The sequence below is a fragment of the Heterocephalus glaber genome, unplaced genomic scaffold (genome assembly GCF_053883595.1).
Source record: "Heterocephalus glaber isolate CG9 unplaced genomic scaffold, H.glaber_assembly_v1.0 deba00001762, whole genome shotgun sequence".
Taxonomy (NCBI): domain Eukaryota; kingdom Metazoa; phylum Chordata; class Mammalia; order Rodentia; family Bathyergidae; genus Heterocephalus; species Heterocephalus glaber.
In genome coordinates this window covers 1479090-2055805 of record NW_028258459.1, presented here as the reverse complement: position 1 = coordinate 2055805, position 576716 = coordinate 1479090, and the positions used below count along the sequence as shown (strand labels likewise).

Below are 576716 nucleotides of genomic sequence, written 5' to 3'. Positions count from 1 at the left end.
TTATAGATTTTTTCATAGGATTATTCAAGATAATAATTCCAAGGATTTATGAAAGGTTACCCTTTGCATTTTTATCCTTTCTGTGGCTAATGTGATACTTTTCTCTCCCATCATATGATCTAAATGGTTATTATTTGTATATGGAAAACCTATTGATTTGAGTACATTAATTTTGTGGTTATTCATTTCACTGAAATCCAAATATCTCTGGAATGGTTTTCTTTTATCCTTTCTCACCTGTATGAGTACATTCTTTTCTCTCTGGCTTGCTTGCCTCCTGGCTTGTCCCCCTAAAATCTGTCAGGGCAGCTTACTGCCACAGTGAGCTTTCAAAGTAAAAAATCTCATGCTTGCTTTTTTGTAAATTCTTAAGTAGGTTAATCACTTCCTTCAGAAGACATTTATGCCCCTCCTGGGTCCTGAGTCTCATGGAACACGCCAAATCAGCCCGCTGCTGACAGGCAGGTCTGTGCACGCCCTACCAAGGTCCTGAGTCACATGGAAGAAGACACCGAATCACCCCGCTGCAGACAGGAAGCCACCTGGTTCCACACCACAAAGACGCAGAGGACACCAGACCACCAGATCAAGGTACTGAGTCCCGCTATTCCTGGCCCAGAGGTAGGGGCTTCTGAGCCGCCGACCCACTGCTCCTGGTCCAGAGGAAGGGGCTTCCTGGCCACCATCCCTCCCGCTGCTCCCAGCCCACAGGAAAGGGCTTTTGGGTCACTATCCCTACCGCTGGTCCCGGCCCCTTGTCCCACCTCTCCCAGCTCAGAGGAGGTAATCCGTGCAGGTGACAACAGCCCCCCACCCCAGTCGAAATGAGAAAACACGTAAATAAGTCTCAAAACCAGACTTCCAGGTCACCTACAGCAACCCCAAAGGGAAATGAGATGGAACACTCTGATACGCAACCACCTGGACCCACTGAACTGGCAACAAAAGGGGATCTGGAAAAAACGAAATCAGAAATAATTTCTCAGATAACAGGAGAAATTGTGCCCCTAGTGCAAGACATGATTAATAAATCTAGAGAGGAGCTGAGGAACATGATGGAATTCCAACACAGGAAACAAATGGAAACCATAAAACGGATGCAAATAGATTTCCAGGACATGAAAAACTGCACTGAAAGTCTACACAGCAGAATGAGCCAATGTGAGGACAGAATTTCAGATATAGAAGATAAGATTGCAATTAGTGACCAGGAAAAGAAAAATTGCTTCAAAATTATAAGGGAACATGAGAAATCAATCCAGCAGCTGCTAGAAGATGCAAAGCAGAATAACATAAGACTGATTGGGCTCAATGAAGAAACAGGAGAGAGTGCAGATGACAGAAAAAATCTCTTCACAGAAATAATGGCAGAAAACTTCCCAAGCAGGGGAAAAGAGCTTGACATACAGATAAGTGAGACATATAGGACTCCAAATAGCCTTGATCAAAAAAAATCTACACATAGGCATATAATTGTTGAGATTCCAGAAACACAACAGAAGAACAAAGTTCTACAAGCAGTCCGAGAAAAGAAACAAATCACATCCAAAGGAAAGCCCATCAGAATCACAGCAGACTTCTCAACACAAACCATCAAGGCAAGAAGAGCTTGGAGTGACATATTCCAAGCCCTAAAAGAGAACAGCCTCCAACCCAGATTGATGTACCCTGCAAAACTATCTTTCAAAATGGATGGAGAAATAAGATACTTTCATGACAAAGAGCACCTTAGGAACTTTGTGAATACCAAACCAGCACTCCAAAGAATTTTACACAATATCCTAGGAACAGACATTGAGGATCATAACCCTAGGAAGTAAAGCAGAATGAATCCATCTGGCATAACAAGAAATTAAATGTAAAGGAGGAGAGCCCAACAAAAAGAAAAAGTCACGGCAATGACAAGTCAATATGTTTCAGGTATAACCATCAATGTTAATGGTCTCAATTCACCAATCAAAAGAAATAGACTGGCAGAATGGGTCAAGAAGCAAAATCCAACCATATGCTGCATACAAGAAACACACTTAATTCAAAAGGAAACTCACAGACTGAAAGTTAAAGAGTGGAAAACACTACTGCATGTGACGGGAACCCGAAAAAAAGCAGGAGTACCTATCCTCTTTGCAGATCAAGTAGATTTCAAACCAACACCGATTAAGAGAGATGAAGAAGGACACTACATCCTTGTAAAGGGAAGACTCCAAGAGGAGGAGATGACAATCATAAATATCTATGCACCAAACACTAGTGCACCCAACTATATAAAACAAATACTAATGGACATGAAAAGTCACATATGCACTAATACAATTGTAGGGGGGGACCTCAACACCCCACTGTCACAAATAGATAGATCAACTAGACTAAAAATAAGTAATGAAATACTAGAACTCAATCGAACTCTTGAACAAATGAACTTAACAGATGTTTACAGAGTCTTCCACCCCACAAAATCAGAATACACATTCTTCTCAGTTGAACATGGGTCATTCTCCAAAACAGACCACATACTCACACATAGAACATGTTTAAGTAAGTGCAAAGGAAGTGAAGTTATCCCCTGTATATTATCAGACCATGGTGTGATGAAATTGGAGATCCATAGCAAAAGAAACTCAAAAAATTGCATAAACACGTGGAAATTGAACAACACACTTCTGAATAACCAAGGGGCCACAGAGGAAATTCAAGAAGAAATCAGACAGTTCCTTCAATTAAATGACAATGACAATACAACATATCGGAATCTATAGGATGCAATGAAAGCAGTCTTACGAGGGAAATTCATAGCAGCGAATACGCATATTAGGAAAACAGAACGAGCCCAATTAAACAACCTGATGCTGAACCTCAAGCTTCTAGAAAAAGAAGAGCAGGACAACCCCAAAGCTTATACAAGGGAGGAAATTATAAAGATCAGAGGAGAAATCAATGCAATGGAGACTATGAGAATGATACAAAAAATCAATGAAGCCAAGAGTTGGTTCTTCAAAAGAATCAACAAACTTGACAAACCTTTAGCCAACCTTGTGAGAAAAAGGAAAGAAAAGGCCCAAATCCATGCAATTAAGAAGGAAAAGGGTGAAATTACAACAGACCCAGCAGAAATCCAGAGGATCATCAATACCTACTTCCAGAACCTATACGCCCATAAGATGGACAACACAGAAGAAATGGACAGATTTCTAGATACATATGAATTACCAAAGTTGAACGAAGAAGACCTAAAAATTCTGAACAACCCAATATCAACCAATGAAGTTGAAAATGTAATTAAAAACTTATCAACTAAGAAAAGCCCGGGCCCTGATGGCTTCACTGCTGAATTCTACAAGACATTTAGAGAGGGACTACTGCCACTACTGTTTAAACTCTGAAATGAAATTGAAAGGGAAGCAGTACTCCCAAATTCATTCCTGGAAGCAAGCATCACCTTGATCCCCAAAGCAGAGAAAGACCCAACTGAAGAAGAGAACTATAGGCCAATCTCACTAATGAACACAGATGCAAAAATCCTTAATAAGATACTGGCAAACAGAATGCAGAAGATCATCAAGAAGATCATACACCCTGATCAAGTGGGATTCATCCCAGCGATGCAGGGATGGTTCAATGTATGCAAATCAATCAATACACTGTATCAATAGAGCCAAGGACAAAAACCATATGATTATCTCCATAGATGCAAAAAAAGCATTTAACAAAATCCAACATACATTTATGATAAAAACCCTACAAAAAATTGGAATAGATGGTCTCCACCTCAAACTGATAGAAGCCATCTATGAAAAACCAACAGCCAATATCATACTAAATGGTCAAAAACTGAAACCCTTCACACTGAAATCAGGAATGAGACAAGAATCTCCACTATCACCACTCTTGTTCAATATAGTTCTGGAAACATTAGCCATGGCAATTAGATAAGAGAAAGAAATAAAAGGAATAAAGATAGGTAACGAAGAAGTCAAATTGTCATTATTTGCAGATGACATGATACTCTATATAGAAGACCCCAAGAACTCCACCAAAAGTCTTCTAGACTTAATAACCAAATTCAGTCAAGTAGCTGGTTACAAGGTCAACACACAAAAATCAATAGCTTTCCTCTACACCAATGACAGACTCACTGAGAGAGAAATAGGGCAAATAATTGCTTTCACAATAGTATCCAAAAAACTGAAATACCTAGGAATCATCCTAACGAAAGAAATCAAAGACCTCTTCTCTGAAAACTATGGCACTCTGAAAAGAGAGATTGAAGATGACATCAGAAAATGGACAGACATCCCCTGCTCCTGGGTAGGAAGGATTAATATAGTGAAAATGGCCATACTTCCAAAACTGCTATATAGATTTAATGCAATTCCAATTGAGATCCCAGCTGCATACTTCATAGACCTTGAGGAAACTATCCGAAAATTCATTTGGAACAAGAAGAGACCCAGAATAGCAAAAGCAATTCTAGGTAACAGAGACATGGCAGGGGGTATCACAATGCCCAACCTGCAACTCTACTACAAAGCTACTGTGATAAAAACAGCATGGTACTGGCAAAGAAACAGACCTGAGGACCAGTGGAACAGATTAGAAGATGCAGAAACAGCACCAGACACACTCAGCCATCTCATCTTTGATAAAGGAGCCAAACACCCTCACTGGAGGAAAGATAGCCTCTTTAATAAATGGTGCTGGAAAAATTGGGCTTCAACTTGCCAAAGATTAAAACTAGAACTATATTTCTCACCATGCACTAAACTAAAATCAAAATGGATTCAAGATCTAAATATTAAAATAGAAACTCTGAACCAGTTGGAACAGAGGTTAGGTAGAACCCTTGAAGACATTGGTGTAGGAAAAGATTTTATGAAGAAAACCTCAATTTCCCGTGAACTAGCACAAACAATCAACAAGTGGGATCTCTTCCTATTAAAAGGCTTCTGCACAGCAAGAGAAACCACCAGCAGTGTGAAGAGACAACCCACAATGTGGGAAAACATCTTCACCTGGTCTTCCTCAGACAAAGGTCTACTCTCTCGAATCTATAAAGAACTTAAAAAGATCAGACCTCCCAAATTTAAAGACCCAATCCAAAAATGGGCATCTGAAATGAACAGACATTTCTCAGACAAAGAAGTCGAAATAGCAAATAAATACATGAAAAAATGTTCAACATCACTGGTCATTTGAGAGATGCAAATGAAAACAATGCTGAGATTCCACTTCACTCCAGAAAGAATGGCTGCTATCATGAAATCAACCAATAACAAGTGCTGGCGGGGCTGTGGGGAAAGAGGAACCCTGCTGCACTGCTGGTGGGAGTGTAGACTGGTGCATCCACTGTGGAAATCAGTATGGAGATTCCTCAAAGAACTAGGACTGGAAGTTCCATTTGACCCAGCTATTCCCCTGATGGGGATCTTCCCCAGAGAATTAAAAGAATCATACCACAGTGATATATGTGCACCCATGTTCATAGCAGCCCAGTTTTTAATAGCTAAAACTTGGAAATAGCCCAAATGCCCATCAACTGGAGACTGGATAAAGAAAATGTGGTTTTTTAATAAAATGGAGTACTACTCAGCCATGAAAAATGAGAAATTAGAGACATTTATAGCTAAGTGGATGCACATTGAGGCAATACTCTTTAGTGAAATAAATAGGACACACATGTATAAAAACCGAATAGTTTCTCTGGTGTGAGAAACTGAAAGTATAAGTAAGGACTGAAATGTATAATAGGTCATGTGAAAGAGGAAGAAAAGGGGCAAAGGGGAAGGAAGTGGGAGGGCTAGGGGAAAGGATAGAAGGGAATGGGATTAATATGAGAGAATGGAAAAATAGGAACAAAATCTTTATGCCCCTCCCAAAGGGTCCAAGTCTCCTTGTGGCCTGACCCGGGCCCACATATCTTTCAAAGACTATCTTTAGCTACTAACCACACAGTTCCACGTTCGTTTTTCCCGTGATGCAGTGGGAACTCATATGCCTCAGCACGTATCACACCCTTTGAATACAGTGGTTTTCCTCCATACTCCACTTCCACCTGGTGAGCCGCCCTTTAGGTTTTGCTTCTCAGCTTTTCTCTGAAACCTTCTTTGAGTGTACCAATTAGATTCTCTATGCCATTCACTGTGTTTCTGCACTGTGCCATTTACATAGCCCTGTTGTTGTACTTACCGTGTAGAACTGGCATTGTTTTTCCTCCATGGACTTGTGATGAAAATGAACTTCAGAACTAGATCAGCCCAGATTCCCGGCCCATACAGCCACTTACTCTCTGTGATACCTGAGGGAGTGTGCACAAGCCCTTGTGGGGAGTAATGATCAGCTCCCATGGCAGTTGTGAGGGTTACTTAGGGCAATGGGGCAAAGCATGTGGCCCAGAGTTGATGTCCAATATTTTTAAATTAACAATGCAGTAGATGAGAAGAAGACAGACTAACGAGATGATGTGGGTTTTAGCAATGGGGAAGGTGGCTGAGGAAAATTTAGGAAAGTTATGCCGGGGAGCAAGAAAGAGGTATCTTGTGCACATATCTTGATACGAGAAGGCTGTGGGAAAGTGAGAAGCCTCCACTGAAGAATATAGATATATATTTAGTTTAGGGCAATAGCAGCTCCACGGGGAATACATAAAGTTTCTGCTGTGAGTTACAGGTGATATTGCACATGAGAACCCTCAACTTTCCTATCCCAAGAAAACAGTTGGCCTAACAGACTAGGAAAAATGGAGTTGATGTTGGTGAGTGGTGAGAGGGAGGCCAGGTGTGGAGCCATCACCAGTGTTAGGCACTTTTGGGAAAAGAGTCTTGTTTCACTAGCTGTGCAGGGTTATTTGATAATATAAAGGCCTCAAACTTCCCAAGGACTCCTTCTGAAGCATGTATCAAAACTGAATTCCAAATATTGCCTCACAGTATGATTTCCCCTAGACCCTTCTTCTGATAACCTTGTTTCCAACTCCAGTAAATGATGTTCCTCTAATTCCTTGGGACCACTTTTTCTTGGAAGAATCTCTATGGCTTTGGTCTCTCAGTAGCTGCTCTGCAATAAGGATGGGCAAAGAGCTCCATTGTCTTCTGTTACGATCTCCAGCCATCATTGCTGGCCCCTTTGCTTCCATGTGTCTTCCTGGGAAGACCTTTCTGAAGGTCTGGCTGGTATCACAATTCTGGTAGAATACATGTCCTAGTGCTCTTGTGCTGTGATGTCTGGATACCTTGGTATATTGACTGTTTCCTTTTTTTTCTGTTCAAATCTCTGCTCTGCTAAAGAAAGAGATGAGAGAGAGGGTGGGTGAAAGGGAGGGGTGGAAAAAGGAGAGTAGAGGGGAGGAGAGGATAAAGAATTTACTGTATCTTTTAAAAGAGAGATCAGCCAATAAAAATATAGATGTTGGGTCATATGTACCCATTCTCCATGATGAATGTATGCATTATGTATTGCAAACATATACTAATGAGAAAATAAAAATATAGATGTTGGAAATAGATCTAGGTATAATCTAAGCTTCACCACATTTTAGGGCATTTAAACTTTCTTAGCTTTAGTTCCTTCATCTGTAACATGAACATGATACCATTTCATGTGGATGACCAAGAAACTATATATATATATATATATATGGTATTCTCCCTGTCTTGTTATAAAGAAAAATTTTAAAAGCAAAACCTGGCCATAAATTGTCTGGTTAGAAGTACAGAAGGTTCAGAATTGACTCTGACCAGAGCTGGAGTCCTGGTTTATGTAACACTGAGAAAGTCACATTGAATATCTGAGCCTTAGTGATGTACTGAGTGTTAAACTTCTTAAATTAATTTGAGTGAATGTAAAGTACATATGAAGTGCCTAGTGTAGTTTCTGAAACATAATAGACTGTATTAGTCAGGGTTCTCCAGAGAAATCCAACCAATTATATAAAAGGCGATTTATTGTGAGGAATTGGCTCACATGGTTGTGGCAGCTCAGAAGAACCACAGTGTGCTGTCAGCAAGCTGGAGACCTGGTAAAGCCCATGACATCACTCCAGCCTAGGTCCTCAGGCCTCAGAACCAGAAAGGCCGATGGTGTGAATCCTGCACCAGAAGCAGGAGAAGATGAGATGCTTCAGCTCAAGTGGTGAGGCATAAAAAAAGGAGCAAAATTTTCCTTCTGCTGTGTTTGGTTCCACTCATACTCCCAATGCATTGGATGATGCCTACCCAGACTGGGGGGGGGGTCATTTGCTTTACTGAGCCCCCTGTTCAAATGCTAATCTCCTTCAGCAACACTCTGGCAAACACACTCAGAAATATGTTTAATATAAGCACTTCACAGCCTGGGAAATTGTCACATAAACTTATCATCATATAGGCCCTTAAATGTAATTATTATTACCACCATCTTCTTCACCCTGGCCATTGTCATCATCATTGATGACGCATGCGGGAGATTGTGATTTGGGGACCATACAGTGGACACATTTCTTTTTCTAGTTTTGGTGTTGAAAACAGCAACATCTATTTGATGCTTACTCTATTCAGGCATCGATCTTCTGTTTGTTATCCCAGTTCTTGCTTAAATGTTGAATAGACTTGAGTAGTGAGAAATTATGCAGTGGTGCTGGTTGGTATATATAGTCATCACATGTTAGGATACACAGCATATGATATTAGCAAGTCCCTAGAAGTTCGTTGTCTTCCAACATAGGAACACCCCCAGAATCACTAGGAAATGTAGAAGACTTATAGTTCCTAAAGCAGGTGCTATGTATTTTCCATTCCTATGTTAAGGCGTCTTCCCTTATGTTTTATCAGCAGATGTGTGAAGTAGGTTGTTGAAAGAAGAGAGCTTGTGGAGCTCAGTCTCCTCTCTCTTTGTCATTCAAAAAATGATTCAACTTTCCATTTTGAGAATATCTGAGGGCCATTTTTAGAAATTATGACTCATTTTTCTGTTTTTGTGTTAATTCTTAGAGTTAAAATCTCACACAAATGGGATTTTTTATATATGTTTTCTTAATAGTAAAACTGACTGAAACTCTGAAAAATCAAAGACCTTTGTGAAGGTATCACCTAAAAATGGGGAAAAAAAGAAACCTTTTATAGAAAAAGAAATTCTTTTATAGTTAATAGCAATCTACTGTCACCTGAGAATGCCAATGGGGTTAAAGTATTATCTCAGGTATTTAAAAAATAAATAGGCTTTAATTTTTTACATCCTGGGCTGTTAACAAAAGAACAATGGCAAGGCATATTTCAGTAGGCAGACATGCACATTCACCTGGGACCAATTAAATATTTTTGCCTTCATCTTAATCTGAACAGTGGGACTCTTCTCTTTATAGTAGACCTACATTTTCCTGTTTTGAAGGGTTTTTCCTTAAATGTTATTTCTAAATAGCCCAATTCACTGGTATTTTTGGAGATTTAAATAAAAAAGGACTGGTTTTAATGGTAGTTATAAAATATCACACTGGATCGATTTTATAGATTACAAATGGCATTCATACATTATACTATTTGATCCTCACAATAGATAGTCTTGCAAGCTATGGTGTCCAGGCTACATTCCCATTTTAAAGGTGAGAATACTGAGTCTTATAACAGTTTAGGATCACATATTGGCAGTGAAGACAAACTTGAACCCAGATATCTGACTGTCTAATCCCAAGCTCTTCCAAATATACTGCTCTGCTTGTTGGATATTTTCTGCTTCCTTTTCGTTCCTTTCAAATTGCATGATTAACTTGATTAGTTTCTAGTGCCTGATGTAACAGATGACCACAAACTTGCTGGCTTCAAATGGCAGGAATTTATTCTCTCACAGTTCTGGAAACCAGAGGTCCAGAATCAAGGTGTGAGCAGGTCCTTGTTTCCTTCTTAGGATGCCAGGGAAGAACAGTTCTTTGGCTCTTCCTAGATTCTGGTCATTCCCGGCAACCTTTGGTGTCCTTTGGCTTCCAGTTGCATCACTCCAATCTTTGTCTCCACTGTCCCATGCTATCCTCCCCATGTGTCTCTGTGTCTATGTCCACATTTTCCCTTTTCTCATAAAAACAATAGTTAGATTAGACCAGTGCCCATTCTACTCCAGTAGGACCTTACCTTTACTAATTATATCCACAATGACCTTACTTCCAAATAAGGTGGGATTCTTAGCTACTGGAGGCTACCATTCCAACATACCTTTTTAGGAGATACAGTTCAACCCCTAACAGTAATGGATCACGGTTTTCTTTTTTTCTACAGCAAAATTTGATAAACTGCACTAAAAAGCACGACATGTTGTCTTACTAAGAATAGATAGACAGATAGATAGATAGATAGATAGATAGATAGATAGATAGATGATAGATAGAGATACTGGCAAAGGCATCTAAGATAGTGGCATGCTGTATGGTGACTTGAATCTATATCACAAGTGACTGATGTATTGGTACTTTCAGTGCACTTTTAAGGTATTTTCTTGTGTGTCCTATTTTGCCCATAACTAATCTTATCTTTGATACCAAAATCTCTTACTTCTCAAGAAAAAGGAAAATGTTCGGAAACCGTCTTCAGGAATATGCTTGAATCTTTCATAACATGAACCTGGATACCGTGAGCCCTGGAATTCGATCCATGTTTGAACTGCAGTTCTGAGGATCAGTTGCTTTTGGATTAGAGGAGTCATCAGGAGGTATTACTTTCCAATGTGGACAAGAATATAAGGGGAGTTACGGTGGATGGCTTCAGTCAGCGCATGCACTGTCATACAAATACCCACATTCATGACAATGGTTCTTGCAGAAGCCTTCAAAATAGGCAGTGGGGCTCATTGCAACGAACATTTATTGAGTAGTTACCTTGCCCTAGTCCTTTGTTTTGGTGGACACAGAGAGGAATGAATCAAGGTCCTCACCCTCTAGAGAATGTAGTCTAGTTGTTCAATTAAAAATCGCTGGAAATCTACTTTGTACCAAGTATTGTAAAGATCCTGGTGATGTATGGTGATGTGAAAGGGATCAAGAAGAGAAACAGATTGAGGGAAGAAAACCTCACATGAATGTGGCTCAGTTTCTAGCCGTCGAGGTAGGCAAGTAGGAAGCCTTATATAATTAAGGAGGATCGGGCCTGTGGGAAGACAGGAGAGGTGCACCTACAATAACCTGGGACTTCAGGCAGGGCCACTCCACTGCACAGTTCTACGGGACATCAGTTGCATAACCTGTAATATGAAGCTCTTGTTTCTGGGGGAAATCCTGACTTAGTTGATCAAATGAAAAGTGAGTCAGCCAATAAAAATTGGAGAAGAACAGATCCACCACCGGTCCGTACCCTTCTGTAAATTAGGCAGTGTACCCTTCCCTAGGTGTGTGCAGCCTTGCAAATGGAATAGAAGTGTGGACCTCATTCTGCCAGTGGTTGGGGGAGGATTGCACTGATGATACTGCACAGAGTAGTAACATTAGAAAGGTTGCCTTGGCAGCAATACAAAGAGGAATGGAAGGGGGAGAGTGTGGAGGCAGTGAAGCCGATAGAAACTAATTACCAAGGTATGGGAGAGGGGGATACCATCATTTCCAACCAGGCTGGTAGCTTGATCTTCCCACTTATGATCTGGACCTGCTACGACCTATTTTCCACCCCACTGATAAAATCAGTGTTTTAAAGCATAAGACAAATCATTTCACTCTCCTGTTTCTCACCTGTCAGTGGCTTCTTTGTGTCTCCTCACGTGGCTGACCTTGGTGTCCAAGGCTTGGAGATGGTCCAGCATCCCTCTTTAAGTTCATCTCATCCCAGTCTTCTCTTTTGCTTTCTGCTCTCCAGAAAAACTGCCTTCATTTTGGAATCTGAAACACAAAAAGCTCTTATTTGCTTTAAGACCTTTTCACTGCCTGTTCCTTCTGCTTGGGAAACCTTTTCCCCAGATTGTGCAATTGTTCTAATCTTATAGATCTCAAATAAAATATAATTTATGTAGAGAGATATTTACCACTGTATCTAAATCATCCTCCCTATTGCCCTATGTCCTCATCTTATATGATGGATGTTGCTGATTGTTTATAAGACATAAATCCTTCCTTCCTTCCCCCTTTCAACCCTTTGTCTTAAAAGAAGTTAATGTTGCCACTGTTCCAGGAATGGTCATGCTTGGTCTATTTCGCATGGGAATGGTTGGGGGATAGGCATGGAACCCAACTCTAGAGAATTCATTCCTTCACTCAACAGATATTTTCTGCCAACTTTTTGTCTTAGCCTGCACTACTTTAACAAGACACCAAAAACAATAAAAAGTTTTTTTCTCGTGGTTTTGGTGGCTGGAAGTCCAAAATCAAGGCCCAAGTCAGGGCCCAGTCTCTGCTTCCAGGATGGCGCCTTGAATGCTGCATCTTGCAGTGGAAATGCAATGCAGTGTCCTTATGTGGCAAGAGATCGAAGGGCAAAAGCGGCAAACTCCCTGCATTAAGCCCTTTTATAAGGCCACATAATCCCATTCACAAGGAAAGAATCCTCTTGATCTAATCACCTCTTAAAGGTTCCACCTCTTAATACTATTACATTGTCAATGCTTGAATTTTAGAGGGCACATATTCAAATCACATCACTTTCTACACACCAGCCATTGTTCTATGTCCTGTTGATATAGCAATGAATAAAACAAATAAAAATATTTTCCCTCATGAAGTTTACATTCTAGTAGGGAAAACAGTGTAGAAGCTAGCATAAAAATGGGGAGGGTAGCTAGATTGTTGCAATAATCTAGGCAAGAGATGATGACTACAATGACAAAGAAGTTATAAATTGTAAGATTCTGCACATAATTTGAAGGCATAGTTGATAAAATACCCTGGTGAATTACATATGAATTATAAGCAAAAGAAAGATAAAGCATGGACAATATGAAAACTATTTGTAGTGAAAAACCGAAAGAATGGTGTTGTTGTTAACTAGATAGATGGCTGGATTAACTGGAATTTCAGAGAGGGTGAAGCAGGACGCTTAGGTATTTGATTTGGGCCATTTTAGTTTGATATGCTTAATAGACATAGATAGAGAGACATCAAATAGGCAGCTAGTTATAGAGGTTCCAGGGAGAGGTCTATATTAGAGGTATAAATTTGAGATCCATAAGTTTATAGATGATGATTTAAGTATTGAGATTGGAAGATATGACCATTAGACTATCTGTAGAGGGAGAGAAGAAGGAGAAGGAAACGGAGAAGTAGAAGAAGAAGAGGAGGAGCAGGAAAAGGAGGAGGAGGAAGAGGAAGAGGAGCAGGAGGAGGAGGAGAGGGGGAGGGGGAGGAAAGAGAAGAAGAAATAAGAATTTAAGCTCAGATATTGAAGAAATGAGAAGCAGCAAAGGAATCAGCAGGAGTGGTCACAAAGGTGGAAAGAAATCTCTGAAAATATGGTTTCATGCAATTCAAATGGAGAATGTGTTTTCAGGAGAGTAGAGTATTAACAGGCCAAGCAAAGTGAGTACTAGATTTAGTCACATGGAGACTATGAGGTATTTAGGTCCTAGGCAGTGTGAGTCTGCTTGGAATGGATGGAAAAGAGAACTAGAGAGAAGAAATTGAAGACCATGAACACTGGCTTCTCTTTCAGGAGTTTTGCTATAAATGGAAGGATAGAAATTGGATAGTAACTGGAGGAGGCAATAAGAGTGCAAAGATTTATTTCACTTAATCTTTTCATGATGAGAGAAATGGTAGCATATTTATGTGGTCATGAGGATGATCCATGACAGAAGGAAAACTTAATGCAAGAGAGAGAGAGACAGACAGACACACACACACACACACACACACACACACACACACACACACAGAGAGAGAGAGAGAGACAGAGAGAGACAGAGAGAGAGAGAGACAGAGAGGTTGGTTGTTGGTTCATGAAATATCATGATCTGCTATCTAATCTGGAGACCCTGGAAAGCCAATAGTGTAAACAATCTTGGTGCAAAGGCCTTAGCACCCAGGTTCTGCTGGTGCAAGTTCTATAGTCTGAAGGGCCAAGAACCAGGATATTCTTCACTAAGTCCACTGATTAAAATGCTAAGCTCTTCCAGAAATGTCTTCACAGAAGTATCCAGAAATAATGTTGAATCTTCTAGCTGGATCTCCCTTAGCCCAGTCAGGTTAACACATAATATTGGCCATCATAGAAGGTATAAAGAAATGTTGCAGGAGAGTGAAAGAGAGATTGGACAAATGAAACAAGATTGAAAGGCAGCTTAATAGTTCACCTGAGGCAATTGCCCTTGATTTCAGTGAGACCAGTCCTTATGGGTGTCAGATTTCACCAGGCACATTTAGCTACAAGAGAGACCTGAGCAGGAGAAGGATGTAATAAGACATGAAGTGAAGCCTGCTGTGGAATTGCTGGGAAACTTTCCAATGGTTTGACTTGGAGTGGATACAGATCACGCGGGAATGGAAGCTTTTATGATTTGAGGGGAATACTCCCTGAGAAAAGCAACTCAAATTAGCAAATGTAAAGTTCTGTATTCAACTTTATATTTAAAATGAGACATGAAATCACAAGTGATGACTTTTAAAAATCTGCTCTCACAAGTCCAGCAACACAGCACATTGTTTTTATTAACTGCCTGGTGGATTTTTATGTGTTCTTTGTTTTTTCACCTAGACTTTTTGACTGATGTTCTTTGATCACCTTTTTTAATAACAATGCTTTTGTAATATTTTCTACAGAATGATAAATTAGTCTTCCCACTAAGATATTTGATTAAAATTTGGGAAACATTACTCTCAGTATCTCAACTTGATATAAGTAATATCAGATTTTTAGGATTGTTGTCAAATTTGGGAAAAACCTTTACCAAATTTGTTTCACATATGATTTTTAAAAAGGCTTTTTCAGTTTTCTTATGTAGAGACCACTCTTTGAATTGATAGCACCCATAAACTACTTTGAGGAATGACCTCCGAGTAGCGGCAAATTCAGTTTTATATCAGCTTTATCAATGTCATCAGATCTGACAAATTATATTTATGTGATTCACTCCTCTTCATTGAGTAGAATATCAAATAATCTAAGGCCTTCCATTGGATGTTTATAATTACTATGCTGATAGGAGAGAACTTCCCTTTTGATAAGTGTGAATGGAAACCTAAATTTCTTCTTTGGATTTGACATGTTTGATGGTTGGAGGAATTGTCTGCAGACTAGCTTCTGGGTCTGAATATTTTCAAACTTTGTTTCTTGCTGGGCATGGTAGCACACACTTGTAATCCTAGGAGGCAAAGACAAGAGGATTGCACGTTCAAGGCCAGCCTGGGCAACCTAGCAAGACTGTCTCAAAATGGAAAACAAAAGGGGCCTAGTATGTGTGAGGCCCTGGGTTCAATTCCCAATGCCACAGAAAAGGAAAAGCCTTGTTTCTTCTTCAATATCGCATATTTCTGTTATCTGTTTCTAGGCATGTTAGGATGTACAACACTGTGAAACAATCTTTGTCCGGAAGCTTCATTTCCCTCAAATTCCCAATGCCACATGACATGAAGGGAAGTGTGATCGAAAAGATTTCAGAGATATAGTGATATTAACTAAAAGTAGTTAAAAGTATCTTTCTTATATTTTCAAATTTTACAAAAACCTATGAGCATGTGAACACACTGTAAGAAAACTGTGTAAGAGATGAACCCTAGTGCTTAAGTAGGCTTCATTCGCCTTGCCATGAACCTCCTCTGTTTTTATGAGAGGCCGAGAGAAGAATCTCTCGTGCCTCTGGACTTTGTTGTGGCTTCGGGTGATACCTGGGGAAGTGTCTCCCTCCCAGTCCCAGGAGAAGGGCAACCCTAAAGAAAGCGGAGATGTGGAGACTTACTTAGATCCTTGGTAGTACTGTGATATCATTGATGAGCTAACCCTGGAGCCTGTCTTACTTCTAGACTTCCTGGTACATGAGGTAAAAAATTAACCTATTCTTGGAGCCTTTTAGATGAGGGCTTCCACTACGTATAGCTGAAAGCATCCTAATTTCTTTTGTTTATTCTCCTCTCCTCTAAGTATTTGTTGTTCTCTAAAATAATCTTTTAAGCATTCTTGTTCATTTTTTTGGGGGGGGGTGTCAAAATGTAAGTTCTGAAAGAATTTATCTTCTTTGATATAGTAGTTATAATACCAAAACAGTGCCCAGCTCATAATAGATGCTCAGTAAATACTCGTTGAATGAAATGTATGAGTAAAGTGTGGTATTGATGGTGGGTGAGGGTGACAAGGCGTCATCCCTCTCACTATGCTGTACACTTCCAGCTACCCACCCTCAGAGAAAGGAGCACATTTTAGTGAAAATATTATTCTTATATTTTGTGACTGCTATTGCAGACACATTTCTGGTCCACTTAGGCAAATGATCCCTTGATCCCATCCTGCTAATACAGGCGAGGGTGTTCTGGGGCTCGCTGTGCAAGGCCAAAGGCTGCCATGACCTATCTCCATATGGAGTGCAAAGATATAGGCAATCTAATGGTTAAAGGAGCTAGAGCTACTGGTGGGGAAAAGAAATGAAGTATTTTCTTTGGAGAGTAACTTTTGGCTCCTCAGTATGCTTTGTTCCTCACATCCCATCTGTTAATATGTTCTGACATTTCCCTGAACAGAACATCACGTGTGTTTGCCCTCCTTGCTTTATTCCATGAGTAAGCTCCTTCCTGGAGTTCTCCAGTGTCCTCAGCACTTTTAGAAATGTTTTCTATCTCGGGTCAGATTTACCCTTTGTTTCCTGTGTACCAGTAGACGTTTGGTGACTCTTTGTGATCCTGAAGTTTAAAGCCACATTGTTGTTCTCTAAGGTTTAAGAAAATTATATTAGATCCCTTGAGAACAATGAATGAAGCTACAGTCTTTGTGCTGGTGACAATTGCTAATTTCTATTTGAGACAAAGGACCATTCTATAAATGGGAGAAAACTACTCAAGTATGAGTCCATCCATCTGTCTGTTATTCCTTCCTTTTCCTTTTCTTTCTTTCTTTCTTTCTTTCTTTCTTTCTTTCTTTCTTTCTTTCTTTCTTTCTTTCTTTCTTTCTTTCTTTCTTTTTCTTTTCTTTTCTTTCCCATCATGTGTCAGATATGTTTAAAGCTAGGGATACAGAATAAGACACAGTGCTTGCCTTCAAGATGCTCTCTGCTTCAAGGCGGACAGGGACAAATAAACTGATATTTATAATGCAGCATAATGAGGGTATATATTTTGGTCCTGAGAAACTTTAGAAGTTACTTATTAATTTGTGGTGACTCGACGGACATACACAGAGATGATTCCTATGGTATACTATCAAGGGTGACTACAGATTAGCCTAGTTTTGACAGAATATTGATGGAAGTTATTCCAGGAAAAACAAAAGAACATCATGCATAAAAACCTGAAAGCAAGTATGTACATAGCACATTCAAGGAACTAAGAGAACTAGTGGGGCTGATTAAAGAGCTGGGAGGGTGGAGGTGGTGAATAGATGAAGCAAGAGATATAAGAAAAAACCAGAACATGAAAGACTTTTAAGATCTCATGGGTATGATCAAGAATTAGACTTTACCTGAAGAGAAATATATAAGCATTCGTATTGGTTGGGGTTCTCTAGCGAAATAAAATTGTATGTGTAATGCTGTGTGTGTGTGTGTGTGTGTGTGTGTGATTATGCATAAGGATTACTTAGATTGGCATGCAGGATCAGAGGTGAGATAGTCTACAGCGACCATCTGTGGGATCAAAAGTTGGAGACTTCATAATGGCTGCCTATGGGATCTGAAGTGGGAGAGTCCATAATAGTTGCCTGTGTGCTGGAGAAGCAGATGATCTAGTGAGTGCTCAGTTCAAGAAGCTGAAAGTCTCAGAACTGGATAGACTAAAAAAACAGTTATAGTCTGAGGTTGAAGGCCTAAAACTTCCCTGGTGAGTCACTGGTGTGAATCTACATTAAAAGGTTCAAGAAGCTGAAGTGTGAAGTACAGGCAATGGCAGCAGGACGAGACACAGCTACATAAGTAGAACTGAGTTGCATCTGCATGCCAACTTACTCTTTCTTCCCCTGTTTGCTTACATCTGGCTTGCAAGCTTACTGGATGTAATTTGCTATTTTTTCTGTTATTTTTTTCATTAATTTTATTGGTACTTTTTAGGTATACAATATGATGACATTCGTCATTGGGAATCAGTAACTTTACATAATCTCTCTTGGTTCTTATTTTTTCCCATTCCCCTGTCCTCCCTTCACCCCTTCCACCCCTCCCTATTTACAAAGACTTTGTTTCCATTTTTTCCTTTTCTCATATTTATTCCTTTCCCTTCTTTCCTTTCCCCTACCCCTCCCACTTCCCCTTCCCCTTTGGACTTTTTCTTCCTATTTCATATATCTATTATACACTTGAATCCTTATTTACACTTTCAGTTTCTCACTCCAGAGAAATGATTCCATATTTACACATGTGTGTGCTCTTTATTTCACTTAAGAGTATGGCCTCAATGTGGATCCATTTAGCTATAAATGTGTTTAGTTTCTCATTCTTTATGGCTGAGTAGTACTCCATTTTATTTAAAAAAACCACACACACATTTTCTTTATCCAGTCTCCAGTTGATGGGCAATGGGGTTGTTTCCAAGTTTTAGCTATTACAAACTGTGCCACTATAAACATGGGTGCACATATATCTCTGTGGTATGATTCCTTTAATTCGTTTGGGAAGATAACCAGCAGAAGAATAGCTGGGTCAAATGGGACCTCTAGTCCTAGTTCTTTGAGGTATCTCCATACTGATTTCCACAGTGGTTGCACCAGTCTACACTCTCATCAACAGCGGGGAAGGGTTCCTTTTTCCCCACAGCCTTGCCAGCGTTTGTTATTGGTTGATTTCTTAATAGAAGCCATTCTTTCTGAAGTGGAATCTCAGCCTTGTTTTCATTTGCATCTCTCAAATGACCAGTGATGTTGAACCTTTTTTCATATGTTTGTTATTTCTACTCTTTGTCTGAGAAATGTCTGTTCATTTCAGATGCCCATTTTTGGATTGGGTCTTTAAATTTGGGAGGTTTGATTTTTTAAAGTTCTTTATATATTCTAGATAGTAGACCTTTTTAAAAAATTCTTTTATTGCTACATTTTAGGTATACAATACGTTTACATTTATCATTGGGTGCTTGTACCTGTACATGATGTATCTTAGTTCTTATTTTTCCCCATTACCTGTGTGTCCTTCACCCCCTCCACCCTTCCATAAAGGAAAAATTATGAGAAAATTTAAAAAACTGGAAATGATAGTAGACCTTTGTCTGAGAAACAGCTGGTAAAATTATTTCCCACATTGTGGGTTGTCTCTTCACACTGTTTGTGGTTTCTCTTGCTATCCAGAAGCTTTTTAATGAGATGAGATCCCAGTTGTTGATTCTTTGTGCTAGTTCCCATGCTACTGAGGTTTTGTTCATAAAGGCTTTTCCTATGCCAATGTCTTTAAGAGTTCTACCTAACTTATCTTCCAACAAGTTTAGTGTTTCTGTTTTAATATTTAAATCTTTGATCCATGTTGACTTTAGTTTAATGCATGGTGAGAAATATAGACCTAGTTTTAATCTTTGGCAAGTTGAAACCCAATTTTTCCAGCACCATTTATGAAAGAGGCTATCTTTCAACCAGTGAGTGAGTTTGGGTCCTTTGTCAAAGATGAGGTGGCTAAGTGTGTCTGGAGTTGTTTCTGTATCTTCTAATTGGTTCCTCTCATCCTCAGGTCTGTTTCTTTGCCAGTACCATGCTGTTTTTAATCACAATAGCTTTGTAGTATAATTTTGAGTTGTGTATTGTGATACCCCTCACCTTGTCTTTGTTTCCTAGAAATGCTTTTGCTATTCTAGGTCTCTTCTGGTTCCAAATTAATTTTTGGATTGTTTTCTCAAGATCTGTGAAGTATGCTATTGGAGTTACAATTGGCATTGCAAAGAATCTATATAGCAGTTTTGGAAGTATGGCCATTTTCACTATATTGGTTTTTCCTACCCAGGAGCAAGGGATGTCTTTCCATTTTCTGGTATCCTCTTCGATCTCTTTTTTCAGAGTGCTATAGTTTTCAGAGTAGAGGTCTTTGATTTCTTTCATTAGATTGATTCTGAGGTATTTCATTTTTTGAATGCTATTGTGAAAGGAGTTTTTTTCTCCAGTTCCTCTCTCAGTGAGTCTGTTGTTTGTGTACAGGAAGGCTATTGATTTTTGTGTGTTTAACTTGTATCCAGCCACTGTACTGAATTTGGTTATTAAGCCTAGAAGAATTTTGGTGGAGTTCTTGGGGTCTTCTATATAAAGTATCATGTCCTCTGCAAATAAGTACAATTTAACTTCTTAGTTTCTTATCTTTATTACTTTTATTTCTTTCTCTTGTTTAATAGCTGTGGCTAATGTTTCCAAAACTATATTGAACAGGAGTGGTGATAATGGTCATCCTTGTCTTGTTCCTCGTTTTAGCATGAAGGATTTCTGGTTTTGACCATTTAGTATGATATTGGCTATTGGTTTTTCATAGATGATTTTTATCAATTTGAGATAGAGACCATCTATTCCAATTTTCTGTAGGGTTTTATCATGTGTGTTGGATTTTGTCGAATGTTTTTTCTGCATCTATTGAGGTGATCATATGGTTTTTGTCCTTGGCTTTATTAATATAGTGTATTACATTTATTGATTTGCATATGTTGAACCACCCCTGGATCCCTGGGATGAATCCCACTGGTTAGGGTGTAAGATCTTCTTGATGATCTTCTGCATTCTGTTTACCAGTATCTTATTGAGGATTTTTGCATCTACGTTCATTAGTGAGATTGGCCTATAGTTCTCTTTTTCGGTTGGGTCTTTCTCTGCTTTTGGGATCAAGGTGATGCTTGCTTCCAGGAATGAATTTTGGAGTATCACCTCCCTTTCAATTTCATTGAAGAGTTTAAAGAGTAGTGGTAGTAGCTCTTCCCTAAAAATCTTGTAGAATTCAGCAGTGAAGACATCTGGGCCCAGGCTTTTTTTAGTTGGTAGGATTTTAACTATGTTTTCAATTTTGTTAATTGATATTGGGTTGTTTAGAATTTTTAGGTCTTCTTGGTTCAACTTTGGTAATTCATATATATTTAGAAATCTGTCCGTTTCTTCTGTGTTTTCCATCTTATTGGTGTATACGTTCTAGAAGTAGGTATTGATGATCCTCTGGATTTCTGCTGGGTCAGTTGTAATTTCACTCTTTTCATTCCTAATTGCATGGATTTGGGCCTTTCCTTTCCTTTTTTTGATAAGGTTGGCTAAGGGTTTTTCAATTTTGTTGATTCTTTCGAAGAACCAACTCTTTGCTTTAATTTTTTGAATCATTCTCTTGGTCTCCATTGCACTGATCTCTCCTCTTATCTTTATAATTTCCTTCCTTGTATGAGCTTTGGGTTTGTCCTTCTCTTCTTTTTCTAGAAGCTTGAGGTTCAGCATCAGGTTGCTTATTTCAACTCACTCTGTTTTCCTAATATGCGTATTCACTGCTATGAATTTCCCTTGTAAAACTGCTTTCACTGTGTCCCATAGATTCTCATACATTGTATTGTAGTCATCATTTAATTGTAAAAACTGTTTGATTTCTTTAATTTCCTCTGTGACCCATTGGTTATTCAGAAATGTTTTGTTGAATTTCCATGTGTTTATGAAAGTCTTGTGGTTTCTTTTGTTATGGAACTCCAATTTCATCACACTATGATCTGATAATATACAGGGGATAATTTCAATTCTTTGGCATTTTCTTAAACATGTTGTATGAGCAAGTATGTGGCCTATTTTGTGGAATGACCTGTGTGCAGTTATAAACGAATGTGTCCTCTGATTTTACAGGGTGGAACACTCTGTAAACATCTATTAAGTCCACTAGTTCAAGAATTTGGTTGAGGGCTGGGGATTTAGTTCAGCGGTTCCGCGCTGCCTGCCTCGCAAGCTCAAGGTCCCGAGTTCAATCTCTGGCACCAAAAAACCCCCAAACAAACAAACAAAAAAACAAAACAAAAACAAAGAACAACAATTTGGTTGAGTTCTAATATTTCTTCATTTATTTTTTGTCTAGTTGATCTATCTATTTGTCACAGTGAGGTATTGATGTCCCCCACTACTATTGTATAAGTGCAGATTTGATTTTTCACGTCTGTTAGTACTTGTTTTATATAGTTGGGTGCACTAGTATTTGATGAATATATATTTATGATTATCATCTCTTCCTCTTGGATTGTTCCCTTTACAAGGATGTAGTAGCCTTCTTTGTCTCTCTTAATTAGCATTGGTTTGAAATCCATTTGACCTGCAAATAGGATAGTTACTCCTGATTTTTTCGGGTTCCTGTAGTGTGGGGTACTGTCTTCCACCCTTTAGCTTTCAGTCTATGAGTTTCTTTTTGAATTAAGTGTGTTTCTTGTCTGCAGCATATTGTTTGATGTTGCTTCTTGACTCATTCTTCCAGTCTATTTCTTTTGATTGGTGAGTTGAGACCATTAACATTGATGGTTATAATTGATATGTATTGACTTATCCTTGTCATGACCTTTTCCTATTGTTGAATTCTCTGCCTTTGCATTTAATTTCTTGTCTTGCCTGATGGATTCATTTTGTTGGGCTTCATGGGATTGTGATCCTCATTGTCTTTTCCTAGGATATTGTTTAAAATTTTTTGGAGAGCTGGTTTGGTATTCATGAAGTTCCTCAGGTGTTTTTTTTTTTTTTCATGAAATTATCTTATTTCTCCAACTATTTTGAAAGACAGTTTTGCCAGTACATCATTCTGGATTGTAGGTTGATTTCTTTTAGGCCTTGAAATACTTCACTCCAGGCTCTTCTTGCCTTGCAGGTTTGTGTTGAGAACTATGCTGTGATTCTGATGGACTTTCCTTTGTATGTGATTAGTTTCTTTTCTCTAACTGCTCGTAATATTTTGTTCTGCTGTTGGGTTTCTGGAATCTTAACTATTATATGCCTATGTGTAGATTTTTTTTATCAAGGCTACTTGGAGTCCTATATGCCTTACTTACTGTATGTCAAGTTCTTTTCCCCTGCTTCAGAAGTTTTCTGCCATTACTTCTGTGAACAGCTTTTTTAATGTCATTTGCACTCTTGTTCTTCATTGACTCTGATCAGTCTTATGTTATTCTTCTTTGCATCATCTAGAAGCTGCTGGATTGAGTTCTAGTGGTCTTTTATTATTTTAAAAAAGAAATTTTTCTTTTCCTGGTAACTAATTGCAATCCTGTCTTCTTCTTCTTCTTTTTTTTTCTTAAACTCTTTTATTGGTATATTTTAGGTATACAATACATTTACATTTATCTTTGGGTGCTTATACCTGTACATGATGTATCTTGGTTCTTATTTTTCCCCATTACCTGTGCATCCTTTACCCCTAAACCCTTCCCTATTTACATACTTCATTTCCATTTTTTTTCCTCATAATTTTTCCATTCCATTCTTTCCTTTCCCCTTCCCTTCCCACCACCCCTACCCCTTTGGACATTTTCCAATTTCAAAGTATCATTTATTAGTTATTAATCCTTTTAATCCTTATTTACATTCTCAGTTTCTCACACTAGAGAAACTATTCGGTATTTACACATGTGTGTCTTATTTCTTTCACTAAAGAGTATGGCCTCAATATGCATTCATTTAGATATAAATGACTCTAGCTTCTCATTCTTTATGGCTGAGTAGTACTCCATTTTATAAAAAAAACACATCTTCTTTATCCAGTTTCCAGTTGATGGGCACTTGGGCTGTTTCCAAGCTTTAGCTATTATAAACTGTGCTGCAATGAACATGGGTACACATATAACTCTGTGGTATGATTCTTTTAATTCTTTTGGGAAAATACCCAGCAGGGAAATAGCTGGGTCAAATGGGACATCAAGCCCTAGTTCTTTGAGGTATCTCCACACTGATTTCCATAGTGGTTGCACCAGTCTGCACTCCCACCATCAGTGGAGAAGGGTTCCTTTCTCTCCACACCCCCATTAGCATTTGTTATTTGTTGATTTCTTGATAGCAGCCATTCTTTCTGGGGTGAGGTGGAATCTCAGTTTTGTTTTCATCTGCATCTCTCAAATGACGAGTGATGCTGAACATTTTTTCATATGTTTATTTGTTGCTTTTACTTCTTTGTCTGAGAAACGTCTGTTCATTACAGATGCCCATTTTTGAGTTGGGTCTTTGAATTTGGGGGGTCTGATTTTTCTCAGTTCTTTATATATTCTAGATAGTAGACCTTTGTTTGAGGAACAGCTGCTAAAAATTTTCTCCCACATTGTAGGTTGTCTGTTAGCTCTTTTGGTAGTTTCTCTTGTAGTGCAGAAGCTTTTTACTAAGATGAGATCTCAGTTGTTGATTCTTGGTGCTAGTTCCCATGCTACTGAGGTTTTGTTCATAAAGTCTTTTCCTATGCCAATGTCTTCAAGAGTTCTGCCTAACTTATCTTCCAGCAAGTTTAGTGTTTCTGTCTTAATATTTAGATCTTTAATCCACTTCAATCTTAGTTTAGTGCATGGTGATAGATATGGGTCTAGTTTTAATCTTTGACAGGTTGAAATCCAGTTTTTCCAACACCATTTATTAAATAGGCTATCTTTCCTCCAATAAGGGTGATTGGATCCTTTGTCAAAGATGAGGTGGCTGAGTATGTCTGGAGTTGTTTTTGCATCTTCTAATCTATTCCACTGATCCTTGGGTCCTTTGCCAGTACCATGCTGTTTTTATCACAGTAGCTTTGTAGTATAGCTTCAAGTTGGGTATTGTGATACCCCTAGCCATGTCTCTGTTTCCCAGAATTGCTTTTGCTATTCCAGGTCTCTCCTGGTTCCAAATCAATTTTTGGATTGTTTTCTCTATCTATGAAGTATATTGTTGCAATTTCAATCGGCATTGCATTAAATCTATATAGCAGTTTTCGGAGTATGGCCATTTTCACTAAATTGGTTCTTCCTACTCAGGAACAAGGGATGTCTTTCAATTTTCTTATATCCTCCTCGATCTCCTGTTTCAGGGTGCTGTAGTTTTCAGCATAGAAGTCTTTTGCTTCCTTTGTTAGATTGATTCCTAGATATTTCATTTTTTTGGATGCTATTGTAAAAGGAATTGTTTCCCTAATTTCTTTCTCAATGAGTCTGCTATTTGTGTATAAGAAGGCTATTGTATTTTTAGTGTTGACCTTTCATCCAGCTACTCTTCTGAATCTGTCAATTAAGTCCAGAAGTCTTTTGGCAGAGTTTTTGGGGTCTTCTATGTAAAGTATCATATCATCAGCAAATAATGACGGTTTAACTTCTTCCTTTCCTATCTTTATTCCTTTTATTTCTTTCTCTTTTCTAATTGCTGTGGCTAATGTTTCCAGAACTATATTGAACAGGAGTGGCGATAGTGGGCATCCTTGTCTTGTTCCTGATTTTAGCATGAAAGTTTTCAGTTTTTGACCATTTAGTATGATGTTGGCTGTTGGTTTTCATAGATAGCCTTAATCAGGTTGAGATAAAGACCTTCTATTCCAATTTTCTGTAGGGTTTTTATCATGAATGGGTGTTGTGTTGGATTTTGTCGAATGCCTTTTCTGCATCTATTGAGATGATCATATGGTTTTTGTCCTTGACTCTGTTAATATAGTGTATTACATTTATTGATTTATGGATGTTGAATCATCCTTGCATCCCTGGGATAAATCCAATTTAGTCAGGGTGTATGATCTTCTTGATGACTCTCTGTATTCTGTTTACTAGTATCTTGTTGAGGATTTTTGAATCTATGTTCATTAGGGAGATTGGCCTGTAGTACTCTTCTTGGGTTGGGTCTTTCCCTGGTTTTGGAATCAAAGTCACACTTGCTTCCAGGAATGAATTTGGAAGCCTTGCTTCCCTTTCAATTTCCTTGATGAGTTTAAAGAGTAATGGCATTAGTTCTTCTTTAAATATCTTGTAGAATTCAGCAGTGAAGCCAGCAGGACCTGGGCTTTTCTTTGTTGGCAAATTGTTTATTACATTTTCAATTTCACTCATTGTAATTGGGGTATTTAGAATTTCTATATCTTCTTCATTTAACTTTGGCAATTCATATGTATCTAGGAATCTGTCCATTTCTTCTGTGTTTTCCATTTTATTAGAATACAGGTTCTCGAGGTAGGTATTGATGATCCTCTGGATTTCTGCTGGTTCTGTTGTGACTTCCCCTTTTTCATTCTTAATTGCATGGATTTGAGTCTTTTCTTTCCTTTTTTTGATAAGGTTGGCAAAAGGTTTATCGATTTTATTTATAATTTCAAAAAACCAACTCTTTGATTCATTAATTTTTTGTATCATTCCCTTAGTCTCCATTGCATTGATTTCTGCTCTGATCTTTATAATTTCCTCTCTTGTGCGGGCTTTGGGTTTGTTATGCTCTTCTTTGTGTAGGAGTTTGAGATTCTGCATTAGATTATTTATCTGAGTTCTCTCTGTTTTCCTAATATGGGCATTCACTGCTATGAATTTCCCATGTAGAACTGCTTTCATTGTGTCCCATAGATTCCTAAATGTTGTACTGGCATATCATTTACTTGTAGAAACTGTCTAATTTCTTCTTTAATTTCCTCTGTGACCCATTAGTTGTTCAGGAGGGTGTTATTCAATTTCCAGGTGTCTGTGGGAGTTTTCCAGTTTCTCATGTTATTGATCTCCAATTTTATTGCACTGTGGTCTGAGAATATACAGGGGATAATTTTAATTCTTTTACATTGATTTAGACATGTCCTGTGAGCTAGCATGTGGTCTATTTTGGAGAATGACCCGTGTGCAGCCGAAAAGAATGTGTATTCTGATTTTGTGGGGCAGAACACTCTGTAAATATCTATTAAGTCCATTTGTTCAATAGCTTGGTTCTGTTCTAGAATTTCATTGTTAATTTTTTGTCTAGATGATCTGTCTATTTGTGATAATAGGGTATTGAGGTCCACCACTACAACTGCATTAGTGCTTATTTAGTTTTGCATGTCCATTAATATTTGTTTTATATAGTTGGGGGCATTCGTATTTGAGGCATATATATCTAGGATTGTCATCTCTTCCTCTTGGATTGTTCCCTTCACAAGGATGTAATGACCATCTTTGTCTCTCTTAATTAGTTTTGGTTTGAAATCTACTTTGTCTGCAAAAAGATTGCTACCCATGCTTTTTTCTGGGTTCCTGTCACATGGAGATCCGTTTTCCATCCTTTTACTTTCAGTCTATGAATTTCTTTTTGAGTTAGGTGTGTTTCTTGCATACAGCATATTGCTGGATTTTGCTTCTTAATCCATTCTGTCAGTCTACTTCTTTTGATTGGTGAATTGAGGCCATTAACATTGATAGTTATAATTGAGAGATATTGACTCATCCTTGTCATGATGTTTTACTGTTGTTGGCTCTTATTTCTTTTTCCCCCTTTCCCTTTAGTTTCTTACCTTGTCTGGTGGCTTCCCTCTGTTGAGCCTCATGGAGTTGTGACCTTCGTTGCCTTTTTCTAGGATATTGCTTAGAATTGTTTGGAGTGCTGGTTTGGTGTTCATGAAATTTCTCAGGTGTTCTTTGTCATGGAAGTATCTAATTTCCCCATCCATTTTGAAAGATAATTTTGCAGGATACAACAGTCTTGGTTGGAAGTTATTTTCTTTTAGGGCTTGAAATACTTTACTCCAGGCTTTCCTTGATTTGAGGGTTTGTGTTGAGAAGTCTGCTGTGATTCTGATGGGCTTTCTTTATAGGTGATTTGTTTCTTTTCTCTAACTGCCTGTAGGATTTTGTTCTTCTGTTGGGTTTCTGGGATCTTGACTATTATATGTCTAGGTGTAGGTTTTTTTTGATCATGGCTGGGTGGAGTTCTATATGTCTTGCTTATCTGTATGTCCAATTCTCCTCCTCTGTCTGGGAAGTTTTCTACTATTACTTCTGTGAACAGTTTTTTTATGTCAATTGTACTTTCTCCTGTTTTTTCATGGACTCCTATCAGTCTTATGTTATTCTTCTTTGCATCATCTAGCAGCTGTTGAATTGATTTCTCATGGTCCCTTACTATTTTTAAGAAATCTCTGTTTTCATGGTCCTTCACCGCAATCCTGTCTTCTATATCTGATATTCTATCTTCAGATTCTCTTAATCCGCTCTGCATGCTTTCAATGGAGTTTTTAATCTCCTGAATATCTGTTTGAATCTGTTTCATGGATTCCATTTCTTTCTTATGTTGGGTAATCATGGTTTCCATTTCTTTCTTATGCTGGGCATTCATGGCTTCCAGCATGTTTCTGAGCTCATGTATTTTTTTTTTTGTCAGTTTCTGTTCTAGAGCCTCTAATCATGTCTTTCACTCTGTTCACCATCTCTGTAGTTATCTGGGAGATTATTTCTGCTTTCAATTTTTCTAGAGCCTCATTCATCTGTTTTATTACTTCCTGTGCTATCAGTTCAGGGTGTACAGGTGGTTGATTATCAGACTTTTGCACCTCATTTCCCCCAGAAATTGCCTTTTGTGGGGTGCAAGTCTGGGTGTGTGACTTGCTTAAATGCCTTCTCATTTCTGTTTTTGGTACTGCCCCTGGTTTAGTTCCTGGGTTGATATTATGAAATTGTTTATTGTAAGTATCTTTGTTGATCTATTTAAAACCCTTATGGAATGATTGCTTCTCAGAGGCGTCTACCAGACATAGCTGGTCTTTAGGTTTTGAGTCTCTAATGACTCTGAGGCTATCTCCTTTTCATTATACCAGGAAGGAAAGCTTTTTAGATCAATCACGACACCTTAGCCCAAGTCATACAATCAGCAAAACCATAGCATCAAATACCTCTTAAAGAATGACAATTTGTGGTAGTTATTAATCTATCACCTTTAAAAAATAAAGGGTCTCCTTCAAGGTGTGTCCCTGCTGTCACAATAGACAACGTGGGCAGCAGTGTGCAGTTATTAGTCAATGAGTCTCAGTAAGCTATCCCAGACCCGTGAGATTCAGGCAGATTTCTGGATGCAAGTCCCAAGTTGAGCTCCCTGTCCTCCTGCAGGGTTGCACTCTGCAAGTTTCTACTGCATATTTCAGCTATTTTTCCCCTGAAGAAAGTCCAGTTTCCGATGGGAGCTGATAATCCCTCCAATTTACCAATCATGGTGGTCAGGTGTGCCTTTATTGTAGAGATTCCCTTCACTTTTCCAGTGGGCTTGTTTTCATCAGGGAGCCTGAGAGAGACATTCTCTCTGTTGTTCACTTCTGGAGCTCAGGACAATGGCTTTTGTCCCCCTGTGCCTCTGCAGTGTGTAACCAAGTAGCTACACAGCCAAAAGGCCAGAGGCCAGGGGAGGGGGTGTTGTTGGAGGCGCCCACTTGGGCAAGCAGTCAGCTGGTGGGCCTGCCCTGGGGGGGGGGTCCTCTTCAGCCTGTCCTGGTGGTTGGTGGAAAGCTGGTGGAGCAAGCTGGAGCAAGCAGGTCCCAGTCAGCCTGTAACTGCTCAGCCCCACTCGGCCCCGCCGGCTCCATTTGGCCCAGCCATCAGCTCGCAATCCTGTCTTCTATGTCTGAAATTTTGTCCTCACATTGGCTCATTCTGCTGCATAAATTTTCAGTGGATATTTTTGATCTCCTGGATATCTGTTTGCATCTGTTTTATGGAATCCATTTGTTTCCTATGCTGAGATTCCAATATGTTCCTCAGCTTCTCCATTTTTAAACTGCCTGCTCTAGAGTTATTAATCATGTCTTTCACTATGGACACCATCTCTGTTATTATCTGAGAAATTATTTCTGATTTTATTTTTTCCAGATGCTCTTTTGTTGTCCGATCAGGGAGTTGAAGTGGTTAAGTATCAGATTGTTCCATCTCATTGACCCTTGGGGTTGCCTTAGGTGATCTGGAGGTCTGGTTTTTTTTGTGGTTGTTTGTTTGCTTGTTTGTTTTTTGCTTTCAACTGTTGATAATGTTTATTTCTTTTTTTTTCATTAAGTTTATTGGTACATTTTAGGTATGCAGTACAGTTACATTCATCATTGGGACCTTGTACCTTTACATAATGCATCTTGGTTCTTATTTTTTCCCCATTCCTAGCCCTCCCTTCACCCCCTCCTCCCTTCCCCATTTACAAAGACTTTGTTTCCATTTTTTTCCTTTTCTCATATTTTTTCCCTTCTTTTCTTTCCTCGACCCCTCCCAATTCCCATACTCCCTTAGAACTTTTCTTCCTATTTCACAATATCAGTTATACATTTTGATCCTTATTTACACTTTCCGTTTTTTATACCAGAGAAACTATTCAGTATTTACACGTGTGTGTTCTATTTATTTCATTTAAGAGTATGGGCTTGATGTACATCCACCTAGCTATAAATGTCTCTAGTTTCCTATTCTTTTTGTTTTTTGGTACCGGGAATTGAACTTGGGTCCTTGCACTTGCGAAGCAGGCGGTGAAACCACTGAGCTAAATCCCCGGCCCTAGTTTCCCATTCTTTATGGCTGAGTAGTACTCCATTTTATAGAAAAACCACATCTTCATTCTCCAATCATCAGTTGATGGGCACTTGGGCAGTTTCCAAGTTTTAGCTATTACAAACTGTGCTGCTATAAACATGGGTGAGCATAAATCACTGTGGTATGATTCTTTTCATTCTTTTGGGACAATACCCAGCAGAAGAATAGCTGGGTCAAATGCGACCTCTAATCCTAGTTGATTGAGATATCTCCATACTGATTTCCACAGGGATTGTACCACTTTGCACTCCCACCAAAAATAAAGAAGGGTTCCTTTCTCCCCACAACCTCGACAGCATTTGTTATTGGTTGATTTCATGATAGCAGCCAATCTTTCTGGGCTGAGGTGGAATCTCAGCATTGTTTTCATCTGCATCTCTCGAATGACCAGTGATGTTGAACATTTTTTCATGTTTATTTGCTGCTTTTACTTCTTTGTCTGAGAAATGTCTGTTTATTTCAGATGCCCATTTTTAAATTGTGTTTTTATATTTGGGAGGTCTGAATTTTTGAATTCTTTATATATTCTAGGTAGTAGACCTTTGTCTGAGAAGCAGCTGGTAAAAATTATTTCCCAGATGGTAGGTTGTCTCTTAGCTCTGTTGGTATTTTCTCTTGCAATGCAGAAGCTTTTTAATAAGATGACATGCCAATTGTTGATTCTTTGTGCTAGTTCCCATGCTACTGAGGATTTGTTCATAAAGTTTTTTCCTATGTCAATCTCTTCAAGAATTCTACCTAACCTCTCTTCCAGCACATTTGGTGTTTCTGTTTTAAGATTTAGATGTTAATCCACTTCGAGTATAGTTTTGTGCATGATGAAATATAGGGGTCTAGTTTTAATCTTTGGCAAGTTGAAATCCAGTTCTTCCAAGACCATTTACTAAAAAGGCTATCTTTCCTCCAGTGAGGATGGTTGGCTCCTTTGTCAAAGATGAGGTAGTTGAGTATGTCTGGAGTTGTTTCTGTATCTTCTAGTCTATTCCACTGATCCTCAAGTCTGTTTCTTTGCCAGTACCATGCTGTTCTTTTCACAGTGGCTTTGTAGTATAATTTCTAGTTGGGGATTGTGGTACCCCCTGGCATGTCTCTGTTGTCTAGAATTGCTTATGTTATTCCAGGTCTTTTCTGGTTCCAAATGAATTTTTGGATTGTTTTCTAGAGATCTGTGAAATATACTGTTGAGATTTAAATCAGGATTGCATTGAATGTGTAGCTTTGGAAGCAGCTTTGGAAGAATGGCTATTTTCACTATATTGGTTCTTCCTACCCAGGAACAAGGGATGTCTTTCCATTTTCTTATATCCTCTTTGATCTCTCTTTTCAGAGTGCTGTAATTCTCAATGTAGCGGTCTTTTGCTTCCTTTGTTAGATTGATTCATAGATATTTCATTTTTTGGATGCTATTGTGAAAGGGATTGTTTCCCTAATTTCTCTCTCAGTGAGACTGTTCTTTGTGTACAAGAAGGCTATTGTAATTTCACCCATTTCATTCCTAATTGCATGGATTTGGGCCTTTTCTTTCCTTTTTCTGACAAGGTTGGCTAAGGGCTTGTCAATTTTGTTTATTGTTTCAAAGAACCAACTCTTGGCTTCATTAATTGTGTTTATCATTTTCTTAGTCTCCATTGAATTGATTTCTGCTCTGATCTTTATAATTTCCTCCCTTGTATGAGCTTTGGGTTTGTCCTGCTCTTCTTTTTCTAGAAGCTTGAGGTTCAGCATCAGGTTGTTTAATTGGGGTCGCTCTGTTTTCCTAATATGTGTATTCACTGCGATAAATTTCCCTCATAAGCCTGCTTTCATTGTTTCCATCCTGCTCCACTGCTGGCAGGAGTGTATACTGGTACAACCACTATGGAAATCAGTATGCAGATACCTGAAAGAACTAGGAATGAAAGTCCCATTTGAACCAGCTATTCCCCTGCTGGGTATCTTCCCTAAAGAATTAAAAGAATCATACCACAGTGATATATGTGTACCCATGTTCATAGCAGCACAGTTTATAATAGCTAAAACTTGGAAGCAGAACAAATGCCCATCAACTGGAGACTCAATAAAGAAAATGTGTTTTTTTAATAAAATGGAGTACTACTCAGCCATAAAAAATGAGAAATTAGAGACATTTATAGCTAAATGGATGCACATTGAGGCCATACTCTTAAGTGAAATAAATAGGACACACATGTGTAAATACCATATCTTTCTCTAGTGTCAGAAACTGAAAGTGTAAATAAGCACTAAAAGGTATAATAGATAATGTAAAATAGGAAGAAAAGGAGCAAAGGGGAAGAAGAAGTGGGAGGGATAGGGGAAATTAAAGAAGGGAATGGAATTAATATGTTAAAATGAAAAAATGGAAGCAAAGTCTTTGTAAATAGGGAGGGATGGAGGGATTGAAGGGAGGGCAGGGGAAGGGGGAAAAATAAGAACCAAGAGAGATTATGTAAAGGTGCAAATTTCCAATGATGAATGTCATTATATTGAATACCTAAAATGTACCAATAAGATAAAATAAATTAAAAATAAATAAATAAATATACCAGGAATGGCATCCATATATATATAAAAAAGAAGGCTATTGACTTTTGAGTGTTTACCTTGTATCCAGCTACTCTACTGTATCTGTCAACTAAGTGTAGAAGTCTTTTGGTGGAGTTTTTTTGGGTCTTCAATGCTGAGTATTATATCATCAGCAAATAATGATAGTTTAACTGCTTCCTTTCCTATCTTTATTCATTTTATTTCTTTCTCTTGTCTAATTGCTGTGGCTAATGTTTCCAAAACAATATTGAGCAGGAGTGGTGATAGTGGACATCCTTGTCTTGTTCCTCATTTTAACATGAAGGATTTCTGGTTTTGACCATTTAGTATGATGTTGACTCTTGGTTGTTCATAAATAGCCTTTATCAAGTTGATATAAAGACCCTCTAATCCAATTTTCTGCAGGGTTTTTATCTTGAATGGGTGTTCAATTTTACTGAATGCTCTTTCTGTGACTGTTGAGATGATCATATGGTTTTTGTCCTTGACTCTGTTAATATAGTGTATTACATTTATTGATTTATGGATGTTGAACCATCCTTGCATCCCTGGGATAAATCTGACTCGGTCAGGGTGTATGATCTTCTTGATGGTCCACTGTATTCTGTTTGACAGTATGTTATTGAGAATTTTTGCATCTATGTTTATTAGGAATATTGGACTGTGGTTCTCTTTTTTGGCTGGGTCTTTCCCTGGTATTGGAATCAAAGTAACACTTGCTTTCAGGAATTAATTTGGAAGTATCGCTTCCCTTTCAATTTCGTTGAAAAGTTTAAAGTGTAGTGGCAATAGTTCTTTTCTAAATGTCTTATAGAATTCAGCAGTGAAGCCATCAGGACATGGGCTTTTCTTTGTTGGTAAATTTTTAATTATGTTTTCAATTTCACTGATTGTAATTGGAGTGTTTAGAATATTTTTATCTTCTTTGATCAAATTTGGTAGTTCATATGTATCTAGGAATCTGTCCATTTCTTCTGTTTTCCATTTTATTACAGTCCAGGTTCTCAAAATAGGTATTGATGATGCAATGGATTTCTGCTGGATCTGTTGTTACTTCAACATTTTCATTCCTAATTGCATGGATTTGAGCCTTTTCTTTCCTTTCTTTGATAAGGTTGGCTAAGGGTTTATCGATTTTATTTATTCTTTTGAAAAACCAACTCTTCAATTCGTTGGTTTTTCATATCGTTATCTTAGTCTCCATTGCATTGATTTCTGCTCTGATCTTTATAATTTTCTCCATTGGACGAGCTTTGGGTTTGTCTTGCTCTTCTTTTTCTAGGAGCTTAAGATTCAGCATTAGGTTGTTTATTTGAGCTCTCTCTGTTTTCCTAGTGTGGGCATTTTCTGCTATGAATTTCCCTTGTTGAACAGCTTTCATTGTGTCCCATAGATTCTTGTATGTTGTACTGGCATTATCATTTAATTGCAAAAAGTGTCTAATTTCTTCTTGAATTTCCTGTGACCCATTGGTTGTTTAGGAGGGTGTTATTCAATTTTCATGTGTTTGTGAAGGTCTTGCAGTTTCTTATCCTATTGATCTCCAGTTTAATTGCACTATGGTTTGATAATATACATGGGATAACTTCAATGCCTTTGCATTTGCTTAAACATGTTCAATGAAATAGTATGTGGTCTATTTTGGAGAACGAACCATGTGCAGCTGAAAAGAATGTGTATTCTGATTTTGTGGGGTGGAACACTCTGTAAACATCTATTTAGTCCGTTTGTTCAAAAGTTTGGTTCAGTTCTAGTATTTCATTGTTGATATTTTTGTTTGTTTGTTCCGGGGATCGAACTCAGGTTCCTGCACTTGCAAGGCAGGCAGCAGAACCACTGAGCTAAATCCCTGGCCCTCATTGTTGATTTTTTGTTTAGATGATCTGTCTGTTTGTGACAATGGGGTATTGAGGTCCCCCACGACAATTGTATTAGTGCTTATTTGGTTTTTCATGTCCCTTAATATTTGTTTTGTATAGTTGGGGGCATTAGTATTTAGTGCATATAAATTTACCATTGTCATCTCTTCCTCTTGGATTGTTCCCTTTACAAGGATGTAGTCACCTTCTTTGTTTCTCTTAATTAGTTTTGGTTTGAAATTTACTTTGTCTGTAAATAAAATAGCTACCCCTGCTTTTTTCTGAGTTCCAGTCACATGGAAAAATGTTTTCCATCCGTTTACTTTCAGTCTGAATTTCTTTTTGAAATATGTGCCTTTCTTGTATACAGCATATTTTAGGATTTTCTTCTTAATCCATTCTACCAGTCTGTTTCTTTTGATTGGTGAGTTGAGGCCATTAACATTGATGGTTATAACTGATATGTATTGACTTATCATTGTCATGTTATTTTCCTGTTGCTGGATCTTTTTAATTTTTTCTCCCTCTCCTCTTAATTTCTTGCCTTGTCTGATGGATTTGCTCTGTTGGGCCTCATGAAGTTGTGACCTTCATTGTCTTTTTCTAGGATATTTTTTAGAATTGTTTGGAGTGCTGGTTTGGTATTCATGAAGTTTCTCAGGTGTTCTTTGTCATGGAAGTCTCTTATTTCCCCATCAATTTTGAAACATAGTTTTTCAGGATACATCAGTCTAGGTTGGAGGTTGTTTTCTTTTAGGGCTTGAAATACCTCACCCCAGGCTCTCCTTGATTTGACGGTTGTGTTGAGAAGTCTGCTGTGATTCTGATAGGCTTTCCTTTGCATGTGATTTGTTTCTTTTCTCTAACTGCTTGTAAGATTTTGTTCTTCTGTTGGGTTTCTGGGATCTTGATTATTATATGTCTAGGTGTAGATTTCTTTTTATCATGGCTAGCTGTATTCCTATATGCCTCACTTATCTATATGACAGATTCTTTCACTGTGTTTGGGAAGTTTTTTGCCATTGCTTCTGTGACCAGATTTTTTTATGTCATTTGTACTTTCTCCTGCTTTTTCGTGGACTTCTAACAGTCTTATATTATTCTTCTTCGCATCATCTAGGAGCTGTTGGATTGATTTCTCGTGGTCCCTTACTAGTTTTAAGAGATCTCTCTTTTCGTGGTCACTGACCGCCATCCTGTCTTCTAAATTTCATATTCTGTCTTCAGATTGGCTCAGTCTGCTGTGTATACTTTCCATAGAGTTTATAATCCCCTGGATATCTGTTTGAATCTGTTTCACGAATTCCATTTCTTTCTTATGTTGGGTGTTCATGATTTCCATTTCTTTCCTATGCTGGGCATTCATGGTTTCCATCAAGGTCCTGAAGTCATCTATTTTTTTTAACCTGTTTCTGTTCTAGAGTCTCCAATCATGTCTTTCATTCTGCTCACCATCTCTGTGGTTATTTGGGAAATTATTTCTGTTTTGAATTTTTCTAGAGCTGCATTCATCTGTTTTGTTACTTCCTGTGCTATCAGTTCAGGCTGTCCAGGTGGTTGATTATCAGATTTTTCCACATCGTTTCCCCCAGAATTTGCCTTTGGTGGGGTGGAAGTATGTGATTGTACCTTTCTTAAATGTCTTCTCATTTCTATTTTTGTTGTTGTTACTGTCTGTGGTTTAGTTCCTGGGTTGATATTTCAACATTGCTTATTGTAAGTATCTTTGTTGCTTATATTTAGAACCCTTATGGAATGATTGCTTCTGAGAGGTATCTTCTAGATATAGCTGGTCTTAAGGTTTTCAGTCTCTAATGACTCTGGGGCAATCTCATTTTCATTATACCAGAAGGGTAACTGATTAGATCAATCACAACACCTTAGCCCAAGTGAAACAGTCAGCAATAACAGTAGTATAAAGTACATCTTGGAAAATGACAATTTGTGGTATTTATTAATCTATCACCTTTAATCATGTGAATTAAATCAAAATTGAGGACCAGCCCAAAATATCTTTATAGTGAATAAACTCTTCAATATAGCAACTTTACCCTTTGGGATGGGGACTTAGAAGAAGTTGGGGAGGGAGGGATAGATAGGTAGAAGGATAGAGAAAGGTTAGAAGTGACATCAGAGGACACAGGAAGATCACACAAACTCTAGGAAACTGTTGAAGACAAGAGGAAATGTCAGAATGAAAGAATAAAGACAAGAACAGAACAACCTATCAGCAATAGGGAAGCTAGAAACTGTATTCCCTTTCCTTTGAAACTAATGACAATCGGGAGAAGGAAAAAGAGAAGAAAAGAAAGAGAAAAAAGAAATCTGAATTAGGGCAGGATGGGAACAAAAATGGAGATGAAGAATCATGTGGGAGAGCGAGAAAGTGACAGAAAGAAAAGAAAAAAAAGAAAAAGAAGAAAGAAAAAAATTTTGAAGAGAAAAAAAAATAATTAAAAATTAAAAATAAGAGAAAAAAATAATTTTGAAAATAAAAATGAAGGGCATCCTTCAGGGTATGTCTCTGCTGCCACAATAGAAAATGTGGGTATCAGTGTGCAGATCTAAGTCCATTAGTCTCAGCAAGCCAGCAGCAGACCCCTGAGATTCAGGCTGATTTCTGGCTGCAAGGCCCAAGTTGAGCTCCCTGGCCTCCTGCAGGGTTGAACTCTGCAAGGTTCTACTGCAGGTTCCAGCTGCCCTTCCCCTGAAGATAGTCCAGGTTCTGATGGGAGGTGATGATCCTTCCAACTTACCAAGCACAGTGGTCTGGTGTGCCTTTATTGCAGAGATTCTGTTCACTTTTCCTCTGAGCTTCAGTTTTCATTGAGGAGCCTGAGAGAGGCCCTCTTTCTATTGCTCACTTCTGCAGCTCAGGACAATGGCCTTTATGACCCCCTGTGCCTCTGGGGTGTGGATCCAGGTATAGGCACAACCAGGTGACCCGAGGCTGGGGTTGTGGTGCGCTGGGGTGGTGCTGCAGGTGCCCATGCAGCTCTGCCCCTTACTGGTGCACCCCTGGCTGGGAGGTCTGACAGGGGGTGGTGCAGCTGGATGGCTCCAAGGACCTCCACTCCTCACAAGTGTGCCCCTGGCTGGGAGGCCAGCAAGGGGGTGCCACTGCTGGAGGGCTCCGGGCAGCTTCACTCCTCACCAGTCTGGAGGTCTGCTTCTGAGCCTCTTTTACATGTCTTGTCATTTCAACAGATGCAGTCTGCTGTGCCTTTGTTGAGATGACTCATTGTTCTCCCAGTGGGCTTCCATTCTCAGCCAGCCTCAGAGAAGCCTTCTCTCTGCTGCTCACCACTGGGCCAATTCCTGGGTCCAGAATGCTGGCCTACTGAATCCCTATGCTGCACTGCTGCCTGGGTGGGTTTCTAGCTGGGATCTGTGGCAACTTACCAATGGTCTCTGGGTGGGTGTCTGGCTGGGGCTGGTGCACCTGCCCAGCTGTTTTCCAGATAGGCCTTTGGCTGGGGCCTGTGTGGATGTGCATCTGTTGGCAGGCAGGGTTCTGGCTGGGCTATTGGATGTAATTTGCTGACCTGCATGCCAGTCACCTCTGGAAACACCCTCCCAGACACACTCATAAATGTGCTTTACTAAACGCCTAGGCATCTCTCAATCCAGTTAAGGTGACAATCAAGATTAACCATCACAGCATTGCTGGATTTTCAGCAGGAAAGTGACATGATCAAATTTGCATTTCGGAAATACCACTAGGGCTTCAGTGTCAAAAATTAATTGGAGAGGATTCTTATGGTAGGGAAGCCAGTTAGGAGCTTGGTTTAGTAGCTAAGCAAGAGATAATGGTGGCTTGACCTGGTGTTAAAGGTGGACATGGAAAGTATGAATATATGAAGTATATTTTTAGGTATAGTTTACATGAATTGCTTACTAATTGTGAGAGAATTGAAGTCAAAAGAGAGAAGGAAGTGGGCCAGAATTTCTTAAATGTGCCAAAAAAAACCAAAAAAGGAAAACAAAAACACTGCAAAATGAAAGATTGATACACTTACTTCACTAAAATTAAGAACTTGTATTCATCCAAAGATACAATTCAGACAGTGAAAAGCCTAGCCAAGCACTAGGATTATATATTAACTTACATATATTTGACAGAAACTTCATGTCTAGAATATATTTCAGAATTCTACATATTAAAAAGAAAAGGCCAACTGCTGTGGTGTGAATGTAACTTTTCATACCACAATTCATGTTGAGGCTTAATTCCCTAGTTTCTCAGTGTTGAGAGGTGATGAAGCTTTTAAGAGATATTTGAAGTTATAAGGGGTCATTCCCATAAATGGATTCATATTTTTATCAAGAGACTGGGTTAATTCTCTGGAGATTGGATTAAGCCTTGGAGGACTGCTTTAGTTCCCTTGAGAGTAGGTTGCCATAAAGTGAATTTGGCTTTCTTCCTCTGTCTCTTGCTTGCCTTCTTGCCATGTTCTTGCTTGTACTCCCACCATGTGGTGCCAGCTGCCATGTTAGGACACAGCCAGAAGGCCTTCACCAGAAGGCAAACAGAAGTGTCCACCTGATCTTGCACTTTCAGCCTCAAAAACTGTGAACTAAATAAACCTCTCCAAATTACCATGTATTTTGTTATAACAACACAGATTAAGACATCAACACAATTTTAAAACTGTGTTAAACACTTGAATAGCCACTTTATAGGAGGAATTCTAAATGGACGATAAGTGTAGGAAAAAGTGCTAAACATTGTCAGTCATTAAGGAAATGAACATTAAAACCAAAATGAGATATCACTACACCTCCCCCCAAAATGGTTAAACTGAAGAAGGCTGACAATATCGACACTGGCAAGGATGTGAGGTAATTCAACCCTTTGTACACGGCTGGTAGGAGTATAAATTGGCACAAGTTGGAAAAACTCAATGAAAACATTTGTAAACTTAAAAGGGTACACATCCTGTGAATCACAAGCTGCACTTCTGGGACAATTGAATGGCTAAGCCTACAAACAACCATGTACAAATTGTCAAGATCATTGCTTAGGAAGCCCCTGATGGAAAAACCTAACATCTTCATCAACAGTAGAAAGGATAAATGAATTGTGGTGTATCACACAATGGAATTGGAGACATTTTAAAAAATATACTATTGATAGGTATAATGATATAGCTGAGTCTCAGACATATAACCTTGTGAAAGACAAAAGAGTATGTACAATATGATGCCATTTATGTGGTCAGGTAAAACTAATCCTAAGTGATAGAAGTCAGATGTATGTTAGTTACTGTCTGGAAAGTGGTAGTGGGCAGTAAAAACAAACTACCTCAATATGGGCAGTGGGTAATGGGTGTATTCTTATGTAAATGTTTATTGAACTTCACAATTAAATATTTTTGCGCGTTGTTTGAACATAATTATAATGGGGTTATAGGGAAAAGATGAGGGCAGATTGGATGTTTTGAGTTGTAAATGGCTGAACACACTGAGATATATCAGACTAAATTTGGCAGATCTATGTAGACTGTATTTTTCAACTACTGGCTATATTCCACATGCAAGTGTATATTGAAGCTATAAAATGAAAGTATTGAGTACATAAGATTTGGAATCATGAATCATCTTTACTTTTAGAAACCCTTATGCAAACAATAATGTGGAGGCTTAAATATTGCATAACCTCTCTTATATGAGAAACTCAAAATATAAACAATTTCAGAAAACAAAATAAAAGATAGACAATAGGAAACAGGGAGCTGGATCATATCCAAATGGGAAGGGGATCTAGAGATGGAGGGGGAGGGGAAGAGAAGGGCAATAGAAAGAATTAAGATATGTTAAGTACATGTACGTAGTCTCTAAGATGAATGTAAATATTATGTACTGAAAACATGGACTAATAAAAAATTTACAAACAATAGTGTGGAGTAATGAGTAATATTGGTGAAAAATAATGACGTCAGTTGATGAGGGGTTTAAATCTTAATCTGAAGACTTAGGAATTGATTTGAGATGTAGGGGGAAGTTTTTATGGTTTTTTGAGTCTGGGAGGACCAAAATCAAAATGCTGCTTGAAGCATATTATTCTTAGAGCTGTGTGAAGTAGGTACAGGAAATGGCCAGGACTGCAGAGGAAAAGGGCAATGAAGAGGCCGGATGTTGTGATTCAGGCTTGAGATCAGAAAAGCCTGGCCAGAGGCATATCACTAGGAATGAGGAAAAGAAGATGCAAGACCAAGAACGTGTAAGGAAAGAATCAATAGGACTCACTGGTTGATGATGCAGGGGTATAAGGAAGGAAGGAAAAGACAAGCCCAGCTCCAGTTAAAATAATATGAGTTCACAGGCTTTTTTAAACCAGCGCTTGAATCTATTTCATAGTTATTGAGCACATTTAATGAGGTAATACATGTAAAGTGGTTAATACAATGCTTCACACATGCTAAGTATTCAATTAAGTTAGCTGCTATTATTCTAGCCGCAGCTGTTCACTGCTGGAGAAATGCATGCAATCAGGTAGGTTGGTTCCACTTTAAATTCATGGTTAGCAACCTCATTGTGGGTCCTTAATGCAGTTTACTCTTTCACTCTACCCTCTGTTTCAAGTCCTCCAGGGCCTTGCCCCACTTCACCCTTTTGCTCTCAGCATATGACCGAGCTTCTTGCATGCAAGAGAAAATAGATTCCATCGGAAAATAGTCCCCCTCAACAGTTCACCATCCAGTCCACATGGCTAGGAACCTCTGCCCCAACATCTCCACCTGACCTGCTGTTACCATGCAGAGGTGCAATGTCAAAGACCAGTATCCAGGAGGGCACGCAGCCTCCTCTGGGCCTTTCGAAAACTTGGGGTCAACCCAAGTTTCTTTAACCTCTTCACCTCTAGAGTACAGAATATGAGTGCAGAGGCTCTTGCTGTCCAGGTTGATGCACTGTCTTTGTCACTTAGCATCTATGAGACCCTGGGCAAGCCTCTTAAGCTCTCTGCACCCAGTGCCCTCCACTGTGAAATAGGGACAATAAAAGCACCATCTTATAGGACTGCCGTGAGCCTTCAATGAGGTTATGCATGAAAAGTACTTAGCCAGAGCCCTGCATGTGGTAGCTAATGATATTTTCTATTAGCATTTATATATTTTCATGTGTCTTCCGTCCCTCAGAAAAGCTCTTGTGGATCCCCCATGCTCCTCCAACTATTACCTCTTTTATTTACCATAACATAAAGAACAGTCTATACACATTATACTCAGTTTCTCCTCTCTCTATTCATTCATCAAATCCTTCTGGTCTTGTCATGATCACCAGTGGCTGGAATGTTGCATGTTCCAACGGATCCTCTTCCATGCTCATATTATCTGATCTGTCAGCAGAATTTCCATGGCATCTCTGCATACTCTCATTAATCAACTATTCACTACCATTAATTCCAGATTCCTTCATAATCTTGGTTTTTCGCTACTATAGAAGATCTCACATAATCTCTGTTGCTAATCACCTATCTGAACTTTGTCGCTGTTCACAAGTCTCTGTCCTAGATCTTTCCTGCCTTTAATTATTATCCGTGTTAGTCGAGGTCAGTTGCTTTGCTAGGGTTACAGGTGAAAATCTGCAGACCAGTGTTGCTTTCCCTACTTCATACCGAAACACCCAGCCTATCATCAAGTTATTGTTTATCTCAAAGCCAAAATGCTCTTTGAATCCCAGCACTTTTCACAGAAATGATCATGTGTTTTCTCCAGCTCAAAGCTACTCAAGGGCTCCTCATTGCTGGAAGGCAAACCCAAACCCATTCACACAACTCACAAGGCTCCAAGGGTCTGGACATCGTGGTCTTCCTAGACATGGCTGCATAGCTTATACACTTCTTTGTCTGTGTGCTCCACTCCCGTCACACTGACCTTTAGTTCTTTGAATGCTCCATAAGCTCCCTCCTCTGGATCTTGGTTGTTGTTCCTGAAATACTCTTTCTCCATCTCTGTGGCAATCAATTTCTATAGTCATTGCAGCATAGCAATGACAAGGCAGGCTCAACAGGTGCCTTGGAGAACCGCTTACACATGCTGTGTACCTCAGTTTCTCCATTTGTGCAGTACTATCTATATATAGCTTTTGTGAAGAATAAAGGGATTTATTGTGTAAAACCTTTCACATAATAACTGGTACAGAGCAAGTGCCCAGGAAACAGATCGTCCTCTTATTCCTTCTTCCAGATCCAATTTCAATGTCTTGTCCTCAGGGAGGTCCTCTCTTGAGACAGGCTTCCCTAGACCTGGTTAGGTCTCCCTGGTAGATGTGTTTTTGTTCACTGTCCATGTTCTCACCTCCCCGATGACAGTTGTAATTTTATATAAGCGTGAAGTTAGAGCTCGCCCATCCCCGGGGCGTCTTTTGCTCATAGTTAAAAACAACATTGCAACATACCTAATTAAACAAAGCTGTTGGTGTGCTGCACAGTGTTATAAACATCATACAAAGAAACACACATACACATGCATGGGCACACACACTTATCTACTTCTGTTAACAGTTTCAACATTCATCACTTAAAACGTAGTACATGTAAAAAAAAAAAACCTTAACACCTAGTTTAACACAGTGCGTCACACAGATATTACTATAGTGAGTCATCTAAATACCGACTCTGTTAAAAAGAGCTTCAACGTTCCTTCCATGAAGAAGTGCACAGGTAGCATGTGTTACTAAATAACACTTCACCCAGTCGTTACAGCAGCCAGGTCAGCCAGTTATGCATGCACCTAGCTGTGTGAGCCAGTTTCATCTTACGCCATTAAGAAAGTAGTACCTGCACCACATACCAGTAAACACAGTATTTTGCATGCACCAAGCTCATAAATGGAGTATCTTTGGGGAACATTCTGGGAAGGAGAGGCAGAGTTTGTTCCTGAGGCTACTGCTAGTCTGGCTTTCTTGCATCTTCTCTTGGCTCCCATGCTCACCTCGTTTCACAGCTTGCAATTCCTATGGGGCTGTTTTTCATAATCCAAGGGACACTCACACACACACTCACACACTTATGGCTTCATTCCAGTACTTGATAATGTGGCATTGTCCTAAGGCTGGAGTCCTGTCCAGCCTCCATCTTCACAGAGAGCACCGATACCCTTCATGCCTCCTCTGTGTACATCCCTATCCTGTTTTAGGGAAAGCTCATCCCTTCCCAAAAGAGGCTGGGAAGACTTTCAGAAGAATCCACTCCTTCCTCATGGGACATGGGCTGGGGACTTTCCCAGGACCCCCAGCTATGCTTTGGCACTGAAATTCGGGTTCCTTCCCTATCTCCCTAGTGGAATGAAGGGCTCACTTACATGTCTCCTTCAAGGTGATCTGATGGGTAATGATAGGAAAGTGAAACAACCCTCCATATAGACATATTCACAGCTCCAAATACAAATACAAATTTCTGAACAGGGTTGTCTCATGAGAGTTAAAACATTTCTTGACTCCACACTCATCTGCCCAGGACCAACACTTTGGAGATAAATTTCACTCTAATATCCAGAGTTGTGTCAATTCCTCTTTCTTTCATTTCAGAGCTTTCAGGACCTTGCTTGGGGGGCCTGTAGGTGCTCACACAAAGGGAGCCATGACTAGGCTGCTTGCCTCTGTTCTTATTGGTACATGTTTGCCATGCATAATGATCACATTCATATCTGTACCTGTATATAATATATCTTAATTCCTCTTTTTTCTCCCTCCCTCCCCTCCCTTTGATCCTAATAAAGTGGAAACTTCCTCAGAGATTGTGCTTGGGGGAAAGGTGAGGTCCAGAGGCCGAGGTAAGCAAGCACCAAGGTGCAGAAGTAGTCCCAGGGAGTGGAGAGGCTGAACACTGACCATTGGAACCTCCTCAGATAAGGGAAGCTGAGCAGAAAGAACCCATCAACAGAAGTCCCCAACCCGGAATATGGGTCTTAAGCATGAAAGAGTGAGGTTTGTGCAGAAGCCCGGGAGCAAGCATTGTAATTCGGGTCAGATATGTTTTAAAATGCGGACTGTGCATCCGGTCTAGGAGCAGAAGTAAGCTCCAAGTGTTACCAGGATGGGACCCTCAAGTGGGCCTAGGAAACACACCTGATTGTGGGAAAGTTTACAAACAAGGGCTGGGAAGAAGGCTGTTCCAGACAGCAGGGGAAGATGGAAATAAAATGGGTGTCTGCATTATGCAAACCTCCTGGACTCAATCAATTAATTTCTATTCATGTTCCATTGATTTTCTTCTGTTTCCCCTCTTCTTTATGTCTTTCTTGTCCTATTCTTTTTCCTCCCCTTCTTCTCTTGCTCCTCCTCCACCTCCTCCTCCTCCTCCTTCCTATTCTTATTAAACAACTGTGCCAATTCATTTTAATTGTTGACTTGGCTGCCTTGCGACTTCTGGAGAAGTGATTGGGTTATGAAGGCACTAAACTCATCAACTAGATCATAGCTGAATATTAGTAGTAGGGCCTAGTTGGAGCACCATGAAGGCATGACTTTGGGGACTGTATCTGGTCCCTGGCCCTTTTCCCTCTAGCTCTTACCCTGTGCTCTACTTCCCAAAATGCCGGAAGTTGAGCAGCTTTCCTGTTTCATGGCTTTCTGCCATGAAGTTCCTGCCTTGGAGCTAACCAACCACGGATTGAAACCACTGAAACCATGAGCCAAAATAAACTTTTCTGCCTCTAAGTTGCAGGTTTCAGCTACAACAGAAAAAGCTAATGTCTGAGAACCTTCTCATTGCATAAGATTGTGACCATTATATTACTTCTTTGAAGCCCAACTCAAAGACCAGTATGTTTCAAGACGTCTGTATGTCCTGACTACATTCTCAGGATTGAATGTCTCTTTGAAACTTCTAATTCCTTTTTTTTCTTGGTTTGGTCCCATTACCACTCCTTAAACAACTTTCACTTTATAAATGTGCTAAAATTTAATTTATGCTCATTTCTGGCTTACAAGGAGAGTTTCTATTTTCTTTTAAAACCCTATCATCAATTCATGCATTTAAAGCACCTCCTGAGAACCTAGTCTGTACTAGGTGCTTGTTTAATCTATAAATTAAATTGCTTTCAGAAGCAGAAGCTACTAACCAGTGTAGAATACATATTTATTTTTAGTGTTTTAGACTGTTTAGATAATTATAAAATACCATGAACAAACCAGCTTACAATAACGGAAATGGATTTCTTACTATTCTAGAGCTGGAAAGTTGTGGTTTAGGTCTAGATGTCCCCTGAGAGCCTCGAGTGCTGGTAGGTGGAGCTTTTGGACGGTTTGGACTATGGGGGCTCTTAACCGACTTCTTGTTAGGAGGTGGGGTCTGGTGGGAAGAGGCGGGCCACTGGGGGCGTGGCCTGGAAGATCTATCTCCCTCCCCAGCTTCTCCCTTCACTCTCTTTGCTTGCTGGATGTCATGACATCAGCAGCTTCCCTCCACTCAGGCCCATCCACCATGCTGCCGACCATACAAAGACAGAAACTTCTAAAACGTGAGCCAAAATCAACCTCTCGTCCTTTAAATCACAGGTGTCAGGTACTGCGTCCCAGTGACAAGGAAAGTGACTAAGACAGAATTTTAAGATCAAGGTGCCAGCAGCTTCCGTCTGATGGAGGCTTGCTTCCTGGTTCTTGGGTGTCATCTTTTAGCTGTGTCCTCTCAAGGGGATAGACGGCTTGCTCCCGGGGGCCTCCTTTGTAAGGGCATTAACTCCGTTCATGAAGGCTCCACTCTTAGGGCCTAATCACCTCCTCAAAGTCTCTACCTTGTAATAACAAACATCACCTTGAGGATCAGGATGGCAACATATGACTTTGGGGGTAGCACAAATATTCAGGTCATAGCAGTCAGGTTTTTTTGTTTTTTTTTAAAGAATGTAAGAGGAAAATGGTAACAATGTGAATGCTGATTAAGCAACCAAACTCATTTAAATTTTATTTTAGAACTAATAGTTGGTCTAACTTAACTGGATTGGCCTTTTGCCAGATCTTTTTACACAGCCCAAATTTAGCCCTCTGACACCCTTTCCACGAACAGGGAAGTTAGCTGTTCTTGCTAAAGGTCATCATCTTTGCAGACTGCTATAGTTTATTGCTCCTAACCTGCGAGAATTCCCTTTAACGGGTTCAATTTTCATAAAGTCTTTTCTGTTCTTTGGAGCAGCCATAATTTAGTGCCCCCAATTAATTGAGGGAGCTAAAATTTCATACATAGTTAACTATGCCTTCAATCAGTATTTCGTGCCTAGAAAATTAAGTCCTCAGTGGACATTTGCCCCTGCAAGTCATGCTGCACCAAAAAATTGGTGCCTGATTGCAGACTGTTTCTTCTTCAGATGGTCAAGTTCAGCAATGATAGCAGCAAGCTGAATGGAGAGTGTTTCCAAGAAAAAGAGTGTCGAATGCTACTTTGGGGTATCCAACAGAAATGGAAGTGACTTTAACTTCCTCCAGGTAGAAGAGTCAATGGTTATTTTATCTACTCTTCAACCCATGCTAAATGAGTGAGAATCCCCAAGAAGCTATACATTCTCTTCTAATGTGTTGTTACGGTTAGGTAGAAGCACTTACTCAACCAGTTACTGACAGGACCTCACTAAGTATGGGTTGTTCAGATGTGGCAGCTCACTCTGTACATTCCTCCAGAGCCCTGGGAAGAGATATTTTAAAAGATTCACACAGATTTCTTGCTATGATGGCCATGGTTGGAAGCACAGAGTCCCATCTGGGAAATCAGGTCTGGGCTCTGTGGCCAGCTCTGCCATCTGTGTGAGCTTGAACAAGTCCTTTCTCCAAATCCTGCCTCTCTCTTTTCCCTACTCCAGGACTTTGATTATTGCCTGTTATCACCACACACTGCACACTGCAAAGAGAATTAAAAACAGGTGTATGTCCCTACAACAAATGTCCAAATCAGCCTCATCTATAATAGTTCCAAAAGAGAAACTAGCTATGTCCCCATCAACTGGTGAATGAATAAACAAACTTTTGTATGCCCACATAATATAATATTATTCAGTCAAAAGATGAATGAAATACTGATACATGCTACAACATAAATGAACCTTGAATACATCATGCTAAGTGAAAGAAGCCAGTTACAAAAGGCCAAATATTGTATGACTCCTGTTATGGCTTGTGTTTAGCTGTTCCCCTGAAGCCTCATGTGGTCATAGATGGGGCTTTTTCAAAGGGGCTGGATCTAGCCCCTTTTCTGGGATTGATTCATGGTGCAATGCTAGGATCAAGAGCGCTAGGATTAAGGACAGGTACCCCAGATAAGATATAAGAGACAGAAAGAAGCTTGTTGTGGACTTGCTTTTGCTGCCTTCTGCCTGCCATGGACTGTTTCTCCCCTGCGATGCCCCTCTACCATCCACCCTGCCTTGGAGGCAGCCGAATGTGGACTGAAACCTCTACAAATTGTGAGCTAAATAACCTTTCCTCCTATAACTTTGATGTCGAGTATTTTGTTTCTGGAATGAGAAAAAATAACTAAGACAACTCCACTTATATTAAATGTCTTGAAGAGGCAAATTCATAGACTATGTTTAGAAGGCAGAAAATAGAGAATATTTCTTTATCTGGATAGGGTTTCCTTTTAGGAATGATGAAAATGTTATTGAATTGACTGATAGTGAGGAATATACTAAAAACCATTAAATCATATGCTTTGAAAAGGATAACCATAGTAGTTAATTAAATTATGAATTACAGCCTTCTCCCTTACAGATCTAACACTCAGAAAATCCAGAGAAGGGATGGATCATCTACATTTTTAACAAATAGCCAGATTACTTTAATAGACAAATTTATAAAATACCAGTACAGTGACTTTTGCCTAAGGGCTTTTTGAGATATCTACTACTTTACTACTTTACTTTCAAATTGTGCACTTCTTTATCCTTGTGCTGCATCCTATACTCTGGAATAAATGCACCAGGCATTTGCAAGCCCAGGTAAAGATGGAGGGTGTGTAGGGAGTCCTTGCCCTTGTGGGACTTACATCTAGTGCTCTGGATACGAGAAATGCTTTAAAATGCCTTTTAAATTTTAATTCACGTTCTATTAAACAACCAAACAAACTACTACAGAAAGAGTGCAGCATATCTACTTAATAAAATCATTTTTAGGTGGAAAAAGAGAATCAGGATATCAAAGTATGGCTTCCAACCAAATTACTCTCCTTAGATCTAGTCCTGTAGGGTCCGTGACTGGCTTCTGCAATCCCTTTGCTTAAATTAATAACCAAGAGATTTGATGGTCTTTCAGAGTGCAGTAATATGGGAAGGCTCCATGCTGAGACATCATTTCTGAGGCAGCTCTAGTCCACAGCGACGCAGAAGCCTGAATACATTTGGGCTTTGGGGGAAAGCCTTCCTAACTCACTACTGGGAGGGGGCCTCAGAGCAGATGCCTCTCTTGGCACTTGGAAAGAGCTGCTTCACACACTATCACTTGCTGTCACAAAGCCTTGCAAATTCTGAGGTTGGCTTTGAGAAACAAAATGAAACCACTAAACAATGATGTGATTCCAGTTGCAGAAAGGGTGCTGCGCAAATGAATGCTTAAGTTTTGTGGACAAATTGCCTGAAATGATGCTGATGCTTTTGAATGCAATAGAAAATATATATATTCTCAAGGAGGCTTTTGAAAAGATTTGGGGGGGGGGATTTAATTGGAGAAAAGGGGGCACAAAAAGAGGCAACCGAGGGAGTATTCTTCCAGCCAGGCCTTTAGAAGTCCGGTGGATTCTTCTACTGCTCACCGTCATTTGCACTGGGGGACCCCGAGGAGGCTTCTCTTCATACCAAGAGGAGCAAGGTTCCGGGCCAGGAAAAGAATGGTGTCACTAAACCATTCACTCTCCTGCCAAAAATAGTTCCTCTTTCGATAGACGACTGTTCATTTTTGAAGCTACAATGCTGGAGTAGAAAGCTCCACGTAGAGACTTCTGTCCACCTGTCTGGCTGTAGCAGAGCCTCCCACAGATTGTTCCTCTCCCTTCATCCTCCTCCCTTCATCTCTTGCTCTTCCATTTTCTTCAGCCACCCCTGTCTACCCTGCCTCAGACCCTGCTTTTGGTTCTAAGGAGATAGAAATCAGCTTGTCCCTATCCCTCGGGAATGCAGAGCCTTTGAGGACAGTGATGATTATTAGCCCCCCTCCCAAAAAGTGCTGTGAACAGAGGTGTGGACAGAGGGGAGCGAATACTGGTCACCGGGTGTGGTCAGGGCCTGGCAGAGAGGACTAGGGGGGCCGGTGAAGCCTCCTTCCCAGGGAAAGGTGTGCTGAAGAGGCTGACACTGCAGTTCCAAGCAGGAGAGCGGGCACATTCTCACTGCAGAGTCCTTCCATTGGCCCACACACTGCTGGGGAGGTGGGAAGGACTCTTGCGGAGCCCACACCTTTCTGTATTTGTGTGCGCCTTTCTAGGAACAGGAACGTGGGCTAGAAAGGCAACTGACATGGTGGTCGCCACTGCTGATTCCCGGTCATCTTTTTCACTTCTAATCCTGCACTTTTGTCTAGGAAAAATTATTTGTGAGGGATTTATTAAATATTTCAAACTGACTTTAATTTTTGGAGGATTATTATGAAATGTTTGCTTTGGTTAGGAATGTTTGCTTTGGTTGTTCTTGTTGTTATTTTAAAGGAAAGACACATTGATTTTCAGAACCCCATGACATAAGAGTACCTATACCTTCCTTGAATGAGGCTCTTCTTGAAGGAAATGCTTTTAAAACCAAGACACTTTCCAGATTCCTAAGGCTCCCAGATTCCCATATGGTTGTGAAATAAATGTCATTTTCAGGGTAGAACATACATTGTAAAAATAACAGAATAAGAAGCCATCCCTTTGACTACTAAATGCATACTTGAGTAGTGGGCTCTTAGATGGGAGAGGCTAGGATTTAAACTGTCCCCTGCACTTCGATAAAACAGTACTGGGGAGGCACTAACGCATCACTGTTGCATTGCACTTACAAACACCAAGACACACATGCATGGTCACAGCCAACATTTAAGTGTTTACCTCAAGGTGACTTACATTGATTGATATTTGTTCACATTTTATCAGATGAAATCCTTGATTTCCTATAACTGGGAAAATCAGAAATGGTTGGAGGGAGCAGGGAAGGATAGGAGGGAAAGGGGACAAAAAAGAATTGAGATATGTTATGCACATGTACACACCCACCTACAATAAATATGATCATCATATACTGCAAACGTGCACTACTAAAAAAATAAAATGAAATTAGAAACAGACAAGCCTTGTAATATCTTCTTTGTGGAGTCGAAGCTATTAGATAGGTTCTATGTGTCTTAAGTTGATCATGCAGTGCTTGAATATACCTCGTTATTTTTCTCTTTACAATGTAAAATCTGAAAAAATGGTAATTCCACCAAGAGCTATTGTAAGTAATCTGGTGATGAGAAAAACAGAGCCATATTGCTGATTTCTCACTTTGTTTTTCTCATGTTACTGAATGCCCTTTACTCATCTATTTGTTTCCTTGTGATTTTGTGCCACAGTTTACCACTGCACATGTCCTCATTCTGTAATACAGTGTGCTGAGTATCTCCAGGCATAGAAAATAGTTCTGAAATACAATGTATTTTTAGTCCCTGATTAACTCCTGCTTGCCCCTGCACAGAGATGTGGTGCTGCTGAAGAACTGGGCTTTGGAGGGAGGAGGAACTGCATGGGATCCCAGTCCTGCCTCCAGGTTCAAATACTCGCTGAGAGGCTGCCGTGCTTCACATATTCAATGAGTGAACTTGAGCAACATACTTAACCTTTCAGAGTCACGGCTTCCTTATCTGTGAAACAGAGTAACTGTTCCCACTTACTATGCACTGAAGATTGTTCTGAATCTTTTATATTAGGAATCCCCTTCATTGTAAAAACCACCCTATACCACTGATGCTACTATTGTTTTGTTTTGTTTTTCTATTTTACAGAGGAAGAAACACAAGCCCAAAAAACTTAAGCAACTTGTCCAAGTTCATAAATTATTTAATCTCCCTGGGCCTCAGTTTCCTCATCTGTCAAATATGGTAATGATACTACCAAATGAATATGATTATCGTAAAGTTTATATACACTAAAAAGACACATAGAACAATGCTCAGCACAGAATATGCCCTCAAGACTTCTGTTTTATTACTGTTAAGCTGCTTATCATTTTTCAAATCATCACATCTGTGTGTTTATGTATTTATTTTCACCATCATTAGACTGTGAATCTCATAGCATAAGGGTTTTTTCTTGCTTTATTCTAAATCCCTATAGCAGTGGCTACACATAGAAAGTAGTTCATAATTATTTTATAAATGAATGAATGAGCAAATTAATGACTTCTACAATTATCTGCCAAGGAAAATGAAAATTTTCACATTCTATTCATTTCTTTCACAACCACTAGTTCCTACGGAGCAGTGAGCTGGTTTCCTACAACTTTATTATCCCTTTATTCTACAGGGAAAACGTCCTTCACCTTTTAACAAACCCAAAGTTACATGATCTACATTTCTGATTATGCCTGATCTAGGGCATTTCCTACTCTAACAAATCCATAGGCCAGCAAAAAGGTAAATTTACATTGCAGCAAGTCTTCCCCAGATTGAAACCATGCTTGGTCAGGAGAGGACAGAGAATACTTGGAAGCATACTTAGAGACTGGGTTTATATCAGAGCCTCCATCACACTGAGATAGGAAACCGATAGGATGAGCAAAATCCGATTGACTCATGACAATACATGTTAAGGAGCTGGGTCTGGAGGCCAAGACTTGGGAATGTATCCAAGGAGGATTCAAACAGCTGATTGGCGAGGGCCCAGGCAGCATTACACAAACCATCCAGAAGAGCAAAACCACCCAGAGCTTTTGTTAGAATGTTTTACTTTCACGCTAGAAGACAGTATCTCCCTTATGCCACACTGTTGTCCCCTTCTACCAGTCCTTAGGTCACTTCCTCTGATGTCTTATTTTAGTACTGGGGATCGAACCCACTAAGCTATAGCCCCGGCCCTTTTTTCATTTTTTATTTTGGCATGAGATCTCACAAAATTTCTAAGTCACCCAGGCTGACCTTAAATTCTCAGTATTCATGCCTCAACCTCCCAGAGTGTGCTGGAATTACAGGCTTGTGTAACCACCGCTAGCTGCTTCTTCTCCTTCTCCTTCTTCCTTCTTTCCTTTCTTCCTTCCTTCCTTTCTTTCTTTTCTAATTATTTTAGTTCCTCGCTCAGTACCGGTCTTTCTACTACTCCTCTCATATTAATTAATCATTGGCGATTGTGATACTGATATACATGATCCTTCCAACTCTCTAGTCTCTTCTTCCATCCTTTGACTTCCTTTTCCTGCAGTGATCTGGCTAGTCACTCACATGTGTGGCAGCTCTTGTCATTACCACTACCTGCAACTGTGACAAGCTCTCCTGTGTGTCTGCTTTGCTCTCCCCATTGCTTCCTATCTTTCCTCTCACTCTAATGCCTAATCTCCAACCATTCCTTCAGCTTGAGCAGCCCCTACCATCCATTGATTCTGTAAACTGTCACTGTCTCTTGTCCACCTGGTCTTCCCTTTTCCCTCTTTAATTCCATAGGTAAGCATGAAATTGTTGCCTTATATGCTCTCAACTCCCTTTCACCCTTCTCACTTTGCTTAGCAAAACGACAACTTCAGTGAAATCCATCTCTCTGCCTGCATTGCATTGTCCATGACTGGGGAAAATCCCACAAGAATGCTTGCTGGGCTCACTTTAAACTCATGGCCATGAAGCTCAAGTGGGTCCTTAATGCTGATCCAGGGTGTCTGTTTCATACGACTTCCTGCTGCCCTCCTTTGGTGATCTCATCTGGGCTCATCACGTGAAATACCATCTAAGTGGTAGATGATGACTCCCAATTTCTACCTCCAACCCAGACTCGATCAAGCTGTATGAAAAAATGCAACCTGCCTGCATTCCCGGCACTGATGACTCCACTTATGAGGTTTTTTGTTTGTTCTTTATCATGTAGCAGTTAATCTACTATATTATTTTTAAAGATGTTCATTTTCTCTCTTCCCCTATTTGAATATAAGCCCCTTAGGGATATAATTTTTATCTTTCTTTTTCAAATTGATGTACACCTAGTGCCTAAAATGAGGCCTTCCACGTAGTAGGAGTTAGAATATTAAGTCAGAATTTCTAGAGGAAAAGCCCTGGCAATTAGTATATCTAATACAGACCGAAGGTGGTCGTCTTCTATTAGGGAAGTTGGAGGTAACTCCAACCTAAACAGACCCTTTATTACTTGGCCTCTTCTTTTCTGCCTGACTCAATTTTATCCACTCTGTAGTGTTCATCACACTGATCTTTACCACACTGATCTTGTAAGAGTCCTATCATGTGCCAAACATCTCCCAATCCCGGGGCCTTTGCACATGTGATTCTCCCTGCCTAGAATATTCTTTGCACGACTTGCTCCTTGTCTAGTCTATTCAGGACAATAGTATCATTTGTTAAGTTTAATTCAGGTTCCTCAGGACTAATAAATATTTAGGACTATGCTTGACAGACCTTTAAGAGATCTTTCCTGCCCTGTTCTTTTCAACCCTCTACCTCCTTCACTGTTGTCTGGAGCACTCATCAGTACTTTAGGCGACACATTTCTGTTTGTCTAGACTAAAATGCAAAAATAATAACAGCTGAGATTTGCTAACTGCCAGATACTACTGTAAGTATTTTCATGTAATCTTCACAACTTCACGATTGTATTCTTGCCATCCCCATTTTATAGGCACAGAAAAGTGAAATGGTCAGCCAGCCTATGGCCACACCACTGATCAGTAGCAGAGACTGGACAATCTGAATGTCAAGCCTGCTTCTTTTTAGCTCACCTGAGGATGAAGACTTTTGTCTGTTTTTTTTAGTACTGTAACTCTGGAGCTTTGACCAGTGCTGGGCATGTAGCAGTTTCTCATTGATCATCTTCACTTAGCTTCCCTCCACACATGTGTGTATCTCAATCTCTTGTAAGGGCACCAGTCATATTAAACTGGGGCCCTACTTCCAACTTTATTTGACCCTAATTATCTATTTTAAGTCCTGCTTTCCTAATGTAGTTACACTGGGGAGTCGGGCTTCAACATAAATATGGGTACATGATGCAGTTCAATCCACAGCAAGGCTGAATCCTACTTCCTAGGGAATTAGGATATTGAGATTAGGGTTGTTACCAAAGACAGGATGTGCTGAGATAGAAATTCATAATGCCCCATATAGGCTACTGGTTTTCAAACTCTGATTTTTTGGTGGTTGAATACCTTTCTCAAAATGAATTTGCTGTAGAAGCCTACGATGGCAAACATGTCAACAGGGCTACACAGTGGGGAGCTGAGGTGCAAAGCAAAGGGGACCCCAGACACTCATTGAGTGTGGAAGTTTCTTCAACAAATCCCAGCAAATTGGTTTACAGAAGACCTGCTAGTGTACCCAATAGTTCCAACTCTCTCAACATCTCCTATACCTAGCAAAAAGCTTGACCTCTACCCAGAGAGGAAGTCTGAATGCTGAGGGCCAGCAGCATGCTAGATGGAGGTCTAGGGCCTTGGCAGCAGGAACCAGGATGAGCCTTGAACCTAGAAACTTAGAAAGGTGGCCATCCCAACCGCACTGGTACAGTCCGACTTCACCCCAATCAGAATAATGACCAGGCTGCCAATGCTGCCTTTACATTATTAACAACTCATCATTTTAATGAAAGGCTTAGATTGAGTTTGGGCGAAACAAAACCCTGCAGTTAAAGTTCTCTGATTGCATAGATCTATATTGCCTTCATTCTAAAGCACAGGAACTGTTGAAAACATGATAAATCACTCCCAAGTGCTTCCGTTCAAATATTATTTCAGTATGCAAATTACAGTCATAAAGCATAATGAAGCACATTTGAATATCAAGTACAAAAGTCACCATGTAAATATAAAATAGGAGTGAATGAATTGTGGTCAACATTTTACTTTATAAAAGCAATTTGCCTCCTGAAGACTTTAAAGAGTTCTGGCCAATATTTGGAGGGCCTAAGCTGAATTCCATGGTCAGGAATTTCATTGTTCAAATTATGAAAGAGGCAAGAATATCAATGTGTGTGTGCCTCTGTGTGAGAGAGAAAGAGAAAGAAGAGAGGAAGAGGACAAGAGGAGAGGAGACCAGAGGGAAGAAGAGGGAAGAGGAGGAGGGGAGAAGAGAGGAGAGAAGAGGAGAGATTTTGTATTGTTCTCCGCATGTCCTGATTCTACCTCAATTTTAGGTAGCTTGTCTGGGTTGGCCATCTCTTACCTTGGGGTTTTACAAGTTGAAAGTCAAATGTGTGCCCCAGAGTGCCTCGCTGGAAGGACTGGGAAGCTGGGATTACTCAGAGGAAGTGGCTGCAAGGAGCATGTTGGAGAGCTGCCTTGCCGAAGAGGCATGCCCCTAGTAATAAAGACATAGCTCTGAAGTGTCTTGGGTCCTGGGACATTTGATCCAGGAAGAGCCAGCATCATGACCTGGAGTCTCTCAATGTTTTGGTATTTTGAGATCGCTGGGCTTCTTTATAATCCCAGGTGCAGAGTCCCTCTGAGTTTCAATAGCCTATCATTCTAATAATATGGGACCTCCAAAGTGGAATTCAGATGGTTTAAAGAGAATGTAAAACAGAAAAGGTAAAGGAATTCTTGCTTATATTTTAACCCAAACCCGTGTCCACTGAGAATATAAGTAGAATGAAAGTTTTATCCTTGGAAAATGTTTTACTTTTGCTTCTCTTTCCTCTCCTGAAAATTATATCCTATTCTTTTTTAATATTCTGGTTTCCATTGCTTTTGTTGAGACCTAGCCCATGATTCATATTTTCTAAGAAAACAATCTTTGTATTTTCTAAGAAGTCTTCCCATCCTGATTATTGTCTAAATGGCTTAATCTTCGCCTCCTTGGAACTTCAGATGTCATTTGGCTCTCATTACCAGGAATCATTATCTATCATTTTGAAAATATTCTGAAGTTTCATTACTGCACATTGTATCTGAGTAGAATACCATTTCTCAAGGGGAATGGTTAAAATATAAAGGCCTTTGGTTTGTTTGATGAAACTCCTTGCTCAGTTCAATCATTCAGAGGATTCTTTAAGGTGCCTAATATATGTAAAAGAATGTATCGCGTGCTTTTAAAATTAATAAACAAAGCTGAGCGTGGTGGCACACACCTGTAATCCCAGCACTCAGGAGGCCGAGGCAGGAAGATCTCGAGTTTGAGGCCAGCCTGGACTACATAGTGAATTTAAGGGCATCCTGAACTACATAGTGAGACCTTGTCTTAACCCCCCCCCCAAAATAATATAAAATAAGATAAATGAATTCATTGCTTTTGGAAGGAGGAAGCTTCCGGACAGATTTAGAAAAGGAGAACTTTAAAAAGATGAGCACCCAAGTTGCATGACCTTCAACTGCAAGGTGGATCATTAGTCTTTGTTTTAGACCAGTGATGGCAAACCTATGGGACACGTGCCACAGCGGACTGTTTGTATCATTGAAAGCTCTGAAAGGTTCGCCATCACTGTTCTAGATCATTGTTTGAGTCAATCTCTCTACTGTGGATTTCCTCAAAATATAGCCTTATTGCCTAGTGTGCTCAATACACTGCAGATTCCTGGGCCCAATCTTTGACCTTCTGAATATTATCTGTGGTGGGCCCTGGGAGGCTGATTCATATAGCTCCCCTAACTGATTCTGTGGCCTACAAGCATTTGAGAGCTGAATCTGCTGTCTGTAGCCACTGTGTCTAATTCCATCTTGACTCTCAGTTTCCTCTACTTCACTTCGTGTTCTTTCACTCACACAGAAAAAGAGGAGTTCCGTGTATGTACAAAGCCATATACCCACACAAGAGCCATATTGTTCATAGTCGGTATTTTATACATATCAATTCCAGTGCTACTTAGTGTACACCTTTTATGTGCTAGATACTATGCTATACTAGGCATCATGGGGGTAAAATAAATATTAAGCAAAAATTTCCATGTCTATAGAGTTTAATAATGACATAAGTATTAAGGCTTTTAATTGAGCAATTTCTTACTTGTGGTCTATATCTTCACCTTGTATAGTAAGTAGTTAAGATATAACTGGTTATTGCTATTGGCCTATTCATCTTCCCAGAAAGCTAAGTCAAACTGAAAGGAATCATTTATTAAACACCAGACACTGTGTTTGGTCTGGGTACACAATAGTAATCGAGGCAGACATATTTGTTGCCCTCTTGGAGCTGACAGTCTAAGGCGACAGATCAATAAGCACATGAAGCTACCATAGGTTCACAAATCAATGCAGTGCAAGCAATGGCATGGTATATCCTAGGCATGGTGTTTGGGGTACAGCAGAGATGAAGACAAATGGAAAGATGGAAGACTTAGTTTAGAAATAGAGCTATCCAGACTTGGGTTGGATGTAGATAGATGAAAGACCAAAAGTAATCAAAGATAATTCCTAGATTTCTAACTTGGGTGACTGAACGGATGATGGTGCCATTTACTGGTATTAAAAAGGCAAGTCACATAACATTAGGGAGATAGATGTACTGGGATGCTAAAAGCTCTAAAGCTCTAAATTAGATATAATTGGCATGTTCTATGAGAAAAGCAAGTGTAGATTTTTATATATGAGCACAGAATTTAGAGAAGGGCTAGGGCTGGAAATAGAACATTGGTAGTCATCAGCTAATTTTCCAGGGTAGAGAATGTGGCCAGAGAAGAGAAGAGAAAGGCACCAAAAAGTGAGAACATGGGCCGGGGATTTAGCTCAGTGGTTCTGCTGCCTGCCTCGCAAGCACAAAGGACCCGAGTTCGATCTCCAGTACAAAAAAAAAAAAAAGTGAGAACACATCTGAAGATATGCTCAAACTCGCTAGCTATTTTAAATATATAAAGCCAAACAAGAATGAGATCACCTAATGGGTAGGCAGGCTCAGAAGAGTGGAAAATGACAAATGTTGAGGGGATGTACGGTCAAGAATCTGTCACGTGCTGTAGTTGGGAGTGGAAACTGGAGCAGCTCTTCTGGAGGGTAATCTGGTAGCACTTGGACAAATCAAACACATACTTCATGGTCTAGTAATTCAGATTCTGGACTTCTAGCTTAAAGCAACACTCATATGGGTTAACAGGGGACTGGACCAAGGATGTTCATGGCAGTGTTGACAATCACAGGGTGGTGGTGAGTTGGAGATGATCTGTATGTCACCACTGGGGGCACAGATGGGCATGATGTGGTATGGAACACCACAGGATACTATGCAATGGTGAGTAATGAGCCAGATGGATCTAACTAGTCCTCGATAAAAAATTACAAAATAGTATGCCACACAGAATACAATTATCTACATCAGTTAACATATGTGCAAAAAGGTAAATATGTGAAGTGATGGATATGTTAATCAGCTTGATTATGTAATAATTTTACAATGTATGCATATATCAACCATCACGTATACTATGATTTTATACAATTTTTATTGTCTATTATACTTCAATAAAGCTAGAAAAATATGCACGAAAAGTGACTACATCTTATCAGAACACATACAAATAAGATCATACACACTGAATGTGTTACTGTGATTATGAGGCCAAAGGGAAATGAGATTGGGAGATGAAGCAAGTGAGGAGCCTTGTGAAGGGCAATAATAAGGAGCCATGATCTGTCAACTAATAAAACTCTATATCCAGAGGTCCAAATTAGGAGAGAGATGATAAGAAAAGCAGGCTCCAGACTGAAGAACGCTAGCATTCAGGGTTAGTCAAGGTGATTGCCTGACTCTTCCCATTGGCCATGCCTTAAGACTAGATGCAAGGTGCATTCACTTATTTGTTCTCTCTTGAGATCAGGGGTGTTTTCCCTTTCTAATGTGGGAAACTCCAATCCATGTCTACATCACCAAAGTTTTTATAAGATTTAATGTTAGATATTTATAGAGATTTATAAGATTTGATACTAGAGATATATGAGAATTGGACATTTTAAGACACACCTTCCTTCAATGATTTAAGAGCAAGAGGGGCAACAAAAATATGTTTTGCCTCAATTTTTTTCAGATATGAAGTGGTGATCATTTGGCTCTCAAACTTTTCCTGCCCACGCTAACAGAGCCCTGACATATTTCCTTGCCTGAGAATTCTCCTCCAATCACGCCTTGTTTGGCAAAAATGATATTTATAAAAATACAGATAGGATCAGATTATTCCCCTCATTAAAAGTGCTGTATAACTTACCAATGTCTTCAAAAAATATCTCCATCCAGGTGCAAGGTAGCATGGAGCCAGAAGGTCAGGGGCTTCATGGCAGACAGTCTATTTTGACAATTAACTAGCTATCTATCTACCATTAACCAAGTTGCTACAGCTCTTTGAGTTTAGTTTCTATGCCTGTAAAATATGGATGTAATTTTTAACCTGCAAGGCAGTGATTCTCATGCGTCACTGTGCACCTAAATCTGGCTTAACTCTGCTAAAACAGAATGCCAGGGTCCACCTGCAGAGCTGCTGATTCTGTAGGGCTGTGGTGGATTAAGGGTCTACATTTCTCACTCCCAGGTGATGCTGATGCTGATGCTACTGGGTTCTAGGGCCACACAGTGCAGAAGCACTGTGACAGGGTGTGGTGAGGTCAAATTGGATGCACGCCGAGAACCCCACCTACTATGTCACTCAGACATTGAGGCCACCGCTGTTGCTTTCACATCTCCAACATATGGTCTCCACTTCTCCAGTTTCATTGCCACCACCAGCTGCACACATCCTGCATGCCAACTACAGCAAACCATCCACTGCTCCCTGAGCCTATGATGCAGATTTGGCCCTTGAACTCCTTTGTATTTACCTTCCTTTAAGAAGCTCCCTCCCCTTTCCCCCACTCCACCACCATCCTTGAACAGTCTCCTCTTCAAGGCTCAGCTCGAATGCCCAGGAAGTTCTTGTGAATCTACTCTAGTTTAGATTCATTGATTCTTTCCGTGACATTTCATCCATCTGTTAATTTATTTACTCATTTACTAAATATTTACTATCTGCCATGTGCCAGCTTCCATGTTAGCTGCTGGGAGTACAATGTTGAGCAAAACTCAGGATTGCCCCTGCTTTCAAGGAGCTTAAAATCTTTGGGGAATAGAAGATTGCAACAGTGACAAAAATGAGCAAGAGGGGATTGTGCTACTTCGAATACTTAAGGGAAAGATTTATAGAGGCTTAAAATGGCTGTTTTTCTATGTGAATTGTTGAACTCTGTAAAGTTGGACTAGGAAAACAATCCAAAAGTGACTTGAGTTTGCATAGCTCCTTTTTATAACAAACTAATTTTTTGGCCTGTTATGTATGGGGTTGATTTCATTAATTCTTAAGATAGCCTGACAAGCAATATTGTAGCTTGTGCTTACTGAGCACATATTATGTTCCTATAAGTAATGTAGCTAGTACCAGGGACTGTCACAATAAATAAGACATGGCTTCTACTCTCAAAGTGGTTATTCTCCAGTGGGACAGGTTGAGTTGTACACAAAACTCAAACCCAGGGCATGGTATGTGAAAGGCATAATCACCTGCTTCTCTCCTCCACCAGAATGGACATAGTGACATTTTTCTCTCTTGCACACCAGCATTACCAGGGCTGAAGACTGGTGTCTGGTGTACAATGGAAAGCAATCATATTTATGGATGAATGGATGTATTCTCACGCTCACCACCCTGGCTCAGGCTTCCACTCGATTGTCACCTACACTATCACAACCTGGCCTTTGCATCTGCAGCCAGGCCACTTTCAAGCCATCCTCATGCTTTAGCAAAATACTACCCGAAACATAACCATGCAACTCTTGAGGCTATTTGCAACCTGTTATCTCTTCCCACTGTGCTCTTGGGAAAACCTTAACACTTTTTTTTTTTTTTTTTTTTAGTAACAGGGATTGAACCCAGGGAGCACTGAGCTACATCCCCAGTCCTTTTTAATTTTATTTTGAGACAAAGCTTTGTCAAGTTGCTCAGGCCGGGCTTGAACTTGCAATCTTCCTGGCTCGACCTCAAAGTGCTAGGGTTACAGGTGTGCACCACCGTGCCTGGCTAAGCTTAGGCTTCTTATATGTGATACAAGGTGTTCATTTTTGGTCTTCCTTAGTGTCCAGCACCAGCATTCCCATGTGGTCCAGCCAGGCTGTCATCCTCGTGGCTTCTTGAGTGTGTCAATTCTTCACCAGAACTTCTAGCCCTGACTCCTATTCCCATTGGCCACTACGGTTGAATGTTAGCTAAAAGATAAGTTTCTCTATTCTGGGATAAACCCGCCAATGACTTCCTTATATCCATTCTTATAGTCTCAGTTTCCAATTTAGAAGTGAGAAGATGGGTATAAATATTAATGATGATATCATTAACAATTATAAATGATTTTATACAGTCCCAGACACATGGAACTCCTGAGTTGATAACCCTAGTCTCAATTTCAGGCAAATATATAATAGTTTGGTTAGTGAACACATCAGTTTCCACAGAAGGTCAGGCAAATAATAATGACCAGCCCTTAAAGAAATGCTCCTCTATTTTATGAATCAATGAGGGACTAAGAGTGCAGTCTCTTGCAGCTCTGCCAGGGACAGAACATATCTCCACACTTTGGTTTTCTTAATATACTAATTGAAAATCAACGTGTCATTACCAATCCCTAATGAGCCTGCCCCATGAAGTCAAAGCATAGTGATGTGAAAGTTAGGCTGAAGGCCACAGGCTGATCATGTGGCTGCTCCTCTCGGGAAGGCCATTTTCCTAGGAATCTCTGCACCCTCTTCCTGCCCTGTGGTTGACTGTTAACACTTGGCTTCTTGGTGCCAGAAGAAGAAACTGCATTAAAATATTTTGGCACTTCTGCTTTTAGTACAGCTAGGAAGCTGTGAAGCATGCAAATAGAGCATGAAAATGAAGCCTACTCTGAGGATAGTTATAAAACATTTTCAGACCCCAGAAAAGTTTCATTTCAGTCTGCAGTTTGGTTTTGTTGGGAGTCTGCAGGATCGCCCCTGCCGGAGACACTAGGTCCAGTCCTCCTGTCTGACTTTCCTCTTCTTGGCAGCTGCAGCTTACTGGGCTCTTTACAGCTGAACTGGGCAATTCTGACAGCCAGGCAGTAGAAGCGTCCAGGGATAGATAGATAAACTTCTGTTGCCCATGGCCCCTGTTCTAAACTGTCAAAATGCGAAGAGTGACTCCTAGACTTGGGAGCAAATGTTCAGTCAGCTGAATGACCTGGGGGAAGACCATGGCTGTGACCTCTAAGGAACTTCAGGCACTAGTCAGTTTAGCGTGTAATATGATGGTATACCCATTCTCCCCACTCTGCAATGGGGGCTGTTATCCACCTTTTGCTCTCTTCCCATCTCCATTTGTCTTCTTCTCCCATGGCCTGCTCTTCAACACGTACAGTTTTTGGTACAGTGCCTTCCTGGGGCTTCAGGATATGTGTTGAGTCAAGAAGTATCTTATATGCATGTTCACAAGACTGAGCTCTCTGGCATCTCACCCCATGCTAACCCACATTTGCTGCAGAGTAGAAAGCAAGGCACCGAGGAGGCTGTGGGATGGAACCTCAGCCTTCTACTAAGTCAGCACTTAATTTCCAGGCAGACATCTTGAGGCACAGGCCCTGAATTCAGTTCAGAAGGGGGATTTCCAACTAGCAAAAGTAGACTTTTTCTACTTTCTGCTATACTTGAATCTTATATATGAAGTCAATTTGTTTAAAAAAAAAGAAATCACCCCTATCATTCTTCTGATTCTGGTTGTCTGGCAAGTAGCACATGAGTTTCTGGAGCCATGCAAGCAAGACCTGGAAGCAGAAAGTATTCCAGGGTTGTCAGTGGCGCTGGGAACCCATTCTGCCATAGCCAATATGGAGAAGCGATTCTAGTCAGCCATTCTAGTAAGCTACCATCGGCTGGAGTGCACACAGCATTCTGTTGTTCTCTCTGTTTCTAAGAAAGGAGTTATAATTATGAAAGGGAAAACCACAACACTCGGACACTTAGATAACTGTACGTTTAGTGAGAACCCATGCTGCCTGAGAGTGGGCTGGGAGCCTGGACAGAGGCACAGGTCCTAGAGATGCCTATTCAAGAAGCATTTTTGGAAGTACGCATGGGACATATCCCTGAAGGAGAGGGCTTGAGTAATTTTAGTCTTAACCATTTACTTTGCATGGGATACCTAAAACTTTTGGTAAATATAAACATGGCATCAGATTTCTAAATAAGAAAATTGTGAAATTGATAGATCGGGTCTGAGCTGATGACACCTACTCTTGGCATGTCCCTTTCAAATGAAAGTCATTTACCACATTTCCTGTGGCCACAATCCTTGGAGTAATCCTTTAGTCTTTTCACACCCCAAACCCAAGTGATAAGGAAATCCTACAGGTTTTACCCCAAAAGCATATATAAAACATGACTGATTCTAAATATCTTCACTGCCATTACTTCAATGTAAACCACCATCAGTATTTACCTGGATTATTAAACAGTTTCTTTCTTGGATCTGCACATCTATGCTTTTCATCAAAACTGTAAATTGTTCTACTACTCATTCATCAAATATTTTTTCTGCCCTTTCTTCCTTCTCCTTTGGAACTCCAACTACACACACAGTAAGGCACTTGAAGCTATCTCACAGCTCACTGAGGCTCTGTTTATTTTATTTTTGATTCTATCTTCTCTCTTTTATTTTGGGTAGTTCCTTTTTCTATATCTAACAATTTTGTTCATCTTTTCTCATGCAATGTCTAAGCTGCTGTTAATCCCAATCGAACGCATTTCATTTTAGACCTTGTCACTTTTATCTCCAGAAAGTCAATTTGGATCTTTCGTTTTGTGTCTTCTGTTTAACATGTTCAATTTTTAGCTTCTTGTACATTTGGAAGACAATCTTAATGTCCTTATATACTAAGTCTGTTATCTGTGTTAACTCTAGGTTAGTTTCAATTGATTGACTTTTCTCCTCATTGCAGGGAGTATTTTTCTCCTTCTTTGCATGTCTAATAATTTTTGTTGGTATACCAGACTTTCTGGTTATTTTTTTTCTTTGTATAGAGCTGTATTTATTTGTATGGAGCTTTGTACTGTAACATATCTCATTTCACCTATTTCAGGGACTAAATATGTGGTCTTTAACCATGGTATTCTTAAGCTTTCCACTAGACAACTTATGTTATTATGAGGTTTGGTACTTTGATAGGCACAACTCCATAAGCACTTTGCTATAAACTCTTCTTTGAGCTAAGATTTTCATTTGTAGTTCTTCTTTGTCACTTGACAAATTTGAGTTGGGGAAGATACTACTTTAGTCATCTTTTTTCCACCTTAGCTTTTCCCACATGTAGTTTTCCCCTCCCAGTGTTCTTGAAATTATATGTGACCCTGGCCTATGATTATCAATGAACGTGGGTAAGGACCCGTCTAGATTCAAGCTCCATGATGCTGTACATGTAGAAATTTGGTAGCCTCTTAATGACCCAAGAACATCAGAACTATCCTTTTAATTAGAACACCGGAGGCATCATTAAACAAAAATATAGATGCATGCATGCTAATAAAATGAACATGATTATAAACAGGCTTTTTCAAATTTGTAAAGAAAAACCCATTCTGTTTCTTTCTGATGCTTCCATAATATAGTATAATCAGTATTTTTAGTAAAAACTGCAACTTAAATACATGTCATTTTCAAGTAGATTCAGATCATATTTGTTAAGCAATGAATGAATAATGACAAATGGAATTGGATCATAGCATTTTCTGAATCCAGGCTATTGAAATCTGTTCTAAAGTGTAAAGAATTAGGTAGCACAAATGCATTCCATCTTGAAAGGCTTTTGTTGTATAATTTCTATGTGGGGGAAAAAAGGAAGGATAGATGACAGCTAATATTTTTTTGTAAATGGAAACAGCATCTAGAGTCCGCCTGAGGAGAAACTATGAAGATCATATTTCTGAACAAAAACAGGACTTCCTTGGTGATTTAATCCAATGAGCAATTATGGCAAGACATTATTAACTCAGATACACTCATTCCCAATATGCAAGCACTTGGACACAGCAGAAGAAAGCTTACCTATGTCTGGCAAATTTCATTTGCGTGATTCTTTCAGGTAATTTTTGTCACTGCCATTTGTTGGGCCATTATCCATAGCTTTGAATCATTAGGGCCCCATTCTTCTTAATTCGGGTCTGCTTGTCATCTTCTGGCTACCCATGCTTCCACGAAGCTAATTTGTGCCCCATGTTCTGGCCCTGATCACACCAAAGAGAAAGAAGCCCTGTGAGCTGCCTTGGTAATGACCCTTCGCAGGTGTAAAAGTTTTTTCACTTTCCAAAGACTTTTATGTAATCTTTTCAAGAGATCATTTCCCTCCCCATTTTATGGATGTAAATATTAAGGCTCAGTGGATAGCCACAAACAGTATTCATCGAATGTTTCTACTTACCTCCCACTCCTGTGTAGATACCACAGTGACACTTCCTGGCTTCTTTATGATTGTATGGAGTCAGATGACTGGTACTCATCAGAGAGTGATTAGTACAAGCGCCATGCATCACTTCTGGGCTGAGCACTTAATTATCAATGTCACACCTTCCAGAGGTTATTTTCCCTTCACTACAGTGTCTGGCACTGTTCTTGGTTTTAACTGCTAAGTGGCTGCAATGGCTATGAGGATGAACTACGCTGTACTGGCATTTCCCAAAATGTCAAGTTTTCTGTCTCACTGCAATTTATTTGGCCCAAGACTCTAAATACTCATCAGGCAAATAATAAGTACAATTTTCTAAAATTGTTTGACCAGAAAAAACTGCTTTTATGCATACAAACGTGTGGGGTTAGCATTCTACAGGACACTCCTCTGAGAGCCTTGCACGAAACCCTCTAGCTTCTTCTCATGCATCTTACTTCATCTTCCTGGGATCATGGGCTTTGGTTAGAGGGGTAGGAAGAGAAGTATGGTCAAGGTCTAACAGGAGATTAGAGTTAGACTGAAGATCACTTACCAGTAAGATGAGCCCAAGCTGAAGGGGGCATGGCCAGGAAGAGCCCCTAAAGGAACTCGACAATCCAGTGGAAGGTTCAAGCACAATGTGAGTAATAAGGGAAAGAAATGTAGTCATCTAGAGAAAGTGGCAGATGAGGAACAGTCAAATAAGCCTCTGAAAGAGATAAATGGTAGAAGAATCTAGAGATGAGGCAGACTGCTGCCCAGGCAGTGAGCATGGGAAAGGTACAGCCTTCCTTCCAAACAGCTACTGTCATATTTACCAAAGTTTATGCCTAGAGAACTCACAAAATGCTAGATACTTTGATTAAAGCTTCAGGTATTTTATTCCTTAATCCTACAGACATCGTTAGTATCCCTGCAGCAAGGCAAGAAACTTGCCTGGTGTTACACAGATATTAAGAAATCAAATTAGAATTTACATCCATATCAGGTTAGTTTCATATCCCATGTTTATAGCTATACAATACCTTACTGCTCCCTGTAGCTCATGAAGCCTAGCTCTTACATAGCATACTTCCTGCAATATTGGATTTTCTGTTTTATTTATTAATCTAATTAATGAGATTTGAGTCTATTAGCAATGAAGACTGGAGAGCACTAGCCCTGTAAAATATAATATAAGAGACTTTCATGTTGTAGTTTTGGGTAAGAAGGCATTCTTGTTCTTTCCTTCAAAGTCAATCTTCTAGGTAAATTATCTCCTAAAATGATGAGAGTCGGTAAACATACTTTCAAGCATCATAGTGAATAGAATCACTTTCTATTACAAGACAACATCATTTTTATCTCAAGAAGAAATGGCCCTGTGATTGGTGACACAAGTAGAAGTTGATTACGAACTGATCTCTCTTGGGCTGGGGATTTATCTCAGTGGTTTCGTGGCCTGCTGCGCAAGCGCAAGGACCAGAGTTCAATCCCAGGTACTAAAAAACAAAACAAAACAAAACAAAAAACTGATCTCTCTTATACAGATGGTTTTGGTCATTTGTAACTAGAGAACTCAGTTTGAAATTGTTAAGTCTCTAAAAGAAGGTGAGTTCTAATTTAGAAAATTTCTCTCTTTTTTTTTTCTTTTCACTGCTAAAAGATTGGATTTGGATCATTTAGTTTTCCCCCAATGTTTAGTCTCTGTGATTAGGTCCACAGAGATCAAGAGACATGAGTCATAAACTTTCTAACTGAAATACCTATGATTCATCTAGAATGTGTTGAGTGGATAAGTCAGTATATTGATTAACTTGAGAGGCTACTGACACTTTTCCCTTTCATGATTAGCCGTACAGACTCAGAGTAAGTTTTTATCCTCACACTTTGTTTGCTGTGGTTTGGTTAGCCGTTTTGTGTTCTTAGGCCTTCGACAAGCCCTAAATTTAAGCTATAAACAAAGGCATTGATTGACTCAGTGTGTTGGTATTTAATTATGAACTACTTGGAGATTGTTAAAAATTCATGCAGTCTTACATTTGTAATGGTACAGGTTTAAAAGTCATTAAGAAATAGCATGACTAGCTTAGATAATTAATATTTGGCATGAAAAAGGAAAACATTGCAATTATGAACAGCATGACCTTTGCTCAATTATCTATCACATGTTTTTCAAGTGAACTCCATGATCTAATTGGATTTATTGTGAAATTTGCCATTCATTCATTCCTTCATTCATTCATCCAGCATTTATTATTGTTAACTACTGGATATCAGGAGCTCTACTAGAAAATGTTAAGATATAGAAATAAACAAATATCAACACAGTCCTCAAACAGCTTATAATCTAGTAGAAGGACTTATATCTCTGCACACAACATGTCTTTTAATTAAAGATATATGTACAAAACAAGTAATAGAAGTAACAATAATTCAAAGGAGAGAAATTTTGATTTCAGCTGGGGGATATAGGTTAAGCTTCATAGAATATGTAGAATTCTGAAAGGCAGTGATGAACGGAGAAGGCATGGTCTGAAAATAAAAAGTCATGAAAGATTAAGGTACAACCAGGAACTGAAACTAAGATATTTTAACAGCTACAAATGCATAGCAAAAGGCAGTCCTTCCCAACCTCTATCATCTGTAAGAGTTGCTTGAGGATCTTGTTAAAATGAAGGCTTTTTTTTAGTAGGTCTAGGTTGCATTGTGAGATTCTGCATTTCTATCCAGCTCCCAAGTGATTGCCCATGTGGTTGGCCCATGGATTACATTTTGGGTAGTAAGGTCATAGGACATAGTTCTAAAAGTCAAAGATGGAGGTGTGCTCAGAGTCAGTAGTGTGATTCAGATCACAAGGCTGACATGGTTTTACAAGAAGATGAGGTCAGTGAACACTGGAGTGGTTAGAGAATGTTTCTTAGAGGAAGTAGAGTTAAAGTCACAAAGTGAAAGAGTGGAGGACTCAGTTAAACATACTGGAGGAGGCAGAGATCCTGGATAGGTAAAATATGGTGAAGAAATGTGCAGAGAAAGGAATGCATATGATCTACCAGGCAACAACAAGCAGACTGGACTGGCTGTGATGGAGGCTAGTGGAGGGGATTAGTGGTTTGTAATGCTAAAAACATAAAATTAAAATGATGTCTTGGAGACGTTTGATGGCCAGACTAAGACGCTTCAAGATTTGCTTGCGTGAAGGCTTGGTATGATAAGGATACACACTGGAAAGTCAAAACCCACCACCACAACAAATAACCCACAAAAGTATCATCCTGTTACTAAGCCATGACCCACAGCACTGGCCCTTCCTTATGGGGATGTTTTCACAATTTTGTGCAGAGCTGCCATATGGGCACCTGGCAAGGAAGGCTGCTAAAGTGTCTGCTTGGTTTTGGCTTCCATAGAGGCTACATTTACTAATGTTCGGTGCTACAGAATACCAGCAGGAAACATGAACTATTAGTTAGATTTAAAGGACTAAACATTAGGAGGAAGGTTGGGTGGACGATTGACATTTGTAGACAGTAATTTCACCCCTGGAGGATGGCAAAATTTCCAAAGGAAGGAGTCTGGAGCAGGGGTTCTTAACATTTCCTGCAGAGTCAAGGACCCTTCAAAATTCAATGAAATTATGAGTCCTTTTCACCCAAATGAATACACAAATGTGTATAAGAACACAAATAAACATTCCATAAACTTACAGTGGTTTTCTGGGAGCCTCTGAAACTTGTCTACTTCTCCCTAAAATTAAAAATCAGCTTCTAAAAGGGGAAAAATGATGGTACTATAACGCTTTGGAAGAGGAAGCAGTAAAACAAAACAAAACAAAAATACAATGAGGCCAGACATGGTGGCACACACCTGGAATCCCAGCATTCTGGATTACAAGTTTGAGTCTAGCCTGGGCAACTTAAAGAGACTTTGTCTCAAAATAAAAAAATCAAAAGACGGAGGATGTAGATCAGAGCAAAGGCCCTGGGTTCAGTCCCTAGTACTGCAAAACAGAACAACAAAACTCTTACCTCTATGACTTCATTATAGGATTGTCTAAGACATGAGAAAAGAAATGTTCCAGAAGGACACGTCAACATTAGCATATACACATAGGTCAATAAGGAAGATCATATTGGGTCAGGCAAATACAAGGCTGACGTGAAAGCGAGGAGATGGAATAGCTTGTTGAGAACTTAAACTGCTAAGAGCATTAAGGAGTAAGTAAACAATGAGAAACTAGAGTTGGGGGAAAGAACGATTATAAAAAGAGAGATGTGGAAAGGATGGATAAGAGAGAAGAATTCTAGGACCAGTCAGAAGAAACTTGAGGAAGCTCATATCACAAATTCGTGTGAGTTTGTCAACTGAGGAGGGTACATCGAGTTGGCAGCTTGAGAAAGGGGTAGAACTGGCTGTTATGAACATAGACAGTCCATAAGACATGAAATCAAGCTTTGCAATCAATTCTTGATATATTACTGAGTAGGAAATGTGCTGTGCTTTTGAACTTGCAGTGCTTTTCCACACCAGTTCTTTGGAGCACATTTGCTCCAACCTCTATTGTTCTCATGTTACTCTAAGCCTGTTTCCTCTAAACAGCTTTACAAGAATGATTCCTTTGCCCATCACACCAAATCTTCCTGTGGAAAGGCAGTATTATCGATATACCCGATCCATTGGAGGAGCAGCCATTGATAAAGAAATAAATTAAACACTGAACCTATCATAACAAATACACTTAACTGAAATTACTGTACACACATGCATATGGGGTACAATTTTATATTACAATGTAAATGTAAATTAAGAGTGTCAGATAGCCAACCAGCAAGAATTAGAAATGCATAATGGTTTTTGGCCCAACACCCAATGTAGTGCTAACATTCCAATTTGGGGCAGCTGAATCTAAGCAGTTTTGGTTTTCTTTCATTCCTGGAGAAGGGTTTCATGGCTCTAGAGGGAAAATTATGTGGCTCAGAAAAGATAGAGACTGATCGAGGCTAACATGGTGAGACACAACTGTTTTACAGACAAAATACAAATTTTTTGTGCCTGCCAAAATTGTAAATCATTTTGTTATATGGATTGAAATGTTACAACTACCTTCAGCATAGGCAGTTCCCAAGTTATTCCACCAGCATTTATCAGCTCTGATATATGGCATTCACCAAGATTATAGGCATAAAGCAGCTAGCACAAGGCTTGGGATGTGCCCAGATTTCTCCTTTTTCCTCTTTAATTGGTGATATCAGGAAGCTTGTGATGCAGGGAATCCAGTCTTAGCAATTAAGGCTTCTATCTATAGTACAACTTAAATTTCATTTTAATTCATAAATAGTTCAGTTTTTGAACCTCCACGTGAGTTTTGTCGCCACTTGTCCACATTACAAAAATGCAACACCAGATGACACATTTTTGGCACTGCATTTAATCTCCCTTTGAGAGACAGAGAATTGTGATGAGAGTTGGCAAAGGTGTGTGTCTGCATTTCTAGCTGGTTGTAGCATTTTGCTCCTCTTTGAAGCTCTAAAAGTCAACGCTTCTCCTAAGTGGTGAGAAAATGGCCAGAATCTCCAAGATGCCAAGATTTTAATGTCAGCGATTCCTTCAGGACCTGAGAGCACACTGAGCAGTAATTTATGGCATCTTAACAAAATTACCAACCTAGAGAGCTTTAAAATATGAGGCCGCAGCCTATTAGCTCCTCAGATGTCCTGTGTAACATGTGCACAGCACTGTCTAAATCAAAAAACATTTGCTGCAAACGTAATTGCCCTTCTGGGGTTATTTTAAGAAGAGAAAGGCATTGAACCTAAGCCTTCAAAGAGGAAGACATGGACTCTGAGCCATCAGAGGTCACAAATGCCATACAGAGTCAGCAGAACATACCTACAGAGAGCAAAGGAGACATGCCCAGTCATGTGTGACTGTCCAGTCAAGCATATGGCAGTGACAATTTCCTCATTTGACAACATCCTTCCTTTTGAGCATCTCAAAATCAATCAACCACTATTTTAGAGGGTCTACTATGTGTGAGGCCTCATGCGTGTATCCATGGTGATTACCCAACCTGTTGGACTCTGAAGCCTTTGCTATAATTTGTTCACCATTTTCTAATATTTCCTAGATTTCTGATGAAATGCTAAGGAATGGTGCAGGCATAAGCTCAATGCTTTCTTTAATTGAAAGAGAAACATAAAGAAAGCAGAATCTTGTCAGAAAGAATCAAATGTTAATGTTCAAACATTCTCCGTAGAATTGAATTGGTTTTGTGTGGAGCTACTTTCTGTTCTGAGGGTAAACTCCTGACAGAACATTTGAAAAAAGGGATGGGAACTAACAGTTAATGATCCTCTACTCTGGATCTATGCTTGAAAAGTGTGGCAGAATGCTTATTGTGAAGTATTATCTATTGTCTTCCACCCCGAGTACACATATTATACTGCACTCCCGTCCTACCCTCTTCAATGTCATAGGCAAAGGATGCCATCACAGAAGTGAAAAGGAAATGAGAGCCAAAGTCATGGCTTCTTAACTCCAAATGCTGAGGTCTAGGAGATCTAGACATGGGATTAGCTCAAATCAGTCCCCTCACCCACCCCCTCAGTAAAGGCTTTCTGAGGGGCAGTGTAGCATCCTCAACAAAGTATGACCATCACACAGGCCATGCAAATGCAAATCTCAACTCCACAACACCCTAGATGTGTGACCTTGGACTTGGACAAGGCCTTTGACCTCTTGATGCCTCAGTTTCTCCATCTTTAAAATACTCTCAACTGTAGTTCTGACCTCACTGGGTTATTTGAGGATTAAGTTTGTCAAGTGTTCAGAACAGTACCTGACATGTAATAATAGTGACCCTTCTACAAATGTTAGTTATTGTTGATGTTGTTAGGTAGAGGAGAAAGAGCATGAGTGAAAGCTAGAGGATATGGCCTCAAGAATCAGATTACTGTAAGCTTGAGGCTGGGGACAGAGGGATGGTGTAGGATTATGGGAATTGTAGGCTGGTTTGGTGGTTCAGAGAGATCTTCCTCCAAGCTCAGCATGGCTCAGGAGAAATAGATCAGAAATGGATGGAGTGCCTCCAGGATGAAGATACTGAGGCAGCTCCTGAGCAAGAAGAAAGAGTAGCTGGATAGTTTTCCAATGCACCATAGGTGAGCCTTGGAGCAAGAATGAACTGGTATGAGGACAGGGTCCACTAGGAAAAGTGAGGGACAAAACAGTGGCAACAAGTGTGGATGTGCCATGATTTGAATCTTTGTCCCTTCTAAAATTCATGTGGAAATTGAATTTCCACAGCAACATTACTAAGGGAGGGGGATCTTTGAGAGGTGATTCAGACATGAGCGCTCTGCCCTCAAATTAATGCCACTATCCAAGGGTGGGTTGTAGGCTGGTGATGTAGCTCAGTGGTAGAGCATGTGCTTAGCATAGACAAGGCCCTGAGTTCAATCTCAGTAACACACAGAGACACACACAAAGACACAGACACACACACACACACGCGCGCGCGCACACACACTAATACACACTCTGTGAGTTTGGTACTCTTTTTCCCCTTATTCTCCTACCTTCTTTCATGTAAGGACTCTGCAAGAAGGCTGCCACTAGTCCAAAGGCTAGTGCCTTTTTTTTGAAACTCCCAGCCTGTAGAACTATGAGAAAATAAATCTCAGTTCTTTGTGTATTGCTCAATCTTAAGTGTTCTGTCCTAGCAGGAAAAAACCCCAGAAAACCAGGCCATGACAATGAGCCAGCATGGGAGGAAGATGCTTGTTAATGATCAGGTACCCTTGACCCTAGGACGCCAGTGGTAAGTAAAGCGAGAGCCCCAGGTGACCTGACTGAGATCGTGTGTCTGCCACCTAGCAAAATGGGAAGGAGAGAAAAGGAGGTAAGTTGATATATAGAAAGAGAAGTCATACATTTTGCATACCTGTGACTAAGGCCTGAGATTCACACCTGAGACACAGGTTGGGTTCTTGCAATAGTCACAGCCATACTTGCAGTATTTCACCATATATTCACTTTAGAGATGGGGAATGTGAAGCTGAGGAAGGTCAAGTAACTCTCAAGGTCACAAGGCTAGCGAGCAACAGAGCTAGAATTCCAACCAGGTCTCTGGGTCCAAATCTTTCCACAAAGGCACTCTGCTACCCGAGAGCTCAGAGGAAGTGTGCATGTCTGGATCTCAATAAAGCAGGACCACATTGCAGACCTTGAGCAGGTCTCTTCCATATGACAGAACAAACTTCCTGGCCAGGATGATCACCTCAGCCCTGCTAGCCTTTCAACACTCACCTGGCAGGGTTCCCAGAAAAAACAAGGCGGTCATTTCATTGCCAAGAAAGGAGTTAGATAACACTCATTTGAGCTCCTTTCACATGGTGTTATTTCTTACTGTATGAAATAAATATGTCAGGCATCAGACCCTTAGTGACAAGAAATCTCCAAGAACATCTTGGATACTGTTTTTGAAAGAAGGCTTAATCCAAAGATTGGTGTGTCATTGGAACAAAGATACTTTAAACCTTTAAGCTTGGAATTGTTTTGGCAGCTAAGCCCTGCACTGCCTCCTGACTGAGACAGACAGTTCCTCTAATTGATTTATCCCTTCATAGGCTATTTTACAATGCCATTGTCTCCCCTATAATGTTGTGCTTTTAGAATCTATCTCCCACTGATTATTTTCCATACTAACGCATATACAAATGATAGATGAAAAATTAATTAAAAGAGATCCAGGATCTGACAGAAGGAATCTCAAGCTAATGCACTGATCTGGAAACAAAGGAAATCCCAGTTCCAACATCCACCCTGCTAATTAGAGGCTATGCTAAAATGAACCCTCAGAGGTGCAGTGCAAGCACTGGAGGGCATGACTGCACTGAGCTTTGCTTGTTTGGTATTGAAAAAGCCCTGGTAGAGAGCCTTTATTGGAGTTGCATTTACCTTATTCTCAACAAGATTTATACAGCTAGCTGAGCCACAAAATGTAAGCACTTTGTAGATTCACACATAGTACATGATGTGCTTTTATTTATAAGAATCTCCCTTATGTATGCAAAGAATATTGGATCTTACTGCCTTTCTATGTTTGGAAATCTGGCTGAGCTTATTTAAATCTGCACTGACTTACCTATAAGCAGCATCTCATTTGAATGCTTTCATTGCTTAATGCTAATATTACAGTTTTCTTGATTCATTTGGTTTCACTTTGCTTCTTAGTAGGGTATATCAATTTTAGGAATAGATGATCACAGGCAAAATAATATAATGAGAGGTTGGTATCCACAGAGAAATGGTATTTGATGCTTGTAGATGAGAAGACTCTCCTCATAGGTGTGGAGGCACAAGACAGAACAGCCATAATTGTCACCTTCAGAATAGAGAAGAATAGAGTCAACTCCTGATTATCCACATTTATTATATTCTCTTTGTGAATTGTTTGCATTAATTTTAGTGCCTTTATCAGCTTCCTACAACTCCATTTGACCTTCTCCCAGTCCAACTTCCATCTATGACCGGAAAAATAAAAATTATTTACATTCTCATTTGCTGGGAATGCTGACCTATGCTAAACCCAAAACAATTTGAAAAGCAGGTTAAATGAAAAGATAAAATATTCTAATTAATCTAAGGCAGAGGACACTTAAAAGTCAAATAGAAATGGATTTGAGTTTTTTGGATTTCTTGGGTTAGCTGTACTGTAGTGCTCCTCCCCTTTACAGGTTATCGAGAGTTGTCTGTAATTTCCACTTGGTGTTGAATCATGCACTATGAGCAGACATAAGCTAAGCAACATGTACATCTTCCATATGGAACTGTTACACAAATTACCCAGCTGATGTTGAAACAGTGAAAATAAGAGGCCAATCTTGCTGGAACGCTAGAAATTACATGAAGAATGTAGAATTAAAAAATTGACTTCCAACTTTTAATTTTGCCTATGCTACTCATTGTTCTGACTATTTTTCAAATAAAAGTGGCTGTTGAATATAGACATTTGGGGTAAAATTCATGAAATTTGCATTTTGGAGGGCATAACAAGTGAGTTTCTCAGCACAGATGCACATATGAACCAAGCAAACTGTTTGTACCATGGCAAACCTAGCAAACCACTCTTCAGATATCTGTGAAAACTATAAATGCTTTTTCTCAGACTCTTTTTTAAATAGGAAAGTGAATCTGTGTATTTGAGAAAAATACTGATAAGAAAGTGCCATGTATTGTCCAAGGAACTCATTAAGTCTTAAAAAAACTTTTCTTGGAGACTAAGCATCGTGTTTTGTAAAATTATACAGGCTTTAAAAACTAAGGCCATGTTCATCCTGGGGAAATCTGGAGGCTGATGTTGGTTGTGAATTTTTGTTAAATTCTTTCTTGTTGTCTCAGTCTTTCTAGTAATTCATTTAAAGAAATATTTTCAAATAAAATACAATAGCCTTTATATTATTAATGAGGGTAAAGAAGGAAGTTGAACAGTAGAGAGTTTTTCTACATTGGTTTCATACAAATTTTTTGTGCCTATATGATTGAAATACCAAGGTTATTTTTTCAGGATCTGTTGATCTTTTTATAATTAATAATATTATATTTATGCTGTTGGTAAATCATTTTCTTATTTTTGATTATAATACCTGTGTCTAGTTTATATCCTACTGGAAAAGAAAGAGAGCCTGCACAAGACTGACAAAATGTCTTCTTTGTTGACAAGAACAGTGGGTCAAGACATTCAATGTTGGGCTAATCTCTTTGACATAGTGGTCCCGGGTGGATCACAGATTTGAGGCTTCAAGTTGATTTAGGACGACAGGAGTGTAAACTAGTTAGAAACCTGGGCTCCAAGGTAGTCCACGAAACAGCCTGAAAAGATGGAGAGAACAAAGGATGAGGACTGTAAACCTGAGGTCAAACCCTGCTGCTTTCAGTAAGAAGCCAGGAGACTTGGTACAAGTCACTTCCCCTCTCTATGCCCATGATTTTCATCTTCAAAGTAAGAACAATAGCATACCTCCTGTTTCCTAATGTGGATCAAATGAAAGGATTTCACAAACTATAAATGCCAGAGAATTGTTCCGGATTCTTATTGAGAAAGGGTATTGCCATTCTCCTAAGAGAATGAAGGAGCCATTGGTTGTTTATCTTTATGTCATGAGTAATATATGATTTGTTGTTGTTTAATAACTATAGAATGTTTATATTCCACTAGGATGCCAGCTGGCGTCGTTTACACTGAAGTCAAAACAGATAAATAAGGAGATAGCTCATATTAGAACAAATAGTGGGAGTGTTAGTAAGTGTTATATGTTAATGGTTATGCCTAAATCAGTTTCCATACCCAATTATTCAGTTGGGATTTTATGAAAAGTGGTTTGTTTTTTCTTTGAATTCTATTTGGATGTACTGTTTCTCAATCCAAATTTCCTTGTTTTGAAAAACCCACAAGCCATAAACAGCCTTTACAATTCAGTTCCTAGAATATGCAGTGTGTTCTGGGTATTATCAATTGGTGACACCCAAGAGGGAACCAAGTCATTTTCTGCACTCATTTTTTTTTCAGTGTCACAATGTCAAAGTGATATTCTCAGTCTCTTAATCACTCAGGTCGGACAGTGTCACTGTCTCTAACCACTGAGAAAACAGCAGAGGACTCCAGTTTTGCAGGATGTGCCTTGTGTACAAACTCCCAACACTTGTGATAAACACCCTATGCCACCTTTGCAAACACCCGCGCATGTGGGTGCAGCTTTGTGTCCTTTCCATATGCAACAAGAAGCACAACAGAATGGTGAAAATGATCAAACCTTATAAACTCTATATCTCAGTTACAGTATGTAGTCTTAACGTGTCAGTGACAACTGCTGTTATTTTGGAAGCACTTGTACTTGAGGTATCCTCAGATATCTACTAGAACTGTTAGTGGTAACTATTTTGGAACCATTGGCAGACACTGATGGGAGGCAAATTTAACAACCATTTTTAATTCCCTTCTCCACTTCTGCCTGTAGATACTGAAAAGCTAGGTACTTGTAGCTAGATTTAGTCAAAACATGTCGAGGGCTTGGGGAAATGCTTGTGGTTTCCTGATAGCGGGGCACATGGCTTCTCTTTTTCATTCTTCCTACTAAAATACAAGTATAATGTCTAAAGCTACAGCAGCATTCTTGTGACTGTGAAGTGATAAGACCTGTCCATCAACACTGAAAACAAAAGCAAAAGCAAAATAAACAAAAGGCAAACAGACAAACAAACAAGCAAACAAAAACCCCAGTGAGTGCAGCAAAGGAGGGAGGTGGAAAGAGTCTAAATTCTTGAATACATAATAATACTATCTGCCCAACTATGGGGTGGCTTATTGATACTTATTTTAAGTTAACAGTCAATATACTGTAGTTTCAAACAGCATTTGTCAAGCTATTAGTTACTTCCAGTCAAAAACATTCCTGATAAATATAAAACACAATATTGCATGACAATTTTAGATGGATGGAGAACACTTTTCCTTATAAATATCCATGACTTCTATTCCTTGGATTGCCAAGGCAAAACCATACTAAAGTAAAATGGAAGGAGGAGTCTGACAGAATTTTTCATATTTAAAGTTTGAATTGTTCAATGCTAAAGGTCAGTCATCCCACCCAAATTTAAATCCTTATATTTTATTCTCTATTGAATTATAGAAATATTTTGCTGTTTAATACCTTCCACACAAGGGAATAAACTTAGAATCCTGTAAGCTGGAAGAGAAAGCATCCTTAAATCTGACAGCAATAGCTATAGTGTAACTACCTGCCTCCTAATACAGCCTCTAAAAAGAAAAAAGAAAACAGAAGCAAAAAGGGAATCTACATGAAAATAATGCCATTACCATAGTTTGAAGACATAGAATAACCAAACTTTAAAGTAATTCTAAGAGAAAAGTCAGTTCCCAGAGTGGGATTGCTCATGGCCCTGATCCATGTATGCCTCACTGTAAGGCAGAAGAAGAAACACTTCAAAGAAGACAAAACAGCAAAACTATCAAGTTCATTTAAAATATACTGCCCAAAAGACTAAGTTCACTCTGAATGTGAAAGTACAAAAACAGTTTCTAAGAAAATGAGAACATGAACCGCAAGGAAAGGACTTACAGATTAAGCATGATTTAAAGGAGCACTTAGTTTAAGGTGGTCAAGTACCATTTAAAGAGAAAGGCATGACATGAAAGAACAGGTATGATATAAACACATTGTCTTCAAAACATTGCTTGTTGTGGGGTGGGGGAGGAAGACAAATGGTAAAATAACCTTTGGCAATTGTGTAATATGGACAAATATAAAGGAAAGAGGGACATTTTAAAGCCATGTAAGGCAGCAGAGAATCACAAAATCTAAGTACTCTAACTACTACCATCATCATCAAAGCACGTAGAACTTGCATACTGACACAAGAAAGTGGTGTTAGATTAGATTGCCCAATATCATAAAAATGAATAGGAGAAGAGTAAAGAGAGCTATGTCAGAAAGTTAAGCAACAAAATATACATAGGAATTGAAGATCCCTCCTCTAAAGAATTACAAAGCATTGAACAAAAGTAAAAAAATCAAACACAATTAAATGCATTCAATCAAACTTTTAAGGTTATAACATCCTGAGTCAGAAATTCAAAAACTAAAAGAAGAAATTAACCAAAAATAGAGAAAGATAAAAAGAAAGCTAAGTGAACTCTACAAATAAATGGGGAAAAAGGACACCATTATTTCATAAAAGTGTAAACTACAAAGGACCAAAGAGAGAGGGAAAAGGTTAAAATGAAAATTTATAGTGGACATTGAAAAAGTGAAAAGCAAAAAAAAAAAAACAAGTGAAAACCTCAAAGCAAAAGGGCTATAAAGAAATAAGTAGATAGGGTCAAAGAAAAGGTAGTGTCAATAGAAAAGAGGCAAAGAAGGAATAATATTTGTATTACTGGAGATCCTAGAGGAAAACAAAATAAGACACTAAAAGAGTTAACATAACTATCAAAAGACCTGAACTGACCCATGGGTGTCTAGGGAAATTAACAGAGAGTGATCAACCTCTGGTAAAATTATTTGATTTTAAAAATAAAAATAAAATCTTCAAGGCCTCCAGGCAAAAAGATCAATTAACTTACAAAACAATTAGACTTGCATAGAGTTTTAATAATCAACATACAAAGCAGTACATTTTTTAAAAATGCTCAATGAAAAAAGGTAAGCATGAATCAAGAATTATGTATCTAACTAGACTGCCTTTCAAGTTTCATGACTATAGAAAATCAGTTTTCAACATTTTAGAACTTAAGGAATTCTGTATTCATCAGTTTGTTTTGAAGAATGCACTAGGGCTTCGTCCAATCAGGTATTGGGAGACTTCTGCAAAGGAACTGGTGATGAGCATATTAAATATATATAAATGCACAGCTAAAGTAAAAAAGGAATGAGGTGGCAGAGTAATACACAAAAATGATATATTGTGACAAAGAAACAATGCACAATAATTGGTAGGAGGAAGGCAAGTGAAAAAAATAGAGAAAAGTCACTGCTATGTAGATAATAGATGTGCATTAAAGGGTATGGGGGGGCAAGTAGACCAAATACTAAGACTAAAACCAAGTACCAAATGCAAAAATACAAACCTTTCTAAATAACAAAACAAAACTATAACTAAAAAAGAAAAGAATTTATATCTTGTAGAGAAAGAAACAGAAAACACAGCAAAATACCCATAATGATTTGACATTATAGAAGATTTGCGAGAAAATGTACCGGTCATATCAACAATGTGAATAAACTTCTTCATTAATTAATCCTTAACTCTTAAATTCAGTCACAACACGAATCTTGACTATACGCTATATACAAACATGACCTAAAATGACCTAATTTGGAAAGGTTGAAAATGAAGCGATGGATAAAAGACTGGTGGGAAAATATACAACCAAAGACGTAGTGATGCTGATACCAAAGTAGAACTGAAGGCACAAAGCACAAAGTAAGAGTAGAAAACTTCTTTTTTATTGCTAATTTTTTTCTTGGTGAGAGATTGATCAGTTTTATTAATCTTAACAAAGGACCATCTTTGGGTTTCACTGATATTTTTCAACTGTGCTTGTGTTTTTAATTTAAGGGCTATGTCTTATCTGTATCATTTATTTTCTTCTCCTCCTTTTTGGTCTCATTTGCTCTTTTTTGTCTAGTTATTTAAGGTGGTATCCTAGGTTACTGACTTTAGATCTTCTTTTATAATTTATGCCTTTAATGTTATAAACTTCCTTCTGGTCCCTGTATTAACTGCATCCCATTGGGTTTGACATGCTGTGTTCTTATTTTTATTCAGTTAAAATAATTTTTATTTCTTCTGATACTTATCTTTTTGATTTATGAGTTATTTTAAATATATTGTCTGTTTTCACAACTATTTGGGTTTTTCTATTTTCCATCTTTTTGTTCCTTAATTTCTATATTAATACCATTATAGTGAAATATATTTGTATTATTTCTATTATTTTAAATTTGTTACATTTTTATTTTATGGCTCAGAATGTGTTCTATGATGGAAAATAGTCCATGTGGATTTGAAAGAATGTATATTCTGTGGTTGGGTAGAATATTCTAATAATATCTAAGAAATAAAGTTGATCAGTAGCATTGTTCAGGCTATCTGTACACTTTCTGATTTTCTGTCTACTTGTTTTATCAATTCCTGAAATAGGACTATTTAAGACTTGAACTGTAGCACAGATATATCTATTTTTCTTTTCAAATGGCTCAGTATTTTTGCCTCATGTATTTTGAAAATTTGTTAAATGCATATGTCTTCTTAAAGAATGAGTTTTACAATTATTGCTATATCCCTTTCTGTCTAATGATATTCTGAAGTCTACTTAGTCTGAAATTAAGTTTCTTTTTTGCATTTGTATAGTATATCTTTCATTATATTTTAGTTTTAATCCATCCATTTGTTTGCTTTTAAACAGGGTTTCTTGTAGACATAAGGATGCATATTAATTTTAAAAGTTGAATATCTATCACTTATGGATATTTAGACACCAAATAAGACAGTGACTACTTTTATGAAGCAAAAACTACAGGAAACCATATTACAAAACATATTATGTGGACAAAACATCAACCAGGGAGAGAGATCTAAGCCACATAATCAGTAAAATGTATTTTATGGATCTATTTTGAATTTTATCATAGTAGCATATAATCAATGATAGCATGGACATAATATTGATTAACATTTGAATCTAAAGAAAATAATGATAATTTTCATAAAGTAAAAGAGTTGCAAGTAATACTCTAATCAAAATGTAATAAAAGTTGATATTATTAACAAAACAAAAAAATGGAAAATGTTCTTCGATCCAAAATGAAGAAAACTTTCTGCTAAATAACTCTAGGATGTAAGACAAAATATAAATTGGCATTACAGAACTAAAAGATAAAATAATGACACTGAAAACTCTACTTATCAAAATCCAGGTTATAAAGGTTACAGTTATACAGAATAACTCACTGTATAATCTACTTTAGTATTAAAAGTGAAAAACTGGAAATAAATAAAATCCTCAGTTAAGAAACTAGGAGAAAAAAATCTAAAATAAACCAAAAATGAACGTGAAGCAAATAAATTTAAAAAAATTTTAAAGCAAAGAATAGAAAAATAGACCTAATTAATAAATCAAAGTCAGTGCAGATTTTTTTTTTTTGCAAATTACCAAACCAGTGAAATCAGTAACTTACTAAATAAAGACAAATAGGGAGAAAGTAAAATTTATACAAAACAAGAAGTGACAAGAGAAAAAAATTTAAATAAAAAACTTAAGATACTTCTTTTCATGCCTTTACTTACGTATTCGTATACATTTGAAAACCTACATGAAACAAATGGCTTGTTTTTAAAATCCAGACAACTAGAAACAAGCCCATTTGATTTACAAAATGTAAGCAGACCAATTTCCGTGAAAGGAACAAAGATAGTTTTAAGAACTTACACCATATAAAAAATATGTCAGGCCCAGATATTTTTCCAGGGAAACCCTATAAACCTTCAAATAACACATTGTCTTAATGTACTATAAATTATTCCTGGGCAGTGGAAAGAAAGGAAAATTCCCCACCTTCCTTGAGAAGCAAGTAAAACATAGATACCTAAATCAGATAATGACAATATTAAGAAATTCAACTACAGAATAGTATCACCTGTGAGTTTAAAACAAAAATACTGAAGAAAATGTTAGTAAGCAAGCCAAGAGCAAGGGTGCACACTTGTAAACCTAACTCTCTGGGTGGCTGAAGCACGAGGGTCTCAAGTTCAAGCTCAGCCTGAGTAACTTAGCAACTTAATGAGACTCTGCCTCAAATTGACAAAATGAAAGGCTGGGGATGTAGCTCAGTGTAAAGGCCTTGGATTTAATTCCCAGTACTACAAATAAAATAAAATAAAATAAAATATTAGTAAACCGTTTCCAATACCATCTTATGACAATAATACACTCTGACTGTGGGATTTATTCTAGGCATGTAAAGTTCTTTCAGTTTTAATAATAGAATAGCAATTAAAACACTGTATTAATACCAAGAATGTCACGCAAGCAGTGCAGTAGCTTTCTCAGCTCATCATATCAGGGGGTTCGTGATACTAATGTCTTGTCACTAGTGTATCTTAACTGTGACCTACCAGATGAATTGTCTGCAACTTTCTGCACTTTAAAGTAATGATTTTTCCTGCTGTAATTCATAAATACCTTGGAGAAGATACCTTGATTAATTTTGCTATGAAAGTAAAAGTGCTCTTAATAAACTCTCTTTAAAAATAAATAAATGAATACATGTCTTAGACATTTTTCTGCTTCTAAATGAAAGCTGTAACATCAGCTTTGCTTTGGTCTCAAACCTACCAGGTTTCTTGCTGGAACTGCACCATTAGTTCTCTTGGATGCCCGGCTTGCAAGGTTGCATAATGATGTGAGCCAATTCCTTGTAACAAACCTCTTTATCTATCCTGTCTGTCTGTCTGTCTGTCTATCTATTCTTGCCAAAAAGGCAAAATCTTGATGTGATCATGATACGATATCAGCATACCCAAACTGAAAACCATTCTAAAGACAACTGGTCATCATCAGGAAAGTCAAGGAACCATGAAAGCCTGTGGGTGAGTAAGGTGATAGGGCATGAAATGCACTGTGGAACCCTCCATGGGATGCACAAACAAACAAAAATAAATGACATAAAGCGGGGAAATGGCACCTTTTGGATAACTTCTGCAGTTTAGTTACTAGTATTGTATCAGGTTTAGTTTTCTGGTTTTGATAATTTCATATGATTGTGTGACATGTGACATCAAAGGAAGGTGGCTGAAGGCTATATGGTAACTTTTGGTACTATTATTACAATGGTTCTGCACGTCTAAAATTACTTCTAAACAAAACCTAAAAAATAAAAAGGCTGACAAAATATCTGCCCTTTGGAAGCTGTCATTCTGATAAGAAAAACAGAAAATAGAGAATAAATCTAACAATATACATTTTCTAAAGGGGAAGCTGGGCTCCCAGGAAATACAGTGCAAGCACGGGGCAGGGCACACCCGTTAGCCTTCTCTGGGAGAAGCCACCAGCTTCACTTTCTGCTCTATGCTAGCTTGCTTTCCCACTAGACCTGTTGCTACGGCTCTTTTATGGATGCCTGCTGACATGTCCATGTTGGTATGAATATACGGAGCCCTTCTCTGTTTGAATCAGGGGACAAAGACATTGTCCCTGACCCCTACCCCCACCCCTAGTCCTTTCAGTGTCCTTTGATGGAGCCGCCTCTGAAACACTTGCTACCTCTTCCAGGGAGTGTATCTCACAGAAAAGATTTCTTTCAATTCCCATCTCTTAGAAGACAGAGTCCTGAGACCTGGGGGGAGGGGGTGTTTGCTTAAGGAGCCCAATCTGAGTGCAGAATTTACCTTTTTAAAAAATAATGAACATTATTTAATTTTTATTTGAAAGGTTGTACTGGAACATCATCAAACTTTTTGGATAATATCAGCAACTCAGGAGACTGAGGCAGGAAGTTTACAGGTTTAAGCCCAGCCTGGGCAACTTAGTGACAGTGAAATCCTGTCTCAAAATTTAAAAAAGCGGGGTGGGTGCGGGTGCTAGGGATGTAGCTCAATGCAAAGGCCCTAGGCTTAATCCCCAGTACTACACAAAACACACGTGCACACTCACACACAAGAAAGGACAGAACAATAGAAAGAAAAAGAAATCCCCCTCATTGCCTCCCTTATCTCCATTGGAGACTATATTTACTTCTGGTACATTTTCTTCCTTCTAGTCTTCTTTCTATGGATCTGTTTGGTGCAATTTGGGCTCCTACTCTTTATTTAATTGGATACTATATATTTCCCCTTCATAGTAAAACAGTTTTTCAAGGTATTACAAACCTTTCGTGAATGTAACTATAATGACCAAATAAGACATCGCCATGTGGCACCTAATGACTGACCCCACCTCCATTTTTAGATCTTTCATTTAGATCCTGTCTTGTTAGTCTCTCTGGGCTTTAGGAGTTGTGTCACTTTTCTGTAAGACACCAATGTCTGGGGTATTTTTCAGAGAAGCAGTGGCACGGAGAGGAATGAGCCCTAGACTAGTAGCAGGAGACATGGGTTAGAATTTTGATTCTGTTCCTTATAAAGCTTTTAAATTTTATTCTGATCATTTGTTCCTTTCTGAACTTTTTCCTCAGCTACAAAGTGGCCTAAACAATCCTTAATCTTTAAGGTTCTATGGACCACCAACTTTCTATGATAATAATATGTTTTCTACTTAAAATTCTTGTCAAAGTGTCTAACAATTTCTAAATCTTTGTGTTAATATTAATATTTACATGTCAATGTTTATATAGGATGTGTTTATATAGTTCAAAATACCAGGAAATGCTACCTGTATTTTTGCCAGTAGGCATACTCTTTGGCACCCAAGAACTCTGAATGTCTACTTTTAAAACTTTATGTATTATCCCCATTTGTATAGAAAGGCCCTGTTTATACCTTACGATAACATATGTACTCCTAATAATGATGGTTTGCTGACTGAAATTCTGCTGATGGTCCAAGAAGACAAGGCCTATGAAGTTTGTTCCTTATTTTCTGGCCTTCTCACAAATCTCACAGAGATCATGAACTTCTTCTTCCTACAGATTACCCTGATTTTGTATTAAGTATAAACACATTTCTTGCAGAAGGTTGGTGTTATCTTTTCATCCGTGAATTTATGTACACTTTGGTGAGTGCTCTGCAGAACTTCTAACTGGCTACTTGGAGCTCTATTCATAGAAGTTACTGAATTGAAACAACTGCTCATTGAAAAGTGCTTTGCGTGAAAAGCAAACACTCTAAGCCAAAGTGGGGCTTGTGAAAATGGAAGGAAAATACCAGGTAACATTTCCATTTGTCAATACCTCTCAAATATGCGATCAATTATATATACCAATTCGCCACAATGAATGGATTTATTATGTAGCAGAAATATGTACTGGCATTTTAAAAATAAAAATAAAAGTAGAACCCACAATAAAACAAGTATGAGATCACAAATTTTCTTCACATGCATGCATTTGCCTCTGATGGATTTGAGGTGGATGAGTGGAGTGAGCTGAGTTTTGGCTACTTCAGAGTTAGAGTAAGGTTGCCATTTTGCCTAGGTGAAATATTTACCTGAATGCAGTCCACTACATCAGCACAGGTAGGGGCTGATTCTTTCCCAATAGAAATTGAAGGAAGGACTTCATGTTAGTAGCACAAGTGATTCCATGTTGAAGAAACATGCATCATTAATGAGGTTAATGGAAAATGAAAAGTATGGACAGAACATTCCCCTCTACAGAGACTGCGGCTTTGATTTTGATTTTATCCCTTAATTGAGAACAACTTTGGTGCTTTACACTAAATATAAACAGCATAGTTCATTCCAAGAATGCTTGCTTTAAATAAGGTGAGCTGCATATGTTTCCTAAGTAGAGTTTACCATTTTCTCTTTTCTAGCAGTGATTTGGGGCAACGCATTTACTTAACCTGGAGCCTTTCAGAGCTTAATGAATACTTGTTGATGATTGTTAAAAACAAAGTCAACATTACTCTCACAGACTCTTGGATGGGAATTTGCATTCTATTCCAAAGGATAAGACTTTCCTTAATTAAGACATCAAATAACAAGTAATTTATGACATAAAATGATACATGATGCTGCGGTTTAAGATTTGAGGGCTGCTTGATGTAGCTATTACAAGGAGACTATGAAGACCTGGTTATGGACCTGAATCTGATGTGACTCACTGTGTGGTCTTAGTGAGGAATCAGGGCCTCTATGGGGCCATAATCCATAAACTTCCTGGCGGCGCTGATATTCTATGATATATGAAATTGGATACTGGGAAGAGAAAAAGGCTGTCTTGGAGACATCATTCAGCTGATAGATTAAATTGAGAGAATTAAGTGTCACAACCTGATACATAGTCACAAAGGATGGCCAGGAAGCACAGTGAAGTGCTGCTGAGCAAGGGCTAGGTGTGAGGATTGAAGTGCAGCTCGGTGATGGCTATGGCCCTTTTCTAGGCTGTGGTCTTAGATGTCTATGAATAAACTGGATGGGAGCACACCTTGATATTGGATTGCTCCTAACACGCTGTGCCGCTTGGGGTGTGGTGTCCACTCATTTGGCTTTGGGGTCCACCAGGTGATTGATGGAGCACACTTTTGGGTCTGAGAGGGTCTGGGTAGGGCATGGAGGCAAGAGCTTGCGGGCTAAGTCTGGACCTTGCTCCTTCCTCTGCCACTGTTCCCCTGCTCTGCTTCCCAGCTGCCGTAGACTAAGCAGCTTTACTCCACCCTACCCTTCCACCATGATGTTCCTACCTTGCAGTCGGCTGACCCTGGACTGAAAACCTCTGAAACCATGAGCCAAATTAAACCTCTCCTCCTTTAAGTCTTAGCTGTTGGGTATTGTGTCCCAGCAAAGAAAAGCTGACTACTACACACTCAAAGCAGATCATCAGGTGGCACTGTCCTGTTCATCACAGGCCCTGTTACCACCGGCAGTGGATCCAGCAGCATTGGATTCATTGAGATAGTTGCAGGTTTAGAGAAGAAAGCACCTACATGGGGCTGCCAGGGAAGTGGTGGAAAATCTCCTCAGCCGTGTGACCTGTGGAATCCAAAGTGACTCTGGGCCATCCTAATCATCTTGATCTGTTCCAATTGCTATAAAAGGAGGAAGGATCAACCATGAGTTGCAGGGCAGCAGGTTCCTCCTAGCACCCATGCCCAGGGGCTCTGGGGATTAAGCAAACCTCCCTGAGGCGGAGGCCTCCCCTCCTTTTGCTCAGGAAGCAACATGGACTCATAGTACTCATTCTACTTGAGGCCTAAGAATCAGAGCTTGCAAGAATAATTTAGAGCTTGACTGGTTTAATGCATTCTGCTTCCTGAAACTAAAAAGACAGAAGCAGCTAAAAGTTTACTTTAGGCAGTCATTTCATTTATATTAAGAACACTGCCAACAATTTGATTGTTAACAGCTTATTAGACAGACGAAGGCTTCTGTGATCCTAAGGACCAAGATGCTTTAAACAAAGATGCTAATCTAAAATCCTTTTGATGTTTCAATAGAAAAATCAATGATCTGAACCCTCTCCAAAAATGATTACCAAGTAAAAAGAAGTTTGCATTTCTTGATAGATATTACTTTAGAGACATCCAAACTTTTGACTTACTACCTAGACACTGGGAACCATGCTCCATATGCCCTTTTGCAAAGGAACAAATATTCCTTGGAAAAGCCTAAGAACACAGCTTGTACGCTGAGTACTGTTTATCCTACCTGATGGAGAAGCCTCTGAGATATCAGCTCTGGTCACAATGATCTGGGCTTTTTGCTATTTAGAAAACATTTTCATATACACTCAGTTTCCTCTGTGGCTTGGGGGGAAAATGCTTGACTCCTCTCTGGAATCCTGTCCTTCAACCTTGGAGAGCAGTCGCAGGCAAGAGACTCCTGGTGGCTACCTTGCTGAATTAATTGACAATAGCAGCCCAGGTTGGCACTTGGAGCTCCAGGAAGATTTCTCACTCACCAGATCAGTAATGGAAGTGACTGGGGTGTGAAATCCAGGTGACTCTTCACATTACATGCCACATTATTATAAATTAATCATCTGCATTTGGCCATGGACTAGAGATTGATTAAAGGGACTTCACATCAAGGAGCCATAAAGGAGTGTCAGACCTGGAGTATTTTAATCCCCTTAACTTACAGATCCCCAAAGAATTAGGAAAGAGAGAGCCATGGATTTACAGTGGTACAGTATCATAGTCTTATGCAGGGTATAATTCCCTATGGATGTCTTGCAGCCTACCAGTGATTTCTTCCCAACAGTCCACCAAAAAGGTTTCTTAGCTCAAGATTTGCAATCTCCAGGGAAAAGACCTGACCGAGTCTCCTTAAATGATGAAGTAAGAAATTGCTCCATTCTATTCTTGCTTCCTGTTGCCTATCAGACTGACTTTCTTTAACATAAGGCCATGGCTCAGCCAACTGCTTCCCCCAATTCAGCCACAGTTGACATCAGGGAAATTGCACCATGAGAATTTTTTTTTAATCCAACAGTTAACTGATGCTACTGCAATCCCCAACTCCCAGGGTATTGTAGTTCACCATGATGCCTAGGGACTATAAATAATAATGTGATAAAATAAGCACTGAACTTGGAACCTAGACGGTCACATCCCAGCCTGAACTGCAGCTATGCTACCATGTGACCTTCATGAAGGCATTTAACCTCAGTTTCTTTTGCTGTCAGATGGAGATGATGACCCATTCGTTGCTTACCTTCCAAGGCTACAGTGAGAGAAGTATTTCATTAATGCAGAATAGAGGTGGTGTGGCAGCACGGATTAGTACATGGGCTTTGGCAGCCAAAATACTTGGCTACAAATGTGGCTATGGCACTAGTGAGCTCTGTGACTTTAGGTATTCTGCCTTGGTAAACTTTGAAAAATAGGTATAATATTAGTGCCTATATCAAAGACTCATGGTGAGGAGCAAATGAAATAATATATGTACGATGCTTAGCATGAAATAGACTCAATTTTAGTGTCATGCTAAATGTAAGGAATAACAGGAACCTGCCATATAAAATCAGCAAAGCATCGCCTTTTAAGCACTGTAAACCCTAATCAAGCAGATGATTGGCTTACATTTATATTAGTATTTGATGTCTAAGATGCAGTAGAAATCGAGAGGCAGAGGCTTTGGAAAGGCTCTGAAAGAGGATCATTTTCTGTGATAAACAGAAAATCCAACCCCGAGACTTTCAACTACAGAACATGCTTGAGATCCAAAGTACAAAGCGGTAGAACCAGGAGTGCTGAAAAAGTACACATGTATATGCACAAGGAGCACCCTCAGGTCAGAGCGTTGTCCTATGCCCATTTGAAATCAGCTCCTGTGACGACCACTTCCACAGAGACTGGTGGGACAGTCCCCGCTACGCATTTGTCCAGTTTCACAGACTCACAAAGTACACACATCTTGAGGTTAGAAAAGATACAACTGCTCGTTTGGCAAGGATCTTTGCAGATACTCTGTCCCACAGAAAGTCAGCCTGACTACCTGCCAGGTCAGAAACTAATGCTAAATATTTAGGTGGAAATTTGAAGTACAACGGGATGACACATGTATCACGTGCTGTCACTTCATTCATTTCCTGGAACTGACATGCGTGGGGAAAATTTCTTTGATTTAATTTTAATTTTTAGACACTACCAGAACCTGTGTGACAGTGTCTTTAGTAAGACTGCATGAATGGAGGATTTCAAGTTCTTTGAAACGAAGATTAATACCTGGAGACTACAAATTAAACTCGTTTAAAGGCAATTCAGGTAAAAAAAAAAATCTCACTTCAGGAAATCTCAGAATCAGCATTTCTATACAACCAAGCCTCTTAAAAAAATGATTTCTGGTTTCACCTGAACGGATTGGGTCATGGAGTCTCAATTTTGATCTTGCTCTATCTGAAAAGATGCCCAGTCGCCCTTTCAGCAGGCTCCCGTGGGTGGGAGTTTTGTGAATGGGGGAGACTCCTAAGGGCCAGGGCTGGAGGCAGTCAGAACAGACAAAGGCAACAGAAAGAGGAGGGTGACTTTTCAAATTATTGTATTGCACTGAGAGTTATGAGACCGGGACTCGAGGAAGGCCCTTCTAGGTCAGAAGCGGGTATTCCAGCCAAAGCCTGGACAACAGCAGGTCCAAAATGTGTTCTCTCTCAGTGAGGACTGCTGGGAGATGCAATGGGGGACAAGCAGTCCGACCCCCACAGACTCGATGGCCCAGTTGCCAGCAGGACAGCAGGAGCAGGCCCCGACTCTGCTTGGTACTGCCTCCTCTGCAGCCTGGGCTCCCTGCCTGCCTGCCTGCCAGCATCTGGGGGAAGGGGCATGGCACGGACGCTGCATGCTTGCCCACATGTCTGACATCCAGGTTCGAAGCTCCTGCTGCCATCAGAGCCAGGCGTGGGCAGGAGGCGGAGGGAGATAGCTTGCTTTGGATCAGAGCAGACAAAGCATCTCCCCTGCCCTACAGCTGACGCTGACAGGGAGCGTGTGTGGGACTAGGGGGTTGGCATCAGGGGCAGCCCTCTGCAACGTCTTCCCCGTCAGAGGAGGGGGGCTGGGGGGGGCTCCTTCCACCCAGCCCAGCCTTCCCGCTTGGTTTTGATGGCAGGAAGGGAATGGCCCTGCCCCTCTTTGAAGCAGCAGCCGGCACCTCTTGTCTCTTCTCCCCTTCCCGCGGGCACTTCTGTTCGGAGTGCTGCCTCTTGCTGGCTCCTTCTGCTTCTGCTAGGTCCTCCTGCTGATTGGGAAGAAAGTGCACCAGGGGGGTGATGGGGGTCTGCAACTCTTAAAGGAGAAGCTGTGTTTCTGTCAGAAACGTGTTCACCTAGAGTATTACTTTTATGTCTTTCCCCAATCAATACAACCTCGTGAGAAAAGAGGAACTAGATACAGAGAGACCATAATCACCACTTCAACGTGAGTGGGAGATGTTCTGCTTTTCCTTAAGGATTTTTAAGCAGATCGGGTACTAACTGTGGTGACAATCATTATTAGCTATCAAATCCAATTCAAGGATCATTTCCTGAAGGCATAAAGGTGGGGGCCCATGGATCTGAGTGAGGCATTCCTGTCACCTGAAGGTCTCACAGTCTAGGGCAGAGAATAAACAAGGCACAGAGAATTCACAAACCTGGGGTATCCTTTTTGCCAATAACTCTTGCAGCAGAGTCTTTGACCAGAGGAGTTTTGAGTAGCCAGACTGACAAGCCAATTTGAGATGTAGTCTCTCCATGGCTGCCCATTGGTGGGTTTTCTGTCAATCAACTAGGGTTTGCATGGTACTTGGCTCCATGCAAAATAGATACCCTGGCAAACCCCCACTGGATGCTGGTTTGCAGAGCCGTGTTTCTGCATGTGAAATATTCCTGACTCACTACGAATGTGAAGGAGCCTGAACTCAGTGCTCCTTCTGGCCCAGATCCTCAAGGCATTCAAGGCTGGAGCCGGATACTTTCTACTGGGTCCAGTCCTGGATGGCTTCCCATGTTCTAGGTTCCATTGTGAGCTCCCTTTCTAGGGAAAATGTCAGATCTTGAGCAAAATACCAAGTAGAGCCCTCAGTTTATTCTGGGAAGAATAAGCAATTTGGATGATTTTGAGACTATGAGATAATTTCAGAGAAGCTTACTCAAACAGAAAGGAGAACATTAGAACAGTATGAGCCAGATGGCTGCTGGGTCATGTCTGTAGTTTTATGGAAGGGGAAACTAAGACTAGAGAAGGGACTTGCTGGAGTCACACAGAGCTGCTGGCACTCAGTTGTGTCCCTAGTTCTAGTCCCAGGATTTCAGCAATGTGCCGATACTACTCCCTCTCTCTAAAGAGAGGAAGAAGGCAAAGGAGATGGATGGGACTTCCGCATGCTTAAGCCTCTGAAACGCCAGAAAAGGTCCCTGCCCTTTGTCCACCCTTTCTCCCAAGAAGGCTAGGCGACTTTTCCTTTGAAGAAACCGGCTAATATGGATCATCCTTCCCGGTCTAGAAGGCGGGCCGAAGGGAGGCAAGGCTGCATTAAGCCCCTCCACATGCAGAGACAGCTTCTTGGGCCAGAAGGGAGGCAGGCAGCCGGTGCTTGGGATCCTGGGCTCTCAACCAGCGGTTTGCCCATTTCCCAGAGCGGCAAAGTGCACAAGGCTTTACCTAGGGCACCTGGTGGCGGCTGGAGGAAGGTTGCTGTGGAAGCCAGTTTATCCTGGCCTAACGCCAAACCCGGAGGCCCTCATTCGTGCCTACCCTCGCAACTCGCTGACTGTGGTGCGCAGAGCTTGCTCACCTACTAAGTGCACGCCGGTCTCCGCGGCCAGCACAGTGCTGCTGCGGCACGCCGGCGGGCTGGGATGAGCGGCCCCACTGGAGCGGTGAAGGTGACCGCCTTCTCCTTTGGGGACACGCGTGCTCTGCGCTACGCACCCCACCCGAGAGACGCTCGGGGCGCAAAAGTTTGCGCGGGTGCTGGGGTGCGAGGAGAGCCTGTGGCAGGGGCTGCACGCTCGCAGATGGGGTCCCCCGTCCCCGCGGGGCAGGCTGTGCCCTCTTTCCTCCTGGCGAACACTACCGGCCAGTGGTGGGGGCTCGCAGAGAGGGGCTGTTCCCTGAGCCGCGGCCCAGGACGGCCAAGCCCCCCTCGCACATCCCGACCGCCGCTTCGGGGTCCCGGGCCGGGCCGGGGTCCCAACCTCTGCAGCCGCTGCCAGCGGCCGATTGGGAGAGGGTGGGGGGTCCCGGGCAGCACGGGCAGGAGGGGCGAGCCCCTGCCAGATCCGGGGATGATAACGGGCCTGCTCCATGTCGCGGCTTCGAGCTGCCCAGGCTCCGCCCCCTGTGAGTGTGTAAGTGTGTGATGCTGCCGCCTCTGCCGCCGCCGCCACCGCCGCCGCCTGTGCAGCCGCCGCCGCCGCCGCCGCCGCCGCCGCCGCCGCCGCCGCCGCTGCCGCTGCCCCGGCTGCCGCGCCGCTGCCGCTTCCTCGGCCGCCCCTGCCGCCGCTGTCGCCGCCCGCCCGCAGCCTGCCAGGCGGGCGGCACCGCCGGACGCAGCCCGCAGCCCCGGGGCGCTGGGCGCTGGGCAGACTCGTCCGCCCCGAGCCGCCGCCGCGCCGGAGGGCAGGACCAGGCACCTCCAGCGCCCGCCGCCGCCGCCAATGCGGCCCGGGCACTTTTAGCCGCGCAGGAGGGCCGGGGAGCCGGGCTGCCCGGGGCAGAGAGCCAGCCGCGCCAGCCGGAGCCGCGCCGACCCGCAGCGAGCCCGGACGCACGCCCGCCGCCGCCGGCCGCTATGGATCTATTCGACTTTTTCAGGGACTGGGACTTGGAGCAGCAGTGGTAGGTGTTCCTTTTTGCCTTCTCCTTGGACGAGTGGGTCCCCAGTGGGGTCTGGGCTTTCGCCTTTGTTAAGAGGAGCCGGAGCTGTCGTGGGGGGCGCCCCGGGCGCCCTCGCACCTCCTCTTGGCCACCTCTGGCCCCTGCCGCGGGGACTCCAGGTCCGGTGCCCTGGGGGGAGGGGGGCGGGAGGCGGCGGGATGCGGCCAGAAGCGTCGCTCCGCGCCCCAACTCTGCAGAGCAGAGTTGCCTTGGCCCGCACCCGGTTCGCTGCCACCCACCTGGGGGCTCAGCTGCACGCCCTCTGCCCCGCTTTTCTCGCCAGCGGCTCCCGGGCACGGGCACGGCCTCTCTGCGCCCTGGATGCCGAGCTCCTGAAACGGCCCAACTTTCCAGGTGCCCGGCACCCGCGGCCTGCGGAGGAGGAAAGGCAGGCGGCAGCGAGGTGCCACAGGCCACCCTCCGCTTCCTGGGCCACCGCCGCTCCCGCTGCCACCTCCATCCCCGCGGGCGAAGCGCGGGGCGGCGCGCACAGCACACACCTTCCCCGAGGAGGCCGGCTCTGCCCAAGTTCCCCGCACGCCAGCGCGGAGCAGCGTCTTCGGGGGCCACCGCGCCATGGACCCCGGCTTGGGGTCCGCTTCTGCGCGCGCTTTTCCTGACTGCAGGGCTTTGAAGTGGGCCCCCAAATTCGGTTGCTCCGACGTCAGTGCACGCTTAATTACCAGCCGGAGCCCCGTCGGCCTCCCACTGGGAAGCAGCACTAGACTTGCGTAATGGACACACAACAAGGATTCCAAGGTTTAATCTGCTCTTCACAAAATATCCTCAACTTGACGCCCACAGATTTTGAAAGATGATGCAGAGGTGACTGGGAGACAGAAAGTTGTTAACTCCTTGTGTGATCCGATGCGCATGCATAAATGCCGATGCACGTATTTATTAACTTTTTCAAACTTCACCTTCTACCATAAACGCTATTGCTTTTTATTTATCAAACATTTTAACGTATCAGTTTTCTCTGCAGCCCAAAGATTTAGATGGGAAGGGAGGACGCGGTGGCAGCGATTTAAAATTGCACTCTTGGCTACAGCCCTTTTGAATGTAGTTAGAAGAATCTATAGTACCCACCAACAGTGGGAAATCTTTTGCAATGTTCAACTACTAGCGGCGGCCGTTGGCTATGAATGCTGTGTATTTTTACAAGGATTTCCCTTGCTGATGTGATATTTTAGGCAATTTCCTTCTTGAAAAAAGGGTCATAAGCTTGGCCAATAGCTTCATTATGCCAATCATGATGCCTTTAATTGCAAAGCCAAGATAATCTGAACTTAAATGCGTTTTATTTCACAGCAATTCCAGGTAAATCTTTGAAGCACAAATTACGGTACAGTTTCGTCAGTTCTGCAGAAAGACTTTATGTTACATTTTAAAAATCATTATGCTGTTGCCATTTAAAAGTAAATATGGCAATGAGATCGCGGCTCAGTTAAATATTATGCTCCTGCACACAACCTTTACTCTGCCTCACTAATTTATTTTGCAGATAGCTGATAACCACAGCCTTATTATTTGCATAGAATTCGCCTAATATGTAGCAAGGATAAAATTGTTAATTTAACAGACATTGTTATAATTGATTTCACGGATGTAGTCCAAATGTTAACCACATACACTGTATTAGGTTTTGAAAATTTTTATTAATTCCAGTTTAATCTTACTCACATACAGCTGAATATTTTAAGGAGATGAGCTCTTTTATGCTTGATGTCTGGTTTTCAGGAAGACATGACCCCCTTCTTCCTTTTGGGAGGCTGTCTATTCTTAGAACACAAAACCCTTTCTCCTCTAGATCCTTAACTGTGCCATATCAGTTAAGGAACAGGCAGACTTGGACACTCAGTGGGTGTAATGTGAAATACTGATGAATTAGTGTAGCAGGTATGCATACATGAGCCTGCATCTTCCCTCTGTGCACATGACCCAAGACACTCTGTCCTTCTTACTGTTCAGTAGTGAGGGGCTGGCTTTCTCATGCAGCTATGTTTATGAACATTTGTAATGCGGTCCTGCCTCCATGTCTTGTACACGCACATAGAGAAAGGAACAAATGTGACAATGGAGGATGAGCTGAAAAGCTTGACATTGTCTCTATTGGAAATCTGGACATTTGAAACTCTCTTTGGACATCCCAAGTATGCTGGTTACATGTTTATTGGATGTTTACTGCCCTTCTCTGAGAGTAAGTAGCTGCTTAAAATGATGATGTCCACTCCCCCTGAAACCCCCTGGTGGACCAAAGAGGGAAAAGACCCCCCACAAAGTTAAGGAGCTCCTTTGTGTTTACATTGAACCTATTCCTAATAGTCACTTGTAGAACAACAAGCCTGGAGCTTGCTCTAAGCCTAAGTGTTTAACAATAAGTGGATCAGGACAGCTTCAAAACAAACTCATTTTCCTAGACATAATGAACAAAGGCTGTACATACACTGCATGTGCGTTATTTGCAAACACTGACTCTAGTAAAGGGAAAGTGCCTGCCCATTTACAAACACACACATTTGTCAGGGCAAAGGCAGATGAAAGGATGGGTGATGCATGACGCTGTGGTGTACAGGTAGGTGCAGTTTCTGGGAGTGCTCACACGCCTAATGGAACATCTTGCTGGATTCACCAACTGCAAGAATATCTTAATGGGTCATGCTCTGGACTCGATTAAAGGGCCAGAGCTCAAGTTCTTTAAGATTCCTGGATGAATGAGCAATGTTCACCTGAGTTTGTATTTAATAGGAACCATTCTGTGAAGGGAAAGGAAGGCACAGATGTCTGTGTGCACCAGGGACATGATTTGCTCTTTAAAAAAACAAGAAAGAAAAAAAAGGGAAAGAAAAAAAAATGAATTTCATCATGTTAATCACTCAGTAGACTTGCCTTTGGTCATCAAGTAAATGAATTCTGAGGCGTCTGGAGATCACGCGGCTAGATTTTGGCCTTGTTTACCAGCAATGGCAAAGTCATTAATCCCTATTTAAGAGGGACAAAAAAGAAATTCAGAGAACCTACAAACTGCACAGGCTTCCAGTCTTGTAAGCATTTACCCTCCAATATTGATTAAGTATTGCTTTGTAACATGCCAGGATTCTTTATGAGATGCTTATCTTTTTTTTTAATTAGGAAAGAGGGAAGGAAGGAAGGAAATATAAAAAGGGATAAATTCTTAAAAATAAAAAAAGATGAAAAGAAAACCACCATGACAGTAAAACCAAAATGCGAATCATCATAGGGAAAACGGTAGTTAAGTGATTGTGACAGTGGCTGGCTTCTCACTGCAAAGGACAGCATCAATTGTATGTCGTTTTTATGTGATGTCTCACAAGTAGCCTAATTAGAGGGGACCTTGCAAACAGGCAGTTATACAGGAAGAGACTTAAACTCACAGAACTGTTATATAAATAGAAAGTTCAAAGGTCTGTGTGGGGCTGTCAAGGCTGAGAAGGGGCAATGTGCTGGCCAGGCTTCTCATCCTTGGGGCGAGGCCACACTGTTCCCAGCTTTCTTGGACTTTGTTGGGGGCCAGAAAGGGAGGCTCTACTTTCCAGACAAAAGTGAGCTGTTGTAGCTCCATCTGGGCATGGCCCTGAGCTCCAGCAGCCCTGCTGCCTCCTGCCTGCTCCTGCATAGGTCTTCCAAGCCTCCTGAGCTGCATTCTGGTCATGGAGGGGAGGGTGCGGGAAATAGAGGGAGCACAGTCTTGGCCAGCTTGGGCGGTTAGGACTGCAGTGTGGGGGGTTGGGGGTGGGATGGAGTCCTGTTTTCAAGGAGGCTCAGTCCCAGGATTTTCCCTTCCCTACCTCCATTCATTCTTTCCTTCTGTGGCCCACTAAAAGGCAGAAGGTCTATGGTCTGCTTCCCCCCTGCACCAGGACGATATGCATTCTTCAGTGTTTGACTATTCATCAGCAAACCATTTTGAGTTGAGCTTCTTAAGGGGACTGCAGATATTGAAGATGGTGAAATTGGCTGGTGGTAAGGTCTCTATAATTCTTGAAAGCCCACCCTGCAAAGAATAGTAAGGAATAAAAGCCGTCTCAGTAAATCTTAAAAGGCACATCTATTGGGCAAGGAAGAAAATTATCTCATGTTAAAAATCAGTTTAATGATACATGAATTGTTTTGCTAATGATTCAGTCAAGCATTTAACAACTTTAAAATATACAAATCAAGATCAAAAATGACTGCCTCAAAAATGAATCTGTCATTATAGACATAAATGAGATTCCAAACATTTAAGCATTTTGTAGATGGATAAAAATTATATTATATGTAAACATGCTAATTATTGTTGAATAGAAACGGCTTTAATGTGCTGAACCTTTATCGCATGCCCATTATTCTTAGCTAAGATTATTTCTTGCATGCAGAATTTGCACATATTTAACATAATATCAAAATTCTGAAACATCCAATAAAATGACGCTTTCTAGAACGACCTAGAGGACCATCTAACTGCAGGTCAGACCTCAAAGAGGGCAACCGCCATGCACTTGATTAGCCTGTCAAGTAGACAAAACAATTGGTATAGTGATACATTTCACTTTTAATTTTGTCTTTCTTTTTGTGATCACTATGGAATAAAGGAAGAGAGATTTTAAAAACTTGTTTACTGATAAATGGAATAAAGTATGTTGCTGAGTAAAGAGCCCAAGACCACAACTTAGAGGAACCATTTTGAGGGGCGTGTGTGTATTTCATCTGTGGTAGAACTCATTAACATCATCACCACTACTACAATTTGAGTATTTACTCTCTACAGCAAGCTCTGAACTAAATGCTCTAAATACTCAACCTCACTGCCAACAACTTTTTGAGATAGATCCTGTCATGATCTCTGTTTTCAGAGATCACTGATACTTGGCAATGCAATCCACATTTCAGCCTAGTTGGAGCTGCCCCAAAGCCTGCTTGCCAACCAAGGACATTCTGATTGTGAGCCTCTGCAACACATGGGATGATTTCCATATTCGACCTCATTTCATCTTCATGGGTTAAATTTTTCAGCTGATGTTCCCATTTTACAGATGAGCAAACTCAACCTTAGAGAGGTTGTGTGACTCACTAAATACACAGTCTTTGAGTGGTAGAGCTTGGTCAGAAATCCACATACAGTATCCCCATTTCCACATCAAGTACCTTTCTACAAAATCTCACTGATTATTCTGTATTGCTTATTCTTTATTGTTTATTGATTATTCTTTATTGTTTGGGTATTTTGTCCTCAATAAAACAAATGGATTAGATCATATATATCATATTGGTGAAAAAAAGTCTGTGGCCTTACCATGTAATTGGCCAACCATGGAGTGCTTCTCTTTTAAGAGAATAATTTATGAACTGATATACTCTTTTAATGTTTGCTTTTATGAAAGGCCCTTTAATTAATTAATATACCTGAATGGATGAATGGATGGATATATATATATATATATATATATATATATACACACACATATATATGAATGGATGGATATATATATATATATATATATATATATCTGAATGGAGAGTATAAGTTTGTATACTCAAATTTTTAAGACTTGATATTTTCTTCACACAAAGAGAACCATGGTACATTTTTTTCTGGTTGATTTGAAGCCTCAAATCTGGTGGTAAGACATTGGTAACAAATCTTGCCACAGCTTTGTAATTTACCACATTATTTGATTCAGTCCTTGCAATAGCCCTGAGGTTTTGTCAGGATTGGTGTTATTAGTTGCACTTTGTAGATGAGCAAACTGAGATTTAGAGAGGTTAAATGATTTGCCTGAGTTTGACACAGTAAGTGGATAGTCTTAGAATATTCTCTCTTCAGAGCACCATCACTGCTACGTTGAGTCATCTATGGAGAAATATCTACCTTGGTTCCCAGTGAATCATCTACAGAAAACGGTCCCTTCAGAGCTACCAATAAGCATCTGTTGATTGATCCTAGAATCAGACTTGGCTCAAAGACTGTTCCATGCAAATGCACATATCTTTCAAAGACAGCACCATAGTAAATCCTGGTGATCATACTGGCCCTCTGCCTGTGTGATAATGTTTTACTCGTTTGCAATTACTTTCAGGTCTCTTACCAGTCTGATCTCTTTCTGCAGAAAATAATAAGGAAAATGATGGCTGCAGAAAAATCTTAATAGGAAAAGACAGAAACAGAACTCATATTCTGGATGTGATTAACAAAATAGAATTTCTGTGCACTCTAAGATATGTTTAGCACTGAGAAAAACAATAGGAAGGATTAACTTTTAAGGCATGGGGTTACAGGAGTTAATAGACTGGCATTGTGTCTCAATCTGTAAGGAGAATGTTAAAGAAGAATGTGTGACAAAAATCTGAAGAAGAAATGAGTGATTGGAAGGTTGGGATTCCTCCAGCCTTCCTTGAGTTTCAGGCTTTATGACTTGTATTTCATCATGAGAAGCAGATCCACACCATAAATTATCATGACTGTTAAACAAAGGTCCAGCACTGGGTTCCTCTAATGTTAAAGTTTTATGTTGCACTTTAATGAAATTTTATATGCATTTTCAAAGCAAGGCACACTACACCATGGAGAGAGTGATGCTCTGAATTGTTGAATTTATTTTCAAGTAAATCTTTTGGATGACCTTAGCTGCTAACATCTACCTACTTACTGAGCTGAGAAAAATTATCTGAGAGCTTAAACATAAAATGGCATGATTTAAGCAGAGCTGACAATAGCACTACAGCTAGAATCTGATTTTGATTATGGATTGCTTAGTTTATGGAATGCTATTTTTTAATCATACCTGTGCATTTTGCTTCATTTGAAAAAGAAAATCAGCTTGTGATTTAAGGTAATCTTTGATTTGGTTCTTTGGTAGACATATTCTGGTATAAGAAGGTATAAAAGCCACACACTGGGGAATAAGCAAAGGAAACAGGCTTTGTTTTCATTACAAACTCAAAATCACTCATCTGTTTATTTCCTCAATGTTCCTTTTACTGGAAAAAAAGAAAAAAACCCCACATTACTTCTATTCAATGAAAAATGGCTTGTTTTGTTAGATTTCCAAATAATAATTCTTTGCATCGTCTGTACTCCTCAGTGAAAACCAGATCTCAGGAGCAGACACTGTTTCTCTTGGTGAGCTTTATTAAACCGAATTCCTTCAGTCGGAATTTTGTGTTTTGCAGACAACATCTCTTGGAAATAGTATTGAAATGACTTTCTGTATAAATAAAAAATAAAACACTAACAGTCTTATAGTGGCACTGAAATTGGAATCTAGACTTTAACAATCTTCAGGAAGAGACATTTTCTAGGAGTCTGAAGTGTTTTTAGTCTTTGGGCTCCTAGAAGGTTTGATTCAACTAAGCAGGCAGAAGGAGAGTGTTAGAAGGTCAGTTTAACCTTTAGACTGTAGCAGCGTGTGACGCTGACCTAACTATCTGTTGAACAATATGAAATGTAATCACACAGGCTTTATTTCCCCTCCAGGATGTCAGTCAACTAATTTTTTTAACAAATTAATTTTCCAAAGGGACTGATTGCTTTCATGCCAGGTCGGCACAGCCACAGTGACTAAATTAGATTTGGCATGATGGATGCTTCTGATGAAGTGCCATGGAGAGGTCTCATCAATTAGCTATTATTTATTTGCTGGCAGAATGCTTGGCTCTGGTCGGGGGACATTAATCAATTCCTAGAACCTACCGATTCAGGGCTGGGGGGGGTGCTTTAGGATGATCTGGCACAGTGTCCTCATTTTACAGATGAGGAGACTGAGGCCCAGCATGGGAACATGGATTGCTCTAGGACAGTGATGGCGAACCTTTTAGAATTTTCAGTGACACAAACAGCCTGCCGAGCGCAGCCCTGATCTAGCATCCAGTTGCTCTTCCAGTAGGTCACCTTTAGGGGGAGATAAAGGGAATGTAAAGGATGCCTTCCGGCCCCCTCAGACTTGACACTGGAATACAGAATTCTGTTTGGGGAAATAATGTGACACAGACTATAAGGTGAAATAGGAACCCAGAGGGAGAGAGAGAGAGGAAGTGATGTAGCATAGGCAAAGCAATCCTTCTCAAGGCCCGTGACACTGTTTCAGTACTGTGAGTACAGTCCAGAAAAAAAATGGAAAAGCAGAAATTTCCAACAACTCCTTCAACTGTCTGAGCTATGGAAGCATTTGAGCAAACATTATCCAAAGAAATACCAAATGAAAATGAAATGAAATGAAATGTGTTTTCCCAAAACAACTGAAACAAATATTTGTAAATTGGCACAATTACTGGCAAAATAGCTATTTTCAAAGGAAATGTGTATTGTGCTTCTTGAGATACACACAATACGTTGTTTCTTTTACTCTTTCTCCTCTTCTAAAAGGTAAGCAGCTCTTTTATTTGTTCGGTGTGCACCGATATTTTACTGTATGCATTTCTTTTTCCTGAAAAGGAAGTTGCTCCTTTGGTACTATCTGATTGGTACTGACATCTGTGTTTATGGTTAGTTATTTAGCCACCAAATAATTCTTTGTTGGCTATTCCATCCTTCACATCTATTTCTGTCTCTGGAAAGGTGCTAGCTAGTAGCATCCTTCATCCTCCTCTGCCCCTCACAGGCACATACTCCTGCCCGGTGTGGTCAGATGTCTCTCCTGTGTGCTTCCATACCATCCTGAGAAGGCTTCTACTTGGGCTGGAACATGCTTTCTCACTTCCATGAACCCTTCATGCACCTGTGTTGTTGAGAAGGTTGTGAGTGTCTTTTACTTCTGTCTGCCTAGTGCCTGGCCCATAGAAATCACCTAATGGCATGAATTCAGAGTAATATCGTTCATTTATTCAATTCGTTCAGTCACTGTGCTAGGTCTTGAAAATATAAGTCCAGGAGGTGAGAAGACATGATAATGATGATAAAACAAAAAATAATGATTTTTCTATGTGACAGGTTCTGGTTTTTGTTATCTGATTTCACTATTTTGAAGAGCAGGGAATTGGGACAAAGCTGTACAGCCACTTGAACAAGGTCACAAGGATTGGATGTGGCACAGCTGGAATTAATGCACAGGCCGTGAGAGTCCTTAGCTACTCCTCTAACCCACAGTGATACCTTGGAATAGATGCTGTCATAGGACAAGCCCTGCTTGCTGTGGGGCTCTGCAGTGGACGGGCCTGATGAGTAGGCGTAAGTGACAAGGTATCTGCTCCAATAAGAGACATATAATTCCACTCTTCTTTGGCGCAGGGAGCAGATGCAGCTCCTGGGAGGAATGTACATTGGTCTGTAAACTTTTTTTGGGGGGGTACCAGGAATCGAACTCAGGACCTTGTGCTTGTGAGGCAGGCATGGCACCACTGAGCTAAATCCCAGGCCCCTGGCCTATAACCTTGAACTTAATTCAAACTTGATGAGAACTCAGCTCAGTGAAGGTAGACATTTTAGTTGGTTTTATCCACTTTTGCCTCTCCAGTGCTAAGAAGAGTGTCTGGTAGAAGTAGATTTTTAGTTACTATTTGTTCGATAAATAAAAGGATTTTCTTATAGTGCTCTGCTTCATACTTTGTGTGATGAAATTTGTGGAGGGCTAGCTCAGAGGTGTGAGAGTGAGATCTAAGAGAAATGCTGAAATTCTGCTGATTAGACTGGTAGGCACAGGTACTTGTCTTGCTTTGAGTTCAATAGGTATTTCCCAGTGGGGTTATTAAAACTGTATAAATTAAATGTTCTTTATGCACACCTTACTTTCCAGGAATCCTGATGAGAATTTATTATTCATGAGCAAACTCTCACTCAAACAGCCCTAAATTTATCATATTTGCGATTATATGGATAAAGATATCTCTTTCTTGTCACAAGGTACATACATTTGGCATTTACCACAATATTTTAAGGGTAATTGTTCAGGATTTTTAAAAAGTCATCTTAACTTGTTACCAACATTGAATTGAGGCTTTCATCTAGTACAAAGTTGGGGGGAAGAACATATCTTCAACTTTTGCTCAATACTTTTCTCCATCTCTCTCTCCCTCTCTCTCTCTCTCTCTCTCTCTCTCTCTCTCTCTCTCTCTCTCTCTCTCTCTCTCTCTCTCTCTCTTCCCCTGAATCTCTCTCTTTTTTTCACTGTTCCTGCTTTGGAGGCTAACCTAGGATTTGGGTTTTCCTAACACATTTTTAGACCAAACACATTGTCTATTTATGCCTCTGGAGGTTTCAGATTATAATTTCATCCCAAGGATGATGTGCAGAAAATTTCCCACATGTGTTGATTTTCGAAAACTTCGTCAAATGTTTCAATAGTCTAGGTAAAAGAACTAATATATACACAGCGTTGTGTCATTTACTTTATAGAAAAGACCTCATTGATCAAGCACCCTAAAAGGGAGATGTTTTCGCCCCTCTTTACAGACAAGAAAGCTGGGCATCAGAGAGGCGTACTCTTAACTTTCCCAAAGTCACGCAATTAGCAGCTACAGAGCCTTGATTCAAAGTTAGGTTTCCTGAGACCAAAGCCTGCATTCTTTCTGCCACAACCTGCCTTCATAGAAAATTCGATGAGAACACAGTTTGACGGGGAACTTCGAAGTAATAAAAGTAATCTTAGAAAAAATATCCCTAAATATTATTTCATTCTTTTCACAGTGCAAAATGAAGGTCCAGAAGACAGAAAGAAAAACAATGATGAAAACATCTTGGAAATTCTAGTGGATGTAAAACACCCAGTTAGCCAAATTAATTAGACATTAAGGTTATATACTAGGAGATTAGGCAGTATGTACATGTATGAGTTTTTGATAAATTGTGTCTCAACCAGAAGCCCAACATACCTAAGTATTAGTTAAAGATACAGGAAAAACACAAGAGCCATGATAGATCTTTTTAGAAATTAATGGTTAAATGTTAACTATACCCTCTTTTGCTACAGTTAGGTTTTTTGACCATTTAGTTTTGAAGTTCTGTAACAGTTTAAACTTCAACAGTGGAAATATATTCAGGCTGCAAGTGATGAAACTCCACATCAAAATGATGAAGACCATTTTTGTTGGGCTATGATTAGCATCTTACCCAGAAATTACAATGAAATGCCGCTGCACACTCTAATGCCATTGAAAAATGATACCCATGACACATTTCTACCATACAGGCTTTAGTAAACAATTGCAGTAGCTCATATATCTTGAACAAAAAATGGAGATTTGATAAACTTATTTCAAAAGGCTTGAAAAGTTAAAGTGAATTCTAAATGTAGATTAGTAGCAAATGATGACAGCCAAGCCAGCATTACCTCAGTTGATTAATTTATAAGGATATTGGTCAATGATTTTAACCAACAGCTATGCACAGTAGAATCCTAATGGGATCTGTCTATTAAAATTACATAAAGTAGGGTATTTGATTTATTTCAGAGTTTCTCAAAGCACAATTTTAACTTCATACAAATAATGCATTAGTCACCCAGGATAAATGACACATTGAATAAAGTTGTGATTTTGTCTGCTCTCATAATCTGATTTAGGAAAGGATTACACCTGTCTTCATAGTTTATTCCTATCCCAAGCAGTTGTAAGCAGAAGGGGAAATTTAAACCTCCTGTTTTATATCTCATTGGATGACACCAGACCACTTAGCCTTTTGTGCCTCTGGGATTCTTGGTGATTAAGAAAGACTCTTGTTTGGGTGTACCGTTAAGGACTGCCACATCTCCAGTGAGGTAGATGGAAGGTTTAAAGCCATTTTGAGATGTGGTTAAACAGAGTGTATATACTGTTGTAAAACAAAATTACTAAATTAACATAAAAATCACTCAACTTCACTAAAACAAGGTAAAATGCAGGAGACCACCAAACTTTGTGTAGGCCTCAGTGGAGTCCACCATGCCCTCACCCTTGACCCTGGGGTATGAGGGAGACTTCTTCTTGTACTGTGAACGCAACACCGGCTGCTCTAGGGCTGTACATCTAGCTCAACCTTACAAATTGAGATGCAAATACAATCACAGTGCAAAGACTTCACAGAATTCTCCTCTCTGATCACCATTATTTCTCTTTCACCAGGAAGTTCATTGCCTTAATGAAAGATGGAAAGGTGAGTTGTTCCAAAGACTTTGTAACTTGCCTGGCCTGCACTTGCTTAGCAAAATTAGAAGAAAGGGGAGGTCTTAAATTCATGGCTGGCTGAAAGTATGTGGGTTTATATTTTTAAGATGCACACACACACACACACACACACACACACCCAACCATAAGAAAGTTCATAGAACTTCCTAGACATCACATAACTCTTAAAACCTAAGGTAAATGATGAAGTATGGAGTAAGTTTCCTTAAATTGAACATAATCATAAAAACTCAAGGAAAAGCAATATATTCTGCAAAATTTATGAGAGTGTTGCGGGGGGGGGGGGTTTGCAAAGCTTGACAACCCCGATGCATCTGGCCTGGCACATTTCTGTCTGTAATGAGAACCTTATGGGGTGCTGGGCCTTGGTTTGCTTAGGCAGAGCCTGCTCCCCAAAGGTGTCATAAATGATACACAAGTCAGAAACTTCATGACTCATGGCATTTCTTGGAGATATTTTAGTTAAGCTGCCACACCCAGCTACAGTGGCTGAAGATGGGAAGAGGTCCGAGTCATAAATCTCCACTGAACTTTAATTAGCCTTCTTATTCTCATTATTTTACTGCTGCTTATAGGATTAGAAAGGGGAAGACATACCTGTGCTAAGTGACTGTGCCTGCACTTCCTGGAACTAGTTCAGATGCTTGGAGTCATTGTGATTTTTATTTGATAGACACATATTCATTTAACAGTGGGAACAACCAGGAAATCACAAAGGTGTGAATACCAGTAATGGAAAGTTGAAAACACAGAGACAAGAATGGAAGAAAAAATATAATGCCAAAGTTAAGACTACTTTTCCAGATGTCTTCTTATGTCTTCTCTTTCCTTTTCTTTCTTTTCTGTCCTGCATGCTGGGAATGTGTGGAATTGACCACAGTCTCACTAGCGAATTTGGGCCTTCCTTTCGTAGAATTAGCAGAGTGGGAATGGGGGGTAGATTATGAAATGGACATTTGTAAATCTGTGTTTGCTCAAACACTTTGTAGAACCCGGATTTTTTGGACATAGCTTAGATGTGGCTTTATGTTCAAAAGAAAGATTTCCAGCAATGATGTGGCATTTTGGTGGTGGGGGTGGGATTTCCAAGTTGAATTGGACTGCATAAAGTAGAGCCTTTAACGTGTTGCTACCACCTCCCTATGAATGCAGCCCAGTGACTCAGCAGCCTTTGGGCACAAGCCTGGCTGTTACTTCTAAGGATTCAACCTTCCCTTCTCTGTCATCTACCCTCCTCTTTCACTACCTTGTAAATTCCTATCATTTATTCTAGAAAATAGCTTAGTACTTACTGTTTTACTCTTTCCTTGGATAAATTTAACAACATTTGGGAAAAGACAGCCCAGAACATGGGCATAATTGTCCTTTTTCAGTGTCTTAATCATATGTGCTACATCTGATAAAATTTCAGATATTTTAGCCCCCTTTATTAGTGATGTAGAGTAATTACGGCAGTGTGTTAAAAGGGAAAAAAATAACACTCCATTCTTTGGAGCCATTTAACTAATTTTTCCTAAAATAATTTAAGAGGAAAATGTTTAAAAGGTGGTAGTGAATTAGGCAGCCTATTCTGAATTACTGAGGAGATTGGACAAAATGAAACATTAATTTAGAGAAAAAATAAGCATTTTTTACCTTTCACAAGTTTATTTTGAAAGGATAATAAACAAATTGCTCTGTTTCCTTGCTGGGAGAAAAGGGGAAATAACATATTCAGGAGATAGAAGCCTTTAATATCTTGCAAGCTATTTCAATGTATTCCAAATTTCTGGCCCAAAACGGTTGAGACTCATGTTGATTTATGATTCTTCAATTTTAAAAATCCAAGGAGGCATCTTAAATTCAAATTGTTAAATTATTAGACCTCAATTTTTGACTAAACGGAAAGGCACTGGAAATTTTAGCTGTTTAGCTTTGGAAAATTAAGCCACATGTGTTTATATTTTCAGGGTTTAACGGTAAGACTGAATTTTTATAAATAGACAAAGGATGACCAGACCTTCTTAGCTTCAGTACTGACTCTGTGAATTCTTCTATTGTGCATTAACAGGAGAATCAAGGCTCTCAATGAGCCACAATTTTGTTTTTACAATGACAATCTCCTTAAAAATCGAAGTATAAAACTCATAAAAGCTATAAAAATATGAAAAGAAATACGATCAATTTTCATGATTCAGTGTGAATTAGTTTTCATGGTGTGCAGGCACAATGATAAGTGTAGCCATGGTTCCATGCTCACGAAATGGGTGGTGGGAAAGAGGAGACGCTCTTGTTGGTTCTCGGCAACAGTGGCTCAGCAGCCAATGGCGGCAGCCATGGAAGTTCTGAAGGAGGCCCAGGACTAGGCCAAGCCCTTGCTCAGTGTCCCCACCAGTGGTCAGTCACTCAGCTTCTGCCAGTCCCCAAACAGGAAGGGAATGAAACTTGCCTCTCAAGGCAGCTGCTTTCTTTCCATTTGGACCATTCTGAAGTGAATTCCACTGTTCTGGAACTAGAATTCAAATCACTGAGTTGTTAGACCTTAATTTTCAACTAAATGGAAAGACACTGGAAATTTTAGCTGTTTTGTTTTGGTAAGTTAAGCCATGCGTGTTATATTTCCAGTGTTTAACATTAAGACTGAATTTTTATAAATAGACAAAGGATGACCAAACCTTCTTACCTTCAGGATGGGCATTAACAGGAGAATTAGGGCTCAGGATGAGCCACGTTTTTTCATAATGATGATGCACCTTGACACCACACTGTTAAGTGAAATAAATCAGACACATGAACTTAAGTATCACATGGTTTCTTTTGCATGTGAAACCCCAAGTGTAAATAAACTAAAGAGCAAAATAAAAGACTGATAATAGGAAACAGGGAGATAACTCTTGCAAAAAGGAAAGAGGGAGAGAGGGAGGGGAAGAAGATGAAAAAAGAATGAAGCTGTGTTATGTACATGTATGTGCTCCCCACGAGGAATGTAATCATTATGTACTGCAAATACGTACTAACAAAAATAAAAATTAAAAAACAGAAACAAAACTGAGCTTGCAGCTCCAGGCTGCAGTGCTTCCCTGGCAGCTGCACAGAGCTGTGTGAGTGAGCCCTTCATTTCGCATCTTCTTCCAGACCTGAAGGCAGACCTCCTGAGTTTACTATATTCTCATTCTCAGGGCACAGTGCCCCACTCCTGTAGACTTGGGGGACCCTGTGTAGAAATGCAGGTGGGAGGTGGCAGGGCCATGAAGGCTCTAGCTCTATTTTCCGGTTAGGTGGAGCAGGGAGAAGCCTCTCTACCTCCTACATATAAAGTGGCTCAGGAGAACAGGGGCTGAGAAACACACCTTCAGTGGCCTTCCCCCAGGGACACCTCCTTCTGGATATCCTCTCCTGTAATTGCCACAGTATGAGAGCCCCAAAGGATAGAAAGCCTAACAGGAACTTTTCCAGAAGGAATGAAGTAAGGAATATTGAACCCTGGTGCCTCCTGGGAAATGGTACACATCTCTCAGGGCTGCCATATTAGCATACACTTGGTGCATGCCGATGGCCCCCAGGGTTGAGCAATTGCAACACACTAGTTACTCATTTAGCGCTTTCCATGCACAGACTGTTTAATCTTCCAGTAAGACTGTGAGGCAGTAGACCAGCTCATTATTGCCATTTTCTACAGTGCAGAAAATGAGGTCTAGAGAGGCTGTCATTTGCTCAAGATCACTTAGGTAGACAGTAGCCAAGCTGGGCTTTGAACCCCAGCTCTATAACACTGCACTGTAATATGGCTTCCCAGAGACAAGTCTTGAGATATTACCCACATTGACCGCCTCTGAGTGTGCTACTGCTTGGATGCTCTAAATAGCTATGCTTCCTCTGGCTGTGACTGTTGCACCATCTTGGAAGGTGGGGATTGGGTCTGAGTACCATGGCATTCTGACACTTTGACCTTTAGTAGTCAAAGTCTCCTTGAAGTCTATGTGGCAGCTGAACCTCCAGTTTTGGGATGAATGAAATCTTAAGTGTATCTCCTGAAGAGGGGGATGGCTATTCCTTCTTTCTTTTTTAATTCATCAACTATATTTTGGACACCTACCATGGGCAGACACTGGGGACATCTTGGTGATCTTTATTTTAAATGGCTTCTACAGTCAGATCATAAAATATTATAAAGTGGCAGGAGAGTCGAGTAAGTGTCCAGTTGTTTTCTAAGGTGCCCAAGGTGATCTCTGAATATTCTCCTGGTTACAGGAGTATGGCACTTTAAGATGACCAAAAAAAAATTTCCTGCCCAGTCTATCCAGGTTGCCCTTCAGCACCACTACCTTGGTTGATTCACACTGGAGATTTATGTGAATGAAATCAGCATGAGAAAGAGAATTGGTCAGAGCCACAGCAAACCATTTCCAAAGATGCTATTCTGAAAGGCCTGGAGTCATCAATCATATGTTGAAACGCATGGCACAGGGCATCTGGCTTTCTTTTGTGGCTGCCAGGAGACAAGGCTGATCCGATGCTGTCTTGCATGATTTTTTCAGTGTCTAGTACTCATTTTTTTCGGTCATTGCATAAGGAGGATCTTAATCTAGCCCCTATGACATTAAACCACGTTGCTGATTACTGCAATCTTTTGGTCATTACTCAACAAGTCTTTTCCTGGACTGAACTACTGAAGAGTTATTATAAACCCCTGACTTCAACTGTATAATATGGGTTCTTGCCAAAGGGACTGTTCTCTTCCCGAGATCCACCTTGCCTATGAGTGTAGGTGACAGGTGAGAGCTTTTGTATTGAGCAGTTTGTCGTATTTAATTGGACAGTTTACTGCTGCATTTGCAGGGCTTCGTTGGTATAGTATCCCTCTTCTTTAGGAGTGTGCATGACTATGTGTCACTTTGTGACTGACAGGTAAGGCCTTTATAAGCCCCTGGCAATGTCTCTACTGGTAACTGAGCTAGGGGGAGAAAAGGAAAGGGGCCTCCAGATGTTTGGTCACTCTCCACCTGACCTGGAGCTTGCCTGGTAGAGGAGTACGGATGTCTTTTGTTTAAGCAAAGACTGCTTGACCCTGTCAGGAATGTTGTAGAGAGGATTCCAGCATTAGATAAAGGTTTAACTAGATGACTTTTGATGTCATCTTAGCTGCCAAGTTTTTATGATGTTTTAAAAGTCCTTTCGGAGAAAAACTGCAGTATGGGCCATTCATTGGCTGTGAATCTCAAGCTTGAAAACAACACTCAATATATAATCACAAGCAGAAAATAATACTCCAATGAAGTCATATTAAATTTACTTTAAATTTTATAAATGAATGGCTTACACTAAGTTGCTTGTTGGGGGAGCAGCTTAAGGCGGAGCCTAAGAGGAGGATTTTCGCAACATAAGATGCAACAAGCAACAAAAAGAGCATACCAATTCCAAAATTTAACTTTTTTTTCAATACTTAAAAAGATTGCCATTGAGCGACCTATGTCTAGCCCTCTTTAACTTTTTGGCTCATTTGTGAGTTCAGCAAATGGAACCTATTAATTACTGCTGCCTCCTATTGGCATTTTAATGGCACCTTATATAAATATAGGCAGTGAAGCCAGTCACAGCTCTCCCGAGAGTCCCCATTCTTGTGTTCCTGACTCAACGCAGGGACCTCCCCCCATTTGGTTATTGGCCTTCCTGTTACAGAAGCCTGTAAATGGTTCTCCAGGTCAGGAGGGAGATGACAGCATTTGCACACTGGAGAGTGAATGTTTATCTCCCTCTTATCTACTTGCTTTTTGTGTTTTCTAAAATCAAACCTAAGCATCTTATTCTTTGTTCATAACATCTTGAAATAAATATTACACTCCTTAAAAACATTCTTAGTGAAATCACTGGCAGCAATTTCTGGTTCAGTTTGGTTGGTAGTAAATGTCTCCCACTCATGTAGACAGGAGAATAATACAAATCCGAGGAAAAGACAAATGAAAACAAAACAAAACAGAACAAAACGAGAGCTTTAATTTCAAAGAAGAATTTAAAGTGTTCCTCATGCCTATGCATTAGGGCACATACTTTGCATGTGACATCAGTTAATGACATTAGACGTGGCCACATAATATATGTATATATGTAAATATGTCTTTATATGCACATGTACACATATATGTATACACACACATATATAAAACACATACACATAAGTTAGTTTTAGGTTCTAAGCTTTTGTGAAACTTAAACTCTTAAGATAGATTGTCCTGGTACCTCGTCCTGTCTCCCCTCTACCCCATACATACAAATAACCTTTCTTACTGTTAGCCTTTATATCTAGTTACGGTCTGTTTTGTCTAAACAAATTATGCCATTATTTTATCTTAAACATTCCTTTTTTTTCTAGAACAAAATAATCAATGCCAGCTGCCCTGAACACTTGAGCATTTAAAGGGAAAAATCATATAAAAGCAGCTTACATCTGAGTTGCTTCAAAGAGGGGACTTTAACTGTCTAACATTTTTAAAAACCTATAAAATGCCCCAAACGGACACACCCAGCTGTGTTCTGGGCTGGCCGCTCCTCTAGATCTCTTTGCAAATGCTTTTGGATTCACCAAAACCCCAAATGCACATTGCCCCAAGCCCTTTTTCCTTCTTTAATTTTGAGATCCCTGTGTACTTGGAGGGAAATGTAATCCATATGTTTCTGATTCATTTACACGTAACTCATCAAAATGTTGTTTTTAAAAAGTCATTTGATGTTCTAGAAGCTTTTGTTCAGTTTTAAAAATAAGCTTTTAAGGACCTGCCTCATCTCCCTCACTCCTGCTTCCTATCAGAAAGAACCCTGGTTCTGCTGCGGGTAAACAGTGAAATGGCCACCAGGGCCCAGGTGGAGTGTGCCAGGGGGCCCCGGGGTGGAGGGATAGGCACCTGGTCCCCACGATTCCGTGCCTGCCTAAGCGCTTCCAGGTCAGGCTTTCCTGGTCTGCTGAGCACGGGCCCAGCTTTCTGTGTTTTGGATGCAATCGAAAGGATTTCCAAAGAAATTTAAACTAAAGAAAGAATTGACTCCTGTTAACCAGAACTTTCATTGAATTCTTCATAGAGGAAAGATGTTTGTCCTAATTTGTTATATGAATGAACACATCTGAAAGTGAGAGTAACAGCAAGACTTCCTCATATCTTTTAGTTTAGACATTAAAGCTACATTCAAAATGTTAATCACGTCACCTACAGTTACTTCTTTTTCCCTATTTGATAAGGGATCTGATATACAGCAATCAGTAGCAGTTTTGACTAATCTCTTTCATTGTGGCTGGTGGCTCTGGCCTCTTTCCGAAAGTAATTTGTTTATGGTTACAATTACAAAGCCCTCTGACAACCCCATTCTATAATGACCCAAACAGTGACCCTGAGAAGGAGTCTTTGTGTGGAAGTCAAACAGTTTAGTGGAGCATAAAGGCAGCAGCCAGTGCTAAGGCCAGGATGGCCATTTATCAGTGCTCGGCCTAGTCTCCTCTGCAAATGAACTGGGAATAGAAGCGCCCCTCAGCCTGCCTTCTCCTCCCAGGGGTTTGGCTTGAGAAAGGCAAGTCTTCAGAGGAGCAAGCAGATGAATATGTCAGTGCTCACTAGGTTCCATCCAAGGGGAGCCGCAGGTGGGTCACTGGCACAGTGGAAAGGAAGGGCCAATTACAATTTCAGAGCAGCCTCTAGGGATTATTTGCATTAAGCATTCAGGTTTAAATCACAATAGTTCTAGCACCTGACCTGAAAAGAAACACAAAACACTGTGGCCTTGCTCTTGCCAAGACATTTTCTTCTTCTTTTTTTTTTCCTTAATTTTTTTTATTGGTACATTTTAGGCATACAATATGTTTACATTTATCGTTGGGTGCTTGTACCTGTACATAATGTATCTTGGTTCTTATTTTTTCCCCATTACCTGTGCTCCCTTCAGCCCCTCCACCCTTCCCTATTTATGTAGACTTTTTTTCCATTTTTTTTCTTTCTCATAATTTTTCATTTCCCTTCTTTACTTTCCCCTTCCCCTCCCACCACCCCTACCCCTTTGGACCTTTTCTTCCTATTTCAAATTATCAATTATTCATTTTAATCATTTTAACCCTTATTTACACTTTCAGTTTTTCACACTAGAGAAACTATTCGGTATTTACACGTGTGTCCTATTTATTTCACTTAAGAGTATCGCCTCAGTATGCATCCATTTAGCTATAAATATCTCTAGTTTCTCTTACTTTATGGCTAAGTAGTACTCCATTTTATAAAAAAACCCACATCTTTATCCACTTTCCAGTTGATGGGCACTTGGGCTGTTTCCAAGCTTTAGCTATGACAAACTGTGCAGCTATAAACATGGGTGCACATACATCGCTGTGGTATGATACTTTTAATTTTGGGGGGAAGATCCCCAGCAGGGTGATAGCTATGTCAAATGGGAGCTCTAGCCCTAGTTCTTTGAGGTATTGCCATACTGATTTCCACACTGGTTGCACCAGTCTGCACTCCCACCAGCAAGGGAGAAGGGTTCCTTTCTCTCCACACCCCCGCCAGCATTTGTTAGTGGTTGATTTCTTGATAGCAGCCATTCTTTGTGGGGTGAGGTGGAATCTCAGTGTTGTTTTCATCTGCATCTCTCAAATGACCAGTAATGTTGAACATTTTTTCATATATTTATTTGCTGCTTTTACTTCTTTGTCTGAGAAATGTCTGTTCATTTCAGATGCCCATTTTTGAACTGGGTTTTTGAATTTGGAGGGTCTGATTTTTCTCAGTTCTTTTTATATTCTAGATAGTAGACCTTTGTCTGAGGAACAGCTGGTAAAATTTTTTTCCCACATTGTAGGTTGTCCCTTAGCTCTGTTGGTGGTTTCTCTTGCAAGGCAGAAGCTTTTTAATAAGATGAGATCCCAGTTGTTGATCCTTTGTGCTAGTTCCCATGCTACTGAGGTTTTGTTCATAAAGTCTTTTCCTATGCCAATGCCAAGAAAACTTAAAAAATAATATGTATACCTTTTGTAATTAATAGTGGAGCCAATTTTATATCAGATTGTTTTGCTTATCAAGATATAGTTCTTATGGGCTGGAGGTGTGGTTCAGTGGTTGAGAGCTTACCTAGCATGCAAAATCCTCTGGGTTCGATTCCCAGCACTGCCTAGCTCCCCACCAATAAAGGATGTACAATGGACCCTCAAGTTAAGACCAGCCTGACATATGAACAACTTGGGTTAATTAGGTTAATGGTAGATTCATCTGCCTCTTGTTATCTATAGCGTTTACCCAGATAAATATCCAGATCTCAATGGTATTGACTTATAAGCAACTTGAGTTACAACCAGCCCTCGGGAACTGATCGAGTTTGTAAGTCAAAGGTCCACTGTAGTTAGTTCCCCTCCATCTCATAAACCTTAAGAAGATATTAGAGCTAAATTATATTACATAGTTGACATAGCTGTATCTCCAAGTGTTTCCATACGCCAGGCATCGGACTTCTCCTGATTAGAAAGCCAGGGCCTCAGTGACCGCCCAGCTTCTCTGTTTGGATCACATGGAATTGCATGTGACTATTTCAGATCAGTTCGTGGCTTCAGTGTGAAAGAGAGAAGAAGAATTCAAGTGCGTGGAATCTGGGACTGAGTCTGCTCCTATGAACAGGCTTGTGCCCTCCATGCACGCAGTTACTCTCTCCCGTCGCATCAGTGTGCTGTGGCGGTCATGCCATTGTCGAGTCACGGCAACAAATGAGGGCAGAGAACTTCAAATGAAACTCCTGCCAGAGTGCAAGCATTTGCCACGTATTGCTAGCAGGCCAAAGCCTTTCCCCTCAGTGCTGACGGCTGCACAAGATTGGGCAGCTGGCTGCACAGGCCCCGGTGTGTTTCAGATTGCCTTTGGGCTCTGAAACAAGTTTCCCCCGTTGTTCCTTTACTGAGCACACTTCGAAAAAGTCCTGATGCAAACTAGTCAAGCCATGGTTGTTATTTGCCTACCACCTGTCCCGATGACAAGAGGAAACATGGGTTGCCTGTACTGGACCTAAAGTCTTCACTTCTCCAAGGATCGCAGGTGCACGGCCCGCTATATTTAACTCCCCAGGCTGTTGGTGAGGTGGTTGAGAGGGGTTCGGCGTGCATTTGTTTAGGGCAGAATGAGCAGCTCTCCTCTCCCGTCCATCTGGCGATAGGGACAGTTTCATGCTACCTGTATTTTCTTGAGCACTTTGTATTTAGTGGTGAGAGTGGGCGTTCTGGGCATGCACTTTCTTGTTTCCAGAAACAGGCATATATCATGTGTACAAAGTAACAGGGGAAAAGGGCTTTGAGGGGAAACCTCAGTTCTGTTAGGCCCGGAGAATATGCTGCAGGGATCTTTTCAATTTTGTATTCACTCTTTTACTATTTATTCTAATACTGCACCAAATGAATTTGTATTTGAAATACACATCAGGTATTTTCAAGGACTTTGACTGTACAATTGCTAGTGCAGTTGCTTATACAAGTGTACAGTTGCACAATGATTATTTATAATCTGTTACTGATGCATGTTTAGACTGACTCTTGGCGGAAATGGCATCACAAAACTGTTCCAGTTTTATAAACCCCACAAAGAAACTCTATTTTGTTAATATATTCCTGCCTTGATATTACCAGATTTATATTTTCACTTACTGCAATTTAGGCATCTGGCACATGTTTGTTTAGAAACCACTCCAGTACTTTAGCATAAAAGATTGATCTATATGGTTATGCACACAGTAGGGCACACACACTAATAAAAGGAGAAACCAAGGTACAGAAATCATATAACCTTCCTGAAGTCTTTGAGATTCAGCTTCAGTGATTGCAACACTTGCTCCCTGTAGCGTTTTTGTGGAATGCAGGGGTGATGTATATGCATCAAAATCTTCACCAAGATTAAAGTGAATCATTATGGTGACTGTCAATATTAATTTCTGTTTTCAATATTAACCAAATGAGCAAAACGTCCATAGGTCCAGGTTGGGTGTATGACTAGACTTAACTAATTTTCATTTTTAAGTGAAAATGTTAAGTCAATTGAATAGTTTTCCTTGGATTTGTTATAGTGAGATTATAAAACACACATCCACCCATATCCCATTCATGTAATTAAACTGATCCATCAAACATATTGTTGAAGAATCTTGGAAATGTGTAGTACAGAGCATTAATTAACTCAGAAGATGTAAACTCTAAAAAGTTTCTTGGTCTATTTTCATTATACATATGCTCTTCCATGTATGATTTGTGACAGCTTAAGGACAGATGGCCGAGTCATTTACAACTCTGACTTCAATCATATACCATGCAGTTCAAGTGAAAATAGCTCTCTTGTAGCACAGATAGAGATGTTAACAACCTTTTATAAGAAGTGTTTGGAAATTGGGATCAAACATGCAGCCTGCTTTGTTTGATTTCATGCAAAAAAAATTTTGGAATGCCCGTTCATGAAATAATTTCAAAATATTAATCTTTCTTCCTCTGCAGTTTTAAAATTGTGCAAGTTAGATGTGAGTTATGACTGCTCTTGTCTCTTTCGTGTAGTTCAGAGCAGCATTTGAGCTCTGTTACCACTCCAGAAAATCTTCGGATTTAGTTCCTCCAGATTAAGAAAGTAATGACATACTCTGTAGGCTAATCGTTTAGGTAGAGATGAGGAGGATAATCAAGGACAGGATTCTCTACAAGTTTGGACTTGTACAGGCTCCCAACTCACTCTTGAAAAATACACTATGGGTCTCATTCAAAGCCTGGGACACCATAGAAGAAACTCTGCTTCTTGCTATGGGAATTTGCCCTGAGCCCTTGATGTACAATTTCTCTGGAAGAATGTGCAAGTGTGCCTGGATGTGCATATGGTGATGGTGATGTTGGTTTGAGAATCATCTGTATCCCCACTCCCCCTGCAGACTGTAGGCTAAAAATGGAGAAGAGGAGGTGATGTATTTTTGCCTTTCCATTTTTAATTTGCCCATTCTAAATACTGTTCCAGAAGGATTTGTATGATATTATACTTTCCAGAAAATATTCTATTTTTGTAGGCTAATGGTTCAGTCTACTTCTCATGTCTTCATTGCCTTTCAGATAAGCACTTCCCCAGGAACCCAGTATTAAAATGTGCCTTTCCAAATGTGCCATATGGAATTCCCAAAGGAAATTATTTTTAAAGTGCCAGTCTCACTTGTTAATTTGGCAGTGGAGTTGGGTTTTTCTCATAGCATCACCCCCTCCTCAGTTTAAAACATTATTTTAAAGAAAGATGCAGAGGGGCTAAAAATGGATCTCTAAACACTTGATTTCCATTAGCATTTAGTCAGGTAAGCTTTTCCAGAAGGTTCCTATCTCTGAAGGGAATGTAATGACAGTCTAAATGATAAGCTTAGAAGCCAGGTATAAAGAGCCCTTTCCCAGTATCAGTGATTTTTTTCTTACATAGCCTTAGAGACATTTTCTATCTGGGCCGCACACATGCAGCTTTTCCAAGAGCAAGCAGCAGGCAGCTCGTGCATCCTGGGAAACTGGGCTTGCCTTGTCTTCCGCCTTTCAGGGAGTTGTGACCACCACATCTCCATTGGAAGTCACCATTTATGAAGTGCTCGGTCTACTTCAGTGGCAACTGTTGTCACTCCCTCTCAGGGTTGACTAAAGGAACAAGTTTTGAAAAAATGAGGTCAGTTAGATTTTCTAGTAATTTTGGAATGTAAATTAACCAAACAAAAAAGCTTCAACTCGAGTTGTAATTGTAGCTTATTAAAAATGAAAAACAGAGATGTCGGAATTCTATTAGGAAAAAAATACATCTGCTAGTATTTTCTTTCTGTATTGACTTTGCTATCCAAATAAAAGCAAGTAAGTATAAATGTTCATTTGTGTGTGTGCACGTGTGTGTGTGTGTGTGTGTGAGAGAGACAGAGATCTTAGAGCTACTGTTTTGTTGAATGTTTGATAACTTTCCTTTTCCTCCTTTCTATTACCAAGCATAAGACATTAAAAGAGCTTTGACATAACATTTAAAGTCTAAACTCCAGCCAGTGTCAATATTATATAGCTAATATTGACTTTAATCAAAAAGCTCTGGCTGATGTTAAAGCTTATAAGAACAAACAAATTTGTAACACTTATCACTAAATTACCACTCTACAAGTATGAGCATGATAATCTCAGCCTAGTGAGTGAACTGACTCTCAACAGATAATGGTATTGTTAGTCAGCTTTTGGCATTTAGCGTACCTATATTATTCATAAGTAGTTTATACTTCAATAATCAGAATAGAAGACATAAGTATACAATAGGCTTTTGGCTACAGATTTGGTCACTATTTACTTTTAGATAAAGCTATAAAGAGATATTAAATGTGGTAAGTTAACATAAATAATTTTATAGCATCATTAAAAGAGACACTTGAGCCATAATTGTAAAGATGTGAAACAGTAGAAAAACGATTGATGAAATCCACAGAAAGACAGGGGGAACATTCTGAATTGCTCATTTGTCTTAGACATGAATTAAGGAAGGATCAACACATTATTTCAGAATAATGTGTATGTATAAAATGTGCTCTATGATGGGGACCTAGTGTTAGTGGGCTAATGGGACATCCAAATGATCTGTAAGTCCTGAGAGGTCTGCGTGTTCATATCCCCCCAGGGCACCAGACCTAGATGGTAGAGTTGCAGTCTTCCACTGCCCAGTCACATCTCATAGCAACGCATCCTTGCATCCAGTGGAAATTCCACCTATTCCAGACAGCAATCATAGGAAGATTTTTGACTCAGTAAAATGATCTCTAGTAAGCAACAAGATGTTGACAGAAATGGGACAGGAAACACGAATATAAAAGTTGTCATTCCACCATCAGAAAGGGCTTACCCTTTTTAACCTACCTAACCAGTGCTTTCTTATTTCATTTCACGAGGCATAATGCAATGCTATCATTATTCATTTTTAAATTTGGGGGTCATTGTACTTTTTACACCGTTGCAAGAAAGACTAGGTATAGATGTTGTGTACCCTTATCTAGCCTTCCACAATGGTAATATATTACAGAATTACAGTACAATATTACAGCCATGTTATTGTTTTGATACATAAATTGTACTAGACTTGATCAGTGGAAACTTTTTCAAGCTGCCCCCTGCTTCCTTTTGATCTTTGTGTGCATTACTAATTTGTGGCATAAGACACTCCTAGTTCATCTTGTACTCTCTGCGCTTTACATTACTCTGAGATGCACTGATGATTTGTATTGAGAAATGGTACTTAGAGAACAAGATGTGAGGCCTAGGGGCACTTTTTAAATGTTAGAGGTTCATTATGTCTAGGCCATATCAGCAGATAAAGCTAAGAAATAGCGCACGCACACCCTGTGTGTGTGTCTATTTCTGTATCTGTTCATCTGTGTGTACACTAAAATACTATGAGGTTACAGTTATACCACCAGTTCCACTCAAATTCCAGTCTTTTCCCTTCCCTTACTGGCAAATTCCCTTTGCTCGGAAGTTGGGAAACCTAGCTCTTGTTATTTCCAGTATATGTACTTCCTTTTTTGCCCAATCCGAATATGCTAGGCCTTACTAGTGTGTGATATTGTTTCAGGAAGCTTCCCCTGGATTCTAACAGTAGATGGTAAAAGTTTGAGGGGTACTGAGATGTGATTTCTAAGGCTCTCCCTGCAAAATACTAGTTGCAAGGGGAAGAAACAGTGTCTCAACAGTGGAGACACCTGGCAGGCACCACCAAGTGATCAAAGTGACCACCCCAGAGATGAGACGCAGTGGCTGCATGTGCCTCCCGATGCAGGGCACTGAAGGGACTGATGACACTCCTGTGGTGTCCCTGCCCGAAGTACAGAATCTGAGTCTAACCACGAGGAAACATCTACCAACACACCCAAATTGCGGGCCATTCTCCAAACTAAGTTTTCTATCTTCTTCAGAAAAGCCGAGGTCAGCGGGACATGGTGTGCACACCTGTAATCCCAGTATTCAGGAGGAACCCAAGTTGTAGCCCATCTTGGGCAACTTAGGGTCTAGCAAGAACCTTTCTCAAAATAAAAACCTTGAAAAATGATCAGCTGGAGATGTAGCTTAGTGTGAAGACCCTGGATTCAATCCCTGGTACTTAAAAAACTAAAAAGAAAAGGAAAAGTGTGACAGAGAAGCATTAAAGCAAACTGCCAGGCATAAATCTAGATGATGTAGATTGGATCCTAGAACTTGCTTTTCTTTTCTCTTTCCTTTCCTTTTCGCTTTCTTTTTTCTTACTATAAAGAATATTTTTGAGCCAATTGGTAACATTTAAAGTTGGTAGATTAGATAGCAGTAGAATACCAAGGATTCTTTGAGTATGATACATCTAGTGATTTTGTAGGAGAATGGTCTCTTTTTTTCAGGCATTAGAAGCAGAGGGCAATCACATCTATAACATGACACTGGTTGAAGGATACATGTGCCCGTTTGTAACACTTTTGTAACTTTCCTACAAGTCTGATTTTTTATTTTTATTTTATTTTTGTGGCACTGGGGATTGAATCCAGGGCCTACACATTGAGCCCTAGCCTTTTTAAATTTTTTGATACAGGGTCTTACTAAGTCACTAAGTTGCCCAGGTCAGATTGAGTCCTGCCTCAGCCTCCCACAGTGGTGGGGTTACAGACATGCGTCAATGCACCCAACTTGAACTTTTTTCAAAACAAAAATGTTTTTTTAAAAAGAGAAGGGTGTTATTTCCTCCCACACCACCCTCATTCTATTCATTTACCTCTAATGTTCTGGAACAGTAATCGGGTCCCTTCCAAGCCACCCAAGGCCATCTTGTTTGCTTGCCCTACTTCTGAGCATGGCCTGCATGAGCTTCCCTCTAGATCCCATCTCTCTTGTGGACTTCAGTCTTCTGACTGCAGAAAGGCACTTGAGGGACAGTGCAGACTTTGGCCTTTCTCCTCCCTCTCTTCACCAGCTCTTCAGTGTCCCTTTGCCTCTAGCTGGCTGGGGAAAGTGACTCTGCTGCTAACCATAGGTGGTGTCCATAATTGCAGATTTCAACTTCCTTGATATGCCCAAAGTAGCCTAAGGCAAGTGACAATTTGTGCTGGGGAGAAGGGCAAAAAGTATTCTAATTCACTCTGCTTCTGAAATTTATCTCTGGAAGAGAAAGAACAAGAGGGCAGATAAAATCTTGAAGGATTTGTTAATTTGATGATTTCTTTTCGGGGGCGCTCGCAGGTGCCCCTCATTTTATTTTATCTACTTTGGGAAAACTTTACCACATCAGCAAACTATATGCTATCTTTACTCACCATGGTGGACACGTCATTAAAGAGAAAGTGTAATCAATTCTTTTGTAAAATAATTCCTTCCTTCTTCTAATGTATGAAATGTTTTCTTGAGACGATGCACAGATCTGTTGGAGAAATGCTCGTGGTGTTTTGGTGTCACATGAATTCTTGGTCACTTGCATTTGACACAGTGGTAACTGGTGCTGGGTGCAATATTATGGGCATCATCTGGACCAGGGGAGCTTTGCAACTAGGGAGGCCAGTGCCTTCCGAATCACATTTTGCATTCATTTCAGTTGATTGATTTTTTCTAAGCACAAAAATAATGTAAAATAATAAATACCTCTAAAAGAAACCATCTGTCTTCAACTCACTTAAGTCAGTGTATTAAAATGCCATATGAGTATTATTTTCATTCAGAAAATTACAGGGCTGACTGTGGACTTTGCTTCAGTTTCATGTTGAATACAAGTGGCCTCTGTATTTTAGAGGTTGCTTTTGTAGTTATCTGAGCACAGCCGCTCAAATACCTTTCAAATGATTAAAGTAAAAATCATAATTGAATGCTGGTACATTCTTTTAATGACTTCCCTTTAGGCTCTTCTTCAGTTTTCCTTTATTGCTCATAAGGTTGCTAATTATAACTTAAAATTACATTGATACAAATTTTGTCCTGGATACTATATCTGGACTCTTACGACTCATCAAGATTTACATACAAACCACCTGCAAGTTCACCTGTTGTATGCATCAAAGGCACCAAGAGGAGTACAGGACAGTGTGGTGCCAGAGATATTTTGCTTGTTTCCTCTCAGGCTGGTTTTGGTAGATTAGATGAATGGGCTCCCATGAGTGCCCTGTGAGCCTCCCTGAAAGGGTCACCAGCAATGTGCTGCCATTGAGGGGCATGAGAGGCTCTAGCTGGCAGCTTCTCTGTGCCTACGAAATGCGGCTTTTATACACAAACACAAAGTACACATAAACACAGCCCAGCAACTGACTAATCAGTAAATGAGTAGATTGTGCCTGTGTTGACATTTCTGTTCTCAACCTAATCATTTGTTTGTTTAACTGATGGCTGTTAACTTATCAAAACTAAGCTTGAAAAAGTGAAAAATTGGGTGCATGTTTATTCTCTTGTCTCTGATGCAAAATGATTTTTTAACAACAACCTTTTGATGTTCACAGATCCCCCAATATGATCCCCCATAAATAAATTATGCTGAGGGTAGCAGTGCTTCCACCACCAGGTGGCAACTGCTTTGAAGCTTCCCGCCCCTTCACGTCCAGGTTTCCAGAGCAAAGCATGAGGTGTCTTGAAAACTGACCCAGATTTTACTAGGAATTTCCAAGTAAAAGATTATTGAAATAAAATTGGAGCATTTGTCTTTACCTGAGTTGTTGGGCATGAAATGACATAGTGGCTCTCTTGGAACTGCTGGAAGGATGAGGAAGTAGAATGTGGGCGGCCAACCACCTACAGAGCCACACTGTCACTGGAGTTTGAATGCCAGCTTTACCATGTAGCTATGTGATTTTTGAGCAAGTCACTCCCATCTTTCCCTCCTGGTTTCCACATCTGTTAGAAAAGGTGGCTGTGTTTTACTGCACAGGTTAGCATGTCAGGGGCAGAGAGGAGTGCCTGTCACATGGTACTAGCTATACCTACTTCACAGGACAGTCAGCAGCACTGGATGAGTTCATGCATGTAAAGTACTAGGATAGCATCTGACTCATACCAAGCATACAGGAAATGTCAGGTACTGTTATAACTATTGTCATTCTTGGGTCATCTAGGGGAGGTTTGCTGCTGTTTTCATTTGAAGAGAAGATGCTTAATGCTTGGGAACTGTTACTGCCATAGTATACTATTATTCTTGAAAGATACTAAGTACTCAGTAAAATTTAGTGTCATTAAGTATAAAATTATTATTACGGTATGAGAGTGCCCAGGAATCTTCCCTTCGGTTGAGCTTTAAACATTTTCCAAGTTAAATGACTTGCAAGTGTTGCTTTGGGATGATTTTCAAATTGTTCATAACTGCAGTATATCCACTCCCCTCCCACACCCTCCTCTCCTCACGTGAGTTTATTCTGTGCATTGAGATCTCCCTAGTTTGAAGGCAATTGCGGCAATGTCATATACAGTTAAGCTGCAATTCCTCATGTCACCAGCAGGTGCTGACGACCAGCAAATGATCTGTTTCAGCCTCAAAATGTGTAAAAGATTGGAAGCTTGGAATTCAGGGGGGAAATCAGTGCCATACATAAGTGGGTGTATTGGAAATTGTGTAAGATAAATGAGCTTGCAATAAGAAACTCCTGTAGATACGGCACTCAGACTATTTTTGTGAGAGAGTTTAAGGCTTAAAGCTTCCTGTTCCTGCCCACTCAATCATTTATATTTAGCAAAGGTCTAAGTGCCACTGCCAGTTGCTCAGCTGAGTGCTGTGGCAACTAACGATAAGGAAATATGGAGAACAGATATAACTTTACCTTGCCCTTTTCTTTTTCTGAAGGCATGCACACACACACACACACACACACACACACACACAGATGAGGAGTGGTCAAGGAATTGTTCAGTGATAGTTCATTCTGAAAAATAGAGCTTCTGTCTATTAAAAGGGACTTTATTTCTTTATTAAAGGCATATCATAAAACTGAACTTCAAAAATACAGTAAAAGTCTCCACTGATTATTCAAATGGATTTTGGGATGGTGAGACAGCAGCAAACTCAAATGCCACAATTCCTTCTCCCACCCACAGCTGAAATAGTCTTCACAAAGCACTGGATTTGCTGGGAGGACTGAATATTTGACTTCACAAAAGAAGGCAGTCCAGTTTAGTACAGAGCCAAAGAAATGAAATCTCTTGTTCCAGAACTCCGAGTACTTACTAAGGTACAAAAAGTGTGTGGTTTGTTTATCATTGCCACATGGACAGCTCAGTGGGCAAAGACTCAGAGTTCTAGAACAGGAGAATTCATTTCAGGGAAGTTACCTTGCGTTCTACAAGGGCAAGAACAGCATGAATATGTATTCATTTGTGCATGACTGTTTCCTTCAGATAACATGTGGCATAAAGGGTGGAACGTGGACTTGGCTCAGCCCCAGTCTCTTCAGGGAGGGTGTGTGTGGAAGCAGTTGGAGACTATTAAGAGATACCCAGATGTGGGTGGGTTGTGAAGGGATTTGTCAAATATTTGTCTTACATCTAAAAATGTTACAGCTATACAGCATCAGTCTCTCTATAAGGTAAGTTGGAAGTATTTGTAGTTTTATTACCTGACATCAGGTATTTGGCTGCTTTAACAGCTATACAACTCAGCTGGATTTCCTTAAATTTTTCTTACCTATTTATTTTATAGTGGTTTTATACATGCGTGGGAAGTATACATGTTTTCAGGAGATCGTGATTGTCCTTTTAAGTGACAGAAAATATTGGACAAATGTCTGCTCATATTGTTCATGTAAGTGTTATACCCTTTAATGGTGGCTTTCGATCAGCTCATCATCATTATCAAAAAATACATCATTGAAATCTAGATTTAATGAGACAGCAAAGGCAGAATATACAAATTGACATTTGGATATTTTCCTGATTTCCATTTCGCGCAAAGCTAACTTAGGATGCCTGTGACTTAACAAAACATATTGTTCAAACATGTTCAGATTGCTAGCAGACCATACTGTTATGCCTTTTAGATTCCAATAAACCATACGAAAATGCTAATTATTGACTCTACATTAATTTGTATAAATTATGCAAATTGAGTAACAATTAAGCACTACTGTGGTTGAGGTGGATTCCATGCCATTTTTTAACTTAATGTTGGACTGACACAGACTACGTTCAGTAAAATAAATATTTTTATTGTTGAGTGTTTACAAAGCAATTGGTGATGGTATTTGAATGTAGATGACACTATTGTGCATTTCAGTAAGATTTATTTAACCATATGCACCACAACCAAAGCACACACACATGCACACACACACACACACAGACACACACATACATGAAGATCAGTGAAGGGATGGCTTTATGGTAATTCATTCAGAAAAAGTGTAGTGCTTCTGTCCATGAAAATAGACATTCTTTGTGAAAACTATTCTAGAAAAATGAAAACGAACAAGAAGTGAGTCGAAATCATTTGAGAGAAATTAGCCAGAGGTCAATGGATCTCATTCATTCTTTACAGCAGAATCCTGGGATGTAGTTGTAATTTGAGATGCCTTCTGAGTATATGGATGAGAAAGATAGCCCTCCTTTCTTTGGTCACACCAGTTTCACGTATGTTTGCCTTAGCACATAATGGTTTTACTCAAATTATTTAGACAGATACGAATATTCTAACCAGAGAGCATGCCCGTGTGTGTGTGTATATGTGTGTGTGTGTGTGTGTGTGTGGTGTGTGTTTGTGTGTGTGTGTGTTCAACAGTGGGTGGACCAGTCTATCAAACCTTAGCTAAATTATGAAGTGCTGGTATCTGGGGAACCCCCAGGCTGCTTTCCAGTGGTATTTCACAGAAGGCTAACTCTGGAAGAGCTCATCTCAAGCCATTCCTCTGGCAAGCAGGAATCTGCAGTCCTGTTTCCTCCTCCACTGAACCATCTCTCTGGGATGCACACTGGGTTTTGCAAATGCAAAGGTTAAACACAGTGGCACGATAATTATGAAAAGAAGATAAATGTTTCCTCTCACCGAAATTATCCTGTGAAAGAGTGTGTAAATTATGATTCGAAAGTGCATTAATGGCTTTAATGTTGAAATGTACCGTCCAGGTGATGAGCGCATTGTATCAGCCTTTGGTGATTTACTTCATTTTAGATTCTCTAATCAGCAATGAATTTGGGGAATCTAGATTCGTAGCAGGTGATCTTCCTAAAAGTTTCACCAAAATAAAGAGAACAGGTTATGGGATTTTGTGAGTGTCATATTTATGCTGTCATTCTAATAAGAACCTTAGCACGACAAATCTAGAAGTTCATTCGTTTTTACTGGATTCATAAATGTGTTTCCCATTCTCTCACTATATATCAGCATTCTGAAAAATGTGAAGCACAAATCATTAACTTCAGTATTTCTTATTTAATATCTTAATATTTAAATCTTATGGCTTAAAATACAGCTCCTGAATTACTTTGTTTCACTTTTATACTTAATTGTAATCCCTACTATTACTTGCGCCACATCTTCTATTTCTGTGACAATCCCATGGAGGAAAAATGAGGTTTTAAGCAGGGCCTGTCCTTTGAAAATTTAATTCACACTAACTCACTAGGTCATTTAACACTACAGGATTCAAATAGAATTCTACCTCCATCAAAAGTGGTGAGGCTGAGTCAGGGCACTTCCCAACCTTATTCTTTCTCCGATGGACCAGCACTGGGCCAAGAAGATCTCTGCCCAGGACCAGCTACATGGCTTTAGGCAAGTTGTTCAAATTCTGTGCCTGGATGTCCTCACCTGCAGCTGCTGTGAAGGTCACATGATGCACGTATGTTAAAGCTTTTTGGAAACTGCAAAGGATGCATAAATGGCAAGAATCATGGCTTTGCTAATAGGACAAGATAGCTAAAGGCTGCTATCACACGTTGATTTCAGCACTCCTCGCTGCCTTTGCTGAGCTGCGCAACCAGGGACATATTTCCTTCTTCAGGCCTTCGTATCCACATCTGTGCACTGGTGAAAATAACAGTGTCCACCTTGTAAAGTTATTGTAAAGATGAAACAAATTAATGTTGAGCATATAAAAGGTACTTAATTAAGTTTATCTGTTACTATTGGGGCACATTGCAGTAACGATGACACAATAAGACTGTTCTCATATTTCAAGTATAGAAGGTGTCTCATAAAGTTTGATTTGTTTTGTAGATCTTACATACCTACCAGATGATTAGGTCTTCAAATCTATCCTAGGCTCCTCAGTGTAGTTTTCTCTAAATTTCTGTGTCCAGTCTTGTCAACCTGCTTGCTCAATAGCAGCAGCCACAAATCCCACACTGAGCTGTTGAGCAGGGCAATGACAGCTCAACAGTCATTTATGACTTTGTGGTCAGAGAGACATGTATTCAGATGCTAACTCTTCCCCTTACTTTCCATGTGACCTTGGGCAGTTACTTAAATTTCCCATGCCTCAATTTCCTCATTTGTCAAGTGGGGTTGTAAAACATAAGAAATAGGGTACTTGATTGTGAGGTGACCTACTAAAGGACTAGACCCATAATACTCATTAGTATTGTGATACTTGCTCCTATCATCACTGCTGTTATCATGATGACAATATTATTATGATTACTAAGAATCAACTGCAAACTCTCAAGGCTTGCATTTAAAAGCCCTCCATCGTGTGGTCTACTTCAATTTGCAATAACTGTATTAGTACAGACGTGGCCTAAATATTGCAGGAAACCTAGGTATACTAACTAATCATTCCTACAGTCTCTGAAATTCAAATTTAACTGGGCATCCTATATTTTCTTGGTTAAATCTGGTGGCCCTACACACATGCTTATCCCCCTACCTTCACCCTTCACCTTCCTTCAGGTGGTAGGAAGACCTCCAGGAAGGAAGAGCCTCCCACAGGTACCCACCTCTGGGGTCTCTACTCTTCTTGCTAATTGAATGTATGGTGGACAAAAGATCTGAGGTCAAACTTCGTTTCCCCAGGGCTGTGGCCCCAACTGCTGACCTGATTCACTCACTGCACCGCCTCCAGTTTCACAGCTTTCTCTGGGCTTCTCCACCAAGCCTCACCACAGCCAATGGGATCAGATTCTCTGTGGCGTGAACAGGCACTGGCATGTTCCAAATGCTCCCCTAGGTGACGGGGCTGTGCAGCCTGGTCGGTGCATAATTGCTTAGCTCCTCTTGCAAGCTGTTCCTTCCACTCAGAGTTGTCTCCCCCCAAATTCCCACTTCCCCACTTTTTCTTTTAAGCATTCTACAACCCACTAATACCCCTCCATAGGCTCAATACTCGCTGCTTTTCATCACCAGGGAGTTTTCTTCTGCCTGGCAAAAACCCCGACACACACCCTTGTTGGGAAGTCAGGGATGGAGAGGCAGATTCCTGTCCCCTGCTCTGGTCCCAGCACAGTGCTGTCCACATTGCTGATGAGCCGTCAATGGATGCCCAATGGAATGAACTATCTGTAGAGTCCCCAGCCACAGAAATATGACCACACTCAGTATTTTAATTTTTGTGAAGAAAGTAATGCAGACATTTATTGATCATTTTATCCGTCAATAAAAGAACCTGTATTGAAGTTTTGTAAAGTGAGTAATAAATATTTTTATAGAAAACATTAACTAATATCAAGCTTTGGTTTTTAATTTACATTGCTAACCCAAGTCCTTTGCACTTATTTCAAAACCAAAAGAGGCATGTTGAAGAGGCCTAATTGTTTACTTAGCAGCTCTGACCTTTGGGAATTGTAGTCTGTTTATGTGAATTCTAGATATTCATTGTGATATCTGTACTTTTGTTTAAAAGAATTAAGCCAATAGACTAAAAAAAATGAAAAGATCTTTACCTATCTCAGTGAGCAGTGAAATCTGAATCTATAGCTTGTAATTGAAACTATTTTTCCCCCAAAGCCTTTGAGAGCTGTTACTCAGTCTGGTGTAAACAATTTATTGTTAAGTCCTAGAATATTTGCATTTTAATTAAAGAAAATTTTAATTAAATTCGAAACTTTGCTCTGCAAAAGCATGTTTGGACAGCTAGTACACTTGCATGCTAAGGCGCCTATGTGGAGACAGCTTATACTTTGGGAATTCTGTGTTTAGTGTCATTTAAATAGGAAAATTGTATATTTGTCTTTCTTGCTAGATTATTTAAAAACATCTACCAGCTGCTTCTTGGGACCCTCCTCAGAGGTACCAGGGGGAAGCTAGGCTCTGGAAGGGCTGCAGACTGGCTGGATACCAACAGATTTCAGACAAAGAGACATGGAAACCAAGTAGATTTTCTTGGGGAAAAATGAGGAAGGAAGTTGGGGAGACCGAAGGGAAACTCCCTTAATGGAAATATTTTAATACATGTATGTACATTTGACCATGAGAAACTAATTTGACACCTCTGACTTGAACTGTTTTTGTACTAAATAGCATGTTAGTATGGCACTATCAGTATTTGCTCAGTGTGGCCTAAAGGCATGGTCAGAGCATACAGGAGAAGGCTGCATTCAGGCCTGCCTCTCAACACCTCCAAGGTGTGCGAATTTGAGCAGACCTTAGAATAAAGACTGTAGAGCTAGTGTCTTTCTGGACCCCAGTTTCCCTAAATGCCAAATCCAAATGATAGCTTCTGTCTTTTCAAATCCATAGAGCTTTTGAACCCATTTTCCAACTTTAAAATGGATCATAATAATACATCAATTTCACCTTAATCCAAGAATGTTATGAAAGATGGTGTCTGAGTTTTTCTGAAGACAGTCGTGAAATTGAAAAGGCTTCTCAAGATCCTGAAAGTAAGTACAATATAAAGTGGAACAGATGCCAAAGATGAGGCTTGGCAAAGACATTTGTCAGGCCAGAGGTATGTATCAGTAGTTACAGGTGCTTATGGGGCTCTTTCTATTGCTAGGCACTAGGTTTCATTGAGGTCAGGATAACATTTGCCAAGATGATTTGCATGGCCCAGGTCTACGCTGCTGAGCGAGCCTGCTTCATGATGGTAGCTAGCTGCAGGAATGGAAAATAAAGGAAGGAAAACTTATTTTTAAATTTTGATTTCTTTTTTTTTCCCTAAGGTGTTCTTCCTTTCTACCTGATGCTTCTATAATGGGAGCACCCTTGAACCTGCCATTACATTGTAAGCCCTAGAGTCTGGGGAAAAAAACATGCAGCATAGGTTCTTATTTATTTCCAGGGCTTTTTCTGAGATCCACTCACTGCCTGATGCATGCGTTCTTTTTCCTCCCTGCTGCTTAGCTCACAGCATAAGAGACAGCTGGGCTTCATCTGGGGAGGTCAAGAAAATGAAGGTGCTCTTTGTTCTGTCCTTCTGAAATGCTGCACTGAAAGTGGAGGGCAAAAAGGCAGTGGCTTACGGACAATCAGAAATGGCCCCATCAGTGGCATCAAGATTAAACAATTCTAATAAACTCACTGAGGAAGAAATGGGGGAATCAACACCTTTTACGGTAGCATCAAGAAAAATGAAATACTTAGGAATCAATTTAATGAAGCAAATGAAAGACCTTTACATTAAAATTACAATTACTCTGAAAAAGGAGATCAGAAAATGGAAAGATACCACCTTTTCTTGGATAGGTTTGAAGCAATATGGTGAAAATGGCCATACTTCCAAAACTGTTATACAGTTTTAATGCAATCTCAATCAAAATACCACAAGCATTCCTCACAAAACCAGGGAAAACAATCCTAAAATTCATAGAGAACCAGAAGAGACCTAGAATAGCAAAAATAATTCTGGATGACAAAGGTAAGACAGGCGGCATCACAATCCCTGATTTGAAGTTATACTACAAAGCTACCATGATAAAAACAGCATGGTTCTGGCAAAAACAAAACAAAACAAAACATAACAAAAAAAACCAGACCTGAGGATCAATGGAACAGATTAGAAGATGCAGAAACAACTCCAGACACACTCAGCCACCTCATCTTCGACAAAGGTGCCAAACACCCTCACTGGAGGAAAGATAGCCTCTTTAATAAATGGTGCTGGGAAAACTGGGTTTCAACTTGCAAAAGATTAAAACTAGACCTATATCTCTCACCATGCACTAAACTAAAATCTAAATGGATCAAATATTAAATATTTAATTAAATATTATTATTTAAATATCTGAATATTAAAACAGAAACACTTAATCTGCTGGAACATAGAATAGGTAAAACTCTTGAAGACAGAGGTGTAGGCAAAGACATTATGAACAAAACCCCAATCCCACAGGAAATATCACAAAGAGTCAACAACTGAGATCACATCAAATTAAAAAGCTTTTGCACAGCAAATAGGCAATGGAGCAAATAGGCAACCCACAGAATGGGAAAATACATTTTACCAGTTACTCCTCAGACAAGGAACTAATGTTTAGAATATATAAAGAACTCAAAAAAAATCAGACCCCTAAATTTAAAGACCCAATCCAAAAATGGGCATCTGGAATGAATAGATACTTCTCAGTTGAAGAAGTTACAAATAGCAAATAAATACGTGAAAAAAATGTTCAACTACTGGTCATTGGAAAATGAAAATTAAAAAAAACACTGAGATTCCATCTCACTCTTGAAAGAATGGCCATCATCAAGAAATCAACCAATAACATGTGCTGACAAGGCCATGGGGAAAAAGAAATTCTTCTCTATTGTTGCTGGGAATATAAATTGGTACAACCCATATGGAAATTAGCATGGAGATTCCTCAAAAAACTAAAACTGGAGGTCCCATTTGACCCAGATATTCCCCTTCCAGGTATCTTCCAAAAGAGTTAAAAACATCATACCACAGTGAAATATGCGTACCCATGCTTATAGTGGCATAATTTTTAGTAGCCAAATCTTGGAAACAGCTCATCAACAGATGAATGGATAAAGAAAATGTGGTATTTATATACAATGGAGTACCACTCTGCCATGAAGAAGGATAAATGTGAGTCATTCTTAGGTAAATGGATGCACCTTGAGACCATAATTTTAAGTGAAATAAATCAGACATGCAAGCTTAAATATTGCATTGATTCTCTTGTATGAGAATCCCAAAGGGTAAATAAGGAGCAAAATGGAGGCTAGATATTGGGAAGTGGGAAGAGTATGTTCATAAGGGAAGGAGAACAGAGGAGGGAGAAAAGGAAAGGGAAAGAAGGGAAGGGGATTTAAAACAGAGAGACAACGGAAGGAAAAATGGGGAGGGGAAGAAGGGTTAAAGGGAGGGGAATGGGAAAAAAAAAAAGAAGGATTGCTATATGTTACGTACAGGTACCAATTCCCCATGATGAATGTGATCATTGTGTGTGGCAAACATGTACTGATAAAAAAGACTCAACAATCCTCTCATCTAACCTAGGAAAAGAGGTCTGTTAGGCACCACACAGGGTATGCTGGGATGTGGGTGGCTTGTCATGAAGCAAGTTAAGAATAGACCCTGATGAGGGCCACCCTTTCTTGCCCACAGTGGTGGCCTCCAGTGTCATCATACCCATCTCAGTCCTAGGATCAAAATCTCCAGTATAGAAACACCTATGGTTATTTGACTAAATCCAAGAAAATCCACCTTTTCTAAAGAAGCAACTATTTGAGGGAATTAAATCAATCCAGTGCCGAACATGTATCGTATGCAAGGTGTCATGTTCCATACAGTTGTTCCAAGCTAGAGGTGAACATCAGGGTCAGCGGGCTATTGGAAACATGCAGATGGCCGGAACTTAGCCCAGAGGCATGGGGGAGGCGCTGAGAAGCCCTCTTTCCAAGAAGCTTCTAGGTGAAGCCCATTCTGCTGGTGTCCAGATCACACTTGCAGGAGTGAACTCAGAGGTTGCCTTATGAGATCTGTGCTTCTCACATTCTAATGTGCACAGAAATTGTCTGGCAATCTTGTGGAAATGCACATTGTGGCTCTCAAGAACTGGCAAAGCACTGGCTGAACTACCGGGCAGCCTGAGCAAAGCTTGTGGATTTACTGGCCTGACAACTTCTTATTCTCAAAAGTGGTATTTCATAAGAACATAAACCTTTGATCTCAAATAGCTACCATTCCTTGAATTCGTAGTACAATATGTGCAAGATTTTGTGCTAAGTGCTTTGCACACCTTCCCTCATTTAGTCCCTGGAAGATCCTTGCATGAAGATAGTGCTCATTTGACAGATGAGAAAACTGAGGCTCAGGAGATGACTGAACTCAGCTCTGGGCAACTTGGAGGCCCTGTGATTTCTCTCTCATAGTCTACTGCTCCCTTTAATAACTACTCAGAGACTCGACTCTGAAGACATTAATTTGATATTTAAATTGCCTGTCTTCTGTCAATCATGTTCCTTGCTTTGACTTGTCCTCTGCTAGCACAATGCTTATGGCCAGACATGGGCTAACACATAGGCCCTACTAACTGGCTTGTTTTTAGTCTTCCTTTAAGCATGAGATGAACTATCCAGTTGTAATGTTGTCTTGGCCTTTGGATAACCTTTGAAGTTAGTATGTCCTATGGTAGTTACAGAAAGACAAAAATAATATAATTTTTTCAGCACTTACTAGGTACCTGGTGCTTTCATGCATGTTTACTTTTTAAAATCTCCATACTATCCTGCTGGTAGGAATTCTTCTGCCCATTTCACAGGTGATAAAACAGAGTTGGATGGTGTGCTCTGCATCACACAGTTCCAGAAACATTTGAGTTGTGAAGGATTTCAAAAGCCATGCTCTTTCTTGGAAGCCACACTGGCTCTCAGTTTTCTTGTCTGTAAATTGAGGGGAGGAAGACCTATCCACAGGGAAATCATTACGCCTGGTGTGGGTTAGGCGTTCAAAACATGGAGACTATTTATTATCTGCATTATTTTGACAAGAATCAACAAGAACTGAAAGCAATATGGAGCCACAACAATTTTATCTCCAATCCAGGTGTGGTAGCACACCCCTGTAATTCCGGAACTTACGTAGGTTGAGGGAGGAGGATCACAAGTTTGAGCCTAGTCTGGGCGACTTAGACTTAGAGAGACCCTGTCTCAAAATTTAAAAAGTAAAAACGGGCTGGGGATGTATCTCAGCCCAGTGTGAAGGCCTGGGTTCAATCCCAGTCTCACACACACACACACACACACACACACACCCACTCACACACACACACACACACCTGTCTCCCATCCTTTTTTCTCTCTTCTCTCCCCTTCTCCTCCATCCCCTCTCTTCTCACTCCTGTACCTCTCCCCCAGGTTCTCTGAGATAGAAATATTTACCCTATCTATCTAGGATACAGTTTGAACACAGCTATCTTCAGGTTACTAGCTTTCACCCTTGTCCTCATGACATTTCAAAGAGACATGTCATTCAGTTTGCATTAACTAAGGGCAAATGCCAAATATCACTTTGAAAGTTTGGGTGTTGGGTTCACCTGTACCCGTTTTAGAAGGATATGATCTATGTTGCTTACCGTAAGCTGTCCTTCCTTTTCTGCTAGCCCTAAATATCAGCTTGTTTTAATTAGAAATAACTGTAAGGCATCTGCGGAAAACATGAGCAAAGGGTTTCTATATTACATTTGCTAATAAAGAGAAATGTTAAATATAAACAGTATTTCACAATGAGGACCAAAATGAAATACCCGAGCCTTTCCCAGGTCCAGCTGGTTCATATTTACATTGCCAGAAGGAGGGATTAAGGAAGCACTGCAAACGCGCAACACCTTCTACATTCTTAAAATTAAAGGGACAAATCGTTATCTGAAATGAGCTGCGTGCCAGAGGGGGAAAAGATAACAATATCAGCAGGGACAAAGACCAGTTAAAGACTGACCTTTTTATTTTTTCATTTTCTCTGAATCTAAAAATAGAATCCCATTAAATGGCATTATAAAATGGGACCAAAATATAACAAAGAAATGCAAGGCAGGCGCGGATGCTGTTTACACACCCCACAAACGGAGATTTGTCTTTAATATCATTCACATCAACCAAGCCTCCCCCAGAGCAGACACCGCTTCCTGGGAGTAAATGAAGCATTTTTGGTGTTGCTCTCCCAGTTGGCCTAGGGCCACGAGGGTCCTATTCACTTAGTTATTGCATCAGGACACTTTCTGGTTTCCTAGTAGAATCCAAATGAATGAATGCAGCTCCTGAAAACACCCTAACATCGAGGGGTAGCTTGTGCAGGAGAAGACTGCAAAAAGCACTCAATGAGAGGCTCCTGCAACTTCCAGAATCCTGCTACATCCAGTGTCAAGCAGGAAGCAGCCATAGTTGGCCCCTTTGCTTAGTAAAAAGTCATTGGCATCCTTGACAAAAGCAAAACCACCCGCTCACAGCTCGTTTTTCTCTCCATAGCCAAGATGATGGGAAAAAACCTAAATGTCTCAAAATTTAAGATCTTTCAGTGACACCAGATGCTTTTGAAAAGGAACAGCTCAGTCATTTAAACAGCCTGATTTTATGAAGTGACATTTTAGATTATGATATGACATTGCAGATTTGACATGATTGTGCTAATTGTGAGAAAATATGCTACTTTGATCAAACTAAAATGAAGGAAATGAAAAGACATTGTGGTTCAACTTGTAATAAAGAGCAGCTCATCCTTGCAGCTTTTTGGTTGTTGCTATAGTTATCTATTCAATGGGAGTTGTACAATACGGTTAACATTTCATTACCAGTAGCCTGTTGAGTGCTTATTGTTAAAAGGAATTTAACATACAAGCTTTCAAATGGTCTGTTCTCCTAATTCTGATTCCTCATGCTGACTGGCATGAGACAGGGAGCTAGATTGTATTTAACTGGTTTTATTGTGACGTGACTATGATGGATGTGACAAGAGCCTCTATTATTCACTGGGGAGTGTGGCCGTTAATGAAGCCATTAGCTGAGCTAAGGCAAGTGAAGAAAATAGGGAAATTACCATTATTCTGAAGCCATTAAGTTGTAATCCACCACTTTCTCTCCTTACTCAAAAAGGCATCTTCTTTTTAAGGCCTCCCTGACTGTCCTTTAAAATTCATTAATTCACTAACTTTCCAAGGAGATGAAGGTGGACGGCACCGCTGAAATTTTAATCAGTTCAGCATATCATATTGTTAACATTACGGCAGCATCTGTGTTCATTGGTGGACCATGTAAGGTTCATTTTGAACAAACCACGTTAGAATGCATATTCTATTCTACGCATAACAGAAAGAACTAACATTCACAGAGTGGTTTAGAGTTCACCAAGCTCCTTCATGTTCAGTAGATACACAGGGGAGGCACTAGGTGCGCCTAGTTTACAGAGGAACAAGGTGAGGCTTGCTGAAGCTGAATAACCTGAGAAGTGAAGAGCAGCCAGGCATAGATGGACAGAAAGGGGTTTCCACTTGGATTTGCATTGAACCTTTGTTTTACCAGTTGTGCTTTTGCCATGTGTGCTCTTTGCTAGGAAATTGAAGCTAACCTCTGCTGGCACAGATCTTTGGAAAATTAGTGAGTTGTGTTATATTCTTTGCTAAACACATGCCAAGGATTTTAAGTATCCGTTTAGTCCTAGATAAGCAGGGCTTTGCCTGTCTTGTTAAACTATGGCAGTGTGCTCTGTCGGGCATAGCACGCTACGTCTGCAATGATGTTGAGGTATAACAAGCTCTCAGTGCAAATCACGCATGTCACATGCAACAACGAGCAGTGTGCTTCATGGGTGGCTTCAGTTGACTCAAAAAGTGTTCAGTGCCATCAAATTGAGTGAAGTCTACTTCTTGGCGAAGCACAGTGTTCTTAGGGACACAGGCCCTGATCTTACAGTGCATAGAAAATGATTATAGCCACAGTAGCAGTTAAGGCAGTTTCTCCTTTGGAGGGATGATGAGGCCAATTCCGTGTCCATCCTTGATGTACTAAGGCACAGAGCCTGTGCCTCAGTCCACGCATCAGAGCATAGCTCCAAATGGATGCATCCCCAAAACCCTGAATGTAGCTTCATTATACATGCAAGCATTACCATTTAGTGGTCCAAATGGGGAAAAATAGAAACTTTGATCTACACTAGGGTGTTGTTTTTGGATCCCTGGAAAGGGAGCAAGCAGCTGTATAATGCCCTGCTGTGGCTGGCTGGCTGCTGGGCACCACTTGCTCAGCATCCACCCGGGCGTACATGTGCCCACAGGCTGAAGGCCATTAAGAAAAGGCGGTCATGGGACCAAAGGAAGGGGTGGGAAGTGAAACAAAGACTATTTCCCACTGTATTTTTATGAGAATCTCTAGGTGTGCTAAAGCCTAGAGTAGAGGAGAAACTCGCTAGGTATTTGTTCAAAGGATGGGGAAAGGGGAAGGGATGGTGGCTAAGAGTTCCTTCAGCAGCCTGTGATCTCCTAGGCCATTTCTGCTTCTTCACCAGTGAGTCTGCACGTGGAAGTGGAGCTTGGTCCTCGAAACCACAAGGTGGAGCGCCAAGGAGAATGAAGTCTGATTCTGAGACCAGGTGGCCCTGGTGCTTCTGTGTGAGCTAGCTGATGGTTTTGTGAAGCCTTCCTGTAGACTTTACCTATTCTGGAAGGCACAGCCGGGTCTGGAATCTGGGCTGCCTAAATGTAGACCCTGATGTTCAACATGGAAACCATAGGCCAGCAGCGTTGGTCTCCTTTGATGTAGCTTGCTAGAAATAGCCAATCTCAGGCCCCAGCCCAGCTGTCCAGAATCTGAGCCTGCATTTTCACAGGGTTCCAAGGGGCTGCACATGCACAGTGAGGACTGACAAGCCCTGCACGCTGCCAACTAGGCTTGACAGTCATTGCGACGTGAATCTTAAGTCGAACAGCAACGATTATATCCTTCTGTTTCATTTTTATGAGAAGGAGGAAGGCAACTGACCTTGGCTGAGCCCCTGCTCTGTGGCAGTAACTGACTATGATCACTGTGCCCGGCATCCGTGTGCTCGCCCTTCACAGCTGCTCTGTGAGGTGAGCATTGTCCTCCTCATCCTCCAGACAAGAAATGTGAGGCTGAAAGGCACAGACTGACTTGCACAAGACCCCAGAGCAATCGTCAGATCTGAAGTCCAACTCCTGCTTGGTCTGATTTCAAAGCCTTTCCATGAGAGTGTGCTGTAGGAAGGAACAGAGAGGGGAGGTCTGGAAGAGGCAGAGACCTCCTCTTCTTCAGGGGACGACCATGTAGGGATGATTTCATGATAACCCTAATTATCACAGTGAGATCTTTTGATAGTGGGCTTAACTATCTCTGGATAAACTTGTGAGCATTGATATTTTGTGGTATCGTGAAAAACAACACCGGACTGTAAAGGTGTTTTAAGTTGAGATACTTTCAGCAAATACTCAATTATCTGTATGTCTTACTTTTGTTAACAGGGTTAAGGTAGATGAATGAGTCCTTTGCTGCTACTCTTCATATGACTTATTTAGTTTTGTCCCTCAATATTCTGTGAAAACAAGTCTTTTAAGCCACAATAGCTAATTACCTCTCCTGGGAGGGAGGTGGAAAGCCAAAAAACATTGGAAAGGTCAACTTGGTTTAAGCTGGTGATTTGCCACAGTGTGCACTGAGGTGGTCACTTTTGAACTCTGAGTAAATGGTCACTAAGTGAGGAACTGAGCCAGGGAGCAAGATAGGGAATCTCTCAGGGCCACCCATTTGCGTCAAGCACTGTGCTTTATCTCATGGCCTGTCCAAATTCATTATGAGAATGCATTTTCTCAAAATGAAGTACGTACCAGGGTTAACTATAAACAGCCTTTCCAAGTTCAAATAATTTTGGAATTCAGCATTTGAATTACCTAAAGCTTTTCCTATATACTTATGACTGTTTCTTCAATGTGTCTCATTTGGCAAATGGTTCACCGCCCTAAGAAAGCAAGAAACCTAGCGGTTCTAGATCTCCCCCTCTTCTCTTTGTTTGTCCAATTGGACCATCTAAGCGCTTTCTTGGTTGAGGGATGCGCACATATGTGAATGTGTGCATCTGTGTCATGGTTTGTCTCTGTTTGTTTTTTTTGTGTGTGTGCCAGGGATCGAACTCGGGTCCTTGCGCTTGCGCAGCAGGCGGCGAAACCACTGAGCTAAATCTCCAGCCCAGGTTTGTCTCTGTTTTTAAGAGAGAGGTTGCTAAAGAGCAGGATCGTAATGGGCCAGTTTTCTTTTAGGTTTAGTGTTAATGAGCGTACTATTTTCTCCCTGGTTGTGTAGGGCAATTCTGTATTAATACGCTGTCATCCCTTTCTTTCTGATTTTGGGGCTTCATCGGCTGCCATGCTATTAGGCTTATGAATTAAGAAGGCATCTCAAAAAGCCTTTGGTAAGGAAAATGTGAGGCTCACGGAGTCCCCCAAGAACAGCCCTCATGAATGGCCAGTTGAGCCACTGGCTGAATTTGTGCTCCTATGCTGTAATCATCAAAGTCACGGGTAAATTTGGGAGGAGATACTGTGGGCTCTGCAAATATCCCATAGTTTCCTAAAATCTCACCTACTAATCTTAGCATCCATTGATGTTGCCTGCAGAAATTTGTACTGTGTTGTTCCAATGACGATTTTCTATTTCCTTCCTTCCATCTGTCTTTATTACTTGGAATTCTTCTATAAAGAATTTCTTCTATAAAGAATTTCCCCTTTATTTATTAATTCAACGATGTGTTTACCTCATTAGGAACTCATAGATATTTATATTCTTCCATGGGTTATAATACTGTTTTTAAATTTTACTGGTTAAACTGTGCCAGATTTACCCAGAATATCTTGATTGGAACACAGATCACTTTTTTAGTTTTTGCCTTTAATTGACACAAAATGATTGCATATATTTATTGGGTATATTGTGATATTTCCATACATGTCTATGATGTGTAATAATGAAATTGGAGTTCAGATGATCAAATCAAATGTTTATCAACTCTTCGTGATAAGAACATCAAAACCCTCTTTTCTAGCTATTTAGAAACACGCGATACATTATTGTTAACTGTAGTCACATTACTGTGCTATAGAACACTGGTGCTCATTCTTCACATCTAATTTTCTGTCTGTGAGGCAACCTCTCCTCTATCCCCATTCTCCTCTCCTTATTAGTTTCTGCTAACCACTCTTCTGTTCTCTCCTTCTATGAGATTAACTTTTTAGTTTCCACATATGAGGAAGAACATATACAGTAATTTTTGACTATTCACAGTAGCCAAGATAAAGCAGTCAAGCGAAGCATCCACCAATGAGTGAATGGATGAAGAAAATGTGGTATATATCCATGATGGAACACTATTCAACCATAAAAAAGAATAAAATCCAGTTATTTGCAGCAGCACGGATAAACCTGGAGGATGCTACATTGAGTGAGATAAGCCAGGCACAGGGCAATTTCTTTTTGAACTCACAATTGAAACCTGTCTCCAAAACATTGTGTAACTGTGGAGTGCTGTGAGGGATGTCGGGGTACACTCGCTTACTCCAGTGTGCCTTTTGTTTATCTTTGGACTCATACTATTCTCACTGCATTTCAGAGTTGCCGAATTGAGGAACTTTTGGGTGTCAGCCCACTATGTTTAAAAGGCTTTGTGTCAAATCCACAGGGAGTACCTAATATGTTCCACCATAGAATGACGCTTAAAATAAGAAGGGTATCAGCATGGCTAGGGGCACAACAAAGGAATCCCTGTACAGACTGGCCATGCATCCTGATTTGTCTGTGACTGGTCCCAGTTTGCACCTGTTTTCCAGATGTAACAGTCAGAAGGGTCCCCCTTTCCCCTCAGAAATGTGCAGATTTAGATGGTCAATGACATGTTTGCCCTAAGCCTCTGATTTTCAGACTGTTGCTTTTCATCAGAATCATCTGGAAAGCCTATGAAACCACTGACTTCTGGGCTCTACTCTTAGAATTTCTCATTCTTTTCATCTGGGGTGGGGCCTCAGAATGAATATTTCGAGCAAACTCTAAGGCGCTGCCAGTGCTGCCTTATGGGGACCCTACTTTGAGAACTGCTGCACTAAGCATTGGACTGGTGTGTCAATGAATGAATGACTGAGTGAATAAGCGGGTGAAGGGATGGATGAATGTACCAGGACCCCACTCTGTGAGGTCATGTGCTGGTCCTTGGGGATAAGATTCACTGTAGCGGGAGGAGACAGACAGCAGTTACCAGTGACAAGGAAATTAGAACGTGCTCTGGGGGCAAAAGCACATGACATAGATTCGGGGCCTTTCTGCCTGGCCTCTGAGGACAAGGTTATATTGAGGTTCCAGTAACTTATTAAATCATTTTTTTTTTGGTACTGGGGATTGAACTTGGGTCCTTGCACTTGCAAGGCAGGCAGCAGAACCACTGAGCTAAATCCCCGGACCATAAATCATTTTCTTCATAATCAATTCTACAAGTGTGATCATCATGCAAATAATTGGACACCAACTACCTGAGAGTCTAAATCAGTTTTTTTCTACTCTTGTTTTTTAATTTAAATTACAGAGGTAAGGCAAAAAAAATGCAATTAATTTCTCCCTACTTCCAGCATGAAGCTTTCAGTTCAAAGCACAATAAATAAATAAATACTCTTTAGATGGAATTGAATTAAATTTCTCAGATATAAGGACAGATGCATTCGATTCTGCTACCTGTCTGCTTTTGCAGGACTGGATCATGGTCAAAAATGACCCAACCCCCTCAGGACCCGAATGATAAGAACCTTAATACTGTACTTATTAAAGCAGGAAAGTTGAAGGGGTATAATATTTCCAAGGTATGAGATAAAATACATGATTTCCCATGAGCTTTTCATTTAACCAGAAAGTATTCTTTATGACAACAACCCATCCCTCAAATAGGTCAATAAGATTAGATTTTCTCAATGTTCCCTTCTGGTATATAATTCGAGAGTACTTTTTATTTGCTTGTCCTATCATATAAGTATGTTGGCCAGTAAAAGCTAACCTTCAAACTCGACTGTTTCTTAACTGGGTTTAAAATTGTGTTGGAATCTGCCATTGAACATGGTTTACTCTCATTCACTGGTTTGTGAATACGGTGACAGGAGTTCATGGTGATGTCATAGCTGTTAGGTGTTTGGGCTCTTGGTATTACCCTGCTTTCTGAGGGCTAAGTATTTGGCATGGCCTCCATCCACATCATGCTGAGCCATGATTGCCAACAGATTCACTGGATACTGCGCCCTATTTTTATGCCAGGACACTTTTCCTACAGAGCCAGGGGCATACTGTACCATTAGTATGTTGAGTAACATCCAGAAATTTTTACCTTGTGGATATTATTAATGTTTATGAATAGAATGTAATATTTAAAACTTGGCATGATGCCACAGGGTAGATGTATTTGAAACAAATCTTCACCTTTCCCGTCTAGTAAATTATGTTTATAGAAATGGAGTTAGTGACACAAAGTTAAGATAGTGGTGATAGCACTGCTGATTATATTGCTGTACATAAGAAGTGACATCAATATTATCAAGTACCATTATCAATCCTAAGTGGAGTCAGGTGCAGCCACCTTTGATTACAACCTGTAAATCTTGCTAAAATTGTTCAATCCTAAAATTTTTCAATTTTGGATTGGCTTTGAAGTTTTTATTTAAAAGAAACAGAAGTGCTAGAGGAGCCAGCTCTCCCCAGCTTTTATACCAGTGGTTTGGGGGCAGATTGATATCTGCCCTCCTGAAAAGCCCAGGCAAATGGAAGGTCCATTTTATCTATTACCCTAAAACCATAAACTGGCCTCATGACATGTTCTTTCCCATAAAGGAGATGCAAAACGTGGATGTTTGTAGGCGTGCTCGTTACCAACTGGCAACAGTGGAAATCTTTCTTTTCTGATAAAAATCAACACTCACCGACAGCATTCCCAGCTTGCAAGTGACTGCTGTATACTTTCTGCATAACTCCAAGTTATCAGAGGAATATACATAAAGGACATACAAGACCCAGTTTGTATCATTGGATTTTGCTGTGTTTCCATGTTCTTACTGTTTCCCTAACATTTCACTAATATTTACTGCTTCCCTAATATTTTAAACATGAGTCATCTTTGTCTCTCAGGGAGACAGTCCTTTGGCTGGGTACATCAGCATAGTTCTAATCATATCACATAATCAATAATAAACCAAGACTTGAGAATTTATGCTTCCATTGTTTCTTATTGATAGGCCAGGTACTTTGTATTTAACATTTGGATGGGAAGTGAGTTTTAGGTGTAGAAATCTAGTTTGTGTTTGCTGTGGTGATGTGCAAAAAGATATCATCACTTTAGGACTGATTGTGTCTCAGGTGTATATTTCTGGGCATGTATTTATTGAGCACCTAAGTGCAAGAGGCAAGGAGCTATAGACACATGACCACAACACTGACCTTGCTCTCTAGGAATTTACAATCCTGTCAGAGAGATAATAGGTGCTAACACACACACACACACACACACACAAACACAACATACAAAGTAGACTGAATTAAAAGTTATGAGAGCTGCAGGGACATAATGGGAATTCAGGAAGGACTGCTCCCTTCCTGAAGTGCAGGGCCAAGCGTGGCTTAGAAATGGATTTAGTGCATGAAGGGAGGAGAAGGGACAGTCTAAGTGAGAGATATGGGCAGGAAAAAGCAAAACAAAAGAATGTCTGAGGAGCTATTTGCAGAGAGCTGTAGACCAGCTGAAAGTGAGAAAGCGTGTTTGCCCACAAATGACCTGCCGTCTAGAGGCTGGAGAAATCTAAAATGTGAAAGTGCTCAGAGCTCCTACTGTGGGCTGATTATTACCCTGGGCATCCTGTGTACTTTACCTCATTTCATCTTCAAAACCACTCCAAGGAAGGGAATGCTTTGATTCTCACCTTATGGTTGGTCGTGCCTATTACTATTTTGCAAAGCAGAGCTTCCAATAAGTATGTAAGAGAATTAAGCACTGTCAGGACTAGTTTCTATGCTCTCTTTCTGTTCTCAGTTTCCTCTACAATTCAGAAGCTCTCAAAGTGTAGATTTCCTATGGCCAGGTTTAATCAAATTTGAACAAGGACAATGGCCTTCCTTGGAGGCCTTCATTTCAGCTGGAGTTGTTCCCTTCCACTTTGTCCTATCTGCCTATGTGTGTACTGAGGAAAGGGTTGCATCTCCTCTTGCACCACTGCTGAGCTTTTTCATTCCAGGACATTTACACTGGATTCAGCAGAGGCCCTGTGCTAAGCAAGATATTGCAGTATTGCATGGCCAGTTTGAGTCAGTCTTCCCTGATTGCAAGGCAGTTGTAGTTTCCCAAAATACTTGCAGCAAGCTATGGGCTGCATTTGTGTCACACTTTTGGCCGGGCTATAAGTAGGAAGGAGATCAACTCCTGTCACTACCCCAGCCATTGAGCAGCACCCATAGCCAACTGCATTCACCAGGAATAATATACACTAGCTAGATATGTCTTTCACCATTTTTATAGATTTGAAATATGATGTTTCATGCAGATAACTCTGCATTTGTATAAACATTTTGCTTTTCATGATTTTTTTGCTTTAACTAACATATAAGGATCATACAGCTAAGACGGACTTTGGGAAACCACCTGATTTATTCTCGTGGTGTAGCAATTAACCATTCTAGGAAAATAGGAGTCTAGTTTGCTTCCAATGGTGTCCTGAGAAAGAATTTTCACAACCTTGAGGATGGTGTTCTGTCAGTTACTTCTGTATCTTCCTCCTTACCAGGAAGTAGCATAGGCTCAACAAATACTGAATAAGTGCGAGAGCCTTTATTGGAAGTACATTCAGTTGGCCAGCAAGTAAATGCTGAACACACAATTATGGAGTGTATGTATGGATGAAGGAATGGGCAGACCATGGAACACTTTCTGATGTAACTAAGCTGATTTTCTCATGTTGTAGATGAAATTAGTTTCTTCTTTCTTAGATTGCAAAGTGTGAGTTCCCTCTCTATTTAAAGGGAGTGATTAATTCTTCACCCAGTGCATGCTTCTTCCAGCTGAACAGCCACAGCCTGGTTTACCTTTCCCCATACATTCATCTCTCCATGCCTGTAAGAGTCTCTATGGCTCTGTGATCCCCGAGTGCATCATAATCCTCTCTCTATTGTAGAGCCCAGGCCTAGATATGCCAAAATGAGATTTACAGAGGGATTAGTGAGCATTTAGTATCTAAAACTAGATGATGACAATCATAGACTTCATTAGTGGATAAAGAAAATGGTAAGACAATAGGGGTTTTGTTGGATTTGTGGTGAGATTTTTTTCAAGATCTTGTTTGACCCCTCTTTGCTCTTCCTTCTCCTAGCTGTTTTTTCTACAACTCACGGTTGTAATTCAACAGCATCAGAAAATGAGGCTGCTGCCTTTCACTCATGGTTACTGAAAACAATACACCTAATAGTTTATTATGAGTTTTCCAACAGCTTCCTCCAAGAACTGGAGAAATATTTCACCCTCTGTACATTTCTGTGGCTCAAAGATTGTCCTTGAGCTAGAAAATATTGATTTGCTATTGTTTTGCCCCTAACGGCGTGCTTCTTATCTCTAAGACTGGATTTTTGTTAAAATGAAAGTTGACAGAATTCAGATTTAGTTAATCGAGGTATGTCAGGGTTACTAAAATGCTGAAGATTGAGAACAAATGGGATATTAACCCAAGAAATTTTGTGGGAAGAAGTTATTTCGGGAATCAAGACCCTTGTGAGGTACAGTGGCAGGAGATAATTGTTTAAAAGCCCAAGTTTCCTTGTGGGGGAGGGGAATTCATTTCCATATTTTATACAGATCAATTCATAAAGCAAGACTGAAATAGAAAACAGTCCAAATGCTCAACATTAAGCAAAAAAAAAAAAATACATCAAGTCTGGTATATTCACATGTAGGGTGATAATTAATTTTTCTTCTTTGTACATTTTTGAGGTTACTAATTTTTTCTTATAATGACCCTATGTTACTTTTATTTTTTACCTGTTAATATGGTAATATAAAAGGGCACAAAAACATAACCAGTAAGACCTCCATTTTGTCAAGTAAAAAACTCATGCCTATGGGTGGAAAAAAACCTAGAAGGAAGTACACCAAAATGAATTGTGTTAATGGTTATTATCAAAACATAGTGAGATTGTCGACTGTTTGAATTCATTCTTTATGTTTTCCTAATTTTTCTACAAAGAAGATACCACTCTGAACGAGTGTTTCTCAGCGTTGGCACCACAGACATTTGGAGCGGAGACACTCTGCTGGGAGGAGTGATCCTGTGCCTACTAGACACCTGTAACACCTCTTCCCCCAGTGCTGAGACGACCAAAAAGGCATTTAGACATTATTGGATGTCCCCTGGGAGGCACAATCAGCCTCCATTGAAAACCACAGATGAACACTAAACCAGTATTTCTTTAAAAGGAAATCTTCAAGCCATATACAAGTAAAACCAGGGCTTAAATCACTCAAACATAAGGCAAGCAACAAGACGACTTCCCCTGGCCACTCTGTTCTCTCCCATTCTCAGTAGAAGGCAAGCTGATGGAGGTGTCTGGAGTCGTCATGTCATGAATGGTTCATAAAACACTACCTCCCTATTTGCAAAATTGAAGACATAAGCAATATGGGCGTGTAGATTTCTTCTCTGTTCAGGTACACAATCAGTACTTAATGGATGCTTAATAATAAGCAATGAACCTGTTACAGAATTAGGAATAGACTCATAGTCCTCCTCTGTTCCACACTCTTGGTGTTCAGAGGAGCAAAGGGAAAAAGGGGTTGGCAAAGCTGAAGTGCTGTCTGAGTCCCTCTGTGTTGAAAAGGTCCCATTCAAGTAGAAGGACTCATCTCTTCAGTACAGCCCCGGGGCAGTAAAAGGCTAACCTACAAGGCATGGGATCTTTAAGCCCTGCAGCTTCTAAAGAAAGTTCTGTTTCTCACACTAGAGAAACTATTCGGTATTTGCATATGTCTGTCCTATTTATTTCACTTAAAAGTATGGCCTCAATATGCATCTATTTAGCTATAATAAGGATTAAAATGATTAAAATGAATAATTGATAATTTGAAATAGGAAAAGGTCCAAAGGTGTAGGCGTGGTAGGAGGGGAAGGGGAAAGGGAAAGGGAAGAAGGGAAAGGAAAAATTATGAGAAAAGAGAAAAAATGGAAACAAAGTCTATGTAAATAGGGAAGGGTGGAGGGGGTGAAGGGCACGCAGGTAATGGGGGAAAAATAAGAACTAAGATACATCATGTACAGGTACAAGCACCCAATGATAAATATAAACGCATTGTATACCTAAAATGTACCAATAAAATAATATTTTTAAAAACGTAAGTTCTGGCCCTTGACTAGATCCTGCAAGGTACCCTTTAGGCCCTTGGAATATTCAGTCTGATAAGAGCACTTTGTATATCTGAGGCCTTAGGCCATGCCAGATGGTTTCTGCCAGCAGTGTGGGTCAGGGTAGAGGACTTGAGCCACTCTGTATCACTCTGACCACTGGAAAGGTTGGAAACTGAATAACTCAGTTCAGTCATGTGGCTGCCCCATGCCTACTGATTGACTCTAGATAAGATCCTGTGCACTAAGACTCAGGAAAGCTTTCCCATTTGACCTCTTAGGTAGGCAATGTCTTCTCAAGCCAAATGCAGCCCAAGGACTGATTGGGAGCAGCCACAGTGCAGACCTGGGGCTCTGTCTACCTCCGGAGACTATCGGCCAGTATCTCCTTCTCTCGTACTCCCACCTGTGTGTGGATATGCTAAGATTTCCTTTACCAGGTAAGCAGAACAGAGGTGTGGCCTCCAATAGCTTTGAATTCTCAGTGTGTTCTGAGCAGTGATCTGAGCCACCCACTGTGTTTATTGGTCTGTTCACTTTGGTGTTTTGTTTTCTGAGTACATGGACTGAGTTTGATATTGCAAAGCAAGTGTTATCTTCACAGTGCAGATGGCTTTGCATGAATGAAAAAGTGAAATCTTGGAAAAAATGGAAGACTTTGTTGTTTTTTATTTTTCTCTAGCACGTTTCATGCAAAGATATTTTTCCTCTAGGTATGGAGATTGGGGATGTCCTTTCCTTATTGCCTCTGTAATGACAGCTGCTTCTAAATCAGCCCGTGTCCAGCTCCATTCTGATCATTTGTTGCTGTGTGGAGGAAAAGCAAAACAATAGGAAACTAGGTGTTAGACCCCTAATAGTTTTATCCTAGTGGAGATGGGGAATTGCATCAGAAAACAACAAAAATCATAAGGCCAATTCTTGTTAGTGGGGACTTAACAAATGTTCAATGTGGTTCTTCCCTCTGTGTTGGAACACATTCTTTGAGGACGAATAAAGAAGAGTCTCTTCTTTTGCCTCTCTGGGGAGCTGGAATGCTTATGCACATGTTTTAAAATTAATCTATAACTGACACAGAATAAAATACACAGAACTTAGGTGTTCAGTTCCATGAGTTTTGATAATTGCATCCATCCAGGTAATTATCCTCCAAAACAAGATATGGACCAAGTTTGTCCAATAGTATTATATTGCAAACCACATCTGAAATTTTAAAGTTTCTAATGGTCACATTAGAAAAAGCAAAAAGGAGCAGGTGAAATTAATTTTAATATTAGTAACAGTGTATTTAAGCCACTATTATTTTAATATGTAATTAACAGAGAAATATAATAAGAATTCTTACATGTTCTTTGTGACAAGTCTTTAAAGTTCAGTGTGTGTTTTATACTTCTAACACATGTGACTGTGGATGCTAGTTTTTAAAAAGCTAGTAAGATGTACATGACATAAAATGTTCTGCAGCTTTGTCTAAAAGGAGTATGAAAAATGCTTGGGTGGAAAACAGGATGCTGTCTTGGGTTTCTTCTCGGTAGCAGCACCAAGTTCTCAATCACTCCACGGAAGGCAGTCTCCTCCTGGGACTTGGTTTGAAACACGAACTGTACCTGAGCCTCAGCTGCCTCCATCCCATTCTTATTCCTTCATTTCCTCCCCGCCCCTACAACCACTTTCTCCCACTGATATCACAGGATGTTTGCAAAGAATAGGACCTTCTACAGACTGCTCCCAAGAGAAAGGCTATGCTATTGTCCTAGCTCTGGAGCAGCTTACAACCCATGGAAGATGGCACTTACCCCACTTGAGAGGACTATAGCATAGCTTTCAGATTCCGGGACGCTTGTAGAAGATGAGGCCTGACCTTGAAGTTTGACTAAAAGTTGGTGAGGCAGAAAAGGGACCAGAAGAATATCAGAGACTGAGAATGAATAGAGCATAGATTAACGTCGGATGGCAAGCTTCACCATTTATAGGCTATGTCACCTTGAGCCATTTGCTTCGATTCTCTGGGCCTCTTCTCTATCAAACATAAAACAGGAATAATGATAGTTTTTACCAGAGCTGTCAAAAAATTCAAACAAGAAAGAGCATTAAGCATTTGTTGCAATGACTGGCTCGTTTGTTCATTCAACAGGTATTTTATTTTAATTTTATATAACTTTCTTAAAGTTTTACCATCCTTTCAAATTTATTTTAAAACAGCAACCATTATAATAGATTCCAATAGAAAGAACATAAAGCCTAAATGTATAGATGCCCAAATTTTTGTTTTCTGCAGGAAAAGAAAATGAGCTTAAAATTAAAGGCTTCACTGATTAAACAGAAAGTGTAAGGATGCTAGTAGTGGGATCAAAAGAGTGTTAGGATTTTCTTTCATAGAGATTAAATTGGTAAGAACTACAAAGTTTCTCTGTATTGTTATCTTTCAGTGCTAAGAACTAAAATAACTTTTGTCACTACTGCTGACTTACAATAACAGGGAGGCAAAGATAAAACAAATATAGTCCAATGAATCATTGCTTTGATGACAAAGCAAATAGTAAGTAATTGCATAACAGAAACACATCATTCCTAGCCGCTCAGCACTTGGTGTGTGTTAGTTACTTTGCTCTCGTTGCTGAGACAAAATATCCAACACCCAAAGTTAAAGGGGGAAAAGTTTATTTAGCCCACAGTTTGCAGAGGTTTTAGTCCATAATCAGCTGGCTCCCAGGCAGGGTGGCACATGGCAGAGGGGTGTCACAGAGGAGAAGCAGGTCACCGTGCCCACACAATAGCAAAAGGAACAAGGAACCCAAACAGCATCTTTCTGTCCCTTTCGTCCTATCCAGACTGCCGGGACTAGGGCCGTGTCAAACCAATCAATGGACTGGTTTAGTGATCACACGCCCTTAATCCCAGCGTCACACACTCTAGATTCAGTCACCTCTGAAAAAGCCCAATGACCACATGAGGCTTTGAGGGGACGTCTAGACTGTGTGTTGACTTACAGACACCTCTTCACAATGTCATGCGCATTACCCCCAAAATTACACTGGACCTTGCATGGAGACCAGCTCCTTCGGACGAGCCTTCAGACCATCCCTTTCTTCAAGAGAGTTCATATTCCTTAACAGTACACTGGGATATCAATTAAACTCCAGCATACCTGGTTTCTCTGCAGAGTCTTTTTCTGGATAAAAAGGCTTATTTTCAAACATCTATCATGTGCCAGGTGATGGGCTAGTTGCTGGGGACATAGCAACAATTGAGGTAGACATGGTCTGTTTCCTTCCAAAGCTTGATGTCTATCTGAGGGGTCTAATTAATAGCAGCTGTTGTTATCATGAGGAGAGGGAGACACAAAGAAGGCCATGGTACCTTTGGGGAAGAGTAAGAGGCGAGAGGTTTAAATCACTTTACTCAGTGGCTGGGGTGGACTGGGGAGTGGGTTAGAGGTGAGTGGAGAGAGATAAAACTGGAGGATAGGGTGAGGCCAGCCTCACAATCTCATTCTGGTGAAAAACAGTGAACATCTTCCATATGTGTTCCTAATACTTGGGATTATTTGAGTCCTTTGGTGCAATCAGAAAAGGCTATTCTGTTCTGCCAATAATGGGAGACACTTTGGTTTACTTTGCATTTGCCACATATTACCACGCAGATTTTAGACTTCTTATGGTTAGAGAGCAGGCCATATCTGAATCTTCCACCCCACACCTATTGTGTGCATCTGCAGTATTGGTTAGGCTTAGGTTCTTCTGGACCCACTGTATGCATAGCACCAGGCCTGGAACAGAATGAATGTCCAATAGACGTGTGTTGACCGGCTGGACAAGTCTGTAAGCATCTGCAAAATCATCCTGGCTCATCCATGGTTCTCCCATAAATAAATCCTTCCAGAAGAGAGGTGTCTTTCTGCTGGAGGGAAGGAGCCCAGCCTAGAAGTTAGGATATCTCGGTTCCAGCCCTATCTCTGCCATTCATTTGCCTTGTGATCTTGGACAAGTCACTTAATGCCATTAAGTCTTTTGCCCAACCTCCAAAATAGTGAGTTTTGACTCCATGACCTCTGGAATCTCTTCACATTTCATACTCCGTAATTTTCTGGCTCCCAGTGTTCACTTTCTTCTCTCTCCTGGCCCCTGACGCCCACACTTTGTATGGGCTGCTCACTGGCCTGCAGTTTGGGGAACTGAACTCAAACTAATTAAAAACAGAGCCCCTGGACAAGAGTTTCAGTGGAGATGTCTGATCCCACTGTTGCTACAAAGGGTAGTGAAGGTGCAGGCGAAAGGGTCATGATCTCTGCTGGAAGCCGTGCCTAACTCTTTGTTCCTCTTTCTGTCTTTTCATCATCTACTCACTGAGTATTTGATCATTGCTGTGTGTGACGAAGAGGAAGAATTCACCCTCATCTGACCTGTGTTTAAAAGATATGCCTCAGTAATGACCTACAGTGATTTTAAGTTGTGCCCTAATAAGGCGGTTTCTCCCACCTTTTTTTTGTTCTTTCTCTATTGCACTCCACCTCCTGATTTGAGCACCAGACTTGGGTTTCTCAAGACATGGTCCTCGGCAATACTGTCATCTCTTTTTGTGGAAAGTCCCTAAGCCGGCAGCCCTGGGGAGAAAGAACACAGCAGCAGAAAGGGCAAAAGCCAATGACTGTAGGCTTCTCCGGCCCATTTTAGTCATCCCATACAAAACCCAGATCACCACCAGAAATCTTTCTGCATATGTAAGAGCCTGCACTTTCAGCCCTGGAATATTCATTCAGTTTTCATGCATCAGATTATGCACATACCAATAACCCTCTAATTTATGGATGCTTGCTATTAGGTTTTGTTTAAATGAGCTCCTTCCAAAAGGAAGCAGCTTTCCCTTCTGAAGAAATGAATAAACCACTTGAGGTGAATTTTCCTACATCAGATTTCGAATGTGGAGTTTTAGGGTGCAATTCAGATGAAACTATGGTGGTTTGTGGCCACAAAATGTGTAGGGGGGTGAGGGGCTGCATGGATGTACACTCGTGAATGACTGGGAGCCGGAGAGCAGAGGGAAAGAACTAGTTAGGGATTTCAGCACAGTTTCATATCTCCACCCTAAGGCATTAGATGCTGCTAATTCTTCAAAGGCTGAAGATTTGTTTTACAGAAGAAATTCTGATTTGATTAAGATATTGCTTCCAGACCTAATGTTCCTTTAGCAAATCATGCCTACATCCATGATTGGAAATAAACTGTATGTTATCTAAGCATAAAAAAGCCGCATGATTTGAAACTATTCTACAGAAGTAACATTTAGTGTAATTACAGTACATTTAGATTAATTATAGCCCTGGTTCCGGGCGCCACCATACTTAAGGTCGTATCAGCATTTTTATTATTAACCCTGTGTGGAGCAAGTTTATCCTCTGGTGGCATATTTTTTCCTCCAGAAAATGTTTGAGTTCCACCATAGGGTTAGATCAAATTTTAATGGCCTTTGCACTTTCAGAGTAACCTGGAAAAGGTGATTTTAGAGGGAATACTGTCTTTAAGATTGCTGTTTAGGCAGAGATTAGTTTTGAAAAAATGGCAATGTTTAGTTAGGAAATTGACTTGCTGTAAATGGCTTGTGAAAGCCTTTATAACATTAACTATAAAGTAAAAAATGGCTGACATTTAACTGCCACATCCAGAATTTACCACCCAACCTGCATTTGGCTCCATTCAAAGTGGGTCCCTGGCGAGCCTGGGCCTTGCTCCAAGTGGGCTAATGGACCTGTTTGGGAGCAGTTGACAATTTCATCTTTCTGAGTGAACCTTGGAGTCTGTGGCTCGTTCCTTTTGAATATCAGTCATTACAGGCCTCCAATTTTCATCTCTCGATAGCAGCAGTGATTTTTGTTTGAAACAGCCAAAAGTAATTTGGAGGCAGATTTGGTGAGTAAGGAGGCTGATAAGATTGAATTCACATTTTGGTTCTAAAATAATGAGCCTCGTTTTCATGCATGGTTCATAACTGTAGCTGAAGGTAATTCCCTCAGAGCCGTTCCAAACTCCATTGAGCAATGCCAGCCTCCCTGAAAATAGTGTGTAGTTTCCTTCTGATGCTGCTTTGAAGGCACTGGCATTCACTTGAATGTCAAATGTCTGGTAGTTTGTTACGTGAAGTCTCATCATTTTGTAATTCTATTCCATATAAATAAAAACAGATTTCTTCCAAATTATAAGTAATGGACTTTAATGACAATAAAAATTGCTGTACATGTTAAAGACATTTCTGAAAAGATACCATCTTTATACAAATGAATGTAAACATTCTCAAAACTTATTCCTTCATGCTAGCCAAAGGCTAGCATTTGACTGAGCACCTACCATGAGCCAGTGTGATTTCTGTTCCTTATTTCATTTAACCATGATTTTTTCTTTTCATGGTAAATCTTTAAATTTATTTATTTTTATTTTTATCAGTACCATTTGCAATACATAATGACACAGTCATTTTTTTTTTCAAATGGTGGCAGTTATGTTCACAGAGAGGTTAAATGACTTGCCCAAGGCACACGCCTTGTTACAGGCTGAGCAGGGATTAGAACTCAAGTTAATATGATGCGAGGCCTGCACATTTCCCCAGGGCTTCACTCCATTCGTTAAACACAGACCTAGTGGACAGAGCCAAAGCTTGCTGTGGCCCAACATCCTAGCTGTTCTCTTGGTGGATGGAAGTGAAAATAGAGTCTGCTCAGCCATTTTCTTACAGAGCAAGTTCTATTAAATGAACAGAAGAATCAGGGCAAAGGCAATGAATTTTTCAAGCCCTCACTTAGTTTTATTTTCCTTTTCCCTGTCTATTTTGCCCCGTGAGCTTATATTTTACCTTTTCCTGGTAGAGTCATGCAGGCGAGTGGCTCTTATCGGGAATAAATGATGCCATAAATCCAGACTAAAATCAATGGGGTTCTGAGCTCCAAGGGTGAGATGCAGTTTGGGGGGCCTAAGTGTTTCCCCTGCTTAACACACCCCGCACCTTTGAAGTCAGAAGCCAGAAGCTTGGGTGTTGTTGCACACAGAGTGAGTTCTCTCATCTCTCATGTCTCATTTACAGACCGATATATAGCTGCTCTGTTAGCAAGCTGGGCTCCCAGTACCCGTCTTCTCCTTTTCAACAAGAGGAATATTGAGAAGAAATAATAGAGAGCACATATGCTCTCATGTCTGTCTCCAAACATATCAGAAAAGAAACGGAAAAGGATGTGCCAAACCAAACCACCTCGTGGTAATAACACTGTAATGTAAAAATTATAGCCTGGAATTCTTGCAAATGGCTTAACCCCCACCCCCACCCCCACCCCCCGAGAGAGACTGGCACCAACTCTTCAGCGCTACTCAGATAAAGGGAACTGATTCACCAGTGCTAAATGCATTCATTTAGTCAAATGGGGGAAATAGCAGTGGGCGCTATTCAGATTCCTGATGACTGATGTCACGAGAAGAAACCCACTGACCAACAGCAGACCTCCTGGGCAGTGGCTGTGAGCAGGATGCTGTGACTTCCTCTCTTGGCACTGGGTGCCTGAGGTCTGAGGAGTAGTTGAAGGGAAAAGGGAATGACCACTGAGGTCCCACTCTGGGCAAACACGTTCACCCCCATAGGAAAAGCTCGTTTGACAGTCAGAGTTGCTCTCTTCTAGTCGACTGGGTGGGAAGATGGAATTGTTTCCTGCTCCCTCATCACACCAATTGCATGGCTTCAGGAAGGGACGCCGCTAGGGCCACAGTGTTTTCAAACCCCCAAACCCAGTAACTGAGATGACTAATATTTTAATGTGGCATTTGACAAACTCAGAATCAATGCAAAATTCCACAATGAAGTAAAGATCGAATTTTAAACGCAGGATCTGTAACGGTGCCATTCTGAGCCATATTGGAGCCAGAGGCAAAAGGAAAAGAGAATGCGTTCATTTTGATTTTTTGAAATATTGCATTAAAATTGTATTTACCATGATGACTGGGTTTTTGTGGCACCTCCCACTCACCCTCAAACCCCGCTCTGATGCCATCTTTGCCATGTTTCCCTGATTTCTCCCTGCACCGCACTCTTCACTTTAGTCAGAATGGATTTCACCTCTGGGCTTCTGCAATGCTTTCTGCAGATCTCTTTACAGCGTCTGCCAGGAGAGACTGTAATTATTTGTTCAGAAGACCACTGTTTCCTGAGGACAAAGACAGTGTCTTTCGCTCTCTCTATCCATAATGCCAGGCAGACATTCTGCAGGTAGACAAAACGTTATTTGTTGTTGTTAAAGACAACAAATAAGTGAATGAATGAGCTTAATGAGTAAATAAAAATAAGTTTTGAATGTCTTAGTGCTTTATTGGTCGATGTTGCAATGATCGCTGCTAGACAGAACCTTGGGTCGGGCGGTCTGGGAAATGGAAGTCAGGCGGAGAGAGCCACGGTGGAGCATTTTCCATCCTAAGCGCCAAGCAGGGAGCTCGTTTGCCCAGCGGGTGATGGGAAAGTCTACTCCGTGAACCGTCCAAGCGCTGATTTCATTCCTGGGCCTACAGAAGGCTCACGAACGATTCAGCCCCAGCGTAGCAGAGTCTTAGGGCAGGGATGGTGTTCTGTGGGGCGTTAGCTGCAGGCGGACGGTGGGGAGCCCTTGGCCACTTCCTGCTGGGGCGCTGTGCTAGGGCTCTGCTGAGTTCGGTGGGCTGGGGCGCCATCGAAAGATGCCCTTGGATGACTGTGTCCCCTCACGCCTCTCGAGCCAGAATCTCCAGGGTGACAGCCCTACTGGCCTGGTCCTAGAAGGGCCACTGAGGACCCCACCAGAACCCTTGGGAACCTGGCCTGAGAGTTCGGTTTGGTCAAGCTCTATATTTTGGTGAGGAGTAGGGCGGTTTACTTTGTTTTTGAGAGTGACAGTATCTTTCCAATTTTTATGACCATGACTCAATGTGAATTTTCCTCAAGTAAAGTGGTTCAACCTAGGGAAAATCATTTCTTTATTCATGCAAAAAGAGCAGGACATATTATTCAATATTTATGATCACTTTAAATCATAAAAGCAAAAGTCACTATTGAAGTGGCCTCTTGCATATGCATGCAGGACTGACGATTAGGATTCAGGATATCTCCGTTTTAAATTTAGCTGTAGGACAGTGGAAATTATTGAACTTATGGGAAAATGTTAATGAAAGCGATGAGTTGCCCACCCCTCATCACTGGTACTTGTTTTAGCAATTTAAGACAAATAGCAATGCCAGTAAATGACAGCTAGGTGGGGGGGGTCTACCTGATGTCAGGTAACTGGTCTGACTGATTTCTGTTTTAACCACATTTAATCAATTGTCAGGTTGCTTTGGCACCTTGTAGATATAGCCTCAGCTGTCCTGGGAGCTGTGTATTGATTTAGTGTTAAAAGGCCATGACTGACTGGTGAGACAAAGTTGTGCAACTCCAAAAAACAAAGGCCCAGAAAGAGTGGAGATGCACAAAACATGCTGCTGCTGCACATCTTGCCAAGTTCCTCAGGAATGCAGCACCTCTGATGTCTCCCTCAGTTCCTTGGCTTCTACAGGCAGCTCTCAAAAGGCTCCAAAGCTCACTCACCCACAGGCAACAAGCCACCAACCAGTCTCAGTCTTCTCTTGCTTAAGGAGCCAAGACAACAATCTGCCTAGCCATGCTTCCTGCGTGACCGACCCCAAACCCTTGATAGTCAGGTTCCATGATGTGGGTCTGCTCTGCCATTAAAAATTAGACCAACCTGGAGACACTTGGGTTCAGGTTGAAAGTGGCTTCACCCTTCTTCCCAAGAAGAATAGATATCACCCTTCTTCCTGTTTCCTCTTTTGCTTCCTTCTATTCTTTCTCCTGCTCTCCCTGCCTTCCCTACCGCGAGCAAGGAGCATGCCGAAGACTGAGCTTTCCTCCAGATGCTGAGCCCTGGGTGGGGAACTTGTTGCGGGTTTTCATGGGGATTCCATTCTGATGGGCGAGGGCAGACATGAAAAAGCAACGAGACACATTCCCGCTTCAGACTGTAGTGAGAACTTTGAAGACAAAAAAACAAGATGCTGAATTGTGGCTATGGAAGCGGAAGTGGAAGGGGCTGACTGACTGTAGCTTGGGTGGTCTAAGGCCCTGTTTGCAGTGAGACCTGAATGATGAGAAGAAGCTGGTCAAGTGAGGAACTGTGGGAAGCACTTCAAGGAGACAGTGGTGCAATTACAACAGGCCCTGAGGCAGGAACAAAAGGAGCCTTGTGAAGGCGGGCAATGCTTTGGAAGATGAGGTCAGGGAGATAGGCAAGGACCAGATCTGTGGGTACTGCAAAGGCTCAGACACACTATTAGAATTTTATTCTACCTGCAATGGGGAGCCTTTGGAGGAGTTTGGGGGCCGTGATCTGATAGATATTTTCACAAGGCACATTGCTAATGTGCAGAGAGCAAACTGCAGGGAGGCAGCAGAGGCCAGCTGTGAGGCTGCTACTACAGTGGTGCCTGCCAGGGTGGTGGCCAGGGAGGAAGGAAGGGAGTGGATGCTGTGAACAGGTTGGCGGTGACTCCACCGGCATTGAGGATGCATCCTGTGTGTGCGCCGGTAGTGGGGCTGAGTGAAAAGTAGGCATGAAGCACGCCGCCTCACCTTTCGCTGCCATTTATTATGCCTTATTATTATGCCACTAGAATCTGTTATGATGGTTTTTCCAAAACAAAGGACTAGTCCTTGTCAAAGAAGTTTTATCCTGGGTGAACCAACAATAAAATAAAATGCAGCTTTGCAGCACTCACATGGTAGCTTCTCACTAGCCATCCCACACACTCATCTAACAACATCTTGGGGATCGTTTTCCGACTGGGTTGGCTCCCAGGGAGCTACTTGAAGGTAGACAGAGCACGGTATCTTATTCCTCCTGGCACTTTGGGCGTCTGTGTCAGCAGCTGGCACATGGGAGGTATTTTGTATATGCTTGTTGAAAAGAAAGAAAGAAAGAAAGCCAACTGCCTCGCTCTAGAACTTGCTTACCTTTCATTTCCATTGCTTGTGTGTGACAATGGAGGGACATGCAAAGGGAAATAAAATAAGGGCCTCTCTGTAGATTGAGAACAAAACCTTGATATCCACAGAAGGGAAATATATAAGAAAACAAAACAACAAACAGGCTGTAAATCATTTTTCCCTCACTGTGGAAAAATTCAATAAATCTATAGTGGCACTTACCAGTCTGGTGATATCATAGTGTTTAGGGTGAAATTTCAACTCTAGTTGATCAATTGAATTCAATCTCAGATACTCTTTAAGTATATATTTTGTTGGTGTCTAGGATACTTAGGATGATAGATATGCTATCATTAGACAATATTTAGTAACTAACAAAGAAATTGAGAAAGCAAAGCCCAAAATGCCTATGTAGTTACAGAGGAGCTGCCTCTTTCATTTGATGCAATCGAGGCAGTGAATTGCTGGAAAGCAAAGCTGTTTTCCTCTAAAGTGTGTGTAGTTACTTCTTGATGAGAAAATAATGCACCAGTGTTGCTCAGAATGCTAGTTTGGAGGAATTTTGGCACGACTTTACCTACGCTTTTCACCCTACCTTCTCCTCTGTCGTGTTACACAATTTCCATCCTTAAATATTTGTTGTGGCTCCCTCTTCTGTCCTTACCAGTAGGCAGGAAGACATCTCCATCACCTCTATTTCCAGTTACACAGAGCCCACCTCCTTGAGCATTCAGAGGCCATCTCCTCTAATCAGTCTTCCTGGACTTTGTGAGGCTGAATTTATACCTTGCTTCATGTTTCCTCTGCTTTGCATTATGTTCACTTTTTATGACTGCCTCCCGTATCTCTGCTATACCACAGTCTATAGATAGTGCATTCCACATAGTAGTGCTCACTGGAGATTTAGGGAATGCTGAAATGGAATTGCAATAATGCCAGGATGGTCCCTCTTCTTAGCCTCTTCCCCTGTACCAGAGGAGGGTACGTAAAGCATCTGCTGCTCACAGCTCTACAGTTTACTTCGGGTCAAAACAAGTACAATCTCTGATACAGCCCATGGAATTGAAATGGAAAAGAAAGAGCATGACATTTACTGTCAATGGTAACATGGGCACGATGAGGGCAAGATAGGCTAACGACAGGGCTGTCGGTCTCCAACCAGGAACCTGGCAGCCTAAGGTCACGCAGAAGTAGATAGTGGAATAGCTGACTATATCTCAGAGCTTCGAGGAGTACTGTGTAATTCATCTCTAGGTTTTTAATATGCTTACAATACAAAATTTCTGCCTTCCCTTGTTTTATTTCCCTAGGTTGTGAAAACTGACTTTCAAGGGGTGGGAATTTAGCTCAGTGGTTCCTCCGCCTGCCTCCCAAGCGGAAAGTCCGAAGTTTGATCCCTGATACCAAAACAAAAAACAAAAACAAAAACTAACTTTCAAGTGCTTTACTCAATATTTCCCTAAAGGCATCAGCAGCAAAAATTTATGAATGTTTTTATTGGCAATGATTTGACTTTTATTCTGAGGAAACAGAACTAGAAAAATTTTAAGGTCATTAGCCATAATAATTTTAAGTACATAGGCAACTTAATATATTAGTTTTAGCTTCTGCTATCTTTAGCTTTTCCCATTTTAAGTTCATAATGATAAAAATAAATCTCACATTTATTAGCTTTTTTCATTATAAGGTGTTTAGCAAACTTTAGGGGTGTGAATATAGCCCACTAAATCACAAGCATACTAATAAGTTTATGGCAGTAAGAACAACATTTGATTACAGTTATTTTTATGTCCTTGAAATTGCTCATAGTCAGCAGAAGAATTGGGTCCAAATCCACTAGAAAAGTACAATTAGAAAGTCTTGTCAACCCAGTTAACATGTCTTAAATAAAGCATATAACATAGAACTTTCATATTTTTAAACTCTTAAATATATCTTTGTAGATATACTTCATGAATTTAAATATCTTATGCAACCATTTGTTGCACAACAGCTATGTGTTTGGTTCAGAGGTCAATGCCAGAGATAAAAAGATAAACAGATAAACAACACTGGTAGAAATATATATATATATATATATATATATATATATATATATGAATGTATCAGTAAGGCAAACTAAAAACATGTGCATTTAAATATGTAATACATATGTAAAATGTATGCATATATGTAGGTAAATATGCATGTGTACCATTAGTGTATATAAATGAGAGGAAAGTTGTCAGATGTTTATGCAGATTCTTAGCAGTGTTCATTTTCTGTAATGTTTACTGTCTACCAAGCACTGTGCCAAATAGTTTGCATGCATTATTTCACTTGATATTTGCAACAAGTCTGAGTTGCCATCATCTTAATATCACAGACCAGAAAACCAAGGCTTAGATGTATGAACCATTTTGTTCAAGTTTACCAGCTAATAGGCGGAACAGTCAGGGCTCAAACCCAGGTGTGCCTGACTTCTAAGCTCTTTCTTTTTATCATTATATGTTTGTAAGTCTTTGCTTTAACCGCATGTTGATTTCTTCCAGAAGTTTAGGTGTACAATAAAATATTTTAAAGAATGAAAGTATGAACATGGTTGCTTGAATATCAAAACTCAGTGGTAAGGAATACCTAGGATCGATCAATCTGTCTATCGATTTATCTATCCATCCATCTATCCAGATAGGGATAGGGATAGAATCTCCAGATAGGGAAAGATAGCCTCTTTAACAAATGGTGCTGGGAATATTACTGTTCACGTGCAGGGGAATAGAAACAATCTGCTGGGAAGTAAAATTGGCAAAACTCTTTAAGACATTGACATAGGTGAGGACTTTCTAAACAGAATCCCTATTGTATAAGAGATAACACCAAGACTCAACAAGCGGGACCATATCAAATTAAAATCTTCTGCATAGCAAAGGAAACAGCCAACAGAGTGAAGAGACAACTTAGAGAGTGTGAAAAAAATTTGCCACCTATTCATCACCAGAATACTCATATTTAGAATATATAAGAACTCCCAAAAAGTAGACCCCCAAATGAAAGAGCCAATCAAAAAATGGGCAACTGAAATGAATAGATACTTCTCATAAGATGTAAAGTGGCCAAAAAATACACGATAAAATGTCTCTTATCATTAGTGAAATTCCAATTAAAACAACACTGAGAGTTCATCTTACTCCAGAAGAATGGCTATCATTAAGAAATCAAAGAATAACAAATGCTGGAGAGGCTGTGGCATTGAAGGAACCCTTCTACATTGTTTGTATGGATGTAAACTAGTGACAATACTGTGGAAATCATCATGGAGATTCCTCAAGAAACTAAAAATAGAAATTCCATTCCACCCAGCTATTAGCCTTCTCGGTATCTCCCAAAAGAGATAATATTTCAATAACACGTGCATACCCTTTTATAGCAGCCCAGCTCATAACAGCTAAATCTTGGAAATGGCCTCTATGTTCCTCAACAGCAGAATGGATAAAAAATGTTGAATTTACAGTGGAGTACTACTCTGCCATAAAGAAGAATAAACTTGAGTCATTTATAGGAAAATGGATACACCTTGAGGCCATAATTTTAAGTGAAATAAATTAGACCCACAAGGTTAAATATTCCATAGTTTCTTTTATATGAGAAACCCAAAACATAAATAAAGAAGAAAAGAGATAACAGGAAATAGGGAGATAGGCCTTTTGCAAAAAGAAGGGGACAAAGAGACAGAGGGAAGAGAGAGGAGGAAAAGGGGATAAAAAAGAATTACCATGTGTTATGTATATGTACCAACTCTCCACAGGGGATGTAATCATTGTGTGCTGCAAACATGTACCAATAAAAATAAAAATGAAAAAAGAAGTTCCAGGTACAGAAAATATTTATCTTGGAGAACGGAGTCACTCACCTCCCAAGATCTCTGAGAAGTACATCATTTTCAGAAGACATGCCCAAATTCTACCTTTAGCCATACTCTACTCTGTAGTTTCTTATAAGCAAAGTACCAGGAATTCACCAGCCTCTGATGCCTGCTGGACTATTAAGTGCTACTATGTGCTTTTTTAAGCAGTCGTGGTGCTTCTGGCTTCATAACATTCCTCATTCTTTGCAGTTCATTATTACTTATGGAACGCCCACATGCCACACTGGACTCTAAACTCTGGGTAGACAGGGCCTATGTCTGTAGTGCTCGGTACCCCACCTTACCTATAGTGCCTCAGCTGGTGGCTAGCAAATAGTAGGTGGGCAATAATACATTGACGAGTGAATGGAGTCTGATAGAAGACTAGACACATGCAAACACATAGTGGATTTGGCTTTGATTTATGCTACATGGGTTCCCATTCTTATTTTTCAAGCACAGACTAAGCTGAGTACCTCTTTCACCACCTAAGAGCTCTGGGGGGTTAATGAGGTGGAGGGCCAGTGTGCGTGCTGCGTGGTCGCAAGAGGACAGGTACCGTAAATACTCATCTTAACCACGCCCGAGCAACTGAGACCCCCTGGAGGACAGCGGAAATAAAGCAGGGATACCCAGCTGTGACCTGGGGTGTGACTCGTATTCCTCTGCTCAGGAGCTCTGGAGTTTTCAAGGCTAATTTATGGTGACACTGATGAGACAGAGATCATTTAAATACTGTAACTGCTGAACTATTCTGAAGTGAAAGAATCAGCTCATGGTTGAGTAAATACCTTGTTGACCCCTTTTAGCTGTCAGGTGCACCATTGTTCCAGAGATTTACACTAAACGCTGGAGTCTTGAATCCCAAAGTGGCCCAGGAGAGATGGATTGACTACACAGGACTTGGTTTCTTCAAACGAAGCTCATGCTCATCTTTACTCAGTCCATTGTTCTTTGATCGGTTAAATGACGCTATAAATGGAGGACTGAGATAGCAAAAAAAATAAATGTTTTATACAGTGCTAGAAAAAGCTTTAAGGGAAAATTTTAGCAAAAGAACAGATTCTTTCTTGTTTCTATAGAAACCAGTAACGATCTGGAGGAGTGAAGTGCACGCGTTAGGAAGGCCAGCTTGGCAGGCCTCAGCATATGAGAGAACTGGTGTGAAAGGCCCCTCTCAGGGCAGCCCCTCTGTCTGTGGCCCTGATTGCTCATGGGTGAGGGAGGGCTTCAGCCACAGCCGCTCAGCATTGCAGAGCCCTGGGCAGAAACCGCCTGCCCAAAGGGGAGGAAAATGACAAACACAAGGAAAGCTCAATATCAGGCGTCTGTGAGCCCTTAAATGTGCTCCGAGCCATTGAGTAAGGGATGGCTTTCTGGTCGTGTCTTGACCAGAGTGGTGATAAGATGATTGCTGATTTTGTGGCTCTTCCAATCTGTCTACTTCCATAAAATCTTTTTTTAAATGAAATTGGAATCAAATGTCTCCATTCAGTTTTATTTCTAGACCTGTTATGTTCTTGGCAAGCGAGTGTTGGGCAAGACTTATAATCAAATTCCAAGGCAAATACTTTTCTAAAGCTTAATCAATACTACAGCTTTAAAATGATATCTCCAATCTTTTAAATGAAGTTTAGGTCAAATGTAATGACAGGATGAAGCAAACATGCTTTGCTTTAATGTGACTTGTCCCAGAAGGTAAAAGGAATTTCTAGCAACTGACAAAAGAGTTTTCCCTTTGCTTGACGTTTACTTTGTATGTAAACACACCCGTATATTGGCATGTCGATGTATTAGTGATGGTGGTCCAAAACATGACTCGAATTTAGATAGTATTTCTTTCTGCTCACAAATACGCACCCTTGATCAACAAGAGAACATTTATTTCAGTCTTGCCTTACACTTGGCAGAGCAGAATAAATCATTTTGAAATACAAACTTCCTCAGACCTAAAATATATCACAGGAAAACACAACACACGAGGAGGAGTAGATCGTGAAATAAAAGAAACATTTTATACTCTATAAGGTTATAAGCATTATAGAGTCCTTAATAAGCTGCTGGGACAAAGGCATAAAACTACATGGTGAGCAGGTGTTAAAAGCTGAGTGGTTTTCTGGGAGCTCTCTGTCTTTGGGAGGCAGCATCATGAAATATGGTAGGGCCTGCAGTGGCCTGTTACTGGCTATATGAGCTTGGATAACTCACGTACCTTCTCTGGCTTCAGTTTCCTTATCTGTCATAAAAATAATGAAGATGTTGATAATGAGAAGGAGGAAGAGGAAAATGGTAATAGGAGAGCGATGATGACAAAGAAGAGTATATGTCTCTCATAGGGCTGCTATAACATTTAGATAAGAAAATGCTAGAAAATTCCACATGGAGAAATTATACAATATGAGTCACACTCCTTTCCCCTTTCCCCGAGAAGATACTACATTACTAATTAATGTCCCTTTTTTTACGAAGCATTCAGCTGTTGTCTCTCTACTATTAATTGAGAATTCAAGTTCTGCTAAGATGTACTTTGGCAGAAGAGCAAACATGCTTCCCTAAATGAGGGACATACATGGAATGAGTAATATCCCACATTTTCTTGACATATTTAATTTCAGAATTTTCCCCCCCTGGGAACAAAGAGTGGACATTTTATCAAGACCTTCTAATAATTTATGACTAAGAAACATGAAGATTGTGTGTGACTGACCCAAAGCTGTCCTGGATCTCTGAGAAGTGTGAGTGTTTGGCCCTTGGATGAAGTCATGGGTCAGCCTCATCTGATACTAAATTCTCGGAGCTCCTTCTACTCATGGATGAATCTTGGCTCCCTAGATCAGGGCCTTACGTATAAACGATGCTCAATAAATATTTGTTGCTTGAACTAGAGAAAATATTATGACACAAAATTTAAAAATTAAATGCTTTTAAACATGACTCAATACAGTTTTTGACAATTTTCTTCTCTCACACCTTCATGTGCCATATTAGACCACATGTGAGGTATGAAAAAGGGTTGTCATCCATGAAAGGGAAAGAATACTGGCTTAATCGATAAGTATTCAATTCCAGTATTTCCTAAAGACAGGCTACCCCAGTTGGTTTGGTTAATATTTGATTTAATTTTGGATTGAGATGCAGAGTACTTACAATTTCCACCAATTCACAGGCCCCAGCTCACGTTTATGCATCATCCTCAAGCCTACTTTGATCCCCACTAGCTACAAAGCATCACAATGTCTGCAGTTATACATCCTCAATATGCTTATGAGGAAATTTCGTATCATTGAATAATATGTCATCATTTATGAAGATAGAGTCAGGAGTGAGGAGGTAGTTATGACTGTTTTCATGGCATCAGTAGTTCACAACCATATCAGTTTGGCCCAATAACCATAACTCTTCCTTTACTCCACACTTTAGCACAGGCTTGAAGTTTCTTTACATTGAATAAATTCTCTTTACATTTACTCAAGTTAAAATGTCCACCTTCCAAGAAGAAATGTGGAATGCATATTTTGTATTGATCCTTTTCATTTCCAAGATGGTGCCATGGATAAGCCCGATGATTTGGAAAAGTCAGTGTAGGATGCGACAGTGCTATTCCCTGAGCCATAGGAAGTTCTCTCTTTGCATAGGGCCTGGAGTTGTGTACAGTGATGCCTTGGTTCATTAACTTGGTTCTTTCCAAGATTCTGGTTGCAAACCAAGTTGGATGAGAACCAAATTAAATTCAATGGTTAGGTTCCATGTTGACCTTATGGGAAAATTTGATTAGGTTCTCATCCGGTTCGATTTGCAACCAGAGAGAATTGAGCTCGTGAAGCAAGGTACTAGTGTATTAGTTTTCCAGGGCTGTCAATAGAAAACATCATAAACTTGTGTGGCTCAAAACAACAAATTTATTGTCTCCCAATTTTGGAAGCTACAAGTTGAAAATCCAAATGTGATCAGGGTCATGTTTCCTTGAAGGTGCCAGGAAAGATATTATGTTCCATGTGTCTCTCCTAGCTTCTGGTAACCTCAGGTGTCCCCTGTTGTCATATGGCTGTTTTCTTCCCATGTCTTCACATCATCTTCCCTTTGTCTGTGCCCGCCTTTAGGTCCAGATGTTCCCTTTTTATAAAGACCCATCCTAATGACCTCATGTTAAATTGATCATACTGTGAAATCCTGTTTCCAAATAAGGTAACATCCTGTGGAACTAAGGATTAGAACATAAACATATCTGAAGGTTTATCTCAGCAAAAACCCTATTCTTTGGAGCTGCTTGAGTGGCTACTTTACTGTCACCCAGACCTCAGTGCTATACCAATTGACGTGAATTCATGCTTCTGCGGATCTTTGTTAATCAAATCATCTGCCCTCTGCCTGTTAGTTACCTTTGCTTTCATGACAGCCCCCTCCTGCAGTGCAGGAAGTCTAGAATGGTACCTTTAAGTGGATCTCAGAGATACGAAGAAATCCTAAACTTTGGGGTAATTTGTAAGTGGGAAACTGGATGGCATATAAAGTAAAAGATAGTATTGATTAAAGAGAGGAATTCTAAAGACCTTACAGCCAAACTGTACTCCTATGGGAAAAACTACCAAAATACTCCTAGCCAAATATTACCATTAAAAGTACTGAATTCACTGACTCACAATACACTGTTAGCCACTAAAAGCTACTAAAAGCTTTCTGATGAGTTTGAGGAGGTTCATTGTCCTAAGGACAGGATACTTGATGAAGTACAGTCCAATCTACGGATCAGCACAGGATCAGAGGGCTAAGTGTGGTAGGAACACCTTCTCCAGATCTATTTACATGTATGAATCACTTTTTAGAATTATGAAAAAATATTCAGCCTGAGGCATTAACAATTATTTTAATTTAATATGGATTGGGAGCTTTAAGGAACATCATCAAGAAATAAAATCATTCTACTGAATGGAAGAAAAATATTTACAAATCATATACCTGATAAGGTACTAGTGTCTGGAGTAAAGAACTATTATAAATCACTAGTCAGAAAAAACAATTTAACATGAGCAAAACATCTCTTCTTCAAAGAGCAGTTGCAAATGCCAACAAATCCACGAAAAGATGCTTGGCATCTTACTCATCGGAGAATGTAAATCAGAACCATAATGGCATACCACTTCACACTTACTAGGATGACTGTCCTCGCTAAGAAACAAAATATGAATGTTGGTGAGGATGTAGAAAAACTACGTGGAAATGTAGAGTGCCACATCTGCTATGGAATACAATTTGGTGGTCCTTCAAAAATTTAAACAGAGTTATCATGTGACACAGCAATTCCACTCCTAAGCATATATCTGAGAGTAGTAAAGATATAAATTCAGATAAAAACTTGCCCTGGGTGTTCATAGCAACATTGTTTATAATAGCCTAAAAAGTGGGACCAACTCTATTGACTGATGAATGCATAAATAAATATACAATGGAATATTAAATAGTCACAGAAGGAACATATTACTGATACATGTTACAAGTTGGATAAACCTTGAAAAGATTATATTCAGTGAATAAAAAGCCCACTGAATCCTACATAACATAGTCTGATCCTATTTATATATGATGTCTAGAATTGGTAAATCCAGACAGTGGTTGTCAGAGTCTGAGGCACCACAAGAATGGAGAGTAACTGCTAATAGATACAGGGTTTCTTTTTGGAGGTAATGATGTTCTGGAATTAAATAATGGTGTCCATTGCACCTCTCTGAATATACAAGGACAACTGAATTATACACTTTGAAATGGTGAGCTGTATTATCTATGTTTTACATCTCAGTGAAGCTGTTATATAAAAAATGTTTCAATCTCTAGCTTTAACATTCACAGATGATTCATTGAAACATTAACTAGATCCATTGTTTACAACCAGGAACACCAATTTTTTTTTTTTTTTCAGGAGGTGGATATTTTATCACCGGCATTTAGAATTGCTGCTGCATGGTGATAATGAATAGCAGACAGACTTAAAAATTGCTAAGGAAATTATGTTGGAACACATTAATCACTCCACTTTTGTAAGAATCACCCAGCTTCTTGAAAAAGATACAGGAAAGTTTCAGTATTGGGCCAGCCAGTGGGCACAGTCAGTACCCAGTGGTTTGCTGGTGTTCAGACTGGAACTTGTCCTCCCTGATCCCCAGCACCTCCACTAGAGGGGAGTAAGGGAGATACAGGAGATGTGCAGTGAGCGCAGGAGCATCTGGCTAGCAGCCTAGAGGAATTGCTGGTTGGAATGAAGAGAGACTTGAAATTCTAGGCAGGTATGTAGCTTCTTGTTATTGTGTGTGTCTAAGAAAAATGATACCTGATATTAACCTTGTGCTTTTTAAAATAGTGATACAGACAACATTTTTTTTAATCTTCAAGAATTGCATGGAAAAGACGTGAAAATTGAAGCCTGTTTGCATTCAACATCAGGGGTATTTTGAATTATAACTGAAAAAAAGCACTGGACAAAAGTAAACTTTAATGTGAACAACCGTTAAAACTAATAGCAGACATTTAAGGTTAGCATCTCTTTTCCTTCCACAATGTGGGGAACTTTACTGGATTTTACAGTCTTAGAAACAAATTTGGCTTAAGTAATACAGGAATTTGAAATTTGATCCTCTGGAAAGTAAAGCTAAAAGATGGAACAAAAAGAATATTTTGTGTATTGGGAGAGAAATAATGATTCTAATTTAACAGTAAAATTAATATTAGCTCTCATGTTCTGATCTGAGAGCAGAAACTACAAGCATGTGCCAAAATTTTATTTCTGAGATTCCCAGTTGTAAAGCTTAGAGCTGGAATTTTTCATCCTTAGCATTGGGTATTCTGCCTTGCTAAGTAGACAAAAGATAAGTCAAAAATCTTTTAAGAGGGTAAATATAGAAGTTATATCAGAGGGATAGTAGAGATTTGGCCTGATTTATATTTCCCACAGCAGTATCAGGGTTTATGATGGCCTGAATCATCGCAAAAATGAATACAATGTATTCAGCTAAGATTCAGTAACAATAGACTTCCAGTATTGTCTGAGTCCCAAAAATTGGTAGCTCTTCTCTATACTGAAGGTTTAGGAAAATAGTTCAGTTATCTGCCAAACTTCATTCATTCCCTACATTATGTAGTTGATTCTCACCAATCTAGGAACAAGGATCTGATATGTAAATTACTTCCGGCCCTTTTGCCCTGATGACAAAGGGGAGGGCTGCGACTTTGTGAATGGAGCTGCATGAATAGCCCTGGAAGTGTTGGTTTTGACAAAGCCAAAGTTAGTGGATTCTTCATTATGATTCATGGCCTCTTGTAGGCAGCAGGACAACAAACTGAGCCATAACCACAGCTCTAGGTCTGGTTGCTTTGATCCTCCCTTGCCAGTGACCTGGAAATCCCTCTTAATAATAGGACCCCACGGATTGATTCTGTCACAGTGACTTGTTTATTCTTGTTTGGGTCAAATTGTTTAGGGAAGAGGGTGTAACTCAAGATGCTGTATCTTGGGGCTGGGGATGGTGGGCTGAATTTGAGATGTTTTGCCCCTGCCCTTGTGTTTGAGGAAGAAGACTGAATAATTTGGTACTAGGCAGCCTCGCCCTTAGTGTTTCCCCATCTGCTAATGTCTAATGATAGTGACTACCATTCACCAGTTACTGGAACCTGCCTTTAGGTAGCTTGCTATTTAATTCTCAGGAAAAAACCCCTAAGAAGTACATGTTATTATTTGCATTTTAAGGGTGATGAAACAAAGTCTGAGAACTCTGTAAAAACAATACCATTATTTTCCTCTTCGGGGATATTGTGCAGTACTGATGGAGAATGTGGGGCGTGTGTGTGTGTGTGTGTGTGTGTGTGTGTGTGTGTGTGTACATCACTGGTGATTGGACACCATCCCTGGGACATGCGAGTCCTCAGTAAAGGAAAGTCACACTTCTTTTGTCCCACATAGCACTGACTATTTTGCCATTGCCTATCCGGTTCAATAAATAGTGGCTGAATTGAATTAAAATCTCACTAAATAGATTTTGCAAGTTCGCTTTCCTTCTGTAATTAGCTTTCTGACAATTTGAGGGGTAATTGGTTGATGGAAAAAATAATTGATAATAAAGGTTATTTATTTTTGAGGTGAGCGTGTATCACTGTTTTCACTCTTTTCCATCAGTATTTGATTTACAAAAAGGCTCATAAGTTAACTATACAGGAATTATATTACTAAATATTGAATAGTAATTATAATATGTGATGTTTTTCTTTTAATTAGCAAATTAAAAAATTTGCATTAGCAAATAGTGTTCATTATGTTTTAGATAATTGTTACATATCATTTGATTTTATTTCTTTATCATTTGTGGCAGGTGATTACATTTCCACAGGGTATAATTTTTATTACATTATTTTGAAATTTGATTGCAAGATTATGCAGTATACAATTCAGTGTATTCAAATAGCCCTGAACTCTGTCATGTCTTTTTCTCTTTCTGTGGGTGTGATAAATAAAGATTCAAAATTAGTGAAATCCAACAATGTTGTGAGTTTTTCTAAATGCCCCAAATGGAGGGACGTCAGAACTTAAATTTGGGAACTTAAAGATGTATCCCATTGCAGTAGCTGTCTCTTTGAAAAATCTGTCTCCTCTACTAATAAATACACATGCATATAAGTGTAAACAATAAATTATAGAAGCAAATACAGTACTAAAACAAACAGCTCAATATATAATTACTCTCTAATATTGTGATTTTATATACAGTAAATGCAGTTGCTCTAAGCAACTCTGACCTGTGAAGGGGCTCAATGGCAGATAGCACGCAGCATCTAGCTTTCCTCTGCCCTGTCATTGAGTAATTGGGCTGATAACGTCCCTCATTTCTCTGCTACAGGATTGACACTACGAGTTTAGCTATGACAGGATATCAGTAGCTGTGTGCATGTTCCTTGAGCTCAGACAGACCTCCCTGCTTCTGCTTTGATAATATTATTTATGATGAAGGAGAGATTATAGGCTGTACACATTATGGTTTTTGTTGTATTCAGGCATTAGAAGATATGGCACCCAGATGCCTAGTTGCAATTTGTCTTAATAACTTGATTATCTGATTTACTACAAGTTCTGCAATGTTTAAATGGCAGCCTGTGGGGCAAAAGTTTCATGGAATAAACACTGTTATATTCAAGGCAGCCAACTTGGTTTTCAATAAGATCCTATCAGAAGAATGAGCAGAGGCTACAATTATGCGGTCTTTCAGAGATTGTGAAGATATTAAATGTGAAGTGAAACTCTTGCATTCCCTTATTTCATTTTGTTCTGAGGATTTTAAATAATATAGATTAATGCTATCAGTATGTTGTCAGGGAATAACTTTGCTGTTTAGATTTGGTCATGCAGTCTGTTTGACATGGCATGTTGCCTTTCCCAGCATCCCTTAGGGCATCCAGGGAGAAAGGCATGGACCTTTTGAATAATTAATATGGTTTTCAGAGCAGTAGTCATGGAAACCCAAGCAGTGCCACATATTTGGACTATAAGAATTAGGCACATTTTGAATATTACATTTAACCAGAAGGAGGTGGCTATCCCCAAAGACAAAAGCTTTTTACCCTTTTTCCCTAGTTTAGTGAAATGAATATGAGTTCACGTGTGTGTGTGAGAAACTAAATCCATGCTTTATGATACAATTTTTTTATATATTGGTATTTGAACTGCTTGATTGGTTCTTTTTGTTCTATATTGGAGTTCTTTGTTTAATTGAGATGTTTTCACAAAATCTTCTGTTTGCATACTTCATCTGTTGCCATTCAGTCACAGGTTATTACTTTTTTATTAAAGAGAAAATGTAGAATTTAATTCACAATAAAATAGCACAGACTACTCACTGTCTTGAGTATCTCTAAGGCATCACGTCCTTTCCAATACTGCCTCAAACCTCTGATGATATTAGGATATAGAATTTTTTAGCGCATTTAGACAGCTGTTCAGAAAAATGACTAAAATGTTGTCACAAAGTTTGTAGACCTGTTCCGTTAGACCAGTTGTATGGCTCTTTTGTCTTGAAAAAATATCTCTTCAGAGTCAATATTGTCATTACCTTGGAGGTGCGTGTGTGTGTGTGTGTGTGTGTGTGTGTGTGTGTGTGTGGAAGAAGTCAACCAGGCAATAGTGAAAAGCTATCATCCAGTCTTCAGTAATAGTGTACGTGTAAAGAATGAGAATAACTGGAAGTTATTTATAGAATATGAACCTTCTGGTTTCATAAACTATATTATGTTGTTATTTGATCAGGTTTATTTCACAAACATCTCCAGTGTCTAAGACCTTTGCCTTCCTAGACTGATGGAGAAAGTGATTAGTAATATCATTAACAAATGGTGGGAGAGGAAAAATGACCAAGGAAAACAGAGACCTGGTTTTCTTTCTATTTCTGCCTATTTGTGACTTGCTCACAACAATTTCTCAGCTCAGGGGAGCCCGCACGGGTCGGGCTGTTTCATAGTAGTGCAGCTCTCCCTAGCTGAGTGCCCTTGCAAACTGTGGGGTCTCCTTGGAGCCTTGAGTCTCCTCTAGTGTTTTGTGGATCCTTTCTGGCTCATGCACACACCCAGAGGTGTCATCTTGTCTTCCTCAAAATGCCCACATTTACAGTCAGGCCACTGTGTGGCACTGGCTTCAGTCCCACCTACTCCGAGCCCGTGCGGGTACTTTCATTAGGATTCCGACTGTGTCGTCGGCCCCGCTTCCCTCCATCTGTTGATAAGCTGCAGCTCTTATGCGATTCTTTTTGGAATTACCAGGCAAACGCTGGACTGATGCTTCAGCAAAAGCCCCAAATTACTTCTCCAGTTCCACAGTGGATGCATTCTTTTGCTGTCGTTAGTTGCTCAGGTGTCTCACTTACTTTAGCTCTGGGTCTTTAATTTTTCTGTAAACTGATTCAGTTAAGAAATTCCAGATACTGCTAATTGGAAGAGCTCCTCATCATTCTTTTATCATCCTGCAGATGCTTCTAGCCTTTGGCATTCTGCAGCCCCATGCTTCTGCAGTTTGCCCCAGTGCATGGGCTTATTGACCTATTCCCATTTGCCTCTGCTTTGTCCCTGCAGCAGTCCCTTTGACATTCCCCTTGGTTGTTTCTTGAGGTCCAAGCTGTCACTTTTGATAGCTTCCCAGCATTATCTTCTCCCCTCATCTTTTTTTTTCTTTTTTTGCTTATTCCTTTGAGGAGTGCACTTAAGGGCCATCTCGGACCCTATCCCAATACCCACTCATCCCAGCTGAGCTGAATGCCCACTTGTTGTCCATGTCATAGTACGAACAAGTGTGTTCTAAGCGATCTGCTTTCATGTTTGTCCCTGCTGCCCTGAAGCTTCGAGGTTCCTGAGGACAAGGGCCCTCTGGTATTTATTTTTCTAGCATGAGCCCTTTAAGCAGTGTCCAGCTCATAGTAAGTGTCCAACAAATGTTCTTGGAAACGTTGGTTCCATGTTGAGCTCATTTTGAGGCTTGTTAAACTGCCTTGATTTTTTACCTTAGATTATTTTTTCTATCTAGAGATGTTCTGTTTAGGGAGCAAATACATGGAGGGACACTCTGAGACACCATAATTGTCACCTACCTAGCACTGTGCAGGACAAAGATATTTGAATACAGACATGAAACATTGATTTAACAAGCTAGGTGGTTTTCAATTCTCTCATTTTAGGATACATAACCAATACAGAAACCAAATAAGAAAAAAATGTGTGCAAGTCATCCAGGGACAAAAATGTTCCAATTTGGCCTTTCAGGCAAATGTTTATCAAGGCTACCCCCCCAACCACGACAAACTTTCCTAGTCGCCTTCATTAACTGCGGACAAAACAATCTCCCCTGGAAAGAGGTCGGAGGATTCCTCTAGCCTATGCATTCTTCTAGTTGCAGATTTTTGTTTCGAGGCCTGAGTCAGCTATACTTCAGCCATGCCTGTTAGCATGGCAGCTAAGCTATTTGGAAGCCTCAGGCAGCAGGGCTCTTACAAACTCACAGAAAATGTGTCTGAGATCTGGAATTTGAGCACCCTTACAGTGATCCAGCCACAGACGAAATCAAACAGTAATTTGAAATAAAAGTGTTTCTGTAGTGTCAATTAAGCAGCATTGTTAGAGCCCGAGTATGCCTGTAATTAATGGCTGAAATGGTTGAATGTAGCCTCTGTATCAGTTACCAGATTGCCTCCACTATAGCTTGTCTGTAAATAACATTGGAGTGTACACGCATCTATTCACAACTAAATTCTACCTGAGATGCACATGCACAATTTTCTCTGAGTTCAATGCAAGGCTAAACACAATTTAGTTCAGTGAATAACATGCTTTTATCAGCAGCATGTATATCACCGCTACACATGTTTTGAAAAATAAAGTGATTGTTGTCATTTGCTATACTAAAAAGAGAGTTGTCTGGAATAATATATTTAAATGATGCTATTAGTCATTTATGCCCCCCATATAAATGCTGTTTTGTGTTTGTCTTATTAAATATAATAGTATTGGAAGAATCTTCTGCTGCTCCAATACCTACATGAAAACTGAACTAAATGAAATTAAAGAGCAATCACTGCTTGCAGTGTATGGAAACCAAGTTAAACTAGTTTGATGTTTCTCAGACTGTGCCTGCAAAGCTTGTCACGACACTACCAGCTGGGGTTTGCTGCTTTCAGTCTGGGAGGTGGCCTCAGAGATGGGAAAAAAAATCGAAGATTTCTTCATTGTGAGGTGCTATGAATAACACAGAGGAGGAGCAGAATTCAGCCTGAACTTCTTGGGTGTGCTGGGAGTGAAAAGAGAAAGCAGGGCAGCATCTTTTTGGCACTCTCATTAAACTTATTTCCTTTGGATGCGGCAGAGAGCATGTGGCTCTCAAAACGGCCCAGGACAAGGCTAGTTTGCTACAACCTTCCCTACTGCAAACTGAGCCCAACACACTGTGCTGCCGATTACCAAGGTGCCGCTATGGAAGCGGTGCATGAATTGCTTCTCCAAGAAGTGCTAGATTTGCCTGCATACGCCGGCCCATTCATATCCTGGGGCTTTGGGCCTGGGGCTTCTTATTTGCCAGATGGCTGCTACTGGTTAGGAGCCAGTGAAGCCTGAGGCTGCCAAATTGAACTCCACTTCTAGGCTGCTCCTAAGGGGCTTATCCTTGGGAGCAGCCATCCACCTTTTGTAAAAGGATCCCAAGTTAAAAAGGTGAAACGGGGAAAAGAATATGAAAGGTATTAACTTCCTCTTACTTAAATAATGGTTTATTTCAAATGGAATTGTAGAAAAGGCCAAAACTATCTTTAAAAAAAATACTTGAAATTAGTCACTTCGTTGAAGAAGTGAGCTCCTAAGACACAAACACACAACTACACACACCCCCCCTTCAGATGAGATAGTTAAACTTAAATTTTCCTTCTTAATGCAATATAACATGAAAGCTGAACTTCATAGTACCATTAGAGCTTCAGTTTTTAATTTTAATTTTGACCTACAAAGAGTTGTATGAATCATGTATCTGTCTCCCTGATGCTCCCAATATCAACATTTTACTACATTATTTTCCCCTTTTCCCTCATAAATACATACAGATATGTATATGAACACACACACACATTTTATTCCTGAATTATTTGAAAGTAAGTTGCAGCATGATCCTTCTTTACCATTAAATAGTTTACTGTAGGTTTCTCATTTAAGAAAACATCTTCTTATATAAACACAATAGGTTGACTCAAATCAAGAAGCTAACATTACTACTAATCTGATTATTTTGATCTAAAGGCTTTTTCATATTTTAGTAATTGTCCCAGTAATGTCCTTTGTAGCAAGAGAAAATCTGGGATCACACAGTATATCTGTTTATTATATCTCTCTCTAGTGTCCTTTAATCTGAACCAGTTCCTCTGTCCATCTTTGTTATTTCATGACTGGTATTTTTTAATAGTACAGTTCAGTTATTTGGGAAAATGTCCTTCATTTTGGGCTTGTCTTAGGTTTCCTCGCTATTGGATTCAGATTAGGCACTGTTGACAGGAGGACCACAGAAGCAACGTATCGTGTAGGGAGTTAGTGTTCTGTATTCCATGGATTTAAATAAATTTATAATGACATGTATCCAGCATTATAATGTCATGCAGAGTTGTTTCAGTATTCCTAAAATATTCTCTGTAATGATTTTCCTTCTTTTTCTCTTTCTCTGTCCTTCTTCCCTCCCTCCCTTTCTCCTTTCTTTGTTCTCACTGTAGCTCACTATTTCTTAGCCAGTGAAGTATAATATTTTACTGTCATTCTCTATTTTGATGCTCAATTTGTTCAGAATTTGACCAGCAAGAGCCCCACAAAGGTGTTCTTGTGCTCTTTTGACATGCCCTGGCCTTCTTTAAAGTCTTTCCCTACTTCGAGTACAAAAAATACTCCAGGATCATCTTGCATTTTTCCTGTGCCAGCACTGTGATCAGCTATTTTCCAAGGAAATTTTTCAGTGGAGAGCGGTATTTTAAAAGCAAAATCTGGGCAATAAATGTATTTATTGCTTTGCCATTGATTCTAAGTCCTTTCAGCAAATAGACCCAGAAAACACATGTGTATATATACTTGCATACATATGAATATATGATTTCCATAATTTTCTTTCATAAGTAGATATAGGCACACATTAAAACCATATGTTTGAACCCTTATCCTTAATTCCCAGTCAATATTGCAGAGTTCATTCTACCTTTATCCCTTTCCATATTTACAACTTCATTTTCTGACATTGAGAAAACTGGATCCCATTACTCTCCACATATTTGCTAAATTCTAGGAGTCACAGAAAGTAGTTTCTAAAGTGCTAACCCAATACACTATGGAAAGAAGCGTACTAACCAGGGTATCATATTTAAGTAGAGGGTTGGTGTGTGTGTCTTTACTGACCCCTTTATACACATCCTCCAGTGTGGTTATGTTATTAATTCGAAATCTAGGTTAGTTTATCTTTTTCTGTTTGAATTCCCTTAAGAGTTTTGTTTCCTCACCTCTCTTTATTTTTTTTCTTTAAAAAATTATTGTGAAACATTAACATGCTTTCAAATGTCAGATCTTTTTCATTTAAAATATATCCTGGATTTTCCTCTACATTAATTCATACATATTCAAGCTCATTTTAATCAAACAAATCTCTAGTAAAGAAATCTTAAATAACATATTGTTTTTACAGGAAAATTTAGAATTTATTTCCAAATACTGGCAGCTAGGAAACATTTTGAAAATGGTGGCAGAGGATTTGAAGGAAATATTAGCATCCAAAAAAGAAAATAAAATAGGAAAATGGCTTATGGAATAACTGAATAATTAAAGAAGAGATTGAAAAACTAAATTTTATTATGTCTGCTTATGAGCAGTGAGGAGCCAAGGTCAGCTTGACCTGATTATTCGTCCAAGGGGTTAAGTCAAATAATCACTTATTTTTCTTTTTACTGAATACCTGTTTTGTGCCAAATGCTATTTAGGACGTAAAAGAAACCTGAGATTCAACCCTTGACCTTAAAGAACATCAGATCAAATTGGAGAAATAAATCAAACATGCACAAAAAAGAAAATCAAATCTTTCAGAGTTGAAAAACTAGAGGCAGTCTTCCAAGGGATTAGATAATTACTTGACTAATGGTTTGTCCCAGCTTCCAAGAAGGTCAGAACTGCTCCGAGAGTTCTGAAGTGAAGGGCTCTGAGATCTGAACCAATCAGGGCTTGCCTGAGGATGTGTTGAGATTGAGGGGGCATTGGGGGCCACGGGGGTCGCAGCAGCTGCTGCAGCAGCTGGAAGGACCGGTGGGATCAGTCCTAGGGAGGACTTCCCAGTGGGCTTGCACAGCGGCCAGAGCCACACTGTCTGAATTTCACTACTGGCTCTGCATTCATTAGCCCTGCAGTTGCGGCCAAGTGACTTATGCCTGGACCCGTCCGTTCCATCATCTATAAAATGCAGGGATAATGGTTCCTGCCACACTGAGACTATGCCGCTAAAGCGATGCAATGTTTAGCACGGTCCTTGGCAGAAAATGTGCTCTCAGTTTATTGTGCAAAAGCACAAAGGCAAGAAGGTATGAGACACCATTTCAGAAGGCAGAATCTTAGAACACATGTTGAGACTGCAGTAAAGAGGAAGCAGTAGAGTAATATTTATCCGAGACTAACTGTATGCGGGGCACAGTTCTATGTGGTTTACCTATATCAATCCATGCACTCTTCTTGCCAATCCCAGGATGTAGCTATTAGCATTCTCACTTAAGGATGAGGGTAAATGGAGGCACAGAGCTATCAAGTAATGTGTCCATAGTCACACAGCTTAGGTAACTTGCTTCCAGTCACACACAAGTCAGGGTTTCATATTAAGGAGTTTGAAGTTTGCTCGGCGGAGAACGGGGCGGTATTGATGTTTTTCAATTGTATGTGTCGATGTGAGGCAAGTTATTTATACACACTTGCTTCAGGTAAGCAGTCTCTCATGAACCCTCTGCTATTAAATGCAGAGAAGAGAGTGAGAGAGACGAAGCTCGAACAGGTCTCTCATCCCGGTCACTCCCTCTAGCATGTATAACAGTGTTTAATGGGGGTCGTGCCTCATCGGAATAAAGTTAAGACTGTGCACATAGCAAGAATTTAATTTTGGCAGCTGCACACTTAGATGAAGCGTATGAGCAGAGAATATTTCTCATACTTAAGAGAATATGATTTTCTTTTAAAAGTTTTCTAAACATGCTTGTTTCACTGAGTGTGAAGTTGCATAAATATTCCTGCGGGTTGTAAGTACTAGCTCAGCGAATACACAACATTAAGTAGCCTTGAATTATAGGGTTTTATGGATATTTAGAAAGACTTCATTACCTCACTTCCAGGAGACATTAATGGTGTGGAAGTGGGGGAATTAGTGGAATTAGCAGTGTTTAAATTAGCAGAAGATAATCTGAGCCACACCGTGATAGCAATACTTCTTAGGCTTTTAGAGCTTGAGGAGATTAATATTCCACATGTGTTCCCGGTAGGTGACATTGCCTTTCTTTCTTCTCATGAGTATACATTATTACAAGAGGATACTATTCAAATTGTTGAACTAGAGTGGTGACTAGTAGTTTAGTAAACCTGTGGAAATAGTCCCGAATCTGAGCACTGTCAGCCTTCAAATTAAGCAAATATATGCCTAGTTCATCTTTCCAGTGCAGTTTAAATATTTGAAACAAAGAATTCTTATTGTCTATATGATCGCTGGTATTAATGGACAATTTAATTACTGAATTACTGACTCATACAGAACAGGCAGGGATTTTCCTCTGGTCCACTCTCTTCTTTGAACCAGCCATTGGGTCAAGTGACTGGGAGAGGGTCAATTACTGTATTTTTCCAAGGTCATATCCCTAACATAGCCTTTCTTCCCTCCTCACCCCTTCTCTCCCCCGTTCTCTGCTTCTTTATTTTTCTTCCACCAAACACTTACCTACTGCCCACCTTCTAAGTACACAGACTCATCCTTGGCATTGAAGACCCAGCAGTGTATATGAGATCAGAGTTTTCCTTGCCCCAGAAGCATAGCGGGGTGCTCGTAATGCTTGTCTCTAGACTAAATCGTATACACTACACCATTACTCTGCTAGGGATTCACTGGCTGGGACCAACCACAAGGCAAGATGGTTTCTGCATTAAACAAATGTGCTCACAACATTATACAGCCAGCATTTTGCGTATTTCAGGGGTTATGTTCAGAAAGGGTTATTAGTTGTACCTTGATACTAACGGTGTTTCCAAACCCAGAAAGGACAGGCCGGTCCAAAACTGAATAAGCGATGGGAATTTACTTTTAAATATATATATATATTTTTTGTGGTACCGGAGATTGAACTCGGGTCCTTGTGCTTGCACAGCAGGTGGCAAAACCACTGACCTAAATCCCTGGCCCACTTTTAAATATATTACTCCTGATGAAAAAGCATGCATTTTAGTGTATGAATATTTTATTAAGCAAAATGTCTGTGACTAGCTTTAGGATTTTGTAATATCCAGAATGAAATATATAATAAATTTCATAATTGGACAAAGAAAAGTGATTACAAAAACATGGTTGTAAGGAGCTAATAACTCCTAGAAAGAGCACACCAATGCATAACCACTTGAGCAGTAGAGTACTGTATCTTGAAAAAGGCTGGTTGTGAACATTGGAGTTGAGCCTCCTTTATCTCTTTGCCAAGGGAAAAAGGTCATATGTTGAAAAGTGGATGAACTGGACTCTGCATATTTGCCTCGCCCTAAATACCTTTGCAAATGGGACCCATAGAACCCAGCATTCTGTGCATTTCCATCAACAAAGCAGGTTTATCACCTTAGAAACTTTTTTGTTTTTCATGCCTGCTTAGACAGCTACTCCCTGTTTTCCTAGATGTTAGGCCCTTTCCTGTGTGTGCACATCTCATAATTCCCTGGACCCCCTGTGTACACTGTTTGCATAGCAGGTGTCCCATGCAGGCCTGTTGATTGTATTGACCTTGTAGGAGTCTCTGGTTTCCCCAAAAGGCAGGCCTCTCAGGTCCTTTCCAGGGAGCAGCAGTGTGATTTTTAGCCTTCATTTTTAGGCTTCATTCATCCTAAGAATGGCCCTTTTGATGCTGTTGGTGGATTTTTACCAGAAAGAGAATCCCCTGCTTTATTCTTTTCTCCAACATGGGTCCACAGGCACCTCATATATTCTCACTGCAAACACAGACCAAAACCTCTCAGGGGAAGGAAATGTCACTGTGCAATCTTAAGCAGCGATATTTTTTCCTAGGTGTAAAATGTAGACATTTCACAGTTGTCACCTCAGCAGGTCTTCACTTTCTTGTCCCTTCTGACGAATCAGAAGGAAGCTATTTATGGTAGCAAGAGAAGGGTGTGGCCTATGAATCCTGAATTCATAAAGATCATATTGAGCTGGGAGAACTCTTTTGTGATTCAACTTGCAGAAATACTTATATAAAATGTTTTATCTAAGCCAATCATTCGGCGTTCACATTTTTAAAAAAATCAAAATCTGGGTGTCAACTCCTAAGTGTGCTTTCCTCCCCCTGTGAAAAATTGTGCTTTCAGTAAAGGCTGATGTCACAAAACATTATATAATTCTCATCTACACTCACTTGCCCTCATTGTTGGAGAGAGTTTGTGTGAGGCTAGGTTAGAGTCACAGGAGCCCCAGGTCTGTCCATCCAGGGTGAATCAGCCTTAGAACGAGCAGATTTCTGTTCTTCCTGCTAACTGTGAATGTCCAATGAGTTGCTAGATGTCCCTGAGTCAAAGAAACTGAAACTGTGCCATGGATCCACATGTACATGGCCAGTTCCAAGCCCAAGTAGGCTGGCATTCACAGCAGGTGAGTTGGAACAGTGTCCCAGCCACACCTCACCTGGCAGGTCTCTCAGTACAGTGACAAGACGATCAACATGACAGACTGAGAACTTTCCTCTTTCAACACGGGGATGGGGGGTGCATGGAGGTTGTGAGAAGCATTTCATGGTGTTGATATGATTTTAAAATTTGCTGTCACTGATGCCATAGACCTTAATTCTGGCAGGGTTAATTATGAGAAATTAAAAAGCTGCTCTGAACAGACTGTACCCTTCACACTCTGATAGAGTAGGCTCTGGCATGAGAACATCTCTTCATTAATATCCATCCCCAAGGGCTACTGCACACAGTGTTCACAATATGAATCCTGAGCTTCCATGGGCGATGCAGGAAGCCAGGGGCTCGAGGTTCAGAGGACTGGAAGTGTGCTGCTTTCCCGTGTCGAGGAAGCACTGCAGTGCCTGCCTCAGAATCACCTGGCGGGGCTCCGAGGTGGAAAGGAAATTGATTTCTTTGCATGCTGCTGTGTTAGGAGATATGGGACGTGGTTTTAACCTCATTCCATGTAGTCCCTGCCACATCAGGGCTTCCCATGTCCCTGTGTGATCCATGCAGCTGCTCACAGGTAGGCCTGCAGAAAGCCTGTAAGTGTTTCCCATTTAGTATGTGAGCCAGACGGTTCTAGGCTACATGTTTCTTTCTTAGGAAAATTTCACCAGCTCCTTACAAACTAGGCACGCTTCTAGCAGCCTAATGTATTAGACTAAATAGCAATCTTGTTATCCCAAATAAATTGCAGGAGAGTAAACTGTGAAAAAATACCAGTATAAATAGTGCAGCTGTAAGGCACATACTGGGAGAAAAATAAGTCTTCCCATTAATTAGCGCTCAATTTATGTTAGCATAAACTGGAAAGGCCACATTATGGAGGAAACACATCTAGAAATGGAAGTAGGTGAATCAGTACAATGCTGCAGTCGTATTACTACCTTTCTCCAAAACCAAAGCCCTATTGTTCAGTGGATTAGGCATGGAGGTCATCGCTTACCAATTCTCTGTGTTAAGACCCTGTTCCAGAACATAAGGGTAGTTCCCACTTAACATGGGAATCTGCTAATCATTACCACCAAACCTGTAGTTGGAAAGACATTAAAATCTACTACCTTCCACAGAGAGCAGAGCTGGCGCTGTGATCACAGAGCTACTCTTGGGTTTTCTGGCTGCCTAAAGAGCAAAGATAGCCACTGGCTATTAGGAGAAAAAAAGCCAAAGAAGAAAAATCCATCAATATGCAATTAGTCTTTCTCTTTTGTCTAAAGATCATATTGATCAAAGGGACCTACCAAGGCACACCACCTCTGCTTTCTGTACAACACCGTGCCCTCACTAGTGGGGCAACACCTACCAGGCCTTGCTTCTGGCGGTCCACTAAGAGCTCTTTGGTATGTGTGGTCTCTGCATGCTGTTAGAGCTCTGTCTGTCTCTGTATCCCTCTGTCTGTCTGTCTGTCCCCTCCCCGTCGGTGCTTCTCCAAGAGATGCATACCATGCTCTAGGTGATTTCAAAGCCAGACTAGGGTTGCAAACTTATGTGGTTTTTGTTTGTTTGTTTGTTTTTACCAAACTTCATCTTTAGCTCCCAGTTTCAGTCTTCAATCATGTGTTTTCTTTCTTCCCCATGTTCTAGATTCTTTGTCAGTAACAAGCAATAAATTTGTGATACGCTAGCTCTAAGAAGTGTTGAACAGACATAAAAACTGCCCCTCCCTACATCTTTGACCACCAGATAAACTTGCTGGTTTCAAAAATTAATAGCTTATCAGAAATGAGCATGTTAGGTTCCAACTGGGGTCTTGCCATCAATACGATCATTAATATGATCCATCTGGGCTCCCCTGCAGGATCGTCAGAGTGATCTATTTCAAACTCTGGAGGGTGACCTGAGGTGCTGACCTAAATAATTTTTTTTCCAAGCCCCCCCAAAAGAAAATGACACAAAGGATGGCTGAGCAGGAGTGATGGTAGGAAGTCACATGGCTCCTTATGGGTGAATGAAAAGTCTAGGAGAGGAAAAGGCTGCTTCAATGTCAGAGCTTTCAGGGACAGGTCATCCTGTCCAAACTCAGTTGAGAGCACATGGAGTGGATGAGACTGAGGTTAAGCTCTGACTCTCCACGGGGCACACTGTGGGAGCTCTGTTCAGAGACCGAACACTGCAGTACCTCTTCCCAGCCAGCCAGCTCAGAAACAAGCCAGTGGTCCAAGGAAGCCCAGACCTCGTCACTTACAGCCCCGCCCAACAGGTCAGCAGCAGCCTCAGAGCCAGACAAACTCAATGATCACTTTTGTCTTTGGCAGTGTGTGAATGCTGCCATTGCATACGCAGCCAAATTTTGTGAAGGTACAGCTGAAATTTTATGTGCTCCATAAATAAATACTCGTCTTCATTTTTTAAAAAAGGGCATTTAGGAATAGTATATTGGGAAGCCTTGACTTCACGAAGGCATCTTCCTATGGTCCTGAGAAAATTAAACTCATTTAAGACATGAAAACAAAAATGAAAAGGACAAAAGATTCTTCAAGAGGGTGAATGGGAAAGGCTTTAAATGGTCAAAGCCTATTCTTCTAGAAAGTTCTTCCATAATAATCCAGAGTTAATTTTGCATGACCCATACCTAGCTCCTATGGACTCAGCTTGTGCTATTCTTGCCTGTCAGTCCTAGAACAATATCTGTTTGCAGAAACATAAGCTATCACCAGTGCCTATTGGCCTCTTCAGATAAAAGACAATTGGCATGGGCAGGCTCCTGAGCACATTTTCATAATCAGCCTGATCGTGGGTGCATGGCAGCTACCTGACTGACGGTGTTAGACAGGGAATAAAGAGAGATGCCAGGAGTGCCCTCAGATCTGACTAACGAGGCAAACATCAGTCATTTGGCTAAAAAGCTCATAAAGGCTCCATCAACTATGACACAGGAGTCTGTCTTAGGTGAAGCTAATGAGAAAATGTGGCAATGTGAGCATTTTCCTTCGACAGGAACAAGAAGTAAGTGAGCTGCATTTTCAATGAAAACACAAAGAAGTCCAGTTGAAAACAGTACATATTCTTGCTCTGATGAGAAATGATATATTCATGTTTTGAAACAATCTTCTGAGAGGAAAGATGCCTTTAAAAAGTGTTCCACTTCATTTGCCAAATGCTCAAGAGCATGCAAAATTAGTACTTGAAAGTGGTCACTTCTACGGGAGGCAACATTTCACAAAATGTAATGTTGGCCTTCTTTGAAAAGGAAATTTCTTTACTAATGATGCAATAAAGCCAGGCCATGCCTTGAAAGAGCCGATCATGGCTGGGAACTATTAAATAAGGCGTTTCAATAATAATACACAATCCACAAGAATAACCAGCCAGTGCATAGTACTTTTTGGTATTTAAAGCACCGATATAGTATTTTGTCTGATCATTAGTGACAAGAGCAGGGAAGAAATGCTTATTAGTTCCAGTAGAGAGAGAGAGAGAGAGAGAGAGAGACAGAGACAGAGACAGAGACTGAGACTGAGGCTTTTGTAGGCTAATTAAATTCAAGCCCCAGAACTAATCAGTAGTAGGCTAGGCCTAGAACCCAGGTTTCTTGCTTCGAGAGCTCTAGAACTCTTGGCCCTGGACTGGAGCCAGGGAATTGATTGATAGACAAGCTTCCATATATAGTCAAATATTCTTCTCATTCAAACACTTTCCAAGAAACCCAACATAAGGTAATTATGATGACCAAGAGCAATAAGCTCAAGAGGAAGGAAAGTCATACCAAACACTTTTGGATGAAGACTATAAATATGTCAAGGAGTTCCCTTATACTGATAATCCCCATAATACCTGGGTAGTATCGAGAGTAATTTGAACAGAAACAAAAGCAAACATGTCATGCTTCCAAGAAAAATTGGAGACACTAGTTATGCAAAAAACTGCACTCCCACCCTCACCCCCATCAAGTTGCTATATGCAAGTATTTCTGAATGGAAAAAATCCACAGGAGTGGACACATGGTGTCTGGGCTTACACTCCGGGTATTTTGTACACATGACCCCTTCGCCTGTCTATGTTTAACCCTCTATGAAGCCGTAATGAAAAGCACCCATTTTACTGGGTCTTGGAAGTAGGAAACATTTCCCAACGAAAATAAATAAATGTGGAAAGTTGTCATTTTGGAAATTAACAACCCCTGAGCTCCTTTCTTCTTTGCTCTCATGGTTCCTTTTTTTTTTTTGGTACCGGAGATTGAACTCGGGTCCTTGCACTTGCGCAGCAGGCGGTGAAACCACTGAGCCAAATCCCCGGCCCTCTCATGGTTCTTCTAGAAGGGTGTATGGGTATTTTCGGGGCCACTAGGGTGCCACCAAGCTCACTCTCCCACACTGTTATACCCTGAGGTCTTAAATAAGGCAACATTGGAATTTACTCCCATTTTCTAACAAAGACTCTGAAGCGCTTTGAAAAAAACCTCCGTGTCCAGAATCTACACTCAATCATTTAAGTCAGGATAGCTTGGGGGGACTTAGGCAGAAGTCTGCTTTCAAAGCTACCCACATTCCAGCATGTCTTCGGCCACGGATCAGAACCGCTGATATGGCCAAGCAGAATATGGTTGTGTGTCAAAGATGGGAGTGTGAGCCATTTCTTGTCTCCATGCATCATTGGCACCTTGAACTTTGATAAGCCATTTAACATCTCTGAACTTAACAATCCTCATCTGGTAAATGGAAATTGGAGTAATGGCTAGTAGTTATCGAGTGCCTCCTCTATACCTGCTGTTGTGCATTACACATACTTATTTATTAGTCTTCACAAATCTTGAGTACTGTAGTTATCTCCATTTTACAGATGTGGAAACTGAGGCTCAGAGTTGGAATAATTTATCCAGGTTCTACAAATAATGTGGAACCAGGACTCTTACCCAGGTGATGATAACTCCTGAGCCCAAGCTCTTCACCATGATTCTAGAAGATAAGGATGATCACCACAAGAAGAATTTTTTCACAGAAATAGGAATTAAATGAGTTAACATGTGTTGAAATGCTGTGTGAACTATACATGGATATGCATATGGAAGCTTTGTTTATTAGTCTCGGTAGTGTTAAGAAGAAGCCGGGCATTTCAGCTTAAGAAACATCAACTTCTGCTGAGGGAGTGCAGACATGCAAGCAAAAGTGAGCAGGGCATTGCTGAATGTTCCTGGGGTGTTGTGGCTAGGTTAGAATTACAATACAGCACTTAAAACTGCTTAGCCCAAGTCATTCTGAATTACTCTGGTCTGGGATCAATTCAGAAATACTTTTGGGTGCCCTCCTCAGGACCTCTTTACCTTCTGTTTATGTCTGCTAAATTTCAGGTTCTTTCTCAGTTTACAGAGCTGTGCAACATAATTGATGTGTGTGTGTGTGTGTGTGTGTGTTTCGAGAGAGACATAATTGTCATATTTGAATTAGTTGCTTTGAATTTTTTCAATGGTGTATTTATCACATGTATCTAATTTTACTTTCCCCTTTAACCCATACCAAAACTGCAATAAATAGATTTTTTAAAGGAGTAAGCCCAAAAGGACTGGGAATATGGGAAAGGTTATAAAGTTTTAAAGCTGGAAAACATTTGGACAAATGGAAACTGATTTAGCAGATTTGGAAGCCCAGATCTTAAGCCAGCAATGGAAGAAGCTTGAATCGATCCAAATCACATCGCAGAACCTTCAGAAGGCCCATGAATGCGTGGTACCAGACAACCCTTGAAGTGAGAGTGAAGAGGATCTAAAATACAGAGGACTGGTAGAAAGCTGAGTAAGGCGAAGCTAGGTCCCCAATTCCCCTCCCTCCCTTGTACAATCTTGTTTCCCCACTCGTGTAGAAAATGGGAGCTTCATTCACTGGAGAGGGTGAAACAGAAGTTTACTGTCTCGGAGTACTTTCCTGGAAACAAGGGACAGTAACCCAACAGATGCAGATGCCACCAGCTACAATACTGGCAGTGAGGACTCATGATGACATTCCTGGAAAGAGGAGTAAAGAGATTATACAAGTCCCCAGGAAGCGTCCAGGGAAAGAGGAAGAGAGGAGAGAGGGACAGAGGGAGAGAGAGAGAATAGGAGTCATGCAGAAGAACATAATGACTTTGGACTTTACATCCACACAGAAGCCAGAAGACAATTCTAAACGAAAAGAACTTCCCCCCTAAGTTTTCTACCTAACTAAATTATCAATTGAGTAGGAGGATAGAATGAAGACATTTTCAAACACTCATGATCTCAAAAGAATTTAACTCCAATCAGTTCCTTTTAAGTAAGCTATAGGAGGATGTATTAGTTTGCCAAATGAAGGAATAAAATCAAGGAACAGGATTGTGTGTATGTGGGATCTAGGTACTCCAATATAGGAGAGAGGCAAAAGAAGTCCATAGGATGATGGCAAAGGTGGTCTACGTTTTAGAGGGCAACCTGTCAAGATTAGAACATGTCAGAAAGCTCCCAAGCAAATTTTGGAAAAAAATGGAACTGATAGCTGATGTGATGGAATGTATTGGAGTATTCATGCAACTGATAGAGAGTTTGAGGTTGCATTAGTGGTAAGTGCATAGAAAATAAACCAAACAATAATAAAAGCCAATTCTAGTGATCAACTTCAGAAAGTGGTTGGGGAAAGGGAAATTATAGCTTAGTTATTGGCTTAGATCTGAATACCATACATATTGAAAATGATGTGAAAATACAGATTGATCTAGCTAAATTTTTGACATCCTATATTGGGAAGACAGGGATAGGAAGTATTTCGATATGTAGTAGAGAAAGGGTAAGCGAGGAGGGTCAAGTAACTCAACAGATCATACCTAAAACTAAAAAATCAAGAAATAGAAATTCAGTTGTGTTATTCAGAGAAATAGGCCTGCAATCCTAAAGACTTAAAACTACTGAAAAATGTCAAGCAGACAGGAGTTGTGGGTGCAGCACAGGGTGGTAGCCTGCTATTTGTCTTAAGGCCACTTTTAAAGCTAGTTGACTCTTGGAATCATTGCATGTGGACATCAATTGGAGAAAACCCCAAGTATCTACATATCCCTTTTGCAAGTACAACAATGAAACCTCCCCTGAGATGGAAAATGAACAAAGTAGTGATAGAAACTCCTACTAAGCAGCTGACAGTTATAGAATAAAGAAGCTTACCAGTAGAGAGTCAAAGCCTTCATCAAAATTTAATTCTGAAGGAAAAACAATCTAACATCAAAGAAATGGGCTACAGTGCATCTCCAGGAAAGAGAATCCTACCCCCCCCCCACACCGCCTCCTAGCCACTTGTGCATTAGGAGCCAATGAGCCTGCAAAGTTGCACAAAGCCTCCTTCGTCTAGCTAGGACTCTCCTCTCAATTGCTTGCAAATCCAGTGGAGCTGACCCAAGCACAATGGGCACTTGAGATGCAGCCCGAAACGAGCATAAAATGTGACTACCGTGTTCCCATCTCCTCTGTCTATAGGAATCAGGACTTCTGTGAATTTTGCATGACCCTCACACCTCAGTACTTTAGCTCTCTCAATCAGGCCAAGTAGTGATGTGCTGTACACTGGTGCAGATCCTAAACACCAGTTAGCAGGGCATATTGAAATCCAAGCATTCGGCACACAGGAAAATCATATTAACAGATATTTGTAGCCATTTACTTAACTGATGTGACTAAATGGTTTAACCAGGAGAATACTGGCAATGGTTGTTACTGTTTTCATTTCCTTTTGTATTGCTATATGATAAAATCTGTGGAGATGACTGCGTGTATTGACTGACTCCTCAGGGAATGTGATACATCCTGCAATAATAAAAACTCCCTGATAAACTCTCAACACTGGTAATGAATGACTCAGGGCTCCACGTTGACTGTCTGTCACCAGCAGCCACTCAGGAGCTACTGAAGCTGGACTGTACAGCAAGGGATACAGCGTCAAATGTGGCAGGTGAGGGTGACCAAATCACCCTGTTTTCTGTGGTGAGGCTACACTTCATTAATTAGAAGCAGCCAGTGCCTCAGTTGGACTTACCAGGAACCTGTTCACAGGGCGTTAACAAAGAGGAGAGCTTTGTTTAAACTTAAGTTTATTTATTGGTACATCTTAGGTATACAATACAGTTACATTCATCATTAGGATCTTGTAGCTTTACATGATGTATCTTGGTTCTTTTTTTTTCCCCCATTCCCCAGCCCTCCCTTCACCACCTCCACCCAGCATTTAAAATGCCAAGCCAGGGTTGTTTTTGTAAGGGGTGGGAAAGCAGAGGTGGACAAAGAAGGGAGTGAGGTTGTGGCAGAGAGCAAGGTGAGCTGGACTGGTATTTCCTTCTTGGCACCAGGTAAAATCAGCACAGGAACCCTTAATCGCATGCTGTTCTGTGGCATTATTAAGCGAATACATTTTTCATGGCCCACCTGCTAGTGTAACTAATTAACAGCCATTCTCATTAATTACATTGATCAGGATCATAAAATAATTTCAAATTGCTGAACATGATCAGCAGGAGTAAAATGGTTTCACTTTAATCCCTTAATGATTTTTTCATGATTAATCAAACAAAATATATGTAGTTATTGGATCCACGTTTTTCATCTTGGAACTGCAACTCATGGCAATTATAGTAGATATAAAGTTGATGCAAACAGAACTACATTTCATGCAGTAGCTAATTAAGCAATGAGGCACAATAGGGCGGGGGACATGATTATCACAAGATCATCACCCCCCTGAGGAGTCACAAAGCAAAAGGTACAGTTGAGTACCTCTGTTCCCATGGGGCTGTGATTACCTTCAAATAACCACGCATCCTGCTGGTGCCTTATTGCTAATCGGAAACTCTTTTCAGTTTACATAGAAATAAATTGAGGAAAAATGACTTTGATCATAGGAAATGGCTCACTACAGTATAAAGATTTCATCTATTAATAGTGACAACATTAATGCATGCTTTAGAAGGTTAAATAATCAATCATGCTGTTCTCACATTATCTGTGGGTGTTGGGGGGATTTGAAATTGATTGTTTACACTTTGAGGAGTGCATACACCTCACAGTTTGGGTGTGTGAAGTGTCTTCAAACACTCAGGCTTCTAATAATAAAGTTTTGATCTAATTGGGACTTTCTTTTAAGATAGTAGACATTTCTGGAATGCAATCATAAAAGAATAGCAGGGTAACTAATTTTCTTTTTATTTCTCTGTGCATGTTTGCGATACACGATGAGTACTTTCACTGTGACTATTTGGCATATATACATGACACATCTGAATTCTTTTTTAGGACCCCTTCCCCTCCTCCCTCTCCTCTGCCTCCATCTATTGGCTCCCTTCTCATTTGCAGAAGATATATCTCCCCATTTCCTGCAAAATCTAACAAAGACAAAAAAAATACATATCTGCTAGGTTTCAGATTTTTGCCACCTCTGAAACTCTCCCTGGCTCCTCCAGCCAGCTACAGAAATGACAGCAGGGATACTCGGGCATTTAAATGGAGATGGTTCTGGAGCGATTCCTCCCCCTTTCTTCCAAAGGAAAAAGGGATGAACAAAATCAAAGCTGCACAAACCAAAACAAAGTAAAATAAGCCTTGGTGTGCCCAGGCCATTTGGAAGGGTGAGAAGGCCCTACTCTGAGGTGCTGCTGTTCCACAGTGTGTGAATTCTCTTACGGTCACCAGGGTACTGCATGCGGGGGGAATCCGGCCTTCATGCTAAACACCTGATCAAGCTATCTCCTTCTTTAGGAACTGTGACAGGGTCAGGGCAGGGTAAAACATGCAAAACAGCAAAATAAACAAAAAGCCCACCACTCCTACTGGCAACTTTTAAACAATAAAGATTGTAGATAAAACTTAATGATTGGCAAACTTACCGTCTGGCATAGAGTTTGTATTTAATGTCCAGAGTGATTTCTTTCTCGTCACCTCTATATAAAGAGACACTTTGTAAACTAATGGTTTTGATCAAGTAAACTTCCTTTTGTATTAGTATCACTGTCTTTATCTGAGCTATGCCTAAAATGATCAGGTTTATTTCATTTTCTATTTCTTTCCTTTTGGCTAAGGTAACTACAGCTTTCTCAACAATGTTTAGATGTCAAGATGTTTCCATATTTTAACTCTAGAATAGTAACATGGTAGTTAAATCGTTGTTGATTCTTGAAAATGTTCGTCCAAATTTTCCCAGGTTGTTTCAAAACGAGGATGTTTAGCATCTGTGGATTTCCTGAAGGAAATGTAGTCGTGTACTTTTTGTGACCCTGTGAAATAAAGATAAATTGTGTCCTGTGCAGGATACATTACTGATTTTATGACATGCATAAATTGACAATTGAGCGCCTCTTTTCCATAAAAGCATCCTTCGATTTTTCATATTGTGTTTTGAATGTAACTTTGTTAACAGTGTGATGTACTGAAATACGTGAATAGGGAAAGCAATGGGACACCAGACCCAGGATTTTCCCTTCATGCACTGGTAAGTGCTGGTCGTGTGAAGAAGAATCTCACTTTAACCCTGCTAAATATTCAGGTCAAGCCAGGGAGCTTGATCCAGTCAAACCATTTGGCTTGATTTGGCTCTGCTTGACACAGGGTTCTCTACCGTGCAGAAATACTTTTTGTTCAGTTAATAATGAACAAGACTTAATTGAGAAACAAAATTGGCCCAAGACACTGGCGATCAGTGGGATCTTGAAACATTGGCTTCATACTGAGTCTGCTGGTCTCCCTGGCTTATCTCGGGTTCACAGCAGCACTCAAGCTTACATTATGGATCACCGAGAGGAAATGTCGGGTATTAACATAAGTAGCATAGGTGTGAATTGTAAAAGGGCTTTTAATGTGCCAAAAGCTGAAAAAGGAAATTAAATGTGGTTATTTATGATGGAGCTTTAGAAATACTTAGATTTGTTCTTAGGACACCTGGCGTTTAGGTTTTAAATCATGTTCAGTCTTCAGACTTGCAAAATTTATGTAAAAAAATAATAAAGACATTTTCCCTTGTAAACATCTAAGTACACATGGGAGTTTGGCTGTGACCCCTCCCCCAAAACAATCAATCATTTGCTGAAATGTCATTGTATCTGCTGAACTGAAATGATAATAGTGAGACTTAATTGACAAATGAAGGGCATTTGAAAAGTTCTATCAGTTAGGATGAGTTAATTTTGGGTTTTAATTCCTGTGACTTACCAACTTTGGTGGAGACTATCAAGAGCAGTGATGGCAAACCTTTTCGACTTTTCAGTGATACAAACAGCCCACTGCAGCACACATGCCATAGGTTGGCCATCACTGGTCTAGAGGAACTTTTGTACCTGTAAACATTACAGGTGAGGCTAAGCAGACTTAAAAGTCGTGTATGGAATTGAGCAGCACAGTAAGTCTTTAGATAGACAGCCCGCGTGGTATCAATGAAGTACCATTTAGTAATTGCTCATTGGCCCAAACAAGCGGAGGGACAGCTTGGCTAGACAGATGGAAAGAGCTGCTTTAAGAAGGGATCAGATAAAGCATTGCTCCTCTGCCGGCCTAAATCCGCTAATCTGATGTTATTATTAGCGATAAGGAGTAGTGGCCAGAAGAAAATCTCATTCTCTGTAAATGTCATTTAAATAGGACTCTGATATTTTCTGGTCAAGTCGACAGGCTTTAGTCAAATAGTGAGCACTTCATTTGTAAATGCAAGAGGGAAAGAAAAGCTTCAGTTCAGCAGTTCTTAGGATGTCAGCTTACCAGTATTGATTAATCGTTCAGTAGCAGCAGCTGCTTCTTTATTAAATGTGCAGCTCGCCATACAAAAGATATCAGGTGTAGGAAGTGTTTGTTGACAATTCACCTTTTCCCACAATGCGGAGCTGACGCTTCCATGTTCTTCCAATATTGGTCCTGCGAATTTACCTCTTTCCCTATCCTGATGTCTGCGATCCTCGAACTTTCTGCCAACCCCTCAAGGGTCAGTTACCAAGGTGTGCCTTCACCAGGTACATGGTAACTGCACAATAATATTTTAATCTGTTTCTTTTTTTTGGTCATTGTTTTGTTATGTGGGAAGATCTTGCTACTTAAGTACTAGCTGTAATTATAGATGCAGCACTTGTATTGCTAATGAATCATATTCTCAGAATTAGGAAGCTACTTCTGGCCTCAGGAATGAGGCATCTTAAGAAGCTGAAAGGACTCTTTGAGACCACTAGGGGTACTATTTGGCAAGTTATCTGCTCTGCATTTTGAGATTGCACTACATTAAGGGTCCAAGACTTTCTGACGTTTCTGCACCATCAGAAGTGAACTTGCACTGTAGGAGAGTATGGCATATATGTAAATCTTCAATGGGCTTACCAACCCGTATACCTTTAAGAAACAAAAATCCAATAAGAAAAAAGCTTTCTCACTATTGCCCATGCTTCAAGATCAATTTTGGGTTCATCTTTCCTTAGTATTCCCCTGTTTGTTAAATTCCCTTGGCATGTAACTTCCGTGACACTCCCTTGGCTTTCAGCATATATATGTGCGGGTATGATAGACACCTCCTATCCCCCCTTACTTCAGAGAGTGAGAAGTTCTTTAGGCAATGACATTGGCTTTTGCAATCCATATATTTTGAATTTTTAAGAATAGTTTGCTTCCTAAGGCTTTATCTAAATCTCACAAGCCATCAAAATGCATCATAGATTTAAATATTTCAGTATACCAGTGACAAACTCTAGATGCCTCTTTCTGAAAGCTGCATAAAATGTTTTTTGTTGGACCCTATGTCTCCATTATTGGGACAGAAAATATGGCCACTAAAGAAACTATGCATTCCTTATTCAACAAATTTTTGTCTAGTAGCTACTATGTGCTACGTGTTCCAGGTCCTTGAACATACTGCAAATAGCAAGGTAACTCGAGGAAGTGTGACTGCCCTGAATTAAATAGTGTGGGATGCTGTCATGGGGTGCATTGATGACGTGGAGGCCTCACCACTGACAGGGAAAAGCCTTTTAGAGGAGAGGATGCTTAAATAGAGACCTGTAGGAAGAACCTGAAGGAAAGCATTCCATACTAGGTGTGCAGCAAATGCCAAGGGTCTGAGGTGTGAATGAGCTTGGCAAATCTCAGGAAGAGAAAGGAGGCCCAGTACTGGCAAAAAGAGAGTAATTAAGTTGGAGAGTGGCATGAGATGAAAGGAAAGAAGGTAGAGACAGGTATTATAGGACCTCACAGACCATGGTAAGAGTTCGATTTCACTCTGAGTGCAGTGGGAAGCCACTGGAGAATCTAAGTTAGGCAGTGACAAGATTTAATTTATGTTTTATTAATAAAAATTTGCTCCAGCTCCCATGTGGAGAAATAATTGGAGGGGGGATAGTGGAAGCAGGGAGCCAGTTAAGAGATTGTTATGGCAGTTGTCCAGGTGGGAGTTGATCCTGGCTTGAACCAGAGATAGAAATATAGATGGAGAGAAGGGACTGCATTTTGGAGGTAAACAGATGAAACTTCATGAACCAGGAACCAAGAATGACTCAAGAGTGACTGTTATATAAAGAGAAGGGGATGAAGAAAAGGAATAGGCAACAGAGAGTAACAGATGAGCGCTCCAACTCGAGAACGGAGCAGCTTAGGTTTTGATGTTTGAGTAAGTTACTTCATTTCTCTAAGCCTTACTTTCTTCATCTGTAAAAAGTGAGTAATATGATTTTCTTTAAAAAAAAGGAAATATGGATGAACAAATGCAGGTGCAGTGCTTAACACAGTGATGTGATCCAGTACATTAAAAAGTCAAGAATTCCAGTTAAGCAGGGTCAGTGTTAGCAACACAGCTGTCTACCTTGAAAAGATTTTCCTCCCTAAGCCATAAGAAATAAGAATATAGGAAAATTAAATTCGACACAAAATCAAATGCTCTCAGCATAATTTGAAGATGAAGAATGCCAAATGTGGGTAAAAAGTGAAAAATCACCAAATCCTGGAGAGAGTTCATGTATCTGCCCAGCCTCTTCTCTGATACAGAAAGAGCGGATGAGTACAGAATTCACTGAGTTGCTGTATGTTGAAAACTTTATTTCCTATAGTGCTCTGATATTTAGTAACAGATGAGCTAGATGAAACTCCAGCACTAAAGTTTTTTTTTAAAAAATAATTTGCCATTGTTGTCTCTTGCCTTTTAAAGTTATTTAATTGTTTTTCTCTGCAGACCTTGATAGTTTCATCGTTATCTTTCAAATTTAGTAGTTTTGCTACCATTTGTCTGTGAGCTGATCATTCCGAATATTTTTTTCAGAAATGCAGAAAGCCATTTCCATTGGTTGATTGAGGTTTTGGTAGGTTAGGACTGTTTTCTTATATTGTAATTTTAAGTAATAGGTCTGTCCTAGAGTTCTGTTTACCTTTTCAGAGGATAGTAGTAATATGAATATTATTTCATCTTTGCTTTCCTCCTATTTCCATTACTTTCTCTCTGACTCTATTTGCTTTATATTTATGTCATTCTCTTGATTGTTTACCTATGTTTCTTCCACGTATCTTATTAAATTTTTATTTGAATCTATTTAGTCTTGTGCACCTTGTAATTTATTCTTTATCTTTTAGATAATTTTACTCTTTCCATTTCTTTCTTGAATTGTATCAACTTGCTTTTCAATCTTACTGGGCTCTTTTGAATATTTCTACTGTTAGCTTTCACATTTCTGATTCAATGTATTTTTATGGGAATGTTATTTTTATTTAATTCTTTTTATGGAATTGGATTACAGTTGTCTTGTACGTTGTAGTTGTTCTTTAGATCAGGAGTCTTCTTAGTTGATAATGTTTAAAAATTCGCTTCCTATTCAGTGGTACATTCAATAAAATTGGTCATAGGTTAAGGCACAAAGAAAACATGAATGGTTTCATGTGAAAATAGTACAAATAACACTATCCAATTACAATGCAATAGAATTGGAATAAATGAAACAAATACTATCAAAAGGACACAAGCGCCCACCAACATGAAAGAGCACCCAGTGGTTTAAATTGGACAATGCAAACAAGGTACATAATGAGAGTTATGAGTTATAATCCATAAAATAAAATAGATATCCAGGAGTTCATTCTGTGATGAATTAATGAATGAAGGAAAGATGTTAGCAATATCTCCCCTAGATTTAGATTAATTATAAAGGGAATGGGTAAATTTGACAAGCTAGCAGACACCTCCTTAACTAAGATGAAGGTTCCTATCACCAGTGATAAGGTATATTGACATCATGAGCCCTCTGACATAGTATGCTAAGGAAAGGACGGTAAACTCCATTTTCACTTCTGTGGTATGTTGCCCCAATGCATAATCTCTATATAATCACTCCGAACTTCTGACCAAGTGAAACTGAGGCACCTTTTACAAAATAATTGACTAGGGTTCATCAGAAAGTGTCAAGGTGAAGAAGTGAAATTACTACTGATGGGAGGAAACCAAGAAGACACAACTAAATGTAATGCAAAAATCTTAACTAGGATTGTGTGACAGTAAGAAGGACATTAATGGAAAATCTGGAGAAATTTGAGTAAACATTGCAGTTTAGTTAAGTGTGTTTTAATAATGTTGATTTGCTGCATTTTTAGGTAATTGTGTTGAAGTTATGTGTGTTGCTAATAATAAGGATGAGTGGGCAGTCTGCTTTTTAATAGATTGTATATTTTCCATTGTGTTCCCAAGCCTCAAAGAATTCATAGCTTGTGATGGCTCCATGCCAGATTTTTCAGTTTGTACAGCATACAGGGATTACCAGTTTTCAAACAGTTGCTTAATACTAAAACGCTATTGGATGTAAGTGGATCTTTAATGATTAAGAAGGCAGTTCAGGATTTTGCAGTACCCCTGGATCAGACTTACAGACAACAAATTATCATCATACAGCATAGAAGACGCACACAGATGTGGCAATTAATAGAGATGTTTGTTTGGAACAGGATCATGTAAATGAGGTTTTTTTTTCTCTCCATTTGAGCCTGAGTTAGTGAGAGTGAAATAAATAACATGTTCTTCCTTTTAAAAACATTAACTCTGAGCTCACTTGACCTTGTTTATGGGCATTGCACAGTTCTCTTGCCCTAAGGCAATTATAAGAAATTGGCTTTGTGTGCCAATCTCTATGTTTAGGATCATGGACATCAAGACGTAAAGCAAAAACATTAAGATCCTGCTATGGCCTGAGTACTTCAAGAAAAGGAAATAGAAACCCATAGACAGGAATTAATTGGTCCCCATGGTCACCTAGCTAGTAAACAACCAGCAAATGGACATTTCATCCAAATCTTCCAGATTCCAAATCTTAGGTCCTTTAATTATTGCCAGGCACCTGCAGAATGGAAGTACACCATCATTTGATATCTTGGCCTGTGGAGACTAGAAGGCAGTATGGAGGCAGCACACAGCCTTTCCATACAAATGCTGCAAGAATTCCCTGCATAGCATGGGTACGGGACCTACTGAAAACGCTTTCATCATTTGAAGAATTCTATCAATCAGTTGATGACATAGAAATCTGATTTGCTAGCTCATCATGCCTAGCAAAGGGTCTAGGCTCCTAATATTTCCTCTTTGCTGCATGGAGTTTATAAGAGGTTGATGATGCCTTGCTGTAGTCCCAACTCTAGGTAAAAGAAAAATATTTAATATACCTTGGAAGGATGCAATCAAATAATGGACTCTAGAAGTCAAATACAGGTATACCTTGTCTTGGTTCCTTTCCTGAGGTCCAGGATAGACTATGATCCCTGCGAACAGGGGGCTCTGTCAGCAACCCTGACATCTCTGTCTTTCCGATATTTGATTCAGAAAGGTAATCGCCAAGCCATGGCCTGTTATTGGGTGATAGACTGGTAAAACTTATTCCAGGAATTCACAGACCTAGTTTTGAATTGCCCCAGTGTCAGTGAATGTCAATGAATTTTTCCAGATGGTGTTATCAAAAGGTCCCCAAAGTGAAATGAACACACATACACACACAGACACTCACACACACACACACGAACTATGTAGTGGCTCTGTAAAGAAATCGGAAGGATGTCATAAAATCCATGGGCAATTCTGGCCACCTGGTGACTTTTGTGTAGTTGCCTGGCTATGGTGGAGGCAAAGGCTTCATTTATTTTTTCTTGTAGAAGATTTGATGGAATATTCCAAACTATTCTGTAAAACATCTCTGAAGTCAGCATTTTGCTTTCTTATGTGAAGTCCAATGCTAGTTTGTAATGTGTCAAAGTGCTTTTAACAACAGGTGTGTTGAGTGCAGTGTTAAGTCTTGGAGCCAAAGCCTGCCTTCAGTGAGTGCTGAAGTTTCCATTAAAGGAGAGTGGCAAAGGGATTGCGGTGCGGAGGGTCACATTTGGATTCTGCTGTAGGAAATCAGGGTATTAGGAGCTGAGATATTGAATTTCACTTTTCCCCATGCTGACAGTGACTTTCCCCTGCAGCATCACCAACGCGTGAGAGCTAGTTCCGCTTTATTTATTTTTTCAAAATTTTTCTTCACTAACCAAAATCCAGAGATACAAATCCAGGGCTTAGGGGCTTCTCATATAGATTTGCCATATTCCTAAGGGCCTGTGGAAGCTTAATCACTTTCATATTTTATTTATAAAGCAAATGTTCCATGACATTGAAACATTAAATGGATTATATTCAGCCATGTGCAATGTATAATTTTCTAAAATCTCTGATTAATTTAATATGGGTGATTTTCATTCTTTGATATGTGGCCTTGGTGTAATTTATAACAAGATATAAATATTTGAAATGCCGTGGAAATGTGGTTTGGGGGATAGCATTAACACCTGCCTTCTGTGCTAGTTGGGTTATATTAAGCTTTGAATGTACATGGCTGTGTCTCTGGGATATTACTTGATTGGTGTTCTGTCAGAATCTGCGTATGTAGTGGCTGGCTGGATTATAAGGGGTTCTCACTATTTTCTTAGCTTTTGATCTGAAATCAAGTCTAATTCAGGGAGTTTTATGGCAGCATTCGCTTTTTTTTCTGAGCCATTTAATTCCTTGTAGAAGCAGAACTGCCAGACTCCTTCACTTGCTCTCTCCCCTTTTTGCCCTGAATATCTTCCTAAATCAGTGTGCACATTGTAACCAGGGAAGGAAGAACATGTTCCCTGTCAAAGCCTGTACTCTGAGACACAGGCATCAATGGTGGCCCTGGCGACATTTGTCCTGCTATGCTAAGGCTCAGCAGACCCACCCTGGGAACTGCAAGGAAGCACTGTCACTGAATGTGACCCTTCCCTGCTTCTGTGGAAAGGCAGGTGGAAAAGGCAGCCTCTAGCCCTACCCCCAGGGATGAGAGTTTTCTCTCAGCTCAATGACCTGCCTTTTGCCCCACCTACAGCTAGCTTGTCCTTTGGAGGGAGATGGAGGGGCTGTAAGAAGAACTTCTGAAAGCTTTTGGCTTTTCCCTAAGGCCTTCCCAGGCTTTGCTATTGAGTAATCTGAAGCCACAGAGCTTCATTTCCCTTATCTGTAAACAACAGATGATAATAGCACCTAGCCCTTCAGATTATTTTAAGAGGTAGAGATTACACATGGCAGCGCTAGAGTGCGCATGTGCACTGGTACATAGTATGGGTGCCTTAATACTATCATCACCTTTGTCCTTTCCCCTGCTGTTAATAATCCTCATTGTAAATGAGTTGGTATTTGACAGGTGGTGAAACTGCCTATCTGTCTATCATTTCACAACTTAAGTTAATGGCTAATCCTCTAGCAGAATCTGGAGTTTCTAACTCTTACTTCATATCATGATGCTCTCTAACCTCTCAGTATTAAATAATATCTGTTTTTATGTATTTCTTTTCAAAACAAATAGACTAGAAAACAAAAGCTATGGCAAATAATTAACACTGAAGGCTGAGGAACTTGTTTCTCCTCTCTCTGTTTTTCCCCTTTCATATGGGGGGAGCCAAAGTGGGATGTGTAAAAGTTGTTTGGGTGCTGCTTCTTCAGTCTACAAAAGGAGCGGTTTAGGGAGTTAACGGAGGATCTTTTCATGCCCATGAACCTGGGCAATTCCAGCAGTGGGAAATATGCCTGAAGAGGTGTGTGGCTTGATGGCCAGGCTGCTGCTATAATGTGGTATTTGGGAAACAGCATGAGGTCATCCCCACACAATGACACTGGGCTCAACTGGTCCAATCAGCCTTTCCAGAGCCCAGGGTGTATTAGGGAAGAGCTACAATAAAATACATTTTTCATGTATTTTACTTCTCCTTAGGAGCAACAAATTTCCCTTAAATTGTAATTCTAAGAGCTTTTTATAAAAAAGCTAAGGAAGAAATAACACTTTGAATTATATTAGCAAAAACTGAAAGCAGGAAACATTGTTAAGATAATGTTTTGTAATTCTTGGTACTCAGTCTCATGTTTTTCAAATGTTATTCGTCTCGGTGTTCCAGCGGTAATATGGGAAACAGACCCAGTTATGCACTATATACTGTGACTTTGCTTGGACAGAATGCTGGGCTAGATTTTTACTTGTGTAAATATACCATGAATACCAGATATACCAACAATTATGCCATGGAGCATGGACATTCATGGTCAAATGTTCTGACTGGTAGGAGAAGTCTCGGGAGAGGAACTATGGTGTTAGGCAGTGTGATATTTTCCATAGTGAATTCTTGTGGTGTGACTTTCTAATTTATTAAAATTGACAGCTCCAAGAGTGTTGTGATTTTGGAAGGTGACACTTCCCAGAAGGCATTTGAATTTGGAAGGTACTGTCTTGGGAGAAGCTGGCTTGTTGCATGCTACTTCCAGTTGGCTCTCAATGCCTTGCTATATCATCTGCAGTTTGTCAAAATTGAATATGGAATTCAGGCAGTACAGTCTAGTGGTTAGAGCGGTATGTCTGTAAAGATGAAAACTGCATTTGTGTAGATCTGTGATGTATTTATTTCCTGGGGGTGCTGCAACAAATCGTCAAACACTTAGTGGCTTAACACAACCCAAACTTTTCTCTTATATTTCTGGAAGGCAGAAGTCCAAAATGGGTTGGCAAGGTTACCTTCCTTCTGGAGGCTGCAGGAGAAAAATCTCTTTCTTTATGACCCCAGCTTCTACAGGCTACTTTCATTTCTGGGCTGTTGGTACCTCCTCACTCTGACCTCTACTTCCCTCATCTCCTCTCTATCTCTTTCTCCGCTGTGACCCCTGCCTCCCTCTAATAAGGACCCGGTGATCACACTGGGCCCATGTGAGATAATCCTGAATTATCTCTCCATATTGTGATCCAATACTTAATCACATCTGCAAAGTCTGTTTTGTCTTGTTTTACCTATATTCATATGTCTAGGGGATTGAGATGTGACTATCTTGTGGGGAGCATTATCCAGCCTACTGTACATGTGACTAACCTCCTTGTGACGCACTTTCTTCATATGCAAAACGCAGGCAAAAATGCTCCTCTATCTTCCCATTGATATTTCCACTCCTTGGGGTTTAGTAAAACATTTTCTCCCAAGAAACTTTTAATACCTTGGGACATGGTTTCTATGTGATGAGAAGTGATTAACAGAATATGAAATGTAGCAGTCAGGAATTTCTTATTCCACCTTATTTTATTAAATGGTCTTTCCTTCATTTAACACTGTACCTCCCACCACTGTCTTTCATTGACCAAAAAGCAAGTGTAGCCTCTTCCTGTTGGTAGTCTGGTCCCCTTTAATCCACTTGACATCCTGTTCCCCATTGAGATTACAGCACTCTCTAGCCCAAATCACATCTGCCATAAGCCACTTGGTAAAGTCTGAACTCTCCAGCCTGCATCCTAGTAACTTCCATAATGTGATAGGATTGCATCTTCCTTTGCTTTCCTATGTCTACTCTTTCTTCAGTCCTATTTTCAACTCCTCTGTGAAGCCTCCTTGGCTCGCTCCAGCCTGCAAGGATTTTTCCCATCTCTGAGCCCTCTAGCAGTTAGAATTTATACCACCCATTTGGCAGTTGTTATGGGATGTCTAATTTGGTTAATTATCTTTACATGACAGTAGGTCTTGTTTCTCCAGATAATTATAATCTTGAAATCAGGGGCCATACCTTTCACATTGGTGTGCTCGCCATTCAGTGTTCAGCACCTGGGAAGTCTTAAATACATATTTCTTGATAACAGTGTGTGTGAATAGGATTAGTTTTGCAGGCCTTTTGTTCTGGGATTTATTCTCCTGCACTATTAATCAGGCACGTTATGCCATTTAAATATATTGACATTTAATTTCTTAGCTTGCCCATGGAAGTCCCCTCCGTCTGCCATAGAAAATGATGTACTGACTCCTTTTTATGACTGTGGAACCACATGAAAGTTCATGTAAGTCCTGTGGTAAGCTAAGCACCATTTATAGTTCTGACAAGAAGGACTTTTCCTAAGCTTCAGTCCAGTATGGTGACCAGGCCTCTGCAAGAAATGTTTTTGTTTGTGGAGACGCCCTCCTTCCCTGCTTAATATCACTGAACATGCATGAACAAAGCTCTGTCTCCTCTGTACTGTGTTTGTAACAGTTTTCGTAATTTCTTCCTAGAATCCCCTCAATATGAAAGAGTATTCTACCAAAGCCATTGAAAATACACTGCTTTCCCAACAGGATGTTTTCTCCCTGATACTACTACTGCTGTTGCCTGATGGAAAAGTATATGCAACCATCTTACCAAATGAAGATGCTTCTAAAGACAGATGCTGCATGTGCATCTGGGAAATATTTTTAGAGGCTTTTAAGGTGAAATGAAGACGTGGTCACCAGACCAAGCCTGAGTTTGTGGCTTGTTTAAGACCTAGATGTGTGAATTAGTTATTGTCCTGTGGCCACCCAGAAACTAGAAGAAACACACTGCCCTAGCTGTGGCAGGACATTTTGCCCACGGGAATTTTCTGGTTGGTAAGAGAAGATAACCAATGTGCAAATATTTATGAACTGATTGGTGAAAATTCCCAAGTTGTTTTGAGACTCTAGAAAATGTGACCTTCATGAAATCATTCTTTGATTCTTTTCTTCTTTGTAAATTGGTTCTTGAGAGGGAGGAGAAGGGAAAGGGAGGTGGTCAGTCTTTCAGAGAAGTTACAAAATAACCACTGTATCTGCGTCAAAGCCACCTTTTGAGACTATAATAATGATCACAGCTCAGATTTTAAGATGCTCTTTCAGTCTGATTTCTAAATGGGAGAGGCTATTTCCAGGAGACTCGCTGGTGACCATAAGGATCATTTTTATGTTTCATTGTGGCCCCTCCATTTTACATCCCCTAATATATTAGCCCATAGAAATCACAAACGTGAATTCAGCATTTCCTCTATCATTGCAGTTCCCCACTTATCATTAAATCCTTCATTTTGAAGGCTCAAGTGTTCTATTGTGCTGGCAATTAGCCAATTGCAGGTGCAAAATCTTGTAGGCATCCCTAGGGAGGCTTTGGTGGGAAACCTTCTAAGTAATGGATCCCTCATTATGCACTGAGATGCAGAGTTTTCGAGGGGATTGGTGTAAAGAATATTAAATGGGTACAGATGCCATTCCAGGAAAGAGTTGCTGAAGTGAGTGAAAATTGCTTGCCTGTGGGCTCACATCTTTTTTGACGAGGCAAAAGAGACCCTTCAGCCCAAGCTCTTCTCAGTAGACTCCCCAAGGTTTGGTGCATGGAGGTGTTTCACGGTGTGCTCCATCTGTGTCATCTGCCCCCAGGCTCTCAGTGCTTGTGCAGTCTTCTTCTGTCAGGCCACCCCCTCCCATTCCAATTCAAGTCCACACATCTGGGCTAGGAATGGAAGCCCCCAGCACAATTTGGCCCTTAGTTTTGTCTGCACCACACACCCCTTTTGAGCCCTGTGTTCTAGTCTCCTGTTGTGCCCCTCTGGAATGACTTCCCATCCTCTGTGTACTTTAATCGAACAAGATCCACCTCAAATATTTGTCTCTTCCAAGACACTTTGCCAGTTCCTTTAAACCCAAAGTGAAATCTTTGTCCGCTGTATTCCTTCAGCATTTTATATCTCCCTTTTTGCATTTAGCCTTGGATTAAAGTGCTTTATGCTTCAGTCATTTGTGTATTCTTATTAAACTTAGTTTGATGCTTTGACACCAGTTCATTAAATTAACACCTATGTATCCAGCTTAGGAGAACCTTGGTATAAGAAAATCTAATAGTGTTCCTTTAAATAAGATGTGTAAAAGTTTGGCAGATCATTGACTACATGGAGAGGCTAGGGGCTTTCTAGGACACAGAGCTGAATTGGTAGTATAAATTATCAATTGATGACCAATTGGAAATGAAGACAAAACCCTGTACTCTGTGAGAAAGTGAGAATTGACTAATGCTAGTTCAATTCACACACAACTCTGTGAGAACACATTGTTACACACAGTGGAACATACCTACAAATCTGTTTTTGGCTTATCGTGCCCCTCTGAAATTCCTCATATGATTGGAGAGAGAGATGGCAAGGGGAACGGGCCTTTGGAGCGAGAGCAGTGCCTTTAATGCCATCTGTGAATCTAATGCTAGAGGCCACGGTAAGGCAATGACACAGTATTCCATCTTGCAGCCACCTGGAGGAGTGATAGCTGCTGGTAATGTGAACATAAAGGAGTTGCCCTTTTGCCTCCTCCATGACAGCAGGACTAGGAAGACCAAGCACCAGAGTCAGCACAGTCAGACCTACTGTAGCAGGCTACTTCTTGCACATTTCTTTTCTCTTCATTCTTCTTTTTTCTTTTTTGGTAAATCACAATTCACCCATACCATTCTTTCCAGGCAAAGATAAAGGACTAATCAGTTTTCTGGGATGATTGATCCTATGTGAGAGAAAGGGGAAATGATCCTTTAATTCTTCTACGTCATTTTCCCACACCACCTTCTTTCTTTATTCCCAAAATGAAAATCTATTTCTGTCAGCTAGTGTCATTTTTTGCTCAGCTCCAAAATTTTTGTCATCAATTCTGGAACGTCTGCAAAAAGCTCGTATGTCCTTTGTCACCCAGCACAATCCATGCCTACGCCTTCCTCCGTCCTTTACATTCTCAGAGAATTCAAGCCCACTTTAAATTAAGCAGAGCAATGTTAAGACAGTAAAAATGCAGCACACAGAATCAGGAAATGCAACAGTGCACAAGGAGTCAAGGGCCAACTCTTTTTAGCTAATGAGCCATTCGGAGTCTCTCTTGCTCCTGGCTCCCTTGCATGTAGGAGGTGTTTCCAAAGTTGGAACAAGATATAATGGCATTTTTTATTGACAGTGTCATATTGGGTGCTTTAAAGTTTAGACAGACTTGTCAAACCATTATAGTGGCTCTGCATCATAATCCCTGCAAGAAAATTAGTATGTGAAATTAAAATGAATCATTTCCGATTTTTCTCATTTCTTTTCTGTTTGTGCCTTTAGGGGGCCTTTAAGGACTAGAAGGCAGAATATAATGAAAGGAGATATATTTATTCTACTCATGAGAGGGTCCAATGCTCTTGGCTTCCCTGCCTGTGAATCATCCTGTCTTTCCTCCCTTGAAGGATAAATATGGCATTCATTCCAACCCATTTAGCCCATTATTCTTTTGTATATAAAATAGGCCCAATTAAGACATTCTTGTGTTAATTTCTGCATTCTATGTATGGCTAAAAAGAGTTTAAAAATATCCATCACAGCAAATGTCTCAAAATGCTTCATGCATACTGAACATACCACCCTTGTTCCCTCCTGAACTCTAAGGCCATAATTCACCAAATTGTGGAGATTTGTGATGTTACATTTTCCACTTACCTACATTAAGTCTCTGTCTATGCACAATCCAATATTTAGATGCAAACATATATTTGTCAATATCTGGGTCTCTTACTAAAAGTTTTCATTTGCATCCAGATGTCTGACATTGCAGAGAACCAGTCTAGGAGTCTATTCTCTGTATGTGTGAACTCATTGATGGTGACCCAAGTGTACACACAGAAAAAGACATGCTTAGCTTGTTCTTCTCTCCCTCAGCTGCTTCTGCCTCCTCTGCCCCTCTCCCACCAACATGGGCAGGATGGTCACATGTTGAAGTGTCTACTAGAAATTCCATTATGTCTACTCCACCAGTCAGTGCAACTCTTTAGACAAATGACTTTGGGTCACATCAGAAGATTTGGGCTGCAATCCTTTTCCTCCTTTTACTAGCTGCGTGATGTTGGGAAACTCACTTACCTTCTCTTGAGATGTGTTTTTTTTTAACTCTGAAAAACGAAACTAGGGTTGATTTGCAACCTTTTAGTATACGAGACTTCATTGCAACTCAAAGTTTTGTGAATTCCTTTAGCTCTGCACTGTATGAAAATAAATTTGTAATGAACATTACACTGCCAGTGTGCCTTCCTATGATTTATCATACTTTGAAGTGGTTCGGCATCTAGCGTGCCAGTTGGTAGAATATATAATAAACAAACTTATGGTTTTCAAAATTATGAACAAAGAAAACATTTTCCTTTTTTTTGGTACCAGGGATCGAACTTGGGTCCTTGCCCTTGTGCAGCAGGCGGCTAAACCACTGAGCTAAATCCCCAGCCCCATAAAGAAAACATTTTCAAAGGTCTTTCTATTTTAAGTGTTGGTGTGATTTAAAGTTTTCTTTCATTTGCTCTTGTAAAATTTTTCTTGTGAGTACTTCTTCAATAAAATTAGGATATAAGGACCTTATAGGAAAAATATATATCCGTATCAAATGTAGTGGTGCACACTTGTAATTCCAGAACTTTGGGAAGACGAGGCAGGAGAATCCCAATTTCAAGCCCAGTTTGGGTAACTTAGTGACTTAGTGACACCCTGTCTCAGAATAAAAAAGAAAAATCATTTTAAAAGGCTGGGGATGTAACTCCAATTCTGTACAAAAAAAAAAACTGTCCTCAAGATGCCATAATATCTGGCCACTAAAAATATTAGCTGGTAGAGGAAATATAACAAACAAAATTCCCCTGAATTATAATGAAAAGTTTTGGATTTCAAAATGTTGCTTACAAAAGGGAAGAACATGGTTAGTCTTTACGTAAAAGTGACGTCTTGTGACCTTTCCCCCTCTGTATGTATTTGTATGTTTATATGTGTACACATTTACATTCATGCCTGTTTACTGAGAATGTATTTATCTTAGTGTCTTTTATGCTGCTATACTAAAACACTAGAGTCTAGATAATTTGTAAGGAGCAGAGCAGAGATTTATTACTTGCAGTTTGGGAAGCTAGGACAGCCAGGGTTGAGGAGCCAGCATCAGGTGAAGGCCTTTCTGCTACCTCATCTCATGGCAGAATGAGGAAGTGAAAGACAGAGTGCATGAGAGAGCAAAAGAACAAGAGGGGACTGAACTATTATTGAACCAAAGTCTTGTAACAACTAAATCCCATGATAATGACATCCTTTCGGAGATATCAGCACTGTTGCATTGGGTATTATGTTTCCAACACATGAACTTTGGAGGACACATTTATACCACAACAGTTCATGTAAACACTCACACACAGGCACACACACTTTAGAAGAGGCTGAAAGTTATTTATAACCTGAGTTCTCTTCTTCCTATGACTTACTCATATAGAAATTGTACATATCTGTTTGGGTCATTAAACAAAACTCATTTTGTTTCCAGGAGACAATTGAAGCATGTTGCCCTTGAGACTGAATTAATCTAATTTTTTAAAAAATACACTAGTTCATTGCTTTCCAAGTCTTTCCCTATATGATGACATTAGCAGAAATTAGTTCAAGGTGGAGTTTTACAAGAAAGCCCCATTTTCAGTGGGAGAGTTTGTTTAGGCATGGTTACAGTTTTCTTACGATGAAAACAAATTCGCCGACCATGTGGGCCATGTTAGTTGAAGAAGTGGGAAAGTCTTACACAGGGAAAAATGTCCGGCCAAATTGGATGTCTACTGAGCAAGGCTTTTGCACTTGGTGTCTTGTTTCCTGTATCCATTGGCCGGGGACCATCAGGCCAGAAGAACTGTCCATGCCACCCCATTGGATGAGAGCATGGTTCCACTTGTGTAGAGGCCAAAAATGCAAACTGAGAATACCCAAGGATTCCCAGGCAATTGACATGAACATACTTTTCTTCTTTAGATTCTTATATTCTATTTTTCTTCACTGTGGCCTGTTTTCCCTCATCAAAATCCCTCATGCTGGGAGTTTTGGAGGATTCCACAAATAGCCCTGCATACAATCCCTCGTGGCTTTCATAAAGACCCTGGAATATGTCCTACATGAGTCTCTCCTGACCTCTCTTATCCTGGGGTTACAGACTTTATAACAAATGGCTCAGCTGTTTATGTCAGCAAAGTAGAGCTGATAATGGTGGGTGCTGTGTGTGTGTGTGTGCACGCGTGTGTGTGTGTGCGCAGTCTTATTGTTGAAGCAGGTCTCAAACCAGAACTTTTAAGCAAATATATAGCTCATGCTTGGAGTTGCATTATAAAATGAAATTCTCAACTTCCTTCACCCCTTATTCACTTCACTTTATTTTCCTGGACACCCTTAGTGTCTTTGGTGAGTGTTCCCTTCAACAGAGATGAGCAAGTAGATAGAGAAACAAGTGAGGTTCACCTTTTATTGCTGTTGCTAATCTTCTACAGGGTGGTAGGATATCCAGAAGATGAGAGATCAGTGGGAGAGGGAGTACTGCATTAATCTAAGACATCTCTACGTTGCTATAACAGCGTATTTACTTATACCTTCCATTAACAACTGTGTGGGGAAGATTTATGATATTCTGCATATCTGAGCTGCCAGTTTTGTAAGTTAGATAGAGATGCCAAAGGGAAGATAAACTGTTATATATATATCCCATCCGTGCTTCTCCATCTTGCTTACAGGGACTATACAGAGGTCAGTCTTGGTGATCACATTTTCACACTTTAGCTATGTGATTTTCTGAGTTCTAGATGATATACTAGTACATTTTGGTTTAATCTAGCAATTTTCTTGAAAAATTCATAATTGGGATTATTGTCTTGGCAAAACATTTACCTCAGTGTGATTAGACATGTATCATTTTGGAATGTGACAGAAATTACCACCCTTACCACCCACTGTAGGCATTTTGTGTTTAGTTTAGACCGAATCCTTGGAATGCAGTTAACATGAGATGTAGTCAGCTTTGTCACATCCTGGACTTAGGTCTTGGTTCAGCTGTCACCAAGAGTGAAGTCAAAAGTGTCAGATTTTGGTGCCTTGGCCATTGGTTGTGTATAGTGAGTCTTTCATTCCTACTCAGTATTACAGTAAGTGCTTTTTTACATTACATTAAGTATGTGCTTTTTTAAGAAGCACATACTTCATGGTTTGTGGCTAGCAGATGTGAAGGGAATGAGTTAGGTGGCAGGAGAGCTTGGTTTGTAATAAAAATTGTTCTCATTTTTCCAGGAACTCTTCTTCATACCATTTTTCTTTATACTGTATACCTTACAGCTCCCTCAGAATATAAGGTCAGGATCCTTGAAAATGTACATTAACTCATTCATTTAGGAGAAACTGAAATTACAAATTACTATGTGTTGTCTCTACTGGTTAATTTCTCAGTCATGCATCATGCTTGAAGTTCAATAAAAATATAACCATATCCTCTTTTCATAGTGATGTTTGGATTGTAACATAGGCTGACCTTATTCTGGAAAAGGTACCTGGATTGGAGGAACTAGTTTCTAATTTCTACAAGATTTCAAGCATGCTTCATGATTTTGAGCAAGTAAGTTTACGAATCTCTACCTTTGGTACTCTTTCTCTACTAGGGTTTTTTGTGCATGTCTAGGTTTCAGGCCTCGTTCCTGCCAAGAAAAAAAATTGCAGTACCTTTTTAGCTCCTAAGTTTTAGCCCACTGTAGAAATCACCTGTGGTATGGAAATCATTTGTCAGAGTTGTCAACTCATACCATATAGGGTGGATTGGCATTTTTGGACACATTTCCTTCCTGGTTTGCTCTTTTTTGTTGGTGATAGCAGTGAATATTGAAATAAAGTTCTCACATGGGGAACAGCAAGTTCAGAGAGTAAAATAATAGTAGAAAGCACTCTTATGGGGGACCTAACCAAGGCAATAAAGCCTTATGAACCAAAGACACACAGGAGTTCAGAAGAGGCCATCACAGGGGGCTGTTCTGATCTGGCTGCTACAGCTAAGGTGATGATGGCAGGAGCTAAGGGAGAATTCCTATGCTTTTCTGAGTCATAGAAGCTGTGATTAGAGCTTTGTTTTTTCAGTACTGGGGATTGAGCCCAGGACCTCCACACTCAGTTGTATTCCGAGCCCCTTTTTTTTTTTTAAATTTAGACAGGGTTTTACTAAGTTGCCCAGGCTACACTTGAACTTGTGACTCTCCTGCCTCAGCCTCCCAGAGGGCTGAGATGATAGATATTTGCCACTGCACCTTGCTAACTATGCTTTTTAATCCAGTTTCTCCAAACACTTAGCTTAGTTTTTATACAAACTTTTTTTCATTCATATTTAATCGGTCTAATATTTTCAAAAATTATGTAGTCATAATAATAATTACAGCTTGCGTAACATTGGAGGGAGCAACAGAACTTCCTTGAGTTAAGAATCCAGTTCAACTTCCATAAACAGAAGCACTCAGGGCCTCTGTTTGTGAAAACCTGCAACTTACCACCCCAAGCACTCACTTCCTCTTTCTTGAGCACTGGGCCTTTTGTTGTGGTGGAAAGTCCATTGCAACACCTCCTAGTGATCTAATCCCAGGTGGGCCTGAACCAGATTCGCAGAAGAGACTGCGCTTGCTTTCCTGTCACTCTGCTGCACCCCATGTCTGATTCTCAATCACTTGTTCCTTGAACTCAGCACTCAGTGTGGCAGCCATGCCCACACAGTGGTTTATGCTCAGTTGGCACCAGCCTTTCACTCCAGTTAAGCAGTAAGTTCTTTAGGGACATAATGAGTTGGCATCCTGGCAAGGAAGCTGATGAAGTAGGGGCTTGGTGGAAAGAGTTCAACTGCGGTACAAAACCGTTGATTCCAGTAGGAATTGCCCTGAGAGTACAAAAATGCTCTCCAATTAGCCCTTAATGCCTTAAAGATAGTATCAGATAATATAAACAGCAGTAAGTCCCGGGAAACTCACACTCTAGATCTTTCTATTTTTCGACCCTTCATTTTCACTCTTAAGTAGTTGCAGAGCACATACTCCCCAGTAGGTAGGGTCTACAGCCCCTTCCAGCCTGAAGGAGCTATGGAAGACAGAGGCCTCCACTCCCTCAGGACCCCATAAAGAATTATGGAGACATGTATCTCTCAGGGGGAAATGAGACAAGGGATTAGAGCATGGCAAAGCTGGCTGGGAAAGTAGGCGTGACCTGTTAATTACACAGTCCCTGGATGTGTGTGCAGAACAGTTCCCAAAGCCCTGCACATGGACTTCTCAGGAAAGCTTGAACAGGTTTTCAATAGGGTGGCCAGGACCTGAAGTCAGCCTGAGGAGTAGGTGATACAAATAGAGGTGGTTTTCAATAAGAGCTTGCTATAGTGCCAACCCATGATAGCACACCCCACACCACTGTAGGGTGTATTTTTTATTTTTATTTTTCCTCTCTGTATACTTGGCCCAAACTTGCTTTGCAGAGCCCATTTCCCCCTACCCTTCTTTATTTTTCCTACCTCTAATGATGTGGAGCTTTGCCACCATTAAAAACAAAAAATGAAGAGGCCCAATAAAGCACATTCCCTGAGCTTGCGTCCATTAATTCCCATGTGTCGACTTCATTGGATTAAGACTTGCCAGCCGATTAGTAGGGTATGTTCCTGGGTGAATCTGGGAGGGTCACGGGTTATATCAGTGCCTTCACCTATTCTCTGGCACTGTTCCCCTGCTCTGCCTTCTACCCACCATGAACCAAGCATCTTTGCTCCACCACACCCTTCCACCATGATGTTCCTGCCTTAGAGCCAGCTGACCATAGAATGATTCTCCCCAAACCATGAGCTAAATTAAGCTGCTTTTCCTTTAAATTGTAGATTTCAGGTATTATACACAGCAATAGTAAAGCTAATACAGAGCTCTAACTGCCAAGGATTTTAATTGAACTCTCTACAGAAGACCACGAATAGCTTTAATATTGAAAGAGCGGAAAATACTTGGCTTTCTAAATATTTGAGAGGCTTAGAGCTTGAAAAAAAATGTTTTCCTTCAGATCTGGGTCAATCAGTGTGCCTTGATCAAGTGAAATGATATCTATGCATACCCATTCCATTGTGCCTGGCTTAGAGACATGCATATTCATGTCTGCAGAAACTAACTGAAGAAAAAATATAGATACAGCATGGCTTATTTCACTTCTAACATTTAATGTGAGTATATTACCTCATCTGTTATATAGTTCATATTTACATCCTGCTCAAACATTGAATAATGACAGTATTTTTTGCTCAGTCTAGAATAATCAGATGTTTTAAACTGCCTCAAATAATTGAGGACCAAGGAGAGTTATAAATACATAGCTAAGTGAAATAATAAACAGAAAACTTGTTTGTACAGGGATGTTGTGAGTTGGCATCCTAGTAAGGAGGCTGATGAAGTAGGAGCTTGGTGGAATATAAATGAAGCTGCAAGTTTTCAAACTCCATCAAGCAAGAAGAGCAACTCTGAATCCAGGCCCCAAATGTAAGCATCTTCTGTCCGAGCTCCCTTGGAAACAAACCCCTGCCTCTTTTAGCAGGAGGTTGCATAATTTGGCCAACATGTGTGTCATTAAAGCCGGCAGGGTCGGTGGAAGGTCTGTGATAAGCTGGCAGTTTTATATTCAGATAGTGATTTTGCAAGTGCAATTTGACAAATGCCACACATTTAATTTAATTCTTAAGATGTTTCTAAGCCAATAGCTCTAAACATTGCAAGCTAATGATAAATAACAGAGCAGAGGCTTTTTTAAAGGGCCAAGTCTTTAGACTTTGTGATTTAGTGGGCAATTTTGAAGTGTTGAGAAATGCCTCTTCCCACAGTTAAGCTTTGTGAATCAGCAGAGGCTTTGCAGTATGCCTCCCCTCCCCCATCTCTAAACTTGTCACCACTCTATGTTGAACTTCTTCACGACCATTTTCATCTTTTGTACGCATAAAACTGTAATGCTCTGGGTACAAATGTGTTTCCAACGTGACTTTTCATTTATTTAATTATTTCAAAAACATAAACAATGGATTAACTTGATGGTACATATTTAACGGCGTTGAGGGTGATATTGCAACACAGGCATACAGCATGCACTAATCAAATTAGCATAACCAGCACTTCCTCCTTTTCATAGTTTTTATATGTTGAGGCTTGGTTACACCAGCATTGGAGTTCCTCCCTACTTTTTAAATAATGTAGCCCTACTATTAGCATTGTATCCATTTCATATGGCCTGTGCACATTATATTTAATATGCTGATCACAAAAAAATCAGTTCCAACTGATTTTTATATTTTCCCCTTTATAGGTATTTTTAAGATAGTACAATGATGACCAGAAGCACATAAGAGATGTAATAATTATTCAGACATTGGAAAGGGATGTAATTATTGTTCATTTGCCTTTACATTTCTTTCTCTTTATACATCAGTAATATCTATGGTACCAAAGGAATGTTCATAGCTACTTTCAGTATAAGAAAATGACTACTACCCTAAGACAGATTATAGGACACCCCAAATCCAGCAGGGAGCTAAAACTTTTGTCACATACCCAATTTCCCCCCATACAGTGACAATCCTTTTTTATATTTGCAAATTATCTGCTTCTTAAATTTGCATTCAGAAACACTGGTGTGCCTAAGAATGGAGTTACAACTGCCTGAAGATGTGGGAAATTTCCTTCCTACTCAGCCCCTAACAAAGTACAAGTGAATGTAAGAAAATCGCTCTGAGCACTTTGAATCTCTGAAGATGAGCTCCATTTTCTCCATTGTTCTTGCCCTTTGCATGCTAATCACATGAAGTATCTTGTGGTGTATCCATCTCTGCAGGTTTCTGTGCCATTTCCTCAAGTTTAGGAAGGACCTGTCCCTATTCACAAACTTTGTCCTAATAATTTCCTTTCCCTGAATGCTTTGCTTGTCCACAGGGATGAGCTACTCCAAAGAAGGCAGACTTACTTTACTTGAAGCTGTAAGCCCAACAGCCAGGTCCTGTCATTAGCGTGAATCCTGACTGTTAGGCACTGGGCTGCATGATCTACCAGAGGGACAAGATTGATGTGTCCATTGCTGGCTTAGCAGGCTGGCTTGTGCTGAGACTAATGTGACTGTTGGATTTGTTATCTTGCCACTGACAGATACACTTAGTGTGCTGACTTTTGACCCCTCTTTCCCTGAAAAAGGTCAGTGGAGCAAAAGAAACTTCAAAGGACAGGAGAGCAGTTCCTCTCTCCCTTGGAAAGAGTACGTACCTCAGCCTCATTATCAGGCACATCTGGCATCCCACCAACTGGAAGACACTTCATTTAGTGATCCAGTGCTGCTTGTCCCTTCCTCTGGACTGGATGGATATCCAGGCTTTGGATTCCAGTTACTTTTCTTTTATTTCTCTAGTGTTTTCAGTGTATTGAAGGAAAAAAAAACACACTTTCTTCCCTCCATCAGAAAAATGTCTTTGTTCCTAAAGGTAGAAGATCCTTCAGTCATGCTGACTTACTTAGAAGGAAAAAAGTAAAATGCATTAGTTCAATCTAAGCAACAAAGACTGTTATCACCGATGACCTGGTTAAGCGGGGCATATCATGGGGATTAATGACAGACTCAAGGGAACTGATGACCCACAGCAAAACCAAAGGGCCATTAATCCCCATCAGTCATTTAATTCCTAGAGAAAACCCATTTGGAGGTAATTGTTGCTGTTATAACTTGAAAAAAAAAAGAGGTGCCTGAGTTATATTAACGAGCTCTGATCATTTTATTTTATAATATTAGTGCAAGGAAAAAGTAACTGTATTTTAGAATGTGAGTCACCTTTGTTGATGTCTAAGGAAACATACTTGTGGAAAACTGGTGGTGCTGAAAAGGACCCACTGGTTTGGCAGACTGTCTTCCATAGTGTCCATTCAGCCCCTGATTCTAGATGTGTCAAACCCAAGAGACATTGTTGTCAGATTGGGTTCTCTTAGAGCTTTATCTCTGCGCCATTCACTTTTTTCAGGTTATGCTCAGAGTAGGAATGAGGGCTATGAAGCCAGACAGGCCTTCTGCTTTCTAGCCTGCATCCAGGTCACTTCAACCTGCTGGTGCAGGCTCAAGTCACTTCTCTTCTCTCCTCCCACCTCTGTTCACCAATATTATCTGAGTATTCACTATGTGCCACGTTCTGTGTTCTACTAAAGGTAGGTGGCATGGATATGTAACTCACATAAGGGAAAAGGAGGAAGATGCAGGTTTTCTGAGCTGGAGGGGGATGTGTTAGGCTCCTAGGGCTTCCTTAACCGATTGCCACAGACTTGGTGTCGTAAATAACAGATATTTTTCCCCCTCTCAATTCTGGAGGCCAGAAGTCCAAAATCAAGATGTTCACGGCTAGGCTTCCCTGAAAGCTCTAAGGGAGAATTGTTTCTTCCTTTTTCCAACTTCTAATGGCCTCAGGAATTTCTTAGCCTGTGGCTGTGTCAGTTCAAACTCTGTCTCCATAGTCACATGAGCTTCCATGTCTCCAAACTGTCTCTGCTTTTGTCTTATAAAGATACTAGTCATTGGATTTAGAGTCAACCCTAGATCCAGAATGATTTTATCTCCAGATTCTGAACTGATTATATCTGCATTGCAAAAAACTTATTTCCAAATAAGGTCACATTCACATGTTCTGGACATAGCTTTTGGAGATCACTATTCTTCATGCTGTAGGGTGCAAATTCTAGGCAGAACTGCCAGAGATGACTTCATGGACAGGCTAGTCTTCATATTCATACATGTAGGGAAAAGTCTTTCCAGATGGAGAGAATATCATAAGGGCAGAGACAGGCCAGTGGGTGGATTGGGACCGGTATGGAGTTACAGAAGAATTGAATGGGGATAAGCTTGCCTGGACACAGGATGCAGAGAACAGAGGAGTGAGAGACCAGTTTAGGAAGATGAACAGGCGCTGTGTTGAAGCTACTGGCCTGGGGAAAACTCAGCTCCGTAAAATCAGAGAGGAGGCTGTGGATGTGCTCAAGAGAGAAAGGTAATAGAAACTCGAGTTAATACAGCAGCAATAGGACTGGTGGGAAGTACTTGATTTTGAAGGTAAGAGGGCCTGGAAAGTTGGATATATCCTTGATGGGGGGAAACAGGAAGAGATGGGGCCCCAGTGTCAAAGCTGAATAAATGGGAGTTTGATAAAATCAATTAAAGAAATGTGCTCTGTAGCCAGAGAAATACGTGAGAGAAAATTACACGATATGGACTTGGAAACACTGGAAAGCCACAGGGAAATACCTTTCCATCAGGTGAGATTCCAGGGCTTGAGTTGTGGGAAGCATCACAGACTAGAGATTTGGGGCTTTCTTGTGTAGAGTGCTCTTCGAAGCTCTGAGGTTGGCTGAGGTGGCCAAGAGACAGTTCATGGTGCCAGAAGGAGCAAGCACAAAGACAGCTTTACGGACTTCCTTAGTTGGAAGGTGGGAGGAGCAGAAAGCCACATGAGAAAAGACAGTGAAGGAGAGAGAGGTCAGAAGAGCAGAATTGAGACCTGGTGAGCTCCATTGTCCTCAAGCCGGAGAGGAAGGTGTCAGGAAAATGGGACTGAATTGGGGTAATGAAGAAGTTTTGGAAATTGTGATGATATGCACGACATTTTTAATGCACGTAATGTGGTGAAATGGTACACTTAAAAACGGATGGATCTTGATACCATAATGCTAAGGGAAAGAAGTCAGACACAGAGGATAAATATCATGTGTTTTTTCTTATACGAGAATTCTACAATATAAATAATGTGAAAAGCGAAATAAAATATTGATGGTAGGAAATAGGGAGGTAGACTGTAGAGATGGGAAGGGAATCTGGAGATGGGGAAGACGGGGTGTGGGTGTAGAGACCAGGAAAGTAAAAAATGAACAACATTTGATACAAATATGTACCAATTCCTCCAGATGAATGTAATTATTCTGCATCACGTATATGCCAACAATAAAGAATTTAATCACAAAATGGTTGTGATTACAAATTTTATATTATGTATATTTTACCACAATTTGAAATAATTAGTAATGTACTATATATTGAAATGGAATTGATCAAAAATGTCAAATCCTGTGGATGAGTTCTTGGGGATAACTGGAAAGAGGAAGCAACCAACTTTGAAAACATTTGCCTCTGGGAACCATGGGCAGACATTCAGTCACCCCCAATCTGCCCGCTCTTTTTGGTCTTTTGGAAAACATACCAGCCTACTGGATTAGTTCCTGTGATGCATGTCTTGGCTTGGCATCATAAAAGGCTTCATGGGCAGTGACTGCATAGCCTCTGTAAAGCCACAGTGCTCACACACATTGGAACAGGCAAAGGTAGCTAGAAGCTGTGTCGTTAGGGGTAGAGTCGCCACACTGGTAGATAATGACATGCTAATTGCTGTAAAGATACAGTGGCAATTTCGTCAAGATTTGGACATGCTCTCCAGATTGATATCACAGCTGCACTGTATTGGAAAGCTGTATTCTGCCTTGGCAAATGAACCATGGTGGTCTCTAGCAGGCACCTCATGATATGGTAAGACACCATGTTGACTCTCACTTTGCTCTGAAGTTTTAGTTGGCATTGCCCATAGGAGTGAGCATGTGTACCATATGTAAATGTAATTCTGATGACTATCATAGTCGTTTTACATGTGTTTTAAAAAATATGCTTTTCCCAAATTATATTCTTTTTTAAAATAAGTGCCCAAGGGTATTAGAAGCTGCATTAAGACTATTGATTGGCTTCAAGTGAATTATAAGTATATGACAAGAGTGCTCTCTCTCTCTCTCTCTGTCTGTCTCTCTTTCTCTGTGTGAGTGTGTTCGTGGAGATTGGAGGAATAGGGGAAAGAAGGTGATATCTCAGTTTTCCTTTCTGTTAACCTCTGAGAGTATTGTGTGCTTATAATATTGCAAACAGGACAGCAAGTGGCATCACTGAAAGTTTGAAATAAAGCTTTGTATGCTTTCGAGTGGCAAATTGTTAGTTTACTTTAATGAATTAAAACTTTAAAAAGTCAAATATTTGATTAATTGCATCATTAATCTGTTCCTATTAGCTGATTGAAACAAATTGTTTATTAATTTGGAGTTGGTAATTTGTAATTTAATTAAAATCCCATTATGTATTCTTTAAGACAAAAGGCACATTGATACAGGGTTTGATGAGAACAGTTTAGACAATGCTCTAGAATCGGCTCAGCTGCAAGAATGATGATCCCTTACCAGGCTCTTCGCAGAGGGAGAGCTGGGCCTGGGGCCAAACTACCAGACCCTCCTAGAATTGTGGGGAAGCTTTTGATGGAATATGAATACCCTTGCTAGTGAGTATGGCTCATACAATGCTTGCAGAACCTGACCATCAGAGTTTTAGATGTGAGAAGCCTTCTCAAGATTATCTGCCACTGGTATTTGAACCAACAAACACTACTCTATCTTCCTCTAGGCTACCCTTCAGAAATCGGAAGACAGAGCCCGTTATGTGTAGTGAATTGTCATTTTTAAGGGTAAGCAACTCTAGCTCTTTCAACAGGTGTGAACGTAACAGCACTGTGACTCACTGCTTTCCTTCAGGCTGACTCACTCATGTTGCCTGGGCTCCCCACAGAGCTCTGGCCAGCACAGAAATGCCCCTGTGAGGAGTAGGACCATTGCTGCCCTGGTCAGATTAGCTATTTGATTTGCTTTTCTTAGGGACTTTGGAGGAGGTTTCCCACAAAAGGCTCAGTAGGTAGCCATTTCCCAGGAGGAATTAAAGTCCCTCACTGGGCTTTCAAATGCACAGGGACCCACTCTAGGGTGGTTTGGTGTTGATTTTCTGGGTAAATAAGGGGAGCTGGGATTGGGAAAATACAACAAATAGCATCTGCCTTTGCCTTTGTTATGTAATTACAGAGCATTTGGGGAAATATTCCTCTTCTTGGTTCTCTTCAAAGACTTACCTCATTCTTGTAGGCAGGCAACACCTGATGGTCGCCTGAACGCAGGCTCCAGTGATGTTTCCACGGTATGAGACATGGTTAGAACATTTCTGCTGGGCACTTCCTTCCAGTGGAGGAACGGATCTTACAGATACATGGCCTCTCCCGCCCCTCCTAGAACCATTGCTTTCGCCAGCCAGCCTGCCCTCCAGCTTGCTCTTTTCACTCAAGTTTGAGTGCAGAAAGGCAAGAAAAGCTGCGGGTGGAGTCCACAACAGTCAGCCTTGGCAATCACATTCCCTTTCTTCTCGCTGTTCAAAAGCTCTATGTTCAGTCTGATCTCTTCTCCACAGCTGCCAGGGGAGAACTTTCTTCTCTCAGTGAACCGAGGTCCTCCGCACTTGTGAGTGATGGATTGAGATGAATTCACCTTCTGTTTCTCTGAGGAGATCGAGACCAGTTGGCCATTTGGCATGAGCTTCCTAATCTGCCTTCCTCTCCATCTGTCACAGTGCTCCTTACTACCTCCAAGTGTATGGCAATCTTCAGCTCTCATCTCATTTTCCACTCAGAGGAAGAAGTGTTCTGCAACCTTCTCAAGTTATCCCATCAATGTCTGCTAAGAGCACTGGGAAATTTTCTCCTTCTTATGTTAGGATTCACGGTTCCAGGGGACTTTGTTTGGCAAAGGATCCACCACCAGAGAAGCTATATTTCTGATGAAATAAATTCCTTCTCAGGCAAAGAACGTGGAAAAAGAATATTGTTAAATGATCTCTGATTAAATCTATGAAAGAAAGAGGAAATTCTCATTTTCCATAACAGTGCTTTCAGAAACTTTTCAGAGAGAGAAAAAAGATACATATGCTTGTCAAGCATGCACACAGAAGACAAGGTGTTATGGTTTAGATCTAAATATCTTCCAAAATTCTCATGTGATTGGAGGTGCTTGACGGAAGTTGATTGGATCATGGGGGTGTCATGCACATCAGTACATTCGTCCATGGATTAGCTCAATACATGCATGTGCTTTTAAAATATGGGGCCTGGTTGGGGGTGGATCGCTGGAGATGTGATTTAGAAAGGTGTCCTCTTGCTCCAGGCTCCTGCTTTCTCCCGCGCTATTTCCTGGGTGCCATGACATGAGCAGCTTTTTGTTCGCCATGCCCCTCCACTATTCTGTTTCTGCTTTGGAGCTGGTCAACCATGGACTGAAACCATGAGCCAAAATAAACCTCTCTTGCTTGAAGTTGTGGGCTCTGGATATTGTGTCCCAGTGATGGAAAAGTGACTAAGACACAAGGGCAAGACTGAAACCTAACTGATGTGACTGAAAAAGAACACTCTCAGATTTAGACAATTTGTTACTTATACAGACCACACACACAAAAAAGGAGCCAAAGTTTCTTTCTAGTTTAAGACAAGGGTCAGGGAAACAAAAGAGGCCAGATGACTAGATCAAGTTATGGGATATCCCATTGTTTACTTCATTCATTCTGGACTTTAGCTAAATAACTTATTTACTCAGAGCCCCATTATAAGGGAAGGTTGTGAGAAGAGAGGGAAAGGTGGAGGGACATGAACCAGAACTCAGAAACTGGAGAGAAACTGTTTCATCACAGTCTTCTGAAGATGACAGAGAGGTAAATGGGAGATAGCCTGTTACGGCTTGTTATCTAGATGTCCCCTGAAAGCTTCATTTGGTCATAGTTGGTAAGTTCCAAAGGTGGCTGGATTAAGGTGCATGAATGTGGATGAAGGATGTGTGTAATGGAAGCCCCACCCTATGTGTGAGTGGCACCAATCAATAGTCTTACAGCCTGGATGGAATGTAAAGGGAGAAAGGGAAGGCAGGCTTACTGCTGCTGCATCATGTACTGTTTCTCCTCTGGGATGCCTCTCTAACATGCCACCCTGTCTTGGAGCCAACCAACTTTGGACTGAAACCTCTACAAACTGTGATCTGAAACAAACCTTTAACTTGTGGGTGTCAGGTATTGTATCTCACCAACAAGAAAATAACTAAGACATAGCCTCTACCAGGTCCTCAGAGTCTTGGCATCCTCCTGTGTTCTGGGAAATCACTACCAAGGATTAAATCAGTTATGGTTCAAGTTTCTGTCTGTGTATGCACCTACAAAGTCACCAGAGTGACATGTCAGAGTCATGTTACAAAAATAGTAAGAGAACTGGTAAGGCATAGATCAATAATGCTGTGTCTTACTGTCTACCTATCTCTGTGAAAAGAGGGATTCCATTGAAATGCAGCTGCCATTTTGGCTTTACTGGTCTGTGAACCCAGTAGTAAGAGACTCAAAATGAATTTCTGTTTAACTCAAATGCTAACTTAATAATCAAATAAATACCATCATGTTTAATGCTTAAACAGAATTTCATTAAATTTTTTTGACATTAAGCCAAATTTTGAAGTGAATTGGAACTGGCTTGCATTTCTTAAATTGGTCTTTCTTTGGAAATAATGAAAAAGTGTTAGAGTCTTGGCAGAAGTCCAGTGACTGTGCCTCAACTTGTTAAAGTTAAATTTTAATATTTATACATTATATAGTATAATATTTATACTAGGCAACAGATTGAGAGTGTAGAACTCAAAATAGAATACACTTTGATTTGGAACTACAGTATGGTAGTCATTACACCCAAAGAATTGGGGGTTATCTAATACTAATTCTAGGGCAGCCCAAGCAAAGGATTTTGAAATATAAACACTGCTAAGCTTGCAGCTCTAGCTTGTACTTGTATGTTGGATTTCATGACAGCCTGTGCTTTGTATACTGGCTGATGGTTGATTTCACTGTCATTGCAATACTTAATGGAAAGCTGGCTTGTACATGACACCATCTACAAGCTTGGATGATAATAAATTCAGTGATACTGTTAGTGGCCTGCCTTGAGCATGCCAGGGGCCAGGTTAGCTCAGGGGTGGAATGTAGGGTAAGTTAAGAAAAATGAATGCAAATTGTACAATCTCAGCATGTAAGGATTGCTTAGGACCTTGGCAACTATCTCTACCTGAAAGTCCATGTCTTACTTGTGAGAAAACTGAAGCCCCAAATAGTTAAATGACTTGCTCGAGGTCACTAAGCTGGTTAGTGTTAGGTCTGAGATAGAAACTGTCAATCTAAAATAAATTATAACAGAGATATACTCCAAAGAATAGTGATACTTATCACTCATCAGAAAGAGGATTTCATGTGCTAAATGGAAGAATTGAGGCTAACATTATAGAGGGAAGTACCAGACATTGCAGTGGAAATACACGCACCCTAGAAAGCTATGGACATAATCAAAATGGTTGAGACAAGGGGAACTTTATAAAGGCAGAAATGAGGAAGATATCATTAGACATTCTGAAATAGTAATTCTTGACCACAATAATTAATGACAACTGCGCTGCCAATCTGAGTTGCTGGGTAGATGTCCTTGTAGAAGTACTTTTTGTTTAAGGTTACAGTGGCCTCTATACAAACTTGTGGTTCTGGCAGCATCTTTTGTGATAGCGCTATCAGGCATTCCTGCGTAAGAACCGCTCCTTTCCAGCTTTGTTTATTTACTTGCGTTAATGTTGACACAAGTGACTCCATCTTAATTCTGACAGCTTTTTCATCCCTTTCACAAAACCCACATTTTCTACTCTTAACCAGAGAGTTTCACTACCCCTGGATAGAAACTCATATTCAACTCAAAGTTGATTTATTCACAGATACATACGTAATGGAGAAACTCCTGATCTAACACCCTGGATCTGTCATTCTTTGGCAGTGATATTGTAAAGGGCATTTAAGAGCCAGTTGGAGAAAGAATGCAACTGGATGCTATTTCAGTTCCTTTCAAACTTCTCAAAATCAGGGATGGAGTGCTGTCAAAAATATAGTAGCAAATGCAAGTCTACGTACTGTCGAGCTTCAGGTCTAGGGATCAGAAGGAAAGGAGCTCAATATAATGCTTCTGTCACCCAGTCATTGTTGTGTACGAAAGGATCAGTGGATCGGCTTGTTAGGGAGTGAACACCCTGAAACTGATCTTACCACTCATTAGAAAAGAACTTTACATACTGAGCAGAGGACTGGGTGATGATTTAAGTACATGACTTCTGTGGCCTCTTCTACTGTGTGATACTCTAATGAAAATCTGCTCATCCTTGAGTATGGATGCACATTTGCATGCATGCATACACATGCCCCATTGGCATTCTCCACACCCTAATATTCAGCCATATCATGGTTTTATAGAATCAGGTTGTGCCTATAAGATAACATAGGAACAACCAGTTACAAAGAAAGCATTCTGTCAATCACGTGGCCATTTAGTTTCCACATCCTTTATTTAATAACTCTCTGCCTTGTGCCAAACCATGGGCTTTCCTTGGAGGACTTCCAAGTTATTTCTTCCCTAAACCAATTCCACGCAGTCTGGGATATGACAGCCTTTTTGCATAGAGTGGATTGCTTGCAGACTCTAAGTCCTGTTTAGTTTTTAGTGATTCATGAGCACTTTACAAGAAACACCTCAAACTCATTTTATCTGTTTAACCTCCCGTTTAAAAGCCACAGGAGTAGAAGACTGCTCTTTTACTTCCTCCTGTACCTTCTCTTTCTCTCATGAAGTGGTGAACTGAAAGCACTGGATAGGAGTTAGGAAATCCAAAGAGAAAAGACCACTGAATTAAGAATCAGGAGACCTGGGCTCTGGTCCAAGTCATGCCACAAACCAGGTGAATGACTTTGGACAGCCCACTTCCCTTCTTTGTATTTGATTTTCCCCATCATGGAAAATGATAGCTTTGATCTTGATACCTTCCACAGATCCTTTGATTGAAGGTTATGTTCCTACTCAATTTTCTCCTGTTTCCACACTCCTAGTTTGAAATACAAGAACGTGTTTTGCAAATGTTTGGTGCCTTTCTGGATAATTTTGCTTATGTTATGAGATATATTGTCATCTTTATTGTTGTAGTGTCACTGAACCATCTAATTAATCAATAAAATGGATGGGTTGATGTGCAGCATTTTATAAATGAGTAACCACAGATCTCATACTACTGTAATATGGAAACATGATACATCCATCTCTGATTGTTGTGCGCAACTAAAATGTAAGAGGGCAAGTGTGACCCCACTTATCTTGAGCAATTGAGCATCTAGTTATCTGAAGTAATTTAAATGTCTTATGTCATTCTCTTAAGCTACTCACATATGAATACAAATCATATTTCCAAGGTCACACTTCAATGGTTGTTTTTATTTGGATTTACTGAGTAATCATAAAATAATCTCTGCCATCTCTGTATAGTGGGACCTTTTCCCACTTCTCTCCTTCTTTCAAAGATCTAGTGTCTCTTCTGTCAGTAATAACAAGGATAAAGATGAATAGCATGTATAAGGCAATTCACCTTCCACAGACATTTTCACATTCACTATCTTATTTGAGGGTCATGGCGATCCCTGGATATACTGTTGACCACAGTCAGCCTTGGAGAGCTGAGGCGGCCCAGGCCAGCTCACATCACCAGCAGAGGGGGTGTGGATGGATGACACAGGTCCTGGCGATAAGCCCTGCCTCCCTTTCGCACTTGGCACTCTTAATGTGCCAGGTGCTTCTTGGAAGACATATTGGAAAACTTCAGTTGATCATTCTTGTGCGTTCATTCACCTCAGTAAGAATTTTGAAGCCCTACATTTGTCCTTTCATGCTTTTAGGCAATAGGAGGACAAAAGTGAATAAACTGTTGTACTTGTACTGGGGAAAATAATGCCCCCTCCAAAAATGTCTATGCCTCATCTCCCAAACTTGCGGCTACATTACCTTACAAGCCAAAAAGGACTTTGCACATGTGGCTCAGTTAAGTATCTTGAGCTGAAGTGATTGTCCTGTATTATTATCTGGATGGCCTGGTGCAGTGGCAGGGGTTCTAATAAAGGGGATGCAAAGCATCAGTCAGAGAAGGGGACGACACAATTAGAGGACAGAGGGGGGGCTGGGGTGGGGGTGGACTTGAAGATCCTGTGCTGCTGGCCTTGAGGGTGGAGGAAGGACTACAATCCAAAAAGCGCAGGCTCCTAGAAGCCAAAAAAGACAAGGAAGCTGACCCTCCCCCAGAGCTTCCAGAAGGAACACCTGTGGACACCTTAATTTTAACTCAGTGTGACCCTTTTCAAACTTCAACTGCTAGGACTGCAATTGAGTGAGTTTTTGTCCTTAGAAGCCAGAACAGTCAGAGTAATTTGTTATATCATTCCCAGGAAACTGATAAAAGAAGTCATTGTGCCTTTGGTAGAAGAGCAAGTGTTATGGCTTGTGTCTAAAATGTTCCCCTAAAGCCTCATGCAGTCATAGGTGGGACTTTTCAGAGGTGGCTGTATCTAGAGTGTGTGATGCTGGGATCAAGCGTGTGTGATTGCTAAATTGGTCCACTGATTGGTTTGGCATAATTCTGGGCCTGAAATAATGAAAAGGCCCACCCTGCCTGTGCGTGCTACCTTCCCAAAAGGTGTGTAGCCTGGATAGAACATAAGGGACAAAAAGAGGGTCATCACTTGTCTTGTCGCTTGCTGCTTTTGCTGCCTTCTGCCTTCTGCCTTCCACACCGTGAACTGTTTTATCTACTCTGTAATGCCCTTCTACCATGTCACCTTTCCTTCGAGCCAGCTAATTATGGACAGAAACTTCTGCAAACTGTGAACTAAATAAAATTTTCCTCCTTTAACTTTAGGTATTGGGTATTTTGCCTCAACAATGAGAAAAGTAACTAAGACAGCAGGTATACAGTTCCATCAGAGTGGAATAAGTGAGGGGAGAAGGAGCTGCAGAGTGCTGAGGAGTGGAGATGAGAGAGGCTTCCGGAAACAGCCTCATTGGAAGGTGCAGGGTCAGATAAGGCTGCTTCCAGGAGGAATCAAAGAAGATGAGTCATAGATGTTTGAACATTACAGGAACTAGCAAATTGGGAACCATTTTTCTATGTGGAACTGTGGTCAGGGTAGGCCTGTGCCAGAGGCAAATAAATAAGACAGCCTCAGGATTCCATCTGCATTGAGGAGGGAGCAGAGCAGTGGAGGTCTCAATGTTCTTAAAGATTGTACATCATGGCCCAGGGTTTGCAAAGTCTTTCCATCTGCTTCCAAGGAAGCAAGCAAGCCCGCTATAAGCAGGCAAGCCCGCTATAATCTATCGATTATAGATCTGCATGAAATCTACATACAGGCAATATATATGAGTGCACATATATATATAACTCTCTTAAGATCCATCTAGTGCAACACAGCATATACATCAGCATAATATTCACCATCCATTAACTTAGGGACACACTGTGGAATTTGAAACAGCTGAAGCTTGAAGTAGATCATCTTTCTTTCCAGTCTGCACTGGATCGCACAGTACGATGAATGGAAGCAATTATCAGGGGATTCAATGACAGCACCATTGTTTATTGGAGTATAATCCCTCTAGCCAATCAGTGGTCTAAGTCACAATAAATTATTTTAGACTTCCAGTTTTACTTGAACATGTAGAGGGCTATGGATCAATGGGTATCTGATACTCAGAAAGCTTCAGCATTCAGTTCTTGTTGAATCTGTAATTAACAAATGAAACTAAACTAATCATAGTAAATTGTTCCTTTGACTACATCTTTGTTGTTGAGCACATTGTGCAGAGCAAAAGAGTGTGAAGTGCTGCAGAGTGTGGGCCTGGGCTCTCGTATGTGGAGGTGCCCATCAGCAAATGAATACATCTATTAGAGCATGTGAATGGTGTGTTACTTCATAAAATGGTTCATCCTTGCAGACTGCTTATTCACCTGGCCTGAGCAGTATGTTAATCAATGATTGTTTTGTATTAAAAGGCACAGTTTCATTTTGCCACAGGTTGGCTGGCAGTTTTCCAGGAAAATATCAGTAAACTGAGGCGTTCTAAAAATAATGTGTGAAATGTATGTGAAACAGGTAGAAAAATGCTGCCACTGGCTTATGTGAGTTAAAATTATTCACATCTACTACAAGCACCTTGCGGAAAAAAAACAGGTATAAATGGCTTCATAACTGCATGAATTTTCCACTCAAAGACAGTTTCCACAGATTGTCCCATTCAATTTTTTTTATTCTCTTCAGGTTCTGTGCCTGAAAAATGCCTTCATCTGGTAAGAGGAAATTTGCATTAAGTCTAGAAGAGCGCTTAGACTTCGGATATTTCAGAGAAGGGCATGGGCCAGCTCCCACACACTGCAGCACACTGTTTGTGACCACGATGTATCTGACCGTGATGTTCAGGAACCACTTAGCATAATCTAGTCTTACTAGTTTACTATGTTCCAATGATACTCAGTTGAGTCTTAGTATTAATATGCTCAGAATATACCGTGCAGTGGCTCCATATGGTGCATGGAGTAGAAGCAGATTACTCATATTACACAAACAGAGCTCAACACCTCCCGTATTATTGATCAACAATGCACCAATTAGACAATGCTGCAGTCATGAAAATAAACACTGGCATGTGTGTCCAAAGTCTATGGCAGTGATGGCGAACCTTTTAGAGCTTTCAGTGATACCAACAGTAAGCCTGCTGCAGCATGCACCTGTAGGTTCGCTACTACTGGTCTATAGGATTAAAGAGACAAGTGAGAAGAGAGAATGCGAGATAGTGAAACAGGACAACATAGGTTAGGCTGTTACAATAAAGCCAAAGGGACAATATTTTATTGTCCAGAAGCTGAGTACTGAAACCAATATTGTTTAAGCTTTAAGTGGCTTATTACAAAGACCTAGCAAGTCTGTTTCCAGGCCAGCTCTGCTGAATACAAGTGCAGTGTGAGCCACAAACACCGGATACTTATCTTCTACTAGCCACATTTTAAAAAGTGGAAAGAATAGGTGATATTTGTATCTTTTGTTTGTTTGGTCGGTTTTTTTTTTTGGTACCAGGGATCGAACTCGGGTCCTTGAGCTTGCAAGGCAAGCGATGGAACCACTGAGCTAAATCCCCGGCCCTGTATCTTTTAACTTAACATCTGCAAAATCACATTTTTAACATGCATTCTGAGAAAAAGTATTGATGCCTAATAGTTTTACATACTAAGCTTTTGGAAATCCAAAATAGTATAATTTACACTTGTACAACACCTCAGTTCAGACTAGCCACAGGCACTGAGTGCTCAGATCAGCCATGGCAAATTTGCTAGGCAGTGCTGGTTTAGATTATTTCCTCATGATTTACGTTCTCTTCCTCCTTTCTTTGGATGAGAGGTGAGGGTAGGGTTGAAAGTATACACTGCAGGAGGCTGGGCCTCACAGTAGTTACGGACTTCACCAAGGTCACAGGAACTGTAAGCGGCAGCATTGCCCTCTGCGATCTTTCCACCATGCAGCATCCTCCTTCCAAAGCCCATCCTGTGTGTGTGCTCCCATTTAATTGTTCTTCATAAAGACACAGATATGAACTATTCGGTAGCAATTTAATAATGATGCCCCATAAAACGCCATTCTCCAAAAAACCTTAGAACAAAGGGCCTTTGCTCTGTGGGTTCCACACACCTGGCTTTCGTGGGCCACATATGAAATATGTGGTATGGTTAATGGGTATCAGTAACAAAACTTCCTTTTAAAATATTTTATTATAGCACCTAGGGGCTCTCTCCGTGTTCTGGATGAATCGAATGAGAAAACACTTTGCAGGTAAAACAGAGGGTGGTATTGTAGACAAGAAAACTGCACCTGGACTCGGACAGCTCCCCCACTTGCATATTCTGATTTTGTCCCTCATCACCTGAGTGCCTGTGAGCGTGCAGCAGCTAGTCTTTTGGGGCCTCAGTGTCTTTTTCTGGGCAATGAGAGATCAGAGTGCCCATCTGGCCTGCTTTTCAGGATTGTCGAAAGTCTTATATAAACTCATATTTGTGTGAATAAGAGTGTAGTGAAGTGAAAAATACCATACAAATGTTAAGAGTCTATTGCTTTTCAAAAAAGAAGCAGAATTTCAAAGTCCTGGTATGTCCCAGACTCATTCATTTATTTATGTTGTAACGACACTGATAATATGTGATCTACTCGCCTCCCAAAAACTAAACCATCATAGAGAAGGCAAAGCATCCCCAGCAATCCCTAGCCCTCCGCGTCCTCACTCTGCTTAACTACCTGTTTCCACTGGTTGGCTTGGTCTAGGCATTTGTCAAGGTGAGAAATTTGGATCATTGGCTAGCTAGATAAGAGCTCGGTGATCAGCACGAACATGCTCTTGAATGAAAGTCTGAGCTGGTGGCCTCAGGCAAGCAGAGGCCTCTCACCTCGCCTGCAGAGCACATTCGAGTCAACACCATTGCTCTTGCACTGTCACATACAACATGCTTATCGCGTGTGTGAGGATGGGGGTATGTGCAATGCCAAGACTCAAGAACGGATTATGTACCGCTGGGTCAATCCATTAGATCCGTGCCAGATGCAGAGGATAAGCCTGGCTGTCATGTTGCATCAGAACAAAGGGAAAACGAGCGAGCACTTTCTCTTTCATATTAACTGGCAGGAATGTGGGCTAGTAAAAGTACTGTGGCAGTATTTGATGGAGAATTTTCCCTTGATTCAATGAGGACAGTAGAGACGAGGAAAAAATCTGCCACCAAACACTATTATGACACCTAACGTAACATTAAAGAGAATGATTATAATGTTGATAGAAATAGGAGCTGCTTTTTGAGCAGTGATAATAAGTTATTTTGGTTTAAAATATGAAATGTTAAATATTATATTGTAAGGCATTGCCTTTTTTTATTCAGTGCTCATCAGGGAACAAATGCAAAGTGACAGAATGATTTTAATAAAAATAACAAGCACACCTACAATAAACATTCTTAAACAAATCATTATTACTGATAATGCTTCTATGTATCATGTTTCAAAAAAAAATGAATGTTTTGTTTTAATTTGATTTTTGAACACCACAACAGGGTCTCCAAGCATTTAAATAAAACAGAAACAGTTCATTAGAACCCAAGGAAACTATTGGAATCTATTGGTTACAACTTGCTAGCAAGCATTTCTGACAGCGGCCCTCTGGTGAAGAGAAAATTGCACAAATTGCCAGTTATTATCATTTTTAATAAATAAGCCTTCTATCTTCTCCCTCCTTCCGTCCCTCTCTCTGGCTTCTATGTGACTGTGTTCAACAAGCATATTTTCAGTGGGACCATTTCTATTACAGAGTGATTGAGCTCTGATTTACACATCAATTACACACCTTCATGGACATTTTCATGCTCCCCTAGCTGACATCAATGAAGCATAACTGTGTAAACGCTTTATTTCATACCAGTTTTGGATAACTGAGACTGATAACTAATCATATTGAGAGACAATGCGCTGTAATACAGGAAACAATAAATGCTTCCCTTTCAAAAGCTCATCTATTCTTTATGAGCTCAAGATTCACATGCTTATCTCAGTTATCCATTTCCTTCCTCAAGGCTCTTCCTCTCACTTGGTATCTCAAATAAAATTAGAGTTTTGCCCTTGGACATAGGCATTTGCAAAGACAAAATTCTTATTTTCCAGCTTCTCCAATGAGCAGAGACTCTGTAATACTACCAGGACTATAGACCAATTTCGCCAAACATTCCTTGGACAATCTGTGAGACTCAGCTTGGTGGCATCTGTAATCCCTTGTTCATTCCCCATGTTTGTCCCACGAGCTCCGCTTTAGTGCCATGTTGTTTGAACTAACCCATGTGAAGAACATGACCTCTTCCATTGGTCAAGTTCGAGCTGAAACACAGCTGCCTTGTTCTGTTTCCCACCTAAAGTCACTGTTCCCTTGTTGGCATGAGGGTGTTCTGTGGCACTCAATTAATGAATCACCCTACACTATAATGATTTGGGGATAGATTTGCCTTCCCTTCTGGACTATAAACTCTATAAATGCTCATACTATGTCTTTTGGTTTTCTGAGCACCAAACATGATGCCTGGCATGACATAGGCACCCAGTAAATGTTTGTTGATTAAGTAGAAAAAGTAATTAATATATTTATGAACATCTATGTTAACATTTGTCCCTGAACTTGGGCAGAAAAAGTATGTCTGCCTGTCATTTGTTCATTCATTCAGTCAAAAAGTATTTATTGAGAGCTGAACACTGAGCTTGGCATGTTTCCAGATAAATGGGAAGCAGAAATGCATTGTTCCTCTCCAGCGACAGTTTCATTTAACACCCACAAGTTCTCTCAGATGGGGCAGGAGAGGGGCTAGGAGAATGAGTTGGAAAGCCAAAGGACACTTGGGCTAGGGTAGCAGGGAGAAGGATGGAGAGTGTAGAGCGTGGAGTAAAACACCTGTCTCAAGGTATAGATTATCTACACTCATCCTGATGAGGCCCCAAGTTTTCATTGTGAACTGGCTCAGAAAAGTAGTAGGGGAATGAGTTCACCTTCAGGGTAGCTCTAACAAAGTGACACAAGTTGGGAGGCTTCCAACAGCAGACATTTGTGGCCTCACAGTTCTGGAGCTTAGAAAGCTGAAGTCAAGGTGTCAGTTGGTTGGCTCCCCTTGGTGGCTATTCTGCTCTGGCGTGCTGGCAGTCTTCAGCATTTCTTGGCTTGTAGAAGCAACATCCTGATAGAAGTCTGCCTTTACCTTCACACGTGTCTCTGTTTTCCCATGTCCCATTTTGGAGGGACACTTGTCATATTGGATTCAGGGTCCATCTACTTCAGTAGGACATTCTCTTAACATTCATATTGGCAGCCACCCTGCTTCCAAATAAGGTCACCTCCTGAGGTACTGGATGGGTAGGATTTTGACGTGTGAATGTTGAGGTGACACAACTCATCTCAGCTTAACCCAGGAGAGGGTTACACCCAAGTATCCACTGACAAAAGAAGTTTGGAGTCATGGCAAATTGTAAAGCGCAGGACAAGCAGGGTGTGCGTGGGCTTCTATGACCAAAGCTCTGTGGGGTGCATCAGGGAAAGAGGCAGGGGCCAAAAGGTTAAGCCTGTGGGGGGTGGAATTTGCTTGGGTAAAATTAGTGAGTGCACAAGGATCAAAGGGTTGGGTTCGAGATGAAAACAGTCAGCTTAAAATTGTTGATTATAAACTGCTCCTTAAAGGCATCAATTTCCTTAGTTTAAAAGTAATTAAGAGTACTATTTCTGAGAAAATATTGTTTTAAATTAAGTAGTTATTGAAATTGCCTTGCTTATAGCTAACTGAAAATAAAACACCTTTTAAAAGTGTCATTTATGAGAAGCCAGGAGGTTATATTAAGACTTTGACTTGGAAAAGAATCCCTGATATTTAATGAGCATAGAAAGGAAATGCTTCAGGTAGCTTTTCCCTACTTTGAAAGACAAGAGTTGTTCTGTGTAGGTTGGCAGCAGAAGCAACTGCTATGGAGCTCGGTACGTGGCACCCAAGGGCCCAGGGCCAAGGCAAGCCTGGGGCTACCGAGCAGGGCACTATGCCTGCCTCTGCCTGCTGCAGAAAGGCAGGCTGAAGTCTATGGAAGGGGCAGGTGGAGGAGAATGGCAAGGACAATTAACAAGGATGTTATTGACTCCTGAGGTCTGCCATAGATTCTGCAAACTGAATCTTGCTTCAAGCTGGAGTTCAAACCAACCACAGAGTATTCAGAGCCATCACGAATATGCAAAGCCTGCCATTGTCTCCCTTACCCCTCTTCTCCCAGGAATCCATGCAACCATTTCTGATTATGGAAAACATCCTCACATTTCCTTGAAGTAAATCAAGATTTAAATCTAGTAGCTCTTTAAAGCTTAGCATTACTGTCATGTCTGATGAATTTAGAGAGAGAAATATAAATGAGATAAGTTCAAGTTGACACTAAAGAGTGCATATGGAGAAATACTAGGAGAAGCATGAACAAACAACAAATACTAAATCTAATAAATCATTCCCTTTGGTTGGCAATGAGAAACAGAGTGAATGGTGACAGGAGTGGAAATGAGAATGTTTTACATCATTTTAATTTTTATATGGTTTAAAATTTTAAATCCAAAAATCATAAATATGAGAATGAATACTTGTCCTTTGTTCTCTGTCTCATTATGTATTTTCTTGGTTTGTGGTATCCATTCAAGGCTCTTACTGATGTCGAGAAGGATTTTGAAAACTTCTGAATCATGAGATTGTTTGCAGCTCTCTGGACTTGGGCATGCTGAGTGTGAGGTGCTTGTGAGGCATCAGTTTCTATTACCCATAGGTCGGTGAGCCATTAGGAGTGATAGTGAAGTCTTATTTTAAAGAGTGGTAAGAACCAAAGAGGTTTTTTCAATGATGCTCTATAAAAATGGAAATCAGGCAGGTAACCTAAGAAAATGTTACAAGAGCAGGGACGAATCTCAGGGATCCTTAGCTATCCATTGTGCTCTGGAGCCTCCTTGTAGTGGAGTGTGTGCATGTGAGAGATGAGGGCAGTGCTTGACCTGTGGCTGAAGGAGATGCAGGTGGAGTTGTAAAGGAATGCCTTCCATGTTCTGAGTTGCCTAGGAGAGGCGAGAAAGAACACTTGTTGGGGAGGCAGACACTCTTATCAAGCAGTGAGAGGTATTAGACCATATCTCTTAGCCAACTGGTATAATGTGTGAGGATAAAAGAATTTAATTTCACTGGAGTGGCTTCTTTCAGAGTATATTTTAACAGGTTTCTAGAGAAAGTTGTTCATGTGCTGAGTACCACTGCAGGCAGATGGGAAATTTGAGGTTGCTAGAGTCATGGTCATTCTATATAAAAGTGGCATTCCCATTAAGATAGAATGCTCTAAGAAACAGCTTTACTGTACTCCTACAATATTGTTGGTGAACAGTATCCATTTGAGTGTCTACTTGTGCTTGCTTTTCAGAGGAGAATCTACGCCATACTCCAGGGCCCCTTTATAAGGCAAGATATTTTGCAAGGCATTCCGATTTGAGATATACTCCTTGAATCAACTGTACATTGTAGATTCTAATCCGAATGGCTTAACATGTGGGGATTTATAAAATATTCCTTGGGTTATTTCCATGGGTAGCCAATGGAGAAGCAGGTTATAGAAGATATATTTTAATTGAAAATTTATTATGTTAAAACTCAGGTCAATATTGGTTTGTGAATGAAGTTCATTCATCAGTTTGGTACCTCCGTCTCAAAGAAAGTGAATGTAAATGTGTACTGCAAACATGTACTAATAAAAAAAATAAATAAATTCATTGAAAAGATCATATGAGAGTTTAAGAGAAAAATTTTCAAATATATCTAATGAAAATTCAGACATAGAGGGTTAAATACCACACAGTTTCTCATATATGAGAAAGCCCAAAATACAAATAATTGAAAGAGAAAAATAAAAGATACATGATAGAAAATAGAGAGGTAGACATTGATGGAAAGTGGTTCTGGAGATTGGAGGAGAGGAGAGGGCCAGGGGTGGAAAGGGAAATAAAAATGATTAAGATGCCATATATATGCATAACAATTTCCCAAGATAAATATAAGTATTATGTATCACAAACATGTATCAGTAATAATAATGATGATAGGAGCAATAATATGCCTTACCTTTACCCTTTACTAGAGAGAATTTGGACCTCAGCAAACCTAACATTTTGCTATCGGGGGAGGGGTATAGCTCAGTGTAGAGCACTTGCTTGGCAGGCATGAGGCCTGGGTTCCATTCCAGCACTTAAAACAAATTAAAATAAAGAAGGGAAATGAAAATAAATTAAATGTTGCTATAATTTCACAGGGTAAAAAACTTACGAAAGGTATATGGAAATATCTTTGGACTATGGAGATTGGGTGATAACTTGGACTTTTTAAAGAGCACTGGATTAAAAATCCAAGGAGTGCTGTACTAGATGCAGCTGTCATAGACTGCGTGAGCAGGAACAATGTCCTGACCCTCAGTTTCCTGTCTTTAAAAGGAAATAATAATATCTGTGTTGCCAATTTGCCAGGTTTTGCTAAGGATCAAATGAGTGAATGCGCTGTTAAACTTTGCGTGGTTGAAGTAAAGCAGGATTGCCTGCCAGAGATCTGATCCATTAACTGTGAGTGGCTATTAGTAGTTTACAGAAACCTTTCTCATTCACCACCATACTTAACCTTTATACCAACTGCATGAAGAGAGAACATAAAGATTATTCCTACTTTATGCATAAGGCAACCGGAGCTTATGAGTATAAAATGATTTATTAATGACCGAGCAATTTATAAGTGAAAGAGGTAGTGCCTGTCCCATAGTTTCTGAGTCTAGAAGCCATCCTTTCAGACACAGTGTGAGACTCTTTAAAGCTTTCCTCCCAGGAACCACAGAGCTGGTCTGTTTGGTTGGTGCCAGGTTAGTTTTTTACTAGGTAGGTTAAACCATCTTTAGAGTTGAGTATCTGGTACTGTATTTGTTAGAGAGATTATGACATCACTTTGGGAGTCTGGTAGCCCAGGCCAAACAATTTTATCCAAAACTTAAACCACACACCAGTTTTCTAAAGAAGAACTTGCATATTCTTCACAATGTGTGCACTTGACATTGCCTATTTAGGTACAGAAAGGTTTTTGTGTTTGCTTGTAGGATGTGGTAAATGACTTAAATGCCTCTGAACTTAAGGAGTGAAAAGTCTAATGGGAGACATAGAAGAGGCCATTTAAATCATTAAAAATGCAGAAGACTGAGCCTCCTTAATGAACATGGAGTGACAGGCCCAGGAATGCCCATACAGTGGAATGTTATTCAACTCTCAGAAGAAATGAGGTAGCGACTTGTGCAATATCATGGATTTGCCTTGCAAATATTACACTCAGTGAGAGAAGCCAGGGACAGAAGACTGTGTAACTCCATGTACCCAGAGTGTCTTAGTTACTTTTCTCGTTTCTGAGACAAAATACCCGACACCCAAATTTAAAGGAGGAAAGGTTTATTTAGCTCAAGTTTCATAAAGGTTTCAGTCCAAAATCTGCAGGCTCCAAGGCAGGGTGTCACATGGCAGAGAAGAACAGTTCATGGTAGCTAGAAGGTAGCAAAAGTAACAAGAGACCTTAACAGAGTCTTTCTGCCCTTTTCATCTTATCCAGACTACTTAGGGTGGGTAGCAGTCACCCTTAATCCTAGTGCCCTTGAGCCTAGCATCACACCATGAATCAATTCCAGAATCAGACATTTTAGATCCAGCCACCTCTGAAAGAGCCCCACCTAAGATCCCATGAGGCTTTGGGGGGGACACCTAAAAACAAGCCATAACATCCCCCTCCAGCTCCCCAAAGACTCATGCGCATCCCTTTATGCAAAAGGCATTCAGTCCGTTTCTAAGAGTTGCCAAAGTCCTAACAGTTTCAGCATTGCTGAAAAGTCCAAATCCCAAGTCTCCTCTGAGATTTAAGGCAAACTCTTAGCTGCAAGCCCCTGAACAAATGAAAAGAAAGTTAAACAAACACTTCCAACATTCAATGGTACAAGATAGACATTTCCCTTTCAAAAGTTACAAATAGGGGAATGCAAAGGAATGGGACAAAAGCATGTCCAAAATCCAGCAGCACAAACATTAATTCCTGAAGTTCCATGTGCAGCACTCAAGGCAATCTGTGGCAAGATGTGAACTCCAAAGGGCTTGGGTGGCTCCGCCCCTACGGCATTGTTAGTGGCATTGCAGTGGTTCCGATGGCTTCTTTCTTTGGCTGGCTTTGCTCACCCCTTGCAGCTTTCCTTGGATGATCCACAATCCTGGCTTTTCCAAAATTCCGGGGTCTCCACTACATCTTTGGCTTCACACTCACAGCTTCCCACACTGCCCTCTCAGGGACACACTGCCTGGCCTCCTAGGCCTTCTTCTGAAATCTGGGTTGAAGCCTCCCTGACCCCACAACTCTTGCATTAAGCATGTCCTTAAAACCAGAACCTCATGGATGCTGCCAAGGTCTGCTGCCAGCTGGAGCAGTAGCCAGGCTTCCTTCTCTCTTGCCTGTAGGGGTCAAGTGCTTATGAACCAAATCCTGATGAACATCTTCCCTAGGCTGCAGCCATTCTGGAACATGGTGCTCTGGAGAACTCTTCTCAAAGCAAAGTCTCACTTTTGCAATTTTGAGGCTGCAAAGGGTGGAGTCCCGGTGCTTCTTGTGAGGCCCTCAGGCCATCTTTTCTATTCTCCTGTTCCTTCTCAGCAATCAGGATCACCTCTGCTCTATCTGTGCAGTCCACAGCTTTACTGGAGCTTCGTTTCTGGCCAAACTCAAAATGTTTTAAATCATTCTGCTAAGCTCTTTGCTCTTGATTCTCAACATAAATCTGGCTGAAAGCTCTCAACAGTAGCCATGCGACGGCCTCAATATTAGACTGCCTTGAAATTTCTTCTGCCAGATTAATTAGTTCTCTGCCCTTAATCTCAGTCTCAGGCAAAGTCTGTGGTCTCAAGCAAAATACAGACAAAGTTTCTGCCAAGACACAACACACATCGTCTAGAGCCTAGCAGCCAATGCAGTCTTTCTTCCCAGCAGAAACCTCCTGAGCCTGGTCTTTACTGGCTTTCTGGTCTTCTGATCTCTGACTAGAATCTCTCATACAGTACAGCCTAAGGGGTTCCAGCTCTACTTTTTCGGTCAGCATCTCTGAACCTTTCCAAAGCCTTCCCACAAGCCATTCCCAAAAGCTGCTGAACCACAAGGTCAGATATAGTCACAGCAACAACTCCACTTCTCTGGTACCAAATTCTGTCTCAGTTACTTTACTCTTCTTGCTGAGACAAAATACCTGACACCTAAAGTTAAAGGGGAAAAATTTTATTTAGCTTACACTTTCTAGAGGTTTCAATCCATAATCAGCTGGCTCCAAGGCAGAGTGGCAGGCAGAGGACAACAGTTCATGGCAGCTAGAAGGTAGCAAAAACAACAAGAGACCTTAACATCATCTTTCTGCCCCTTTTATTTTATCCAGACTACTTAGGGAAGATAGCCCTCACATCCTTAATCTTAAGTCCCCTAGACACAATTCCAGTGTCACACACTGTAGATCCAGCCATCCCTGAAAGTGCCCCACCCATGACCACATGAGGCTTTGGGGGGACACCTAGACACAAACTATAACACAGAGCATCCAGAATAAGCAAAAGTAGATTGGTAACTGCTTAGGGCTTGTCTGTGTGCGAGCAGGGCAAGGTGATGTCTAAACTACGGAGGACTTCTTTTTGGGTTGGTGAAAATCTTATACAATTATGTTCCCATGATGGTTGCAAAACTGCGAATACGCCAAACACAGCTGAACTGTACACTCTAAATGAGTGAAATTGTGTGGTATGTGGATGATATCTCAGGATTGCCAGTATAATAATAACAAAGTAGGATCAGAAGAGAAGGGAAGTAGGTGAGACAGAAACAAGGCAGCAAAGGTGGCATCAGAGAGTCTGTCTGACCTCACCGAAGGATGACTAGACAGGCTTTTTGGATGAGCTGAATCTTTGGTATCATTTTCAGAAGTGGAGGAAGGTTCCCCTACACTGGAATATTAAGCTTGTTTACATCAGGACTTCTGCAGCGATTGGCATCAACATCATTTTAAAAGTACAGATTTAAGGGAACCTTGTGAATTAGCCTGGCCCATTTCTCTAAGACCTAAAGAACTTGGAAGCGACAGATGAATAGCTGTCATATTCCTTGAGTAAATATCCCATGTATTTTCTTTCCTTTTCATTCCCATCTTGATTATTTATCATGAGCGCCAGTGTTTATGGGGAGACAGTATACTTGCCAAAAGAGAGAGGTAATAACAGAGCTCTTCATGAGTCCTGCTATCTAAATATGACTTAAGAGGTTACACTGATTTTGAAAATTCCTGTCCCTTTCCGAGGCCTGATTACCTTTTCTTTCATGTTTCACACTTCTAGATCCAAGTTTCTCTCTCGTGTTTGTTCACTATATGTGTGAAATAATTATGGCCCCCTTTAGCATTTTAATCATTTTAAATTTAGCCCTTCACATTTAGGTATTTCTGGACATTAGCAGAAAAAATAAGTGCAGAATTTGGGGTTGATTTTGTAGGTACTGGATAGGAAAGATTTACTTTTTTGACAAAGAGAAGCTATGTAAACATTAGATCAGTGTCAAATTAAAGCTAGGACTTGATATTGAAGAAATACCACTTGGAACCCTGAAATATGGATTAAGAATATGCTACAAATTTTACAGAAGACAGTAATTCATTCAGGAGAACCACAAAATGTGAGTTATAGCTTATGTTTGTCCCTTGGGTGAATCAAATGTGTATTTTTATGATTTTACAAAGATGTTAGCCAAAATAGAAGTGTATAGTGCAGTTGAACTAGAACACAGTAAATCCTGTGTTAGCATTATTTTTAAACAAATGTCATTTTTAAAAAATCGCTATTTTTAAAAAGGTTACCCCGAGTAACTTTGTAAAATAACCAAATTAAGTCAACAATGATTATTAAGCTTCATAAACTATTCAAACCAAATGGACACAGATTGGTTTTCACTTTCCCTACCCTAGCCTCTTCCCTACAGATGCACTTAATTTTTATAATCCCTTTAGGATCTGTAGGTTCCTTTTGATATAAGGAAACTAAATGTTTCTTTGTACATTCGAATCCAAATTAAATTCCTAAGTTTTTCCCTACTGGCGATTTCTAATAAAATGCAATCCTGAGGAAACTTGACTAACAGAGTGCAAATGAGACTCACATTTATTCTGGAGTGTGATGGAAAGCCTGGAGGCAGAAGGGACAAGCCTTGATACTGGGAATGGGAAAACCTGGGTTCCAGCCTCCGGTTCTGCCACAGTCCTACTGTGAAGGCCATTACCTTTTGCAGTTGAATTTCCTCATCTGTAAAATGAGGGCACCACAACTAGATGATTGCTAAAGTCTCTTCCTGCTGTAAAGGTCTCTGTTCTGAAAGACAGGTCCGCATGGTGGGCCAAGTGAGCTGCCACTGTGAGCTAATGAAGATAGCATAATTGAACTTTCTAGATCTCAGAGAATCTACATGTACCCTGTGTTTTATTAGCACATGAATGTACCTGGGGCTTCTAATGTGTACAGTGATGGTTACCAACATATAAGGCCAGGTGTAAGGGCGAGGAAAGGAGAGTTTCTAAGAGAAGGGACAAACAAGCAGAAGAAATTACTTGAACCTGAAGACGGACCAGAAGCAGGTTCAAATCTTCCATTGTCACTCACTTGATGAGGGCTTGAAACAGCTCCCCTCATTTTAGGAGGCCTCTTCTAGTGAAACTGAGGGCAGTTTCCCTGTTACAGGGGGCCAGGGAAGCACACAGGTGGGTTGGAAACACAACTAACATAAAAGCCCCAAGATAGAGAGGAGCTCCTCATAGAGACTTGGATGGGAGCAATGAACCAAATCATTAAGTGGAGCTCCCCGTCCATTTCTTCTTCTCTACTGAAGATTGAACCCAGGGCTTTCACACTGAGATACATCCCTACCCCTTTAAAACATGGTTTATAGACAGGGTCTCACTACATCACTAAATTGCTCAAGCAGGGCTCAAACTTACCATCATTCTGCTTTAGCCTCCCAGAGTGCGGGTATTTCAGGCTGAGTTTGTTCTTTCTGTCCTTTCCCCATCAGCTAGTATGCATGTCAATGAAAGAGGGGCTGCAAAAGATAGGCTGTAGAGAGAAACCAAAGGCCTTTGGTTAATTGATCAAAGAATAAATTTGGTTTTGAGTGGTCAGTAGTTTTTATATCCTTCAGATGTGACAAATCTCATTACATCCCCAAGGAACAAGCTGGAAAATCATCCTAACTTGTTAAGAGTGGTGAGTCCTTGACTTGATCATTTTAGTTCAATTTCTCAAAAGGAAGATGGGTTTTCACGTTGATTGGACCAATTCATCCTGTCCTCATCACTGAGAATAAACTCAGATTGTTCAGAAAAATAATATGATGATTAATTTGGGTTTCTGGCTCATGCATTTCTTTGTGGGCTCTGCAGCCCTTTTTTCCTTTGCAAAACAAGTCTGGAAGTGTAAAAATACATCAAATCATCAGGGGACAGACATATGCATTCCTGCAGCCTCTGCAGGGCTCACAGGTTCAAACACAACCTGCCTGAATCATAAGAACCTTAATTGAGTAGATAAAGAGGTCCTCATAATTATAAACTGCAGTAGGTATAACAAGAGGCTAAATACATAGCTGCGGTTTTAATTAGCTGGTGCTTCAAATTAGTAATGTTGGTTTCAGTGAGAAATCAGTGACGTTACATGCAGAAAGCCTCATCACCATGTAGTTCGTTCCTCATTAGGCCTCGCCGTGTGAAGCTTGCAATACAACGCCATGCTGAGTGAGAAAGGGAAAAGTTGGAGCTATTTGGTTGCCTTCCAAGAGCAGTGGAACTCTATCAAAAGTAAATTCATTCTTGCCAGAGATATGAGAATGAACTGTTCTTTGTTCAATGTGTTAAAAAATGCAGCAGGCAGTTTTGCTTGCAACAGATAACACCCCGTGCACACTCAATCTGCTATTCAAATTTGCATCTGGAATTTGGTAGCTCAGGAACTGATCCAAAATGCAGCTGAGAGCCTTGGAACAAATCAAAGCTGTGTCTAAAGCCCCGGAAGTGCCCTTACTGTTGGCTGCTTGCACGCTTGTCATGCAAGTTGAAGCGTGTTTCCTTTTCTTCTTCTTTTTTTCCTTCAGGGTTTTAATTATATCTTTCCCTTCGAGGAGAGGGAAGGTAGTTTGCAAAGCCAAGAGACCAAAGCACTTCAGTTCTCTTCACGGGAGAATTATATGTGATCTATGGGCCTGTCATTTGGAGCTGTCAGGTGCATGAAATGAACAGATAGCTAGGAAACTGACATCTTGCTCACATTCCTGGGAAGCAAAAGACTTTGGTTCTTGTTTGTGTGTGGAGAATCATCTGCCCTGGAAGGCAAAGGCATTAAGTATCCTTCTCCTCCTTGCCCCTCCCCTGCTGAGTACTGCTGTAACTTGTTACTCCATCCTCACCTCTGATACTCTATCTTTCCTACATTTGGACAAATTGAGGGCTTGGACTACCCTTGGCTGATATGTGGTGTTTAGGTGCAATCTCGTGTTCCACGCTTAATTGACTGAAGATGTGACTATGCCTGCTTCATTCCACATCAGCCTCTAACACAAAGACGCTGGGCACACAGCTACAGTTTAGGGCTTTGATCTCAGCTCATGACTGAAGTGAAACATGATACTAGAAAATGTAACCCCTTTGGAGGGCCTCTGAGACTACAAATGACAAGGTCACCTTCCAGGGCCTGCACTTGGCATCTTTCTGATTGGGTAAGGCCCAGATGTCAGGTTGGAGGTTTGGGGAGGTGTCTGGAGCTTTCCTTTGCTTTCCCCATAGAGTGCTAATACTTATAGAACATATTCACGAGTGGTCTATAAGGGCTTGTGCGTCTAGCATCATTTGTACTGTGAAAGTGGCTTGTATTTAAATGCCCTAAAGTGTGACCATTATTTTAAAATGGACAAATGGAAGCTGTTTATCCAACAAATATGGCTGCCACTGATGCTTTGAATTTGACAATTCAAGGATTCCTGTGAAAGAAGTGGATGATTTAATACAGTAGCATCCTATAATCTATGGATATCAACATCTAGTTAAGCTGCATAGATAGTTCATACTGTAGACTCTTATTTTGTAACTTAAAGTTCTGATACTCATAAGTGAACTAGCCTACCAATGATAGGCATTAAGGTTTGAAATGTATTCAAAATCTGTTGACTGTTCTTTTATATCAGTATATCTCTTATAATTCCTTTAGCTATTATGTTCATTTATGTGGCAATTATCTAATTAAGTCTTATGGTAATATTAACGTGAAGTAGGAAACCAGCATTTATCCAGCACCCGCTAAGCGTTTTACATACATTGATTTCGGTTTGCTCAGCATATATGTAGTCCCTTTGGATAAAGTTTACATCAAAAGCAGGAAAAAAAACCAGTGAACAAAACAAAATATTACTACATGTTAAATATTCCTTATGTAAAATGCTTGGGACTAAGTGTTTGAGATTTCAGATGTTTTTGTTTTCGAACTTTGGAATATTTGTATGTACATAATGTAAGGTCAGACCAAGGCACGACTGAGACCACCGAGGCAGGCAGAGTCTAAGCAACATGCGATGAGTTTATTGGCATCTGGGTGCAGATGGGCCAAGGGTGAGAAGGCCATTGGCACTGAGAGGAAGGTGCTCATGGTCATATGGAGCATTTTAGGTGTGGGGGAGGATTGGTCAAGAGGGTGGAAAATTTTGGAGCCCCATGGGTGATGGGCCTGGGCCTGGCTGATAAACGGGGTGGTGGTGAGAGCAGCAGGGAGGCTGCTGGGTTGTTGTTATCTCTGTTCTCCTGTGGATGCGGGTATTGGGCCTGCTTGGGCGGGGTCCAACTTGGGGGACCCGTCACATAATGAGATAATTTAGGCATGGGACTCAAATCTAAACACGAAATTTATTTATGTTGCATATTAACCATATGCACATAGCCTGAGGGTAATATTTTTAGTGTACCTGTAATTTGACTGTGACCTTTCACATGAGGTTAATTTTCTGCTTGTAGCATGTCAGCACTTAAAATGCTTTGAATTTGGGAGCATTTTGAATTTCAGATATTTTCAAATTATCGTTTAATTTGAAGTCTTGTGTGATGAAGACAATAGTTTTCTTTATACGAAAACGTTCCCTTCTGTCATTCCTGTGGTCACAGAATTTATCTAAAATGTTATCTAGAACCTTCTGATACTTCCATGGGAAAGCTTGAATGTGATGAGTCACAGAGTTAGTTTTCCTGAAACAATTGTGCACTAAGGTCATTGAAGGGTTTTGACACAGGCTTTCTTCCATTGCTGGTTAATACTTTATTGTTTAAGGAGGACCCCTTTCTTTAGAATAAAACTCTCTAACAGGCTTCCAGTCACTTGTGAAATAAACCATAGAATGGCAAACAAAAGCAACTAGACACAAAGGAATGTGGGTATTTAGGGCGGTTTCTTTTTGTATGTACATCCACAAAAGAGAGTTTAACATTTTTAAACCCCTCTGTGATTTCACTAAAACAGGCAAAGTGTACCTATGAGTTTGTGACAGTATTCCAGTTTATCTGGAGCTCCATACCTCGATAATGCCTTTCCCTTGGGCCTTCCTGACATCTGTGGATTCTGAGCCTTAGGTAGTTGGCAACACAATGTGATTTAATTCAGTACTTTTCCACGTAGTGGAATGACTTTGAGGGTGTGTGCAATTGCTTCTGGTAATCAAATAAGGATAAAGGAAGAGAATTCTTCCATTCCTGTGTGGTCATGTGTACAATTTCCAATAAGCAAATTTCTGATATTTTCTTTATCTTCAAGAACCTTTCAGGATCTTAAAAAAAAGATTCTCTCATCTGTGTGCAGTATCAAGTTGAGTAGTGTTGACTTAAATTTTTCTTTTCTTATTGATGACAAGATAGAACTGAATAATTCACGTGACTAATGAATTGTTTTCTCTTTTTGTCTTTTCCTTTTCATGGCAGTCACTATGAACCAGACCGTAGCACACTTAAAAAAAGGGAATGGGAGCGGAGGAATCAAGAAGTTCAGCAAGAAGATGACCTCTTTTCTTCAGGCTTTGATCTTTTTGGGGAGCCCTACAAGGTAGCTGAATATGTATGTAATTTATCTTTCTGGAAACTTATTGCTTGTTTTGTTTTGGAACTCACCTATCACCATTTAACTTATTTTGAAAGCATGCAAATCAATTCCAGGAGAATTTATTTTACGAGGGAAATCTGTGCATATGCTGTATTTGGGACAATTTCAGGTTTCTGAGGAAGTCTTCAAGGACAAAGCCCATCTTCTTTGGGAAGCATAGTAAGATTGGAAAGAGAATTGTGGGACTTCTTATTTCTAAGGAGCCCCTTACTGCCCCAAATTTGTTCCAGCAAGGAAAGCCCCTGCCCCCCGCTGTGCCTTCCAGGGCTTCTGTGATGAGCCGGGGAAGCCCTGCATACTCTAGCAGAATGTCAAAGGATATATACCTATTTCTCTTCCCAATCATGCCACCCATTGCAAGGCCATCGCTTTTTTTTTTTCCATTTGGGGTTGTTCACAGCTGTTAAGTGGTTTGAGTGCCCTTTGAAAATCACAGTCATAAGATAAAGGAAAAAGCCAATCAGTTTTCCTGGTAGTAATAATCATGGGTTAAAAGATTGCCTCAACCAGAGGGGATAGTGTAGTTAGGCTGATTTTCTAGTGGTATTCTAGCTAGTGTGTAGCTCCAATAAGAATCAAATTACTATATCTACAAGTGTTGATTTTACAATGAATGTCTCTGAACTTTCTATATGAGGTGGGGTTAGGGGTGACTTGGAAGAGCTTATGATAGAAGAATCATTGAATTCCTGGCAGCTGGTTGGTTTTCTTTTAATTTATTAGGAATATAATTTTTTGTAATAAAACCAAAAGGATGTAAGAAATAAAACAATAATGAAATTTTTCAATAGTTGTGATTTTAAAACATTGTTTAAAGGGCAATGACTTCTAGAAAAGGAACATTCTTAATAAAGACAGAGTAGGTCCAGATACTGTACTACTTCAGGGTAAAGAGTATGCTGTTTGTCTTGGTGGGTAGTGACATCAGTCTTGTTGTCTTGTTCAAAACAAGTAAAGAGTTCTTGATTGACACATCTGTGTACTTTTCATGTTTGCTAATCCTAAGAAACAGACTCAAGTCACCTAAGCTACTGATTTCCCATCTGTCACTAATAGTATAATTCTTTAAGAAAGCCTTTTTCCTATCTTAATTGATTGAATTAATATACCGCCTTTGAATGTGTGCATTTAGATGTATGATTAATTTAACCAACATTTTTGAAGGCCTACTATGTGCTGGTCACTCTCTTAGATAAGTGTGCATGGGGGGGGCGGTAAAACATAGTCCCTGCCTTCAAGGAAGTGTTAGTCCAATGGCAGAAATCATCATGAACAAATGATGACATGACTGCATGGTGACTGTGAAAGAGATAGGCAGGAGAAAGACCAATGAATACTGTGTACCTCAATCTAAAGACTTTGAACATGATTCTCGGCATAGAGAAAAGTCATTACAAGTTTTTCAGTTAGGGCATAACCCTAACAGGGCAGATAGACAATTTAGAAAGATGGTGTTGGGCAGTGTGGAGAGTAAGTAGAATAAGTTAGAATACCGAGTATTAAGAAGGACTGAGAATTCTGGGGAGCGGCAGAATTTAGAGTGTAAAAGTGCTGGTGAGAGCAGAGATGAGGAAGGTAAATTGAAAAGGAATCATCAAATAGGTAGGAAAGGGAGTCAGAAAGAAATATTTAATAAAAACTAAGGGAACAGATGATTTTATGGAGAAATGATTTGCTAGTCACATCCTTTAGCAATGTCGGGAAACAAAAGACTGGGACCTTGTTCCACTCAGTTTTCCCTTTCTCCCCAATATCTTCCAATATTTTCCCAGAGGAAATTTTTAAAAATACAAGATGGAGAGCAGGTAACAAATCATGAGCTAGGGGGAGTAAGATGGGCACAGAACACTGGAATGAGAAGAAAGCAAGAGAATGATGGTAGAACAGGAAGCCTACTATCAGCTGTAGCTCTACTATCTTCAACGTTTGCTTTATTCTCCATTCATAACTTTTAATCTCTCAATTAATGGTCTTGTACCTTTAAGATAATTACCATCTCTTAACAAGGACTATTTTATGGATGCATATTTATTTTTAGATGTTAGCAGTGTATTTTTAAGAAAGCAGCTGAAAAAGAAAGTATTCTCTGAATTGTCAGACGTTTTTAAAAGCCATCTATCTTGACACCACAAGGGTACATCAGGTACAGACACAGATGTAAACATTTAGTCTTGTGCAGGGCCAGCCTGATATGTGATTAGTAGTTTATTGCCTTTGTGCCCCTTTATGGGAAAAGGCCTTTGTTCTTGAGTCAGAACTATGAAGGAAAGGGATCATGCTAACAGTTGGTAAACTAGTAGTTTTTTTTCTTTCACCCTTGCTTTGATGATAAGTTGGCATCTTGTGTTGTGTCTGTGTTCAAGTTTCCCTGGAAGATCACTGAGGAATATTCCTCTTTTTTCCATCATTTTATGATCCTAGAATTGATGTGGACCTCCAAAGACTCCACAGCCTAAAACTGAGCTGGACGATCTTGGGATGTGTGGCTGTCAGTGGCAATGGGAGTTCTAGGGCTGGCTGACAACCCATTTGTAGATATGAGAACATAACACAACTATTCTTTAGGATTACAGTGGGAATCCTTATGAAATAGAAGATCAAACTTCTTGGTGGTGGATCAGGACTTTCAGGAAGTTTCTTGCTACCCTAGAGCTAAAACATTGTCTGATCACTTATCCAGTAGCATCGGTGCTTCCTAACCAGCCAGCATGAACTCCAGTTCTAAAACCAATGACCCTTCCTTGGCTGGAAGAAGAAATGATGATCTCTCGTATTCCTTCCTGTTTGCTTCCTGTTCTTTGCTTCACCTCTACTACACTCGGAATGAAAACAATGTTGACCTCTCCCAGATTTAGTTGTTGGTGGGAAGCATCTTTCTCTGGGGCTGCTTTCCTAGCTTATAACTTTCACACTGGAGTTTGTGCTGTCCTGTTGAGAAAGATGTCTTCAAAAGTGACTAAGCGAGATGAAGTCATTTGATCTGTGTAGGTGAGAGTGGGAGGACTAGAGAGGCTCTGGCCTGTACCCACTGTGCAAGGCACTGTGCTAGGGCTTTGTGACTGTGCTTGTTTGGCTCTTATAACAAGTGAAATCCATGTTTTCCACAGACTTCTCCTGAGGAATTCTAACTCAGAGAAGTAAGGTGGTGTTTCTGCACCTTTAGATCCTTGTACACTGTGTATTCAGATTTTGCACCCCATTCTTTGTGGTTCTGTCTGTGTAACAGGAAGATGTTTATGCTCTGACAGGAAGTAACAAACTTGCTAAGCTTATCTGCTCGTTGTTTCTCTGGCCCATAGTTTCCTCCTTTCTGAGATGAATCATCGTAGTAACACTACTTAACAATCCACAGCTTGTTACAGCTCCATGAGAATGAGGAAATTGATGAGAAGAGAGGTGTCAGTGGCTTCTCCCATGTCATTTGTGCCAGGACAGGCAAAGTCCAGATGGAAGCAGAGCTACTCTGTTGACTCACATGGTTGTTGTAAGGATCCAGTGAAACAACCTGGAAAATCTTGCTCTGAACCCTCTAAAGTGCTGTACAAATTCAAGGCATTGTCACTTGTATAATTAGCATAAAGAAAAAAATAACAGTGTACAGCTTAGTTTATCTATGAAGATAGTAGGATTAGAATAAAAGAATTACTAATACTTTAGCAGCAATAAAAACGAACCTTAAAACTTCAATTATTTTGTTTCTTTTATTAAAAAGAAATACTATGGTACAATAACCTCCTAGCACATTAGTCTGGCAATGAAATTATACTACTTATTTGTAGACAGCATTAGAAGCAAACTGAGGGAAGTTTGCATTTCCTAAAGTAATGAGAGGCAAAGAGCTTAAATGAAGGACTGCTGTTAGTCATGAGCCACAAACCAGACATGTAATTTATGCCTGAAAAAAGTTGGAAAATACATTTCCTTGATGATGGAGAAATCGTGATTACTTACAAAATAATGGCTACAGAGGTTACCTTTAAGGAATCAACCAATTATCTAGAATGGGAAGTAAAGAACTGGCCAAACTGAGAGAAGCCAATAATTGATTGAAGTGGCTAAATTTCATCTTTGCCATGTTTATAATGTTTGATCGAAACTGCCAAGAACACCCGGCTCCTTAATAGGATTACTAAGACTCTGGAGGGTAAAAAAGAACATTTAGTGTGAATCAGAAGTTGCTATGGTACATAATGAGAGCACATCGTGTAGGTGTATATCAATGTATCTCAGGCCCATTGGGTTTTCTATCCAGTGGATCTCATATCTACATCTTCAGAAATTTAAAAGCTGGTTGACAATTTCCCATCTCCAGTCATGGAGAGACAGAGAGTTTACTCTGGCAGCCTGTACTGGACATTATTTGGTGATCATTGACCACTGGACTTGAAGCTCCGGGTCTGTATGTCCTCTGTGCCCGACTTTTCTTCTTGCATGTTCTGAGTTTACCAATATGTCACAAGAATGACCATAGCAATTCGGACCTGTAGCCACAGCACATCTGTTATGCAAAGCCTTTGGATCTTTCTTCAGTTGGCAAATCACAGTGGCACCAGTGAACGCGACTTTGAATTGTTTGTTGTGTCTAAGGGAGATGCCAGGCCTCCATCCCTACAGGCTACCCCAGCTCCACCCCTATGTCATAGTGCTGGAGGAAGCCACACACCTGGAATGTATTGGCCCAGATACTTTGCCTCCACATGCAGCTCTGCCTTGGCCGAGTTAGACTTCAGTGTGATGCTCTTGGTTTTCAGACATTATGAGAAAAAGCTACACACGGAGCATCTTTGCATCTTCAAAATTGGTGCTGAAAAATGATGTGTTTTATTGTTCAGAGGTTCTTGTAAATGAACCAGTGGAGAAATTCTTTTTCACATTTGAATATCAACTAGGCACTGGTCTTATTTAATGAATGGAGACCTTGCTTTTTTCATCAGCCAAAGATAAGTCTTTGGCCCAGGAACTTTTCCTTTTGGCTTTAGCTACCAGGGAGCTCAAATGTCAATGTGTTGGTCAGCCAACCAAATCAGCCTGATTTTTGCCTTTCTATGTACATTTTTCTCTAGGCCTTTGCAGATTATTTATTCTGACACAGGCAGGATATGAACTTTAGTTTGTTTCTGTAATTTTAAGCAACACTTTATTGGATACTTTATATGCATTAGGCATGGCGCTAAGTTTTGGGTAAACATGAATAAGAGTGATCTCTGATCTTTAACAGTTATAGTTTTATTCTGTGAAAGAAATTTTAGCATATATATGTGTATAAATATATACATGTTTATATTTCATTAATAATAATTGTTAATGTATAGATAGATAAGAGGAGATTGATTTTCTAGACATATTCAAACTTTTATTTTCTGCCTTAATTTTATTTATTTAGACACAGTTTTAGATATTGACCAATTCAGAAGTTCTGCTAATTTCAAGCATATTTTAAAACCTACATGTGAAAAGAATGTGTAAGCATGCCTCAGAAACCCAGATCATTATAAGCATAAACACAAGTTAAGAGACATAAAAACTAGACACACGTTTTCCCACTGAGGACAAGATGAACATCTCTTCTATTTACTCCTGAAACAAGAGTAGGTATGTGGCCACCATACCTCGTAAGTGTAGTGAGGTTATTAGATCCTGATTGATGTTGGCCCAGAGAATCGGGATGACTTCTCTAGGCCATGCAGTTTTTGCTGGTCTCTGTAATGCCTAGGGACAAGGTTGTGATTCTGTAGTGTTGTTTTCCCTGGTAGTGTCAGATCCTTGAATATAGCCAGGTATCAGTATCAGTTAGCCGTACAGTTATCTGGCCCAAGAGGCAATCTGTTTGAGAGGCCAGAAAACCCCTGAAGATGTTTAAAGCTTGCATCGAGTACTTTCTGGGCCCTCAGCATGATGACATTTCTTTGTTTTATATTTGGGGATTGATTAGAGAGAGAACTGGCTTTGGCTGCTGCCCAAATAGTTCATTGTGCAACTCAGGTTAAGGAGACTGCTATATGCAAAGAATTTATTCTTGCCTTTGCTAAGAAGTAATGTCTACCATTAAAAATGACAATCCTAGGGAATTTTAGGGGATAAAAGTGATTTTTACCCATCTCTGTCTTTTAAATATGTCTTTCAAATGTACTTTTGAAAATGGAGATATTATTCAGCAGAGGATTATACAGAATGTTAATTGTTTAATATCTACTTCAGCACCAAGGTTGCATATGATGGAATACAAGCTGTTCTTAAGGATAAGCAAACTAAGATCAACATGTATTTATTGGATTTCTAAAGATCCCTACCCCCTGCAGAACTCCCTTAGCATGTATTCAGCATACTTTTCCTTAATCTTTGAAATTCATATTTCTCTAACTGCCTTCATTTCTTTGGAAGTGTCTTATATGATTTAACATGTGATGTGAGTGAAATACTTCCTATGGTACATGTAGATGGTGCTAATGATGAGGCCAAGGTTGCTAGCTTGCTCCTTTCTGTGATTGTTCCTTCTTGGTATCCTTTGTTGGTCCTCTTCTTCCTCCAGTCTCTTCAAGGTTGATGTTTTCCAGGGTTGGCGCCTGAGCCCGATTGATCTTCTCATTCTACATTTCCTTTTCCTGGGTGATTTCATCCATTTCTAGCACTTCACTCTCCATCCATCTGCATATTCTTTCATCTTCACATACAGAGAACAACACACAGGCATACAGTGTAGGGTTAGACTGAGATCCCAGACTTGGGTAGGTGTACTCCCTGAGTACAACTGGAAACTGGGCACTTTTGAGGGCATATGACATACTTTAGATGTTAAACATCTATCTTTAGTGGAAAGTCTACCAACGGGGAGGTGGTCGCCCTCTTCTGTGCGTGGGGAGTATGCCCAAGGCTTCTGGGATCTGAAGGACACCCACAGCAATGCCTTCCCTATCTAATGGCCCGATTGCTAGATGGCTCCATGAACAATGGTAGCCTTCTTTGATTGCAACATGTTGGGCCAGATTAGTGCAGCCTAGGCCCAAAGAAGTCCTTTGCCCTTCTGAATTCAATAGCTTGCTTTGAAAACCTCTTTGTCATGTAAAGAAAATAACAAAAAGTGATTTTCAAGGATGAACAACTTGAGTTTTCCTCAAAGTCATTTCCAAGTATATAGTTACCCACTATTTTTTAGTCATGAAAGCTTTGCTTTCTTTATTGCAAAAACCTATTTAGGAGCTTAATTACTTTAAAAACAATCACAGCCATTTTATGTGATTAGTATATCCTACAGGAGATGGTGAGCTGGTCTTTTGATTGTCCATACATTGATTTGATTGCCTCTGTAGTTCCTACACATTAGGCTAACATTACTTTGAAAACATTACTTTGTTTTGATTGACTTAAACAACTTTAAATTTTGGAATAAATTTTTCTAAATCACTGAAAAGACACAGGAGAGCTTGAGTCACTGTGGATCAACAACTGCATCGTTTCAAAGTAAATGACAGTGAATCATCAACATGTAAACACAGTTGCCGCCATATTGTAGGCACACACCAGTAACCTATACAGCTCTTTGATTAAAAGCATTTAAGTCATAAGTTAGCTCAATTAGATGTCTTGTTTAACACCATACCTTTGCTAAATTTCACATAGTCAGGATAGCACAGTATAACTGAGTTTCTTACCCAATGGCCTAAGCCCTTTTCATGGTATAATGCAATACAAAGGCTGATATGTCAGAAATATATGTCAGTGGAACATTCCATTATAGTTCCAGTGATCAGTAAATGGAAGTTGTTAATCATAATGTAAATTTACATAATGTATAATGTAAAAATTCAGCTCATATGACCTAAAATAAGTATTTTTCTGATAAAATTAATAAATTATGTAATTTCAAGACTTTCTCCCACTGAACATGTTTAAGAGCAGGCTGGGAAGCACACCAACTGTTAATCATACACACTCATTCCAGGAGGCTCTTTCAGTAGCATTATTGATATTTCTCTTACATAGCACATGAAAAGTATAAAATTATATGGCAGCATGACAATTTTAAAGAACCCTATCTGCTAGTCTACTTAAGGCATCTGTTTGAAACATTAACATTAGGAAACACAAACCTATTCATTCTCTCTCCTCCCACCCCCATCTTTTTGTTATTTTAGACAAACAAAGGTGATGCCCTTGCCAACCGAGTCCAGAACACGCTTGGAAACTATGATGAAATGAAGGATTTGCTAACTAACCATTCTAATCAGAATCATCTAGTGGGAATCCCAAAGAATTCTGTGCCCCAGACTCCCATCAACAAAAATGAACCAAGCTTTTTTCCAGAACAAAAGAACCGGATGATCCAATCTCACCAGGATAATACTCACCCCTCGGCCCCAATGCCTCCACCGTCTGTCGTGATACTGAATTCCACTCTCATACACAGCAACAGAAAATCAAAACCTGAGTGGTCACGAGATAGTCATAACTCTAGCCCTGTACTGGCAAGCCAGGCCAGTAGTCAGCCAAACAAGATGCAGACTTTCACCCAGGACCAGCCTCAAGCCAAACTGGAAGACTTCTTTGTCTACCCAGCCGAACAGCCTCAAATTGGCACAGCTGAAGAGTCCAACCCATCTTTAAAGGAAGACAGTAATCCCAAGGCTGGCGGAGAAGATGTTTTCAAAGAAATCTTTCAGTCCAGCTTGTCAGGAGAATCTGAATTTACAGTGCAAGCACCCGGGTCTCCCCTGGTTGCTTCCTCTTTGTTAGCTCCTAGCAGTGGCCTTGTGGTTCAGAACTTCCCTCCAGGGCTTTACTGCAAAACAAATATGGGGCAGCAAAAGCCAACGGCATATGTCAGACCCATGGATGGCCAGGACCAGGTACCAGACATCTCTCCAACACTGAAACCTTCCATTGAATTCGAGAACAGCTTCGGGAATCTGTCATTTGGATCACTTTTGGATGGAAAGCCCAGTGCAGCCAGTTCAAAGACTAAACTGCCAAAGTTCACGATCCTCCAAACAAGTGAAGTAAGTAATATTTAAAGTTTTGTTTCATTGTTTAGTTCGCTTTTCTAACCTCTATTACAGAGTATTCAGACAGCTCTTCTTTACTTTATTGGGCTGAATGTGAGACTCTTCAAGGTCAGAGTCTGATTCTTGATCTTCTGTCACTTGTGACATGACTGATTAACACTCTCCAAACACAGTTCCCTCTCCGAGATTCGGAATGACAAAAGACATGTTGGGCTGAGTGAATGAAACCTTGAAGTTATAAAAGAGTTTCAGAAAATATATTTGAACTAGTATTGCATACAAATTAATAACATTGGAGATTTTAATTGGTCCTAAGCAGTATAAGGTTCACGAAGCATTGGTGAATTACTCAGTGTAGGTCTTCACTAGCCAATACCATGTTATAAACATAAAACCCAGAAGTCCCTTAAGGTGCAAGAATGTCCAAGTGTGATTTTTCTGGAACCTGAATTTTAGTTTCCTGAGTGCTTACAGGGCTATTTCGAGGCACGATCTTAATGTCACCTTGCGTATCCTTCAGTTCTTCCCCTGCATCACCTTCTTCCACAGGTGCCTTCATACACAGGTGCCACTTATCCACTCTACCTCCATCCCTTCTGTCAAAGCAGAAGGCATTGTGAGCAACAGAACTCCAATGAGCTTAGAATGACTAAATATTCTACCTATGTCAGGAGCTATTGCCTTGTAAAAGAGAAGTCCAGAGGGACAAAAGCCTCTCTCAAAGGAGCGAATCGCTAATGATTGGATTCCAGGCCCTGTGGCCCCTGGGTGGGGGACATACACGGGGCTGCCCCTGAGACACCACCATGTAAGCGGCTGCCTACTGCGCCTCAAGCACTTGATTGGAAGAAGCCACTGCCTTTAGATTGGATTCTTCTTACTGGTGACTAAAGGCTTGAAAAGACACAGAGGAAGAAAGTAGGTTAAAATTCTTACTCCATAGGAGTGATGGGCAGCCTGTCTGAATTGTTGCAGACTCCAAGGTAGTGGTGTGTGAAGTAGAGGAGTCTGCTCCATGAGCCCTCTGGCTCATCTTCCCCTCTTCCTCCTCAGCAGACGCGGTGCTGTCAGTGGACATTGCCAATGCAAAGGACGGGAGGCGTGGGGCTGTTGGTTGGACTCTTGGGACATATGTTTTTAATATTGTTTCATTTCTGAGGCCATTTTGCTTTTTGTGTCATCATCCATCAATTCTTGTCAAGCTTCCTCCTAAGTATCCCTCCAGCCTGTCACCTCTTCTCCACCCTCCCTGCCTTCAGACCCTCTGACAGCCCCTCCTAAGTGGTCGCCCTCCCTCTAGTCTCACCTCTCTTCCCACCATCCTCCATAAGGGCTGATCTCATAGGTGGATCTGACCATGGCACTTCTCACCTTCAGTTCTTCATCCACCTTTCTGCCTCCCATATACGCTCTTCTCTGTGGTTCCATCCTCCCTTTCTGGCCTCTCATTTCACCACTTTTCCATCCGCTGATGCAACACCAGCCATGTAGAACCACCCATGGTTCCCTGTCATGTCATGCTCTGTCATGCTTCCTTGCTCTTCTGCCTGCTGTCCCCTCAGCTGAGAATCTATCCCCACCCTCCTCTGTCTTCCCAGTAGACTCCTGTTTCTCCTTCAGGTCTGCTCAGTGGTCATCTTCTCTGCGAAAGTCTCCCTGAACCTCCTAGCTTAATGACAGAGTGCTTTCTCTGGGCTCCTCTGGCACCTTGTTACACATGCCCTGCCTGACGCTTACCTCTCTGTATTGTAGATACTCCTTTGTGTGTCTGTCTCCTCTACTAGACTGTGAGCTCCTTGAGGGCAAGGACTATCTCATCCTCTCTGTATTCTAAGCACCTAGCAAATGCCTGGCACATAATAGATATTCAATAAATGAATGAATGGATTTCAAGAATGGTTACTTGATTACATTTTCCAAGCCATAATGTTAACCAAATGACATAAACAAAGATAGAAATTGATATGGAATTCAACCTCAGCTATATTTCTTTAATTGTAAGTCTATCTGCTTGTGCGCTCTACTGTATAGTTATTGAGAAATCCTAGTCTAATTTCTACTGGATGATGTAATACTGTTTTATTGGTTTTAAAAACCAACGATCTCCTTTGAAAGAGGACTGTAGTGGGAGATTGGGATGTCATGCTTATCACTTTCTTTCTCCTGGCATCTGCTTTTCCCTCCTTACATAGTATTGCCGTCATTCAGGACTGCAGGAAATAGTAGTGCTCCATACAGCAGTCTGCTAGCCCATTTTCATATCATAGTGGAGTGACAGGTCACAGATCCAGTGAGATCCGTTCCATTGTAATCCTCTCTCCTGTACATTCACAAACGGGCTGACCCAGATTCAGAACCGAGTTCATTCTTTCACTTGGTGCTCTGGCACACCAAGGAAAGGTGCACTTTCAAAAAGAATCTGAGCTGTCATCAACTCTGGAGATGATTATCCCAGGAGCAGCCTTTAGTGATGGTGCAAATCGACTTTGATAGAGCTTTGTATGAAAAATGGGTCAGGTGCAAGAAAGTCATGATAGGTGATCGATCAGTGGAGAGAGTATTTATTTTAAAATGCATGTCTCAGGAAGGATTTTAAAGAGGAGCAGAGAGAAGCTTAGGGTACTAAACCCAGAAAAATATACAGAATTCAGGGGCCATGTGAAAACCAAAAATAGGAGGAAAGAAAATGAGAGGTTAGAGGGCCCCACAGAGGGCTGAGAAGAATGTAGATTCAAATATGGAAATAAATATTAACAGGGTAGAGAATTATAGAGCTTTGAACCTAATGGAAATTATGTGGCTAAAACTCTGACCAAGTCTGAAAATTCACCCTATTAAATCTTGATGCACTTTTCAAAAGCACTTAGCATTAGAATCCAGCCCCAGTTCCTGGCGCCAAGAGTTCCAGGGACTAGGTTCTGCATCCCTAGTCACTGTAGCTGTCTTGGCTGAGTGGTAGCATTACTTTGAGTTATTACAAAAAGGCTCATCCACAGAGGAATCATACATTTTTCTGAGCATTCTCAACTCTTTCCCTGACTCTAGTGACAAGAGGTTGACAGGTTGTGCTAGTGAAGTGCATTTGGGGTAGGAGGGAGCCCAGGGAGCTGAATGACCACAAAACAGACATTCTAAGACATGTAGATCAGCAGATAGGATTAGACTTGTGAATCGAAATATTTCAAACTCCTATTGAAATGCGATATATATGTGTGTTTATGTGCCTGTGTTTGTTTAAATTCCTATACCTGTGTATATAGTGGAGAATTTTTTTTTCTTATCTGTGAAACATTTCCATGCTTCGTAGAATTTCTGGAAGAATAGAAAGGATAGTAGAAGTCTAACCAACCTTATTACAAAAGGTCACCGTTTGAATGCAGGTATGTCATTTAAACAAATAATCTGATTAAAACCTTCATGTTACCAAATGTATTAACATTCCAGGCAGCCAAAAGAAGGCTAATGTGTTCTGCAGTTCGGATTGAGAAGAATTTTCTGGGAACTGCATCTGAAAACAGTAAAAGGACTATTCGAATTGAGCGGAAGCCTCGGGTGTCTTGCAGATGGTATTTTATTAGCAAATGAATTTGTTAATAAATATAATTTTGTACATGATTTCATTACAGATGCTTTTGTTTATTCTTACCTTAGGATAAAAAAATCTGCTGTTGTAGATAGCTCTGCATTTTGGTGCAAGTTGTTATTGGTACTGTTTGGTAACTAAGGAATACACCAATGAAAGGATCAGTGTCTCATCGCTAGTGTCTCAATCCTATGGCGATAAGCTTTTGAAAGTACGATACTAGTGTGTTGAGCATTGTCATCCTAAAGGGTCATTTGCTTTACATGTTGCTCTTGGCTATGATCTAAGGCCTCAAAAGTAGGAGAAGTTTAATGGAACTTATATGAGATTTTTCTAGCTTATTTTAGTGACTGGTATTATCAACCACTAGATGAAAAATTATTGCTCACATTTGTGACTGTGCCTCTTGTTTGATGCCCTATGCAGTGAGCACCATGGGTATAATTAACTTTATTAGGAAGTAGAGCCTAAGCTCAGGTCCCTTGTGTGAGAAGTGGAGAGAATGCTGGGATCTTTGTAGCGGTGTTGTAGATATGCCCATGCAGCTACACAGAAATGATAGAGGCAGCTCCTCTCAAGCTCAGACAGCTACCCAGCTGCTTTGTGCCACTCACGCAAAGCATTTATCACTGAATGTGCATCAAAAATCTTTTTTGGTCAATTCTTAGGGAAATAAAGTAGTATTCAGTCCCAGGCTACAACTGGCCTAATTTTTACCCTCTCAGGAACAGATATCTTTGAATGTCTGAACACTTTCAGGGTGCCAGGAAAGGCTCTCCACCTTAGCCTTTGTTCCAGAGATGTGTAGAGTCCAGAATGCTTTGTAACCACTCTTAAGCCAGTCCATTCCCTGGTGGTTCCCTTTTTGTTTATGCTTTTTGACTAACCATTCTCATTCCTTAGTTTAGTTGGAATGCGAACTATTTTCCTTACTACACAGTCTCATATTTCCTCCTAATTTTAGTGTCTCCCTAAGGCAGTGATGGTGAACCTTTTAGAGCTTTCAATGACACAAACAGATCGCTGCAGCACGTGTGCTGTAGGTTCCCCACCACTGCCCTAAGGTCATGAAGTGGCTCCATTGAGCATCCAGAAAGGATAGTGAGTGATACCAACAGAACACCAAGTCCAGCATTCTTTGTAACGGAGAGGTCAGAGATGATAGAAGAGGATTCGATTTAGACTGTTTTATTTAGGTGATTAGGAAAGGTGTCCTGAGGAAAAGAGGCTGAAATTATTCTCATAATAGGAAGACAAACCTATCAGACATCAGCGTATGGGAGTAACCAGGGAAAATTTTACAGAAAAATGAATAGGAGATGGATTTTGAACTTGTCCTTGAATACTTAGTGGAATTATGAATCTGGAGGGCACTTCATGTATGTGCATATTAGTGATGGATGGAGAGAATGGCATGTAAGAAAAAGGGAGATGAGACCACTCTAAGGCATGTTCTCAGGATAGGCCAGTTTGTCTGCAGCTGGGACTTTGTAGGACCAAATTGGGATAGGGCTGGAAAGCTAGCTTGCCATTTTCCTTTAATGTGTGGCCAATATGGCAGCCAGGGTGTGATGCTGAACTTGAAATTTCAGCATCCTTGGCTTCCTAGATGACCTAGGGACTTTCACAGCCAACTGTCCTCACCGATTCAAGCAGTAAGTTCTGAGCTCTTCTGGGTTTGTTTGTTGTCCACTCCCCTACAAGAAAGCATATCTCATTTCTTCTGTAGGCACCAAATCTTCCTGTATGAGCGTTCCCAAGGTTCAGTGGCTGTTCTACACCATTTGCCTATGAACACCTACCCTTCATTCATTTTCTGTCTCTTCCATTTGCTCATTGGCATTAAAAAATCTCAGTGATGGATCTCAGTGTTGGCATATTAAAGACCATGCAATTGCCTAGTTTTCTTTTTCTTTCTTTTTCTCCAAGTATCATTATCTCTCATGTATATTATTCTCTAAGGTTGTTTGTAATTGATTCTAGCCATCAGCATCCTGGAACAATGTCAACAATTTCAACATTACAGTTTTTAAATCTAGGAGAGTGTTCTTTTGTTTGTGTCTGTCTTGGTGTTTTTTATTTTGAATCTTTTCAATTTTGACCTTTTCTTGGTTGAAAAGAAGGAAAGAGATTACTTATTCTTACTCTGTAGCAAAATATCAATTCTTATGTTATAGAAATTTAAATTATCATTATTAAAATCATGATATAGCTGAAAACATGACTATGAATAATTTTTGTGATTTTCGTGAGATGGCTGAAAGTAAATCTTTATGTGTAAGGCCATGTGGAATATTATAAACCATGGTTTGGATGAGGTACATTGATATATGGGTTCCACTTCTGGCCTGGACTTGGGTTTTGAACTTGAGAGGGTGATTTTTCCCTTTCTAGGCCTCTTGTTACATGCGGAGATTAGACTCACTTCTCAGTGAGATTTCTCCACTGTGGCTAAGCCCAAATCCACCATGTTTATAGCGTAACTTCAGCCTTTCCCTCCCCTGACCTTGGTCCTCCAAGACTATCCACCTCTGAACAGCAGGGAGGCCTTAAAGCCCTGCCAGCACATTGCTCATTAACTACCTTTCAAAACAATATGGGAATTGCTAAGACTAAGTAAATATGGGCAAACTAGAATTGGCTACTCTTAGAGTTTGACTAGCAATTCAGCCTGGAACATCATTATATTTCAACTTCTTTTTTTTTAAATAACAGCTATATGATACATTTCATTGGAAAGTGCCAAGCTGTGGACTCATCAAATAACCTTCCAATCCTTTTGTCACCATCCCCTAAAATAATGGAAGACAGAGAAGTTCTATCTTCATATTACTTCTAGGAAAGTATTTTGACAGATTCAGTATGCAGCGAAGTGATAAGCTTTTGTCATGGGTGTTCCAAATCATCCTGTTATCACTGGATATATTGATCAGTTGAGTACTTTCTGAGCCAGTCATAAAAAAAGTCTGCTCTCATTCTGCATTAAAGAGTAAGAAAAATTGACAGGTAGATAAACATATTGATTCAACCCAAATAGAAAATGGAAAAGACTGTAGAGATGAGTTATAAAGCTCTTTATGGGTGGTGTAGGTCTGTTTAGTATTTTTTAATTGACATGAGAGCAACTAATCTTTAATTAACCAACATTTAAAAATGTGGTATGCTTTGATTACCAAATCGAGTTTATAATATAGGTGACAATAACAAAAAAACTATTATCTTAATATTTTATTGTTTACAAATGTCTTCATATACATTATCTTATATTGAACCCAATTCCAACAGGAGCTCAGATTATCAGCATTCCCTTTTCACAGATGCTGGAACTTAGTCTCAGAGAAACTAAGGATAATTTGCCTAAAGTCACGTGACCAGCCAGTGGCCATGGCCATGCTGGTCTCACTGCCATTCCCATGATGGCACCTGGTGTACAGTGTACTACTCTGTATGTATGGGTTAACTTTCTAAATGTAGCTTCTCCATTGGCACAATAAGTGGCAAAAACAACAGCTGAAGTTAAAATTCCCTTGCTGGGTTCATATTTCAAAAGTCTGAGCCTGAACACACAAAAAGAGCAATTTTTCTTGCGGCATTACAGGTTACACTCATGTGTTTTTAATTTACAAATATGGTGAGCAGTAGAGCTTTTGCAATATTCCTAAATGAGTAACATGTGACACAATTTGTTAGAGAACCTCTTCTTGGTTCAGAAGGTTTCTGAGTTTTTGTCTCTTGGTGAGATGGCTTTAGCAGAATGCTCAGACAAGAGCTAAAAATCAGGATTTCCATGGCTGAAACACAACTTCCCTCAAGATACATCTTAGATGTAAATGAAGGGCAAAAGAAAGTGGGCATGAAAAATTGCCATAGGGAAGAGTAAGCCTTCTCTTAAATGGTTGAGCTCCTGAAAGAGGATTAACTTCAAAAATTGTTGAGGATCATCAGATAGCAAAAGTAGTTAGCAAAGAGCAGACAGGATCTCTGGCTTTTATTCATAGATACAGGATCTCTGGCTTTTATTCATAGATACTGAATGGCTAAGTCTCACTTTACCTCAGCAAAAGAGTGGCAGTAATTTATAGACTGATCCCTTCCGAAAATGGTGGTAAGAATAAGTGGGCTGAGTAGCTGTGATAGGTCGTTGGGAAGTTTGCAAAACTATGGAAATGGGAGACATATTGGTTTCCTTTAGCTGCAATAACAGAGTATCACCAACTGGGTGGTTTAAAACAACAGGATTTTCTTCTCTCCAGTCATGAAGCCCAAGAGCTCAAAAAAGGTGTCATCTGTGTTGAACTCCTTCCATATTTGCTAGGAGAGGATCTTGCTTTGCCTGTAAATGGCTTTTGGTAGGCTCAGGCATTCCTTGGTTTCTGGCAGCACCACTTCAATCTCTGTCTGAGTGTTTACATGGCCTTCTCTGTATATCTGTGTCCTCTTATTCTAAGGACACCAGAGTCATAGGACTTAGGGCCCATTGGATATGTCAGGTTTTATGTCTAGGTCTTTAACTAATTGTATCGGCAAAGACCACATTTCCAAATAAGGTCCCACTCTGAGGTTCTGGGTGGCCATAAATATTGGAAGGACACTATTTAACCCACTGCAGAGGAATCATTCTTCACATTTTCTAGAGTGAGAGTGGAGGTGGTCCAGGCAGTGTCCATTCTGAAGAGGGCAAGCCAGTCTTCAGGATGGAGCTAGGCACCCCATCATGAGTTATATCATATCACAGTGATCCATACATACCCATGTTTACAGCAGCACACTTTATGATAGCTAAATCTAGGAAAGAGCCTATGTGTCCATGAGCAGATGAATGGATAAAGAAAATGTGGTATTTATACACAGTGGAGTACTACTGCACCATAAAGAATGATAAACTTAAGTCATTTGTAGGAAAATGAATGTACCTTGAGACCATTAATGTTAAGTGAACTAAACCAGACACACAACATTAGCTATCACATGGTTTCACTTATGTTAGAAACCCAAGATATAAATAAAGAGCAATCTTAAAGATAGATAACAACAAATAAGAGATAGATCTTTTGCAAAAGGGAAGTGGACCACCTGCCTCGAAAGTGCAAGGTACCGAGTTTGATCCCTGATGCCAAAAAAAAAAAGCGGGGGAAGAGGATGGGGCGAGATGAATAAGGAGTTGAGATGTCATGTCCATGTACCAACTCCCCATGAGGAATGCAATCACTATATACTGCAAACATGGACTGATAAAAAATAAAAATTGGAAAAACAACAAAAAGCAAAAACAAACTAACAAAAAACAATGTCTGGTTTAGTCTGCAGCAGTTCTCAGCCAGAACCTCTTTAAGCTCTTCAATTTCACTGTACCTATATGAATGACGTTGGCTGTGGACAAACTAAGTACAGTTGTGCAAAATACTCTAAAAAATCTTTTAGTGTAAGTGGTATAAATGTTCTTTCCGGTTACATAATTAAGAAAAAAGAATTTATCAGTGAAGTTGACTCAATTATGAGCCTTATTTGGGCAAGGAAATATTTTGTGTAAAGTAGCTGTTTTCCACTTCAGGGGCTGTGTACTTTGTGTCACAAGTTCTCAAGTCTGGCATTTTAGTGTGAAAATAACCATAGGCAATAGGAGAATGAACGAACTTAGCTATATTCAATACAATGTCATATATGGGTACTGAATGCTGAATGCTTCATATTATCATGCCATATGTCATAAAACATTCTTCTTTTGATCTCTTCCAACCATCTTAAGTATAAGAAGTATTCTTAACCTGCAAGCCATAGGAAAATGGGCAATGGGCTGGATTTGACTGGTAGAACATACTTTACTGTTGACTGCTGAGCTAGATCTAGGCCACATTTCAAACAGCAAACGGTATTTGGCCTGTTGTGTGTGTCATCAACAGGAAGATGGCTTTGAGCAGAGACAGGGGGAAAGTAAGCCTGGTGGCTTTCAGAGAGCAGAATCCTGAGTTCCAGAGAGGAGACATCTGTAGTGAGGGGAAAACTGGCCAGTGGAGTAGAACCCTGATCCAGCCTGCAGGTAAATGGATGCAAATACTTTGTACCTAGGATTAGAAATACTCTTCAGCATCACCACGAATCACACCCACTACTGAGGAAGTCTTTGACCTTAGTGATTCAGGGGAGGAAGATCATGTTGTCTTTTTGCTTTCTTAGAACTGGAGTGACTAAACTCCCAGGGCAAGAAACCATTAGAATGCCTAGGCTTGGGCTCAGAATTACCAGACACAAAGAAGTGATTTCAGAGATAATCACTAAAAGCAAGAAAGTCCTATAATTTTATCAAGGGGAAAGAAGGGCAAAGGTCTTACTCAATTGGGATTCTAGAATCCTTTACAGATCAAGACTAGAGTATGTAGTGGACTGGTGTGAGCAGGTAGGAATGTCTTAGATTCTAAGTTCCAAGTCCTCTTGCATAGCCTGAGACTTTGGGTTTAATGGGGCAAAGTGGTCAATGGCTATGGCAGCCCCTACAGGGTCTTTGTAGCTGATGAGTAGGGGTGTTTGTGTGTGTGTGTGTATGCACACATGTGTCAGGTGCCCATGTGCTCTTTCAGGAGACTGAGAATCTCAGTGGACTTCTGGGGATGGGGGAGAAAGGTAGACAATGACGGGTTTCACTATACTTAGGTTTTTGCCCAGCATCCAGGTTCTGAGGTATCACAGAATGAAGGAGTGGTAAGAGAAAAGATCTATTTTGTTAAAGCTTTAAAGATGAGGTGAAGATGGCTCAGGTTTTGAGAAATACATGGATTGATGGGGAAAAAGTGGTCATGTCATAGCCAGATGAAATGGATTGCATAAAGACTTGGACATTGGTGGGGTTTCAAGGACCACACTTTCGATCATATAAGGATATCATGACAGCTCATTGCTTAAAGTAGGTGTCTTAGAGGAATGTTACAATTATGTTGTAATTTTATTTCAAATGTTGATGTTGGCAGAAGTGCCTGCCACATTGCATTGTATCAGGGATTGTTACTCACGTGGAGTGCAATGTGGCTGAGGAGTGTTGGACTTGGGTGAGAAGATGGCCCAGTCTCTAAAGTCAATCTGTTTCTTGACCTTTTTTTGCTTGTCAGGATGGCCTGTATTCATCTGGGCCTTGATGCAAAGTTACTAGGGGAAGCGGCCAGTTTCCTCTGGGAGGCCTAGAGATGCTTTCCCTGAATACCTGCAGACAGTTTTGACCAGGATGCTCATTCTCAGTGGAGTCTTACCATATGTTCTCTCCTGTGTGCCGAGCCTCTCCACCTGTCTTTCTTAGCTATTCTCTAATTACTTAAACAAATGTAGCCTTGTTAAGATGGGAAGATCTAGCTTCCCTTCCCAGTCAAGATTGAAAAGGGCCCACTAGAGACTTCATTCTGAACTCACAATCCATTTGTAATCAATCTAGAAGAAGGAAGTCTTGTTTAGTGCTAGAGGCAGCTACAGTGGTGTTGTTGAGTCATTCTGTCAGTCAGTCAGTCGTTCAGTGGGCTTTTATCAAGTGTTCATTGTACTCCAGACCTTATGCTAGGAGCTGAAAAACTGAGATGATGACATCTCCATACTGCCTTACTCAAAGAAGTTTGGACTCAAAAACAGAAAAAATTCACAGTGAAGTACAATAGAAGAGTGTTCAGTTTTCCTAGAAGAGTGTTCAGTATCCTGCAGGAGCAGAGAAAGAATGTCTGAGGTGTTTAACAAAACTTTTTCAAATAACTTGCATGCTAGCTCTTGAAGCATGGTTGGAAAGTTCCTTGGTGAAGAACTGATGTGGATATTTCCTGTAATATGAACCCACATCAAGTTGATTTGGGACTCTTGACTCCTGAGAATCATGGTGAAAACTATCAGCTGTGTTTGGTGAGTTTGCAAGTGAAGATTAAGGGCTTAGTGTTAGCTTCTACTGATGGGGCATCTTTTAAACCACTAAAAGGTATAAGGTGTAAGCCTGATATTGTTTTAGAGAAGTCATGTCACCCAAGGTGTAGCAGAAGGTGGAGAAAAGTGAGTAACAAGCATGAAAAGGCCAGCGAGTTTTGAGCAGGAAGATCATGGTGCCAGCTGATCTAATATTCCAGTCCAGAAACACTAGCAATTTGAGCTAGGACCACTTTTTGTGGCTGTTTCATGGGATTCTGTGATTAATTAGATGGACCATTGAGAGGAAGCCAACAGAGCGGCATCTAAAATGACATTGAGATTTCTAGCTGAGGCAAGCGGTGGATGGTGACTCCATTACCCGACATTCCTATCTTTCACACTCAGATTTCCACAAAGCAGGTAAGTTTCTCCTTTTATCTCTTTTATTGTCATGCTGTCATGATATTATAGGCTTTGAATGTCATGATATTTGATTAATATTTGGGCAGTGTTTCTTGTGTGAAGCTATGTGCAAAAAGAACCATTGTTATTTTCCAATGCTTCAGTGAAGAATTTATTTCCTACAAATGGCCTTTTTGGTTCACCACTTAAAAATTAATATCTTTCCTCAGAAAGATTTTATGGTACATTAGAGAGCGTGGGGAAATATGCTGAACACTTTCTTAGAAATCAGCGAAATGGAAATGACTATTTCCATTAGTTATTCAGTATATTAAATATTAAATTATGTTTTGTATTTTGTAATTTTTGAAGTCAAATGAACACATTTCCAGTTAAATTTATTTTGTAATGATAGCTATGGTCTTTGCTACTATCCTTCCTGACTTTTCTCCTTTACACAGAAGCTGTCTCCACGATAACGTGTTTACAGTGGAGAGTTGGAGTGACTTTACAGTCAACACTAACTGCTCTCCATATGTAATATTGTGGGAGAAATCACATCCTTTGATTTTGATGGAGTTGGTGTAGGGTTATTCTGAATGGCTCTCTACGTAAATTGTTGCCTCAAAAACATGGCTCAACTCCCTTGTCTCTATTTGGTATACACAGTCGTTGCCTTTCATTTAAGGTCAATGTATTTTGGCCAGCAGAAACTGAATAAAGGAGCAAAATTGAGTGTATAACATTTTGCACTCAATAGTTCCTAGGGTTACAATTGGGTTTTACAAATATAGGGAAATTAATCATAATGTACTTACTTAATTATACTCATCCACTCCTCTTCTGTTCTCTATTGTTTGAACTTCTGTCTGTGATCCCAATATACTTTCTTACTTTAAAATTACTGTAAACGCAGAGACTTTGGAACCTGATTGTCTTGTTTTTTGCAATAGAGAACGTAGAAGGCCACAAAAAGGAGGTCTCACCAAAAGCCTTTACCACAGCTAACTACAGAATTGAGCCCTGAACTCTCTACTCACAATCTAGGCAGATAAAATGAGCTGCCTCTTAAAGAACATCTTAGATTTCATTCATGCACATGGCTTTAAAATGTGGCATTCTGAGAAAACGGAGTCCTTATTTTCTTTGAGTAGGGACTGGGAAGTGGCTGCAAAAGTGCAGTGATGACAGTAGTACAATTTATAGAATTAGAGGATCTTGATTCTGGGAGGACTCTGTAAAGCCCACCGTTAAACTGGCTTACCAGAAGCATATTAATGTGCTTTTAGGCTGTGCATTCCTCACTCAGGAATGGGAAAGTCCTCAAAAGCCACAGGTGGAATTTTCATCTGAGAGCACTGACATATAAAATAATCAAGAATATGATAACACTTGGCCATTTTCCACACCTTAAAGATACAAAGGACAGTTCCTTATTTGATATGCTCCAGCAAACCTATTAGCCATATGAAAAAAGCAACATATACCATCTATATTTTGACCTACGAAGGAAAAGAACTCCCTGTCCCCTAAATATGTTCATTTCTCCTTCTGTGGGGAAAAGGAAGGAAATTGAGGCTGCAGTGTGTTATTGAATCTTCCTGAAATTAGCCTTTAGAATTTAAGAATATTGAAAGATTAAATGCTAATTCCTGCCCCCCCCCACACACAGAAAAAATATTTTCCTGGCAATGAAAGAAGTAACTAAGTCAAATTTTCAATACCTGATTCTCATAATTTAAGAGAGGCAAGGTTTATTTTGGCTCTCACTTTGTAAAGGTTTCAGTCCATAGTTGGCTGACTTCAAGGCAGGGTGGCATGGCAGAGGAGGGCTGCTCATGGCATGGCAGCAGGAAGCAGAGAGAGATCAAGGGATGAAAAGGGAGAGATCCTTCCAGGCCACACCCCCATTGACCTATCTTCTCCCATCAGGCTCCACCTCCCAAAATCACATTTAGCTAGGACCTCATCAGTGTGCTAATCCACTCGTGAGTATCATGTCTCCCATGACCCAGTTGCCTCCCCCCAAACCCTACCTATGATTGCATGAGGCTTTGAGAGGACATGTAGATATAAGCCATAGCATCTGTTCTATGTTTATGTCCACTAGTTCAGCTCTGATGTGGAGTTAATCAAATCTCATGTTAATGTTTTTCATGTGTTCTTTGAATCATTAAAAGACAAATTGCATTGGGAATATATTACTGAGGAGATATCAGGTTTAGTTTATGCATTTCAATTGCAACATAATTCATTATGGGATTTATATAGGTGGACATAAATATACTTCTGTATAAATGCTGTATAATAAGCAAACCATACTTGTTTACTTCTGAGAAAAGATTACTGTTATTTTTAATGATGATCTGTCAATAAAGTCAAAGTGATATAGGATAAAATGGTTTCACTAATAAATGTTTAAAAATTACGTCTTCATAAATCAAGAGAATATACTACTTTGAGCTGTTGTGCTTCCTGTTTTGAATAAGCCATTCTGCATTTTTTGTCTTTGCATTTCTATTTAATTTGTACATTATTATTTATTCCAATAATTAGTGTTAACTTTCTTGGCAGTAGGCAATATAATTACCTTTAAAATTTAAATGGGATAAAAATGCCTTGAGAGCATGGTTTAGAAAAAGTCTTCATATTTATTTTCAATTGCTTCTTTAATTATTCATTTATGTGGGATTTGAAAAGAATCTTGAAAAGCAGAAAGCCACTAAGAAAATTCCTCCCTGAATGAATGTGTTGGTTTTTTAGTTTGTCGAGAGATGTCCTGAAGATTCATGATGCCAAATTTAAGCTCCATTTCCCATTCGGGTGACCAATCTACCTATGCTTCTCTTAGAACAGCCTGGCCACTTGTTTTCTTCTGATTATCCTGAAAGTAAGTTTCCATCCTTGTCCTGGGCCCTCTCTCTTCCAAGGTTGCATGGCACTGAAAGGAAAACTTGGACACCTCCATTCACCAGGGAGGAGGCAACTACTGCAGCAGCTTCTTTGTAAATTCTCAGGGCCATTTTTTGTTCCATCTCCTTTCAAGTATTAATACGTAGGTGATTATTTTCTGAAATATGTAAATTAATTAGAAACTAGTTTATAAGCTTAATAAACCTGGTAATTCTGAATAAGCAGCCTCACCTCTAAGAAAAATCAATGCTTCAGTAGATGGGAGGAATAAAGCGAGCCTGATCAGTATTATTAGGAAGAACAAAAGCAATTTCAAGGAAAGGCTGGTAGTTGTTATACATTCATTCACTTAGTATATATTGAGCACATCTACATGTGTAATGTAGTTTTAATCTTTATGAGGGACCCAAAAATGTTAGAAGCGGTGACTGGATTTTGCCAATTATAGTAGTACCTGGCCCAGACCAGGTGCTCATTAAACATACGCTGAATCAGTGTGTGAATCATAGTGTGTTAAAAGATGTGTGCACCTGTATGTGTGAATAATAGAATTTTTATGGGGCTTCATGGGCACTTTATTTCCCTCTCCCTGCCAGAAGGCTTTGTCTTTTCATACTCTCCAACACACCTGCAACCACCTTTGTGTATTTTCCAGGGGGATGTTTTGGTATACTGTTGGATGCCTCAAGATTTGGTTAGGAACACGCATACTCACATAGAAGCACACACACGTATGCATGCACAAAAGCATGCATAATGACAGCATAAAAGCAGCAGGTGACAGATATGTTAGCCGTTGTACGAACTTATAATACTGTCTGGTGAAGAAATAGAAGGAGGGCGGCAGTAAGTGGTTTGGTTTAAGATCTAAAGCTACTCACTTGGTCATCATGCAGGTGACTCGGGTTGGCTTTGTACACTGTGAGTGTTTGGATTGCAGGTCTTAAATCTGTATCATCCTAATTTTAAGAAAACTGATGGAATAAATACTCATTATACACATGAAAGCCCTCATGTTCAGCTTTCCATTGCTTGGCACTTATTTTCTCCAAAATAAAATGAGTAATTATTTGAAAGTACTTTTAGCGCCCACACTATGTGGGCTAAGCTTGTTCCTGGCATCTACAATCCTTTGAATGCAATTACCAAAGGCCCCCTGCTACCATGGGCTATAGCCAAGTGTCATGTGAGTTTCACAGGTTGGATGGGAAAGAGAGGGCTGCCAGCTCAGCTCCCTCTTGAGAAAGATTCAAAGTGCAAGAACTAGCAAACAGAAATGAAGTCTTGTCTGAACCTAGGCACCAAGTAGATATTTCATACATGGCAGGATGGACAGATATTTGGCTCAGTGGGTGGACGGCAGGCACATCAAGCATGCCTAACAATACAGCAAGATTAGAATTTACCTAATGGATCATCAGGGCATACTTTTTCACTTCCAGGAAAAACAAATCTCTTTCAGAACAAGACATTTGTGGTTTGGTTTATCAATAATTAATATTCTATTTTTGATCACAAACTTAGTAGTGTGATCCTAAACTATTATTTTGGTGAGATTTTTGTTTGTTTCCTTGCGCCTGAGCAATTCCAAAAAGTTGATGATTTGGTTAGGTAGAATTACCTAAGCCCCCGAGCTTTGGTGGAATATATCAAGAACCCTGGTGCACAGGAAATGGCAGGTATTATTTTTCTCATTTTCATTCTCATTAGTTTTATTATTAGAAGGACTAGCATTCTGGAAGGTCAACAATGAGAGTGGTTAAGTGTTTTGCTCTACCACACCCTTGCCTCTGGTGACTGAGAGATTAGCAGAGAACCTTACCATGATCTAGCTGATCTGAATTGTGGTGTTGATCACACATACATCAAGAAAGTTGCATTTGCCCTCTGAGCCAAGTCGTTCTCAACTGTATCAGAGAGAGAAGTGATTCTCGCCTCACTTTCTTTAAAAGGCTGTGTGAAAAACTACAGTGCTCTAGATGTGTATGAGTAAGTGCCATGTAAACTGTATGTAAGATGAGGACTCTACATCTTCATTACACCTCTTCAGATGTTTTTATCTGTCCAGCTGAAATTACTTACGTGTTTTTTCAAGCACTGTAGTTTTTTTTTTTTTGGTACCAGGGATTGAACTCAGGACCTTGTGCTTGTGAGGCAGGCAGCAGAACCACTGAGCTAAATCCCCGGCCCTAAGCACTGTAGTTGTGAGCATGAATGTATTAGTCTACATAATAGTCAGTGACTGAATGGATTAGCATTTGAGGTTGAACTATCATACTTTGAGCACTTGCTTTGGATATTTATGAACTTTCAGAGTTTCCCATGTGGACTTTGGTATTTTGCTGTCTTGTGGAGGAAGGGGTCTGGAGTAGAGCTGCATTGCTCTTATATAAATTTTGTCCATGTGCATTTAACATGTTTGTCGTAGGTGGGAAATATGTCTTTTTAAATTATAGAGTGTTTATCCAAGGCCGATTTCTCTCCTTTCCATTGATCAGTTGTTAAGTGCAATTTTGCTCCTTATGCTTTGTAGAATGTGCTGCCCTTCCTCCAGCTCAGGCTTTCTCTTGATAAATCCCAGCCCAAAATACTTTGCCGATTCCTGGTCAAGGTTCAGATTTGAGTTCTTCCCTAGTGGTAAGATACTTTTTGTTGGCCTGTTGCCCCTGAGAAGACTACTTTTCTTGGATTGTTGGCTTCTGTTAGCTTTTGAGAATTAGAGAACTATTCAGCTGTGTCCAACCTGTGGTCCACCCTTTTTGTCTTTTGCCTTCTTTTTAAATATACATTAACTATATTATTCATTTGATATGTGGTCCAAGACAATTTCTCTTCACTCAAAAATAAAAAAAAATAGAGGGCAAAAAATGTTAGGCCGCAGTTTGGACATAACTGCTAGAGCAAACTTGCTTTCTGATGACTCTTCAATTAAAATGAAGCTGTGCCTGGTGCACATTAATTTCTTCACCCATGGCAAATTTCTCAGAAGTTACCCTGTGTGAGAGCCTGGACGAATGTTTTATATGAAGCTAGACCTATGTGCAATCTAGATGTGGAAGTCACTAAAATTTTTAAAAGCATCATCATTAGAGAGGAAGCTACACAGACTATTTTAATAAGAATAGAATCATTATAGTTATAAAATAATTAATGGATACAATTGGCTTTCTCTGATCAGAAGCCTTTTAAATTAGATACAGTCAGCCCTTAGAATTCTTACTTTGAATTCAGCAATGACCAGCAGTCTTAATTTTGAAGGAAGTTTTTGGTTGGCCTTTGCATCTGTAACTTCACTTTCAAATTCAGGATATTAATAGAATATTGTATGTGAGCCCAAATAATGTTTTTCTGGGAGCTGTAATATATTTCTACAAAACATTTACAAAGCTAATATTGCACGTTTTATTGATAAAGGAATCATCCATATGTTAATGAGGCAGAGACCCAATTTCTTACCTGGGTTTTCTATTCAAAGCATAAACTCCTGTAACCATTCAACATAGTGCTTTAGATTACACACACAGCTGGCCACCTATACACCTATTTGGTTCTCCACATGTTGAAGCACAGACCAAAGGTTGAGCGTGAACTTCAGTATGCAAGTATCACTTTACACAGTGAGCAGCCTGAAAGCTACACTGAGAAATGCAATTGTAATCATTTGGTGAAACAGAAATCAGGCCATTGCAGCTGCACATTGTTGTATAACAAGCACAGAAGGAAAATGTCTTCATTTTGATTAATACTGTCATCTTTTAAACCTTGGTTTTATTATTACCTGTTTTCCACAGGCATTATCTGTATTATATATGGTTAGAAACCAAAGTGGTCCTTAGGCTCCAACTGCTAGGTGGAAATAAATATGTACTTGTTGAAAAGCTTCTCTAGTATATAAGGAGAGCTTTAAGTAGCATAACTTAGACTTGATTCCGGGGTAGACATAACCAGCTATAGACATTTCTGTAGGTGCTGAAGTGCAAATTAAATGTGCTGAAACCCCATTAGAATCAGATCTGATTTGAGCCAGTTTTTCTCTGCAGTGCCGTCTGCCTGCAGTGGAGCTAGATCTTGTGGGAGGGCAGAGGGAGGGGTGACAGAAGAACAGTGGCCGTGGTTGAAAGTAATTCAATAATTCGCTTTGTACCGTGGATAATTCTGGCACTGTTTAAACAAAACCAGAAACATTTCAACCTAGTGAGTTATCCCTGTCTTATAACAAGAATTGTTGAAGGATGCTAAAGGAATATACATGGCCATCTATAGCATTCACACAGGGACTTTTAAGGTTTCATCCCTGTCTGGCACAAATCGTGACTTCATTTGTTTAGGACATTCAGTATTCTGAATACCTAAATAAAGGGCTCAAACTCTAGAATATGGGTATAAGCCTCATTGGAGAAATAGCTGTTCTTTTATATAATGAACATTATGGATTTTGAAACCTAATGCTCAAAATTGCCACATACGTATCTCTCTTTTTTTATACAGCTCTCTCCCAACCCCTTACCAAAATATCACTCATTGTCATTGCTTTAAAATTGCAAGTCTGTTTAACTCTTGTAGGTTTTCAGTGCATTGATATAGAAAGTGTCCAGGTGAAAGCTCCCCCCAGCCCACACACTTGTGCATAGCCCCTACATACACATTCATATATGCTTTTGTTTCCTTCTCAAGAGATTTGAAGCCAAAAGACCTATGAATTTTTTCAGTTTCAGAAATGACCAACATAGAATTCGGTAGTATATTAGCAGTGGAAATTTTGAAGTCCATGACTTTCAGCAAAATCTCAATGAATCAGTGAAATCTAATAAAAATGATAATAAACTGCTGGATTTCTCTAATGGCTTCTATTCTGAGGAGTTCCTGACAATTTCCTATACATTTGAAGCAATCCAGGAATTGAAGAGTGGGGTGAAAATGTTGATTGTATTTTACATGGGCTGAGCGAAAGGACTAGGAAGGGAGAGATACCCACAGTTTATGCCAAAAGTTCTTCCCACCTTCACATCAATATCCACGGCAACAGTCACACTCGCTCTTTGCTCTTTTTTCTTTCAGACTGTTACTCCAGCAACACACATTAATTGAGCACCTACTCTGTGTTAGGTAGTGACAGGATAATTATATCAGTTACTGCTCTGAGCAGGACTTTTGGTTAAAACAAAAGGGAGTGCGAGCTAGTGAAACAGGCATCTGACTCCAGCAGAGGAACCTTTGACAAGTGACTTAGCTTCACTGAGCCTCAGTTTCCCTAGCTGTACATGATAATAACATATGCACCAGGTGGCATGAGTTTAGGGCCTAACGGTGCCTGCCACACAGTAGTTCCTCCAAACTGTATGCATTTCTTCCTCTTCCTGGGAAGTGTCCAACCTCTGGAAACATTTTTGTCCAATACTTAATGGGACTAATCGAATGCTGTACATCCAGGTCTTTCTCTAATGCTATTTAAACCTTAATTCATAGGAGGGTGGAGTCTATCCTTATTTATCTTTACCTTTACTACAGTGCCATTAATCAATTAATTAATTCCATAGCTATTGATTGGATTCAGCAAGCATTATTTTAAAAACAAGGTAAGTATAGATAAATAGGCAGGTAAATGAAAAAAATATGTGTCAAATGAAAAGCTGTGGAGCTTAAAGACTGTGTGGATTCTTAAAAACATTCAATCTAATGCTTAAGCAGTAGCTTGGGACTGGAAGAATTTCCCTGACTATATTCAGATGCGTGACTCATCACTTTTGTTGTTCTAGGATATGTAGTGACATTTTCATTGGAACAGGGAGAGGGAGTGAGAATAAATGCAAGTAACCATCTCTGTCCTAGGGTTTCCATTTTTGAAAACAGAACAAATGATCAGGTTTCAGTTTCAACTATTTAGAAAACAGTCTTGCCAAGAACTAGTTTTAAACCTGTAATTTTGTCCACTTGGGGATGTGTTTGATATTTAAAAAGTTAATTATGGAGATTGCATAAGTCTGAAGTTTTCTAGTGGAGGTGGCCTTGTTTCTTTATTTATAATTACAGCCAATTAGATGGATATCAATGTGTTGATTTGATAGCAGCAGAAAATTTAGTAGTACCTTTCACAGTAGAGAAAATGTTGAGAAGCATATTTTCAAATGTCATTTAGTTGATGATATTTAGAGTTTTCTACATATTTAGTTTGCTCCTTAAGATGATATTGGTACTTAGGGAAGAGCTCATTATCTTAAGTCTCTGATTTACCTTCTGTTTGACTCTTCTGTAAAACAAGCAGCTTGTTCCCCTCCAACTTCCTGGTTTCTTTCTAAACAATGTTTTTCCCTAGTGGCAAAACCAAGTATGTGGGAAGTTGTGCCACCTCCTTTAAGAGAATTTGTGTGTGTGTGTGTGTGTGTGTGTGTGCTGCTGTTGGTGGAACTCAGGCCCTCACATATGCTGGCCAAGCGCTCTGCCACTGAGCCACACCTTGGCTGGATATTGATGTTTAAAAATTTCAATTCTTAAGGAAATCTCAAAGGTAAAGAATTGGGACTTCTACGTGATAAATCTCATTCCCTCCTCCTCTCCTTTCCCTCCTCTCCTCCTCTCCTTTCCCTCCTCTCCTCCCTCTCTTCCTGTATTGAATACTGACTATCCACTATGGATACACATAGAAAGCTGCTTTCTAGACATCTCTGCTTGGGTATTCCCACAGATACCTAATACTCTCCATAACTAATACTGATAAGTCGATGACACTATCAGTTCCAGAATCCTAGGATCACCCAAGATCCCTTCCCTGCCCTCACGCTCCATAGCCTGCCCATCATCACGTCCTGTCTTCCTCATTTACTTCAAAACTGTACCTCCAGTCCTAGGGCCAGCACCTTAGATGGGGTGAGCATCGTGTTTCACTTGCCTCCTGAACCTGACTTGCTTACCTCTGGTCCCTTCCAGCCCCATCCCCACCCTACCCATGCTTCTTGGCATTGCAGCCATGTGGATCTTTCAGTGACTCGTGATGCTTCAAGAAAGAGACCAAAAGAAATCTGCTTTTGCCCTGGTTCTTGCTGCATTCACTTGCCAGCATCTCCCAAAGTGCCCCCATGCACTGCCTTCTGGCCATATAAGATGGACCAACAACATTCTGTCAACCTCTGATGTCAGCGTCCTCTTTACACCCCAGGAAGACTTAGCAGGGCAGGGACCCTGACTCTCTGCTAGTGCCGTGAGGGATCCTGCTCCACCTAAGCACGCCTCACATCCTTTTTTGACTGCTTGGTCACATACGTTTCTTCCCAAGTAGCCTAGAAACAACCTCTCTGAGGGAAAGGAGTCTAGATCATTTTGTTATATCCCCAGTCTGCAGCCCAATGTCTAGCACTTGAGTAGGTGCTCAGTAAATACTCACTGAGGGACATGCTTGCTGTATTGTTCTCTAGATCTGCTGGAATGCAGTACACAGAGGAGGGGAGGGGATAAACTAGAGAAAGCGTTTTTCCCACTTCTAGTTGTAGTCTAATGGATGATTGTCCTACTCAAGGCCTATCTTACCATGTATGGATAAGAAACCTTCAGTGGAATTCTCAGTGTGGCCTTGTGGAGTGTGAGGCAGTCTCTAGGTTTTAAGTGCATGCATTCCCCATGACCACTTTTGGGCAGCAAGTTTCTTTTCTCTGGTTCATGCATTCATTTGTCCTGGTTGCTGGAGTAGGAGTGGTGAAAGGGTGTTGAGACCAGAGGTGAATGGATATCCGTTCTTAACGTTGGCCAGGTTGTTACATCTCAATACCCAAACATTTTAACTATTTAATATGTGACTGCTATCAGAATAACAAATGCTGGCGGGGGTGTGGGGAGAAAGGAACCCTTCTCCATTGTTGGTGGGAGTGCAGACTGGTGCAACCACTGTGGAAATCAGTATGGAGATTCCTCAAAGAACTAGGACTAGAGGTCCCATTTGACCCAGCTATGCCCCTGCTGGGGATCTTCCCCAAAGAATTAAAAGAATCATACCAGAGCAATATATGCTCACCCATGTTTATAGCAGCACAGTTGGAAACAGCCCAAATGCCCATCAACTGGAAACTGGATAAAGAAGATGTGTTTTTTTTATAAAATGGAGTGCTACTCAGCCATAAAGAACGAGAAACTAGAGACATTTATAGCTAAGTAGAATGCACATTGAGGCCATACTCTTAAGTGAAATAAATAGGACACACATGTGTAAATACCAAATAGTTTCTCTAGTGTGAGAAACTGAAAGAGTAAATAAGGATCAAAATGTATAATTGATATTGTGAAATAGGAAGAAAAGGTCCAAAGGAGTAGGGGAAGTGGGAGGGGAAGGGGCTAGGAAAGAAGGGAAAAGAAAAAATATGAGAAAAGGAAAAAAATGGAAACAAAGTCTTTGTAAATCGGGAAGGGTGGAGAGGGTGAAGGGAGGGCAGGGGAATGGGGAAAAAATAAGAACCAAGATACATCATGTAAGGGTACAAGATCCCAATGATGAATGTAACTGTATTGTATGCCTAAAATGTACCAATAAACTTAATGGAAAAAAAATAAATGATTGACTCCCTAAAAATCAAAGAATGCTAAGTTTATGTGATCAAATCTAACCATTCATTTTTTTTGCAAGCACATTTAGAACACTTGACATTAGCTCCTCTAAGTTGATTTACTGGCTGAAGGCAAACTTGAATATTCAGAAAGTAGCTGGCCTTGGGGCATTTGTCACCTTTCAGATGAATGGAACCCATCAGTTATTTGTTTATTCAGAAACATATAAATTATCAATAGACTATTCTCTCCCTGGTGTGTTTGATTGACTGGCGTTCTTTGTTGCCTCTATTTTTAGTGTACCCAAAATCCAAGACTGATGTGCAGTTGAAATATGAAATTAAAATGTTACCCAAAGATGCAGGTTTTTCCAGCCACCCTGACAGCTCATCTAATGGAGGGCCTCTTTGAATCAATGAGCCCTAGATATCAGCAGGCCCAGGCTGCTTGAGTCAGGGGAATGGAAGCATCTAGGTGCATAGATCTTGCAAAAGAAAGGGCTGCTTGCCAACATTATAGTTTGCAGGGAGGGATTGTCAACAAGAGGTAACCTGATAAATTTAGCTGTTGTGATCAAATAATTGGGAAAAGGGATGCCTCAAACTGTCAGAATATATAATCATTTGAAGGCAAATCAAGGATAACTCAGGAACCCAGCAAATGACTTTTTGTTTTCCACTCAGCTAATCAGTTTCAACCAGCTCTCTGGTAGTGTGGATCACAGAATCATGGAGCCACAGAGAACGAAGCAATAAGGCACCACACGGGCCCTCTAGTCTAAACTCTCAATTAGACATTTGAGGAAAGTGAGATCCAAAGACGTGGGGGAAATTAATCAGGGCAATTTGTTGGGCAGTGGTAGGGCTAGGAGCAGTGTAATCTCCTGACCCTCAGCCTAGTCTCCTTTCATCATATCAGAGGGATTAGGACCCTGCTGACCACTTCACCATTTGCGGGGACTGTGGCCGCTCATCTCAGTTGAAAGAGTCGAGTTTAGCAGTTAATAGCAGGTACTTCAGAACCAAACTGCTGGGGCTTAAATCGAATACTAGCTCCATGGCACTCAGAAAGCCAATTCCTATTCGTATTAGTTTGGTAGGGCTACCAGGACTTGGCAGCTTAAATATTTATTCTCTTACAATGTTGGGGGTTGGAAGTCCAACATTAAGATGTCAATAGGGTTGGTTTCCTGTTGGCTTGTAGATGGTTGTTTTCTTCTGGTGTCTTCCTATGGTCCCCTCCCATGTGTTTTAATCCCCTCTAATAAGGACACTTGTCAGATTGAATTAGGGCCTGGCCCAGTGGCCTCATTTAATCTTTATTACCTCTTTAAAGATTTTATCTTTAAACAGGGTTACATTCTGGGGTACCAGGGATTAGGGCCATTTTAGGAGAGAGAGGGCACAATTTAGTTCATTACCATGCTTCTAGGTCTTGTTTATCTTATCTATAAAATAAGTATTACAATAGCTTCTACTGAAAAGAAGTACAAGAAGTGAAAATGTTGGGTCAACACAGAGTACTTAGAAATAGGACCTAGTATATATGGTAAACCTTAGCTAATGTTCTAGAAAGTTAGGTTCAGAATAGTTTGGAAGCTGGTTGTTGTTGACTATACAGACACAGAATAATACATTCATCATTTCCAGTGGGTTCATGAACTGACAAAAGTAGGATATGAAGCCATTTAAGTTAGGCTGTTTAAAGACTAAATTTGTTTCCACTTAAACAAGTTGTTTGAATTCGTTAAATCAGACTATCCCAGATGGATCAATGTAATTTCAAACACATTGAATCCTCATACCAGAGGGCTTTGAGAGCCAGAAATGTACTCTGTTTAAATACACAATCCTGCATAATGTCCCTAAAAGATAAAAGAAAAACAAAAGTTGGGATTATGGTTCTGTTTGTGCTTGTATCCCCGTGGCTTATATAATAAAACCTTCATTGATTAGTCAAGTAGCATTGGAAATATATTGGGCCTAGCACCTCAGTGGAAGAAATAAAATGTATGAAATTCAGGTTTTGAAAATGTAAATATATTTTTCCTACCTTCATTCATTTATTCAACAGAGACTTATTTTATATCTTTGTATCTCATATTGTAGTAGGTGCCATCTCTGGCCTCTTGAAGTCTAGAGGTGAGACACACACAAGATTACAATATAAGTGTACTGAAAGAGAAATGAGGAGGGGCCCAGTGAGAAAAACCAATTTGACCTAAGAGAACCTGAAAGACTTCCTCGAGGATGGGAGGGAGGTGGTCAATTAGGAAGTAGGACTAGGCCAAATGGAATATGAGAAAGCCAACTTAGGGTGGAGGGTTAGATACAGTATACGATATCCACAGCCAGCTGTGTTGTAATCTGTACCAGTGAAGACCAGGCCTCAAATATGTCTGAGATAATGACATTCTAGTAGAGGGATGGTGAACCTTTTAGAAACTGAGTGCCCAAACTGGAACCCACTTGTTTATCACAAAATGTCAACACTGCAATTAAACCCAAACACTGAGGATTTAGTTTAGAACAAAATAAATGTTATCCGATGCTCGGCTACTGGAGCAACTTGGCTCGTGTGCCAACAGAGAGGGCTCTGTGTGCCCGCTGTGGCACTCGTGCCATAGGTTTGCCACCCTTGCTTTAGTATATCTCATGTCTTAGCTACTTTCATGTTGCTCAGACGAAATACCCTACACCCACAAGTTAAAGGAGGAAAGGTTTATCGTAGCTCACAGTTTGTAGAGTTCTCAGTCCATAGTGGGCTGGCTCCAAGGCAAGGCAGCATGGCAGAGGGGCATCACAGAGGAGAAACAATTCGTGGCATGGCAGTGGGATGCAACAAGCCATCAAGGGAGGAGAAGAGATATATAATACACTTTAGGGCATGCTCTGTCATCTGCCTCTTTGAACCAGGCTTCACCTCCCAACATCACACCCACCTCACGACCCATCAGCATACTAATCCAGTGTCACACAACTATGATCCAGTCACTGATGAGTGCATGAGGCTTTGGGAAGACATCTGGATACAAGCCATAACACTTATGTATATAGAACCTGAAGACAGGCCTGATGAATTCCACCACCATCTGATTTGCTTTTGAGCTAGAGAGAACCTCAAGCCATGGGTATGTGCTCAGAGAATATTGTTTGTAAACTTGCAGGGATCATTGCCTAAAATGAGGTATCAATCAGCTTTGCCAGATAGGAAATGGAGGATGTTGTAATCAGAAGGATTCGGCGAAGGAATACATTAATACAGGACACATAACTTATAAGGTTATTTTATGATAATTACCTAAAGAGTGAAATGGAAAGGAGTGCAAGAAATTAACCACACACTAGAAGCCCAAAGGATTCAACTGAGGGCCTAGATCCCAGCAGTTTCCCACACAAGTCCAGCTGAAGGCCAAGAGTCCAAGGCAATGTCCTCCTCGAGTCCAGCCAGTGGCCTAGAGCCCAGGGCAATGTCTCATGCTTGTCCGTATTGAGGATCTGCACCTGGAAGGCCCAAACGCCAGTGGTGGAAGCCAGAAAATCTACGCTGGTGAGATGAAAGATTTCTGCCACCAACCTGAGGGATCCACATTGGACCCAGGAAGTGATGCTCACGATGAAGATCAGAGCTCCCCTGATGAAAAGAGCAGCCTTTCCCAGCGACAGCGAGGCCCCAAGCTCCTCCTCTGACGAGAACAGCCTAGTTTGCGTCAGGAAAACCATCCGCAGCAAGCTTCTCCTAGAAAATCAACAAGCCAAGATCTTCCCCTCCAGTTCTCTTTTTATGGCTATTGGTAACAGTCTTCAGGTGGATCCTCCACTCCCAGACCACGCTGATTCAGTTCAGTTGGGCATTACAAGTTGCCCATTAATCAATCCACCATAGAGGAGTTGGAAGTGAAGTTCATAAAATTCCATAGCTACCACAAGTAAAGATTTTTTAAAAAATATTTTCAATTTAAAGAGAAAACATGGGTTTGTTATTCCCAAATCACCTGTAGTTTGTTTGAATGTTTTGATGTTTTGACTGCAGAGAGATAAATGCACATAAGCATTTTGCATTCCTACTGCTATTGTCACTTAATTATAGTGAATGGGTTTAACAAAATTACTTGGTTAATCATTTATATTTAGAGTTTCGAGAAATTGTGTTTGCTTTTTAAACTTGAAAAGTAGAATATCTGTTTTGAACCATAATTGAGGCTTCATAAAATATGTCTTAACTACCATTTAATGTGTCCTCTTCGTTATCATTTGTGTGAGCATGGTTATACTTTTGCCTACATTTCAACTTCACAAATAATATACTGAGTGCCTACTTTTTACAAAGCGACACTTGTGTGGCCAGATCTCCTCTGGTGACAGGTAGGGAGGGATGCACTTTGGACGGTCCTGACACCTGGCCATGAGGGAATTTGTGCTTTGCAGACAGGGCCCCAAGTATGTCTGAGATAACGACACTGTGGTCTAACTCATGTAGATAGACGCTGAGGCAGGCCTGATGAATAACCATGCTGTCTGACAGCAAATCATCAGTGCAGGAAATTTAGGCCACAACAGCTTGCTTGCTCTTTACACTGTCATGGTTGATTGGTTATTCTCATCACCGTTTGTTTAAAATCATTTCAGAATTAATTGGCGTTCATTAACGAAAGTCTTTGCAATGGAATTGCAGAAACAGTCATTAATGTAGCTAATAAACATAAAAAAGAAAAAAGGTCCTATTACTGGGTCCCTACAGGCTGTTAACTAACATTTTGAATAAGAATGCATAAACATAAATTAAACATTTTTCAAACTGCTAAGAATGTGGGAATTTCACATGGTGGTCTATAATAATACTTTGAATTAATTTGTTTCTTTAAAAAAGTTGTACTCTAGAGAAAATCATTCTGGTTAGAAATCATTACCTTGGGTGATCATTCAGTGATTCTAGTTCAAAGCCAGATGTGAGTCATCCCGTGAGCCAGTAGATTTTTACCTAAAAGTAAAGCAAAGTATGACAAGAACTATGTCTAGCATCATGGCATTATTTGATCACTCAGTAGGTTACTAGAGTAAGGATATTAAAGAGAAAATTAAATAAAAGACTCATTCCACAAGACAAAGAAATGTGTCTCTCTTCTAAAGAATAGGTAACACCTTGTTGACCAGGTGCCTTAGTTTTGGCTTATCAGTGATACATTGCTAACCTTTTATCCACATCCCACATAAACAAGCTCCAAGGAACATCTACATTATTTTAAAATGATACCAACTTTCATTTCAGTCCAAGAGCTTAGGACTTACAAATATTTTCAAATGAACTTCTAGCCTACGTCTCCGTTTGTCTTCATATACATAGCTAGAGGCAACTCCAAAAAGTATACTACTCTAGAAGTGATCTGCAGCCAGGCCAGAGAATATATCCAAATTTCTCATTCCTCTTCTGTGACACCAATAGGCATTTACAATTATTGGGAAGGAGATGAAAAAGTTAAAACATAGTTTTAAAAATTCAATTCTGCATTCAAAATATATTTTCATCACATGTTAATGTCGTCTGAGTTTCCTAGTGCTGCTCTAACAAATTAGCACAAATTTAGTGGCTTAAAACAATGTAATTTTTTCCTTACAGTTTCAGAGGTCAGGGATCTGAAATGGTAACTACAGGGCTAAAATCAACGAGCCATTGGGACTATGTTCTTTCTGGAATCTCTAGCAGAGAATTTGTTTCTTGCCTTTTCCAAGTTACTAACTGCATTCCTTGGCTTGTGATCCCTTCTTCCACCATCAAAGCTAGCACGGTATCATCATGTCTCTCCCTCTGCCTTCTGCTTCTATTTTCACATGTCCTATTCTGCCCAGGCTTATGATTACATTGCCTTTCCTGCTACTGACTCTCTGACTTCCTATTCCATTTTTGAGGACCTGTGTGATTCTATGGGGTTGAGATGATCCAGGACAATCTCCCTGTCTCAACATCCTTAGCAGATTTACCTATGTAACATGACTTATTCAGAGGTTCTGAGGCTTAGGACATGAACATCTTTAGGGAATACATTATTTTCTCTTTCACAGTCCATCCATCCTCTATTCCCCAAACACTCATGTTCATCCCATATGCAAAATATACTCACCCTACTACACATACCTAAAAGTCTCAACTTTTCACATCAGTAAAGTCCAATTGATTAGAAACTGCAATCACAATAGGTATTGGTGAGACAATATTAAAGATTAAAGGGAAATTATAGGAAACTAAAGGATTCCGCACATCAAATTTCTTCTCAAGTGTCTTGAAGTTTCTATTTCTGAGAATCTCAAATGAGCAATCCTAGGGGATGAAACTTAAGTATGATCTTTGTGAGAAATATGTTATGGACATCTGCTCAGTCACCTGTACCGAAAGACCTCGGCCATGAGTTAAAACAATTGTGAATGAATTTATATTTTCACAGGTGAAGTTAGAATGTAATTTTCATGGGCTAAATATCACAATACCCCACTTGAGTGAAATCTTTGGATATCACTGAGGGTTGTAATCAAATCTGTTTGGATGAGATTCTCCTCTAATGAGAGATTGTCATCATTTGTGGTTGGGAGTCACTGCCACAGATGAGTAATCAAAGTTGAGCATTATAGATCTTACCTTCACTTCCTGCTACTACATGTTCAACAGCGGATTGGGCTGTTCACCAACCCTTAATCTCTGGAGTCACCCTTATTTCTGCAGGTCATCGTTCACACCGTTTTTCCTTGCTTACAATCCTCTATTCTCTCCCCATTTTAAAAATATTTTCCCTCTCCAACTGGAGAGAACATTTATCTTATTTCTGCTTCCCATGGTGAAAAGGAGCCAACTTAGCTAAATTTGCAATTTGATACTTTGATGATCTGAGGAATCATTTACATACCCAAGTACTTTTGATCATTAGGTCCTTAAGGAGCTGAAGGGAGTGTTGTATATGTGATGCAGCAAAGTCCAACCCAGGGCCTGGAATCTTTCATGGACTGAAAATGATTTCATTGCATCTAAAAATAATATGACAAGAGCTGATGTGTAATGTATGCCATAGCTTTAGCCCCCCGAAATGGTTTGCTAATGTTTTGTTAATGTATTTGAACATAAAATACCCCGACAGGTACATTATAAATGTATGTTGTTACACTTTTAATAAATACCAAATCCCCTCAGAGGAGCAAATTCCTAATGTATTGCAACAAAGCATAATTTTATCATGTAACAAACATACACATGTGTGTCTAGATTACACGTGTCATTGCAGGCGTCATAGTACAGTGGATTTAATATTGAACTCCTAACTATGACTAAAGTCAGTCCTGATGTGATAAAGAAAAATTGTGTTAACCTTTGGTAATCAGAATATAAAACCAGGAAGACTAAAAATTGTTAGTCTAACTTTTGTTTATTGACTAGAACATCTAAATGGCTTTAGGCATCACAAAATAATAAAAAAAAGTGGCTTCCTATTGGGTCTTTGATCCATTTTAATTTATTTTTGATGCTGTATGCAGTTTTAGAATATCTTTTGTGGCTTGTAATAAAATAGCCGCAGTGCAATTTTGCATGTATGTCAAGCGACGCGTGACCTGCTATGCAAATTTAATACCAAGGTGGTAAAGCCGAATTCATAATGTTTTCCAGCTACAGAGCTCTTTAAGTCAGTTTAGAAATCAATGAATATGTAATATGAAGGTGATAAGACCTAAATAAAAACCCTATTTATCCACTATGAAAAAGTATTTATACACAGAATACTTAGCACAAGCAGAAAACGGACAGAGTTTCCAATTATATGGTTTGCATAAACAAATGTTAAACTGTGTGCTCTGAATAGATAATAAAGTAGTCAATGACTCTCTGCATTGTGCTTTAAATTTCCAAAATGTTTACAGATGTGTTCCCTTTCTTAGGATATAAATAAAATGAAATGTGTATTTGAAGCTATGGATCTCTTGAGTTCTAGTATTTCTTTTACATTTTATATTAGCCTAAATTCTCTACTAGATAGAAGACTGAACTTTAATACCAAGGCAAGTAGATGCGTGTTATTATGAAGTCTTGCGGTTTATTTAGTAGTAAGGGAAATCAATTGACAGCTATGGAGGAAAGTCAGAAAATCTTTTCCCCAGGTTATTTTAGGATGTATAATATTATTTGGGTATGAACTTTTGATATGCAGCTAATCAGATCAATACTACACTACTATTGCTGTTGGAGTAGCTATGCCACAATTTGAGTAAACATGTCAGGAGTTTGCTGACTGGATCTTGTGTAGTTATTGACTGCACTGGGGTAGAAATGGATGAGGAAAGACAGGGCCTGATGGATGGGAATCAATCCTAGGTTTCCATCTAGGGAAACTTATTATTTTACATATCCTCAGAGAGAATTAGAAAGCAAGTGAGTATGTCTGTTTATGCTCTCTGTGAGCGCAGCCATACGTGTGTGTGTGTGTGTGTGTGTGCATGCAGGCATGTGCACAAGTGCACACACACACACACACGTGTGCAGTCTGCACTGTTTTATGACACCCATGCCAGTCAAGCTCCAGATACATTTATATCCCTTGGCTTAGAGTAAGCTGCTACAATAATGACTAATAGTGTGTGGAGCAGTCAAAGAAAATGTAGGGGCAGGAATTAAAAGGGGCATCTATAATGCCAGCTGGGTGGCTTTGGAAGAGCTTGGGATCTACCTATCCAGATTCCAGGTGCTGTCAGAACAAAATCAGAAGATCCAAATGATAGGACAGGACATGACTCCTAGTAGTTGATGATGAACTTTTACACTGGGTTTGTGTTCAGGTCTTTCAAGGGGAAAATATCAGGTTTTACAAATATAGCTGAGATAGATATCTCACCTAGAAAACTAGTGGGCGCCTGATTTTGAATTTTTCCTTGTCATATATTTCCTTTGGGGAGCAACATATTCATTGTGAGTACTTAAAAATCAGACAATAATTCTAAGAAAGGCCAAAATGATCAAGTATATTTAAAAACTCTCAAGATTGCAATACTGAACTTTATTTATGTTGGATTTTGCCACTGTAGATTTGGTTAAAGCTTAGGCACACAGTAATTTGTACATTTCACCTGAAGGTTACGTATTGTTTTCTAAATAGGATGTGATGTCAGGCGCTGTTCATCTTATTTAACAAATGGGAAAACTGTCAGAATAAGTGATGTGATCCTCAAAAAATTGGTGACATATTTGGGTTGTGGAGCCTGGTGAAATGGAGATTTGGCAATTATCTGGGTCATTTCATCAACATAGACAGCCAATCTTGATAATTCAGACAAAAAAATAATCTACCTTGGCCACTTGGCATTGAACAGATGAACTGAAAAATTGCCAAATCTCTAATTCCTCATGCTATGTTCAAAGCAGCCTTCTTTGCAACAGGGCCAGGCAAGCAGGCTGACTCCCAGGGCAGACTCCCATTCTACTTAGCTTAATTAAATGTGCCACGCACCCAAAGTAGTGGAGTTACTCAAGGCAGCAGTATTTGAGCCCCACATTGAACCACGGAGGGAGTCCTATTGAGGTGGGGAGGAGTGCCATTCTCAAGAGGCCACCATGCCCCTTAAAGAGCCTCAGCCTTGACACTTAATCAACCCCAGCGTACACGTTCCCCTCACACATTCTGCCCAATAAGCTCTTCTTTCCTTGGCCTTTTGCTGATGCTTAAGGGGAAAGGAAGCAAATATGGGGTATTTGGAAATATAATTGCGGAAAAGCATTACAATTTTTCGTTGTTGTTTAGAAAGAACATCTGTAGACTCAATTATTTTCCAAGATTCTAATTTACTGCTGTGCAAACAACAGGCCAAATTATGTTATCTGTATTTAGCACTCCTCTGTTGCTGTACTCCTGAGGCTTTGGCAAGGAAGTGTCCTGTCAAAATGCTTTCTGTGGCTGGAAGTCTTTCTAGTTCTGAGAGACGGTAAAGCACAAAGTTAACTTGAATTCCCCTCATAAAACTTCAGTCTAGGGCCTGTGCCCTTTGTGTTCTGTGAGAACTTTTACTGTTCAAGTAAGACGATAGAGAGAGTGTGTGTGTGTTTGTGTGTGTTTTGTGTCCATGTGCACATGTGCCCATGCTGCTATTGTAAATTGCCTTGGTGGATACCACTCAGCTGTCCAAAAATCTGTAATACTGGCAGGAGCAGTTATATCATGTCTATAATATTGAAATAGACCTCCTAAATATAGGAAATCTAATGTTTGAATGGGCAGGTGAAATTGTGGTCTAAGTGATACACTAGTAAGCATTTTGACGAGCACGAGCTTGGGTGTGGAAAATGTTAAAGCCTTGTTTCAATGTCTGATTGAACACTCACCAGTTTTAACATGTAACATGTGCTTTTTCATGAGACTGAACAATCATATAGGACATTCCATCTGTTCTGATATCCATTCCTTCATGGAGAAGAAAAATGTATTTATTATTGTATAATTTATAGCCATGATAAATAACAAAAATTCATGAGCATTCAGATAAAATCCAAACAATGAAAGCTAATCCAAAGCTACTGTGCATATAAAATATAACACGTCAACCGTTACCCAGGATTTTAGATTTTCAAAAACTAACCATAAAATTGAAATTATTTAAATACTGTAACAAATAGCATCACAACCCCAAAGAAGAATTTTTCTAGAATCGTTGCTTGAGAATGTAGTTTTCAGTGCATCTTAATGGGAATACCTTGTGGTACACTCATACATTCATTTTTAACCCTGAATTGTAATTTACTTAGCAGTTAAATTGATTTTATTTGTGGTTGTGTGTCTGTACATTAGCCTGTGACTTACTGTGAAATTTATCATCTTTGCCATGACCAATCCATGAAATTCATCATCTGTCTCTCTGATTTACATACAACTATTTATAATCATCAAACTCAATTCACAAGTGAAAAGTGTTAGACCAAAACCCTCAACACTGAAGCATTTTGACATTGTATTTGCTGTGCAATGAATAGGTAAATTGTAAGTGTGAGCCATATATAGATATTTTGACATTTATATTTTTAGGTTTCATTTGATCTTAAGTGTGCCTTCATTAGGAATTCATTTGCTGTTACTGGAAAGTACTTAGTATAATGAATTCATTTAGTATCCTTGTGGATTTCATGTGTTCTTTTATACATATTGTACTATAATTTTATTTCAATTCCTCTTTAATTTAGAATTGGTTAATGGACTCTCTCATAACTGTAGTTCATTTTTTATAATACAAACCTCTTAACTAAATTTTCTCATACTTAAAACTGTTGAACTATAAGACTTGGAAATAGGAAATTTTATTTGGTCTTTGTGAGAAATTTTGAGTAATGGCAGCTTCATTTGAATGATGTCCAGTGTTGATAACTGGACCAGATGGAGTGTGAGTCCAGAAATGGTGTTAAAGTGTGTGTGTGTGTGTGTGTGTGTGTGTGTGTGGTGGGTTGGGAGGAAGAACATCATTTACAAGCATGTTTTTCTGCCCTTAATATTTTTTTCTTATAAGTGCCATAGGGCAGTGGTTGGGAACCTATGGCACGCGTGCGGTAGCAGGCACTCAGAGGCCTCTCTGTCGGCATGTGAGCCAAGTGTATGAGTTGTTTTTTCTAAACTAAAACCCCAGTATTCAGGTTGAATTGCAGTGTTGGCTCTTGTGATACATAAGTGGGTTTGGGGTTGAAATTTGGGTACTCGGTCTCTAAAATTTCACCATCACTGCCATAGGGCCATTCTCTATTTTCTTCTTTCCTTCCAGTTTTTCTAACATAGTCACTAAATTTTTATTATATCACAGTAATTTTGAAAATTGTGTAATTATGAACAAAACTAAATTAAAATCTAAAATAACATAAATATTACAGCTTAAATATACACATATATGCAGTCATGTGTCACATAGTGATGGAGGTACTTTTTTATAATGGGTACATATTCTGAGAAAAGCATCATCAGGCAGTTTCAGAGATGAGCAAACATCACAGAGTACACTTACACATGCTGAGGTCATCACCATGTGACTAGATGCTATGATCGTATGGAACCATCATGTATGCTGTTCAGCACTGGCCCAAGCTCTGTTCTTTCAGTACTGCAGTTGGGCATAGGTGGTTCCTTTCACCAAGTGAATGCATATTTAGTGCTATCAGGAGTTTCCCAGAAAGCCCTTTCTAGTATCTTCAAAGCAGTGAGATTTGTCATTCCCTAGGAGGGGGTTCCTGCAAATTACTTCTGCACTTGAGGGAAACCTAAACAGCAGAAGTACCTAACATTGCAGCTGAAACCCACTCAATTAGTGATGCAACTTGCTAGACCATTTGAAACAAAAGTGCCTCCACCTCCAATTATAATAGAAAGTGCAGGTAGTCTGCATAAAAGCTTTGGATTGCTGAGAAACAACAGCGTCAGGTCATAATTTTAGCTTGTTTGTAGAGCAACAGTGAACTGTTTGCCTGAGATTCGATCTCGAGTAAACAAGCCCCTCTAGACTGACTGGGAAAAGCAAGCAAGCTCACTGAGGCTCTTTGCCTAATAGGCTCAGGAAGAAAAGCAAGGCTGAAAGCTGCCAATATTTATTTATGGTATTAGATGCAGTTGTTTTATCTAATAGTAAACCGGTCAGGGGGAGACCGAGAATTTGAGTGACCAGAACAAACAAAAGTACATATGAAAGTATTTAATAAAGGCAAAGTGTCAAGGAATTTAAATACCTCCATCCTACTGTCAGCCTTTCCCATTTCTTTTAGCAATGTAGTACTTTTCAACTCAAAATATCTACTGCGATTTCACAGTTGATGAGTGAATGATGTACAAAAGTTCTTTTCATATCACAGGGCCATGAAAACAAAGAAATGCAATGCCTGGGTGAGGATATTTCATATTATAATTGGTTTTCTTTTTCTCAGTGCTTACTAAACATGAACCTTTCTTCTTACTCATGACCAAAGATCATGTGTCGTGTGGAATGATTCCTTTAAAATCCGACCTAGTTCCCATGGGGCACTATATGCACATCCCATGGACAACAGGTCCCAGGGCTTCTGTGCAGCCCTCAAGGTGTATTAAACTTGGAAATTAAAATGGTAGGCTTATTCTAGGTGGGTCATGAATTTTGAGGTTTAGTTTTCATTTCAGAGTTGTGGAGACTCTGCTTTGTAATTACTGATCTGATAGGACAGGGAACTGTTGATTCTAAAGTAGTAGAATTTAAGAGGGTCAACTGTAAGGTTCTCAGCTTTTTGCTCTAATCTCTCCCTGATACCTATGCTTCCCAATCGTATCTCCTGTCTGCTCTCAAATTCCCAACTGCATTTTACATTTTACCTTCATGCTCTGCCTAACTAAACCCACTATTTTACTCTTAAGTTTTCTACTTATGAGTTATAATTAATTAATGGAACCTTAAGTAATTAAGAGAGGCATAATTCCATCTTACTTATAATTTGTTTCTCTCAGGCACCTGGTCTCAAAACTCTACCCTCTGCCCCGATAGCCAATTACAGAATGAGTGTCAATTTAGTGTTCTGGGTTATCCATTCTGTGGCTCAAGCCCTCCCCAGATCCTGTTCCAGTGGCTGCAAGAGCCTGTGACACTGATGGTCTTGCTAACAGTCTCTGCTTTCTCTTCTATCCAACTCATTTCCATGTTCCTTAATTGATTTTTCAAAATCAGATCTCACCATATATTTCTCTGCTCAAATGCCTTGTTCGCATCACATCTCCAGCAGAAAAGCCCTCAGCCACAAGCCCAGCTCCCGTTACTCCCACCTCCTTCCGTCCCATGAGCCAGTGTTCCAGTTTACAGGGTCGTCATGTGCACTAAATGCTTTCACACCTCTGTGTTTGGTTGTGGACTTGTGTTAGAATAATCTTACTACAGAAATCCTTTTCACCCTTTAAGGTCATCCATCAATGGTCCTCTTTCTGGGTCTTTTTAGTGCTCCCAACTCTCCTAAGCAGAATTTACGGTGCCTAGCTCATTGGACCTTTCCAGTAACTTAATAACAACATATATCATGCTGTAAATTTTTATAGCACCTGTATCTTTCCTTCTAGAATGTGTGTTCCCTGAGTATGTGCTTCTTCATATTCACCATGGTACCCCCAGTCTCTATACAGTATCGTTTACACACTAGGTACTTCATAAATGTTTGTGGGTCAAGTAGTTGGAATCAGATGAGATCCTCGTTGATATTTACACAGGGCTGAGGTGCAGCAGGTATAACTCCATAGGAGAAGCAGTGTGCTCCCTAGTGGTTATCGTGGGGTGTGCCAATCCAAGCAGCAAACAACCTCTTAGCCAAGTGGAATTATAGCATCATGCAAATGGACAGCAATCACTGAAGGTGACTATACTTTTAAGACTGTGCCCCAGAAGTTTCATTAGGGGCTGAGTGTTACACATAAAGGGACCATAAAGTAGAAAAAGGTAGGAGGAAAGTGAGGAAAAGACTCTAAGCTTTATCATGTGACACCAAGTCAGTGAACTCGGGAACAGAAGCGTTTTCAGTGTGCATCTGACAGTATGTCGAATGGAGGAGGAAGGAAGTTTGTTCTCTGCGGCTCCAAGGGACAGATTCCCCATCCACAATGAAAGCTTCGGGAGGCCAATTTTAGCTGAGTAATCAATAATGGATGCCTTATCCTGGGGCAAAGTGTGAGTTTCTTGTCATAGGAAGTGTGTAAAGGGAGTTTACAGACTCTCGAGTGGCAAGTCCAGGAGCTGATGAGTATCCTTAGCAACTAAAAAGCCCTTCTTACCCTACAATTCTGTGGTGCAGTGCATTTGGGAGGCCCTTCCTTAACATCTCATATAACATCTATAGTCAAATTTTGGATGTGCATTTTGATCCCCTGTCAAGCAAGTAGGCTTCTTGAACCCCTTTCCTGATTCATTCCAGCTTCTGATGTCACTGTCTGCTTTTTCAGTGTAAGAAGAACCAGTTAACTCTCACATCTTGTTTCCAGAGCCTTGTTCTAAGTTGTGACTTTATAGGTGAGTGCTCCTGGTAGCCGTCGTAAGCTATAGTCCTTCTTAGGAGATCATGTTGACATAATGTCTGTCATTTTGGACTCTGTGCATCCACTCAGAAAAACAAGTGCTTCACCTTTGCATACTATGCAATAGATCTGTAGGCCAAAGGAGCTATTGCTAGTTTCTGTCAAAGGTGCTCCCACTACTGAATCCAGGAGCATTACTTTCAGCCTCAAAGCTACTTGCCTTTGTAAGCTCAGCTGTTTAAAACTTTGATAAGGGCACGTGTTGCACCACATTCACGGCACACGGGGGATTGAGATACCTTCCACAACTCTAGCTCCTGCATTTTCACCAAGTTGTTTCAGATATACTTAAATGCAGATACATTTTATTTTTCATAAGAAACATACTCAGATTCGGATCATAGGGTGTGTTAGTGTGATAGCCAGCCTGAGAACTCTATGTTCTTTTTTTTAAAGTTTAGAAAGAATAAAATGAGAACAAATATTTGGAAAGAGCGTGGCTTCCTGCGTTCTTACTTTGGTCTTATTGACAATTTGTGAAGTCATTCAAAAATCCATGAATGCACCTTACTTCTGAGGATAGTAGGAAAAGTCATCAGCCAGTTTAAACACTAACTGTAACATGTCACCTGATTTATGCGCAAATAGAAGATTCTCTTTTTAGGATAAGCTTCATCCAGTCTGGTGTTAAATCCAATCTCTTCCCTCAGTCTTCTGTCTTTCCTTTGAGGGTGATAGATTACACCTTGTCTTACCTCTGTCCACAAGGCTTATCAGAGTCACTTGTTACCACATAATGGGTGCTGGAGCCCTTTCCTGCTAGAATGTTCTAAATTTAATTCAGAAATTTTTGATCTGTTCTAGCATTTAATTCAGTTTTAGCTTCCCGATAATAGCTCAGATCTACAAATTGAAAGAACTTGGACTGTTAGGAATCTCAAAACAGAATATGAACACATAGAAAGGCCATCTTCTTCTCAATTCTAGGGATAATAATCAAGTGGCCTTTGACCTTCCCCAGAATATATGTCTTTAAAGAGTTGAAATAGCTCTCCTTGCTGTATTTATACAAAGATCCGTTTTAAGTTTTCTCTATTCATTATAGAGATTAGGACCTGGGTATTGTAATTATTAACAGTAATCTGTTTCAGTTCTCCAAATAGATTCTTCATGCCACTTTTGTCTCTGGAAATTATAGCTCATAATCTGTCATGTTTATTGCTATATTGAGAAAATCATATACCTTTACAGAACTGAAAATAATAGATGATTTTTCCTTTCTCTCTCTCTCCCTCCTTCCCTTCCTCTCTCTCCACTCATCTCCTCTCTTTTTCTTTTCTGTTCTCTTGCTGTCTCTCTCACTCACTCTTTCTTCAGCAGTGGGACGGACCCCAAGGCCTCAAAACTGCTAGGCCAAAGCTCTACCTCTAAGCAACAACCCCCAGGCTTCTTTTTGTGTTGTCATTTGGAGGAAAGAAGGTGAATTGCTTTTATTGAATATCACTCTTGTGGCAAAAAGTGTGGATATATATATATATATATATATATATATATATTACATATAATATATATCATTTCATTATTTTTGTGATTCTTTGAGGAGGTGTTATTGTTATCCCAACTTTATAATTATTGAATCTGACTTTGCCAATGATTAAGGTATCTGTCCTGAGGTCACAGAGTAAAAGATTTAGACTCAAATCCACGTGGTTCCAAAAGTGACATTTCTTTTAATTAATGTTTTACTCTTGATACAGTATCACCATTAGAACATTGATATGCCTGTGGATTACTGTAAGAATATGTTTAAGTACCGCATTGTTTCTCTGGTGTGAGAAACCAAAAGTGGAAATAAGGACCGAGATGCATAATGGATGTTGGGAAATGGGAAGAAAGAGTTCAGATGGGAAGGGGAACAAGGGAGGAGGGAGGGAGAAAGGAAGGAAAATACAAGAAAAAAAGTGAAAATAGAAAGCAAAAATGGAACCAAAGCTTTTGTACATAGGGAGGAGAAGGGGCTTGAGGAAGGGAATGGGATAAAGTAAAATGAAATTTATTAAAAAAAGAATAGGTAAAATTTAAAGAGATGTTGAAAGGATAATTACTCAAATTTTAATAGTGGTAATATTAGAGGATGGAGTTTCTAATACAGATATAAGAATACAAACTCTGCAGACGCTAATTTTAAACCCTGTTGTAGTCATGAATATGAGTTCATAATTATTACCACTCCTGTATTTCAGGGGTTTGTTTTATTTTTTCAGTGCCTGCCCACTCATTTTTCCAAAATATTCTGATAATTAAATCTTTTTTTAAAATCTTCAGAATGTTAGAGGTGAACTCATTGGTAAATTTTCAGGGGTGAGAGTTAATCACAACATAGAGATATTTAAACCATTCTATAACATTATGACATGGAATAAAAAGGACTTAAATTGAATATTTATGCTACCTCATGTCACTCCATTGGAGATAACTACTCACATATGCCATTGTAGTCGAAGAGAAAAGTGAATTTTACAAGTAACAGTTTTCTTCTCACATTGATCAATTGAAATTGTAGAAACAGCACAAGCAGTGAAAAAAATCTAGAGTAGGTTAACATTTTGTTGTACTCTCATCTAAATGAAAATGTTACAGCTACTTGTGAAAATCAGAAATGTCGTAATATGATGCGAAACGGACCACTTCAGATGAAGATTTCATGATTCAACTTCTTTGGTTAAATGTTAGGCTAATCAAATTGTAGAATGAGTTGACCTCCTTAGCCAAATTTGCTACAGCAATTCAACTGCCTCCCTGACCACTTTTAAATTGTATGGAAAAGATAGGATTAGAATGACTTCAGCATTGCCTCGGTTCATGAACTTAATTCTTTCAGGATTCTGGTCACAAACCAAATTGGTTATGAACTGAATCAAATTCAATGGTTAGGTTCAGTGTTGACTTTATGGGAAAATTTGATTCCATTCATGACCAGAATCATGGAAAGAATTATGTTTGTGAACCAAGTACCACTATATTTTTAAAACATGTCATTTATATGTCCTTGGCACCTACAAGGGTGACTGACACTCAATGTGAAAACTGACGAAGGAAAAAAATACAATACATTCCATTATGTATACTGCCTACATTTTCTTCATCTGTTTGTTGATTGCCATATAGGCTGCTTCCAGGATTTAGCCTTCGCGAATTGTCCTGCTACAAACATTTATACACATATATTGCTGTAATATATTATATTTAACTCTTTTGGGAAGATACCTAGAAGAGGAATAGCCTGGTCAAATGGAATTAATAGAATACTGCTTGGCTCTAAAGAAGGAAAAATTTGAGATGTTTATAGTAAAACAGATACACCTGGAAAATAAGTTAAGTGAAATAAACGAGATACACAAGCTTAAATACCATATGGTATCTCTCACTTGAATAAGGCAAAACACAAATAAAGGATTGGTAGAAAAAAACAAGAAGCTAGATCTTTTGCTAATGGAAATGGATCTAGAAGAATGAGGGGAAGGGAGGGGGAAGGAAAGGGGAAGTTAAAAGATTTAAGATGTGTCATGTACATGTACTAAATACCCACAATGAATGTAAACATTATATGTCATAAACATGAACTAAGCATAATAACAATAAAAATAATAATGAAAATGGGGAAAGGGGATTTAGAAAAGGAGGGGGAGAGGTCAGTGGGGAGGGGAAAGGGATTAAAAAAGAATCAAGCTGTATTATGTACATGTACCTGCTCCTTCAGATGAATGTAAACTTCATGCACTGCAAACATACAGTAATAAAATGAAAATAAATAAAAAACAATATATTATGTACCACCTTTGCACAATTATAATTGTACATAAGTATCTCATGGAGCCATGGTATAAGGATAAAACTTTACAATCATGGTTAAATCTTTGCATCATTTGTGGCACATTGTAATCATTCAGTAAATATTAAAGTATTCAGTATAGAGTAGAGGAATTGTCTTTTACAGTGATCTTGCTGTGTTGAAATGCACTGTGAGGTACCCACACATACACATCACATATATGCAGTGTGGTGTAATAGAAAGGGTAACGCGTTAGTGTTCAGGACAGCTGCATTTGGATGCCCATTCCGCAGTTTGCATGCTGTCTGACCCCAGGATCCATTACCACCTGTCTTGCTTCAATTGACTTGTCTGTAAACTAGGAATTATATTACCTGAACTTCTTAAAAGCAGAGGATTAAGACAAACTGTGTCCAGGGAACTTTTCTAAGACAGTTGATGTCCATGAGTCAATGATAAGTATAATATAAACTGAGAAGCTCTGATTTAAGAATAGGCCCTTGATCCACAAGCACTTATTCTAAAAACCATCCCCTACGGTGATAATCAGAAATTCTAGAATAGTTATGGACTGTTGAAACTAGAAGGACCCCTCATTTGCTAGATTTGGAAATGGTAAGCCAATTAAATAAAGTAAATTGCCCAAGGCCAGTCGCAATTTCCAAGGGAGGAAGATTTCAATTAGAATTTCGGCATTCAACTGGTGATGAGCTTGATCAAGTTACTCTCATTGCATCACTGATTTGGATTAAAAAATGGCACGGCAGACCTGAAGACAAATAAGGCTTTTAAGACATATGCCGTGATACAATGAATCTCTTTCAAAATGGATGATTCTCTGTACTCTTCCTTTCTGCCTCCCTAGATAGCAGTTTCCATCCATCATTTAGGAGATACATATCTGAGAGCAACATTTGTAATTTTTTAGGCTACTGCTCCATGTTCCTGCTTAGGCAAATGGAAACATTTCAATTCTTATGATTTTATAAATAACACGACATTAATATTTTCTTGTGTTTAAAAACATCAGGTTTTCCATTTTAACCTTCTTTTAGTGTACAATTCAGTGGTACAAAGTACAAATGCAGTAACCACCGTTTATTTCCAAAATTTTATCACCTGAAACAGAAATTTTGTAATACACCATTTGAGCAAATAAAATACATGGTGACTTTGGAAAATCATGATGGGATAGTATATCATCTCCACATAGATAATTTGCACAGTGAGTTTATTTTTTTCTCATTAAACTCAATTTAAGCAATTATTTGTCCAAGGTTTATTTCATGTCCCTTGGAGGCAAATTTAATATATTTGCATCTGTGCAGTCTTACACTTGCAAATGATGCAGTGCAGCCTTGGCTTCTGGTCAAGTGGCTGGGTGACCTGTAATAATGATGTATCTTGAAAATAATGGCTAGGCTCATTTTAGTTCCTTTCATAATGATTGCTGTTTTTATATGTTGTTTAATTGTTTTGAAATCTCTTTCTTTCCATAATGAATTACACCTGATGAAATTACTAGCATTGCCATGTGTTTACATGTGCCAACTGTAGTCAAATATTATCATTTAAATGCTTAATTTGCCAAGTATAGGCAGCATAGTCGAGAGCAATTGCGTGAACAGGGGTGAAGCTGTATTCACTATGTAGAATAGGTTTCCCTTGCTCAATATATCACAGTTGAATTTTTTCCAGGAGTAAACAAAGTCTTCTATCCAGTTCAGCTCTGGGAAAAATCATTTGGTAAAATGGATAATCTGCCATTTTCCTTACCCAGTGATTCATCATGTGTTTCTAAATTCTGATAAGAATTACTACAAGTCTTTTCTGTAGCATTATTTGAAAATCTACATTATTATGTATGATAGACTATGTCAAAATAATTGTGTGTGGGACTAGTCTGGGTTAAGGGGAATCATATTTGATATTACTAATTTTCACATTATTTCACCCATAAAAATTCTTCTAGCAGCAAAAGTTTTATTGCACTGTATTTCAGAGTCTCTAATTTATTCATGGGATAAATGTTTCATATAATGAATTTTCCAGTAAATGTATTCTGAAATTCATGCATAACCACAGCTGCTGTAAAACTATAAAAACTTGGTTAAAATTGAGGCATTTCCCCATTCCCCTTGAAAAGTGTAGTGGAGAAACTGTAAGATTTTATGGTAATGAAGACAATATTGTTCAGCTTTCCTTTTTATCCAATAGTTCCCTTTTATTGAGTTAAATCATTATCCCAATTAATAACTTTCAATGAAAGCACTTCATCAACTGTGGAGATGTATTACTACTGTCTAAAGGGTAGTGTGTTCTAGGCCCATTTGCTGTCATTTGACACATGCCTCTTGATGGAGAAATAGGTTTCCTTTTGTCTTCTGAATATTTCTTGTGCTAGTAATTCAAGGACTCTCTGATATTTAGTCTTATATGTGCCTTTCTCCCTTCACTTGTTCGTCACTCCATCTACACATTTGGATTTTGGTGGCAGTGTTGATGGTGATTGCTCAACTCAACACTAGGGCCCAGTCTGCAGGCATTGGTAAGGCTCATCTCCCTACTGTGGTCTACATGCCATAAACAGAAATAAAAGTAATAGTTTCAAAATATCAGTCATACATGCCTCTATCTTCACCTGTGAAAGTTAGCTTGGGTTACCAGGGATTTTTTTCTAGTAATAGTTCACTTCACTGATAAAAATGGCATAGAATTTGGAAGTATGGAATATACTTTTATGAACAACAGCAATCCTTATGGCTTGGGAATCACTGTACAAAAAACACATGGAATTATATTTAATGATTAAATTCATTTTTAAAAACCATTTAAACAAATAGTACTGGGAAAACTGACTATCTACATGCATAAGATTGAATCGAGACCCTTATCTCTCATCATGTACTAAATTAAAATCAAAGTGGATCAAATATCTGAATGCTAAAACAGATACACTTAATCTGCTGGAAAATAAGATAGATAATACGTTTGAAGTCTTAGGCATAGACAAGGTCTTACTGAACAAAACTCCAATTGCACAAGAAATATGACCAAGAAGCAACAAATGGGATCATATCAAATTAAAAAACTGTACAGCAGAGGAAAGAGCCAAAGGAGTGAAGAGTCAAACAACAGAAGGGGAAAAATATTTTTTAGCTATTCCTTGGACAGAACTATTACCTATAATATATAAAGAACTCACTATGTAGCCAAGGCTGGCCTTGAACTTGCGGCAATCCTCCTGCCTCAGCGTCCTGAGTGCTGGGATTACAGGCGTGCGAGCCCAGCTAAGTGTAACATTTTGAAAAGCCTGGAATTTACTCTTTTGGGGAGAGTAAAGGATATCATTTTTCCTAAGGACAACGACAGCACAAACCTTTAACATCATATAGTACATATTCCTGTGTTCAGACAATTTTTGTGGTTTGGAATCCTTCCCCGAAAGATGACCAGTGGTCAAAATTGAAGGAGCAATCCCTCCTTTAATTAAAAATAAGGAAAAAATCGGCTATTAGGTATATATAGCTTTGAATGAGTATGGTCAGAAATTCAATATATAATGAAACGCCCCATATTTAGGGAGGAACTGTTGTGGATTCACATACATTTATTTCATTCACTCATTCTATGTTATTTATTGTGTACTTCCTATGTGCCAGTCACATTTTTAGGCAGTAGGGATATAGTAATGAATAAAGGAGCCAGGAGAATGCCCTCTTTATCCTTACATTCCTTGAGGGGGGCTGGATAGAAAAACAAATACATATGTAAAATGCAGGGTGTTGATGAGATGTATTGAAAACACTGAAGTCAGAAAGGGGTTGGGGCAGGGCTGGGCTTAGGCCATGGCTGAGGGGCAGAGACTTGAAGAAGACCAGGCAGCAAGGCAGGAACTGTGTGTAAGAAGAGCCATGCAGGGCAATAGTAAGTGCAAAGGCGGTGTGAGATGTAGGAAGCGAGCCCGAAAGGCTGGACCAGAACATTGGAGGGGGAGAATGGTAGGGGGTTACGCAGGGGGTGAAGGCTGGTTAGATTTGGGGTAGGGAAAGAGTAGATCAGGAGTACCCTACAGGCCATTGGGAAGGGCCCCAGATTTTACTCTAAGATGATGGAGAAGCAGCATGGGCATGGGTATCAGGAGAATGCGTGTGTGGCCTTTTGGTAAATTCATAAATGCATCACATTTAGTCCTTTTCGATGAGGTACTGTCAGCTGGGCTGTAGGATTTCATAAAACCCATGTCCTCCAGGGCTACCACCTTCTTTCAGTAGTGGGAGAAGTTGACCTTGCAGTGAAAGATGAAGTTTTTCCTTATCTTACAGAATTAACAGTAGACCTCACAGGAAAACCCTCCAGCATACAATTTCCAGTTCTTCCTATTCTACATAACATGCAAAATTTCTGACAATATATCATATTGCCAGACTACTTGCAGCCAGCCTAATGATAGGCATCTCAATCACCCATTCTCTCCATTGGCAGGAGGAAACTTGAAAGGGCTGCCCAGTTATTGCCTCTGAGTCCCCAAAATCAATGTGAGCTAGTAAGTTCTCAAATAGAGGAGCTTGTGAAGAGTGCAGGCAGAGAATTGAAAAAGTGGCCTCCTCAGAAATGCAGGAAGGGGATATTTGCAGTCCTGAAGAGCGTATTTCCTTGTAGCATGTGTCGTTGAGGCCCTATTGAGGTAAATGTGTTAATCTTAGTCTGTTTAAGAAATTCTGTTATAATGGTTCTTTCAGGGTATGAAAATGCAAAGAAGTCAATCTTGAGATGACCACATGCAGGGAAGCATGTTCTAAATGACTACAATATAATTGATATATGCTGCCATCAGTTGTGACCCAGGTAATAGTGCAGCTCAAACAATTTCAAGTGGGTCGAGACATCCCTAGAGTACTTGCTGCGGTGCTATACAAATCTCCCAGCAATGTGTTTTAAGTCCTGTAAATCACGTTAGACTTAATGAAGCCTCCTGCAAGACCGTTCCATTTCTGTGATGCATTTAACTGCAGTTGTTGACACATTGTATCTGGATTGAACAAATATGTAAACTTTTGATTAATCACCGTGGTACCCAGGAAGATAAAATGTACAGAGTGAAATTCTTTTAAGTAAGATCCAGTGTATATGTCTTTATATATAATTAATCACCCCCTAATTATTCAAAATATTCTCCCTTAGACATTATTTACCCTTTTAGACTAATATTTGCATTCACTTTTACTTTGTGGATTTATCTTAGGATATTTATTTTTTAGATAGACATCTCTGAAATTCAAGGCTGAAGTAGGGTACGATTGGCCATCATATTTATTTTGGTTACTCCAGCACATTTGAGTTGAATTTAAATATAATGCTAGGTTAATTTCGTTCAGACAGACTCAGTGATGGTGAGGTATCTGCTCTGTGCAACACTATGCGTGGGGAAACCGTGCAGCATCTTTAGAATGAGCCAATTATGGCTGCACCAAAAGGTTAAGAAACAAACAGTGATTGGCTCATGACCATAAGGGCATCTCAGAGACAACTATGGGGTGTTAATTGTGGTTAGTAGCATTCTGCAAATAGACTTTGGAATTCAAATGGATGAATTCCCTGATCAGAAGCCTAGGCACGAAACTGTTTCATTGGCTTCCTAGGAACTAAGATGCAAAAACTGCTTCAGGGGTTCATCTTCTAGGTAGACTCCCCCGACCGTTGAACTGCCCAGGTCTTACTGTTGAAGTTCTTTTTGGATGGCTTTCATCTTACACATTTCACATGGATTTTAGAATATTGCCTGGACTGTAATCATATTTTCCAATGCAAATCCTTTGATTACAAGATGAAATACATTGATACTCTTCAAAGCATGCTCATATCACTAACCCCTTACAAGCACAGGTTATGAGGTAGAGAGAGGCTCATTGTTCCCATTTCAGCTGTGGCAGCTGAGACTCAGGGAAAAGGAAAACAACATCTACCCCAAAGCAAGATGAGAAAAAATTAGCCTCTGCCATGATGTTTGTTGTTTCTTTGCTTATTTTTTAAATGCTGCTGTAATCATGAGAATTTCAGCAGAATGTCCCTGAGACCGATTTGTATTCCTCCTTGACACAAATATGTTAGACCCAAAACCACTAGCAACTAGCTGCAGTAACAGTTGTCCAAGATGAGATAATAAGCAATTCCAGCAAGCATGGAGTCAAGTTCAAATAAGACTACTTTTCAATTTCTTTTTCTAGGGGTCCAAAAGTTTCACGGCAATCATCTTTTCTGATTTCCCTACAAGAAATGATGACCCCATGCATTTAAAAGTATTTTGATTACACAAGGAATATAGGGAGACACTATTCTTAAACACACACATTACAGACAGGCCTTAGATACCCTTTATTTCTGCCTGAAATGTTTTCCTTTCCACTCTTGTAGATAAAAACTGTAATGAATTTGGAGCTTTTCCCTCCCCCCTTCCTCTTCCTCCTCCTCCTCTTCCTCCCCTCTCCTTCCCTTTCTCTTCTTTTTTCCTCTGTCTCTCCCCCCCGTTTATGTATGTATTCATAATAACATAATAACATGATAGTATTTTGCATAGGTGCATTTTGACATAAATGGTTGCTTTTTTCAGTTAGCTGCATGTTGTGGGAATCTGTTAGCTCTAGCTTGGTCCTTTGAACAGCTGCAGACTTCCTTGCTATATAATGCACTGTTTATTACATCATCCCCACATTGATGGACACTGAAGTTGCTTCACTTTTCCAGTTGGAAACATAGCTGCAATTAATACACTTTGGCACCACTCCTAGTGTCCCCAGGGAAATATCCAAAAAGCAAACTTCTGACCATACAACTTCATTTTAAACAAATCTCTTCTTAAAGGATTGGAGTCCCAGTTGGCTAAGATGAATTTCTTCTCTTTCTTAACTTCTTACTCCTGATTGCGTGCTTGGCCTTTTGTAGTGAAGAAGAGGGGTCTCTAAGTTTCCCATTATGGATTCTATATGTATTTTGCCATGGTATGCACAGTAGCAAGCTGGTTCCTCTCTGAGGTCACATTGAATGATTCTGCTCTAATCTTGTATGGCATTGGAACTGTGTGCAGGACAGGATTGCTAAGTCCGAGGAACTGCTCTCTTGGATACCACTACATGGGAGTAGCCAGTCCGTACTCTTCTTCCCTTCCTGCTCCACCAGTGCCTGCTGGGATCAATTTCTCCCTTTTTTCAATCACAGATAGTCACTGGCCACTCTTACATGCCAGACACTGTTTTGACCTGGGAAATCATGAAATAAAACAAGTTCTTGCCCTTGTAGAAGTTGTATTTTAGAGGAAGGAGACAAACAAGGCATAATAAGAAAGGTACATCATATATTGAGAGAGAAAACAGGCTCATAGTTACACAAATGGTTAAAAGACACCATATAACTCAACAATCTCACCCCTTGGTATACATCTAAGAAAATTGAAAACATATGTCCCACAGAAACTTGTACACAGTTGTTCTGCCAGGATTATTCATAATAGCCATGAAGTGACAACATCCCCATTGTCCATCAGTGGAGAAATAGATGCATGAGATGTGGTCCATCCATACAGTAGAAATATAAATTATTCAGCCACAAAAGGAAGTGAAATGCTATAACATGGACGTACCTTGATAATAGTACTCTATGAGAAAGAAACCAGAAACAAAAGTCACAGATTGTATGGTTCCATTAATATGAAACATCCAGAAATAAAAAGTTCAAGGAGACAATAAGGAGAAAGTAGTTGCCAGGGGTGGGTGGAGAGAAATAGAGAGTAACCACTTACTAGGTCCAGGCCTCCTTTGGTGTGATTAAAAAGTTTTGGAGTTGAATAGTAGTTATGGTCACACAACTTTATGAATGTCCTCAGTGCCTCTGAATTAGACACTTTCTACATTTTGGGATATTACCTGAATTTAACAAAAGTAGAGCAGGAGAGGAGATTTTGAGCATGGAGTCTAGGGCCGCTGTTGAGGCAGGGTACCATTGAGAAATTGCCATGTTTACTGCAACCAGCAGATGGCTATTCTCCGTAAAAGGGTGGCCATTCAAAGGCCCCTAGAAAGGGGATCTTTCCTGGTGTATTCAAAGGATAAGGCAGAGCCAGTCTGCCTGAAACTGAGTGACAGAGCAGCCGTGGGAACAGAAGGCAGTCTTATCAATTCTTCTTGAATATCCCCCTGGGGGCTTCTCAGTATTTAGGGTTGATAGTCCTCATGCACCTGCTACTGTAGAGACTACTCGCTACAGTTGGCCGCATCCATTTCCTTGCCCAAGAATGGAGGTGGCTATGGCTGTGGCAGCAGTGGAGAAAACGAGAAGGGAAGAGGGGTGGACAGTAGTGTCTAATACTCTCTGAGCCCAAGAACACGATCATAGTATATCCTCTTTTGAGTAGGCGATTCCTTTCAATGACACATTCCTTTAGGTCTTTTAACATAGTACGAGTTATATATGTCTTTCTTAGTAGCACCTTCTATTTGTAAAGGAATGTGCACCAACCTTTGGTAGCATCAGTAAAGAATGGCTAATGTTGCCAGGCATTTAAAAAATATCATTTTAGTGAATCTCTGTGTCTGAATAAATTAGACAGATGTGTGAAAGAAAACTGAATTTATTTTGAGAGAGATCTTGTTCTTCTGTTCTCTGAGGCTTTTGAAAAAAACATAATCATGGATGGGTTGCCTCTGGTGCCATAAAATGATGTAGGATCGTTGTTTCATATAGAGAAATAGTTACAAAATGAAGTGAAGTGATGAGGTGAACTGGGAAAAGCAGTAGGTCTAGGAACAGAAGCATAGATTTAAGGCTGAACCTTGTTTTTATTAGTTGTATAACCTTCATAAGGTACGTAACCCTGGAGCTACAGGTTCTTCATCTTGAAGGAAGAAATGACAACACCTTCACAGCCCATCTCACTGGTCCATTGTAAGGTTCCTATGAATCAACGATGTAAAATGCTTTGAAAAGTACAGCTTGTTATGTAAATGGAAAGTGTTACCATTAGCCAAAGATATAAAAGCTGTTATTTGGAAAACCTAAAGCCCTCTTGCCTTTCTCTCTATGGAATCCTGGTGTGTTTACATACTTATAAATATGTTTCTACCTTCTCCAGCTCTGTGCACAGGATAGGTGCACAGTCAGGCTTAGAGGAGTGACCAGATTAACCAATCAACTGTGTTTTGAATACTTGTTTACAGAGCCTTAGACTTGACCATGAACACTGGGCGACTGAGACTTTGAGTACTCGAGGGTCTTAAGAATGGATAGAGGAAGCTAAAAAAGAAAAAAAAACAAATTAAGGTTAAAATGATGTCAATTTGTTTCTTCATTAGCACCTGGAACAGAGTCCATGGTGAGTTTATGGCAGTTCTGGAAAGTAAAGGTAGGCAGCCTGGGCCACTAGAGTGAATTTTAGTTGTGGCAACCCAAAGGAAATTGACAGTGATTTATCCATCTATCCCAGGTGGAAAAGAGCTTCAACCCCACTTTGTTGGTGCCTGAACTTCTGAAGGTCATGCCAAGCTTCGGAGGAAGGAAGGCAATACGGATAGATTGCCTTGGCAAGCAGCATTTCTCCTTGTTTACACTTAACGAAATGATACATTGGTCAGAGTGAAGCTTTTCCATTGGCTTTAAAGTATCTGAAACATTGGTTTAAATGCAGTTCCTTATAGGTGAGCTTTTGTGGGTTTCTTCTCTACCAAGCAAGGAGACTGAGATGACTTAACGGCCTCAGGATGGTGAGCATGCTGTCCCTTGCTGATCTAAGGGAAACCACAGCGTAAGGGATCAGATCTAAGGTCCTCAGCTTAGAAGGTGGATAGAAACAAACTGAATGTCATTCTGAGACTCCACTGCAAGTCACTGTAGTGTTCTCTTTGACAGATAAGCCCTGTCTCACAGAGTGGTTATGAGGATCAAAACAAGACAAAGCATGCTTACCTGTCTCAGAAAGAGGCTGAGGATGTACCTCAGTGCAAAGGCCCTGAGTTCACTTCCCAGTATCACACACACACACACACACACACACACACACACAGAATGGATGGAGCAAGCCATCAACATTGGGTTAAGGTTATGTTCATACTTAGTTACTCTATCAATACCTAGATTTGCTACTTTTTATATAGCAACAAAGGCAACAGCAAACATAGTGTATGGAAGGGCCGAGTAGAGTTTCTCACACAGTAGATGTCCACTGAGTGGTTAGAAATACAGAACAGCCACAGTGAAGGATACTAGCATTGGCACACAAAAGATGTTACAAACAAGCACTCATTTTGCCCAGGTAGACTATGGCCTCCATTCATGCTCCCTGCCTCTTCTCTTCCCCACACTCTGCTCCCTCTACTCCTTCAGCATTCCCCTTAGCCTTTCTCTAATGCATTTCTTCCATTTTCACCTTTTTCCTCCGTCTTTACCTTCATGTCTCAGTGAGATCTGTGCGTACAGTGTACTCCAACCACAATAATCCTCCTAGCTGAAGTCCCTGCTGAGTTTCCTTTGAAGAAAACTTACTTATTTGGGGTAGGAAGAAGTTGTTTCTGGACAACTTATGGAAATGTAGCTCCAGTTTTCTAGGAATGTTCAACTAGATGCGGTACCTCTGTGCATTTTATTCGATTCCTTTGTTCCTTTCCTTCCTTCTTTCTTTCTTTCTTTCTCTTCCTCCCTCTCCTCCTCCATTCCTTCCTCCTCCCTTCCTCCTCTCCTCTCTCCTTCCTTTCATCAACCATTTATCCATATACTGTGTATATTTAGCCCTTTGCCTATACATCTTACCGATTCTTTCTTGATTTTCCCCCTATGGGCTTATCAGTACTTATGGTTGATAGTCCATAAATGGGTATTATGAGTAACAATGACAACAGTGGTTGAAAGAGCAACATATGTGCTATCATATCTCATACATGAAATTAAACATTAACGTTGCCATCCATTACTCCCCCAAATTTAGTGGAAGCATATTTGTTAGTAATAGTTTGATAATAACTGTATAGACAGATATTTGTCGTGCTACTCTACCTCCTACATCTTCATTCACAGAAGAACATTTTATTTACATTGTCAAGTAAGAGGGTGGCAATTTAAGTGAGACTTGCAATTTATCACTTGCTTTGCTTTCCAAGGCAAGTTCTGAGAGTTGCATTTTTTTCTGAAAATGGATTTAGCGTCATTCTTTTGAAATGTATGTTTCAAGTATGTTCAGAAGGAAAAAACAGATATATGTCTATATAATATCTTTATATCCTGGAATATTTCTTCTCCCTCTGCAGCCTGGGATACTTTTCTTGCCTCAAGACATTGAGTTGACTCCAATCCACCAGGGTTTACAACATATCTAACTGCCTCCTGACTTTACAGGCTTAAGCCTGTTATCTATGCATAGAGAATTCATCTGACCAGGTTCAGGACAACTTCCTTTGAAGTGTGCATTTCACAATCAAAACAAGACATCCCAAAATGTGAAGGAAACTTGTATGCAAAAGAAGTAACATAAAGCTGAACAAAATTAGGCAAGCTAAAAAACTTGAGCATAATGGTGAAGAACACATGCTTTGCAGGAAACACAACTTGCTTTGTTACTTATTTGCCATGTGACATCATGGAAAGTCATTCTCTGAGCCTGTTTTCTCACTTGTAAAATAGTGTAATATTGGGCCCTGCCTCATAGTGGTATTGTGAGCCTCACATAAAACAACTGCCTTTAAAATCACTGGGAAGAGAACACAGAATGATCTGTATCAGTGCTTAGCACATGCAGTCACCTGGTAAGTGAAAGTAGTCACTAATATTACCCCATTGGGTGGATTGTCTGTCAGTCTGTCAGGATGGCACCACCAAGCAAGGACCAGTAGTGAAGGGGGGCAGAAGACTATGGGGTGATGATTGTTTTCTGACTTCTCAGGGTGAGTAAGCTCAAACTTGAGGAAACAGAGTAAGCCTCCTAGAGGAAACATGATTTCATTTGTTCTGACTCACAAGTTTGTTAGGGCTACAGTGACAAAGTATCAAAAAAGCAGGTGGCTTAAATAACGGAAATGTATTACCTCACACTTCTGCAGGCTGGAAGTCTAGAGTCTGTGCGCTGGCCCAGCCATGGTCCCTCTGAAGCTCCTAGGGGAGGGGCCTTCCTTACCTCTTCCGGAAGTTGGTAGCCCTGGGTGCTGCTTGGTTTGCAGCTGCAACACTTCAGTCTCTACCTCTGTCATGCATGATGATATGTGACCTGCGTGTGCCATGGCCATATTTCCCTCTTCTTAGAAGGACATTAGTTGTACTGGATTAAGAGCCTACCCTACTTCAGTATGACCTCATCTTAACATCAATAATTACATGTACGATGGTCCCATCCCCAACTAAGGTCATATTTACAGGTGCTGGAGGTTAGGACTTCATCATATCTTTTGGGGGACAGTTCAGCCCGTAGCCGATTAAGATCCTAGAGTGTGTTTAGCTGCTCAGCTTCATCCAGGAGGACTGGTGGGCAAGGCAGAGGAGGGAGAGCTTTAAAGTGACAGAAATCACAGAAAGTGAGGTTTAGAAACAGAAAACCAAGAATTCCTACAGTAAGTAACTGGGATGTCCTGGTGAATGATCACGCTGGCCGAAGTAGCTGGCCTTCTGCTGATTGGGGTCACACTGGCTCCTTTGCCTTTTATCCCTGCTTAGAGAATGGCTCACAAGCATCCAAGCTGAGACCCAGAGTGGGCTTTGTGCCTCCCTCTCCTTCAGTGAGATGCCCTGACTACTGTTCTTTTGGTCAATCTCCATTGCCTGTCAAGCTGGCCTCTCCATGCGTGCCTGCTGCTAGGAACGTGGCTCCGCTTACTTTCTAACTAGTTTCTACGCTTCCTGTCTCATGCTCTGTAGGACTGCAAGTCTGAGCACATCAATCCCCTGTCGATATTCCTTTAATGATTGCCCAACACTTGCATAATAAATGCAAACTCCTTAGATTTAGCACAGAGCCTCAAGTGCCTACTCCTTCCCTCTGGGCACCATTTCATACTTCAGCGCCATCATGCGGAGCTGCCTACCATTTGTAGCACCTTGCCTGCCATGTTGTGTCTCGACTCACTGCCTTTCTGTACCCTGTTCCCCAGAGCAATGCCTACTTCCCTTCTTTCCTTTCACTGTCTTTTTGCCTCTTCCTCAACCTTTACTGCACAACTAGTACCACCCTCCAGAAAGCCTGCCTTGATTTGCTTTCTGGCCTAGGTAGGTGCTCCAGCTTTATGAACATAGAGCTGCAGTCAGTCTTCTACCTGGCAGGCAGCACCGTACTCTGCAATTGCTGATTAGTATGCTTTTCCACACCGCCACTCAGTGAGTGTTTGAGAAGGCCTATGGCTTATACCTCTCCATAGCCCCTTGCTGAGTGCTGGGCCTGGTCCATGGCTGGAGGCCAACAAGTGTTCCTAGGATGGCAGTAGAAAAGCAGCAGGCCGGCCAAACTCATGGCCTGGGAGTTACCCCTGGGACAGTTGACCCCCTAGTATCATCTGGCAAAAGTGCAGGTAGAAACATGTCCAGTATTACAAACACTTGTGACAAAGGAAGATTGAATGCAACTGAGAGAGAAGGGAGCAAACTTTCTAATTATAGCCCAAAGGCCTGGCATTTGGTAGGGATCTGGCAGAGATCATATGGAGTGCTCATTTTTCTCTGTTTCAATTCACTTTTTCCCAAAGTGTAATTATTGAGCATACATTAGACAGAAAAGGGGAAGTGAAGAAATTTTGAGTAGACAATCACTTTGTAAACATCTTGTGATAGGTGGGGATAGCTATTAAACAGGGACGCTCTGTACCGACTGAAGCTCAGGCGAGTTTAGCCAAGCAAATCAATGCGAGTTAATCTTTCAGTGTCAGCTGGCTGAGTTTTGGACTAGTGATGAATGCCTTGACTGGGAAGATGAAATGCTGGAATGCCAGCCAGTGCTCTGACAGCTACAGATGGTGCCAATTACTGCCAGTGGAGCCTGTCCTGCTGGGAGCCCAAGATGTCTGATTTGTGGCCACAGGAAAATGAAAAAGAGGCCTTCCAGCTGGGTCTGTCACCTGTCCTTTGTTGTTTTGTCACCAAAATTGCACTCGTGTGTGACAACTTTCTTTTTTGGTGATAGTGGCTGGGCAGTGGGCACAGAAAGGGGGCAGTGTTGCTCTTGTTAATTATGCAGCTGTGCTAATTGCCAAGCATAAGCCTGGTAAGGTGGAGCAAGTCACTACCAAGGTGGGCCACGTGCTCACGCCTGATTTCTAGCAAAAAAAAGGCTTGCTGGAAATCATCCTGGAACATGGACAGAGGCGAATGGAAATATTCCAAATGCTCATGATTTCCCTGTGATTTTGTGTTCACAGTGTCATCTAGTATAACATTTGCAGAGGGTGATTCTGCTAGCGGGAGCCCTGTGCTTCTGCGCTGTAGCCGACTTCAGAACGAGCGTTTTCCCATGGTTAGGAACCCCGGATGCTTATTTGGGGTCTAATGGCCCATGATCCCCTGCTTTGCTTCTTCTCTGGGAGAGTGGGCTTCACTTACACTTTGAACACATCCCAGAATGATCCCTTAGTATAATTCGCATCTTCAGTATAAGAGTAACAATATAAAGATTTAAAAAAGATAATAATATTACCAACACACCTTTGTATTGACAGCAATACTTGTTCATTGACAGTTTTTGATGCACAACACATTAGGCCAGGTGCTTTACCTATATTGTCCTTAACTTTCTGACAAACTTGCCAGAGAAGAATAACTACCCAGTTTTACACATGAAGGGCCTGAGCAATAGAGATGTTTAATGATCTGATGAAGTCCACAAAATTGCCAAGTGATGCCATCTAGATTTGAACACAGTTCTCCAAACGTTAAGAATAACTACACCCAAGACGAGATCATCTTTTTTCTATGCTATAAAGTTCAAGGGTAAGGTGTTCAATTAATGTTGGAACAAGGGTAAAGCTACTTTTTTGTTTTTTCTTCTTTGTTTTTTACTTATGTTTTTTAAAATGTTTATTAGTATGTAATGATTACATTGTCTGTGGATGGTAAAGCTACCAATACCAAGCTGGTTTGTAATAGTGGAATAGCAATGGGAATTGGAGAGGCAACAGCAATGACAGTAATTAGCACATTGTGTAAGATTTGATTATCATTACTGATAGCCAAGTTTCTTTTCCAATAGGTTGCTATTAAGGGTTATAATTCTGGACCTAGATAATGGTTAGACACTGTGGTAGTTTTCCATGAAGTAGATAAAGAGACAGCATCACCTGGAAGCAAGAAGCTTGAGTCAGGAAGACTCCAATTGCTGAGCCTAGGGGTGGCATTGGACTCAAAGGACCTGAAAGCAACCACTCTAGCCATAGTCAGGCACGATCCCATCTGTCCCTGGAGAATCCTTCAAACTTGGGGTGAGGAATGGAGAAGCCAGTTCCAAAACCCACCCCAGGGAGCCCAGGAGCACTGTCAACCCCACGTGGCCACACCAGGTCAGCTCTGTCCACCCAGACCTTGTCCTCCATCTCGTATGGTTTCCACAGGGAAGAGGGAGTTCTGGAGTTCTCTTGTCAGGATTTGTGGGTATGGGTTCTGGGTCTAGAAGAACACATACTCCAATAGAAGACCATCCCCTCTTTGATGTGGCACGGAATCAAAACAGACTCTGGTAGCCCCTAGGAAAGCTTCAAATATTTAACACACTGTCTTAAAAGACATTCCTCTGACCTTCTGGACAAGCAGAAATGGAACTCAGGCCCCACAGTGACTTAGCTCACTGAGCAATGGTGGGTGTCTGCCGAGTTTTACTTTTCTGCCAGAATGCTTCTTCAGTAAATTTGCAGTACCTTTCTTCCTTTTCCTGTTTTCTTCTTTTCCACATTTTTCCTTATTCAACACAAATCATCATTTATTGTACTTGTATATTTCTTTCTGTCTTTGTGATATTTAAGGAGATTTGTCCATAGATACTTGTGATCTTTAATTGATTTTTTCCCACCAAAGTCAACTGGTTATAAAATCGTAAGTAACTCAGAATTATTTTGCTTATAACTATTGAGACCTTTGTGGATAGACTAGCTGGGCCACTTTAGTTTGCTTTCTTGGTTTTTTAAAATGTTCGAGGGTGTCTTTTAGACTATTGAAGAGCTAGCAACAAATCAGAATGATTTTCTAATTTTGGATGAACTTTATATATAAAATATACACTGCCGGAAGGGGAATAGGCCAGTTGTTCTCAGTAATGCCCACATAGGGATTGTTTCAGGGAGACCCAAAACCACTGAGAGTTCATTGATCTGCGAGAAGGACTTACAGGATTTAACATATAGTCAAACTCATGGCCAACTTTATTACAGAGGTACAGCAATGATAGCAAAGTAAAAGGACACAGCCAAACCAGTAGAGGACAGAGACAGAGACTGGAGAAATCCATCTGTAGGTTTCCTTTGTTCTTTCCCTGCCTTGAGGGATTAAAGAACCCCACCCACACTGCAGCAGCAAAAGTGCAGCAAAAGTACTGAAGTATTTCTGCCGGGGAAGCCCATTTGAGACTTAGCTCCCAAGGTTTTTACTAGGATCTGGTCACATAGGCCCAGTCTGCCTGGCGAGTGCCAAAATTTCAGATTCCCAGAAGAAAAGCCCATAATATTCAGAGTCCAGGGTGGGCAAAAGAGCCTTATCACTTAGGGAAAGTTTCTCATCAGTGTAGGGAACTGTTTCCCAGCCAAGCATTCGGACTACAGCCCAGAGCAAACCTTGGGAGGCAGCCGTTCGAATGACAGCAGTCCCGGGATGGCTATATGGTATTAGTTATTCTGCAGTCCATCCCTTTGTACCTAGGTCAAGGCATCTTTGGAGCAAAATCAGTATCAATTCGACCCCATTTGGCAGGGGGACTCCAACCTGCAGGATTAATTTTCCTTGTGTTTTTTAAAGATCTTGGATTTAACCAGTTAAAACAAATCCCATCAATCCTAAAGATCTATCTTAGAAACCCAGCTAACTTCCTCCTTAAGTTTCTGTGTGAAGCTTTTTCTTCAACCTGGCCTAGATATCAATTTAGGCATAGCACCGCTCTGTCCATGTGTTGGCAGCTGTACTGAAAACTTTCCAAGCCGAGGTGGTATTATGATAGCTAGGTCTCACCCAAAGGTGCATGTGGCCCCCCTGGAAATCCAGAGTTTATCATTGTTAGGGCACCCCAAGCAGTACAGGTTGAGCCCCCAGTATGTCCTCTCACTGCAAAAGGATGTGGTAAGCCAGTAGCAAAATGCAAGGATAATGCTTTACAGTCAGGTCGAGATGTTTGCTTATCTATTTATTTAAAATTAATAATAACCTATAAGCATTGAGTCTACTTAAACATAAAAATTGTGTTCTGGTTCTTTGTTCTGGAAATTATCTGGCTGGAATTACCTAACTGCTAATAGTTTATTGGGATGGAGAAAGAATCTTTTTACCTCATTTTACTAACTTCATCTTATAGAAATCGAGCTATTTTGCCCTCAACTTTAAACACTAATATTTAGCTAATTTTAGGATCCATTTTACAGTAGAAATATAACAGTAGACAAATAGTACTATGAAAGTGACCCTCTAAGCACCTGGGGAACAGGTCAGAGTTTCTAGATAAGCCTTCATTACCAGTTGTGTACTTTGTACTTCCACCATAGCACTTTGGGGAGATGGTTGTTTCTAATCCAGATGAGTATGAATGCTAAATTGCAGCCTCTGAAATGGGAAATCGGCTTTTACATTAGAATTTTTGGAAATGAAGATTAATGGAGAAAGGGAAAAGGGGATCAATAATAATGCAGCATTTTACAGTTTACAAAACAGAGTCCCATTGATTCTCATGACTGTTTTCTGAGATTGGCATTCTCCTTCCCACTTCATAAACCGATAAATAAAGGAGCCTGGGGGCCGGGATTTAGCTCAGTGGTGCCGCCGGCTGCCTCACAAGCGCAAGGTCCTGAGTTTGATCCCTGGAACAAAAAAGAAAAAAAAAAGAAAAAGGAGCATGGGACACGCTGAAAATCACATTGAGCAAATGGTAGCAAAACATGGACTTCAGTGTTGCTATCTAGACCCTCCGTTGTGTGGGGTTTCTGCTCTTACCACTAGGCTGGCTTTTCACTCAGCCTCTCACCCTGTTTCAGCAGGGGGACAGCTTTCTGCATCCAAGAAAACCTGCATGGAGATTTGCTAGCATTTTAATAACCTCATAGTGTCTGAAGGCTAATGTTTCTGTTGCAGTCATTAATCACTGTTTTGATTCAAAGATCAACAGAGTCCTCTAAAAAAAAAAGGTTGCATCTTGGTAATTGTTGGTGTTGCTAGTTTTGGTAGCAGAGCACTTAAGAGTCCCTGGAACACGGAAGAAGTTGCAGAACATAAACCTGGAAACTTACTCAGAGACAAGGTCATCCCCTGGCAGTGCGTAACTATCTAAGAGAAGAAGCAGCATCCAATTCTCATTTGGAGAAGAGCTGCTTGCACAACATTCTCAAGTTTACTTTGAAATTTTTCCTTTTTTCTTAGGCTATTTAGCAACAACTCTAGGTTTTAGCCATCCCTGGCTTCTTGATTAGGGAATCTCCGGTCTCCCAAACCCATTTTCATTTTCTGTCTCCAAGAAGAGAGGGGGTAAAATTGGCACAATCCATAGGTGACAGGCCCCAAGTGGACAGTTTTCTGTAGGGCCGGAGAGCACATTGGGCAGGTTTCTGTAACATCAAACCCAGGCAGGTACTTCCCCATGTTGCCTGGGCAAAGCATCTCTGAGAGTTGGCACAAATCAGTGTGTTTGTCTTTCATTTCACTTGGCCAGTGGCCAGCAGGGATACTCTATTTTCATTTAGAAATTTCACTTGGCAGATCCTTAAAAGTCACTGGAGAACTTTTCCTGAGCAATAAAAAGCAACTTTTATTAGAAACTAATTATTTTTTCAGATGAAAATGCCAGCTGTTTGAAAATGTTCTGGTCACATTAAAGCATATTTCAATAGTGTGCTTATCAATGCAGATCCACTTGTGAAATACTTTTTGACAGTAACTTCTAAGTACCTTATCCCAAAGTAAGTCTAAGTGTAGTTCTATACAGATATAGAGATCTGATAAATGGAAAATAATATCCAGCAGATAAATAAATCAGTTGAGAATGGGAAGATATTGTAAAATTCACTATATAGCCTGCAGGAATATATTTTCCCTTGAGGGGCTAAGGCTGACACAATAAGTACTTTATTCATTAAAGTAAGTATTTTGTTCATTAATCAGTTTCAAGCTTCCAGAATGAAGTAGGAGCTAATGACTTGAGAAGATTGCTTATTCCGAGTGTACTAGAATTTGTGTCCCTCTCTCTTGGGCTCTGTCTCTGCATGTGATTGTTGTATGTTTCCTGTTTTCTACACACTATACTAGCCACCAGAATGTGTATGGAACACTAAACCGAATGAAACATTGTCTTCGCCTGCCAGTAATTTACAGCCTCACCGGGTGGATCAGAAGAGAGGAAGAACCCAGAAATGTAAACAAGACAGAATTATCTACATAGAAAATAGAGAGCTTGGGGCCAGGGATTTAGCTCACTGGTTCTGCCGCCTGCCTCATAAGAGCAAGGTCCCAAGTTCAATCCTCGGTACCAAAAAAAAAAAAAAAAAGAAAAAGAAAATAGAGAGCTTGAGTTAGCGCAAAGCCCTTTCTACAGTCTGACTATAGGAGCCAAAGAAAGCATACTAGAAGTAGTAGCATTTTAGCTAGGCCTGGAAGGGTAAGAATGACATTGATTAGTGGAATAGGGAGAAAAGATATTTCTTATTTATTGAAGAAACAGTAGCCAAGTCAAAAGGAATGAAAGGGTACATGTGTAGGGGAGAATGTTCAAAGAGATAAGTCTGACTTTGTGGAAATGGAAGGGTGACCTGGGATGGAGGAAGAGTGGAGGACAAAGGTATTAAAAATGATTAAGATACTATATGTGTATGTACCAATTCCCAAGATGATTATAAATATTATGTGTCACAAACATTTGCCAATAAAAAATAGTGGAAAGAAAAGTAGATGAGGCTGATTGGAATAGATGATGGGAAGTCTAAATGTTCCACTCCCAAGGTTATTTTATTTTTAAGTTTATGAAAAGGGGGGTGCATTTGCTTTCTGTTGAGTATGAGCATGTGAGGAGAATCGTATATTCAGGCTTTGTTTGAATTCTGTAAAGAGTGAAAGGGGTGACAAGGAGATAGATGGGTTAGGAGCTATTGCTACAGTTCAGGTGAGGGACAGCTAGGGCTTGCAGGGGGGCTTTAAAGCAATTATCCAGTGAATTTAATCAATGCAGAGAGTGCTCTGGCTAATGTGGGGGGTGGGGGAAGCACTTCACCCTCAGTGGCTTGCTTTTATTGGCTTGACTTGTCCAGATAATTGTTTCAACTCTCCACTTTACTTTGCCTATGTCACAGTCATTGTATGGATTGGACAAATTGCTTAGCATCTCTAGGTTTCTCTCTCTTTTCTTTTTTAACCAGCCATAAAATAGGAATAATAATTCTTGCCACCAATGGTAATTGCCTCTTAGGAATGCTTTATGCATTTGTGTAAGTACTAGCATATTCTTGGCATGAAATAATCATTAATAGGATTTCTAATGTTTCCCCTAACGTGCTTCGATATCTTCTGAAAAGTCAACATATCCAAATGCTAATATTTTAAATACAAGGAAACACTCAAAGTAATAAAAGGATGATACCATTTGGTTAAGCAGTAATCATGGACGGCCTCCCTTTTGTTCTTTTTTCAAGCTGAACTTTTTTCGTTTAATTCACAAAACTTTACTTTATAAAACAAATGCAATATCCAAAGCGTCTGGATTTTTGCAGCAGATTGAAGGCTGCCTTCTACCAGCTCCAAGATCATTCCAAACGCTGGAATCGTCCTACAAGATAAGTTTGTCTGTCTGTTTGTCTGTCTGTGGGTGACAGTTGAAATCCAGGAATGTATCAGAGTTTGATAGAGTCCTTTGCCTTTGTCCCAAAGGCTCAGTGATAGAAAGATGCTTTGTTATTTTTCCGAATGCTGATGGAAACTTTTAAAACCATATGCCTTTGTTGACTGACTGCAGGCTATTTTAGAGACTAAAAGAAGCCAGTTGGTTGAGTTAGAAGAAGATTTGAATGACGTTTTCTTTCAGGGAGCCAGCCTACTCCCCGAACCAAACAAGGCAGAAGTGTACATTCATGAGATGCACATGTGTTGTGATGTGTCAATATGGTCAGAATTATGGTTTTCCAAATGTCTGGGGAGTTGGCCAGTATTAATAGTGCTTAAAGAAACAAAACACCCATGATGATGCATGGCAGGTCTGTTAGCAACAAACAAATAGAGCCATTTCTGGGGCTTAAAACTAACGAAATTCAAGCAATTTGGTTCACTTGGAAATTTCCCATTGCCAAGAAATGTGGCTTTCTTTTTAAAAAAATTAATTTATTGGTCCATTTAAGGTATACAATATATTGACATTCATTATTGGAAATTTGCAACTTTACATAATCCAGCTTTGTTCTTAATTTTCGCCATTACCCTGCCATTCCTTCAACCCCCCACCCCTCCCTATCTACAAAGACTTTGTTTCCATTTTTTTTTCTCATATGAATTCCATTCCCTTCTTTCCTTTCCCCTACCCCTACCCCTCCCACTTCCCCTTCCCCTTTGCCCCTTTTCTTTCTATTTCACATTATCCATTATACCTTTTAGTCCTTATTTACACTTTCAGTTTCTCACACTAGAGAAACTATTCAGTATTTACACATGTGTGTCCTGTTTATTTCATTTAAGAGTATCGCCTCAATGTGCATCCATTTAGCTATAAATGTCTCTAGTTTCTCATTCTTTATGGCTGAGTAGTACTCCATTTTATTAAAAATAAACACATTTTCTTTATCCAGTCTCCAGTTGATGGGCATTTGGGCTATTTCCAAGCTTTAGAACATGGGTGCACATATATCACTGTGATATGATTTTTTTAATTCTTTGGGGAAGATACCCAGCAGGGGAATAGCTGGGTCAAATGGGACTTCCAATCCTAGTTGTTTGAGGTATGTCCATACTGATTTCCACAGTGGTTGCACCAGTCTACACTCCCACCAGCAGTAGAGCAGGGTTCCTCTTTCCCCACAGCCCCGCCAGCATTTGTTATTGGTTGATTTCATGATAGCAGCCATTCTTTCTGGAGTGAGGTGAAATCTCAGCGTTGTTTTCATTTGCATCTCTCGAATGACCAGTGATGTTGAACATTTTTTTCATGTATTTATTTGCTATTTCTACTTCTTTGTGTGAGAAATGTCTGTTCATTTCAGATGCCCATTTTTGAATTGGGTCTTTGAATTGGGGGGAATCTGATTTTTTTCAGTTCTTTATATATTCTAGATAGTAGTCCTTCGTCTAAGGTAAAGTTGCTGAAAATTTTTTTGCCACATTGTGGATTGTCTCTTCATACTGCTGGTGGTTTCTCTTGCTGTGCAGAAGCTTTTTAGTAAGACGAGATCCCACTTGTTGAGTCTTTGTGCTAGTTCATGAGCAACTGAAATGTGGCTTTCTGATGGTGATGTGGCCTCCGGAAGCCCAGCTACAGAAGAAGGGAACTCCATTTAAGCTACTAACAGGCCAGATACTGAAGCACCTTATTCTAGGATACTCTTAGTAGCCAAGGAGATTCTATGAACACATCCAGACAAGACTCCAGAGGTTTCTGTCTCAGATCAGCTCTTATAAGCCATTGCAGTGAGACTCCCGCAAGGTATAGCATCCAGTTCTTTCAGAGACCTGAATCTCCCTGATCCTGATCCAACCCCAAGACTCCATAGAACTTCCACCTGTGCTTTGCCACGTGCTTTAGAATGGTTTCTAGAGAAGAGCCTCACTTTATGTGTGTACATGCCAGGTTTTGGTCACGGTGAGCCAGGTGGCCTGAGCCACTTCTGAGCTAGTCTTGATGAAGGACCATGTTAGCATTTGAATAGATTGCAGTGCGTTCATATGAATGGGAAGATTGAGCCTATGAGAGGGTGGAGCTGGCCGGACTTGATGTCTAACTCCAAGTTCACTTTTTCTACTCTGTTCTTAAGCACCTAAGGACTACCATTGTCCTTCCAAATGCAACCTCCAGCTTTTCTCAGAAGTAACAGAAAAAGGTAGCATTTGAAACTAGTCACTCAAGTTTTTAAAAGGGTTTAAATTATGTCACTGGGACTCAAGATTACGTATCTTTTCAATTAAAAGTCTTGCTACATTGGCAATGGCTAGTAATACTAAAGACCTGCTTACATTTGACCCTGAAATTGTGGTCCTTGAAATATATCCACAGAAACTTTCATACTTATCAGAAAGACATATAAAAAGATTTTAAAGTAATACAGATAATATTACAATGGACAATCATAAACAAAATACTCACCACCTATTCACCGATGAAGTTGAATTAACTACAGCTATTTGAATCGTCATACAAAAAAATTTCACAAATACAATTTGGAGCAACTTGTACAAGGTTATTTTCAGTATATTACTGTGTATATAAACTGTAAAATCTTGCAAGACAATATTATCTAGTGATCCTTTTCTTTTTAATTGACAAATAATACTTATACATGTTTATAGGATACACTGTGATATTTCAATACATACAATATATAATAATTAAATTGGGGTGATTACCAATTTCCATCTCCTCAAACATTTATCATTTCTATGCAAACCACCTTGGAAAAAGGTAGAAATCTATTTTTTTTAGAAAGGAAGTGTTTAAAAAGTATTGGCTACAAACTGAAAATACTCAAGGTCTAAGGGGGAATTCTGCTGGTTTGAAACACTACTGTGATTTTTTGAGTAAGTCACTTGAGCCTTCCCATCTTCCACATCTTCTCATAGAGAATGGGACTCCCTACTCCCTGTTCCACTCTCCTGTCAGCATTGCTAGGAGAGCCAAAGGAAGTACTCCACGTCTGTTTGGAATGAGAAGTGTATTATGAGCAAAGGGCACATGGTGGTTCAGGTTAATTACCTGTCAGTTGAGGCAGGAAGAATCCAATAACCCAGCAACCCACTCATGTATTCAAACATTACTGAATGACATGTCTGTGGTTTTCTTTTCCTTGTATATAAATAGTACCAGCTTCAAAATTATTTGATCTTTAGTCAAGAGGTTATCACTGACTCTAATTTAGAGATACAATTAACTTTCCATCACTGACTGTGGACAGGCTTCAAACATTATAATAATTAGTATTTTACCTGCAAGGTTTTATCTGGAGGTGGGGTTCACTATTTTTCCTGGTAATGAAACAGTAAGAAATTAGTGATTTAGACTACTCAGGAAACATACTGCCTCTTATTTAACATTATTTGTTAAATGCATTTGGTTATGGATGGGCAAAATTATCATATATTTATTCATTAAAAGATTTGTGATACAACTCCATGGCTAAAGCACTGTCATCCTAGATACTAAATGCTGTAGGATTTTTCTGCCCAAAATGTTATGTCTACTATAGTTTTCATTTCTTTTGTGCACTTATTCATTTAATTCATTCATTCTTCTGATACATATTGGGATGAACCTTTTATTTATCTAAGAATGTGTGCATGTCTTCTGCAAGTGGGGCTTGGTAGTCTCATCTATGATGCCTGCCATGAAGACTACAAAGGGACTTTTATGAAAAAGAACAACCCGAAACAGTACTGAACAAAACAACACACATTTTGTCAAAAGAAAAGCCATACTACCTGCAACTCTCTGATTTGTTCTTTCATGCTTGTCGTTTTTTTCCTTTGGACTGTTGCCATTGGGTTAATGTATCTGTAGATGCACAACCCATGAGTAGATATAATTAGCACTTGGAAATTGTGGCTTTCATAAAGACTCACCAAGCAGAGTTAAAAGTCTTAATTTGACAGTGGGCCTGACCAAATGCTAATTTCTTTGGGGAGACCAAACTAGCGGGTTATATAGAATGTGATCTATAATCTGACAAAAGGAGACCAAAATCTACCCAGTTATTTCCGTGTGGTGGCCTCAGTTTCGACAATAGAGCTATTCTCAGAAAGTCTATTCAGTATCTTTGCATGGAGTACCATGAGACCAGAAGCCTAGTGACAGAATATGTGCTGTGGCCCTTTGTCCCTGAAGTGGGGACATCCAAGGGCACTTTTGGCTCACAATGGGCAGGTGATGAATTGTTTGCCTTGCACTTTCTCTGTCTTTAGTACTGTCTCTGGATTCCTTTGCTATCGTTGGCACTTCTTTTGCACTGGAGCTCTTATGAGATTACAGCTTAGGAGTTTGGCCTGGGTTGGAGGGGGAAACAACAAAAGTGGTAGTGTGACACTAACCATTGAAAACTGAAGGAGGAAGGGATGAAGTTACTAGGCATATAGCATGTGCTTGACACAGTTAGGCCTTGGTGTACATCATCTCATTTGAACCTCACAACAATCCTATGATGTCTGAGCTAGCTTTTTACCCACTCTGAGAGGCAGAATCAGCAGCCATCTTCCCAAAAGCATGTGGAGCCAGGGCTCCACACCAAGTCCATAGAGATGCATAACCTTGTCTTTTTTCTTACTACACAACAATGACTCCTGTTTCATCTTTTCTCGGCAAATCAAGAGATGACATAGATGATAGCTATTAAAGATAGACCACTTTCTTACTTGGCTTAGGCTAACCATTGTCATAATTTGGAAGACGTTCACCAAGAGCATTTTAGGAAATAAGTTTTGTGAAAGTCTAGCTCAGTATCGACCAATGAGAAACCTCCTTCCCAAAGGCAGCCATAAACAGTAGGGGCAGTGAAGTTCAGTGTCTGCCAAGTCACCCATGGGGAAGCTGGTTTCCCATATGCTTTGTGCATTTGTACCTTTTGTGTGCCTTCAACTGCTTTGAATGTGTACAGAGAGACAGGTCTGATAACTGGAAGAACCCGGCAAGATCATCTAGAAATTTGACAGATGAGTAAATTTAAACTCAGAAAGGGAGACTTTGACTTCTTTTAAAGTCACAGAGCAAACAATTGAAAACACTAGACCCTGACCCAGAAGAAAATGTTGCTGTGGGCCTACACCTGTAAATTAGAGCACTCCAACTCATTAGGCAAGAGTTCAGATAAGAGAGACCTCTTGAGTTTTTACAAGGGGCTTGCATGGGGATTCCATACATTGTAGGCATTAAAGCAACAGATGGTATGCTATCATTGGTGTTGGAAAAACCAAAGACCTAGGAAGAGAACTGATCATCCAAGAATGGGTAAGTACTACCTCAGAAACTCTTTTGTACAATAGTGTTTGAAGGTTTGTGTATATTTATGCACATGCCCACATCTTTAGTTATTCTATAAACTCTACATTTAACTATTTGGAACTTAGACATAGTGTGATTTTTATTAAGGCATATTACGACTGTGCCGGAGGTTGAACACTTTAGCTTTTTGGAATTTAGACATAGTGTGGTTTTTATTAAAACAAATTAAGACTATGTTGGAGGTTGAACGTTTGGAATGAAGAGTGGTTCTACCATAGAGCTTATAATTTTTGAACAGTTTCAAAGGATCGATATATATATGAGAATAAAATGAATGAAATCCATTGTAGAAACTTTATTGTAGAAATAGCTATTAGAGTTCAAATAAAGTCTCTAACATCTTTTCTCAGTTGATATTTATTTATTTATCTATCTGTTTATTTTCCAACTTTTTTTCTCCCTTTTTTTATTGGTAAATTTTAAGTATACATAATGGTAGCATTCATCATAAGGAATTTATACCTGTTCATGACTACCTTTTTGTCTTTTAATCCAGCAAAGTCAAGATTCTGTTATCAACCTTGCTATGTATTAAAATAGACTCTTTCACAGTGGTTACTGGACATCTTTCTGTAACAAATCTATTATTGGTTTTTGGAGGAAATTTATGCATGATTGCCCGTGCTCTCCCAAATCTCACTCTTAGGTCTGTTATGAAATGAAAGAGAAGGTTAAGACTTTGGGTTCAATTTTTTCATTTTGTTCACGTTAGTAGGAGGTGTTAGAAGCCATTCGTTTCAAGTTCAAAAAGTATAATGAAAAGCTCTAAAATTCATGTAAGCATTTCATTTTCAGGTTGCTGGAGGCTATAGCATGTTATAGTGGAATAATTACTACATCAGGGTCCGAGTGCATTGGCCTGCTGTTTTTGTGTTTTAAAATGAAAATAGAACTAAATTATCTTTAAAGTCTTTAAAATCCTACCACCATGCTATTGGAGAACCTGTATCAATTTTGCAGTTGGAAAACTAAGAACTATGTTTGGTATAAATAAAATTATGAATTGTGTTGTATTTCCTCACAGGAATAAGGTGACCAGGTTGCTAAGTACCAATGGGTCATATTCTCTATTCCCAGGCATCCCTTTTCTTTCATGAATTCATATCACTCCATCTTCTTATAATCACCCAAGAGGTCTGTATGCTTTCTCAAGGTTTCTTCACTTGTCTTCAAAAATGTTATTTGGATTCTGTTAGCCTCTATTTTCTTCATTTATCCAAACCTCACTCTTCTAAACTTGCTTTTCACTTTTTTTTTATAACTTCCTACTACTTTGTATTTCTTAAAAGAGATTGGTCATATACTATTCAGCTGTTTATAGCTCTATTGCTAGCCAGCTCCTCCTGCCCAAACATTCAGATTAACTTTCTCTCTCTAAATCTGACCTTAAAGCTAATATTTTCTTTTCAGCTTATGGTTTAGCATGCCCATAAAGCTATTGTGATACTATTCCTTTTGTGATACTATTGACCAGAGATAAACAAACAGCATTATACTACAATACTCTAATCCAATCAAGTGTTGTTTGAATGAGGTGTTTTTCACAGAGTGGCAGTATTTGTCAAGCAGGTGTTATTCCATTTTGAATAATAGACAGAAACTGTATCCTTCAGTTGTGACAATAGATGAAAATGAAGGTTTTTCAGATCAAAATTTTTATGTTTTTTTAAGTCAATACTGACAATAACAGTGGTTTCAAGTGTTTAAATATAGCAAAGGAACTCTTGGAGGAATACACACATGCACACACACACACAAATACTTTTTCTTGCTGTATACAAATATTTTGTTTGTCCTGTCTTGTTAAACAGCATAATCTAATATTCAGCAATGAATCTTTGAACTTGGGGTGAGGGTTAGGTATATCTGTGAGTGTATATATCATAGTGGGGTTGGGCACACATGATAAATTTCCTATTTTCTTTTTGCTCCTAGCATTTTTATGGAAGGCACTGGATCCTTTAATTTCTTAACCATGCCTTTTCACCACCAAACAACAAAGAACAAAGAGGCAGTACAGGAGTAGAAAAACTGAGAGATCTAATGAAGTCTATCTTATTTGAGAAACCCGAAGTATAAATAAAGAGCAAAATAAAAGAGAGAATTAGAAGTAGGGAGATAGATCTTTCTCAGAGAAGAAGGGAATCAAGAGTTGGAGTACAGGAGAAGGGGAGGGAAAGGGGATGAAGAAAGGGATTAAGATGAGTTATGTCCATGCACCTTCTCTACAGAAGGAATGCAAACACTGTGTACTGTGAAAATGTACTAACAAAAAAGGAGTATTAAAACGTCTCTGTTTGGGGATGAGAAAGGGGTATACTAGTTATTCGATTTAAAATGAAGTCCTTAAAGGCTTGTACAACAAAAAGATTTTTAATTGATAATGGGGTGTGACATACTGGCAATGATGGTGTTTGATGATGTTTGTGATTATAATCTTAAGCTCCTATACCTTTCTTCTGTCCCAGGCTGCTCCTTTTCAAGGAGTTCATCCATCATTGGCAATAGTCAAAAATGGAAAGATGCCACATGCCAACCTTCTGATACACTACTGTTGTCATATGGAGGTGTCACAGTAGAGTTTTGTTTCATTTTTGTGCTTCATTTCTTTTGTATTTTTAAATTTTTATTAGTACATGTTTGCAATACATAATGATTACATTCATTGAGAGCCTTTGCACAAGCCCACATAAGGAAGGTATTGAGACAGAGCTCTCTACACCTGTCAGATTTTAAAGCTGGCACTCCTTCTGTATTTAACCCTAGACCTGTCCTGATCTCCTCCCTGTAATTTCTTATCTATGAGATTACAGTGCCCCTCACTTGTGAGGAGAGGATTCAATGAAGATTCAAGACCCCTTACTATGTGGGATTTGGGCTGAAATTATGAAGCACAGGCTAGGATTTCATAATCTGTGTGTACAATGGTACAGGCAATAATGACCTTTGTGCCCGACTTCCTACTTTTCTGAGGTGGACCATTTATGGGGTTATTGCTTTTGTAGTATCCTTTGGTAAATCAACTGGTGGTCAGCACTCCAGGACTGCCATGTTGCTTTAGTTGTAACTTCGTATGACTCTGATTCAGTCATTTCCTCACTGTGGCTTCATCTCAAAAATGAAGAGATTGGACTAGCCGATCTCATTCCTACAATTTCTAAAATTGTTACACATCTGTCATACTTTGTTCAGGGATTGGATGATCAGACACAAGTCCTCTGATGCAGCCCCCATGCCTCCAGCAGTGATGGAGAAGTAGAAGACATTGCCTAATTTCCACAAACCCCTTCCCTCATCTACTCCACCTCAGGACTTCTTTTAGAAGCTAAGTACATCTTGAGTTCTTGCACAACAATAATGGGATGAGTTAATTTAAATGGATTAGCAACATATGGACTATATTTTACTTGACTTGCCCATTGGTTTAAAAATGAAAGACTTGGCAAATGTTTTAAAAAGTATTTTGAAACTGAACCCAGACTTCCTGTGCCTGTGTCTTTATACAAATGTGATTATAGTTCCCATCTCTTTCAATCCTGAGGGCTGCAATGCCTATTGCAATTACATGTGCACTAAAGAAACAGTAGGTATAAGCTGACGATCATATTGCATTGTTCAAGTGGGAAAAAGTATGCACAGGTGAGCACAGTGTAGCTTTTCATTTAAAACAAGTAGCCAAAGTAAAAGAAAAAATATCAGTAGAACTAGCTATTTTATTAGTAGTATTTGGTGATGCTATTTGTAGACAAACAGCAGTGGTCTTCTATTTGCATCTCTTCTTAATTGGTCTTTAATTCCCAGTAAGCTTTTCATTGAAAACTCTATTTTCCTCCTTTGGATATCATCCGATATCTGTAAGATGTTGCCTACTTTTTCCCTAGTTATATCCTAACCTTTTCTCATTAAAGCCTTTTCAAAATGAATGTTTCATGACATCATTTGCCTTCCTTTATACCTAGAGTGTTTTGGAAGACAACAAATAAGAGAACACAGGTTGTAAAGCCAGACAGAATCCCTCCTCTTAGTTCTATTTTATCAGAGTTTTGGGCTTTCTAAAGGGATCAGGGCAGTTTATCTGTTGGAGCAGGATAAACCCCTGACTAAAGGATTAAGGCCAATGTTTTCTCTTCCAGAAATAAATTGCTACAGCCAAACAAGAGAGCATAGTAAGAAGAGCACCGCATAAACATTTCATTCATTCATGCGGCATTACTTCTTGTACTGTGCAGGAAACAAGTAAATCAAGACAATGAGCAATGACAATGCTTTCTAATACAAGAATGACCAGGATGTAGTGGGAACTTGGACAAGAAGAATTTAACACCAGTAGGCAAGGCTTCTCTGAGCCAATCGTGTTCTTGAAGATGGGGGCGGGTGCAATTCACTGGTGAAGACTGCTTGGGATTGGCATCCCAGGAGGTAGGCACAGATGGTATCAAAGCTTAGAAATGTGAAAGGGTCTGGCCCAGGGCAGAAAGGAAAAAGTTCAACCTGTGTAGTTGCTCACAGTGGCAGAGAGAGAAAAAGAGGGACTGAGGATGTAGTTCCTAGACAAAAGAGGAGCGTTGCATATTTCATTATTTCTCTGAGAAAAAATACGAATCATTCTCTAATACTTCTCTCATTATGACCCTATAACTTCTACATGAAGCTCTTCTGATTCATACACCCAGAGTCTCAGGTATCAATAAACATGATTGTTGGCAGAACCCAGATTACTCTTCACGAACTCCTACTTATCCTTCAAGATGTAGCTTAAAGTCACTGTTGCAAGGAGGCTTTCTTTAACCTCCACTGCAACTTCCCTCACAGAGCGCCACACGCACGATTCCCTTGGTCTCTTCTGCACTAGGCTGGCCAATCTGTCTTTTTCACAGCCATATTTCAAGGCCCAGTGTAGTACGCACTGCCTAGAAGGAGTTTGATACATGATTTTTGAATGAACAGAAAACTGTGTACTAAAATACTATAAAATGTGCAGGTAGAACCTCAAGCACATAGGCAAAGAAACAAAAAATTCTTTTAGCTTAAAGAATGGAAGTGACACTTTTTGAACTTTTGTCACAAAACATCGAACTGTAAAACACGAAGATGAAGGATTTTGACTTTCTGTTTGCCTTTCAAAGCCCAGGATCACTTCCCAGATGGTGCTGCCTGGGACTACTTTGTTGCTTACAAGTTTCTTTCTTTCTTCATTTTTTCTGGTGTTTTCATTAACAACAAATACTTTAATATAATGCTTAACTGAGCTATATTAGATCAGCTGGAAATCTTTTAGGCTCTCAAAGCATGGGCATTACATATTCAAAACAGGACCTAATGTTTCAGAGCTTCATATTCTACTATAATTATATGGTTCAATGCAAGTGATTATATCTCTTCTTCAGTAACGGGCTGAAAAGTTTTGGTTTGCTGGTTCCCTCATAATTTACTGCTTAGGTATAATAGGCCAGTCTTGCGGAAAAAAAGATGATAAATGATGCTGGCTAGGATTCATAGATTTATTAAATTTCTATCAAACAGTGCAACAAAAAAAATCTGCTTGAGTTAGAAATGGGCTCAAATTTTTTAATCAAAATTCATGAGTCCTGATGCTTGGTTCAGTAGGTCCAAGGAAGGCTTGAATTGAAGACTGATTAAAGAAAATAAAAGGCTTATTTGAAGTAATTTTTCAATGACGGCTTTTAATTGGATGTTAAATCAAATTCTTATCTGCCTTTCTGCAGATAGCACATTATATAAAGTACAGTTAGAGGCACTACCACTGTAACGGATACACTGAATAACTCGTGACTTCTCACTTTACACTGAGAGGGTAGAAGGGCTATGCTTGTCAGCCCGTCAGAAATTAAGTATGTAAATTGATGCTTAAGTATGGGAATATGAATATGATTGACACGAGGCTTGGAGTGTTGTTGGGGAAAAATACGGAGGTTTTTCTTTGCCCTTCAAGGCTAACAAGTACTCAGTGACCTTCGCAGATTGTGTTCAGGCAGGGGTGTGTGAGCGTGTGTGGCCACGTGTGCATTTTGCCGCTGAGCTTTGGCTAAGGGTTTAAATACTCCCAAAGAGCAAATACCAGACTCATTCTCTAATGTCCCCTTCTGCCATCCATGAATGTCACCCATAAAAGCAATTTCATTAGCATTTGCTCATTTTCTAATATAAGCAGTTAGTATGGCCCTAATGACGGGCCCTTAGCCCTCCTTTGCAGAAGACGGGTGCTGTGCTCCGTGCAGTGAGGAGGGGGTACCGTGGTTTGGGGGCTCCGAGAGTACCCCAGTGAGCAAATGGAGCATCTGAGGCCCTATTCGGGAACAATGGTGTACATTCCTGTGAAAGTGCTTACCCTTTCCGGGCCGAGGAGAGGAGAGGGGAGAAGAGGGGTAGAACAAATTCATCTTTCACAGCTGGCTGGGAGGAGGTTGGTTTGCAAGAGTTAATGGAACTTTCTTAAGTGCTGAGTTAACTCCCTGGGTAGCGTTCACTGATTGAGGGAATGGAGTTTGCGTAGACTGGTTTTCTCATATACATTTTTAATGGTAGATTTCTAGTAGACAGCTCATTAATTTCATGATTCTTTATTGCCAAGAATAATATCCTTTAGGCTTGGGGAAAGTTTCTCCCATTTTTGTTCTAATTGTCAGAGGAACTGTGAAAGCTGTACTTCATAGAATTTTAAAAGGGGGAAACCCCAGTACATACATAGCTCAGATACAAATACATCTTTCTTAGTTTCCCTGTTACCCTAAATAGAATTGCTTCTGTATTGGCTTTCTGCGTTTGAAATTACACACAATGTAGTCATTTTGCTGATTGAGGATTATTCAAACTGGTGAAATTCATGTTGCCTTTCTAGATCCTCTGTTTTTACTACATATTTTCTTGGTGTTTTTTAGAGGAGACTGGTTTACTTGCAAATTCCAAATTTCATTGATCATATTACTTTACATCTGCTATGCATTGAGCTATACTTGAGGGCAGGCTAGGTACTTTATACTAAAGGTAACAACAGAGTGTGGGGAGCGGCCCAAAGCCACATGGCTAAAAGTAGCTTGGAGGGACCCCAGCTGCTCTGTGCTGCATCATAATGCATGCTTCTCTCTTAAAAGTCCTCACAGGGCTTGCAAGGTAACTGGCTTCCAGACAAGGAAACTGAGGCTCAGTAACGTTATGTAATCCATGCCGTGGCAACCAAGGGGTCTTGCCTCTTCTCCTCCTCTCCCGTGGCCAGCCCTTTCTCCACCCTGATACTGAAGATCTTCAACTTTAACGTGGGGTTAGGGCCTCTGGAGCAGCAGTCTTTTCTCAGACCTCGTCTTTCTGGTTTTTTTTTCGGGGGGGGGGGTCCATTTGACATTGTTCCCTATCCTTTTGAGCATAATTTCTGTGTCATTGCATTCTATTGGTTCTCACACTGCTTTCTTCTCTGTCTTTCCCTTCCCTCTCCCCACATGGGAAACGATTTCAGTATTTTAACCTCGAGTATTCTTAGTTCCCAGGTATGTTCATTCTGTAAGCTTCAGTCTCTAAACCAGCTATTTCTACCTACACATCTCTCTCAGACTTCCATCTTGCATTTCTAGCTGTCTTCTGTTTATGACAGAATTGGATTTAAATCTAGACTCTGCGAAGTACTTGCTGCATAACCCCGGGAAACTCAATGCACCTTGCCAAGCCTCTGCTTTTGCATTTGTAAATTGAGAGTAATCATAGTTCCTCATGGGGCTGCTGCAAGGATGTAAAATGAGAGCATAAGTAGAAACCTCAGCACAGTGCCTAGCAGGTAATAAGCAAGCAGCAAATGGTCGCTGTTGATCTTATTATTAGCAGTCACTATTTAGGTGACATGGCACAAGATGCTTTGCACTGTCATTCTTATTGGCCATATTTTGTCTCCCTGGGAGACCACGGACAGTTTGAAGCTATAGATGGCTATATATCAATCTGCCTCAATAAAAAGGCAGAACTTTGACCTCTCATTTGATGGCGAGCATTTATAGTGGTTTGTTTTCATTCTGTGAGCTGAGCAGTACAACTTCTGCTTATCTCCAAATTCTCCAGCATTTATTGACAACATTCAAAACCACATAAAGACATATTTATAGCACAGAAGTGATAATTCAAGGAAAGAGCCAGGTTCTCCTGAGAAATGCTAGTCGTATGACCCTTTTGGTGGTTACTGTCTTGATTTGTTCACATCTAAAACTGGCTCATGATGCTGGATGTAATCTGCTGCAAACAGGAAAATGAAAGAAAAAGTCATGTAGTTCATAAGCCTCCTTCTGAAGTGTGTAAGAGCTATATCATACCTTCTATGCCATGGTATGGTTTTCCAAATGCAGGAGTTGGCTTGGGAATGAGGAGGTGTGGTACTTCAGAATATTAGGAGATTCCCAGCTTTGTAATGCATGGTTATATAAGGTTCTGCTGACCGTGGCAAAGAACATGTGGCTGAACTGGCCTTCCGACAAGAGAGAGATGCTGAGGGATCTGCCCTTGGTGTTGTGCACATGAGTCAGGGGACATGGAAAGTCTTGGATTCCACAGCCCATCTTGTCTTGGCTGACTCAATATCAGGTGGTAAAACATGGTGGCATTGATAGCCCTCATGCTTCTTAATTGGGCCACTTGAATTCTGCTGAGCTAGTCTGGCTGCCTGCTTTCCCTGATGCGATGTGATTGTCATTCTCCACATGTTGTCTTAGTCTGTGGGAACTGCTATAACAAAATATCGTAGAGGCTGGCTCACAAGCAACAATGCTCACTGCTCACGTTCTGGAGGTGGGGAAGTCCAAGATAAAGGTGCTGGTAGATTTGACATCTGGTGAGGGCTCATTTTCTGGTTCATGGACAGCACCTTCTCACTGTGTCCTCACATGATGGAAGGGGCAAGGCTGCTCTCTGGGGCCTCTTTTATGAGGACACTAATCCTATTTACAGTGTTTCTGCTCTCAAGGCCTAATTGCTTCCCAAAGGTCCCACTTACCAATACCTTTACCTTGGGTGTGAGAAGTTCAACATGTGTTTTAGGGAGAAACAGTCAGAACATAGCTTATAAGCTATTCCTACTCTCAGGAATACCATCCTTCTTTTCTCTGCTAATTAATAACTATCTCCACCTTTGACAACAGAGCACACCGGTATTCCATGGACTTTGTTGGTCCCGGTCTTTAATCCACTGTGAGGCTTTTTCCTTACTCCGTGTGTCTAGTGCTCAGTAGATGCCTTGAACCCAGGATGAGCTCTCTTCATGTTGATAGAAAGAAGGAAGAGAGGGAGAGAAAGGAGGGAGAAGAGGGAAACTTAGTCAAACCACTGGGGAACCAAACAACTCATTAATAATCTAACTATGGAGTTTGCATATCTAGTTTTATTCCTGAATAGCATCCCGATTAACAAAATTGGATTTCAAATGAGAGAATGTCATGGTCACATTAGTATTGAACTAGCTACAGCGCATCCCTGATTTAATTATGTTATGTGAAAATCTAAGTAGTGTTGTAAGAACGTATCCTTTTTAGGGGCATTGGCTGTTTTTTTAGTTTAACCTTTGCAGCAGCTAATACCATCTCCTCAATAAAGCAGTATTCTCTGGTGAAGACCCTAATGAAAGTTGGCAGAAATTCATGTTTTTCTTTAACTTCATGGAAGAAAAATAGTATGATATGTTTCTAATTATAGCTTTTGCATTATACCATTTTAATTGTCTTCTTAAATGCAGTATTTGACATCCTGCCAGGAGCTTCTCAATGATTTCTTCATTGAGCCGAGGAACTTTAGGCATCAATGACATTTCTTCGAACTGCACATTTTAACAATGTTAAAATCCACTTTTTCCTTCTGGAGTCACTTTGCAGCATTCCCTCCACCTTTCCCAGGACACGCCATCCCTCTGTGCATGAATGCCTGCGGGGAGGCCAAGGTAGAAAGAGCTTGGGCAGCCATTTGTAAGGCTCACTTCTTGTTAAGCTCTGAAACCTTGGGGATGTGAAGATATAGCTATTTGTCTGTGGGGGAGGAAATAGGATTAAATGAAATGAGACCATACCAGAATCACTCAACTCCACATTTTTATAGTATGCATAATCTGCCTTTTTTTTTCTTTTCTGGAAGCCATGAAAGATGTTCTTTATTTCTTGTTTTACAAAAATAGCTGCCTCTGGGTGTTGATAATACTAGTTTAAATTCTTCAAAAGAATCTGTGAATTGTAACTGCTCTGATAGTTCTGCAGCTATTTTTTAAGTTTGTGTATTTGCTGAGAAAATTATACACTGTGGAGTAAATTTTAAGTGCCTTTATATATCACTGGAGGAAACTTTTGAGGCAATAGTATACACAGACTTATTGGACAACCTCCTGATAATATGGCCCAGCTGATTCCACAATAGATGCATCTGGTCTTACATGTTTTGGTGTATGTTCATTTATCTCATTAAACTTATTCTGACACATTCCTCATGTAATAGCTTTTCTGATGCCTCTGGCTGGTGAAACACCAATGTTGTACCCTTTGAGGAAAGATAATGTTGCCTTTGTTTTGCCTCCTGTAGCTCTGATGTGTATCCTGCATTTTATATATGGTAGAATGGCAGTTTGCCCTTGGTGATTGTAGTAGGATAAGTTGGTGCTGAGTTTATGGCCAATGTTCTGAACTGAAATGTTTACCATAGATTCCCGAAAGAAGACAATAGGACATGGAGTCTCTCTCCTTATAGTCCATTGCCTCATTTAATTTAAGATGCTGCTAACAGACATATTGCTTAGCCTTCCAAACATCCCCCCTACTCCTGGGTCATGGACTTTCTGTCATACCACGTGTGTCTAGCTAGTGCTGTACATATGTGTATAACACAAACCCCAAGATCTCCTTACATTGAATCAAAGTCTTGTTTTGGTATATGAAGGAATAATGTGATTGTTCCTTCACATGGAAAGGTTCCTGTACAACATTCAAAGTGAGGGTTGTTTTAATCAAGGTCTTCCCAACCAATAAATCATGGCTATGGTCAAGAATAGACCAGGAAGGCCGGGGTTTTAGCTCAGTGGTTTCGCCGCCTGCTGCGCAAGCACAAGGACACGACTTCGATCCCCAGTACCAAAGTAAAAAGTAAAAAAATAAAAAGAATAGACCAGGAATCATGAAATTACATCTATAAGCCTCTAAAATCATTTAACCTAGTGAAATTATGTTCCAAATCCTATTAAAAGTCCACTAATGTAAAATATACATTAATTATATAATAGACCCTATTATACCACACATAATATACAGCACACATAAGCAACCATACTATATAACACTTTTGTTTCCATTCGCTCAATAAACTAGCTCTGATAAGCATTACTTCAACATTTAATTACCAATAATGCTGCTTGACTTCTTAGAACCCTAAAAAGCACTGGGGGATTGATTTTCATTTTCACATATCTTAAAAGTACTGTTCTGGAAGACATGAATTGATAACTTCTTTTTCCTGTCACTAAATTTTCCTGGTTAAAAAGACCACCAGAATGTGCCTTTGACCTTGGATGTGCACTCATATGTGGACCCATTCTTGAGAAATAGCCACTGTAGAATCTAGAAATCTAGAAGCCTCACAAGGAATTTCATAATATAAGTTTGAGGACTTTTCTTGGATTTATTTTCTGAGTTTTACACCTTGCTCTAAAACAACAACTAAAACAAAACCCCTTTAAAGATATCAGAATTGGGAATATCTTTGAAAGAGACTAGACATCACAAAATGTCAAATGATGGAGGTGGTGAAAGACGATGTGAGAAAGGAAAGGAAGATTTCTTTGACATAAAGATACAAGGGCTTTGCATAGGCTTTTTCTATGGCTGCAACGAATGGAATGAATCACCTTTCACTTCTTCCTGTGGTGCCTGTCTTCCCCATTGCCTCCCCAACCCCCAAAGCAGGATAGAGCCCTGCTATAGGATCCATTTAGCTCTTTGTGTATTGATTCTACATTGTCCAAGGAAAACTTGGCCAATGTTGAAAGGGGATGTGTTAAGTACCACCCCCCCAAATGGTGACTTCTTGTGATTAGCGGTCTTGATCTTCCTTCCTGTTGAGGGACTACTCAATTCATATGTACTGTTAAAGAATAGAAAAGGAATGCTGCACATAACTTCTCCCTTCTGGAAGCTCATAATCTATTAGGATGCTAAGGGAAATATAGAAAGAATTATGCAATGGAATTCATAGCAGAGCTCTTCCTCATTTTTTGGACTTCGGGTGAGTTGAAGACTGAACATGCTGATTGGGTTCATACTCTCATAGATGATGCTTTTTATGTTGGTTTGTAGTGCTGATTATGCTTTGTAATTGTCATAGTGAATTTAGGAGTTGAAGAGATAGATTAATATTCAAAACTTCCTGATTGCTTTCTATCTCGGCATCAGGTTATCATTTTACATGCACTAGAGCTAGAAACCCCCTTGTTAATCAATCTTTCCATTTTATGTATGTAGCCCTATCTTGATCATGACTGAAACTGCTTTTGTCACTTTTGTTTTCAAATCATTGTGACACTGAGACAGTTCATTGCCTTGTCTGTGCTTAATTATGATATTCAGTTACAGAAAAACGTTTCCGTTTTTTCCAATCTTCCTTAATCAGAGCGTTGGGTCTGACCTCTTAGCTTTGAATCATGTTATATTTTCTCCTCAACAAAATAGCAGAGCAGTCCCTGTTCAGGTTACACTAAATCACAAACTGATGAGGGGGCGACAGGTTCTGCAGTAAGTCGCAATCACATGTTTTAGATGTTTCTCTCTATGGACCAGATTCCAACAGGAAACAAAAGAGGTCAGGGCCCACGACCAGATACTCTGAAATGAGATCACAGTACTACAATGACAGCATCTTATTCTTCAGGCAAGAGAAATATAAAGAATCTTCTAGTAAACCATCATTAAACTTATCATACAGTATAATACCCAATTTTGACTGTCTGTCTATCTATTCTATTTGCTTCTATCTACCAAGGCATCATATGTGATATTCCCTAAATTTTGCCTGGAATACCCAAATACTTCCCTGAAATAAACATGCTGTTGGGCCCCAGGTTTTTTCCTCTTTCAAGGAAAATCAGTGAAACAGACCAGCCAGAGCTGAATCATTGGTTCATTTCAGTTTTATAATTAGTAATTGTTTACAGGTTTGATGGAGAGAGAGAGAGAGAGAGAGAGAGAGAGAGAGAGAGAGAGAGAGAGAGAGATTCTATTATTAAGGATAGATAGGTGATTAGAAAATAATAGACTATAGAATATTACAGCCTGCATTTACATCCAGGAGCTGTTTCATTCTAGTTGTGGGGAAGATATTTAACTGCCCAGAGTCTCATTTTAATTATCTGAAAAATGGCAGTAATAATTGAGCCTCCTTTGGAGGGTTAGTTAAGACCACAGGAAACAAGCCATGTAAAGTGCGTAGCATAAAGGTTAGCAGTGCTGTTTGTGGGCTTCCATTTGAATCAAGTTGTCTTAGTGGAAGTCAGAGCTGGCCAAAGTTGACAATAGGTAATCACAATTAGCACATTAATCCAGTAGGCTTCTATTCTCATGGTATGTACCTTGATCTGGAATGATTTTGATGAAAGAGTTAACTGGCAAAGCACAAGAAGCCTACAATTTATACTTTGGAGATATGAACATTTTCTTTATAATCTGCAAAGAATCAATGTATTTATTTGAAATAAGAAGACAACTCAATAATTGAATTATTTCCCTCTGGTACCTCAATATTTGTAAATCTGAATCTTCATTTACCATGTCCGAATAATGCAGAGACCTGTCAAGGCATAATGACCAAATTGTAGTGAAAGGTTCCTCATTCTTTGGATGATTAGATTTAGATGATGTCCATTGAATAGTTTCAGTGCTCATGTAGCAATTTAAACGTAATGCGCATGCTCAGGAGTTATGTTTGATGGCAGCCAGCCTTTATGAAGCTGAGGCACATAAATGTGATGAGTGAGTGGGAGGTGGGTAACTCTGGATGGCTTGAGTCATTACACTGGACCTGTTGACCTCTGGTCAGTATGGGAATTTTGAGATTCTAGGGAGCAACCAACCACGGGACATGAGCACTTGGGGTCCAAGAAAAAGGTCTGCAGACATACTTATCCCTGAATGAGGAAAATAAGACAAGAAGGTGGAATTTTAAATCAGAGCTGATTCAATTCATTCTGATATATTTAGGAAATTTTCTGTTGTATAGCAAGCCCACCTCAGGGGATACTTTTCTGGTTGTGGCCAGTATTACTTTAAAGTTTCACTTGATATAGAGCAAGGATTTACATAGTACAGGTGACTATTATTGTAAATAAAGTTTTATCACTACATAAACATGCTCATTCACTTCATTAATTTACAAATTTTCTCTTCTTTTTCTTTTCTTTTTTTGCCAGGATGGGGATTGAACCTGTGGCTCTCACACTCAGATATATCCCTAGTCCTTTCTTAATTGTTATTTTGAGACCAGGTCTCCCTAAGTTGCTGAATTTCCTAGGCTGGTCTTGAAATTGAGGTCTCCCTTTCTCAGCCTCCCAAGTGCTGGGATTATAGATTTGTGACACCACATCCAGCCCAGTTTATTTACTTATTTACATTCTCTCTGTCTCTGTCTCTGTCTCTTTCTCTCTGTCTCTCCCCCCTCCCTCTCTCCATCCCCCTTCTTTTCCCTCCCTCCCTCTAACACACACACACACACACACACACGTGTGGACACACCCCCCCACACACATTCACAGACATATGAATCCTAGAGCACCATGTATATGTTACAAATATATATCAAAGGTAACGTGTATTAATCTCATGATGTCTCAGTAAATTTAGTATTAAAAATACCTATACAAGTCTTTCTTTTCCTGAAGTGTCTACATTTTTGGCAGACTCTGTATATATGTGAAAATAATAGGGATTACTCATCCATCTTCCTAGCATGGTAGTTGGCTCTCAGTAGCTGCTCCCTAGAGTCACCAGTATTAAAAATAGGCAGCATTTTTTAAAAGCCTAGATGAGACATTTTTTTTTTTTTTTACCAGCAAAGACTACTTTGCAAAGTCACTGAGGAGGGGCACACTTGTTCATTTTTGGTAAAATGAAAACTGACCCTTGACCCTAAATTTTACGTTTCACTCATACTGAACACAACAGTTGACTTAATACCATTTAAAAATTATCAAAAACCATTTCCCCCTGCCTCACTCTTGCCTTTGTTTTTATTATTTACAAACGTTTTGGAATTTAAACTCTCATGAATCTCCGTAGTTCATAAGCTGCAAAGGGAACCAATAATATCAGAAAGCAAGCCTGTCCTCATCATAATTGTCTTTGTCAAAACATTCATTGTCCTAAGTGGTATCACAGAGCTCATTCTGAGCAGATTCATATGTTTAGATGAGGTCAGATGACATTGGTGACTACCTGGGGAATGCATTTTAATCCTAGCCTGCTATTGTACAAAAACACACATTTATGCTGTGCAGCATGATCTCTGTATGGCAGAGGCTCACGTTGAGCCATCTGGTTGACCCCAAAGTATCATACTTGAACAAAGGGCCACATGCATAGAACACAAGGAAGTAGAATATGAGCCTCCTGAGGATAATGTACAGGACAAGGTTTCTAAGGCTTAATGTTAGCCTGGATATTTTCAGGGAATAATTTCCCTCCATCTAAATGTCAGGTTCTTTGAACCAGCATGATTCTTAAGACATAGGCACATTCCTCAAACATTTAATAACTGTTTTCTGATTTTCCTTGGTTGGTTTTGGGGGTGATTCTTTAGCACACATGTTAATAACCTTTTCTTAATAAAAGTGATCCAAGTTGATTTAGAAAATTGGGAAACAAAAAAAATTGGGAAACTACAGAAAAATTGAGACTAGAATGAAAACTACCCATAATCTCATTAACAGCAGTGACTCCTATGAATATCTCAGTGAAATCAGCTTCTCCATCTGGTTATTTATTTCCTAAAAACAAAATCGTACTCTAGATCCCATTTTCTGTCATGCTCTTTTGAGCATTCTCACTTATCTTTAATTTTTTAAACTTTATTTTAAGGCCTCATAATGTCATTTAACACAGTTATATCACATTTGATTTAACCATCTCCCTTTGTTGAACATTTAGACTGTTTCCACTCGTTGGCATTGTAAATAGAAGTGCAATAAACAGCATTTTGAATGAATCATTTCATGTGTGTCTGGTTTTCCTCCCTTAGGTAAAATTCTAGAAGTAGAATTGTTGAATCACAGAGACTAAACATTTTTAAGAGTATTGGTACACGTTTCCCAGATGTCCTCAAAAAGAGCTGTAGCATTGTCCCAAACCCCAGTAGGATGAGAGCACTCATATGCGTTCCCCTCCTTGACAGCATTGGGTAGCTTCACTTCTAAAGTTTTGCTATTTTGAAAGTTTCAATATGACATTTTGGAATGTTTCTTACAGAATATTTTCTCTCACCCCTGTATTGACTATTGTTGTAGCATCCAGAGATGTTGTGAAAAAAGAGCCTTTTAAATTTAATTTGATTTCATTTCATTTTTGCACTTCTGGAAGCTTTTGTGGGAGCGATGTATCTCCAAAATGGGACAATAGTTTCTCATTGTGTTCTTACTTCTGAAACTCAGGCCCCTGCAATAAAGATGAAGTCCCTGCTGGAGGGGAAAGAATATGTGAAGACTCACAGTCCCATACTTCCTACAGTAAACTGGAAAGTTTGGGGGAAACCAGGGCAAGGTGATGATTATATTTTGATTTATGTCACCTGAACATGGAACTTAAGTGGTGGAAAAGGCAAATATTGGATTTGGAGTTCATATTATCCTTCAGAAATTTACAAACCATAAACCTATTTCTAGAGCTTTGAGAATTTTTTGGTACTGTACTTAGTTATTTGAATGGCTTTATGAGTTCTGAGGAATGTATAATTCTTTTTAAACTACAAAAATCATTAAATCCAATTAAGAAAGAATGAGGGTTTTGCGCCCCTCAAAAAGAATACTGTGAAACAAGTTCAAGGACTGTTACTGAGATAAGAAGCTATGAATATAACATAATAATAAGGGCACAGTGTATTCAGAGAAGCACAGTGTTTCAGAAACTGACATTTTCTGACATAATTCCTTTAGTTGATGTTACAGTGTTGATTCCAAATCACAGTAGGAGAAATAGAGGATGCAGCCATCTTTCACTGTATTTTGAGGGTGGAACAATCCTTATGATTTCTTAGGGATAGTTTTGTTAGTGGAAGTGCTTCTGATTCTCTCTATACCCATCACAAATAGAGTCAAATGATTTCAGGAACATTGACCCTGTGTCTCACATCACTTCCTCTACATACTGTAGCTGAGAATGCTTTATCTGTGTCTGAGAAACCCAAGCCACACTCAGCCTGGATGAGAAGTCATTGTCCCATCAAGGGAATCCAGTAATTTCATCAACTTCTTAGCCACATTGTGAAAGAAACTGGGAAGTAACTGATGAGTGGCAATTGCAATGCTCCTAATATTTATTAAATGACTTTTCTTGACACTTTCACTTTACAGAGTGGAAAATTCACTTTTAAAAGAACTTACTCATTTTTATAACAAACATATCTGCCCCACAGCTATTTTTCCCCTTTTCAGAATAATAAATAATCTTTTAAAGTCAAAATCAAAACTGTGAAACTAAGCTATTCATTATTTTCTTTGTTTCAGTGTGCTATAGTGGAAATTTTCACCAGCTTGGCGAAATAGTTTGCTCTCGAGCTAAGACTCAGTTTGCCAGGTTTCATAGCCAAGCTTCAAACCCACCCCAGACAGGATTTATCATGGGAACAGTGACATACCTCTTTAAGTCTGCAAAGCATCATTGCAAGGCATTGCCTGGAAAGCTCTAGAAAAGGGTCTTCTATGGGCTTCCTTTAAAAAGGCTGTGATTCCTGCCTGTACTACTTGATTACAGAAAGCAGTGGAAGAGATGGGTAAGAGATGTAACCTTTCTTCTTTGTCTGCTGACAGAATTCACAAAAATTTCCTCAAGTTTCCAGAAGTGTCTCTCAGTGACTTCTCAGAAAATAGATGGCCCCAGGCATTGTCAAACATCCCCAGGGAAAGGGGCTTTTTCAAAACTGCATGCTCACATCTGGACTGATTTGATGGGCTAGGAGACAATGGAAGGGCTCGCTGTTAGCATTATTGAGAAGAAACGAAGTCGCTAAAACGAAATTGGAAATTTTTCATGTGTAAAAGAGTGAAATGCTCTGAGATAGAGAAGTGCCTGCCTAGGGTGTATATCCTTCATCTACTTGAACACTTGCAGCCTTTTCAGAGTGCCTTACATGAGGAATTGCTGGAAAGTTTGTCAATATATGAAATAGTATGTGCTGCTTTTATTAAAATATGGAGTCACTTCTACAGAATATGTAAAAGGTAAGATTTAAGAATATTTCTTTTTCAACCTGACATTCAGTGCCAAGTCTGCAATTCTGGAACATAAGCCCCTCCATTTGCAGTCTCCTCTTCCACATCAGGCTCTTTCCATGCTACCTCATCTATCTATGTGGCCTGAGAAGGAGTATGTGCAGAAAACATAGCCTAGCATTGAACAATATTATTCCTATGTGTTCTTGCCTCAATTTCCTTATTTGTAAAATAAACTTCCTATCTCCCTACCCCTTCATGGGGTTATTGTGACAATCAGGAACAACACTGCGTTGGGTGGAAAAAGTGTGGACTGGTGTCGCTTGGATAACAGTTGAAACATTTATTAAGCTATGTGGAATTTTTTAGAGTTTTTACTATTTTTTTAAATTTCAAACTATTCTTTGATATTTTACAGACAATAGTTTGAGAACAAAGTCTTTGTACAGGTGGCGTAGTCCTGTGTGTATACTTGGTGAGCATGATTACAAAACACAGAATTACTTTTTAAAAAGTGGTTGATTGTGATGGTATATCACCCAACCATCCTTCCAAATAATAAAAAAAATCAACTCCTGATCCTTTATTTTCCCAGTTGAAAGTATTCAGAATCCAGGCCACCTCCATTTCTTGATCAGTTCAGGCATCGACACTGGGTCAACTTCCTATGACAGTCTAATTGTTTGGACTGCGAACTCATTGATTAATTATTTAACAAACATTTGGAGTCCTGACTCTCTGCCTGGCATGCTGATGAGTCCTATTGACAGGGCAGTGAACACAGCAGCCGCAGTCCCCACCTTAAGGAAATGTCTGCAGAGTGCGTGTCTCCTTGGTTGTGATTGTCGCAATGCCTAGCAGAGCGTTTGCTCTGTAGCAGCCCCTCTTCGTGTTTGTGGATCTGTGACGAGAGATTGAGTGAATTAATACATGACCGAGAAAGTGAGCAATGACGGCTCTCCGCAAGTTTAGACTTTGTTAGGTCCAAGCACCTTTCTCTCCCAATAGCAAATCTCACTCCATTTCTTATGCTGCCATGGTACTGCTTAGACGTGATCCACCCTGTCACATAGCATGCTGTAGTGAAGATCTAGAAGACCAGGTTCTCTCCGATCTCCCTGTGTGGGCAAGGGCTCTCTTCCTTAGCATCTTGTTGGCTTATTCACATTTCACACCTTCTCTGTATCTCATAAGTTCTTAGTGCTCTGTTTGTTTTTGGGTGTTAGGAAAACTAAGCAACCTCTTTGGGACTTTTATGAAGTATCCAGGTTTTGAAGAAAGCATTGCGGCTACTTAATCTCGCCATCCTAATTTCTTCCATTTCTGGAATTACTATGTTGTGTTTATTTCTACAAGCTACCTCACATCTATTTGGTGACAGAGCAGGACTGAACATGTAAAATACCAAATAAAAGTGCATGCAGCTTGAGGTCACTGACCTTCACAGCTCAGGCTAAGGCTTTTGCTGGTAAGTAACTTCTTGAACTCCATGTGTGCTTTGTTGAATTACTTTATATTTTTTTTAAAAAGGTACCATGACCAATCTGAAAAGAACACGCATTGGTTCAAATGATTTTTATTTTTAAGACCTTCAATGCATTTCAGAGGCTAAAGGCATGTAGACTTGACCATCTAATAACCAGTTCTCTAGTGTTGGGCAATGTGTTGGACACTCATAAAATGTTTGCTAAATCGAATTGTACTCTATATTGTACCTCCTGGGCTGTTGCAGCATACGTAGGAACCCGATCAAAAATCTTAGCCTCTTTGATATCTGCAGAATGTGTTAATCAAATATTAAACTTCAGATTGGCTTTCAACACTGGGTCCTAGAACTAGTATTTATTTATGATGTCATATTCCAAATATTTTTTACTTGGAATGAATGAGAGAAGATTACAACATGGTTAACCTATTATTTTCTACATCTTTTCACCTGATTGCTTTTATGAAATAATAAGATAGGAAATTAGGTAGGGAGATTGAGCACAAATACAAGACATTCAGAGCCTGGAGCTCCAGGAAGACAAGTTTAATTGTCAACTGATCAATGTTTTATTTTTAGCACTGCGTATATAGTGGTCTCAGTTGGAAGAGGAGCATGCAAGGTGTCACCCAATAAAAGAATGTGCTCAGGGAATACGGTAACAATGATAATGTTTTCCTTGGAGCAGAGGGAGTAATTAGAGCAATAACTTTTAGAGACTACATTTTAGATAAAGTTCATGCTCTAATATTCAAATAATAATTACATTAATTTGTAGATTAGTCAGCTGAAATATTAAATCATTTGGCACAGGTTAAATGAAAATTGTCATAATGGTGCCAAAAAAGAACTCTCGTGGTTGCCTTTTAAATACCAAAGAAATTCTCCATTGTTGTGATAAAATACAGATGTGGTTTGGAAAGAAACTTGCATAGTGAGCAGAAATAGAATATATAATTAGAACAAAGACGGCTTAAATCAAATTAATCTTCATCTGACAGGAACAGTTACATTTACATCATTGAGTGCAAAGTCATAGCCAAAATTGAAATTAGAAACAGATAATTATGATAAGAGAGGACACTTATGCTGACTTTTCTCATGCATAATTGGAAAGCATACAAAATGCAATGCTTGTTCTAATTAGAATTAGCATTAAAAGATGCCAGTTTTAATGAATTCTGAGTTTTACCATAAAATAAGTTGTTTAAATAATTAAACCATGGACATGTAAATTTGTTTGCCTGTTTGTTCAAGATCAGAACAGCAAATGAGTTTAGGAATGCAGTACAACTTTAGTTATATCAATGATATGAATGATATTAATTTCTTTCATTAGTGGCTTACTGTAATACTGTCATCTTTGTTTCTGTTTTTTTTTTTTTGAGAATCTGATCTTATTCTTAAAATCTACCATTCACTTCCTTATGTGCAGTCTTTTGGCATGTGTACTTACTACACACATGTCATAAAAACACAAGATCCAGTTGTTCACTTGCCATATACAAAGAGTGTGCATGCGTGTGTGTGTGTGTGTATGTGTGTGTGTGTGATGGTTTCAGAAATGTGGATGTAAAATCTTTGTGATGCAGTGCCATTATTGCACCTTGGAGTTCAAATTTGCTGTTGAATGATTGTGCTTGAAGGGAACATTTGCTTCCCATTGACAGATTCTTTTGAAATATTTGTTCCTGAATTCATTACTAGAATCAATCTCTCTAACTTGGTGTCATTTCCAGAGATCTTGAAAGCTAAGAGAAGCAACCTAAGGTCTCAACCAACATCCTGGGCCTTCTGAGGGGGCCACAGAAGTCATTAGTTTACAGTAGGAGCTTCGCCATTCTGTAGGCTTTGTTTCCTGATCTCTTGTCCTGTTACTCTTTTTTATTTTCTTTCTTCTTGTTCCCTATTCTTTCTTCCAAGGTGAAATATCCAATAATTTTATTAACAGCAGTGGTTCTGTTCACCTGAATCTCCAAGGGATCTTATGAGTAATTTTATTCTCTCCCATCAATTTTATTCTGTTACGTAGTGACACACATTGTTGTGGATTGTGAAACTCTAATGCCATCTCTGTTGGATGTACATGGGTTCCTGGCAAGAGACATGGACCCAGGAAGACCCATGGAAATTCATTTCAAGTCTCCTTATTTTTTGATTGTGAGCAAAATGTTTTTCGCTGCATAGACAAAGTTTATCTTAGTTGCACACCACCTTCAATTTCTTTTTCGGTTGATATTGAATGCCTTGCTATCTAGGGCCATTTTAAACCTTGCAAGAGAGTACTAAGTGCACTTTCAAAGTTTTTTCCTATAAACATCATTACAAGCACGAAAGATTCTGATCTGTTAAAGGTTGTTTAGGATGACGCTGCCAGAGGTGCTTCTAATTCTATGATCCTGATCATTTTATTCATGGCTTAATTTTCTCTGAAATTTCCCAGAGCTCAGAAATGCCAAAAGAAGTACTAAAGTGTGGATTATCCCTTGAATCTGGGTGGCGGTATCTTTCTTTGGCCTTCATATTTTTGTTTGAGTTATAGGTTTGCTTATTGATTTTGGTCTAAAAGCATACAGTAAAAGAGACAGTAACTAGTACTAGATTTTTAAGGACTACAATAGTACAATATTTGAAATACCATCTGAATGTAATTTCTCAGGTGATTGTATTATACAGGTCATATAACATTGGCCAGCATGAATTCTAGAAATGGGGATTATAGTATAGCATTAAAGAAGGGCAATGTCAAAGGAGTCAGGATGCTCAGTGCCCAAATAAAAAGAACTAATCACAGCTCCAATTTGCATTGTTAATATGTTTAGATTATTTAAATTAAATTATTGCCATGAATGAGAATATAATTGTAAAAGTGAAGCATTAATGTTTTAAATAAAAACCTTTGAGATAATGGCATTGTGGAAAATAGCAGGATGGTAATACAATAGGCAGCACTGATATAACCATCTTAGGAGTGTTCCTGTTTTGAAGAAGCCAATAAGAAAACCTCTAATGATGGACTGTTAAGGGGACAGGGAGAGGAGGAAAAAGGGACATAAAAAGAATTAAGATGTGTTATGTACACGTTCCAACTCCCTAGGATGACTGTAATCATATTTACTACAAACATATACTAATAAAAATGAAAATAATAAAAATTACAAATAGAAATTTTTCAATTGGGAAATTTAGTCATATGAGCTGAATGGCTTGCACCCAACTGCAGAAGGTTTTAGGACATTCTCTTCTGAAGGCATCCAGCAACCCAAAGCTTAGTTCTCAGACAGAAAGACATTTTAGATCCCATGATTCCATATTACCCTTGAAATCACATGCTGAACAAACTAATTTGCTAAGAACTTAAAAGGGCTGACAAACAAATTACAGCCATCTTGATGGAGGCTGATTATTGGCCTTGCCGGCTCCGTTGGTTATTCTTAATGAAATAAGACAGCTTTATTTCCACAACTTGGCTGGTAATGTAGGTGAAGGATATTTAATGCTTTTTAAATGAGCAATTTTACACAGTTATATAGCATTTTACATTTTCAGATATCATTGAAGTCAATTTTATTTCTTTTTCCTTCTAAGGCGTCTGGTGAAGCAGGTCAGGATAGCTGTGCCTGCTGTACAGAAAGGATTAGAGCATATGACTCCAATGCAATAAGACCTGCAGGGTCATCTCAGTTCTTACATACTAGTGGTTATTGCCCCTGAGAGGCTGGCTGGTGTGCACCTCAGGCTACATGCCTCTTCCCTGCTTTTCTTTCTGTTTGGAGTACTTTACTGTGTCCCCTCTTACTTTCTCTCCCAGTGAACTTTTATTCACATGCAAGACCTGCACACACTGGTCCCTCTGGAGGTTGTTCTGCTCCCCTTTCAGCTCTTTGCTCAGCCCCACCCCGACTCCCAGCAGTTAGGTGCTCTCCAACTTCCTCTGTTCCTATGGCGGGCAGAGCATCTGTCACTTTGCACCACAGTGATCTATCCATGTATGCTTCCGGGGCCAGACTGCGAGCCCTACATCTGGGACATGCGTCCAGATCACCTCCATCTACTTCTCCTCAAGAAATGGGACCTAAGATTAAAGGGCCATAATTAAATGCAGCTTGGACCTCCTTAACTATACTTCCAAGTTTTCAGGGGTGCAAGACTGCCGTTTACCACTCCTGCTGCTCTTTCTGGTGTCTGGATTCTGAATCTTGGAGAGGCTCATTTGTTGTTGCCTACTGCTCCATCATCCTTCCGGAAGTCCCACTGTTGATGCTCTTGCTGACAGTTTTACAGAGGATCTTCGGGGGGATTTCTTTCAGAATGGACCAAACATGTGCATACATGCACACAAATATACATGTTTGTAAGTCAATGAGTGCAGGACTTTTCAGTTTAAAAGGAATAATGACTTAAGCTACAGAGAAGGCTTTCCCATAATCATCAATTCGAGAATGAATTCAAGAAAAAATATTGGCTTCCAGGGCAGAGGTTGAGGGAAGAAAGCGTCATTCGGGCTTCATCAAATGAAATGTCTTTGCTGTGGCAGAAAATTATGAAGACATGTCTTTGTTTGCTGCACAACTGAACATTAAGTGGCCTGTGATTCTTCCTAGCCACCTGTCTCATCTGTGCCCTAGATGGTAGCAGGTTAACAATGGTTCAACATCAAGTTAGAGATCAGGAATCAGGTCTGGCCACCATGTGATTTATTTTGTATCCCAAACTTTTTCACTTAATTCCTCTCTCTAGAAATTTGTAGTATGGTATATTCTTCCCCATGTACGGATGAAAAATTTGAGATTCGGAGAAGCTACAGAGTTTAGCAATTGTCTTCTTAGTGTGTGTACATCTATTGGAATGAGTCTGTAGGCTCTCTCTGCCCACAAACTGTGTGGCTTCTTATCTCCTCCAATTGAGGAGTGGGGACCCTGCTGCAGGGAAACTTGAGAGATGAAAAATCGTGTTACAAAGTAGAGAAATTAGAATTTTTTATTGTAAAAAGCCTTGCCATAGAAGTCTTTACAGTCTGGGCTTGCTTTGTGGAAAGCAGGTTGTACTTTCTCTCTGAAGGAGCTATTTTGAATACACTGGATAAAAGGCAGCTATCGCAGCATGAAGGCTGCCAACAAGCATGAAGTGTGAGTGGTTTTCACAAATGGCAAGAGTGCAAACCTGTGACAGAAGAAACTAAGGTGACAGGGTAACAGACAGTGCTGACAGTGATATATTTTTGTTCCCGATTGATAAACTGTTGAACAGTTTTTAAATGCGCTGTACTTTATGCACTTATAAGTGTGTCACTGGCTACACCAGCAATACAGAGCCCTTTCTTGGTCAGAAGGGGATGAAGAATTTGGTCCTGCCCTTCTGCCCTGGACTTGACTTTCGTTTCCCTCTGGTGGCTTTACTTCACTGGGTATCCAGAAGAAACATTTTGAACACTTGGGGAGAGAGCCAGATTGTTGGGTAATGTGAAAACGATGCTCCTCAGTCTCAGCATTCTAAATAAACTGAACAGATTCCAAGCCCAGACTCTTGTCATTGACCTGACATTAAGATTGGGGCTGTCTTCCAGGAGGGAGCCCCAGATTTCCAGATGTCCAAATAGGAAGTTATACCCAAAGAAGTACATTTTGCAATGGTGTCAAAATAGCTCTCACATCATTATCCCTCCTCTGTAGGCAGAGCTTTCCTGGCGAATTAATGCCTTCTTGATATACTGCATTCTCGATACCTCTACAGGGGCCAACTCAAAGCCTTTGCAGGTTTCATCATCCATCCATCTGGCATACAAGTTCTGAGCATCTACTATGTGCAAGTACTCTGTGACACTTGAGTGGTGTGTGATGGAGAGAGATGACCACAAAACTTCATTGTGATCACACCTGACTTGCAGTGATGTGGCTTGCAGATTGGGAGGGAAAATCATGCATGTGCCACGATAGCCAAACCAGAGACTGTAGTTGAAGATAGAAACTGGCATGAGAAGTGCTGACTAATTCCGGGAAGTATTGTTGTGAAAGGCTTCAGAGGCAGGGAATGAAATTTGAGTTAAACTTTGAAATATTGGGGGGATTTGTAGTTGTGGATTTAGGGGTATGCTCTCAAGAGCAGGAGGCACTATGAATAGAGGGAATATATGTAATACAGACACACATGGACAAATAGGCAGAGACTCATGCAGAGTTGAATCACTTCATAAATGATGTTGTAGGGTCCCCCAGGATCTATTGGGAAATAGAACGGACTGCCTTGGGCACTGCAGTCTGCGAAAGCTTCATAGAAACCTTGGATGGAATATTTGAAGAGCTTGAGTGCAGAGTCTCTCACTTCTTTAGAGAATCATAAAACATATTTAAATGAAGTGGCTTTCTTGACCTGTTTAGGGTGAATTTTCAGTTGCACACTGACATTATGTGGGCTTAATAATGTACAAAGGCATTTCACTGCATATGTATTTGTGCAAAAAAAGAGTTAACATTCCAGTAGTGACACTGCAGTCCTTTGAAGGGTCTGCTTGCAAGGTTAGCCCTAAGTTGGCCCCTGGGAACAGGCTTTGAAGATCTCCCTAATTGAAAATGGTGCCTTATTTTACCTAGACTGAAGAAATGATATGGAGTCATGTATCTTTTTCCTAATGATCCTCTCATGAATTCTTTTGCCATCGTAGACCTGAGCCGTGAATGGACTCTATATTAAGTCCTGTGAGTTCATCTCATGCTACTCCAAACTTGTGAATGATTTTGTGGACTCTACCAAAGAAGATTAAGTATGCCCAGGACTAACTATCTTCTTTGTGTCATCTGAGAGAATAAATATCAGCTTTAGAATGCACAATATCCGATTTAGAAAGGGCTGCCTATTTTCCCCAAATAGAAACAAGACTGCATTTCCTCCTCATAACTATTTTATTCGCTTTTCCACCTGTAATTGCAAGAATATATTCCCCAATTGCCATATTGAACTGCCCAGTAATAAGTAGTCTCCAAACTACCTAATTCCCAGGATAGAAGCCACTTTCCTTGCCACCATCTTCTCTGTGTTGTGACTGGCAATACTCCAAGTAAAGACGGTGCTAAATAGTTTTTTCTTTTCTCACAACAGGTAATCTGTAGTCGATCTGATTGTTGACTCATTTGCCCTCTCACTGTAACAGATGTTGCATTTGGAGATGTGCAAATCAGTGTTACAAAGTATTAAACAAGAGAAAGTCTTAGAGGAAAGTGAATCCAAATGGCTCTGCTGATTAAGTATAGTCTCTTCTTGGCCTGTTGTTATGTCCTGTTTTGCCAATAGATTTCAAAGGGTGTAATTTTAAGTAGGAAATTAGCTCTGTGAGGGGTATGCATGCATCCCAGATAGCCAAGAGTAGTGGAAGTAGTAAGACAGGACTCCAATCTGAAATGAAAGGACAGGTCGAAAGTTTACCCGCAAAAGACACCTACAGAATTCATGCAAGACTAGATGTGGGCAGGAGACTGCTGGCCCTACAGATATGCTTTTTGACCCATAATAGGTTACAGCCTGATTTAATAGGTCACATTTCACTGCCTTTATGGGCACCCTACATCTTCTTTTCAGGGTAATTATCTCAACACACATCTGACATGGCAATGTAGCTGACTCTTGCTTTTGTACAGTTATAGGTTAATCAACCATACTGACTTTTTAGACCAAAATCACTCATGTTTTGTTTTTGAAATGAAATAGAAATGTATTTAGAAGGCAATGTTTGATACATTAAAAATTCTCACCTGCCTGACAACTTTGATTTCTCATCCTTTATGCATCACAGTGTGTAGCCACGAAGAAAGGATAATAGAAGCATCTGAAAGCAGCTTGGTTATTTGAAATTTAGAATCCAAGAGGAAAGAATGGTAAAATGATCTTTTTATGAGTTTAACATTGGCTGTATAAAACAACATTTTCAAGTTTCTTTAAACCCATGATTTTCAGGTGTAGTATTTGATTACTTTAATTTTTCAGTTAAAATATTCCAAAAATATGTTTGGGAAGTAATCTTTTTATACTCTAAATGAAATCCATATAATGAACTTTATTATGAACTTCCAAACAGTTGAAGGCAGTGAAAGAATAAATTATATTTAAACTAAGATTAGGTTAACAAAGCCTATGCTTTATTTATTTTACATCCTCACAGAGGTATAGCCCTGTGAAGTCTAAACCATGTCAAAGAATAATGATAACTAATCATCCCCTAATCAAGAAGCAACTGGTCATGTATAGTAAAAAAAAAAAAAAACTATGCTAGAAGACCATACACCAAGATGTTAAAACCAGTATTATCTAGGAAGGGAAGCTATAGATTATTTTTTACTCTTTTTTGTTACCTGTATTTCTTAAAATTTAAATAAATCCAATGGCCCTATTATGATAAGATAAAAGAAAGTAATGCATCTTTTTATTTTTACAAAAAAGTAATAATGTGGGACTCATGACCATAATAAAGAATGTACATTTGATTGTGGTTATGTCCCCTCCCCCAGATCTTCATGAGAAGAAAATGGCGCTCAAATGAAGGCTGTTACCAGTTCTTATTAGTTAACTACTTCTTACAGCCAAATTGAGGACCAGGGTAATGTCACAGGAAATTATGAAGAGGGCACAAATGAGATTCATCTTAGAAATATGCAAGTATGGGCAGAGAATTAATCAGAGTGACAGATGCAAATGATGAATATGCTACAGAGATGTTAAGCTGCTGTTAAAAACATTGCCAAAGATTTGGTAAAATTAGTTCTTATTTCAGGAGTCCTTAAAGGAGTGTGGTCATATGGTAGAAAACAGAACTGAAGGTAATTAGTTCCCTTTTTCGCTGGATGTTTGGGAAGCACGTTTGCTCTGCAATAGCTCAGTATTAGAAATATATAGAAACTTGGGAAGAAGTGAACCTCGCATCCTCACACTGGGCCTTGCACAGGAAGTCGGAGCTAGAAGTTGCTCTCTTTCTTTTTTTTTTTGGTTCCAGGGATTGAACTTGGGTCCTTCTGTTTACGAGGCAGGCGGCGGAACCACTGAGCTAAATCCCCAGCCCTTAGAAGTTGCTCTCTTTGAGAAGAGTTAGAATGGAGGAGATGTGACCGTCCTCTTGCAGTAGGTTATTTTATGTAGACATTCTTGGGCTTCTCAAAGAGCACCATCCTTCCTGAGAGTTTCTCCTGAATAAAGAATTAGTACACAGCTTGAGTAACTGCAAATACAACTAGCAGCACATACTTGCCAGAAATGGCACACCGAGGTGTGTGTTTCCTGTCATTCCTGAACTCGCTTTTCATTATTGGTTTGTCACGAGTTTTTTGAAAAAAGAACCAAACCAGCCAAAAATGCAAAATCAATACCATACTAGCACAGGGAAATGAAGATAAAAAGTTCAGAGAAATTATTTAGAAGAAGAGAAGAGAAACCAGGAACCTCACACAGCATTGCCACCCACAACTGAGCTCTTATTTATCTCTGTTCCTTAGCTGTTTAGTATGAGATGGAGACCTTGTCCTCCTTGTATAAGCACAAACCCCACTAACCCATGCAGTTTTCCTGTGCTCGACGAGAAACACTTTAGCAGTTTCTCTACTCCTTCCCACGTTGCTGGCCTTTTGCCTACATTCCTCCCTTATTCATCAGCCTTTCTCCACGTTTCCCCCCAAATAGAAATAATGTGGCTATTGCTATTGTAATACTGACAACCGCTGCTTCAAAAAAAGACAAACCTAAGAGTAACCTGTACGGTTGTTCCAGAATCCGCTTTTCCTTCTCTTCTCCTTTTCCCTTTCTTTCCCTTCTCTACATGACTTTTGTAAATATCTTGGTTTTGCTTGAGGTAAATGTTTCTTTGGACTCAGGCTAGTATGTCGGGCCTGCAGTTCACAACTAACAGGACAGGTTTCTCTCTGTAGAGCAATCGCCCAGTGCTATTGCTTGTTCTTCAGTAAATGGCAGAAAAAATAAAAATCTGTGACTGTTTCATCATGTAATGAACTTTTGTGGCCTTTTGAGTGGTCAAAAAAATGAGGTGGACTTTATTGGACTGGAACCCTCCAAGTAATTTTTATTGATTATGTAGTTCAGCTCTTTTGCTTGATTCATTATTATTGTGCACAAGCACACATCTTTATTTTGAATGATTATTCATGCATGTGGCTATGCCTTTACCCCTCTTTATTCATTTAGATATGTTTTGATACGAGGAGGGGGGGCATTTGTTACAAAATTGATTAGGTGTCCAGAAAAGAGATGTCTATTTTTTTTTTTTTTGGTTCATAGGTTCTTGCAAGTTTTATCTAGAAGTTCTATATTATATATTCTATTCTGGTATCTAAAAATAGTTGGTAAAATTAGAATTATTGAAACTGACAAGGTGAAGCAGTACTGGCTCCTGTCCTGGCATGTGCTTTACCTTTCTTAATAACTCATGTTAAGTTCTATATAAGCACTTGCCTTTGTTATTATTATTCACAAACCTCTTCCCATTGACATGAACATTGATAGCTCCATTTTCTAGCTGAGGAAAGTGAGATTTTAGACTGCATTCATTTTCTATGGCTGCTTTAACAAATTACTGTTTTATTTTTTCTTTCCCTGGGATTGAACTCAGGGCCTCCATACAGAGCCACATTCCCAGCCCCTTTTTATTCTTTTCATATCTTGAGACAGTGTCTTGCTAAGTCAGTAGGTTGCCCAGACTTGGCTGGAACTGGCAATGCTCCTGCCTTAACCTCCCAGAGTGCTAAAATTACAAGTATGTGCCACCATGCCTGGCTACAAATTACCATGTTATGATTTGGAATTTAAATGCCCCCGAAGGCTCATACGTTTTATAAAGGCTTGGCCTCCAGCCTGTGGCACTGTAGGCGGATGGAGCCTTTAAGAGGCTGGGCCTAGTGGAAGGAGGTGAGGTCCTTGGGGGCATGGCCTTGAATGCCTCTTTCCCTCGCTTTCACTTCTTGGCTACCCTGAGGTGAATAGGTTTCCTCCATCATGCACTCCTGGCATGAGGCACTGTGGCAACACAGGCTGAAAGCCATGGGGCCAGGTTACCAGGGACCATGACCTCTGAAACTAAGAGCCACAATGTATCGTTCCTCCTTATAAGTTGTTTCTTAGGTATTTTGTCACAGCAGTGGAAACCTGACTAACACCCCAAACTGAGCAGCTTAAAATAACAGAAATTTATTCCCCCATGGTTTTAGGGGCTACAAGTCTGAAACCAAGACGCACAAAGGGCTTAGGGGGCTTCTGAGGAGGATCCCGCCTTGCCTTTTCCAGGTTTCGGTGGCCACTGGCAATCCTTGGTTCATGGAAGCGTCCCTCCAGCCTCTGCCTCCATGTTCAAGAAGACACCTGCTCTATGTATCCTCTGCTCTGCTGTATGTGTCTGTCCTGAGATGCCCTTTGCCAGGTGTCTTCCCAGGATGCACGTGGTTGTATTTCAGGCCCACTCTGACCATCCAGGATAAGCTCCTCTCGCGAGTCTCAATCACATCATTTACCACACAAAGTGATGTTCACTCTTTTGCCCTACAATTTGATGTTCATATTCCAGATTCCAGGGATTTGACATGGTCAAATCTTAAGGGGATTTTTTTTTTCCTTTTGTATGCGGCAAAGGTCACCCAACCAATAAACAGCAGAACCGAGGCTGACTGGAAACCTGTGTTCTGTGTGATAGTGAATTAAATTCCCCCTTATCTCTGTCCTGGAATAAATTTGGAGATCATCCAGTGTTCCTTCTCTCATTTGGAAGTCAGGAAACCCCAAGAGAGAAGATTTTTTAACAATATTGTTAGGAAATCATAACAGCAAACATAAAACCAAATTAGAATCCTGTTAATAGACCAGGATGTTATTTTCCCATTTCTCTATAAGAAGGTAAAGGTTTTGCCTTATATATTTCTCCATAAAGACTTTTAGATATTATTTGAGTTAAACTAAGCTAAAAAGAATACTTTAATTATGCATTTTAGCGAACTTATTAGCAGTAGTACGTTTAGCATAAAATTTATTAGTGACATGCCCTTTAATTTGGCCTAATCAGTGCTAATTTAGTTAGATTGCATTAAATTACACCATTTAATATAGCTATACGTGGGTCAAGAAATCTATCTCAATAAGTTAGGTGGTTTTTCAGGCCACTGAATAGTAAAAAATGGCACCAAGATGGCTGAAAAATGAAATATTCCAAAATAATATTCCCAAACAGTAGTTTTCTGGGGTCTTGTTAGAAAGGCGTACGGAGCTTCCCTTCCATGTCCACTCATCTTCCTAGTGTCTGAAAATTGGCCAAAGTACAGAAGGGGAAAGGAGATTGACGTTTGTAAGCATCCTGGAGCCTGGATGAGCAGTCCTCATTTCAGCCTTCGTTACTGGTTCGCTACGCTAGGGAGCTAGTAATGCTAAAAAAGAAAAAGCAGTTATTTGCTTTTTAAAGATCTTTGATCTTTATGTCTTCCTACTTGGATTTGGTTGGATAGATGATAAAAGCTTGAAGCTATTGCCACCCCCTCATTGGTACAATGAAAAGCCAGTTGGCATTCAGAAAACACATATTCAACAACAGAGCCTTGCCTAAACCCTCTCAGTAGTCAGGTGGTCAAAATGGAGTCCAAAGAGCAGTCCCAGGCTCTAGAGTGCCACCTCTTACTTCTTAGAACTTTGGCACTTGCAAGGTACATCACACAAAATCTCCCCGAGTAGACTAAATGGGTGCTGTAACGTGACTGGAGTTCTTTCGAAAACATAATCATCATCCGAAGATATCAATTTCATAACCTGTCTCTTGAAGACAGAATTGTCTTAGTCGGTGGGGGATCTACAGTGATTCTAATTAGAACCATAGGTGGCTTTTTCCTCCATTTTCCTTCAGATAGCTAAAATTCTGGGGCAGACCTGTGGCCACCGAGACACTTTTGACTGAGACTAAATGCTTCTTTGAAAGGGCCTCTGAGATCACAGGTCAAATAGCCACTGATGCCTTGTTTTGTTTTGTTATTTTGTGGTACTGGAGATGAAGCATAGGGCCTTGGATATGTTAGGCAAATGCTGAACCACTGAGCTACCCACTGTGCATGTCTGCAGAGTGAGGTTTCAACCAATGTTCTCTTCAGTGGCAGAGGAAACAGTGACTTATCCAAGGGAGACAAAAGTGCACAATGGATTGAGGAACTTTTCTTGTGCCAGGGAAGTACGCAAATGCACCAGCTTTGCTGCATATCCAATGGTGCCGTCTCTTCTGACAGGGCCCTGTGTACTGGGGCTGGGCCGTGGGTAGCACCTGATCACTGCTTTCCTGCAGAAGGCGGCTGAGATGATGTCAGTGTTCAGCCCCTAATGCTGAACTGGGGTTGCTGAACCCACGACTGAAGACAAAAGGGGCTTCGTTAGGAAGAACTGCAGGGAGCGAGCACATTTTCGACAGCATTAGGAGAGATGAGAGCAAGTTGGGAAGGACACTCTCCTGCAGGGAGACAGGAGGAAAGTGTGCATGCCAGCAGCATTCTGGCAAGGCTGTCTGTGTTGGTTCAACCCTGGAGCTGAATACCTTGATGAGATTAACCGTTCCCCAGTACCTAATGCTGGGGTGCTCAAGGATTACACAGTTCTTGCTGAGTACCATTCCTTCTAATAATAAAATTAATTTGGCCATTTGGAACAAGATTTAGTAATGGGCCTCATCCAAGCTTCTAAATATGCATATTCCACTTTGGAACTGTACATAATTGCTCAATTGCACCTGCAAATCATGTTGTTAGCTCACTAATTATTCAAATAGTGGGGGCAATTCCACAATTGTGTGTGTAATTGTGTTAATTGTTAATGCAGTTAGGTACAGGTGCACTGTGACTAATTACACATGCAGAAGCAGCTCGCACATTGGCCCCTGTCTCCGGGCACGGATGCCCTTCTTGGAGACAGACATAAGTGGGTGACATACACAAAGCCACAGGCCATCAGTGGGGGTCCATCTGGCAGAGGCTTTCACTTGGGAGCCACGTATGCATTTGGGAAACAATCAGGTCTTTGAGTGAATTCAGCTGTTTCTGTGCTTGCAACTCTGGTGCTCCTCCCTCCCCAGACAAAGAGAGGCATGGGCACATAGGGAGTCGCACGGAGTCACACGGAAAGGAATGTGTGGGGCTGACGCTACTCATCTTTGCACTGACAGTTCTTTCTTGCCTGGAAAGTTTGGCTTTTAATCAGGGATTTTAGTACTGCCTTTTCCTGTTACCCATATGGGTTTCAGGAATCTCACTTATCGGTACCCAGCGTCCGGATGTTTATTCCAATTCCAGGTGAAGCTTTGGAGTGCAATTTAGGGGACTTCTAGATCATCCTGGTGGGTTATGTCAATGGGACCTGAAAAGGGCGACAGCCACATTCATGCAACCTCCCTTCACTTTGGGGCTCAGTGCAAGGCATTGGAAACAGCCTTCCTGGTCACAAGAGAAGTCCTGGTGAATGCCTATCACATGCAGTGGAAAATAATATGTAAGTATAAATATAAACATAAATATAAACCTATATCCCTCAAATTTTCAATACTGGCCTAATTACAAACATTCCACTCAGTTGTTCCTATGAACCAGAAGTTTTTAACTTATGGTGGATCACAGGATATTTTGTAATTTTGCTCAAAATGACAGAGGCTCATGCCAGAAAATGCACAAGGCCCACATGCAAATTTCTGCATATGGTTTCAGACCCCCTGAAGCCCATTCATGGTCCCCAAGTTGTAGATCCTTTCCACAAAGGCTCAGTGTTTCAGCACCTAGCAAGAAGTTCCTGGTTTTGTTCTGTTTGAAGTGGTTTGATGGAATCCAAGACATTACTATATGAAAAAACTCCTGTTTGAGGTATCTAATAGTTGAATGAGGTTGGTAAAAATTACATTGCAGATGTACTCAAGTAGCACACACGCAAACTTTGAGACAATAAATTCTACATTTTTGTTTGGAAAGATAGGGTCAACACAATGGGTTTTTATTATTGTCAGGACCATATGTTAGTTTCATAACACAGTTGGTAAATTAAAAAATGACTATTGGCAGCCAAGTATGCATTTGATGATCTGGAACATGTGTACTCCTGAGGGAAAGCAGGGAGATAAGGACAATGGAAAGAGGGGGCAGTGCAGGTTAGATGTGTACTTACTTGTGTAACTGAGCACCTTCTTATACACAGGGCTATGAGACTCCCGGGCTGTATGCGCATGTTGTACTTCTGGCCTCTTCTGGCCAACATGTATTTATCATTTTGACTTTGTGCTCTGCCAACCTAGCTCTAAGGAACTAGCTTTCTTATAGGAATCTTTACATATCCTCATTGCGATAAGGAAGGCAGGTCAGCTGTGAAAAAATAATTAGCACTGGCTTATAAGCCCAATGCCAAGAGGAAAATGAGTCACAAATATGCACACATACACACACAACATAAGACAAATTGGTCTCTGGATAATACGGGAGAAACTTTAGAAGGAGCACTGTCATTATGAAATGGAAATGGCCTTAGTCTGGTAGCAGCAATGCACTCTGCATTGCTGCTGCTTGAAGCACAGAATAGAACCACTTTATACTCAAGTCTGCAGCCCAGCAAGGCACCCAATGGAACATAGTAATAATACTAGAATTTACATCATAGAATTGCTGTGTGGATTAAATGAGATAATACTTGGGGGCATTTAGCACAGTGCCTAGCCTATATTAAGTACTTCATAAACATGGCTATAATGTGTGTCATTGTTACCACTATTGTTATTGCTGTTATTATTTCTATTATTGTCATTTTACTCCTATAAACATAGGAAATTAACCCTACAGTGCTGCTGCCCTGTTTCCCCTTCCCCAGCCACTAATGCTTTCCCCTGCCATTGAATAATGTTCATACCTTCTTTTTGTCATTTTCTATAGTCTGTCTTGCAGTGCTGGCATTCATGAATTTGTCTGATCCTATCAACTAGGCTATGTGACCGAATTAATTGTCAGGGATGCCGTAACAAAGTACCCTAAACGGGGGTACCTTAAAAAATAGAACTTCACTGCCTGACAATCTGAAAGCTACAGTTCCAAGACCAAGATGTTGCCAAGGTGGGTTCCTTCTGAGGACTGGAAAGGAAGAGGAGGTGGAGAGCTCTCTCTGGCTTGTAGATGGCCATCTTAAACTTCTCCTGTGTCCCCGTAGCATCTTCCCTCTGTGACCATCTCTGTTCAGATTTTCTTTTTATAAGAATACCAGTCATAATGGATTAGACCCCAACATAGTGACCTCATCTTAACCTGACTACCCTATAAAGACTCTATCACAAAATAAGGCCATGTTCTCATGTACAGAGAGAGAGATGTTAGGGCTCTGAACATATGCACACTGGAGGGACACAAATGAAACCTGAACTGTGAACATCAATAATATAGTTTGTTTTATTTGCCTTTGAAGCTCCTCCAGGTAACGTTGTCTAGGTCAGTGCCAGGAATGTAATGGAAGAGGCAGTGGGCCTAACATAGAGGCCAACAGTCCTGGGTTCTTAATCTCATTTCTCTTTTCCCATTGACTAGTTTGCCCATCCAAATCTACTTCCTCATCTCAACGTGAGGCTGCTGACTCCCACCTTTGTGGGAGTTATGAAAACAACTACATATATATATATATATTTATATATATATATTTATATATTTATATATATATATTTATATATATATTTATATATTTATATATATTTATATATATATTTATATTTATATATTTATATATTTATATATATTTATATATATATATGCAAAGTACCTGCACATGATAGATCTTCAGTAAATGGTAATTATTACTAAAAATAGTTGCTGAGTGAGGCATGGTGGGCACACCTGTAATCCCAGCACTCAGGAGGCTGAGGCAGGAGAATTGCTGGAAGTTTGAGGCCAGACTGTGCTACATGGTAAGTTCAAGTCCAGCCTAGACTCTGCAGCAAGATCCTGACTCTAACAGAAGCAAACAAACAAAAACAAATAAAAATAGTTGCAGAATAAATGGGTGAAAAAATGCCTGGAGGCATGACTGAATCTTATCTCATCACACAATTGGCCAGAAGTGTGTTTTTAACATCCCTGTTAAGTTGACCTCTTTTTCATTCCATTTCATTTCATTTCATTTCATTTCATGGTTTTATATCCAGTCTAGCTGTAGTGTTAGGGAATTAATGTAGTGGTTTGGAATGGTGTATGAAGTTAGCTAACTTTTTGAACCAACCTTTTTTTTTTTTTAACAACAAACAGTATTGTGGCTGTGGGGGGGTGTTGTGTGTGTATGTTTGAATAGTCCAAATTCCCTCCTTGAGGTGTGATATTTAATTTGTGGTAGCAAAGCCAGTTTATTATACCAAACTGAAATATGTCTATCAAATTTTAGAAATGTATACCATTTTGTAAAATAAATCGAAACCAAAACTCTCAATTACAACCATATATCACAGGTTACAATGTCCAGTATGAAGTTGTGAAGTGGAAAACACATTTGTCCAGAGACTAGGGGAATCAAAAGTTCACACTGGCATTATTTTCCATAGTTGTCTCAATTCATTAGCATAGGAGTGATTGGAGAGTCAGAATTAAATTCAGATTTCCTTTTGCCTGCTTGTCTCACCATTGTAACAGTAGCCTAATGTGCATTATTTGCCATTTGGTTGGAGTAGATCAGAAAATCAGTAGCACCACAAAACCGACCTCATAATCACTGACTTTTTTTACACTCTGTTAATTGCTATAAATCACAGAGATATAGATACGTGTACTTGTCATGTGAAAGGTGGTTAAAGATGTTGCTCTCTAATCACTACAATGAAAGAGATTGTCATCAATATAGATACTCAAGCTAGGGAGTTGTATTGATCTGAGCTTAGGAATTTGCAAAGTCTTTTTCCCAGTTATCTTGTCCCTCCAGAGCTGTAAAAGATATAGTAGCACATTCAGTGGAAGAAGAAGGCCCATATTTTAGTTAAGGGTGCTTTGTTCCTTTCCATGGCCTACTGTGAGTCTGCTTGGTGGACGACTAAATTGTCATTCATGTTATCTAAAAGCCTGATGTATATCTCTGTACTAAGCATAGCTTCAGTGCATTTGGTCTCACACCCTAACTGGTTTTAGACATCCTAAACAAATCATGTTGGGGTGGGGGGAGAGAACTTTAGGGCTGTTTATCTTTCTTCAGAAGTATACACAGGCTGCAACTGGTTTCACACCCAAAGCAGTACAGAGTTGTGAGTAAAAATGCATGCTAAATGGCTTAGTGCAATAAAAATGAAGCATGACCATTGTACTTCCATTAGGTTTTCTATTTTCCACAGTTCCACAAAGCTACATCACAGGAACTGTGCCTGTGTGTGGGTCCCTATTATAAAAGCTGGCATGATTGCAGATCTGAGGGGCCATTGCTATTCCTACATGGGGACTAAACAACATTCTATGTGCAGAGTTGACCCACCTTCCCACTGCCCTGCCCTGCTCCCACCACCCCTCTCCCTTACGCTTGGGTGGTCATATTTTGAAATTTCCCCAGGACCAGTTTGTCATGCAGTCACGCTTCTCATGGCTTCTGAAGGATGTGCTTCGCATGCTAATGAGGCCCTCTTTGTTTCAGCTGCTGCACTGCTCTCAGTAGCTCCCTTGCTGTCTGCATTCCGAGGCTCATGCCTTTTCGGTAATGTGCAGAGGGTCTATTACTTGGTTGAGTTTTTAAAAACTGATTTATAGCAGTTTCAGATTTTAAGCTATTATGTTTCATCTGGCTTTTTAATGCGTGCAAACTATTTATGAGCATCAGTTTCTTGTGTGGTGTGGAGATGTTTGCCTAGATCATTGTGCCCATTTGTGCAACTGACAGCGTATATACAAAAGAGGTTGGACTAAGTTAGCGATGGCCACTTGAATCTGCTCTAGAGAGAAATGACACTCCTGGAAGGCAATAATTTCTTTATGAATTTAGTAGCTGTGATGGTGTATTTCCCACCAGAATGGCTGAAGAATATTATTTTCTGTCTTCTCTTGAAATGATTGCTATTTGGTTTCAATTTGCTTTAAATTGTATCCAAACAACACGTTGCCTCTACAGAGATGTGGTCTGTCAATTTTATAAAATATGTGCTCATGCCTTATCTCAGCCAATTAAGACTGTAGTCCTGCAGTCCTTATCAAGACCCTTCGAAATTAGTGGGAACTTCATGCAGTCACAGGTTGATGAAACTGAGCTTTCTGGCTTTGCATTTGTTTTCCTACTAGCTGATCATGCTCACATTCCAGCAGAGTCTCTGTTCACTGAAAGGGCAGAAATACTGGTTGTTGCCAAAGATGTTTATCTCACCAGTGTCCTGTCCCAGCCCAGCTGTGCTTGGGCAGTGGGGTTGATTGCTGAGAAACTGAAGAAAATACCCAGAGATGGCTTGTTAGAGATAAGGTTAATGAAAACTTGCTAACGAGTACCAAGAGGGGAGCATAGGGTTCATTGAAACTTTACTGAGAAGGAAGGGTCCAGGAGAAGCATATGGGTCCAGCAGCGCTACTCAGAAGGCCCACAAGGGGTGTGCTCACTCTTCAACAGCACTACCTGGCCGATCCATGCGGGGTGCATACTCCACAACAGCACCTCTTATCAAGTCGCAAAGGAGCAGGGATTAAGCAACAGCACTGCTCACCAGGGTCAGCTGGACAAATTGTTCCACATCTGATTATTTCAAGGAGAGGGCTTTCACACATTAGGTTACATACACAGTGGCATCTTTAGCTTGCTTTGTTCCATTATATGATCACATTGCAAGGAACAGGGGCCCTTGTGTATGTGCAGGAGCACAATTTCAATCGATAAGACTAGTTTGCCCAGTGCCAGTATCCTTTAGATAGTACTCATTTGGACAATCCAATCCAGGCGCATTTACAGTGTCCCTTTGACCTGATGGCAGTCTTGAGAATGTAAAAGGACATATTAGGGTCATTGTGCAAAATGCCCTAGTTTTGTTCTCAAGGATGATACAACCAGAAAACTCCTGAGACCTTAAGAATCGTGGCTATAGACTCATATAACATTGGAGCCATAATACATTAATAGACCATCGAATCAGAACCATTGGTTCCATAGTGAGGAATTGTTAGTTCAGAGAGCAGACATGATTCACCAAAGGTACACTGTTAGATAAATGAAACTTGAAAAATGGACCCCAGAGCAAATAGAGAAGGATGGCCCGAATGATGTATTTTGAGGCAGTCGAACATTGCCTTGACAAAATGAAGAACAGCTGACAGTCCAATCCTACTGATTAGTGTGGATGTGAAGGTAACGCATCCTTCCCACAGGAATCAATTGTAGGGTATTATAAAATCATTTACACCCAGCCATGGTTACCAATATAGCCAATTATTTTAATTGCCAGTCACATTCTTAAGTTTTGGGAAGATCTATATAATCTGGGATACCTGTTTTCCAACCTCTTCATTTCATAATTTAAAAATCCGAAGGGCTAGAGATACAGCTCAGTGAGACCTTTGGTTGAATCCCCAGCATCAAAGGGGGGGGGTGACCTGAGCGATATCTAGAACCAGATTCTTCTGACCTCACTTTTCAGATTCCCTCTGTAGTGCTGATATATAGTAGTATCATAATTAGGCAAATCCATTATAATATGTATTTATTGTCCAACCTAGAGCTCTGACAACAGAGAACTGTAAACATAAAGGTATTGCTTTGTTGATTTTTCCAGATGGTAGAACTAGTTGTCAAAGGGTGAGCTTGCTTATGCTCAAGGTCAAAGGAACACTTCAAACAGGACTGAACCACAAACTGCATTTCTAAGTGCTTTAAAAGCTTTGGGTGGTGACAATACTGGGAAGAATATATTTTCTCTCCTTGGAATGAAAACAGAACCATCCAACCCATAATGAGAAGGAACTTTTGAGAAATGCAGCCTTTGAAAAACTAGACCTTGAAATTTCCAAAAGGAAGACTCACTTTGCCATTAGATTGTCAAGCGTGGGTCAATATATATTTATTCCATATACACTCTCACATATACCATGCATTTCACATTGGTAGGGAGAAACACTAAAGTTTGAAATATGGAAATCCAGAACAGGTCAATTAAATGTGTCTTAAACTTTCACTCCAGCATGACTTTATTCGCTAGTCTCTACTTAATCTTATCTCCTAATATAATTGTTACGGGCAAAGAAAAATGGCACCAAATCCTCTTGTGCCTGTCTCAATTGGTTTCTTGTTGAAATTTTATGAAACAGCACAATAAGCTCCACATTGTACTTTTTGTATGGATTGATTTGGACAGATTATATTTGGTCATACTAGTTATGAAGGCAAGGGAATAATCTTGTTTATCGTACTGACCTGGGAATATATGACATTGTGCTCCTTGGAACTATGGAAAAAATGATCTAATTGTACTACAACTTATGGGCTTCAAGTCACATAGCCATTTTTTTTTAATTTTGGCTTTATCACATATGAACTCTGTGACCTTGGACAAATTAATGAACCTCGATGAACCTCATTTTCATCACCTATATAATGTGAATGATAATGCCTACTTCATAGAGTTTTCATGGAGACTAAGTAAAGGATAGGCCTGGCATATGTGTTCACTAAGCACTACCATATAGCGGGAATAGCCATTGATGTGAGTGTTTTAACACATAATTAGGACAAAGGGCTTTGTTGACACCAGTAGATTTTAATTTTGCACCTTGCCTTTAACTCAGCATACTGTTGAGCATTGAGCTGTGAAAAGAATTAAGTAAAATGTCAAGGTTGGGATGATTTTCATGTACAATTATAGTGCACCTGGAGGGGAGCTACAGCCAAGCGCTCACCAGTCTAGATAGGGCAGGCCTGGGGATCACAATTAGGGCATGATTTGGCTATTGGGATACACTACAGTGCCTAAGTGGGGATCATTTTCTCTTAGTTATTTCCATTTAAAGACTAGAAGTTTGGGCTACTTTTGTAAAATTGGATAGACAAGGGAGAGGAAGGAGATAGGAAATTGCCTACACTTTTAGATATGCAACTCCTAGATGCCATTTGAAGGTAAGCCCCAGGGGACCCTTTACAGGAGTGGGGCACTTGCAGCTGCTCAAATGCCTGTCATCTCAAAAATGAACATGTATTATTTTTTTCTGCTGTGACGTCTCACTTTTAAAAATGGCCTCATTCATCTCTCCTCAGTACATTCTATTTGTGAACATTATATGGCCTGATCTTGATTAGCTCCGATTTTTAGACTGAACATGCTACCACGGAAGCCAAAATCATAACCATGACCTCACTATGTACCACTTCACCCAACTGTGCTCTACAGCTGAAGGGTCTAGGGAAGAACCCCAGCCATTTGGCCAACATACTCCTGGCAAAGCTGGAGCCTGACTTCCGGGTGGTCCAGCCTTTGGCAGTGTGGGCAGGAGAGAGCAGGACCTGCTCTGCTGAGGGAATGGAGAGTAAGCACGTGAAGGTGCGTGTATTTTATGTAGCCTCTCTCTTGGTTTCACATCACTGGCTCAGACACCTTTTTGTAACAGTCTTAGCAATCACCTCATCACCATACCATTTAAAGGGTTTTGAAGAGATACTACATTTGGATACTGTTTTCAGGAATACAGCGTGCACACCTCCTCTTCCCCATGGTACTCCCGCTTCTTCTCAATGAGTACAGAGGAGGCTGTGCAGATAGATCTAATAGATCTGGTAGAAAAAGCTTGTTTATAGCTTCTTGAGTCACTTAATTAAATTGAAATTAACTGAATTAAATCGAATGAAATCATGATGTAATGAGTCCCCTGTCGGGAGAGTCACGTGAGCAGTAATTGTACAGTATGATGATAACATTTTGTCCTGAAATGATGGAATGGAATGAATCTCAGGTCTTCCACTCACATGGTTATGTAACCTTGGGCAAACTAATTCACCTCTCTGCGCTACTTGTCTTCATCTTTAAAATGGGCCTGAAGTTAGACGGTTGGATTGAAGAGCTCCCAGAGCCCTTTCTCTAACAAAAGTTTATCTGTGTGATAAATGTATCCATTCATTACTGGACGTGCAACTCAGAAGTATTGAACTGAAATGAGCCAGTAGCATTTGCTTTGCATGTGAAGGATGATACATTAATTATTAGAGACTTATTTTGTTGATGACTTGATCTTTCCCTTCGCTGTCTTCCAGAGGATTTAGTAATCTCTGAAGAGCTTTAATGCTTTGGGCCAATGGCCTCTACTGTACCTGTAATGGCTGGCTGCCAAAGACAGTCCTTTATGCAGAATGTGTGTCTCAACATAATGAAACAGAATTTAAAGATCAGAGGGTTGTCCTAGCTGGCTCTACTTGGCTGCTTCACATTCCTTGAAAGAGAGCAATGAAAGGGATGTGGTATGCCACGTTACATGAGCAAGGGCCTTCCTCCACAGCCCCGTCATGGCACCAGTAAGCTCCGTTAACTGCAAATCCATGACTTCTAAAGTATCTTCCGACTGTGGCTGTCAATAGGAAGACCGTTATCACAGTACACTTGGACTGGCAGTGAACCCATAGGAATTTTCTTCATTTGAGTATAATATGACAAACTGGAGGACACTGAGTCTGGTGGTGAATGTCTGTAATCCTAGCACTCTGGGGGGCTGAGGCAGGAGGATCAAAAATTTGATCCCATTCTGGGCAGTTTAGCCACTTAGTGAGATGCTATCTCAAAGGGAGGGGGAGCACCAGGGATGTACCTCAGTGCAAAGGTCCTGATTTCAATTCCCAGTATCATATGTAGATAGATAGATACATACATACCACTTCTTGACCTTTTGGCTAAGATCAAGTGTAGATACATACATACATTCATACATACAAACATTCATAGAAAAAAGCTAAAAGAGGAGGCAAGGACTGGAGTATCAGAGTAGTAAACTAAATGCTGAACCCACGTACCCTGTATTTAGCAACTTTAGAGGCCTGGCTGGAGAAAAAGGTTTGGTCTATTAGTGAAAATAGAAGGTGTTCTTCCAGGCACAGACTCTGAATCATGATTGTACAGGCAATGCTCCCTCAAGATGCTCCCCTTTCACTCGAGTTTCCAATGTGGCATTATATAGGTCTCTGTTTGGACCATCAGCATTTTCCCCTTTATGTTGACAATCAGTTTGCAAAAATAAGGTAAACAACAGTATTTACCCCATGATAGATATAAGTAACCTCTCAACTTGGGGTCCAGGGAGCTTCATTGCATTTCATTGACTTGGCTCCTGAATAGCTATAATTCTAGTTGGAGCTCCATGGGTGAATCCATGTTTGAAGACCAGAGTACCCCCAAGCCCAGGGGCTAGACTTCACCTATTACTGGCCATAAAACTCAGCTAAGTTGTGTGATCTTTTGAAACCTTAGTTTTTCCATCTTAAAAAATGAAACTCATTCCAATTTCTTTGTCTACTTCAGACCATTGTCATGAGCAGTGTATTATGCTGAGATAGATGTGGGCGTTCCAGAAGATGGGAAAGGACTTAGTGCCTGGGTGAGGACTCTGAACTTGTAGTGAATTATTTGCATTAGCAATGATCATCATAGCAGTAATAGAGGAAGATATTCTTGATATTGCCCTCATACAAATGCCTTCATCCATTGTGTTTTCATATGCCACCAAGATGTTGGTTTTGGAGTTTTGAATTCAGGGATTAATACCTTCACATTAAGGACTTAAGAGATCTCTCTTTGGGTTAGATTATCATATATAGAGATGAGGAACTTAGAATGTGGGGAATGTTAATTGGAAAGCTTATTACATAGTAGCTGTCAGATGCTGCTCAAAACTTTGCACTATTCTGATACAGTGCCATACTATCCTTCTGAGCACAGGCTGTTGAGAGAGGTAAAACATTTAGAAATGAATGAAACATATTTTATAAGTATAGATAAATACCAGGCTAGATAATTCCAAGGTTAGTGTGATCACAATACATTTTATTTATAATGTGTTCTCAGCACGGGAGCCTTTTGGATACCGAACTACATGAATGATAAATATTACTAGTTGTGCCATTTAAGTTGGTATATTATTTTAGATTTATAAATTCCCTCTTTTTTATGATAATCCATTTGCATGAAGACAGACTTTAAAAATGATTCCAAGGAGCTTCAAATACTCTTTAGAGTGTAGTATGTATTAGTGGGTTTATTTATCTCTAGTTGGGAGCTTTTTATAGATTCCAGCTATATGTCTTGGCCACAAATCTTGTTTTTTGTGCTCATGGCATCAGTGAGAATAAATGGAACTTGCAGAGACTGTGAAGGCCACTGGAGGGAATTTCCCAATCTCCTAATATATCAGTGTCTCTTCGTTTCTGTTTCTGATGGGGTCCAACAGCAGGTCAACATCCTTAGGTAAAGAAAGTCTTCCTAGGAGTGAGCAGCAGTCATTGAAAGTAAATTAATGAAACCCAGCATCTGCTCATCTCTTTGACAAGGAGGAATTTTTGCTGCCAACATTTAGAAACTGCTAGACGTGGTCTCCATTGGAAACCAGGTTTCGACTTTCTGCCCTGGGCTGCCAAAGATATTGCAGCAGAAAAAGTGAAAGTAAGTTGAACTTTGAATTATAATTTCCATGACTGTCTAGTGAAATGGATTCATGCTCTGGCACTGCACCTTTGAGGTTTTGGGTTGATTCATATAAGATAAAAATCTGTCTGGTCTGACAGTTGAAAAGGTCACAAGCACACTATATGCCTGGTGGGCTCAGTATATTCCCAAATCTTGATTGAAATGGAAGCTTTAGAAATAATTATGGGTTTTTTCAAAATAATCTTTTCAAACATAGCCATTTCTACATGCTTTGGCATCAGGTTCATTGACTTAGCCAAGTCTAGATTATATTTTCACTACATTTTACCATTATTTTATAACTCTATGAGAAGCTGTCACATGATTTAGGCACTTTGGCTTTGGGGCTGACATATTGTTTTTGAAAATGACATCCAATTGTCATTGCAGTCTCCCTGATACTAAAAATTGAACTGTCCACATTTTAATTCTTCAACTGAAGTTCTCAAACACATTGTCTGCTTTCATTACGAAAATACCTGCTTGATGCTTTTACTTATGTTAATTGTCCAGGGTCAGTACCTGTAAAATGTGCAGCTTTTATTGGAGACTTCTAATTAAAGTTCAATCAAGACAAGTTTAAGCTTTGAAAATAGTCTGCTTTGAACCACAGAATGACGGACTTCTTTTAGCAAACAAGAGGCACTGTAGAAACTGGATTCTAAGCTAATTCCTTTGTTTTACATCTAGAAAAACTGTGACTTGACAGGAGTTTGTCATATAGTTTGTCAGTGATCTGACAGTTTCTTCAAGACTGTTGCCTCAAGAAAATTAACTAAGATCTTATGAAATATTAAAGGAATTTTGAGAGCTACTGCAGAGTATTATATACAGCGTTATAGAAAAATATAGTGAATGTTGAAATTTTTTAAAAGATACATTGCCTAGGGCCAGGGATTTAGTTCAGTGGTTCCGCTGCCTGCCTTGCAAGCGCAAGGACCCGAGTTCGATCCCTGGTACCAAAAAATAAAATAAAATAAAATAAAATATTCTAAAAAAAAGAGATACATTGCCAGTAACCTCAAAACACTCTCCCTCACCCCAAATACACTTATCCCATCATTCTTGCCACTTTCTGAAGCAGTTCTGCAAGTCCACATTCATGGGTGCCTTTGCTAGATATTATCACAAATATGATAAATCCACTGCTGAGTCTAACAGAAAGACAGTCTAGTCAAAACATGATGGTGCTACCTTGTTCACTGGATCTGGCACTATTTGACTTCTGACTCCTCTCCAAGGTCAAAATGAACCTGAAAGGTAAAGGTTTTTAATCGATTCAGGGCACTGAAGCACACACGACAGCACAGCTGAAGACGCTCATGAAGGAGGGACTTGCAGAACTGTTTCAGAAGGTGGCAGGAATGATGGGACAAATGTGCTCAAAGCAAGGAGGAGTATTTTGAGGAGGATTCATAGCCTTGTGACCTTCAATGTAATTTTTAAAAATTTAATCATCCACTGTGTATTCTGATCATACCTCATAGACTGATGTCCAGCATGCTTAGATAATTCTTTAGTCGGACTAATCTGGCACATTTTCTGTCCTCAGTCAATTATATTTGACTATGCCAGGACTAAAGTGCTTTCAGGAAACATCATCGCATCTCTTCAAAATGCAAATTTCCTGCCTGTCTGAATTATTTCTGTTATTTAAAGTTAGAGACCAGTCTCACTTTCCTTGCCTGAATGCCACAGATCCATGGAAAGTTTAATATTCTGCAAGTCCTTCTTGCAGGTATCGTTGTCTAGTGTTTTAAAGCAGTATCACCCCCCACTCTGGGATATCTAGGATAGACCTGATTTCCAATAACCATTTTCATTCTCCGCATAATTCGCTATCCTGGTAATTCCTATGTTTCGTCATCTAAATCATTTCATGGAAACTATTTCTGTTACCCTTTCAAAGCAAATTCCTCCTTCTACCAATGGCCCTGATTCATAGCTTAAGAAATATGTGCTAACTTCCACTGCCATTACTCATTTCAGCCATGTGAGTCTTATCTACTCACTGATAGCGTACGCTTTCTGTTTGTCTGTTTTGTGCTATTATAACCTAATACCTGAGCCTGAGTTATTTACACTGAACAGAAACTCATTGGGTCATAGTTTTGGAGGCTGGAAAGAGTAATGTCAGGGTGCAAACATCTCATTAGGGCCTTCCTTCTGTGTCATAATGCAGTGGAAGGCATCACATGGCAAAATGGCAAAGAGAAGATGCAAGGAAGAGGCAAAGGAGGGTGAACTCATCTGTGTATGAGGAACCCAACCCAGTAGTAACAAACCCACTTGAGGGCTAACAACATGAATATATTCATGAGTGCGGAGCCTGTGTGGCTTAACCACCTCTTAAATGTGTCACCTTTTAAAACTTGTTACAAAGGCAATTAAATTTCAATATGAGGGTTTTGTTTGCTTTTGTTTTTGGTGGTGCCGAGGTTGCAACCTGTATTAGGCAAGCATTATACCACTGAGCTACATGCCCAGGGCCAGGGTGAAGGCTAGCCTTCACCAGGAGTTTTTGAGGAGGGATCACAACCTACAACTCTCCATGGATGTCTTTTGCTCTTCATCTGTTGAATTTCCCCTAATGCTTAGCACAGTGTGTCAAGCATAGAGTGGATGCATTGCATATTTTTCATTTGGGACTATTTACGTAACATGAACAGATTTGCCTAAACACACTGATTCTCATCATGAGTGAGTTTGGTTTTCTTATTAGCCATTTATTTGTGGTAATAATGAGCCGTGGTCATACCTGGAATTATAAACGCCTGCTAAGTGTGTGTTTATCCTGCATATAGCCACAGCTTAGAAATAAGCAATCATTGGTTCTTCATGCAGATGGGAGGCAAGCTGGGACTGCTGGTGTAAAGGATATGCTGTCTTCACTTGACCTAAACCATTAGGCTCCATAAACCATAGTATGCCATGTCTCATTCCTCTCCGATCTTCAGTTCATAAGGCTGTGGGCTCGAGATGCTAGACATTGTGGACACACACTTAATTCACAGATCCTTTCTTTATGCCCACACAGTGTCAAGGTTCTGTGTTTTGCTGAGCCATTTCCTGGAAAAGTGCCATGCTCTTCCAATGAGCAAAGATTTTCCAACTGTCCCATAATGCTGGGCAGAGGGGGCCACGAGGCCATCTCTCTACCTAACTGGAGGCACTAAGTAAGGCCCAGGCAAAGTTTAAAAAACAGGAACTTCACATATTTGTTCTATGGATTTTTTTCCAATGAAAACAATATAACAAATTGTGATGATTTCAAATCAAGCATCAGGAATAAACTCCAATTTGAGAGAATGATTTCTGATACACACATGCAGGCACATTTTGGGGGTTGCTGGATGTAGCAGGAAATAGGTAATAAAGCACCAGGTCACTTAATAAAACAGGAAGGAGAAAGGCCAGGGTTGTGAATCATTATTTATAATTGAACAAAGTGGTGATTTTGCCAATTCTCTTTTCTCAAATATGAGACCATCTTCATGGTAATCAAACTATTACTGTGATGCAGTTTGCTTATCCGGAGACCAATCTATGATTGATGACCTGAAAATAGAGGTTGTCTTTCAATTCATTTGAAATTCAAACAGAGTTGACAACCTATAGCTACTGTGGCATATTTTTTTAAACAAAATCAGGCGCCTACATTGACCTCCTCTTTATATTTCTTTGGGAAGAAAAACTTCACATAAAAGCTATCAAGAAATACATTTCACAGCAGGCAAATTAATTGGTTTTACAGTATTTGAATGGGGGGTTTGTCAAATAAAACACGCCATGGCAGTTAACAGTGTCATTTAGAGCCAGGAAATTATTAGCTTATTTGTTATTGCATAAAAGGAAGGCAAACATTTTGTATTAGGAAGTTTTAATGTGTTTAAAATCCTCATTAGGGATTAATGGACACGCTTAGCATTGCGCCTCAGTTCCTTCTGTGTTTCAATCTCAGTGTTGTTTCTTAACATTTCTTTACTTCGCTTTAATTAGATCTTGCCTTTGAGTTTGGTCTCTATGCCATTGAAGATGTAGAATTAATTAATGAGATTTATAAATCTAATGGAAGTGAGTTATTCTTAGCTATCGTCTCATTTTAGTGAGCAGTTAAACCACATGTAAGTGGGGGCAGATCTAAGAGATTTCAGAAGTTCAGGGAAAAAATGTGAACTTCCCTGAATATATTTAGCAATGTCACTTGGCATTAATAGATAAAAGTGTTTTAATTAGAGTTATAAATAATAGGGGAGCTGGCGAGGATTCAGTTCCCATGCACACGGCTTGTTCTTTAGGATCATCACTGTCACAGAAGAGCAATTGTAACTCTGTTTCTGTGGAACTGCGATGTCACCCACTAGCAATTAAGACAATCCTAACTGCAAGGTTTGAGAGTCAGTAAGGCGCCAAGTTTGTTAAAGGTTATTCTGAAAGTGGAGACACTTTCTATCAAGTGCATTCTGTTGTCACGTTTTTACTGAGGTTATGTGCGGGTATCATTTATAAAGTCGATTCTGCTTATATTGTTTAAGGGAAATTTACCTAAAAGAAAATCAAACCGAAATCTTGGTTTCTTATTTTGAAATAGGCATTCAAATCATTAGCTGTGTATCTAGAATAGTGCTTCCTTTAGGGTGAGGGATTATGAATGTCAAGGAAAGATCTTTGTTTTCTGTAAGACCTTCAAAAAGCAAGAGCTAAAGATATATATTTGAAAACTTCTTTTATAAATGAGGTTATAGCACTTAATTTAAGACTCTATAACATACATGTGGCAGTGTCTTCAGAAACTCCCTGGAAGACCTGAACTCTTGGTTCCTTTTTTTTTTTTTTTCAGTGAAGGAGTCTGGTCTTTGGTATCTCTAGAGCCATAAATGCTTTGAAGACTGCCAGTCCAAGATTTATTTTAAAAGTTAATCAAATCTTAAATGTTTCATGTTAATTATCATATAATCACATGTGGAAAATTCTTACAAAATACTTGAGCGGTTAAAAGGGCCTTTCCTTAAACATGTTAGTAACTCCTTCCAAAGTCTTATAGGAGTGCTCTTCCTTCAGAGGATACAGGTTAATAGAGTTCTGCGCTCCCCTAGAGGCAGAGTTGAATCCATTTAGCCCCTGAGGAGATCCTCAAGCCTGCAGACTGTATTTAGCCCTGGGCTTAATTTCATCTGGGCTTCTGGGTAATAGTACAGGAATCACCACGTGGGGTCGCAGAAAATCATTGATCCTACTCCTGGGCTCTTTGCTTATCCCACTCACAATGAATCCTTTTCTAGACTAGAACACTTGGAGCTGGGAACGGTGGCTAATTAACTAATCAGAGGTGGAAAGCAAGAAGCTAATAGTGAGGAGCGGAGTGTCCGCTCTGTCTCAGTCATCAGAGCTCTTTGGCCTCTAACCCCTTGCTTCTCCCTCCTCCTCCTTTCGGCTTGACATGCTGGGTATACACAGTTTCTCTTGTGACTCACACCTGGCTAGGTACCTCTGTTACACTTCAGCAAACCCATGCTTCGTGTACCTGTTCACCAAGAAACAACTTCCCACCTTTCCTTTCTCTCCTTTCTCCTGTGTCTGATAACGGCATACCATCCTCAGCTGATGACCTTGCCACATCCCTCATGGAGAAAAATAGGTACAATCAGACAAGTACCACTTCATCTTCTCATCTTTAATCTCTCTGGCACCACTGATTGTGTACCTAGGCACTCTGTCTTCCGTCCTGATACAATGAAAGAAGTGGCTAGCAGTCATGCTCCTATTTCAGGCCAACCTCCGCAGTTGTGTCTTGACCTATTCACTCCTTCTAACGGACTTTGCTTTTACAATTATCCGCTGTATCTTCTGCAACCCCTTCTCCACTGAGTTACACCTATTGGTATGTAAACATGCCTTAATATATCCCTCTTGATAAACAAAGCAAAACAAAAAAACCTTGACCCTTACTTCACAACTTCTTACCATCTCATTTCTCTACTCCCTTCCACAGAAGGAACAGCTTAACTCACTCCTTCCACTTCTGCTCCCCCAACACTAAGTGGATTTTGCATCATGAAAGATGATTCCACCTATCGAGCAGTGCAAGGTGAAGTTATTGTTATTCTTGGCCAAATAGGAAATACAAGAATAGTGCTATGTGAATGCGTGCATGTGTGTGCACTTCATGTGCACATGTTTAATCTTGGCATGTGTTTGCTAACTGTCCTATATTTTGAAGAAACTCCTTTATTCTGAGATTTTGGCCTCTGTAAACTATGAATGTTATATTGCCCTTTATTTTACAAAGTAGCAGTGATACTAGTTATTTTGTTTTCTAATGTCCTTTGTTGACAAAATAATAATTGGTAATCTTACATGTATCCCCTATTACTATTAGACCATTATATGCACTATAAAACACAGAAATTGTAATAGATTTCCATGCTTTTTACTCTATAGGCTGGAGAGTGAGGAAATTAATTTTTCCAAATCACACAGCTAATTACTGGTAGAGCTTGGACATGGACCTGCTATTTCCTGACAGTGTGTTGTTCTTTTCACTAGTTTATTAGATACTTTTATCTATATGTCAGATTACTGCTTTCCAATTTTCAGTTGCTCTATTCTGTAAAATGTTGCCATGATCATTAGAGAGTTAAGGATCATATGCCAACTCCAAAAACTCTAATATTTACTCTATTAATTGACAGAATTTAAAAGTGAACTTTCTTCCTGTTATACCTTTTCTATACATTTAGATCATGCATTAGTATGAAATTGACTTACTCCAATTTGTACATCTCTCCTTTTGCAATCTCTCTTTTTACTCTAAAAATTATAGGGCTGCATGTGATGTAGCCGTTTATTTTGTTAGTGGAAATGCAGTAAGGAGGGATTGTGTGAAATCCAGATTTCAGTGTAAACAGCCCTTGGTTGCAGTGCTAGGACTTGGACCACACAGAAGTGGGCATTCTGCGGGCTCTGAGAGGTCAGACAATGCCTAGGAATTTCAACAGCAAGAGATCATGGGCAGAAGCTCTGTGGGTTTTAGTGCAGCCCTGGGAGCAGACAGAAGAAGGTCAAGAAGAGTACAGGAAAGAAGAAGCAAGCATGTTGGGGCAGAATAGGAAGCGTATGTAAGAGAAGAAGGAAGAGGCAGCGAGAATCTGAGCCTGGGACGAATGATTGGAGGTGAGAAGCCTGGAGAATGTACATGCAGAGGGTCTGGCCCTGGAGAACCCAGCCAGAGGAGACTACACAGCTGGGACATAGGTACAGGCTTTGGGAGCAGCAACAGCCAGAATGACCTCATTGACCAGCCCAAGTGCCAAGAGCCAGGGCATCTTTGGAGGAATGCAGGTCAGGCCACCAAGTACTTCCATAGGGGTTCTTGGTTTCTTATAGTAATATTCTTGTATGTGTTCCTTGTTTTTCTTTAAGTCTATTATACACACACACACACACACACACACACCCTCCCGATTATAGTCCATTTTTCTATAGAAACTAGCTATTAGGCCAAATAAATGAACAGTGAGCTAATGGCTATTCAGAACCCACTGAATTAAGTACTCTTCACTTGAAATTCCATCTGCCATTAGGTACTCTCAGCTGATGATGGGCCTTTCTGCATATGCATTCCGCTGTTTCCCATACCTAATGTAATCAGTGAAAAGAGGTCCTCATAATGAAGCATCTCGCCCCCCCTTTCGCCCCCACTCCCCGACCCTCTGTTGACATCCCCCCTCAAGCCTATCTCTAGCCTCCTTTGTCACCTTCAGTGAGAGCCAGCAGATGGAGCAGCAGCCTGAAACTCTGTATGCACTGGGCCCCTGAGGTGGACTTAATAATCAGTGACATTCATAAGATGTTATGGGGGTCAGTTACAAGGCAGCCCAACTGTCTCCTCAGTGATACTGAGGCTTAGGCTGCTGGCGCCTTTCTAAGGCCTTGGAGGGGACTAAGAAGACAAGGAGATGATGGAGACTTCACATGCACCGTCTACTGCACTAAGGTACTACTTGGGAATACCTTGCTTCATTTCAGTCTCACAGAAATCCTAGAGATAGTTTTTTATCATTCTGATGTAGCTAGGGAAATAGGCACAGACAGGTTCCAGTGGCTGGCCCAAGGTCACAAAGCTAGTTCAGTTTCAGAGCTGGGATTTGAATCCAAGTCTGTTGAGCTTCAAAGATGACTTCCCCTTAAATTCTCCAAAAAATATAGTAAATTATCTCATTTCATTGTTCAGTATAAAGGCTCATTGCTACCTCTTCCTTTTTAAGTTTTTTTTCCATGTATGAATCAAGACAGGGGGTCATTTTCTGTATTTGGTATAAAATGTCATGTGTTGAATTCCTTTGAGCTTCATGCTCCACTTTTTATTCTTTCTTAGAGGGAGAGGTGCAAATTGGCTTCATTAAATGAGGTATTTCAATCATGTGGTGCTCTTACAAATTGACCAGAAGCAGTATTTTAAAGCAAATATGAACTCTTTTGGACACCCAAGACTTCTGCTGTATTACAATGAAATAGGAAGATGAAATGTTTGGTGATGCCATGTAAATGTTGTGAGATTTTTTGTGTGTGTGTTTTGATTAAAGTTCTGTCACCTGGGGACTTCTGTCGACAGCTGATGTAATATTAACTGTTCTCATTTAATCACAGACTCATGAATACAAACTAGGACAGGGACAGGTTAAGGTGAAGCAGGAAGCAGGGGACAGACATAATGTGAACCGAGTTTGGAGTTTCGCGAATTCAGTTTGGAAAACTCCTTTGAATGTGGAGATGAGGGGATCCCAAAGGCATGCAAATAAGAACCTCAGAGGTTGCTGTCCCCTTTGCATAAATGACCAGTGATGGGGATTACTATTTGAAAAAGAGTGAACACTCATTTGGTAGCACAACATCACAACCCAAGTTTTCATTAGTACTATGTCAGGGAGCGGAGCACAGTGTGCCATAAATCAATCATGGGGATAAATGTGATGATTTGTTAATGAAAATACAAATGGAATTAGTTTGGAGGCTGCTATCTGTTCCAGGGGTGGAAATTGTTTAACTGGGCCCCATTACTTAATTTGCAATTCAACCTGCAATTTTTAAATTTTACTTTGAGAAATCCTAGTCAGGGAGAAACACGCTTGGATTAGTAGGCTCTAATTGGCAAGTACTGCAGTACAGCCTCAGGATGATTTCAGAAGAAAAAAAAATGACCACTTTTCCCTTGCAACCCCTTAGCAACAATCTACTCAGAGGCATGCACTGAGCTTCCCTGAGTTAGCCAAGATCATCATTCTTTTAACGTTTTACATTAATCTCCATGTTTTCTATTAGTGGTAGCTGTTGCTTATGTCTCTCAATGCCACAATCAGGGTATTTTTGATATCTTGTATTACCCTAATCTTCAAGAAGTATGCTCCAAACTGATTAATTCCAGAATGATTAAAACATCCTATGCAATTCATTTATTGTTGCTGCAGTTAATTGAATATTTGATGATTTAAAGGTACCCTGATTATTTCCTAAGATATGTGTTTATCAGCAGACAGATAATCTGTACGTGGTCCCCCTGTGCTACATGGGGTGGCAGCCCACACTGTCAGATGCAGAGAGGGAGGGTAGCCACTGGTGAGAGCTCTCAGGCACCTCGCCACCTGCCTGATGTGCGCCTCCCTTCGTTGGCCCGCAGAGGACCACAACCCTGCCCAGCACGAGAGTGTTGTCTGGGGCCAGGAGTGAGCACACAGCCTTCCCCTGTGCCTCGTCATGCAGCTTGCTTTCTGCTCTAGGAGGAGGGGGCAGGGAGGGGGAATGTGAGAGGACGCTGCAGCTCTGAGTGGCTAACTTGTGCTTTGTGGACTATCTGAATACTCAAGAGTGGATTTAAAGGGAGGAGAAGGTGGCTCCGAAACTGAGCGGCAGCTTGGCATCTCCATGGGCAGCAGTTCTAATCCCAGTGCCACCAGTAGCTTTCTTCCTCAGTCTCTTTCTGTCCCACCTGTGTGAGTGACTCCCCCAGAATTCCCTGGAGAGGCGTGCAGGGGGTGCCTGAGAGGGAAAGAGAGTGCAAGAGGACAAAACCCAGTCTGGCCGTAGTTCAGCTTCCTTCCAGTGTACAGAGTGACCCACGGCAGCGGCGCTGCAAAGGGCTCAGACACTGAAGTGGCCTCAGGTGGCCGCAGCACTTCTCAGCCATGTCAAATCCTTGGCTTTTCACTCCCATGTGGAGTCAGGACTACAGTGGGAACATCAGCGACTGGGACCTTCTGTCGGACATGGCTCTGTCTGTGAACCCGGTAGGTACCCTCTCCCTGGCACCTAAGTGAGACCTGCTGTTTTGGTGTTGTCTGTTTCCCCTGTAAGTGTTGTCTCACCCATCCGCCCGGAGCCTTGAAGGCAGAAGTGATGTTGTCCTCAGTGTCTTTAAATCCTCCCCCTTGACACCACCCTGAGCACAGTGTGAGTTCAATCAGGATTTGTGTCTAAAGAAGTAAATGGGAGAACTGATGAATAGGCCGGCTGGGAATGAATAGGATCCTATTACCCTTGTCAGGACTACCTTACAATGTATGTCCCTGTGGGTCCCTAATTGTTTGTTTTCCTGCCCCATCTAGACATTTAACTGAGAGAAAGAGGCCAAGTCTCATAGTTATTTGTCTTACCAACCCCCCACACCCAGCACAGTTCTAGGCATGTAGGAAATGTCTGCTGGCTAATTAGGAAGCACTCGCTACTTCATTGGAGTTATCTTACAGAGAAGCCAGCTGCAGGCTGGGCTAGATGAATTTGCGGAACTAGTCACTTCAAAAAAGACAAATATGTGAACACTGGATGCGAATGCAGATCGATTTGACTGCTCTTCTCTGTAGAGTTCTTCTCAATCCAGTGTTACTGACTCCGATCCTCATTATTGTATTTGCTGCAAAGCCCCAGAGGCTGCAACTCTTTCTCTTTTGACAGCATTTCCTCCATGAAGAAATGGACATTTGTAAATCCAGGTGCACAGATGACATTTTCAGTTGGCAAGCGTGAGTCGGCTCTTAGCTTGAACAGGCAAGAAGCCTGAGCTTTTAATAAGAGAAGTAAGGAGAATCACAGGACAAGCGGTAGTAACTGGCTTGCTATGTTGGGTTTTGTAAGTTACATAGCACAATCCTGTTACTTATTTCATCGATGCTCACAGAAACCCTGTGATATTTAAAAGGGATGGGAATTATGATTATTTTATTTATATTCCAGTTGGGAAAACAGAACTCAGGAGTAAAGTCCTGTTTCCAAGGGGTGGGGCCCAGACACTCACCTGACTCTTTTGACTCACAAGCAAGAGCTCCTGCTGTATGTACATAGCCGTGATATACTTTCCTCTTTATTTTCAAAATTAACATTGATTCATTTATGTGAAAAAGGACAACAAAGACCTTTGTGTGACACTGGTCCGTCCACGTTTAGCTTAGGCAGCCTACACTGATAGAGCGCAGCAATGATATTGAAGATTTAAGCCTTTGTTACAGTCCTTTTGACCTTTGTGCTTGGGGAAGGGGTTAGTGGGAAGTTCAAGAATTGTCTTGACAGTCACTGGAGCATTCAGCAGTGGGATTTTATTTGCTGTTAAGAATTACCAAGTGAGTTCTATAATCTGATAATATGCTAGCCTAGCGCAGCATCTCCCTGTGTACGTTCTTTCTGTGAACACATATTCTATAAAGTAGCAATATTCATTAATTGAAAAACAATAAATCAAAACTGAAAACTTAAGAATTCAAGGATCAAGTAAGTGGAGGATGTGCTGTGTTAAAACAGAGAGCTATCTCATCGTGTCTGATTGATGTCATGGGTCTTCAAGAGGGAGATGAGGATAACAGCATCTCCCACATTTATTTGTGTGTTTTTGGGGGGTTTTTTGGTACTGGGGGTCGAACTCGGGACCTTGAGCTTACAAGGCAGGCACCGGAACCCCTGAGCTAAATCCCCGGCCCTCCCACATTTATTTGGACATAGAACCTTTTATTTCACAGAACTAGTGTCCATGAGACAGGCTCTGCCTTCGTGGCATTTGCCAGTGACAGTGGTATGTTAACTATGGTTCCTCACATGTACCCACCTTCCTGTAGAGCCCGCAAACTCCATGAGGAAGGGGGTCTATGTCTTCTTTTTGCTTCCCATTGTATATTTACCTAGCACCAGGCTCTTGCACAGTCCTAGGGCTTCAAAAATATTTGTTGAATGAAAGAATGAATGAACCATGCTAGGATGAGTCACCTATGGGTTCCTTATCTGAAACCTGCAATTTAAGCTTTTTTACAATGAGTCAACTTTTTGAGCCTTTTTTCCACTGTTTCTTCTACCTTGTTTTATAGTAGTATTATTATTAGAAAGACGACTATATAATTTGGGCCAAATTGGGACATTTTGAAGATGCAAGCGGATGCCACCAGTAACTACACCAGTGTAAAGAGGAACTTCACTGGGTAATCCAATATGGCTTGCCCCACATCATTAGTGACTGTCCCTGCCTGCCTCCTCTCATAGCAATTTTATGCTCCCTGGAGCAGGATCCCTTGCATGTAGGAGATATTTAATAAACACTGGTTGAAATTAATGTATGTACAGTAGCAACTTTAGTACTAATTGAAGATTTGCTGTATTTTTAATGTCTTTTTTAAGATTGAGGAAATCTGGTACCATAGCCTATTCCCCATTCCCTCAAATGTAGTTGAGCTCATATTGCGATCTCAGGGTAACACACTGCCTTTGGAAAGGCTTGGGGCATATGGAAGCTGTCGCACTGCTCTCTACAGACTGCCCTCAGCCAGTGAACAAGAGCGACCCATTGATCTCCTCCCCAGAACAGGGGTGGGGCCCGGAAGGGACCAGACTGCAGCTCTGGAGAGGGTGAAGTCGTGAAGAGGAGTTAGTAATGTTTGAGATAGGCTCAGAGCCTGCATAGGTGGTGCGATGATTAGCAGGCATTTCTCCAGGTGGTTATCCTAATCCAGAGTCCCTCGTCACGACCTGTCTTGTAGCTGGTGTCTCATTTTGGTATTTGGATTCTTGCTTTCACTGATTATGCAGCTCCTGGGGAAAGAGACTGTGTGCTTGACATGGAATAGGTCTCCAATATGGTTCTAGAAGTGGCTTGAATTCAGATTGATTAGGAAGGTGTCACTCTGAGAAATATAACTGTGGGATTCACTTGATGGATGTCTGAGATTCTCTCTAAGTATCAAGACAAGTATGTGATTCACACAGGTGTTTAGTTTTAATGTTTTGAATAAAAAACATTTTTCAAGATAGGGTCCTGCTATGTAGTCCAGGATGGCTTGAACTCACTATGTAGCCCAGGCTGGGCTTGAATTTATAATCCTCCTGCCTCAGCCTCCCAAGTGCTGGGATTACAGGCATGCACCACCATGACCACCTTGTATTTAAAAAAAAAAAAGAACATAGCCATCAAGTTGGACTTTCATCTTCAAAGATGACTGAATTCAACCATGGAAGTGTTTTATATAGGCATCATCTTTAAAATGGATGTTGTACTAAACCAGTGGAAAGTCAAAGAGGCCTTTAGGATCATGAGATCAAGCTCCCTCTTTGGATAGATGAGCAAATGCAAACCGGGGAGAACGGGAGATGCCTCAGGGTCCCAGCACATTAGCTTCGGAGGAAGGAGTCACTTTCTGCACCTTAAGCTATGATCTTCCTGCGTCACTGAAGTAAAACAAGCTTGGCCAATTGCGAATACTGCTTAGTGTTTAATTGAAAAAAAACCCTTGAAATCTACATTTTCTTTAAGCTTTATGTAATTTGTCCTATAGAGTAAACTATTATACAAAAGGCTTCCCAAGAATAACTAGATCGTGCTTGCTTTTTTTCTGTTTGTTTTAGGTAAGCCTTGCCAGTGATCCTAGCTGTGTTGAGGAAATCCTGCGGGTGAGTTTAAACTTTTATTTCTGTGCCTGTTTAATAATGAAGCAATCTATCTCTTAAGCTGTTTGAAGTCACTACTGTTCCCTTTCAAGGAGTGTCATGATGAGAAATCCTTATATCACACTTCAGTACCCTTCTGCCTGTGCCTCCTGTCTCATTTCTCACCTGCCCCTCTCCATTCTCTAGTATCACTAAGTTTCTGTCCACCCCCAAATCCTTCTTTGTCTTCCTTTGGACTCCTGGACAGAGACTCACCACCTTCTTTAGGAGGCTTTCCCTACCCAAGCACCATAGCCTAACTTTATCTTCCTACTTTTGGGCATCTTAAAAGAACTTTACTGCTGGCTCTTATCATGCTGTTGATAGAACATGGTTATAGAAATTGTGGCCTCTAGCGAGGGGATGAAATAGGAGAGACAGGCTGGAAAAGAGACCTGCGAACAATGCCCTGTTGGAAATATTCCTTATGGCAGTGAATTTATGTATGAGAGTGGCATGGAAGAAGAGCAAAGTTGAAAACGGTGGCTCTGACTTTCCCTGCAGTAAACAAACCAAATGCAAAACCAAAGTTGCACCAGAGAAGGGTACCTACCTACTATCTCTGAATATTAGCATCATAAGACAATGTGGTACCTCAAACATACAAGTCACAGGAGTGAGCTCCCGCCTCAGTCTTACCACTTGTCACTTCTGTGACTTTGGACAGATGACTTTATCTTTCTGAATGTCCCTTCCTTGTATGTAAAAGAGGATAATAACACTTGCCCTAATTTTCTTATAAGCTACCAAGTGGCTGATAAATGTTCATTATTGTGATAAATGATGACTAGTGTAGCCATGTACAAAAACGAGGAAGCCTTTCTGTCTAGAAAAAGGGAGGAGGGAGAAGAAGCAGAAGTAAAATAATTTCAGATGTGTTGTGCATGTGTATCATAAACCCATAATATATGTAAACACTGTACGTCGTAATGAAAATGGGGAAGGGGATTTAGAGATGGAGAGAGGGAGGTGGGTGGGGAAGGGGAATATAAAAGAATTGGGCTATATTATGTACAAATACCTACTCACCAATGTGAATGTAAACTTCATGGACTGCAAACATACACTAATAAAATAAAATTTAAAAAGAAAACAATCTATGCCACTGAAAATTCAGCAATCCCTTTCCTCACTTAGCAGTCACTCTAACTCCCTCCTGAGAACTTTCCCCAGGTAAATACCTTCTCCGCATCCCAGTGTTGGATGCAAATCCTGTGAAATGCAGCCAGAGGAGTAGTGAAGGCAGAAAGCTGTTGCTATCAGGTACCTGCCACCTGACTTCACTCCCTGCGTGTCCCTGTGCCTGTTTCTGCCCACAGACATTGCTACTATTAAAGGGATGACTCATACAACTCTGATCAGTGATGAGACTGTGGATTAGAGATATGCTGGCCCTTTTGTAAGATCAGACAAGACCCCCGCAATCCTTCTGTCATCTGTCCCTGGGGCTCTGGGTCCCGTGTGGAGGCAAGGCAGCCATTATGAAGTCCATCAGCATGATGCATCCTGGGAACTCACTCAGTATGTCCTTCCCGTTGGGTGGACATAGGGAACATTCACTTACCCTTTGCTTGCTTTGCAGTCACCTTCCTTAGAGAAAGGCACGATTGAAAGCACTGCCTTTTGCTACTCTTGACAGTCAGCTTGTTTTTCTTCTTTCTCTCCTGAGGTACAGCATAAATGAAGTCAGTGAGGTCTTCAGCTTGATTCCCAGTGGAATACTGGACCCATGTGAAATCACTGCCTAACTTGTCACTCTTGGAATTCTCCACTGAAAAGCAGCCCAGCCCCACTGCCTAGGTGGTTAGCACAGTGGCTAAGTGAGGGGAGCAGGGCGATCACCTGCCAGACACTGGTGACTCCAGTCCCTGGAGAAGCCACTTAGAGAAATAGCAGAATTTCACTCAAACATGGAAAGAAAGGCAAATTGTCTTAATAAGCTCATAAAAGATAGCACCCTTGGAGAAAGTAGCAAAAGTCCTGTTGTTCTTGAAAGTCCAGGGAAACATACAGGGCTGCTTTTATTTTTTTTTATTTTTGGGGAAGGGCTATAGATTGAATAGAATTCTTTTGTTTTTCCAACAACACTGTTAATGAATGGGCTTTCCTTTATTTATTAAAGAATGGAATGTTTCACTCCCCATACTTAGAATAAAACTAAGCTTTCTGAAGTTTATGCCCCAAATTTTATGGCTAATTCTTAAATTTTTATAGACCACATTGTATGTCACAATGGAGTGTGCTTATTAATTTTTTTAAAATCACACATTCACATTCTGGTTGGTTTGAGGTCTTTGGATGCCTGTGGGCTCTCCCACAGTAAGTAGGTGCATTGCCCCGTTCCGCATCTGCCTCCTTCTTACAGGAAGTGCCTTTTCTCTTTCTTTCTACCACTCCTTGACCCCCACAGTACTTTTCAAACTAAGTAGAGTCAAAAGTAAGGTCATCTTTTCACTCTGAAGCCAAGCTATGTGGAAGAGGGGCACCAGGCCACTCGAGGAGGAGGAGGAGCAGGAGGAGCAGGAGGAGGAGGGGGAAGAAGAGCAGGAGAAAGAGGAAGAGGAGTGGGAGGAAGAGGAGCAGGAGGAGGAGGAAGAGGAGCAGGAGAGGAGGACAGAAGAGGATGAGTTGGCTGCTAGTTACTCCTGATTTCCCGTCACTTCTCAGTCTCTTCATGTTCATCTCAAGAGCAGGGGTAATACTCTCTGTGCCATCTCACTGCCCTCCTCCAGGGAAGAAAGCTTTAAACTGCACACATGATTTGCATTTTGTCCATGCAAATCTCAGTCTGTCTCCGCTCCTGTCTTTCCCAGCTCCCTGATCCCACTGTTCCCCCTTTACAGCCAGGCAGTGAACACATGCAAACCAGCTTCCTCCCACGCCAGGACAGGCTGTTTTTATTAACTGAGTACAACGCATCTGGCCTCTCCTACTCACTGTGCCTCAGTCCCGCAGGTAATGGAAATACTTTCACCTCGTGCATTTTATTTGGGCCCCCTTTCTCCAAGAGTGGTTAAAAGTCAAACCAGTTGGCTTGCTTTGAAACCCCTCTCACCATTTCTCTGATGATCGGCCCAGACCCGCCTCAGAACAGGCCTTCTACTTCTCTTTCTTTGCCCTCCTGGTTCTTATAATTCTCTGCAGTTCACCTTGTCCGATTTCCCAGCACTTTCCCTCTTGTCCCCATGCCCTTCCAGGTACAGTCATACTACAACAGTCACACTAAAACAAGCTAACTCAACCTCATAGGACAACCTGAGTTTTGCTGGCAAGTGACTGCTATAGGAAGCAAGGTAGTCCCTTATTAGTTCAGAAAATCAAGGATCAGAGGGGTGAAACACCTGCAGCCAAGACTAGGGCCAGCCTGTGGCAGAAGTAGAACATGGTCTTTCTTTTCTAGATCTAGTGAACTTGGCGCTATACCCAACTACAGCCACCTTATTACAAGCCCCACACTGAGAATTTCTTGATTTAAAAAAAAATGCTTCAGACAAGGGCCAACATTTCTAGAAACTTTAAGAACACTAGCAGACCAAACTAACATAAGCAGGCCTTACCAATTATTTCTTCCTTCTTGCCATTGTTTCATAGTTTCAAATCTCACTTCAAATAATAATAAAGACAGCAGTAGCAAATTTACTACTACTAATAAAAAATAAGAGTAACATGCCATCTGCTGTGTGCCAGGCACAGCCCTTAAACACATAGGTCTTTGAATCTTTACAACAACTATCAAAGAATGTACTGTTGGTTACACACTGCAGACTGGGAAGGAGTGAGACCCAGAGAGATGAAGCAGGTTGCCCTAGGTCACAGATCCCCAGGTCTCTGAGAGCTAGCTTGTTATCCGTTCCTTTTGGTCCTCTTGGCTTGCCTGAATCCGTCCTTATTTAACAGGCTCCAGTCTGCTCTATGATTATTATTGCACTGGCATTAACCAATAGTTCATTTCTGCTGTCGTTGTTTCCTCAATTTGTACAAATTCAGTCGTGCCAAAATAATTTCAAGTAATTTTTCCAACAAACCAGAGTCTGTCGACATACAACACCTTTCCACCAAATTGACCTAGCCTCAAACAAGCTGAGTAATTCAGATGTCTTTGCTACCTTTCAAGCATATTATGGTTTATTATAAATTTTACAAATCAGAAACGTAAAAGGCAGCAATATGTGTGGAGCAGCCAGCTTGTGTAGTTGCTTCTGTCAGCATGCCAATTACTCTTTAGAGTCACGCTACTCTCAAGTGCAAACAGAAATGAGAAATAATAATAGCTCTGGCCCCAGTGATGGCGTTTTGCACTCATCTAGCATATGAGTGATTCCTAGCTCGCTCATATGTAGTAATATGGGCACCACCAGCAGCTTCTCTGCTGAGTTCCACCGGGCTTTATAGATCCTAGAGTCATTATTTCTGGGAGAGTTAAGCCAATGAGTGTAGCATGCTCTTAACGCCCCTAACTAAGGATAGATGTTTGGTGATTATTTGTTCTGCACTAGTATGATTTATTTGTTCCTAGCAATAATTCACTTACAATGTAAACAAACTATCAATTAAAAATTTTTCTAGAGTCAAACATGCAGATAGCTTGCTTCTCTTAGATTTGATGCAGAACAGATTGTGTTTCCTGCAAAGTACCTTCTTCAGTCGATAATTTCATTGGCAAACATCTGTAAGGGTAATTCACTGTTTATGAGGGTTGCTGAATTTGCTAGCTAGAATTTAGAGACTTGATTTGATAAACTGTATCTTATGATTTCTCTCTGCCATATGGATCGGGTTGGTAAACACCTACATGGGCACCTCTTTTTGATTACAGAGTGATCTGTGTTTACACCATTCTAAATTATGGCAATTCTACTTATTAGGTTGTATTTTAGTTTACAATTTTAGCATGGCAGGAACTTACCAAATAATTACATCACAACAATGTACAGTGCTTGCCATTATTATTATTATTATTATTATTTTACTTTTAATGGGGAAACAAACGAAAAAGCCCATCTTGCCAGTGAAGAGAAAAATGCATCAGGGAACAAAATTGGTCAGATAATTAGGTCTGAAAGGAAATTTGATTATATTATCATAACTATGCAGCATAATCAAGCACCTTTCAGTAGAATTTCTTTTATAAATTTAACCAATCATTAGGCAATTGATTTTATATCCTGTCAAATTAATGTATAAATAATTTTCAAATTGGAATCATGAAAACGATTTTCTGTATAACTGTCTTAAATACTAATCCTTCTGGAATGTTTCTAAAAGCAACTATCTTGTTCTGGTATGGAGTTTTAAAATTATATTTTCTTGAAATGGTAATACAGTGTTCCTTCCAAGAAAGACAACAGTTGCTAAATTTAATTTAGACTATAATTAATGTTAACATTGATGGAGTGAAATAAATGAACTAACTAATGATTGTACCCTCTGCTAATCTGATGACTAGCTCTTATCTAATGACACCGGGAAATATGTAAATTTGTCAGCAGGTGAAAATGCCCTTGACTGGGTAAATTATGTGGAGTACTACCTTTTCTGAAGCTCATTCAAAGCACTAATGGACTTAATACGTAGCATGCATATGTAAGGTGAACTATTCATGGAACCAAATTAGCCCACGAGAGATATTACCCATTATTTGCCTCCTAGTAACCATTTCCTCTTTTCTCAAGCACAAATCAACCCAGAAAAAAGATGCTAAATTTAATTACAACAACTATTACGTGAACAATGTAGGTAAGCTATCCAGTGTGCTTCCAAATGCACTTAGAGCCTGTCAAGCAGTTTAAATATTTTCATGTGGAATTTGGGGGTTTATAGCTAGTACATGAGGTGAATTTTAAATGATTTTACAGATGTCATTGGGAAAGTAAGTAATGTGAGTAACGAGGTGCCTGGCCCAGTGAATCATGGGAACGTGTCAAACATGGAGAGATGTCAGGGAAGAGATGATGTCAAATACCAGTAACTTAGCAACCCAGCATTTAGCTGCCTGGGGAGTGAGCATGAGTAGCCCCTTTAAAATATCTGAGTAGATATATGAGTCCCTATATATCTTAGGTGTGCTATAAAAATAAGTCTGTTTTCTGTCAACCTGCTCCTTTTTGTGAATATGGTGATTTATTATTTTCTATTGAATTGAATGATAGCAGGTGAGAATTTAAGCCATGTGTAGAATTTACACCTGCTTTCTGTATCTTGGGTGTACAGAGAGGGTAATGAAACAATGTATTGGTTTGCCAAAAAGCATTCTAGGCTTATCTGAAAGAAGTAATAGCTTCCAACTGTTGTTTGAGAGCCAGCCTTTTTCTCCCAGCTGTGCTAGTGGGATTGGGCTGGGGGAAAGAGGTAATACACAGAAGTGAGCCATTCCATTCCATTCCATTCCATTCACATCTCTGTGAAGATGCTACCAGTGTCTGGGAAAGCAGCTTCTCACAGTCAGTTTGGTAGGCACCTTTCACTTTTGAAATGACAAAAGAAAATAACTAAGCAAGTCTTGCTTCTTCTCTTGTATGTCACTAAAGCATTAAGGCACTTGGGAAAAGTAAATGTAAACTCCATAATTGATATAACCAGAAGTCATCCATAAACCTAAGCCATAATTTAGTCTGTAAAGGGACTAAACAGGGACTAAGCGAGGAAGAAGCCAAGAGATGATTCCTATAGTCATCAATCTGGGACATAGAAACACTGATTTCCAGCATAAAATGCAAAAACAATCTTGGGAAAATAGGAATGGATGTAAAGGCTGGAGATAGAAGCTTCCATGGATCAAGTTTGAGACATATTTTGAGAAATGGGGAAGGCAGGATTAGATGAGAAATTATGTAGATAATTCATATCGGTGGAAAGCAGTTGGTGAGGCAAGGTGAAATAGTTACGTACTCCTTGCAAGTATCCTGCAGGGCCAAGATTGGTTGATAAAAGAGAAGTAAAGGCCAAAGGAACTCAGTCAGCCACACAGCCCTGTGCTCTGATGAGAATTCCAGCTGGGCTGGAACTGAGCCGCTGCCCTAAATGGTCCTGAAAGGGCTCTCTCTTGTCACTGAAAAACTAGTAACAATTTAAAAAAGAATCTCCAGAATTTCTATGCAAAGAACATATAAACACTCACACACATGCATGTGTGCACACACACACACACACACACCAACAGCCTAGGAAAAAAGTGTACCAGAAAAAAACTTGCTGTGAAACAAATTAAAACAGTGCTCAGCATGAATTAGTTAAAACATGAAGCAAATATATCTAAAAAATAAAAAGGAAATTATCAATAGAAGAGCTCAAAGATGCTTTCTTTAAATGTAGATGAATCAAGAGATTGAATTTATGAATTATGATTTGAAGTTATTTCAAGTAATAAATTAGGATGTTTTTCTAAATGAAACAATACCAACAATAAAACAGGTAATTTATCCACCTAATCTGATGGAGACAAAACAAGAAAAGCAAAACTGTAAAACAAGGACTAGTAAAGAAAAATAACCTCAAATACAGAGAAAAGTAAGGCTCATGAGTGATAGTTTTCTAGTTTGCTCAACTCTGTACAAATAAATGTAAGCATGTAGATGGAATGGATATATTTTCTAGTAAAATACAGATTATAATATCACTTATGAGTGCTGATGCAAAGTTCTTTAATGAAATACTATACATCAGACAGCACTTCAAAGGATGCGTGCTAGGACCAAGAATGTAAAGTTTATCCGATATTAAGGAATTCATTAGCATAATATGTTTTATGAATAGAATACAAAAGGAAAATACATGGTCATCTTCATATATGCTAAAGATACTTCACAGATGTCAACACCAATTCTTTATAAAATAAAATAAATAGAAATATCCTTAATGTCATAAAATATATCCACCTTAACCCAAAAGCTGATATCACATTCCATGGGGAATCTCTAGAAGCATTCCCATTATAGTCAAGAAAAAAGACTACATGTTATTTATACCACTATTTTTTTTTTTTTGTACCAGGGATTGAACTCGGAACCTTGTGCTTGCAAGGTAGGCGCCAGAACCACTGAGCTACCTCCCCGGCCCTATACCTCTATTCTTTAATGTTCTAGAGGTCAGGCAAGAAAATGAAGCAAAGTAATGAAGTAAAAGGCATTAATATTTGTGAAATATATATATATATATATATATATATATATATATATATATTTCTGGAAATCTTAAAAGAATTAGCCAAAACGCTATGATGAATAATACAATTAAACAAAGTTGCTATGTGCAAAATAAATACAGAGAAATAATCTTTATATAGAAAGCAACCAACTATAAGATGTAATGTGCAAAATGACTGCATTTATGCTTTATGAATTAATTCAACATGAAATGTGTCATGGCTGTATGAACAAACTAAGGCACTGTGAGAGACACTAAATGTTAAAGAAATGGAAGGGCATGCCACTCTTAGGTAGAATGAATATCACAAACATTTCTACTCTTCTTCTGTTAATCTTTGAACCTTATCTCACACCATACACCATTATTTCCAGGTGTATTAAAGTTTAAAAGCAAAAGCATAAAATATAAGGAGTATACATGGGAGAATTTTAAATATATTTTTTAAATTTTCAAACCAAGTCTCAGAATGAGGCAGCAGGGAGAGGAGGCAGTCAGGGGAAAGTTCAGCCTTTTGAGGAGACTGGAGAATGTTTGAAAGGGTCCCTGAAAGAGAGAGGGCTACCAAAGAAAATACTGTACAGAAATTTCTGAGGCAATCTCCAGGCTCCTCATGATACTGAAGACATCATTTAACATGTTCCAATCTGTAATTTGTAAAGTTTTTCTCCAGCAGTGCTTAGCTCATTACCCACTTACGAATAGGCTGACAATGGCCTGATACCCTCAAAGAGATTGAATAAGTTGTCCCAAATCACATAATCACCTAGCTGCAGAGTGAGCTGATGCAGGATTGAAACTCAGGTTGGATGCATGTACTGCTAGCATCCCTTTGTTACAGATAATGAAACTGAAGTACTCTGAGTTCAAGCAACTTTCCAAATTCAGGAGCTAACCAGTAGCAGAGCCAAAATCCATGTTTGTATCCATGACGTGTTCTTCCTTTAACCAAGAGAATATGGGACTGAATAGGTTTGAAGTGACTATTTCAGGGCTCAGCCCCTCATTTAGTGGATAGCAGTGAAGCTGAGACAGGTTGCTAATAATTCCATATGTCAGAATCAGGAAAACTGTTTAGCAGATGGTCCAAGTCTAATAAAAGTTTTCATAGGCATATTAACTACATGATAATACACTGGAGTCCACTAATGTTTAGAGAAGACAAGACAAAGTTAAGGAGTAATGCATATACTGCTCCAAAGTATGCCAATAGAAGGCAAATGTCTAGAGCAGGGATTGGCAAGCTTTTCCTATAAAGGGCCAGATAGTAAATGAGTTTAGTTTTTAGTGCATGTATTCTCTGTCCCAATTATTCAACTCTGTTGCTGTCCACAGACAATATGTAAAAGGATGGTTAAGCTTTATTTACGAAGACAGACAGTGGGCCCTATCTGGCCTGTGGTCACTAGGTTGTTGGCACCTAACCTAGCACATCCAGAACTCAGTAGTTAGATCTACAAACTATTCTACTCAACCACACTTGATGTGCGGTACTAATTTCAGCCGGCTCATTTTAAAAAATTACATTCAGTAAAGTTTTCCTTTTTTTTTTTTTTTTTTTAGTTACAGTCCTAGATCGCCACCTGTAACAGGATACAAAATAATTCTGACATCCCAAACAATTCCTTCATATTACCCTTTTGTACTCAGATCCTCCTCCCTGTCCTCAATTCTTAGAAAACCACTGGCCTTTCTCTGCCATTAGAATTTGGCCTTTTGCTGAATGTGTACTGTATATGGGTGGAAGCATATAGCTTTACTAAAAGAATGCAGCATGCAGTGTAACGACTTTGAAATTCACTTAAATGATTGCATATATCAACAAAGTGTTCCATTCTATTCCTGAGTAACTTCCCAATGCGTGCATGTACCACAGTTTGTTTACCCATTCACCCGTTGAAGGGCATTTGGGTTTTTGCTGTTTTTTTCTGATTATGAATAATATCGATATTAACAATCATGTGTAGATTTTTGTATGAGCATGTTTTCATTTATCTTTGGTATGTACATACCTAGGAGTGGAAATACTGGGTCATATGGTTTGTATGTTTACATTTATTTTAAAAATACTGGATTGTTTCTCAGAGTGGCTATACCATTTTGTATTCACACCGGCAGAGTATGGAAGACTCAGTTGCTCAACATCCTTGCCAACAATTTGTCTTCTTACTATTTTTATTTAAGCTTTTATAATAAGTATATAATGGTTCACCATTGTAGTTTTAAATTACATTTCTTAAATGACTAATGAAATTGGGCATCTTTTCATGAGCTCATTTTCCATCTGTGTATCTTTTTCAATGAAGTATCTGTTCAAATCATTTACTCATTTTCAAAATCAGAGTTTTGGTTATTTTATATTTGAATTTTGAGTTTCTTCTTACATTCTGGATATGTCTTTTGTCAGATATGAAATTTGTACATATTTTCCCCCAGGATGTGGGTTATTTTTTTTCCTTCTCTTAGTGGTGTCCTTTAAGAACACAATTTCTTAAATTTAATGAAATCCAACTTATTTTTCTTCTTCTTTTATGGATTATGATTTTGATGTCGTGCCTAACAACTTGTTGTCTAATCCAAAATCATAAAATTTGTCTCCCATATTGCTTATGAGAATTTTGTTTACATCATTGATCCATTTTGTATTAATTTTTGTATGTGATATGAGGTGTAAGTTGAGATTCATCTTGTTATGCTTCAGCACCATGTATTGAAAGACTAGCCTTTGTCTTCCTCCATTGGACTGCTTTTGCATTTTTGTAAAAAGTTGATTCACTGTAGTCATGTGGGTCTATTTCTAGACTTTCTAGTCTATCTCCTTGGTTTATGTCTCTGAGTTCTCACCAATACCATAAAGTCTTGACTTCTTTTGCTTTCTGCTAAGTCTTATGATACAGTAATGTATTTTATAAATATATGTTTTTCTAAAATGGTTTGGCTAGTCTAGTTCCTTTTCTTTTGCACATGAATTTCAGGGTCATGTCATTTACATTTACAAAGACTCCTCCTTGAACATTGGTTGATGTTCCATGTTATCCATAGATCAGTTTAGGGAGAAACAAATCTTTTAGTGTGTTGTTTCTTTCAACACATACATCCATTTGCTTTTATATTTATTTAATTTGGTCATCTCGTTTTTATAGAGACCTGGATGACCTATAATTCTTTGGCAAATCCATGTAATGGGGAAAAATCCAAACTCCTAGAAAAACTATGTTATTACAACATTATTTCTTATGGCAAAACACTGCTATGTATTCAATAATGGGAGAATATTTATACTCAAATTTATACACGAAGAATAGTAATCAGCCATTCAAAATACGGCTTTAGGGTTGATATACCAACATGGGAAAAAACAATCATAAACGGAATAGCTAGTCTAACATATTTTACGTAGTTATTATAGTTATGTAAAGATAGTAAAGAAGAAACTAAAGAAAAAAACTCTAAAGTGATAGTTCTTGTCCTGTTAGAGACACAGGACTCTGAGTGATTTTATATTGCTATAGTTTCTTAATTTCTACAATTTACATTACCAGATGCTGTATTTGCACTAGGAAGCCTGAAAAGGTTGATCCTAATCCCTGAGAAGCAATTTTAGAGGGATAGTATTAGAGCACTAGAAGGAAGAATGTTCTAGGGAAAGATCATGATTAGAAAAGTAAAGCTTGGCTCTTCTCGCTTGCAGAATGTTGTTATGTAACTTAAACTTTCCATACCTTGTTTACAAAATTGTGATAACATTGCTCATTTTCCGGGACTATTGGAAGAACTAAAGGAGAGGATGTACATGAAGCCCCTAGAAGTCTGCTTGGAACACTCAATAAGTACTAGATGCATCTTTCCTCCCCTGTTCTAAATAGCAGACTCCCTGAGGATTGAAGGGAGGGGAGGTGTTTGTCCCTGAGGGTATTCAAGTGGAGGTACTATATTCGCTCAGCTTCAAAAGGATAAACTCCAAAACCCTTATCTTGGCAGTCCTTTATGCCATCAGTCGTCCCAGCTTCATGTCTTGCCATTTCTCCCAACTGTGGGCCCTTTTCTCTGTCCTCCACAGACTTTTCCCCCTTTGAAAGCTCCATGTCCTCCCCTGACGGTGTGAATTGGTCTCTCCTTCCACCTGGCGCCCATCCACTCCTGTCTTTTCCTGGTGGCTGTTTGTTTACCCACGAAAGAGCCAGCACAGAGATCACTGATGTCAATGAATTAATTTGTCAGTCTTTCTTCTAGGTACCCCCAACGGCTTCTGTACACTTATGTTTTTTGCTTTTGTGTATAGCGAGCTGCCTTTCATGGCAATATGTGAGCCTTACTTGGACTTGATTGATGTTGAGCTTGTTACTGTGCCCTTTGGCCTAGCCCAGAAGCCCCAACCTGTATTCACGCACACAAAGGTGCCAGGTACAGGTGAATAAAAATGCATAGAATAGCTAGAGCCTGCTTAGTGGATGACTTAAAATTGTAAAAGAATGGTTAGAGAAAATGAATTCATAGTGTTATTTGCACCCAGGTACAATAATGATTTGATTTTCCAAAAATATTATCATAAGCAGATAATAATGTTTAGTGACTAGAACAGTTATATAAATATTAGACAATATAACGACTTCCTTTCTTATTTCTCCAGATAATATACTGAGCACTAATTTTTGTGCTATGATTTTCAATTTCCAATTTTTTTAAAAAAGAAAGGCAGGCTGTCACGAGCAGCCTCCACTTGAATGTGCCCGGAGCCTTGGGAATTGGACTGGTCTACACTGTCCTACAGGTGGGTCTTGTGAGCTTGTCTAGAGATTCTAGCAGGACAGCACAGCTGCTTGTATGCCCCTGCCTAAGGATGGGTCCTTCTTTATTGGGGCAGCTTGTCCTCTTTAAGCAAATGTCAGTGTGCAGCCCTGGAGGGACACACATGGAGCAATGTGGGAGACAAGGGACACTTGCCTAGCCAGTGAGATCAGCCAAATTCACCCTGGCCATCAATGAGATGTCAGGGTAGCCAGATCACCCTCACACTGTCCATTGCTAATTATTACTTAATGCCATTGGTGTAGCCCATTTATCCTGTTGTTCCTCAAAGCACAATAATGCTGGCATTATCACTTTCAACAAGTCATTGGCTAAAGGCAGGGCCCCATTTGCTACTACAGTGGGAGAGAAAATTCTCTCGGATAATATTTTGGTCTGCTCACTGTGCTTGTTATTGTTGTCTCGGGAAAGCAGTTTCCATAAGACGTGTTCTTGCCTCCTGAGTTTGCTCTGCTCCCCGCAAAGCCTTCCATTCCTGAGGTAAACGCACTAACATGAGCACACTCATCCAGCTTTCCTCTGGCAACGTGTTATTTGGCAGGGAACCAAGAGCTAATTGTAAAGGACTAAGGACAATCTAAAAGTCAGGTGAAGCTAAAACATCCCTGTTGCCTGGGTGTCATCGTTTTCTGCCCAGCACCCCTCCTATTTCTCAGGGCCTGTTGGATTTGATGGAATCCTGAAAAGCATGTCCACCATCTACCTTTGAAGTCTTCTTCCTGCTTTTTAACCCAAATGCCCCTGGTAGGCCGTCAGCCCCTACTTCTTTTGCAAAAAAGTGAATGGTGGGTCAGAGATCTGGGGCATCTGCCCTTGATGTCAGAGCTGGGCCTGCCAACGTCCTTGTTATGAGTGAAGACCTATAGCGTCAGCCTTGGGAGGAGCTGAGGTTCCGAAGAAAGTGCTGTGCCAGTGACACTGGACTGGCCACCAAGAGACCTCAGAGTAAGCCCCGAGCCTGCCGCTACCTCACTCTGTGACTCCGGTGGTCCTTCACCAGTGTATGCTTCAGGACCTGTAGCTGTACAGTGACCGCTGTCTTGCACTGTCCAGTATAGCAGCACAGCCACCTGTGGCCGGCTATTTAATTTAAATTAATGAAAACAAAAAGAAAAGTTCACTTCTTTGATCCTTTAGCCACATTTCAAGTACTCGGTAGCTACACGTGGCCAGTGGCTACTATATTAGCACAAACTGCACTATTTTCATCACTGTAGAAAGATGCGATGAACAAAACTGCTCCTAGGTTATCTCTTCAAATAGGTTCTAGGTTTTCCTTCTGAGTTTTACCATTAAATGAAACCAAATCTCATGTTACCTTTTAAGAAACTATTTACCCTTGGCAATGTTAGAGTATATCTGAATATTTCATTTCTGTCCTGAGGCATATATAGAACATATGGGCCAAATGCTACTCCAGCTCTGAGCAGTACCTCCATTACATAAGAAAGAAGCAAACATGAAGCTAAGTAGGTAGGCACATAGGAAGTGCAGGTTCCCACAAAAAAAGAGAAGTTTCAGGCATACATCTGGCTTCGTGGAGGCCTCAGGCATCTTCCTGCGGCTCCGTTCAGTGAAGAGTGGTAATTCCTTCAGCCCAGCTCTGGGAATGAGAGGATAGGCGAAATTCTGGAAAGGTCATTTTAGTAGAGAAAGGGTTCTACACAACCTAGGGTCGTGATGCATACTTACTCCCCCTTCCTCTCTCAGTGTCCCTTTCAGGCCTCCTCTAACATTTCATCTCTTGAGACATTCGCCTAATGTTCATTACTTTGCTCTGGTAATGTTAGGAGGAAGTTGTTTCCCTCCATGTAGTATGGGAACCCTAGATCTGGATTATTAACCTTAAAATGGACTGAGTCCTGAGAAAAGCCATTTATGTACAAAGTTCCAGTTGCAAGGGATAAATAAATTCCAAGTATCAAATATATAACATGATGACTATGGTTAATTATACTACACTGTGTACTTGGGATCTGCTAAGAAACTAGATCTTAAATATTCTCCCAACACCCAAAAAATTAACTATGTGAGGTAATGGATATATTAATTTGTTTGATTGTGGTAAACATTTTATGTTTATACACATTTTGTAACATTTATACACATTTTACCTCATATTGTATACCATATAATATAATTTTTATCAACTATATCTCAGTAAAGTTGGTGAATAAAAGGCATTCATTGGGATATATTCAATACATTTAATACACAAGGTACATTTAATTCACAAGGTACATTTAATAAATCTGGGCCTCATTCAAATGAGAGACAATGTATGGTATTTAAGCTTCTGTACCCAATTTATTTCACCAAACATGATGTTTTTGAGATGCATCCATTTTCCTACAAATGATTCAAATTTATCCTTTTTTATAGCCAAGTAGTATTCTATTATGTATAGATACCATATTTCATTATGTATTCATCCATTGATGAACACACATACAGGCTGCTTCCAGGATTTGGTTATTGTGAATTGTGCTGCTCTAAATATGGGTATTCATGTTTGACAGTAATATGATGTCTTTAGCGCTTTTGGGAAGACATCTAGAAGAGGAATATCTGGGTTAAGTGGAATTTCTATCTTTAGTTTTTTGAGGAATCTCCATACTCATCATCATAATGGTTATACTAGTTCGCATTCCCACCAACAGCATAGAAATGCTCCTTTTCCCTCACAGCCTTGTCACCATTTGCTATTATTTGATTTCTTTGTAATTGCCATTCTTTCCAATGTAAGATGAAGTCTTAGTGTTGCTTTAATTTGCATTACTGTAATGGCCAGAGGTGTTGAACATTCTCTCATTTGAGTAACACAAAGTACAAATAAAGAGCAAAATAGCAGATTGATAAAAAGCATCAGGGAGATAGATCTTTCATAAGTGGGAAGATGCCCAAGAGTCCAGGGGACAGGGGAAGGTGTGGAGGAGGAGACATAAAAAGATTTAAGATGTGTCATGTACAGGTACCAAATACCCACAATGAATGTGATCATTATATGTCCCAGACAGGAACAATAAATAATAACAATAATAATGAAAATGTGGGAAGGGATCTGGAGATGGAGGGAGAAGTGTGTGTGTGTGGGGGGGGGGGGATAAAATGAATCAAGATATGTTAAGTACATGTACCTACTCCCTAGGATGAATGTAAGTCATGTATTGCAAACATGGACTAATCAAATCAAATAAAAAATAAATCTATGCCTCTCCTTAGAGGTGGATTTATTTCCTTTGGTTTGCCATTTAGGTTATTACCCATATGCATGTCAGTGAATTGAGAAACTGGTGAGAGTTACAGCAGTGGTTTCAAAGCAGTTATAAAGTAGTTCTTAAAACTACCAAAATATGCAAAATATGGCTGGCATCGAGAGAGGCAAGGGAACGTGGGCCCTGCTCCCTGTGGGGCATGGTGGCAGCCACAGCCTGAGCTCAAAGCCAGGCACCCAGGGAGAGGTTCTTCAGCTGCATAGCTTTATTTCCAAGACTGAGTTATCTCATCTGTGAAATGGGAACAAGGAAAACTACATCCCTGGATTCTTGAGTGGATTAAAAATGGTAACATAACTGAAATGTGCAGTGAATTTTAACCACACAATCCACATGAGTGTCTGTTGGATTCTTATTCTGACTTTTCCTACTCTTTAGAAACTCCAAATATTTTCAAATCATGACCTTGAATTTCATATCTCAACTGTTTGTGGATTTTCAATTTGGCTTAGCCAAGAAGTTTAAGTTGCCCCTGTGATTTTCTTAATTATTAACTATGTGAGCCCCTTTCATGTCTTTAATACCATGCATGGTTTTTTTTTCATTTTTGACCATTCCATGGTTCATAAAGCACTTTGTAGCTTTTCAAATTGTCACATTTGTTTAATTAGCCCAGAGACCCTGCCATGTTGGTCTTTGTTGGCTGTATAACAGGCTCTGTGGGTAACTTGCAAATCCCTGACCAGGATGTTTTTTAAATGATTTTGCAATTTTTCCCTCTTTGAAAGCAAACAGAAGGAGCCTGGATGAGCAGGAGTAAGTGGTGGAGGTGGAGGGCAACGTGCTGTGGCACAGGTTGGCAACTGGCTTTTGGAGCAGAGCTATGGAGTTATTCAAACAATCTGAATCTCAGCCTGTGAGAGGTAGCTTTATGAGTGGGAGAGGAGCCTCCTTGTGCTTCTGATTTACTTTAAGCCCAGTGTTACATTTGCCCACTAGAACCTTCCAAGCAAGTGGTTTGTCAGGTTTGACATTGGTCTTTCTGAACCTTCTAGTGGGTGCTTTACTAAGTTTATGGCTGGGGGTAAAAGTATTGATCTGGTTACCCCAAGAGATGGCACAGGCTGGAAACATAAAGGTTTAAAGAGGACTTAGAGACAGCCAAGGGCAATGGATTCACACAGGGTAATTACGGAAGCTTCCATGGCTATGGGAGGAGTCAGTTGGAATGCCTACCTTCCTCATTGTGAGCTAAGGCTGTCCAGATGGGGGTGTCCTCAGAGGTGTCAGGGGGAAATTACTAATAAAAGATGCTTTGATACTGTAACAGGCCACATGTGTAATTGTTACATTTTTGTTTAGACTTGATCTTAACCAAAAGCCTGAGAAAAAAATACCTTTTTTTGTTTCTTTAGAACGATGATTAAGTGAAGAAATGCAACTTGAGATTGGAGTTGTGTTTAACCAAGACTTAGTATAAAATGTCTTCACAATTATGATGTCCAAAAAAACATATCAATAGCTACTCCTAGCTTATGCTGTTTGACAAGTGACTGTTTTTACCAAGGCAGAGAGGGGCCGGCTTTCTTGATTTTAAGGCAGGACTGAAGCTTTATAGTGTGCTTATGGGGCCAAGTTTTCTGCCCACACTGCTGGCCCCAAGGGCATTCATATTGAATTTAGAATGTTCTTTTTCTCCATCAATCAAGCACCCTTTTAGAAAACGATATGACTCTCGCTTGAGCTGCTTCTTTACCACTCTTAATATGGAATACAGATGCTATTTATTTCCCATTATTTGGAGTAATTGTTGAGTAAAATGAATCTGGGGAGAGAAGCACCTGTCCAGGCATTCAGGAATACCGAGCCGATTAGGAGCTTGGAATACCCAGAGGTGGCTCTCTAAATCAATTTCACCGGGGCTGAGGAATGGTTTGGATGTTGTTAGGTTCAGACTACTGGAAAGAGTTAGATGCCTCTGTTGGTTTATTTTTATTTTTATTGGAGGCTGTCAATGGGTGGGGAGAAGGCGGAGTGTTCAGTAGGCTGATATCTTGTGATAGATTTGTTAGGTAATTTCATGTGAATGGGACAAACGGGTTCTCTTTCTTCCCCTTGGTACTGTGCTTCTGTGGTTCTAAGATTGAAATAGCTATTTCAGAGGAAAGACAATTCCATGCAAATCATATTGGATGGAGTTCCCACTGTATTAGTGGCCTGGTGCCTTATTTTTACTGATTTCAGAAATAATGAGAGAGCAAAGCAACAGCCGAGTTGTTCACTGGGGACCTCTTTCCATGAAAATAGATATTACTTCTTTTTTCCTTGACAATTGAGCTTTTGTTCCTTCTAAAAGCAGTTGTCATGAACTCCTCATTACCATTTTTCTTAATGTGATAATTGTAAACTACAAGAGCGCTATCATGTTTGAAAAGCTACAGCAGCCCTTAGAAATGTAATACTAACACCTTGTATAATTCGTTGAAAAGATTTAGACTGGGGACTGCACAAAATGGATCCTTCTGCTCTCCTTGGCCTGGAGTTGTCACTCTTGTCTTTCACTTATGGTACAAGCTGGCTTTCTAAAAGGGAGCTCTGTTGCTTCCTCTACCCTGTGTTTCTCTCTTGCAATAGGAGAGCAACCAATCCCTTCGGTAATTTTGGTGACATGGAAACAAATTGCATGCTGTTCTCTTAACAAAACAAAACAAAACAACAATTCTTGACAGATTTGTTTTAGTTCTACTTTGAATGATAACTAATAATTGTCATTTTCTTACACTCTTCCCAATTATGAATATTCCAGTTACCCATGGCACATTCCTGAGCCTGGTCCAGGCTTCTGGCTCTTAGATGTCTTGCAGAAGCTACATATTCAATAAATGATTATAAATGTAGATCATTAAATGTGGTGCTGAGAGAGGAACCACTGAAGCTGTGTGAGTTTTCTGAAGTCGATTTGCCTGAGCTGGAGCTAAAGGAGCCAATTGGAGGATGACCATAAGAAACTTCTCCAGATATGAAGAGATAGTATGCATGCCATTTCATCCAGTAAAAATGACTCTGACAAAATGTGGCTATAATGTTATGAAAGCCTGAGGATGTGTCTCATGCTAGCATATTTTAAGTGATGGTCATTGGATGTAGTTGGTAGCAAAATAATTTGAAACAGGAGCGCTGGAAACTCAACAGAGCAGTGAAAAAAATGTCTTTTGAAAAGAGTAGCAATGCTCTTTTGTCAAAATTAGCTTCTTGATGAAAAAGACAAGTTCAAGGGTTAGAAATCTAAGAGCTGACCATCAAGAAACCTCAGAATTCTCAAATGCCTACACTGGACCACTGAGGAGAACCTCTATTTCTTTTTTTGCTTCTGATCTTTGCAAAACAGTTTCTCAATAGCGAGTTCTTACATTTCTAACCCTTGAACTTGTGTTCACATTGCCTTTACAACAGAAGCCAAACAACTCAGTGTTGTTCAATCTAACTTTTCCTAGTGGGGCAGCCAGTCATCTCTTCTGACCGGTTCAACCTCATGTAGAGAAATGTGCCGATAAGGACTGCAATTATCAGATAAGGCGATCATCTGTTGGGGGAGTCAAAGGGAAGGAGTGAATTTTGTCCAGTGTATGGCTGTTGTTTTCTATCTGTTCATTGTTGCCTTTGTAAATGTTTCTTTGAAGTGTCTGAGGGTAGCGTGCCTTAGGAGTAACAGGTCTAAAAGAAGTTGCATAGATGGGCTTGGCCATACGTGTTCCCATTACATGCAGTGGGTAAAAAAGAATTGATTGCATCTGGCAACAGCAAGGAGCTAGCTTGGTTACTTTCTGAAGGGGGACGGAATGAAGCTGCAGGGCACTGCTCACTGTTTCCCAATTGTAATTTAGAGTTAGGCTCTTTTTCAGTAGAACCTTGGTTTCCAGCTGCCAGGATAAAGGCAGCCTATATGAGCCAGACTCCACCTATAGTCAGAACGGGGGAAACTTCTAGATTCCCTTAAGCAATTGCCCGCACAAAAGAGTTTAGCAGTCAATTACTTTCTTAAAGGAGCACTGCCAGAGATTTTATGCCATGTCAGTGAACTTGTTAGTGTTAATTTTTAATCTAATTGGTCTTTTGGGGGTACTCTGGCAGATGACATTTTGTGTTACCCATTGTCACTCCATAGCTGGGAAGTTGTATTTAATGTAACAGTTGATTTTTGATTTCCTCCTTACCAATGCTCACACAGAAATCAGTGCTGCAGTCTCAGGACACTGTCTTAGGAACATTCCCCCAGAAGAATATTCATTCAACTAAATGGAACTGAGCTTTGACCACTGAAGAGGCTTGGCAGGAATAGTTAGCAATCAGGCCCAGGAAAGTGTATGGTTCCTGTGTTGTTAGGCTTTCCAAGAGCTGAGCAAACTGTGCTTTCACTGTGAGACAACAGTAGGCTCCTCTTCCATTGCCTCCCCTACCGCAACCCTGGAATAATGATGAATTCCCTTGGCCAATTTGGTCAGCCATACTATATGCCATGCAAAAAAAAATTATGCAGATTCCATTTTCCATCTTCTCATATATCTTGTTGACTATTCAAAGGTAAACAGTGCAATGACTGATTATGTAGGGGCAGTAGAGTTGCTCCACAACTCCCTACGCTGTCTTTCTAGGAATCTCATTTCCACAACCCTAGATAGGGTCAATCTCAACTTAGAGATGTGCTGTTCACTCACAGCCTTCTAAGACAGTAGGCTCACATGAAATTTCACATGACTGGAATTTCTTCCTTATTGTGAGCTCAAATTGGCTCTCCAACAACTTTTACCCATAAGGCTAGTCCTAACCTCTTGGTCAACAAGTCACAAACCTCTTCGACCAGAACCTTTCTGCAGACAGAACTTTTCCTAGCAGTTCTCACTGTTGTAGTAGCTGTCTCTTGGAGAGGACTGTTGTATTCCCAGGTCACTGCTGAATGGGGCATCCAGAACACTACCCTCTGCTTCTAATGGGATCTTCTCCATGCAATTTCCAACAGAACTCTAGCATTCAATGCTCTGAACATTGCACTTAATGTCCCTTGAGTTGGCATTGATTCTTTTGGCCCTCATATTTACTTGGAGATGATCAGCTAAAATCCTGGGGATTTTTACCCCATGCATTACAGCTAAGCTGGGTGGTCTTTCTCATTCAGCAGTTTTGTGCTTGGCTTGTGGGTTGTAATTGTAGTATTCATTTATTCCTGATCAAATTCATCTCATTGGAGTAAAGCTGCTGTTGAAAGATCTTTCTAAAGTTTGATTGTTCGCAGCATAATGTCACCTGTAAGTTTGATAAGTGGACATTTTTAATGTTCTTTTCAGTTATCAGTTGAATGATGTAATATGTTTGAAAGCATTTTTGCAACTGAAGAGCTCTATTAAAGGTAAGGCCTTATTACCATGAGAGCATAATGCTCAAAGAAGTAAATCAGACACACAAGCTTAAATAATGCATGGTTTCTCTTATATGAAAACCCCCAAATATGAATAAAGTGCAAGATAAAAGAGAAAATAAGAAGTAGGGAGGTAGATCATACTCAAATGGAATGGGGATGAAGAGATTGAGGGAAAGGGAAGGAGGGGAGTATAAAAAGGATTAAGGGGTGTTATGTACATGCACCACCTCCACACAAGGAATGTATTATGTTCTTCAAATATGTACTGATAAAAACTAAAACTAAGTAAGGCATTATTATTATCCATGCTGGTCAACATTAACAGGGAAGGACTGCTAATGACAGAGCCCTTCAGCACACCTGTAGAACCTTGCCTGCTAGGTTAACCTTCTTACTCAAAAATCTGTGTGAATCCCTGGTACCAAAAAGAAAGAAAGAAAGAAAGAAATCTGTGTGAGCTTATTCCACCATAGCATAGTTGTGCAGCTTTCCCATCCCCGTCCTGAGCTGCGAGAATTCTATGGTAGGTTTGACAAATGCTCTGCTGAAGCCGAGGTATGCTGTACCCACTTTTCCAGTCTTCCAAGCAGAGTCCCATTTCTTGAGCGGCATCAGTGTTCTACACTGTGCTCTGACCAGGGTTAAAAGGGCTCTTGGGCCCCACATACAGAGCACATGCTGCATGAGCATCTTCAGGGTAGAAACGACTTGTTTTGGAAAACACAATGCTTGGCTTGAGAGGTACCACAGAAGAAAGAGGCCAGTATGTCCTTGCCCAGGTCCTACTCCCCCTTCCCCCTAAGATACATTTCTTATGGAACAGCCAAGTCCCCTGGCTTTGGCCAAAGGATTCTGTCCTGAGGCCCTTGTCCTCCAGAGACTTCGGAACAAGACCTGCTGGGAAGAGCAGGCAGGTTGGTGCTCATGTTCCTGCAGTACCCTCACAGCAGTGTAGCCGCATTCTGCAGCACCACCCTAAAGGTGGCAGCCTGTGCAGACGGCACTGGAACATGAATCCTCTCCCAGATCTCTCCTTGCCTCCATTCCCTCTGTAAGCCTAACTGCAACCCCGCTCTAACTCCTTTCCTCCATTTGGTACCAACAGTAACCTGACTGCAAATAATGTGCCGATACTTGCTTCTGTCTGCTATGGGGGAGAAACAGTTTCTCACAGGGCAGTTAGCAATCGGTAGTGCATTGAAGGCTAAGCAGGGACGTGGCTGCACCCCTCCTGAGGCTGTGTCCTGGGCATTCCAAGGGCGCTAATGCCTAGCTGCTCGCCCCCCGACTCCTGCCATCCTCAGAGTACTGTCAGGGACTGTGGATAGGAACGTCCTAAATAATTTATTTAAATTTATTCAAACACATTAGGTTTACTTGGAAGTTAATACCCATGCCCAATTTGTGGGGTGTGTCTCTGCATGCTCGCGTGCATGTGTGTGTGTGTGTGTGTGTGTGTGTGTGTGTGTGTTTCTGAAAAAGACAGACCATTCGCTAAAGAAGCAGATTCGATTTCTAATGTGAAGACCTCACTTACATAAATGGAACATGTGAATTCAATGTTTCCAGAAAGAAATTAGTTTTGGAGAAGAGAGATGCTGAAGCTGTACCCCTAGGCTGTGTTGGCTTAGAAGACTGCCCAGCATAAGCACAGTGCAGCCAACAAATGTAGTGTGTGTTTAAATAAAACATTATTACAGTAAAAGTCATATTGCTATTAATGGCCCTCAAAAATTTCCTCTTCACTTTGAACACATTTATCCTAGCTTTTTTGCCCCTTTCTGAAGCAGTTCTGGAAGTCTTCTTTCATGAGTGTTTTTAGTCGTGGTATCATGGCTGCTTCAATGTCCTAAAGCAATTCGAAACAGTTCCCTTTTATGGTCATTTTCACTTTGGGAAAGAGGCAGAAGTCTCATGGTGCCAGATCTGGTGAACAAGGTGGATGAGGACTCATCACACTATTTTTATGAGCTTAACTTTCCCTTAGATGGCACTTGACAGTAGCATTCAACACATTTTTCATCATTCCTCATAAAGACATTGATAAAAGAGGACTGCCAGAACTGCTTCAAAAAGTGGCAAGAATGATGGGATAAACTTGTTCAAGGCGGGGGGGGGCATGTTTTGAGGAGATTCAAATAATGTGTCATGTATTGTACTATTTTTTTTATTAAATTCTTTTATTGGTACACTGTAGGTATACAACACAATTACATTTCTCATTGGGAATTGTACCTTTACATAATGCATCTTGGTTCTTATTTTTTCCCCATTCCTAGCCCTCCCTTCACGCCCTCCACCCTTCCCTATTTACAAAGACTTTATTTCCATTTTTTCCATTTCTCATCATGTTTCCTTTCCCTTCTTTCCTTTCCCCTGCCCCTCCCACTACCCCTACCCCTTTGGACCTTTTCTGCCTATTTTGCATTATCGGTTATTCATTCTAATCATTGGTACATTTTAGGTACACAATATAATGCCATTCATCATTGGAAATTTGCACCTTTACATAGTCTCTCTTGTTTCTTATTTTTCACCCTTGCCCAGCCCTCCCTTCAACCCCTCCATTCCTCCCTATTTACAAAGATTTTGTTCCTATTTTTCCATTTTCTCATATTAATCCCATTCCCTTCTATCCTTTCCCCTAGCCCTCCCACTTCCTTCCACTTTGCCCCTTTTCTTCCTATTTCACATTACCTATTATACATTTTAGTCCTTATTTACACTTTCAGTTTCTCACACCAGAGAAACAATTCGGTATTTATTCATGTGTGTCCTATTTATTTCACTTAAGAGTATCGGTTCAATGTGAATCCATTTAGCTATAAATGTCTCTAATTTCTCATTTTTTATGGCTGAGTAGTACTCCATTTTATTTAAAAAAACACATTTTCTTATCCAGTCTCCAGTTGATGGGCATTTGGGCTGTTTCCAAGTTTTAGCTATTACAAACTGTGCTGCTATGAACATGGGCACACATATATCACTGTGGTATGATTCTTTTAATTCTTTGGGGAAGATCCCTAGCAGGGGAATAGCAGGGTCAAATGGGACTTCCAGTCCTAGTTCTTTGAGGTATCTCCATACTGATTTCCACAGTGGTTGCGCCAGTCTACACTCCCACCAGCAGTGGAGCAGGATTCCTCTTTCCCCACAGCCCCTCCAGCATTTGTTATTGGTTGATTTCCTGATAGCAGCCATTCTTTCTGGAGTGAAGTGGAATCTCAGCATTGTTTTCATTTGCATCTCTCGAATGACCAGTGATATTGAATATTTTTTCATGTATTTATTTGCTATTTCCACTTCTTTGAGAAATGTCTGTTCATTTCAGATGCCCATTTTTGGATTGGGTTTTTAAATTTGGGAGGTCTGATCTTTTTAAGTTCTTTATAGATTCGAGATAGTAGACCTTTGTCTGAGGAAGAGCAGGTGAAGATTTTTTCCCACATTTTGGGTTGTCTCTTTACACTGCTGGTGGTTTCTCTTGCTGTGAAGAAGCCTTTTAATAAGAAGAGATCCCACTTGTTGATTGTTTGTGCTGGTTCACGGGCAACTGAGGTTTTGTTCCTAAAATCTTTTCCTACACCTATGTCTTCAAGGGTTCTACCTAACCTCTGTTCCAACTGGTTCAGAGTTTCTATTTTAATATTTAGATCCTTAATCCATTTTGATTTTAGTTTAGTGCATGGTGAGAGATATAGGTCTAGTTTTAATCTTTCGTAAGTTGAAGCCCAATTTTTCCAACACCATTTATTAAAGAGGCTATCTTTCCTCCAGTGAGGGTGTTTGGCCCCTTTATCGAAGATGAGATGGCTGAGTGTGTCTGGCGTTGTTTCTGCATCTTCTAATCTGTTGCACTGGTCCTCAAGTCTGTTTCTTTGCCAGTACCATGCTGTTTTTATCATAGTAGCTTTGTAGTATAGTTGCAGGTTGGGGATTGTGATACCCCCTGCCATGTCTCTGTTACCTAGAATTGCTTTTGCTATTCTGAGGCTCTTCTTGTTCCAAATGAATTTTTAGATTGTTTTCTCAAGGTCCATGAAGTATGCTGCTGGGATCTCAATTGGAATTGCATTAAATCTATATACCAGTTTTGGAATTATGGCCATTTTCACTATATTAATCCTTCCTATGCAGAAGCAGGGGATGTCTGTCCATTTTCTGATATCATCTTCAATCTGTCTTTTCAGAGTGCCATAGTTTTCAGAGAAGAGGCCTTTGATTTCTTTCGTTAGGTTGATTCCTAGGTATTTCAGTTTTTTGGATGCTATTGTGAAAGGAATTATTTGCCCTATTTCTCTCTCAGTAAGTCTGTCATTTTTGTAGAGGAAAGCTATTGATTTTTGTGGGTTGACCTTGTAACCAGCTACTTGACTGAATTTGGTTATTAAGTCTAGAAGACTTTTGGTGGAGTTCTTGGGGTCTTCTATATAGAGTATCATGTCATCTGCAAATAATGACAATTTGACTTCTTCATTACCTATCTTTATTCCTTTTATTTCTTTCTCTTGACTAATTGCTGTGGTTAAAGTTTACAAGACTGTAAAGAACAGTAGTGGTGATAGTGGATATCCTTGTCTTGTTCCTGATTTTATTGTGAAGGATTTCAGTTTTGACCATTTAGTATGATATTGGCTGTTGGTTTTTCACAGATGGCTTCTATCAGTTTGAGGTAGAGACCATCTATTCCAATTTTTTGTAGGGTTTTTATCATCAATGCATGTTGGATTTTGTCAAATGCTTTTTCTGCATCTATGGAGACAATCATATGGTTTTTGTCCTTGGCTCTATTGATATAGTGTATTACATTTATTGATTTGTATATATTGAACCATCCCTGCATCCCTGGGATGAATCCCACTTGATCAGTGTATATGATCTTCTTGATGATCTTCTGCATTTTGTTTGCCATTATCTTATTAAGAATTTTTGCATCTATGTTCATTAGTGAGATTGGTCTATAGTTCTCTTTTTCAGTTGGGGCTTTCTCTGCTTTGGTGATCAAGGTGATGCTTGCTTCCAGGAATGAATCTGGGAGTATTGCTTCCCTTTCAATTTCATTGAAGAGTTTAAACAGTAGTGGCAGCAGTTCCTCTCTAAATGTCTTGTAGAATTCAGCAGTGAAGCCATCAGGGCCCGGGCTTTTCTTAGTTGATAAGTTTTTAATTACATTTTCAATTTCGTTGGTTGATATTGGGTTGTTCAGAATTTTTAGGTGTTCTGCGTTCAACTTTGGTAATTCATATGTATCTAGGAATCTGTCCATTTCTTCTGTGATGTCCATCTTATTGGCCTATAGGTTCTGGAAGCGGGTATTGATGATCCTCTGGATTTCTGCTGGGTCTGTTGTAATTTCACCCTTTTCATTCCTAATTGCATGGTTTGGGGCCTTTTCTTTCCTTTTTCTGACAAGGTTGGCTAAAAGTTTGTCAAGTTTGTTGATTCTTTCAAAGAACCAACTCTTGGCTTCATTGATTTTTTTTTTTTTTTGTATTGTTCTCTTAGTCTCCATTGCATTGATTTCTCCTCTGATCCTTATAATTTCCTCCCTTGTATGAGCTCTGGGGTTGTCCTGCTCTTCTTTTCTAGAAGCTTGAGGTTCAGCATCAGGTTGTTTAATTGGGCTCATTCTGTTTTCCTAGTATGTGTTTTCACTGCTGTGAACTTCCCTCGTAAGACTGCTTTCATTGTGTCCCACAGATTCCGATATGTTGTATTGTCATTCTCATTTAATTGAAGGAACTGTCTGATTTCTTCTTTAATTTCCTCTGTGACCCATTGGTTATTCAGAAGTGTGTTGTTCAATTTCCACCTGTTTATGAAATTTTTTGAGTTTCTTTTGCTATGGATCTCCAATTTCATTGCACTATGGTCTGATAATATATGGGGGATAACTTCAATTCCTTTGCACCTACTTAAACATGTTCTGTGTGTGAGTATGTGGTCTATTTTTGAGAATGACCCATGTGCAGCTGAGAAGAATGTGTATTCTGATTTAGTGGGGTGGAAGACTCTGTAAACATCTGTTAAGTTCATTTGTTCAAGAGTTCGATTGAGTTCTAGTATTTCATTACTTATTTTTTGTCTAGTTGATCTACTATTTGAGACAGTGGGGTGTTGAGGTCAACCACTACAACTGTATTAGCGCATATGTGACTTTTCATGTCCATTAGTATTTGTTTTATATAGTTGGGTGCACTAGTGTTTGGTGCATAGATATTTATGATTGTCATCTCTTCCTCTTGGATTCTTCCCTTTACAAGGATATAGTGTCCTTCTTCATCTCTCTTAATCAGTGTTGGTTGGAAATCTACTTGATCTGCCAAGAGGATAGCTACTCCTGCTTTTTTTCGGGTTCCTGTTGCATGGAGTATTGTTTTCCACCCTTTAACTTTCAGTCTATGAGTTTCCTTTTGAATTAATTGTGTTTCTTGTATGCAGCATATTGTTGGATTTTGCTTCTTGACCCATTCTGCCATTCTATTTCTTTTGAATGGTGAATTGAGACCATTAACATTGATGGTTATAACTGAAACATATTGACTTGTCATTGCCATGACTTTTTCTTTTTGTTGGGTTCTCCCCCTTTATATTTAATTTCTTGTCATGCGAGGTGGGTTCATTCTGCTTTGCTTCCTGGGGTTGTGATCCTCAATGTCTGTTCCTAGGATATTGTGTAAAATTCTTTGGAGTGCTGGTTTGGTATTCACGAAGTTCCTAAGGTGCTCTTTGTCATGAAAGTATCTTATTTCTCCATCCATTTTGAAAGATAGTTTTGCAGGGTACATCAATCTGGGTTGGAGGCTGTTTTGTTTTAGGGCTTGGAATATGTCACTCCAAGCTCTTCCAGCCTTGATGGTTTGTGTTGAGAAGTCTGCTGTGATTCTGATGGGCTTTCCTTTGTATGTGATTTGTTTCTTTTCTCTGACTGCTTGGAGAACTTTGTTCTTCTGTTGTGTTTCTGGAATCTTAACAATTATATGCCTATGTGTAGATTTTTTTTGATCAAGGCTATTTGGAGTCCTATATGGCTCACTTATCTGTATGTCAAGCTCTTTTCCCCTGCTTGGGAAGTTTTCTGCCATTATTTCTGTGAAGAGATTTTTTATGTCCTCTGCACTCTCTCCTGTTTCTTCATTGAGCCCAATCACTCTTATGTTATTCTTCTTTGCATCATCTAGCAGCTGCTGGATTGATTTCTCATGTTCCCTTATAATTTTGAAGCAATTTTTCTTTTCCTGGTCACTAACTGCAATCTTATCTTCTATATCTGAAATTGTGTTCTCACATTGGCTCATTCTGCTGTGTAGACTTTCAGTGCAGTTTTTCATGTCCTGGAAATCTATTTGCATCTGTTTTATGGATTCCATTTGTTTCTTATGTTGGGATTCCATCATGTTCCTGAGCTCCTCTCTAGATTTATTAATCATGTCTTGCACTAGGGGCACAATTTCTCCTGTTATCTGAGAAATTATTTCTGATTTCATTTTTTCCAGATCCCCTTTTGTTGCCAGTTCAGTGGGTCCAGGTGGTTGAGTATCAGAGTGTTCCGTGTCTTTTCCCTTTGGGGTTGCTGTAGGTGATCTGGAAGTCTGGTTTTGAGACTTATTTATGTGTTTTCTCATTTCGACTGGGGCAGGGGGCTGTTAGCACCTGCATGTATTACCTCCTCTGAGCTGGAAGAGGTGGGACAGGGGCCGGGAGTAGCAGTAGGGATGGTGACCCAAAAGCCCTTTCCTGTGGGCTGGGAGCAGCGGGAGGGATGGTGACTGTGAAGCCCCTTCCTCTGGACCAGGAGCATTGGGATGGTGGCTCAGAAGCCCCTACCTCTGGGCCAGGAGCGGTGGGAGGGATGGTGGCCCGGAAGCCCCTTCCTCTGGGCCAGGAGCAGCAGGACAGAAGGTGGCCCAAAAGCCTTTTCTTCTGGGCTGGGAGCAGCGGGAGGGATGGTGACTGGGAAACCCCTTCCTCTGGACCAGGAGCAGTGGGACGGTGGCTTAGAAGCCCCTACCTCTGGGCCGGGAACAGTGGGACTCAGTACCTTGGTCTGGTGGTCTGGTGTTCTGATGTCCTCTGCATCTTTGTAGTGTGGAACCAGGTGGCTGCCTGTCTGCAGTGGGGTGATTCAGCGTCTTCTGCGTGACTCGGGACCTCTGTAGGGCGTGCCCAGATCTGCCTGTCTGCAGTGGGCTGATTCAGCATATTCCCTGCCACTCGGGACCTCGGTAGGGCTTGAGCAGACCTGCCTGTCTGCAGCAGGGTGATTTGGCGTCTTCCGTCGGACTCAGGACCTCGGTAGGGTGTGCACAGACCTGCCTGTCTGCAGCCTGTAATACATTTTTAAAATGTAAACATTCACTGTATTTTTTTTTTTGCAGAAGTGTTATACAGTGTTACTCACTGTATTTTTTTTAATTTTTGGCTTTGGGAAACAGGTATTTTTATGAAATTATGTTACGTATGTTAACATATAATAAGTCTTGTAAAATTTTTAATATGTATTTTTAAAGTCTCAATTTTAATATTTGGTATGGAAAGTATTACAAAATAAAACTTTTTTCATATTCTAAACAGTTTTTAAAAGTAAAGGGAGGTTTTGAGGGCCATACTTGAGTTTAGAGGTCATCCACACCCACAGGTCGCACAGTAAGGTCGCACAGCTACCTTACTATTCACTGTATTTTTTAATCAGTCCAGGTGTATTAATAGTCTGATCACAGTACCTTTTGGGAGTATACGGTTAGGAAAAAAATATCCCTCAAAGGATGTCAGAGACCTAGGTCAGGTACCATGACTTGAGAGTCATTTAATTCCAAGTCCCCCTGAGAAGAAACTGACTTGATTTTGTGGTTTTATTCTCCATCTATCTGAGAACTGATCAGATGTTCACAGTTGGATTCTTAATCACAGGAATTTGTTAATACTTCCAAAATTACATTTTCTGCATTCTTGGCATCTCAATAGAGGGGAAGAGGAAGGTGAATGGAGGCCCTGTCCTCTTGAGCCCTGGGCAGCAAGCCAAAGTTGCCTGTGTGCTGGAACTGTGGCTATGGGGCTGGTACCAATAACCCCTGAGTGCATAGAGCACTACATGGTTTCCAAAGCCCCTACCTACACATTAGCTCACTTCCCCTCGTGGCTGGCTTGTGATATAGGCAGAGCAGGTAGAATCAGAAGTGAACAACATTAGTAACCGAAGGATCCCTAGATACTATCCGAGCCAAAGCCCACGTATTACAGGTGGGAAAACTGAGGCTCAGAGTGGGTAAGCAGTTTGACCATGGTCACTCAGATAGCTGTGGTAGAGCTCAGCTGTGAGTTAAGCTCTCCTTTTCTTATTCTCAGTCCAGGGACTTTTAGGGACTGCTTCTCACCATAAAAATAGCAACAACAATAATAAAATATAGGAGATGTCACCATCACTTCCATTCATTAAGATAGTCATTTGAAAGATTGCTGCGATTGTGTCTTAATTTTGAAGTCTCTGGAGGTATTTATGTTTAACTTCAACATACACTGAACAGCTACTGTGTGCCAGGTGTAATGTAAGCTTCTGAAACACATACACTGTTTCTCTCACCTCCACTGGGAACCTTTGCCAAGTGCTCCACACAGTCACTTCCTCCCGCTACTGTGTGCCTTGCATCTTTGCACATTCCCCTGACTTGTCTCTGTCTAACAAGATCAAAGGAGGACAGAGATGAAGGAGGGCTTCTTTGCAGAGGTTCAGACCAACCAAACGTGTTTGGATAGTTTTTGTGTTAAAGCAGAAATGATGTTTGCTGTTGAGTGCAGGTGTTTAACTTTGCAGGCAGCTGTAAAAGCCTTGGTAGCACATTGGAGCAGGTGTTCATCCCTCTTTGGTGACTGGGTTAAAGGCTGGTATGGTAGGATACGGGTGCATAAGTGCCCTTATCTTAGGAATAGCATGAACACAAAAATAGATTCATGTCTTTCAAGCACTAATGAAAAGAACAACAATGGAAGATCTGTTGTGAGCTTGCCACTCTTTACAGGTCTAACCCATTTTGAGAAGTGAAAGAGCATCCTACAAAGTTCCTTGCTGAAGATATCCTTTCGGGAAATTATATTCCTTTCAACTGCATGTTCCCTGCTATAATCAAATGCATCAGTTGTAGCCTAAGCTCAGTGAACTGTCTCATGGAGTCTCACATTTTCACATGCAGAGAATCAGTTGTAATTGAAAGTGCGAGTGAGTGCAGTTCCACATGGATTGGCCAGCAGGGTGGTGCACTCTGCTGGTAATTCCAGATCATCAGATCTTGCCAGAGAGTAAGTGCAGAGGACCCAGGGACTAAGAAGTGATGTCATTCTTCTTGGTGTCTGAAACACCTTTTAGTAAACCCCAAGGCACACATCTAGAACCCATAGTGAAAGGGGATGTGCTAGGCCTCTGATTGCTCGCGGCATGCCCCTGGTTGGTGATGAAAGACAGCGCTCCAGGGCTGGGGAGGCAGCTCACTGGTGCACTTTCCCTGGCGTGTAAGCCCTGGGTTCCATCCCCAGCACCAAGAGAGGGGCACGGGAGGACGAACTCTGTTTTCAGGCTGGGGCTTGCTGTCTCTTGGTCTACTTAGGTGAAATATGAACTATATTTTATTTATTTCAATTATTTTCAGTTGACTTACAAAATTATATACATGTCAGGAGTAACTTGTGATGTTTTGGCATGTGTTTGCATTGTAGAATGATTAAATCAAGTTAATAGGCATATTTATCATCTCACATACTTAACCTTTTTATGCTGAGAACATTGAAAATTTACATTTAGCAATTTTCAAGTATATAGTATGTTTGTAATTATGGTCATCCTGAAGTACAATAGATCTCCAGAACTTCTTCTTCCTAATTGAAATGTTGTGTCCTTTGAACAACATCTACTCATTCCCCTCTCCTCCAGGTATACATTTTAAATGATCTAATTTTGGAGACTAGCCTTACTCAGAAAAAAGAACACCTAAATTGTAGAAGGTATAGATCATTGAGTATTTTTAAGACACACAGAAATTATAATTCTACTTTAAACTGTTGTCACGTAGAGTTACTTTGGGTTGAGGTTTGATGAATACATAAGTAGTGTTTGTCATGAATGTTATCAACTGGATACAAACGCACAACTCAAAAACACTTGGAAATAGTCTATCTCTTAAGTAGGTTAAGCATCCCTTCTAAATCTCGTGTGCATTTTAATGTACTTACTGCCTCCTTTTTAAAGAGTGCTAGGTAAAATTCAATCTGTGTCAGCACTCGTCTGAATAATACTTACAAATTCTGCTTCAGCAGTGCCACTGTGAATGAAGCTGTGAAGTACCTGCTTGCATTCCAGCTCTTCATACATCAAAGTCTCTTTTTGAACTAGGTAATTATAGAAGAAAAAAATCATGTTTTAGTGCTTCGTGAGAGTCCTTATTAATATTACCTTTGAACTGATTAATTATGTTACCTATAAAGATTGGAAAAAAGCATTATATAACTTACTCATTAAAAAGACTTTCACAAACTTTGATCCCCTCTACCTCTCCCCAAAGTCCTCTTTTATTTCCCCATTACATTGATTTTTATGTTTAATGTTTATATATGAAAATGTTTGATGGACCCAACATATGCAGACTCCCGCCTGCTTCACAAAATGTATCATCTCTCTGTTGCTGGCATCTTGAGCATGTGATTTAATTACCCTTGCTCTTAGAGTGAAACACTTTGGCTACATGCCCTAAAAACTCAAGGAAGACTTGAACAGCACCTTTTTTCAAACTGTGTGTTTTAAAGAGCTGAGAAGGTGCCCCTTCTGATAACAGAGGTGGGAGCCTGGGGGCCTTTTCCTGTTTGGAGACTCAAACTCACAAATACACTGTGTTACAGCCCAGTGGAACTGTGCTACCAATCACATAGTAACCTCCTCTGTAAATGAGAAAGAATTCTGTCCAGCTGCCTCGTGTTTCCATGAAAAAACTCAACAGAATGTGTACAATCTTGTCACCAACTATTAGGCTGCATCGAGAGAAGATAAATGTCAGAGTATCTGGATTGAAGGTGATAACAGTGCCGGCCTCCCTGGAGTTGGAAGTTCACACCTGGGACAGAATCTGAGAGTTAGAAGAGCCCCTGGACAATCAGGAGTCCTCCCCAGGAGCCTCCTAGTCAGTGACAGAGTGCAGAAGTGGAGCCCTGGAAGAAAAGCTAAAGGTTCCTAATAAATGAACCAAAGGGCTGAGAATGTCTCACCCAGAAAAGAGGCAGCAGGGGATGGGACTGCTGTCTTCCAGAGCTGACAGATTGTCATGCCAGAGGAGGAATGGATGCATTCTACTCAGCTCCATAGTGCAAGCCATGAGTAGAAGCTCCTGGAAGGCAGGTTTTCAGCTCACACTTGGAAAAATGGTCTGATCAGGCCACTTCAAGCAGCAATGAGCTCCCTGTTACCAGCAGCGTCCAAATGCCGAGTGGTCCTTTGTGTCCCGGACAGGGACAGTGTGAGCAGGGAGTGGATAAAATGATATCAACTTCCCCTAACAATAGGCCACTTATGCGAACTGTCTTAAATGTTTATACAGGGCCTACTATATTTAGTGCCAAGAGGGGCTTGACTTTCCAAGTGCCCAGAAATGAAGTTGCTCTGTTTTTCTTCATCAGGAGATGACCCATTCCTGGCCTCCTACTCTCACTGCCATGCACACTCCTGGAAACTCTGAGTAGAAACCATTCCCTCCCCCAGGGCAGGTCAGTTCTCCTCCACTCTCCTTTACACCCAAATCTTCTGATTGAAATCTTAATGATACAATGTTTTGGTTGTCTAGTGCCATGACAATCTAGAGTCCCCCTGCCCCTCAAAATGATAATATAAAAATATATATATTTAATTTTTTTTGAATTACCAGGGATTGATATCAGGACCTTGTGCTTCCTTGCTTGCGAGGCAGGCGCTGTGCCACATAATTTTTAATGAAAGAGAGCTCTTAAGACAACCTACACCCACACGCTCACATGCATATCTTACTACCTGTGCATTACCCGGCCTGTGCAACTGTGTGCAGAGCTGATAAATCGGAGGGGATGAGCTACAAGTTTTAGGTTAAGAAAACCTACACTCCTCACACTGATGGCTTGCTTTTCATCTTTGTATATCAACCTCTAGTCTTTGCTCACAAGCAGAAAAATCTTTGCAAACCAGCATACCACATTTACAGCCCTGCCCTCTTTTCCTTCTCTATGATTCTATTGTAAAATCTTGAATATAATATTTTCTTCCCAGTAACAACTTATCAGCATCCATTTTAAAAGTACCTAAGTAGATGTGTCAAATGTAACAGCATACTTTTAAATTTTAAAAAATGACTTCTTTCCTTCCTTCTTTCCTTCTTTTCTTCCTTCCGTTTATTCAGAAACTATTTACCAAGGGCATAAAACGTTCTTAAAGTTAAGGGTGAAGATGGCAAAACACTGTATGTAGTAGGGGTCTTCACAGAGAGCACAAGACTCTAAGAAATATGTAGCCCTCCCCTGGGGAGTTGAGGAGCTGGTCACCATGGGAGTGGAAACATTCAGAGAATGATCAGGCACTTATGGGTGGAGGCCGGCCCCAAGAGAAGAACACCCCATGCAGAACACCGGAATAAGCAAAAGCACAGAGAGATGCAAGATCATGGAGTGATTTGTATGAACAGAAGGTGCCAAGTGGCTGGAGTGATTTTTCCGATGGGCCAGTGGAGAAAGATGAACTCTGGGCAAATGAATGCATTGCTCTGTAAGGCCTTGGAAGCCATCCAAGGAGTTTGGAATTTATTTATGAAAAGAGAAACACCCAATCAAATCCTTTTAGTGTTGGAGGTCATGACTTTGACAACAACTCTGGTCTAAACTATGTTGAATTATTCCCTCTCACCTTTGAAGAGAATTGGAGCTATGTGAGCAGCAGCCTCACTGTCCGAGTCTGGGGGTGTGGCATTCCTTCTTGTATCCCCACTCCCCTTCCTTAGGGCTCCCTGGGCTTGGTGTCTCTCTCCCTAGCATCTCCAGCAAAAGGAGAACTTCATTGCTTTCACTGAATGCAATATTTGGACAGAAAGTGCAGATTTTTAGTTGGGTTTTCCAGTTTTGTAGATAATTGTGCAAATTGTAATTTTGATATTTCTAAATGTATACAAAAGAACTGATTGTGTAAATAGATTTTCGTAGTATGAGCACAATTTGTAATCAGGCACAATTACATTTTCTGCCAATTATATATGCCACACCGATCCCATAAAAAAGGTAGAACCACCCCCCCCAAAAGAAAGGTAGAAGCAAGTGAGATAAAATGGTAAAAGCAGGACTGCCACACACCCACTATTTTGTTCCATTTGATTCCTGTCAAAATGTTGATTTGAAGGAAAAGCACAGCAACACAATCCAGTGGTACCATATGTCTCACCTTATTGTAAGCACTTAATATTTACTAAATAATTCAATCCTCACCACAACCCAAGGCTACTGGTAACTTGCTTATCCATAATTTACAGAGGAGGAAGTAATATGCTGGAAATCATTCAGTTAATAAATGACGGAAGCAGCATTTAGATCTAGGTGTTCAGACACCAAGGGTCACACTGTCTCTCAGAGTGTCTTGATCCAACCAGAGTCACAGATACCCCAGGTGAAATTGAATCTTCCCCAACATGGCTGTCTTCTCTAATGCACGGAGGTAACAAGGCTGTTGCCCTTTCGTCTGTGTTGGCAGCAGAAGTGAATGATACCATCCTCTCGGAAAACATCACTTTTCTTACATGTCAGAACTTGCCTAAAGGCACAAATGCTGCCATAGGGACTGTGATTCTGCAAGCTTTTAATCCTGGCTCTGCCCTTGACCTTTGTTGGCTGTGTGTTTCTGTTCACGTTCCTCTGAACTTCCATTTCCTCTTCAGGTTAAGTAATCTAATTCCATGAATTTATAAAAACAAATATAGTTGAAGAATCCTCCATTTAAGTTTTCTTACCAATCCCTAGCTGAAAATGCCATGTTTCCCCAGAGAATATGGAAAACACAAAGAAGGGCTAAGTGCATGCTAGGCAGAATTAAGGGTGTCCTTAGGGGAAGTTTAGTAAAAGAAACATCCTCTGGAAGAGAGATTGGCATCCTGCAGCCCATAAGTTTTTAATTTTTAAAGAAATTTAAGTAGTTAAAATTATCAACAGAAAAATTATATGGTATTATTAATAATATGATCGTGAATATGGAATTCGAATCTCAGTGTCTATAAATCAAACTTTCTTTGAAGCAAGTCACACCCACTCATGCTGTAGTGGGCAGAACTCAGTAATGGTGACATAGTCAGAATGTCCCCCAAAACCTGAAATGTCTAATACCTGGCCCTTTGCTGGAAAAGTCTGCTGACCCCAGTCCTAGAATCTAGATCCTACAGGATCCTCTGGTTGTGGGATTATTATCAAGCCAATTATTTAGAAGGGTCTCATATAAGTTTGTGAAAATAATTTTACATCAATATTTTTAGTATATATGACATGTTTATGCAAGATGCACAGATCAAAGTCAGGTTTTTTAAATACTTGTACTATATGGGTTAACAATTACTAGGTGAATAACACAGATGATTTTAATATGAGCAGGCTATTTCCAGTGAGGGTTGGATATTTATGTAATATGACTTTGGTAATATAAAAAGATGTTTCATTTATTTGGACTTCTGGTTTAATGTCTAGCCAGTTTAACATTAAAAATTATCAATAATATATAATATCCATTACTTACATCAGCCAGTAAAACAATCCCATTTACTCCTTGGGTCACTGCCTCGATGCTCTGAAAGAACTGATTGTTTGGGTATTAAATCCAAAATACTAGACCCAAGGATCAATGGAACCAAACAGAAGATGCAGAAACAACTCCAAACACACTCATAAACCTTATCTTTCACAAAGGGGCCAAACACCTTCACTGAAAGAGAGATAACCTCTTTAATAAGTGGTGCTGTGAAAACTGGCTTTCCACATTCCAAAGATTAAAACTAGACCCATATCTTTCACCATGCACTAAACTAAACTCAAAACAGATCAAAGATCTAAATATTAAAACAGAAACAATAAACCTGCTGGAAGATAGAATAGGTAAAACTCTTGAAGACAGAGGTGTAGGCAAAGACTTTAGGAACAAAATCCCAATCACACAGGAAATATTACAAAGAATCAACAACTGGGATCTCATCATATTAAAAAGCTTTTGCACAGAAAAAGAAACCATCAACAGAATGAAGAGATAACCCACTGAATGAGAAAATATTTTTGCCAACTATTCCTCAGACAAAGGGCTAATATTTAGAATATATAAAGAACTCAAAATTTATACCCTCCAAATTTAAAGATCCAATCCAAAAATGAGCATCTGAAATCAATAGACATTTCTCAGATGAAGAAGTACAAACAGCAAATAAATATATAACAACATGGTCAACATCAATGATCACTGAAGAGAGGCAAATAAAAACAACACTGAGATTCCATCTCACTCCAGAAAGAATGACTAATATCAAGAACTCAACCAACAACAAATGCTGAAGAGGATGTGGGGAAAAAGGAACCCTTCTCCACTGTTGGTGGGAGTGCAGACTGGTACAACCACTGTGGAAATCAGTGTGGAGATTCCTCAAGAAACTAGGATTAGAGATCCCATTTAACCCAGCTATTCCCTTTCTTGATATCGTCCCAAAAGAGTTAAAAGCATCATACCACAGCAATATATGCACACCCATGTTTATAGCAACACAATTTGTGATAGCTAAATCTTGGAAACAACCCAAATGTCCATCATTCCATGAATGGATAAAGAAAAATGTGGTTTTTATATGCAATGGAGTACTACTTTGCAATATAGAGGATATACCTGAGACATTTTTAGGTAAATAGATGCACCTTTAGAACAAGGTTTTAAGTGAATTAAATCAAACACATATGTTTAAATATTGCACTGTTTCTCTTGTGTGAGAAACCAAAAGCATAAATAAGGACCAAAATGAATGATAGATATTGGGAAGTAGGAAGAAAATGTTCATAAGGGAAGGGGAACCAGGGGTGGGGGGGGGAATGGAAGTAAAAAAATGTAAATAAAGCTTTTGTAAATGGGGAGGGGAGGAGGAGTTGAAGGATGGGGAGGAGAATGGAGAAAAAAAAGATTAAGATATATTATGTAGAGGTACAAATTCCCTATGATGAATGTGATCACTATGTATGACAAATATGTACTAATAAAAAATAAACTTAAAAAAACAAAATTCTTAGATGAATATTTTAAAAGTCAGGTTTACAAGATCAATACAAAGACTGATCATGTGTTTTAGTCTCTGATCTGATATTTGGTTTGATTGACCATGGAACTTGCTATTTGACTTCCTAAAAGTATACGAGTCCAAAGCTGCCTTGTACCTCAATATTAAAACCTTTAGAAAAATAACAGATAGAGATATCACTTTGTGGTTAAGTACATACAAGTAGTGACACAATGTTCCAGGTAAAGGAATTCTTGGATAATTGAAGGTTATCCTTACATAGTAGCCATGTAATAGAAATGATTTTGAATTATAATTCATATTTTCCTAATTTCTCTTAAGGACGTGACTATGCTTTAGTTGTTCTTGATAACACAGATCGTACGAACATCAGCTGTTGTATTATGATGTAATATTATGTTATGATGCAGTTGTGCAAGGAAAGAATGCTTGTCTCTATGTTGCATTAGCATAGACTGTTATTTTTCAAGTTCTGACTTTGCTGTGTCATTTTTTATGGATTCCTGTGCTGTTAGTTTCCACATCTCAATGTTCCTTCCCAATAGCTGGGCTTCTAGAAGTATTTCCCTTTTTTTGCTGTATGATTGGCTAAGCAGGGAAATCAGGTGGTCAGGGTATTTAGAGCTCTTTGTCAAGAGGCAGTTCTTTATCAGGGAGGGGAAGAAGCCTTTGAGCAGCAAACTGCATAGACATCATGTTAGAGGCCTTTGTCACCTCTTGAGGTGATGGTTATCTGGTGATCATCAAGGAAGAGACGTATTTTGTGCCACAGAGCCATGGTAAATAGATTGGAAGGTTTGCTTTGGATTAAAGTGTGGTGGTATAGTTATTACTTCTTTTAAAGATAAATTATGCTGTAATCTTCTGTTTCTCTGTAGAGTGTTGAGATTAAGTTTAACCTTAATTAAATTGAAGATTACTGGTAGCAGTGATTGATGGCTAATTCTTAGATTTATTTGAATTCATTGGCTCTAGTTTGGGAATATTTGCTTGGCACTTTGTACTAATTCTCTTATGCAGCCCCACGGTGCTGTGTGGCCTGGACAGTACTGCAGTCGTTCTGTGAGATCCACACACATGTGCCACACTGCCAGCAAGCTCCGTGTGTGCAAATCTAGATTTCTCAAAACACTGAATGAATTGTGTAAAGGGTGACTTTCAAATTAAATTTAAATCCATTTAGATAACTCTCCAGTTGTTTCCTATTCTTCAACTTGCAATGAAGTTTTACCGACACTCTTCTTGTACAAAATGAAGTACTGCTATTGCAGACAAGGTAGAAAGTTGGAGTGGTTTCTATAGAAGAGGAAAACGTAGCCTATCTATTAATTATATTTGAACCAGGTCCCCTATACTTCCGTAGAGGCATATATGGGTCATTTGTTCCCATGAGGCACAAATTTCCAAATAGACTCCAGCCTTACTTATAATCCTGGTAAAAATGGCTGTTACAATCATGTTGAAGCATGTTTGGCTAGCAAATGTTTATCGTTCAAACAGAGCTACAGAGAGAAGCCTAGTTAATATAATTGTTAACAGTGGTTTCCTACTTGCAAACATTTGTTGTTATATCTTCAGCAAATAACAGATATACCTTTTGTTCCTCTTCTATCATTTAACTAAAGTACAATGTGTTCTTCCTTATAGGAATCCCAACATCTGACTCCAGGATTCACCTTACAAAGTAAGTGCTTTTGAAAATTTCTTCTTAGTTCAAGAATCCATATTCTTTCCTCCTTCACTTTTCCCTGTTTCCCACTTGGTGTCATTAAAAGAGCAATAATGACACACTATTTTATTTGATATATCCAATTGGTTCCATTTTTTATCTGTTATTCATGGCAGGAGGCAATGAAACCATGTGACTGAGGGGGCTGGCTGTTAGGAGCCTAATTTAATTCCAAATAATCACGTGACAGTAGAAACATGAACAGTAATTGTGCCCTCTCTTTTCAGAGTGGAGTGATCCAACCAGCAGAGCTTCTACAAAGTCAGTATCATTCAACTTGTGAGTACTGGGGCTCCCAAACTAGGCTTCCTCTCGGGTATTGGGCAGGGAAATAGTGCCTTGATGTTGAGCTCTTTTTTTCTTGTTCCTTCCTGCTCCTTGACACTGTGAATCCCAATCCACAGTAATAAGTGCTTTGGTTGAGAGGCGAATCAGACTTCCTGTTGTCTAAGTCCATTCAAACTGCTGTAACACCACAAGTTGAGTGCTTATAAATGACGGAAATATGTGTATTATGGTTCTGGAGACCCGGAAGTCAGAGATCAAGGCACCAGAACAAGTGGTATCTGCTGAGAGCCCATTTCCTCATGGACAGCCATCCTCTCACCCTCACCTCACATGGCAGAAGGGATCAGCAGTCTCTCTCGGGCCTCTTTTAAAACCCAGGAATGGTAGCTCACACTTCTAATCCCAGCACTGACTTGGCAGGCTGAGGCAAGAGACTCATGAATTCAAGGCCAAGTTAAGCTCTGTAGCAAGATCCTGTCTCAAAAGTCCAAAACAATTAAAAACACAAAGTAGATATGAAGGCACTAACCCCATTCATGAGGCCTGCACTCTCATGACCTAGCTACTTCCCAAAGGTACCACCTCCTAATGCCATCACTTTGGGGGTGAGGACTCAAATACTCAGGCTATAGGACCCGTGATAAGTAAGTAGCAGTAAAAATGAATGTGCTCACTATGATGTTCTCCAGCGAAGCACACAGAGGCTAGGTCAGTCTCTGGGATAGGAAAGTATAGTAATTTCAGTGAAAAACATCAATAGCAGGCTTGTTGCCCACAGTCTGACTACTTGTTTGGGCATCATGTAAGTAGCTACAGACACCATTATGCATAATAGCTAGCTGCAGCCAACTAGGTTGGGTAAGTGATGGCACATCTAGACAGCCACGATTGCACATGACATGTCGTGTGGCTTGCTATGGCCAGTGAGCCCAAGACTATTTGCAGGTCATCTGGCATCTATATATTAAAGACAAACAAGATCAGCTGAGAAGTGAGAGAATAAGATTATCATATGGTGCCAGGTTGAAGTTCAGAAGCCAGGGCCCTATAGTTTGTTCAGCACTGTCTTCATTTTTTATTAACGTTAACTGAAGGAGGAGTTTGTAGAAATTAATTTCTTCAGATAAACTATTGTAGATTTTTAAATATCCATTCGTCCAAGAATATACCAAGGGAGTATTTCTCTCACAACTTCTTTTCTTCCTAGTAATAGAAAATGGAAGTTGACGTTTCTGTGTAGTCATACATATTTGAAGATTTTCAAAATGGAATAATTTATGGTGTTGAAGTGGCCTAATGTCATATTTGAAGCGAATTGGTCACCTTTTGGAAGATCATGAAGAATTGCATAAAACAACTGGGAATGATTCCCACAAAGTCAATGCCAGTTCTAATCCACATTCTTGTTGACATGTAGCAGCAAAGCCCCAAAGCCCTGACCCCATCCCCAGCCCTCTTATTTGGATTTCTGGCCTGATCTTCCCCTTCTAATTCAAAGCTCAACTTCAGCAACCAAGGATCCTCAGTTTTAGACACTGGTAAAATACAAGAGAAGAGGATAAATAAAACCACAACCCAGGCATAAGGGCCAAACTATATGGAAGCACAGAAATCAAAATCATCTTTATATTGGTGAATTCAGCTTTTTCATTAATCACATAAACAAATTGTCCTTCACTTTATTATCCTCCTCTCCTACCTCAACCTTACCCACATTAAAAATGCAGTGAAACACACACACACACACACATTTGGAAAATCACTGCAGGTTTACAAACATGAAAATTATTTTCTGATGTAAAATGATCTTACTCCAAAAGTATGAGTGTTAGGCTACCATGGTGCAATACGCTGCTTTCCATGTATACCATAGACTGCAATATTTCAGTAGTTTGTAACTAACAGAAATAAACTCACTAGTGGTGCTTTATACTTGGAAACTGCATTTCAGAGTACAGCACTTTATAGCACAATGGTATACGGGGCAGTCAGTAAGAGGAAGCGTTAGTCAAAGTAGAAGGCACTGAGTCCATTTTGTGAATGACCTGCTCTCTCTTTTGGGCTGCTTGACCTAAAGTCCAAGCCCTGCCCATCAAATTTTAGCTGGAATAAGTTCCTTCTTATGGTAGGGTATAGGTTTAACATTGGACAAATCGTAGTTTTCATAAAGTAGTTTTCTTTTAGCTTCCCAATTAGGATCAGCTCAGCCATTACTATTATTTTCCCACATTTTACCACAGTGTTTTGAAGCCAACTTCTAGGACTTGCCATGTGGTGGGCAATCCTCAGGCAATTGAGAACATTTGGAACATAGACTGCTGGTGCCTGGCAGCAGATGGGAAGAAGCCCCTAAGCTAGCTGGGCCACTAGAAAGATGCCCACCCGGAGTGGGCAGTTGTACTGGGCATGTCCCCCCCACTTAATGCAATGGAGTTTAGAGTAGTGCAAAATGGAATCCCTTACTTGCTGGGACACTTTACACATTTTCTTTACCTTGGCTTGCTTTCCCTGGTTGACAAAACAAAGATCTTCCCTTTGCCTGTGGCCAGGTCTGAAGATACTGGCCACCGTGTGACTGGCAACTGGCCGGGTCACTCTTCCTGCACGACAGCTGCTGCTTTCTCTGGGCCTGACCCGAGCACATGGCTGGCCTTCCAGAGAACTGGGTGTTTTCTGTTCGCTTGGTGTACTTCATCCAGTTGCGGTGCTTTTCACAGGGTGTGCACCACCCAGGTGACGCCTGGGCTGCTCCACCCGGAGCCCTGAATGCCGGGGAGGCAAGAGCACTGCACTGAGGGATTGGGTGAGCTGAGTTGGAGCCTCTGCTCTGTTGGAATTGAGGCCTTGGTGGGAAACACTGACGTGGGGTGCGGAAAGTGTGAGTTTAAATCATAGGAGAATTTATCTTTATTTTAAAGTATACAGACCGAGTCGCTTAAGGAAAAGGAAACAAATTAATAGGCATATATCTGGGTACACACACAATCACTTGTCAGAATTTAAACGTAAGCATTCTCTTTAGTAATTAAACCTAGCAACATAAATGTACTTTTGGCTTTTGTGTGTGTGATATACTGGGAATTGAACTTAGACCCTTCTCCCTGAGCTACATCCTTTTTTTTTTTTTTTTTTTTGAGAAAGAGAAAGAGTGTATGTGTCTCACTAAGTACTAAATTACCCAGGCTGAGATCCTCCTGCCTCGCCTCCCAGAGTACTGGGACTAAAGGTGTGTGTCATCCCACCAGCTAAAAGGACATTTAACCTTAATCCTTAATCCTTTCTGAAGGATAGAAGACCCAGCAGCTCTCTTCCCCACTGCCTACCTTTAGCCTCTATGAGACTGAGCTGCATCACAGTCTTTGCAAAGGTCTTGCCCACATCTTCTGAGTTCAGTGGGGTTTCTAGCCTGCTCCAAAAATGGTCTGTGTCCCTTAAAAAAGGCAAGGCACAAACTTGAGAAGGTTGACATGTTTTTCAGAGCTATAGAGTTGTCTATCTGCACAGTACTATCATATTCATTCTCTCTCTAAAGGATGCACCACTTCAGTTACCAGATTCAGTGGACACATCAGACATTGTGTGACTGTGTAGTTTCTTAGTGGAGCCATTAAAAGCAAAGGGGTAGAAAACAAAGACCCAACCAAAGAACTTGGATTTTCCTTATTGAATTGCATTGCTTTATCTAATTGATGATAACACTTGTCAGTCATTTGCCATAGAGCACCCTTGAGAAAATACTTGACCTGTTGTTTTTGTTTGTTTGTTTGTTTGGGGTTTTTTTTGAGCCATCCCAAGTTAGAACAGATAAGGCACACCCAGTTGCCCTGGGAAGAATTTTCAGGCAGCTTCCGTGAACTCATGGGAGTCCATCCAGTTGGCCTGTGACTTCAGTTAGTTTTGCGAGTACAGTTGAGAACGTGCCAGCTGCAAACATCAAGGACCTTTGTGACTCTTGGTTGTTAACATTTGGACTCTATCCAATTGGAAACCATCCAAACCCGCTTTTAACCAAGCAGCTCTTGTCTTTAAAGCCATGCTATCAAGAACGTCTGGATGGTTTCCATAAAGGCACATGTAACCATAATGCAGTTTTGCCTTGCCGTAAATCTAGTTGCTGTACTTACAGTATTAGTGACATGTTTTAAAACATCCCTGCCAGGGAGGTGATGAAAGGCCACGTGGAGACAGATGGGTTGTGGCCAGCCTCGGTTTATCTGTGGGTGCTGGATGTGCATGTCACATGAAAACATGCCTGAATGTAGCTCTAGGTGGGAAGAAAGGAAACGGTACTATCACCAGAATGGCAGAAATCTTAATAACCACTGTGCTTTTGAGCACATGTGCCAGGACCCATGCCAGGCTCGTCTATGTCCATTTGCCCAAGTAAGCTTACCAGCCATCCATATCGTGCCATATCATTCTTATTGTACAGGGGAGTAAAGCAGAGATAGAATGCTGTCCCTCTGCCTACAGTGTGCACAGTCTGTTGGAAGACAAACTAACCATGCACGCTTATCTGGAATGAATGTTTTGACTACAAACATATAGAAGTGCCATCTAAGTATCTTTGCTCCTTGGTAGGAAAGTTGGAGTGCAGACTGAAGGCCCTGTGGATTCAAAACCTCCTTTCTTCCCACTGAGATGCCCTTACATATATGATCTGATGCATTCAAGGACTAGGTACTCAAAGTTTGGCCTTTCGAACTGTAAGTAAATGAGTAGAGCTGGTTGCCAGGAATGAGTCCCACAAGAAATTGTACCTCTCTTCTTTGGAAGATATAAAACTGGATGTAACTGCTTTGTTAACTAAGATATCATTATTTTTAAACTTTACTCTAAATGTTATGAACCATTCATTACCATAGAGAATAAAAAGATTGTGAGAATGTTTTTCAGATTGTAATATCTGATACAAGCATTGCATTGTTTCTTAGATGAATTTCAAATAATTTTTATTACCCAAACCCTTACATTTATTACAGCCTTTCTGCCAAAACTTTCAGCATTGAAAACACTTCCTTTCAGACTTTCATGTCAGATTTCAGAACTGCCGTGCTGTATTGAGAGCAATGCAACCCACATTCTAGCAGTTTCATACATTCTCCCCTAAGTAGATGTTTGGTTTGCTAGTTAGATGTAATTTCAGGAGCAAAGTGACTGGGTAATGCAAGAGAGAAAAAAATGACTGTTATCTTCTTAATCAACTTAATTCTTAAACAAAATACATAATTTGGTACTTGAAATTTAGAAATACTGATAATCGGTTTCAAGGCTTATAAAAGCCACAATAACTCTCCTGAAAAACTGGTGATCTCGGTGATGTTCAGGAGTTTCAGTTTTAAACCGAGAAGTATGCCAGTTCTTGCTTTTAACCTGTCTTGCATGCCCTGTGACTCAGAGCTTGCCAACTTTTCATAAGGACTTAATATATTTTTGGAAGTTCTCCATTGCATCAGGGACAGCCACCTGGGAGCAGAGTAAACAAAATTTGGCAGCCTGTTCAAGCTGTGAATTAAAGGTAATTCACAGTATGAAATGAATCAGCATGAGGTCCTTAAGAAGAGTAATCAGACATCAAGAGATTTTTATGTTGAGGATTGTATATTGGCTAATGTGACAACAAGCAATATTGGCATTTGGAATGTTCACACCAAGGAGCGCTGAAGCTGATGGCTGACTTGCTAGGTGCCAGGACTGAAAATCAGGGCACCTTCACAAAGAGAATTGTAGATTTCTACTTCTATCACACAAGCTAAAGATATAAATGTTTTTCACTCAGCTAGCATAGTTCAAAGATCAGATTTGGTTTTGACAGTGTTTTGTCAAGGGCCCACATCTAGAGTAGGAATTTTGTTTTTCAGGTGGATTTTGAGATACCTCTGTATTGGAGCAAGTTCTTTCTCTCAAGGAAAAGTTGAATATCCCTTCTCCATGATTTGCATTCATATCTTCATTCATTCATTCACTCACTCATTCATCCATTCAAGTTTTCATTCCTTTCAACAAAGATCTATTCAGTCCCTAGTGTATGTAAGGCTCTGGACCACACACTGGTAACTTTGAGGGGAACACTGTACATCCTTCTTCAAGAGCTGAAGATTAGATTTGCACTGATAACACCACTAATCAACCAGCTCAGACTTACTGAACACCTAATATGTGCCAGGTTCTCCTTCTCTTTACAAGTCCATGGAGTTCATCATCATCACAGAAACAGAGTCCTCAGTAAGAGTCAACAGCTCAGAGTCATCGAGTAAGTTGTTCAAAGTGCCACAGTAATGAAGGGTGGAGCCACGATGGCTCCATAGCGAGTGTGTATTCTTCCTACATCAAAGCTACTGCGTGAACGCTTTGGAGATGGTTGTATTGATTTGAAGTCAGGTGTGATCTTGCTCCCGGAATTAGATCAAAGTGCACTAACCACAATTTGGGCCCAAAGGATTTGAATCGTGGATTTAAATATTATTGAGTTCAGTCTTGCATAGTATGCATACTGCATATACCAATGATTGTCTTTTCAGTTATTAGATCATAAAACGCTACAATCCGAGATACTTTTCATGTGCATAGTGATTGATAATTTTAAAGAATTTTCACATAATACATTAGTCTTATGTGAACATTGGAGCAATCCTGCTAGGAAACCAGGTGAGAAGAAGCCAGGCATACAGAGGGAAAGATATTTGCCCCAAGTCTCCCACTTAGAGAGTGGCAGAGCTGGGACTAGAACCAAGAATTCTGCATTCCCATTAGAACATGCTGCCTTGTCCCCAGATTCCCCAGGTGACTAAAGAGCCAGAACTCATCAATCAATCCTGACATCTCTTCCAGGCCAAGGTAGAGAAAATACAGTGGCAGTGTAGACAAACCCCATGGACCATTTCTAGAAATTAAAAAGAAACAACAACAAAAAATCCCAACAGAAACTAGAATAGCTGACAAGAAATATCTGCCCCACTTCTAAACTATTCATTTTGTTTTTCCATCCTATCAAGCATCTCACAAAGAGCTGGATCCTTGCCACAATTACATTATTGGGAATGTTATGTTGAAATGGTCTGCTCCTGACACCTTCTCAGAGCTGCTAAAAGCCCTTCCATTTTACTGATGAGTGAGGAGTCGTCGGTAGAGTACCACAGATGCATGCACAGTTACAGCTGGAAAATCAGTTGAAAAATCTGACAAATGCCTTTCTTTGTGGATCATCCAACCATTTTAACAATGGGAACCAAAAAAAGAAAAAGTTTCAAAGCTGTCTGATTGACATCTCCAAATACGCTGCCAAGCTTGGGACACGGTAGGGGCAGGGGATGGAGTAGGGTGGGGCTGGGCATACCTTCTGAAAACCAAGTGAGCCCAGTGTCTTTTCTTTGCTACCCTGGGGCTCCTGACATCAGAGATCTGCAAGTACAGCAGTGCTCTGCCTTGTCCTCTCTTCATCTAATGTTCTAGCTGGCCGGAGAGAGCAGAGATGTAGGGAGAGATGTCCAGAGAGGCAACTCTGCAAGCTCCACTGCCCGATTCCCGGAGTCATTTGTTTCTGCAACAGCTGCTCACTTTTTTAAAATCTCAAATATATATCTCAGTATGTTAACTATAAGGAATATTCTTAAATTTTCAAAAGATACTTTTGAAAAGTATCTGATCTTAACAATATCCAGAAATCACCAAGGCTGTCTAGACTTTGGAAGAGTTATTATAAGTTTCTCCAAAGTAGATTTCATGCATCATGGTACAAAACTAAAGGAATAAAGTAAACTTCACGTGAGCAGTATACTCAGTAATTATAGCCACTACTTCTCAGTACCTGTTATATGCCAGATGTATGGCAAACATTTTACACACATCAGCTAGTTCGTCTTCACAACAGCACTATGTGATGGTTATTGTTATTATCAGAGCAGTATCATTATCACCACCATCACCAGCATCATTCCCAGGACTTTCCTCTAAAGGGCTCAGAAATGGTACCAAAGAAATACCTGTGCCACACAGCCAGTGCCCGTGCCAACCCTGGAAGGCAGGATTGCCAGCCTAGTTCACTTACCTTATCACATTACCTCTTCTTAACCTCTCTGAGCGATAGATATGATTAAGCTAATTTCACGGAGAAGGAAATTTCATCTCATGGTAGTTAAATGACTTGCTCAAGATCACACAGATGGAAGCTGAAATTTCACTCTGGGATTCTTAAATTCAGAGCTCAAACATCTTTTATACCATATCTGCCTCATTCATATAAGGTTTCAATTGAGCCGTTACTGTGAGATAAGGAGGGAAAAAAATATTGATGGCGATACCCTCTAGTTCTGTGGCATTACGTGTTTTCCCATATACTGCTCACTTGTCAAATTTTGTCTCTACACAATTCTTGGTGCCAGGAAGCAAGGCTGAGACTTATCATTGCCCTGAAGAGACCACAGCTGTGACTTCCACTTTGGGGTGGCTCACATACCAGCTCACTCAATCCTCTGTCATATCATTTAATGAATTCACTTAGTGCTTTCCTGACCTTTGTTTATTCGTATAATGAAACAGGTGATCTGTTACTCAGATTCACTAGTAAATTGTGTGGGCATCAAATGATCTCAGGAATGGGCTTTGTGGACAATTATTTGCATGGTTCTTACTCCATATGAGAGGTAGGGAATGTCATGTTCAGATGGCTTAAGTGAGGTGCCCATGCTCATATAGCTAGTAGTGTTGCAAAACCTCAGTCTCAAGCTTCTTGACTCCTAGTTGGGGACATTTTTTTGCTACCTGTCACCATCATTTCTCAAGACTGATGTGCCAATGTGGTTTGAATGAAAAGATCAACTACCAGTGCTGCCAGAGGGCAACAGACTTAAAATTAGCAACCATATGGGCCAATCTTCACCTAGATACCCCCAGCACACCCCAGGATGTCTTGTCATGTCACAGAGACCTAGTGCACTGTCTCATCAGTTATACCCAAGGATTCAGGTGACTGATAGCTTGAGCACTTGTAGAAAACTATGAAAACTTTCGAAAATTCACACAGCTTTTACAATCCCAGTGTTATAGAATGGGATTTGGGGTTAGGGCCCCTATTTATCTTCATGCTTTCTTGCAGTGCTTTTTTCTTCTGAGATTGAAGAGGACCTAAAACTGGTGACTTGTCTTGCCCTTTACTAGTGGATTAGAATTCCAGGTTGCTACTATGGAAACCTGTACCTTGAAAATTAGATCCGAGTGAGTCACTAAGAAATGTAGAAGTGCACTGATGCCATGAACTTTGAAGAAAAGGTTGCTTACAGTTGTCAATGACAGCCTCTTAATTGAAATAATCTGCCTGTCCTTCTGCTAGAATGAGTTTGTGTGTCGTGGGGAGCGGAGACAAAAAGATTATATCCTGATGGATTTCTTAAATGTGAAAAATGACTGTGGTTTGAAGCAAAGCTGTTTTCTGCAAGAAATTTAAATCAACTTCAGCTCAATTTGTGCTATTCAGAAAGAACTATGGTATTCCGTATTCACGGTGGCAGGAAGCCAAGATATGCAGTAAAGACACAGAGAAGATAGTGCTGAGGTTCTACCCCAGACAAACCCCAGTAGCCCCAGGATCCAAATGGCAGCCACTTCCAAACCACAGATTTCTATGCCCAGGCATCTGGGCAGCTGGGGAATGCAGAGCAGCAGCATAACAGACTCAGATCAGGAGGACAAGCCATCACCTATTTGCCTAGTGACTTAAAGAGCAGAAGTCAGATTGATGCTCCCAAAGCCAGGGAAGTGAAACAAGCAAAATAGGGTATCTTCCCTTTCAGCAAGATGCACAATGGAGGCATTGGTAATTTCAGGGATTCCCTCATGCATTTATCTAAAGGGCACCACATCATGGTGGCCCAGCTTTATAATTAGCTGTGGCTATGTCTGTGGTTCCTTAACAAGATGGTTTTTGTTTGGTTGAGCCTTTTTCTTCTCCCTTCTCTTTTCTTACATGCTCACAACAGAATTTTAACACATGTTTCTAATGCCACACAGAGAAAATAACTCTTTAACTCTCTCGAAGAGATAATTTCAGACAAGAAGTGATGATACTACTCTAAGCAAGTTGGCATACTCTTTTGCACCCAGAATATACCAAATATTAACCCTGCTGGACAATACAGCTGGGACTAAAGGCCTTACCAACTCTACTCTCCTCATGGTGAGAAAATACCTGGGAGGGGAAGATCTGTCCAAAGACTACCCCTCGGGGCACATTTACCTCTCTTCTCACTCTTCAGCCTGGGTGCCGAGGAGACCGTGATAGTGATGAATGACTCGTGTTCCTCCTCCGAACCGAGGGAAAGCCCTTGAATCACCACCAAATGCCAGCTGGACTGTAGAACCACAGGAAACGGTGCTTTTGGAGCTTCTAATAGGCTCACAAATTTGTGAAGTCCAGAGTAGATGGGAGAGTATCCATCTATCTGGTTCCTCAGCGGCTGGTACAGGACCTGCTACTTATTAATAACCAGAAAACATCATTGAGAGTGTGGGAGGTAGTAGAAGAATGATCTTGAAGATACCAACTTTTCTGTAGTAATAGTACTATTTTCACAGGCTTCATTCTTACATTCCTCAACACATGGAAAAGGTGGCACCATAAAAGGAAATATACAACCATGCATGCAGGTATGACTGGAAATAATACAGGGTAAACCTGAAGTGGACAGGCTCTGAGGCAGAATACTGGGCTAAAACCTCAGCTGCACCATGCTTCAGTCATGTGATCTTGGGGCAAGATGCTTAACCTCCCTACTATTTCATTTCCTCATCTGTAAAACAGGGTGGTACCAGCACTTACATCCTGGGACTTGCTGATTGGGATACTTAATATGGTGCCTGGGACATAAGATTTTCTTAATAAACATTAACAATTGTTATTAATTATGCTCATGAATAGTATGGGCATTATTGCTGAGTCTCTGGCGTGAGTGCTACTTGCACTCCATTTCAGTCTTCAGCCACCGGGGGAGCCTTTCATGCCTTTCCCTGAGCTGCCCCAGTGGCCCTACCTGGAGCAAAACCTCTTCAAAATGAGGAAATGCAGACTACATTGAACATTTCCTCTGCTGATCCTCACATCCCAGTCCCTGAAGGTAAAAATAGAGAAGATCTAGAATATCTTAAACACATACACTTTGGGTAATAGGCACATTCTTCTCATTCTTAAAGCTCGCCCTAACATCTTATCACAATCACAATTGTACTTTTGTTACTGTTTTAAACATTAAAGGAAGGAACTTAAGTGCCAAGCACTGTGCTGAATGTTTCATATCCATTAACTAATAGCTAAGCACTACTCAATGGGAAGGATGTACTACTGTTACCTGCATTTTACCCGTGAGGAACAGAGATTCATGAATTAAAGCTAAATTTGCATAGCCAGTAATGATGAATCTATGATTTGAACCTATGTCTCATTGCCTCCAAAAAGAAAGCCCTTACTTCACCTTATCTTCCTGCTGCCCATTGAATCTCCAATCTCATAATCCACCTGAGCTCAACTGTCTTGAGAAGTGGCAGCCCCACCTCAGAGCTAACAGGGACAGCAACAAAGAGGAAACACTGGTGGACAAGAACTTGACCAGAGCCATTCTCTGCTCCTGATTGCCAGGATAGCCTCTTCCTATTTGTAAAATAACTACTGGAATAATTTCCTGAGTCATATCCTTGATTGCTTGGCTCAAATATGTGTAACTACTTTTAAAACATAATAAGCGTAATGCCAGTTTTCTAATGAGGTAGAACAGAATCCTTTTCTGAATTCCCAGTTCTTTGTGTGCATAAGGGAAATTGTCTGAATAAGAATACCCATGAATAAAATTTCACGGAATAGCCCCTGCCATTCTGTGAAATAAACACTGTATTATTCCCTCACCTAAGCAAATCATTCTTGATGCTACGTATCTACTTGTGTTTCCTTGGTCTGAAAAGATACTTCAGATTCTGCCTTTAATTGTTATCAGGATTGGCTATGAATCCCTTGAGAAATAAGCTTGTTTTTGCTGGGAGAGAAGAGAAAATAACATTTAAATAGGTTTTAAAAATAAGAATGGAATCTCAGAAGACATGCTATTGTAGAACACACTGTATATCAAAATATATAAGTATGTACTTGTAACAGTGACTTAGTAAACATATTGTTGAGTGAACTATGAAAAATAATCCACCAAGGTGCTATTTCCCTTACTCCTAAGCACTGAGTTAAGAGAGTATTGCCATAAAGTAGATGCGCACTGTTTAAAAATATTTGTGTGTGTTTTTATAATATTTTTTTCAAGCCCAATAGACTAATTTGTTTGCTTCTCCTGTTAGGAAAAGTACACTGTAAGGAATTTAGCTATGCAGTATATTGAGATGAGGTCCAAAATAGTTTTAGAAAATAACAATTCTGAGCAAAGAAAAACTGTAACATAAATTAATTTTATAAAATAGAATAAAAAGGGGTTCAGTTAAATCTTTCTACTCTATCACATAGCTTAGCATTTCCAACTCATCATGTTTGCTACTGGCACCTTTATTATAAGAGCTTAAAACCATAGATAAAATAAGTATGTAATATAAATAAATAAATTACCATGCTCCTCTGTTAAGAGACTACCATTGTGGAAGAGTAGCTCTCTGACATAACATTCTTTGCATGCGGTTTTTATGTTAAATTCCTAGAAGCCCTGTTCAAAAATTATACAATAATAGTATAAAATAATAGATGTTCCAAAGCATACATCCCTTGATTTTTTTTGCTAAAACTTTTACATCTGAAAAAACAGTGACTTGACTTTTCAAATAGCATTTCAATTCGTGTTTATTATATTTTAATTCCATGTTCAAAGAAAGTTTGATGAGTCTGGAGCAGGGGCACACACCTGTAACCTCAGGTAGTTAGGCGTCTGAGGCAGGAGGACAGCAAGTTCCAGGCCAGCTTGGGAAACTTAGCAAAGTCTTGTCTGAAAATTAAAGGTAGGGAGGAAAAAGGGAAGGAAGGGCTGGGAATGTAACTCAGTGGCACAGCACTTAGCTACCATGTGTGAGGCACTGGGGCCAAGCCTATGAACAGAAAAAGAGTTTCATAACATATGATGAAAAGAATAGAAAGAACACAAAAAAGACAATTCATTATACACATCAAAACATGTTAAAACATCTCCAAGTTTAAAGCCATTAGAGAATCCCCCCCGATTTTAACCTATAATATAAAACTCTATTAGTGATTTAATTCCAAAATGAAAATGCTGCATATATGGAAAAGTCTCAAAGCAGTATTTCCTAGAAATAGAATTTCACTAGCTTCTCCTTTAAAAAAATAGCAAGCAATAAACTAGATGAATCACAGCAATCTTTCTTGATGGAATAAACCAAGAAAATACGCATTCACGTGCCCATGTGAATATTACCGGCGAGTTGGCTGTATGATGGCTATCATTTAATGATTATAATGCACAATTTTACATGAGAGAGAAAAAGAAAAGACATATATAGATGTTTTCCCACTTGACATAAACCTGTCACAAAAAATTTTGGCATATATTTACAAATAGATAAAAAGATAATTTTTCACCGTTAAAAAGAATCTTTCACTTAGAAAATGATTCACTGCAGGTTTCCTCTAAATAGTAATCTCATCTCATGCATTTACAATACGGTTTGATTTTTAAAACATCAATTTACATGCACTTTCCAGAAACAAATCTATTGTGCACAGTGATGCTTACTTGTATAGGATAAAAAAGCAAAAATTTTTTAAAATGGAGTCCATGGTTTATAGAGTTTGCTCATCATTAATATTAATTATTTATAGTCCAGCAGCTTTTGTTAACACAAGCCGAGATGGAGATGCCACAGGCTGCCTCAGAGGTAGCTCCATAATGCTCATTCATAATTAGCAAAATGGCGTATTTCAGTAGCAGTCAATCAAACGCAGCCTCGTTCTTGTTCTCATGGGAACCTAATCCTTCAGTCCCTTCTTTCCCCTTAAGTTTGCTTGGTTCATGGACATATCCTATGAGCTGAAAATCGAACAATAAATTACTGAGAAAATTAGAGGAGTTTTCAGGACTTAACATTTGGCAGAATGCAATTGTTAGTGTGCAGAATACCACAGCCAACGTGAAATGGACAGATTAGTAACTGGAGGCGTGGCGTAGCATCTCTCAGTACACACATTCTCCAAAGACTCCTGGAAGCCAGTGTGGAAAGGTTACCCAGCATCGTCAATTTGAATATAGCAAAATGCCACTGGAAAAGGGCCAGGCCTGAGCTGAGCAATGTCATTTGAGAGCCAGACACCCAAAAACTACAGGCACATCTGGAATGCATAAGACACATCTCCTTTCTGTGTCCTGTGTCCAATAAGGTACTGGCTAGTTTGGTTTTTTAAAGAAGCGTGTTCAGTCTTTCTCAGGGAGAAGGTCAAACCACATAGTCACACTTAGCAGCAATTTTGAGATTCAGCTGTGGTGCTTCTCTATTCTTCTAAGAAGCTTTCTTTAGGGAACTCATCCCTTTTGTCATGAAAATAAACAGCCCCTAAAATAAATCCAAGCATTTAAGGTCCTCACTACAATAATTTGGCTAAACATGTTGTTTACCTTCCATGTAGAATTCATCTTCAAAAGATTTTCCAAAAGTATTTCTGAACTGATTACATAGGGTTAATCCTGTTTGTTTGTTTGTTTTTTTAACTTGTAGAGCACTAATGTGAGACTTTTAAAATGTAATTGTCTTAGAAAATTTCCAAGAACAAATTGAGCTTCTTAACTTTAAAAAGAAAAGGTCCATTCCTGTGTTCACTTGTAACTACCAGCAGGTCCGTGGGAGGGTTTTATGTCTGTGTCGCTGAGTGATTATATAGAGTTTGAGTACATTGACTTTCACGTCCTAACTGAAAATTGGATTTTTTACTGTGCTTTTAAAAACATTCCTTATTAGTATTAAACAACTTTCCCTGGAAGCTTTGAGCTACATAGTCTTACTTATGCCATGCAAATTATGTGACTATATGAGGCAAATAAAATCACAGGTAAAGAAAATAACCTCACTTTTCTGCCAATTATGTAGCAGTGTGAGGCAAAACTATTTTACATATGAAATACCTCGATTTATTTTTGCTAAATGGTTCACCATGTAATAGTTACCTTGAAATATGAATTGGTATTCAGCCTCATCCCTCTCTCCCCAAAAAGAGGAATTTGATGGGACAATGTATTTGGGAAACAGTGGTTTAAGAGAAACTAACAAGTCTTTTCATTGTAGGAATTCTTTGAGCCTTTAATATGCTAATGTTCAGTGTGTTTCTACAAGAGGGGTGTAGAACATGAAGTGTTTCCCAAACTGACTTGGCCATAGAAAATTTTTTTTCTCCAGAATACCTACTAATCTCATGTGAAATAGTTTGATCCCCACCAATCTAGATAACTACATCATTATAGATTTCTCTGTGCATACATAGCCTCAGCTTCAATATCTACCTGGAGTGCAGATGCTCATTATTTTTTATCTTGCCATTTTCACTCCGTTTTTTCTCTGGTTGCCTCACCAGATCAGAAAGTCCACTTCAAATCAAAGGTCCCTGTTAGGGAGCCTAGTGAAATCTGACAATTTATATTCAAAAAGCATGATTTATTTTATATTTATTTTATATTGATAATACGGAAGGTGTTCTGAAAACCCACCACCTTTCACCAGAACATTCTTTTGTGAGGAGCCTTTTGTCTTTTCTTCCCAGACCACCTGCAACTGTAAATTGTCTCCTGGGTGGTTGGCTCTGACCATCCTCCCTCACCGTGGGGTAAAAAGCTGGCTGAATAGAGAAAGAGCCGCTGCATACTCACTGAACATTCCTGGGAGATAATTTGCTGCCATGTTTTATAAAACCAGGGACTGGATGTGCTTAGGAGCTTTTTATTAGATATTGCCGAGAGAGATAATAGTCCTATTATCCCAGTGACTTTTGAGACCATTCTGAATGCTGGTATTATTGAAAATTCAGTGATGAAGTCAACTCTCAAATCTAAGCATGTGGATTGTCCACTCCAAGCCAGCCAGCCCAGTAAGGGCTGCTTGCCCCCACCCTCTGTAGGAATGCGTTTTGGAATGCAACCTTGCATAAACACAGACAGAAAAAACACAATTAAGAAGGCAATTTTTTTTAAATGTTGCAAAAGAGTGCTTAGTCACACACAATAGGAGCCTGAGAAAAACATTTCCCACTTTGTTCTGGTTTTCTGTATGTGGTTTTGGGGTTGGCTTTACCAGCACCAGTAATCCTGAGATCCTGAGATCATGTAGTCAGTCCTGAACTTCCAAATCATATTTTCAGCGAGGCCAAGAATGTCTTCTTTATGTAAGGACTTTCTTGATAACCAATCTCTTACTGTGAGGATTATTTAATATGTAGTTAAGCTGGCAGGAAATTTCTGGTATTCTGATCTACATACTTAGAGGAAAGATGTTTCTGTGTACATAGTACTCAATTTAATTATCATTTTAATTACTTTATTGACTTAAACACTAATATTAAACACAATTTACTGTAATGAATATAACATACAAGCAATTTATAGATTTCATTATGTCTTCCTTATCTCATTCACATTATCTGAAGCTTGATAGTAGATAATTAGTTGATTTGATATGAAAACACCCAAAATATTGATGGACAAAAAAGATGAGCTCTGATTAGTTGAATTCTTCCCTCATCAATTACGTATTATTCTATTCTTTGTATTTATTCTTGATTTATACACAAAATTAGTAATATGCATCTTAGGGGGAGAAAGAGAGAGGGAGACCAGTGATTGCAATAACACTAACTTTGTACTATGGATGAACACAAATATTGAAATTTTAATTTCTGGTTGACTTTTTTACTTTAGAGTTTCTATTTAATCATTATCACTGCTTATTTTATGTATGCATGTTAGAGATATGTTTATTCAAATACGACTTTCTCTGCAAACTGGTAGGGTTCAATTAAGAGACTTGCCAACACAAGAATGATTCACACACACACACAAAAAAAGAGATTAAAAGAAGATGTGGAGAGCCTGGTGAGAAAGTACAGTTCCTAAGAATGTACCCTCCCTCCTGGAGGCTGGAAGTTGCTGAGGAAAAGTGGTTTGACAGCACCACACCTACTCTAGCTGAACTCATTTTCCATGTACCAATCCTTTCTTTACATTATGTTAGCTACTTGGACTAAGAAGTTGCCATTTTATTGTATTTTGTGTTTGCAAAATGTAGTGGATTGATTGCCTATTCACTGAAGTTTGAGAATCTCAGATTGAAACATGATTCAGTCAGTAGCAAAAGTTACTTCTCCAAGAGCATTTGAAGGAACACCAGTAAAGTTCCAATGAATATTTGAAATCTAGGTTCATAGTTATGTTTTTGAGGAAATACAGAAGAGTAAGTACCCAGCTTTTCTTATATACCTGAAGCTTCATATTGGAGGTATGCCTCTTCCTCTGAGTTGAGCCTTTTCTTGCTATCTTTGTATTTTTCTTTGTCCATAAAGAGAAATGGGGTAGGGTGGGAACGAAGCTTGAAATACTAGTGGCAAAGTGAGAAGGAATGTATTTTCACCTAGAGAGAAAAGTAGAAATTAGATTCTTAGTAGTCAGAAGATTGCTATGTTTGCTGTAAGATAAAGTTCTGCTGGCAAATCAGCTCCATGTGGACCTGGCTGTGGGGTTGAAGACTCTAATTTTTTTTTCTTTCCACTCAAAATGACTTTTTTTTTTGGTACCGGGGATTGAACTCGGATCCTTGAGCTTGTGCAGCAGGTGGCAAAACCACTGAGCTAAATCCCCGGCCCTCAAAATGGCTTTTGATGAGAGACAGGAGAAAAATAAATTGACCAGTGTTAGTAGCAAAGATGTCAAAAGCTCAAAGATGTGCCGATGCTACCCTGTGAATATGTTGTTGGGGCCCAGTGCATCGGGATCAAGACTTTTTCATTTGGTGTGTGGCCAAGGAGGAATCTTTATCTCAAAGAAAAGGAAGTGGACAAATCATTGAATTTGGTTCTGCCGGTTAGCCTACCTTGAAATTCCAGAGTGGATTGGTTTCAAATGAGTAACTGATGTGGTTTTTCAAAAACTTATCCAGCTAAGTGGTTGAGGATCTAGCTCAGTCACTTTCGATCTGCTGAAGGATGCAAAGGCTTGTTGGCATCCTTAACTTCTGGTTTAATAGTTGAAAACTGGAGTACTTTTGATAGTGTGGACAGTAGAGATAGCACTGCTTCCTCTGGGTAGGTGGCATTGCCATTAAGGTAAAACCCAGTGGCATTACCATTGAAGTGCAACCCGGTAAAACACAGTGGTAAAACCCATTGGTTTGATTTTCCCCTGAGTCCCGCAGGCACAACAGCGTGTGAATAAATTTATTTTTCATGGACATCCTTTCCAGTGTCCTAGAAACAGGTCCAGATTTATGCAGATTAATTTGGTATTGTACAGCAAATTGCTACTGTGAGATATGTTTTAGAATTACTTCCTAGCTCAGGCTAATGGCTAGAATCAAATAAAACATAAAAATAGGTTTGCATAGATTGTTGTATAAATCAGATAAAGCTTTATGCTATGTACTATTGGAACTGGACACAATTTCTGCAAGCAACATAAAGGTTATTCATGTAATACTTTCATTATTTTTAGCACGAGTAAAACAAAATAGAATTAATCCATTGAATTTAGCCATCATTAACTACCATTGACTGTGATTTTTCCTGACAAGCCCTCTCTCATCTTATAACGAGTAAAACACTGGGAAAAGTCAACTAAAAAAACTGCATAACTCTAATGAAATATGCCCTTGTATTTTAGGTTTGCTCAGTTCAGACGTTTAAAATGGAGCAATTTATAACGTGTTAGCAGCAAGAACTCCATCACGTTTTCATTGAATTTATTTTCCTACTTCTTGTGAGACTCTAACTCACTCTAAGAAGACTCATGACATTTCACTGCACAAGGCCAGTCACAAATTGAATAATGTGAAATAACTTTATTAGAGAACTGAAGAAAATGATATTGCAATAATGTGTTTTACAGTAAGATTTGATAGCCCTCTAAAGATCAATGCGTGTGTTTGTTTACTTTGAAGTGAAAGGACAAAGGCTTCATAATGAAATACAGAGAAATACCCAAATTAAAGGAATCTTTGCCAGATAAAACAGCTTTCTTAGTCAGCAGTGAATTCAGAAAATCTCCCAAAGTACTTTGTAGTAGACAGAATAGCCTAGGTACTGTCTGTGATAATATGTCATTATAAAGCTGCCTTGGAATGAATGAAAGTCCTCTCGTGGCCACACAGAATAAAACATGCTGCCAGTCGCCAGGGTCTTGTCCTGTCCCAAACAAGTACTGAAAGGACACTTTATAAAGGGAGAAAGAAACAGCAGGGCCACCTTCATTTGCATCACCAAACGCTAATGATGCAGGCGCTTTTTATGGGCACACTGTGTACACAGAATAGGTTCAATTAAAGAGAAGCTATTTTCCACTGGCCTTTTCCTCACCGGGATTTTTTTTAAAAAGACAAAACAAAGACCATTTATCTGAGTAACAATACGTTATTTTTTTTAAATGAGGCAGGGTGCAGAATATAGGATAAGCAAGAAGCCTGGATCTCCATAGTTTTATCTTCGCCACTTCTTTTCTCAGCCAGTGCACTGCAGATCTCAGGAAGACACATCTTTGTTGAAATAAAATAACAATGAATGACCATCGGAGTAGGCACGGATGTTAGAGCTGACCCATTGGGAAGAATAAGATTCCAAAACTTCATAGGAGTTTAAAATCAATCTCCATTCACAGACACCAACATGAATTGCTGTCTGATATTTTTGGCCTTGAGAAAATGAGTTGGGGGTTTGAGTTCAATGCCTATGGACAGATGTTCCACAGACAAAAAAAAAGAGACTCTTAATTGGCACTAATTAGCACCCTAGTTGGCAGGGAGGGATTGACAAGGTTATTTCTATGGCACTGCTCCTCCCAATCCAGGAGGAGCTGCTCCTTCCAAGACAAGGGGACCAATGTAAGTAAACTTGTGCCTGCCGTTGGCCTTGGAGGAGCATTTGTGCCGGAGAGAGTCTTCACATTTTTAAGCTGTCAACTTAGTAAGGTTCTTTGCCTAGGATATACACTGGCTTTTATTTGAAATTAAATAATGTGTGATTAGTAGGAAACAATCAATATGGTAGAGCGACAGCCACTTGTATGTTGGCGAGTTTGCCCCTACTTAAAGAAGCAAGAACAGAAAAGAAGAAAAAGAAGCTACATTAAGGACAAGAAAAACAGCCTCAGCACATTCTAGATGTTAGCATTCGAAAAGAACCTGGAGGGTGTTTTTATATTGGCATGAATCTGTGCAACTTGCTATGTAATACATCCTTTCCATGCTTTGTTTATCATCACCTCCATCTGAAAATGGGGAAATACCATCAGCCTCATGAGAGGGCTGAAATCTGCAGAACCTGGATGTCCTGAGGGAAAAGGTGTCTTATAATTATAAGTAGCTCCAAAATGAGTGGTGGTAAAAAGTATGAATATGAGTATATGTTTAAAGAAAGAGCCTGGGGCTGTGTTCTAATAAATATTAAGCAAAGCTATTTGGAACTATGCTTTAAGTTTCTGCAAATGCTCCTCTCTCCATAATTGCAAGCTTGGGAATTATGCAAAAGTAGTTATTTTTGCATTTATTCAATTTAGTGCTAATAAGGAACTCAAAGAATGGATTAAAGTGATTAAAGTTGTTTTTAGTAAAGTGACAGATTTTCTTATGTTGTAGCATGATGGTGTTCATTTCTGAGGAGCTAGAGACGGTCTTAAATCTAGATTAAACCCTTTTTTCTCCCGGAAAAACCAAGAGATTAGATATTTGAAACTAAATAGACCCAAAGAATTCCTACAAAAACCTACACGTGTGAGAAATCGCAAGTCTATACTTGAATAAACAATTGTTTAGTCCTTTAACAATTAGCAACAGTGATCAACAATTACTGTTCTCTAATGTGAACAATACTACTGTAAGTACAAGAAGACACACAGATGCTAAGGGTTCTTATGAGCTCTTATATAATAGAAACTTAGGAATTAGCAGTCTGCACCCAGCCCTTCTCATTCATACCTGTCCATACTTTGATGTACCTCATGGATCATGCCTTGTGTCTGTGGTAGTCTGGTGTCTTTGAATTCTAGCTGTGTATCAGGATCACACACAAACACAGATTCCTGGGTGAATAGCTACCTCAGGAAGAGGTCACTGCAAAAGCTATGTAAGTACCTCAAGTTCCAAAGGCTAGGGGTTCCCCTGTCCTTCTTCAAATCCATCTCTTCAGCCCCTCTGAGTCTCTGTCCACACTCTAGAACTTCCTTTTGGTCCACTGATGCCCTGAGTCCTTCAAGGCATTTCCCTTGACACCAAACGTCTAGCACAAGTGGAGAAGCAGGCGCAGTCAAGCCCAGCCGCACAACCAGATTCTCCACCTCCTTACCACGAACAACTGACAACCCTTCCCCATCAGCAACTCGGATGCTGACTGTGCCCACACCCCATCCAAGTCCCAAGACCTGGCCCGCGCATCACGGGGCCAGCCACCCCCCAACTAGCCCCTTAGCACACCCTTCGAACAACCTCCTCCCCACACCCCAGTTCCTACTGTCCTCAGGCTCACACAACTCTGTGGATCCCAGATATCCCAGCAGTGATTTTCAGGGTCTGTAGCCTCTGTTTCCCTGGAGGGACCTTAATCGGGAGGATTGTGTGGCTAGAGTTCTACTTTAGAAAGGACAGGTGAGGTATGCTGAAAGCTTGAAAAAAACTTGGGGATAAAGAGGGTAGGATAGGCTGAGTGGAATGAAATGTCTACATTCCCATCAGTGGGACTGAATGATGAGAGATGTGAAATGAGGGAGAGGATAAGCAATTTTAAAATGGCTCTAAGATTGCTTGGAAATGTGCGTAGATGGTAGCACTGGAGAAATTTCTTAGCCTGTTATTGCTGCTCTAAAAAAAATTACCTTAGATGGGGTAATTTACAAATAAGAGAAATGTACTTTCTCACAGGTCCAGAGCCCAGTGAGGAAGAATGCTATATCCTCCCATGGCACGGGGGATAGAAGGACAAAAAGGGACTAGCTACTTCCAGATTGCCTTGTCTAAGGCGCTCCATAGATGGTCTAGACTTATGATAGTTCACTGTACAATTTCTCAGGTCTCTGCTGCTGGGAAAGCATTAGACATTCAGTAGAAATTATACTTCAAACTTCTCATTTGATCTTTTCTTAGGCTAGCCCTACATAGCACAATCCTCTCTCCTGATTGGAGGCGGTGGCAGTGAGCTCCCAGTCCACCACTGAATCAAGAGGAAACAAGACTGGTGCCAGTGTTTATTGCATATGGTGTTTTGTGTTTTCCAACCCTATAATGTCTACAAAATGTCCATTTGTACATCCTGCTTCTGGTGCATTAGATGCATGTTTGACTTGCCATCTTTTCAGATGATGATGGGTATGTCCTATCATATACAGAGGAGCATTTCTAATCCCATGCGTGCCCTAATCACCTCCTAAAGCCCCACCTCTTGATACTGCTGCACTGGGGATTAAGTTTCAACTTGTATTTTGGAAAGGATATCATTATTCCAAGCATAAAAGAAAGATGCAAAAATGAAGCATAAGAATGAAGTACTGATACATGACGGGACATGGATGGATTTTGAAAGCATTATGTTAAGTGAAGGAAGCCAGGCACAAAAGGACACATAACATATGAGTCCATTCATAGGAAATACCTAGGATGGACACATTTATAGAGGCGGAGAGCAGATTAGAGGTTGTCTAGAGATGGAGTGTGGAAGGGACAAAGGGATTAGGAGAGTGATAACTAAAAATTACGTAGCTAAAAGTTACAGGGTGTCTTTCTGCAGCAATGAATATGTTCTACAACTAGATGATGGTGATGATTACAGGGCACTGTTAGTGCACTGGAAAGCACTGAATAGTCCACTATAAAATGGTAAAATTGATGTGATATGAATTTTACTGCAATAATAGATAGATGAAAATAAAACATGAGTGAATGGATGAATGAATACATACATACACACTTAAATAAAACAAACCAGTGAGGGGCCTGAGAGAGATAATGGGTTCGGTTTTTTCTTGGGCTTTTGATGCATTTGCTGGACAGTGTAATAGAACTGTGTCTAGGGCCCTAGAGATTCAAAAAGTGTTCTAGGCTGAACATGAAGCTGTAGGAGTCCAGGCAGTGGGTGATCCACACAGAGAGAGTAGGAAACAAGCTTATCAGGGGGAGGCTGCTGTCTGTTGCTTGTCTGGGCAGAGGAGGGTGACTCAGGTAAGAAGGAAGGCTTGGAGCAGTCAGGGAAGTGGGAACTCAGAATGGTGTCATTCTCACTCCCCTGGTGAATAAGAAAGTGATAAGGAAGGTGATAAGCTTGACTACGGGCCATAGGCCAGTAATCACCTTGCATTCTGGACTTCTGGTATCTGCCATCCTCTCTTGGAGGTATGCTGGTCCCTCATGCTGTATGACTCACTTCCTGTTCTGAGGTCTTCTGTCCAGAATGTGCCAGAGGGCTAACACCTTAAGCTCTCCAGGGGCCCCAAACTCCTGCTACAGGAATGCTGAAGCTCTGAGACTCCACACACCTACACGAGCATGAGTCTACCCTCAGAGGGCTTTGTCAGATGGATCTGGAAGGAAAATTCAGCTTTATCACTGGCAAAACTAAAACTGAAATAGGTGGGGTTTATGGAAGCAAAATAATTAATAAAACCAAAAATAAGACAATTTCACCAACAGGGCAAAGAATGCCACAAGGTTTGGTTGAGTTTTGGCTGTTGGTGAGGCTTTTTTAACTCAAGAGGCTCAGACTACTCAAATTTCAGTTCTTTTTTACTTTAGAAAACTGGTCTCTGGCAAAACCCCACTGCCCTTTTCTTGCCTTCATGGCTGTTTTCTCTTGGCAAGCAAGCGTCTGTCATCTCCTTATATTCTCCCCCGCCCAGTGTAATTATATGGTGAGGCAAATATGTGAAAAGATAGCAAATAGGGGTGTGAATGCATTCCTTCCAATCCACATGCTTGAGGAAAGTGGGAACTAAGAACTGGGATAAAGCCTGGTAGTTTCCTGGGGATGTTATAAAAAAAAAAGTACCACAAACTGGGAGGCCTAAAACAACTGAAATGTAGCAGCCACAGCATAGGAATTGGGGGTGGGCCCAAGGCAAACCCTACGTGGCAGCAGATTCTGGTGGTCAGGTACTTGGTTAGTTCTGTCCCATCCTAAAAAGCGGGAACCTGGAGGTGTGGTGTCCCCTCCACAGTCATCCTTGGGCTGCCTTCTTCTTCACGCTCTGAGAATGACATAGACTTTGGGGGATGACCCAGGATGCATCCGTCAGCAGTTCATTTCCGGAGAACACTGTTACTCGGATTACTGAAGAAAGTCTTCCCAACTACCACTTGGGCAATTGCTAAAATAATTTTTAAGAGAACTGTTTTACTTTTTCCTACAGAGCTAAAATGTTTGTAGGACGCAGCCCCGCATTCTTTGCAAACAGCTCTGCTCTGTGGCTTTTCCCAGTGTTGTTAACCAAGCCTGGATCCTGACCATCTTGTCTTCCTATTGCTAGTTCATTCTCTGGCTTTGTGGTTGGACGTTGTGCCAAGAGAACTCACTGGAGACCAAGAGACAGATCAGACTGTTGTCCCACATTCTCTCTCCACTAAATCACATTTTCTTTCAAGGAAAGGTAGCTATTGTGAAGCTGTCAAACCAAGGCTTCACTAAATGGGCTGAAGTGAAGGCTCCTATTAACAATAGCAGCTATCTCTGTCAGATTCAAGTTCTGCAGAGAGTTACAAGGCAATTTGGCTCGGAGAGGTAGGTGATTAAAAATAACCAAAAGCAAGCAAACTGAGGCAGGAACACTCCTGTTCCTTCATGGTTGGGAAATCAAGAAGACAACTGACTATTCCTTGCCCAGGGGCAGGGCATCCTGCCCAAAGCAGCTCTGGATGTTTTCATAGGACAGGTCTAGGAGTGGAAGTCACAGTGAGGGAGATGGCAGTAAGGTCTCTGATGAGTTCCAAGGCAGCCAAAGGGTTCTTAAAGCTGATAATGACTGGAAACATAGAGCTCCTGGTGGTGAGAAGGGGGTGGGGAGCACTCCCTTCACATGAAGAAAAGCGGCCTGGACATTTTCACAGTGTCATATCTAAGATTGTAGAAGAGAGACAATAGACAACCAGAAGAGGATTAAAGGAAAATTGTCTCTCAGCTGAAGGGAGCCCCAATTTAAATTGGATTTGTGGTCTAACATTTGCATCAGTGGAGGCACTGCATGCCAGTGCTGAGCCCTTTACCTGATCCCACATGTCACAGTCTGGAAAATCGATTTGCCAAGGGAGGACCTGGTATGGCATGCACCCAACAGAGCAGAAAGGACTGCAACCTGGGTGGCCACCCATCAGACCAGCAAGCACTGACACCTTTCCCTCCCTTGAGCTAGAGTCAGAGGTCAGTTGTACCTGTGCTTAGTAAATTCCACCATAAAACCATCAGTCTAATTTCAAATCTGTACCCTCCTCCCTACTTCTCCTTCAACTGCTAAAATGTGGGTCTCCTTCTGTCACCCCTGACATCCAATTAGAGCATCTCATTTGCATTCTCAGCCCATACTGAACATGCGCCTGCTCATGGGGTTTATTGGGGATGGGAGCAGGGAATTTGTCCTGCTTCGAGGGGCCCACTGCTCAGAGTCCTGCCCTACTAGCCCCAGGTCTGGACACTGCCAAGTCAGGGAGGATAGAGGAGGCTTTGTAGATGGGATATTGGCTTGGTCCCCACCCCATCCAGACAGCTCTCTTTAATGTAATGCTTTGTCTCTTCCCGAAAAGACAAAGCCATTTTCCCTTGGTGAGCCTCCTGCTGCCTGTATCAAATGCAGTTTCAATGCAGGAAAAATGGAAGGAGAAGGGGATTATGTGAGAATAAAAAAGTTTTTTTTTCTGTAGATATGAGTAGGAATGCATCTGAGACCTTCTGCCAATCTCTGTTTGCAGGGCAGTAAGTAGAGTGGTTAGGGACATGGGCTATGACATCAGGATGGTGAGGGTTGCCATCTCAGCTACCTCTGGCACTTCTGCCTTGCTGTGAGAGTTTAAGAAAAACAGCTCTTTTGAGGTGCAGATGCTATAAAACTCACATTTTGAAGTGTGTAATTCCATGTATTTTTTTTAATAATCAGAGTTGAATAGCCATCACTCCTATCTAATTCCAGAACATTTTAGTCACGCCCAAAGTTCTTGGTGACATTAACAGTCATTCCCTAAGACCCTCCCCCAACTCCTAACAACCATTCTTTTACTGTCTTTATACTTTCTATGTCCATATATTTGCCTACTTTAGACATTTCATATAAATAGAACCATTAAGTATGTGGCTTTCAGTGACTTTAGCACAATGTTTTTGAGATTCATTCATGTTGTAGCATGTTTCAGTACTTCATTCCTTTTTGTATCTGAGCAGTATTCCATTGCATGAATAGACCACCTGATTTTTGCCCATTTATCCGCTGATGGACACTGTTGTTTCACACTTTCTGTCTTTTCCCTGGTGGCTGATGATGTCAGTCATGTTTTCATTTTGTTTACTGATGACTTGCTTTTCTGTCTTGGTTCAGGCTGTTCTAAAAAAATACCATAGACTCAATGGCTTTTAATCTCCCATAGTTCGGGAGGCTGGGAAACCCAAAATAAGGGTGCCAGTAAGGTTGGGTTGTGGTGATGGCCCTCTTCTTGGTTTCCTTACATGGTGGAAAAAAAGCAAGAGGAAGTGAGTTGCCTTGCACCTGTCAGGCAGTAATGTCAACGTGAGGGAGCCCTCATGATCTGATCTAATTTCCTCTCAAAGGCCACATCAAAAACCATCACATTGCAGAGAGGAGTTTTAACATGTGAATTTAAGGGAGGCAGAAATAATCTTTAGTGGTATCTTCTACGTGAAAATTCCCAGATCCTTTGTCCATTCTTTAATTGTTTTACCTATCACTTAATTTTTCAGTTTCCAAGGTAATGTATATATTCTAGACACTGGACTCATCATATATATGACAGATATTTTCTCCTGTGAGTTATCTTCCTAAATTTGCTAAGTTTCTAAATTTTTGAGTTTCCTCTGTTGAAAACAGAAAATGTAAGTACAACTTTCCAGATGTCTTGGGAAGAATTAATAGGGTGGTCTGTCAGAGCACTTAGAAAAGAAGATGTTTGGCGCACATTCAGCTTACCTCAGTAAGTCTCAGTTATTTTTAGCTAGTATTGGCTGCCTGACATTTATTGTAAGACAGGGGCATGGTATAAGCCCTCAAGTCATAATTATACATCAGACATGAAAGGTTCAAGATGCTTTGATTTTGCTAACATGTTATTCCTAGAATAATTAAAACACTTTTATTTGTGGTGACTATTTTTATTCTGAATAGATTGTATGGTTGTAGATATTTGATGATAACTATTGGCCAGTACTTATAAATATCTGCACAGGTGTATTTATAAATATCTATGTTTATTTTGCCCATATATCAAGAAAGGGGATCTATGAATAACTGAATAGAAATAGCCTAGTGCTGAAGAAGTATTCATAGTTGACACTTTCATACATGAAGCCAAATCAGTAAAATGCAGATATCCAGTTTCATAAGATATTCACCAATGGCCTGTTAAATTTACACTGATGGCTTTCTGTTGTTGCTTAAACTTTCTTCAACCAGAGATTTGGTCATTTCTTCTGTGGAGAATCTTTTAAGGCTGTTTCGATGTAAGAACCAGGGTCAATCTGTCCTAATATCAATGATGGTGGAAGTAGTAACATTATTAAACACTCACAATTAGACCCTTTTCCCATCCTATTTTGGTTACCCTTTCCAATAACCCTGCAAAGTACATAGTTATCAGCTTGCATTAGAGACCAAAAAAAAAAAAAAAAAAAAAATGGAAGCTTGGAGAGGTCAATTCATTTGCCTAGATTTGCACATCTATTATGTGCCAAGAACTCTATTTGGACCCCTGGTCTATTTAGCTCCCTTTTTACCTTTTGTAGTATCACTCCTTAGAAAACTGGGCTTATGAGAGCCTTTAATCATTAGACACCTGGCCCATTTGTGTGTTTCAGAATTAGAAAGCCAATCCCTTTTAATGCTTTAACAAATGTTAGTTTGCAACAGTCTAGATCCATATTTCACTTATTGACAGTGAGCTCCCCCTCACCCTGAGAGTCCCCGTCTTCCAGAAATCACTTGGTCCAGGCTGTCTTTAGGAGTCAATGGCTGGGCTAAGGCGATGACCTTGTATGTGTTTAGCAGGGCCACAGGACTAAGAAATTTCTGTGGTGTGTTGGTGATCCCCAGAGGATTCATGTGCACTGAGTTGAAATTTGGAGAAAGATGGCCAGAATGACTCAACATGGCTGGCTTTCCACATCAGTGTGATTGTGCCATGTGCTATAATTTATAATGTAAACAAGTTTTCTGCAAACGCTAACTATATCATGCAACTCATTGAACATGCACAGAAGGAGATGTTAAATTATTTCAATCCAGTTACTCAAAATGTTCAGAAAATTTCTCTGTATTAGAGCCAGTGGAAGATTGGCTCTGCAGCCAAGTACATCAACATAAATGTTGACTTCTCAGGGGAAATGCATGCCTCAGTGTTACTTAGGGAAAATACATGCCCAGACACTGTGGAGCCCCTTCTAAAACAGTTCTCATTTTGTTAGAACAATATGATCATATTTTCTTTCAGGTTACCTAGCATCTCTGTATTTATAAAGCTTGCAGACAGTCATGAATGTCAGGAAAATGGTGATGAGTTTTTAAATAGTTAATAAGTTATGAACCATGCTAATGGAAACTGAGGCTTTTCATGTCATTTTCTAATTCCGTCTTTACCTACATGGAAAGAATTCCTTGTGGAAGTCATATGTGGTGTCTCAAAACTGTTTAAATTGGAGTAATTATCAGAACAAATGGTGTCATTGGATGATATTACTCTGTTTGTGTTCCTTCTGTCTACCCAATGAATCAACAGTAATACAAATTTTTAAAAACAATTGAAACACAGTCCTCTGCAGTTCCATTTTTGTTTCAGAGTATACGTTCAAAATTTGATTCAACCTTCCGTACTTACTAAAACCTACTTTGGGTTGACAGTTTACATTTACATATTCCTAATCCAGAAAGGTAGTATACTTCTCTTCTTAGTTTTCTATAAAGATTGGATCTAGAATGGGTAAGAAAATTATCAAGTATATTTTTGACTTCTCTTGATAGCATCATATGGTTTTTAATCATATTATTTGTTGATGATGTGATACATCATACAAATAGACTTCTTGTTATCAAACTGCACTCTTAGAGTCTGGTAGATTAATATTTTATGACATACCATTCAGTTGCATTTTGTGCAGATCTAAATTTTCTATATTTCAAAAAGTTGATAAAATAATATTAACAAAGATTCACTTTGTACTAAGAAATTGACCTACTTAAATCTCTGACATGCGGCAAGTATTTGTGACAAAGGTTTGGTTCTTTTTCTTCAGTTTATGCTTTAACTTGAGAACACATTTTTCTAATTTTCTGTGTTACAAATAAAACAATATTTGATGTATTCAGGATCATTCCAGCTGAACTATCTTGATCTAATAATCACAACAGATAATTAGAAAGGGGTGGCTGCTGTGTGGCAGGGGTTTGACGTGGGATATTTCACTCAGTAGTTACAGCAATCCTATAACGTGTTACCATTATGATCCCCACTTTATGAAGCACTCAGGAGTTCAAGGGATTTGAGCCAAGGAGTCACAGCTGGTGAGGGCTTGGATGTGGCCCTATCTGATGGCAGACCAGGCTTGGTTCACACATTGAGCCCTGCACTATACTCAGTAGCACACACAAGTCAATTAGTTTTGCAAAGAGGAAAGTTACTGGACTTCCAGGACACTGAGCACTGCCTAATTCTTGCTGATGTGTGCCCTTAGTCTCAAAGGGGGGTATTACTATAGCCAGCTTAGCTCACATGTACCCCTCCCAGGAAAACAAGTCCATTAGCTGTTGTTTTGCTTATGTTAATGACACTCCCAGGCTTGCTTAGAACTTAAATGTAGACAGCATGTTTATTTGCCATGAGACATTAGTAAATGAGAATGTACAGCAGAACACTGGAATCTGAAAAACAGGCTCTGTAAGGGGTAGTTATCAACTGATTAGGATGTCTAGTAGTACAGGGAAATGGGCTGACCATGAATGCCATCAGGAAGGTGTGCAAATAGGCCACATAGCCCGAGACTTGAATCATAGCTGGGTCTCAGCAGAATGCCTAGTGGTTCTCCCTAGAGATGACAGGGCAGGGAGATAGATGGTGAGATGGACTTCAAGACTGGCCCTCACTTGCCTTCCTAGCCAGTGTGGGAGGCTTTCATGAGAGCTTCCCATTGCCTCTCAGCATCTCACGAGGTAGAAAGATTCCTGTCCCTTCTCCCACTGACTAGAACTGCAACCTATTTAATCACTAAGGCTAAGCCAAGATCCAGAATGGGGCCCTGAGCCACAGAGTACCCTCTAACTCACTGTGCAGTCATGCGGCTCTTTTGGTTTTGGAACCTTCTGTTTCGTTGTGTGGAACCGAGGAGAGGGAGAGAACTGGTACCGCTGGCAGTTCTTGCTATCTTTCATTGTGTAAGCATTAGACTGTCTAAATCTAAAAGTAGATCTCACTTTGCCAGTCAGGCTGGCTAAGACTTGACCTTCCCTTGCTTTGTATATCTGTACATTGGACCCTTGACTTCCAAACTCAATTCATTCCCCAGGGCTGGTTGTAACTCAGGTTGGTCAACTAAAGGCTCAGGCTCCTCTACACAGCCTTCACAGTTTCTCACCTGTACACAGGTAGATCTCAGTGTCCTGAGAGAGACAATGGCCCAGGATTTCTCAGTTAACCACGCACAGGAAAGGGTGTTGTCATGTTCCTTCCAGGACTCTTTAAGGGTTAAAACTGTATCTGAGGCCATCTGATGCACAAGCCCCCAACATTTGGGTTGTAACTCAAGACTTTGGTCAGGAGTCAAAACTAAAATTCTGGTTATAACCCAAGGTGTTTGTATGTCAGGCCAGTCGTAACTTGAGGGTCCACTGTACATGGCCGGTCATATTCATACTCACTGCTGGAATACTCATAGGGTTCTGAGCCACATATGCCAACTCCAGGATTTTATGGAGATGAAACATTATCATTATGGGCTGTAAGACAATCTACCTCCTACTGTAAAGTGTGGAGATTCTCTTTGATGCAGCAGAAAGAGCTGAGCATACAAATCTGGTAAGATTTTCAAAAACAATGGAGGAACATTTCTACCAACATGTTAGTTGAGCCTAAATTGTCAAAAATGATTATTTTATTTAATCCTCTCTTTGTCTGTGTCAATGCAGATAAACGGCCTTTCTTGACAACCTTTCTCTAGAAATGGGTTTGAGAAATAGTTTGAAGCACTCCAAGATAAAGTGATGTGTTACCAGCGACTGAGAATTTGCAGTGCCTCTGATTTAACTAAGAATTGGTCCTTGTTCCAGTCAAGTTTAATGTAAGGCACAGTGGCTTTCAGTGGGGATGAGTTGTAGTGCACTTAACAGCAATTTAGTATTTTAGTTGTTTTGAAGAGTTTCCTTAGTTGGAGATTAATGGCACAGCTCCCTAAAGGAGTGCTTTACTTAATCCTCTAACAATTAGGAGCTGATGGGGTGGCGGGTGTGAAGTACCCTCTGTGATCGTGAGGTCCTTTGGAGGTAACCAGAGAAGTTTCTTCTCCTCAGTCAGTTGTGGTTGGCCTAAGAAGCTGAAGGAAGGCTGAGAAGGACAACCCCAAAATGATAGCTTCTTGGCAAGAAATTTGTCTTTCCCCATCAGTTGAGACTGGGGCCAACCAGGTCCTGTCTCCAAAGAGAGAGGATGAGTATTAGAAATGCTCCTCTGCCAGGCTGCAAAGGTTCCGTCCAAGGTATTGTGCCCCATCAGTATGAAGAGACATTCACTACAGAAAGGCAGCCTAGTTTGAGGGAATGTTTCAGGGTGCGACTCCATTGACTCTACTTGTAAAATGTCTCTAGAATCTGGTCTCTTCTCTGTCTTTACTGCTCCTTCCCTGACCCAGGGCACCACCTTTACCTGGACTACTACAGTGACACTCTAATTTGTTTCCTCAGTGCCTCCTTCTTCCAGTCAATCTTTTTTCATTGCTTTCAACAAACACACAAATACCATGTCCATTAAATGAATGCGTGAATTTCTATTCTGCCACTTGAATGTATTTCTATATTGCTTAGTATGACAGGTGAAATTCTTTAGGGATGATTCTTATAGTCTCACAGAAGAGTGAATCTATGTTTGGGGTGTGTTTTGTTTTGTCTTTGATAGCATGGGGGATTGAACCAGGACCTTTGCACTGAGCTACATCTTCAACTCTGTTTGAATCTTTAAATTTTGAGATGGGGGTCTCCCTAAGTTACCCAGGCTGGGATGAAACTAGTGATCCTCCTGCCTCAGCCTCCAAGAATGCTGGGATTACAGGCTTACACCACCACATGTGGCTATTGGGGTCTCTTTTTAAGACCAAGTTTCTCTTTTCCTTTTTGAAATTGCCTCTGCATGTTTTTTCAGGTCTAGATTTATCCACTAGGTTATAGTCTTGTCTAGGGAAATCCTCTTTTAGTTGTTTTCACACACACAAACACATACACACCCTAAAATACACAGACACACACACATGCACACCTAAAATGTACCACAATGGTGTTTTGGTGTATGTAATGTATTCTTCAAAGTCATCTGAAATCTCATAGGCTGAAGAGGCAGCAGATTGATACAACTAAGTTGTCTCATATATCAGGGTTCATACTACTAGCTTTGGCTTATGTGTGCAATGTAAGTATAAATCTATATATGCCCCATCTTTGCCTAGAAAAAGGATAGGTATTCTTCTTTTTCCCTTACCGCTAGTGAGAATTAATCTTGATTGTCAATTTGACTGTTCCAAGAGATGCCTAGGAAATCAGTGAAGCTCACTTTTGAGTGTGCCTCAGTGGGTCGTGGAGGCATGGCCTGGTGGACTGTATCTGATCCCTGGCCTCTTCCTCTCTGGAACTGTTCCCCTGCTCTGCTTCCCAGTCACCATGAACTAAGCACCTTTGCTCCACCACACCTTTCTGCTATGATGCTCCTGTCTTCAAGCTAGCCAACCATGGACTAAATCTCCTAAAACCGTGAGCCAAGTTAATCTTCTTTTCCTTTAGATTGCAGGTGTCAGGTTTTATTTTCCAACAACAGGAATGTGAATACACTGCTTTTTAGGAACTCAGTTTTCAAACAATTTAACATTTACTGAAGCTTTGAGATAGATATTTTCATTCTCTTTGCCCAGGGAAATAAAATGAAGTTCAAAGAGGTTAAGTAGCTCAAACTCAGTTTCTCTGACAAAATCCTATGGAATATCCATAGAGCCACAGTTTTCTTCATAAAACAAAATTTGGCTAGAGAAGTTGCTTTCAGACTATGGTCCTCCAAGCCAGGGGACTCTCCAAAGCAGCACTGCTTTCATTTATTTTTATGTGGGATTCCTTCTGAGATTTCACTTAGCATGGGAAAAGATACTTGAGTTTAAGAGTTAAAATACCATTGGCCAGAAGCACGGGTCAGCAAATATTTTTCTGTAAAGTCTCTGTTATGGTTTGTATCTAGATGTTCCCCAAAGCCTCATGTGGTCATCGGTGGGGAGTATCTAAGGTGGCCAAATTAGGGTGTGTAAATGTACATTAAGGGTGTGATAACTGGGACTGAGGATGTGATGCTGGGATCAAGGGTGTGATGTTGGGATTAAGGATACCCCACCCTGGCTGTGAGTGACAACACTCAGTAAGGTGGCAGCCTGGATGGAATATAAAAGGAACAGAAAGAAGGGTGCTGCTTGCTGCTTTTCTGTCTCCTGCCTGCCACACCACTGACTATTTCTCCCCTGTGATGCTCCCCGGTCACACCACCCTGACTTGGAGCCAGCCAACTATGAACTAAAACCTCTACAAACTGTGAGCTGAAATAAACTTTTCCTCCTTTAACTTTGGGTGTCAGGTGTTTTGTCATAGCAATGGGAAAAGTAACTAAGACAGGCTCGAATAGTAAATATTTTAGGTTTTCATCTGTGTTACAATTACTCACCCTGACCATTGTAGTGCAAAAGCAGCCTTTGTCAATACATAATGAATGAGGATGGCTGCTTTCCAATAAAACTTTATTTATGCACAATGAAATCTGATTTCCATATAATTTTTGTTTATCATGAAGCGATGTTCTTCTTTTGATTTTTTCAACCATTTAAAATGTAAAACCTATTCTTAACTTGTGAACATTATGGAAATGGGAGGAAGCTGTAGTTTGCCAAAGATGGTCCCTAGGGAACTCCTAGTCTTCTTGCTAAGGAGCCCAAACAATCTTCTGAGATGGCTATTTTCTGAGATGACTAGTCTAGCAGGCCTCAGCTATAGAGGACATTCCTTTCCTGGTGTGCATACCTGTGGCAGGGTAAATGAACTACTTTAGTGTCAAACTGTGGGCCCGGTGGGTGGCTCTAGGGCAGATAGATCTTGGAAATTCATCTCTATAGAAGATAATAAGGATTTTCCAACTGGTTGTCACAGCCACAGCCCTCAGACTGGGGTTTTCCAGGATTCACAGTTAGGTAGTCACTTAATCAGAAACTGCTAAGTTAAAATCTTGGCAAATTAAATGCAGCTCTTCCTGAAATAGCACCTCTCTTGCTTCTCACCTACCTGCCTTACTACCAGAAAATGATTCAATGGTATGAAGAGTACAGAGCACTAGGTAGGAAAGAGCTAATTCCCTGAGTAATTCTAAACTGGTTATGTTTCATTCCTTCCAGATTGCTTTATGCAAAGGAAGAGCCCTTAAAGCATCAAAAGAACCAAGTTAGGGCCGGGGATTTAGCTCAGTGGTTCTACCACCTGCCTCACAAGCACAAGGTCCCAAGTTTGATCCCTGGAACCAAAATAAATAAATAAATAAACAAACAAACAAAGCAAATTACTATTCTAGACGAGGTCTACAGCAGCAGATTGGTGAGAAGGAACAAGTCTTCAGGCATCCCTCTATGAGCTATCTTATTATCTCCAAACCCCGTGGTTTGATCCTTTTGAAGCCATCAGAAACTTACTCTGACTGCATCAGCTCTGGGTAATTGGGATGGCAATGATAATCTAAACTAGTAAGCAGAAGTCCCCAAAATCACTGGCCCAGAGGCTACAGATGATCACTGTTGCTGAGAGCCTAAAACCTGAGTAAGACAGCCTTCCTCTCTCCTGGACAGTGGAGGCAGCAGCACTAGTTTTAGCTCCAACACCATTGCAAGTCTGGTCTCCGAGTGTGGACTCTAGAGAACAAGACTCAGGCTACCAGGTAGAAGGTACAGGAAGGAACAAAGCCACTCCAAACTGGCAAGACTTCCTATCAACCAAGATCCTGAACAGTAGAAGGGATTTGCCCACCAGACAAAGGCTGTAGGGCCATATGTTGAGGATGTTCTAGTTATCTCCACTAAATGACTAGGTGACACAATGACATAGATAGCACTTGCTCTTGAGCCCATGCTGCCTCAACCAAGGGCTACATTTCTGTAGACTCCTCTATAATCATCTTTTAAGCTACCTAACACTTTTCCTTCTCTGAAATCACTTAACCATTCCAACTGACAATATTTATGGAAAGTAGTCTTGCGATTCCATGGTGACAGTTCACATGGGACCTGTCACATCATAATGCCGTGAAATACTCCAGTAAAAAGTCTTTGAAATCCACTGGTTTCAGCTCGAGGCACAGAGACAGAAAATATGTTGTGACAACACTTCTTTCCTTTTTCAATGCCGCCTAAATGTTCTCTCTCTTTCTCCTCTCCTCTCTCTCTCTCTCTCTCTCTCTCTCTCTCTCTCTCTCTCTCATACTAGGAGTTGAACTCAGAGCCTTCACATTTTTTTGAGATAAGATCTCACTAAGTTTTCCAGCTTGGGTTGGAACTTGTAATTCTCCTGACTCAGCTTACCAGAGTGCCGAGATTACAGGTCTACACCACCACACCGAGCCTCTGATCTCCTTTTTTCCTCATCTGCCTCAAATGTCATTTTTTTGAGCTTTTATAGGGTCATCTCCTGAGGCCAAAGACTTAGTTTTTTGGACAGTTTTATGGTCTGTTCTACTTAATATTATAGAAATTATAAGCCACAGTAATAACAAAACCTGTATTTTCATACAAAGACAGGCATTGCAAACCACTAGCCCCTGAACTGACATCTGAAATCACTAAGGAGCTCTACTTGGTTCTACTTTCATTGAACTGAAAAATTGAAGGACAGTTGTTACTTTTCATATTACACACACAGACATCCATTCATATGGCATGTTTTCTCCACATTTTGGGATATCTAGTACCTGATGAATTTGTCTATGGAATTATAACCTCATGAAAAGAGATTACCATTTTCTGCTGAGAAGAAGTTAACTGCAGTGGGTGTGAATGGTGCTGCTATAATAATTAAATTCAAAATCTCTCATAATCCTATGCTCTCCCTAGAGTGATTTTCAGCATTAGCCAAGGATGAAAATGCAAACAAGTGCATGTATATTCAATAATAAAGCTTAATAGGTCAGGGAAGGAGTGGAATGAAATGAATGCCTAATACCTCCTGAGATAACTAGGTAGTTTTTGTCTTCCTAGTTACTTCCTTGACTTGCATTTACTAGGACCTGAATATACACATCAAATTGTCCTTTATTAACAACCAAATCCATACTGGCATTATTGCATGGGGGAAGTGTTAATGTCCATCACTATGTAGACTGCCTGCCTATTTCCAGAATTGCACGTTGGAAGGCATTTGATTTCCATGTTGAAATCATACAGCACTGATTGAGGAGTGAAGTATCTGTTGAGTTTGAGCTCTGGTGCTCTGCTTCTGAGTGTGTTCATTCTACTTGAATGACAGTAACCTAAAGACCATGGGCCCATTTTTAGAGCCAGCCTTTAGATGGTGATAGACATTTCCTGATTCACCATGGCTTACCTTCCAGTTGTTCAGCAAATTCACATGAGAGGAGCCAGGGAGCACAACGTCCTCTTGTGAAAATTGGTTAATGGTATTAATGATGCCCATTGAGTTCCACTAAGATGGCGTCTTTCCAAACTAATGATAGCTTGCATTCATTTTGTGGTTTCATAAAGTATTTCACATACATTAGCTCTCATTATCATCCTCCTGTGATACAGCCAGAGTATTATTCCACTGAAGAGAGGAGGGACACAGATGAGGCTCAGAGCTGGCATGTGACTTGTCCAAGACATCAGAGCTTCTGATTACCCTGCAATCACTCCATGTTCATCTGGTCTCAGGGTTTTTTGGCATTTGCTGTTACTTTTACTTAATACACTGTTCTTCCCACATCTGCCTCCATGATTCTAGCCGTGCTGTCCTGAGCAGGTTCTGTAACTGTTCTAAGCCTCAGAGTCCCAGTCTAGAAAATGGGACTAGAAAGACACTTTCTTCATAGGATCTCTGTCAGGAGTAAATCCTGTGCAGCTGATAAGTACTCAGCACTTTTTCTGATTCCACTGATTGTAGGGCTCCCATCGTTTATTTATCTTAACACTTAGATATGATTTCTTGAATCTCGCTATGTAGTCCAGGCTGACCTTGAACTCACTGTGTAGACGAGGCTGGCCTCACACTCTTGGCAATCCTCCTGCCTCAGCCTCCCCAGTGCTGGGATTACAGGCATGCACCACCACACCTGGCTCAACACTTAGATATAAATTAACATGTAGACATTCCTTACATCTATTGAGATACACACAACAGAGAGACAGAGAGAGAGAGAGAGGCCTTTTGTAAAGATAAAGAGGGATGATTTTAAATATTTGATTTATATAGCTTATAAGAATGATACAGTCTTCATTTCCCACAATTTCTGATAAAGAACTATTTGCTCAGAGTCATAAGCCTGTAACTTCAAAAGAAATACCAAGATACATTTGTCTCCTTGTCAGCAATCTTCAAAACATCCATTAGTCTCTTGAAGGATAGTCTTAAGTCCCACAAATTTCATTTCTGTGAACCCAACTCTACCTGTTGTCCTTCTCTCCAATCATCCTTTCTCTCTCACACACACCATGCTTCTCATACCTCAGTGAACATGTCGTGGGCCTAGATGGCTGAGCATGAGAGAGCTGAGGTCTCTTTGGAGAATTACCGGACAGCCACTCTAACCTGAACCTCTTCCTGACATAACCTTTAACATAACACTCTCCTTTATTTGTCCAAGTAGAAGCTGCATTTTCCTTTCTGACTTTTTTCCTGGAAAAAACACACAGGGAGAAATCCAGAAACAGGAAATTTAGGACTGACTATGGCATAACTAGGTGTGTAGTTCACTTCTCTGAACCTTTCTTTCCTTAACTACAAAATGAGGCTGGGGGCCCTTTATTATTCTTGGGAAGGTACTGTGATGAAGACAGAGGGGAATATGTTATTTCTACCACCTCTCTGGGAATTGGGACTGGTGGGGGAGAGAGAAGTGGTGGAAAAGAGCGGTGTGATGTAATCAGGGCTGGGGGGAAAGCAGCAGAGGGAAATGATATCCTTTCTGAGACAGGGGTTCTTTCTAGAAAGGATTTGTGGAAGAAGTGGGATCTGACTGAGCTGTGGGGAGGAAATAGGATGCCCTAGTTCAGGAACAGAATTGTAGCCTTGGAGCTGAGCCTAGAAGCAAGAAAGAGGATGGTATGCATGGGAACTGGGAATGGGTCCAGAGAGGCTGAGTCCAGGCCCCTCTTGAAGCCTGGCACTAAGGTCTAAAATTGTATTTAATAAATGAGAATATGAACACCAATTGATCTTTGAAGGCTGGGTACCTGGAATTTTATGATAATAAGCCACCTTTCCTGCCGGAGCTCAATCTTGGTGATAGTGAGGATGGATGGCATTACAATGAATGCCACTGTCGAAATGAAAGGCTCTGTGTGCCCAACAGACAATTTTGAAAGTGCTAGTTCATCACCCAAATCCAGACCACTCATATTTCTCAGGTGCCTTGCCTTAGGAGAGAAAGATTTCTTATCCACATCATGGGCTTACATCTCTTGAATCAAATTTTTCAGGAAGAGATGAGTCATATATCTAAAGGTTCATGACCAGCCATGTCTTGCTTGGTTCTTTCGTGGCAACTGAGCTGACCGGCGCAAGTCCACTGGGTCATTTGTCTGCCATGCAAACAGCCCCAGCAAGCTGCGGCAACAGCATCTAGAGCTGCAGGCTATTAGCATGGCCCTATTCTTGCCTGGCAGATTCAGAGCACCCTGTCCTGTGAGGATCCAATGCCATGTCCCACTTACACAGTGATTGATCAGTGCATTTATTGCACTTTTTGTAGTCCTAATATATAGACTCCAGTAATCTGTGGAGATGCTGAAATAGTCTTTTTCACCCCTTGATTTAGGAGAATGCAGAAGGGGAAGACGTGTGCAGAATATGACATAAATATAAGAGCTCAAATATCTAATTAGCTGAAAGAATCTTGGTTCCCTCTGCACCTTTGACGGAATTGCAGCTGTCAGATTGTAGCTCCAATATTTTATCCCCCTTGCAAGATGTATCTGAGGGTGACTTAGAAAAGGCACTTTCAAGTGTGAACACCACTCTGATTTCTCTGCAGGATGCTTGAAGATGACCTAAAGCTGAGCAGTGATGAAGATGACCTTGGGGCTGTGAAGACTTTGACCACCCAGTGCACAGCCACGGACCTTTACCAGGTAGGAGCAGCTGAGGGGTGGTTTTGGAACTCAGGAGAGGCAGTAAAAAAACTAGAATGGTTTTGCCAAATGCAGGCCAACTCCGTGCTTCATCTCTGGGCTTTGGAGAAAGGGAAAGGAGCAAAGATGGGCCCAGTGTTCAGGAACAGGTCCCTTCAGCTCCTGCTTTCATTAAAGCTACAGTAAGGAGATGGAGCGCTCCCTGAAACTGCTGAACCTCCCCTTCTCTCTCTACTTTCCATGCACAAATACAGGTCGTCAGTTACCAGTAAAGACTGTCTTTCCCTCCCCTGAATTGCTGTTTATGGTGGGTGAAGACAAACGTTCATTTGGTGACTCCATGGGGTGGCTTGGAGCCCACACTCATTAATTAGGTATAAATGGGACTGCTCCATTCAGCTTTCCCAGATGCCCCACTTCCGAATGCAGCTGAAAATCAATACCTCACACCTCGCAGCTTGTAGGAACCTTCAGGCAAGCAGCATTTGGCAAAAATGTGCTGCTACATTTGTCTTCTTCCATTCTGCATTCTATAAGTATTTCCAGGACTTTCCCAGCAAAGGAGACAGCAGGAGTGTGTGCTTTTAGCACTTCCAAAGAGAATGGACTTCTTGATTTGAAAAGGCCACGACAGTATTTATGACTCATGAGAACAACAGTGTCATGTGGTGTTAATGTTGCCTGTGTATGTTCTCTGTGAGGGAGGTCTGTTTTGAATGTGGGGTGCTTCTGAGTGTGCTGATGGCCTCAAATAAGGAATAGAGAAGAATTACGTATAGTTGTGGTGATATGTAAAAAAGTGCACCTTGTTTGCTATGGGCTTGCTGTACATTAACAAAATGCAAACAGTCTCCCTCCTCTATGAGCTGTGGACTTCATAGCAAATGTAAAATGCGCACTTAATTTCCAATCGTTTCTGCTTTCTGCATTTTACACATCAATGACAAGATTATAAGATTTGTAAATAAGACAAAAACCAAACAACACAACCTAGATCATTGAATTTGACAGATGCGGCGTTACTTTTTAATGGAAATGTTTAAAGCTGACTTCAACAATAAATGAAAGTATATTTTGCACATTGACTTCCTCCTTTCTATTATTATATAAATGCACTCTGCTTTTTGTTTGTTTGTTTGTGGTACCAGGGAGGGGATCGAACTCAGGTCCTTGCCCTTGTGCAACAGGAGGTGAAACCACTGAGCTAAATCCCCGGCCCAAATTTATTTATGTCTTGTTTTTGTTTTTTTGGTACTGGGGATCGAACTTGGGACCTTGGGCTTTCGAGGCAGGCGGCAGAACCACTGAGCTAAATCCCCGGCCTGCACTCTGCTTTTTAGTTCATAAAATTATTTTCTGTATTTACCTTAACAAGGATCATCAGGCCCACTGGCCTGAATCAACCGGTTTTCAGGTACTTGTGCTGATGTTATGTAAGAGCGGAGACCCTCAGATGAACGGGATTGATGAGTCGGAACCTTTCCATAATCTGCCCCCCTTAGACCAGTTACATCTTCCTCAACAAGGCTTAGGTCCTCACCACTTGATGGGGAAGTTGAACTAGTAAATTCAAGGCATACAAAATGACAACCTATGCCCCCTAAGTGAGTCCAGCAAGCAAGAAGCGGGTGCAAGGTTATAGTGTCTGCAAATGAGCCATCCCTGTAGAGTTTGAGGACTGGTTAAAGGCTTGCAAGGCTTACAAGCTTGTGCAGTAACGGCAGCAGTAATGGTAGCAACATTTTGGTGAGTTCTGGCTTTATGAGGCCTAGCATTCTCTTCTAAAGTTGTGTCAATTGACACCATATTCTTTTTTTAATTGTAGTAAAAGTCACATAACATAAAATTCACTATTTAAAGTGCACAGTGGTGCAGTGGTATTTAGTACATTCACAAAGCTGTGTATGTTTTACCAATTCCAGAATATTTTCATAATCCTAAATGGAAATTCCATGCCCATTAAGCAGTTATATCTCTTTCCCCCTTTCCTTTAGCTCCTGCCAACTACCAATCTACTTTTTGTTTCCATGGATTTGTATCTTTCACATAAATGGAATCCAACAGTATGTGACCCTTCACGTTTGACTTCTTCCACTTACCATAATGGTTTTTAGGTTCTTATATGTTAGCACTTAATTCTGTTTTATGGCTGAGTAATATTCCATTGTATGGATAAACCACATTTTGTTTATCCATTCATCAGTTGATGGATGTTTCCATTTTTTCTGCCTTTTGGCCCTTGCTAATAATGCTGGTATAAACATTTGAGTACAAGTTTTTCATGGACATATTTTGGCTGTTTAGCATATGTACATATGTACCTAGAAGAAGAATTGCTGGGTCCTATTGTAATTCTATGTTTACCTAATTGAGGAAATGCCAAAATCATTTCCATTGAGATAAAATAATGTAGATAATATGATGCCATTCCCTTGTCTTTTTCTTTTGCAGTACCGGGGGCAGGGGGACTGAACTCAGGACCTTGCACTTGTGAGGCAGGCGCAGTGCCACTGAGCTAAATCCCCAGCCCCCTTGTCTTCTAATCCTGGCAGTCATATATCTAGCAACATTAAGATGGGGTATACTGAGACTCCCATTTTTGGAAGAACTTTTGCTCTGTACTAGGCACAAGTTAGATGTTTTGTCTCACGCACACCTCTGAATAAACCTTAGAGGTAGTTTTGGAACTCTTGTCTGAGCACAGGATTGTACAGCCATTTCTAATTGTCACAGAATGATTTGGGGGAAATATTCAAGCAAGTTCATAGTGATGCACCCAAGGGATCAGACCATACCATTGATTTGAGCCAACATTATAGTTAGAAGCATTCTCAGAACCCAGTGGCTGAATTCATGCTGGCATAGCATAAGTCTCTTTTTGGCAAAGTCCCCAAATCATCTCATTCATAGTCTTCTCACTCTGACACACATGAGGAAACTCAAATTGTCCAGATTTAGAGAGTATACATCAATCTTTTTTTAAAAAAAATGTTCTTAAGCTCTTGTGCTATAGCTGGAGCCTAAATAATCCTAAGAGAATGCGTTTCACATGGATTCTCTATGAAGATGGAACACATATCAGGTTCTAATTTGGCATTTCAGTACTAAGTATCTTACAATCAGAACAACCTTCCCTTTTCCTGCACAACTCTGGCCTTTTCCATGGCAGCATTAGCCATTCTGAGCAGCAGACAGGCCCTGTGCACAAAAACCAACAGAGCAAACAGGATATATTAAAAAACTAAGTATCACCTCCTCAAATAGGAATATGAAACATGAGGCCAGAATGGAAGAATTATAATATGCAAGATTGCAACAAAACACTTCTAACAACAGAATTCACTCATTAAAGGCTGAGATCCATAATCATGTATGCACATGGTTTCAATGAGGAAGTGACAAAGATTATACCCTGAAGATACTTGTTCAAAGCTTGGGTGCTCAAAGCTTGTTCAAAGCTCCGTCCACATCACCTGTTACATTTTCTTTTCATGATGGGGTCTGCTTGGGAAGCAGACACACCCACGATGTGTTCCTAGGTGGTGTGTCAGAGGTGGGACAATATAGGAGAGTGAGTAAGAGGAGTACAGCTGTGTGGTCAGAGAGATGTGAGTTTGAATCATAGGTCTGGCATTTTCAGACTGGGTAACCTTGAGTAGATATAAGTGACTATAAAATGCAGATAACAATAGCACCTATTTCATTGGGTTTTAGTGGGGATTCAGTGAATAGATAAATCAATACAGACAAAAGCAATTGACACCAAGATCAGCACATAGTAAGTGCTTACTGCTTGACGTGATAATTACCAGCATTGTTAGTACTACTAAAGCGATCTAAAAATCTTGTATTCTTTGAGGTGCTGGATATATTTCCTTCCCCTTGTAAGGAGTGGAATGGTAAAGAGCAGCACTGAATTATGTACCAGAAAACAGCTTGTTAGTGGCAAACTTGAATGAAAGGATTCTGCCTTGCCCTAACATTAGCTGTGTGTGGCTGGCTGGGAGGAATTGTAAGTGTTGTCATGAAGAGCATGGCCTTTGGAATAGAGAAGAAGCCTGGGCTTATGGCCCAACCTCACATACGAACTGCATCACACTGGGCAAATTGCCGAACATCTCTGTCTCAGATATCTCACCAGTAAACCAAGATAAAACAGCCTTGTCTAACTCACAGAGGCATTGTGAGGATCAAATGAAGATCATGTAGAAGAAGTGCTTTGAAAGCCATAAGCACTACACAAAGAGGGGTGATTCTTCCTTACGGCCCTTGTAAATGTTACCTGGGATCTTTTGCTTTTGGATCCATGAGGAAAGAGACCTTACCCTTCATTTTGGCCTAGGTGTTGGGAACTGTACTGAATGTCCTAACTGGTCTCCAAAGGCATCCATCACATATGAACAAACTTAACTTCCCTCTGAGTCCTGAAAACTTTTAAAACAGAGGTCCCAAGGAATAAAGGCCAGGTTGCCAATGACAGCGCACCAAGTCCCCCAGGAAATTACATGTCTCTAAAAGTTTTTTCTCAGAGGGTTGATGGATAGTTGAGTCATACACTTCGATTGCAGTTCTTAGCTTTGCTTTTTGAGCCCCTGCTATGTCCTAGAGAAGGGCTCAACAGCTCTGCTGTGGTGCTGTATTCACCTTGCTTCTCTCTCCAGAGCTAGCCTGGAAGGAGACAGAAATAATCACTTGGAGTTCACATTGGATATTACAGAATTGCAGAAAAGTATTAGAATGCAACACAGTGCTTTGTACTTTGTATCTGCGTAAACATGCGTGTTGCAATGGGTCCTTTTGGGTTTGTTTTTATTTTTGCTTTTTTGCTTTTAAGAAGTTGGATGTCAATGCCATGACTGGGACTTGGGAGTTGCATGCTGCCCATTGCCCAGCTGATTGCATTTTACTTCTCCTCTGCTGCTATTGGCATCATAGACATGAATCCAAACCTGGCCTTCCCCATGCAACACTTACTAAACTGTCATTTTCCAGCCAGTCATCCAGGGCTGGCAGTGGTGCTGTGACAAACCTGCTGGCATTTGGTTCCTGGGCAGTGGGGTTGTATTGTGTTCTCTGCATGCCCCCACCTCATACTACTGAGCCTTCAGTTTTTCTTTCTGTCAAATTTTTCTTCTTACATTTCTCAGAATTAAAGGAACCCCTGAAAATGAGGAGTTAAACCTGGAATCAATTTTCATTTACAGCTGAGCAGCAGTTATTGATGCTGGGCTTGCAGTTCAATAAAAGATCTAAAGATACAGACCTTGTGCTTCTCTTTCATTGTAAGCAGCCTAATCAGTCTCAAATGTTTTTTTAACAAAGAAATTGTATTGACAGGTTTGTTAAAATTGCTGTCTTTAAAGTTTTAAGCTATCTGAAATTTGACCTATTCTCAAAGCTGCTCAAATGTATGGTGGCCCAACTCAAAAGCACCTTCTAGCACACACTCACAGATCCAGGTAAACATGTGTTTAATGTTGCCTCGGATGATATTGTCACACAGCTCTGGGTGGGTATTCTGTTGTCCTCTGATGGCAGGGTGCTCTGTGATATCTGGGTTCTGAAGCCCTTGTAGATCTGGGTGTGGCTTTCTCATGCCCAGTTATCTCACATTGACAATAGAAGCACCAGTCTTCAGAGACATGAAACTCATGAAAGAAACAGGTATTACTAGAAAGTGCATTCAGGACACTTTAATATTAATAACATCTTATTAATATGAATTAACCTGAAATCTTAGATTATTTCATTGTGTCGGGTTAGAAATTCAGAAAGCATTTAACATGACTAGAAATGTTCAATTAGTGACCAGGCTCAGCCAAAGGACTCTAGAAAAAGCTTATCATGGCATGTTGATGCTTTAAAGCAGAACTGAACAATTCAAATTTCTTTTGAGCACAAAGACATTCTAATGGGTTGTGTCTGGGCACATTGTGCTAAGTAGCTCCAGTGCACCCCAATTTATTTAACTGCCTAAGCATTACCCTGGTATGCTTTGAAATGTGCACTTAATTCGAAGCATGTTGCTGGAGACTGTGTAGACTTGCCAACTCAATGCTAGTGGCACAGCTGCACCTCGAGCCTATTCCATTTCCAGAAACCAACTCTCTAGCTCTTCCCCTCCATTTCATGATTTTATTTCATTTTTGACTATAGATCTCTACCCCACACACAAGAGTTTGCTCTGAATTCAGATTCATGGTTTTGGCTTTATATTTGAACTGATTTGTTTTTATTGTTGTCTTTGGCTCAACTTCAAGAGAGGTTGCTATTTGACAATCGCAAATGACATGAATTACATAACAGCTGAAACTCCCAAAGTTCTGGCAGCTTTGAGATGTGTCCCTTATACCTGTGATACATGTCAAACTTCCAAAGCCTAGTAGCCAAGTTACAGTGCAAGCCTACTCTTTTATGTTGAAAGTTTGCTAACGAGACAGATGCAATAAATTTCACTCCTGCTTTCAGCTGGCTGCTTTGGAGTTGATAGGGAATATATTAGTTGTGACAACAGATACTCCCTCCCTGCTGTATTCGGTCCTATTTCGTAGCCACAGTTCTCCCTCATCGTGCTGAACAAGTTGTTACCTCCCTGAGGTTTCGCCACATTTCCATTTACTTTGTTATCAGCAGAAAGGCTGGGGAAGGCCTCTTCCATAATGACATCAATACGGCACACACAGTAAGAGAGGTCAGCTTGTTAGAGCTAGAGAAACAGCAGATGGATTAGGATGAAACTGAGTGCACAATAACTTTGATAGAGTCTTTTAATGTAAACAGTTTATCTGTCATTGCCTTTCGTTTAGATCCCCCACAAAATGATAGCGTTTAGGCTGTTAAATTTACAGAATGCAACTGAATAAAATCCATACATTGTCATGTTCAACCTATTCAGTAATTAGAGAATGAGAGGATATTTTAATTTATTCATTAAAGATAGGAGAGTAAATAGGATAACATATAAGGTTAATAGAATAACACTGGCCTTCATATTCCCAAGATTGTGTTTACCATTTGGCCATATTAACATAGAGACTAGATTAATAAGAAAATGCTTAGAGATTGTATGATGTGATTTTGAATAGCCTTGTGGCAAGTCTGTGACTGTTTAGAAACCCACATGCTGAAATTTTCAATGTAATTAGGTCTTCTACCTTTAGTACCAAATATTTTAACTTGTCATCTCTGTATAATAGAATATCTTGAGCATACAGAGATGTGTAGAAGCACAATGTTTTCACATGTTGTGCTTGTCACATGGTAATCATGACCAGCTACTAGTTAATATCCACGATGCTTAATGAATTTTCCATCTAAGAGCATTTCAATTGCAAAACCAGTGGCTCTTTGGTTAGCTTAGCACTTTTCTCATGATGACCTTAAATCAGATACTGGGGAGGGTGTACTACTTGCCCCAGATCCAACAAGAAAGAAAAATGGGTATGATCTGTTTATGTGAGTAGATACCTCTCATTTATGACAAGGACGACCATACCCTTTTCATCTGTTAGGAACACGGCACATTATCTGGCTCTCTAAAGATGATGGCAGTAGGAGTAGCAGCCTCCCCTGGAAAGCTGGAGATCACTAAGTACAGATTTGAAATGAAATACCAGAAGGAAAGGCATCCTTAAGTTGCCTTTGTCATTGGCTGTGGGCTGGAGGAAACTTTAGTTACACAGCATTGGTCCTCCTTCTAATCTCATCCCTCTCCCTATTTGATCCAATCATGCTCTTTTCCTTAGATCCCTTCCTCTTGCCAAGTTTAGTCTCAATGTGTGTTTGGAGCCTGGAGGTACTGTCTTGGAGTCATTAGTGAGCAAGCTACGGGAAATATACCATGTGTGCTTAAGTTTATTGTAAGTTTCCAAGCTTTAAATTTAATCAAGGTTCTAGAATATTTCAAGAGAACTATGAACATCTCCAGTAAAATTTGTGTAATAAACCACTTTTCCATATTAAAAATGTAATCATTTGAAGCCAATATGGTGGCTTTGAAAAATTGAAGCTTTGGTTTAGGAGTCCAGCATGCTTTCCTCTGTCCCCCACCAGTATCTACCATCTGCTAGAAAAGCCACCAGGCAGGCTGTAAACACCAAATACCTTATACTGAATGGAAAACAGAATGTCTCTTATCATCCTTAAGCAGCCATATTTACTCTCCTATTTATATATCAAAAGCAAAGAGCATGACGTTTAAGTGTACAGAAGAGCAGCCCAAATGTGAAATTAACTGCCAGACCACGATCCATTCAGAAAACAAGTGAAAGAACACATAAAAAGGCAGAACTTTCCAAAATGTCTGAGACCACATAACCCGCCTTTCACACAGTAAATATGTCACAGGAGTCTGGAGCACTTGACCAAAATTTTACAAATTTGTTAAAGCTTATTCTTTGATAATGAAGGTAGACTCATATGAATCATATAAATTTGGACTTGAAATGTTCCTTTGGATGTGTTAAACTGAAAAAAAAGTCCTCTCGGTTTTTATATTTAGCCCTGAATCATATATGTTTGTATATGAAATGTTATTTTATGTGTATTAAATTGTAGAACGTCAGATCTTAAAATGACCATGGAGAGTCTTTACTTCAGTTTCCCAATGTTGCCAAAAAGGCTAAAAATAAAATAAAATTTAAAAAAGCAATAAAAAGCAGTCAGTCAGTATTGAGCATATAGATAAAAATCAATGGAGCCTCTTCACCCAGAGTATAATATGCTTTTAGGAAAGAGAATGCCTGAACACAGTAGTATGTTAATGATAAAGATCTATTATCAACATTATTTCCATGTAGATTTTGAATAGCTCACATTGTCGAGTATCTGCTATGTATTGCATTATGAATAATCTCCTAGTTTTTTCTAGTTACATATGGTAGGGAGAGAGCCTCTATTAGGTATTGATTGTCTCCCACCAAAAGACACATGTCATTTCGTAAGGGTGCCCCCCCACATCAGGGGCAAGAGGGCTCAGATTGGTCCGGGGAAAGCAAATTGAATTTCTAAGTCCACAAACCCCAGGAGAACAGTGACCAAGTGTCACTTTACATTGGCCCCTCTAATGGGGAAAATAAACACCTCAAGCCCATACGGTGATGCCTGCCTACTGTCTCAGTATTTACTCCACTTAGAGGATGATTAGTGTGGACAGATGACTTTTTATGGGTGAAACGTGCTTCTTCACCGAAGACAGTACATTTTTCATTTCGTTGCAATAAGTTAAAACTTCAGTTACAGAGGTCATCAGCAGTTGACAAATGGATCTTGCAAAAGGATTTTCTATTCAGCACAATAGACGGCATGCAAGGAGCAAGCCTTTATGGAGTGCATACTCTACAGAGTCTTGTTGTGACATCATCTTAGGGCTAAACCCTAGCAAAACACTGGTTGCCCTGTTAGTAAAATACACATGCAGGGCCAATATGACCTGCGATGATGCGTTGGCTGTTCAAAGGGCCATGACAGGGTCTTGAATGGCAGGGTGGGTGAGATTGATTATGTTACTTAATGAGCAGTAGGAAGATATGAAGGGTCATTTTCTGTTTTTTTCTTGTGATGCTGGGGATGGAACTCACGGCCTAGCACATGCTGCTAGGCGAGTGCTTTATCACTGAGCTACACCCACAACCTCAGATTCTGAGAAAGAGCGTGCCATGATCAAGTGGAGCCTCAGAAAGATTCATCTTGCAGCAGAGCATAAAACAGGGCAGGAACAGACACAGTGATAGACAGTGGGGTGGCCATGGTCTGGGTGAGAAGCAGTGAGAACCAAGCTAGTCAATAGCTGCAAGAAGAGTGGGGAGACTAAGATAGCTTATTCCAGCGAGTAAGGTGGGAAGTTCACACTGGGATACCTCAGACTGCCTCCTATTCTCGGAGGTGTGGACAGGAGCCTCTTGTTCAGTGGTACAGTGGATCCAGATGCTCATGGGCCTGAAGCTCACCTCTTCCTCGGGAAGCCTTTATTTTTCTCCATATGGCACACAGGGCCTTCTGGAACAGTGTGCAGCCCTCTCAGACTCCCCAGTCATGCCTGATATATATATCTACTAAATGCTGATTAAGTATTTACACATGTGTCTCCTATGTATTTCACTTAAGAGTATCACCCCAATGTGCATCCACTTAGCTATAGATGTCTCTAATTTGTCATTTTTGATGGCTGAGTAGTACTCCATTTTATTAAAAAACCCACATTTTCTTTACCTACTCTCCAGTTGATGGGCATTTGGGCTGTTTCCAAGCTTTAGCTATTACAAACTGTGCTGCTATGAACATGGGTGCACATATATCACTGTGGTATGATTCTTTTAATTCTTTGGGGAAGATCCCCAGCAGTGGAATAGCTACTGTTAAGTGAAATAAATAGGACATGAATGTGTAAATACCAAATAGTTTCTCTAGTGTGAGAAACTGAAAGCGTAAATAAGGAGTAAAAGGTATAATAGATAATGTGAAATAGGAAGAAAAGGGGCAAAGGGGAAGGGGAAGTGGGAGGGCTAGGGGAAAGGATAGAAGGGAATGGAATTAATATGAGAAAATGGAAAAATGGAAACAAAGTGTTTGTAAATAGGGAGGGATGGAGGGGTTGAAGGGAGGGCAGGGGAAGGGGGAAAAGTAAGAACCAAGAGAGACTATGTAAAGGTGCAAATTTCCAATGATGAATATCATTATATTGTCTACCTAAAATGTACCAATAAAATAAATGTTTTTAAAAAAGAACCACACTCCCAAAACAAATGCTTATTAGGTGACTATTATGTGCACGATGCAGTTCCTGACACTGAGATCAAACTTCTAATCTCTGTGGTCAAAATGCTGTTCCTGACACCCTTATATCTAACATAGGCCTATTTTGCTGATGTATAAAAAATGAATCAAATTAAAATGTGGGAAGCCCAGTGCTCTAAGGATAGGGATCATGACTTTGCTTCCTTGAGGTTCAAGGTTCACAAGCAGGATGTTCCCTATACCCTCCAAAGTACCCATCCAGAGGGTTAGAAACACAGTAGTGGGTAGCATTTTTCTAGAATCCCTGGATGGAAAGTTAGAAATGCTCACAGGCATTGAAGTGTTGGAAAATGCTAAGTGACATTCTCTCCTCATAATCTGCCAGCCTGGCTGTGTGTGCTTGCTGCCAGCTGAAACCCCCAGCCTGTAGGATACAATGTCTCTTCTTATTTTACTTATTCCAGTGAAATCTATTTAAATGCTGTAATTAAACAATTTAGTTTTATATCTGGGCACGTGCTTTCAGTATATGTCTCTTTATTTAATTTAAGCAATTCTTTTTTTTTTTTTTTTGTACCGGGGATTGAACTTGGGACCTTGCGCTTTTGAGGCAGGCGGCAGAACCACTGAGCTAAATCCCCAGCCCTAATTTAAGCAATTCTGTAGGTACTGATTTTAGACCACCTGAATACCCTAATGATGAGTTCATTTGTTAACAGTCGAGTTTCTCTTCTGAATTTAGGTAATGGATACAATTTACCAATACAGGCCTCTAGATTAGGGGGTAGCTGTGTCTCACAGCACAGCCATGTGAAAAGTTTTTAAAAAGGCAATGCAAAAACAACAAAACACAAAGCCAATGATATTAACCAGTTTGAAATTATCTGAATAATTAACTTTTTCCTTTTTTTTGTTAAATTCTTTTATTGGTACATTTTAGGTACACAACACAATTACATAATAACATTTCTCATTGGGAACTTGTACCTTTACATGATGCATCTTGGTTCTTATTTTTTCCCCATTCCTAGGCCTCCCTTCACCCCCTCCACCCTTCCCTATTTACAAAGACTTTATTTCCATTTTTTCCATTTCTCATCACTTTTCCTTTCCCTTCTTTCCTTTCCCTTGCCCCTCCCACTACCCCTACCCCTTTGGACCTTTTCTTCCTATTTTACATTATCTATTATTCATTCTAATCATTGGTACATTTTAGGTATACAATATAATGACATTCATCATTGGAAATTTGCACCTTTACATAATCTCTCTTGGTTCTTATTTTTCACCCTCGCCCAGCCCTCCCTTCAACCCCTCCATCCCTCCCTATTTACAAAGATTTTATTCCTATTTTTCCATTTTCTCTTATTAATCCCATTCCCTTCTATCCTTTCCCCTAGCCCTCCCACTTCCTTCCCCTTTGCCCCTTTTCTTCCTATTTCACATGACCTATTATACCTTAGTCCTTATTTACACTTTCAGTTTCTCACACCAGAGAAACTATTCAGTATTTATACGTGTGTCCTATTTATTTCAACGTTTTCCTTTGTATCAGGAAACATAGATGTTCAGCTTAGCTGTATCTGCTAGTAGAACACCAGGAAAGAGCATATAAGCCGAAAATATAAAAGCCATGTAGAGCAATACTAATAAAACCACATTTTAGACTTCACTGACAGCATTATTATTGATTATGAAAAAAAAAAAGCAGTACCTGAATACATAGCCTTGTAAAAGGAGTCCATTGCTGCAATATCTCTCAGGCATTTAAGTGCTCACTTTGACAGGCTCACCATACAGAAAACAGAATCATTGGACTTGTTTTCCATAAATCTCAGGAGGAGGGAAATTTCATAAGTGTGTATATAACTATTGAAGGCCTTCTTCTGAAGAGTCCAAAAAATTCTTCACGTTTTCTATAAATACAGGATAGAAGTCTAGAAGACTAGCACAGCGTTTAATGACATATAATCACTGGGTCAGATTACCTTACCAAACAATTTTAAAGAAGTTTGATCATTATACAGAAGATGAGTAGCAAACTTTCTAAGTGGTTTATACATAGCATTTTCTCCCTTAAAAAAAGATGTCATTATGTGGCAGTGATTAGGACTCAATAGATAGCCTTCTTTCTACCTTTGATTTCCCCTTCCTTTCCTTTTTGCTTTCCTTTGCTTTCCTTCCCTTTGCTTCCCTCCCTTCCCTTCTCTTCTCCTTTCTTTTCTTTTCTGTTTCCTTTTCTTCTTTTTTGGTGACAGCTTTACATTATATGGTTCTCATAATTCACAATGGTCCCTGCGTCACTTTAGCTTCAGTGAAGCACGATTCTCTACATAAAAGAAAGAGTTCTTATTTTAGGAAGATAGATTTGATGAAAGTGAGCAACTGTGGGTCTGTCCTTAGCCACATCATCCCTCCTGAGGAAATAAATTTGCTGCTTAGCAGGGTGCCTCCAACAGTATGGTGCTAGTAATGAGAGGGGATGCGGCTCATAAACACCCTGTAGCATCAGAGAAGTGCCTTCTCCCTGGCATGTACAGTACTTTCTCATCACGGGAGAGGCTTTCCTAGGATGCAGTCCTCAGCACTTTCCCTTCTCGGGGTCAAATGTCATGAGAAAATGAGGAGTCCCCCTGACGGGGTGAAGTGTGGAAGGATGAGGCGCTAAATGAGGGATCACCCAGAAAAGAGGGATTAAGAGGGCTAATCCTCCTCAACTTCCTGGGAGAGTGAGATGGGTTTGAATGTGTGCACAGGCACTTGTGCCTCACACCCCACCTCTGGGGCCCTGACCCATCTACACCAGCCCAGGAAGATTCATGGAAGAAGTCCTGTGAGGTGTTACACTCCTGCTTGGCGATAGACATATCAGTAGAATGGTAATACATCAAAATCTTCCACAAGTGCTGCTTTCTAGACAGAGGTGTGCTATTCACCCCATCGTAGTGCTCAGGATAATCCTCATTGGAGAACCACGTAGGTTTGACACTACTCAGTAAGCCTCTAAACAATATGACCTTCAAACTTGACATACCAACATCTGTGTGGGATGTGGCCACAGCCAAGGTGTGCTGTGTACTGCAGTTTCCCAGGCAGGCTCATAGCGGTGGGCTACTCACAGTGACCCTTGATGCAGAAAGGGCAGGGTTGATTATCATTTTTAAAACAAGTGAATAAACTCAGACCTGTTAGCACCTTGTCAATCCCATGAGTGGCAAAGCTGAGACTAGATCTTTTTTTTTTTTTTAGAGTTTCTAGCATGGCGCTCTTCCACTATGACTCTCATCATAACAAATCGAAGCATATTCTTTAGCATTTTAATAATCATCTTTTGCTATATGAGTGCTTCCTCAATGGTGCGATAAGTATCATGTTAGGGAAACATGGCCCAAAATAAGAAGAACATAGGTTTTAGAAAAGCATATAGACATTGCAAATTAAAGCAGCATAACCTGTAACTATCTAGCCTCTATTTTCCAATCAGTTTAAATTACTTTAATGTATGTTTTTAGACTCAAATTTAGCTGCAATCCCAATATATAACTTTCTTAATGCTTGGCGAATTGCACTATGTCATTTCCTTTTAAATTTCCTCCTTTTGCATCATACTTCACACTCTGTCCCATGTGTCTGAAACTTGGAATTGTCTTCTCATGCCTGCTCATTTCAAAGGAGGGATCTTTGTCTTTGTGTGCTTTATAGGATATTTCTTTTATGCCTCAAAGGCATATATCATTTCCACCTAAAATTTTACTTCAAGTTTTTTATTCAATGTCTCCTAATGTAAAAAATCCCTCCTGGCATGCCTAAAACAAAGTCAAATTAGGGTAAAAGTGAAGAACATAGATTGTGAGCTGTGTCTCATCTGGCAGAAGTATCCTGCCATCATTGAGTTTAGAAATTCAGGGTGATGAGCACACAAGAGGATGATATGAGTACATCTGGCTACAGCTGTGGGGACATCAGATTGATTGTGAGTTAATTTCCAAAGAAAAGAGAACCTCTCAGCATAGACATTTTCAATCAATAGCCAGGCAACCCAGAAAAAATTAATTTGGATGAAGTTATTTTCCTATGATGGCTGTAAAAAAAAGGACATGTTTCAAAGAAACTGTCCTCAAACATGATAATGTCCTCCTGATCAGAGAAAAATAACTGGGTCTAATCGGCAGTTCCAAATCACGGAGCACAGAGGACATTTACAAAATGCATGTCTCTGAATCAAAGCTAGGGTAAGCGATGTCACTGATTTCTGTCCCCATCTTCTACCAGTGGCATGCTCATCCTATCACATCCAACATGCTTTAAAAGCAAACTACTTGAACATAAAATCTATAACTTCATGATGGACTCATCTTCTAGAATAGACTTGTTTGCATTTGCAGGGATTGAAGAGTAGATTGACATGATTTCTAGTGACATGTCTTTAACTTGTATATTATTGCCAGCCAGCCAGATTTGGGGGTGGGGTGGAACTGAGGTGGTAAAGAGGCAGGTTGTGAGCATGTGTGTCTATGCAGGTGGGGTGCCATGACAGTAGGAAATGTTGTTGGCCAGCCCCTCTGGCCAGCTGGTCTTGCCAGCATTTGCCTAACCCTTGATTCACCTGACCTGGCAAAATCCATATGGTGAGTTATAGTGAGTGGTGTTAGTATCCTCTACCTGGACAGCATATGGGTTGGCTTTCATATCCTAGGTATTCATGAGAGGTGACGGGCCAGCAAGACACGTATCTCTTGTTTTCTTGCCTTCATCTGTTACTTCATTCCCTAGCTCTCTTTCTACTTTAGCACTTGGGACAAAGTTCAAACTTGGGCACAGATGGTGAGAAAGTGATTTTTACCTACAAGCCAAAGAACATGCCCAAATATTAAGGTATTTTTCTCTAGCAGCAGAACCTAAGACTTAATAAACACTAAAGGACTTGGGTTTTCAACACTGAAATCTAAACTTGGAAAATGTGATTTTGTAGATTGCAATTCAGTACACTGAGTTTATATGGATAGAGAGATTCACTGTGCTGATTCTCTGTGGCCCCCCAGAAGGTCCAGTCCAGTGTTGGATTAGTCATTGTCTCTTAAGAATGAGTACCTTTGCAGTCTAAGTGACAGAAGTATTCTCTTCTTCTCCTTAGCCCTTACCCACCTCCAAGATTCACAAATATAAAGGTCCCCTAATAGATAATTTTTAAAGAATCTGAACAACCCTGAGGTTGTCAAACCTCTACTTCAGTGTTCTCCATATTAAATGTTATTTCTATAGCCTCAACAGTCTAGGGGAGTACAAGTTTGGCTCTGATTACATAATTATGCTACAGAAATATGAGAAAAAAATCATCACTGAAACCCTCCAGGTGCTTAAACAGTTTGATAGACTGTAGCCATTCTGCCGTCAGCACCCCCAGCTGTGTTGCTTAGCAACATTTTAATTCCAGAAGAATCGAAGGAGATGAAATCCCTGTGGAGAAGGAAACAGAAATAAGAAGGCTGTTGACAGATGATCTGAGTTGTTTCTTCTAATATACTGTGAAGATCACTAGCTCTTTTCATGAATGATAAATAGACTGTACACAGATCAATGGGTTCAGCCATAAACTGGAACCAGGCTGCATGTCTAAGGTGACATGAGCCCAGAGATTTTCCTCATTTCAGGATTTGATGTGTATTTTCTTAAAGGTTCCATGGAAGGAAATTGATCTCAGTATTTGGTCATTCCTTGCCCTTTTGTGGCACTTGCTTACAAAAGTGATTTTAGAAATGGACACTTTGGCCTTTCTATCATGGCGCAAATGTGGCCAGTTGGCAATAGTAACAGTAGTAACAGACGGGTTTCCTATCACAGAGGTAAAACTCCAGGATGTGCCTGCAGTCCCCCTGTACCTCCCTCAGTGCACTGCCATTACTACTCAGTCAGGCCCACATGCGTTAAAAGTGAAAGGTGTGGAGGAGAGGGCCTCCTTGTGACTCAAGAGCCCACTCTCGTGGCCCCTGCTGAACTCTGTGATCAGCTTTAACAATGCCAGCCTGGGTTTGAAAGCTGAGCTTGGACAGGTAACCTGTTCCCCAGAAGAAGAATATTGCTTACTATATCTCCAGTCTACTCATCAACAGCACCCTGTTTCCCTTAGCTCTCTATGTTTCTGAAAAGTATTTTATATTGCTTATTGTTTTGGTTATTAGTTGCAAACATTATGGGTGCTAATGTTGTCTGATTGCATTTTTTTTTCTGTTTACAGGCTGTTGAAAAGGCGAAACCTAAGAATAATCCTGTAAAGTAAGTTATTATTTTTCTTACTTGGAAATGTTATTGTTACTGGAATTCATGAGCATGAAAAAATAAGGTCATAGAAGAGACCTGGATTTTGAGTAAATCTCTATTCATGATAATCTAAGGACCAAAAAAAAAAAAAAAACCCAACAAAAATAATACTCTCTGATGAGCAGGGACTAGCTTACATTTGTCCCTGTATCCCTGATAAGGAAATGCCCCAAGTTATATCCAGTTTATATAAATTAATACATGCTATCCATGAATAGCTGCCAAATACTATTCATAATACTAGTCATATTCAACACATACTACTTCAAGCCTTTGGGTTTTGCACACTCTAAAAAGATTACATTTTTAATTGCAAACCTTGGACCTACGACAGAGATGTAAATGGTTGAAAGTGTGCCAAGTGATCTCCAGCCACATGGGGAGGTTTAGTACCTTGGCATTAAAGCCTGGATACTCTGTTAATGAAAAGCTCTTAAAAACACATTTAACTCAAGGTTTTTTAAGGTAATGGAAAGCTATTTCTAAAGCATTGTATTGGACACTCTGAAATTATAAAAACCCACATAGTACTCCTTTTTTTGTACTCCTTTTTAAACATAGTACTTCTTAGATATTCTGTCTCTTCCAGAAGGGAGACTTTCAAATTAAGAAAAATGGCTGTCTTGTCATTTGGGTGTATGACATCTGATTGCGGCGATGTGATGCATCACTGACCAGGCCTATCAGCCATGTGGCCAAGGGAGGACCTGCTCTAGTCACTGGGTTATTATATGTCTGGTAATATCACATGCCTAGGAAATATGTGCTAATTTATATCAGCCAGGAGTGCATTGATTTTTAGTAGTTTCTGGGAGAATGGATCAGCTAATGCCAAGGACAAGAAGGTTGCTTGTGTTGTGTAAAAGAATTAACTATTCTGGGGCACACCACTCATGTTTAGAATACTATTAAATCCAAGCCCTAATACACTTTTCCAAAAATATCATGCACTTTGTTTTTATATTTCATTGTTCTTAGACCACAGAGCATTCTCTGTCAAGCCTCTGTAGCCTCCAGAAGGGCATCTGTAGTCGGGAGATGTGTTATGTTGCAGGGCTTCTATGAAAGTATTTTCAGTTGCCAAGTTTTTGACTGGTTGTTTGGTTAAAGTTGAAATCTTCTCTGCAGCCTAATTTCTGTTCTGTCTGGAAGCCCTCAAGGCTCCTCCACTGTAAGCCTGTGGCTGGAAAGCTCTGGAAATGAGACGATGGGGCTAATGAGGCCAGGACCTGGACTGTAGTCCCCGGGTGGGCCATTAGGGAGTCTCTTACCCACAGTCCAACTGCACCTCTCCCCTCAGTCTGCCTGCATGCAGATGTGTGCCCCTGTCACAGGGGTAGGGTGAGGGCAGCAGGAGCGTAAATCTAGGCTTCTGGTGGGGCAAATGTCTCCAAATCCAAGCCCTGTCCATAGGAATTGAGCCTCAAGCCCCGCTTTGCATGTCCCGCACAGCTCATTGTTACATTACATCGCAGCCACATTGTATGCTGCTGGCTTGGAAGTAGGGCCAGTGTTCTGTCTGCTCCTTGGGAGAAGCTAACCGTAAAGACATACTTTTTATGAGCTTTTTTTAATTCACAGTGCAGACTCTATCTACTGCCTACCACTACAAGGAATGTTTTAAAGATGGGAAAACTGAAAGAGTCAAAGAATTATCCTTCTATTTTTAAATATATTTTAAAATCTGCTTAGTAATAAAGCTAGGTCATGGCCAACCAGTAGGTATTTAGAATCAACTCACAAAAGCACACTCATTTGCCCAGCTACAGTTGTGTGGACGCTGTAAGAGAGGCCTCTTCAAGTTCTCAGCTTAAGGACAGAAACTCCGGAGTATGGTTCAGTTTCACCACCTGCCTGAAGCAGAGTCAGACTTTTCAAAAACTGTTGTATATAATGGTCCTCTTGTCATTTCTGATGCCTGCCAGAAAATTTTGGTTACACACAGTGCACTGGAACCTGAAATAAAGATTCGATCCAGGTTTTCTGAATGAGTGAACAAGTAAAAATGGTTGGACACATCTCAAAAATAGTCCTTCCAGGAGCTGCAAGGCTGGCGGCTTACAAGGCTGGTGGCTCTATTGTGATACAATGTCCCCAGGAAGTGAGAAAGGTGTGTGTGCTGTAACTCACCCAAGTCTTCCAGTCTCTGTTATTCTTGACTGATACCACATATTAAAAATGTTCCCATGTTACTCTGGATCCTTCTAGCTACCTTGCTTCTGACTAGGCCCTTGTTGTATCTCAAGTCAGTGATTAATATTTAATTGCAGTCAGAGGCCTATAATGGAATGTGTGTGTGTACTGTTACTTGAATGTTGAGATTTGGTGGCATAAGTTGCAACTGAAATATGATTGTAGATTGGCAAAGATGATCATCCACATGATTAGATCATCTTCTCTGTGGGGTTTAGCAAATGATGGGAAAAATCAAAAGAAGATGACTCTCATGATAGGCGAAAAAAATATTAAGTTCCAAATTCAGCATCTATGAATGAAGTTTTATTGGAACACAGCCAGATTCAGTCATTTCCCTATTATCTGTGGCTGCTTTTTGCTACAACCGCAGAGTGGAACAGTTGTGACAGGCATTGTATATAGCACACAAAGCTGAACAACTTTGTACTCTGGCCTCTTACTGAAAAAGTTTTACTGAATCTCAACCTAGTTGGTCAGGTAGAAAAAGGTACTCAACTTTTTCATGACTCTGAAGATTAAACTAGCAACCCTTTCCTTTTTTGGCCTTTGAAAAATGAGTAGATATTTCTGAGACCTTTCTGTGTGTCCATGACTTTCCAGGGCTGATGTATCTCTTGATTCTCGTTCCAAGCAAAGAGATTCACTCTTCATGCACTACCTTTGAAAACTCAGTGGGTGTGAGATCCATGAAGACAATGATGGCTCAGAAACAAGTGAATGCGTATATAGAGAGTGTTGCTGGTCTTTGGAGTTGCAGTTAGATGAATAGACTTCAAAAGGAACAAGCATTTTCTACAATTCTGTTACTTCCAGATCTAACTAAGGCTAAGTAAGCTTTCACTTGGTGTGATAGCAAATAGTTTCCAATATCCATTAGTTTGCATATTTTCTTCTTTGAATGGGTCACCTTCCCCTCCCTATTTCTCAACCACTTACTCAATTTATTTTTAATACCTTCATAGTCGTAAGCTTCTATTATCACCATAGGGAGACTATGATATACATTCATTACACTCTATATAAGGAAGAAACTAAATAGATGCCTTCTGAATATAAGTACATAATGTACCTGGAAACACTAATAATCTTACCTTCAAACATTGACTATTACCTCTGAAGGTAAGACGCAAAAGTGAACATTCTTAAGATCAATTATCAGGAGAAAAGATGCCTGGCAAATTTCTCAATATGTTGGATCCACACTGGTAACAAAGCTTGATTAGCATAATAAAACTGTGGCTCTTTAATGTGTCGAAGGGAAGGACTTTCACTTGTATGTTAGTTAATAATTTACAGCAATCTTCTCCAGGATTTTATTGTGACAGTAAGGCCTAAGAGATGTACAGATTTCTCTTACCATATGTGACCTATCACATTTATTTAAAAAAAACACATTTCTGTTATTAAGACATATGTGATAGTATACTTCTGAAAATGTGAATTGCTTTTGGCTAAAAGCCATGCACTAATAAGTTGAGTTGAATCTAACCAAGGTTGACATCTGTTACAGTGAGAGAGAGAGAGAGAGAGAGAGAGAGAGAGAGAGAGAGAGAGAGAGTGCCAGCCCTTGTCGAGCAGAAAATTCTTCCCTCCTCTTACACTTTAACAACATTAAACAATGTAGTGGTCGTCTTTCACAAATCAAGATCAGAATCCACTCAGCTTAGGAAATTACAGTTTTATTTAGGAACCAATCCATCTTATAGATGTGGTAGTTTCATTATTAAAAATGACAAATAACCACAAAGATTTTCCTGTCTGTGATGTTTCCACATTATTCATTTATTCATCCAATGTATATTTATTTAAGATCCACAGCATTCACGGAACTGCGCTAGTTGCTGAGGGAATTAAAAATAAATCTGACACAGGTCTTACCCTCAAGGAGTTTAGAGTCCAGTGGGAGAGATAAAATTGGTTTGTGAAGAACTAAATACAAGATAGATATGAGAGAGAAAGCGAGATTTGTTAAGCAGGGAATGGATAAAGTAGGAAAGAAGCTCTAAGGAGAGAGCTTAGCACTATTGGAGGGAGACACAGGGAAAGGGAGAGGAGGAACATTTTCATCAGGACATTAAGGGCTGCTGGTTTGAGTCATTGGTTTGAGGAGTCCAGGGGAGGTACAAGGATCCCAGGCTGCCGGGTGGTGTGCAGGAAGGGAAAGGCCAAGTTGAAAACTGAGGTGGAGAAAAAATGGTGACTTGAGACTTATCCAGCTGAGTCAAAAAGCACTGAAGAACTTGTAACTTGACAGTGAATATGAATCTTCCATTAGTCCCCTAGTTATTAAACTCAAAGTGTTGATAGGACTGCCTTCGAATCTTGTGCCTGACATAAGCTTGTGGTATGAAATTGGGCATGTTCTTTCCTTCTTACAGACTTCAGCTAGGTTATTTATATGGTCCTTCTAAATCTTAAAAAACAGCAGAGACTTAAAAAGCCTGCTTTATAATTATGATCATTTTAGAATGTATCTGATCTACTTAGATGTAAATTTGTGCATATGCATATGTCATCAGCATTGCATATATAATACATCTGTGTTTTTCTCCACATAGACATGCACACACATACACATAATGCCTTTCCCCATCATTTCAGCCTTCTGCGTTTGTGAAATGAAGCATAAGATGCCACATCTTTAGCACTTTAAAGAGGTACGCTAGGTAGAAGATAAATGTGACTGCAAGGACTTCAGCTAGAACCTTTCAAGCGACCTCTTATGCCATTTCGCAGGTGGAGTCCATAGCTCTCTCAATGCTCCTGAACACATGCAGATCACAGGAATGCAGAGTGGCAGCAGAGTCAGCACATTCATTCTCAGCTCTAAGCCAGTGCATTCTGAACTGTGTTCTGCTAAACACTAGTCTTGTGGGATTGCGTCCTTTAGAACAAGAAGGTCTCAGTGCCACAGAAGTTTAGCATATCTTTTCTGCAGCACTGAACACCTTCACATAATACAGGCTCAGAGAAAAATCCTGTGGAAAGAGTTCTGTTGAGCTATCTTACTCAGGGTTTCCCAAATGTGTTTGGCCAAAGGATACCTTAACCCAACAGCACAAACGGTTCATGGAAAGTACAGCTGGAGCCTTAAGTCCATGTGAAATAAAATGGCCACGTGGAGATCTTGCCTCCATAGGTAGTTCAAGAAACCAGTGCCCAAATAACAGTGCCTAGTCTCTGAGAATATCTGCAGTAAGGATATTATTTAAAAAGTACCCATGGAAATCCCCCCACGTGTGACATCATAAAATATCTCCTGGCACACACCTTTGATCCCAGAGCTCTGGAAGGCTCAGGCAGGAGGATCACAACTTCGAGGATAGGCCAGGCAACTTAGGAAATTAGCCATTCCCTATGTCAAAATAAAAATACATATAAAAAGCTGAGGCTGTATCTCAGTTCAAAGGCCCTGGGTTCAATCCCCAATACTACAAGAAAATAAATCTGCTGTGTTTCTTTTGCAGTGTCACACTCTAAATTATTTTTATGGACTGCAGATGTCTTGAGGTGTAGTCCTCAAAGAAGACAAGGAGCATTTACAAGCGGGTCCCTCTGAACAAAATAGGGGAAGCCCTATAGTCCTTGGCATGCCTCAAGAGAGAAACTGGCAAAATGCCTGATCCACTCATTTCATGACAGTGACACACCCACAACAGTGTGCTTCCTAAAGCAACACTAATCAATCTGTAATCAGCTCTGGCCAGTTTAAGAGCAGCTCCTGGAAAGCCAGCAATAAAGCCTTTCTAAACAGCTGCATGAAACAAATTGGGCTCTTTATGGTATAGCGAAACTACAATTGGATGCAGAAGGTTTCAGCATTTGTTCTCACAGCTAATGAAACTTGTACAAATTTCCAGACACCTTTTCCTTTCCTTGGTCATTGCAGTCACATCATCTCTAGGCAATCTTAGAGGAGTCAACTGAGAGTGGGTTGCCCAGAAGCTTCATTTCTAAACTACACTTTGCACCCACTGCCTCTGAGGAGACACACACACCCAGTTCTATGACTTAGAAATTTGTTGGTCATTACAAAGTCCTGTTATCTAACATTATGTAAGAATTTATGTAAGAACATAGTAGCAAATGTGATCAAAGCTCATGAATCATGGAATGTACAGGGATTTTAACAATTATGCTAACTTCCATTATATTAACTATTTATCTTTTAAAAACTAAGAGTTCCTTCAAAGCTTCAAGCATGTTAGATGCCTCATTGCCATCGCTTACCTTACCAAAAGGTTCATGAGAACCTTTTTTCTGGAAGTGGTAAGTTAGAACTCTGACAACCATGAGAATGAAATGAAAACACAGAACAGTCACATATTGCTAAATCTGAAGGACTTTAAGCAAGCTAGAAAATGTGGCATCAAACCATTTTCCCGTGTACAGAGTGTGACCCTGCAATTTAGAGTGGAACTTTTTGTTAGCAAAAGGAGTCATAAAATACTCTTATCTGACCCAAGTCTATTTACTCACTGCTTGATAAGAGCCCAGTGAGTTGAGGACATGTTGTATGGACAGGGGAAAAGGTTTATTCAGAATGCCAGTAAAACAAGAAGATGGACTAATGTCCAGAAATGACCATTTTAACTTGGCATAGGTTTCAAACTCTTTTGGACCTTAGGCCAGGGGAAAGAAGAGAGGCTTTGGTTAGGAAAGAATCTATGACAGGAGACTTCTAGGCATCTCTCCACTGTCTGAAATGGGATGTTGTGAAACCTGGTGGTTGGTAGTCTGCTGATCATGATGCCCCTGTAAATCTTGAAAAATATTTTAGTTCTCTTATCTTGACATCTTCAACCTTGAAGGAGGAGAGAAGAGTTGAAGGAAATTTCAGGCAAATTAACCTTGTATTAGTGGTTCTGGACAAACATTCCCTAAATGTCTAATATGTCTGTCTAAGTTGTTTATTTCATTGCTGAGACAAAAGACCTGGCCCTCAAAGTTAAAGGAAGAAAGGTTTATTGTAGCTCACAGTTTGTAGAAGTTTCAGTCTGTAGTCAGCTAGCTCCAAGGCAGGGTGGCATTGCAGAGGGACATTGCAGAGGAGAAACAGTCCATGGAAGGCAGATGGGATCAAATCAGTGAAGTAGCAACAAGCAGCAAGCAGCAGCAGCCTTCTGTCCTTTATATTCCATCCAGGGTGGAGCACCTTTAATCCCACCATCACACACCCTAGATCCAGCCACCTCTGAAAAGCCCCACCTATGACCACATGAGGCTTTGGAGGGACATCTAGACACAGCCATAACAGTGTCTATGTGCAGAGTTGAGCAGAAACAACCTAATCCAAAGGTTAAGCTAGCAACAGAGACATACAGTAAGAAGGCAGAGATACCAATCTTTGTCACCCTGTTTTAGTCACAGTTACCCCTCACACACCTCATACACTTTCACAGGCCCAACTGAAGAGTCAGTGCTTTTCACAAGAGGCCTTCAAGACCCTGAAAAGTAACCTAGGCAACTGTTATCATAACCCATGCACAAAGGTATCGTCTCCAGCAAAGCTAGTGGGAGACTAATAATACATTGTTCAGGTGAATGACCTTCAAAATTAGTGATTTAACAAGTCAACTAAAAGCAAGTGAGGCTGGAGGGTTTCCGCATTACCTTACGTCTTGATCCACATGCTAATTTCTAACTGAGCTCCTTAGTGTTTTCAGTCCAGACAAGAATGGGGTCCTCTTCAATCTATTCACACGTTAGTTAGAAATGTTTTTTAACATTTCCACTCAGTGATCTTCCAGAAAGCTGTTGAAAGCTCAGAATCGCATAACTGAGCTATTAGTAATTCAACCAAGCCACATACCTTTGTTCTTCTAATAAACATTAGTTATGTACCTACTGTGTGCCATGCTTAGTTGACAGGGAGATGAGTAAGATAAGATCCCTTCCTGGAATGTTCTCACACTCGGCTAGAGAAACTGACAAGCCACTGCACGACAGCATGGACAGGTTCTGTGACTGAAGTTTGTGCAATGTCCTGTGGGGCTCAGATGAAGGACTGAGCCGCTGCTTGGAGCGGCTCTCCCTGCCGCAGCAGGAGGCCCCTGGTAAACAGTGGGAGGGAGGCCATTCAGGAGAGCAGAACAACACTTTCAAAGGGCACTAAGAGAAGAAAGCAGATGCTGTGTTGTGAGCAATGTCTGGTATTTAGAGGCAGCTTAGGAGAGGGGGCATTTTTCACAGTGGTGGAAAGTACCAAGTTTGTGAATTGGAGAACAGAAAAGAAAGGAAAGAGTAGTTGTGTGTGCCAGGATTCCTAAGGCATCACAATGCCAGACTCAGGCCCTTCTTTTGACATTAAAAGGAAAGCAGTGCAATGTGGATGAAACTAAAAAAAAAAAAATTGCTGGAAAGGATTCTTTTATTCCTGAAAGTTATAGGTTAGAGTTAGGGAGGGATTATAAGGCACCCCTTTTCAACTGCTTACAAAGAAATAGACATATCAAATCCTTTCTGATTATATCTGGCTAATCCTTCTCTATGGACTTTTATGTAAATCTCAGCTCCTGTAGAGTTCCTCTAAGCATCCAGCTGCTCCCTTGTGGCTTCATCTACCCTTTATTGTTTCTTACACTTTTTTTTCTTTCATACAGTTCCTTCCATATTACTTAAACATCTAGGCTACACTAAGCTAGAGCATTTTAGATGTGGCATATAGCACTATTATTTTAGCTTCATTTTCTGAATTCATTTCACAGATGTAAAATCTTTTTCTGACTGTATTTTTATCAGCCCCAAACATAAGCACAGTAGGGCTATTTGTATTCCTAGAGAAATGATGCATGCCCCCTTGGTAACTACACTCAGAGCTCCAAACAGTAAATTAGTCTTTCATCGACCACAGAATGTGTTCAAAGTCAAGGGCCTGAGGTAATAACTTATTTTTAGTTGAGTACAAGTTCAGGGGACTGAGAACTAATAGACATGACTCATTTTGGCCAAAGACTAAAATAGGAAACAACTAGTTTCTGCTTTCTTAAAGCTCCTGCCTAAGTTATCTTGTATAGTTCCTGAGAAAGCCAATATTTGAAAAGAAAAAATCATTCTTTCCCAAGAAAATGTTTGCATCTGTAAGTTTTACAGCATATGGGTTGGTTATGTGTCATTACAACCCATTGTTTATATGCAGGATAGCAATATCCTGTCATACTCCATGGTAACAACTTGAAGACAGAATCATTGCTGCTGATGGAGCAGGCAGATGCCACCATAACTAAAAGAAGTTCTAGAATTCTTTTCTCAGTTCTCACTTCACTCCAATATTTTGACTGCCTTCCACCTCCTCTTAGCACCATATCCTCACATGTGGGTTCCACATAATTAGGGAGGATATTTCAGAAAATTTTTGTGTCTTTTTGCTTATTTTTGAGCAGGTTCATGGTGTATATAACTGTATTCCTCCATGGGAGCCCGGCAGGAGAAGCCCAGAGCAGCCAAAGAGCTCATTCATACTCATTCATTTTTGGGAATCTGTTTAAAAATAGCATCTCCATGTGGAAACACGACTTCTTCATCTCTCCCCCACTAGTCAAAGAGGTATATTATTTCCAACCCTGGCTGGTAAAAGTTAACTTGACTCAAATCATGATGCATGGAGTTAGTTAGCAAATTAGACTGGATAGCAGACTCGCTTTAGATTGTGTGTGTGTATACACACATTTGTCATATATATCATACACTCATACATAATTTAAACCCCACCTATTTCTGCAAAGAGTTTTGACATGACTGACATAAGATTATAGAGGAAAATGTTTAAAGAAGCAGGAGAAACTACTATTTCCTAGCACTACAGAAACACCTGCTATGTAGGTGGTGCAACTGAATAAGGTGACAAAGCAGAGTGCAGCTGTGCCCTTTCTGCAGTGATACCATGGTACAGAACTTATTGGAAGCTCCCCATGGGGACTACAATCAAGCCATGTCTGAGTTCTTCTGCTCGTCATTAGTGATGATAGGTAGTAGACCTTGGGATGTGGTGTAAACTCTTGAAAATTAGTCCAAGATGGTCTCAGAGCCATGGCAAGTAACATGCCTACTGGTTAGAAAATGGGGGCTTTTTTTCAAGGATACTAAACGCCCTGAAGAGGAGTTTTACAAAGACTTTGAGCAGGGATAACACCATTGGACTATATAAAATAACAGTACCTCCCAGATAAACACCCCCTTCCTCTTTACTCTATTTTTTCCTTTAGCAAAAATGACCATACTCTCTTATTGTCTAGCTATCTGTTCTGAAGTGTCACCTCCCAGATGAATGTTAAACCCGTACAAGTGAGAACTTGTAGTCACCATTGTAACTCTAATGCCTCAAACAATAGCTAGTATACAGCAGGAGCTCAGGGTCTAGGATAAATGGGTACAGGCCTCCAAGGATACAGCTTTGAAGTTCCCTCATCCTGGTTTAGTGTGAGTATGATAAGCAATCCTGATTGTGCCAATTTTGGACACCCAACTGCTAACCTAATTACCAGCCATTGTGTAGGTTGTTAGCTTTACTTACAAAGTAACCAGGGTTTCTTTTTAAAATAGTCTCAGCTGGGCATGGTGGTGCATACCTGTAATCCCAGCACTCAGGAGGCCGAGGCAGGAGGATCGCTGTGAGTTTGAGGCCAGCCTGAGCTACATAGTGAGTTTAAGGCCAGGCTGAACTACATAGCTAGACCTTGTCTCATAAAAATAAAAAATAAAGTCTCTATTCCATACTCTCGAATGTTATACAGTTAGTTTTGCTCTCTTTAGAAAGCTAAACTTTTACCCCACAGGTGATTCATCTGGTCTGTACCACTTTCCTCTTCAGGTTGTAGTTCCATTATTGATTCCAAAGGGAAAGCACCAGGGTAAAGATGTCAGCCTTCCTATGGGTGGAGGCTATGAACAAGCAGTTGGGTTTGACATCATTAGGCATTTCTAGAATAACAGAAGGCAAATTTTGTCCCATGGGACAAGGAAACAAAAAGGTTAAGTTACAGCTAGCAACAGGTATCATTTCCTACCTTTAAAAGTCTAGTTTGGTGTTCAGATATTAACAGGAATGGGCATAGAACAGCCAAAATCAACACCACACACACACACACACACACACACACACACACACACATCCCCTCTTCCTCTTCCTTGGCTGATGCCTCTTATCTCCTATACCGCCTTCCTTTCATGGGTTACCATCACAGCATGCAGAAACATTTGATAGCTTTTCCCATTGGCTGAGAGCCACAGAAGTTGGATGCATCCAAAGTAGGCAGCACTAAGGAAGCTGCTATTAAGCAAGGCTTGACACACAATCAGAGACACTTTTAGCTACAAGGATCCAGGCAATCACTGTGCAGAATTGTAAAACTGAACAGGCTTTCTTTCATTTCAGGGTTGTTTCATGGATATGTAAGTAATTAATTCTTTCAATCACATCTCAGTGAAGGGCATAAAAAATTCCTTCACTTAATAGTGATGTGTACAAAGGAAATTAAGAAACAAGAACATGTTTCAGGAAATAACACTGCTACAAGGTTAATTTTGCCTCATACAGCATTTTCTAGAATTGAATTGCTCCTATGCTCACAATAACTGAGGCTGATCTTATTGGAAAATCACCTCTGTTGAGAAACATACTCTGGAGGAAACCTTGCATGGGGACAGACTGCTTTCCTGTGCCAGTGCCATGTTATCCACACTGGCACGGTTTAAGTTCCCAGTCTTTCTGTTCATTCAAGCAACCCATTCATTAGTGACCCTTCAAGGCAGGGTAGAATAACTAGATATATTAGGGAAATTTATTTTGAATCATTTGGGGAACTTACAGGTCAGTAATCAAATTGTAGCTCTTAAAATACACATTAAATATTTTACTAGTAGTGAGAGGACTCGCTGTAGCTTTTACTTCAAATGCTTAACATGAAACTACTTTGCATAATGATCTCCAACTCGCAAAGGTCCTGAACAAGGCAGAAGTATGGAGGGTCAGCTGAGCTGAGAGAAGACAGATAAAGCTCTCACTCTACCTCTGTAGGCATGGCTCCTCCATCAGTCATTTCTCACGTACTGGGTATTTTATTTTCAATTATAAAGAGAATCCAGGGTTATCTTAAGAGCATGGTACCACACAACTAACAAAATTTAGAAATGTAACCCAGCTTCCAAACTGCACCAAGTAGAAATGGAGGACATTTTAAAGGGACTATGTTGAGCCTCCAAGATTGAGAAAGGAAAGGGAGGAGGAAACTGATGAAACAGACACATACCAGGCCTGATGGCCTTGGGGAACAGCAACACTAGAGGCTGTAGAGGACAGGTACCCATGAAGCTGATTTGATTTACAAAGGTGGGAGAGCTGGGTGGACTGGGGAGGCTGCAGTAGTCAAAAAGGGTAGTTGGAAGAAGCAGAGAAGGAAAGGGAAGGACTCATCGAATATGTATTGCATCTAGTACTTGGGCTTCTTGGGTAAAGCCTACAATAAGAAAGAGAGAAAAGATACCTCTGCTGTGTTCATCAGAGCACCAGGAAACTTGCTCAGAGGTGATGTTCCTAATACCTACTTCTACGTTTGTCATAATTCAGACAGTAATGGAAAAATCAAAATGTCAGTCTATACTGACAGGTTGACACCTTTCCTTTATGAATTTTGTGTCCACATTATTGCCAATATGTATTTTAACCAAGAAGTAAAACAATTCCCAGGATACAGCAGGTGCACAAAGCTTTTGAACTACCGCTATAAGTGGCCTATGGCTTAATACTTGGGTTTTCAGCAATCAAGGAGCAACCTCATGTGATATCGCTGTAGCTCAGTTCCCAGTGGGCATAACGGAGATGATTAGATATATTGAGTTCTTGTGTTATTCAAAGAAAAAAGACTCATACACATTCGTGTTAGCTTCCTCTTACTTCATTTCAATTTTCAATAACTAGTGTCATCACACAAAACAGTTTCCTCATAATGAAACTTCATGTTGAATTGGATTTGTCTTTCATGTGCAAGCATAATATAGAACCTTCTGAAATATGATCCTTGAAATAATTTTCTGCCAGAAAAACCACATATATGGATATATATGCATATGTATAATTCTCTCAAATAAGAACAATATAGAAAATGAAAAACAAAAACGAAATAGCTATATTTGAAGAAAAAAGTTATACCTTTTAATATTTGATAGGTCATGGGAAAGAAGTATGTTTCTGGTTAAACAAAAATACTTTGACTAATGGAGCTTTTGCACGTAGAGAGGATGCTTTTCAAGGAATTAGAAGCCAGTGAACCTTTGACAAGAGGCAGCACGATATATAATGTAATTTGTCTGAATCTCTCAGGAAGATTACACAAGACTATCTCTGTGAATAGTTTTTTCATTGTGTCACTTGTACAGAAATTCTGGTTGCTTCAAAGTTCCAGGTACTTAGATATTGTCATACTTAATCTCATTCTCCAGAATATCCAGTTCTGTAGTGGATTTGTTCATTTGGTGTTAAATCACTCCTTTGCTCTATATATGTTTTAATTTGTTTTTGTTAGTCTCTACTTGTGATGCATAATAATTACATTCTGTTTACTCAATAAAACTTGCCTGTCACACAATAATATGAAAAACATTACGGTAGTAACCTGCACAAATTCTCTAATATCCAGGTTAGTGAGGGTCGCCTAGACAGTTTGTCTCCTAATTTTCCAACAGGAAGCCAGTTGAGTTGGGGTGGTTTTTCAATAAATTGTTAAGAGTAGAACTTCTCCCAAGACTTTTTAGCAGTATACATGGCAGAAATAGTTTTACTGGTCCTTATAATCCTTGAGATGACAGGGGTAGGAACCCTGAAGCTCCTGGACTAAAAATTAGCTCGTTAATTTATTCTGGCATACTATTCCAGTCCCCTGGTATGTAGGTCAAGATGAATAGGAGGTTAGAAAATACTATCCTAAGGCCCAAATATTGTACATTTGTGCTTGCTTTGTTAAAATTGAAGCAAAGTATCCAGACAGTTAAAAATTTTAAATCAAGTTTCTCTCTTTCCTTCGCTAATTTCGTGGGCTATGTCAGCATTTCCCAAAGTATGGTCCATGGTCCATGAATAGTGTTTTGAAAGATGTAAATACTTAATAGGTGATGTGACAAAGACAAAAAGTGTGTGTGTGCCTGTGTGTGTGTGTGTGTGTGTGTGAGAGAGAGAGAGAGAGAGAGAGGGAAGGAGAGAGAGAGAGAATTTGGTGGAGAGTAGACAAATAAGTATGAGAAATGATGCATTTAAAAAGTTATCTTGTAAGGTGAATTTTGAACCCTTGATACTCTAATGTAATTTACCTCTTGTGAGGAGTCTTGCAATATTCTCAAGCTTATTCATCCCTAGAAGTCTCCCTCTCTCTCCCTCTTCTCTCTCTCTCTCTCTCTCTCTCTATATATATATATATATATATAGTGTGTATATATATATAGATTATGTATTATATATATATATACAATCATCATGGGAATGGATACATATACATATCTCATCTTAATCATTTTTATTTCCTATCCTCTCTCCTCCCATCCCTAGATCCCCTTTCCATCTCCACAAAATTTACTTTCCTGTTTCCTACCTTTACTCTTTTACTTTACTCTTTAATGTTTTTGTATTCTGTGACCTTTGAAATCTTGTGTTTATAGAATGCCAGAATCTACTTTGAGTTATCCTGGGATGACTAAAGCTGGATTGCATCAGTGATTTCAACTCATCAGTAGGTTCTGTACAGTGATTCTTATGTGAGGCTACCCCACTGAGCCAAAACCCAAAATGTCTTTAGGCAACCTGCTGCTGGCATATGAAGCCACTAGGGCACACCCTGGAAGGTTCACACGTGTACCGAGGCAGCTACTAGACTAGACTGTAGTCATCAAACCACAATCTCATTGTAAGCATGGAAAGTGGACTAGAAAATTGGAGCGTTATGGTTCAATGAATTAGGTGAATAGGAATGTCTGGCATCCCCTGTGATGCCTATTCCTGTTGTTAAACATTCTCCTTTATACACTTATAAAGTGGAGCTGTTGAGATGATTACACAATTTTTAGACAGCTCACTTAAGATTATAATTCATATGCCATACAATTCACTGATTTAAAGTAAGCAGCTCATTTCCTTGTAGTATATTCACACATTGTTGCAATAATCACCACAATTAATTTTAAAACATTTCCATCACCCCCCAAAAAATGCTCCTTGCCCATTAACAAGTCACTCTTCAGGTATATCTCCAGCAATCGCTGACCACTAATCTACTTTCTGTCTGTATGGCTTTGCCTACTCTGAGTATTTAATATACTTGGAATCTTGTAATATTGTATACAGTTTTTTGTGTCTGGCTTCTCTCACTTAGCATGTTCTCAAGGTTCATCCATATTTTAGCATGGATGAGAATCACTACCTAATTTTAACAAGGGAATATCACCAGGAAAAAATGTGTACCTTTTTCTGTGTCCCAAATGTATACTGAGGAACTTTACAACATTTTAAATATATTGAGAGACAACCGAAACAAAAATAAATTAGAATTTGATACTTACTGATACTTAAAATAAAATGACTGTATTGTGTGGTTGCTTCTCAAAAGCATCTGACGACTTATGGATTGGTTTCTAGTAAGCTTGGGTTAAATATGAATGGTATTCTTCAATTTTGTTGAGTCTTCCTTGTACTTGGAAAACAGGGATGTAGTGTGGCTACTGTATCACATATCTAAGGCTTCCCAATCCATGTTGCTGCATCTTGGCAGTTTCCTATAATTTTGTAAAATATTTTAATATGGCAAAGTCACTTCAATTACACAGTCATTATAAGTTTTGCCAACTTTGAGTATGGATCGTTTTTTGTTCATTAGAGCACAAAATTAGAATTTTCATTGCTGCAACTGTAAACACTGTTGGCTCAAAGGATTCAAACATTTTCTCATAAAATCTTGGATAACTGATAATGGGTATTTTCCTTGTTTTCCAGCATATTTTTAATTTTTTGAAACCTCTTTCTGTTCTCCCTTCCTTGGAATATCTTTTTGGCCTAGAAGATGAATAAGTGATTCTCTCAATGGCTGGCATCACGCACAGTGCATGAACTAGTGGGCACCCAGACCACCTTCCCCTTGACTCAGGAGAAACAGAATAAATTATTTCTTAAATTTTCTCAGCAAAGTTTGGCAGTTAGACCTGAGTATGTCTGGGAAAACCATCTGGCACACCTACATCTGTTCTCACATTTGCCAATCAGGATTTATCAAAAATCAATGGCTCAAAAACATGAAGCTCTTAAGAGGTGCTAATTTGTGGCTGAAGAATAATTCAAATGCAGCACCATTTGGTCCTCACAGAGTATGGTTTTGGCTTTTGAAAATTTAATGAATCCATTTTCTCTTGCTCATTTGTATTTTCCGTTAAAAGAAGAAAAAGTGGAAAGTAGTTCCCATATAAGAAACTTCTTTGCCCTATGTTTGTCTTTTCCGATACTAGAATTATTTTGCCAGGGATTTGGGGATGCCTCAGGACCATTTATGAATGGCCACTCCTACATCCCCACTCTCTTCCAAGTTATTAGGGTGTTCTCAGCAGAACACAAACATTTAATTCTATTGCCCACTTACTATCTATTTTCTGCAACCTTCCGCCTGACACTCAAAGCCAGTCACCTGTGAAAAGCCCCTCCCCCCACCCTTTCCTTGCCAGCATAAGCGAGATGGCTTTTATTATTTCTTACAGCGTTTCTTCTTTGCCAAGATAGCCTCGCTTCAAACTCAGAACAGCTCATTGGCTTGCAGGGGTTCAACAGCCATGGGCGGAGGAACATGTTTATTATGGGAAGCACATGACTCAACCAGATTTCACTGAAAGATTTTGAAGCCGGAGCAAGCAATTGGCTGGCACTGTTCAGGCATTAATGTCCTTTGACCCATACTGCGCTCACTGTTACACAGGTGCCTCTTATAAAGAACAAAGACATTTCTAAGTTAATAAAACACAGCGTATCATTCACATAACAACGGGAACTTGTGTCTTCGATCCAAACTTGAGATGGGTGGAATCTGTACAATAGACTAAATTATACTTTGGAACAGTTAAATTGTGTTTATCAGTCTTTATAGATTTGGAGATTAAGATGGTTTACTTCTGTACCTCATATACATGGCACGAGGAGTTTCTCTTTCAAATGCTAAAAATACCTTGGCAAAAGATGGTTTCCCTAATAAAGCCATCCTTCAGTATTGCCTGTGAGTTCAGCTTTGCCTGGGAGGTCTAAGTGTGTGAGTACTAAACCTGGCTCTGTTTGCAGAAGTTCAAAAATGGAAATATACCAAATCATATCTACCTCACTAGCAAGTTAAAAAAAGGCAGGTGTGATAAAATATGGGCGTGTGTTCAAATCATACTATGTATTAGTAGAGTTGAAAGGGTCCCACAGATACAGCATAGGTAATTGAAAAATACTTCAACTCCTGTGAAAACACATGATTGTTTGCCTTATGTAGGATGAATAAAGAAGTGCCTGGAAGAGTTTTATTTCGTGTACCAAATACTCCCTCCTGCAGGGTCCCAAATCACGTTCTAAATCCAACCAAAAGCTTACCTGATTGCATGTGTTCATGGAGACAGCGAGTGTCTACACCCTAGAAGGAGAAAGACTGAGTGTATTTGTTACACAAAAAGGAAGTTGTGGGCTTATTTCTAGAGCTGTTCATCTTTTGTGAAAAAGTGGAATATGTCAAAACAGACCCACAGCTGAGACAGGCAATTGCCAGCAGATAAAATGACCTAATTATATTTCAGACTTAAGCACTATCTACATAATGACATTAGGAACAACTAACAAATTTAAATTTTTCTACACGAATCTGATGCTGGCAAAAAAAAAAATAGGGTAGAGGTAAAGGGGAAAATAATTGAGATATATTATGTACATGTACCAATTCCCCACAATTAATTCAATCATTATATACTAATAAAATTTTTTTAAAGTGAATTGAATCTTAGCTTTATATGGTTTGGATAAGCCTCAATTCCCCTTAGAATGGAAGGACAATTATGGGAACTTGAAATATAAAACTCTTTTACTGTGTGCTCTTTGATTTGCTTTAGGGACATAATGACAAAATATACTGATTAAACCTACCAGTTAATGAAAAGAGAAGAGTCTGATAGTTATATGTGTGGAAAATCCATTCTGGGTGAGTGTGTGAATGTGTCTGTGTGTGTGTGTGTGTGTGTGCACTTTTAGCAAACATCAGTTTTCTGTCACTGAAAGCAAATCTGTTTAGCTTCAGGATTCTTACCTATATCCTGTGCCTTCTGTCTAGATGAACAATGCTTGATTTAGTGGGGACTAAAACAATGGATATATTAGCACCTCTTCTGAAGAAAGCACCCTACACGATTTAATGCACTTGAATGGTAATGTGCTGAGTGTCTACTTGGCTGGGCACTATAGAAGATACCAACCCCACCTCCAGGGAATTGGAGTCTACCAGGGATAGGTGGGGAGAAATTCAGATACACAGCTGCTTCTACATCCAGATAGATGCCAGCTCTACTGTGACACAGAAGAATTTTTGAAAATGTTAGAATCAGGTCAATATTCCCCCCAAATTCTGCTTGTTCCAACAGCTTTGGGTAATGTGGGGTTTTATTCTGTTAAATTCTGATGTCTGTTTTCTTTATGTCACGTTTAAAAAAATTTTTATTGATTGCAGTCCTGAAGATTGAACCCAGAGCCTTTTCACTGAGCTACATCCGCAGCCATTCTTTTGGTTGTGTTTTGTTTTTTCAGCCATTCTTAATTTTGTATTTTTGATATAGGGTTTTACTAAGTCACCAAGTTGTCCAAGTTGGGCTTAAACTTGTCATCTTCCTGCCTCATCTTCCTAGGGTGCTGGGATCACAAGCCTGGGCCACCACACACAGCTCAAGTGATAAAAGGTAGAAATGCATGATATTAGATCAAATTCTTTTGAACAGTGAGTTTGATTTTAAGAGCAGCTGTCTCATTCATGTCCATCTCCTCCTGAATCAAAAGAAGGGGGAAACAACATGTGCTCTAAGACCACATGTGGCTCTAATCCTGTCCAATCCAGGAATGCTTACCTGCTAAGGATTGTGCAGCTACCTGTCAGTGAACAGCCTGGAAGAGAAATGTGAGAACATACAACTGTTTTATGTCAAATATTAAAGAAACTATCCTGAGGTCTCTAGATAAATTTTTTTAATTAGAAAAATAATTTGAATGTTTTAACTAATTTATCAAAAGCCAGTGCCTAGCACATAGTAAACACTTACTATTTGTTTTAAATGAATGAATGGAAGAAATATTCAAGATAAGCTTAGCCTCGAGGACAGCATTTCCATAACATGTTGCGCACACTTTGTCCCAAAGGATGCTCAGGCTTTGTGGGGGGTGTCAAGAAGTTACCCCCATAGCAGAATGCTGGCTGCTGGCCCTGGCCCCAGAAGCCCAGGACCTCAAGAAGGCTTTCAAGGAGTCCAGCTCACATGACATGTAGGCTGGAATTGTGAGGGGCACACTTCCTCACTGGGTAGTTTTGGCCAAGTTGCTTTATCTCTGTTTGCCTCCCTTTCCTCAACTTTGAGATGAGGACAATGCTAGGAGGCGCCTCATAGGGTTATGATGGAGAGGAAATGGGTCAATATGGAACACCGTAGCCATGTGAGTGTTTGCTGTGACCTTCTTCCCCTCCTGGTTCACTGACAGCTGGGTTCAGTGGTCAGCACTCCAGTGCTGGTGTGAGAAGACCTGGATTGGAAAGCTGGGTAGCTTTGTAGCCTTGAGCAATTTTTTCAACTTTTCTCAGCCTTCGTTGCCTTGTTTCTAAAAAGGGATAATGCCTCCTATAATTGCTGTGAGGATTACAAAAGAGAATTAAATGACATTCGATGTGTATAAACATCCATGGCACATGGTAAGTTCTGGAAAAATATCTGTTGAGTCTGCTGGATGCAAGTCCTTAGAGCAATGGCCACAAAACCCAGCTACACTTCAGCTGATCTGATATGCCTCGTGTTTTCCTTGTCTGCTCTTGTAGCTCTGCTATTTCCCATGTATTGTATAGGATGGAAAGAGTGGAGGAAGTATCACAGCTGAACTGGATGTCTCATTTTAGTGCTAAGCTTGCTATGTCATAAAATAAAATAACATAGTATATGTTGGTGTCTTTTGCCAAGAGTGACCTAGCCACATTCAAAGCCTGACAGTTCTGTTTGCTCAGTCTCTTTGGAGATGAAAGGGGTGAATGGAAATTCTCACACTCTGTTCACACAGTTTGCATGAGCCCGCCACCATGACAATGGCCGCTTTAAGGTACAGTTTAGGTGGGAGACCCTCCCCACCCCAATCACATGCCACCTTTCCTCTGAAAAGTAAAAGCGAAGTCTCACTCTTGCTAAAGATCTATGGGAAATCAATTTCATTGCACAGCTGAGATGGAAGAACCCATAATGCCATGGTTTCTAATAGAAGGCAGAGCATATGGAGAACACAGAGTGTAATTTATAGCTCATAATTATAGAGGATATGCAGTAAAGTCCATCTTGCTTGGTGTTCGCAGCAATCTACTCCTTCCCACATCAGAGTGTTACCAAATTGCAATGACCTCCTCTCCATTTTCCCAGTGTTTGAACCTTGCACACCACTTCAATCCATATTCATTGATTTTTGTCACTCAAATAGAAGCTTATTGGTGGAACTAATCGGGTGACTCTTAGAATAAAAGCCTCAGAGTCACATGGAAAGCACGGCTTATGAATTCTTCCTTGATGCTCTAATTGAAAAGTACACAAAGCCTTCAGCTGGTACCCCCTCACAGCCCTGTTTCTTCCCAGATATTTTAAGAGTCTCTAACCCTGAGACCTATGGCCTCACTTTCTCTTGTAATTGTGTTTGACTTGTTTCATTAATTTGAATCATTGGTTTACCTTACAGTGCCACTTCGAGTAATGTTAGCATTTTTTTAATCTTATGCCTGAGACACTTTTCAGTATATCCAAAGAACGAATAGATTCTGTGAAAAAGGAAAGTAGGACCTTGAACGTGGGCATTTACGGATAACTGCTAATGCTATGACTAGGGAGTTCTTTAGAGAGAAGGAATATGTCTGGGCAGAAACCTTGCAGCAGCCGGACTGATAAGCTTCCTTATTTTCCTATTTAAATGAATATCCCTTCTACAGCAAATCATTCTTCCTGTTCTCCCTTCCCTTCTCCCCTTTCCTCTCTTTTACATTGTCTTATCTTTCTTTTCTTGAAAATGCATGCCTCTTTCTCTCCTTCCTGTTTCCTCATGGTTCTCTCTCTCTCTCTCTCTCTCTCTCTCTCTCTCTCTCTCTCTCTCTCTCTCTCTCTCTCACCGTACTCAGTAAGACTCAAACTCAGCCAGGCTTTCACTCAACTGGCCTCTGTACAAAGAAAGCACAAATAACTGGAGGCTGGACCACAGGTAAGAGGCTTCCAACTACTTCCCTGTTCTTAGTGTCTATTTCGAACACTGAACTGCAATTCAGTCACAGTCAAAGAGGTATCTGGCATTCCACACTCCGGCCAGATGTTGACTTTTCTCTTACAAGGGTCATGAAAAACATTTGTAACAAAAGCACTGTTAGACTCCCTACTTTTAGAGACTGAACAAATGATGCTATGATGTTTTTACATATTCAGTGTTGAATTTCATTTCATTTGAATGTAACAGTATTCAAATGGGGAAGGAATTAGTAAGTAGACCAAATTGTAATCTTTCACTTGGCATTTCAATTTGCTGAGATTCTGAAATGAATGCAAAGATGATTAGAGTCTTATTATATTTTTGAACATCCAAATGGTACCCAACATCTCCTCAATGGAAGATTTGGTTCTGCTTTTCATAAGCTTCTCACTCTGCTCATATACAATACAGTATTTTAAATATAAACCTATCATCAGGTTTAGCAAATCAATACCATAAGAGTGTGAAATGGTCCCCAGAACTCTCCACCAGGGCATTTCACATAAAAGCAATTGAAAAAGAAGCTGCAATGGAATATCTCATGAGATAGCCATTTTGATCACAAAAGGGCCATAAAAGTCACAAGCAGTTTGTGTGAAGCAAGGTTCATAATATAACCATACAGGACTTGCTGGGAAGAAAGAGGAAAATTGCAAACCAATTTGTGGTTATAGCTTTTTCTGTCAATTCTATTGGGATTTAAAACTTGTAAAAGGTAGAAACTTCTGCCAGCTTACATTGTGTAGAGAGACCGCTGTAACTATAATTGTAGCAGCCAAACAAACACCAATTATTTGAAGCCCATAAAGTCTTTATTAACTTCAAAGTAATTGGTGCTTCTTGGGTTCATTTAGCTACGGGATGGGAAGGTGCCACCCAAGAACATTTGTTGGTAACAAATTTGGGAGTCATCCCAGGAAGCTTTATTTATAGCTTTTAGAAATAGTTTTGCAAATGACTGATGAATGGTTGTGAAATTAAGTAGATAGAAGAATTACCCTGCTTTGGGGAACCCATGTGAACTCCAAGATGGCACATGGAAGTAGACCTTCCTTGGTATTTTATGCCATTGGACAGCCTGCCATATCTAGTATTCCAGCTTCTGCCAACTGAGCCAGCATTCTGAGAGCAATCATAGTAATCATTGCTGTCTATACTGAGAGCCTGCTGGGCACACAAATTCTGTGTGCATCATCTCTAATCAGTTCAGCAACTCTGCGAGGTCTTATTTTGTTGGTTTGTTTCTTTTTGAAATAAGGTCTTACCATGTAGTTCAACCAGTCTATCATGTAGATTTTGAACTCACTAAGTAGCCCAGGCTGTGCTCAAACTCATGACCTCCTTGCCCCAGCCTTCTAAGTGCTAGGATTTCAGGCACAACCAGATGCCCTTATTCTTTTCTTGCAGACGAGGAGACTGAGCCTCAGGAAGGTTAATTAGTGGTAATCAAGAATCCAACCCAGGGTTGCTTAGTTCTCCCACTTGAGATCTTGTAGGCTCTTTCACTTGAGTCAGTTGATGGAAGAGCCACTTTTTTTTTTTTACTTTGGTCACCATTGATGCTACCAAATGAAGATTTAGTCTTTAAATTCTCCCAGACTGGAGACAGGGGCTGACAGATTCCCTGGCTATGTACAATTCTGCACATCTTGCTTTAGTTCTAAATTAATCTCACCAAACAGTAAGAAAACTAACTAGATTACAATTGCAGGTCTTTTAGCATCTTTATGATGCACTCTTGATTACAAGCTAATGCACAACCAGTCTGCCCAGGTCTTTTTTGCCATCTGAGCAATAAAAGTAGTTTCTGGTTTCCTTTCAGTTAACATTTCTCTTTAAAGAGCAGCATTTCATTGATGAAGATGTATGAAAAGAAATTCCTTTGCTGCTGTACTCAATCTGATTTGTTCAAACAAACCAAAAGTAATGCTGCCTCTTTTAATATCATTAGAAAGCCTGATATCTCCCAAATGTCTTTAGGTTGTAGTGTAGCTGAGACAAGAATCATAGTATTGTTGCAGTAGTTGTGATTCACTGAAGTACGTTCTTCAAATGGCAAAACATATTGCACTGGGAGCTTTTGTCAACTGTCTAAATAGCCTTTCTGGGAACATACAGAAATGTGTGTTTTGGGGCTTTGCAGAATCCTCACACACCCCAAGAACCCATGCCTGAAGGGCTCTACCTGCAAATGGCTTGCTAGCCTTAGCTCAGTGGGAGGCTAGCCCAGAACCTGAGGCCCAGAGGCTACTATCCCCTTACAACCACAGATGAGGATGAGATAAAGCCCAGATTTATAAGTAGTCCAGAGGGGTTCTGGAAGTCCCCAGGGTCTACAGCGAGCTTCCGTCAGACCCTGTAAAATGAGTCAACCTCTAACACGTGGAAGAGGTGGGCATCCACTACTTGGGACACTCATTGCCTTTGTATGTAATGCAAATCATGGCCTCTAGCAGAGCTGTGACTTAAGAAACCAAGTGTTGGGACAGACTTGAGCCATTCTGACACTGCTGAATTATAGCACTGTGGCCTTGAACTAGTCCTTTCCTCCATGGGTGTAGGTTTCTTTACTGGTAGATGGAGAATGGGAAATGCGGTTATAACCTGTACTGGCTCCCTCACAAGGTGCAGGAACAAAGAGTGAACGTCTTTGTTGAATGATGTGTGAAATGTCAGAAGCTGTAAGCTAGCATGAGATTGTCTTCATCATCCATTAGCCGAGAGGTAGATCAAACATCAAGCGTCAATGTGCCAGGGCCTGGCACTGGACCTTAGAGAGCGTCCTGTGACTCTGAAAAACTTTTCACCCTGAAGCTCCTGCACTAGAGCCAAAGAAAAGGCCAACACAGAGGCCAGAGCTGTGCAGGGCCCTCGGCATGTCCATGTCCATGCTGGACTAACAGGAGGCCTGTGTCCCCCAAGCCAGCTCCCACCACTGTGGGCTGTGTAGCGTCTGCTGGCAGGGCATTCCCTCCCCATCCTGGATGGAACTGAGTTCACCTCAAATAGCCAAGGTCAATTAACATCAGCACCTTGCTCGCAAGACACCATCTCCATTTCTGCTCACCACTGGCATTCTCTCCTTCCAATTTTAATTGCATCTGTCCCAAACTATAGACATGCATCCCAGATAAATCAAGGAGTCTTTGAGGCTTCTCGCTACTGGACCCGGAGGGGTGTCTATCACCTCACCAATCACCAATCTGCAGTTGATGAAGCTTTGAATAACACAGTGCATCTCGTCCTGTGGCCACTAAGGCAGAGCTAGTTCAGCAGCTGCTGCTGGCTGACTTCAGATTGGGAGTCTTGGGATGAGGGATATATATATTTGCAAGCTGCAAAGGCCTCTGAGTAATGGGTTTCATCAAAGATTGCATGCATTTTACAAGTGGTTATGCTAAGATGCACATTTAAGAATTCATATGCAAGCCGTGTTTGTGATTTGCATTCTCAACAATGAGTTATTTCACAGTATCTGCCCATTTCAGTGCATTGATATTTTAAATAATATTTCTCCTTCTTGGAGTAAAAAGGAAAAAAGCGAAGGTTATAATAGCCATTATAACCCATTTATCAGAGTGGTACAGATATAAATAGTACTTCTCCAATTAAATGGTAGCCTTAGTCATTACATTAACACAAATCATACCAACTAGCATCTTCTAATTTGAATGCCTTGCACCATTTTGATCATCTATAATGACTTACGTTGTTGAAATAAATTTATTCTTGTGACTTGGAAAGACAAAAGCAACTGTCTTGTTTGCCCTTGTGGTTATTAATAAGGTAAAGGGTGAGATGCATGTTTTTATCCTGCTCTAGGTATTGTGTCACAGTTGGAGTGGGGACAGGGTTCTTTTTCTGAAAGCACATTAGAAGTCCTGTCTTTTGACTGGATGAGCCTTGGAGGATGAGCTCAGAAGACCACTATGGGAGATAACCACTCTGATAGGAAAGAAGTGGCAGCCACCATCTGTGCGCCCCTTCTATCGTTTTCTACTTCCATTTAAGTGGAACTTTATTTCCATCTCCTTTGCTTCTGTCACTGCTTCTGCCGAAAAGAAGAAACATATCTTGGGCCAGTGTCATCCTGGATATGGCAAGTATGTCATAGATCCCTTCGTGGTCAAGAGGCTAGCACTTTTCTACTCAAGCTACCTCCAGTTCAGCATGTCACCAATGTCCTTTCCCTTCCATTTCTGGGCCTCAGTATATTTCTGTCTGGTGAAAGAACAGATGAGTGACACATTCTCTAAGTGCAGCTCTAAAACCTTTGGTATAGAATTCCATGTATTTCAATTTGCTTTTGAAAATGAAGCACTTGACCCTAAAGGTACTATTTAGTTTGAGATTGACCATGGCCTGGGGCAGCTTAATCTCCCCCAGTGTTTCAGAGTAGAAGTAAGTGAAGGCTACTGTTGGTTTCTGGAAGCGTCTTAATCAGACCTGCTGATGGGCCACTGCTCCTCTTTGGGTTTAGAAATAATGAGGTGCATGGACATCTACCACTTTCTTCATTGTTCCCTCTGCTGAGTATGAGGGAATTTAGAGTCAGACAGAAGGGGGAGGGACCCCAGCTCTTCTAGTTATCAGCCGTGTGCTCTTAGGCAAACTTATGCTACCTCAGTGTTGAGGAATCTTAAAATAAATTCACACTAATGATCCCTTCCTCGCCTGTTCCCAACTGCAAACTCATACATGTTCTCTCTCTAGTCGGGCTCAACTAGGTCTAGCACAATTCATATATATTCAGAGAATTACTGTGGTGACTGAGGCAATTGGGTCAAGTATTCAACTCCTAGCACAGAGTAGTTGCTTGATAAATGGACATTTCTTATTCCTGTTATCTGATTTTAGTGGTTTACTTTGTCAGGAATTGAATCCACCAACTTTGCCATAATTTCTGAAATAAGCACTTTGTATTTATTCACATTCACTCATTCACACATGTATAAAGTATTTCTCAAATGCCTATCAGGTATCAGGCACTGTTCTAGGAACTAAAAATATAGCCATCAAGAAACAAAACAGTCCACAGCTCTGCCCTAATGGAGTTTGTCTTCTCCTGAGTGGAACTAGATGATAAATAACACAAATACATAATGATAAAATACATTGGAAATGGTACATATTTTTTTTCTATTTCTCATCATTTTTCCTTTCCCTTCTTTCCTTTCCCCTGCCCCTCCCACTACCCCTACCCCTTTGGACCTTTGCTTCCTATTTTGCATTATCGATGATTCATTCTAACCATTGGTACATTTTCGGTATACAATATAATGACATTCATCATTGGAAATTTGCACCTTTACACACTCTCTCGGTTCTTATTTTTCCCCCTTCCCCTGCCCTCCCTTCAACCCCTCCATTCCTCCCTATTTACAAAGATTTTGTTCCTATTTTTCCATTTTCTCATAGTAATTCCATTCCCTTCTTTCCTTTCCCCTACCCCTCCCACTTCCTTCCCCTTTGCCCCTTTTCTTCCTATTTCACATGACCTATTATACATTTAGTGCTTATTTACACTTTCAGTTTCTCACACCAGAGAAACTATTTGGTATTTATACATGTGTGTCCTATTTATTTCACTTAAGAGTATCACCTCAGTGTGCATCCACTTAGCTATAAATGTCTCTAATTTCTCATTTTTTATGGCTGAGTAGTACTCCATTTTATAAATAAAACCACATTTGGAAATGGTAAATATTATAGAGAGAAATAAATCTAGAAGAGTGCTAGTGGATTGGGTGGGGTCACGATTTGAATTGAGTTGGTCAAGATGGCCTCTTTGAGAACTTGTACTTCAGCGAAGACCTAAAGGAAGTGAGGAAGCGAACGCTGCAGTGAATTGGGAAATGAGCATTCCAGGAAGGGGGACAGTCTGTGTAAAAGGCTCTGAGGCAAGCTACCTGGGGTGACCTGAAAATAGTAAAGAAAGTAACAAGGGGGGATTTAGCTCAGTGGCGCCATGCCTGCCTCGCAAGCACAAGGTCCTGAGTTCAGTCCCTGGCACTGGGGAAAAAAGAAAAAGAAAAAAGAATTGCTGAAATAGGAAGAAAAAGTCCAAAGGGGAAGGCAAAGTGGGAGGGATTGGGGAAAGGAAAGAAGGGAAACGAAAAATGATGAGAAAAGAAAGAAATGGAAACAAAGTCTCTAAATAGGGAGGGTGGAGGGGGTGGTGGGAGGGCAGGGAATGGGGAAAAATAGGAACTAAGATGCATCAGGTAAAGGTACAAGATCCCAATGATGAACGTAACTGTATTGTATGCCTAAGATGTGCCAAGAAAATTAATGAAAAATTCAAAAGTAAAAAGAAGAAAGCAAGGGTAAGAATATTGGGAGGAGAGGCCAGAAAGTTCACTGAGAATCAAATCATGCAAGAACTGGTAGGCTATTGGAAACACTTTGGCTTCGGTTGAGTGAGTTGGGAACCAGTGAAGAGCTTTGAGCAGAGGCGAGATATGGTTTGACTTATGAGAGGTAGTAGAAACACAGTATATAGACATTCCTTGTTTAATGACCAAGTTCCATTCCTGTGATTAGGTTGTTAAATGAATTGGTCGCTAAATGAGGAACTGTATATAGTATGGACATTATAGTGTTCAGTACAAAGAAATGGTCAAAGGAAACTCCAACTTGATGGTTTTGCTTTTATTTGTATAACTCTTACATGCAGTGCTGTTATGTGTAACAGGACATAAAACTACAGCACTGTACAGTACAGTACAACCAGCAAAAATTATAGTAAAAATTATAGCAAAAATTATGGTACAGGTGTACTGTACAAAAATGACATTGAGGCTCTATAAACATGATGTACAGAACTGTACCCAAAAAAAGACAGGGTGTAAGTCGGAGTGGCGTATTGTAAGTCCAAAGAGTCATTAAACAGACAGATCATTAAACGAGGAGTGCCTTATTTATCAAGAAAGGAACATGGGAGAGGTGCAGGGATGGAAGCTGAGAGAACAGTAAGCAGCCTACTGCTATAATGCAGGTGAGGAAGTGGTGGCCTTTAGCAAGGGAATGGTGATAAGGGTAGTGCAGAGTGGGTGGGGTGAGGATGCATTTTGAGGAGAGCCCAGATAAATTTTGCTGATGGGCTGATTAGAGGGGAATGTGAACAAATGGCGAAGAACGCATTTGAGATTCCTAGTCTGAGCACTTTGCTATTAAGTAAACTATTAAAGTATTATTAATACATAGTATGACAACAATGAGACCAAATGGAAATATTTGAACGTTTTGTCCCAATAAATGAACCAGGAGAATGTTAGCTGCCTGTTATCTTCTATTACCAATGTTGAGAGAGAAATGTACAACATATGCAGTGACATTTGATCCTCACAGTGACTAGTGTGTTCTCTGTCCCTTCCCTCCTAGACATTCCTTTCATGTACTTCACGAGTCTAAGCAGAAGTTATATGTCCAAGCCAATAGCTGTCAAACCTGGACATACATCAAAATCACCTCCAAAGGTTGATACGAAATCTAGATATAGCGTTACCATCTCAGACCTATGGAATCAGACCTTCTGCTTGAAGCATGTACCCATGTATATAGCCATACATACCAAGTTGCCACTGTTACATTTATGGATCATTGAATCAATCAAATGCATGGTTGACGGCTCATCATTAACCAGCTTTCAAAATAAAATAGCTGGTTGTTTTAAACAAAATATTTTTCATATCTAGGTTATCAGTACTCATCAGCTTCTGTCCACCAACAAAGCAGAATGGCCACAGCTGATTTTACCAACATGTGCGTTTAGGAATTTGATGGACTTACTTGTGTGACCTGTTGCCCTCTGAGAATACTTCCAAGTGGCCTCAGTCCCTCTTCTCACGATATAAGGAAATAGATTAATGAATCTCCAAAAGAACTCTGCAGCCCTATGATTCTGTGAAACTATGCTTCTGCTATCTTACTATGAAATTGCTATTAGAAAGCTGTCTGCCTCATAAGAGCAGCTCTTTACAAAACCAGAAACCTGAATGGCAATGACGGATGTTTTCTCTAAATTGCATATCAGAATTAATCCCGAGTCAACTCAATATAGCATAGTAGTAAAAGTTCACAACCTTTGTTATCAGAAAAGCTCTCATTCAAATCTTTAGGCAATTGCTTAGCCTAAACTTCCACTTTCTCACATGTAAAATGAGGGTAACAGTCTGTACATGATAGGCCTATTCTGAGGGTTGAGTGAGATTTCATGAAAAGTGGTTATAGTACCTGGAACACAGTATGAGCCTAATAGGCAATAGTTATCACCATTATCATCATCACTATTATCACTGCTATAAACTGAAGAATAATTAGTAAATATTATGCACTTCCAATTGTCATTGAAAGACATAGAAAAGTTGGAAAATAATTTTATAAAACATATATTTAAATATTTTAGCACTTGCTCTCCAATAGGTCTGTCTGGAAATGCACATACAGATGAGTGATTGGGTGAAATAGAGGAGAACTTGTTGAAGTGTGCTTAGACAAAACAAACAAAAACAAGCAAATAGTAGAACTGTTTCCTTCTAGGCACTTTTACTGGTTGTGAGAGCTTGGGCAAAGTCATGGCATACTAAGAACCCAATAAAATGAAGTATTATTATTACATAAAATGGAATGATAATATTGTTAAGAGAACCATGTTGGGCCAAAAAAGATTTGTATATCCTACTAACTCAGTAGGTCTTATGCTCAGATATCAAAATCAGAAGAGATAGGAATATAACTTATTTTGAAAGCAGATGTGTATAGGCTTTCTTTTCATAACTTGCAGTTTTGTGATAGGCTAATAATAAATAATTGTCATTTGGTGATAACACACACACACACACACACATCCGGATATTCTCATACAATGTCAAGCGAAAATTTCATATTCCTACCATCCTCCTCCATACCAATAGCTCATTTTCAGAGGTAATGCAGTTGTTGCTTGCTGCTGTCTTGGATGAGTTCCTATGGTATCACCATATTCCACATATTGCTGCAGCTCTCAGCCGTCTTCCACCTCCATAATCTTTGGTTTCATGTGAAATCGCCTCCTTCTAGAGGCTAGAAAGGAGAGGCAGACTTAGGAAGCACAGCTCCCCAGCTATGTCCCTCCTGCAATTTGAGTATCTCACAATAATTGCCATGTTTTCAATAAGAATGATAAAAAGACAGATCTAAAGGCAAGTATCAAGGTCTCTGACTGACAAAGGCAGAATTCAGAAAGAAATGTGAAAATAGCAGCTTACTTCAGCAATAGAGTCTATTTTATATCCCACGTTTTTATTCATTCCGTAAAATCATGATTTTCTAGTAAATGACATCCCAGAAGATATTTATCAAAGCAGGAAAGCTGTGAAAAGGAGCACTTCTCATTCACTTTAATATTTTGCCTTTTCTTTTGACATTTTCTTGCCTAGAGATCTAATTCTATTAAATATGTACATTTTTTGGCTGGAAGTCTTCTTCATGTATCTTTCAGATAAATCTTAAAAGTACATAAGGTCTGTAGGCCAGCTCTTTTAAAGTGCAAATGAGACATATTGTCTATGTGGGTTTCCAAATTATTTATATTCCTGCAGAGCTTTACCTTGCACTTTCTGTGATAATGATAAGGGCTATACCTTCTGTGGAGCACTGTCAAACCATACTAATCATATTTAATATCTGATATATTGGAACTCACTTTGGCTGATCTCTACTTTGGTTGGCTTTATTAGGCATTGCTCAAGACTGTAACTTCACCTGATGGACAAGGTAAACAGAAGTGTAACCAAGTGTCAAGTTAGCAGTGCCCTGGATAACATTCCGTTATTCCTTTACAGATGGACATGGCTTGACTGTGAGATTTCTTTGGGATCCTGGAGACCAAATGTTTGCTAAATTGGAAGAATTATACTCTAGACGTTATAAACACTTTGGGTAGATTGGGATGTTTTCCAGTAGATCTTTCAAACCCTTGACACTGCATCTATAATTTCTTCTGTTGCTTTTTTCACTCCTTGCACTTTCACCTTCTTCCCTGAATTCATAGGAAGGCACATTCCCACCCTAAGGAGCCACAAATGGAGGATTTTCCAATGTCTCCTTCTACATTAGTCACTCTGGGTGAGTCGGCTCCCAGAGCTAGAGTTCGGATAGGGGTAATATAGATTTGTTTTCTGCTCTGCAACAAAACTACTGCTTCTTTGCTACATGTTTTTCTAAATTCTCTTTACATTTGGCAAGACCTCCAGTAATACTAGAGAAAAAAATGGTTGAATAATTAAAGTTAGTAGGAGCACTGAGAAGCTACCGCAGGGCTGGGATATTCAGGTTAAGTGTGACATTGCCCAGAAGTCTAGTGCAGGCTCTGTCCCACTTCAGAAAGCCAGCTCAACTGATGGCTGCCAGCTAGGGCCATAGCCCCGTGGGATGGGACAGGGGCCCATGGCTGTGAGTAGTTTTTTCTTTGCATTCCAAAGCAGGAAACAAATCTGTGTGATATAAGGTATTCTGCTTCCCAACGACTCTCCCAAAACTTATGAGACTAGACATTAGACAGGCAAATGTGAAAACATAGGTCAAAAACGGCACAGAAAGAAAATCTCCTAGTCCTAAACACACACACACACACACACACACACACACACACACACACACACGCACATCCTCATACCACCTTAGACTATTGGTTTATCAGAGACATCTTCCTATGGGAAGAGGTGGTTTGTTTTTCCCCCTTCCTCTGTCTTACAACTTTGTGTAATCTCTTGTCATTGGATAATTGCAGCAGCTTTATTTAACTAATTTTCCTATCACCGAAGACAAGGATTTGTTGGAATTACTGCCTGGTGGAAGAGATGGTGGGAATAAAGGGAGAGCACAAAATATGTTGCTTTTGTGAAATTGTCATCGAAAGGATAACCAGAACATAACTGATACTGTTTTGGCTTCAAAAGGGTAAGCAGGTGTCTTCAAAGCCCCAGATGAGCTGTGTACAAGCTTGTACAAACAAGCACAGAATCAGGCCTGTTTGTTATTCACACAAACAGAGCTTAAACCATCTGAATTCCACAGTTCCCAGAATTCAGATGGTGCACAATGGTCCATAATGAGCAGCACCTGCGCTTACCTCAATTACCAGACAGTTCTGAGCAATGGCAGAAAGGGCTTACTAGAAATTTTTTTTTCAATAATAGATTTAGTTATGTCTTTCATAATTGGATTCAAAAGCTCGAAATTTCATTTTGCAACTTGTTCATAAAATTTGTATGAAAAAGTCTGGCATTTATTCAAGAGAAATAGTCTATGAAGAAAAAATTGCAAAACAGCCAACCGCTGGTAACTAAGCAGCCAAATTATAGTCCAAGCACTTGGCAAATACACCGTCTTTTTATTATTTCAGTAATTGAATTTCTGCTAAAGCGTGGAGCATAATTTAACATGAGGAATTTATTTATAATACAATAGTGTTTCAGTAATAAATGTATTATTATTGTCACTTTTAATGGAGTCCTATGTATTCCCTCTGAGACTGTGTGGCAGACTTTAAGACAGCCACTGCACCAGTGTTGTTTGTAGACAATTGAATTAATTGGAGACAGGGTCATTAACTCGACCTGAATACCTCTGATTGCTTCTGTAAATAAGGTTAGAGAGCAAATGGCTAATCTTCGTTGTCATTATAGATTCCTCTTACATTTTCGCACTGCTGTGTATATTAAGATCATTTTGCTAAGCAGCTTTTCAGGCGCTCCTTATATTTACAGTATTGTCTTGCGTAGCATACAACCATAATTGTATCAGACTTATATTACATTCTCCATATCTTTATAAAACACGATACTAGAAAAGAACCTGTGTTGAATCACAACTCATAAAAACCATCAGACCAATAAATGAATAAACCACAGTGTATAAACCATCATATTCAAGGAAAGGAAAAGCACAGAGCAAAAGTTGCTTCGGTCTCCTCTTGCAGAGCTATGTACAGCTTCGAAACACAATTAACACAGGATCAGCTCCCAAAGATGCAATCTCTAAAGAAAGACCACAGCAATGGGAGCAGTGATTAAAATCTCTTTATGCTTCTGTTGATGCCATGCCCTCTCTTGCCCTTCTGTAAAAAATTAATAATATGTAAATTATAGGAGCTTAGGTGCTTGCCTCCTGTTCATTCCAGAATGGAGTTAATACCTATTTCAAATACAGATATTAAAACCTTTTCAATAATTGGCTCTTCTTATTATTTTGCATAGAGTTGTCCTATTAGAGGCATTTAGAAGAGAGTTGAAAAAAAAATCTTCTCCTTTTACAGTGATGCCAATAATTCATGAGGAGGGAAACAACTCTAAACATGAAATTCCCCAAGTCGTTTCATAACATAACTCAGGAATAAAGGACCACTAAAATGCACAATATTATATTGAATAATGAGACTTTTCCTAGAAAGATATGGGAAAGAAGAAATTGGAAAGAGGAAAGGAATTCTGGGCTTTGTTATTTTTCTTGGCAAGATAAAAAAAATTATTAAAAAGATTGGAGGTCATCTATACTACATCTTCTTAAGTATATTTCTCATTGTTTTACCAACCCAACAGAAGCTCCAGAACTAACTTAAAATGTGGACATTTCATTTAGCTATTCAGTGAGCCATGTCCAACAAGTAGAAAAATAATCAACATTTCAATTCTTTTCAGACTTTTGGCCTTTATATGTTCTTATTTTGACACTAGCCTGTGTGTATGCGATGAAAATGTTGGTAGCATTTGATTCAAGTATATGAATATACACATGTACATCCTAGTAAGGCATGGCTAAAACACATATGGAGGGTAACATAAACATTCGCCAACAGCAGTATCATTTTTATTAACTGGCTAATTGGACCATATGTGCTACAGAAGTCAACATTTCTGCCCTTAGCCAACTAATAGCAGCATTATTTTGAAAGTTACAATTATGCCCCTCATCAGAAGGCCTTCTCCCAGTATTGTTCTCACTTCTCAGCCAGCCATCTTATTTAGTGCTGAAATTATTGTTCTTCTCTTCTTATTTGCCATGTTGGGTTTTAGCTACTCTATGTTTACATACTCATAATCAGAAACAAACATGTATACATGCATGCACACATATGCACTACATACTCACATACATTCAAGGGGAAAGTGTGGTCCAGTCTTCTCCCATTTGCACTGGACCTCCTTCAATTTAGCATTGGTGAGAAGGGGCACTCATAGCTGGAAGGTAAGATTTTCAGGCAACTGCAGTTAAGGGACTACAGCTCCAGTATTTCTTTTGCTGTCATTCAAAATAACAGGTGTAGGAAATTCTGTTTAAAATAGCCAGGCTTTTTGAATTAGAGGGTTTTTGTATAGACGATTTAAGATGTCAGCTTTAAATATGACATTGATAGTCTTAGGCAAAGGATAGGAGTGAATTCTGGTAGAAACTGTCGAGTTTTCCTGTCTGTTTATTAATGGTCTTTGTGATTTACAGTGAACACTGGGGAGGATTTTCAGGCTCATTTATCAGAAGAAGGAAACACCTTCTTGTTCTTAATGTGGGTGTGTCACAATTAGCAACACATGTGGTCTAGGAGACTTAGTTCTGTCTTTTGTGAAAGTCCTTCAATATTTAATCCCAAATTGATTGAATGGTTTTTCCTCCCATGAGTAAATTAATTATGCCACTGGAAAAATTATCAACTAGAGAGGGAGTTAATATCAGACACAGTGTAGATTGGGCTGGCTCATGGATCAAAATATGATGAGAGTGGCTAATGTCTGACACAAATTGGAATAAAGGAATCATTGTTTTAATTAAAAATAGGAAGGCCTGTTCACACTCAGCACTCATTTTAATAAGAGGCATGCCACTGCCATTTATTTCTCATGTTTATGCATGTATCCACACTGTGCAATTCACCAACAGTTGTTGCTCTAAATACCAATTTTATATAAAAAAAAATCCATCCAAATAAGTTATACTTCTTCTAAGGAACTGACGCAGAAGGAGTTGGACACTGTAACGGGCCAGAATCCACGTGGCCACTAGAAAGGTTACAGATCCATCCGTAGGCCACCTGTTTGCCTGATTATTTTCATCAGCTTAACCAATATAAGCTTCAGAGTTTTTCACATTTGGTAGGCTAGCCAAAATACTGACTTCTGTTAATAATCATCACTGCTTAGACATTTCAGAGTCCAATATTGTTCTTTAACAGATACCTTTGTTCTGTGTTATGCATTCCGTACATTATAAAGCCATCTGGGGTATTTTTAACAACAAGAAAAAATTGTATACAATTCATGCCAATGACCATGGGATACACAAACTGACTTTATAATCAAGGAATGTACAAGTTACCTGTCCACATTAGCACAATTAAATAAAATAATTGCAAATAACGGAGTAGTCAACAACGATGCAGTTAGCAAAAATATATCAGAGCAGGGAGAGATCTGTGAGAATAGGAGCCCTTGGAGAAGAGACCTCACGTTACTAGAATTTGCACTTGAAAAGCAAAGATTTAATTAAGCAGAAGAGGGGCCTAAAACAAAGGGACAGAGACAGTGCTATCAGGGAGGAGCCACAAATGGCAGGTGTGCTGGGAATGGAAGGAAATTAGACTAAAGCCAAGTAGGGTGGCGATGGACAGACACCTCTGAAAATCTTGCAAAGTGCATCTATCTTCCAGGAAGCCACTGTAAATTCCTAAACCAAGAGATCTCATGATGCAACATGTCATTACAGAGGTCAGGCTCAAGAGAGGCCAAAGCTTGTAGTCCAATAGGAAGTATGGCCAAGGAGAGCAAGGAGAGAACATCCAACTGGGATCTCATCTTATTACAAAGCTTTTGCCCAGCAAGAGAAACCACTAACAGAGTGAAGAGACAACCCACACCAGCTGTTCCTCAGCCAAGGACCACTGTCTAGAATATATAAAGAACTCCAAAAATCAGACCTCCCTAATTTAAAGACCCACTCCAAAAATGGGCATCTGAAATGAACAGACATTTCTCAGATGAAGAAGTAGAAATGGCAAATAAATATATGAAAAATGTTTAACATCATTGATCATTTGAGAGGTGCAAATGAAAATGACGCTGAGATTCCACTTCACTCCAGAAATAGTGGCTATTATCGAGAAATCAACCAAGAACAAATGCTGGCGGGGCTGTGGGGAAAAAGGAAAACTTCTCCATTGTTGGTGGGAGTGTAGACTGGTGCAACCATTGTGGAAATCAGTATGGAGATTCCTCAGAAAATTAAAAGTAGAGGCTCCATTTAACCCAGCTATTCTCCTTCTTGGTATCTGCTTGAAAGAATGAAAAGCATCATACCATAGCGATACATGCACACCCATGTTTATTGTGGCAGAATTTATAATAGCTAAATCATGGAAACAGCCCAAATGACCATCATCCGATGAATGGATAAAGATGTGTGTTTTTTTATACAACAGAGTTCTGCTCTGCCATAAGAAAGGATAAGATTGTGACATTTCTAACTAAATGGATGCACCTCAAGGCCATATTCTTAAGTGAAATAAATTGGACACACATGTGTAAATACTGCGTTGTTTCTCTGGAGTGAGAAACCAAAAATTTAATAAGGATCAAAATGTTTAATAGATATTGGGAAATGGGAACAAAATGTTCAAATGAGAAGGGAAATGAGGGAGAGGGAAGGAGGAAGGAAAGAAACGACAAGGAAAGAGAATAGAAGGAAAAAATGGAAACAAAGCTTCTTTAAATAAAGAGGGGGAAAGGGATTGAAAGGAGGGGATGGGAATGGGAAAAAAAGAATCAAGATATATCATGCACAGGTACAAATTCTCTATGATGAATGTGATCCTTATGTATATCTAAAATGTACCAATAAAATCAAATAAAATAGAGGAGAGAAATCCAATTTGCAACAGGCAGTGGGCAAGTAGATGGTTGTTGGTGTTAAGCAGCAATCTTCGTAGACTGAAGGCTTTCTAAGCCTAATTACTGAACCTAAAAAGAGTTTCTAGTGGTGAGAAAGTGCAACCAGCAAGTGTTGACACATCTTTCAGCAACACTTTCTTTGATTAGAAACCTATGGCCTGGTCTGGGTACCACTCCGGGTGCGGGGGGGGGGGAGTCTCTGTACAGCGTCTACTGCTCATGGCCATAGTTTGGGTTACCGCCTCTTCCTCTTGTTAAGGTTAGACACAGCAAATTTGCCAAGTGGCAGGTTTTGCCATTCATTTAGATTTTAATGCTATGTTTACATATATTTCAGACATGGTTGTGAAGATTCACTCAATAAGGAAATTATATAAGCTTTATCTTAGAAATTGTGTGTATGACCGAGTAAGCTGACTAAACAAAAAAGGTTGGTGGCCTTTGGTGTTTTCAACACCAAGTTCTTGTAAGCGACCTAATTAGGTTAGTTGAAGAAAATCTTCAGAATTAATTCTGAGTCCCTGTTTTCTTTTTATATGATTAAAATGTGAATTTTGTAGTAAATTCCTGATTGTTTTTTTTTCTCAAGCAGGACTTGATGGGTAGGCAACGACCATAGTAGCCTAGTGAGCCCCACCACAACCACCAGATCCCAGGCACATGACCTTGGCTAAGAGTCCCCAGAGCTTCACTGTAAAGCAGATGGACATCTGCTCCTTCGTCTCTGTGTTCTCGTGGTAATCAAATCCTTTGTCATAAATGTCAAGGTCATGGTAGTGAAATTGCTAGAAAAGTATCAAGAGCCCTACACTAAAAAAAAATCAGCATTCTGGTATTGTTGATTCAATGATGACAGTATTCTGCTGGGACCATAAGGGCACAGGGCAATAGGAAGGTTAAGTGCCTACCCGCAGGTAGAAGATGCCTCTGGGGACAGTTCTCCCTGAGATCTATAGAGAAGACTTCTTTATGGCTTTTCTCTAGGGTGTCTTAAGCACACCAAGCATTTTACAGAGTATGTAGTTAATAAAGCCTCTGGCCTTAGAAGCTTACCTTCTAAACCAAGTGTCTGTGATGCATCTGGTAACAGGTGGGACATGAAGGAGAGCAGACAGTACTGATAAAGAGACTGACATTAAGAAACATCCTGGAAGAAATGTAGCCTAGAGAGAGATACAGGGATGCCCACTTCCAAAAATGGAGCAGCAAATCTAAGCATGATGGGCAAAAGGAAAGAAGACTTCAAGCAGGGACAAGTGGAGAAGCTGGTTTTCGGCCTCTCTGACCCCATCTCCAGGAATACTTTAGCTTGCTCAACACACTTCGCACTTCCCTGGGGAATGCAGCCCAGCAGCTACAGTGGTTCACTGGACAAGCATTCGGGTCCCATCTCCAGGCCAGTTCTCAAAAGGCAGTGTGCTTATTCCTGCATTTAAGTCACCCAGTCAAAGGGCACACCCTACTCTGCCTAGGATTTGTGACTGATGTCATTCTTTATCGGAAGGCTTTGACCTTGTACAGCCCCCTGGCCCACTGGCCCTTTTAGGTTCCTCATGAACGCCAGTTGCCAATTAATCATTCACTCTCTGCTCTGGTGGATGTCAGGGAGCATGGGTTCACAGTTCACATCCACTTGCTTGGCCTGCTCCCAATCTTAAAAATGGACTTGAAAGACAAGAGGTACAAAAACACTTGTTGGTGCATGTGGCCCCCAGTCCATCTATTTGTCTGTTTGATTGTTTCAGTCTATCTGATGGCAGAAACATCAGTGTGGCTGTGAAATTATTTCTAGCGAAAATAAAATATCAATATTATTCTCTCCTATGTAAATTGTGACACTCTCAAGACTCAGTGATCCATCAGACAGCATCACCAGCCTTTGTGGCATCCTCCAAGGTGCCATCCCACCAGTACCCTGTTGCAGCTGAACCCGAATCCTGCTCATTTCTTTCTTTGAAACTGCATATTGAAGTTTGTCCCATTGCATTCTTAAAAATATTTTCAACTCACTGTAACTGGGTGCTAAGTCTCAGTGTCCTCACCTGTCGAGTGGAAGTAGATAAAGTATCTAAGTCACAGGATTGCTGTGCAGATTAAGAGAGGAGCTGCATGGAAAGTGCTATGCAAAGCAGTTCCAGGCACACAGTGAACCCTCAATAAATAGTGACTCTCTAACACTGCCATTGTCAACTATGCTCCGTGTCCCAAATGTGTTCATGGATACAGTCTGCTACTTGGCCGTGATGGTGGCAAACCATTTTGAAGGGCATGATCCATAGGGCATATTGGGCAAGAAAGAGACATGTATCGTGTGAATTCCTAGTACAGGCAGTTGGCCTCAGGAAAGTTGTAAACTGAAATCCCTGCTTATCACAAGGTATCTTATCAGAGGTACAAGTACTCTTCAGGAACAACTGCATAAAGAAGCTTAAATTTTACCAGGTCAGATAAAAATGACACAAAGCAGTCAATTTGCTCTATTGCTAAAAGAGAACAGAATAATTATGGGAAAATAAAACCCACAGTTAATATCAAAATTAGTTTCAGTCTTCAGTTTCAAATTCATAATTTACAACTTCCTTTTCCCTCAACAGCTTACATCTGAATACCCCTATGCAGATTTCAGCCTTGCTGCTCTCACTGGGGTCCACTAGGAGTATCTGCAAGACAGAATTTATTAGGAATGCAGACCTCCAATGCTGCCCCAGGCCTACTTAATTAGAATTTGCACACTAATAAGATCTCTGCGTGATTCCTACTCATAGTAAGGTTTGACAACCACTGGTTAGTAAAGTTCTCTCACCTGAATGACCTCATTTAAAAAACCTTTGTGATATATTATCCCCCTTTTATAGATAAGGAAACTGAGTGCTAGCCTAAGTTTACACAACAGTAAATTCTCCAAGGCGACACTCAAAACCAGATCAGATTCTCAGATTTCTAATTCCATAGTCTTTAATACCATCTGTTTATTTATTTTTTAAAATATCTTTAAGTGAAAAAATGCCATCTATTTAAAACCAGTAGGGAAAAAAAACAGTAGTTATTTAGATTTGTTAGATGGACTGAAAATGTGTCAGGCAGGAAAAGAAGAGGCGGGGGACCTGGGAGTGGTCAGTGCACATAAACAGAAACTAAGTCCTGGTGATTGTGGGTCCAGGGTAACATGGAAAGCCTGTTCTAGAACCACTCAGTTATTATCACCTTAGAACTGAAGAGGCATCAGGTCAACTAGAAAAACTAAGCACTAAATTCTGGTGATCAAAACAATGCGAGAGGACAGTCATTTCCAGTTATTGTGAAAGTTCCCACAGACCGCTTTGCAGCCTCTCGGGAACATTTAACCTTCTGCATGGCGACGGTAGTCTGCTAGCATCTTCCTGACGGAGGCCTGCCTCCCAGTACATCAGTTGGCCAACAGTCTTCCCTTCCTAGGGCGAGCCTGGGTTTGGGGGCTTCTTTGAAAGAAAACGAAATTTTATAAACAAGAGAAAATGTATTCAGGAATGAGCTGGTGTGCTCAAAATTTTAATTACGTGGATCTTGTGTTAACTTTCCATCATTATCATAATAAATTACCTCGAACTTAGTGGTTTCAAACCACACAAATCTGTTGTCTTACAGCTCTGGAGGTCAGAAATCAGACATGGGTGTCAGCAGCATTCCTTTTCAGAGGCTCCAAGGTTGAAACAATTTCCTACTCATTTGAGTTATTGGCAGAATTCAATTCCTTGTGGTTGTAGGACTCAACCCTCTTATTTTCTTACTGGCAATAAATGCAGGGTAGCTCCCAGCTTCTAAAGGCTACCACATTCCTTGGAGTTTGGTCCTCTTCCTCATCTCCAAAGCAGGCGGAGTCCATCTCACTCACATCCCATTATGCTGGCCCCCTGCCTTGCCTCTCTCTTTCACTTTTAAGGGCCCCCGTGATTATATGGGGCCCACCTGGCCCTTACAGGCTGATCTCCCTACTTCAAGATCCTCTATTTGTATCTACAAAATCTCTTTTACTGTGCAAAGCCACATAGTCATAGGTTCCAGGTATAAGCATGTGGACACTTTGGGTCAGTCGTAGTTCTGCAACCACAGATCTCTTCAGCCTTTCGGGCTTTCAACAGTGTCACGCATATTAACTTTTCCACGGAAATGAATATGAGTGGATAGGTATGGATCTCCTCATTACTCTGCAAGTAAATGCAACAGACTCCATTTCAAATACCAGGAAAAGATCATGGGATCAATATCCCAAGAATACGTGTTAGACAAATTGTCTCCTTGAAGCTGTGTCAGTGTATGGCCCAGATCTCAACTTGGTAACAGTAGCATCAGAATATTCCCACAGAACATACTTAATGTTGAGTTGCTCATGACAGTATTGAGAAATAGCTTACTTTGCTTTTTAACTGTGCTCAAGAACCATCCTAGGGAGGAGGGCACACTGGTGGGGACACTCGCCACTCGCTCGCCCCTCATCCCTCATTTCTACCAGAACCACTCTGGTTTTATCTGTTTTAAATAGTATGCTTCTGCTTTCACTCCCTATTGCTCTATTTCTTGATAAATGCTCATTGAACAAATGGGCTTAAATGGATGTTTGGAGGTGAAAGAGATGCCAGATTACAGAACGGCTGACACAGACTAACCCAAATTCTTCCACCCCCTGGCTTCAGTGTTCAGAATGTCTGCCTCTAGTGGCCTAGCAAAGCGAGGCAAATGTATTGCTTCAGCTCTGGAACCCAGAGTTTAAAAAGGAAAAGGAAGGAGGAAGAGAAGTAAGATCATCTGTGAATGTTGATTCCTTTGCCCTGGGGCCATCCCTTTACAACTTAATTATGAACTCAAATATAAAACTGTTCCAAATCATCTGGTAGACAGACATTTGATCCCTATAAAGCTGGAGAAGGGTTATGTTGATGAAATTTGTACTAGTCTCAATAAAAGCAAGGGTTTAATGCAGGACTCTCCCATGAAACATCTCGTGCTGTATGTCTTTGGCAAGTTCTGGGCCTGGAGAAATGTGTTGCCAAGATCAATACCCTATGCACTTGTCCATTGGATCATCTCATGCACATTTCCCACTACAAAGCCATTACCCATCCTGTAACGTTTTCTTTTTGATGCCCACACAGCTTGATTGAGCAGAATGGGCCAATTCATCATCCGTGTTTATCTCTACAGACAGGAATTTATACTTAAATTAGGATTGGACTCACATGATGCAGATGTTTGACATTCTGGACGCTGTTAATCTGAATTAGTGAAAATTCTGACATTAAAAAAAATTGAACCCTACAGAAATGCACTTTGGATCCTCTAAAGTTTATACATAAGCCCTGTGACTGACAAAGTATTGTTGAGAGCAGGTTATTTCAGATTTCCATTAAGGAGCAGAATAAATTATACAAATGGCTTCCCAAATCCTCCTAAGCTTCATAAACAGCTTCCCTTCGAATCTTCTGTACACTTCAGTTTCATAAGGGTTAGGATCTTTGAAGTGAAGATACCCTAAAGATCATCCAAGTCCACTTCAAACACATGATGGGAATCCCTCTGCCACATTCTCTATGGGCACTTAGCTATCCAGTCACCTAAGGTGCAGGGCTCACTGGCCTACAGGGTGTTCCCCTTTTCTCTGGTCAGCTGTAGGTTTCAAAAAGTTTCTCCTCTTGTTGAGGTGAACTCTTCCTGATTAGATCTTCAACTCTGTGGTCTTGTATTTACCTTGGCAGGTGCTCAAAACAAGCCCACTACCTTTCCCATAGGACAGAACTTCAGATTGTTTGGAGATTTTCATTATATGAGCCACCCCTCCCCTCTCCAAAATATTCTATTAAAGTAGTGCCACTTTCTTCACTATGGCTCCAGACTCTATCTCTCTTGTGCCAACATATTACTTACGGTGTACCAGATTGATCTCATTGTTGCTGAAGGGGCTTGGCCAATGTAAGTACGGAGACTACAGTGCGTGGACTGTGCCATCATCCCCCTGGTATTCTCAAGTCCTACACCAGGGCCAGCCCTTTCTGGGGAAAGCATTTTCAAGGCCTCTTAAATTTCTCTTCGATGGCCTGCTCTTTGATACTTTTCTCCAGCCTTGGATTCTTCTGCTAGGGTCACTGAGTTCTTAAGCCAGCTATTTTGTCCTCAGTCCAGCCTATGCCCATGAAGGCCTAATGAGTTGAGTTGGAATTAGAATAAAGCTTCACTCCTCTCAGTAAAGATGGCTCATTCTCATGAATACAGTAGCAAATCTGATCTTTAAAAAGATTGAGCCGCTGACTGAAGTCATCACAAATGTGGGTCCTTTGAGAAATTTGACTACATTAGAGGTGAAATTACATTGTACACTTCTGATATTTACAGACTATGGAGTAGCTGGTTTCATATACTAAATATTAATGAATTTTAGTGTCACATATTATCTTTGTTATAACCACTAGCATTCTTTTTAAAAGCAGTTTATTAAAATATGAGAGTAAAATGGTGTGTGGAAAGTAATCTTAATACAGTCTTGGTTAATTGAAGAATGCATAAATTGCACATTTGTCCTTCATCTCCTAGGCAGAATCAAGTATAGCATGAGCTGGCTTCACTCATAGTCACTTTAATGTATATTCGGAAAATAAACTACTGACGTATGAGAATAAATGTGGCAGAAGTGGGAATTTAAGTAGCTGAACAGATAAGGGTTTTAAGTGAAGAACTGAAAGTAAAATATTTTGATTTTTTGTCAACTTGAGAGTTCTGTTGTGGCTTCTAGATGAGAATGTGACCCTGTGCTAATTATCCAGATACTGATGGTGTCTTGCTCGTGAAGAAAATGTGTCTGCTTTGTACTCACTGTTTGTCTTTGGGAACAGTCCCAGCCATACACAAGGTGGCTTCATAGGAAGGGAGGCCTCAACTCACATGTGTAGCTTGGGTTACTCAATGGACTGGGTACAACCAGTGTCCAGCAAGCCCTTGAGCCGTGGATGAGTAGAAGTGGCTCAGGAAGGTGGTGGAGATAGCAATTGTGCTTCCATTTAAATAGCTGTCATACCCTTCCACAAATGGTGGCCCTCCCTGCTGTCAACTACACAAATGCCCAGAGAACGCAGTTCTTGCCAAGTCCTTTAGCCACAGTGTGAGTTCTCACAGTGTCCTCCCAGAATTAATGTCTGCCTCCTCTATTATTCCCCAGTCCCCATGTATGGGTATGAAAGGCTTCTGTACTTCTCGATGTCCTTCCTCTTCTTGTCACCTGAGAATGGCCAGGTCACTATTGGTGGTGACAGACCATTGCGTCTCCGCCTGGGAACAGACCAGCACACTTCGCTGTAAAAATTCTTAAGAGAAATAATTTCAAACCTCGTTTCACTGGGTCTCTGTCAAGGTTGCTGTTTTATGTTGGAAATGGTCTTTATTGCATGTCTATATCTACATCTACTTTTAGTCAGTTTCTTCCATGTGGTTTCTAGCCATATCCATAGTCTCTGAATCACAATTCTAAAATTCTAAAGAGTTCTGAGAAGTGTTATTTTTTAAGGCAAGATAAATTTGAGACAAATTCATTTGATGATAAACTATACCTAAACTGATGTGAGGCTATTTATTTACTTTTTTAAAATGTTTTTTTGTTGTTGCTGTTGGTACCGGGGATCCAACTCGGGACCTTGCTCTTGGGAGGCAGGAGGCGGCACCACTGAGCTAAACCCCCAGCCCTGAGGATATTTATTCAAAGTGTTTATTCCTCTTACTGTGAATACTACTGTAAAATATAAACAAGTTTTTTAAAGGGTTACATCCACAGACCACACTGTGAGCATTGTTTGTGTGTGTATACGTATGTCTGTGTATATGTTATAGTTACTATATTAATTTTTTATGATTTATAAGGATCAAAGTACCAAAATGCATTTGTCACCAGAAGGTTTTTGGATAAAGAACACTTGTGCACACACGAATGCACACACACACACACACACACACACACACACACATTAGAGTTTCTGCTAAATCCATGAAGCTTTTAGTTTGATTTAGCCAAGGAAAAGGTTGGTTTGGGTAAATAAAACATCTGTGCTTTATGTACGTCACATCAATGCATTTGGTTTTGAGGGAGTAATCCCAAGGATTGTTTTATTTCTTACAGAAATTGCTGAAAAATAATCCAGTAAGTGGGAACTCTATCCAAAAACTATCTTAAAGTAAATCCAAGGTCTATTTTACTTTGGTAATATCAGCATGACCAGCTTCTCACAAGAAGCCAGAAATTAATGCATAGGTATGAAAGAATACTGGGAAACAGGCTTTCACTTGAAAATCATAAGTTTGGATCGAAATCAGATTTTATCCTTCCATCCACCACCCACCATTCTCAGTATTACAGATGCTCCATGTCATAATTGAAACTTTTTTTGAGAGAAATTGAGGCCAACTTAGCCTAATCTCTGGATTAGTCTCACTTAGATGAGTTCCTCAATCTTTTGTAATTAAAGATAAAAACATTTGACTCAATTTAAAGGGAAGTTTGCATAAATCTGGAGTCATTACTGACATTAAAGAGAAATTGGCAAAAGAATGCCGGGAAATAAAAGCCCTGAGTTACAGGTCTCCTGCCCTCCCTGTATTGTTAGAGAAATAAACACACAGGTTCCCAGGAGGTATAGTCCCCTATTTCTCGTGCTTTCCTCTAAGCTCTTGGTGTATTTGGCAGAGAAATGTACTCGCAGATAGCATTTACTTAGGAGATAGCATTTTAAAATGAGTTTTTGCTCTATGAAAGAAAATGCCTGTGTGGGAGATTCAAGGACCAGTCTTTAGGTATGGATATCACAAGGCCCTGTGTGCTGAATAGTGACTGATGAAGAGTCCATGCTGGCCTCTGAGGGATCTTATTCCCTCCCAAGCAGCAGCTGAGTACAGCTCCAGCCCAGCAGGTGAAAGCTCTAATACTGAAGAGGAGGCCCTGCCGAGTGAGTGCATGGGAGAGGGCATGGATTCCTTCAGGTTTAGGCAGGGGATAAAGGTGCATTCTTCCAGAGTCTGGGGCACAGGGGTCTGTGGAGACTCTTTCTCAGGTTTTCAGTTGGGACCACAGAACCAGGTGAGCTTGACACCCAGGACGGTACTCTCCTGATTATACGGCGGCCTCAGATTTGGAGAATGTGAGGTGGCAGAGCCTGCCAACCTGCTGCCATGTGTGAGAAGCAGGGGAGGCCAGATGGATGACCAGGCAGAAACATGGCTCAGACCCGCTACCATGGGCTCCCCGAACTGCAAAGGTGGGGGTGCAAAGAGAAAGAATCTAGAACCCTCCCCAAATTGAGACCCACTCTCAGAGAGAAAGCAGAGCAGAACTCAGTCCAAAGAGACCATGAGCCTATGGACAGAGGGTGTTGACATACCCCGGCGTGCTGTTAAGCAGCTGAGGCTGATTTGTTACAGGGCACAGAGAGAGAACGATTGGTAAGGAGTATTGATTCTCAATAAAGGCAAAGTAGCAAATGGTGTCACTTTCTAAATGCTTTGCTTGGTCAGCTTTACAAATTTAAAATCAATCATTAGAGATATTTGGTCCCTTAGGATCGTGCCTCCTGGTAAGAGTTTTACAAGGACTTTTAAAAAATTATGGTGGAGGATGCAAGGAAGTGCATTCTCTCATTTCATTATTCCTGCACCCGACAGAGAGAGCAATTGATGTCCCCTTATCACCTTGGGGCTGAGCACTGGCCCCTGGCAGTGAATGTGTCCCACACAGCCACTGCCCTTTGGGGCAGCTGGAAAGGCACGGTGCTAGGTGCTAGCCTTGGTTCTCTAACTAGCTGTGAGGCAGAAGCAAGCCTCCCCTCCTCCCTGGGCCTCAGTCTTCTCCGATTAAGAGGAGGCGTGAACTCACCTGAACTTGAGGATAAGACTACAAAGTACTGGGTTAGCTGTTATCAGAGCCCCTGGACAGACTTGTGGAGCTTTGAACAAAACAGCAACAAGAAACGAAACACTGTCTTCGTGGAATGGATAATGAGACAATTCAGTGTCTCAGGCTTACTTCTGTATCTTATGCCCAGAACACGTGTGACTTTGGCTTAAAGTTTCCCTGTGGACTGAGGGTGGCAAGCCTTTCCTGGGAGGGAACTGCACTGTGCTGGGAAGCCAAGAAGATCCCACGCACATGGCCTTGGTTGTGATGAAACTCTGACACGGCACCAGTCACGGAGTCCTGAGGCTCACACTTCCGGTCTATAAAATGGGGCTGGTACACTCCACTAGGCCTGTAGCTCACAGATCATAGGCCCTGGTGTGGAACTGGGTTGTTTCCATCTAGTTTGAGGTGGAAGGAAGCAATGAGTGATGTCACTTTTTTCTTCCAGCCCACCCTTGGCCACAGCCCAGCCCCCTGCTGCAGTGCAAGCCAGTGGGGGGTCTGGCAGCTCCAGTGAGTCGGAGAGCAGCTCAGAATCCGACTCTGACACTGAAAGCAGCACCACTGACAGCGAGTCCAATGAGGCACCTCGAGTGGCCACTCCAGAGGTGGGTTGAAGCGGCCAGGGTTCATTATGTGCACACACACACTTTCAGCACAGTAACTACATCCGAAAAGTGTCCAGGTATTTCACGGCACTTTTTTCTCTTAAATATATTCGTAGAGGCCCTGACATATCTGCATTTCTTGTTGTGTAACTTGCTGTGGGACTCGATCAAGCTTCCTCATGAGTAGAGCTACAACAGTAATGACAAGCAGGTTCCACTTTGAAAGAACCAACAAAACTCGTCCTGACCACTTCTCCCCTGGGCACACGAACCCTTACTCTCCATTACAGTTCTGAAGCGACGAACTGTCCTAGGCGGGGGACACTCGAGGAAGGTGCCTGGCCTTAAAGGTAAAAGTGATAGGGCCGGGGATTTAGCTCAGTGGTTTCACTGCTTGCTGCGCAAGCGCAAGGACCCGAGTTCGATCCCCGGTGCCAAAAAAAGAAAAGGTGAGAGTGATAGTTGAGAGGTCACATGCTTTTTATTTCCATTTACGTACATCAAGTGTGCTTGATGGGAATACATGAAAACATTCAATACAGCCCCAGAAATACAAACTTAATAATCTGGAATTTAAAATAAAAACGATTTTGTCCCTTCCCATCACCCTCTCTTAAATTCAGGATAGCTGCTCTGCTCCCTAGCGCCTGTAGCTGGTACAGCAAGCAAATCCCACCTCACTGTCCCTGCCTCTTCATGCAGGTGTTTTTCAGTCATCAGAAAGGAATGATGAAAGTAGGCTGCAGTAGTATCACAGCTGCTGATGATAGCAAACACGTACAGAGCAGAGGCCTTGTGCCAGGCACTGCACTAAGCTCTTCACTTACGTTTTCTCACCTCATCTTCATCACAACCCTACAAGTTATGATCCGCATTTTACAGATGAGGGTGCAAGTTTCTGAGAGGAACTTTCCCAAGCTCCCTCCGACACACAGTAGTGGAGCAGGACCGAACCCCAGGTCACCTTAAAGCTGTGTCACCGATAGTGGCAGCCGATGTGTCTTCACCTTTTACCTGCCATTGTTCTGTGCAGGTTGGAACCACAGCTACTCAAGTGTCTTCAATTCTGTCACCCTCTATTGGCTGGTGCCATAAGCCTCCGTTGATGGCTTTCAGAAGAAGGGCTCTCTCTAATAAAAATGATGGCTCTTTTAGTTCAACTGGCAGAATTCAGAGTTGGGAATCCAGGACCTGAATTGTATGCATCATTTCCATAGCTTAACAGTGGACCCTAATGTCTGTATTCATGTCCCCATACATTGGTTATTGGCTATACGCTAAGGAAAGTGTAGTGGGGATTTTTTGGAAGTCAAATCTTTTCATCCTCCAGTAAAAATACAAAAGGTTTGTTCTGTTTGGAGTGAATTAAGAGCATCACATAGGAGGCACTGGCACTTCAGCGGACAGAAAGCCTTTCCTTTTGAATTACACTTTTGAGGCGTACTTAGATTTCTTTTCAGGATCAGAGACCATTACCGCTGCCTCCTGGTGAGAGGTCTAGTGATGATTCTCAACAAAGAATTTTGGGAACAGGTTTCCCTCCCAGGCACCCCTACCTACCTTGTGAAACATCTCCCCGTGAAAAATTCTTTCCTTCCTGGCAGGAGTGTAGAACATTGTCAGAGGAAGGGTGGGAATTAGTTTAAATGATCAGACTGCAGCTGGCTTGTGTCTGGCTATCTGGGTAATTTGATTAGTGTGGCTGGTAAATGTGTGCATGAATGTGTGTGCCTGTATATGTGTGAATAGTCACTTAATACCCAAAGCTTTGATCAGCAAGTGGTCACTGTATTGAGGGTTCTTCTAAATGCGCCTCGGATGTGAAATTAATTCTTGCTGCTTTTTCTCAATCTGTAGCCTGAGCCACCCTCAACCAACAAGTGGCAGCTGGATAAATGGCTTAATAAAGTGACATCTCAGAACAAGTCATTTATTTGTGGCCAAAATGAAACACCCATGGAGACGATTTCTCTGCCTCCTCCAATCATCCAGCCAATGGAAGTCCAGATCAAAGTGAAATCAAATCCCAGCCAGCCATTGGCTGAACCCAAAGAAAGGCCTCTCCTGAGTCTCATCAGGGAGAAAGCCCGTGCACGGCCCACCCAGAAAACCCCAGAAACAAAGGCTTTGAAGCACAAGTTGTCAGCAACTATTGAGACAGCTTCTCAAAGGACAATTGGGAAGAAACAACCCAAGAAGGTTGAGAAAAACACCAGCATTGAGGAGTTTACCTGGCCTAAACCAAATATTACCAGCAGCACTCCCAAAGAGAAAGAAGGTGTGGAGCTTCCTGACCCACCCAGAAGCCGCAACAAAGCCACTGCCCACAAACCAGTCCCTAGGAAAGAGCCGCGGCCTCACATCTCCCTGGCTGCTGAGAAAAAGAAGTACAGAGGGCCTGGCAAGATTGTTCCAAAGTCCCGGGAATTCATCGAAACGGATTCGTCCACATCTGACTCCAACACAGACCAAGAAGAGACCTTACAGATCAAAGTTCTGCCTCCTTGTGTGGCCCCTGGAGGCAATCCTGCCAAATCCAAGGAGACGTGTGGTGCCAGCCTGACCTTCAGCACCTTACTCAGCAGCGGCGGCGGCAGCAACAGCAGCAACAACAATAGCTTATCCAGCAGTCATGACGAGCCGTCTTTCTCACCCATTTCTCTCATGCAAACAGAGCTGCTGTCTCCTCTTCGAGATCATGAGAATCTGAAGAACCTCTGGGTGAAGATTGACCTTGATTTACTGTCCAGAGTACCTGGCCACAACGCACTCCAAGCAGCATCTGCCAAGCCAGACCACAAGGAGGCTGCCTCGAAACCCAGGCGACAGATTGCCACGGCCGTGGAAAAACCAGCCCCGAAGGGCAAGCGTAAACACAAGGTAAGCTGTTTCCTGTGGCCTGGCAAGTGACCAGGAGCAGCCGCTGTCGCCTCCCCTCCTCTGGAACCTCCTTTCCAAGGAGGCTAGTGGTGACAGATTGCAGACTTTGCTGCTGCTTCCTGCAGGAAATGTGGTATTTGACACGTGATCGGGGCCAAAGCGTTAGAGTGACAGGCGTTTGGCAACTGTGGTAAGTGTCCACTATGGCACATGAGAGATCCTCATGTGTAGGAAAGAATATAAAGGAAGCCCCCACCCCGCCCGTCACTGGAGTCAGCTCTTTAAACTGCTCCTGCTGTCGAGGACTTATTGCTGTGCAGTCCCCAACTGAGCCACGATGTCCCAGTGCCTCCTCTGGCCCCGTTCATTTCTCTAGCTAGACATTAACGCGCTCATGACCCGGTCATCTTTGGAGTCCCCTCGGAGTACTGGAGCTGTGTTCTGCTGGGTCCACTGGGATCACTGGCTTATGTGATAGGCTTGGCCTGGGAACATCTGGCCTGCAGGCAGTTGGGGCCGAATTCCCTTTGAATACTCCAGAGTATCAGCAAACAGAGAAATGAGAATGTCCCTTCCATTTGAAATCCATCTACCAAGATGAGTTTGCGGCCAGTAAGCTCATTCTACTTTATCTCTAGATCTTGGGTACTTTTTTAGAATAACATTATCAAATGGTGACCTTCGGGTAATCTTATTTCCAACAGCTGCCTTAGTGGCTGGAAAGGAGATTCCTAGTCCTTTCTCTATTTCTTTTATTTCTTGCTAGAGAGACTTAAGTATGCCAGGAATAGCTCAGATGACCTCAGTGATGTACAGCCCACACATAGCCAGTAGTGGCCAGTAGAATAGGCTACTGCAAGAATAATTTCAGCATTCACTCAATTTTCATGTAGGGATTGAAAGCAGGGGGTATGATATCTGAGCTGTCCACCAAATATATCCAGTGAGAGTCTTCCAAAATAGGGAGCAGTGGGTCTGGGACTCTTGGCCCTCCACTGCTTTCTCTCTCAGCCATGACAGTGGTACAAGCAGAGGTGCAACTCTGTTAGAGCCAACATATGCAAAGATCTAAAGGTGTGCCTTGCACATGGCTCATCTGCCTGCTAAAGCAGCCTCTCCTTGTTCCCCCCAATCCCTGTGGGGTTTGACAAGATGTATGCCATGTTAGAGTTACAATGTTAGTTTCTAAACCTCATATTCGTGTGGGTATTGTTGATGAGGGAAGCGTCTGAAAAAGATAGATTCTCTTTACCTTTGTTATGAGATTCCCATGCCACTCAATCTTGAATCAGAGGTTCACATCAAAGTTCAAGTCTCTCAAATGCCAACCACTCCGTAGGACTAGACTAGGGAAGGCTGATTGCCTTTCTGTCTGATCAAAGGTGCACATTTAACTCCCCTACCTAATGTAGAAATTAAGATAGCAGCAAACTGTCTAGCTTGCTTAGTTTTTAAAATGTTTGAAACATGCTTGCCTGAATGTGTCATGTATTTCAAGGCCTGTGTGTTTTTAGTTTGTTTTTTTGTTTTTTTGTTTTTCTTCTCAAAGCCAACAGAAGTTGCAGAGAAAATCCCGGAGAAGAAGCAGCGCCTGGAGGAGGCTGCCACTCTCTGCCTGCTTCCCCCTTGCATCTCACCGGCCCCACCCCACAAGCCTCCCAGCGCTAGAGAGTAAGTTCACCCTGGCTCTGGATGATCATTCTGACTTTTTTTTTTCCATTTAGTTTATTGGTACATTTTAGCTACAGAATACAGTTACATTCCCCATTGGGATCTCGTGCCTTTACATGATGTATCTTGGTTCGTATTTTTTCCTCATTCCCCTGCCCTCCCTTCACCCTCTGTACCCTTCCCTAAAGAAAAAATATGAGAAAAGGAAAAACATGGATCATTCTGACTTTTAAGAAACTCTCATTGGACACTTTTGGGGCATTCAATCCCAGAGGAAAGTCAGACAAAAATCAGGAGTAGCTCAAGCAGGCCTGACAGCTGGCCCTGGTCACTGGGGTAACATAGGGAGGATGAAGGATGGAGGAGACGCTATACAGGCTGCCAGGTTTGAGGTTACTGTGAGCTTTGTAGCAACATTTCTTTCTGCCAACTCAGACTGATCACCCAAATCAGCCAAAAGGAGCTTTTCACGCTAAACGAATGGTAAAGAGTGAGTTAAAAATGGGTAGTATCAAGTGACACAACACTTTAACCAGATCACCTGCTTCTGGCCAAAATTCAGTTCTGATGGTGATTAAATAATTTCCCTGGAAAAGCAACGCCTTGGTGTTGATTGATGACCCAGCTGCTGCTCTTTTGGTGTCATTACCTAATGTGAATCCAAAGCTTGAGGACCAGCAGCTACATGGTGAACTCCAGAGGCTAGGGGAATGACATGTTTGAGAGGGCCAGAGAGATGAGCTGTCGAGAAGATGCCCGCTCCCTGGGGCAGTTCTCGGCCAGCTGGGGATGCATATAGAAATTCCGACCAACTTGCACTTGCTCTTCCTCCTTCCCCATGTGGGAGGTTTCAGAGGCAGCCAAGAGGCTTCATTGTTTCCCTCTTCGCTCAAATAGCATAAGCCTTCCCTAGAGAAGTCTTGTCCTCTGTTTCTACCAAGCATCATGACCGAGTACTTTCTGTCTTATAAATATCACTTAACTAACAATCATGTCAGCTACTTGAACCATTCCATCTGGGTAATTATTGCCATAAATTCATTCAACATTAGAGATTACTTCCATCAAAGCCCAGTTTTGGAGCCTATTAGTAGCCCAGAGCAGAGACAATCTGGCTAACTGCTGCTATACAATTGATTTCACAGATTACTGTTTAACATCAGTGATATGGCATCAATCTGCCGCAGATCAGATGTCGGAAATAAGTTATCAGTTTGCATGGGTCTGGATCCTTGTGTTGAGATGGAAGGTAGGAAGAGACCAATTACCACTAGGTCCTGTGCATATAGCAAGGAGCTTTGGGCTGCCCCCCACCACCACCACCAAGGATCAGTAGCTATGTGTGAGGTGTATCTGCACTCTCTGGTATAACTTGGCTCTGAAACATGCATTCATAGACAAAGGAAGAAGCAGTGAGGCATTGTGACCACCATTGGTCCCTGCTGCTGGTCCTGCAGTCTCCTGACTACTCAACTCAGTGGCTCGTTACTTCTTCTTACGGAAGAGAGGGGACAGATAGCTAGTCATTGGTGTTTGGTTTTCTAAAATGGTAGTTTTAATCTACAGTTTTACAGTCTCTCTGCTTTTCTGTTAGACAGGAAAGCAATGTTTCCCTAGGATCCTTTAGTATTCAGGAAGGGCCTGAAACAAGTTCTTAGACTCATCAAACAAAATCAGATCTCTGAAAATGAGGGAGAATGGAGCACAGACTGGTGTCTTCAAGGCCTTCTCTTAGGAATCTTCTCCCAAGCGTTTTCTGCCCCCTTCTGCCTTTGACCCTTTGCAGTAAACCCTTGGGCCTTTTTATGAGACAACATTCACTTTTTCAAATGGCTATTTTAACCCTAGCAAAGATGACACAGTAGCCTATGACAACTGAAGTTGCCCTGTCATCCAAGAGAAGGGTCCTGCGGATCCTCTTGCCTCCTCCGGTGCTGGGCCCTTGAGCAGGCCTTCTGAGGGACTGAGAGGCAGTGATGGTCCACTGCTCTTATCTGCTCTCCTTTGTTAGCCTATTTAGAGAGGGACCCAAAGATACAAAAACCTATGGTTGGAAGACATAATAGTAAGCAAGTGATCTTTAGAAAGTGCTCCTTGGGTATCTTTTGCCAAGGAAGCCATTAAAGGCACCAAGGGTCCAGGTCACTACCAGGCAGATGGAAAGGGGTCAAGGTCACTGGCACCCACCACACAGAATGCACCAAGTCCCTGTTGGTTATTTCAGGAGCAAATGGGAAGGCTTCGACCTTGTTAGAAATAGCAAATCAGTTGCTTCTCAGAAGCTACTCTTCCCCTTGCAGCCCCTACTGCCTTCTCAGCCAGCTCAGGTTGTGGGAGAGTGGTCACTAAAGAATTATTCACCTCCTGTAGATGCCACAGCAAGGCTTGACATGTGTATATAGTAATTTCCAGCCAGGGATTTAGCTCATTGGTTCCGCCACCTGCCTTGCAAACGCAAGGTCCCAAGTTCAATCCCCAGCACCAAAAAAAAAAAAACCAAAAAAACCCAAAAAACCACACACACAAGATATATTAATTTCTAAAGATCGGGTGCCTCTGAAATTACTGCATTTAATGTAGTCTAATGCTGGTAGAGCATCCTTGTGGACAAGAATCTTAGTCTACATATTCCTCAACATTTTTATGAGGCATCACAACTATCATATAATGGTGCTACATTTCAAAGGAAATTTAAAAATCCATTGGCAAGCATTGTTATATTAATTTTAATTGATTAAGGTAATGGCAGAATCACCCAAGATTTTTTTTACATTTTCACTATATGACAGTAGTTATAATAAAAAAGATAAAGATGACAAGTATTATTACAGTTGGCAAATTTGTGCAACATAGCGGAAGTGGAACAAGGAGTTTGCACTGATTTCTATTTCAAGAGATCAGACCACTTGAATGCTTGTTCATCTTTGATTTGTTGCTTTGAGATACGGCAAATCTATATTTCTAGACACTGACTGAAATTGACCAAGAGGAAAACATAAATTCTTGTTGACTTAATTTGCTATTGAAAATTGTAGTCAATAATCATGAAAAGTAAATGGCTGTGGAGTGCAATATTAGTTGTCTAAGAAAAGATTAAAATTCAAGTAATCTTCATTGATTAGTCCAAGACAGTAACTAAAATGAAAATCCATGACCCAATTACCATGTTAAGCAGTAGCATAAGATTTTAGTTGTTCTATTTCATGTGAAGTCTCAGTCTTTTTGATGGTGACCATTTAATGGGCAGATAAATCAGCTTGAAAGCATGGGAGTATTTTAGGATTGTAGATATCTCATGTCAGTATGACCAAAGAATATTTTTTAAATGGACTTTTGTGGAGTACATCAGTACTTCAATAAAACAGTTTAAGGTGAGGGACTCATTATGCCTCGGTGTTAGGGTAGAACATTTTGTATAATCAATTTGCAATGTATCCCAATAGTAGTTCATTTATAATTTATTTCTAAGTAATATATAAGCATAAAATTTCTTAAGAAATTATCCTTCCACTTATTATTATCTATTACGTGATTGTTTAGTTAAGTCATAGGGCAAAATAAGTAGGAACTATCCTAAAATGATGAGATTAAAGTCTGTATTGTATTTTTTAAAAATCTAGTTAACAGTAATCTAATTTCAATAGATTGCAAATATTATACTGTAGCACATTCCTTTAGGCATTTACATTTGTCATGGAGCTCTGCTTCAAAGACAGGTGTTTATTTTTGGATGCAAATGTACGCCTATCTATGTATATGTAGAGAGATATCTGTATAGATATGTGTCTACATGCATTATGTGTGTGTGTGTGTGTGTGTGTGTGTGTGTGTGTGTGTATATATATTCTTCACCATAGGGAAAGGGTGATCAATTTAAATATAATTTTAATTATATTAAAAGTCTTAGCATTGGAGGGCAAAATCAGAATAAAGCAAGATAACACCTTCTGATACTGTAGTTTTTGTTTCCACAGAAATAATTCATCCAGGAGAGCAAATAGAAGAAAAGAAGAAAAACTATTTCCTCCTCCACTTTCCCCACTGCCTGAGGACCCTCCACGCCGCAAAAATGTCAGTGGAAATAATGGGCCCTTCAGTCAAGACAAAAACATCTCCATGACTGGACAAATCACCTCTACTAAACCTAAGAGAAGCGAAGGCAAATTCTGTGCTACTTTCAAAGGGATATCCGTAAATGTAAGTGTCTTTGAAGAAGAATTATAATTGTCATATAGAAACAAGTGAATCCCACTCATGTAACTTCACTTGAGCAGAGCAGATGTTGCAAGGGGGAAGGCAAGAGGAGGAACAGAGGACATATAGATGTGGGTGTGGGTGTGTACACAAACATTCAAACTCTCCATTACTCCTATTTCAAATCTCAATTATCCTAACTCAGCATGAATTTTTCACTCCAGATTAATTCTCCACCTCGATTTCCCTAACAGATTGCAAGTGCAGAAAGGCAGGGACTCAGGTATCCTTTGGTCTTCTCTCTTCACATCTTGGGGGTGGGGAAGGAAGGCGCTTCCACAGCACCGACCACGACCACAGTATCTGCACATGGTCGGCACAGATTATGTAGTGAATGAAAGAGCAACTGGGTGGAGGGGGATTATCCCAGGTGGCTAACCTGGCGCAGAAATTCCAGGTTGCATCTTTCTATTACTCACCTTGGCAAATGTGAATTGTTTTCTAAAATAGTGATTAAATTGGATAGAATTTAAGCGGTAGATCTGTTGCTGATATCGCACTGTTATGAGTCTAAGCTCAGCAAAAGGATGCTGTGGTCCATTGGATTTTCTGCATGACTGCTCAATGAACATGGATAATTGAAAACTTGCATCATTTTTCATACCTACATGTGATGTCTTTTAATTTGTCTCAGGTACATTTATAGCTAAGTGGATGCACATTGAGGTGATACTCTTATGTGAAATAAATAGGACACACATGTATAAATACCGAATAGTTTCTCCAGTGTGAGAAACTGAAAGTGTAAATAAGGACTAAAATATATAATAGGTAATGTGAAATAGGAAGAAAAGGGGCAAAGGGGAAGGAAGTGGGAGGGCTAGGGGAAAGGACAGGAGGGAATGGGAGTAATATGAGAAAATGGAAAAATAGGAACAATCTTTGTAAATAGGGAGGGATGGAGGGGTTGAAGGGAGGGCTGGGCAAGGGTGAAAAATAAGAACCAAGAGAGATTATGTAAAGGTGCAAATTTCCAATGATGAATGTCATTATATTGTATACCTAAAATGTACCAATGATTAGAATGAATAATCGATAATGTAAAATAGGAAGAAAAGGTCCAAAGGGGTAGGGGTAGTGGGAGGGGCAGGGGAAAGGAAAGAAGGGAAAGGAAAAATGCTGAGAAATGGAAAAAATGGAAATAAAGTCTTTGTAAATAGGGAAGGGTGGAGGGGGTGAAGGGAGGGCTAGGAATGGGGGAAAAATAAGAACCAAGATGCATTATGTAAAGGTACAATTCCCAATGAGAAATGTAATTGTGTTGTATACCTACAATGGACCAATAAAAGAATTTAATACAAAAAAAATAATAATTTGTCTCAGGTATAGGTACATGAACTGTTGAAACCACCACCTCCGAAAGCCACCAAAATCATATATATGTATCATCCATATACATCTAGTCTTTTAAAAATTTAATATAAAAGGCAAATGAATAACAAAAGTTCTTACAAGTCTGTAACCGACATTTTGGACCCTAGACCAAAGTTTCCGTTTAACACCCCATGAAAAGCCATGATTTCTCTGAGTTTTAAAGACTGTATTCCATCATCTGATATGATTGAGATGACAGTCATATCTAGGGAGATTTCATTACTTATATAAATGAATTATACTAGTATGAAGTTGTCATTTTCCATACACATTTAGTGATGCTGACTCTACAGTGTTGGGAATTAAGCCATCTATTCTAAATAGTAATTACACTGCACATCCTATTTTTCACACTGAGTGTAATTAATACTATGAACTCCAACTGATCCTGTTTTCTACTACAAGCTTTTGGAGGGCATGCAACTCTTTGGGGAATTCTCTTTGTATAGTGTCTAGTATATTGTTGCAAATAATTAGTTGTTGTAAATGATAATACCTAGTATATTTCTAGCAATAATTAAATGTTATAAATAATACAGATGTTATTATGACAATAAGAATGCTTACAAGAATCTGCAACCATTTCCATAGGAGCTAAAAACTACTGGGGAAACATAATAAATATGATTATATTTGCTCCTAGAAATGCTTCATTCTTCTTTAAGGATTGTGAAGCATCTCCTCTGGGTTCATAAAATGACTGGATTCTTCCAGCTCCAAGAGTGTTTTCAATTTTGTGCTCTCGGAGTCTTCCCGATCCCATTTAGACATGAAGTCCTGTTTATTAACTCAGTGCATGGGTGAGTGTGGACAGATGACATGTTTGTATAATGTCCATGATCGTGGGTTCATCTTTTTTATTTATTTATTTATTTATTTTGATACTGGGGATTGAACTCAGGGCCTTCCACTTGCAAGGCAGGCGGTGGCACCACTGAGCTAAATCCTTGGCCCTTTTGTTTTCCTTTCTTTTTTTGATCATGGGTGTATCTTGCCTTTTCTGGTCAGATGTTCCAGAAGTGACATCAACACCATGTGTATGGCAGATGTGGTGTTTCAGGGTTCCTGTCACATACCTTGGCCATGGATCCAGACAGGGGCACTATCTTGGGATAAGCCCACCAATTGGTCTAGGGCAACCTGGCTCTGGCAATGGAGATATAGAACTGGCACAGGAGTTTCTTATGGCTGTAATTCCTTTATGAGTTTGAGTTGAAAAAATTATATTAATATATTTTCTCCATATCCATTATAATAATTTGTAGATGTGTACCCCTCCCCTGAATGTTTGTCATAATGCATGCTAGGTGGTAAGAATTATTGGATAGTTAGAAAGTTAAGGATCAAGTGGAAAAGGTCAACTTGCATGGACATAAGAAGTATCATATTTGGCTTTTAGCTTTCAACTGAACCCCTTGACTAAAGGTAGACATGAAGGCATATGTGTGCATGCATGTGCTCCAAAAATGCTAAGGGCTCTGGGCTGTGAGGTGGAGTGGTGCTGTCATATGTGTATTTTACCACAATTTTAAGAATTTAAGAATAAAATTGAAACCATGGAGTAAATTATCACAAGGTAAAAAGAAAAAGAGTGAGAAAGGAGGAAAGAATAGAAGAGAGAGAAAAGAAAGAGGAGGAGAGGAGGACAGAGGGAGAGAAAGGAAGGGAAGAAAGGAAGAAGGGAAGGAAGGAGGAAAGAAGGGAAAGGAAGGAAGAAAGGAAATCTCATTACCTCCTATCTTCTTCTGGATCCCATTCTCTCTACAGCAGTGATGGTTCAAAGGGAAGCCCTCATAAATCTCTTAGCCACTTGAGTTTTAATCTGGTGAGAATGGGTCTCACCATCCCAAGACTTCAAAATGAGGTGCATTCACATGGCATTCACCTAGCTAGAAACCAGTCAAGGCCCGCACATGAACAAAAGGGCTGCTTGAGTCTCAGGCCAGCAGGGCACTGATTCTTGCAGTACGTGGCCTGGTGTTTGTGCATTGTTGGGCTAAGGCTGGTCTTTCTCAGAGTGACCTGAGGACTTTACTTGCCCTCGAGAGAAGGTCAGGGCTGGTTCTCATATGTAAAGCACTCATATTAGGATCAAAGACTAGTCAGCCTGCCCCCTCCTCTCTCCTTCCCTCCCTCCCTGCATGTGCATCTCTGTCTCTCTCCCCGCCTTTTTATCTTCATTTTCTTCTTCTGCATCTTCTTCCTTTTATTCATCTTTCTTCCCTACAGTCTTCCTTCTCCCATCTCACATTTCCCATTGGCTTTAGACTTTTTCCCTGCCTGTCTAGTCCCCTGGGGCTATGTAGTTGCAGCACCTGACTAATTTGGGGTTGGTGTCATAATAGAACAAAAGCTGATGATTCATAGCATTCATACAATATACAAGGGTGACATATCTACCCGTCGTTAAGCTATGTGTATTGTTTTCTTTTATTTCTTGCCTTGTTTCCTTCTATGCTTGACCATCAAAACATTTATGAACAGTTGTTCTAGAAAACTGAACCTAATGAAAGCTATTTGTCCTTTTTCTCAGGAGGGAGACACTCCAAAAAAGGCTGCCTCTGCCACCGTCACTGTCACCAACACTGCTATTGCCACTGCCACTGTCACTGCTACTGCCATTGTCACTGCCACTGTCACAGCTACTGCCACCACTACTGCCACGGCCACTACTACAACTACCACCACTACTATTTCCACCATCACCTCTACTATCACTACTGGCCTCATGGACAGCAGTCACCTGGAGATGACATCCTGGGCAGCCCTGCCTCTTCTGTCCAGCAGCAGCACTAATGTTCGGAGACCCAAGCTCACTTTCGATGACTCGTATGTTGTCCTGGCGTTATCACGGACACAGTTTGACAGTACTGATTGGGGGTGGGAGTGTGGGCAGTCTGGCTTTTCAAGTGCCGTGTGTGTTTCATCCCACATAAGACCTTAGCATCCTGTCCTGTAGCCTTAAAAGTATATTCTCCCTTCACATAAACACCTCTGACCCCACTGAGAAATTTCCTTGGCTCATTTTAAACATGAAACTTTGTTACTGTTACAAAGGCAAGCGCTTCCTCTTGTAGGCTTGTGTGTGTGTGTGTGTGTGTCCTTTCATAATCACGTCCTCGTATGTATGTAGATTTAGAGATAGGTTTTCTGTGACCTATTTGATAGCTGTAATGATTAGGGTTGGAGGATGTGGTTATTTATCCTAATGGGCCATTATGCACTTCAGATTTCATTTACAAAATTATTTTGAGGTTGGTTTATAAAGCGAATGACAGCATTAGCCTGCCTTTTTCAGGACATTGTACAGGAATGGATTCATAGCAAATAATGTTGGCGACTATTTAGTCTTTTGGTGAAAAGATGAGCCACTGGTTTGTAAAAGAGCTTGTTTTGTTTGCTTAGGGTTCACAATGCTGATTATTACATGCAAGAGGCTAAGAAGCTGAAGCACAAAGCGGATGCACTGGTAGGTTTCCTTCCTCTCATTGCTTTGTTCTTACCACAGATTATGCTTCGAAAGAAAGCAGGAAGACCCTTTACCAACAAGGTCAACTTTCAGCAGCACAACCCAAGCCTGCTATGCAATGCATTGGCACTCCAGCATGGTGCTATTAGAAGTGCTTCATTCCTTAGCATAGTAACCCCCACATTTATTTGAGCTGGGTTCCCCTATCATTCTTGTTTCCCACTGTGTTCTCCTTTACCCCCTGACTTCAGAAGTTCATTGTCATTATATTTAAAATGAATTTGAAATGGCATTTGAAATACCCTGGAGATGAAAGACACTCCCATTGGGCCCAATAAACCAGAACTGGTGTGGGGAGCAGAGGGTGTGGGAGCGGAGGGTGTGAGGGCTGAGTAACTGGCCTCAAAACCTGACTTTGGGAAACTCCGATCTGCAGAAAAAGCTCAGCTTCTTGCTGCATTTGATGGTGTGTTCCCAGAGGGAGGCCCACAGCCACACTGGGATCCTGAGCAGAGAAAGACAGTGCTGTCATCTGGATTTCCCAAGGGTCTTGGCAACTTAGACTAGTGCTGAACTCAATATACCAAACTGACTTAACTGATCCTCTTAATGGTGGGCCTCACCTACATGGTATAATCACTTAGGAAGCTCAGGCTTTACCCTAGACCAACGTAATCAGAATTTCTGGGACTAGAAACTGAAGCTCCCAAACTGAAGCTCTCCAAGTGATTCCCGAAAGCAGCTATTTGATAAGGACTGTCCTAATTGACTAAACCTAAGACTAATTAGAAGTATCAGTTCAACCGTCTGTGAGAAAACATAACATCCTACATCACTGCATTGTGTCTAGCCAGGACTCAGCTGTGTTCATCACTGGGGAGGCTGGGGTGCAATATCATGACAGCCTCTGTGCTACAACTAGTGTGTGGCCAGCATCAACTGCCCATGACCCTTGTATCTGCTCCTCCCTTACTTTGTGTCATTTTTCTCTCATGGTCCAAATTGCTTAGCTATTGTCTATAGCTAACCTTCCTGTGGTGTAATTTGTCTCTTACTTCTAAGACAAAAATGACAAGGCAAGCTCAAAGCCAGTTCCAGTAGATACCAGGCAGATGATGCCTGTGACCATTGTATGGGTGGCAAGAGATTTGAAAGGTGGCAGTGCTGCTGGCTGAAAGACCAGAGGTTTTCTTTTCTTTTTCTTTTTGGTACCAGGGATCGAACTCAGGTCCTTGCACTTGTGCAGCAGGTGGTGAAACCACTGAGCTAAATCCCCAGCCCTGACCAGAGGTTTTCTCCAAATGTCCCCAACTCCACAAAATTTCAGAAGTGCTCTGGCGCCTGCCCTCTATCAAAATTGGGGCGCAGAAGCACAGAGATGCTCCCTTGACAAGCTGTTACTTGAGCTGATGGCTGGGATGGTGCATGAGACCACATAGGTGAGCCATTTGAAGAACAAAAAATCAGAGCCACAGAAATATATGCAGATGATTAAGAATTAATAGAATGCCAGGCACAGTGTTGCACATCTGTAATCTCAGCTACATGAGAGACTGAGGCAGAAAGATTCTGTTTGAGGTCAGCCTGGGCAACTTAAAAAATATGTCCCAAAATAAAAAATATGAAAGACTAGGGTTGTAGCTCAGTGGTAGAATGTTTGCCTTGCATGTACGAGGCCCTGGGTTCCATAACCAGGACCCATTCCCAACAAAGAAAGAATTGACAACACTTTACCTTCCGGGTTCTGTTTATATATGTACCTCTAAGTCACTTTGAGTATAGTCCATCTAGAGGATGCATTCTCAGTTGGGGAGCTCTGCTCCCATGAGAAAAATTGGTTCTTAAGCAAGACTTCAAAACCTTAGATATTGCAATGAACTGCAATCTCATTGGTGTTCAAATTTCCTCAGGGGAAGTTAGGCATGGTTGTATATGCCTGTAATCCCAGCACTTGGGAGACTGAAGATGAAGGAACACACATTTAAATCCAGCCTGGATGACTTTGAGACCCTGTCCCATAATTAATTAATTAGTTAATTAATTAATAGATAAATGGGGCCGGGGATTTAGCTCAGTGGTTTCAACGCCTGCTGCGCAAGCGCAAGGACTCGAGTTTGATTCCCAGTACCAAAAAACCAAAAAAACAAAATAGATAAATGGTTGACCATAGAAATGGAGCTTAGTGAGAAGGCCCTGGGTTCAATCCATAATATCATAAAAAATTAATTGGGGGAACTTAAAAACCTCTTTCAGGTTTGATGACAATGTTAAAAAAAATAAGGTTGAGGCACACTCAGAGGTATATTTTGGCCCATCTTCTCTCTGTAATAGGATTGGAAGCACCCTTGCAGTTCAAGCCCTTCGATTTATGATTAGATAAATAACAGAGGCCTAGGGATATGATCTGCCCATTAACTGACACTATGGCTATGTCATTTTTTTTTCTCTGAACTCAGTTTGTTCTCCTTTTGGAGAAGATGATTTTGTGTGTGTGTGTGTGTGTTTGTGTATTTGTGGAGACTGAACCCAGGGCCTTCACATAGAGCTACATCCCCAGACCTTTTTTATTTTTTATTTTGAGGCAGGGTCTTGTTAGGTTGCTAAATTGCCCATCCTGAGCTTGAATGTATGAACATCCCGCCTCAGCCTCCCAGAGTGCTGGGATTACAGCAGTGTACCACCACACCTAGCTTGGGGCTAGATGATCTTTCAGGATTCTTCCAGCTATGGGTTTGTGCATAAAAAGTCACTTTCAAAAATCAAGATGAAAAATTAATTTCCAAATGGGAGAACCACAATGCCTGAGGAAATAATCTTGTAAGACAAGAGAGACAGGAGGTAGTTTGCATACGCATGCAGAGGTTTTCGTAAAACCATGTTGAATTTGTTTGACACCAGTACTTTTCCACAACAGCTGCAGAAAGGACACCACAGAATTCCTTCAGTACATGAAAGCTAAAGAACATTTACTGTAAAGAGTCATTGACAATGAGAGTCTGTAGGACTAGTAACTAATCGTTTTATAGTTATATTTAATCTTTTCCCAGAGACAGCTCCTCTGCCAGTTTGAGAATTGAAACTTTCACAGTTGCATAGAAAATATTTTGATAAAAAGGTATACAAGAAAATTAAAATAGCTACATCTGTATTAAATTGGTTCTTTTAAATAAAATACCATATTAGTGGAAACCTTATATCCAGCTATCAAAAATTGAAAATGTTAAATCCTGTTATAAAGTACTCACTATAAATGTGTCATATATAATATTCATTACACATGAAAAAGAAATCAGTATGTCTAAATCAGTTTAATCGTGACCATTATCAGGGCTAAAACCTTTTGCGATAAAATTTTACTAAACTAAAATATTTAGTGGTGCTATAATTTTTGGCTTTTTGACATGCTATTCCAACCCATCATTTACAATGAAAGTGATGTGGTTATTGTCAACAGTCGTACTACAGCTTCACATTCTTCATGACAATAACATCAATCTGTAACTCTCCTCCTGGGGATGGGGTCAGTGCACTCACAGGGACTGGACATGTTGAGTGCCCATAAGGCTTACAAAACATAGTTTAGTCACCAGCACTGTGTAAAGGACACTGCAGCGACCAGCCCGTTTAATACATTTAGTGATTGCAAACTAGTCACAGCACTGATTTGGCTTCTGGTTCAGGAAAACGACAATGATAATAGCAACCCTAATACCACCAACCACATGGGATTCATGGGATTCCTTGGCTGCAGTTTCTTCTTCTCAGCCAGCCTCATGATAACAAAACCTGAATCTAATTCCTTCCTCATCACAACCAATTCATACCTTGCCTGCTCTGCTTATCAGGGTTTCTCAGCCTGGTATCTCTGCCAGCTAATTCTTCTTTGTGGAATGTTTAGCAGCATCTCTGGTATCTGCCCCATAGGTGCCCCATGTCCCCAGTGGTGACAGCCAAAAGTGGTTCTAGACATTGCTAAATGTTCCCCAGGGGAAGGAGATAAAATTATCCTCAGTTGCGAATCACGTGTTTAGATGGAGAAAAGAAGAGTATCATGTTGACAAGGTGATTTTCCCGTTTTAGTTCGAGAAATTTGGCAAAGCTGTGAATTATGCTGATGCTGCCCTCTCCTTCACCGAATGTGGCAATGCCATGGAGCGCGACCCTCTGGAAGCCAAGTCCCCGTACACCATGTACTCTGAGACTGTGGAGCTCCTCAGGTGAGTGGTCTTTCTGCGATTATCTTCCTGAGCTCATTTCAGCCGGAATTAGAAGCTGTGATGGTTTTTTAAAATATCACTCCCACGTATTAATGATATATCCAAGGCATCTTCTTTAGAAACCATCATAATTAGTTCTCACCATTTTATTAATGTCACAGAAAATTTATAAATGATGGCCACTGCCTTTATAAATTATCCCCTTCAGAGGTTATAACGTGGGTCTTATAATTTGTGATATTCATAAAATTAAAATGGAAACAGCAGATAGCAGTAAGAATCATCATCTCGCGTTTGGATCGACCTGTCTTTTCAAAGGTACAGTTTTATAATTCAAAACAAAGTGGTGCTCTCAGGATTTCTATTACAAGCTGTGTTTTCTAAGAATTTCAGTCTTGGTTATTAAAAAGGGAGGGGGTACTGTTCCAACTCCAAATCGGCATAGAAGGCCGCAGGTGTGGAGCAGGCTTTCTCTGCATCTGGGATAAGAAAAACACACAGAGTGTTGGCAGGGTTAGGGCAGAGATGAGAGGGTGAGAATAGAAAAGGGTATATTAATTCCACGCATTATTGGTTTCATTTACATTTTAAATGAAATTTTCTGGCCTGTTGGTGTTGGTGGAGTAGAATTTATGGGAAATTTAAAAAAATTGTAGAAGCAGATGACGATGGGGTAGGAGAAGAAGAAATATCCACTCTGATCTTTTCCAGTGATTTGCAAATGTTAGTAAAAGAATGTAACATATCCCGGAATACTAGGTAAGTAGCATCGTTCAGAGGAAGAAGTAATTGTCACTTTATTTTAATAGAAGGAGCAGTTCTTTACCTGAGAGGCCCCTCTTTTCCACTCCCCTCTGGCTCAGTCACTCAAGTAATGCCAGGTGTGGTTTATACTCTTGTGCTTTTAGCTGTATGAACTGTTGCAGATCTGAGGATACTTGTACCTAAAGCTTCAGCCAAATATTGGACAGATTTAATGTGCACATTTTCCAGTGAAGTATTCCAAAAGATGATCATTCTGGTCAAAAATTATAATGATTCAAAAATTGAGGGAGAACATTAATGAACAAACACAGAGTCAATTTATGCTCTCTAGTCATCGAAATTGAAAGACATGTTAAATTAACAAGAAAATGTGACAATGTTCGTACCTAGCATTAGTAGAAAAAAGAAAACAAATCATGACGAACTGAGCCTCTCCTACACTGCAGAGAGGAGTAGAAATGGATCAGTGGAGAATGAGAGCCATTTGGCTCTGTGTAGGAAAAGCTATACAAGCCAGCATTTATGTCTTTTGATACATACTTCGACTTCCGGAAACTGAATTTCCTCTATTGAAGAACATAATTGTAACTGTGCAGCAAGTTATCTGTCTGGTGTTCAGTTTGTATATATATATATTATATATATATATATATAATATATATATACACAATTAGAAGCAAACCAATAATAGAAGAGTAACTACATCATCTAATATCAAACAATACTTTGCAGTCATTGCAATAAAATAATGGTGGAAAGACTAAGCAGCACATGAAAATGTTTATAAAATCAAGCCTAGGAGTGTGGCTCAGTGTTAGAGCACTTGTCTAGCATGTGGGAGACCCTAGGTTCCATCCCTAGCACTGAAAAAAAGAAGATAAAACTCAAGGTGCAGAATGATATGCACATGACAATGTTGACCATGAAAAGGTCATATATAGCTGGATCCAACTGGAAGGGAAATGATAGCTGTAATAGGGAGGTAAGAATCTGGGTGTTTCCTCTCTGTACATACGATTTTTGTTATTAATTTCTTTTGAAAGAAAATACATGTTCTCAAAAATATAAAAGCAAAATACCAAATTTTATTGTGTGGCCAAAGTGTGAAGTAAATCACTAAGTAATATTTATTTCCATTAGAAAACAGTTCTTTTGCCTTGTTTCCAAAAATTTCTTTTCTTCTCAGCATGACTTATTTTTTCATTATATGATATTTTACTCCCCGGGGATGTATATTTCAATGGAACCTGGTGAAAGTCAGAGTTTTTGGTATTCATTTTAAAATCAATATATTTAAATTTGATTTTGAAGTAATTATGTGGAGCTGTGGAAACTCATAGTTCTTGTGTCTCCTTCACACAGGTTCCTCCAAGGGGAACATCTTGCACAACTGTGGTACAATTGTGTGGTACAGGGTGTTGGCACTGACACAATCCATAGACTGTTCAAATTTCCCCAATTTTTTTTTCAGATTTTCTCAGTTTCTCATGTGCCCATTTGTGTGTCTTATCTGCATGTTTTATATTTTCTATAAGTTGCATATATGGATGCTTTTTAAATGAGAGAATTATCAGTTGGGAATAAAACGAGTTTAAGCAAGTAGGTCTTCTGGTCCATTTAAGCAATTGAAACTCCACTATCAAGTCACTTCAAATGTGGCTGCAATTAGAGGGTGACTGTAATATGAACATAGTTTTTAGTAGTGCAATATTATGTTGAAGAGATTTTTATTATTCTCTCCCCGGCAGTATACTGGCTATGGAGAGAAAGCCCCATTTTCTTCATTCAAGTAATTATAGTTGCTCTGAGCCCTGGGCATCTGCAATGGAAATGTATTTGCGAAAACAAGTGGGCATCACAGTGACTTGACATTTCAGTGATCCAGCTGTCAAGAAAAGTCAGATTTATTGCATAATACAAATCCCTTTGCTTAATATTGCAATAACAGAAGAGACCCACATGAAGTTCGCAAGTCCTTTTGTTGGAAAATGTTCAGGCAACAGAACTACAGCAGGAACCCTGAAAGCAGAGCAGACAGAAGGCTGAGGAGGTCCAAAATCTTGGGGCTTGAGCCTGGGGTCCCCAGTTGGAAGTGAGCCATTGGGTAGGCAAGAGGGGCAGTCTGCAGGCTCTCCTTTACCTTCTCGTAAATGACAAGTAGTCCAGGCTGCCACCTGCTCCTGCACTTGAAACTTCCTTCTGCCACACTGAACTCCATTACTTACTCTACCACAAGGACCTGTGAAATTGCATTAAAGCTCAGACAATGATTTTATGCAATGAACTGATTTTCAAGAATCTAAATGCCCAGAATGGAATGTGCTTGGGTAGAAAGAAAATGGCAACTACTCAACCTTTCATCACCTCAGTGTGGAACAGTAACAATTAAAGAGAATGGCAAGACAAAATATACAAGGACCATAAATTAAAGGTGCTTAGACCTTCAAATGCTGTGAAATCAACCTTCCTGTAAATTAAGAAAACACCACTTTCTTTAAGAATATATTCAAAACCAAGCCATTAGAAAAGACCTTTTAACTGTGTGATCAAGATTTCCTTGTGCCCATGTGAAACACTGTTGTTTATTATTTACATCGGGTGTCATAAACTAAGCAGAGACTGACATTTTTGTCCATCCTTCATTGAAAACCAATGATGTCATTTAGCTACAATGTTCCTAGAAATGATTTTGCCAGCATTTAGACACACTCAAGCTCGCGGTGATTCCACAGCACCGTTCTAGCACATGGGCTTATGATTTTGCTGACTTCTCCAGAGCTTAGTCCTGGATGTCACATCAGCCCTGTTGTCCTGCCCCAAGAAAATGTGGGGCTAATGCACTCAGGCTGTCAGAACACCACCTTCTTGGGGCTATGTCTGAAGGGTATTCCAAAGTCCACTTGAATTTTTCCTTTCTCTCCAAAGGTATGCAATGAGACTGAAGAACTTCGCAAGCCCCTTGGCTTCTGATGGGGACAAAAAGCTGGCAGTATTATGGTGAGTCCCTGCCTCCCATGGAGACCACAAGGAAGCAGCTGAAATACCACAGAAGGATTTGAAACCTCCAGATCAACTTGAGCTGCTTTCCTCAAATCGCCATTCTTATTTTCCCCTGAACTGTTAAAGGCTAACTAATGGATTGTTTTCATTGATTAAACACTTATGCTCCTAATTTATACCCTTATCAAAGTGTGGTTTTAATGCTCCCCTCTTCTTTTTAAAAAATGTTCTTTATGTACTTATGTTGTCTAATCATAGGTGAGAATCTGCAACATATGAATCATTTTTTATAGGTTTCCTTAGGCACTAGCATTAACAATCCTTTCATTATCACTGCAGCTACCGATGCTTATCACTTCTCTACTTGAGGATGTTTAAACTGAAGAAGGACCATGCTATGAAATACTCCAGATCACTGATGGAATATTTTAAGGTAATCCTTATTTTGTATAATTTATAGGTACAGGGTAGTAAAATCACTAATGAAACATGGCAGGCGTATTACTGAATGGCAAATGGCAAAGGCAAGATTATTGCTGTCAAAGGCTTAACCTCTTTCATCCTGCCTGGCCATGACCCTCCCACCCCTCCCTCAGGGCTCAGCAGAGAGCTCCCATCCATCCGGGATGCACCTGCTGATTTCTGGCTGAGAAGGTAGAATAGTGCAATCCTCTGACTATTTTCTACCTTTGGCAGCCTCTAGGTTGTAGTCAGAGGGATGTCGCCCCTACCCAGTTATAGGATGGGCACAGTTTGTGTCTCTAGGTATGGCCAGTCTCTTGTTAACCAAGACTTGAGCCTAGGATTTTTTCAGCAGTAAGAGAAGTCACTGTGGTTGCCCTGGCTCTGGGTAGACAGCTACAGTGCTGAAAGCTCTTTACCCATGGGGCATCTTGGAGTGCAGTGGTTGCACTTTAAGACAATTGATCACCTTGGTTACCAAAACAAAGGCAGACAAATAAAGCTACCATCTAGGTAGCTGGCAGTTTTCATTTGCAAGCAAAATGTTAAAAGACAACTGCCACAAAATGCAGTGCCAAAATTTGGGGATGAGCCCGCCAAAACTTGCAAGCACTAGCCAGGTGCTAGCTAGGAATGGCTACTATACCTTCTAACAGTGCTTCTGTCCTCCAGTGCTAGAAAGGATTTGCTGGTCCTCTCCCTAGCACACCTTTTGCAAAAGGGGGCCAGGCTGGATGCCTTGACATAGTGGAAGAGCATCAGCTGGGCTGTGTCTACTGAGAGCAAGCCTGAGACTCAATGCCACACGTGTCCTGACCAACTGTGATTCTTGAGTTTCAGCCTGATCCCTGTCCTATCATGGTGATGCCAAATGTCAACTTTCCCTCCGATTCACAAAGCATGGCCATGGAAATACAGGAAGCCAATTCTTTACACCAGGCCAGTTGTATCAGAGGAACATAAGGATGTTCAGCCTTCCATGTTCCATTGCATTATAGCCCAGGACTGGTTGCATTGCTAAACAAGTCCTCAGCCCTGAAAATTTGCATGTAAACATAGCAAGTCAAGATGCTTCCTGAAAACAACCCAAAAAGTATTGCTTGGTTCTGGCACATTCTTGGGATATCACAAATTATAGCCCACCCTGTATCCCAGGGAAAAAGTTTGCAACTGGAGCTAAAGGTGAAAAACTTACTTGTACTCTGAAGAGCTTGTTTTGCAGAATAAATTTCAGATGAGGATAATTAAACCACTTCTTGGAGAACCGAGTCTGATTTAACTGGGCCTTTTAGTATATGAGATCTTTCATCAAGTGACTTTCATGGTCCTGATTGGAGCCCACTAATTATCCTAACCAGCTATTTTCATCGAGTGTGCGTCGTGGTGTGCTGACGTGCACATACATCCCAGCTCTGCATCCCGAAATGCTGCAATCAATATTAATGTACTCTAAATCACACTTCCATCTGTTTCTGAATTAATAAAACACAAAATAGATGTCCTTATTTCCCTCTCTCTCTTTCTCTCTTTTTTAGCAAAATGCTTCAAAAGTCGCTCAGATACCATCTCCCTGGGTAGGCAATGGAAAGTAAGTATTTTAGAAAAATTGTTTTTGCATGGAAATGAGTGACTGAATGGACCCCGAGTATTTTGCTCTGACAACTCAGGAGTGAAAGTCAATTTCAAGACAGTCATTTATGTGCACAGAGAATTCTAGCCAAGTATGTTGATGGCAAGACAGAAAAGTTTAAAATGATGAGGTTCCAAATTCTTTAACTATTTGAACTTTAAGCCAAATAATGACCGTAGAAATGTTTGCTAAAGAGATGGCTAGCATGATGCCATCTCAAGGAGGCAGGGTCAAGTTAACTCTGCTGCAGTGACTTGTCAATGATTTGCTCAGTCATGAAAGACCAATGAAATATTCATCGATATATGGTAAGAGCTGTTTAATAAAACCAAATGCATAATAGAGCTGAAAATGTGAAGGGACTTAGCCAATTGTCTGAGCCTTCGTGATGATTTTTATATTAATACTAAAATACCACGACCTAAAATATAAAAGTGCCAATTCTGATGCCAAGCTGAGGCTCAGTGACCTCCCCCGGGTTCACAGCTTTAGTTAGAGCTCTCTCTGTTGGAAGCCTCATTGGGGCTTCAGAGTGCTGGTGCAGGAGTCCAGAAGACATTGGCCTGGGCCTGAGCTGCCCTTCCCTCATGAGAGAGTTGAACCTATCCTCTAGCTTGTTTCTCTTTCTCTAAAGTGGAAGGGCTGGACCTCATCTCCGTAACAGACGTTCCTAACACAATCCTGGTTGTGCCTGTGCCCTGAACCGGCCGCATACCTCTGTGAACTCGCCTCAGCATCCATGTCTCCTTTGATTCTAAGCCCTCCCTCCCTGCGCCAAGCCCACTTCCCACCAGTAGTGGCAAGGGAAACTAGAGGACTGTGGACAATAAGTTCTCAAAGCACCTGCTTTAGAAATTCAAGCTGCTTTTTCAATTTCTCATCATTTCAATGTTCTTGCATCTCTGAACAAAACACTTTCTTCAAGAGTAATGTTGTCTCCACTGCCACTTTATAAATATCTACAAAGCGTACTCCGAAGCAGTGGGACAATGAACTCTACTTTGAGATCATAAAAACATTCAGAGCAAGGGAACAGATCCATTGAAAACTACACATTAACTCAATTACTGTATTGAAAGGAAGCACCGTTTAAATTGTTGAATTAGGTCCTACTCTTACATTGATGAACAAAAGGGAAAGAATGCTTCTCTCTGGAAGTTCAGAAAATAAAAATAGCCAGTGAAAGGCCCACAGAAAGCTATTTTCCCTGAGTACAGAATGAAGCAAGGGCAAGGTCAGGTAAGCAGCTATTAAAGGATCATTGGGAAAAAATTTTTTTTTTAAATTTTGAAATGAAGGAATTCAAACACATTCTAAGCTTGTGAAGTTACATTAAAGCCTCCTGAAATGATTTTTAAGCAGCTTCTGTCTGAAGAAAGCACACTTTCTTTACTTCCTTTGGTAGGCTGGTGAGCTTTTGAATGAGGCAACTCCAAATAGTCACCCAGGGGTTATATCCCGTTCATTCAGCAGGCACTTCAGGTGCATCTGCTTTATGGCAGGCCCTGGGAACGGCACTGGGGACACAGAGATGGATGGCATGTGGTCCCTCTATGCCAGAAGAACACAGTCCAGTGGATAGAGGTGACAAAGTGCTGAGGAAGGCCAGGAGGATGAGTTTGGGCCTTCCTGCATGGCCAGAGATGGCTCCTTGCCTACAAGCCAGACTGTCCTGTGAATGAGGTTTCTCAGCGAATGAGGATGCTGGCTCCTGTCAAGGGCTCCTCTCCACACTTCCAGGGGCAGCACTCCCAGGCTTCAAATCCTCCTTGGCTCACTGGCAATGAGGAAGGATGTTCGCCAGAGGTGCTCATGCCCACGGCCCCCTGCATGAGGGCCCTACAGGAAAGTGCATAGAGAGGTGAGCAGAACATTGAGAATAGACCGTCAGGAGCAGAGATGAAAAATCTGCTTGATATAGGGCAAGGATGAGCAAACTTGTTCTGTAAAGGGCCAGATACTGCATATTTTGAGCTTTGTAGGCCCAAAGGCAAAAACCAAGACTATTATGTGGAAGAATTTAAGAGCAAAAATAAAATAAAATTCACACAACAGTTTTGTATGTACTGACGAAATATAATAACCAGTAAAATTTTTGAAACACAAGCCTACTAATAAGTAGAATGGAATTCTTTTTACAAATAACGTTTTGCTTAATTGGGTATAAATGTAGTGTTCCTTCTCACCAAACCGATTGGAAATGTTCATCTTTTCAAACTATCTTATAGTTCACAGGCCAAACAGAAACAGGAGGCAGGCCAGACTGGCAGACCCATTGATAGAGAGTTCTGGAAGCCCAGAGCAGAGAGTTGAAATGGGCTGGGCAATAGTCTCACGTGTTACAAAGGTATAATACAAAAAGGAGGCAACTGAATTTTGAAAGAAGAGGCCATCTGAGGCCATCAGAGAGTGGTTTCAGTAGAGAGGGTGTGGATTCCATGTTGACGGTGTGAGAAGCAGGGATATCCTCACTTGTTTGAGGCCTTGGCCAGTCCAAAGGATGCCAGGGTCTGGTAGACATTGGAGGGGCCATCCAGGTCAGGCAAAAACTTCTCCCCAAGCTTGGAGAGGGCTCTGCTGGTGTGAACATAGACGACCCAGGAAATAAACTAATGTGTACACAGAGGTGCAATGTGGGTGGACACACGTCTGATGAAAGAATTTGAGGTGACATGGTGGAATGGAAAGAGGAGGAGCTTTGGAGGGAAGCGTATCTGCTGTCAAATCCTGGCTCTTTGGGTGAATTGCTGTGTGGCTCTCTGGAAGAGGCTGAGCTTCTAAGAGACTGTGGCACCAGAAACTTCCCTGTAGAGTTTCCTGGAGGATTAGAGATAATACTGATGAAGCCCTGAGAACTATGCTTGCTGCCAATAGGTGGTCAACGAATGTGGCTGTAGCTGCTACCACAGTCATTGTTGACATTATAACCTCTTTATTTGAAAAACATAAGTAATCCTTCCCCTTTCACTCCTACAGCTCTTGGTCTATGCACTCTTGTGGCACTTACTCTATATTGACTGAAAATAATGATTTTGCTCCTCTAGTAAACTATTTTCTCTTCTTAAATAAAGAGCCATTCATCTTTTCACTCACCAAATATTTACTGAGTACCTACCATGGATGAGACACTCTTCCTGGCCCTTTGCAAGCATATCCACTGTCCTTGTGCTGTACAGGTTGCTCTCTTTCTACTCTTCAGAGTATTTTGTAGGTAACAGATACTAAGTAAGGAGTAGGAGAAATTCATTCATCCATTCAGTTGGTGTTCACTGAGTCCATATTATGTGCCAGGCACTCTTCTAGATGTTGGAGTATAGCACAAGATGAAAGAGTCAAAAATCTTTGCCCCTATTGAAGTCACATTCTGTTGGGGGAGAAAGACAATTAAAAATATGCAACACACTACATTGATAGTAAATGCCATGCAGAAAATAGAAGCAAGGAACTAGGACAGAAAGGGCTGCTAAGGAGAAGCAAAGGGGCCACTGTTCAGTCTTGAATAGGCGCGCTTGGAAAGGATGATGGTAAAGTGTGCCTTGCAAATATCTGGGAGAAATGCCCCCAAGGAGAAAGAAGTGAGTGTCAGGTGAGTTCCAGAACAAGCAAGGGGCTAGTGTGGCCACCGGTGGGAAGAATGTTTATGGAAGAAGTGGTGAGAAGTGTGTGCTTATGTGTGCATGTTCGTTGACCTTCGCCTGGGAAGTACAGGGGAAAAGGACAAGATCTATGAAGAGAGTCCAGAAGGGAACAGCAGGGGTACCCCTCGCGGTGGCCAGGGCCAGCCTGGAGTTGCACAGCATGCCAAGGTGTGTCACAGTCCCTTAGTCACAGTGTCACTTTTCCTTTTCATGGTTGCATTGTGCTGTGCAGCCCTGCTTGTCAGAGCGGCGGATGATAGACCCTAGTTCAAGAACAGTGAAAACACTCCAAAACAAACCCTTGCTCTTCCTGCCTCTCCTACTGAATATCTCAAAGAAAGAAAGAAAGGACTAGAAGGAAAAGAAAGCCGCTCAATAACATTTCAGTGTAATAACCCAAAAAATGTTTTTAATTGACATACAATAATCATGCATATTTATGAGATGCAGTGTAATAATTCCACACATGTAGACATGTTTAAAGATCAAATCAGAGTAACCAACATTTCCAGCTTCTTAAACATGTGTCACTTCTTCCTGATGGGAACTTTGAACTTCTCTCTTCTAGCTGTTTACAAAATATACATGTTGTTTTAAACTGTAGCACTATTGTGCTGCAGAATGGGAGAACTTCTTCCTCTTATCTAACTGGCCCTTGGTACCTGTTATCCAACCTCTCTGTATCTCTCCCTTCCTAGCCTGTAATAACTATGATTCTACTTTCTGCTTTTATGAAGTCAACTATTTTGCTTCCATATATGAGTAGAAAAGAGCTTTTCAAAATGTCTGAGGTAAAGAGAGGTGAATGGTTTTCCCTTGTAACTTCTGGACATGATTGGAAATCCCTGAATCAAACTTTTGTTTTAGTCTAGGAAAGTAAGGCCCAACAAGGTCATTCTGGGGAACAATTTTGCAGCAGGGCTAAGTCTAGAATCTAAATCTCTCTGGATTCCAGTACCACAGTCTCTTTTTCAACATTTGTGGCACCTGACAGTGTTGTCATTTTCACTAGAGATTACAAATGAGAAAATATTCCTTTCTTGCCATAAATTGACATTTAAGACTTAATGACCACTGCTGATGAACAAGAAAATCGCATTCACAGCCTAGAACAATAAAGAAACCCAGCCTTCAGAACTTGTTTTGTCATTAACAAGCCCTTCTATGCTGAGGTCCCTTACCTTCGGCATCTCCCCATCCTGCTCCTATCTTGAGAAAAAAAGTCTTTTTATGAATAAGTCAGAAAATATCTCAGAAATCATAAACATAGCAGGAAACCCCTCACATGTTCTTAAACCAGACAAGTACAGAGTAAGTGCGAGGATGCACTTCCCCCTGAGACTAGACTCTACAGAAGATATACTGTCGATGGAAGCGCTTCCAGGGGCTCCGGTGGCCATGGGCTCAGTGTGTGTGAATCCCCAGGAGGGCATTTCAGCTGTGATTGTTCCTGCTGCTCTCAGAGCTCCTCAGTAGCACTCCAGCATTTGGGTACGTTGTGATTGCTGTTAGCCCAAATCAGATGTGCGCTCAGCCTGACAGGGTGTGCATCCATTCTGTGAGCAGGTGTGGGCTCTGAGAAACACAGCCATCCTGAAAATCCAGGGTTGCCAACTGCAGCAGCTGGTAAGGGGCTGTGGGGCGGGGATGAGATGGGCCTCCTTGATGATGTGCTGGGGTGTGGATAAGGTTCTTTCAAACATGCAGACTCCAGGTATTCCAAACATGGACAGCCTTCTGGACTTCCCTCCCTCCTCCTTTCTTTCCTTCCCTTTTACCTCCCTCCTTCCCTGCCCCCCCCTTTCTTTCTCTCTTTTCTTCTTTCTTTCTTTTCTTTCAGGGGAAGGTCTTGCTGAGCTCCCCAGGCTCTCCTCAAACTCCAGGCCTCAAACTCTCACCCCAGCCTCCAGAGTAGCTGGGACTATAGGCATGCACCATTGTACCCGGCTTCCCGTTTCTTTTACTTCCTCAAAATCTCCCTTGGTAGAGTGGTTCATTTGCCCAGGAAGTGTTTCAGTGTGTGATTGAAGGCAGATAGACAGGATGATGAGCACATAGACCTTACTGCTGTGCCAGAGATGCCACCGATGTGTTAAGGGTTGTCCCTGGGGAAGTCAGCAGTTGGCCAGCCTAAGCCCAGGCCCTGGAAGAAAAATTACCCCCATGCTGAGTGCAGCCAGACGGTAACTCCTTGTTTCTGATGTTGAAGAATGAAATAAAATTCTGCATCCAAACACTAGTACTGCCCAAAGTAGGAACTCTGAAGCCTTCTTTTTACAAGCCGGCATGTGGGTGGACAGTCATCAATTAACCATTCATCTCTGTAGTATGTCTTAAAGAATCCTAAAGAATTCTACATTTTTCCGGCTTCCCCAGTATTGCTCCTTGGAGGACTTTTAAGAACGGCACTGGCCTTATTGTGGTAACTGTATTTGGAACAAACTGTCATTGTGGTTTATACAAAACACTTTGATAATAGACCAATATTGCACATCAAGTTTTTTTAACTGCCAGTAGCCATTCTGGCAGCCAATAGAGAAATCATCATAGCTCTGAGCTATTTCTTTCTCTCAAACATTGCAACACTTATATGTATTCAAAGTGAGCACTACATTTGTGGGTAGAATTAATGCCAAAGATTCACCCAGTGCTGTCTGTATTTGAAGACAAAAGCAGCAGTGTTCATGGAGCCCTCAGTGATTGTCAGAGGCAGTTGAGGGCTTCAGTGTTTTAGGTTAGAAATGGCCCAGCACTGGAGCCCAGGGACAGTTAGTCAGATGAAGTGCAGTGGGTGGGGTGATGATAAGCTCCCTCTACACCAGTCTCTGGAGAAGGCCACTGTGCTGACAAAGACTGCACGGTGTGTTCTGGGACGAGCCACTAGGTGTGGGGAAAAACTACCATCCAATCGGTCTTCAATCCTGTTCACCACACTCAACTTTGGTGTGGCAAATGGTATTCTTAGGAGATCCCAGTGTGTCCAGGGTGGCCTAGAAGCCTGCCGTCACTCTTCCCTGCCAGCCTAACACGATGTGCTTCTTTCCGTTCCCCAGGAACACTCCTTCTCCAGTGTCTCTCAACAACGTCTCTCCCGTCAATGCAGTGGGGAACTGCAACAACGGCCCCGTCACCATCCCCCAGCGCATTCACCACATGGCTGCCAGCCACGTCAACATCACTAGCAATGTGCTGCGGGGCTATGAGCACTGGGACATGGCTGACAAGCTGACAAGAGAGAACAAAGGTATGCTCGTCTGCTCTGCCCATGTGGCACAGACCATCATTGACTCACCTGGGCTTTGAAGGACTTAGGGTTTACTTGGTGGCCTTCTTTCACTTTCTCTCATCTTCAAGGCTTAGATGAGAGAAGACTGGCTCTGGGCTGACACAGTGACCTATTTTTGCAGAAAGAGCGAATAAAGCCTGGAATCGGGCTTTCCTTTAGTGCTTAAATGAATCCGAGCTGTGATGTATTGGCAAATAATTGTATCAGATATTACTTAGTGACAAGTATCAACAGAGAAATAGAGGCAAAGGGATAAAGAATGAGTTGCGAATTAATTAAGATCCAGTTGGCTTCTGTTAACTTTATTATTTTTTGGTGGGGGGAGGTACAGTTGAACTAAAGCTGTCGACCTCCACTATAATCACCAACTCCAGTTGAATGCTTGATGATGTAGCTTGCATTTGGAAGCAAAGACCAAGCTCAGCTAGTATTTTGCACACACCACAGGCCCTATTTATGCAAACACACGAGTTTGGCTATGAAACAAATGAGAAGAGGACCTTGCTTCCCTAGAGCGTGGGTCAGTGATCACTGGTGACTCATGCTCTGGTGACCTCAGTTATCATTTATACCCACAACCAAGTCTCACCATCTGAATGAAGTAACAATAAAAGCATGCTTTTGCCCTGGCCACTATTTGACTTGGCTAATTCTGGCCCAGTAGTCACAAACTGTCCCATTATAGTCTAAGTGGGAACAGATGTGGGCCTTCCAGAATCAGACTATAAAGAGATGGCAGGCAATGTAGAGTAGTAGAACTTTCTGGCCAAAAATGGGGAAGACTTGGCACCCTTCATGATCCAGGTGGAATGGGGTGGTCTTGGGTGCTACTAGGTCGCAAGCAGTTACATGGATTTCCAAGGATCAGATTGAGGACACAGGCCAGCCCCATCTATGTGGTGGAAGTGTCCATTGGGGTTGACTGAGAAAGACACACTGGATCCCCCAGCTCAGTTCTTCTCCCAAGCTCAGCGTCAGGTTTTCTCCCCAGAATATCCTATACCCTAGGGAGTTCTTCTTCGCTGCCTGGTTTCTGAAAGAAACTGGGCTTTCAGCCTGTTTCTATTCCCTAATTCAAACAGCCACTATAGTCTCTAGGTTGGTTCTCCCCAGAGCCAGATCATGGGATAAGACACAGTCATACTGACCCCTTCTTCTTTGTATTGCCGAGCATGTGTGCAAACAGTCCCACCAGCGTAGGAAGAATGCAGATTTTGCAGCCTGGAAATTTATAGCGTGGGTCATACACTACCTGGACAACCGTTGCTAGCTACTTAAATCTGTGAACTGCTTCTTAACATCCATCTCTATAATGGATATAATAGTGACAACGATGTGATAGAAATTAATGAAATAACATATGTAAAGCATGTAGTATCAAACATTGGGTGCCAAATAGAAATCCTAAAAATACGTGTTCTCTTTGTTATTCCATAGTACCATATATCTATATAACCCAAAGTTTCTCTGTATATCAAAGCACATTCCACGATTTAAGACTTTAGCCCTCAACCCAGTTATAAACTTATACCAACTTCAGAGAATCTGTGCATATATTTTTACATCTGATTATTTTCCAATTTTTACATCCCATATGCTGCACTATTAGCTTATTATTGTCTTGTTTATCCCTATTTTATAGATGAAGAAATTAAGGCTAAATGAGGTTAAGAAAGACACTCATGATATCGTAACTATGTTTGTTAGAAGTACCAATTGCATTTAAAAGTATCTGATTCCAGAATCTGAAATCTTAACTGATAGGCTAAATGGTTCTTCTAGGAAGCAAGATTAATAACAGGTCCTCCAAGACCCTCACTGTGATTCTGAACTACTAACTGGGAAATATGTAATTCTTACCTTGTCTACTGTTCTAGACTTGTTCGGAAATCCAGAAACAACTGGCCCACACAACCAGGCCCATCTTAGGGGTCTAGAATTGCAAGCAAAGACAGAAGCATCTTAAGATTTGTCTAGCTTGTCTCTCTTCACTCTCTGTCCTATTTTGTATTAGTGACTGGAGGGCAATTCAATATTTATGGATTTCCTTTATAATCACACCCATGTTCAAAATCTGTTAAAGTAATTCTTTCTAAATTAACTGCAGAATTTCCCAGGATCAACATGGTGACTGTGCTAGTGTTAGGGGGAAATGGTGCTAATCTTATCATTAGCACAGCCTATCAAAGAGTTGCTAAATTCTCTGCTTAACATTGAATCAAAGCAACTCCATTATTCTATCAGAAAAGAGAGACTGTATCCTGCCAGTGCTATCATTTGGCTTTTTGCTGGACCAAGGAGAGGACCTAGTATAGAGTTTTCTGCTCGAACCCTTGAAATTTGCACACATGTCATTTCTGATCTGCTTACTTGTGGAGATTCTTCTCACACTGCCTTATCCAGACAGAAATGAAGGAATGGAGGAGCTTCTCTTTTGATTCCCATCTGCACCTCATTGTAGAGAGCCATGTACTTGCACTTTTTCCAGCCAATTGTGCAATGTATATGGTTGTCACTGGCTCTCTCAGTCAAAGTTCTCCACCCCTGACCCCTGCCTGCCCACCTGTGAAGCTTCAGATGGCTTTTGCACAGTGATCTGGTGCTGATTCGTGCCAATGGCGCTGATGCTGCCCTCTGGCCTTTGGTCTAGAAACCCCTTTCCCTAGCAGCCCAGGCTGTGTACACTGAGTATGTAGTTAAGATTGGCACAGAGAGCTCTGTACAGAATACTCAGGGGATTCCCTGGCTCACATGAGGCTCACATTCATTCTACAATAACTAGGCCCTTTAATGTCTTCCTTAGTATTGTATTACCTAAGAAAATATTTCAGATGCCAGAAATAATTTACTTCTTTATCAGAAGAAATTACTTTTATTGTATAGTACAAGTTAAGCAGTATCACATAATCACATGAAGTTGATACCTAGAAAAGGAGTCCATATGGTATATATAGCATGAAGAATAAATGCATTGTTGAGTGAAAAACCATCTGCTGAGCAATCAGGCACACACAACTCATGCATGGAAATTGCTTTCCAAGAAGGCAGAAGAGCATCCTGACCACTTTAGAGCAACCTCCAGTCCCAGTCCCGCCCAGGACCCAGATTCCTAACCCTCAACTGGCGCAGGCATACGGCTAAAGCTCCCTCCTCCCTCCTAACAAAGAGGACGCTGGAAAGCCCTCTCCTAAGCAGGTGTCATTCAAGCCAATTCTCAAGTAAAGAGAGGGCGCCTAGTTAGTTTGTAGATATTATATAGTTTAGCCCACATAGCCTCCTCTGCCAGAAGGACTCATCTGGGCCTTCTTAGCATTCGTGTCCTGGGTGGGGGGAGTGTTATGTGACAGACAATTGCAGATCATTTCCCAGCCCAAATGTCATCAGTAAGAAGATGTTCTAAATCAGAGTTCTGCAAGATATTTATTTACCTTTGGATGCTGATGGCTATAATTGCTGTCCAGATTAGCTTTGTCTGTACCATAACAAGAAAAATCAGTAAACTCAGTTCACTGAGACAAAAGATAATATCCACACTTCAACAACTCATACAGTCACAAAGAACTTGATATCAGATAAATCATGATAGGTATAGGGACCCCTTTTGTGAATTATATTTTCTAAATATAAACATAAAAGCATAAGTTTATTAAATAGTATGAAATGTAAACACATTTATACATGAAATTTATGAGTGAATTTTAAATGTATAACTGTATCTTATACACAAGTTTATATAAATATATGGACAAATAGATTATATGTTTACATTTTATATATATATATATATGTAATGATATATATTTGTATGTGTTTGTATTTAGCAAACAACACACTTCCACAGGATGGTAATGTACTTTTAAAATACGCTGTCTGAGAAAATATATAACGAGCTGGGGGTGTAGCTCAGTGGTAGAGGGCTTGCCTAGCATGTGTGAGGTCCTGGGTTCCATCGCCAGCACCACCAAAAAGAAAAAGGAAATAGAAAGTGATTTTTAAAACTTACAGTGAATTCAGTAGCGGATTTAAATGAAGTTTGTGTTTTATTAATTACAGTAACAACATCATTCAAGCTGTAGAATATTTATTTACAGCTCAAAAAAGATTACAATGATAGTGCTTGACATGCAGATGGAATTTTGGTGCCCTAGGAGGCACTCTATATATTTGTGTTGGATGGATGGGTGGGTGGATGGATGGATGGATGGTGGGTGGGTTGGTGGGTGGGTGGAAGGATGTACAGATGGGAAGATGAATGAATTTCCCAATGTCCACATGACTGTGGGGTTACATGAAGGCAGCTTGTTAATGTGGTGCATATTTCCGTGATATTATTTAGAAGCCTGACCAAGGACTGTTCTGATTTTCAGAATTCTTTGGCGACCTGGACACCTTAATGGGGCCTCTGACCCAGCACAGCAGCATGACCAATCTTGTCCGCTATGTTCGCCAGGGACTGTGTTGGCTCCGCATCGATGCCCATCTGTTGTAGTGGGTGCTCTCTCATCTCTAGCATCACCACCCATTACTCTACCTCTGCCAGCGCACAGACAGTCACTGGTGGAACTTCACTCATTTGGGAAAGTTCTCTTTGCTTATGTTTGTTTTTATGCTTCTTTTGATATCTGTGAAAAACTTGAAGTCATTGTATGTGGACACTACAATGTGAGAGCAGTGTATATTTTTTATTATTTTTCAGTATTTGATATGCATTTCTCAGACCCCAGCATCTTTTGTGGTTTATGGAATGATAGTCCCTACAGTATTATTTTAAACCCACACTACCCAAAACAAAGAATGAGAAGCATGTGATGATACAGGTTCCTGAGAAATGAAACAATGGTCTTACATACAGATGAGAACTTAGACAGAAGGGACCTGCAAAGATTTTTAGCAATAGCCATCCCCAAGCTATACTCTTATGTCTAGAAAAAAGTGTATTCCAGAATCCATTGTTAAACTTTTGTGGTTCCCAACAGATTTAATCTTCAGGTGAGAATTATTTTTGTCAAAACCTATTGGTTAGATATTGTAGCAACATCATAAAATCTAGAGTATCAAGAAATAAAGGGGCATGGCAATACTGCTCTTGAAATGGTGCTATGCCGTACAACCAGAGGACATTTTTTCTTAGCATACTGTTCCTGATTTACTTTACTTTTCTTTTTTTTAAGATTTTAATGATGAGAAAGAGGGAGGACATTTATTTTGACAACTTTAAGGCATCAGCTGGATTAAAATTGTTGGAACTCCATGATTTGAAGCTTAAGTCCTCATGGAGGTCCTCTGTGTGCAAAGCGCTTCTTTTGAGAAGTTTGATGGTTGTATGCCTTAGTAGCCAAATGCTACATGCCAGACTTAGAGCCGGAAGATAAGAGAGGTCTGGAAAATGTCCAGCATGGAATTCACATATCTGCCTCCTTTGCAGTCAGTGGCAGATCTGTAACTAGTAGGATTTTTAAATTGTTATTTTGCTCAATCTATGGAAACAAAAGTTACATTATCACTACCTGAAAATAGTAATATACAATTTTCTGCCTAGTGGTTTTAAAATCTGGACTTCCTCAATTATTATCCATATTTTCTGTTTTTAGGGTTTCTTTTTTCTTCTTTCATTTTTCTTTGTTCTTTTTTCCTTTCCTTTTTTTCTGACTTGTTAGCTTTCATTTGAAGTATCATCATTGATTTTATTAAAATTTATATTAGTATAAACATTTACTAAAAAATACAAAGAAAACTCCTAACTCTGTAATAACTAACCCCCCAAAAACGTGATTCTTGGGGTAATGCTTCACTCTGGGGCACTTTGAAAGAGCCCTAAAGACTGGGAACAGCTCACCTAATTTGGAGACATTTCCATATCAGTTATGACTATCTCTCCTCCTTATGATCCTCTACATTCATCCTCTGTCCCTAAGCATCACAATGTAAATATCATCCTTGGTGTTTCAGCTCACCAGAAGAATCACCCACTTGTAGTAAACACTATCCACGCATTAATTACTTGTAATTACCTGCTGGCATGTAATTCCATGTAGCCTTTAATCTGCTGAGTTATTGAATTCTGTTCACTGAGTTATGACCAGATAAATAATAGATATGCACATGAAAGTCATGCAGATCTGTGATAAAAATAGCAGGTGATAACTGCACCCTCACTGTCGATGTTGGATATATTCCAGTTGCAAAAGAGCCAGACTTGAGCTTTGCTCTGGTCATCTTTAAGTTTAAGGCCTTTTGTTGTATAATAAGGTTATGGGAGTTTTACTCCAATGGCTGATGCCATGCTATTAATATGGCTGATGGGAGCATTCCCACCAGCTGAAACCCACACTTTTCATGCTCCCAGTGTGGTTGAGCTTCATGTTTGCAGTCTCAACAACACTTGAAAACACGCATACATACATACACATGTGCACACACACAAATGAAACCTTGAAAGAATCTTTTCTGAGCCTCATAAATGAGGAAAACAATAATATGAAGGACTCTGAACACCCAAGGTGTCACATATAAAAATTAAGCTGATGACTTTACAGTGACTCAAGCTCTCTGTTTTCCAAAGCCTACCAGGTAGAGTGCCTGGCTATTACTTTATCATGAAGCCTACTGGCTAGACTTGTATGTTAAACCTAGACCACGATACTAGTCCACCATGGATTTAGGACTAGATTCTTCTTTAAATTCAAAATCTCTAGAAACTAGACATTAGAATGCTAGGGGCAGTTTCCAGGAAAACGAGTATAACGCCTCACGAATGAAAGACTTGTAGTTCTAGTTTCAGTGACTTGTTATATCTACTTACATATAACAGGGAGGCAAGAGGATTCTCTGTTATCTCTGGTGGCTGAGCGTAAAGTGTGTGCCAAGTCAGCAGCGTGATTATCAAATCTCACAGTCGAGCTCTGGATCATCACCTGATTATTTAGTAGGACCATTTTTAAAGCAGCTTAGAAAGAAAGTAAATATGGACAGTGAATTACCTTCCTATCCCTGGAGATGAGACCTCTCAGTATCAGGATGAAGGATTGTCGCTGTTTTCTAGGTACTCTATTCATCCCATTGTAAATGGTGATGTGTATTGTAGGTGTTCAGCTATTTGAGGGGTGAGGGATTAAGATATTTTGTCAAATGAATCTTTTCAGTGTACCTGTTTGTGGGAGGGACATGAGACGTGTGGATAGCAGTGAGATATCATGCCTCTAGACTTTGATGGAGGCTTGGTGAAACACATCTCAATAAGCATGTGGAGGTAGGGTAATGGGCAGAGTAATGGGCAGCTAGCTCTACCTGAGCAAGGATAAACAATCTCAGCCTTGCCACATGACCCAGGGAGGGCCACCACTATGCCTTCATTTGTCACCCAAGCTCCAACCACAGAGAGTCTGACAAGTTTGTGTTATGATGTTGGCTTGGCGTTATATTTTTAATTAGCTTTGGATTTTTTAGTGGTTTTGTCATATTACTGTCTGAGTTTGGTAGGTAGGATTAATTTGAAAAGACTTTAGTAGTGTGGTCCTTGCGGTAGAATTTAGCTGTAAGCATGCTGTTAGCCAGCCTATAGTCTGTTAATTACTTAATAATCTCACTGGGAAAATACTAGTAGTTTTATATTTGGATGACATAATGGGAAAAGCAGATTAGCTATTGTTACTTTTAAGACTTGAGGTTGAGATGCATTGTTTTCCCATGTAATGAGATAAAAAAGATCCAAATCTTTGGTCAATAACCAAGATGCAAAATTAGAAACCATCAGCTAGAATGTGTTTGGTAGAATTTCCAAATGGATGACTTTTCATTTGGACAGTACACCACTGAATGCATTGGATTTGCTCTGCGTCAGGAGGACACGTGTTCTATGGTAGCTTCCCTGAAGCTACCTAAATTGCATTTTCTTTTATTCACATTTGCATCCCAGAGGTTGAAGTTGGAGTTTGAAGTTAGAAAGCATGTTTGAAGGCAGACTCGACTGAGTTGCAAGGGTGAAGCCCTCACATACTTCTGAACAGACAGGATGAAATTCACCTGCATGAGTTGGCGGGTGCGAGAATCAAACTGGATCACTGGGTAGGACTACTCGGTGAAGCAATGAACTGGTTGCTTAGAGAGGCATCACTATCCCCATTGAGAAAAATGTGTGGCAAGATGAGATAGCTACACAATATCAAACAAATGGATCGATTCAGTGCCCCACCAATTCAATTCTGTGGGGAAAAAGTATTGAGCCAGTTGTCAGTGTTCTGTTACACAACTGGCAAACTGAATTCTTTGTCGTCATTGTTATTGTTGTTGTTGTTGTTGTTGTTGTTGTTGTTTCTTGATTCCACTTGCACAGCCTTATTCTCATAATTAAACTCTGATTCCTTTTTCTCTTTGGTGTTTTCGAACTCCAACAACAGAAATGGCATCTGTGTATTGGTAATCAGCTTTTACCCTGGCAGGAGACTGATCAGATAGGCAAAAGAAAATGTCATAATTCCCTTTCCATTCTCCTCCTCACAAATCTAGAAGCCCTCTTTACCAAGAGCATCACATTTCTCTCTGTAATCTATCAATTAAAAGAAAATTGTTGTGGGGGAGGGCAGAGGGGGCATGTGGGTGGAGGGTGGGGGGTGGGGGAGCCCCCGGAGGCCACGCTGCAGTTCATTCCCCTTCCTGCTTCTCACATGAGATGTTAAAGAATCATTCATAGTGCTCACATTGGGTTAGGGGATACTGAACTGCTTTTCAGATCCATGACCAATCATCGTTCTTCTGAGATTGGAGCTTTGCTGTTTCATTAACTGTGCAGTGTAGACTAATGGTGTTTAATAAAAATCATTCAAAATTTCAAACTCTTTTGCCAGTGACCTCAATTTTGTTGGCTCTTTGGTTTGTATCAGACTTTGAGGAGGGACGGGGGGAGCAAAGGAAGCCTGCTAGCAGGCCCCAAGCAAGACGCTGCAGCAGATGCAGCGCAGCTGTGGGAATCCTCTGAAGAATGCCCCAGTGGATGCTATCAGCTGGGAATACCTTGTTCCCACTGGGGATTCGTGTTCTCCAGTCTCCACAGCAGGAAGCCAGCTGCCCTATCAGTTGCTTTACCTATTTGGGTTTGTCCTGCATCACTTGTGTGGCTACAAAACGAGAGCAGTGTCTCTGAGAGTAGAGCCCAGTGTAGTGACAGTGACAGTGTGTAGCCAAATGCATCCTAGATGCTTTTGCCCTATTTTGATCCTGCAGGGCCTGTGACATTGAAGGAGAAGGAGCCCCTGGGCAGGAAACAAAATTGGAGAGACCCCAGGAGACTGGGTTGACGCCACACTGTGCAGACTTTTGGTCAGCTTGGCCTACAGCCAGTGGTGTGCCAATAAAATGTTTAGCAACTGGCTTTCTGAGAGTGTAAAGACCTGGTGTGTAGCATTTACCCATTGCCATGGTATAAAAATTCTCATCTTGGGTGATTTCCGGCTACCAGTTACGACAGCACTGAACACAGGATAGGTAGAAGATGTACACCGTTGGTCTGTATGAGGTGGGCGAACCAGATGCAACACACCACTGGAAGCAGCCAGTTAAAGAAGGCTCACATTTCACACGTCTGTTCATGTGGACACGCCCACCCTGTACACTTCAGTGACTAAAACTATCACATGGTTTTCAAATACCAATCAGTCAATCTTCTATGAATGCAGGTAGTTTATGATGAGACCCTAGAGGTACAGACTCTTCTAGAAGCCTGAGTTTTAAGTAGCCCATGTCTGAAAAGAATGAAACCCGCTGAAACTGGTGGAAGAGATGGACCAGTGGTGGGGGCTTTATCCTCACAACGAATAACTAAAATGGAAGTGAGATAGCACCCAGAAAACCCTCATGATTGGCTTTTTTAAAGGATAGATGAGTGCTTATATTACTATGGTCATTAATATTATTTTTCTAATTTCCAAGTGATATTTCTAACTTTTAAGTGCAACTTGAATAGTTGCAGAGCCTCTGTAGAGAATAGCACAATTCAAAACTTGCTGTTTTATCTCACAATACAGAACTCCAGTAATTCCCCAATCTCCACATTGTTGTTCACAAGGTTTTTAGTTATTTATTTTTTTAGGGATTGACATATTTCCGTAACATTTGGTTCTCATTAAAAGTATCTTATTACTGTCTTAGCTCTGAACTCCAACCACAATTTCTCCTGTATCAGTTACATAACTAATATTCAGAAATGATCATCCCAACTAAAACAATTCTTTTTCACCCAATGTGAAAGAAACTAAAGTCACTAACAAGGAGGCATAATCTACAGTAATCTACAGTATACTTTTCTGAGAGAATGAAGCTTTTTCTAAGAAAATGAAGCTTTTTATTAAATCTCCTCTTCATAAATCAGCTTGAGAGTAGAATAGAAAGCCTCAAAGAATCAGTTCTCCTGGGCCTATGCATCTTCTGCAGTTAATAAGAGCTTCATATCTGGAATGGTTGAAGAACTTGCCCTATAATCCAACTTTTCTTTAAGCATCTCCATATTCTGTCTGGGCCTGTATCCACATGAAATGCTAGCATGGAGAAGATCCATATCTTGCTCCTTCATCCTGGCCTTTCTGTCTTTTACTTCTGTGGTTCTTTCTGTGGCTTGCACAATGGCTGAGTTTAGGGTCTGTCCCTTTCTGGTATTCCTGTGACATTTGTCCTTCCTGGAGAATGGTAACATCTGGGTCTGATTTAATTGACATTACATTACATTTACACAGGGACTTAGTGTCCCTCCCAGGCAATTGACCAATTTTCATGGCTACAAAGAACTAGAAATGTGTTTAACATCATCTGGTGCATCCCCTATTGCCAAACAATCCTTGGTAATCAATCATGTTCACCCACAAATATTACAAATGAGAATGATTCTGTTTTGAGACAATTTGTCAAATAGTTTTCTTCCTGGATGATTCTACTCTCCTGATATTTTAAAAAGAGAAATGTCTGAGATGAAATCCTTTGCATTTATACAATTCTACAAATTGATGTTTTTATCCCTATTTTCATCAGAGTAGTGCATCTGAAGGCTGTTTGATGTAGTGTTGTCTTCAATAAAATCAATATGTCAAAAGTAAGCCTTCCAGAGATACCATGTTCAGAAATGTTCCTTGGGATCAGAAGATACCTAAAATTCTCCCCCTTTACACTCTTCTTTAGATGAGTATTTTTAGGATCTTCCAAAGAAGATGACTTTTGCATTCTTGTGCTGGTGGCTGTGGCTGTGGTTGTTCTCTCTCTCTCTCTCTCTCTCTCTCTCTCTCTCTCTCTCTCTCTCCCCCCTGCTGGTATTCTTTCTCTCTAAAACAATTAATAGTTGTTGAATTAAACGTGAGCTTCTGAATTGTACTTGTTTGTGCTTTTAAGACCTAAATTAATAAAAATAGGTGTGTCCTAATTTAATACATGCCATCTGGAAAGGCATGCTGTATTACAAAACCATAATATAATAACTGCATCATTACATGGCAGTATAAATAGTAGTCTGTTGAATCCATTTGTCCAGTTGTATCATTTTGTGAAGCAGTGTGTTGAACTTTGCAACATCATTTTGGAGCAAGTGGAGTGGTTGCAGGCAGAGGAGAAAGTGCTTGTATCAGGATATTTCAGTGAACATTAGTTGGAAACCTGGTAATGGCAAAAATCTTCAGATGTTGTTGTAACCATTGTAAATATGAACAAGAAATCTTTGTTCAAGAAATTTCCCAGAGCATTTCAGCCAAGACTTTTTAGGTTCATCATCCATTTTTCTTTTCTCTTTCTTCCTTTCTTTTTCTTGGAGGGGGTGTGTTTGTTATTATTTGACTGAAGAAATATTTTGAATGCCCTAGTGTAGTTTGCTGTCTCTATCTTCCTCCCTTCCTCCTTCCCTTCCTGGTTCCATCTCTCCCTTAATCTCCCCTCTCTCTTTAAAATGCTGAAATCTGGAGTCTTTGGTAAATCTGCATTAGACCAGGCTATAGGCCAGGTGTGCAGTTTAGCCCTACATTGATGAGATCCCAAAGGAGAATTCTCTGTGTTCATTGGGTCCTTCCACCAAGAGACAAATGTGAAGAGATAGTTTTTGCAGAGGGGTGCTTGTATAATAGCCTGTGAGACTAATGCAGTTTAATAAATGACTCTACCTGTTTTCCAGTAAGTAACTTGATTGAGACTTGCAAAATACCCCTGAGAGTTGTCAGGAGTATCTTCTGCCTGGTCTGTAATGTGTGTGTTTGCTTTGCATCTAAGAGGCACATCATGTCTTGTGTGCTCATTTGAAGTATTTCTTAACATTCCCACTAACCTGTATATAAGAACCAGAAAGATAGTCTCAACATGTTGTAAATGAAGATATAGTTCTATAACCTTTCTCTTGTTCTTGGGGGAAAAAAGACATTCTCATGCGTATTTTAAACAGAAACTGTATATTTAAGTGTCATGGAAGATATTTATTGAGTAACCAGGATACACATGGGAATTTAATTGTCAACATATGATGTGTGTGTGTGTGTGTGGGGGGGGGTGCTCACCAACACCATGTTGCTGAACCACTGTGGCAAGTAGAACACATTGTCTGTGGTAAGCATGTGCGCATGTGCACGTGTTCCATGTGTGTACTGGTGCCATGTGTCTGGATTGCTCTCTTTCATGGGATTTTAGGTTTCCCTTGCTGAGAAACATTGTTTTACAGTTCCAGGAGGCCATGGTTAGACTGATATAAGAAGGCAGTGACTAGAAATGAAACTTCTTCTCGGAAGCTTACATCATGATATAATAGCTCAGTCCAATCGATTCCATTGGTCATTGTGAGGAAATTGAGTCTATTCAAATCCAACTGAGCTTCCAAGAGGAAACTATAGGTTGAGATGCAGGGGAGGAAAGATGAAGGCCACCTCAGCTTCAGCAGCACAAGTTGAGTTGGGCCCTCAGGGTTGGAGTAGGCTCCCTCCAAACTGCCACTCCCTGCCTTGGGGCCCATGTCTGGCCTGGACTCCCTGCACATTAGCAGAGGAGCAGAAGCGTCAGGAACAGCCGGGCCTGGCTCCTGAGAAGAAACCTCCTGAGACCGTCCCCCCTACCCTAGGAAGACTCTTCCACACTGGCAGCAGCCCGGGGGGCCATCAAGACCCAATGATCACTCAGAAAGTGCCCCCTTGGCTTTAACATAGCCCAGTGAGTCTTTTAAACCACTTATTAGGCGCAGATTTCCAATATTCATACTCACTGTAGCTCCATCAGCTGTCACTGTTCTTAATACGCATGCTTGTCTAGTCAGAATTCCAGTTAGTTGCAAAGTTCTGTACAGACCCCACTAACTGTTCTAACATCAATTAATGAAATGGTATCTGGTTTTTAAAAATTGGTTTCATGTGCTTTATATGTATAAAACTCTAACTGCCTGTGTGGCTTTGCATTTCAAATGTGTGGCTCACAAGCGTTTTGTTGGTGCTTTGTTCTCAGTACAGTAACTCTGTGTACAAACATTTTAATGTGCTTTTATTGTTTTCTAACAAGATGTCTCTGTAAAAATGATATTGGCTGAGCTGGTGTGTTGGTTTCTCTCATAGAGGCATTAACTATACTGCCAATGCATTGAATTATTTAAAAATGCAAAATAAAATTTTTATGAAAAACTCATTTTAGACACGTAGATTATTCTGCTTAAAGACTTTCTCAGCAATAAGTTCCTTGTTACCACCTCTTTCGCATTATAATACATAGCCAGTGCCCCCACTTACCTCAACAGCTATGAAACTGAGGGCAATAAAGAAAATAACTCTCACAAAGCCAATTCATTTTATAAGAGAGACAGACTCTTGGGCCATCATCCAAAGCCCTTTTAAGAGAAAATTGTAAAATGTTTTGTTATCTGGATTACTAGTACACAGAACAAAAAACAAGGCTTAGAAACTATAAGGTCAAACTGTAGTTGCTGGGAGTAGAAACAGAGGAAATGATAAAACTAGCCTAAAAACTTAAAAGCACAGCTGACCATGGCCATTTACTCTAGAGGCATGCAGCCAGTAGCCTGAGAGGGCAGCGTAGGCAGTGATTTCAGGTCAAAATAATGATTTGAAGCCATCAGGAAAAGGTTAAGTCATCCTAATCATACTCTTTATACCAAGCAGAAACATGTACCATCTATTTTAGAACTATTTTCATGAAAATGTTAAGCATTGTCCAGACAGTTAAAGAGCAGATTTCAGATTTCTAGAAATTTCATTTTTATGAATTATAGTGTCTGGGCACGTGAAGGGGGGAATTGCAACGCTAAGACCACACAACACAAAACACCTGTCAGTAAACACAACATTAACCATCAGCCTGGCTATTTCCTGTGGTCAAATGAACTACTTTTGGCTTAGCCAGATATTTGAACACAGCAAAATCATAATCATATTGCAAGTGTAAACACGAATATAGCTAAATGTAGTTAAAAGTGATAGTTATAACCACTCAGAATTTCAATTGCTTTCCAAAGTTTGAAGCAAACAATATTTATAAATATGAAAGTTTTTCTCATGAGCTAATGAAGTATGTTTGATCTGAGAAAATAGAGCTAAACAAATTATATAACTGTGTTCTAAAGCAACCAAGTTATTTTCCACTTCTCTCTAAAACATAGATATATAAATTATGATGGCATGTATGCAGAGAAGAACAGAGTGACAGTGTTAGGCACTTATGAGATTAGTGAATACACTAATAGCCAGGCATTGTACTGGTAGTTTCTTATATATTAATGCTTGTTACCATCATAACATCCCTATCAGGCAGGCACTAATATATCTCTGTCAGATAGATAAAACCATGGAGATACAAAGATGTTAAGTCGCGTGCCGAAGAGCACATGGCCAGAATTTGGATCTGATATGGTCCCACAGGACTTGATCTTGACCACTACCTTCTACTGCTTCTCTCTGTTACTAACAATGCTCTGGTGTGTAGCATATATCGCTTTCATATTAGAAACAAAAGTTTAAAGAGGCCCTGAGTGCTCAGGAAGTGAAATCCTTTGAGTCCTTCCAAAGGATTCTAAAGGAAAAGCATTGAGCCATTTTTCAGAAATGGCTTTTTCCATGAAGAATGACACCCAGGCACAAGAGACACCACTCTGGAAGGGTTTGGTGAGGCGTGTCCCCTCATGCGTAGAAGTAGCAAATAAAAGGCGATACAGTGCCACCTTCCTGCCTGGTCACTGCAGTTGGAGTGATGATCGGGTCATGCTTTATATCAGTTTGCTTTGAAGACAGGCCCAGCCCTGGCTTAACTCCTGCTCCAGGGGAGTGAGGCCGGATTTGAGGCTTTGAGGCAAGATTTTAGAGCAGGTTCTCTCTGCTTGACTTAGGCAAGACACTTAACATTTCTGCGCCCCACTTTCTTCATCTACAAAATGAAGTTGATATCAGCCCTCTCCCTGATACCCAGAGAAGAGCAAGAAGTCACATAGACCAGTGTTTCTCATCCTACGCTCCACTCTTTCCTCTGAGACACTGTGATTGTCCAGAGCAATAGCCTCAATCCTCTGAGAGTGTAAGAGGAGTAAGAGCAACTTCAAGATTGTAATTGTAGCCCAGCGTATGCCACAAGTGAATAGGGATGGCAGAGTGTATCACACAGACATCTAGAAGGACACTGAGACTCATACTTTGCAGAGAACATGTTTAGCTTTGGGAGTTTCTCTAAGAAACATGCTCTGGGTTTAGGTGGAATACTTTGCTCTCCCTCCACCTTTAGTTAGAAAAGGAAATAAAATAGTTAAAAACATTTAGCTGTGACATAATAGGGGTCTACGTGCTTGGCAAAG

General features: G+C 40.3%; 1 protein-coding gene across 10 annotated transcripts; it reads left to right on the top strand.

The window, feature by feature from the left end:
* The first annotated feature begins 94621 nt into the window (after positions 1 to 94621).
* Aff2 (ALF transcription elongation factor 2) lies at positions 94622 to 569754 on the top strand. Of its 10 annotated transcripts, none has more exons than XM_021249150.2 (20): positions 94622 to 94868; positions 247067 to 247199; positions 255377 to 256237; positions 384153 to 384197; positions 424760 to 424796; positions 425069 to 425120; positions 464997 to 465093; positions 482063 to 482100; positions 530118 to 530277; positions 532135 to 533157; positions 534707 to 534828; positions 538803 to 539025; positions 542990 to 543285; positions 543862 to 543925; positions 548006 to 548142; positions 551833 to 551904; positions 552247 to 552340; positions 553905 to 553957; positions 560691 to 560881; positions 565291 to 569754. In XM_021249150.2, the coding sequence occupies exons 1-20, from the start codon at positions 94822 to 94824 to the stop codon at positions 565410 to 565412; spliced, it is 3867 nt and encodes a 1288-aa protein (XP_021104809.1). In that variant the 5' UTR covers positions 94622 to 94821; the 3' UTR covers positions 565413 to 569754. The 10 variants fall into 10 exon arrangements, with proteins under 10 accessions (XP_021104809.1, XP_021104810.1, XP_021104803.1 ...); XM_021249151.2 differs by having other exon boundaries at positions 94702 to 94868; positions 247067 to 247187; XM_021249144.2 differs by lacking the exon at positions 94622 to 94868 and adding an exon at positions 149425 to 149648.
* Positions 569755 to 576716: the final 6962 nt, after the last annotated feature.

Excerpts from the sequence above, each read along its gene's own strand:
- Aff2 (XM_021249144.2), top strand. The coding sequence starts at position 149,497 with ATGTCTTCTCAAGCCAAATGCAGCCCAAGGACTGATTGGGAGCAGCCA. Across the intron at positions 534,829-538,802 it reads AAGCCTCCCAGCGCTAGAGA|AAATAATTCATCCAGGAGAG; the intron begins GTAAGTTCACCC and ends TTGTTTCCACAG. Across the intron at positions 539,026-542,989 it reads TCAAAGGGATATCCGTAAAT|GAGGGAGACACTCCAAAAAA; the intron begins GTAAGTGTCTTT and ends CCTTTTTCTCAG.